General features: G+C 52.7%; 31 protein-coding genes and 1 long non-coding RNA gene across 58 annotated transcripts; 15 read left to right on the plus strand and 17 right to left on the minus strand.

The window, feature by feature from the left end:
- Positions 1-281: 281 nt before the first annotated feature.
- Positions 282-2,657, plus strand: ALDH3B2 (aldehyde dehydrogenase 3 family member B2). The gene is made up of 4 exons (XM_060304376.1): positions 282-761; positions 1,465-1,647; positions 2,094-2,192; positions 2,429-2,657. The coding sequence occupies exons 1-4, from the start codon at positions 365-367 to the stop codon at positions 2,611-2,613; spliced, it is 864 nt and encodes a 287-aa protein (XP_060160359.1). The 5' UTR covers positions 282-364; the 3' UTR covers positions 2,614-2,657.
- A 4,485-nt stretch (positions 2,658-7,142) lies between these two features.
- ACY3 (aminoacylase 3) lies at positions 7,143-10,127 on the plus strand. The gene is given in 5 exon segments (XM_030834022.1): positions 7,143-7,241; positions 8,037-8,248; positions 9,212-9,262; positions 9,264-9,285; positions 9,861-10,127. Coding segments are annotated over 5 exon segments (651 nt in total).
- Positions 10,128-13,938: 3,811 nt separating this feature from the next.
- On the plus strand, positions 13,939-19,328 carry TBX10 (T-box transcription factor 10). The gene is made up of 8 exons (XM_060303950.1): positions 13,939-14,007; positions 15,839-16,134; positions 16,228-16,329; positions 16,684-16,855; positions 17,883-18,038; positions 18,354-18,421; positions 18,636-18,730; positions 19,138-19,328. The coding sequence occupies exons 1-8, from the start codon at positions 13,939-13,941 to the stop codon at positions 19,326-19,328; spliced, it is 1,149 nt and encodes a 382-aa protein (XP_060159933.1).
- Positions 19,329-19,523: 195 nt separating this feature from the next.
- Positions 19,524-21,561, plus strand: NUDT8 (nudix hydrolase 8). Its single transcript, XM_030833340.3, has 4 exons — positions 19,524-19,809; positions 20,449-20,581; positions 21,155-21,232; positions 21,333-21,561. Exons 1-4 carry the CDS (start codon positions 19,616-19,618, stop codon positions 21,558-21,560), a joined length of 633 nt encoding a protein of 210 aa, XP_030689200.1. The 5' UTR covers positions 19,524-19,615; the 3' UTR covers position 21,561.
- Positions 21,562-21,631: 70 nt separating this feature from the next.
- On the plus strand, positions 21,632-27,976 carry LOC115840446 (double C2-like domain-containing protein gamma). Its single transcript, XM_060302855.1, has 11 exons — positions 21,632-21,770; positions 23,477-23,565; positions 23,663-23,861; positions 24,250-24,495; positions 24,570-24,641; positions 24,852-24,961; positions 25,049-25,184; positions 26,688-26,839; positions 26,947-27,028; positions 27,212-27,308; positions 27,386-27,976. The coding sequence occupies exons 2-11, from the start codon at positions 23,546-23,548 to the stop codon at positions 27,625-27,627; spliced, it is 1,356 nt and encodes a 451-aa protein (XP_060158838.1). The 5' UTR covers positions 21,632-21,770; positions 23,477-23,545; the 3' UTR covers positions 27,628-27,976.
- A 57-nt stretch (positions 27,977-28,033) lies between these two features.
- Positions 28,034-33,530, minus strand: NDUFV1 (NADH:ubiquinone oxidoreductase core subunit V1). Its single transcript, XM_030833339.3, has 10 exons — positions 33,356-33,530; positions 32,171-32,253; positions 31,927-32,097; positions 31,037-31,220; positions 30,002-30,191; positions 29,359-29,571; positions 29,049-29,215; positions 28,657-28,738; positions 28,303-28,448; positions 28,034-28,198 (listed from the first exon to the last, which is right to left on the minus strand). The coding sequence occupies exons 1-10, from the start codon at positions 33,425-33,427 to the stop codon at positions 28,112-28,114; spliced, it is 1,395 nt and encodes a 464-aa protein (XP_030689199.1). The 5' UTR covers positions 33,428-33,530; the 3' UTR covers positions 28,034-28,111.
- A 12,552-nt stretch (positions 33,531-46,082) lies between these two features.
- Positions 46,083-48,892, minus strand: LOC115840448 (glutathione S-transferase P). Its single transcript, XM_030833344.2, has 7 exons — positions 48,786-48,892; positions 48,556-48,591; positions 48,154-48,254; positions 47,958-48,045; positions 47,476-47,579; positions 46,530-46,637; positions 46,083-46,351 (listed from the first exon to the last, which is right to left on the minus strand). Coding segments are annotated over exons 1-7 (627 nt in total). The 5' UTR covers positions 48,787-48,892; the 3' UTR covers positions 46,083-46,162.
- Positions 48,893-80,859: 31,967 nt separating this feature from the next.
- LOC115840447 (glutathione S-transferase P-like) lies at positions 80,860-83,417 on the minus strand. Its single transcript, XM_030833342.2, has 6 exons — positions 83,404-83,417; positions 83,246-83,281; positions 82,707-82,813; positions 82,517-82,604; positions 81,212-81,501; positions 80,860-81,048 (listed from the first exon to the last, which is right to left on the minus strand). Coding segments are annotated over exons 1-6 (711 nt in total). The 5' UTR covers positions 83,405-83,417.
- Positions 83,418-90,333: 6,916 nt separating this feature from the next.
- Positions 90,334-94,414, plus strand: CABP2 (calcium binding protein 2). Its single transcript, XM_030833082.2, has 7 exons — positions 90,334-90,390; positions 90,950-91,123; positions 91,700-91,730; positions 92,579-92,713; positions 93,417-93,526; positions 93,638-93,785; positions 94,389-94,414. Exons 1-7 carry the CDS (start codon positions 90,334-90,336, stop codon positions 94,412-94,414), a joined length of 681 nt encoding a protein of 226 aa, XP_030688942.1.
- Positions 94,415-99,599: 5,185 nt separating this feature from the next.
- CDK2AP2 (cyclin dependent kinase 2 associated protein 2) lies at positions 99,600-101,958 on the plus strand. 3 transcript variants are annotated; one of them, XM_030833352.3, is made up of 4 exons: positions 99,600-100,272; positions 100,578-100,678; positions 100,766-100,898; positions 101,429-101,958. In XM_030833352.3, the coding sequence occupies exons 1-4, from the start codon at positions 100,191-100,193 to the stop codon at positions 101,494-101,496; spliced, it is 384 nt and encodes a 127-aa protein (XP_030689212.1). In that variant the 5' UTR covers positions 99,600-100,190; the 3' UTR covers positions 101,497-101,958. The 3 variants fall into 3 exon arrangements, with proteins under 3 accessions (XP_030689212.1, XP_069902330.1, XP_030689211.1); XM_070046229.1 differs by lacking the exon at positions 99,600-100,272 and adding an exon at positions 100,280-100,414; XM_030833351.3 differs by lacking the exon at positions 99,600-100,272 and having other exon boundaries at positions 100,421-100,678.
- A 1,153-nt stretch (positions 101,959-103,111) lies between these two features.
- Positions 103,112-116,443, plus strand: PITPNM1 (phosphatidylinositol transfer protein membrane associated 1). The gene is made up of 24 exons (XM_030833345.2): positions 103,112-103,310; positions 104,256-104,374; positions 105,864-106,078; positions 106,164-106,285; positions 106,489-106,713; positions 108,180-108,506; positions 108,584-108,679; positions 108,764-108,871; positions 109,591-109,652; positions 109,746-109,996; positions 110,314-110,503; positions 110,603-110,710; positions 110,947-111,104; positions 111,192-111,397; positions 111,851-112,021; positions 112,691-112,855; positions 113,084-113,232; positions 113,358-113,468; positions 113,906-114,022; positions 114,236-114,384; positions 114,471-114,620; positions 114,701-114,884; positions 115,178-115,306; positions 115,940-116,443. The coding sequence occupies exons 2-24, from the start codon at positions 104,297-104,299 to the stop codon at positions 116,201-116,203; spliced, it is 3,735 nt and encodes a 1,244-aa protein (XP_030689205.1). The 5' UTR covers positions 103,112-103,310; positions 104,256-104,296; the 3' UTR covers positions 116,204-116,443.
- A 563-nt stretch (positions 116,444-117,006) lies between these two features.
- On the minus strand, positions 117,007-123,335 carry AIP (aryl hydrocarbon receptor interacting protein). Of its 2 annotated transcripts, none has more exons than XM_030833349.3 (6): positions 123,167-123,332; positions 119,984-120,163; positions 118,463-118,651; positions 117,897-118,073; positions 117,654-117,795; positions 117,007-117,321 (listed from the first exon to the last, which is right to left on the minus strand). In XM_030833349.3, exons 1-6 carry the CDS (start codon positions 123,263-123,265, stop codon positions 117,116-117,118), a joined length of 993 nt encoding a protein of 330 aa, XP_030689209.1. In that variant the 5' UTR covers positions 123,266-123,332; the 3' UTR covers positions 117,007-117,115. The 2 variants fall into 2 exon arrangements, with proteins under 2 accessions (XP_030689209.1, XP_030689210.1); XM_030833350.3 differs by having other exon boundaries at positions 117,111-117,321; positions 117,662-117,795; positions 123,167-123,335.
- A 2,820-nt stretch (positions 123,336-126,155) lies between these two features.
- On the plus strand, positions 126,156-131,076 carry TMEM134 (transmembrane protein 134). 5 transcript variants are annotated; one of them, XM_030833355.2, is made up of 7 exons: positions 126,156-126,387; positions 127,331-127,395; positions 127,866-127,955; positions 128,111-128,187; positions 130,295-130,339; positions 130,555-130,608; positions 130,688-131,076. In XM_030833355.2, exons 1-7 carry the CDS (start codon positions 126,214-126,216, stop codon positions 130,768-130,770), a joined length of 588 nt encoding a protein of 195 aa, XP_030689215.1. In that variant the 5' UTR covers positions 126,156-126,213; the 3' UTR covers positions 130,771-131,076. The 5 variants fall into 5 exon arrangements, with proteins under 5 accessions (XP_030689215.1, XP_030689217.1, XP_030689216.1 ...); XM_030833357.2 differs by lacking the exon at positions 128,111-128,187 and having other exon boundaries at positions 127,331-127,406; XM_030833356.2 differs by lacking the exon at positions 128,111-128,187.
- Positions 131,077-137,178: 6,102 nt separating this feature from the next.
- CABP4 (calcium binding protein 4) lies at positions 137,179-139,981 on the minus strand. Its single transcript, XM_030833083.2, has 6 exons — positions 139,625-139,981; positions 139,202-139,232; positions 138,978-139,121; positions 137,818-137,927; positions 137,320-137,467; positions 137,179-137,207 (listed from the first exon to the last, which is right to left on the minus strand). The coding sequence occupies exons 1-6, from the start codon at positions 139,979-139,981 to the stop codon at positions 137,179-137,181; spliced, it is 819 nt and encodes a 272-aa protein (XP_030688943.1).
- A 2,068-nt stretch (positions 139,982-142,049) lies between these two features.
- On the plus strand, positions 142,050-143,435 carry GPR152 (G protein-coupled receptor 152). Its single transcript, XM_030833084.2, has one exon. It carries the CDS (start codon positions 142,050-142,052, stop codon positions 143,433-143,435), a length of 1,386 nt encoding a protein of 461 aa, XP_030688944.1.
- A 4,569-nt stretch (positions 143,436-148,004) lies between these two features.
- CORO1B (coronin 1B) lies at positions 148,005-153,438 on the plus strand. Its single transcript, XM_030833373.2, has 11 exons — positions 148,005-148,103; positions 148,912-149,111; positions 149,511-149,633; positions 149,738-149,867; positions 150,034-150,215; positions 150,304-150,423; positions 151,117-151,221; positions 151,303-151,448; positions 151,630-151,687; positions 152,512-152,790; positions 152,964-153,438. Exons 2-11 carry the CDS (start codon positions 148,914-148,916, stop codon positions 153,087-153,089), a joined length of 1,467 nt encoding a protein of 488 aa, XP_030689233.1. The 5' UTR covers positions 148,005-148,103; positions 148,912-148,913; the 3' UTR covers positions 153,090-153,438.
- Positions 153,439-153,681: 243 nt separating this feature from the next.
- Positions 153,682-156,141, plus strand: PTPRCAP (protein tyrosine phosphatase receptor type C associated protein). The gene is made up of 2 exons (XM_030833378.3): positions 153,682-153,834; positions 155,310-156,141. Exons 1-2 carry the CDS (start codon positions 153,832-153,834, stop codon positions 155,922-155,924), a joined length of 618 nt encoding a protein of 205 aa, XP_030689238.1. The 5' UTR covers positions 153,682-153,831; the 3' UTR covers positions 155,925-156,141.
- A 130-nt stretch (positions 156,142-156,271) lies between these two features.
- Positions 156,272-162,809, minus strand: RPS6KB2 (ribosomal protein S6 kinase B2). Of its 4 annotated transcripts, none has more exons than XM_030833366.2 (15): positions 161,759-162,809; positions 161,356-161,396; positions 161,139-161,259; positions 160,721-160,789; positions 160,034-160,181; positions 158,911-158,968; positions 158,696-158,796; positions 158,527-158,617; positions 158,352-158,442; positions 158,127-158,234; positions 157,520-157,582; positions 157,298-157,375; positions 157,107-157,214; positions 156,895-157,007; positions 156,272-156,695 (listed from the first exon to the last, which is right to left on the minus strand). In XM_030833366.2, exons 1-15 carry the CDS (start codon positions 161,834-161,836, stop codon positions 156,500-156,502), a joined length of 1,464 nt encoding a protein of 487 aa, XP_030689226.1. In that variant the 5' UTR covers positions 161,837-162,809; the 3' UTR covers positions 156,272-156,499. The 4 variants fall into 4 exon arrangements, with proteins under 4 accessions (XP_030689226.1, XP_060158842.1, XP_030689224.1 ...); XM_060302859.1 differs by having other exon boundaries at positions 157,107-157,211; positions 161,356-161,570; XM_030833364.2 differs by having other exon boundaries at positions 161,356-161,570.
- Positions 162,810-162,951: 142 nt separating this feature from the next.
- Positions 162,952-171,557, minus strand: CARNS1 (carnosine synthase 1). The gene is made up of 10 exons (XM_060302858.1): positions 171,456-171,557; positions 170,982-171,021; positions 169,378-169,651; positions 168,487-168,576; positions 167,750-168,237; positions 167,344-167,518; positions 167,173-167,258; positions 166,241-166,472; positions 165,867-166,147; positions 162,952-165,204 (listed from the first exon to the last, which is right to left on the minus strand). The coding sequence occupies exons 2-10, from the start codon at positions 170,982-170,984 to the stop codon at positions 163,978-163,980; spliced, it is 2,856 nt and encodes a 951-aa protein (XP_060158841.1). The 5' UTR covers positions 170,985-171,021; positions 171,456-171,557; the 3' UTR covers positions 162,952-163,977.
- A 5,598-nt stretch (positions 171,558-177,155) lies between these two features.
- Positions 177,156-182,992, minus strand: TBC1D10C (TBC1 domain family member 10C). Its single transcript, XM_030833370.3, has 10 exons — positions 182,955-182,992; positions 182,544-182,722; positions 181,696-181,795; positions 181,363-181,470; positions 181,170-181,276; positions 180,826-180,940; positions 180,069-180,134; positions 179,755-179,944; positions 178,105-178,259; positions 177,156-177,805 (listed from the first exon to the last, which is right to left on the minus strand). Exons 2-10 carry the CDS (start codon positions 182,717-182,719, stop codon positions 177,458-177,460), a joined length of 1,365 nt encoding a protein of 454 aa, XP_030689230.3. The 5' UTR covers positions 182,720-182,722; positions 182,955-182,992; the 3' UTR covers positions 177,156-177,457.
- Positions 182,993-183,943: 951 nt separating this feature from the next.
- PPP1CA (protein phosphatase 1 catalytic subunit alpha) lies at positions 183,944-187,265 on the plus strand. Its single transcript, XM_030833376.2, has 7 exons — positions 183,944-184,095; positions 184,621-184,752; positions 184,906-185,136; positions 185,748-185,852; positions 186,297-186,520; positions 186,603-186,737; positions 186,819-187,265. The coding sequence occupies exons 1-7, from the start codon at positions 184,041-184,043 to the stop codon at positions 186,927-186,929; spliced, it is 993 nt and encodes a 330-aa protein (XP_030689236.1). The 5' UTR covers positions 183,944-184,040; the 3' UTR covers positions 186,930-187,265.
- Positions 187,043-252,784, minus strand: RAD9A (RAD9 checkpoint clamp component A). Of its 10 annotated transcripts, XM_030833375.2 has the most exons (16): positions 252,420-252,784; positions 249,587-249,755; positions 216,671-216,868; positions 201,369-201,562; positions 196,101-196,240; positions 193,680-194,248; positions 193,522-193,592; positions 192,942-193,070; positions 192,375-192,489; positions 192,188-192,287; positions 189,604-189,710; positions 189,404-189,513; positions 189,250-189,314; positions 189,022-189,159; positions 188,078-188,285; positions 187,043-187,989 (listed from the first exon to the last, which is right to left on the minus strand). In XM_030833375.2, the coding sequence occupies exons 6-16, from the start codon at positions 193,711-193,713 to the stop codon at positions 187,894-187,896; spliced, it is 1,173 nt and encodes a 390-aa protein (XP_030689235.1). In that variant the 5' UTR covers positions 193,714-194,248; positions 196,101-196,240; positions 201,369-201,562; positions 216,671-216,868; positions 249,587-249,755; positions 252,420-252,784; the 3' UTR covers positions 187,043-187,893. The 10 variants fall into 10 exon arrangements, with proteins under 10 accessions (XP_030689235.1, XP_060158846.1, XP_060158847.1 ...); XM_060302863.1 differs by having other exon boundaries at positions 189,404-189,710; XM_060302864.1 differs by lacking the exon at positions 216,671-216,868 and having other exon boundaries at positions 189,404-189,710.
- Positions 205,879-215,912, plus strand: CLCF1 (cardiotrophin like cytokine factor 1). Its single transcript, XM_030833383.3, has 3 exons — positions 205,879-206,077; positions 212,463-212,629; positions 214,474-215,912. The coding sequence occupies exons 1-3, from the start codon at positions 206,062-206,064 to the stop codon at positions 214,966-214,968; spliced, it is 678 nt and encodes a 225-aa protein (XP_030689243.2). The 5' UTR covers positions 205,879-206,061; the 3' UTR covers positions 214,969-215,912.
- Positions 223,945-225,732, plus strand: POLD4 (DNA polymerase delta 4, accessory subunit). Its single transcript, XM_030833384.3, has 4 exons — positions 223,945-224,242; positions 224,468-224,557; positions 224,772-224,883; positions 225,235-225,732. Exons 1-4 carry the CDS (start codon positions 224,146-224,148, stop codon positions 225,257-225,259), a joined length of 324 nt encoding a protein of 107 aa, XP_030689244.1. The 5' UTR covers positions 223,945-224,145; the 3' UTR covers positions 225,260-225,732.
- Positions 252,785-255,750: 2,966 nt separating the features above from the next.
- On the minus strand, positions 255,751-263,964 carry SSH3 (slingshot protein phosphatase 3). 2 transcript variants are annotated; one of them, XM_030833392.3, is made up of 14 exons: positions 263,603-263,964; positions 263,020-263,057; positions 262,211-262,442; positions 261,140-261,258; positions 260,989-261,060; positions 260,572-260,637; positions 260,297-260,485; positions 260,120-260,213; positions 259,731-259,859; positions 259,602-259,648; positions 258,762-258,908; positions 258,324-258,524; positions 257,952-258,225; positions 255,751-256,830 (listed from the first exon to the last, which is right to left on the minus strand). In XM_030833392.3, exons 1-14 carry the CDS (start codon positions 263,666-263,668, stop codon positions 256,558-256,560), a joined length of 1,947 nt encoding a protein of 648 aa, XP_030689252.1. In that variant the 5' UTR covers positions 263,669-263,964; the 3' UTR covers positions 255,751-256,557. The 2 variants fall into 2 exon arrangements, with proteins under 2 accessions (XP_030689252.1, XP_030689251.1); XM_030833391.3 differs by having other exon boundaries at positions 263,020-263,060; positions 263,603-263,854.
- Positions 263,965-264,807: 843 nt separating this feature from the next.
- ANKRD13D (ankyrin repeat domain 13D) lies at positions 264,808-276,768 on the minus strand. 4 transcript variants are annotated; one of them, XM_030833390.3, is made up of 15 exons: positions 276,519-276,768; positions 275,809-275,944; positions 275,558-275,682; positions 274,643-274,688; positions 274,417-274,560; positions 273,977-274,166; positions 268,238-268,304; positions 267,759-267,840; positions 267,476-267,537; positions 267,238-267,368; positions 266,134-266,291; positions 265,928-266,044; positions 265,679-265,842; positions 265,511-265,545; positions 264,808-265,164 (listed from the first exon to the last, which is right to left on the minus strand). In XM_030833390.3, the coding sequence occupies exons 1-15, from the start codon at positions 276,606-276,608 to the stop codon at positions 264,966-264,968; spliced, it is 1,746 nt and encodes a 581-aa protein (XP_030689250.1). In that variant the 5' UTR covers positions 276,609-276,768; the 3' UTR covers positions 264,808-264,965. The 4 variants fall into 4 exon arrangements, with proteins under 4 accessions (XP_030689250.1, XP_030689248.1, XP_030689249.1 ...); XM_030833388.3 differs by having other exon boundaries at positions 264,808-265,242; XM_030833389.3 differs by having other exon boundaries at positions 265,511-265,599.
- A 2,812-nt stretch (positions 276,769-279,580) lies between these two features.
- Positions 279,581-298,640, minus strand: GRK2 (G protein-coupled receptor kinase 2). The gene is made up of 21 exons (XM_030833385.3): positions 298,435-298,640; positions 288,385-288,461; positions 286,419-286,492; positions 286,186-286,287; positions 286,024-286,098; positions 285,837-285,898; positions 284,987-285,038; positions 284,651-284,742; positions 284,262-284,361; positions 284,098-284,176; positions 283,879-284,009; positions 283,575-283,669; positions 283,395-283,502; positions 283,131-283,197; positions 282,715-282,815; positions 282,049-282,115; positions 281,866-281,961; positions 281,465-281,627; positions 281,167-281,303; positions 280,964-281,077; positions 279,581-280,879 (listed from the first exon to the last, which is right to left on the minus strand). The coding sequence occupies exons 1-21, from the start codon at positions 298,545-298,547 to the stop codon at positions 280,715-280,717; spliced, it is 2,070 nt and encodes a 689-aa protein (XP_030689245.1). The 5' UTR covers positions 298,548-298,640; the 3' UTR covers positions 279,581-280,714.
- A 10,430-nt stretch (positions 298,641-309,070) lies between these two features.
- On the minus strand, positions 309,071-311,464 carry LOC138842770 (uncharacterized). The gene is made up of 2 exons (XR_011377607.1): positions 309,879-311,464; positions 309,071-309,610 (listed from the first exon to the last, which is right to left on the minus strand). It is a non-coding gene; the product is annotated as an uncharacterized lncRNA (long non-coding RNA).
- A 135-nt stretch (positions 311,465-311,599) lies between these two features.
- KDM2A (lysine demethylase 2A) lies at positions 311,600-414,543 on the minus strand. Its single transcript, XM_030833400.3, has 21 exons — positions 414,122-414,543; positions 412,782-412,905; positions 352,736-352,874; positions 351,892-351,970; positions 351,443-351,489; positions 346,928-347,106; positions 341,186-341,292; positions 340,727-340,820; positions 339,387-339,540; positions 338,413-338,528; positions 334,742-334,868; positions 331,915-332,309; positions 322,958-323,041; positions 321,245-321,514; positions 320,569-320,700; positions 318,910-318,999; positions 316,264-316,976; positions 314,200-314,363; positions 313,447-313,605; positions 312,653-312,868; positions 311,600-312,220 (listed from the first exon to the last, which is right to left on the minus strand). Exons 2-21 carry the CDS (start codon positions 412,821-412,823, stop codon positions 312,039-312,041), a joined length of 3,489 nt encoding a protein of 1,162 aa, XP_030689260.1. The 5' UTR covers positions 412,824-412,905; positions 414,122-414,543; the 3' UTR covers positions 311,600-312,038.
- A 27,387-nt stretch (positions 414,544-441,930) lies between these two features.
- RHOD (ras homolog family member D) lies at positions 441,931-450,659 on the minus strand. Of its 2 annotated transcripts, none has more exons than XM_030833405.3 (7): positions 450,543-450,659; positions 450,262-450,447; positions 449,447-449,866; positions 446,286-446,373; positions 445,428-445,537; positions 443,431-443,540; positions 441,931-442,879 (listed from the first exon to the last, which is right to left on the minus strand). In XM_030833405.3, the coding sequence occupies exons 3-7, from the start codon at positions 449,576-449,578 to the stop codon at positions 442,717-442,719; spliced, it is 603 nt and encodes a 200-aa protein (XP_030689265.1). In that variant the 5' UTR covers positions 449,579-449,866; positions 450,262-450,447; positions 450,543-450,659; the 3' UTR covers positions 441,931-442,716. The 2 variants fall into 2 exon arrangements, with proteins under 2 accessions (XP_030689265.1, XP_030689264.1); XM_030833404.3 differs by having other exon boundaries at positions 442,025-442,879; positions 443,406-443,540.
- A 3,373-nt stretch (positions 450,660-454,032) lies between these two features.
- Positions 454,033-476,567, minus strand: SYT12 (synaptotagmin 12). Of its 3 annotated transcripts, XR_009564756.1 has the most exons (9): positions 476,350-476,567; positions 470,723-470,779; positions 465,863-466,056; positions 463,372-463,764; positions 460,521-460,736; positions 459,710-459,830; positions 458,710-458,843; positions 454,875-457,333; positions 454,036-454,643 (listed from the first exon to the last, which is right to left on the minus strand). XR_009564756.1 is itself a non-coding variant. In XM_030833403.2 (8 exons), the coding sequence occupies exons 2-8, from the start codon at positions 470,754-470,756 to the stop codon at positions 457,160-457,162; spliced, it is 1,266 nt and encodes a 421-aa protein (XP_030689263.1). In that variant the 5' UTR covers positions 470,757-470,779; positions 476,350-476,567; the 3' UTR covers positions 454,034-457,159. The 3 variants fall into 3 exon arrangements, 2 of the variants coding, with proteins under 2 accessions (XP_060158855.1, XP_030689263.1); XM_030833403.2 differs by having other exon boundaries at positions 454,034-457,333; XM_060302872.1 differs by lacking the exons at positions 470,723-470,779; positions 476,350-476,567 and adding an exon at positions 470,160-470,359 and having other exon boundaries at positions 454,033-457,333.
- A 32,157-nt stretch (positions 476,568-508,724) lies between these two features.
- On the minus strand, positions 508,725-509,656 carry C8H11orf86 (chromosome 8 C11orf86 homolog). Its single transcript, XM_030833111.1, has 2 exons — positions 509,387-509,656; positions 508,725-508,823 (listed from the first exon to the last, which is right to left on the minus strand). The coding sequence occupies exons 1-2, from the start codon at positions 509,654-509,656 to the stop codon at positions 508,725-508,727; spliced, it is 369 nt and encodes a 122-aa protein (XP_030688971.1).
- Positions 509,657-516,682: the final 7,026 nt, after the last annotated feature.

Genomic DNA, 516,682 nt, shown 5'->3' on the forward strand with positions numbered 1-516,682 from the left:
CCCCTGAAGGTGGAGTAAGGCCGGCACCTGCCCTGCAGGTGTGAGGACTGAATGGAGACGGGGAGTGGCTACAACTGGCCACCCCCTCTCCCCACCCCGCCCCACCCCACCCCCTCGCCCCGCCCCGCCCTGCCCCACCACCCCTCTCCCCGCCCCGCCCCGCCCCTCAGGGAACTGCGCGCTGCTGGTGGCCAGTGGGGTGAAGCGTCCCAGGTGGCAATCAACCCAGGCAGGAGGGCCTGGCACGGTGGGATCCGGGGGCAGCAGGGCAGGGGGCATAACCCAGTGGGTGAGCCAGGACGGGCTGGGAAGGTGGTGCCTGAACCATCTGGCCAAGGGCAGTTGAGGCTTGGGGTCAACTCTCATGTCCCCAGGGGGCCCCCGAGTAGGCAAGGTCATCATGGCTGCTGCCACCAAGCACCTGACACCCGTCACGCTGGAGCTGGGGGGCAAGAACCCCTGCTACGTGGACGACAACTGCGACCCCCAGACCGTGGCCAACCGCGTGGCCTTCTTCCGCTATTTCAACTCCGGCCAGACCTGCGTGGCCCCCGACTATATCCTGTGCAGCCCCGAAACGCAGGCTCGACTGCTGCCCGCCCTGCAGAGTGCCATCACCCGTTTCTATGGCGAAGACCCCCAGAGCTCCCCAGACCTGGGCCGCATCATCAGTGAGAAGAATTTCCAGCGGCTCCGGGGCCTGCTGAGCTGTGGCCACGTGGCCATCGGGGGCCAGACTGATGAAAGCGATCGCTACATCGGTGAGTCCCGCCCTCCCTGCCACTGTGCCCCACTCCCAGCCCACCCCAGCTAAGGCCCCCCCACGCTGGGGGCCACAGCTGGGCCCCGAGTCTGGGCCCAGCCTGTAACCTCGGGCCCTGAGGCTCCCCGACCCCACTGCTAGAGCCCAGCCTGGTCCACGGCTCTGGTGCCACGATTCTGTGACACCAGTGTTCCGCGTTGCCGTGTCCGAGCCTGTGACCCCACGACTCAGCCCTCTGGCCCAGGCTCTGGATTCTCCAAGCTCAGACCCCGGAGTTCTAGGGCTCAGGTTCCAAACTTCAGCCCCAAGATCTGCTGCTCCGCGGGGCCATGACCCCAGGTCCTATGAGCCCACGATTCCTGGTTCTGAATTTCAACAGCCCGTCCTGAGCACCCGCTACGCTGTGAACAAAGCAGCCCCAGTCTCCCGGGCCGAACGGCTCAGAGGGTGACGCTGCTCCCCTGCAGGCTGGGACCCGGGACATCAGGTCCGGTCACCCTCTGACTGTAAGACCAAGGCTGAGGGGCTCTCTGGGCCCCACGGGCCCCGGTCAGGCTGGGGAGCCCCTCAAGGTCACTTCCCGGGGGCTGTGGGGAGATCACCTTCCCCAGAACGTCCCTGAGCCTGGAGCCCTGGGTCCCTGGGCCCTGCCTGCCCGAGGCCCCACCCCTGGGGCTGAGCCGTGCCCTGTGCCCGGGCAGCTCCCACGGTGCTGGTGGGCGTGCAGGAGACGGAGCCGGTGATGCGGGAGGAGATCTTCGGGCCCATCCTGCCCATCATGAACGTGAGGAGCCTGGACGAGGCCATCGAGTTCATCCGCCGTCGGGAGAAGCCCCTGGCCCTGTACGCCTTCTCCAACAGCAGCCAGGTGGGGCTGGACAGAGGTGGGAGCAACAGAGGGGCCCAAAAGGGTGAGACCGGTCACCTCCCCTTTCCCGGCCCACTTGTGAGGGTTAGGGCAGCAGGTGCCTCCTGTGTGACTATAATCCAGGCCACTGGACAACGGCTCCCTGCACACAGGTGCCTGGCAGAGACGGGGGGCAGCGTCAAGAAGCTGGCAACACGTGGCTGGCCAACTGTCTGCCCTGGCCGGGGCAGCTCCCGCCCGGACGACGAGGTGCCCTCTCTATCTGTCCTGCCCCGGGGCGGCCCTCTTGTCCTCAGTCGTGCAAAAGTTCTGTGTGGGCGAGCAGAGCCCCTGAAGGGGGAGGAGGCAGAGCCAAGGTGGGACGCGGCAGGCAGAGCCAGGCTGGCCGCCATGGAGCCTGTGCACTGCTGCTGCTGTGACTCTGGGTGCCGCTTCTCAGGGCCACGGACTCCCCTCTGTGAGCTCAGAGGGGCGACACTCACCGGATCAGCAGCGGCCCCTTTGGAGGCAAGGAGGGCTTCATCTACCCGACTCTGCCGTCCCTGCCACTAGGGGGAGTCGTTGAGCCCTGCCCTCCTTCACCCTCCAGCCCCAACTCCCAGGGAAGCTCAGGTTGGCACCCCAGACCCAGGAAGGCCCAGTTTTGCCTTCCCTCACTGTTGATCCAGGCCCCAGGCCTCTCAAGGCCTCAGTTTCCTTACCTGCAAAATGGCTCTTAGAATGGCCTGGCTTTCCCTGAGCTCCCTGCTGGGCGGTGGGCTGCTGCTGAACGGGCCCTCACTTCCGTGCCCATGCACACAACCGCGGAATGGGCAGCTACCACAGCAAGTTCTCCTTCGACGCCTTCTCCCACCACCGCGCCTGCCTGCTCTCCCCCTCGGGCCTGGAGAAGCTCAAGGACATCCGCTACTCGCCCTTTTCTGCCTGCACACAGCAGCTGCTCAGCTGGGCCTTGGGCAACCAGCGCTGCCTCCTTCTGTGAGCACCCTGTCCATCTCCAGTGCCCCATCCCCACGACCCCCCTGTCCTGCTGTTGCCCAGGTGCTCAGTGGCCCCCCAAAGGCTGGTGTCCTGTCCAGGAACACAAAGATCCTGCTCCTGGGGCTTTGTCTGAACAGACCCCTGGCTGGGCAGGACCTCTGGGACATTAGTCCAGCCCCTTTCAGGGCCAAAGTCCTCTCTGCAGCCTCCTGACAGATTTGTTGACCCTCTGCTTGAACATATCTGATGACAGAGAACTTACCCCCAAGGTTGGGCAGCTCTGGTGGTTAGAAAAGACTCCCTCACGTCAGATCTAAAAATAAGCTCCCAAAATACAGAGTGATTTCTAACAGCTCCAGTCACACCTGGTTTGGGGAGCTGGGTTTGTCTCACCTGAAGTGATCTGATCTTGAACTCAGGTCTGGCCAGTCGCTGGTGTTGGCCTGAAGTGCGTTATTTACAAGGACTCTGATGGTGTGTGTGGAATCTATAGGAAGGAGTGCGATGGTTGATTAGTGATGTCTGCTATGGGCACAGGAGGGGGTTGTGCTCATGCTGGCCACATCCTCATTCCTGCTCTAATCTCCCAGAGAGAGGTCAGGGCGGGCAGAATCTAAATCTGGTCTCTTCATCTGACACATGGGAAAACAGATTTAGAGCCAGGATAGGGCTGAACTGAGTTTATAGGGTAAAGCAGGGCAGAGCTGAGTGACAGTGGGATTTATGGTCTCGTGGCCCTCATCTGGCTCACACAGAACCCTACCCGTCCCTGCAGTAGCTCCGTCACCTAGAAAGCTTGGGTTTGCGTCAGTCCATGGCCATATGGTTACTGGGTGCCTTTGGGCATGTCCCTTAACTTCTCTGAGCCTTATCTTGTAGAATGGGGTTCCCACCTGCCTCTTACAGTTGGTGTGAGTGTTAAATGTGATCATATGTGTCTGGGGCCCAGGGGCCCCCACCCCAGACATAGTAGAGTCCAGACTCTCATGTAAGTTAAGCCAGCATTGGGCAGAGGCCCTGGCTGCAGAGGTGCCCCTGGCCACACACCTCCCAGAGCTTCCCAGGGCTCTGTCACAGTCACAGCAGCCTCTGCTTGTCCAGCAGTCATGGCATGCTGCTGTCCCCAGGCTTGGGGGTGGTCCCAGGGTCCCTTAGATGCTGGTTCCACCCTGGGAACAGGCCACAGTCCAGAGTGGGTCATTAAGAAAAACAACAATATGGGGTGATTCCTCCTCCCACCCCCACCCCAGGACACTAGGCCAGCAAGAAGGAGTGGGCAGGGTGGTCCTGGGGTCATAAAGGAACACCTGATATGAGGGCGCCGTGAAAGGCTGACAGGAGGGGGTGAGCAGAGGCCAAAGGGGGACTCAGAACCCGGTCAGGATGGTAGAGGGACAGGCAGGGCCTCCAAAGCCCCTGGACAGGGACTTCCCTGGCAGTCCAGTGGTCAAGACTCCATGCTTCCACTGCAAGGGGCGCGGGTTTGATCCCTGGTTGGGGAACTAAGATTCCGCATGTCGCGGTGTGGCCAAAACCAACAGTAGCGGCAACAACAAAAAACAAAGTGGCCCTTGGGTGTGGCTCCCAGGTCACGTGGCTCTCCTGAGCCAAGACTTACAATTTTGTGGGATGGTTCAGGTTCTGACCCTGCTCTGGGCCTCAGTTTCCTCAACTGCAGTGAAGAAGTTGGACCTTTGGATACTCACGATGCCTCTGCCCTCCATCAGGCCAGGGTCTGCTGCGCATGTGTCCGTTCTCCAAGCTTGCACCTGCCCCTTTGCTCCCTTACTCCTCACAGCTGCCCGGACCCAGGAGGGAGCCTCATTCCCATTTCACAGGCAGGAGCCAAGGCCCAGAGAGGGCACTGACTCCCCAAGTCACACAGCTTGTCAGGGAGGGGTGTCAGAGCCAGTGGGGGCTGGGGGCCCCCTCTACTTCCTGGGGCTCAGAAGTGTGACTCAGCAGGCCCACCTCCAGACTGTTCTCACTGCTGTGGCTCGCACACACGTTGGTACACGCAGCACAGACATGAATACACAGATCCTCAGACACCAGCGCACACACACACGAGCTTGCACACTCGGTTGGGATTGGGGGCTGCTGTTCCTGGGAGATTACTTAAAGAAACTAAAAATAGAGCTACCATGTGATGTAGCAATCCCACTCCTGGGCATATAGCTGGAGAAAACTTTAATTCAAACAAACATATGCACCCCAATGTTTGTAGTGGTATTATTTACAATAGCCAAGACGTGGAAGCAACCTAAATGTCCAACGACAGATGAATGGATAAGGAATGTACAATGTAATGTACAAATGTACAATGGAATATTACTCAGCCATAAAAAGAATGAAATAATGCCATTTGCAGCGACATGGATGGACCTAGAGATTATCCCATGAGGTGAAGTAAGTCAGAGAAAGACAAATATTATATGATATCACGTATATGTGGAATCTAAAAATTAGTACAAATGAACTTATTTACAAAACAGAAGCAGATTCACAGACATAGAAAACAAATTTATGGGGACTTCCCTGGTGGTCCAATGTTTAAGACTCTGTACTCCCAACGCAGAGGGCCCGAGTTCGATCCCTGGTTGGGGAACTAAATCCTGCATGTATGCCGCAACTAAGAGTTCGCATGCCGCAACTAAGACCCGGCACAGCATAAATAAATAAATAAATTTAAAACAAAAACTAAAAAAACACACAAATTTATGGTCACCAAAGAGGAAGTGGGGGAGGGATAAATTAGGAGTATGGGATTAACATATACATACTACCATATATAAAATAAAAACAAGGTCCTATTGTATAGCACAGGGAACTATATTCAATACCTTGTAATAACCTATAATGAAGAATTAATTTAAAAAATTAAAATAATTTTAAAATATATATATATAAAACAACATTGTAAATCAACTATACTTCAATTTAAAAAATAAATTAATTAAAAAATATATATGTATACCTTCTAAGAGGGCGACGCTAGACCCCAGCCAGGGGAAGTGAAACTTTCCAGGACCCCCTAAGGCTGTCCTCCCCAGAGCTGGGGCCCCACCACCTCCTGGCAGGAAGCATTCTGGTCTCCAGCAACCCCCCAGATAGCCAGGGCTGGTGCTCAGACCCTTCCTTCCTTCCCAAGAGGCCCAGCACCCAGAGAACAGCAGAATCCCGGCAGCCTGGGGGGGCCTCTCAAAGACTGCGGCTTCTGCCTTAGGAAGCAGGGCCTCGAGGCCCCTACCCTGAGCGAAGCGGGGAGCAGGGACCAGGAGGGAGGCAGACACCCCACTGACTCGCTCCACCACCCCTGGCCAGGGGGTCGGCCGAGTCGCTCAACCTCCCAGAGCCCAGGTCCAGCCCCACGAACAGAGCAAATGGTAGCTGCCCTCCGTTTGCGGCGCCAGGGCCGTTGCCCATGAAGATTCAGTGACCCCACTCCCCCCAGCTACCCTACTGAGGTACCAGCAGGCCTGACAGGTCCCACAGCTCCACCTATGGGGGTGAGCAGGAGAGCAGGAAAGTGCAGGTGAGCCCAGCCCTCACGAGGAGTTGCCTGTGATCTGAGCAGCTGCAAAGAGGGCTGGCCTGGAGGGAGCCCCAGCTGCTGGGCCCAGTTCTGGAGCTGGGCTGACACCTCCTGGGAGGACTCAGCCTGGTCGTGAAGAAGGCCTGGGACCAGATGCCTGGAGGAGGCCCAGCTTCAGGGCCCCAGTGCTGGCACGCAGGAGGCACTGGTGACCTGACGGTCACTGCCCAGCAGTGCCTCTCTACTCAGGGAGAGGCACTCTCTACTCAGGGAGGAGCCACCCTCGGCTCCTGGGGAAAGGACAGGACTTGGGGCCACGTGCGGGGGACTTAGCCTTCATCCTTACCCCCTTGTCCCTTGAGAGCAGCAAGAGGAGAGTGGGCTCAGATTGGACACCTCCCAGGTTCCAATTCCAGTTCTGCCTCTAGTGCCCTGGGTACCCTTGGGCATCCTGTCTGAGCCTCAGTTTCCACATCTATAAAATGGATCTGAGGGTCATTTCCAAAACAAAGCAAGTTGAATCATTTGAGTCATACCTGTCCCTGAAAACGATCAAAAACAATGAAATATTTAGAAATTGTTTAAACCACCAAAGAGCTGTAAAGCTGGGACCCCACAGCTCATAGCCCTTTAGGGTAAAGCGTGACCCAGGAGTGACCCTGGTCCTCTGAGGGCCGCAGGGACAGAAGCGTGTTGCTGAAGGGATGGAGGGAGGGGGATATTCCTCATCTGGGTGGCCACCAAGGCACCATCTCAACAGGCAACTTGTGGTGGCCTGGTCTGGTGGTGGCCCATGGCTCAGCCAGTGGTGGATTCCAGGCCTGCCCTTCCTTGGCTGGACACCTGGGCAATGAACGGTCTGCACTTGGCAGCCCTCCAGGGCTCTCTCTGGGGGAGTAGTCTTCACCTCAGGCTTTAAAGAGTCCCTACAAGCAATTTCCCAAAGCCTTGTGCAGCCCCCCAGCGGGAGTCCCAGCTGGCCCCAGGAGGCGGGAATGCTGAGATTCCCAGAGGAGGGACCAAGGGCAAGAGCAGGGGCGTGGCCACAGGACCTGGATTCAGTGGACCACGGCAGCAGCAAGCAACAGTGTGAGGTAGAGGCAGGCAGGGAGACCCCAGCACTACTGACCTCAGGGTGGACCTCAGCCCATCACCCACTCCTGCCCCCTGCTCTCTACCAACTCAGCACAGACACTTCCTGCCCAGGGATCTCCTGGCCCATAAATACCCATCGTTCCAGGAGGTGCACACCCCAGCCCTGGTGGCCCAGGCAGCTGAGACCTGCACTGACAGGTAACCACCCCTTCTTCCCTAAGGCCCCTGCACCCGCTCAGAGGAGCATGGGGGAGGGGCAGGAAGGAACAGGAGTCGCCTGGAACCCGACACTCCACAGCCAGCTCCTGTGACACCGTCCACTTCCCCTGCTGTGCCCGGTTTCCCCATCTATAAAATGGGAGCACAGCCCTCTTGCTATAGGGAGTGTGCCTTGGTGAATCCATCTTCCCAAGTCTGGGCCCCTTTTCTCAACTTGGGAGAAAGAAACCCTTCTCTCCAAAGGGAGCAGAGAAATGATCTCCTCAGAGAAAGGCAGGGGAGGGCAATGCTTACCCTCAAGGGAAGGGTGCCAATGGAGGGACTGCAGGCACCAGGAGGGACCAACCTGGGCCACTGGAGGTGCAGGTGGGACACCGCTGAGCTAACATCCAACCACGGCTTTGGACAAGCAACCGCCCCGCCTGGCTTGTGCTCCTCAGGCCTCAGGGAGCTCACCACCACCAGCCCAGCTCTAAGCACTGGGCATTGTGCTGGTGCCAGGGTTGCCTAAGCAGGTCCACCCACCAGGTGCGCCACCCCACACGGCGACGTGCTGGCTGCTGGTGCCCTGAGAGGCCCTGCACCACGTGGCAGTGACCAGGGCCACTCACGGCAATGAGACAGCTAGCGCCTACCTGGCCCGGCACTGGCTGCGGGTCCCAGGGGAGGTGCAGAGACTCAGCTTCTCCACCATGCCTGTGCTGCTGGCCAACCCGGTGGCCTCAGCCGCCTGCTGCCGCTACGTGGGCCATGACCTCAGTCATGCCTTCACCGGGTCCTTCCTCAGGTGAGCACCCTGCCCTGCTGCTACAGCTCCCGCTGGGGAGCTGCACAAGGCTTTGGGAAATTGCTTGTAGGGACTCTTTAAAGCCTGAGATGAAGACTACTCCCCCAGAGACAGCCCTGGAGGGTTGCCAAGTGCAGGGCTGCCAAGGGCCCCCACCTGCTAAGCTGGTCCAGTCCCTCCACCCGGCAGCAGGCACCCTTCTGCCTGTGATGCCCATTCCTCCCTTTTCAGTTTAGAGAAATTCAGATTGATGTCACCTTCTGCAGGAAGCCCCTCCGGATCCCAGGCTGAGACAGGGCCTCTTCTGGGTTCCCCAGACCCGGGGCTTGCCTCAGATCAGCCCCCCACAGGCTGCGTTTACGCAACCACTGTTTATACCTTCCTTCAGTGGATACTGGCCGAGCCCCACCTCTGAGCCCCATCTCAGGCCAGCTCGGGTGAGACAATGGGGTGTAGGACTGAGGCGCTGTCCTCAGCTTACTAAGGACAGAGAAAGGACTCAGCGACCACAAACCAGGAGGCTAAAGGCAGGGCTGGGGGCTACACGAAGCATCTAACTTGGTCAAGGGCAGTCAGGGAAGGCTTCCGGAAGGAGGCAGGATCTCAGCCAAGCCCCAAAGGGTGAGTATAAGTTAACCAGGTGGAGAGGAGAGGAGTTCCAGGGAAGGGCTCAGCAGGTAGGAGGCCTGAAGGTGAGACCAGCACAGTGCTTGGAGGTGTGGCCGGCGTGAGAGCTGATGAGGTGGGTGGGCAGGGCCAGGCCGAGGGTTTGGGGCCGTGCGAGGGGGCAGGCATCCACATGAGCCCCTGAGCTGCTCTGTCCCTCCTGCAGGGTCTCAGGGGCTTCACTCCTGTCGGTGGCGCAAGGCTGCCCTCCCCCGCACCACTCACACACTCTGACCCTCTGATCACTGACGGAGACTGTCAGGGGCTGACACTACATCTTCGCCCCTGAAATGCCAGGGCCAGAGACCTGAACCAGCTGCTGGGGCCCAAGGCCTCGGGCCGGGCTTCTACTTATCCCAGACCTTCACAACACCACGGTCTCCCCTGGAAGGCACCTACGTTTATGCCACGCACCTGCGCCACCACCCATCTTCCTTGTGGATGCTGAATAAGAGACATTTTGAGTGATTTCTCCCACAATTTAAAAATTTATTTAATAAACTTTTATATTATATTCACTATGTGTCAGGCACTGTTTTAAGCACTATTAGCTGTTTAATTTAGACTTCAGGATAATAGGAGGAGATAGAATAATCCCTATTTTACAGATGGGGAAGCTGAGGAACAGAGAGGTTAAGTGACTTGCTCAAGGTCACACAGCTAGCAAGGCTTTGGACGCAGGCTTCACTATCTGTGCCCGTAACCACTAGGGTACACTTCCACAATGACAAGTGCCTTTCTAAGGTGACTGGTGTCTCCATTTCTAGACACAGAGCCAGTTGGCATCTCAGCAGACACCCTGTTGCATTGATCGAGGAAGTGAAGGAGCAAGTGGGCAGGGCCATAAGTGAGCAGCATCTCTTAGGCAGTCCCTGCTGGGGTGGCCCGCACTGAGGCCAGGGCAGAGGTCAGCCCCAGCAACCTTGGTCCTTGGCTCTTCTCCCAGGACTGAGATTTTGAGCCACTGCGGCCTGGCGCACCCATCTTCCAGATGTTCAGCGGTGAGGACGTGCTCTATGAGGGGGAGACCACCATGGACCCTGTGTTCATCAACGAGCTTGCCTACTACGAGGAGGGCATTGCCTTCCTCCAGACTGAGAAGCTCACGTTCTCCGTGCCTGCCCTGCCCGCAGTGGCCTCCACCCCGCCAGGGTCCCTGATCCAGGCCACATCTGCCCGGCATCAGCCCTCCCTTCTGAACAGGGGGTCGTGAGGCACAATCTTGAGCCCAGGGACCTCCCTTTGCCACCCACTGTGTACCATGTTTCTTGCCATATCCCCACACCTCCCTGCCTCAGTTTCCCATTCTATAAAATGGAAGATGTCCAGGGGTCCATGGTTCATGTCCTCTCACCTGCACGGCCCCTCTCTGTGACCTCAGGGTCTGGGGCAGGTCTGGCTCAGGGTGGTCTTGGACATTCTGTGTGTACTGGGGCCGGGGGTGGCTGTCTCTGTGCCCACGCTTTTTCATCAGTGCCCAGGGGGAAGATCCCATAGTGTGTGTGTATGTTGGGGGGGACTTGGAGAAGTACTGTCCTGGGGCCAGCAGAGGGGCTTCCAGAGGCCATGACCCAGAGGAGGGCTCCAACCCCTCTGCATTCCCAGGGCCAGAAAGTCGATCTCTGTGTGCCTGTGTGTGTGGGTGTCCAGGCGTGTGCCTGCCCCAGGTGCTCCGTGGTTGTGTGTGTGGGGGGGGGGGCGTCTGCACACACATGTGTTTCTGAGAGCCTCAGTACCTTGGCCATTCTTCCGGGGGATCCATATGTGGCTGGTGGCACAGCCCAGATGTGCATTTCCAGGTGTGTAATGAGCTCAGGGCTCATGGGGGCTCAGGGGGCGTCAAGGCTGGGGAAGAGGTGCAGCTCGACAAGGCTCTCCCCACCCAGGACAGCCGTCCAGGCACAGGGATGCAGGGAAGAGGTGCAGGTAGGGCAGGTAGGGCAGGCAGAAGTCTCCTGCACCACCCAGGACAGAAGTCAGCGTCGGGGAGGGAGCGGGCACAGGGTCTGCGGCTGGGGTCCCCTCAGTCCTGCCCCAGGCACTCTCTGCAGGGTGTCCACAGCAGGGCTGAACTAGATGGGGTGGGATGATGCCTGGACACAGCCTCACACTTTCCATGCTCCACCCCCGGGGCCCACACCCCACCCCGCCCCGTGTTGAGAGCATCGCTCCTGCCTGACAGTGGGGCTGGTGGAGACCAGAGCTCCGTCCTCTCCAGGCATCACTCTCTGGGCCCTCTACACCCCCGCCGCCTGGCTCAGCCATCTCCCCGCGGGCACAGCTGCCACGCTGACTTCTGCTATTGAGCAGCGAGATGAGAAGGTGGGAAGGATATGGGGGGCACCAGGGACAGGCTGGCAGGCAAGAGGGATGAGGGGGCAGGGGGCCAGCAGGCGCCCCTGGCAGGAAGGGCAGACTGGCCGGGGAGGAGGCTGTAAAGGGAAGCGTGCCTGTGTGCATGGTGTGTATGTGTTTGTGTGTGTGTGTGTAAGAGGAGCGTGTGCACATGTGCACAGGAGTGGTGGCAGGTCATCAGGTCTTGAGTTCGTTTATGCATTTGGGCTGACATGTGAGTGTGCCCATGTACGCATGAGCATGTGTGTGTATGGGGCGGGGGTGTCCCAGCACACGGACCAAAGGCATGTGCAAGCACACACACACACGGAGCCAGCAGAACCCCGGACCCCTGGGAGTCCGGGTTGAGGGGGAGCCACTAGGACTGGTGCAGATCCCCCAAACCCCTCCATCACCTGCCTATTTCTCACCTGCCCCACTGTGCATCTTGGGACAGGGTGGCACCTGGGGGCTGCTGGGACCCTCCAACACAGGCGCAGAGAACTCTCCCCCATCTTGCCCAGCAGCAGACTCCAGTGCAGGTGCAGCCTTCTTCCCAAAGCTGGCCGTGGGTCTATGCCAGGGGTCGGCCCATGCTCTCCCCGAGGGAATCCTCCCAGCCTGGCAGGCAGGGACCGGGGGCACAGGGGGTGGAAGCAGCAGGCCTCCCTGAGCTGAAGGGAGGAGAGATCTGCCCCTGACATGTGACATGTGGCTCTGGGAGGGGCCAGGGTGTCACACTCGAGAGGAGCAGCCCCTCTCTGCCCCCTGTTAGGTATGGCCTCTGCCAACCCCTTGTTCCCAGTGCCAGACTCTGGAGGAGGTGTGGGGGTCCAGCCGCCTTTGGGGACCCCAGTCGAGCATGCCCAGCTCGGTGGGCTCTCACCTAGTGCTCCGGCCTGGGGGCTAGCCTGCGATGCTCCCTCCTGTAGTGGGCTAACCGGGGTCTAGCCTGATGACCCTCCTTGCACCACATGGCAGACACCAGCTTCGGGGAACCCCCCTCCTCTGCCTTCCTGACTGGAGATCTGTGTGTTCCCTGAATGCCCAGCCCCAGACAGGCAGGGGCCGCCTGGGGAAGGTGTCTGGTCAGGACACGCCCCAGAGGCCTCTGACCTGGGCCAGCGTCCCCCCCTGTGGGGACTGTGTAGGCACCGTCAACCAGGATGGGGACAGCTTACTGCCCCCCAGGCTGGGCCAGCCCATCCCAGGCAGAGGTGATTATGCACTTAGTTCAGTTGAGGAAACTGAGGCACGGAGATGTCATGGTCCTGGCAGCGTTGCATAACTCATAGCTCGGGCCGAGCGGTCAGGAGGACCTGGCTTCCTGCCATCCAGTCCTGGGGCTCTGCCTCTGCTGGTAATTGAGGCTGCTGCCCCTTGCCTTTTCTGCTCAAGCTGCCTGGTGATTCCACACCAGCAGCCCCAGGTCAGGTGTCTGGGTCCTGGGGAGAGAGCTTCGCCTCTGCCATTCACCCCTCCATGCTCCTGCCACCACCGCAGCCCCCTGACCTCCCCGAGGCCCTGTCAGCCCCGGCCGCTCCAGTCAACCAGGCGTGGGCCCCTGCAGATCACCCAGCCTGTCCTCGAGATGGGCCCTTACCCTGTGTCTGGGCCCATTGATCAGGAATGGCTGGGGGGCTCCTAGCTGGGGAAGGGAGGAAGCCGGGAGGGGGGACCGGGAGAGGGAGAGGAGGCTTTGCCACGTCAGAGACTTCCCACCTGCGCTCCTCCCCCACGGCATCGCGCCTGGAGCTGCACCAGCCCAGCCGGGGGCCTTGCACAGTCCAGTGCGAGGGTGGCTTGGAGAAGGGGCTCTGCACACCCCAGAGCCAGGGTCCTGCCTACAGAGACCAGGTGCCTGGCTTGGGTGGAGAACCAAGACCTGGGCGATCGAGGAGGGAAGGCCAGTCCTGCCAGGAGACTGGGGACTGAGTGAGGGCCCGAGAGCTCAGCCGTGCTGCCGAACGAACCAGGAGACCGGGAGGCACTGACCAGAGGCGGGACACGCAGGGACCCCAGCTGAGCCGCCCTTCTCCAGGAGCCGGAAGTCCGGGCTGTCCCCATGGCAGGTAAGGGGTAGGCGGCCAAGGGAGCCCCATGGGTGGGCTCAGGCTCGGGGGTGAGTGGGGTGGGGGGCAGGGACTGGGCGTGGGGACCAAGGAAACGCCACTGGACCCAGGGCCTGGGCAAGAGCATGGGGCAGGGGCACCCCAGGCTGAGGCCTCAGATCCCCCAGGGCGGGGTCGATGGGCTCACAGCCACCCAAGTGCAAATATAGGGGTGCTGACAGGCAGGGAGACACAGCCATTTCTGGGAAGTGAAAGCCTTATCAGACGTTGGTGAGCGTGGGCCTGGCTCCGCCCCTCTCTGGGCCTCACCCCGTGAGTATCAAGGTTTGGTGGGGGCTGGACAAGGAACCTCTAACTTCCCCTCCAAACCTGACTTCATGCTGGTGGGAAACTGTCAACTCCTGACCCCAAGAGGTGCTGGCTTTTAGAGGAGCTGGGCAGAGGGTTATTGAGGGTGCTCAGGGGTGGCACATTGACTGGGATGAGCAGGGTGTAGGCTTGTAGAAGACTTGGAAGCCAGTAACCAGCCTGTGAAGGCCCCAGGACCAGCAAAGCCATGAGCCTCCCCGACTTGGGACGCATCACCATGGACCCTGGGGGCTGGCATCGGTTACCGGGATGATGTACGTGCTCCAGCAGGACAGCTGGGTGATGGGCAGTTGCCCTTGTAATGGCCTGGTCCAGATGGTGGGGGGCATTAGCCCATCTACCCTTCATGCCCCTCATGCCCCAGTGAGACCCACCCACCTCCAGACTACAGAACTCCCAGGGGCTTTAGTGAGGTACCACTTCTCACACGTGGCCCTCAGGGCTGCTAAGGATGGGGCCGCGGGCCCAGAGCCCCACACTCTCACCAGGCACCTACTGTGCACTGACTCTGGCCAGCACATCACACGCTATACCATCCCAGGAACCTCCGTCTACCCATCTATCTATCCGTCTCTGCATCCATCCATCCAACACCAAAATTCTACCTCTGCCCAGAGGATCTCATGGTTTTACCAGGTCCTCAGCCCCTTACGGGGCTGCTAGAAACTGTTTCTCAGGATATTTTTCCTAGCTTTAAAATTGTAATTGTGTTAAAATATACAAAACATAAAAATTATCATTTTAACCATCTTTAAGTGTTCAGTGGCATTAAGTTCATTCATACTGTTGTGCAACCGTCACCACCATCCATCCCCAGAACTTTCTGCATCTTGCAAAACTGAAACTCTGTCCCCATTAAACATTAACTCCCCTTCCCCTCCCCCTGTCCCTAGCAACCACCTTCCTACTTTCTGTCTATGAATTTGACTCCTTTAGGCACCTCTCATGAGTGGAATCACACAGTATTTTTGAGACTGACTTGTTTCACTTAGCATAACATCCTCAAGGCTCATCCACGTTGTAGCCTGTGGCACGATTTCCTTCCTTTTAAAGGCTGAATAATATTCCAGTGTCTGTATAGACACGTTCTGCTTATCCACTCTTCCATCGATGGACACCAGGGTTTCTTCCACATTTTAGCTATTGTGAACGATGCTGCTATGAACACCGATGTACACATATCTGTTCGGGTTCTTGCTCTGGATTCTTCTGGGTTTATACCTAGGAGTGAAACTGCCGGATCATATGGTAATTCTATCTTTAATATTTTGAAGGGCTGTCAGCAGTTTTCCACAGGGTTTACACCATTTGAGATTCCACCAGCAATGCACAAGAGTTCCAATTTCTCCACATCCCCGCCAACACTTGTAATGTTTCATTTCTTGTTTTTGTGATTGTTTTGGATTTTGGTAATCGCCATCCCTGTGGGTGTAAAGCAGTATCTCGTTGTATCGATAGTTAGGTTTTTTTTTTTTAGTCAGAAGGGTGGAGCTGTGGCAAAGTTTTTGGCCAAGACTTGTGCCAGGGCTGCAGATCAAAAGGTGGGCTCCTTAGAAAAACGTGAGGAGGCCAGAGCAGAAGATGTTAGAACCAGCTTCTGGAGGCAGGATTTGGGCCAGTTTGGGGGGTCAGAGATGGGTAAGAGTTGTTCGTGGTAATTCGGGGATCTCCTTCAGCTCAGTATTCCTTAAGCAGCACGAGGCAGCCAGGTCTCCCCAGAGCTGAGAAAGACCCCCCACCCCCATGACCCCACGTGTCACGTCATCCATAACAGATGTCCTTTATGAAGGGCCTACTGGGTGCCAGGCTCGTGTGTGTCCTCACAAATCCTCACATCAGCCCTATAAGGCAGATATTAAGAACCGTTTGTGACAGATGTGGAAACTGAGGCTCTGGGAGGTGAAACAATTTGCTCAAGGCCACTAGGCCTCTTGATGGCTCAAAGATTCCCTGGGGAGCCTGAAAGGTCCTGTCTCTGGTCTCCAGGAGCTTTAAGTGAGCATTAACCTCATGAAGTGATGCCGAGTTGGGGATCCTGTGGGAAAACAGGCCTGGCAGTCAGGGGGAGCTTCCTGGAAGAAGAGGCATCTAGGTGCAGCCTGAAAGATGAAGGCTGGCTGGGTGGAGTGGGGGTGGGTGAGGTGAACAGGGGCCCACACTCTGTCCTCCCTCTCCAACCTTCCTCTCTGCCGGCCTCGGGGTATTTGCCCCCTCGGAGACCTACCCTTTGCCCATGACGAGCTCCAGCTGGAAGTCCCAGCTGGACTCCCTGTTACCATCAGGCCCTTCCACCAGCTCCACAGGGGCCCAAGCCATGGCTGAGCCCACAGAGCAGGGCCCCAAGAACCCACGTGTATCTGATGTGACGGTTCAGCTGGAGATGAAGGGTCCGTGGGACGAATTCAACCAGCTGGGCACAGAGATGATTGTCACCAAGGTGGGCAGGTATGAGCAGTGGCAGGGGGGGCGGTGGGGCGGTGGCGGGAGTGGGGGGCAGGCCGGAACCACAGTCGAGCTGCTGAGCAGCCCCTCCAGCAGGAGGATGTTCCCCACCTTCCAGGTGAAGATCCTGGGCATGGACACGCTGGCTGACTTTGCCCTGCTCATGGACTTCATGCCTTTGGATGACAAGAGATACAGGTCCGGGCCTGGCTGGGGGTCACAGCTCAGACCTCAGGCACTTGGTCGAGGAAGTAGACCCCCACCAGCACCCTGAGGGAGGCAGGGGCCAGTCGGAGCAGTGTTGGGGGGGGCCCATCCTGGGCAGCAGTGGGCGCACCTGGGAAGGTAGGGTGGGCTAGCCCAGGGCAGCAGGTGCAGCAGGTGAACCCAGGCCAGATGGCACTCTGGAGCCTCCGGTTCTTCATGTGCCGACGGGGCCAGTGCATGGGCAGTAGGAGAGATGCCCCGTCAGTCTCGGCTCCGGGTGGGGGCAGCAGATGAGGTGCCGTGGACTGCAGTCGGGGCGCCCTCGCCACCTCGCTCTGTCCCCAGGTATGCCTTCCATAGCTCGGCCTGGCTGGTGGCGGGCAAGGCGGACCCAACCACGCCTGGCCGCGTGCACTTCCACCCCGACTCGCCGGCCAAGGGCGCACAGTGCATGCGCCAGATTGTGTCCTTCGACAAGCTCATGCTGACCAACAACCTGCTGGACGACAACGGCCATGTGAGGCCTGGGCCACAGTGGGGAGGGGTTGGGCCAGGGCAGGGGACGCTGAGGCCTGATTGTGATGAAGCCCGAGCCAGGGCTGGCTGGGCATTTGGTGCCCGAGTTCACCTGGCCGGGGGTCGGACAGCAGAGACTGCCAGGCGGGTGGGCCAGGCCCACGTAGGTGCAGGAACCCGGCACCACTGACACTGTGTCAAACAGACAAAGATCCCGGCCCTCACGGGGGCTCACCTCCTGGGGTGCCAGGCAGATGGTAAGCAAAGAATCCAGACGGCAGAAGGGTGATAAATGCCAGGAGAGAAAGGAATCCAGACGGCAGAAGGGTGATAAATGCCGGGAGAGAAAGGAAACAGGGAGCGGGGCTGAGACGGAGGGGGCCGTTGAGTTCAGGGGGCTCAGGAAGCAGCTGAGGCGCTATTTGAAGAGGGGTCTGATGGAAGTGGAGGAGGGAGCCTGTGCGTACAGAAGGAGGAGCCGTTGCAGGCAGACGGAACAGCAAGTGCAAAGGCCCTGAGGCTGGAGAATGCTGGGGAGTTGAGGAAGCTGTGAGGAGACTCCCGTTTGGCTGGGGTGGAGCTCAGAGGGGCAGTGGGAGGGGAAGGGATCCTAGGGGCATCCAGCACTGCTCTGCAGGGCCAGTTGGCTGTGGAGAGGATTCTGGTCTTTACTCTGTGTAGCTCACGAGGGCTCTGAGCTGACTCACTGGGGCTGCTGTGTGCAGGGAGTGCAGCCAGGAAGCAGCTGCGGAAATCCAGGAGAAAGATGACCGTGGCCTGGCGGGGTGGAGCCAGTGGGGTGGGAAAGGTGGTCAGATGCCGGATAGTTCCGAGACAGCTGGGGCGTGGGAGTGAGAGACACCAAGCAGCCTGGAACCTCCAACAAAGGGGCCTTTGATACAGAACTGCAGACTCTCAAGTTCAGACCTGGCACCGCCGCTATCAGATGGGGGCAGCGGGCCCTGGAAGAAGGGCTTCGGCCCCAGAGAGGGTTTGCGGCTGTCCCACCCCTTCCGCACCCCCCGCAGATCATTCTCAGCCCTGTGCACCGCTACCAGCTGCGCTTCCACGTGGTCTTCGTGGACCCACGCAAAGACAGCCAGCGCTACACGCAGGAGAACTTCAAGTCCTTCATCTTCACGGAGACCCAGTTCACGGCCGCGACGGCATATCAGAACCACCGGGCGGGTCAGGCCAGAGCTCGTGAGGCAGCTGCCAGCCCACCTCACAGGGGGGAAACTGAGGCGCCAGGCTCTTAGGCCCCACAGGCACACAGACCCCTGCCCTTCTCTCCTTCCCGGACTCAGTGGGCATCTACCCACAGTCCTTCCCCTGCCTTCATGCCCACTGGCTCTGTGGCTCCTGGGCTGAAGGGCCCAGGTCCCGGGGCCTCCAGATTGGGGACGGGGTGGTCCAGCGAGGAGAGGGTGGCTGAGCCCGGGGCCCACAGCCTTTCCCCAGCTCAGGGCTGGCCCATAACTACCCTTTCTCCTCTGCAGAGCACCCAGCTGAAACTCACCAGCAACCCTTTTGCCAAGGGCTTTAGGGAGAGTGACCCGGACTCCTGGTACCGTCTGGCCCCTGACAGCTCCGCCCAGCTGCCCTAACCCACCCCCTCACCCCATCCCTATCCCCAGGCATCTCCTAAGACCTCTGACCCTTCCTTCAGGGTCACGCCCACTGGCTTGTCCCGGGGTCCCACTGTCTGACTCTGACCATGACCCTTGGCCTGGGTTCTCCATCTTGACCCCCTGCCTCATTCCTGCTTGCCCCACCTTCAGGCCTATATCTCCACGGCCCCTGCTCAGAGTCCGGACCCGGAGTCCCAGCAGCCTCCGCCCCTGCCTGCCGAAGGGCTCCACAGAGCAGGCGAAAGGTCAGGCCCCAGGCCCACAGACACAGTGGGACCAGAGCCTGCGTAGTGGACGGGGCCACGGGGCCCCCAGGAAGGGGCTTCCGCATGTTCAGCAAGCTCCCTGGGCATCTGTGTGGACAGAGAGGGGGAAGCAGAGAGAACGGTGCCGGGACGAGGTGCTGAGAGCAGGGGCAGGGACGTCGGGGGGACTTCCTGGAGGAGGTGGTTCCGGAGCTGGGCCTTGGAGGACTGGGAAGGGTTTGGACAGAGGGAGAAGGTGGGGGAGAAATTCCAGGCAGAGGGAAGAGCAAGCACAAAGGCTAAGTGGCGGGCAACTTGGGGTGGGAAGGGCAGGGAAGGGGACGGGAAGGCTGAAGGTGTGAGGGGAGGTCTGGGGCCCACTCACACCATTTCCTCCCGCCCCGTAGACCCCCTAAACGCCGACCCCGAACATCCTGGAGCACTTCCTCTGAGGTCCCGGAACCCCGCGGGCACGGAGAAACGCGGGTCCCGGCGGGGCCTTAACAGCCAGACACCCCGGCTCGCGAACCCCGCGGTCAGCACGGCCGTGCCCGGTCGCCGGGCCAGGCGCGACGCCGGCTGCTCTAGGCGTTCGTAAGAAGACACTCTCCAGACCATCCGCTCCGCCCCAGGCCCGCCCCTCTACCGGAAGTCCAGGCTATCTGGTGACGCCCCTTGGCCACGCCCCACAACTCGCGGAGAGGCCCCTTCCCGGCCTGGGCCCGCCCCTTAATCGGGCCCCGCCCCGTGGGCAAGGCCGCTGCCGCTACGGAGCCCCACCCTGCGGGCAGACTCCTCCCACGGCCCGCCCCCCAGATTCCCGAGACACCCTGGAGTGTGCGCTCTGCCCGGTGACCTCGGTTTCCCGGCCGCGCTGGGCCGGACATGCTGCCCGACTGCCTGTCGGCGGAGGGCGAGCGGCGCTGCCGGCGGTTGCTGGCGGGGGCCACGGCCCGGCTCCGCGCGCGACCTGCGGCGGCCGCGGTTCTCGTGCCGCTGTGCTCGGTGCGTGGGGTCCCGGCGCTGCTCTACACGCTGCGGTCCAGCCGCCTGCCCGGGAGGCACAAGGGTGACGTCAGGTACACCGGCCGGGAACTCCTCTCCCTTCTAGGAAGAGGCCGCTGAACCCGGAGACCACAGGGTCGTGGGCAAGGCACTTAGCCTTTCCGAGCCTCGGTTTCCGCCTCTGTAGAATGGGTCTGGGTCTGAGAGCCCGTCAGGCAGAGGGCTATGGCGGGAGTCAGCAACCCACGTCCCTCCGCCCCGAATCTGGCGCCGCAGGTGGTCCTGCCCGGGCGCCGCGCGGATCGCTCGACACCTCGTTCAGATCTGTGTCCCCCTCCAGAAAGGCAAGACTCCGTCCCCTTCCAGCGACTACTGGGAGATTCGTGTCCCCGAGCCGAGGAAGCGCGCGGGGCGGGGTTACCTGGCTTCCCGCCCTGGCCCCGCCCCCGGCGGGAACTGGGGACACCCTAGAGTCAATGTCAGCGCCTCTGGGGCCACCATAAGCAGAGTTTGCATGTCTGAGCCCCAGGGCCTCTCTCCCTTACTCCCGTTGTTCAGGGAAGTAAACGGCCTGGAGAGGTCGTGTGGCTTGCCTAGCCCTCTCTGCAAACTAGGGGCGGAGACGTTATTTAGGTGGGTCACTGCCACAGCCTCCACCCCCACCCCTCCACGGCCCCAGCAGCCCGAGAACCAGGCTCCCTGTGCCTGTTCAGTTTCCCAGGAGGCAAGTGTGACCCCACTGACCGCGACGTGGTGCACACGGCCCTGAGGGAGACCCGCGAGGAGGTGGGCCTGGTTGTGCCTGAGGAGCACGTGTGGGGAGTCCTGAGGCCCGTGCACGACCAGGTAAGCCCGCCAGGCCCTGAAACCACCACCGGCCCTTGCCCCATTCAGCCCCTCTGCTTGCCCTGGGCTAGGAGCAGGGACCCCAGGGACAAGGAGGGTGGTCATGGACTGTGGCAGTCACGGAGTACGGTGGGGACACCTGCCTGGCAGTTGTGTTCCACCCTCACACAGCCCGTCAGGAAGGGGCCAGGGGTATTTTATCCCCTTTCACGAGGGATACTGAGGCTCAGGTCCTGGGGTGGAGGTGGCTCCAGGGTGAATCAGCTCTGCTCTGCTCCGTGGACAAAGGTTGGGGAGGGCTTTGCAGGGTAGGCAGGGACTGAATGACCACTGGGAGATTTTAGGGTAGTAAAAATAAGGAAAAGCGAAGGCCCAGAGGCCTGAATGGGTCCAGTGTGTTTGGGGGGCCTGAGTCAGTCAGCGTGGCTGGAGCGAGTCCAAGGGCAGGGGCCGGGTGGACCTGGCCTGCACTGCTAAAGGCCCCTGGAGTCTTCCTCTCAGGCTCCCTGCCCCAGCCCCAAAGCCCTGTCAAGGGCGTGCCTCCCCTGACTGCCTGTCCTCCTCCTGCCTCAGCGAAAGACCACTGTGGTGCCGGTGCTGGCCGGCGTGGGCCCACTGGATCCCCAGAGCCTCAGGCCCAACCCCGATGAGGTGAGTGGGGAGATGCTGGGGTGGAGTCTGGGTCGTCCAGATGGGCGGAGGCTACAGTGGCCAGTGCTCTGTCTACCCTCTCGCTGCCTCCTGCCCACAGGTGGATGAAGTGTTTGCACTGCCCCTGGCCCATCTGCTACAGGAACAGAACCAGGGCTATACCCACTTCTGCCATGGTGGCCACTTCCGCTACACACTGCCTGTCTTCCTACACGGGCCACACCGGATCTGGGGGCTCACGGCCGTCATCACTGAGTTCACCCTGCAGCTGCTGGCACCTGGCGTCTACCAGCCCTGCCTGGCCAGCCCTGAGCTGCCCAGGGGCTGATGACCTGGCCCTGAGCAGCCCCTGCCTTTGCCCTGCCACGCCAGCTCCACTCCAGGACTGAATAAAGAGCCTTTGCCAATTCCGTGGCGACTGCACCTTCTGCACTGGAGCCCTGACCTTGGGCAGACCCCATGGGACAGCTGGCCTCCTGGCTAGGGTGCCTCTGGATAATCACCCTGTTACTTGCTGTGCCCACTCACTGTGTGCCAGGTGCCTGGAGTCTTTTTTCTCATTTCACTCTCACCACAACCCTGTGAGATGGGGCCAACGCTGTCCCTGGCTGGTGAGACTGAGGCTCAGGGAGGGTAGACACCTTGCCCAAGGTCACCCCGGTTTGGGATTTGAACCAGGCCCTCTCTGACTCCAGAGACCAAACTCCTAGCCACTACCCTGTACGAGCTCCTGTTCCATCTTCCGTGCCTGGCTGACCATGTGCTGGGCAGTAGGCATCCAGAAAGGAGCCCTGCCTGCTACTGCAAACCTCTAACATGCCAAGCTCCCACCATGTGCCAGGTGCTATGCTGGGGTCCCATCTGTGCACCGGCCAGATGCTACTCTGCCCTCTGGGGGTGCTCAGTCTGTGGGAGATCTGAGACCAGGTCACACAGATAATCATGTGATTGTACATTAATTACTCACAGATATGTAATGGAATTATGTATCAATCATGTAAATCTCTGTGAGAGAGTTGAAGGGGTGGGCAGTCTAACCTTGACACGGTAGACTGGGCAGTATTAGGCAGGACAAGTGATAGAAAACCCCACCCACTAGCTGACTTTGCCAAAGGAAGAATGGTGATTACAAACTCCAGAGATAGACCAGCTTCAGGTATAGCTGGATCCAGGAGCTCAGGGACTCTTCTTTCCACTGTATTGGCCTCACTCTTAGGAGCATTCTCTACTCCACAGGGGTGAGAGGTGAGGAGAGGGCAACAGCTCTAGGATGGCACGGTACCAGCCTCCCATCAACAGAAAACAGCTTCTCTTTCTGGGCCAGTCTATCCCAGAATTGTACTTTATTGGCCTGCTTCGGGTCACATGCCCTTCCCTGAAGCTGTCACGTGGCTGCTGGATTTGGAATTCATTGATTGGCAGGGTCTGGGGCACAGGCCTGGGGAGCAGGGTGAACCTCCTAGAGTGAGAGTAGCGAAGGTGTGGCCCCCAAAGGACCCCTGGGGAAAGACGGAAGGTTGAGCAGGTAAAGGCAGCCACGTTCCCCTGCAGAGAGTGACCTTGAGACCATAGGTAAGCGGGAGCAGGCCAGGCCAAAGGGCAAGGAGGAAAGTCGGGGCACAAGGAGCAGCATGTGCACACAGCTTGGGGTGTTCTAGGAAACCAAGAGGGGGCGTGGGGACATGGGGGGAGGGGCCCAGCACTCGGGGCCCCAGTGAGCGGCCAAGGGGACCAGCCTCAGTGATGGGTTAGGATTTTATTCCAGGCTGGCAGAGGGGGAGAGAGGTGCCGAAGTGATCGGATTCAGGTGTTAAGAAGCTTGAGCTCCAAGGGGACCGGGTTGTGGTGGCACCCCCACCCCGTCTCTGCAGAGCCCTCCCCGCCCGCCCATCTCCCCTCCCCCCAGCCTGCCCTCCACACCCCTCCCCCTTCCCACACGCCTCCCCACACGCTCTCCCCCAACCCCTCTGTCTCACCTACCCCTTCCTCCCCACACTCCCCTCCCATTGCCCCTCATACCCCTTGTATCACCTCTGGCCCTCCAGCCTCACCTGGGAGCAGGGCCACGTGATGGCGGTAAAAATAACTTTCCGGCTGTGTGTGAATTGGGGAGGGGTTGGGGGAGAAGGAGGGAGGCTGGGCCCCAGCACTAGGGAAGGGGCCCTTGGGGTGGAGGGCAGGGAGCTGCTGGTCTCCTGGGCCCCAGAGAAGCGTTCTGAGTCCCACCCCTTCCCCCGTCCCCAGGGCCACACTCTGGCTCTCTGGGTCACCTCCGTCAGGCGCACACCCAGCACCGGCAGCGACCCAAACCAGATGGAGGAGCTCTCAGAGCAGTAAGTAGCCCAGCCGGCCTACCTGCCAGCCCACGGGATCCCCCTCCCGGCTGGAGGACCCCACCCTGCCGACCTTGAACTTACACTCTGTCCTCAGGTCCCAGCTGCTGCCCAGGACCCCCCCGCCCCCCGCCAACACCCTCAGTGATGCCTCCTCGCCCTGTCTGGTTGGCCTGATGCGGTGCCCTCATCTCCGGTGCTCAGGGGCTCCTCTGAGTGCCGCCTCCATGTCCAGGCCCCCATGGCGGGCACAGCGACCGGGGGCGGTGAGCGTGCAGGAACACGTGGCTATTGACGTGAGCCTGGGCCCCATCCGGCCCATCCACCTCATTTCCGACTACTTCCCGCACTTCTACCCCTTACTGAGCCCACCCTGCACACCTGAGACCTACACCCTCCAGTGACCCCCACCATCCACTCTGCACCCCAGTCCCAGCCGGACCCAGAGCCAGAGGGAGACTCAGACAACAGCAGTGAGTGGGCGCGGGGGACAAGGGGGACCCTCTGGGCCCAGCCCAGCCAGGATGGGGTCTGGGGCATCCCCAGGCTTCCGACCTGGGGAAGGGCAGGGCAGGAGGCATGGCACCGGGGCGGAGGTTGATGTAGAAGCTGACCTGCCGGCCACCTGCCCTTAGCCACCCTCGGCACCCTCAAGTTCACGCTTCTTTTTTTTTTTTTTTGCAGTACGCAGGCCTCTCACTGCCGTGGCCTCTCCTGTTGCGGAGCACAGGCTCCGGACGCGCAGGCTCAGCGGCCATGGCTCATGGGCCCAGCCGCTCCGTGGCATGTGGGATCTTCCCGGACCGGGGCACGAACCCATGTCCCCTGCATCGGCAGGTGGACTCTCAACCACTGCACCACCAGGGAAGCCCCACGCTTCTTTTTGACACAGACAGTAGCACACTGCACTGCACAGCTCACCGTGCCAAGGTGAGGATGGGGCGGCATCCCTGGGTTCCAGGTGTGGGCCCCCGGCCTGTCCCACATCCACTGTCTCTTCCCAGGGCCTTAAGCCACTGGCCTCGGACTCCGTGGACACCTATGTCAAAGCCAACCTGCTGCCTGGGGCCAGCAAGGTGAGGGTGAGACACAGGCCCCTACTGCTGTCCCTTGGCCTCACACCCAGCCTGGAACACCCACCTGGCCTGCCATGCCCCTCTTCCCCAAGGCCTCGACCTCAGACAGGGAGCCCCCCGTTGCTGGGATGTGCAACTAGAGGCTATATGAGGGAGGGGGACCAGGCTGGGGCCCTGGGGCCCAACAAGGCTCTGACCCTCCCTGCTCAGCCCCCAGGCCAGCCAGCTACGGACACGCATGGTTCGGGGCACAAGGGGGCCTGTCTGGGAGGAGGCACTCATGGCTTCACCCTCCAGGACACCCGGCGCAACACCCTGTGGTGAGGATAGGGCCTGGGCCACAAGGGGGCAGGGCCGAGGTGGGGGTGAGGGCTTGCCTGGCCAGGTCTGACCTGCGTGGCCACCAGGCTGTGCGTCTGGGAGGACCCACAGCTGCAGCAACGGCGGCGGGCGCCTCCCCTGCGGGAGCGGCGGGTGCCCCTGGGGAAGCTGGTGCCCAACCAAGCCAGGAGCTTCGATGTGTGTCTGGAGAGGCGGAGGCTGGTGAGTGGGCTGGTGCACAGGGTGGGGCGTGCAGGGAGGGAGACCTGGGCAGTGTGCAGTCAAGGGGACCAGGCTCTCTGCTCTTTCAGACCAAGAGGCCCAAGAGCCTGGACACAGCACGTGGCATGTCTCTGTATGAAGAGGTGGGTGGGACGGCGGATTCCAGCGAGGACTGGGGGGGCAGGTCTGGGCTGGCCCAGGCTGAAGTGTGTCAGGCAGGGATTGATGTGGGCCGGACAGGGGTCCAGGCCCAGGCAGGCTTGGAGAAACTGAGGCCATCTCGCTCACCGGCCCTGTGAGCGCTCATAGTCTCAGGGAACAGCCAGGCCCCAGGGGCTGGGCAGAGGGTGACTTCCCCTGCCAGGGCAGCCCAGGGGAGCTGTGGGGCACTGGCACAAGCCCTCAGGGGGCAGAGACACAGGCCAGCTTGAGGCAGAGGCTGGAGCCAGTGGGATTTGTCCCTGGCCTGAGCTGGGAAGGCAGGTCAAGGTCCGGGAGAGAATGGATATGGTGGGGCTGCACGGCTGCTAGGTCTGCCCGAGGCAGTGTGGGTACCACACTTCTGGGGCTGGTAGTCATAGACACAGGCCCTTGGCAGGAGGCAGCGATGGTGACCGCAGGGGATTTGCAATAGGAAACCAAAGACCTGGGCAGAACCCCTGCAGCCCAGCAGGCCCCCGGCACCTCCAAGGCTGAGGCAGGGCCCTCCGCAGCTCCTCCGGGCCAGAGGGCCAGGTGCTGCTGCCCCGCCCCCTAGTGGAGCCGCATGTTGCTGCGACTGTCAGTCAGTCAAGGCGAAGCTGCGGAGCCCTACTGGGTGGGGCAGGGACCCGCCACAAGCACTTCCTGGCCCAGACCCCGCACAGCAGCCCCTTGGCTCACGGAGCACTCCGTTACTGAGAGCTGAACGCCAGCAAGGTGGCTGGGCTTTCGGCAAATCAAATCCCTCGTTAAGTGTGGGAGAAGCACATTCTCTCCAAGGCATCCTCGCAAGTCCTTTGGAAGCACCAGGGGCCAAGTGTGGCAAAGGATGTTCAGAATCTGGCCGCTTGGGCTGCGGGGTGTGAGGAGGGTGGGCTTTGTAGCCGAACAGACCTGTATGTCCTTGGGTAGAGAACAGCCTCTTGGAGCTGCTTCTGTGGCACCAGGCTTACCCAGCGGGAGAGTGGTGATGGGTACCTAATGACAGGCCACCTAGGAAGCTCCTAGCATGTTTGTGGCCCTTAGGGACATCAGTTCCCTTCCCCTCCATGACAAAGATGCCCCGAACTGGCCAGTCACGTGGCCTGGCGTCCCCTTCTCAGGCCCTGGATAGAGCTGAGCTGGAAGTTTCCTTCCAGGGCACTAAGCCAGTGATTGTTTTTGTAAATTGAATCATGAAATCAAACCACTGGCCCCTGACTTCTCTGCAGCCAGTTTGCATTCTCGCGTCCAGGCCAGCACTGGTGGGTGGTGGGCTACGGGCCACACGGGAGCTGACCCCAAGCCTACCCCCTGCCCGAGGTGGAGGCTGAGGTAGCTGGGGAGGAGCGTGGGCTCGTCCTGCTGTCACTGTGCTACAGCTCTCAGCGGGGCAGCCTGCTGGTGGGTGTGCTGCGCTGTGCCCCCCTCGCCCCCATGGATGCCAACGGCTACTCGGACCCCTTCGTCCGCCTGTGAGTGTGAAAAGGGGTGGACAGGTGGACAGTGAGGGTTCCTCTGAGCCGCTCGGGGCTCAGCTCTCCAGGGCCACACCTAAGCTGACCCCGTTCTTCCCGATCAGTTACCTGCATCCGAATGGAGGGAAGAAATCGAAATATAAGACCAGTGTTCAGAAGAAGACCCTGAACCCTGAGTTCAACAAGGTAGGCCAGGGCTGGGGGGAGGCAGTCCTGGCTGCTGGGGGCGGGAGGGGGGGGGGTCAACATCCCGCTTCCGAGAGCACAGGCCCCAGCTACCCTGAGCCATTCACCTGTCTGAGTCTGTTTCTGAGGCTGTGAAGGACCCAAGGCTGCCTCCCTCCTGCCTTTCTGCCCCCTTCCCTGCAGGAATTCTTCTGCACAGGCCCACGGGAGGAGCTGGTGCAGAAGACACTGCTGGTGTCTGTGTGGGATTATGACCTGGGCACAGCTGACGACTTCACTGGTGAGTGGGAATGTCGGGGAGCTGGGGGGTGGGCCCAATGGACTCCCACACGGCTCCTGACCTGTCCCCCAACCCAGGCGGGGTGCAGCTGAGTAGCCAGGCCAGCGGGGAGCACCAGCAGCACTGGCGCGAAGGGCTGGGCCGCACTGACCACCAGCTGGAGCCGTGGCACCCGCTGGACGGTGCGCGCTCCAGCTCAGCGAGTAGCGGGGCCGCCCGGCCTGGCCCTGCTCACCGCCCGTCCCCGAAACTGACCCGCGGCCGCCTCCATGGAGCTGCGAGGACCTGGGGCTGCCTCACCCACCATGTCCACCCCTAGTCAATTGCTTCCTTCCTTCCCCCCTTTCAAATTCACCCCACTGCCAAATCATGAAGCAAGAATAAACCTCTCCTCCAAACCAGACCGGACAGCCGGTTCTTTCCCTGCCCATCGCCTCACAGGGCAGACTGGGCCCTGTCCTCCTTGCTCCCATCCTCCAGAGGCCTTCACTGGGCCAGGCCCAGGTCTGCACCCCAGGCCACAGTTTCCCCCTCCCCACCCGTTTCTTGCACTGAGGGGTCAATGCTCAGGATGGTCTATGACAGACTGACGCACAGGAGGCCAAGTGTAAATTCACAACGAAACCTTGTGCTGACCTATCCCTCCCAAACCTCCACCTCCGTCTGGGAAACAAGCCTCCAGGAATAATGGGCCGCAGAGGCAGAGTGAAGAGCAAGGCCACAGAGAAGACGCACCGAGTGGGCAGCACTTGCTTTATTGTCCAGCCGTCCAGGCAGATGGATGCCGGCCCAGCGCGGCGGGCTCAGGAAGCGGCTTGCCTGGCCTGGTGCTGCTGGGCGAACCGCTGCATCCGCTCCTCGAGCTCCGGCCGGAAGTGTCGGATCAGGCCCTGGGGGTGAGGGTCAGGGTGCTGGGTGCAGCAGGGCCTGAAAATCCCCCAACACCCGGGCTCTCAGCACCGCCCCCAGCACCACGCAGCAGGGCAGCGAGTACCTGCACGGGCCAGGCAGCTCCGTCGCCCAGGGCACAAATGGTGTGGCCCTCTATCTGCTTGCTGATCTCCCACAGGGAGTCGATCTCAGCCGGCCGGGCGTCCCCCTTCACAAAGCGGGCCATCACCTTGTTCATCCAGTCCACACCTGGGCCGTGGCAGCAAGAGAGGGCCTGGTGATCTCCCTAAGCCAGGATGCGGGGGGATGGAACTCGAGGGGTGCGGGCCACAGGGAGGGTGGGGCTCAGAGCAGCCACAGCAGGCTGGGAAGCAGCAGCTGTTTATTCAGGGTCCAGTGCCCGGCCCAGGCCTGGCGCGAGCCACAGAGAAAGCCCCAGCCTGCCCAGCGCGCTTACCCTCGCGGCATGGGGTGCACTGGCCACAGCTCTCGTGCTTGTAGAACTCGATGAGGCGGGCGATGGCTTTCACGATATCCGTCTGGGGAGACAAGGGACAGTGAGGAGGCACCCAAGGCCTGAGCCTCAGCGCCCCCCGGCGGCACACCCTCCTGATTCCAGCGGCACTCTGGCTGTCTCCTCCCCCTGCCGTGGGCATCCCGCCCCGCCCAGGCTCCACGGGCGTGTCCCCCAGAGAAGCCTTGCTCCCCACCTCTCCCACCTCACTGTATCTCAGGTGACACGAACCAGGACCCAAGAGCTGGCAGGAGTTCTCCGAGAGGCCCCGGAAGGGTTACTAACCGGGCTGGCATAAGGCAGGGACTGGGTGGGGAGCATGGGCCAACCCTTACCGAGCGGTCCATGACGATCACAGCAGCCGTGCCCAGGCCTGTCTGCGCCTGCACCAGCGCGTCGAAGTCCATCAGCACCGTCTCACACACGGACTTGGGGATCAGTGGGGTGGACGAGCCGCCAGGAATCACAGCAAGGAGGTTGTCCCAGCCACCCGTGACACCCCCTGGGGCCCCAGTTAGTCCCCAAAAGGATGGATGGTCAGGGCTGGGGCCGGCACACCTGCCTAGCCCTGAGCCCAGGACCTCTGCTAGCCCCAGCCCCAGCTCCTGAGGCTCTCCCACCCTGCTGGCTGGCCCCAGGCCTCACCGGCGTGCTTTTCAATCAGTTCCTTCAGCGGTACAGACATCTCCTCCTCCACGGTGCAAGGGTGGTTGACGTGGCCAGAGATGTTGAACAGCTTGGTGCCTGAGTTGCGTTCGCGGCCAAAGCTGGCAAACCACGCACCCCCTCGGCGGCAGATGGTAGGGGACACGGCCACTGTCTCCACGTTGGCCACGGTTGTAGGGCAGCCGAACACTCCTGTGGGGGCAATGGGATGAGAAATCGGTGGCTTCCAGTGGGTGGGGACAGGCTGCGGCGGGTTTCCTGGCAATGGGGTATGTCCAGGGTCCTGCTCCGGTGGCAGAGAGCCCTGCTTTCACCCCTTGTTATTCTCGTCCCCCACCGGACCCCAGATTCCAGCAGGAGCTGCGCTGCCTTTTCACCATCCTGCCCCGAGTTCCCAGAAGGTTCGAGAGGACTTGGGTATCTGACATGGGAGCTGAGGCAGGATGAGGGACTGCAGGTGGCACTGGTGGAGCCTCTATGTTGTTCCCACCCTGCTCTCTGTGTCAGGCGCCCAGTGCAGAAGGGACTCAGAAATTCCCTAAGAATGACCAGTGGGGACCTGAAAACAGATCCTGGACTCCACAGGACAAGGCCCAGGATCGGGCCAGGTGCCAGGTCTTACCCACGTCTGCAGGGAAGGGAGGCTTTAGGCGGGGCTTGCCCTGCTTGCCCTCGATGGACTCGATGAGCGCTGTCTCCTCCCCGCAAATGTAGGCCCCAGCCCCACGCACCACAAACACGTCGAAATCATAGCCGGAGCCGCAGGCATTCTTGCCAATCAGACCAGCCTCGTAGGCCTCTCGGATGGCTACCTGTGGGACAGGGGTGTGAGGACACGGTCCCCAAGGGCCCAGGAACACTGTGTGTGGGAGGGAGGGGCACTGGCCCAGTGAGCCCATCACCGAAGTCCAGAGCAAAAGCTCCCTCTGGACACAAGCAGAGGACGCTCTGGGAGGGGGTGGGGGTTTTTACGATGCATGTGCTACTTCTGTAATAACATTTAACAAATTCTCCAACTATATGTATTTTTAAAGACTTTAGGACAATAATGAAAATTTCAGCAAGTAGTTTCTCCAGGTGGTGGATCTGTGGGAGAGTTTCCTTTTGTGTGTGTGTGGTTTCCTATCTTCATAATGAACGAGTACTGCTTCTGAGTAGAAGAAAAGACCCTGGAGGCTTATTTTTAAATATGTAATAATAATAACAATAACACTTACACATAATGCTACCATGTGCCAGGTTATTACTCCCACATCCTTCATCACTGTTGTGTAGCAGCCTAATAGAAAGGTGAGGCTTTGGCCCTGGACCGATTACTACAGGCATCACTGAGCTGAGAATTACTGAAATGACCCCTTGACCCTCCAGGAAAAATGCCCATATGGGAGTTCTCCAGCCTACCCCTGCCCCAGGAGCCATGGAGCCCTGGAAAGAGTCATGGAGCCCAAGCAGAAGCTCTGGAACATACAGAAAGAGACAGAGGCATCGGGGGCCACGTCCCATTCAGGACACAAGGCATGCAGGAGTGATCACCACTCTCCTAGTGCGACCCCAGACAGATCAGGAGCTAAAATCTAAGAACAACTCTGCCTAGGATTGGGGCATGTAAGTGCACACTGAGCACCTTCTCCTCTGTTGACGCCCCACCTCTGCCCACCTGTAGATTGGACGCCTCATTGTAGAATTCCCCGCGGATGTAGATGTAGGCGGCACGGGCACCCATGGCCCGGCCCCCCACTAGGCAGCCTTCCACCAGTTTGTGGGGATCGTGGCGCATGATCTCCCGGTCCTTGCAGGTGCCCGGCTCCCCCTCATCCGCGTTCACCACCAGATACTTGGGCCTGTGGGGGCCAGCAGGTCAGTCAGGCTACAGGGCCACCAGGGTTGGGCCTTCAACCACATGCCACCCCACTCCACCCAGGGAAGCCTCCTCTGACAGCCAATCCCTCTTTGTCCTCCTGACATGTTCCCAGGGGCTCTGCTTGCTCACCACCGATGACAGGGAGCTCACTGCCTATTCCGTATTTGGGTGGGTATGACCACAGGAAAAATCTTTGCTTTCCCAAGAGCCCCAATCTGCTTTTGGTCACAAAGCGCATTCCGTGAACCTCCACCGTATCTCTGGAGCCAAAAGGAGGCAAAATAGCTGACATTCAGCCTTTGCTTTCTAGGGTCCAACCACAGTGCAGGCCAAAAGCTGTACGAACATTATCTCTTTCATCCCTGCACGATATAATATCCACTTATAGAACAGAAACCTGAGGTTCGGAAAGGCCAGGAGACTGCCCAAAGATATATGACTAAAAGGCAGAGCTAAGCATTGACCAGTTAAGTCTGACTGAGTCAAAGTTTTGTGTCGATTCTGCTTCCCCCCCAGTCTCCCCTGAGGAAGACCAGAGAGAACTGGATCCCACCTACCTGAGCTCTGGTTATGTTTTCCCATTTCATTCACTCTTAGTTTCCAAGGAAACAGCCCAAAGGCCCAGGTAAGCCACAGCCACCCCCAAGGTCTCTCCTGAAACCCCATTTCTGCCTGCCTACACACACCTGCCATCTGAGGGCTTATTCATGAAGCTCCACTTAAGGCCAGTTGGGAAGCCAGCACCTCCACGGCCCCGCAAGCCCGACGTCTTGACCTCACCCAGGATCCAGTCAGGCCCCTTCAGCAGAATCTCCTTTGTCTTGTACCAGTCACCTCGACTCTGGGCACCTTTCAGCCTGGACAGAGTGGGGAAGGCAGTAAGGGGGAGGCCCTGCCTCGGGAACCACCAGCCTAAGGGCACCATCTCACCTCCAGTCATGGCGGCCATACAGGTTGGTGAAGATCCGGTCTTCATCCTTCAGCGAGCCAAATGAGGTTTTCTTGGGTGCTGTCTGGGGACACAGAGGGTCAGCAGGCCCAGCAGGGCTCTGAGGTCATGAGGGGCCAGGCCAGAAGGTACAGAGTTTTGAGTCCCCCTGATTGGAGAGGGCTGGGCTGGGAGGAGGGCAGGGGCCTAAGCCTCAGAACCCTTCATAGCATCATAGCTGCCATCACCACTTAGTAAGCACTTCCTGTTAGCAGGCACGAAACTAAGTTTTCTATATCCAAGACCCCATTTCATCCTCATAACCTTGAGACAGGAACGATTTCCTCCATTTTACAGAAGAGGAAACTGAGGCTCAGAGCAAACTGAGCTTATGAAAGGCACACAGCCCGAAGGAGCAGATGGAATCTAAGCTCAGGTGTGTCCGTGGCCAAAGCCCACACCTGAACTGTGCACAGCACATACTACACCCCTGAGCCCAGTGTGATGCTATGTCCATTTACTTGTCTGGCTGTGCTGCTGGACCCAAACTTGGTTAGGCCAAAGCCTTGTGTTACTAAACTCTGCTGGCGACAAAATGCACTTTCGGAAGGAAAAGAAATGCCTCACTGCGGCTGGGACACAAGATGACGGAGGGAGACCCGCTCAGGATAAAACTGTTGAGGAGAGATGGGTCTGGAATTCCACGTGACCCAGTGAGGAGCACCTCAGCTGAGGGCTAAGGGGACCTGGCTTCCAGACACCCAACCCCTTAAAAGCCAATATGGGGATCGGAGCGCTGAACGAAGAATGAGGAGGCGCACGGCCCTCTCCAAAGCTATTGTCTGCATCTGTAAAATGGGTCAGTGGCCCCTTCACGCCCTACAAAGCTGTGGCGGGAAAGGAATGAGATAAGGACGCTTTGCCACCTGCAAAATTTTCCGTTAAGTCGTGCGGCTGTTAAATAAGAGAAGCCAAGGGGCCGGAGGGCTGGGGGCGGGGTGAGTCAGCCTCCCGTTTGGACCCGTTCCCCTTCTACACCCAAGCCGGATCGGCAACCTTCCTGCTGGACTGGGGAGATGAGAATGTTCTCCAGAAGGCACTACAGACCCAAGGGATGGAGCGCGCACAGGCGCGGTAGCGAGAGCCGGCCCGCGAGCACCCCTGGCCCGAGCCAGGTCAGGCCTCACCGTATCGCCGCTGAATCGCACAGACACCCGTGCGGGGAGAGACCCGCCGAGCAGCCGCCGTGCCGCCAGCATCGCGGAGGCCAAGCCGGTCAGCTCCAGCTGTCACCTTCACGGCTCTGAAGCTGAGGAACCGGCGCGACCTAGACGCTAGACGGCGCACAGGAAGAACGTCACGCGCCCTGGCACCGGCGACGCGCCCAAACTTCCCTGCACCGCTCCCGCCCCGCCCTTGGCCCCGCCTCCTCGTAGGAGGGCGGAGAGGCCAGAAATGCCCTGTCTGGCGCTGAGGCTGCTGGGAGATGCAGTCCCACGGGCTTTCGGACCTCCTTTCTACCTTCGCGGGATTGGTATTTACTCTCTTGCTCGCCTGCGCTGCTCCATCACATTAGCTCGTGGACCCTCAGCCTTTCAATCCCCAAGTAAACAAACCTCGCATGTCACCTTCTGCTGGTTCTGGTGTTTTCTGCAAGTTCCGCATTTCGCGTGCTCTTGTTGTATGCACAAGCGTATAGGGGAAGGAGGAGAAATCAGATCGGTGACAGCCCGACCCTCATGACCGCCTTGTAATTATTCTGTCCCCGTCCAAGCCCTCCCAGACTATGATTTTCCCCTCACCCACTACGGGCACCCCTGGGCTCAGAAAAGGATTGCTCATTAGCCGCAGGGAACCGGGGCAGACTGGGGGTTGTTGGCGGAGGTCTCCCCAGAGGAGGTGTGTCTAGAATCCTAGGTTGGGGTGAGGCCAAGAGGGTGGAGATAGTCAGTGGGTGGCACATCCTCTTGCTGTAGTGCTGCTACACTCTCCCAGCCATTCCTTCCTCAGCCCCTGTCAGGAGAGGTTGGCACCTGATGCTCCCGCACAAAATCCTGGAGCGGCTCCTACTGCCTCGGCAACCTGGCATTTAAGGACTCAGCCGCTATCGTGCAGGTCGTCAGGCCCAGGCCACATCATGCCCACTCTCCACAGGACCTCTTCCTCTTGGGGTTTTAGGGCATTTCTGCTCACTCCCTCCCCACCCCGCAATGCTCCCGTGACCTGAGGAGGATCTCTGTTCTTTGCCTTCTCTTGAAGTCTTGGAAGCCTGATTAACTCTTGTTAATCAGTTTGTCAGTTCTCTGGAACCCTTTGGCTCTGAGTCCCATGATAAGCATGTCCGTTTTGGTCTGCCCTCCCCAGCTCCTCTATTCTCTTGTCCTGTAATCATCCTTCCCTGTCTCTCGAGAGATGTGCCATTTACAAAGAAATATGCCCTTATTTTCTCATATATTCCCCACAGTAGCCCTGGATAGTGTTAACTCCATTTTCTACATGAAAAAAATTGAGGCCCATGGAGGTTTCATCTCTTGTCCATGGCTATGAAGCTGCTGAGTGGTAGAGCTAGAATCAAACCCAGGCCTTTCTTCTTTCCCAAAGTGCCCCAGACACAGCACACATATGACAGTCATTGCAGGATGTCAGTGGTGTTTCCAAAAGAGGCGGCAAGAGCCTGGGCACCTTGTCTGAGGGCTCACAGATGGGTAGGGCAGTACCAGGTCCAGGGCCCAGCAGTCCTGACTCCCAGCCCCAGGCCCCCTCTCCTGGGCAGGGAAAGAGATTGCCCAGACAGAGCTGGGGATTACACAGCTAATCCGGAGTTCAGACCCGAGTCCATGGATCCCTCCCTTTGGGGTGGCAGAAGGGGGGCAAGATGGAGCCAGAGGGTGGATTCTCTCCTCATCCCTATCTAACGGGGTCAAAAGGGAACACAAGGCCATGGGGAGAAGGCAGCCGGGTGATGCTGTGGATGGGAGATGCTGGGCATGGGCCCGTGGGAAACTAAGAGTGAGGGGCAGGAGCTCCAGTTCGTCCAGTGCCAGGCTCTGTGCCAAGCACTTGCCATGTGTTATCTTCTTAATCCTCCCACAACCCAGGGCATGGGAATGATGAGCCCCCATTTTCAGAAGAGGACAGAGTATATTAGCCACGCTGAGTTGCCTGCCCAAGACGGCACAGCTGCCAGAACTCGGCCTGAGGTCTCCTGACCCTCAGTCCCCCACTCAGTCCCCACCCATCTAGAGCACCCACTTGCCAGGCTCCACTCAGTATCACCTCCTCCAGGAAGCCCTCTTCCAAGGCATCCCAGACCCTGGCTCTCACCTGTCTCATCCTATGCCACTGTCCATGTCTGTCTCCCCTACCAGCCTCCAGGCCAGAAGCTGGGAGGCATCCAGGATGCCTCCCTGTCCCCATATCCACTGCAACCTGCCAACTCTGCCTTCTGAGCACACCCTGTTCCTGTGCCTTTAGGCCCCACCCCATGGCAGTGACCCATCAGCTTTCACCTGGAATTTTGCAAAGCCTCCTTGAGGTCCCCCAGCCTCAAGTCTCGGCCCCCGCAATCACTTCTTTGCACCATGGAACGAGCAGGATTGTTGTAAACTTCGGATCCATTTTGCCCCTCTCCTGCCTGAGACCCTTCGTGGTTCCCTCGTGTCCTCAGGGCAAAGCCCAAGTCCCCGGGCCTGGCACTCAAGGCCCGTGCTGACCTCTCCAGCTCCAGCTCAGATTTTCTCCAGGGCATCTCTTCCAGTTTTGTTAAAATGAGCTGTGCCCCTTCCCATCTTTTCCTATACATTGCAGGAGTTTTCTGAGGGTAAAAGTTATCATCTCCTGAAGTGTCACTAGAACCCACCGTAAGGCCGTCTGAAACTGAGGGCTCTGCTTAGGAGTGATCTCATCACCATTTCCATTTCTTTTAGGGCTGTTTGTTTATTTCCGTGAGCCAATTTTGGACACCTATACTTTATTTTCGTTTATTAAATATTATTTATTTATTTGGCTGCTCGGGTCTTAGTTGTGGCACGCGGGATCTTTGTTGTGGAATGCGGGATCTTTCATTGCAGCACGTGGGCTTCTCTCTAGCTGTGGTGCGCGGGCTCAGTAGTTGCAGAGTGCGGGCTTAGTTGCCCCAAGGCATGTGGGATCTTAGTTCCCCAACCAGGGAGCCTGCGCATCCAGAGCCTGTTCTCCACAGCGGGAGAAGCCACAACAGTGAGAGGCCCGCGTAACGCAAAATAAATAAATAAAAAGAGAGTCTGTCCTGTTTACATTTATTGGTATTGCCATTGGAACATATATCTGCCATATTATATTGTGTTTTCTATTTAGCATTCTTTCTCTTTATTTCTTTTTCCTCTATTTTCCGGACTTCTACTGAATTAACTGAGTTTTCTTTGTGCTATTCCCTTCTTCCCCAGTATTGGTTTGAAAGTTATACATTTTATTTCTATTTTTAGTGGTTTCCCTTACATTTTTTTCCTTCCTTTTTTCAAAAAAATTATTTATTTTTGGCTGCGTTGGGTCTTCCTTGCTGCGTGCGGGCTTTCTCTAGTTGCGGCGAGCAGGGGCTACTCTTCATTGCGGTGCACGGGCTTCTCATTGCGGTGGCTTCTCTTGTTGTGGAGCACAGGCTCTGGGCGTGCGGGCTTCAGTAGTTGTGGTGTACAGGCTTGGTTGCTCCGCGGCATGTGAGATCTTCCCGGACCAGGGCTTGAACCTGTGTCTCCTGCAGTGGCAGGCGGATTCTTAACCACTGCGCCACCAGGGAAGTCCCCTCCCTTACATTTTTAACAGTCATGCCAAAATTTCTTTTTCCAGCAAAAGCTAGTTCATATGTCTATCCTCCTGCTGGATATGAAACAAAACCAGGTATACTGCTTCCCTCTGTACTTACTTACCTACTTCCCTCTGTACTTACTTCCATCCCCAATTCTGCACTCCTGATTTCTGGGTTGGTCCTGTTTGTGACCCGGCAGGGAGGGCATTTCTGGCCCCCTGCCTCACGCTCCTGGTGGAGACCTGGCCTCAGTCACGGAAGGCTCTCAACCTTGCTCTCCAGCCCTGGCCCCAAGCCTGTGCATTTGGTTTGGCTGTGTTCCTGCTTCCTGGCTAAGTCACAAGGCTTCAGCTCCCGCCCCAGGCTGTGGGTTTCTTCCTATTTCTTTCCTTCAAAGAGAGCCTTATTTCAAGTCTACACAGAATTCCCCTTTTCATTTCTATGTGGTTGGAATGTCATTATTAACGCTTTTTATCCTTCTCTGATTTTGATGTGTTTGAGAAGGACAGGGTGCATTTCAGGTTCTACTCTAATATCTTGAACTGGAAATCTCTCTCTTTTTTTTTTTCCATTAATTTAAATTCGAGAAAGTAAAGTCGATCAGTCATGGCTGGTGAGGTACACACAGGACAATGTGACTGCCTTTGGATCAAGCAACACACTTAACGATGCATGTGACCCAGCCTCCTTCCCTGCTCTCCAGGGCAGGGCGCCCTCACATGCTCTGCAGACTCTCGTCCTGGTGTGAGAACCACTCCCTGTCAGGCTGCCAGTGTCTCGGGGTCCTTCTGTGGCTCATACTGGTCCTGAAGCACTGGGCAGCATCTGCAGTCTCCAACACGGAGGACCTGTGAAGTCTCCGTTGGGCACAGGTCCCAGGGACCGGTGCAGTCCGCTCAGCCCACCCACCCTGGCACCTCCCTGGTAGCAGATCCAGGTCTGCTGGATCTAGTAGATCAGGTCTAGGTATATGGACTGTCTCCATGTTGGTCCTTTGCCCATCCCCAAGTTGTCCCTTGGCGTTCTGCCTACACCCCCTTTGTCCCTTAACACAAAAGCTCTAGTCTCTTCTTTGCCCCGTGTAGCCCTTGACGGCTACTTGGGAGGACAGATACCAGGAAGAGCTTACACACCGCTTGACTAATCCCAAGCTGTTAGAAATGTGAGACTCAAGGTTCAGTTTTTAGAAACGCCAGGCCCTCCCTTATAAATCAGCAAAAAGAAAAACCAGTTGAGTGTTTATTAGAGACAGGTTGAGCTATTCATCTTCTGGTACATGTTCTTCTTACCGTGACCACTTTGCACCTTCCAAAGACAATTTCCTCCCAATACACAAAACTCAGAGCCACAAAGGACACGTGGAGGGGCGCCGCTTCGGCAATGGGTCATGACGTCATAGCCAGTATTTACGGCTGCCTCCGTCCTTCCAGAATCCCACATTCCCTTTGCCTCTAGCCAGTACTGCAGCTGCTGAGGGGACTTTACCAGGTGGGTGACTTAATGCCATAAAGATGTCACATCTTTCCAAGTTAATTTACAAACTACAATCAAAATCCCATCAAGGCCTTTCATGGAACTGGGAAAACTGATTCTAACATGGATATAGAAGAACAAAGGGCCAAGAAGGGCCAAACCAATTTTGAAGACGAACGAGAGGCTTGGGGGGAATCTGCCCTGCCAGAGAGCAAGATTAATTATAAAGCTAGAGTAATCGAGACCAGAGGACCAACGCTTCCGATTTATGGTGCTTCTTTATCATAATTTGCTAGAAGTTCTGCAATTCTGGTTTTGATTTCTTTTTTGACATGCCATTTTTTTTCTTTTTTTTTTTTTTTGGGCTCACACACTGCGGCATGTGAGATCTTAATTCCCCAACCAGGGATCGAACCCATGTCCCCGGAAGTGGCAGCGTGGCGTCCTAACCATTGGACTGCCAGGGAAGTCCCATGCCATTTTAAGAGAGATGTATAAATACACTTATAAATATAAATATTATAACTGTAAACATTACAGTCTCTTTGTTTCCTGGGTTTTGCTATTTTTCATTTTATTGCCTTATAATGAGAGACTGTTGTCTGTACTGTTCCTCTCTCTCCCTCTGGAATGTTCTAAAACTTTCTCTGAACCATGACATATGGTTACTATAGTAAATGTCCCATGAGCAATTGAAAGGACAGTGCCTTCTCTGTTTTCTTATTTCAGAGTTGGACATTTGTTGTTTCCAGTTGCCTAAGTCCCTGTCTTCCCATCAGCTTTTGCTTTGTGAACGTCAGGGTATGTTATTTGGTGCATAGAAGCTCATAACTGTAATCACTCCAGGTGTCTCCTACATACATGAGAGATGGAGTGTGTGTTTGGTTTTTTATGGTCTTTGTGGCTTTGGTTTTTTGTTTTTTGGGGGTTTTTTTGGCTGTGTTGGGTCTTCGTTGCTGCACGGGCTTTCTCTAGTTGCGGCGAGTGGGGGCTACTCTATGTTGCAGTGCGCAAGCTTCTCATCGCGGTGGCTTCTCTCGTTGCGGAGCACGGGCTCTAGGCGCGCAGGCTTTGGTAGTTGCCGCACGCAGGCTCAGTAGTTGAGGCGCACAGGCTTAGTTGCTCCGCGGCATGTGGGATGTTCCCGGACCAGGGATTGAACCCCTGTCCCCTGCACTGTCAGGCGGATTCTTAACCACTGTGCCACCAGGAAGGCCCCCTTTGGGGGGATCCTGAAAGATTAGTGGGAACACCATCTCCAACATTATAAACCACTGGTCCTCCCTCCCCCGTCAGATGTTGCAAATATATTTCCTTTGAGTTTATCATCTATCTGATAATCTGATAAATAGTAACCATCATTGTACAAGAGAAATCCTCAGTCTTGATGTAGTCAAGTTCATTCATTTGGGGGCCTTGTTTAAGGAATTTATCCCCAGTCCAAGGTCATAAAGAAATCTCTTACTTTTTTCCTGTTATTATTTTATTTTTCTCGTTCACATATAGGTGAACCCTATGGCAGGGTTTCTAAATCTTGACACTATGGACATTTGGGCCTCTTCAGTTCTTTGCTGTGAGTGGCTGTCCTGTGCATTGTGGCATCCCTAAGTGCCAGCAGCGCCCCATAAGTTGTGACAACAGAAATATCTCCAGATGTGGCCAAGCATAATCTGGGGGACAAAATCACCCCCAGCTGAGAACAACTGATCTATCTGGAGTTTATTGTTGTAAATGGCGTGAGATGAGAATCCAGTCGTTTTTCTCAATACGGTGAATCAGTTTTACTAACACTAAATAACTCTTCAAACTTATTCAGTATTTGTGACGTCACTGCTATCACACATCAAGTTCCTGTGTATGTATAGATCTGATGTTGTATGTGGTAGGGACTGACTAGATATGACAAACTTATTTCCTCCTCCTGGGCAGAGAGCCCCCTTGTATCTGGATGGGGCAGAAGTGAAGAGTGTCATTTCCAGGGCTGGGCAGCTGGGAGCAGGTGTGTCTTCATCACTGCTCCTTCCCTCCCTCCCTCCCTCCCTTTTTCTCCCCATCTCTGGTCTCTCCACATGGGCTCTCTCTGTGGCAGCCTCAGGGTGGCTGGACCTTTTGCACAATGACTGAAGCAAGTGTCTCGAGAGAAACTGCAAAGCTGTGTGACCTTCTCAAACTTAGCCTGGGAAGCCCCATCGTGTGGCTTCCACTGTTTTCTCTTCACTGAGGCAGCAGCAAAGTCCTGCCCAGCTTCCACGGGAGGCCATAGAGATGCCGGAGCGTCAAAGTATTTGTGGACATGTTTCATCACCACCACAAGATATCTGACGCGATTTCAAATTCTTTATCCCTCGTGTGTGGTGTTTTTCTCTCTCCGGAAGGTTGCAGGGTCTTCATTTTCCTCCTGGGGGCTCTGGAATTTCACGATCTGCTTTTGTATCAGTCTTTGGTCCTTCTTCATTCAATGTGCTGGGCACTCATTGTGTCTTTCAACGTGAAAGCTCATCTTCTTCAGTCCTGAGAAAATGTATTATTCATTTGATAATCTGCTCCCTACGATTTTTTTTTTTTTTTTTTTTTTTTGCTGTATGCGGGCCTCTCACCGCTGTGGCCTCTCCCGTTGCGGAGCACAGGCTCCAGACGCACGGGCTCAGCGGCCATAGCTCACGGGCCCAGCCACTCCACGGCATGTGGGATTCTCCCGGACCGGGGCACGAATCGTGTCCCCTGCATCGGCAGGCGGATTCTCAACCACTGTGCCACCAGGGAAGCCCTCCCTACGATTTTTTTCTACCCTCTTCTCTCCCTCTCTCTAGACTTCCTCGAATAATACTCTGTTTTTCTCACTTTCCATGCTTTTATCTTTTTGTTCCATTTTCATATGTATTTTTCAACTTTACCTTCTGAGATTTTTCTTTTCCTTTTCTGATAAATTTATTTATTTTATTTCTTTATTTGTGGCTGCGTTGGATCTTCGTTGCTGCGCGCGGGCTTTCTCTAGTTGAGGCGAGCAGGGGCTACTCTTTGTTGCGGAGCCCGGGCTCTAGGCGGGCGGGCTTCAGTAGTGGTGGCTCGCGGGCTCTAGCGTGCAGGCTCAGTAGTTGTGGCACACGGGCTTAGTTGCTCATCGTCAAGTGGGATCTTCCCGGACCAGGGCTCGAACCCGTGTCCTCTGCAATGGCAGGCGGATTTTTAACCACTGCACCACCAGGGAAGCCCCGGAGATTTTTCATTTCTGCTCTCATATTTTTAATCTTTCTGGGAAACGCTCTTTTTAATAGCCTCCTTTTATCCTCCAGATGTAATAACTTTTCTTATCTCCCTGAAGATGCTGATTAAAGTTTATTTGAAGTTTTCTCATGCACAGCCGGCACAGTGTCTATCTTCTCTGAGTTCCTTTGCCCCCTCCTGTTTATTATTGTTTCTCTCTTTTACGTTAGAGATTTCCCTCAAATATCTGGCAATCGTTTGTTGTCCGTTGATATTTGTCGTGTTAGGAGCGAGCAGGAAGTTTGACGGAAGCTCTGGGTGACTGAGGGGACTGTAAACTTCGTGGCAGGTTTGCTGGCTACAGACCCTGTCATTGGATCAGTTTCCACTGCTCGCGGAGGCCTCCGATGCTCTCCCAGCCGGGTACGGACCTCTCTGCGCATGCTCCGGAAGCTGGGCGGGAGGGCACGCCGCTAGCCCCGCCCACTGCATGTGGCCAAGGGCGGGAGGCCAGGCCAGGCCTGTGCAGCGTCAGGCCTACGCCCGGCGGCCTGGATTCCTGATAGAGAGTGATGCCACCAAGTTTGTTCTGCAGCAATAGGTGCCTGGAAACCCACCGAGTAGGCACAGGGTCGGCTGGGGTAGGAGGAAGCAGCGAGCCTTCTAGAGGTCAGCACCCCCGGTTGTTTGGAGCTTTCCTTGTTCTGCAGCAGGGTCATCCCACTGGCCACCCTAAGGCCCTCCCTTAATCCTTTATGCCAACAACCTCAATGCCAGCTCCTACCTCCCCCGCTCCCCCCCACCCCGCATCTTGCCCCTTTCAAGTTCCTGAGCACCAGCCTCTGCCCAGGACTTTGGAGGCTGACCTTGGCCTTCTCTCTTTCCTGGCAAAGTAGGCAGTGAGAGGTGCCACTCAAAGTTCTTCCCTGGGGAGAACTTCCTTCTCCAGGGCCTTTCAGGGCTGCCCACCTCGGCCGGAGGCAGCAGCCCTGCTGCACAGAGCCCTGGGGAAGCCCAGCTCCTGGTTAGCCCCCAGGGCCCTCCAGGCCAGGTGCGGCAGGTGCAGGCACATTGGCAACGGGAACCACGAACTCCTGCAGTTTCCCGAGTCCCTCACGTGTCCTGGAAGCAGTGCTGTTTGGCACACCATCTCTGACTCGCTGTTCTCATGGGCAACTCAGACTGATCCTCTGGTGCCCCCCGAGTGTTCAGTCTCCTCCAGGGCCCAGAAATGAGCCAGGGACCGTTCCTCAAAGGAGAATGTGTGGGCTCCTGCTTTCCCCCTACAGGATTTCTCCACTCAAGGTAAATGCCTGAGGAAAAGGCTTCCAGTTGCTGTAGCTGGGGTCGCCTCTCTGCAAGAGGAGACTGAACACATAACGGACAATGGCCAGACCGTGTATGGATAAAGATCTGACCCACGACCTGCAGCAACCTGCCTGGAAACCAATCTCTTACCTACAGTAACCGGACAGGAAGCCAGCCCATTATAGGTCAGACTTGTAGGAAGTCAGACTGCTATCTCTAGGAACAATCCAGGAAGCCAACGATAACCCTTGCAAATAACCACCCCAAATGTCCAGGACTTGATTAATAAGTGGCAGCTTCCTTCATTTTTATCCCCTTTTCCAACTTAGGACCAACCAGAGGAAGCCAAACCTGCTCCCCTAAGCAGTGACACACAATGCCCCCACTTCCAGTCAGCCCGCCTACAGCTCCCCGGGCCGACAGCCTCCATTCAGGGCACAGCTGAAGTCTCCCTTTTCCCCCGTAAAGCTTCCTCACTCCTCTGCCTGCCTTTGAGCCAGCCTTTGGCAGTGGCCGGTTCCCTTGCTGGAGCCGGCTCTGAGTATACAGCTTGCTGTCATCTGCTGGTCTCTATTTTCACAGAGGGCAGCTAGAACCAGCTACGAGGGAAGTGGAGTTTCCAAAAGAGAGGTGAGGGCGGTGCTGAGGTCAGGAGATGGTGGAGTGCAGAAGGTCTCTATCAGTCCGTGGGGGCGGGCCTTCGGGATGCAGTGGACTAGATGTGCAAGTGCAGTGTGCTCCCAGGCAGAAGGAGCAGGCCCGGCCCGGCTCTGAAACCATCCTTTGCTCTCCCCAGTGGCCAAAGTCACCTAGCCATCGTCTCCAGGTCCAGGTGCTGTCTCCAGGAGAATCTGTCCCACTTTGGCCCTGCAGCCAAATGTCCAGGCCAAGGAGGGGGCTGGGCCCTTTAGTCTCTCTCTGATCACCTCCCCCAGCTTGGGTGTCTTCCTCCACTCCCAGATGAAGACATTTTCTCAGTTCCCCATCACTGACAGCTCTCAGGGGCTGGTCTGGGAGAGCCAGAGGGGCCTACTGTTGGCGTGGGGAGAATACCCCAGAGTCATAGCCCCCTCCCCTCGCCTGATCACCTTCAGAGGCAGGACAAAATTGGGAGGTGACTGGATTCCCTTAGCCTGAGCTGAGAATAAAGGACAGATCAGACAGGATGGGTCAGGTTATGCTGCAATGACAACTGTAAAATGCCGGCAGTGCAAAACCACAAGGCCGCCGCTCAACCACACCACGTGTCCCGCTCCATGTTGTCCTTGGAAGTGATTCACCTGCTCTGCCCACAGTCCAGCACGACCAGAACATGCTATATGGCCCCTCCCAACTGCAGAGGGGTCAGGAAAGTGTCATTTTCCCAAATATCATCGGTGAGCAATAGAAAAAAGTCTCTTGCAGAGGGCTGCACTCTGTTGGCTCAGCCCCGTGCTCCCAAAGGGCCGGATCCAGGCCTCCTTGCTCTTTTTCACAGTGCAAAATCCACTGTGTGTGTGTGCCCCTAGTGTACGGAGGCAGTCTCCTGTTGATGGACACCTGTTCTGTTTTCAACCTGCTGTGATCACAAGCAATATGATAACCTTGCTGCTGCCTCTATTCACTCTTCGGCAAGTTAAACGTTCTGTGACTCCTCATTCATAAACAGGGATGAGAGCACCTACTCAAGGGTGGTGAGGACTAAGGAAGGTAATATACTAAAGCATTTAGTATAATGCCTGGCATCGAAGGTACTCCATTAGCTTTAGCAATTATTATCCTTATTTGCAAGGGCAGCTATAGATGGTTCGGGGATACATACTTCTTAGTTTTTGTTTTTTGGGTTTTTTTTTGCGGTACGCGGGCCTCTCACTGTTGTGGCCTCTCCTGTTGTGGAGCACAGGCTCCGGACGCGCAGACTCAGCGGCCATGGCTCACGGGCCCAGCCGCTCCGCGGCATGTGGGATCTTCCCGGACCGGGGCACGAATCCGCGTCCCCTGCATTGGCAGGCGGACTCCCAACCACTGCGCCACCAGGGAAGCCCCGTCTCTTAGTTTTGATCCACACTTCCTGAAGCCAGCATCCCCCATAGGCAATGTCTGTTCCAGCCTCTAACCCATTTCCCCAGCCACCTGCCCAATAGCACTGCTCTCAGCTGTTCTGTCCTCCTGGGATCCTCCGAGGGTGTTCAGGCATGAACTGAATCATGGCTGCCCTGATGCTGGAGCCATGATTGCTCTGACACCATGAATGGCCCCTAAACTGGGGCTCTCTATGTGGGATGGGTGCAGGTACCCCTCTGCCAACCCACCAGCCCTGCAGCATGCAGGCAGGACACCTTAGTCACTGCAGAGCTGTTTCCCTCTGGGCCCTCAAATAACATTTCCTGGAAGTCTCACCTACTTTGAGTTCTCTCAGCAATGAGAGAGGTTGACTTACTGAGAGGTTCCCCACTTTGGGCAGGAGGCTCTGATGCTGGGCAAGGCTCCCCAGAGAAGGGTCTGCTCCTCCAGGCTGCACCAAGGGGCCCTCCCACAGGCCCTCCCCTCCAGCCATCCGTGGGAGCCCCGAGAGCCACAACCTGTTTGCACCCCAATGCCTCCCCACTGTGGACACGCCACAGCCAGCTCACCTAGGCTGGGTCATTCTCTTTGCCCAGCTAACAAAGATGGTGAGAGAAGGCAGGAGGCGAGCCACCCGGACCGCCCAGTGTTGTTCCCGTGCCCACAACGCACAAGGAAGAAAGGAGAGCCCCATCTGAGCAGAAGTGACTGACCCTCCCACCGACCCAGCCGGGGCTGTTCTGAGCGGCTCAGCTCCTCCCCACGCCCCTGCTCGGCCAAGGGCCCCTCAGCTCCTGCAGTCCTGGATGGAGGCCCTCTGGCAGGTGGCCTGCTGAGAGCAGAAAGCATGTTTATTTAAGTGAGCCTGTTCTCTGTAGACTGTGGGGATCTCCAGGGCAGGGACCATGGTTGATTACTCTTCCTGTTTCTTTGGTTTTTTTTCTTTGTTTCTGGAGTTCAGTAAACACAGAGCTGGTTGAGGGCTCCAGGAAGACACTCTGTGTTTTAGGATTCAAGTATCCTGTCTAGCTGCCTGTCCCTCCCCCAGGCGTGAGAGGATCAGGGAGTCCCCTCCCCAGAGAACTCAATGTTCACAGCACTGCTTCTCTCTTGGAAACTTTATTGGTCCTAGGGAAAGGGAAGCAGGCAGCTCCCTGCCTCTTGCTGCAAGTGCCACAAGCCCTCACTGTTTCCTGTTGCCATTGATGGGGCGGTTCACGTGCTCCGGGGAGGCCAGGAAGGCCTGCAGCTTGGGCCGGGCGCTGAGGCGGGCCACGTAGGCCGAGAGCAGGGGGAAGGAGTCCAGGCAGCCGGGGGCCAGGACCTGGTGAATCCGAAGCAGGTCCAGCAGGTTGTAGTCGGCGAAGGAGATCTGCAGGGCAGAGCGGGGCAAGGGCTCGGTGGGTGTGGAAGGTGCGAGACAGGGAGCCCGAGCCGGTCCCCTGGTCTGCCCAGCTTTGCTGAACCAATGGCTCACGTGCTCGCTCTGCACCGGTTTGCCATCTGTAAGAAGAGGGTGGTGCGGAAGGGGCGGGACAGGGCCAGCTCACCTGGTTGCCCACGATGAAGGCCTGGCCGCCCTGGCTCTGGGACAGCAGGGTCTCAAAAGGCTTCAGGTGCTGGGGCAGTGCCTTCACATAGTCCTCCTTGCCCGCCTCCTGCCAGAGAGATGCCACCGCACATCATCCTCCTGACCCTCACACTGCTGCTCGCCCTGCCTCTGCCCCTGCCCTGAGACGTCGCCTACTGTCTGCCCCGTCTCAGCGAATCGCCACTCACCCGGCCCCCGCCCCTCCTCTCCTCACTCCCCACCCCAGGCTATTGCCACATCCTGTCCATTTCAGCTGCTGATCCTTCGCTAGGCCACTCTTGCCACAATCGCTCTCCGGACTGTTGCAAAAGCCTTGTAGGATCTTTCTGGATCTCACAGACACCGCCCTGCTTAGACTCCCCAAAGAGAGCATCCAAGCCAGCTGGTTCAAGGCCTCCAGGACCTGGGCCCGCTGCCCCTCCAGCTCTATCTCCTGCCGCTCTTCTCCCTCCCTCCCTCCCTCTCACACACGTAGGCACACACACCTTGCCTCTGCTAAACTGGTCCCTAGTCCCTGAATGTGCTCCGTGCCTGATACCTTGTGCACCTGACAGTGCCAGCACCCCTTCTAGAAGCTGACTATAGACCCTCCTCCTCTGCACCTGGTTCCAGGAAGTGCTCCGGACCTCCCCCAGCTGCGGATCAGGGACCACCTCTGGCTGGATGTCTCCTGTCCTCACGCTGTTCTGCCATTGCCTGCTACTTGACTGGGTCCCTCCCCCAGGCAGGGAGGCTGAGTCTTGTGTCCAGTCCATAATGGCTCTTGACATCCCCCCCCGCCCCGCAGAGCCAGAAGCAGCCCAAGGGAAGGGTCAGTCAGAGCTGCGTGAGGGGTGTCGTGTAGGGTGAGAAGGAAGCCAGCCCCTTTCTTTGTCTTCAGTGGCCATCCCTGTGTCCCTGCTTACGTAGTTTGTGTAGATGAGGGTGACGTATTTGCAGCGAAGGTCCTCCACACCGTCATTCACCACGTCCACCAGGGCCGCCTCCCGCTGGTCCTTCCCATACAGCCCTGGGGTGGCGGGAGAGCAGACAGCATGACGGGGAGCCTGACTAGCCACTACAACCTGACCCACCAGACAGGCCACGTGGCTGCCTGTGAGCCTCGGCCAGGGAGGAGGGAGGAGGATGTGGAAAAGGACCGTCTGAGTCCACGCTCAGAATTCAGTGGGAGGTGGCCTGCTACAGGGCAAGGATTGCTAGACAGACCCGGGCCTGACCTTAGGGAAGATAGGTAACCTCCACTTGCCTCCACTCCACAGGGTTGCAGGACAATTTGATTTAAGTGGAAGAGGCTCAAGGGGCCAACACTGAGCAGATGCTCAGGAACGCTGACTGATGCCCGCACACCCCTGCCCTGGACTGGGCCACCTGCAGGCTCAGGACTCACCGAGGGAGCGGCCCAGGTGACGCAAGATGGCATTGGACTGGTACAGGGTCAGGTCTCCATCCTGGAACTTGGGGAGCTGCCCGTACAGCTGGGGGAATGCACAGCTCTGTCAGAGGTGCTGAGCTTGGCTGCCCCCCACCCTAGTTTTGCCCCCCAGTGCCCAGCCCCTGACCCGGGATACGACAGAAGTACTGACACAGGAGGCCTTGAGTGAAGGCCAGGTCTCCATGGTCACCACCTCTTCCTTCCAGCTCTGGTCCTGGTCGGCCAGCAGCATGCGCATGGCCTCGCAGCGCCCTGGGGAAGGGGAGGACGGGGTGTGGGGATGGGCAGAGACCCCAGCCTCGCAGCGCGCTGGGAAAGAGCCAAGGAGGTGAGGACTCCTCCGATGATCTCCCAGCACACTGCGGGGGGCGGGCCAGGCCCGGGAAGTTGCGTACTCTAGCAACGGGCAGCTCCGGGGCACAGGGAAGGCGGAGCTAGTAGCCACGTGATGGAGGGAAAAGGGAGGCTGGGGACTCCCTCAGGTGGGTGAGGGGCGTGGGCTGCTGCAGCCCCCAACCTCTGCCTCCCCTCCCTCCCGGTCACAGGTCCCTACCTCGAACAGGGAAGTAGACGATGGTGTAGGGCGGCACTGCAGGATGCAGAGAAAAGTCTGTTAGCGTCTGGGAGAGGCGTGTTACGGGGGAGAAGGCGCCCGCTCGTCCTCCCTGGGGTTGCATCCCCTGTTCTGGGCGCTGTAGGCCCCCCCGAGAGCCCCAACTGCTCCCCAAAACCCTGGGAGCCCCCTCGGAATCCCCCAGGGAGTTGCAGGCGGCGGGGACTCACTGATGGCGACGCAGACCTCTGCAGCGGCAGCAGCTACAGAACTCCGGCGCCCGCGGTGTCGGCCCCGAGCCTTATACGGGTGGGCGCGCCCCGCCCCGCCCCGCCCCGCCCCGGCCCACCCCACCGTGCTGAGTCACCGCGCTGGCCGTAAGCCGCTCCTCCGCCCCCCGCCCCGCCCCTCAACCACGCCGCGCAGCCAGTCCCAGACGGTTGCATCCGATTGCCGAACGTCCAGCCTGGGCAGATGCGCTCACAGCTAGGGCTGGTTTCCAGAACCTTCCAGAGGCCTGAGAGGGAGCGCAGTCCAGCCCCTTCCCCTGCTGGGGTCACAGACCCCAGAGACACAAACCCTTGCATGTAGACACTTGTTCCCAGGTGCTGTACAAAGACGGACACACCCCCTGGGCCCAGATGCTGTACAAAGACGGACACACCCCCTGTGCACGTACGTGCAAACACTCAACTCACACCCCAAGTTGGGTTTTCAGACCCATCCGCCGTTTGGAGGCCACCTTCGGGTTCTTGTATGAGTCACGTACCCCGCTGCTCCCTTCTTACCTTTTCTCTCTAAATTACCTCATTTCTTCAACTCAGGTGCGCTTACCTTCACGGAAACCTGTTTCACCCCCTACGTGGAAGCGGGCGCCACCTGCGACAAGTAGGATGGTAAAAATCACGACAGGAGGACGATGTGGTTTCTGAAATCTATCTAGACAATGGGACACTGGACCCTCCATTTTCAAAAGTATCACTGGCACGATAACACTAAGTTGATCACTTGTCCTTCAGTTCCATCAGGATTGAGGGCAATTTTAAAGGATTCCAGGACGAGCACCAACGCTGTTGAACCCCATCTGTCCACCGGGCAACCCCTTTCTGGGGGTTCAGGCCCTACTCTGGGTCCCCCCATGGCAGTGATGGAGAAGGCTTCAGTGAGCGTTGTCCAGGCGGTATTTCATAAAGACTCCTCCTCCTCCCCCAATGCTGACTGAGCCGGCTGAGACTGCGGGGGAGCCAGGCCCCAGGTGGGGCCTGGGCTGGGCCCTGGGCAAGTTCTCCAAACACATCCAGGTGGAAGCTTCTGGACTTGGTGACTGCGTGGGGAAGGAAGCCTCCAGGGAGACCGAGATGGGGACCCGGGAGGAGAGGCAGTCACTGGGAGGACATCGTATGTCCCGTGTTGGACCTAGTGAGTCCAGGCGTCTGTGGGATTGGCAGGGAGGAGGGGGCATCCAGAGGCAGAAAGAAAACCCAGGCAGGAGTTCGGCGGAGTCAGGAGATCCACACTCCAGCTCAAGGACTAGTGCCCTTCTCCTTTCTTCACTTTTGACATCTCTTACACCGCCCAGCCCTTCCCACCCCAGCAGTGATTCTTCAGGGGCGATGCAAAGCTTGAAAAACACCGTCAATTGATAACTTTCTAAGTGGATAATGAAACGATCATTTCCTGACTGCACCCTCTGGGACTGGTGCAGGCAAAGGCGGTACAGGCAAGGACAGGCACTGTTCTGAGGCCGACAGTTCTGGACGCAGGGAGGGCTGGGCCAAGCCGGCAGCAAGTGCCTGGGCCTTAGAACAGGCTCCAGGTTCCCGCCCAGGGCCCAGGACTTAGAGTCTCTGCCCCTCCCCCATTCACAAACCTCTTCCCTCAGGTCCCGCCAACACCCTTTTTATCCCTTAACACACAAACCCCTTTTCCTCTTTTTCTTCCAGAAGAGCTTCCTTTGCTCCTTTGACCTGAGCTAAAAGCAACCTGAAATTTGCCTTCCCCAGTTCTGAACGTCTGGTATTCAATGAGCTACCTAGAGCCAAGAACAAAATAAAGCAAAGAAACAGTTGCAATTTTATATCAAAAATATAACCTGAACAGTTCCCTTCCTGCTACATTCTCTCTTTGCAGCAAATTCCACAGCCTTGACAAAGACAATACGCCCCCGTCTCCAAAGACACACTCACACAACCCTTTCACACCCCGTCACACACATTCAAACACACCTGCACACACACACGCAAAATGCTAGGAACTGAAGTCTCACCAGGCAGCACTGAGGCCTTCTCCTCTGAGCTCTCCAGGGCCTAACAGGGACAGCCAGACCTCAGCGTCTTCCTGTGTAGGCAGGGTGCTAGGTCTGGGCAATTGAAGGGGAGGGGAGGGGGAGGGGAGGGGAGGGGAGGGGGGGAAGTGGAGGAGGGGGCGGTGGCCCTGACGGGTGCTCCCCTCCCCCACCCGTCCTGCTGTGGCCGCAGCTCCAGGTCTCTGTCCCTTTCCCATCGCTCTGAGTAGACATTAGCCCAACTCAACCTCCCTGATGGCCCTGGGTGTGCAGGAGCATTTGCCTACTCACACCCTCCATCCCTGTGCCCTGTGGACCATCAGAGACCTCCAGGGTTCATCTTAGCTTGTCTTGTCCCTCTGTCCTCCCACAGCAAGTTTGCAGGGCAGTCCTGGACTGTTCCTGCATGCTGGACCACGGCACAGGGTGTGTGTGTGTGTGTGTGTGTGTGTGTGTGTGTGTGTGTGTAGCATGCATGCTCCTCAGATTCTAGTCCGTTGTCATTGCTAGTCCGTGCTGGTCCTGCCCTCACCATTTGTTTAGTTAGTTAGTTAGTTCTATGTTCCCTTTATCCCCACATTCCATTCTCACTTCCTGTGGGAATAGTGGGACTGCTGCATCCCAGGTATGTGAACACTTGGGTTGCATAAGTAGCGCCAGGTGGCCTTCCCCAACGGCTGCACCAGCCTACTCCACAGCCCAGTTACCCTTCCAACTCACTCCAGCCCCACATGCCCCCAAGACGTGGCATTAGCAGCTTTGGAATGTTCGCCAGTCGAATTGGTATAAAGTTGTTCTAAATGGCGTCTCTCATTACTAAGATTTTGCATCAGCTCTTCATGTGCTCCTTGGATTTTGTTTTCCTCTTCTGGGAATTGCCTCTTCATATCTTGACCATTTTCTAGTTGATTTGCTGCCTACTTCCTGTTGATTTGCAGGAGTTCTTTGCTTATTCGAGATTTTAATGTTTTGGCTTCAAACATTACAAATACCTTCTCCGATTCTGTCCACCCTCTCTCTTTACTTTGTCCTAGGTGTCTTTCATCAAACAGTGTCGTCAAATTCATCAGGAGGCTTTTGGTGGGGAGGGGGCGGTGGAGTGGTTGTGTTTTGTGCTTTCGAAACTTTGTTTAAAAGTCTTTTATTACTGGGAACTTCCCTGGTGGCTCAGTGGTTAAGAATCCACCTGCCAATGCAGGGGACACAGGTTCTAGCCCTGGTCTGAGAAGATCCCACATGCTGCGGGCAACCAAGCCCGTGCGCCACAACTACTGAGCCTGAGCCCTAGAGCCCGTGAGCCACAACTACTGAGCCCACGTGCCACAGCTACTGAAGCCCACGCACCTAGAGCCCGTGCTCCACAACAAGAGAAGCCACCACAATGAGAAGCCCACGCACCGCAACGAAGGGTAGTCTCCGCTCACCACAACTAGAGAAAAGCCTGTGCACAGCAATGAAGACCCAACGCAGCCAAAAATAAATTTAAAAAAAAGTCTTTTATTACTACTGCATGTTTTAATGATAGGAGAGAATATATGGAACATTTATATCTATGTAACTTATAAGAGGCAATATTTTCTAGTTAGGTAGCATAGCTTGGGGATTAATAATAAAAACAAAAAGTCTTTAATTACTGCCCTGAATCACAACAAATGGCTCCTATGTTGTCTTTTATTAACTTTTTCAAGTTACTTTCACATTCACACCATTAATCCACCTAGAGGCCACCTTGCACGTGCTGTCAGGTAGGAATCCACTTCCCCAACATCATCTACTGAACATTTTGACCTACATGTTAAGCTCCTGAAGGTATTGGGTCTGCCCGTCAGTTCTCTATTCTCTTCCATGTCTGTCTGTTCCTATGCCAGTACCATAATTGTTTTTTATCACTACGGTCTTATAAATGTGGTCGGGAAAAATCACACCCTCCTTCCTCCTCCCCCCCCCTTCCCCTCTCCCTCCTCCTCCTCCTCTTCCTCTTCCTCCTTCTTTGAAGTTTTTCTTAGCTGTTTATGGGTCTTTATTCATCGCTAAAAATGCTACTGTGAATTTATCAAATTTCTCCAAAAACTCCAACTGGAATTTTGATTAGGACTGCATCACATTTACAGATGAATTTGGAGAGAACTCACACCTTTATAACTTTGTCATCTCACCCTACATTATGATCTATTTGTCTACTTATTCAGATTCTCTTCTATATCCTTTATTAAAATTTTCTACCAAGAGGTTTTACATATTCTTATATGTTACAGATACTTTGTATCTAGCAACGTATCTAAGATCCATTTTTTAATTGGGTATTAGAGATGCAGAGAAATTCTAGAAATACTATTGATTTTGTAGGTTTCTATCTAGCAATGTTGCTGAAATCTTATTGATTCTAATAGTCTGTTGCTTCCAAAGGGCCTTCTAAATGAATGCTCACATCATATGCAAATAATGAGAATTCTGCTTCTGATCTTTCTTTTTTTTTTTGCGGTACGCGGGCCTCTCACTGTTGTGGCCTCTCCCGTTGCAGAGCACAGGCTCCGGACACGCAGGCTCAGCGGCCATGGCTCACGGGCCCAGCCGCTCCGCGGCATGTGGGATCTTCCCGGACCGGGACACGAACCCGTGCCCCCCGCAATGGCAGGGGGACTCTCAACCACTGTGCCACCAGGGAAGCCCTCAATATGATGCATTTTGATAAATACATGTACTCATGTAACCACCAGCCAATCAGGTTACAGAACATGCCCACCACCTCGGGAGTCCCCTGGGCCCCTTCCACTTCACCCTCACACTCTGTAGACAATGGTGCTTTGTTTTCTGTCACCATAGATTAGTTTTGGCTCTTCTCGAACTTCACCTAAAGGCAGTCAATCAGTAAGTATCTAGTTTCTTTCACACAACATAACATTTATAATTTTTTTATATGAAGAGATGCTTTACACTTAGTTAAGTTTATCCTTTTGAGTACACAGTTTTATGAACTGGACAAAAGCCATCATTACAATGAAAATATACAACATTTTTCGTGTACTCTTTTGCCGTCCATACGTCTTTGTTGAAGTGTCTGTTCAAATCTTTTGCTCATTTTTACTTTGTTTGTTTTCTTATTACTGACCTTTGAGAATTCTCATATACTCTGGATATGAGTCCTTATCAGGTATAGGTTTGCAGATGTTTTCTCCCCATTTATAGTTTGCCTTTTCATTTTCTTAACAGAGGCTTTTTTTTAATTTTGAAGTTTTTTATTTTGATGAAGTAAAATTTAGCAATTTTTTCTTTTATGGATCATGTTTTTTGGTGTTGTATCTTAGGAATCTTTGCCTAACACAGAAAGATTTATGTTACGCTTTCTTCAAGAAATTTTATAGTTTGAGGTTTTATACTTATGTCTGTGATCCATTCTGAATTTTATAAATGATGTAAAGTAGAGGTTGAAGTTCATTTTTTTGCATATGTACAATTGTTGATGTCCAGTTGTTCCAGCACCATTTGTTGAAAAGACTATCCTTTCTTCATTGACTTGCCTTTGTAACTTTACCAAAAATCACTTGACCATATATGTGTGGGTCCAGTTCTGGACCCTCTATTCTGTTCTGTTCATCTATATATCAGTCCTTTCACCAATACCACACTATATTTATTTCTGTAGTTTTATAACTGCTTGAAATCAGGAAATGTGAGTCCTCTAACTTTGTTCTTTTTCAAACTTGTTCAGGCTATTCTAGTTCCTTTGCTTTTCCATATAAATTTTAGAATCAGTTTGGGATTATTGTTGAGATTATATTTAATCTCTAATTCAATTTAGGGAAAGCTGACATTTTAACAATATTGGTACATCACTTCATTTATTTAGATCTTGTTTAATTTCTCTCAGCAATGTTTTGTAGTTTCATAGCACATGTCCTGCATAAAATTTGTTAAATTTATCTCTATTTAATGTTTTTGGATGCTACTGTGAATGATATATTTCAAATTTTATTTTCCAATTTTTTTGCTAGTATATACAAACACAATAAATTTTTTTATATTGACTTTGTATTATGTTACCTTGTAAAATTCACTTTTTAAATTAGTAGCTTTTTTAAAAAATAAATTTATTTATTTTTACTTTTGGCTGCGTTGGGTCTTTGTTGCTGCGCGCAGGCTTTCTCTAGTTGTGGCAAGTGGGGGCTACTCTTCACCGTGGTGCACAGGCTTCTCATTGTTGCGGAGCACGGGCTCTAGGTGCGCGGGCTTCGGTAGTTGTAGCACACGGGCTCAGTAGTTGTGGCTCGCGGGCTCTAGAGCACAGGCTCAGTAGTTGTGGCACATGGGCTTAGTTGCTCTGTGGCATGTGGGATCTTCCCGGACCAGGGCTCGAACCAATGTCCCCTGAATTGGCAGGTGGATTCTTAACCACTCCACCACCAGGGAAGCCCTAAAATTAGTAGCTTTCTTAAGCTTTTTTAAAATTTGGAATTTTTTAAATTTCCTTTTATAATCTTAGTTACTAGCATATAGACTTACAATTGTTTTTTGTATATAGACCCTATAATCTGTGATCTTGCTATACTCATTTATTAGTTCAGGTTTTTTTTTTTTTTTTTTTTTTTTTTTTTTTTTTGCGGTATGCGGGCCTCTCACTGCTGTGGCCTCCCCCGCTGCAGAGCACAGGCTCCGGACGCGCAGGCCCAGCGGCCATGGCTCACGGGCCCAGCCGCTCCGCGGCACGTGGGATCCTCCCGGACCGGGGCACGAACCCGCGTCCCCTGCATCGGCAGGCGGACCCCCAACCACTGCGCCACCAGGGAAGCCCCAGGTTTTTTTATAGATGTTGTAGGGTTTTCCATATTGTGTCATCTGTGAATGAAGACAGCTTTACTTTTTATTTTAAATGTGTATAGAATAAACTACATATATATACACGAATCTCCTTTCTTTTTCCTAGGTATTCTGAAAAACTACATTTCCCAGACTCCACTGCAGTTAGGTTGAGGCCATGTGACTGGGTTCTGGATAATAGAATGTGGGCAAAAGTGATGTATGCCACTTTAGGCATGGCTATAAATTGTCCCACACAATCATTCTTTTTTTTTTTTCTTTTTTTTTCCCACACAATCATTCTTGTTACTTGTCACTTTCTTTATTCTTTGGTTTGGTGATTGATAGGACCCCAAAAAAGCCCCCCCAAAACAGTAGAACCACAGATGGAAAAAGCTTGGATCCCTGAGTCACTGCCTGGAGTAGAACACCCCAGAATTGCAGCTCAGTCTACATTAGACTGTGATGTGAGGGAGAAAGAAACGTTTATTTTGTTAAGCCAAAGAGATTTCAGTGTTTGTTTGTTACCATCGATTAGCTTACCTTGACAAATACTGAGAGTATCTTTAGACAACTATTATTAAATATTTAAAAGAAAATCTAACTTGATGTTATGTTTCAATTGGTGAATATAACCTACTTACATTTATTGTAATTCCTGTTGAGTTAGGATTTAGTTTTGCCATCTTATTTTCTTTTCCTTGATATTTTTAAACACATTTTCCTTTTGTTCTTATGATAGTTGCTCTTAACCTAAGAGACTTGGTAGGAGGAAGATATAAATATTGATAAGTTTAGGAAATCAGTAAGGGTATATAAAAGTATCAACATCTATACCTTCCCTACACCAAGACTCTTAGTCCTCCTTTCCCCCATAATGTTGATATTACCTAGAACTTTAATTCTGGGTTATAATGGATATATGACCTCTTTTTCTTTTCTTTGTCCCTAGCTTTTTAAAAAGATGACAAAAAAACTTTATAAAGTTATTCAGTCATCCTTGGTTCCACATGCCCTGCAACATCTCTTGTATGTTTCTTTTCTTACTTAAGCACTTCCTCCCAAAGCATTTTCACTATGAAACTTCATGTAGCAAACCCTCTGAGGCCTTGCATGCCTGAGCATGTTGCCATTACACCCTCATATTTACATACTAATTTGGCTGGACATAAAACTCCAAGTTCAATTTTTTTCCTTTAACATTTAAAAAATATTGTTATTTAGTCTACCTGCATCCATTGTTTCTACTGAGAAGTTTATGTCAAATGGAATCACGTTCTTTTGCAAATGATCTCTTTCTTCTCTCTGGAAGCTTTTATAATTTTCTTTTTTCGCCTCAGATATCCTTTAATTTCACTCTAATTGTCTAGGTTTGGCGCTCTTGGTTTCCAAACTAGCTCTCTGGTTTGGCGTACTCAGCTCTTTTAGCTTGATGTTGATCAACTTTCTTTTCTTTAATTCTGAGAAATGTATCTTCATTATTTCTTCCAAGATTTCCTCCCCTCCATCTGTTTTTTCTTGGCTGCACTGTGTGGCATGAAGGATCTTAGTTCCCCAACCAGGGATCGAACCCTCAAACCCATGCCCCCTGTAGTGGGAGCGTGAAGTCTTAACCACTGGACCACCAGGGAAGACCCTCCTCATCATCATCTTTATTTTTCTCTCCTTCTGGGACTTGTACTTTCTGGATAATTGTCCTTCTATTCTATCATCTGTATTCCTTCACTGTCATTTATATTTTTTCCTTTTTAGCTTTTCAGAGAGAATGCTCTACCTGATCTCTCCCTCATCATTTCATCCTTCATCATATGATTTACCCCATCTTTTATGGCTTTTCTCAATGATTGTTTTTATATATAATAATATTTCTCTTTGTTTCTTTTTGCCATTTCCTCTTTCATAATGCCAGTAACTTTTCTTATATCCTTGTATATTTTTATTATGTGTATTCTCTGTCTGTGTGGTCCACTAATTCTGCTTCAAATGATCTATTTGTCTTCTGGGATGTCTCCTCCAGGGCTTGTGAGATCATGTCCCCTGGTGGAATTTGTCATTTTGTCTGGTAATATGCCAGCCTATGGTTTCAAGGAGAGCAAAGGAGATGAGCCCCAGGCACCACCAGACCACAGCCAACTTCCTTTCCTTTGCTATCATCTGAGGTCAGAGCTTCCCTTCAGATCCTTGGGGAAGCACATTGATAGGGGTGGCTTCCAGGTTCTAATGAGCGCCCCCCGGGGGGCTTGTGGGGAAGCATGGAAGGGAGAAAGCCCAAGGCCAGAAGGGTCCACTCTTCTCCCCAAAGCCTCACCCAGCAAGAGTTTTGCAGCCCTGATATAACCCTGGTGAAGCCTGCACTAAAGCTGGGGTAAGGCACTGACAACCCTGATAACTCCAGGAGTGGTGAGAACAAAGTGCACACTGCTCCCCTTGATATCTTTTTTTTTTTTTTTTCGGTACGCGGGCCTCTCACTGTTGTGGCCTCTCCCGTTGCGGAGCACAGGCTCCAGACACGTAGGCTCAGCGGCCATGGCTCACGGGTCCAGCCGCTCCGCGGCATGTGGGAATCTTCCCAGACCCGTGTCCCCCGCATCGGCAGGCGGACTCTCAACCACTGCGCCACCAGGGAAGCCCTGGATATCTTTTTATTGCCCCTCCAGCCACACTTAGCCCCTGCTCCCACCCTACACAGGCACACACACTTACACACATGCATACACATGAATACACACCCACACACATGCATCTATATGAATACACACACATGCACAGGCACACATGCACACACACGCCCTGTACACAGACACACACAAGTTCAAAACAGCTATCATTCTCCTGAAGGGGGTACGGCTCACTTGTTTTGTTTAATTTTGTTTTTTCCTGAAATTCTCACTCCTCTTTGAAGTTTCTTCAGGATTCGTATCAGAGAGGGAGCGCACAGCATGTGCTCCTTCACCATCTAAACCAAAGTTTGGCCCACTATGGACCTCAGGTCATCACCTGCTTTTATGAATGCATGTTTTATTGGAAGCCAGTCACTCGTTCATTTATATAGTATCTACTTCTGCTTTTGTGCTACAAGGACAGAAACAATAACTGCAGCAGAGACTATGTGGTCCTCAAAGCTTAAGATACTTGCTATTTGCCCTTTGCAGAAAAGTCTTGCCAACCCCTGACGTAGACCAAGGTCCTAAGTCCCAGCTTCCTGGAGAAGCTAGACTTCTAGTGTCATCAATTTTACCTTCACCAAGAGAGTTGCCATGGAGTCCACCATAGCAACGCCCTATCATCCCCTTTCAACGCCCAGCACCTCCCTGCCATCCAGGCACTATCGGTGATTCCAGTCCAGGGTGGGAGCCACTGAGAGCTCCTGGAACATCTCCCAAGGCTAAGCTGGGCACCCCTCGCAGTCCTCTCACCACCTCAGAGTATATGCCCGGTTTCTGAGCTAGCTGCACACCTCTGGGTGCCAGCAGGCAGAGCTTTCTTTCTTCCCACCCTTACTGAACGCGTTCCATTGAAGGAGTCCTTCTCTCTCCCTGGAAGAAATCAAGGGCACACCCACAGCTTAACTCTGAAGTCATAAAAGCTCTTCCAGGCACCTTGGGGTCATTGAATGGTCTGGTCCACTGTCATCTTCAAAGTCCTGAACTCATCCAACTTGGAGCTTCACTGAACCCCAGCTTGGGTCAGACCCTGGCTTGGAAGCTGGAGGTGGGAGGGAGTAGCCTCCTCTACCATATTCTAGCTTCTCTTTGCTCACCACCTCCAAGAGTAAGGTTTAGGGGCCAGGGATATACTCCAAAGAATTTCTCACTCTCTGTCTCTTTCCCCTCAACAATTTTATGGGCTTGAGATGAGTGGTGAGCTAACGGTGGCCAAATAGGTTAGTTGGTCTCTTAGCATGTCCTGTGTGGGTGGTCCAGCACGTCACGCATATGTGGGGATACTTGGCAAGCATCATATCGTTCCCAACATTTGGACCAGCCACAGCTGAGACAAGAAACTGGTTCTACTGTCTTGTAATTCAGAGTTCCAAGAACAGCCAGGGCTCCTCCTAAAATTCAAGGATTCCTTGCCATGTTCCAAATGCCTGGGTGGGTCCCGCTGAAGGTTCCGCTCAGGAGCTGGGGGTCGGGTCTGCCCTTCATCAGTGAATCTGGGTCTGAAAACTGGTTCAGGTCTGCAAACTGGACAAGGGGTGTGACCTATTTGGGGCCAACCGTCCACAGCCCCCATCACCTACTCTTGATTTCTTCGGGTGGTCCAGACTGGGCAATAATCATATTGGCTGACCATTTGTTTTGCCCCTAGAAGCACTGAGTACTAATAATCATCAAAATATTTCTCTATATAGAAAACAAACTTATGGTTACCAAAGAAGAGGGCGGGTAGGAGGGATACTGAAAAATAATCTGGAAAAGGACATATATTTTGGGTTGGCCAAAAAGATCGTTCAGTTTCAAGTAAAAATAAAAGACACATTTTTCATTTTCACCAAGAACTTTATTTTATTTTATTTTTATTTTGGCTGCTTTGGGTCTTCGTGGCTGCGTGTGGGCTTTCTCTAGTGGTGGCGAGCAGGGGCTACTCTTCGTTGCAGTGCGTGGGCTTCTCATTGCAGTGGCTTCATTTGTTGCGGAGTAAGGGCTCTAGACGTGGCTCGCAGGCTCAGTCGTTGTGGCTCACAGGCTCTAGATTGCAGGTTCAGTAGTTGTGGCGCACAGCCTTAACTGCTCCGTGGCATGTGTGATCTTCCCGGACCAGGGATCAAACCCGTGTGCCCTGCATTGGCAGGCGAATTCTTAACCACTGCGCCACCAGGGAAGTCCCTTACCAAGAACTTTATTGAATGATGTATTTACTAACTGAACAAACTTTTTGGCCAACCATATATATATATATATATATATATATATATATATATATATAATCTTTGCTGTACACCTGAAGCTAACACAATATTGTAAATCTACTATAGTTCAATTAAAAAAAACAGAAATAATAAGAGTTCAGATGTTACCAAAAAATAAAATAAAATCAGACCACTTTGGTTTTTGTTTCTTGGTCATTTTTTTCTTCCACAGAAGGAAAGCCATGAGATTTAACATTTCCATGGAAGGAAGTTAGTGATCATGTTGGTAGATTCCTGGATTCCTGTAAGAACTATGTGTTTCCTGCAGTTTAGATCCAATAGTTTGATTGTAAGATTTGTTCGGAGCATAACCTATTGTGTACGTGAGGCAGGGAGGGAAAATTCCACTTCTTTCCAGACTTTTGAGACCCTGGGCCTTAGATTCATCATATGTAAAATGAGAGGGTTGGTCTAAAATAGAGCTCCTCAAATGTGACTCTGGACATTGTGGACTGGATAATCCTTTGTTGTGAAGGACTGCCCTGTATATTGCAGTTTGCTTATCAGCATCCCTGTCTTCTACCCAGTAGCCTCCCTGGGATAATCTAGAGTGTCTCCAGACAGCGCCGAATGTCCCCTGGGGGTGCACAATCTCCAACAACTGAAAACCACAGGTCCAGAAGGACTTTTTCATTCTCTCCTTGCACTTAAATTTGAAATGCATCAGAAGCTCCAGCAGTAGTCAGAGCCACGGTTGCATTTTGATATTTTATGTTTATTTAGGGAGACATTGTCTACTGAGAAATGCTAAGATATTTTCTATCTTCTCCCTCTTTATCACCATGACACCAAATTACTGCTCTGAAGTGAAAAAACAAACAAACATATCTCTCTATGGTTAGGACCTGTGCTGCCATCTGATTCTGCTCTCTTTTACAATAATTGCTCCCACTTCCTTCTGGTGCAGTAAGCGCCCACCTGGCTACATTGTTTCAGGCTACATTGTTTCATCCCCATTGCCACAGGGAGTCCAGTTCTGTACAGCTTCTCCTACCGTCAGCCCTGGCCTGCAGAGAGGCATTGCTTCTCAGGGATGGTGAGGCCCTCTTGACAGCACACGCCTTACAGCTTTGGTAAATGTGGGGTTTCCAGCCTTACATAGAATATCCAGGCTTGCGTGCCTACTTCTTTTTTTTTTTTTCTTTTGACCGCACCATGCAGCATGAGGGATCTTAGTTCTCCCCAACCAGGGATGGAACCCACACCCCTTGCAGTGGAAGCAGGGAGTCTTAGCCACTGGACTACCAGGGAAATTCTGCGTACCTACTTCTTTGAGCCTTATACCTGTACCTCCCACCGTCTACCATGGCAATCCTGGCATTTCTACCTCACTTACTGTGGACATTGCTACTAAGAGCCACACTAACAGCTTAATTGCCCCATTTCATGGTGTCCTTGCTAGAAATTAAGTCCTATAACCCTGGGAACCATTCAATAAACTCTCCTTGGTCCAACGGTGTGTTCTGCCCTCCTTTGATCACCGTCCACTCCCTGGCACGTTCTCCTGGTACATGCTGGCTGGGTTTCCAGATCCTTTCAGTGCGGTCTCTTTCCTCCCTTCTCAGCCCAGCCTGTCCCCACAAGGTCGTATGGTGACTTAGCCTAGTTATTTGCACAGTGGTCAGGAGAGGCTGGGGGGCCGCACGTTGTCTTGTTTGCATCTTCTTCAAGCAAGTGGGGTAGGCGTGGGGGTGAGCATTAGCCCTTAACAGGGAGGGATGGGCCACTTCTGGCTTGAGGGTTCAGGGGAAGCTGGGGATTCAAGAGTCTGCGGGGCAGGGGGTGTCAGCCCAGATGTTGCCATGCCGTATGGCAGAGTCTCCTGACCTGGGCACGGCAGACCTGCCTCATTGGAAACTGTACCCTCTTTAGAGCCGAGCTGCTCTCAGGATTAAGTCCCAGGCCTGGCACCCTGCCCTCCAGCTCTGCAGGGAGGTGGAAGCCTAGCTATCTTCCTTCACACCCCTTAGCTTCTCATGCTGATTCATCATTCTCAGCCTTTCACTGTCTTTCTCCCAAAGCTTCCATCAGGCTTAGCGATGGACACCTAATTCCACCATCCTTGTAGGTACAGTTGCCTTCCTAGTTCTCACATGCCTCATCTACCTCACCAGCCTGTGCATTCCTTTCCTTTCCACTGCTTCCCTCTTCCCCCAGTTAAAGTACAGCAGTCATTCTGCTACCTGGGCCAGGCTCTCTCTGCCACCAGTGTGACGCATCTTCATTGCCAGCTGGGTGTTGGGTGACCCTGCTCCAAACTCCCCTGAGTGTCTCTTTCTCGGGCCACTTTTGGTACCAGCTGTTACAGGTTGGGATCCCCAGGAAGCAGAGCTTGGCATGGGGGAGGTTTATTAGGGAGAGTTCTTGGGGTCAACACCCACGGGAGAGAGAGGAAGGAAACAGGATTGGGTGGAGGGATAAATCGGGCAGCAGTGGGGTTATCAGTGAAGGTCTGAGCCAATCCCATGGGTGGTTCTGGAAGATTGTCCTGAGTTGGGACAAAGGTTGGGTGTTTATACTTGTTTGTCAACCAGTCACTGGATATGGACAGGGAAGGAGGTGTGAACTCAGGCAGGGGAATGTGTTCCTAAGCAATTCCAAAGAGGGCTGACGCCCAGGGCTATTCGCCACCACCCTGCACAGGGCTGGGGAGTAAGTCCTTCGGTTCAGAAGGGAACATTTCTCGGCAGGGCAGCACGGCATCTCCCCAGAGAGGAAAACTGAGAACCAGAGCTAGAAAGAATTCTTGGAAGTTCAAAATGATTGCCAAAACCAAAGTCTAACTGAAGGGTTGCAATATAAAGAGACATTTTATGACATTTTAAAAAGAAGTAAAAGTAAGAAAAAGATGAGACCTGGAAAATGAAACCAAGCGCTTAGACATCCAACCCACAGAGAGAACAGAGAAAATGACAGTATCGCACAAGTGAGATGAGAGAATTTTGTGAGCTAATGGACATGCCTCTCTAGATCGAAAGACCTCAAGGATCCAGGAAAATGAAGAGAAAAAAGACCCACGCCTACAACCATGGCTGAGGAGTTTTACAACACCCAGAGTGAAAAGAAGATCTAAAAGCTTCCCTGGAGACAGAAAAAAAAACGGGCTGCCCACAAAGGAGTGAAATCAGACTGGCCTTGGGCTTCCCCCACCCCTTGAGGGTGGAGGTCAGAAGACCACACAGCCATGGCCTCCCAGGTAGGGGTGGGGAAGACTCCCAGCTGTGAATGTATGCTTGGCCAACCACCAGTGATGGGTTAAGAGGGAAGGTAGACTTTTTAGATAGGAAGGTCTCAGAAAAGCTACCTTCCACACCTTTCTTAGGAATCCATGTGAAGTTTCGCTCCAGCCAAACCAGGGAATAAAGCAAGAAAGTCGAAGGTCTGGGACCCAGGAGCACCTCTCTACTCCCACAACCCTGACAGCACCTAGCACCCTGGGCTGACACCTCCGTGGGCCAGGCCCCAGGAGGAAGCTCGGGATGGGAGTGGCAGGCCCAGATGGCCCTGGACCCCTCGCTCAGTGGGTTCAGCCGCCCCCGCATGGGGAAAGGAGCCCAGTGGCCTGGCTGAGCACTGGCCTGTCACTGTGACTGCCCAGCATCTGGTAGGCCTCGGGTGCGAGCTTCGCTGAAAGTGGCCAACAAGGCCCGTTTCAGGGCTGGGAGCTCCACTTTGCATGGGGGTGCCGGGGCCCAGGAGCAGGCTGATGCTGGGGAAAGCCCTTGGCCTCTTTCCCCTTCTTGGGCTGATCCAGTGCCACTCTGTGCCTACCAACCGCCATGTGAGGCATGACCAAGGGCTCAGGCCAGCAAAGACCAAGCCAGGGAGTTGACCCCCCACTCACCAGGGCATGAAGGGAAGGTGGCTCTACCCCAATGCTCCCCAGAGGGTTGAGAGGGGCTGGGACTGGATTCCTGGTGCTCCAGGGCCCTGCTCACATCATTTGTAGCGTCCCAGCACAACCTGATAACCTGGGTGAGCTCCTTCAGCGGTTTCGCGTTCAGAATACTCCCCTCCAGGAGCAGCTGGAAACCCCAGAAGGGCTTTCATCTCTAGCCTTGCGGGAGCAGGGCCAGTTGGTGGCAGCGAGGCTCTTCCAGGGTCTGTGTCCCCTCAGCGCCAGGATGCTGGCATCCACCGTGCTCCGGGGCAGGTGCAGGCCGAAGGCACATTGCTTTAGAAAGCAGCAGAAATAGCCCTGGGACTTGCCTGGTGGTCCAGTGGTTAGGACTATGCACTTCCACTGCAGGGGGCATGGGTTTGATCCCTGGTCGGGGAACTAAGATCCCACATGCTGAGTGGCATGGCCAAAAAATAAATAAATATTAAAATATAATAATAGCCCTGGGGCTTCCCTGGTGGCGCAGTGGTTAAGAATCTGCCTGCCCATCCAGGGGACACGGGCTCGAGCCCTGGTCCGGGAAGATCTCACATGCTGTGGAGCAACTAAGCCCACGGGCCACAACTACTGAGCCCACGCACCACAACTACTGAAGCCTACGAGCCTAGAGCCCGTGCTCTGCAACAAGAGAAGCCACTGCAGTGAGAAGCCTGTGCATTGCAACGAAGAGTAGCCCCCACTCATCACAACTAGAGAAAACCCGCGCGCAGCAATGAAGACCCAACGCAGCCAAAAATAAATAAATAAAATGAATAAATTTATTTTAAAAATTAATAATAATAGCCCTGCCACCAGATAGACACGCCCCTCCAACCCAGGCAGCGCCGCAGCCTCTTCTCCCCGCATCTGACCAGCTTAGCAGAGGAAAGGTGGTCAGAGCCCACTGGGCCAGCTCAGGATCCAGACCTCTGTCCCTCCCCCCTATCCTGGGATATTCCCAGATGGCTTTTCTGCTCCCAGGATCTCTGTTCCCCGAGGCTGACGCCAGGGAGTGCACACCACCCAGGAGCCATCCCTACGCCTGCCAGGGACCGATGAGCTCCATCCCAGTGTGGGAGAAGCTGGGGTCAGGACTCAGGCCCAGGCAAGGTTTTTCCCTGCCCCTTCCTGACACACACCCTCAGACCCCCAGCCAGGGACCATCAGGTGCGGGTCCTGGGCAGTGGGGAGCACCCTTCTTCTCTAGACGCCAAGGTTCTGGCACCCTCCTGAGGCACAACCAGGGAGTGCAGTGGCCTGGAGGAAGGCTCGCCCCAGGAAGAAACTTAGCTCAGAGAGACAGGACCAGAGGACGCCGCCAAGAGCCACAGGACCGCCCTCCCCCTACTCCTTCAATAGCTACTTCTTGAGCATCTACTAAGTGCCAGGCACTGTTTAAGGCACTGGAAACTCAGCAGGGGATGAGACAGAGTCCCTAAGCCCATGGAACCTGCCTTATATCTTCCTCCCTGTGCATTGAAAGATTGTGTCAATAAATGTCCACAGAAGTTACCCCCAACACTGGAAAAACTCACAGAAACTATTACTGTAACTAGCCCTTGCTGTCTTAGGCTGCGTCTCCCCAGAAGGCAGAGCCCGAGACCAGGACATGTATGTGGCAGCTGATTTGGGGGAGTGGTCCAGGGAGCAGGTGTGGGGAGCCAGGGAGAGTGGGACGGAACTGGAGATGAGCCAGCATGCCTATAGTCAGAAGCATCCATCACCTCCCAGCGGGCGAGTCAAGACATTCGCTCTTGTTTGAGTGGGGTTTCTGTGGCTTGCAGTCAAAATCGTCCTAACACAAATGGGAGGAGACAGTATTAGGAGTGAGCCCTCCACCCTTGTGGTGGGTGGCACATCTGCGGGCTTCACGAGATGCTTGGTAGAGTGTAGGAGAACCTCTGCTGTCAAACCAGGGACTTGTCACCACAATCAGAGCAGGGCCTAGGCAGAGGCCACCAGGAGTTTCCCCGGAGGCCATTATATAAAACAGAACTGGAATCAACCAGTTACAGAGCAGCCAGTATACTCCCCACCTTGATTCCTTAAATAACTGGTTAAGTATGAATTGGCCCACCCCCCGAAGCGCTGAAAAAGGAGAAAAAAAGAACTTCTTGATAACATTGCCTGTCTTTGCTGAGTATTTTTGCAAGGCATTTTCACTAGAAGTCATTGTCAGTTGAAAGTCAGAAATTGCAAACCAAAAGCTGCATGGGGTTGTGCTGGGTGTTGGCCGCAAGTAACTTATTTTATCATCTACATTGTAAACCCTAGAATGTGCCTCCCCAGTAGGTGTGGATCAGAGAACTCCCTTTTCCTAGCTGGAACTCAGAGGAGACAGGACAGCAGCCTTAGCGTGACAGAGTCAGCTGGAAGGAGCCTGGGTCCCTAACGCCGCGGACAGCGGATACTAGGCCTGTCCAGATGACTCTGGACTTCTAGTGAGAAAAAACTTCTAGCCTGTTTCAGCCGCTCTTTTTGAAGGCTTTGTAATTTCAGTTGAAATTATATCCAATTAGTACACAACCTGAAGCAAGAATGAGAACTACAGAGAAGTAGGAAATGGTTACAAGGGTTTTTTTTCAGCCCCTGAAAGTGAATCTGTTTCTATAAACAATGTTGTTTTTGTTTTTTTTAAAGCAGCTTCTATATGGCCCAACTAAATACATGATGACTAAATATTTAAAGACTGGTTTGAAGGGGGAGCAAATTACTAGCCACCTGTGTCCATATTTCACAGTCCAACCCTCAAAGTTAAAAAAAAAAAGTTTTTGCTGTATATATAGGATGAATAAACAACAAGGTCCTACTGTGTAGCACAGGGAACTATAATCAATATTCTGTGATAAACCATAAGGAAAAAGAATATATGTATGTACAACTGAATCACTTTGCTGTACAGAAGAAATTAACACAACATTGTAAATCAACTATTCTTCAATAAAATTAAGGAAAAAAAGTGTTTTCTGTCTTGATTACGCCATGTGGTAATATTACACAACCCTCAAGCATAAGAAAACATGTGTGACATCATTAGTCATCAGGGAAATGAAAACTAAAACCACAATATCTTTTTTTTTTCGTTTTCTTAAAAATTTTTTTTATTTATTTTTGGCTGCGTTGGGTCTTCGTTGCTGCGCCTGGGCTTTCTCTAGCTGCGGAGAGCAGGGGGCTACTCTTGTTGCAGAGCACGGGCTCTAGGTGCGCGGGCTTCAGTAGTTGTGGCACGGGGGCTTCAGTAGTTGTGGCTTGCGGGCTCTAGAGCGCAGGCTCAGTAGTTGTGGCGCACGGGCTTAGTTGCTCTGTGGCATGTGGGATCTTCCTGGACCAGGGCTCAAACCCGCGTCCCCTGCGTTGGCAGGCGGATTCTTAACCACTGCGCCTCCAGGGAAGTCCCCACAATAACTTTAGATTACCACTACACACTCATTAGAAAACTCTGAAGCACTGACAAGTCCAAGTGTTAGCAAGGATACGGAGCAACTGGAATTTTCGTCCTTTCCTGGTGGGAGTGTTAAAATGACTCAACCACTCTGAAACATTGTTTGTCTTAACTATTGAAGCTCCACTCCTAGGTATATATTTGTGATGGCTAATTTTATGTGTCAACTTGAGTAAGCCACAGTACCCAGATATTTGGTCAAATATTATTCTAGAGGTTTCTCTGAAGGTATTTTTTTTAGATGAGATTAACACTTAAATCAGTAGATGAGGGACTTCCCTGGTGGCACAGTGGTTAAGAATCCGCCTGCCAATGTAGGGGATGCGGGTTCAAACCCTGGTCCAGGAAGATCCCACATGCCACAGAGCAACTAAGCCCGTGCGCCACAACTGCTGAGCCTGTGCCCTAGAGCCCGAGTGCTGCAACTACTGAGCCAGCGTGCTGCAGCTATTGAAGCCCGCACGCCTAGAGCCCTTGCTCCACAGCAAGAGAAGCCACTGCTCGCTGCAAGTAGAGAAAGCCCACGTGCAGCAGCGAGGACCCAAAGCAGCCAAAACCAGATAAATAAATAAATAAATTTTAAAACAAACAAACAAATAAATAAATCGGTAGACAATGAATAAATCAGATTACTCTCAGCTTCCGAAATAGTCCCATAACAACAGAGATCCTACTTCTTCTTTTGGAATTGTTTTTTAGCTCACTTGTGCGCAGGCAATGGACTCTATAATGTCAATACATTGAATGTGTTGACATTTCTATACAATTGATTTTGTATATGTTGCATGTGTGCTTGAAAAGAAAGTGTATTCTGTGGTTGTTTGGCTTTTCCATATTATTCTGATTGTTTTCTCTGCCTGGTCTATCAATTACTAAGAGAAGTGTGTTAAAATATCCTACTACAGGGGCTTCCCTGGTGGCGCAGTGGTTGAGAGTCCGCCTGCCGATGCAGGGGACGCGGGTACGTGCCCCGGTCCAGGTGGATCCCACGTGCCGCGGAGTGGCTGGGCCCGTGAGCCGTGGCGGCTGGGCTTGCGCGTCCAGAGCCTGTGCTCCACGTTGGGAGAGGCCGTGGCAGTGAGAGGCCCGCATACCCCCCCCAAAAAAAATTCCTACTATAGACTGGGAGAAAATATAAATGAAACAAGATTGGCAAACACACACATTCATGCGCACACACACACACACACACATAATGATTGCAGTTTTGTCTATTTCTCATTATAATTCCATCATGTTTTGCTTTATATAGTTTGAGGCCATGATACTAGACGCATATACAAATTTAGAATTTTTATAACTTCCAGATAAATATTGAGCCTTTTCATATTAACAAAATTCCCTTTATTTTTTTTTTAAGTTTTACTTTATTTTACTTTTGGCTTTAAAGTGCTTCTGGCCTGATGGTAATGTAACTGCACTAACTTTCTTTTAGTTAGTGCCTGCACAGCATGTCTTTTCCATCCTTTTACTTTCAACCTCTCTATATCCTTATGCATGAAGTGTGTTTCTTATAAATAGAATATAATTTAATGTTCTTTCATTTGTCATTTTGACATCCTGTGTCTTTTAAACAGAGCCTTTTTTTTTTTTTTTTTTTTTGCTGTACGCGGGACTCTCACTGTTGTGGCCTCTCCCGTTGCGGAGCACAGGTTCTGGACGCGCAGGCCCAGCAGCCATGGCTCATGGGCCCAGCCGCTCCACGGCATGTGGGATCTTCCCGGACCGGGGCACAAACCCGCGTCCCCTGCATCAGCAGGCGGACTCTCAACCACTGCGCCAACAGGGAAGCCCTATCCTTATGCATGAAGTCTGTTTCTTATAAATAGAATATAATTTAATGTTCTTTCATTTGTTGTTTTGACATCCTGTGTCTTTTAAATAGAGCCTTTAAGTCTATTTACTTTTCTTGACCTAAACTTTTCCTTTGGAGATAAGATAACATCTTGCAAAACTGTAGTGTGACATCACACCCAGGATATTAACAATGATAAAATCTACCCATCTTGTTCAGATTGCCCTGGTTTTAGTTCGACTCATGTGTGAGTGTGTGTGTGTGTGTGTGTGTCTAATTCTATGCAGTTTTATCACCTGTGTAGGTTCACGTAGCCACGACCACAGTCAGGACCCTGAACAGTTCCTCACCACTTGCTCTGTTACCTCATCTTTTATGACCACACCACTCCCCTTCCCCACCTCCCTCTCCTGTCCTTAATCTCTGGCAACCACAATCTGTCCTCCATTTCTTTTTCTCTTTTTTTAATAAATATATTTATTTATTTTTATTTTTGGCTGCACTGGGTCTTCATTGCTGTGCATGGGCTTTCTCCAGTTGCAGCGAGCAGGGGCTACTCTCCGTTGCGGTGCGCGGACTTCTCATTGTGGTGGCTTCTCTTGTTGCGGAGCACGGGCTCTAGGGCTCTAGGCATGCGGGCTTCAGTAGCTGCAGGACGTGGGCTCAGTAGTTGCAGTTCACAGGCTCTAGAGCACAGGCTCAGTAGTTGTGGTGCACGGGTTTACTTGCTCCACGGCATGTGGGATCTTCCCAGACCAGGGCTTGAACCCGTGTCCCCTGCATTGGCAGGCAGATTCTTAACCACTGCGCCACCAGAGAAGTCCTGTCCTCCATTTCTATAATTTGGTCACAACAAGAATGTTATATAAATGGAATCAAATAGTATGCAAGCTTTTGGGATTAGCTTTTCTTTTCATTCAGCACAATTCTCTAGATTCCAGTTGTCCTGTGTATCAGTGGTTCATTCCTTTTTATTGCTGAGTCGTATTCCTTGGTATGTTTAACCACTCACCCATTGAAGGATATCTGGGTTAGTTCCACTTTGGGGCTGTTATCAATAAGGCTGCTATAAACATTCATATACAGGTGTTCCGTGTGTGACAGCAAATTTCCATTTCTTTGGGATAAATGCCCCAAAGCGCAATGGCTAGGCTGTACGATAATTTGCATGTTTAGATTTACCTGAACCTGCCAAACTGTTTCCAGTTTGTAAACGCACCAATTTACATTCCCACCAGCAATACATGAGTAATCCAGCTTCATCAATTCCTTGCCAGGATTCAGTGTTGTCACTATTTTTTTAGCCACTCTGATAAACGTGTAGTGATTTTTTTTTATATATTTATTTATTGGCTGCGTCGGGTCTTAGTTGCAGCATGCACAGACACAGGCTCTATGCTCATTGCGGTGCTCGGGCTTCTCTCTAGTCGTGGCGCTGGGGCTTAGTCCCACGCGGCATGTGGGATCTTAGTTCCCCAACCAGAGATGGAACCGGCGTCCCCTGCATTGCAAGATGGATTCTTAACCACTGGACCACCAGGGAAGTGTCTGTAGTGATATCTCATTGTGGCTTTAATTTGCATTTGCTTAGTGGCTGATGAAGTTGAGTATATTTTCATGTGCTTATCTTCCATCTGTATCATCCTCAGTGAACTGTCTCTTCATGTCTTTTACCCATTTTCAAGTAGAATTGCTGGGGTTTTTACCTGTTGAGTTTTAAGAGTTTTTTGCATATTCTAGATACTAGTTTTGAGTTGCATATATGCTTTGCAAATATTTTCTCCCACTTATAATTAGTCTTTTCATCCTCTTAATAGGGCATTGTGCAGAGCACACTTTTTCATTTTTATGAGGTCCAATTTATCGATTTTTCCTTTTGTGGGTTACGTTTTTAGTGTCAAGTCTAAGAACTCTTTGCCTGGCCCTAGATCCTGAACATTTTCTCCCATTTGGGGGCCTATGGCAGTCTAATTGCTTCAGCACCACCGGTTGAAAAGCGATCTTGCCTCCGTTGAATTGTTTTTGCCTCTTTGTAAAGAATCAGTTGGGCATATTTGTGAGGATAGTCTCTTTACATTCAGTTTAATTGCTAATATATATCCGTGTTTCAACCTGTCTTATTTTGTGCTATTTGCCCTGCCTGTTCTGTCCTCTTTCATTTCTTTCTTGCCTTCTTTTGGATTGGTTGAGTATTTTTTTCCACGTTTCTTGACTCTTAGTTTATATGACATACGCTCTGTTTCCAGTCGTTTACAGTTACCCTGGACACGACTCACATGGTCACCTCTTGACTTGCTTGCTTTCTCGTATCTCTGTTCTTCTTGTGATCATTCACCTTCTGCCTGAAAGCATTGGTGGCTGATGGCAAACTGACCCCAAGTTCTTCCCATTGTCCTGCACAAGCCCCTCTGCAAGGTGAATTTGCCCCTTGTCCCATCAAGAGCTAAAGAATGTCTCTACCTCCTGTGATCTGGGCTTGGCAGCGTGGTTTACTGTGGCCAATGGAATATTAACAAAAGTGACACCAGCAGGGGTCTGAGAAGCACTTCCGCGTTGAGGCTTGCTCTCTCCTACTGCTGGAAAACTTCCACATTATCCAGTTCCGGGCAGGCCTCTGAGAGAATAAGGGGTCATGTTGATGGAGGTCCCAGGCATCTCACTGAGGCCCAGGTGGTGACAATGAGGGAAACCTGGACCATCCAGCCCCAGGTGACTTGGCCCAGACCAGAAGAGATATCTGACCAAGCCACAGAACTGGCAGGAATAAGACATGAGAGTTGTTTCAAACCACTACGTGCTGGGGTGGTTTGTTACGTAGCAAACAACGAATATGGTTACATCCATTACTCTATATAAAATAGATAAACAACAGGACCCACTGTATAGCACAGGGAACTATATTCAATATCTTGTAATAACCTAAATGGAAAAGAATCTGAAAAAGAATGTATATGTACGTATAACTGAATCCCTTTGCTGTACACCTGAAATTAACACATTGTAAATCTACTAAACTTCAACAAATAAATAAATAAATAAATATTTTTTAAAAGAATAACAACAACGGGCTTCCCTGGTGGCGCAATGGTTGAGAGTTCCCCTGCCGATGCAGGGGACGCGGGTTCGTGCCCCAGTCTGGGAGGATCCCACATGCCGCGGAGCAGCTGGGCCCGTGAGCCATGGCCGCTGAGCCTGCGCGTCTGGAGCCTGTGCTCCGCAACGGGAGAGGCCACAACAGTGAGAGGCCCGCGTACCGCAAAAAATAAAAAAATAAAATAAAATAAAAAATAAATGTGGGAAAAGAAGAAGACGATAATAATAATGCAGCCCCTTCTCTCCAAAGGCTCCACATCATAGAACAGGGAAGCAGATGTGTAAACGAGCATCCTAACACAAAATAAAATGTGCCCTTGAAAACCGGAGGCCCAGGCAGTGCTTCGGATGCATAGAGTGGAGCAGCAAGGGCCACCTTGAGAGCTGGTACAAACTGCTGGTTTACAAAGTGACACTGTCAATCCATGCATCTCACACCTTGACCAGAGCGAATGCTGAGCGGCTGCATTGGTCACTTGAACACAGCTCAGGCCAGTGCCAGGCTGCTGGGATCAACCCTTGTAGGAAGACCAAGTGGTGTTCTAGGTCAGAGGGCATCGGGGCAGTCATGGAAGAACTTCGCTATGTGAGAAAAGATGTTCAGGTGTAGGAATGCCATGTGTGGGGAAGGACAGATGTTCCAGCAGATGGTTCTCCCCAAAGTGGGTGGGCTTCATCTGATCCACTGAGGGCCTCCCTAGTACAAAAAGTCAGGGGAAGGTTGAATTCACTTCCTGCCTGATCGCTTCAGGTGGACGTCGATCTCCTGCCCTCAGCATTCCTGGTTCTCACGCCTTCTGAGCTGGACTGGAATCTATAATATTGGAGTTGGGCAAAAAATCAATATATGGGCTTCCCTCGTGGCGCAGTGGTTGAGAATCTGCCTGCTAATGCAGGGGACACGGGTTCGAGCCCTGGTCTGGGAGGATCCCACATGCCGCGGAGCAACCAGGCCCGTGAGCCACAACTACTGAGCCTGCGCGTCTGGAGCCTGTGCTCCGCAGCAAGAGAGGCCGCGATAGTGAGAGGCCCGCGCACCGCGATGAAGAGTGGCCCCCACTTGCCACAACTAGAGAAAGCCCTCACACAGAAACGAAGACCCAACACAGCCAAAATAAATAAATTAATTAATAAACTCCTACCCCCAACATCTTCTAAAAAAAAAAAAAATCAACCTATTACGGAAAACCCCAAATGAATTTTTGGCCAACGCAATGCATCAGCCCTCAGCTCTCAAACCTTCAAACCACACCACTGGCTTTCCTGGGCCTCAGCCTGTAGACGACAGACTGTGGGACTTCTCAGCCTCCATAATCATGTAATAAATCTTGTCTATGTATATCTCTCCTACTGGTTCTGTTTCTCCGGAGAACACTGACTAATACACTATTTAAACAGAAGAATCACCTATCGAGGGCTATCTATGAGAAGATAGCTTTTCAACCTGTTGTGATTAGAACAATCCATTTGGTTTTCATTCTTAAATAACGTGTTGATCTTAAAAACTGAATAATAAAAAACTCGATTTAAAAATCTTTACTTGGAGAGAAAATCGCAACGGAGTAATATTTCTTTGTTTCGTTCTACACACAAGTGCAGAACGATGACTGGCTGAAAATGTCAAACTTCAGGTTTTGCTAGAGGTCAACTGACCATCAGTTTTTTTTTTTCCTCTTGTTCAGTTGCTTATTTGTACAAAATATATGGTGAAAGAAGACATGCCACTTTCTCAAGATGTTGAGATAGCCCTGAAGCTAAGGGTGGCAATAATATCTGCAGAGCTGGGTTCTTACAAAAATTGTGTTCACCCATTTATTGAGCACTTATTATGGGCCAGGCACTGAGCTAAATGTCTTAGATGTATTTTCTTGTTGGGGTATCAAGATCTGGATGACACAGCAAGTAAGGGGCAGGTCGAGCTCATCAGCTGCTCTTCAACATGAATGAGCTGCGTGGAAAAACTAATCATTGGAATGTACATGGGGGTGTTTGGCCACGCTGGGTTTGCAATGAGGAATTGGGATCATCAAAGGAAAGATTCCTGTTTGAAGGATGTGCCTTTGTCCCGAGCACTAATCAACACTTCTTCTGAGTGGCCTCAGAGAAGACACCAAACCTCAACCAAAGGAACCAGAAAACCTCTGGAAAGTAGCTCATTAAACCTCAGAGCACCTGCCTTGCTTTGTGAAGCTTAAAATCTGCTCCACGTTCATCCCACGCTGGGGCTGGAAGGTGCTGGCCTGGTACCAACTCTGTAGTAGTTATCTATTGCTGCCTAACAAATGACCTCAAAATTCAGCTACTTAAAACAGTAAGCATTTATTATCTCCATTTCTGAGTCCGAAATTTGGGAGTGGTTTGGCCGGGCAGCTGCTGCCCAGGGTCTCTGTTTTAAATATAGGTTTTATGATTAGGTATAACGAGGCCGACAGATCAAGAGGCAACTACCATCGAAAAGAGAGTTTGTTTCTCACAGATCCCAGGAGAGCGAGGCATTGCCACGCTGGGGTTGGGGGTTGGCGGCCTGAAGCCGCACCAGGGTCGATCAAGAGGCAGAGAAAGATGGGGAACTGTGGGCAGAAGCCTTTATTGTGGTTCCCATGGAAAGAAACGGGCAAGGCAGGGTAAGGAGTCCCTTCTAGACAGTTTGCTCACATGGATGGTGATTTAGTGCTGGCTTTGGCACGAAGCCTCAGTTCCTTATCACCAGGGCTGCTTGAGTGTCTTCACGATGGGTGTCTGGTGACCCAAGAGCGGGAGTCAGGAGCAAGCCACAGAACCTTCCACGACCTCGTCCTGCACATCCCGCAACCATCTCTTCCACATATGTGATTAGAAACAGGTCACTAAGTCCAGTCACACTCAAGGGGCAGGAGATTGGTTCCAAATTCTGAGGGGAAAATTGTCAAGGGGTTTGTGTACATATTTGGAAACTATCACAGTCTCTTTCAGCTGAAGTCACAGAAACTCAACTCAACTTATGTCTGGGGTCACATAAACAAACCAGGGGAAGGAGAGAGTGGATCTGGCCTCTCGGGGACTGGAACTGTGGCCTAAAAAAACTCACTCTCTCTCTCACTCTCTCTCTCACACACACACACACACACACACACTCACACACACACACACACACACACACACACGCACACACGCTCCACTCTCTCAGCTGTAACCAACCCCACAGTCTGCTCCAAAGTCACATCCTCACAGACTCTTGTACAGAAAAGCAAGCTCTGGTCGCAGAGGGAGCTCCTGGCGCCTGGCCAGCGCTGTCCAGGCTGGGTCGGGAGGGACTCTGATGGGCCCAGCTCCCTGCGAGGGCTCACACCTTGGACCACGCACTGTGCCTGGGGCTGGGGCTTGGTGACTAGCTGGGCTCGGGTCACATGTGTCTGGAGGACAGGGCCTGGTACCGGCAGGGGATGATGGGGGCTGGCAGGGCTGGAGGAGGAGATGCACACGGACATTGCCAGGTCAGAGCTGAGCGGCCATCCCAGTTGTGTGTCTAACTCTGCCTTGGCCGAATTTATGAGCCAAAGTCCCAGTTGCCCTACTTTTGGAATAACAGGAAACAGCCACTGCTTCAAACTCTCAAAATGGTAACTTTCCATAGGTGTGGCCGAACCCGTAGGTCTATCTGAAGACTTAAACGTACTGAGCCTGAACCTTTGAGAAGCCACCACTTTCTCACTGTTGACACCCTTTTGAGCCAGAACCCAGTCATGGACGCAGCCGATGGGTGAGCCAAAAGCCTTCGTTTTATTTTCTCCCCTGGGTGCTTCTCTTAAGAACACGGCTTATGCAAATAGATTGAAGGGACAGCAAGCAAAGCTCGCGGGATCCTGGGCTACCTTCCTGACCTTGTGGAAAATCCCATCTGGAGATGCAAAGGCACCCCCGGTCCAAACAAAGTCTTCCAATGGGAAGATGTGGAGTTCGAGTTTTGTTGCCGAAAGCACTTCCTGGACAAACCCTCAGCAGTTCTTGGGGGTAAACGTCTCCATAGGGTTGGTGAGTGGAGCCTCCCAGGTGTTCACGCTCCCCCTGGTTTCATCTCCGCATGTTTGCAGAGCTGGTTTCCAGCCTCTCAGCCATGAAAGCAAACAGCAAAGCAGGCCAGTGGCTGGACGTGACCTGTACTCTTGCTTCTAAAATTCCCGTGGCTTTGACTTGACTGCAATCAGGATAGTTAACATTGTGCTGACATTAACATTTTAAATAACCACTTCGTTGATGACTAGATTCGTCCAGAGCACGTTTGAGAGCATTTTCTGGGGCTCTTAGGGAAAAATGTAGGCTTGGCAGGCAGTCTGCCTGGGTGCAAATTCCAGCTCTGACCTCAGTTTTCTCACCTGTACAATGGAAGTTTTAAGAGCCGCTAAGTGTCTGGCACATAGAAGGCGCTTGGTAAACAGTGTGGCACTCTGTGACTGCCCAGAATGTCAGAAGAGGAAACGGGCCCAGAGAGGTTGTACATCTGGGGAAGGGCAGCCAGGGGTTCCGACCTCCAGGGTAGGGAAGACAGCCCGCCGGCAGCTCACCAGGTGGGCTGGAGAGGGGGAATGGAGCCCAAACCAGAGCCAGTTGGGACCTTGACAGAGCCAGGAGAACGTGGTGGAGGCCAGAGGCAAGGCTAAGAAGGACTGAGCTAACATTCCCGCAGCCTCTGGCATGGCTGGGGAGCGAGGCCCACGGGCCAAGATCCGGACTCGAGGCCTCAAAGCAGCCCCGGTTCTACCCCTGAGGTCTGGGGTGACTCCCTGCACCCCTCATCCCCACCCTCCCCAGGCTGGTACCCCAGGGGAGACTCTTGAGTCCCAGAGCTGCCACTAAAGGGCAAACCCTTGCAGGAACTGATGCCAGCACCCTAGATTCCACCTCTTCTGACCCAGCAGCAGCCGGTTAAGGACGAGGAGCTCCCAGGAGGACCGGCGTTTTGAGTCTGTAACCGCCATGTCCCTCCTCCCAAGCTGGGGAGCAAATTCAGTCACCAGTCTTTAAATGTTCCAGCCTTTATACTGGAACCTGTCCCACTTCCACCCTGAGAGGGTGGAAGCCTAACCTTTCTCTTAGGGTTCCTGTCCCCCTATAATTAGGGTGGGGTCACCAGAGTTACCAGCTGCCTGCTGGTAACTGCAGCCACTCTGGTTCAAGCTGGGAGAGTTGTTACAAGCACAGGCTCTGAGGCCAGAGAGCCTGGGTTCGAAACCTGGCTTGGCCTCCTTAGCAGCTGCATGTCCTTGAGGAGGTTACTTCACCTCTCCCTGCCTCGATTTCCTCATCTGTAAAATGGGGATATTAATAGCATCCACTAGGTGGATTCTTTAGTGAGGATTAAATGAGTAAATATACGTAAAATGCTTGGGGCATTGCTTGGAGGAAGCTCAGTCCCGGGGTCACTTGTCACCTCTCCAGCTGGAGGGGCTCCCAGTCTCTCCCCCACCTGGTGATCTCATCACCCCCATCCTTGCTGCCCCAGCTTACACCAGAGGCCCAAACTGGGGCCCTGCCAGTCCCCGGAGTCCCTCCTCTCAGCGGCAGGGGCCTCTTCTAGCCACCTTCTTGGGGTCACGGAGCCGCACAATCAAAAACACTCAGCCCAGTCACCCCAAAGAATGTGGAAGCAGTTGGTTGCAGGAAGGTTTTTTTCTTTCTTTTTTTTTTAAATTTATTTTTGGGCCACACTGCACGGCATGTGGGACTTTAGTTCCCTGACCAAAGAGCGAACCCACGCCCCCTGCAGTAGAAGCGTGGAGTCCTAACCACTGGACCACCAAGGAAGCCCCAGGAAGTTTTCAAAAGAGTAACTTTCCTCCCACTGTCCCAAGACCTGCAGGACGCCTACGTGTCCCCCAAGCCTGCTCTGTGGACTCGCTTGGCCACTGTCCCCTCTACCTGTGCCGTGAACCCCCGTGGCCCAATCTCTGCCTCCAGGGCAATGGGGGCTCAGGTTCTATGCTGTCCTCTTGGAGACCAGTGGGCCTTCCTGGGGGTTTCCCACCCAAAGAAACCAAAACTGCCCACCAGCCCCCAAAATCTAATGCACAAAAGACCCTCTTCCCCAGGCTTCTGCTGGAGTGTCTCAGGCAGAGGCTCCTTTAAGGGGCAGCCAGGCACCCAGACCAGGAGCATCAGGCCCAGGACATCCCCACGGCCCACCCACTCACTTGCCCATGAACCCGGGAAGTCATTCCGCTCTCCAGGCCTCTGCTTCCCTGTCTGTAAGGTGAGTGTGTAGACTTAGGTGATGCCTGAGGCTCCCTGAGCGCTGACAGGCTCAGATTTCTAAGAGTCCTCCTTTCTGCTCAAAAGCCTGCGGTGACCCCTGTGCCCCGGGGTCAACTCCAAGTCCTTGGCCTGGCAGGCAAGGCCTCCACAGTGGCCACCAGTGCCGCTGCCCACCCGCCGGAGCCTCTGGCACCTGCCTGGGCCCAAGTCACTCTTGCTCCTGAAAATGGCCGCCTGCCCACTCCTTCGGCCCCAGGCCCCTCCCTTCCTCCCTTTCCGAGGACCACCTAGGAGTTCCTCAGCCCTGGGTTTGAATTCCAGCTCTCCCGTTGATAAGCTGTGTGGCCTTGGACAAGCTGCCTTCCCTCTCTGAGTCTGGGTTTCCTCCCTTGAGGGGGTTAAGTGTGAGAAGTCCCCAGTATGGGGCCAGAATGGAGCAGGGCCACCAGGTCTGTGAACTGGGACAGGCCTGTGATAGGAGACCCTTATGAAACAGGCTCAGTTGATGGGGGTGAGGGGGGCACTACTGAGGCCCTGCGGCCTCCCCCATGGAGGTAGAGTGTCCCAGACACAAAGAGGCAGCTCTTGCTGGTGTTTGCACACCCATTTCCTGACGGGTAAAGGTGAGTCAGCACCTCACCTGGGGGCGGGGGAGACAGAAATTAACCTGATCGGCTCTCTGACCTCAAAGGAGGAGGGTTGGAGCCAAGACCACTGGGCAGGCCAGACTCCACAGAGTGGAGCTACAGGAGAAGGGGAAGTGCCCAGGGCACCTGGCCACAGCGGAGGGGCAGCGAGCTGAGGGCTGAAGGGGCGTGGCCATGGGGGTGGCGGGAGAGTGGGGGGCCGGAGGAGACCACAGGGACAAAGGCTGGCAGGGGTGGGAGGGCTGGGCTGTCCGGAGAGCTGAGAGCAGCTCTAAGGGTGAACCGGGCAAGGGGGTGGGGAATGTTCTGGAGACCGAAGAGTTCATTTCTAGGAGGGCCTGGCGGGCTCCTCAGGCTGCGGACTTTGCAGCAAGAAGCCATGAGAGCTCTGCACTGGGAGCGCCAGGCATTCTGGAATTATCTGACTCCACGTTGTCCAAAGAGCCAGCGGGAGGGGCCGGACAGGCTGACGGTGCCACAGGAGGCAGGAGGCAGTCACAGTCTTTCGGGAGGGGAGAGATGGGCTGGGATCGGGCAGGTGGCAGGGTGCTCCCGCCAAGGGCTGACAGAGGCTCTGGGAGCTGGAGAAGACCCTTGACCGCGCCCCCCCCCCCCCCCACTCCCGGCTTCCCAAGCAGCATGATGAGCCCAGAGCTCCCAGGTCTGCCTTCAGCCCTACACCTGGGCCCTGCCTGCAGGTGACTGTGGGGGACACAGAGAATGGACAACATCAACACTCACTCGGGTGAAACACCTGAGCGTGCGTGTCACTCCCAAGCGGCACGTGTGCACAGCACCTGAGTGTGCAGAGACCAAGTGCCCTGCCTGTGGCAGACGACAGAACTCATCACACAGACGTCAGGGACTGTCTGTTCCCTGCACGGCGGCCCTTCTCCCAGATGGAGATGGTTCCCAGGTTGCCATAACCATGAGTACCCCTGGGGGGGGGGTCAACCCCCTCCTGCAAGAAGTTGTCCAGGGTAGATCTTTGAGGTTTGGGATCTCATCTTCCTCTCTGGACTTGGAACTCCTCTTTGTCTCCCGGCAGCTCTGGGGACCTGCGGCTTTTCCAGGGCCCAGCCCAGCCCTCACCTTCCGAGACGCAGCCTGGGAAGGGGCAGAGGGCCCCCTGTGGCCACCCGGTCCCTCAGTGAGCACAGCACAGCTTTCCTCTCACCGTGTTTATTGGTCCCAAGGGCAGCCCGTCTGCCAGGGGAGGCCAAGCGGGTTCATATCTTGCGGCTTCCAAAGACGGGGCGGTTCACGTGCTCCGGGGAGGCCAGGAAGGCCTGCAGCTTGGGCCGGGCGCTGAGGCGGGCCACGTAGGCCGAGAGCAGGGGGAAGGAGTCCAGGCAGCCGGGGACCAGGACCTGGTGACTCAGCAGCAGGTCCAGCAGGTTGTAGTCTGCGAAGGAGATCTGCAGGACAGGGGGCGGGAGGGGGTTTGAATGGGGTCAAGAGAGAGGGGGGCTACTGGGGGTCAGAACTCTGACTACTCCAGTGAACCAGTCAGGTCCCTGCTCTGGTCTCAGTTTGCCCTTCTGAGAAATGGACCTACAACGGGCTGGACCCAGCACTCACCTGGTCGCCCACGATGAAGGCCTGGCCCCCTCGGTTCTGGGACAGCAGGCTCTCAAAAGGCTTCAGGTGCCCCGGCAGCTCCAGAACATACTGGGCCTTGTCCTCCTCCTGTGAAAGGGAGCGCTGCCCGTGCCGGCCCGGGCAGCCCCCCAGCGCCGGCCCTGAGTGCAAGCCCGGCCTGCTCACGTGGCCGCGATGAATGATGCGGCTGCAGTGCCTGCGGAGGTCCTCCACACCGTCATTCACCATGTCCACCAGCGCCGCCTCTCGCTGGTCTTTGCCGTAGAGCCCTGGGTCAGCGGCCAGGCAGAGGGTCAGGTTCTGTCCAGGCTGGGGCCCCGCTGCTCCCCTCTCCCCCAGAAGCCTGCAGGCCTCAGGGCTGGGAAACCAGGTCCCCTGCGTTGGAGGGTCGTCTTTGCCCAACTCTGCTGCTCCCATCTCCACGAGCCCAAGGAACACACCCAGCAGAAGCCCATGCTTGTCTTTGAGACCACACCCTGGGTCCCTGGGAGTCAGAAATTCCCTGCCCACATCGCCCCAAGCCCTTCCTCCAGGTTGTCCCCCTGCAAGTGTGGGCCAAGCCTCTGATCATGCTTCCCTAGGCCAGAGGAGTGGCCGCTTGCGGGGCCTGGACAGCACTTGGCTCTGCAGACTGGTGTGTCCCTCGGAGTGCAGGAGAGCGTGGGGCGAGAGACGGGGAAGCAGGCCGCGGCTGGAGGCCTCTGTCCTCTCACCCTGGGGCTGCAGAAGTTAGGGTGGGCCTGGGCCTGGCTCATCCCACTGGTCTTCTGTCCTCCTGGGACACCCCCCTCCCCACCAAGATAGCCAATGAAGACGCAGCCACCTCCCTAAGCCACATTCCCACCACCCTTGAAACAGGCCACAGGCCTGCTCACTGTGTGCATGGGTTTTCCAGATTCAGGTGAGGCCAGAGCAGGAAGAAACGGGCAGGAGGTCTACTCTGAAGCTCCTGGGCACACCCACAGTGGCTCTAGCCTATAGCAGCACACACGGGGCGGCTGGTGGCTGCCTCTGAGCTGTCATCCAGGAAACAGGCACAGTGAACCCATGTGGTGCTGACTGGCTAGAGGGTAGCCAGACCTGTATGGTCCCTGCCCGGGGGGACCGGCAGCCCCAGCCCAATAACCCAGAGCCCTCCTAACCCAGGCCCTGCCCCTTCCTCTTGGGCCACGTGGCCTGCCCTCCAGCCACAGGACCGGTGGCAGCAACTCAGGCCCCAGGACATCTTGGCGGGACCCTTCAGGTGCTTTTCTGGACTGGGCTGCCTTCAACCTCAGGACTCACCAAAGGAGCGGCCCAGGTGTCGCAGGATGGCATTGGACTGGTACAGAATGAGGTCTCCATCCTGGAACTTGGGGAGCTGCCCGTACAGCTGGGAGGGGGAAGGGCTCGGTGAGGGACGCTGAGCTCAGCTGCCCCGCACCCTCGTGCTGCCCCGTAAAGGCCCAAATGCTGCCTCAGCACAGTCACTCACACAGGAGGCCTTGAGTGGGCCCTGCAACCAGGACTCCTTGGTCACCACCTCCTCCTTCCAGCTCTGGCCCTGGTCGGCCAGCAGCATGCGCAGGGCCTCGCAGCGCCCTGGGGGAGGGGAGGACGGGGTGTGGGGATGGGCAGAGACCCCAGCCTCGCAGCGCCCTGGGGAAGTCAGGAGTATGGGAACTGGACTCAGGGACAGGACAAACTCTAGCCTCCGAGCCTGCTGCGGAGCAGATGGACCGTGGAGAAAGGGTGGAGCCCCCGGCGTGTCTTGCGGGGGGGCGGGGGGGAGGACAGGGAGGCTGACCCAGCCCACAGCGCCCCAGGAAGGGACCAGAGACGATGGATAGAGCGCCCCACCCTTGGCCCCAGAGAGGATGAGGCCCGAGCCCGAGATCCCGGCCCCGCCCCCCGGGGGGGTCCCGCCTCCGTCTCAGCGTCCGCCTCCGCCTCCGCCGCGGGCTGTCCAGACTGGAGGTCCTGCTGGGACCCCTGTCTGTGCCCTTCGCCCTCCTAGAGGAGCAGCGGCCGCACCTCGGGTCGGGAAGTAGACGATGGTGTAGGGCGGCACTAGGAGAGACAGACAGACAGGACGATGAAGGAGGACCCCCGCAGGCAGTCTGGGGGTCGGACTGCTAGGAGAGGGGGTGTCTCAGCCGCCCCTCCCCCCACCCGGTCCAGACCGTACTCACTGACGGCGGCGGAGTGCAAGTGCGGCAGGAAGTGGGGAGGACCCGCAGGCCTCGTATTTAAGGTCCTGCTCCACCCCGAGCCCCACCCCAGGAATCCGCCAAGTCACCACCGAGCGGATCTCGATCTTGGTCGGGGCGAGGTGTGGGTGTGGTGGAGCAGGGCTGGAGGGGCGCACCAGCCCTCTGCAGGGGTGCACCCTGCCTGACGCGTAGTGGCTTTACGAGAGGCACCCACACTTAGCAGCACACAGTCGCTACACCTGCTCACCGCCCCCGAACACACAGCATCCTCAGGGCCCCCAGAGGGCCAGGACTGAGCACCCCAGCACCAGCGCACAGTAGGTGCTCCGTAAATGGTTTTGGCTTGAATGGTGTTTATTTCAATAAACACCCATTTCCGCATCCTCTCTCCTTGATAATAATAGCAAACCCTTAGGGACTGAGGGCTGCCTCGAGAACTTTACACATATTACAACCCTAAGACTTGGTCCTGTTCAGATCCCATCTTACAGAGGAGGGAACTGAAGCACAGATCGACTTTCCCAAGGTCACACAGCTAGGAAACAGGTCTGGTTGGCTTCAGGGGCCTCACTTTTAACCCTCATTCTTTCTTCTGCAAGGCCTTGTAGTCTCCAAACCGTTTTTTGACTGAGTCGAAGTGCTCTGTACTCTTCAAATACAGCCTGAGCCTGGGGATACGGCAGCTGGAAAGAGACAGACGAATGAGCAGGACCTCCTGGACCTGGGACGGCTGCGTCCTTCCAGGCAGAGCCCGTTCCTGTCTCCCTGCGGTCCCCTCTGCACCCACAGCCCTCTTCTGGCTGCCCCTTCCTGGTACCAGAGGGGCGGGGGGGGGGGCAGGGGGCGGTCCTCCTTGGGAACTGGGACCTGACTGAGCCTGGCCCGTCTCAGCCTGGTTTTCCTGTCAGAGCCACGAGGAAAGAGGAAGGTGTCCAGGCTTAGAAGTATCCACCGCAATCATGGGAAAACACCAAACGCAGTTTATCAGGAACGCTTCTTAGCCTCATTGGAGCCCACAGCTGCCTGGGGCTGGGAGGGGATGCGGGAGGTGGCCCAGGAGCCAGGATCTATCCCTGACTCACAGCTGGAGTAACATCTACCCAGCACTTAGCAGCTTACAAAGAGCTTTTGTATAAATGGTTTCACGTCATCTCCATCACACCCTGGGAGGGAGGGAGGGAGGGAGGGAGGGATTCCTGTTCCCATTATGCAGAAGAGGACACCAAGGTTCAGAAAGTTTCCACCACCTGCTCTGGCCTGGAGCACGCATGCGCTCCTTTTGTGCACCAGCATCCCAGACCTGGGAGCGTGGGAGGCACCCTGCCATCCAGCGGGCCGGCCTCCTGCCAGCTCACACACCCTCCAGCTATGATACTCCTCAGGTCCCCTGGAGAAGCTGTCCGCCAGGCTGGCTTGACGCTGTGCTGTGGTGTTTCAGCGACTGCTTTTACCCACAGCCCTCTGGCTCCACCAGCCCAGCCTGTGGTCTAGCTCTGTGGCCACCCTATGGCCTCCTGCTCTGGGGCCCAGAAGCACAGCTTGAGAAGCCAAATGGAGCAGACTCCTCGCTGTGTCCATCCCCCACCTCCAGTCCTCGTATATATCGGCACCTGTCTTTGGTGGGTTTTAAAATATCTATAAGTGCTTTATTGCTACATAAAATTCACCCTTATAAAGGGTACATTCTGTGGGTTTTAGTATATTCAGTGTTGTGCAGTCATCACCACTAATTTCAGAACGTTTTCATCACCCCGAAAAGAAACCCGGTGCCCATTAGCCATCCCTCCTCAACCCCACTCCCCCATCCCTTGACAACCACTAACCTGTTTCGTCCCTGTGGATTTGCCCTTTCTGGATTTTTCATGTAAATGGAATCATACACTATGTGGCCTTTCGCGTCTGGCTGCTTTCACTTAGCAGAGTGTCTGCAAGCTTCATCTGTGTTGTAGCACGTGTCAGTACCTCATTCGTTTTTATGGCCAAATAATATCCCATTGGTTGGATAGACACATTTTTCTTACCCATTTATACACTGATGAACATTTGGATTGTTTCATTTTTTTGACTATGAGTAACACTGCTGTATACATTTGCGTACACATTTTTGTGTGCACTGACGTTTTCAATTCCCTTGGGTATGGACTGAGGACTGAAGTTGCTGAGTCATACGGTAACTCATTCTGAGGAGCTGCCAGACTCTTTCCCAAAGTGGCGGCACCATTTCATAAACCCAACAGCAGCATGTGAAGGTTCCAGCTTCCACATCCTCACCTGTTGTGATTGTCTGTCTGTTTTCACTCTAGCTGTCCTGGTGAGTGTGAAGTGGTGTCTCAATGTGGATCTGTGTATGGTGTTTACCAGGTGCCAAGCCTGGGTTTGGCTTGTAGGGAACGGAGTAGAGAAGGAGACGTCGTTTGCCATCAGAGCAATCACAGCTCAGCTCAGAGTGGGAGGAGATAAATAGACACATCTTTTTTTTTAGAAATTCTTATTGGGTTTTGTTTTTATTTTTATTTATTTATTTTTTTGGCTGTGCTGTGCAGCGTGTGGGATCTTAGTTTCCCGACCAGGGATCGAACCCGAGCCCCCTGCATTGGAAGCGCAGAGTCTTAACCACTGGACCGCCAGGGAAGCCCCCACTTCCTGGGTGGATAGGTGAATAAAGAAAAAGTCTTTTTTCACACATTAATTAGTGTGTCTCAGCAATGAGTGGGCTGGACATCATGGGAGACACTGAAATAGATAAGATATGGTCTCCAGCCTAATGGACTCTTTGAATGAAGACTGTAAAGACCTACACCAGCAGTCCATCCACCCAGCCATCTACCCACCTCCACCTATCTATCTGTCCATCCATACACCCATCTACCCAATCGTTCAGCCATCCAACAACCAAACATTAGACCAGCAGTCCATCAAAACATCCACCTCTCGGGACTTCCCTGGTGGCGCAATGGTTAAGAATCCGCCTGCCGGTGCAGGGTACACAGGTTTGAGCCCTGGTCTGGGAAGATCCCACATGCCGCAGAGCAACTAAGCCTGTGCGCCACAACTACTGAGCCTGCGCTCTAGAGCCCGCAAGCCACAACTATTGAAGCCCGCGTGCCACAACTACTGAAGCCCACGTGCCTAGAGCCCATGCTCTGCAGCAAGAGAAGTCACCGCAAGGAGAAGCCAGCGCACTGCAACGAAGACTAGCCCCCGCTCACCGCAACCAGAGAAAGCCCGTGCGCAGCAATGAAGACCCAACACAGCCAAAAATAAATAAAAATTAAAAAAAAAAAACGAACAAAAGACATCCACCTCTCCATTTACTCACCTACTACTCATTTACCTACCCAATCATCCTCGACTTGTCTATCCATCCATCTTTTCATTCACCCACCCATCCAGCCAGCCAACTGTCCATCTGTCTATGCAACCGTTTAACCACTAGCCTGTCACATCACCTACCTATCCTTCCATCCAGTCAGCAACCCACCTGTCCATCCATTCATCCATCCATCCGTCCGTCCGTCTGTCCATCTATCCATCCGGCTACTCAATCATCCATCCTTCCAAGCACCAACCATTCAAACACCAATCCATCAAGTCAGCCTCCCACCCATCCATCCACCCACCTATCCACCCAACCATCCGTCCATTCATTTGTCCACCACTGATCCACCTGGCCATCCTGGACACTGGAGCTGGACACGAAGGCTTTGCTCCTTCATTGAAAATACTTCTGCCCACTATTCCCTGGCCAGTTACAGCTCCCACCCCTGTGGCTTGTACTTTGGGACACACGTTTCTCAACACTCCCCACCTTCTTAGATGGTTATTTAGACGTGGAATCTTTCATCACATGTGACATCCACCATGTTTTGAACGCTTCTTATGCGCTGGGAACCTGCTAGGCCTTTTATCATTTAATTTTCACAAAGGCACCATGAGACAGATACTAGGTCCACCTCCACTTTCCAGATAAGGGAACTAAGGCTCAGAGAGGTGAAATATCTTGCCTAGGGTCACACAGCAAATGCATGGGGGAAGCCAGGCCTGCAGGCCCTTTGTATGACCTTGCAGAAAACAGGAGCATCCCTGTCTCTGAGGGATGTTTGCTGTGCTTCCGGGGGTGCAGTGCACTCCTGGCCTCCGGGAGGAGACGTGACCCGGGGTGCAGAGGGGCTGAAGGATGCTGAAGCTGAGTCTCCAGAGGATCGACGTGAATGGTCACAACGAGCCCTTCCCACCCTAGACCGCCGGCCGGCGTCCACTCGCCTCTCAGCCCTGGCCTTTCCTTAGACCCTCAGCCCTGCCCAGGGCTTTGTGGAAGATGTCCCCTCTGCCTGCATGGCCACCCGTCTTCACGCGGTCACTCCCTTCATCCCTCTGACCTTGGCTCACAGGTCACTGCCTCAGCCCCCGTCACCGCAGTGTCCCCCTGACTGCCTGTCGGGCCCTCCCCTGCCCTTGCTCCTCCACAGCCGGCCTGAGGCAGGGACTGGTTCCCAGCACCCGGGAACACACACAGCAGGGGCTTCACCGACATTTGCTGAAGACTCAGTCTCTGAAGTTTCCTCCAGCCTCTTGCCACCATCACCCTTTCCAGGGACTTCCACCCCTGCCTCCCTCCTGAGGGCTTCCACCCACAGACCCTGCTGGATGCCGGTGCCCGTTCACAGCTGATCCCTGCCGGGGATGCTGACGCTTGCCCAGGGCCAAGTTAAACGTTGGTGGGCAGCGCCTAGAATGCCGCCCATCCCCCCTTCTCCCCCAGGAAGCCTTGCTGATGCCTGAGTCTGTGCCCCCAAGCACTTGGAGGCTGTCTCTTGGCCCTTTTCTGAATTAGATGTGCCTGAGAGCAGGGCCTTCAGGGCAGACGGGGTCTGTCATGTGGCCCCAGCAGCCGGCCCGGGGCTGGATCCCGGCAGACCTCGGATGTTTGCAAAAGAAATACGTGAATGGATGGCCGTGAGTGGCCGAAAGAGGCCAGAGCCACCAGCTCAGATGGCAGGTGCCTGGTGGGATCTGGTTCCCTTGGACAAAGGTTGATGCGGGGGGCAGGTGAATAAATCATGAGGGGCCTGGAGCAGGGCCGGGGCAGGACGACTGACCTCATTCGGAGAGGTGAGGGGCAGGCAGCTGCGCGGTAAGTAGGCCGGGGCATAACAAGGGGGCACAAGAGGCCACGGCGGGCTGCCTGGCCTACGAGGTTAGCAGAAGCTAAGTGGGAGGTGCAGAGGTACCCCGGGGCTCTGGGTGGGGAGAAGGGGGGAGGTCTGGGGCAGGACTTGGGGGGGATGGTCTTTCCAGAATCCAGGAGCCTTCCTGGGAAGGGAGATGGTGGGGAGAATAGGAAGGGCAAGGATGGACAGACAGAAAGACGGACCAATGTGAGAAATAGTCTCACACAACAGAGGGAGGGAAGTGACAAAGAAATGGGGCATGAGTGGGCAGAGAGACCCACAGAGACACAGCTGGACAGATTGTCAACAGAGGGCAGGGGGTGGAGAGGGGAGGGCAGGTGAGACGGACAAAGAGAGACACCCATGGAGCAGATGGGACAGAGGGGGACAGAGAACAACACAGAATCAGAGGTGGAAGAGGATGTGGGGAGATGCAGAGCCCAGGAACCAGAGAGGCCGATGTGATGCGGAGGGGCCCCGGGGCGCAGCCTGTGGCCAGCATGAGGGCGGCAGCTCAGGGGAAGGCTAGGATTTCAGGGAGGGGCTGTGTGAGGGGCCTGGGGAGCTAGGAAAGACAGGAGCCTTGGAGGACCTGGGGGCCATCAGCCCGCGGAGCGAGGAACAGGGAGAAGAGTAGCAGGGACCCTGTGGGGACCACAACCACAGCTGCCCACTAAGCTGTCCTTCCGCAGGACCCTGGACAGCGGAGTGGGGCAGTGCCCCGCAGCCAGCAGGAGGTGCCAAGCCCTTGTCTCCATGGCCCTTCCCCAGGGCCCGGCAGATGGCAGCCTCCCCACGGGGGACCCCAGCCCCTCCGAGGGCACTCCAGGGCCTAGCCAGGCCCCTGCCAACCCAGCAGCCACCAGACGGCGGGCGCTCCTCCAGGAGCTGGAGACCCAGGTGCAGGCCGCCTACGGGCAGGTAAAGGGGGCCGGGGTGTGGAGCCATCCTCAGCTGGGGGGTCGTGAGGGAACAGTGGGGATGCCAGACCCCAACCGCGGCCCGCTGGGCCAACCCAGGGCTGAGCCCAGGGAGGGGACCTCGGACGTGCACAGCGACAGAGGGGGCAGCAGCCACTCGGCTGCCCAGGCTGGCATCCCTCCCCACCTCTGCCCTCACTGAGGCCTGCTTCCAGCCCACAGAGCCCAAAGTCAGCTGCCCTCGGCTCCTTGCCCAAGTACAAGGGGCAGGGGGCAGGTCCAGGCAGGTGTGCCGAGCAGGCTGGCTGGGTGGATGCTCTGGGGTGAGAGCAAGGGTCCGACAGGGAGGGCCAGGGCCTTCCTGGGTCTGCTGTTCTGGGGAGAGATGACCCAGCCTGCTCTAGCACAGAAGCCACCTGGTTTCCTCCTCCCAGGTCCGGGCCCTGCTTCTGAAGACATTAAATCTCTCCTGATTAGAAGAGATTAGGGGTAGTGGGGGGTGGATAGGGTCCTGGAGAGGGAGTGTCTGGAAGACCCTCAGGAGTGAGCATGGGGAGGTTGTGCCTTCCAGGGGGGCCTTATGCCCCGAGTGGCCCCCCTCACCAGCAGAGATGCTCAGAGATAATCCCAGATTAGGACCCAAGCCCCTGTGCCCAAGGCTCCCCGCCTGCCCACCCACGCCCAATCTCCCCACAAAACCCTAGGAAAATCCCCTGCAGTGCTCCCAGACTCTCACTGGGAGTGGCTGGGGGCTGGGGGGAGCCCACAGCATCCTCTGAGGCCCAGCCCTGGGCCACCCCCGGGACTCCAGGCCTGGCATGGTTCAAGGGCCCATGGGAAACTCTGCCAAGCGGCCCCAACACCGGGGGCCTAAGGTAGGAGTGTCAAGGGGGAAAGCCAAGGCCAGGAGGCTGGCTGGACCCTGAAAGGTTCTGGTGTGGGGGGGGGTGCAGAGCCCTGTGAGAGGCTGAGCTGGGGTTACAGCGCAGCTGGGGGATGGAGGGGTGGGTTCCCACCACCCTAGACCGAGATTTTCCCTGGCAGCCCCCAGACTCTGGCCCATCCTGGTCTTGGCTCCTGTAGGCCACTGGGCTTCCCCTGCCAAAGCTCGTCAGGGCCCCCAGCTGCCCACTCGACTGCCCCATCCCTGCTGCCACCCTTGCCCTCTGCTAGTCAGTCCTGGCCTGGGAGACTCAGCACATGAGCTCAGGGTCTCACTCTGCCATTGGCTTTCTGAGTGACCGTGGCCAAGTCTCTTGCCTTTTCTGGGCCTCGGTTTGCCCAACTGAACAGTGAGGGGGTGGACCCTTCCAGCATAGAGTGTTGCTGATGGTGAGGGTCCACTGTTCTGTGCTGGGTTCTAACGACGGGAGAGGCTGGTGAGGGAGGGGGGAGAGGGGTCACTGTCCCAGCTCATGGCCGGCTCTGCTGCAGGACTGCTGGCAGTGGCCTGGCTCCCCGCCAAGGGGGTCCCGCCATGGCCTGGGCCCCAGCCCCAAGGAGCAGAGGAGCCCTGGGCCGGGTGTTCAGGGCTGCTACTCCGTACTCAGTAGCCTGGTGGGGCCTGCCTGCGTCTTCCTGCAGCCCAGCATCGCCGCCACCCAGCTCGTATGTACGGTCACCACCTGCCTGCCGCCCGTGCCTACCTTCTCCTTGAGTGGAGGGAGAGGATTGAGTGGGGATCTCAGAGCAAAGCACACAGACCCAGGGGTGTAAGGGGCAGAGAGGAGTGGAGAAACAGACATGGGATCAAACACGGGGGAGACCCAGGGAAACATGCCAGGAAAGAAAGAAGAGGGGGCCGAGAGCAATCCAGAGAAATGGCAGAGACAGCCACCAAGAGGATGGTCAGGGAGGGGACAGGGCTTCCAGGAGAGGGACAGAGAGAACAAGAGGGACATATGCTGACACTGAGGCCCCCATGGCCAAGCCCAAGGTTCTGCCCAACCCCAGATCCATCTCTGGCTAATGGAGCTCCGGCCCTAGAGGAGGGTGGGCACGGAGAACAGGGAAGAGGGGCCAGGTGCCCAGGTCCATCAACGGGAATGGTGGGAGGAATGGGTCGGAGCAGTGTCGCTGCTGGTCCTGTGCCTGCATGTTGTAGGGGGCCCCAAAGGACAAGAAGGAAGAGATGCAGGTGCCTGGGGGGTCCAGGGAATTCTTAACCCCTCTGTGTCCCCTCAGGATCGGGAGCTGCGGCCAGAGGAGATTGAAGGTAAAGGGTTGGGGAAAGAACTAGAATTTCCGGAGTGCAGGGCATTGGGTGGGGGCCTGAGCAGGCTCCAGGAGGAGCAGGAAGGCCACAGGGGATCCGTGCGAGAATATGGGGACAAGACTGAGCAGGGAGGGGTTGAGAGAACCCCCAGCTGTCAGTTCCCTGGTCCCACTTGCCAGGTGGGTCACGGTCCCCTTTTTTTATTTGTTCATTCAGCGAACACTTCCTGGGTGCCCACTGTGTGCCTGGCCCAGTGCTGAGCACTGGGAAATGTGACAAACTGGACAGATATGGCCTGTGTCCTCTGGAGTCAGACGTCAATAAGTCAACTACAAGTACAAATGGTGCTAAGTGCTCTCAAGGAAGTGAACAAATGGGCCAGAGGGGACTGAACTGAGAGGGAAGACCTCCTTGATTAGGTGACTTAAGGACCAAAGAGGAGGGGAGAGTGTCCAGAATGTGAGCTCCATGAGGTCAAGGATTTGTTTCTCCCTCTCCCTTCCTTCCTTCCTCTTTCCTTCCTTCCTTCCTTCCTTCCTCTCTTTTTCATTCATTCTTTTCTTCCTTTCTTTCTTTCTTTCTTTCTTTCTTTCTTTCTTTCTTTCTTTCCTTTTTTTTCTTTCTTCATTGCCATATTCCCAGTACCTAGAGCAGAGCTTGGCACATAGCAGATGTTCCTTAAATATTTGCAGAATGAATTAAAGGAATAGCATGTACAAAGGCCCTGAGGCAGCAAAGAGAAATGCGTGTTTAGAAAGAGGAAATGATTGGACCAAGGGGAGAAGGTCCAATCCAGGATGGGGCCCAGGGTGACGTGGGGGAAGGACTGACTCTGCCCTGCCTGGCAGAGCTGCAGGCTGCCTTCCAGGAGTTTGACCGAGACCGGGACGGCTATATCGGCTACGGAGAGCTGGGAGCCTGCATGCGGACAATGGGCTACATGCCCACGGAGATGGAGCTCATCGAGATTTCACAGCAAATCAGTATGTGCCTGAGACCTGCCCCACCCCCAGTTCTCCAGAGGCCACGCCCATGGCCAGGGCAGCTGGGCAGCCCAGGGAACAGAGGTGTCTACACAGGTTGGCCCCCAGAGCTCGGGACCTTGGTCATTCTCAAGGCAAGCTCTCTGCCTCCAGAGAATCTCACCATCCCCTAGGATGTGGGTGAGTCAAGGACCATCATGCCCACTTTTTAGATGAGGGCAGAACTCTTATTATCCCCATAAGGAGAAGAAAGTCGGTTCTTAGGGAAGCGTGGGTGCTCAGCAAAGGAAGTGGTTGGAGCCAAGATCTGAATGCGGGCAGCCTACCCAGAACCCAGCTCTTTCTCTATGCTTCATTCCCAACAGAGGGAAAACAGGATTAAATAAGAATAGGAAGCCAAGGAAAATCAGTGTGTAGAAATTCTCCACACTGAGTCTCTGAAAGGTTAAGTGACTTGCTTAAGGTCACAAAGTCAGATCATTGGAGCCAGGACTTGAACCCAACTGAACTCTTCAGAAAAATTAAGAAAAACCCTCAGGAGACACAGATAACCCAGCCTGTGAGACCCAGAGGGAGGGAAAGGCCCATTTAGTGGGGCAGGGGAGAGGGACACAGGCCAGAAGGGAAGGACAAAAGGCAGAGGGCGCCAGGGCTGGGCAGGGGTCTCTGATGGTCCCAGGTCTCTGATGGGCGTGGCCCCCAGGTGGCGGGAAGGTGGACTTTGACGACTTTCTGGAGCTGATGGGCCCCAAGCTGCTGGCGGAGACTGCGGACATGATTGGCGTCAGGGAGCTGCGGGACGCCTTCCGGGAGGTGGGGTCACCGGGGCTGGAGGGGGCGGGGCTGCTTGTCTGTTGTGAGTGAGGGGCTGCACGAATGAACGGTTCGGTCTGTGACCTGATGCCGCAACCAACGCCGCCACAGTTCGACACCAACAGGGACGGCTGCATCAGCTTGGGTGAACTCCGGGCGGCTCTGAAGGCCCTGCTGGGAGAGCGGCTCAGCCAGCGGGAGGTGGACGAGATATTCCATGACATTGACCTCAACGGGGACGGCCTGGTCGACTTTGAAGGTACCGTCCACCGCTCACCAAGCTCAGGACCGCTCGCCCTGGGAGGGTTTTAACGGAGGAAGAGCCTTAATCCGTGTGTGCCAGGCGCTGTGCTAAGCACGCCTGTGTCCTCTCCTAGGTAATCATCACGAAAACCCGGGAGGAAGGAACTCTTATCCCCATAAGCAGGAGAAGAAAGTCGGTTCTTAGGGAAGCGTGAGTGCTTAGCAAAAGAAGTGGATGGAGTCAAGATCTGAATGCGGGCAGCCTACCCAGAACCCAGCTCTTTCTCTATGCTTCATTCCCAAAAGAGGGAAAAAAGGATTAAATAAGAATAGGAAGCCAAGGAAAATCAGTGTGTAGAAATTCTCCAAGGTAGGCCCCAGAGTGTTCCTGGCTTCCTAGCAGCCAAAGCAAAGAGGAAAATAGGTTCAGTTACAAGATTTGGTTTTTTTTCCCTGTAAGATGAAGCCCCTCTTCCTGGCCTATTCCCTACCAGATTCAGGGGACTCCCTTGCACGCCCTGTCTTGACCACACTCCCTCCCACCTAAAGGCCAGTATATTAGCCTCACTCCTGGGGAGTCCAGAGAGCAGACCAGAAAACGTTGGCTTTGTCCTGGCAGAGTTTGTGCGAATGATGTCTCGCTGAGCCTATACAGAAGCTGGAGGCAGCAGACAGGACTTGGCACCAGAGCCACTGCCTGCCAGTGTGTTCCCGGAGCCCCTCGCCTCCAGCTGGGACCCTCATCCTCTCCTCCCTGCCCCGGCCTGTGTGCAATGCCCTTGCCTGCCCTCACCTCCACCCCCACTCGTCCACCAAGCCCCCTCGCCCGTCTCTATTTCTCTGACAATAAAGCATCTTTGAGCAGCTTTCACCACTCACTTGTTCACCCTGCAGGTATTTGGCCCCCAAAAGTGAAGTCCCCTCGACTGTGAACTTTGGGTGGGTAGGGGCCCTCCCCGGATCCTGCACCCAGCCCAGAGCAAGTGTTGGGAAACGTCCCCGGATGAGTAAACCCAACCTGCTTCTCCCAGAGCTGGGTGCGCGGTGGCCCCTCATCCTGTGAAGGGCTCCTACCGGACCCAGGATGACATGAGAGGAGCACGTGCCTGAGGGCTTTTCCCAAGCTCCATCCCATTTCCTCTTAGAAGGGTGCTGCGCGGTGCTCCCTCCAAAAAAAGAACTTGCTGGTCGGCTGTGAGGAGTGAGTGAGCTGACAGGCCTCTTCAGGACATACCTCAGCTTTGGGGCTGATACCTCACTCTTCCCGGGAGCCCCCAGCCACTGACCGAGCACATAGGTGGTCTCCGCTCCGAGCTCCCCTCCAGGTTAGCCGAGGTGTGGTCAGGTCAGCCTCGAATCGGAAGCTGTCTGCCCAATCGTGCTTCACCGTGCGTCCTCGTTTTTGCGTCCCTAACTTCAGCTTAGTGTCTGCCTCCCGGGGAGACCACATGACACATCTCCTCACTCCAGCCCTGCCACGGTCTTTGTAACCCCATGTGCCATATTGAGGAACCCCAGAGGCCGGGTGTCAGTGACTTGCTAGAGGTCACGCAGCTGCACTGCCATCTCTCCCCTCCAGGCCATGCAGCGCGTGCTGCCAGATTTTTCTTCCTGAAATGCCATTTGCGTGTTGTCACACTCTAGAAACTGGCCATGATCCCTCATTGCCCCCAGGCTGAGCTGGCCCCTTTGCCTGGCACCAGAAGGCTCCGGGGAGGAACTGGCATACAGTCACACAGGTTAGGATGAAGCAGAGGTGGGACTTCACCCAGGCCTGGGGACTCTAAAATCACAGTGCCAACAAGAAAGGACGCCTCCAGGTCAGAGCAGACCCAGGACAGGCCTCAGCCTCCTCAAGCACTGCCTGACCCGACGCCGTTCCCACCTGCCGGGAGGCGTGATGGGCTTGATGTCCAGGTCAGGAAGGGGGAGGAGCTTGCAGTGCCCGTGGCTGGTCCTCAGCATGGCTACTGCCAACAAGGTGGCCTTAAGACAGAGCAGGCGGGCAGCCACCGGCACTCTGCTCAGCCTGGAGCCTGGACCCCGAGGTGCCAGGGCTGGCTGCCGCAGCCTCAGCACCACTTGCCTGGCAGATCACAATTAATGCTTAATCCTCAGTTGGGTGATCTCTCCTGCCAGTCTGGCAGGCTTGGGGCTGAGGAGGAGTTGCCCCAGCCCTGCAGCTTGTCCGGGAGCCATGGCCCACACTCCCTCCCACCACCCTCCACTGGCCGGCACAGATGGCATTGCTGCCTGAAAGGTCTGTCCCCTCTGCAGGGGCTGGGGAGAGTGACGGACAGGTGCCAGGGGAAGACCAGAGCAGGCTCAAGGTCACCTTCCCACGGGCCCCAGCTTGTCAGGCCCTGTGCCTGGAGCAAGGGAGGGGGGATGGTTGGGGGGATGACCTTAATTGGCTGCCGTGTGTCTGCTGGCATCAGAAGTGCCCACAGTTCCCCCAAATCTCACACGTGCCCTCCCACCCCAGAAAGGCTGTTAGCTCAGAAGTTCCAAACAGACACAGCTGGAGCAGGCAGCAGGCCTGGGAGGAACAGGAAGCAGGCAGCGACTGTGCAAGCCAAGAGCCCCTTCCCCGCCTAAAGGGGGCACCTGCCACCCAACTCCACTGACTGTTGCCAGCTGGAGCAGGCTGGAGCTACGGCATCTTCTGGTTTTCCAAGAGAAGCTGTCAGCTGAGATTTTTACCTTAAGTCCACTTTAAATAGTTGGAGTATAATATACATTCAGTAATGTATACGAATGTAAAGCTCAGTGGATTTTTCCATGTGTATGCACCGGGTAACCATCACCCAGATAAAGATATTACATCCACTTATTGTACTCTAGAGTAGTTCTAGGTTTACAGAATTATTTTGAATATTGGACAGGGAGCTTCTCCTATGTGTTAGTCAAGGTTCTCCAGAGAAACAGAACCAATAGGAGGGGTGTGTGTGTGTGTGTGTGTGTGTGTGTGTGTGTGTGTGTGTGTGTGTGTGTGTGTGAAGATATTTATTGTAAGGAATTGGCTTGGGTAATTATGGGCACAGAGCAGTCCCCAGATCTTCATTCAGCAAGCTGGTGACACAGGAGACCTAGTGATACAGTTCCAGCCCAAGCCCGAAGGCCCAAGAACCAGAAAAGTCAATGTTGTAAGTTCCAGTCTGAGAGCAGAAGACTGATGACCCTGCTCAAAGGTCAGGCAGGCAAAGTTCCCTCTCGCTCAGCCTTTTTTTTTTTCCATTCAGATCTTCAACCCACATTGGGAAGAGCCATCTGCTTTACTTAGTCCACAGATTCAATGGGTGTTAATCTCATCCAGATACACCCTCACAGACACACCCAGAATCATGTTTGACCGAAGGTCTGGGCACCCCATGACTCAGTCAGGTTGACACACAAAATTAACCACGACACTCTATTAACATCTTACGTCAGAATGGTACCTTTGTCACTGCTGATGAACTAATACTGGCACATTAACTGAAGTCCACATTTTATGCAGATTTTATCACTTTTTCCCTTGTTCTGTTCCAGAGTGCCATCCAGGACACCATGTTACATTAGGCATCACGTCTCCTTAGGCTTCTCTTGGTCATGATGGTTTTACAGAATTTCCTTGTTTTTTGAAATTATCTTGACAGTTTTTTAAAAATTTTTATTTATTTGTTTGTCTATTTATTTATGGCTGCGTTAGGTCTTCGTTACTGCGCACGGGCTTTTTCTAGTTGCGGCGAGCGGGGCTACTCTTCGATGCGGTGCGCGGGCTTCTCATTGCCGTGGCTTCTCTTGTTGCAGAGCATGGGCTCTAGGTGCGCGGGCTTCAGTAGTTGTGGCACGCGGGCTCGGTAGTTGTGGCTCACAGGCTCTAGAGAGTAGGCTCAGTAGTTGTGGCGCACTGGCTTAGTTGCTCTGCGGCATGTGGGATCTTCCCGGACCAGGGCTCAAACTTGTGTCCCCTGCCCTGGCAGGCGGATTCTTAACCACTGCGCCACCGGGGATGTCCCTCTTGACAGTTTTGAGGAGGACCAGTCAGGTATTTTATAGAATGTCCCTAAACTGGGATTTTTCTGATGTTTTTCTCACGATTAGAATGGGGTTCTCATCCCAACATATGAAGGGTGCATACTATCAACATGATATCACTGATGCTGTTGACCTTGATCACCTGGCTTAAGGTAGTGTTTGTCAGGTTTCTGTACTGTAAAATTACTCTTTTTCTTTCTCCTGTTACATACTATACTCTGGAAGGAAGTCACTATACACAGCCCGCGCTTAAGCGGGGTGGAGCATTATAATTCACCTCATTAAGGGCTGAGTTTCTACATAAATTACTTGAAATTCTTCTGTCCGGGAAGTTTGTCTCTTCTCCATTTATTTATTTGCGCAATCATTTTTACATCAATATGGACTCATAGATATTTATTTTATACAAGTTATAATCTAGTACTATTATTTTATTTTCTTGCTCAAATTGCTCTACCTTGGGCCATTGGGAGCTCTTTCAGTTGGCTCCTGTGTCCCTCTGACATACCGCCATTATTGTGGGTGTTTGGGTTTGGGGGTTTTTATTTCATTTTAGCATTTTCTTACTTTCTGGCACAACTAGATGCTTCGGAATCATCTTGTCTATTCCTGCCCCAGTCCTAGAATCTGCCATTTCTCCAAGGAACCCTGCTTCATTTTATTGGAGAATGGTATTCGAAACCAAGATCTGGGTGCAAGCTTGCTTCTAGGCCCTCTCAGCTGATAGAGTGATGAGATATATATGTATACTCACCTGTGAACATAGAAATTTTAAAATATTTCTGTATGTAACCAACTGTATTTATATCAAGCTAAACATGAGTTCCTATTGATACCTCCAACTCTAATCCGTTACCACATGGATCATTCTAGCCGCCTCCTCCTCGCTTACCTGTAACTTCTCATTCCAACAGTGAGAAATCATCCACTCTACACTGACATAATTTTTGATTCCAGTGTACATGTGTAGTGGTTTCCGAATTGTTAACCCGTACCCCCATGGGAAACCACGTCATCAACTAGGGTCCAGTGCTTATGTGCAGTGCTTTTAGTCTTTTTCTTACAGACACCCCTCATTTTCAGACTAGCACCTTATTCCCCCACTCCCTTCACTGAAGCTGTTTCATACATTTGTGATACAGTTTGATTCTTTTGTCATATTCTGCATTCCATCCTGGGATCCCCTGACCTCCTAAATGATTTTTTAAATCATTAAAAAAATGTTCCTGATTGAAGCTCACTCTTTGACAAATGCTTAAGAGGAGAATGAAACAGTAAGCACTTTATGAATATTCACTTAATCCACACAACAACCCTAAGAGATAGTTATTATTAGCGTCCCCATTTTACAGACGGGGAAGCTGAGGCCTATTGAGGTAACTTGCCCAAGGGCAAATCGCTAGCTGAGGTGGTGTGACATTCGAACAGTCAGTCTGACTCCAGATGGTGCTGTAGTCCATGATCCAGGACGGCGCATGGTACAGGGCCCGGCCTGCAGTTTAGTATTCAAGGTTAGCTGTTCCTGCTATTGTCATTATGAGGCACCGGCGTGGGGCCTTAGGGGGGTGGGGGGTGGGGTGCAGGTTGAGGAGCCTTTGAGGTCGCCCTTGGACCTTACACCAGCCTAGACCCGAGGTCCAGGCAATTAGGAGGAAGAGGCGCATCAACAGCGTTGGTGACGGACCCGTTGCCATGGGAACAGACGGAGGCCTCAGGAGGGCGCATGCGCCGATCGAGGACAGGTTGCTGAACCGGTGAAAGGTGACGTAAAAGCGCACGGGGTGGGGCGCAGGGTTGGGAACGTCAAAGCCCTGCGTCCTCCGGCACTCAGAGCTGAGGAAAGGCGCGCGCGCGCGCGCGCGGCGGCGGCGACGGCGGCGGCGCTGGCGACAGCAGCCCAGCTGGACCGGGACCGGGCAGCGGGAAGCTGACGTACGAAGCAACGTGAGTGAGGCGCGAGGGCGGCACCCAAGCCCGGGAAGCCCGGCTCGGCGCGAACCGCGGTGGACCAGACCCAGGTCCAAGCTTCCGAGGCCCCGCCTCTCGGGTTTTGGGACTAATCGGATTGAGAGCGCGCCGGCCCGGGCCGCGAACTCGCCAATTGCGGAGGGCGTCGGCCACCGCCCAATCCGAAGCAGACAGGTGCGAGGTCCGGAAGGCGGAGACCAATCAGCAGCGGTTGCGGCCTGTTGGGGCCAGTCTCGGCCAATGAGAAGGCCCGAGTGACATCTTCGCGCGCCAATCGGGAGTGAAGGAGCGTTCGTGCCCGCCCGCCCTTCCGGCCTGAGCTCTATTTACCAGGGGCGTGCTGCCGGCTTGCCAATCAGAGCGCGGCTGAGCGGCCAGGCAGCCAACCCGGGAGGAGCGGCCGGCCGGCGTCTGCCGCACCCAGGAGTTGGGGATGTCCTACAAACCCATCGCCCCCGCCCCCAGCAGCACCCCCGGCTCCAGCACCCCTGGGCCCGGCACCCCGGTCCCTACAGGTGAGGATCCAGCTCCACCCCTGCTTGCCTGCCCGGGCGGTCGAGGTCTCGAAGAGAAGACGGCCTGAGTTCTGCAATACTGGGCCTGCCGCCTACCCTCGCTGAGCCTCAGTTCGCTGGCCTGTGAAGTGGGCGTGGTCACGTAAGGGCTTGTTGGTGAAGCGCAGGGGGAGGGGTTTGTCCTGAAGTTTAGCAGCCTGGAATGAAGCCCTTTGGAGGGAATCGGGCGAATCTGGTCCGGGGCTTGGAACGTCGGGGCGAGGCGTCCCTGCCCCACGCTGACCTCTTACTGGCGCATGTTGCAGCCGGAAGTGTCCCATCGCCGTCGGGCTCGGTGCCAGGAGCCGCTGCCCCTTTCAGACCACTGTTTAACGACTTTGGACCGCCCTCCATGGGCTATGTGCAGGTGAGTGGAGCCGAGGGATTGCCTATGGACGGGGACTGGGGGCCCCTTCTTGGCCTGAGCTCACTGCCCTGTTCTCTTTTGACATAGGCAATGAAACCACCTGGCGCCCAGGGCTCCCAGAGCACTTACACCGACCTGCTGTCGGTCATAGAGGAGATGGGCAAAGAGATCCGGCCCACCTATGCTGGTAGCAAGAGCGCCATGGAGCGCCTGAAGAGAGGTAAGTGAAGCCAGGCCCACCGCCCCTGCCCGGGAGACAAACACTGGACAGTGCTTCACTAGGTAGGGAAGGAAAGACATCTGGAGGCCACCTGAGCCAAGCCTGGACTCGGGCCAGGATCACTATCCAGAGTGGCGGGGTTTTTTGGGTTTTTTTTTTGTGTTTTTTTGGCCACGCCATAAAGCATGCGAGATCTTAGTTCCCCGACCAGAGATCGAACCCATGCCCCCTGCATTGGGAGCGTGGAGTCTTAACCACAGGACCACCAGGGAAGTCCCCCAGAGAGGCGTTTTAAATTGAATTGACATTGAGTTAATTTCCAGGGAAGGACCTGGCAGTTTGTATTTCAACAGGGCATATTTGAGGATTAACCTCTAAACCTCTAATCTCATCCAGCCCCTCATTAGATTATAGTCCCTTTTACTGAAAGGGAAGGGGATGGAGAGGGAGGGTGTTTTTCACTGGCGGGTGAACTTGGGACTTGGAGGGTCGCTGAGATCCGGTATGTTACTTCCGCATCCACACCCCAGGCATCATCCATGCCCGGGCGCTAGTCAGAGAGTGCCTGGCAGAGACAGAGCGGAATGCCCGCACGTAACAGGACTCGACTCCGCCTCAGCATCTGGACCTTTCCTGGCCACTGCAGAGCACCTGCTTCTCCCTGGCCTTCACCCCGAGTTGCACTTCCCATCCTGGGCTTCCTGTTCTGTGTCCTTTGGTGGGTGCCCTCCAGGAACCAGTGGGCGGCTCTCGCTCCAGTCGGCAGCACTAACTGGAAACCCCCAAAAGAGTTAGCAGCGAGGTCACTGTGAATCCCACCCATGACCTGCCAACAGTGTTGATCCAACTGGAGCTTCCTCCTTTCTGTGGCCCCCACCACTCAGCACTTACCCAGGACTTCTCACCACTTTTCCCAGACCCCTTCTCCCCAGCAGGGCCTCAGAAGGCCTGTCGCCTCCCTGCCCTGTCTCCTGGGCCGTGGCGACTCTTTTCTCAGTGTGTCTTTTGCTAAATATGCCCTTTTTGTATGAATAAAAGATAATTTGGAGTTGTTCTCTCAGCTCGTAGTTTTTGAGTCTGGTGCTTTTGCTAAGCCTGGATGGGCGGAAGGTGGGGTGCAGTGGGTGGGAGAGAGGCCCACGGAGCCTGGCTTTGCCTTGCCTCCACTGTCCATTGACCTTGAGTGGAACCCTGCCCTTCTCTGGCCCTCAGCCTTCCAGCTGTAAGTAGTGGAAAGGGTTGAGCTCCAGTAGCCGAGCGCCCTGCCCTCCTTCACGTGATGCCACCAGGGGGCAGCGCAGGGCCTTGGCCGCCTCCACGGCTGGAGGGCACTGTCTCCAGCCTGAGCCTAGAGGGTTCTTTCCCTGGACTAGCAGTGCCTAGCTGGTGGAAATGCCAGTTCACTTAAGCCACACCCTCACATGCCTTAATGCCCTAACATCCTAAGCTCGGAATCAGCCCTGGAGGCTCTGAATACACCCCATCTCTGAGTCCTCAGAGAGGAAAGAAAGGGAGCATTGCTGCTTCCCTCCCCACAGGACCTGAGAAACAGTCAAGGAGAGAGAACTGGTTTCCAACATGGGTGAGACCCAGCTCGGTGCTGCCATACACTGTCCCAGTGCCTTGTAGCTGACTGGGTGTGGTCCCACGAGCCCAACCCTAGGCTGTCTCAGCCTTTGCGCAGGATCTGGTGGCCATTGACCGGACTGTGGACCCAGAAGATATAGGTGGGGAAAGCCACGGGTCCCCATTCAGGGACTAGCGCAAAGATTTGGAGTGACTGCAGGCCTCTGCCTGTGTGTGTGGCAGAATGACCCTAGAGGTCTGGGGCACTGGAACCGCACCAGCTAGGTAGAGGCAAGTCAGAGACCAGCTTCTGGCTGCACTTTGGACGGGGAGGCATTTCCCCCGCCCTGGGCCTCAGGATCCAAGGGCCTGGGAAGTTGGGAATGGGACTCTGTCATATTTCCATAGCACACAGGAGGGCTGGGCCAGGGTGGAGGTGGGAACCCAGAGTGCTTTGGGGATCCCAAAGAATACAGCGGGACTGAGAAGCGCCAGCCTGTGGAGAAGGGCCTCTTCTTCCCCCGCCGCCTAGGGGAAGGAAGAATGGGGCCGCCCTCCTCCGCCGCGGGCGGGGCTGCCCGGACCCGGCCCGGGTGGGGGGGAGGGCCGCCGGGCCCAGGAAGGAGGCGGGGCGGCCGCAGTGACGCGGCGGGCGACGGGGAGGGACAGCAGGGGCACCGGCGGGCAGACCTGGAGGAAGGTCGGGGCCATGGGCCCGCGCTTCGCCTCCAGGGGGTCCGGCCACCGCTGGAATCCGAGGCCGGGGCTCGGGGCGCTGGGGGCTCTGACCCGCCGCCCGTCCGCCCCAGCCCGTAACGGGTGAGGGGCGCCCGCCCTAAACTAGAGGTGAGCCGGGACGTTGGCGGGCGGGCCAAGAGCACGGCGGGGGACGGGGACGCCGGGGAGTGGAAGGAAGTGGAGACAACGGGGGCCTCTCGCCTGCTCAGTGGGTGCGAGGTGTAGGTAGGGGCTGCGGCGAAACCGGGGCGCAGGTGGACGGAGGGGGTCTCTCAGGGCGGGGGCCCGTGGGATACTTCTGCCTCAGCCCGAAGAGGGGTCAGCCCTCGGGAAGGATGTTGGGGCGGCTGCGTAGACAAGTGCCGGGGGTCCAGAAAGGATGCTGGGAAGGGGAGAGTTGGGGACTGGGCTGCCGGCCAGGGTGGGGAAGGCAGGTCTAGCGGCCGGAGGTGTTAGTTATCTGGTCTTTGAAGGTAGGTTTGGGGGCGGGGGGTGGGGAACACTGACAGAGATGCTGAGGAGGGGTGCACGGGGCTGCTCCGCATAGAGACACCCCAGGGGACAAGGTTCTAAGTGGACGTCCAAGAGTGGGGGACACGGGACCGACTCGGGGAAAGGGATGCAATGGGCGGGCCCCGAGGGGCCGGTTGTGGAAGGCGGGCCCGGAAGGAGGGGCCCGGGGGTTCCTGGGGGCGGGTCCCTGAGGGATGCCGTTCCGAGGGGCTAGGACGCGGACGCGGCCGAAGAGGCAAGGCTGGCCAGCCAGCCCGCCGGCCTGAGCCCGCGGCTCCGGGGGGCCAGCGTCAGCGCGCGGTTGCCGTGGCGATGGGCGGGCGGGGGGCGGGGGCTGCGCGGAAAAGAGGTCAGCGCTCAGCCTCGCCGAGGCTCCCGGCCCCCCGCGGCGCTGGCTGCAGAGCTGGGCTCGCCTCTGCCTCCCCTGCGGCGAGCCCGGGCATGGGGTCGCCGGGCCCGAGCCCCTCGGCCCTCGCGCAGGGCTCGGGGCCGCGCGCCGCCGCCGCCCCGCACTGACGGCCGCGCGGTGTCCTGCGCCAGCGGGAGCGGAGGCCGCGCACTGCCGGCCGAGCGCCTTCAGGATGCTCATCAAGGAGTACCACATTCTGCTGCCCATGAGCCTGGACGAGTACCAGGTGGCCCAGCTCTACATGATCCAGGTGAGGGCGGTGGGAAGTAGGCGACCAAGGCGCGGGGTGGGGGGAGGTATGCTTCATGTTGGGTGTCCGCAGGAGCGCGCAGGCCGCACCTGGGACCAGGGGCTGGGCCCAGCTCAGTTCCCCTCCAGTCCCGCTCTGGGGCTTGGAAGGGCTCAGGCCAGAGGAGGAGAGAGAGCTTCCCCGGTCGGATGTGGGGGAGGGGTGGTGGTGGTTAAAGTCTGTGGGAAGAGCGGCAGAAGGGCCTAGTGGTGCCTCCCCACCCCAAGTGCCCAGCCCCTCCTGGGCGCTCAGCCCCCATCTGACCTCCTTTAATCCTCCTTAGAATGTGTAATCCTTTGGGAGTAAGCAAAGGAGCGCAGGAGGATGCAAAGGAGCGGGAGGCAGAAAGTGAGGAGCAGGTCCCAGGTGGTAGGGAAAGACTGGGAGGGGTTCCCAGAGGGCCTTGGCAGGACCTCGGCAGCCCCAGGCGGTCAGGGAGATGGGCTGAGGATCAGGCCCCAAATCTGTCATAGAGAGGAGCAGGCAGGGACCCCAGATGCTGAGGTCTGGGCTAAGAGGAAGGGGGTAGAGGCCCTGGACGTCGGGAAGAATGAGCCAGAGCAGGCTCTCAGGGAGGGGAGAGGGTTGGTGCCCGTTCCAGACGTGCTCCCCAGAAATGTGGGACCAGAGTCTGAGCAGGCAAGGGAGCCGGGATCTGGCCTCAGAGGGTTAAGTGGGCCAGGTTCAAACTCCAGAGCTATGTAAGGACGGGATCTGAGTGCTCTCCGACTAGGAGGGGTGTGGCAGGAGCTGGTGTTGGGGTCCTAGAAAGGTGGGGGCCCCTTTTACTCTCCTGGACTCTTCCAGCCCACCCACCCTGGCCCCGTGCCAGCAGCACACGCAGCATGCGCCCACCTCAGGAGCTTACACTGGCTTCCCCTCTGCCTCAAATAGTGCCCCCACCTCACACCTGCTCAGCACCCTCCCTTCCCCCAGGTCATCTTCAGATCAAGGTCATGTTATCTTCTCAATGAGGCCTTCCCTGACCATCCCATCAAAATTGCAACCCCCAGCCCTATCCGCCTTACCCTATTCTGTGCTTTCTTTTTACCACAGCACTTAGCACCTTCTAATTTGCTTTTTTTTGTTTTCTGTGTGTTATCTATCTCCCTCCACTGGAACATACGTTGCACAGGGGCAGGCAGGGGTCTGTGTTCTGTACATCAACAGATCCCAATTAACATAATCCCAAACAATGTCTGGAATAGAGCAGACAACAAATACTTGAATGACTGAATGAGTCCTGGCTTGCAGAACCCCATAGGGGACTGGACAGCGGCTGTAATCCTGACCCCAGGAGCTACAGGGGACCAGGGTCAGGTTTCAGAGAGTTAGAACAGCTGGGACTAGGGCCTCAGAGCTACACAGGGGACCAGGCCTAGCTCGGGATCCCATCCCAGGAGCTGATCTGGGGCTGAGCTGCCCGTTCTACTCTTGCCCTGGGCTGCAGAAAAAGAGCCGAGAAGAGTCAAGTGGTGAGGGCAGTGGCGTGGAGATCCTGGCCAACCGGCCCTACACGGATGGGCCCGGTGGCAGTGGGCAGTACACACACAAGGTGTACCACGTGGGCTCCCACATCCCAGGCTGGTTCCGGGCACTGCTGCCCAAGGCCGCCCTGCAGGTGGAGGAGGAATCCTGGAATGCCTATCCCTACACCCGCACCCGGTGAGTGGGTGGGGCAGGTCTGGGGCCAGGAGAGGAACAGCACTGGTGGGCACAGCCGTGACCCTCACCCCCACCCTCTGCCCAGGTACACCTGCCCCTTTGTGGAGAAATTCTCCATTGAAATAGAGACCTATTACCTGCCTGATGGGGGGCAGCAGCCGAATGTCTTCAACCTGAGTGGGGCTGAGCGGAGACAGCGCATCCTGGGTGAGGCCTGGAGCCAGCGGGGGGACCGTGGAGCCCCTCTCAGGACACCTGCCACCTCAACAGGCGGCCTCTGACAAGTCCCAGCTCTCTCCCGGTCTAGGCTTCCTGTGCATGGAAAGTTGCCCCCCCAATCCCGAGGTGTGGGAGGAGTGGCAGGGGCCGGAGGGGGCTGCTGTTGCTCAGCGCTGCCGGAACCCCCCCAGATACCATCGACATTGTGCGGGATGCAGTGGCCCCAGGCGAGTACAAAGCGGAAGAAGACCCCCGGCTGTACCGCTCGGCCAAGACAGGCCGAGGACCACTGGCTGATGACTGGGCACGCACAGCAGCCCAGACGGGGCCCCTCATGTGCGCCTATAAGCTGTGCAAGGTTGAGTTCCGCTACTGGGGCATGCAGGCCAAGATTGAGCAGTTCATCCACGATGTCGGTGAGTGCCCAGCCTTGCGAGGTTCTATTTACTCGGCATGCACCAGGCCGCGCGTTTGAGCCAGGGATGCTCTCAGTCTACTGGGGACACAGAAACATAAAGCCGTCATTTCCGTTTGATGTGGTGGGCACTGAGGCAGAGGGGAGCCGCACAGCCTAGCTAGGGGTTGGGGGAGCCTAGCCTTGAGGTACAGGTGAGGGTCAGGCGGGCAAGGAGCTGACAACGTGATCTCTGAGGTCCATGCCGGTTCTGACATTCAGAGATGCTGCTTCTCATCCATTAAAATTCTAAGACTCTCCAGTGTTCTGTGGGTCAAGCGAGACTTAGAGGCTCTCAGGCGGGTCACCAGCTCTAACCTGCAACACGCTAAGGAGTGCAGGCCAAAGCTGTGACTCTGTCGCTCTCTCCGAGTCCCATCCTTTGGCCCTGTTATCCAGGAGGCCCTGTTTCATGCCCCCCCTAAAACTAACCCCACAGTTCCTGTGGCTCAGCCCTGCCCCACCTCCCAGGTCTGAGGGTAGACTACCTGCAGGTAGAAGGATGGGGGTGTCCAGGGACCTGGGTTCCATTCCACCACGGACCCTCATGGAAACTCTCCTCCAGGGAGCTACTTCCCATCTCTGCGCCTTAATTTTCCCTTCTGTAAATGAGGAAGAGGTTGGGCCAGATAGTAAAAAGCTAATATTGATCACCACATGCCCAATTCTTTGCTAATCACTTCCCATGCAAGATCTCCTTTAACACCCCCAACACCCCTCAAGGTAAGGACAATTATTATTCCCATTTTACAGATGAGGAAATTTAACTCAGAGAGTAATACAGGCACCGTATCTTAAATTTGGAAAAATGCCAAAGAGCACAAATTAGAAAAATGAAACTCACCCACATATAACCACTATTAAGATTCTGGTGTATTTCCTTCCAGAAGTTTATAACAATAATTCAATCATTATGACTTTATTTCCTAGATATTGAAGTCTCTAAGTTTAGTCCTCTGCTTAGGATGAAAATATCCCAGAATGGGTATCATGTTTTGCTTCATTAAGTGCCAACACTTCCATTAACTCTTAACACCTTCATTAACCATCAACAATTTCATTAACTATCAATGCCTTAATTGTTAACTCTTGTGAAGAAATCAGCAGGAAGCCAGCTGAAAGAACAAACATTGCTCCCAGCTTCCCAGGGTGTCGGGGTGGGCTCAGCGCTCAGAGTTGGGGTGTCCAGAGGGATAAAAGAGGCAGTGGGCAGGGAGGGAGGTGGGGCAGGAAGACAAATGCCAGTTTCCACTCCCGTCTCCCGGACAGTGCTCACCCTGCCATACTTTGTGGCCCTGGGTGGGTGGTGTGCCCAGGGGAGCCATTACCTGAACTCACGGGCTGGGCATGTGGCTGCAGTGGCAGGGAAACTCGGGGCTGGGGCGTGTGGGTGGGGAGGGCATGGCTTTGATGCCTGGGCGCCTACAGGTCTGCGTCGGGTGATGCTGCGGGCCCACCGCCAGGCCTGGTGCTGGCAGGACGAGTGGACAGAGCTGAGCATGGCTGACATCCGGGCACTGGAGGAAGAGACCGCCCGCATGCTGGCACAGCGCATGGCCAAGTGCAACACAGGCAGTGAGGGGCCCGAGGCCCAGCCCCCCGGGAAGCCAAGCACTGAGGCCCGGGCTGGGACCAGCCGTGCTGGCACCCCCGATGGGCCCGAGGTGCCCCCAGGCCCCGATGCCTCGCCCGATGCCAGCTTCGGCAAGCAGTGGTCCTCGTCCTCCCGTTCCTCCTACTCGTCCCAGCATGGAGGTGAGGCTGAGGCAGAGGGGCGGGAGGGAGCGGCCCTCAGGCTGGACTCCCAGGCTGAGGCCAATGTGGCCCTGCAGGGGGCGTGTCTCCCCAGACTCTGTCCGAGTGGCGCATGCAGAACATCGCCCGAGACTCTGAGAACAGCTCTGAGGAGGAGTTCTTTGATGCCCACGGTCAGCACCCCAGACCTGTTAGGGGAAGGGGGGGGTCCCTGAGCAGCTCCCGCCAAACCATGACGCAGCCCTTCGTCCCTTCAGAAGGTTTCTCGGACAGTGACGAGGTTTTCCCCAAGGAGATGACCAAGTGGAACTCCAATGACTTCATCGACACCTTTGCCTGCCCCATGGAGGCAGAAGGGGCGCCAGGTAAAGATCCCACATCCAGTTGCCAGCCACCAGCACTCCGTATGCGGTGGGGACTTGGAGAACAACTCATTCCTAAGTTTAATGGGGTCCTGAGATGAATGTCAGTGCAGAAAGGGTGCTCATTAAATACACAGACGAGTAATGAGCAGATAATGGGTGGATGGATGGATGTGGGGCGTGTATTCAGGGTTCAGACACAGCACAGAGAATGGAGGAATTCATTCGGAGTCCAGGAAGGCTTCACGTGGGAGGTGATGTCTAAGCTGGATTTTGAAGGATTGGACGAGCTCTGTCCAAAAGAACTTTCTGAGATGATGGAAATGTTCTAGCCACTAGCCACATGTGGCTAGCAAGTACTTGAAATGTGGCGAGTGGGACTGAGGAACTGAAATTGGTATTGTTATTTTAATTCATTTCAGTTTAAGTAGGCACATGTGACTAGTGGCTACCATATTGGACAGGGCAGGATTAGAAGGAATTTTCCAGGCAAACAGGGCTTGTGCGGAGACGCATGCCTGTCAGCAGCAGGACTGGCCATGTGCAAAGACGCAGAAACGTGAAATGACCTGGGAGAGTCGGGTGAGAGGAGAAGGTCAGAGGAAGATGGGGGGCGAGGGCGGGTGCTCAGGCAGACAGCAGAGCAGGGGTACCTGAAGTACCAGATGAGGGGATCCCCACAGACCCCTCAGTCCCCTTCACTGGCTTTCCCCATCCTGCAGACCCTGGAACCGAGTCCACCAAAGATATCGGGGACGGGGCCCGAGCACCCAGGGACCCAGAAGTGAGTATGGTCGGCCACCCCGCGTCTCATTCTGCCCACCCACCGGCCAGGCCACTGCTCTGACATCCCTGGCACCCCCCCTGTGCCCCGCAGGGCCCGGATGGAGCGGGGGAACTGGGGGCGGAGACATGCGCAGTCCACGCCCTCTTCCTCATCCTGCACAGCGGCAACATCCTAGACTCAGGCCCTGGAGACACCAGCTCCAAGCAGGCGGATGTGCAGACGCTAAGCCTGGCCTTCGAGGCCATCACCCGCGTCCATTTCCCCGAGGCCCTGGGCCACGTGGCGCTGCGCCTGGTGCCCTGCCCACCCATCTGCGCTGCTGCCTATGCCCTTGTCTCCAAGTACTGGTCAGGGATGGGAGGGTGGGGGACACACAGGGTCCCCAAGGTGTGGACAGCCACTTGGGGGCTCCTGAGACCAGAGAGGCCCCATGGGGGGAGGGGGAGGAGGCCAGGAAGCCAAACACCTGGGCTAGTCACCTACCCAGCTGGATTTCAGTTTCTAGTCAATGGCTCCATCACAAAGGCCTCTGGGATACTGACGGTCCCCACAAAGGCCCTCCAGTGCTAGGACTTGCCAACAGGTCAAGGGGACTTAGAGGGGGCAGTGGAGGGCCTGGAGGCCCCCCACCCATCCATTATACCCCCTCCTCCTACAGCCTGAGCCCCTACAGCCATGACGGTGACAGCCTGTCCCGCTCCCAGGACCACATTCCACTGGCTGCCCTGCCGTTGCTGGCCACCTCATCCTCCCGATACCAGGGCGCTGTGGCCACGGTCATTGCCCGCACTAACCAGGCCTACGCCGCCTTCCTGCGCTCGTCTGAGGGTGTCGGCTTCTGCGGGCAGGTCAGGAGTTAGGGATGTTCCCAGGGAACTTGCTGCGGGAGCCCCCCATCCTCCTGCCTCTGCTGCAGCCCCTCCTGATGGCGCTGCCCTTCCACCCAGGTGGTGCTGATTGGGGATGGCGTCGGTGGAATCCTGGGCTTTGACGCACTCTGCCACAGCGCCAGCGCGGGCACTGGGAGCCGCAGCAGCAGCCGCCGCGGAAGCACGGTCAGTGTGGCTGGACCTGCCTCCCCAGGAGGCCGGTGTCTCCCCGGCTCTAGTTCTCTGCCCCTGGAATATGACCTCTCTCCGGCCTGTCCCCTGCTGCCTCATTCCACCTCCTCTGGGGCTCTACTCTTTGTTTAAGTCCCTGCCCAACCCCCAAGCCTCTTTCCTCACTTCCAAATAAGTAGAAATCGACTGTCTCCAGTCCTAAGGCTGTTTCTGTCCCCTATTCCGTCTAGAACAATGAGCTGCTCTCCCCGGAGGTTGGCCCAGTGCGGGATCCCCTGGCAGATGGGGTGGAGGGACTGGGCCGGGCCAGCCCAGAGCCCTCAGTGCTGCCTGCCCAGCACACCCACAGCGACATGGCCAGTCCTGAGCCCGAGGGCTCTCAAAACAGGTGACATTCCTGCCCCATCAACCCCAAACTGGGCTTGTGCTGGGCTGCGGAAGCAGCAGCACTGAGCACCCTCCCGCCCTCCCCCAGCCTGCAGACGGTCCCCTCAGCCACCTCCTCTGGGGAGCCCAGACGGGCAAGCACAGCCTCCTGTCCACCCGCTGCCGCCTCTGAGGTTCCTGATGGTCTCACCAGTGCCACCCGCCTTGACTTCAAGGTCTCCGGCTTCTTCCTCTTTGGCTCCCCTCTGGGCCTGGTGCTGGCTCTGCGGAAAACCGTGATGCCCACGTTGGAGGGTGAGCCCTCAGGGTGGGGGTGGGCTTCACCTGCCCCTCCCCCATCTCCGCTTTGTTTCATCTGAAATGGGGGTGTTTATACCATTCCCCACTGTACAAATAAATGGCTTGGCTAGAGAGGGAAAACCTGAGGCCCAGAAAGAAGGGACTTGCCAAGGCCAAGTGTCCCAAAGGGCACCAGGAGGAACGCATACCCACAGATGCTTTCATGAGAGGGGGTCCAACAGGCATGGGGAACGCTTCATCTTGAACATCAGCAAATCGAAGGCTCTGATCTCTTTTTAGCCGAGAGACCTGTCTCACTTTTAAGCACTCCCAGGGACCTCCCAGGGAGTAGAGTCTGGGAAGTGCTGGTTCAGGGTCACACAGCATGTCAGGGTGCCGCTTCCCACAACCCCTGCCTCCCAGTATGCCCAGATGAATCCCCTCCCCCCTTTATCTTCTGGGTACCAGTGGCCCAGATGCGGCCAGCCTGTGAGCAGATCTACAACCTCTTCCATGCGGCCGACCCCTGCGCCTCCCGCCTTGAGCCCCTGCTGGCCCCCAAGTTCCAGGCCATCGCCCCACTGGCTGTGCCGCGCTACCAGAAGTTCCCCCTGGGAGACGGCTCATCCCTGCTGCTGGGTATGCCGCCAACCAAGATAAAGGGGAGAAAGAGGACGGCACCAACAGTGAGGGATGGGTGTGGGCCCCCCTCTCCCAAGAAGACATGAGGTAGTTCCCACATCATTGGTACTCTCTCATGTCACCACTCCCAGGACCAGGGAGCCCTCCCCTGGCCCCTTGGGCAGTCTGGATCCCCAAGACCCTCTAACATTCTCTGCCCAGAAGTTGGGGGCAGTGGTGACAACTGGGCTGAAGGGAGGAGGTGGTGACACTGAGAGCAGCCGCCCACCGCCGGCGGGGAGAGGGGCTGCTGTGTCTGTGTGTAGGGATGCGTTGTGTATCCGCATGCACTTGTGTTCGTGTTTTGGTTTGGGGTGTGTACTCATGTGCATGCGAGTGAGTAGCCCTTTGGCCCCATGAGACAAGTGGGCCTGGGTCCAGGTGATGGCGGCAGTCATGCTGGCAGGAATGCGGCTGGCTGTTGGGGTGAGCTAACAGGAGAGGCTGCCCCCACCCTTCACCTCCACCCAGATGTGGGGCACTTCAGCCTTAGCCAAGACCCAACCAGGGAGGGCTGGCAGGGGGGATGGGGGAGGGATGGGGGCCAGGCTGTCCTGGAACCTTGGGTGGGAAAACAGGAGGGTGGCCTGGCCCAGCCCGCCACTGAGGTCGCCCGTCCACCCACAGCTGACACTCTGCAGACCCACTCAGGCCTCTTTCTGGAGGAGCTGGAGATGTTGGTGCCCTCAACGCCCACCTCTACCAGCGGAGCCTTCTGGAAGGGCAGTGAGCTAGGCAGTGATCTGCCAGCCCAGCCAGCTGCCCCCAGCACCACCAGTGAGGTGGTTAAGAGTAAGTCAGCCAGCCACCCAGCCTGGGCAGGGAATCCTTATTCCACCTTCAAAGCCCAGCTGAAACACCCTTGCCCCAAGCGTTTGCTCTGGGATGAGTGTGCCCTAGCACCCAACTCCAGACTCAGCAGGGTTGGCAGAAAAGAGGGAGGGAAGAGCATTAGGGGCCAGACGGGTGGGCATGGGGTGGGAGGCCACCCCTGACTCACTGCCCGCCGTGGCCGTACAGTCCTGGAGCGCTGGTGGGGGACCAAGCGGATTGACTACTCGCTGTACTGCCCTGAGGCGCTCACCGCCTTCCCCACCGTCTCGCTGCCCCACCTCTTCCACGCCAGCTACTGGGAGTCGGCGGATGTGGTGGCCTTCATCCTGCGCCAGGTGGGCCCAGGGATGCGGGGTGGGAGGGGGAACCGGACAATGATAGGGAGCCGTGGGCTGGGGGAGGGGCAGCCCCAGGCACCCTTCCCCCCTTCACGTGGCCTTGCTGGTCCGATTCTTCGCAGGTGATGGAGAAGGAGCAGCCGCAGCTGGCCGAGTGCGAGGAGCCGTCCATCTACAGCCCGGCCTTCCCCAGGGAGAAGTGGCAGCGCAAACGCACCCAGGTCAAGATCCGGGTACGTGCCCTGCCCCTCGAGCCCTCAAGAGCGAGGCCCTGCCTACTCTCCCCAGGATCCCCGCCCCTCAAGACCTGCCGGGGTCCAATCCCGCCCGCTGACCCTGGGTCCTGGGTCCTGGCCCCACCTCCTCATGCCTCGGCCCCGCCCCTGGGTACCAACTGGTCTCCTCCCTTAACCATCCCGCCACCTCCTCATCCTCTGCACCCCAACCTGTCATGCCTCCGGCCCCTCGGAACCGCCCTCCACACAGAGGCCCTCATGACCTCAGATCGGGGTCAGCAAAAGCGCCCACCCCTCGGGCCTCGCCCCTCTCTCGCAGCGACCCCGCCTCCTCCAGGCCGAGCACCCCAGTCTGAGCGCGGGTCCCCCTCACCAGCACCTCCCGCATCCCTGTCACCTCTTTGCTGCGGGCTCACGCCGTCTCCTCCCACCAGAACGTCACTTCCAACCACCGGGCGAGCGACACGGTGGTGTGCGAGGGCCGCCCCCAGGTGCTGAACGGGCGCTTCATGTACGGGCCCTTGGACGTGGTCACGCTCACCGGAGAGAAGGTCAGGACACAGAGGCCTCCGTCCCGGGTAGACCGGCCGCCCTCGGGCCGAACTCGCCCCAAGCGGGAGGTCCGGGTGCTGCCTCCTGTCCCACGGATAGCTCCCAGTCACACTAGGTTGAGCCCCCAACCCCGTCCTCCCCCAACAACAGGCCCGCCTCGGCCCTCCTCCGCTCAGCGTCGGGGGGACCCTCTCACCCCCTCTGCCTGCTAGGTGGACATCTACATCATGACGCAGCCGCTGTCAGGCAAGTGGATTCACTTTGGCACCGAGGTCACCAACAGCTCGGGCCGCCTCACCTTCCCGGTGCCCGGGGAGCGTGCGCTGGGTATCGGTGTTTACCCGGTGCGCATGGTGGTCAGGTGAGCGCGGGGTGGGCCGGGCCTCTGCGGGGTGGGGCTCCTCTGGGCCCCGCCCCTATGTCGCTCAAGCAGCCCTTGGGCCGTAGGGGCGACCACACGTACGCTGAGTGCTGCCTGACGGTCGTGGCCCGCAGCACGGAGGCCGTGGTGTTCAGCATCGACGGCTCCTTCACCGCCAGCGTCTCCATCATGGGCAGCGACCCCAAGGTGCGCGCCGGCGCCGTGGACGTGGTCAGGTAGGAGCGGCCGCCCGGCTCGCCGTGGTGACTGGTCTCCACCCCTGGTGCATGGAGCTGACCGCCGCCCCACCCTGCAGGCACTGGCAGGACGCGGGCTACCTGATCGTGTACGTAACGGGCCGGCCCGACATGCAGAAGCACCGCGTGGTGGCCTGGCTGTCACAGCACAACTTCCCCCACGGCGTAGTCTCCTTCTGCGATGGCCTCACCCACGACCCGCTGCGCCAGAAGGCGGTGTTTCTGCAGAGCCTGGTGCAGGAGGTGCGGCGGCTGGGGAGGGTCCCGTCCCCGCCGTCGCCCTGGGAGGAGGCCCATCTGGTCTCACCCCCATCGGCCCCCGAACCTAACAGACCGCCAAGGCCCTCGTGGTCCCAGGGGCCCCTTGTCCTTGGGGCCAACTAGAGAGATACGGCCGGTCCCGACCCCACCCGGACCTGGTGAGGTAGACCATATGGCCTCGACCCGAAACATTCTGAACCGGATGCCCACCAGACCCCACCCCCTGCCTCACGACTCCGCCCCCCGGGGCTGCTGATTGGCCTCTCTGGCCACAGGTGGAACTGAACATCGTGGCCGGCTACGGGTCCCCCAAAGATGTGGCCGTATATGCGGCGCTGGGCCTACCCCCGGGCCAGACCTACATCGTGGGCCGCGCTGTGCGGAAGCTCCAGGCGCAGTGCCAGGTGAGGACCAAGTGAAGGTGGGGACTGCGAGCCAGCTGGGGAGTGGGAGCCTGGGTCTGGGCCGGAAGGACCACCCATGTGTTAAGAAGCACCTAAGGCAGGCGGCTGTGAGAAGGATGGCTGGCATCAGGGAACCTGGGCTCCTCCTAGGATGGGGGTCACAAGCAGCTTGGAGGTGCTGGGCAGGCCAGGATTGATACTATGCTCAAGACCTTGAGTACTGGTTCCACTTTGGCACGGTCCTGGGCATAGGCCTTGACCTTTCTGAGCCTCAATTTCTCATCTGCAAAATGGAAATGATAAGATGGACCAGACCTCAACAGCTATCATGAAGAGCACGTGATTTACTGCAGATCAGCGTGCACGGGGCTGGGCGCAAAGCAAGTGCTTGCTAAACGTTAGTTGCTGTTGTTTTCCTCCAAAATCCCATTCTACAGATGAGGAAACTCAAGATGAGACCCAGAGAGAGGCAGAGCCAGGAATAAAGGTGCCCTGGCTCAGCCTGGGGTTGGTCAGGCTGTGCCAGGCCTATAATGCAGCCAGCACTGCCCAGGACCCTGGGGAGGACAGGTGAGAGCAGTGTGTGGGCCTGAGACCAGCCATCCCCTCATCCCTGCCCACCTCTGCCCGCAGTTCCTGTCAGATGGCTATGTGGCCCACTTGGGCCAACTGGAGGCCAGCTCCCACCCTCATGCCCCCGTGGGACCCTCGAGGGCCGCCCTGGCCAAGAGCAGCTATGGCGGGGCTGCCCCTGTGGACTTCCTCCGAAAACAGAGCCAGCTGCTTCGCTCGAGGGGCCCCAGCCAGGCAGAGCGGGAGGGCCCAGGGACGCCGCCCACCACCCTGGCGCGAGGCAAGGCCCGAAGCATCAGCCTCAAGCTAGACGGCGAAGAGTGAGGCCCAAACTGTGGCTGGACTTGGGTTATTTACTCACACACTTGAGAGGCCCACGTGGCCGCATGTGGAAGGCTGGGCCCCCAGCCCCACATCCTGCATCTCTGTTTGCCCCTCGGTGTTAGTTCCCTTTCATGTTGGGGGACCCAGCCGTGGGGGTGGGAGGAGGGAGCAGCAAGGGCCCAGAGGCTTTTCCAGTGTGTGTAAATCCATGAAAATAAACACCACCTGCATCCCACCTGATCGCCCGCCTGCTTGGCATCACAGGGCAGCCCAGCCCCCAGTTTCCAGTTCAAGAGAGATGCTGAAGGGCAAAGAGGAGTCAGGATGTGCCCAGGGTCACGCAGCAGGTCAGAGGACAGGGCCAGGATTGGGGCCTGGAGAGCCAGCCTACCCCCGCCCTCCGCTCACCACCTGGGCTGGCCTTTCAGTTCCCAGGGGCCACACTTGGCTTCTCACTGGAACCTCTGCCTGCATTAGCTGAGGCCATGGGATCGGAGGGGAGCCTGCCTCACCCGGACACTAGGCCCCCTGGCTTGCACTTGCTTCGTCTCCCCGTTAAGACTGAAAGCTTCCAGGCAGCTTAGCCCTGGCCAGCGAGAAACACTTCCTTTGTGACAGAGACCACCCTCACTTCTCTGTCAGGGACACTGAGGCCCAAAAAGATGTGAGTTGGTGAATGGGGAGCTGGGATTAGAACCCCAATTCTTTGCCTCCCCAAACCACCCAAGGACCAGGAAATGAGGGGTGATGACCCCAGCTCTGCCAATGGATCGGCTCAGCAGGCCCAGAGAGAGAGAGAGAGAGAGAGATAAATAAGGCCTTTATATACAGAGAAGCATGATACGGTGGGGGCGGGGGGGCTGCTAGCAGCAGCAGTGAGCTGGGCAGGGTGGCTGGGCCAGCAGGGCCCTGTCAGTGGGAGAAGATGCCCCGGAAGCGGGCCCTGTCTTCCTCGTCCTTCTGCCGGATTCTTGCCTCGAGGGCCCGCAGCTCACGGCTCACGATGGGCGCCAGGGCGGGGTCCAGCTCCAACACCTTGGCAAAGTCAGCCTGGGCCTCCTGGGCATTCCACACTGCCGCGTGCGCCTTGCCCCGCTTGAAGTAGGCCTTGACGTTGTCTGCAGGGGGTGCCAGTGGGCAGCAGGCACACAAGGGCACGAAGGGGGGACCAGCCAGCTACTTAGCTTGACTTCTGGCACCAGGGGCCCATCATGGGACGGAGCCCATGCGGAGGCCAACCCCACCCCAAACCCCCTTTCATATCTCACTGGCGCAACAGGGCCCATGGTCCTGCCTGGATGGGCGATATTTGGTCGGGTTCCCACGGGACTTCAGAGTGGGGGTGATATTAAAGGCTCAGTTTCGTGCCCCGGTGCCCAGGGGTTACGGAGGAGGCTGCTCTACGGACCACCCGCTGGCCCACCCTGGCGGCCCAGCGCGCAGTGCTCACCATCATACTTGTTGAGGATGGAGGAGCAGTGGTCCAGCACCTCGTAATACTCCTGGGCCGCCAGCTTGCACTGACAGTAGTTGAGCAGCAGTGGTGTGATCTGCAGATCCAGCTGGATCCAGTCAGGGGACCCAGGCTGTTCCTGGGGGCGTGGGGGGAGGGAGAGGGCAAAAGTGCTGAAACCTGGGCCCCCTGGCCCCACCTCAGCCCCTCCACTCACCCACTGCAGCCTCCAAGCGGCACCTTCATCTGAAGGTTCTTGAGGCAGGCGATGGCGTCGTAGTACTTGGCGGCAGCCTCCTTCACACGGCCCTCGCGGTACAACCGGTTGCCCTCCTGGTGTATGACCGGCACTGCCTTTGCCTTCTCCTCATCCGTCATCGCCCATGGGTCCTGCTGGTACGTGCCAGGGTTCTCCACCTGCCGGGGTGTAGGCCAAGTCAGGGCCGAGGGCCAGCCTCTGGGCTGGCCGGGCCTGGGACATTGGACACCGGAAACAGAATCACTTGTTCATTCTCTGACCATTCAACAACTGTTTATGTAGCACCTCCTACAGGCCCAGCACTGTGCCGGGTTCTAGAAATAGAGCAGCGAACAAGATGGTGAAAATCCCTGCCCTTGCAGTGACCTGAAGGAGGGGGAGGACACTGCCAGGGGGTCCACAAAGGTGTCCTTGTGCCTGCCCCACCCCAAGCCCAACCAACAGTCAGTGGGCCCACCAACTCTGGGCAGGCAGGTGGGACCAGCACCCGCTCTGAAGCTGGGCAGTGGGAGTTTGGCGAGGTGCCTGGGGCTTGGTGGCCCCTCACCTTAAGCATCTCGATGTCGAAGATGAGAGGCTGGGGGTTCTGCTGCAGGGCGTCCAGATCGGCATGGCCCAGGGAATTGTGCTCGTGCATCTGGGCGATGCCGCAGCAGTGCCGCTGGCCCTCCAGGGGGTCTTTGCCAGCTGCAATGTTGCGTAGACTCTTGGCCACCAGCGGATACAGGACCACATGCTGCCGGAGGGTGAGTGGGCACCAATGGGCTGGCTGGCCACCAGCCCAAGAGGCCCAGCCCCCTGCCCCCATCACCATCTGAGAAAGGACACTAAGGCCCAGAGAGGGGCAGGAACTGGTTCAGCAGAAACACAGGAGGGCGTTTCCCTCGGGACTCCTCCAGCCTCCCAGCCCTCCAGCCCGGTGCGGGCCTCAGCTCCTGCCACACTTTCTGGCCACCAACCCAAGCCAAGCGCCTACCCCACCAGCCTCCACACAAACACACACTCCCGCTGTCAACCGGTCTCCCCTGTCCTTACGAGCCCAGTGGAATTCTTACCTCCGCCCCTCCTCCTTCTCCCAGGCTTGCAGCCCACAAGCTGGGCTCCCCCCCATCACTGGGGTCCCTCCACATTCTGTTCCCAGCGTCTCTTCTGTGCTGCCCCATCCCCACCCCTTTCAGGGCCTATCTCCGAGGTGGGTTTAGGGCAGCAACCTCAAAACCCTCAGGGGAGACCCTCAGGGGAGACCCTCAGGCATAGGGGACCTGGCTTTTTTTTTTTTTTTGGCCACAAGGCTTGTGGGATTTTAGTTCCCCGACCAGGGATTGAACCCGGGGCCACGGCAGTGAAAGCGCTGAGTCCTAACCTCTGGAGCGCCAGGGAATTCCTGGGGACCTAGCTTTTGACCTTTCACTAGGAACATCTGCTGGGATGGTGGGAGCCAGACCACCCTCACCCCAGTCTAACCAGCTCCTCTCACTGACCCTGCACAGGGCAGACTGCTCGGCTAACATTCATCCAGCCAGCAGATGTGTTCTGAGTCTTGGCTCTGGGCTGGCCCACACTGCGCACTTGGAAGGTAAACAGGCCCAATCCCTGCCCTGAAGTAGCTTAGATGCAGACAGAGGACCAGATCCTGGCCATGCAGAGCATGAGGGGCTGGAGAACCCAGAGATGGGGTTCAAGTCAACCACCAGTAGTCAGGGAAGGCTTCCTGGGGGTGGTGACCCAGGAATTCAGTTTGAAGTGGGAGGGAGGATCTTGGCCAAGAAAGGGATGGAAACACAGGGAGGTGAGTGGGAGGGAGACCCTGCAGGGCCATGTGAGCATCTATGGCTTACACTTTAGCTCGACAGTGACCAGAAGCCAGAGGGGTTTGAAGTAAGGAGTTGTGTGGGTCATTGCATTTGAGAGCCAGTCCCTGGCTGCAGTCCGGCTAAGGGAGAGGAAAAGGTGGAATAGGGGCCAGGACGCCAGTGTCCTGGTGGTGTGGTGCCCTGGAGGGAGTCGGTGGTGGCCTAGCCATTGGGTGCGGGCAGACAGATGCAGGCAGGCACAGGGCATCGGGTACCTTGACGTCGCAGCAGAACTGAGAGATCTCGCCCTCCCGCATGGTGCGCACAATGGTCTCCCACACGGGCAGCTTGAACTTCTTGCCGATGATGAGCTCCATGGGCTTGCCGCACACGCGGCTGTCGTCCAGCACGGTGCCCTCCTCGTCACTGAGCAGAGTCCGGTAGTGGAACGTGGCCTGCGGGCCGCAAATGGGATCAGACAAGGGCACAGCCTTCCCCCATCCCCCAAGGACAAGCCCAGCTCGCAGCCTGCAGATGGCACAAGGGACAGGGCTCTCCCAGGGGTCACCGCCCAACCTTACACCTGGCTTTACCGCACCACCCAGGTGAGGATACTGTCACCGAGAGGGAAGGGGTCCAAATCACATGGCTAGTGGGTGGACGGGCTGGGACAGGAGCCCAAGCAGTCTGGCACTAATCATTCTTTCAATAAATATTTACTGAGCACCTACTACATGCCTGAGCTCTGTGCTAGGCCCAGCAGTGAACAAAACAGACAAAAGTCCCTGCCCCCGTGGAGCTCACATGGAACTTCTAGAGGAAAGAGATGGGCCTCAACATGTGCTGTGTGAGGTTGAGCTAAGTGCTATGGGTCAGAAAACAAAATGCAGCAGCGTAAGGCAGGGTGAGTTCAGGGGGCAGGAGTCTCTGCGAGGACAACATTTAAGCAGAGATCTGAGGATCTGAGGGACTTCCCTGGCGGTCCAGTAGTTAGGACTCAGTGCTTTCACTGTTGGGACCTGGGTTCGATCCCTGGTCGGGAAACTAAGATCCCACAAGCTGTGCTGTGTGGCCAAAAAAACCCCCAGAGATCTGAAGGGAGAAGCAAGCCAGGCAGATGCTGGGGTAGGAAGGGGTGGGGACTTTCTAGGTCAAGAGAATAGCAGGTGCAAAAGCCTTGCAGAGGGACAGTGTGTGGGGTGCTCACAAAACGGGAAGCCAGTGTAGCAGAAGCAGAGTGAACAAGGGCGAGGAGTTGTGCATCACGGGGTCACCAGGTCAGCAAGGATGGACCCCACAGAGCCTGCAGGCAGTGGTGAGGAGTTTGTTTTTTCACTCTGAGTTGAGAGCCAGCGGGTGGCTCCAAGCAGAGGAGGGACATGATCTGACGTGGGTTCTGCTGCTGCTGGGATGAGAACAGGCTGGAGCGGAGGGAGGACAGAAGCAGGAAGGTGGTTACTGCAATAACCCAGGAGAGAGATGATGGCGGCCTGGACCAGGGTGGTAGTGGCAGAAGTGGTGAGAAGTGGTCAGACCACCGGTGTATTCTGAGGATCTTCTGTGGGAAGTGAGAGAACAGGAGGAGCCATGGAGACTGGGAGGTTTTGGGCCTGAACAACCAAAAGGCTGGAGGTGCCCTTAACTTAGATGGGAAGGCTTGGGGGGAGCAGGTGAAGTTTGAGGTGCCAACCAGACATCCAGGTGGAGATGGTGAGTAGGGAGCCGGATATCAACTTTAAAGGAGAGGGAAGGCTAGAGATAGACATCTGGGAGTGGCCCAGGCATGGAGAGTTTTTTAAAAGAGATGAGCCTGGATGAGATCATCTCAGGGAGAGTGAAGAGAGAAGAGGTCTAAACACTGAACCCTCCACAGGATATGGTTAGAGGAACCCACACTCTTTGCCACCACCCCTAGCCACTCCTCTGAGCTCTGTTTCCACATCAGTAAAAGGGGGTCAACAATAGTACCTATTCCTCTTGTGAGAAGGAAAGAAAATAAACTTGTGAAGCATTTAGCACGGTGCTCATCTGAGCCCTCAATCAATGCTGGTGATTGGTTTTTTAATTTACCTGTACCTGTTCCTTCAGGGTCATTGTTCACAGATCTTCACTATTTTTACAGTGTTCTCTCCAGCTGGTGTCTGTTCCATCCAGGATCTCCCTTGCCAGGTCCTTCTTCAAGGCCACCAACCCCCCAGCCCATGGGGGAATCCACCCACATCCACCTCCCTTCTCGCATCTGGGAAAGGATCTCTCTTGGTATCACTGATCACTAGGGCTGTGCAGCTCTGCCTCAAATCACTCACACTGAGAGAGGCTAGGATCTTTACCTGCTGGATCTCGGCGCAGTAGCTCTTACTTTTGGTGGCCCCAGTATGTTTTGTTTTGTTTTGTTTTTGCGGTATGTGGGCCTCTCACTGTTGTGGCCTTTCCCGTTGCGGAGCACAGGCTCCGGACGCGCGGGCTCAACGTCCATGGCTTACGGGCCCAGCCACTCCGCAGCATGTGGGATCTTCCCGGACCGGGGCACGAACCCGCGTCCCCTGCTTCGGCAGGTGGACTCTCAACCACTGCGCCACCAGGAAAGCCCGGCCCCAGTATGTTTTAAATGTTAAACTGTTGTAGTCATCAACAAGGTATGTCACTTCAGTTATTTTGGGGGCCAGGATCTTTACTCATTCGCTCAAGATGCGTGTCCTATGTGACTGCTCTGCTGGGCACAGGGGCTGCCCCCAGGAAGCTCCTTACTCTACAGGCAAGTGGCAACAGGGAAAGGCCCTCCAGGAGGAGGGAACTGCATAAGCAGAAGCAGGTAAGCCTGGAGATGTACATTGTTTGGGGGAAGGGGCCGGAGAGGCTGGAGGTGGGGGCCTGGATGTGCAAAGGAGGAAGATGGGAGGCTCTTTATTTCCCAGCCCTTATCTGTCCCGAGCAATGCCACGAAGAGCACTCGGAAGGCTGCCAAAAGGATTCTGGTCTGGCAGACACAACCTCTGGGCCTGTTTGTTCTCTCGGTTGGTGCGTCGTCCCAGGGCCTCGATTTTCCCATCTAAGAAATGGAGCTGGTCTGTGTTTTCAGAAGACCCTTCCGTCTATAGATTTTGAGCCTTGCAAACCAGGGGCCCCTCCCAGAGCCCTAGTATCCGGTTTAGGGTCTTCTCCAGCGCTGGGTCTGTGCAAGCAATAGGGCCAACCCTCGCACCTCCCGCAACCTGTTTATAATGACTGACGGCCTCCCCAACCAATGTGGCCACACGGCCAAGCCAGGGGGCGGGCGCAGACGCATCCGAATTCACCCTCTACTTAAATCCAGACCAATCAGCGTCGAGCTCGGCATGTGAGAGGTAGGGTCACCGACCACTGCTATCTGGGCATGCGCAATCTCTCGCCTACAGCCTCCTCCCGCCTCGCATGCGCACCGCGCCACGGACGGTTAAGGGAAGGGGATAAACACGAACCTTAGTTCCATCCTGAAAGTCAGGGAGCTCTCCTCGGCCCTCCTCTATCACACGCTTTTGGATCCCGTCCTCCCGGAGTCTTGCGATGATATCCGCCATCCTCCTTCCCCGCTGCTCTCTTTCGGCAACTTCCGGACTCGCTCGGCAGCTTCCGGACCTGCTTCGTCAACTTCGGCAACTTCCGAGCTGGCGCCATTTTGGCTAAGGGCAGACGCCGTAAAGGGCCTGAACGTGGAAACGGACAGTGATTGGTTCTCTGCGCTGCGGCTGAGCGCGCGGGTCTGACCAGGGGCGGGGCCTGAGACTGTCTAGGGGAGGTGAGAGAGGCGGGGCCAGAGTCGGCCGGGCGGGGCGGGGGCGTCCCTAGCAATTGTGTCATTGAACTGATATAGACTGGGCCCTCCCAAGTGGCCGTGTGCCACTCTATTTTAAGTTGTAGGAACAGTATAACAGCGTTACAGAACTAGGATGGAGCGGGGGCTGGGGGCCCGTCGGTAACGCCACCCCCTAAAACTACTATTTTTGTGTATTCCTTTCTGGGTTTTTTCTTTTAGCATACCTAGCACAATAGTCGTGACTTTTGCATCCTGGATTTTTCTCTTTAAATATAAATAAATAAATAAGTAAAACTAGGAGTAAGAAAGAGAGGAAGGAGGGTTTCTGTGTTCCTGTGGGAACCGTAAACTCCCCAAGAGACTGACAGTCCCTTGTGGGGTCCTGGCTGGATGTGTCGTCACCATGGAATCCTCCGCGGTGTCTGGCACATAGTATTAGGAAATATAGGAATGATAGAAGTGAGGCACTTCGGGGGTAGTACAACATTTCTCTCCGCCTCTGGAAACTAGCTGTGAAGAATAGCTGTAAGAGTTTTCTGCTCCCACTTTCGAGGTTTAGGTAACCGAATAAAGGAATGTCTTGGGACCTGTGCACTGTCTTCATTCCATCCTCATAACTGCGAAGAATTATTGTCCGTCCCCTTTGCCCCACGTGCTAAGGGCTTCAGATATTTATGCTGGTTCATTTCCCCCCCCCCAAAGGTCCCCTGAGAGAGGTGGAACCTCTGGGGTGAAAGGGAAACATGCTTTGTTTTTAGCTTTTTTTTTTTTTTACCCACACAGGAAGTTTTTCAGGCGACTTCTGCCAAATTCTGAAGCAACAAGTAGTCTGTATCCTATACAGATTGCTCCAGAAAATGGAAAAAGAGGGAAAGCCAACCAACATATTTTATGAGGCTATTTTAATCTTGATTCTGAACCAGATAACTATACCATAAGGCAAGAAAATTATACACCCATTTTACTAATAAATATAAATATGAAAAATCCTAAATGAATGTTCAGCTAATTAAATCCACTAGTATATATAAAAATACCTCAGGGCTTCCCTGGTGGCGCAGTGGTTGAGAGTCCGCTTGCCGATGCAGGGGACATGGGTTCGTGCCCCGGTCCGGGAAGATCCCACATGCTGCGGAGCGGCTGGGCCCGTGAGCCATGGCCGCTGAGCCTGCGCGTCCGGAGCCTGTGCTCCGCAACGGGAGAGGCCACAACAGTGAGAGGCCCGCGTACAGCAAAAAAAAAAAAAAAAAAAATGTAAATAGAATGAGTTTTATACATGACTCCATGTTTTTAAATTGCAAACACATCCACATACGAGCCAATGCCATGTGGAGTAGGGGGCCAGACGGAATTCAAGGCAGCTGACTGAGCACACTGATGTGGGATCTGATGAAAGGGAGGAGGAAAACGGTGGAGAGAAGGAGGGAAAATAAATAAACGTAACTCAAGAGGGACCTTGCTCATAGTGATGATGTGTCATAAACTGAGAAGCAGGATTGACTCAGCTCTGTACACGAGGTCATAAAATGAAGTGGGTCGGGTGAGTGCAGGAGGATGAGCACCCCTAGAGCTAGGTGGACCTGAGTTCAAATCCCAGTTCGCACTTGAAAGCATTTGGGATTTGGGCGGAAGCGCTCATTCATGTGGTCCACAAATATTTATTGAGGACCTACTTAGTGCCAAACACTGTTCTGGGCACAGTGGACACAGTGGTGAATAAGACAGTGTAAAATAAGGTAATTTCGGGTAAGCACTGTGTGATGTGAAACTGACTTTAGATTGCATAGTCAGGGACGGCTTCTCTGAGAGGTGACACTGGAGCAGGGACACCGATGATGAAAAGATCCCCCTGTGAAAGAGCAAGGTTAAGTGCTTTCCAGGCATAGAAAAAAGCACGCACGTGCAAAGACCCTGAGATGGGAACGAGCTTGGCCTGTGTGGCTGAGTGAGATGAAAGAGGGGCAGAGAAGGACTTGATGCGATTGGGAGAGGTAGGCAGGGACCAGAGCTTTGTGGGCCTTAGTCAAGAGTTCACATATTATTCTAACCACAGTGGAAAACCAAGGGATGGTTTTATGCAGAGGAGTGACTTGGCAGCATACTTTAATTTAAAAAAAAAAGTTTTATTTAAGACTAACAGAAGAAAAGGATCAGATGTTTTAAAAGACCACTTTGCCGTCTGCGTGGAGACAGAATTGGAGGAGAATGCAAGCCACATAAGCTCTCTGAGCCTTTTTCCACATTTGCACGGTGGCGACAATCCCCCTCCCGTGCAGGGCCGTGGTGAGTAAGGGTGGGGAAACGGTCCCCAGGAGTCTCCTCAGCACTCGAGGAGCGGGCTGGGATGCAGACGGCTTCAACTCGGGCCTGAAAGGTTGGCGAGTGGCAGCCCCTGCAAGGCCCTTGTACAGACCCAGGGATTGCTTCCGAGAGAGGCACCCGCTGTCGCTCGCCGAGGCGGCCGCTGGGCGGCGCGGCGAGCCCAGCTCGGTCCGGACGAGAGAAGGCGCGGTCACTAGTCTGCTCGGCGCTCGGCAGCTCTGGCCTGCTGAAGGCGGGCGGGGGCGGGGCCGTTACGTAAGGGCGGGGCCTCGACCAGGGCGCCGGACTGTCGAGCAACCTAGACGACGGCACGGGGCGGGGTCTGCGCGCGGGGGTGGGGCCGGCGGGAGCGGATGGCGACGGTGCTGGGCGTCTGAGCGGGCCGGGGCCATGAGTGCCGCCCGGCCCCAGTTCAGCATCGATGACGCCTTCGAGCTGTCCCTGGAGGACGCGGGCCCTGGGCCTGAGTCCAGCGGGGTCGCCCGCTTCGGGCCGCTGCACTTCGAGCGCCGGGCCCGGTTCGAGGTGGCCGACGAGGACAAGCAGTCCCGGCTGCGCTACCAGGTGAACCGCCCGGCCCACCTCACCCCCCGCCTGGGTCTGGGCAGACCCCAGGCCGGACCCTGGAGAACCCCAACTCGGGAGAATCTGACTAGAGGCCTCAGCCGGAGCGGGAGACCGCCCCCCGGAGCCAAATCACTGCCCAGACCCTCTCAGCTCTGATTTCGGTCCCCAGCCACTACTGGAGAGCCTAGAGCCCAGACCTGGCAGCTCGTCCCTCACCCCCAGCTGGAGATCCCAACCTGGAGTCCCCACCGATCCTGGGTACTGACCCTCCCTCCCCTTAGCACGCAGGGATGGGGAACTCTTCTGTACCTGAACCAGACTTTGTCCATATTCAGAAGGACTCCCCTGAGCCCCAGGCCAGATAATCCAACGGGAACCAGCACCCCCTCTTCTGTTCTAAGTCCCCACCCCATCCTTCCCTCCAGAGCTGGAGGTCCCCACTCACATGATGAGTCCTTGCCCATGCCTTGGCTCCCACTAAACTGGAAATCCCCCTTTCCCAGAAGACCTCCACCAACTCTAGAATCCTTTTCTTGGCAACCTGAACTAGATTCCTATGCCCCAAACCTGGAAACCATTGGCCTGCCCTTCCCTGGCACCGCAAATCCAAGGCCTCCACACTGGGCCCCTGAAATACCATCCTGACAACTCCACCCTGATTCCCAAGCTTGGGAGATCTCCTGGCCCTGGGAACCCTCAACCAGCCCCTGCTGGCTCCTCCCTGCCAAAGCCCCCAGCACCCACCTCCTACCTGGGTTTCAGTTTCTGTGAATCATCAAACCCGTTCTTCGGGGAAGGCAGAGGGAGCAGCTGTCAAGCGACCAAACAGCTGTGTGTCCAGGCAAACAGCTGTGTGCGCTCGCTTTCTTCCTCTCCACCAGAGGGGAGGGAGGAAGGGCCTGAGCCCAGTAACCCTTCTGAGCCCTGTGTTCTGGAATAGAACCTGGAGAACGATGAGGATGGAACCCAGACCTCTCCGGAGCCGGATGGGGGAGCCGGCACCAGGTCAGGGCCAGGTGGGGACCCACCCCGTACTCTTAGCCCCATGCTTCTGTCTCCTGTTCCCAGGCCCCTGCTCAGTCCTCCAGCTCACCTCACTCAGCCCTCTCACATCCTGTCCTACGAGAGACTCCTACACGGGGTCCCCTGTCCTGCACCCTACCCTAGTGCCAGCCTCACCCACGCACCCCACCAGGCTCTTTATCTTGCAGAAACCCCCAGCCTGGTCTGGCCCCTGTCTTGTCACAGGTCACTTGTCCTACAGGAATCCCCAGCTTTCCTCAACCCCCAGTCCTGCAGAAACCCCCAGCCCTTGAATTCCTCTTCACCCCGTCCCTTCTCAGTGCCCCCTATTCTGCAGGAACACTTAGTTCCAGTCTCTGCACCATCCCCCAGGATGCCATCACGACTCCTATCCCAAAGGGTCCCCTTGCTCACCTCCCCTTGCCCCCTCGCCGGGCCCATTTGTCCTGCAGGGATTCTGGCCGAACATCCATCCGCAGCTCCCAGTGGTCCTTTAGCACCATCAGCAGTAGCACTCAGCGCTCCTACAATGCCTGCTGCAGGTGAGACCCTGCCCTGCTCCTGCCACCTGGGGCCCCTGCCCCAGTACAGGCAGCCCTGACTACTTCCCCTTGGCTCTCTGGGTGGGGGATGGTGATGGGAGGGGGTGGGCCTCCTGTCGCCTCTTTCACACCCCTCCTGCTCTGCTGCCATCCAGCTGGACTCAACACCCTTTGATCCAGAAGAACCACAGGGTAGTGCTGGCCTCCTTCCTGCTCCTCCTGCTGGGGCTGGGTGAGTGCCCCCGAGGGCCCCCTGCATACCCTGCCTACCCCTTGGTAGGGTCCACCCTCCTTTCATTCGGGCTCTGCATCGCATCCCCCTTGGCACACTGAGCCTCCCAGCATCCTGAGGACGCAGCTGGCTGCCGTGACCCCACCCCCATTTTACAGGTTAGGAAGCTGAGGCCTTGGGAGGGGCAGGTCCAGCCTCCTGGTCACAGAGTCAAGAAATCACACATAGTTGAAAATGGAACGTGGTTCCATGCTCCAAACTTTTCCTTTTTTTTTTTTTTTTTTATCCTGTTTAATCCATCAGGGAACAGAGAGTAACAGCTACTATTTATTCTCTGTCTACTTCGAGCCAGGTGCAGGGCAGGCTTATTTTCCTTCCGTACAGAGGTCACACAGCAAGCGAGAGGTAGGGCCACAACCCAGAACCTGTATGTAGGGGCAGTGCTCAGGGATATGCCCAGCCCAGTGGCCAGAACTGCAGAGTGCCCTGCCAGCCCAATCCACAGGGCACCTGTCACTTCCCCTCCTCTGGAGTCTGAGAGCTGATAAGGACCTCTCTCCCACCCCCAAGATACTCAAGATAGGGAAACTGAGGCCCAGAGCAGGCAGAAACCACAGCCAGCTGTTTTCTAACTCCCACGCTCCTCATTCTGTGGGGCTGAGGAGTCAGAGTCCCCAAAAGGGATCTAGGGTTGGGATCAAGGGGAGCCCTTAGGGAGGGCCCAACTGTGGCACCTGCTCTCTCTCCTCCAGGAAGGTGAGAGTCCCCTAGCTGGAAAGCTGAGCAGCATCCTTGCCTCAGCTCTGGGTGTCTGTGTGCAGGGGAGGGAGCTGCGGCTTCCCCAACACCTGCGAGTTGCACTGGCCACCTGCCTTATCTCATTTCATCCTCAACACCTGACAGGGCAAGCATTATTACTATCCCAGTTCAAAAGTAAGGACACAGACGCTGCAGAAGAGCCACAGCTGGGAAGTAGATGAGCTGGGATTTAAACCCACATCCGTGATGTTGCCAGGCCTGTGGGCCACCATAGCCCATAAAGGCCTTTTGCAGGAATTAGAAAAAGATGCCTCCTCTGAGTGGGCAGAGCCCACAGCCCTAAGCCAGGGTACAGGGAGTGAGTTTCAGCCCCCGTTGTACCCTTTTTGAGGTGCTCTGTGCAGGGCACAAACCACACAACAGTCCATGGTGGCCCTTCAAGCCTCTGTGCTGTACGGTCCCCCATCTCCCCCCCCGCCATCCCATCCTCTAACTGGGGACCCAGGACTCTCTCTGCATCTGAAAAAGTGATCCAGCTATGACCACCCCAGCTTCCCCAGTGCCCACTGTCCTTAGCCAAAGTCCACATCCCTCCCCAGGGCCTACAGATCCTGCCAAACTCCTCAAGCCTGGACTCTTGCCTCTCCTGTCTCGCCAAAAACTGGAAGTTCCTAGAAAGCCCTGAGTTCCTCCAGTCGCTGGGCCTTTGCCAGGCTGTTCCCTCCATCTGGAATACTCCTCTCCCTTTCTGCCTGTGCCATGCCCATAGCAAAGCCTCTGGAGTCAGATCACCTCCACCTTCTAAATGCAGTCCTGGGCAAGTTACTTCCCCTCTCTGTGTCTCAGTTTCCTCTGCTGTGAAATGGGGATGGTAATACCTGTCTCAGTCAAGGTGGCAATTAAATAAGGCCCTGCATGTAACACGCTTAGCCCAGTGCCTGGCAGCAGCTGGTAGGTGGTCACTAAAAGGTAACTGCTACTGCTGCTGCTGTCCCTGCTCAGCTTAGATGCTACTGCCTCCAAGAAGCTCTTCCTGATACCCCAGGCTCCCGAGCTGTCTGATCACCAGGGGTGTAGCGTGGAGGTTCTTGTTGCTTGCTCCACTAGGGAAGGGCCATGGGGGCAGGGACAGACATTTCCCAGGGCCTGCCAGGTGCCCTGCTCTGAAAACACAGAGCTTGGTGAACTTCCCCTGGCGGTTCTCTGCCCAGGGGACCTTCAGCTTAGGTGGGGGACACCATTCCTCAGGCCTAAGCCATGTTGGGGGTTGCGGGTGGAGGTCCCCACCCTGCCACCAGCTGCTGCCCCCTGCTCCTGCCCTCACCCTCGTGTTTCCATCTGTGTGCAGTGTTGATCCTGACCGGCGTGGGACTGGAGGTGGCCCCCTCGCCAGGTGAGCGACCCCCTCCTACCTCCGCGGGCAGCGGTCACGCCCCTCGTGTGCCCAGAGGCCCTCGGCAAGCCCTTCCACCTCCCGCAGCGCTCAGCGCCCTCCCGGCAGAAAACGGCCCCTTTTACCTCGGAGAGTGAGACTTGCCCAGGCAGTGACCCCGCAGTCCCGCCCGGAAGCCTCCCTGCCCTGACCCGGCCCCTCCTCCCCTCTCGTAGGTGTCTCCAGCGCCATCTTCTTCGTGCCCGGCTTCCTGTTGCTGGTCCCGGGAGGTGCGAGTGGGCGCGGGCGGGGGCGGGGCGGGGGCGGGCCCTGGGCGGGCCCCCGGCGCTGACAGACCCCGCCCTGCAGTCTACCACGTGACCTTCATCTACTGCGCGGTCAAGGGCCACCGGGGCTTCCAGTTCTTCTACCTGCCCTACTTCGAGAAGTGAGCAGGCGTCGGCAGACGGCGGGATCCATCGTCGGCGCCGAGAGGCCCCGCGCGGCCTCCTCGCGTCCCTAGGGGGCGCCCCTGGGGCCCGCGCCCGCGCCCGCTTCGGTACCCTCATCTCAAGGGAAAAGACCCTGCGGGACCCTCGAGGCTCCAGTCCCCTCAGGAGTTTGCTCCGGAAGTTTGGGGCAGTGGGCCTCAGGCCACGACCTGGGCCTGGGAAAGTCGCCCCTTCCGTGCTCCGTGCCTTAACTTATTCTTGGGGGGCTGCTGGGTTGGTGGTGTTTTGTGCTAATAAAAGGGTAATGCTTAATTCCAGCCCACAATTGCTTTTTACTTCCCACTTGCCCTGACCAGCCCATCAGCCTGGCCACAGCCCCCTTTCAGAAAGGCTGAGAAAAGGACTGACCCTGGGGCTGAAGGGCTCTAGGACTGTCCATCTCCCCATGGTACACATGACAGTCCTGATGCTCCATGACTTGCCCAAGGTCACACAGCACGTCAGGGGCAGAGCTGGGCCTGGGGCTCTTCTACCCTGCAAGCCTGGAGAAGACTCTCCCTCCCAGTCCTTAGCAGAGTCAGTCCTGCCCCTGTCTCCACTCAGAGAGTCAGCATTGGTGCCTCCCCTGGCGGCCCTGGCCAAGGGCACTCAGATGACACAGGCCTGGGGCCTGGAGGCTGGTATCCTGGTTCCAGCCTGGCTCTGGGGCCCTGGGCTGCCACAGCCGGCTCTGAATGTGGGCCACCAGGACGCAGCAGCCCAGCCTCCTCCACCCACTGCCCTACTTCCCAGGCCCAGAGGTTGGGAGAAGTAGGGGTCAAAAGACATAGGAAGTAGGCCTGTATAACAGAAAACCTCAGTGATCAAAGACTCTTAGAACCACAGAACATTGGAAACAGACCACTGCAGAATTTTGGAAGGTCCAAGCATCTCAGGATGTCAACAACCAGGAAACAGAATCTTTGAGAACCCTGAAAGCTGAGGTCATAATAGCTACCATTTATCAGATTCTTAGAAGGCGCTTGACACAGGTTCTTTCTGGTCACCCTCCATAGAAACTGAGGCCCAGAGAGACTGGCTTGGCTGAGGGCAGAGTGAGGAACACAACCCAGGGCTTCTGTGACTCAGAGGGGGGTGGGGGTCAGCAAGCTGGTCTGGTCCCCAGCTGACCAACTGAGGGGCTGGCCGAATGAGTGTGGGCCTTGGAGACCCTGTTCATATACTTCATGTTTACAGTCTGCCATCCCCAGTGAAATGCGAGTGCCATTAAGGTGTTCGGCCTCCACTGTATCTGCAGCGGCCAGGACAGTGCCTTTAGGTTTCTGTGATTTTGTTGAAAGAATGAGCACCCAGACCCCCGCTCTCGCTCCTGATGTCCTGGCCCAGCCAGACTTCCCACCCTCAGCCACCAATCAAGGCACTTTTGGGGGGTACCAGTTAGATGCAGGAACTCCTAAATGAGTGATTCTCAAATTAGCTGGGGACCAGTTTTCATTTCTAATGCAACATGGACCAATAATTTTGTAAGGTAAAATGAAAACTAAAAAAGTGAAATAAAAAAACAGAGATACAGAATATAAGCCCACAGTTTGTATTATCAGATTAATCATACATAAAATTACATTTCAATAGATAAAATCAGAACAAACATGGAAAGAAGAAAAATTATGAACACCATTCATTGAAAGTGGGCAAATTAGCAATTAACATAGAGTTGCTACTACGCTCGTAACTTTCTGTCACTTCACAATCTTAGCTAAACAGCAAGTGATCCCAAAAGTGGTGATTCTCCATATTATAAGACTATCTCAGGGGTCAGCAAGCTGTACCCCACAGGCCCAATATAGCCACCAAACTAAGAATGGTTTTCACATTTTAGTAATGGTTGGGATAAAAGTCAAAGGATAATAAGCTTTTGTGACACAAAGTTTATAAAATTCAAATTTTGATGTCAATAAGTCAAGTTTAATTAAATTATTATTTATCGAATTTCCAACACAGCCACACTCTGTATTGACTTTGGCTGCTCAGCCATACAAACTACTACAGCAGAGCAACAGAAACCATATGGTCCCCAAAGCCTAAAATCTTTACTGTCTGGCCCTTCACAGAAAAAGTTTGCCAACCCTTGGTCCATATGAACATGTTGACAGAACACTGAATCGCAACGTTTAAAGTTTTAATGTGACCAATGTGCTTGATTTTTGCTGGTTAATTTATGTAATCCAAGTTGGATTGACAGCAACACCATCCTCAGGAAATGATGAATACCCAAATTCTAAATATGATTTATTTTTAGTTGGAAAAGGCATTAATAGTTGCACACAGATTAAGAACATTAGATTTCCTTAGTGAATTGTGACTCAATTTATCCCTGATGCTCTTTGCCCCATAGCCCATTTTGTCTGATATGTCTGTAGTTATACTAGCTTTCTTTTGGTTAATTCTCCCCTAGTAAGTCTTTTTCCAAGCCATCACTTTCAGCCCTTCAGCTGTCATTATGCTTTGAATGTGTCCTTTTTTTTTTTTTAATTTATATTTTATTTTTAGCTGCGTTTTGCTGCACGCCGGCTTTCTCTAGTTGCGGTGAGCGGTGGCTACTCTTTGTTGCGGTGCGCAGGCTTCTCACTGCGGTGGCTTCTCTTGTTGCAGAGCACGGGCTCTAGGCGCGCAGGCTCAGTAGTTGTGGCCCACAGGCTCTAGAGCGCAGGCTCAGTAGTTGTGGCACACAGGCTTAGCTGCTCCGTGGCATGCGGGATCTTCCCGGACCAGGGCTCGAACCCGTGTCCCCTGCATTGGCAGGCGGATTCTTAACCACTGCGCCACCAGGGAAATCCTGAATGTGTCTCTTATATGTGCACTTAGCTGTGGGAAGAGCCTGGTATCTGCCTTTATATATATATATATATATATATATATATATATATATATATATATATATATAGTTTTTTTTTTTGTTTTTTTTTTGTGTGTGTGTGGTACGCGGGCCTCTCACTGTTGTGGCCTCTCCCGCTGCGGAGCACAGGCTCTGGAAGCGCAGGCTCAGCGGCCATGGCTCACGGGCCCAGCCACTCCGCGGCATGTGGGATCCTCCCGGACCGGGGCATGAACCCGTGTCCCCTGCATCGGCAGGTGGACTCTCAACCACTGCGCCACCAGGGAAGCCCCTATTTATTTATTTATTTATTTGTTTGTTTGTTTATTTATTGGCTGCGTTGGGTCTTCGTTGCTGTGCGCAGGCTTCTCTAGTTGCGGCGAGCGGGGGCTACTCTTCATTGCAGTGCGCAGGCTTCTCATTGCAGTGGCTTCCCTTGTTGCGGAGCACAGGCTCTACACGCGCAGGCTTCAGTAGTTGTGGCACGTGGGCTCAGTAGTTGTGGCTTACGGGCTCTAGAGTGCAGGCTCAGTAGTTGTGGCGCGCGGGCTTAGTTGCTCCGCGGCATGTGGGATCTTCCCGGACCAGGGCTCAAACCCATGTCCCCCGCGTTGGCAGGCGGATTCTTAACCACTGAGCCACCAGGGAAGCCCTCTTTTGTTTTGTTTTAAGGATTATTTCTACCTTGTGTTTTAATGTTTTCTGTAGACTTTGTTTTTCTTTGCTTTTTTCCTCTTTCCCAGCCTTCTGCTAGCTTAATGAGGAATTCTTCACTTTCTCCCTTTTCCTCCTCTGTTGATTTGACTATAGAGAATGGAACATTCTATCTCTATTTCTGTTATATTAATGGTTACCCTTACATGATTAACAAAATCTAAAGTTAATCAATGAATCTGTCCTCCTCTAGGAAAAACAAGCATGTCTAGAGTATCCCTTCCCATCTTCCATTTTATTTTTGTCTATTATTTTTTTTAGTCCCTCCTGGTTTTAAAATCCCCCAAATTATTTTTTATAGTTCATGCTTCTTTAGATCTACCAATATGTTTACTGATTTCTCTCCTATTATTTAGTACATACTCTGCTTTCAATTTCCTTCCCACTGAAGCCATCCCTTCAACAAGAGTTTGTGGGTGGGAAAACTTTCAGCCTTTGTTTGCTGAAAAAAGTTTATATTTCATCTTCATTCTTGAGTAAGATGAGCTAAGTACAGGCTTCTCAGTTGGCATTTTTTTTCCCTCTGCACGTTGAACAATTTATTCCATTTTCCTCTTGCATGTGTTGTTGTCAATGAAAAAAGTCTTTGGAGAGTCTAATTGCTAATCCTTGGTAAGTAATCTGACTTCTTTCTCGAGCTGTTTACAAGATTTTCCTTTTGTATTCTGCAGTTTCACTGGCATGCATCTAGATATACATTTACTTTTTTAAAAAACTTATTTATTTATTTTTGGCTGCGTTGGTCTTTGTTGCTGTGCATGGCTTTCTCTAGCTGCGGTGAGCGGGGTCTACTCTGCTTCGTTGCGGTGTGCGGGCTTCTCATTGCAGTGACTTCTTTTGTTGCGAAGCACGGGCTCTAGCCACGCGGGCTTCAGTAGTTGTGGCGCACGGGCTTAGTTGCTCCGTGGCATGTGGGATCTTCCCGGACCAGGGATCGAACCCATGTCCCCTGCATTGGCAGGCGGATTCTTAACCACTGTGCCACCAGGGAAGTCCCTATACATTTACTTTTATATATCCTTCTCTGGCTCCAACGTGCTCCTTCAATCTGGACTCTTGCCTTTGTGGAATTCTTTTTTTTAATTTATTTATTTAGGGCTGTGTTGGGTCTTTGTTGCTGCACGCAGGCTTCCTCTAGTTGCGGAGAGCAGGAGCTACTCTTTGTTGTGGTTCGCGGGCTTCTCATCGTGGTGGCTTCTCTTGTTGCGGGCACAGGCTCTAGGCGCGGGGGCTTCAGTAGTTGCGGCACGCAGGCTCAGTAGTTGCGGCATGCAGGCTCTAGAGCGCAGGCTCAGTAGTTGTGGCGCACGGGCTTAGTTGCTCCACAGCATGTGAGATCTTCCTGGACCAGGGATCGAACCCGTGTCCCCTGCATTGGCAGGCAGATTCTTAACCACTGTGCCACTAGGGAAGTCCCTGTTTGTGGAAGTCTTTATGGAAGTTTTTCAATCATCATCTCTTTAAATATTGCCTCCTGCCTGTTCTCTACATTTTCTTCTTCTGAGATTCCTAATGACTTTTAACTACTCTTTAATATTTTCTGTCTTTCATTCCTCAATGCTACCTTATGGGTGATTTCTCATATATAGCTTCCAGTTCATTAATCTTTTCTTAAATTGTGTCCAATATGCTGTTTACTTTACCCCTTGATGTTTTTTCATTCCAATGGCTATATCCTCTATTTTTAGAAGTTCCTTTGGGTTATTTTTTTAAATCTTTCTGTTCTGTTTTCGTACCATCCTGTTACTGATAACGGTCTCCTTTCTTTTACCTCAGTTTTTTCTGTTTGTTTTTGCGTTTCCTTAATGGCCTCTTTTACATTGTTTTATGATTTACACTTTGGGTGCTGACTCTTCTGTTTACCGCATCTGCCTAGTCTCCCTCATGGTGATTTGTTTCCTTATGTGATTTGTAACTTTTTGTCATGAGTTCATCTTCAGAAGTGACAGGGTTGTTTGGGTTTTTTTAAGTCCTATGTGCCCTGGGTTGAAAGAGTGCCTTTCTCAGCAGTTTTTTGCTATTTCTTCTGCTTTGCACACCACAGAGATAGACCGCACTCCTGCTTGACATGCACACCTGAGTTGCAGGTTCACTGGGGTAACTTTTTCCACTCAAGGTCCTGAACATCTGTACCTCATCACTTTCTCAGGCTGGTGGGTGGAGGTATATTTGGGTCGCCTTTTCAAGAACAGGGTAGCCCGCTAAGACGCTGGAGTGTACTGACGTCATGCCCTGCTCCCCAGCCTCTTACAGGTCTTTTGTCCCGCCTGGGTGTCAGAGCCCAGGCTCCCAAACCTCTCCACCTCTGAAGCCCCCATGGCATCTGCTCCTTCCCACCACCCAGCTTTGGGTTCTCTCTTTGTCTTTGGTACCTGGGGTCATCCCTCTCTTTCACGTTCAGCTTTAAATAAAAACAAAACCCAAAACATTTCCACATATAAAGAGTGGGAGGTGTCCAGCCACCTTCTCAATTCACCGTGTTACCAGAACCAAGCCCTACACTGACCCGTCTTTGAATGCTGCCAGTGCCAGGGAGCTCCCTACCTCCCAAGTGTCTGGAGAGATTCAAACCTTGCTCACACCGGGGAATGATGGGTGGTTGAGGGCACATTTCCTCCAGGCAGCTCGGGTGGAAGGGAGGTGAGGATGAGGGTGGGCAGGTGACATCACAAGCCAGCTCTCCAGCCAGAGGGTATCAGGAGCAAAAGAAGCCTGGGGCTACTGGGTTTCTTTCATCCTGGGGCCTTGTAGGGAGGGTGTGCAGCACGAACCCTGCTGGCGTCTGAGGCCAGAGGGGCAACAGTCTCCCTCCTGGAGCCTCAGCGGGTAGAAAGCATCATCACAAACTCTGCGGGGGAGAAGGGGCAGGGCTTGGGCCAGTCCAGGTCAGCCGTGCCAGGAGACACTGAGCTCAGCCTGGGAGCCGGAGGGATGCGCGTTTGTCTAGGTAGGAGACTCACCATCAAAATCTACGGTGCCGTCCCCATTGAGGTCCACTTCTCGAAGCATCTCGTCCAGCTCAGGACCCACCAGTGGCTCCCCAAGCAGAGCCGGTGCTGCCTGTCGCAGCTCTGCCACCGTGATTCGCCCATCCCTATCCCTGTCAAACTGGGATTCCAGCAGGGCTCAGTCCTTCCTACCCAAAGCTGCCTCTGCCTGCACCCGCCTCCACCTTGCCACATCCTGTGCCTGGACGCCCACACCTTCGTCCGTCCACACACTCCCTCTTCTACCAGGCTGAGGCCGTGGGCTCCCTGCCCCAGGAGGGCTCCCTGGGTGGACCCCCAGCTGGGAGTGAGCCAAACCCTCTCCGACCCCTCCCCAGCCCTAGTCCCACCAGCTGCAGGGCCCGGGGCCTCCAGAGGCTGAGGCTCCCAGTCTCCCCTGGCCTCCTGGGGGGGAAGCCAGTAAGGATGCCACCCAGCCACCCACCCACCGCCCATCTGGACGCTCCACACCTCGCGGAAGGCGATGCGCAGCTCCCGCACCCCCAGCATGTGCGCCGTCTCCTCCCTCAGCTTCGGGCCCATCATCTCCACAAACTCCTCGAAGTCCACGCGGCCACCCACTGCGGACCCAGGCAGAGGGTCACAGTGGTGAGGGCTGGGGCCCGAGGAGGGGCATCACAAGGGCCAGCCCCTCCCCGGCTCTGCATCCAGGAAGGACACCGGTGTCCACGTCCCTGGGCAGGGGCGGGGCGGGGGGGTAGGAGGCTACAGCCCGGGGCTCCGATGGGGGCAAAGTGCTCAGGTGTTCTCAGTGAAGCCCCGGGTGTGGGGGAAAGAGACCAGGCTGTGGAACCAGACAGGCCCCAAGTTCAAAGCCCCCTGGCTCTGCCACTGATGGTGTGGCCTTGGGTGACTTACAGAGCCTCCCTCCTCATCTGGGGACAGGCTGCTGATGGGGCTGGGGTTCATGGCTGTAAAGTGCCGGAGCCCCACGGGTGGCAGCAAAGACCCCAGGAAGCATCCCCAGGTTGTCCCTGGATTCTAAGGTGCCGTCAATCATAAAAAGCACCAATGGTCAACTAGCAGCTTTGGGGAGAAGAAAGAAGCATGACACGAAAATATTCACGTCAATTGTGCATCACATCCCATTTTGGAAACTGTAAAGAAAAAGCAAATGCGGGAGTCCTGGGATGAAAGGAATCTGATATTTGACAAATTGGCTAATGATAATCACACAAGGGCAGCCCATCAGACATTTAATCGCAAGGCATGGCCAGGGTCTGTCACGCTCGGCCTCACAGAACCTCAGGAGGCTCTCTCAGGAGCCTCAGGAGGGTCAGAGAGAGAGACAGAGACAGCCCTGGTGGCTGGTACCAGCATGGACCACTTTACCTCAGTCAGAGACAGGGGTCCTCGACCTGAGCCCCAAGGGGCTCTCTTGGGTCACCCGGTGCCTTCCTTGTCACCCTCGACCCCTGTGCCCCCGGGGGCCAATGTCAAACTGTCCTGGAAACTGTCACCCCCTCACGCCACCGTCACCGGGGCCTCACCCCACAGCCGCCTCCCACCACCTCTCGTTCCCCTGAACCACGAGGCCGAGAGAGGACCCGCCCAGGTGGCTCGCCGTCCTGCCCCGCCCCGCCCCCAGGCAGGTGTGGTCAAGCACTGACTTCGCATCTTGACATGCTGGGAGACCTCGATGAGCTCCATCTCCGTGGGCATGTAGCCCAGTGTCCGCATGCACTCGCCCAGGTCCCGGTAGCCGATGTAACCATCGCGGTCCGTGTCAAACTCCTCGAAGGCAGCCTGAAGCTCTGCAGGGGAGGGAGGTCAGGCGCAGGCAGCCAGGCTCTGGGGCGCCTCCCACCCACCTTCGCCAGCATGGGCCACTCACCATCCAGCTCCTCGGGGCCCAGCTCGCGGTCCTGCAGGGGCACAGTCCAGCATGTCCCTGGGGCCGGCCAGGGCTCTGGCCGCCCTTCCTCCTCCAGCCCCAGCCCACGCTGGCCTGGCAGGGCCCATCCCACAAGGGCAGGAGAAGGCAACTGAAGTCCCGCAGGCCCCAGGAGAAGAGATGACCCCCTTCCTGCTTCTGGGGCCCCACGCCGCCTCAGATCCCTGGGTTTGGGGTCTAGCTCTGCCCACTGCCCAGGCCACCCCCAAACTGCAGAAACTCTACCCCCTCAGCCCAGGCTCCTGAGTCTGGAGCAGAAACTGGAGGAGGCCTGAGTATAAGGGGCAGGGTGGGCTGAGCCTGAGCCCATGAGTCCCCAACCTCACCCCCAGGCCCCCCAGCCCTGCCCCAGCCCCACCTGACCTTCCCAAAGATGCGGTTGAGCAGGGGCCCGTATGTCCTCTGAGCAGGATCGTGCCGGGGGGCAGGACGATGCCGGTGGGACTGGCGACGAGAGGCTGGCCCCTCCTGCCCATCTCCAGTCCTGGAGGGGTCCTCGCTGCCCCCCAGGGCCTTGGGGCCCTGCGTGAGGGTCTGCTCCCCAGAGCTGCCAGTGCCCTTCCGGGACCCTCGGAGCCCCTTCGTCCTCTTGCTGCTTTTCCTCCTGGTCGAGGGGAGCCCCTCAGCACCACTACTGGAAGCCATGACCCCCACAGGGGGCTGCTGGGGTCCGGGGGGTGGGTCTGGGCCATGCTGCGCCCTCACCTGCTCTGTGGCCATGCGGAGCACCCCTGCCTCTCCGGACCCATAAAGCTGCTTATGTACCCGCAGCCTGAGAGCTGATGGCCAGGGATCGGGCCCTGAGGGGGATTAGGGTAAGTGAGGCAGGCAGCCCAGGCGCTAATCCCAGCCCTCTGCCTGGGGGTGGCCAAGGCAGAGCCAGATGGGTCAGGGGGACCATCCTCAGCAGCACAGCGTGCCAGGACATGTTGGCTGCAGTGAGCTCTGGATGCCAGCTCTGCGGCTTATGAGCTGGGAGACCCAGCAAACTCACTTCTCTAAGCCTCAGTTGCCTCATCTATAAAACGGAGGCAATATCGCTGAAGCGTCAAAGACGGCCCAGTTGTATGAGACAGGCAGGATTTAGCTAAGAGGACACGGAGAAGCATCTCAAGCAGGAGGAAGAGTGTGGGCAAAGGCTGGGAGGTGGGAAAGGAGAGGATGAGGTGCCCACCGCAGCCCCCACGTGGGCGACATCCTGGCCGGAGCAGAGGCTTTGTGAAATTCAGGAAGAGAGGCCAGACCAGAGAGGCCTTGAATCACAGATGATTGAGGGTGACCTCGGAGGAGGTGGACCCTGTGGGAACCCAGAGCCTGCCCTGAGCTGGAGGGGCCCAGGGCGAGGGGTTTTAGCCATCTGGCCCTGTCAGGAATAGGGGGGCCTGGCTGGTCACTTGGCCTTACTGGGCCGGGGTTAGGGTTTCCCGGCGAGCAGCCCCATGAATGATTGATGTCCTCCCAGCTTGGGTTTCACACCGGCCGCCTTAGTGCCGCCGGGAGCCATGCATCAGGCCCCGGCGTGGGGCCGTGCGGACGGCCGGACCTCTGGGCAGGCAGGCACGCCCTGCTCCTTCCAGCCAGCAGCCTGCACCTTACAGGTAAGCCAGGCCTCACCAACCGGGCCCAAGGGGAGCCCAGGGCTCTGATCCAGTAGGGGCTGGAGCTTGCAGAGTGGGGTCTGCCTGAGTAAGGGCCCTGGAGGTGGGGAGACAAGCAGGCTAAAAGGTCAAGTGGCTGGAGCCATGGGCCACGTGGCAGGATCCAGTCTTTCCTGGACATCTAGTTTCTCCACCCTCAGAGGGAACCACCCTCCCCCATCTAGGGAAGGTGGGGTGAGGGCGGCGAGCCTCTTGGGACCCAGCCACCCTCATCCTCATCACACGGCTGAGTCCCCTGCCCCCTTTTCTATTTAGTCGCCCCAGGGGACAAATGGGGGCCACTCTCTGCCCCAGACTCCCTGTCCACCCTTGGATTCCTATGGGCCCAGGGGACCTGAGCCCTTCCTTCTTGGAATCTTTTTTCTTTTTTCTGGCCACACCACAAGGCACACGGGATCTTAGTTCCCTGACCAGGGATGGAACCCGTGCCCCCTGCAGTGGATTCTTAACCACTGGGCCCCCAGGGGAGTCCAAATCTTTGAACCCAGGATACCGACTAAAAGGAGCCTGTGATGCTCTGACCAAGTGGGTTTTTTTGTTTTGTTTTGTTTTGTTTTTTGGGCCATGCCACGCGGCTGGAGGGATCTTAATTCCCCAACCAGGGATGAAAACGGGGCCCATGGCAGTGAAAGTGCGGAGTCCTAACCACTGGACTGCCAGAGAATTCCCAAGTGGTTTTTAGACTGTGTTCCCTGGAGCCCTAAGAGTGCTCTCCCTCCGTTATCCTGAGCACACAGTTTGAGTTCACATAGGAGTTCTGCTATAATATTTTAATTGAAATATATTTGAAAGCCTCTGGTTTGGTCTGCTTGGACGCCATGAGAATTCCGTGTAGCAGAATGGTTAGAGTCCTGGTGCCCACATTCCTACCTCTGCCCTTGGGCAAGCCACTGATCCTCTGAACCTTCCTCTCCTCACATGTAGAATGGATTGTATGAGGACTAGGTGAGGTCATCTGTTTAAAGTCCCTGGCAAAGGTCAACTACCCCAAAGGTGATGATGATGGCCCAGAGAGGGACAGCGACTTGCAGGGAGATGCACAGCATCCTCTCTCTTCTTTTCAGTCATTCGTGCCTTCATTGATTCACCAGGCACCCACTCCACGTCTAGTGGGACACTGGGGACCTCAGATGGACACTGCTATGGAAATCAACCTGGGTGCCGCTGGCCACGGGCCCCGCACAGAGCTCGACGATGAGGACTACCCCCAGGGTGGCTGGGACACGGTCTTCCTGGTGGCCCTGCTGCTCCTGGGGCTGCCAGCCAATGGGCTCATGGCATGGCTGGCCGGCTCGCAGGCCCGGCAGGGAGCGGGCACGCGGCTCGCCCTGCTTCTGCTCAGCCTGGCCCTCTCTGACTTTTTGTTCCTGGCGGCAGCAGCCTTCCAGATCCTGGAGATCCAGCATGGAGGGCACTGGCCACTGGGGACGGCCGCCTGCCGCTTCTACTACTTCCTGTGGGGTGTGTCCTACTCCTCCGGCCTCTTCCTGCTGACAGCCCTCAGCCTGGACCGCTGCCTGCTTGTGCTGTGCCCTCGCTGGTACCCTGGGCACCGCCCAGCCCGCCTGCCCCTCTGGGTCTGTGCCGGGGTCTGGGTGCTGGCCACCCTTTTCAGTGTGCCCTGGCTGGTCTTCCCCGAGGCCGCCGTCTGGTGGTACGACCTGGTCATCTGCCTGGATTTCTGGGACAGCGAGGAGCTGCCGCTGCGGATGCTCGAGATCCTGGGGGGCTTCCTGCCTTTCCTCCTGCTGCTCGTCTGCCACGTGCTCACCCAGGCTGCCACCTGCAGAACCTGCCGCCGCCAGCCCGGCTCCACGGCCTGCCGAGGCTTTGCCCGCGTGGCCAAGACCATTTTGTCAGCCTATGTGGTCCTGAGGCTGCCCTACCAGCTGGCGCAGCTGCTGTACCTGGCCTTCCTGTGGGACATCTACCCCGGCTACCTGCTCTGGGAGGCCCTGGTCTACTCTGACTATCTGATCCTGCTCGACAGCTGCCTCAGTCCCTTCCTCTGCCTCCTGGCCAGTGCCGACCTCCGGGCCCTGCTGCACACCGTGCTCTCCTCCTTTGCCGCAGCTCTCTGTGAGGAGCGGCCGGGCAGCTTCACTCCGGCTGAGCCACAGACCCAAGCGGCCTCTGGGGATCAGACTCTACCAGGGCCAGTGGCTGAGGCCCAGCCACAGGTGAACCCCACAGCCCAGCCACTGTTGGAGTCCGCGGCCCAGCCACAGTCAGACTCTCTGGTCCAGCCTCAGCTGAACCCCAGGGCCCAGCCCCAGGAGAACCACGAGGCCCAGCCCCAGCCGGATGCTGGGGCCCAGCCACAGGCAAGCCCTGAGGCCCAGGCCCCTGGAGCCCTGGCCAGCTCAGCCCCCAGCCCCTGTGACGAAGCCTCCTCTGCCCCCTCCACGGATTCCACCCCAGAGGCCCCTGTGAACCCGGCCGAACCTGCTGCCTCTGAGGGAGAAAGCCCCAGCAGCGCCCCCCAGGAGGAGGCCCCGGGTGCAGGCCCCACGTGAGAGTCTGGGAAAGCCAGGGCCGCCAGGGCAGCAGAAGAGCTGGGGAGACAGAGGAACCAGCTGGTCAGAGGACGACGGCTGCCGTGGAGGAAGTCCTCATGGAAAACCCCAGCGAGCCCCTTGGCCTGGCAGACGGACTTGGGCAACGTGAACACGAAGCAGCCAAAAGTCCCGGACAGTCTGTTGTGAGCGTCATGTCCCTGCCGGATCCCAGCAAGCTCCTCTGTGCTTGGCCCACACACGGTGGTCCAACGGTCCCCTGAGCTACCACAGCTGATGGTGCCCTGCCGGGCTCTGCCCTCCGATGCCCCCCAGACCCCACAGACAGTCTCCCCTTAGCCTCAGTCCTGCAGGAGAAAGACTGGCAGGGTGACTTCTCCGGGCTTGATCTGACCTCCCCTGATCCTTCCCTCCCTGCCCCACTTCCTGTCCCAACCTCTAACCTGGATGCGAGGAGCCGAAGAGGAAGTCCCTGCAGAGAAGGGAGCCATTCATCAGGAGCCCAGGGTCTTAGGAGCCCACAAGCTGGCCTGGCACGGCCAAACCCTCTCTGCCAGCCCCCTGCACCCAACAGGCAGTGGGGCTGGGGCAGGACTTCCCTCAGCAAGGTGGTGGGCGCAGAGGCGAGAGCTAGCAAGCCTGGATTCAAATCCGGTGCTGGGTGACTCTGGACAAGCTGATTCACCCTCCGAGCTCCTGTTTCATCTGGCATTGTGAGGATTAAATGAGAAAGTGTGTGAGGTGCCTGGCAGGAACTGGCACACAGTAGGGGCTCGGTGAACAGGGGCTCTTCCTTCACGGACATCCAGGGATGTCCCTGCAGGGGCTGGGCATGGATTGGAGGAGGTGCCACCTGGCCTGAGCATCTGGGATCCTGTGAACTTCGGGGCAGACCATGGTGCCCATGACCAGCTCTGGGCTGCAGACACCCAGGTGGCCTGAGAGAACATGTGCCCGCCTCCGTGCCTCGGGCAGCTCCAGGGGACTTCAAGGTCTGCTACGTTTAAGGGTTCGAGTGCTCACCTGCCCATCCCCCACCAAGGAGGAGGTACAGAGTGCCCTTGTCCTGCCTCAGCCTGAGCCCCTTCTATACACTCAGCCCAGATGCAGAGATGGGAAGATGTCCCAGCAGAGAACTCTGGGGACCAGGGGCTCCAGAGATAGCACAGGCTCCTTGGAGGTCACACGGTGTCTCTAGGGCAGAGCCAACCTCCTCCCTCTTAAGCTGCAGACACTGCTAGAAAAACTAGGAAGTGCTGAAGGTCTATTTTCAGACCCCCCACACCACTTCCTTTTCATACACATCACTCTCTACTGGCACTCACCCTACCCAATCCCCAGGGTTCCAAAATCATGAACCCTTTCCCCTTCCACCCCCCTGCCCCCCCCCACCCTTTCCCATTAGCTCAGCGTTGTGACCTTTAGAAGCTGAGAGATGTCCTTACCAGTAGGTGTAAATGACAATGACATTTTACGTGCTACCCTTCCCAGGGGTGCTTGCTGTATAGGCAGACTGAAGTGGTGCAGTCAGATTTGGATTCTGGTTCCCAGGTCGCTCTTTGCCTCAGTTTTCTCCTCTGTAAAATGGGGTGATAACATTCCCTTTGCAAGTGTGGCTGTTGTGATCATTAACCAAACACGGGGATGGAAGCATGCTGGGTGGTGGTGTTGCTGATACCAGCAGCATAATCATAGCATTTCCTGCAATTGTGGGCACCGAGGCTGGTGGGAGAGATTTCTGGACAGGCACAAATTTGTTGAATTCATTCATCCAGCAAATATTTATTGAGCACTTGTTAGGTGCTTTTTCAGCCAGGCTTCCATTTTGGGTGGGGTTAGCACATGGCCTCTAGTGCCCCTCAGAGGTTGCTTGAATCCTGGTTCTCCACAGCTCACCAGCTGTGTGATCTTCAGCAAGGCTCTTGGCCTCTTTGAGACTCAGTTTCCTCATCTGTAAAATGGGGATCGTAATCATGGTTCCATTTTCTAAGTGTTAATCCCTGTGAAGTGCTCAGATCCTTGCCTGGCACACAGTGCTTAATAATTGTTAGCCACTCATTCAATTATGCCAGTGGACACCCCCAGGTCTCACTCAGGCCTGGGACAGCACTGACCCCCCAGAGCCCACATGGCAGCATCCTGCCCACCAGGCATTCCCCCCCCCCCGCCCCACCACACAGCCTCCTCCTCCACTTTCCAAATGCTTTCACACTCCCCACCCCATTGGACTGCACACTTCCTTAGGGCAGGGTCTGGACTGATGTCCCCCTTGCAGAGTGCCCCTCTTCCTTCTCCCAGGTAGGGACCCCGAAGCTTTTTCACATGGCAGGCAGATCAGGGACTAAATCCTCAGTGCCAGCCACCTGCCTTCAACTCTGGTCCATACTCCTAACCCCACCTCTTGGGGGACCTCCCTGGCGGTCCAGTGGTTAAGACTCTGTGCTTCCACTGCAGGGGGTGTGGGTTCCATCCCTGGTTGGGGGACTAAGATCCCACATGCCACGCAGTGTGCGGCCAAAAGAAAAAAAAGATGCTACTAACCCTACCTCTTGGAGAGTGGGCCAGCCCCACCTCCAAGGTCCCAGATGGGAACCCCACTCATAATGGGTACTTGCCATCCAGGAGAAAGAGCTGTGCCATGAAGGGTTTTGTGAGATAAAGAGGAGTTCTCCTCCCGGCCCACAGAGGAGGGTTTTGTATCGGAGGAAACATGCACACCCAAGGCCAGAGAGGATGAAGGGAGGGCTTACCCCCAACATTCCACAGCCCCTCCCCTCACCCCTAACACACTCCATGGGGCTGGGTTCCTGTTACCCTCTGGAAGATTCATCCCTTCCACAGGTGAGAGACACACTTCCCTCTCCTTCATAGGCACCAGACATTGAGAGCTATGAATATGAACATTTTTCAATTCCACATTCAGGGCTGCTGTTCATTTATTCATTCAGTATACATTAATTGAACACATACTGTATGCTAGGTCTTGTTCTAGGAACTGGGGATACGGTGGGAAACAAGGCAAAGTGCAATCCTCAATTTGCGGACATCCTAGCGGGACAAGGCAGACAAAAAGCAAATACACAAATAATTAGGGAATTCCCTGGTGGTCCAGTGGTTAGGACTCTGAGCTGTCACTCCTGAGGGCACAGGTTCGACCCGTGGTTGGGGAACTAAGATCCCACAAGCTGTGCAGTGCGGCCAAAAATAAAAAATAAAGCAAATACACAAAATAATTATACAATATAACATCAGGTAGTGATTAAGAACGTACAGGGGGAACAAGTAAGGGCCAGAGAGTGATGGGTAAGGGGGATGGTCAGGGAGGGCCCCCAGAGGAGGTGACATTTGAGCAGAGACGTGGAGGAAGTGAGGGATGGAGCCTTTTCAAGATGTGGGGGAAGCGCTTCCAGATGGAGGGAACAGGATGTGCCAAAGCCCTGGGGTGGGAAGGGAGGTGGTGTATTTCAGGGATAAGGAGGGTCAGTGTCACTGGGCCACATGAAGAGAGGAGGATGGAGGAAGGTAACAGGTGGGGGAGGGGGCAATGACGGTGGGTCATTGATGTGATGAAGGGCAAAGGGAGAGGGTTCAGGGTAGGGGATCTGGTGTGGGCTTTAGACAGACTCCTGGCTGTTGCCTGGGGGACACAACAGAGAGGGAAGCTTTGTGGCTGCGTTTCCTTTTCCAAACCACCCACATTCTGGTCCTGGGCTGGAAGGATTGGCCTGTCCTAGGGGTTATGGAGCAGTGGGAAAAGCAAGGACTTTGGAGTCAAACAGAATGCCAGATTGGAGGGGGCAGATTCTGCCTGTGGGACCTACAGGGACACCTAAGCCTGCCAGGGTGGGATGGGGATGGGGTAGATCCAGTGGGCCAGCCTGTCTCAGGAGCTGGCCAGGAGGAGGGAGACATCTGTGGACAGACCTCCAGGCCTCGGTGGGAGATGGTTGAGGAAAGCAAGGAAGGTTTGAGGGGTCTGGAGGTCATGGCCCTATTTCTCTTTTTAATAAGGAGGCCAGGCAGGACCCAAAGGTGTCCATCGGGGAGAATGAGAGGGCTGGGCCTTCCACTCGCCCCCTAAAACACCACTGTTTTATTTACATTGTACCAAGAGCACGTACCTTTGTAACTTGAGGCACGTGAATATATCGCCTGTCCGAATAGATACTATATTTCGAGTTGAGGTGGACTCGACCGGGAAGTATGCATTGAGGTGGGGGATCGGGAGGGCGGGCTCCACCCAACCCTGGAGACTCCTGAGGACACGGACAGGAGGAGCAAGATGGGGAAGGGGTCCGGGTATGCCGCCAGGCTGCCGCACCACTGCCCCATTCCCATCCCGGCCCCTGCCGCTGCCCCTGACCCTTTGCCCCAGAGGGACCTGGAGGGCTGCGGGGCGGAGCTCTCTCAGGCCCCGCCCAGGCCCCGCCCCTGAGCCCCGTGAGGCTCCGACCCCGCACTCCTGGCTCCGGCCTGCCAGGCCACAGCTCACAGCCTCCCGCCCCGCCCCTCCGCGCGTGACCTAGGCCCCGCCCCCTTGAGCCCCCGCCCCGCCCCCCGCCCCCCGCCCCTCTCTTCTCTGTCACTTCCTGATTCCCGCTTCCTGCTTCCCAGAGACTGGGATACGGAGCCACCCGAGGACAGTGCAGCAGCCTCCAGGCGTCCCTGGTGAGCGCGACGGGCCGGGGCTGGGGGCGCAGGCGGGGGGTTGGGCGGGACTTCGGGGGCAGAGCCGCAGGGGGCTGGGGTGGGGGTCGCGAGTCCGAAGAGCCCTTCCCCTCCGTGGCGCCCCACCCTCAGTCCCAACTCCCCCTGGCCGCTCAGCGTCTCCCCTGCCAGACCGGGATCCTTGAAGTTGGGCTCCTGCTTCACCTTGGACCCCCGCTCTGAGGGCGCTCTGGGATGCTCTGTGGCTGGGAGCGGCGTCCCGACCCCCGCCCAGTCCTGCCAGGGCCCCTGGACCGGCTTGGGGCTCCCTGCACATTCCTGCAGGCACTGCACATTCCGTGGGACCCAGAACTGTGGCCTAGCGCGGACCCACAACGGAGATCATTCTGGCCTCCTCTGTCTGTCCTCCCCATCACCCTGCTTCCAAATCCTGGGCAGGAAGGAGCCTGCTGGGAACTGACTAGGACCCACCAAGGAGCTAAGCTTGCACTGGCTCGGGCACCTCCCCCCTCCTCCACACGCATACCAGAGGCCGGGGAGACGCCCTGGGTAGCGTCCAGCAGAGCCCCTCAGGACTCAGCAGTGGTTCTGCAGGAGGTCAATGCATTTCTGCCTTCAGATCCCCCCTTGGGGAGAGGCGGCCAGGTCAGCCCTGTGACCCTATCCTGTAACTTGGGAAACTGAGAGCCAGGCAGGTTATCAGGACCAGGCGCCCTGTTGCATCCTCCCCACTCCCTTCGTGCAGCCCTGGGAGGCTTGGGGGTTGTTGGGATGGGCAGCGGCTGACCTACGCTTCTCCACTCTGCAGTCATGTTCCGCAAAGTGGTTCGGCAGAGCAAATTCCGACATGTGTTCGGGCAGCCTGTCAAGAATGACCAGTGCTATGAGGACATTCGAGTGTCCCGTGTCACCTGGGACAGCACCTTCTGCGCCGTCAACCCCAAGTTCCTGGCAGTGATTGTGGAGGCCAGCGGTGGAGGCGCCTTCCTGGTGCTCCCCCTAAGCAAGGTGGGCCCCATCGGGGCTGGGAGGGGACTGGAGCCAGCTTGGTCGCATCTGCCAGGTCTCTCTGCTCCCTTCACAACCCATAATTTGCCCATCCCCACACTGCCCGGCAGCTGTCGTAATCCACATTTACCGCCTGGGAGGTGTTAGCACAGATAGGGAAAGCCTGTTTTTTATTGCCACAGAGTCAGGGTCAGAGGCAACAAACATATCCTGCTCATCTGGTGACACCTGTGAGGAAGAGGTGGGTCAGGAGGAGGCAGGGTGAGAGTCACATCTGGGCCACCTGTGGGCCAGGCCAACCACATCATTCCTTGTCCACCGAGGGGAGGGCTGAAGTTCTGGGAGGGATGGAGCCTGGGCATCTTGGGTCCCCCTTGACTGCCCCCCTCATGCCTGCAGACCGGCCGCATTGACAAGGCCTACCCGACAGTGTGCGGACACACAGGACCTGTCCTGGACATTGACTGGTGTCCCCACAATGACGAAGTCATCGCCAGCGGCTCGGAGGACTGCACGGTCATGGTGAGGCATGGGGCTGTGATGGGGCGGGGGTCGCAGATGTGGCTCAAGGCTCCTGGCAGCGGGGCCAAGCAGGGGCCTCATCTGCCCTCCCCACCCCTCCCCAGGTGTGGCAGATCCCGGAGAACGGGCTGGTCTCCCCTCTGACGGAGCCGGTGGTGGTGCTAGAGGGGCACAGCAAGCGAGTGGGCATCATCACCTGGCACCCGACGGCCCGCAACGTGCTGCTGAGCGCAGGTCTGCACCGCTGCCCCTGCCCTGCCCCTCGATGCGCACAGCTCCGCAACATCCCACACCCTCTCCCAGGCCCGTCTGACACCCAGGAAGGTTGAGGCCCACAGAGGTCGAGTGCCGGGTCGGGTCCCAGGAGGGTGGTCATTGCTGATGGCCCCCCGCTCGGCAGGCTGCGACAACGTGGTGCTCATCTGGAACGTGGGCACGGCGGAGGAGCTGTACCGCCTGGACAGCCTGCACCCCGACCTCATCTACAACGTCAGCTGGAACCGCAACGGCAGTCTCTTCTGCACCGCGTGCAAGGACAAGAGTGTGCGCATCGTTGACCCCCGCCGCGGGACTCTGGTGGCGGTACGTGGCCCTGGAGGGTGAGGATGGCTGCAGACTGGCCGAGGGGCTCTCTTGGGGCTCCACACTGACTGCTCCGTCTCCCCGGCAGGAGCGGGAGAAGGCTCACGAAGGGGCCCGGCCCATGCGGGCCATCTTCCTGGCAGACGGCAAGGTGTTCACCACGGGCTTCAGCCGCATGAGCGAGCGGCAGCTGGCGCTCTGGGACCCGGTGAGTGGCCCGGCCGGCCCAAGCGGGTGGCCTCAAGACGGGCTCCACCCTGGGCGAGGAGGGCGGGGTCACCTGGAGAGGCCTGTCGTTCCCAGGTTCTCAGCCTGGCACCTGAGGCACCCAGGACCTGCAGCCCTGCCAGCCTCTCCTCTCCCTGCCCCCTGCTCTCTGGCCTCCCCCACTGCCTCCACCTGCCTCCGTGTCTGCCCACAGTGTTCTTGCCCCTGAAAGGCCCTTCCCTCCTTTGCTTGTCTGTTAACACTCGGCTGTCCTTCGAGGCCCAGTGCAGAGGTCCCCTTCTCCAGGAAGGCTTCCAGCCTTTCCTGTGATGTGCTCTGTCCCACAGGCTTAACCTTCTGTCTGGCGACCTCCGGGGGCCCCTCTGAGACAGCAGCTAGCGCTGCCCGGCACCCCTGGCTCCCGCGTGGTGGGGGCTTTCTCAGTACTTGCTTGGTGGCCTGGCGGTAGTCTGAAGGCCTGGAGTAGGCGGGGAAAATGGGACCGTGGGAGTGGAGGGAGGGGAGCCAGGAGGGCCTGGCGGGGCTACACCGTGTGGGCAAAGGGTGGCAGTGGTAGGGGCAGTGCCAGCCAGCTTGTGAGGCTAGCTGGGGCCAGTCCCAGTGAGGGGTTAGGACAGTGAGGGGAGAGGGCAGGTTCTGGCCTGGCCTGACTGCCCTTCAACCCATGTGCCAGGAAAACTTCGGGGAGCCCATGGCCCTGCAGGAGTTGGACTCTAGCAACGGGGCTCTGTTGCCCTTCTACGACCCTGACACCAACGTGGTCTACGTCTGCGGCAAGGTAGAGCTGGGCAGGGCTGCTGGGGACAAGGAAGAGATAGGCAGGCCCAGGTGCTGACCCCTGGCCCCTCCCGCCCTGCAGGGTGACTCCAGCATCCGGTACTTTGAGATCACAGACGAGTCCCCCTACATCCACTTCCTGAACACGTTCACCAGCAAAGAGCCCCAGAGGGGCATGGGCAGCATGCCCAAGAGGGGCTTGGAGGTCAGCAAGTGCGAGATTGCCCGGTAAGAAGGTGGATGGAGGGAGCTGCTCGGGGGCAGGAACCGGCCCAGAGGGGCCCCGGGGTCAGGGGTCAGCCTGTGGGAGGGGCCAGGGTAAGGACTGGAAGGGGAGGGCAGAGGGAGCTGGGAGAGCTGGTAGGGGGCAGGTTCCACCCATGGGTCCTCCCTCCCCGCCCTTTCCCAGGTTCTACAAACTGCACGAGCGCAAGTGTGAGCCCATTGTCATGACAGTGCCACGAAAGGTGAGGCCACCTGGTTCCCTGCCCACCCACTCCCTTTCTAGCAGACAGACCACACAGGGGTGCCCAAGGTGAGGCTCGTGAATGGGACATGGCCGAGTGGGTGTAGCCAGCAGGCTGGACAGATGCCAGCGTGCCCAGCGAGGGCCAGGCAGGGATGAGACACAGGGTGAACGGAGGCCTCGCTCTGCGTGAGCCACAGGAGGCAGATACTGGGCAGCCTTGGAGTCTCCCTGTAGGAGGCAAGGCAGGAGCAACAGCATGGCTGGGGCCGGGCCTCCAATGAGGGGTGTGTAGTAAGCCAGGCGAAAGCACAGAGGTGGGAATGGAAAGGAGCGGGGAGTCTGGCTGCAGTGGAGGCTCCTGTGAGGTGGGGATTCGGCCACATGTGGCTCGGCCTCAGAGCCCCAGCTGAGAGCCTTGAACGTGCTTCGTTTCTCTCCAGCCAGCGTTTACTGAGGGCACAGGGTAGCGTGCCAGGCACGTCCAGGGAGCAGAGCTGAGGGCGAGTTCAGCGGGGCCAGCCCCAGGAACTCACTGTCCACAGGGCACAGACGTGGCTCCCAGAGTCCCACAGAGCCACGTAGGTGGCCCCTGCTTGGGAAGGTGGGGGGAATCTTCAGAGGGAGCTGTCGGTGGTGTCCAGAAGAAAGTGAAAGAACAGATTTGAGCTTTAGAAGTGTCACTAGGGGTCAGGCCATGGGAAGATGGGTTGACAGGGTGCAAGCCTGGAGGCCAGGAGAGTGTTGAGGAGGTGGCCACTTAGGGTCCAGACGAGAGGACCCTGCAGGTGGGCCCCAGCTGACCCAGACCTCCCCCCGGCCCAGTCGGACCTCTTCCAGGATGATCTGTACCCCGACACAGCTGGGCCTGAGGCGGCCCTGGAGGCAGAGGAGTGGGTGAGCGGGCGGGATGCCAACCCCATCCTCATCTCCCTGCGGGAAGCCTACGTGCCCAGCAAACAGCGGGACCTGAAGGTCAACCGGCGCAACGTGTTATCAGACAGCCGGCCCGCCGCGGCCCCTGGCTCCCCCCGCCCGGGGGCCTCCACGCCTGCTGCCTTCACCAGTATTGCCGTCCCTGGCGGCAGCCTTGCCGGAGCCGGGGTAGGTGCCCCTCAGCTCAGGGTGGTGTTGGGAAACCCGGGTGTTGCCCAGGTCTGCTGTGCCTGCCTGAACCACTCACTGCCCCTCTCTGGGCCTCAGGCCCCCTCTGCCTGATAGTAGATTTGGGGAGGGCTGCAGCTCCGAAACCCCTGCCCCTGCTCATGTCCCTGCAGGAGGCTGGGAAGCTGGAGGAGGTGATGCAGGAGCTGCGAGCACTGAGAGCGCTGGTCAAGGAGCAGGGGGATCGCATCTGCCGCCTGGAGGAGCAGCTCGGCCGCGTGGAAAATGGAGACGCCTAGAACTGGGCCCAGTGGATGACACTCCCCATTCACCTCCTCCGCCCACCCCTTTCTCACTCAGCCTCTGCTGGCGGGTCACACTGACTCCGGCTGGCTGCCCCTGCCCCCGCTGAAGGTTTCTGGGGCAGGTTCAGGGACCAGTCCACACCCTGAGCCATCCTGTGGGCCTAGGCTGGAGCCACCGCCTGGCTTTGGGCATTGTTACTGGGGAGGGTTTTTGTACCCAGGAGAGCTTCTACTCTGAGGCACCGTCTCCCCCACCCCCACCCAGCCCCCCTGCTCCCTCCCCTGAGGAAGCAGGAGGGATGGGCTCTATATTTTCATTCCAAATAAAATTCTCTTTCTAAAAGCCAGGTTTGCCCTTCTGCTGCAAGGGTGGGACTGGGAAAGGAAGTCTGGACCCCTGGGGGGGGGACATAGGGCGCCCCCATGGATCATAAATGTGAGAAAGGTCTGGGGGACCGTGAACATCCCCCGCACTGCCCCCCATAGCCCCATCCTGGCCCGGGGAGAGGCCGGTGAGGATCTGGTGTGGATCAGGGTGGTTCTGAGAGGCCCCGGGGTCGGGGGTGGGGTGGGGGGGCGACGAGGGTCCTGTTGCAGGGAGGGCTGAGCAGGATGTTGTCGGCAGGAAGCGGAAGCGCCGAGTTAACCCCAGGTGCGTCGAGAGCGCAAGCTCATTTCTCGCTCCGCACGGCCAGGGCTGGAGGTGGGCGCCCGGCGCTGAGAGGCCAGCAGACCGATGGTGAGCCTGGAGCCTGCTGGGTCCTTGGGGTGGGGGCCACAGGAGGTCAGGGTTGGAATGTCTAGGCCCCAGAAGCTAAGGAAGGACCCCCCGCGGGCCCGGGGGCAGGAGCAGCCAGGCAGGGGACAGAGGCGAGACACCCGGGATGAGCCCAGGGCATAAGCTGGGCCTTCCTCTCACCTCACATCAGACCTGGGCCTCCCTCAGATTCAGGGGGTGGCTACCCAGTGCCCCACTCCATGCCCGACCCCCCTTCAAGACCCCCAGGTGGACTCTCACCTGCTCTGCTCGGGAGCTGGGACTCTGCACGGCCTCTACTCGCATCCCTGGAGCCTGGGCAGACAGTGGGGTGGGAGAAGGCTTGCTCACATCTCGGCACCCCTCCCCCCACACACCCCCCACCTGCCTTGTTCCAACCGCAGGCTTCCTCTGGCAGCTGCACCCGCCTGCCCCAGCCCCTGGCCCTGCGAGGCCCGAGGCCCCAGGGACGGAGAGTTGAACGGAAATGCTGCAGCTAGGGCAGTCCCCATGGGGCAGTCCCCGTGGCTGGGAGGGAGGAAGAGGGGTCTCAGTGACCCCCATCCTGGGACCTGGCCAAATGGAGGTTACACAGTTGCCTCGGGCTCGGTCCCCCCATCCTGGGCCTCAGGAAGAGCCAGCTCCAACACCAGCCTTGCAGGTGCCTTCCTTCCCTTCCGTCCCCTCCTCCTGGGGGCAGAGTCTTTACAGATATATATATTTTTTAATTAATTTATTTATTTTTGGCTGCTACTCTTCGTTGCGGTGTGCGGGCTTCTCATTGCGGTGGCTTCTGTTGTTGCGGAGCACGGGCTCTAGGCGCGTAGTTGTGGCACGCAGGCTCAGTAGTTGTGGCGCACGGGCTTAGTTGCTCCGCGGCATGTGGGATCTTCCTGGACCAGGGCTCAAACCCATGTCCCCGGCATTGGCAGGCGGATTCTTAACCACTGCGCCACCAGGGAAGTCCCTACAGATATTTCTTGAGTGCCTACTCTGCGCTAGGAATTGTTTAGGTGCTTAAGCCAAAAAGAACCCCATCTTCCTGGGGGGAAGAGAAAAGAATAAGCATACTAAACGGGCAGTTATCTCCTGTGTCGGGGAGGGGGTAGGAGGGTAAAGCAGGGCTGGGCTGTGGGGATGAATGTCAGGGTACTAATCCAGGCCAGCTTAGGCTGCACTGAGGTGCCTTGAGCCAGGGTGAGCAGGGAGCCATGTGGCTCTCGGGGGGGATGGAGCATTCCAGACAGAGGGGACAGCCGGTGCACAGGCCCCAGGCAGGAGCCGGCTTACGTGGTGCAGTGGGAGAGAGGGAGGCGAGAGGCAGGAGGACGCATCGCTGGCGGACATCACAGAGCCAGGAGAGGCCTTACTGACAAGGGCTTTTCTGCTTGACTGTCCCCATCTTACCCAAGAGGCCACCAACCGCAGGCAATGAGCCCCTTCCTGTCTCCCCCCAGGACCTGCGCTGCGTCCTAGGGCTCTGGACACTGCTGGCCCTGCCAGGGGCCCTGGGCTCGGGCCGCAGCGCCGAGGACAGCCCGGGCTCCAGCTCCTCGGTCACCGTGGTCCTGCTGCTGCTGCTGCTTCTGCTGCTGGCCACTGGCCTGGCGCTGGCCTGGTGCCGCCTGAGCCGGGACTCGGGGGGCTACTACCACCCGGCCCGCCTGGGCGCCGCGCTGTGGGGCCGCACTCGCCGCCTGCTCTGGGCCAGCCCGCCAGGCCGCTGGCTCCGGGCTGAGCTGGGGTCGCCAGAAGAGGACCCGGAGCGGCAGGAGGATGAGCGGGACGTGGAAGATGACTGCGACCTGGGTGGTGGCCAAGAGGAGCGTGAATCCCAGGAAGAGGGGCAGCGTGGAGAGGGGCCCAGCCCACAGCAGGCCCCGGAGCCGGCCGAGGAAGCCTATGACGATGACACCGAAGGGGGCCTGGGCCTCGGCTCCCAGGGGCCGGTGGGCTCCGGGGGCAGCGCCGAGGCCCTGCTGAGTGAGCTGCACGCCTTTGCTGGCAGCGCGGCCTGGGACGACAGCACTAGGGCAGCTGGGAGCCGGGGCCTCCATGTCACCGCACTGTAGGAGCCAGCCCTGGCGCCACATCCTGGTCACTGTGCCTCTGCTTCCCGAGCTGCCACGGCTGGACACAGCCTGCCCTGGGTGCATGTGACCCACACCCCCGCTTGGAGAGCCTCAGACAGTCACTCCCCGCAACGAGTTCTAGTCCCCAAGTCTGTGTATCCCTGGCCCCTCCAGGAAGGCCATCCGTCCCCAGGGGGCACTGGGCAGCCATCTGAAATAAAACCCCTCCGGCCCACCGCCGTTCTGTGGTCCTGTCACGGCCCCTCCCATCCCTTAGCAGGGACTCCTCCCGGCACGACCCCATCCGCCCCTGCCCCAGAAGTCCAAAGGAGAAACCAGGTCAGTGCCATGATTGAACACTTTAATAATCCAAGGGCACAGCTCAACTGCGGGAGGCCGGGGGGCAGCCCCCCTCGACTGGCAGCCGTTGTCTGCAGTCCTTCGTGTTCATGATTCAGGGGCACGGCCACCCCCAGCAGAGACACTCACGCACACTCGCTCCTGTACCCCTCGGCACAGCCCCAGGTCTCTGGAACTGGCCCGGGGTCCCACTGCCCTCATCTCTACCCACTCTCTTAGCGCCCGGGGCGCCCACGGCCTTTCTTGGACTTCTTGGTCCCTGAAGGGGGTCGGATGGGGAGGGGGGCAGTGCTCGAGGGCGGCGGTAGTGGCGGCGGCGGCGGCAGCAAGAGAGGGGGTAGAGTGGGCTCCAGGGGCTCCGGTGGGCCGGGGCTGGGCCGGAATCCCTCAAAGGGCGAGAACTTCAGGGGGCTGCAGGGGAAACCGAGGCAGAGTCAGCATTTCCTGGCACGGGGCCAGGATGCAGTCAAGTGCCCACCCAGGCGGCCCCTGCCATAGAAGTTCCCATGGTAGACGGAGAAACAGAGGCTGAGGCTGGTTCAGAGACGGCCAAGGCAGCCCTGGGGTTGACGGCAGAGCCAAAGCTAGAACGGCCCCCGCCCCGCGGTACCTGATGGGGGTCCAGGGGCTGCCGTTGAGGCGCCTGGGGGAGCGCAGCTTGGGCTGGAGGGAGAAGCCCTCCTTGATGCTGTCCAGGACGGAGGGCGCCACGTACGTGAAGCCCTAGGGGGCAGAGGCGGGGCCAGGCGAAGCTCAGAGTCCACCGCTCCTTGGCCACACCCCTGCCCGTGTCCCTGTAACCCTCAGGCCCCCAGACCTCACCAGGAAGGCCTGGTTGGCGCTCTCACTGAGGGCCGTGTCGTCTGGACTGTCCACCGGCGTCTGCCTCGTGAAGTGGGAGTCAAACTGGCTCACGTCCTCCTCCGACTGCTGTGGGCACCCCGGGGGGAGAGTCAGGGGTGTCCAGGACAGGGGCCTCCATCCGCCCCCAGGCCAGTGGGACCTCCACTCACCAGGGACGGCCGGAAAGGGGGGTCCACTCGGCGGGCCAGGAGGTCATCCCAATTAACGTGCCGGAAGAAGGGGTGCCTCTGTGGGCAGAGTGCCCCCAAACGTGCCAACATTTCACCCTCCATGGCTCCCTCAGAAACCCCCTCTGCTCTAGGGCCCTGTCCCCTGCACCCAGACACCCTTGGGGGCTCAGCCCTGCCCCCTCGTAATGGTCCCAGACCCACCTGCACATCAGCGGCGTCCCCAGGGCCACCCCCGATACGTTGGCTGGGATTCCGCTTCAGAAACTGCAGGATAAGGGCAGGGGGTGAGGGTCTCGGGCGGAGGTACCGGTTGTTTCCGAGTGGCCCCAGGGGGTGGGGAAAGGTGAGAAAGGGGTCGTGGCTTGCGGTGGGGGCCCTGGAGTGTGGTCTCCACCTACTGACACCCTCAGGATTTCCAAGGTTTGGTCCCATGGCCCCTCCTCCACAAAGCCTTTGCTGGCATCACCCCAGGGCACATTCGTGGGGATCCAACTCACAATCTGGATGGGGTGCCTAGCCTCCCACTTTGATCCCCAGTGACCGACTTTTTGAGGAGAGCGGCTAGTGCATGGTGCAGGCCTCGCTGATTAGGACTCAGACTAGGGACCTGGCCAAGGTCGGCAGCTGGTCCGCGCCAGAGCTGACGTCTCACACCTCACAGCCAATGCTCCTCGTCCCAAAGGGACATCGTACAGGTGGGGGAAGGGGAGTGGGGAGCTCCAGCAACCCTGGCCCAGGGAGACTCAGGAGCCTATGCAGGGCCTGGGAGAAGAGACGGGGGCCGTACCAAGGGCAGGAGGGAGCCCACCTTTTTGACGAGGTCCCGGGCATCTGGGGTGAGGTAGGCGGGCAGCTCCAGCTTCCCTCTGATGATCTTATCCATGGTTTTCTTCCGGTTCTCTGCAGTGAAGGGTGGCTGGAGAAGGCAGAGGGTGAGAGGAGCCTTGCGGGCCTCCCACCGGGCCCGCCCCTGCCCCGGGAGGGGGCCCTCCTCCCGCCCCCATGCCCACCCTCCCGAGGAGGCTGGACTTGCCGATCCAGTGAGCATGTCGTACATCAGGGCCCCCAAGCTCCACCAGTCCACCGCCCGGTTGTGGCCACTGCGCACCAGAATCTCAGGGGCCCTGGGGGCCAGGTGGAACCATCAGTCAGGCCGAGCCCTGCCTGGCTGTCCTCCCGACCCCTGGGCCCAGCCGGCTGCCGCTTACATGTACTCGATGGTGCCGCAGAAGGTGTGGGTGACGGCACCCTCGTGAATCGACTCCTTGCAGAGGCCGAAGTCCGTCAGTTTGATGTGACCTGAGGAAGAATGTTAGGGCGGGTCGGTCAGGACCCCAGGCCACCCCGCGGGGCTCAGCCCTCCCCACACATGCGCACCCTGGCTGTTGAGCATGATGTTCTCAGGTTTGAGATCCCGGTAGATGATGCCTTGGGAGTGGAGATGGCCCAGGGCCAGTGTGATCTCTGACAAGTAGAAACTGCAGAGACAGGACAGGGTGAAGGCAACGTGGGGGTGGGGGGGGGTGGAGCCAGGCCCTGGCGAGGAGTGGTCCCTGGACCCCCTCAGGAGAGAGGCTGGAGGTAACACCCACCAGGCCGTGTCTTCCAGGAAGATGCCCTCTCGCTCCAGATGTGTGAAGAGCTCGCCGCCTGCGACACAAACATGTCAGCAGCTGTGTGCTGGGACCAAGCTCCTCTGCTCGCCGAGCCTTGGTTTCTTCTCGGGGAGAGTGGGGCTCGTAATTCCCGCCCTACCTGCCTCCCAGAGCTGCCGTGGGGACTCAATTCAATTCAGCAAACGTCTACCGACGCCTACTCGGTGCCTGGCCCTGTGCTGGGTGAAGCTGGGGACAGAGATGAGGAGCCCCAGCCACTGCCCGCAGGACGCTCAGTCTACTGGGGAGACAGACACGCACACAGCTGCTCCAATGTGCCAGACTGAGGCAACGGCCCTGAGAGCCTACCAAAACCTTCACAGAGGAGACAGGAGGACACAGTTAACCCCAGCGTGAGGGGACAGAGAAAGTCCCTGGCAGCGGTGAGACTTAAAGGGGATGCAGAGATGGAGCGCAGGAAATGAAGCTCCCAGGGCTCATCGGGACAGATGGGGTCAGTAGGAAAAGCAGGCCCGGATCGCTTCATGGCGAGCAGGGGACACCAGGCCAAGGAGGCCAGGCTTGATCCGGGCAGTTGCAGGGAGCCATGGAATTCTGAGTAGGAGTGTTGGGGGCAATCCCGTGCTCTGAGACGATGACCCTGGAAGTTGGTGGAGGAGACACTAGGAAGAGGATGAGCTGGAGGCTTTGAGGCCAGTTAAGAAACAACTGTGACGCCTCCCCTCCGCCCAAGAGAGTAGAGAGGATAGAGGACACTACAGAGAATGAACCATCTGGATTGGGATCTGACTGGATGCAGGGCACACAGAAGGGGGGACCAGCACATGAAGGGCTACTGGAAATGGACAAAACAACCCTCTGGACATCTATACAAACTCCCACCATTCCCATCCACCCCCAACACCGGTGAGGGATACAAGAGGCACTGGACAGACGTTTGCTGAATGAATGAATGAATGAATGAACGAACGGACAGAGGGATGGATGAGGTGGGGCCCCCCTGGCCATTCTACATACCACGTCTCTCCCAGCTCCCCCCAGAGCTCCCTGTGCTGGTTCCCTGGCCTTGCCCACACCCCAGATGGGCCCGCACTCATACCACTGAGGCACTCCAGGATGAGGTAGAGTTTGCCACCAGTCTGGAAGGCATAGGCCAGTTCCACAATGAAGGGGTGCTTCACTGACTCTAGAATGTTCCGCTCAGCCCGCGTGTGTGCCGTGTCCTTGGCGTTGCGCACAATTTTGGCCTGCAGAGGCAGGGATCAGTTAGAAGGTGGGCCCCCAGGACTCCCTCAGTCCCTCCAGCCATTACCCTTCAGCCATTCTCTATCACCGCATTGTATTTCTCCATAATTCTGCAGCTATCAGCAACCGTCCTTTCCAGGGACTGGTTTATTCCAGCAGCACCGTGTTTCTCAACTTCCGCACTCGTGACATTTGGGGCAGATAATTCTTTGCTGTGGGGGGCTGTCTTTTGCATTGTAAGACCTTTAGCAGAATCCCTGGGCTCGACCCACTGGATGCCTGTGGCAGTCCCTCTCTAGTCGTGACTCAGAAATGTACACCGACATCGCCAGCATTGCCAGACGTTGCCTGGGAGGCAGTACTGCCCATGGTTGAGAATGTACTGCAGAACAATATAATTGCTACTGACAATACACAAGCAAGTGCTCAAGATAGCGACCATCCCCTCCACTACGTTCACTGCTGTCTCCCAAAGGCCGGTGTAGTACATTGGGAATGGCAGCCACTGGGTGAGGATCTGCCGGCTGAACGAATGACTCACCTTCCTCAGGACTTTCATGGCATATATTCTGCCCACATTGGTGCCCTGCACCTTTCGCACCTGGAACACCTGCAGGGCAGGGGAGACAGGATCAACCTCCCTCTCCATATTCTATCTTCAAAAAGCCCTACCCTGAAGCTCTGGTACTGGGACCAAGAGGCCCACCCAGGAGTGGGGCGGTAAAGATTTCAAATCCTCCGATTCTAAGAGAATTTACAAGTCGAACTATTTTTCTTTTAACTTTTTGGCTGCAGGGCATGTGAGATCTTAGTTCCCCGACCAGGGATCGAATCCCCGCCCCCTGCATTGGAAGCACTGGACTGCCACAGAAGTCTCTATAAGTCTAATTTGTTTTGAGACCCTTTGGTGCAGCAAGACTAAGGCTGTGAGGCCAGTGAGGAAGGAGGAGGGCCGGTACCTTGCCATAGTTCCCCTTGCCCAGCACGCGCAGCAGCTCGAAGCAGTGGGGCCCGATGCGCTCAGGGCCCGGGTTCACACTGCTCTCAGTCAGCTCCACCTCTTCATAGTGCCCCACAGGCCTGTGGACACAAGAAGTTAACGGGCGCAAGCTCCAATGCTCCTCAGGTCCCCTTCCCCAGCCCATTCCTTCCTCCCCCAACACAACCCTCACTCACTCCAGGCCAGCCGCCCTCAACTCGGCAAGGGGACACACGTCCTGTGAGAAACCGAGGGGTAAGAGCCAAGGGAGGTGCCAGGCTCCCTCCCCCCAAGCTGGACTGCTTGGCCCAGGCGTGGAAAGGGTGACGAATGGGAGCTGGCAGGCGATGGGCCAGGACTGCGGAGGAGAGGCGAGGGCAGGAAAGGGAGACGCAGGGGAAGGGCTGGGGGCCTGCAAGACAGGTGGGGGTGAAGGTAGGATCAGAGCCTAATAGTGGCCGGGATCTTAGACAGACCGGGGTCTGCAGGAGAGGAGCCCACTCTGGGGGCGGGGGGCGGGGCGGGGGGCGCACGAGCGATCCCACCGCCTGGATGATGGGATCGAGCCGGGATCGAGCTGCGCCCGGACGGACCACTCACCGCGGGGCTGAACTCTGGCTCGCCCTCGCCCTCGCTGCCTTCCTCCGTCTCCAGGTCCAGGTCAAACACCGCCGCCATGCCCGCACCGGCCCCGCGGGCTCCCAGGTGCTTACCTAGCAGCGCTCTGACTGACTGACCGGCCCGGGCCTTACGTCATCATTCCGCGACTGCGGTCTCGCGCGCCGATGACGCAAGAGAGTGCCCCTCCCGCGAGCTGGCGGCGAGAAAAGTTGGCGTCCGTCACAAGGCATCTCGGGCATGGTAGTTCCTGAGTGCCGGGGTGCTAAAGCCCGCCGAACCTTCTTCCGCGGGCCCCTCAGTCTTCCCAGCACAGCTTCCTCCGGGGTGGCACAGGACAAGGGCCTCCTGGAAGCCGACCATTTTGGTTCTGGGGCGACTTTGACTTTGGACGGGGCAGAGTCGAAGTGCATGCAGGTGTGAGTGTAAATGCAATTCCCAGCCCTGTTGGAGCCCTACGCTGCCAGGTTGTCTGGGTGGTGGCGAGAGGCGGGTCGAGTATATCTCTCTGTTCGCCTCTGAAAGGGAGCCGGCTGCTGCATCACGGTCTCTAACGTGCCTCCCGCTCGAGGACCCTCAAGTCAGCGTTTACTGCTCCGTGCTCAGCTCACTGCTGGGCTTTGTTGCCAGATTCCTGCCGGAAAGGGTTTGGGTCTCACTGATCCACCCGTAATTATGGGCTTGTGCTGTGCGTCAGACACACGAACTCGTGTTTGGTGACACGACAATAATGAACACACCAAACCTAGTCCGTGAGTTTAGATTTGGGGATGGATTCTTGTTGGATGGGACTCTGAGAGTGTGAACTGGGCCAGACCAGGCCTTGGATGAGTTCTAATTCTTGGAAGCTGTCTGGGTGTGCATTCCAGTTGGACAGGGGAGGCTAGATATGAGTTCACATGGACAGAATTCAGGTTCTCCAGGCTGGAGGAGGGTTATCTGGTTGGGTGTGGCCCTCGTTGTAATTCCACCCTCGGGTTTGTGTCCTGGTGTAGGTGCCCCTGGCAGGTCCCTCGCCAAAGGTCAACCCAGAGGCCTGGTCAGTGTGGCAGTTTATCCTTAGCTCTAGACGCTACATGTATCCCCTAACTACCTCTCCCTCCCCCTTCCCCATCCCCTGTCTACCTGAGCTTGAGAAGTGTTGGCCAAGTCGCAAGAACCTATCCCAGACTCTGGACGTTTCACTAGTCCATAAGCCTTTATTTGGAGAGGGACGCTTATGGAGCTGTCCACAGCTCCCGTGCAGCACAGAGGCAGAGTTCTTAAAGCAGCCTCCCCTGAATGAGGAAGGGAGTGTAGAGTCTCCTCTGCCAATGCTAGTTAGGTGTGCCTGAGGCCAAAGCACCAAAGCTTGGTGGATAAGGTGCATAGTGCACGGGAGGGGTGTTCACATGTCTCAGGGCCACATATAGGAGGTGAGTGGGGCCTGGAAGCTGAGTGGGCAGGTACAACTTAGTAAAAGCAGAAACCTGGACCTTGCATCTTGTCCCTCGACTCTTCATCCGCTGTGGTATGACATTGAGGCAGTGGCTTTTCCTCTCTGAGCCTGTTTCCTTTTCTGTAGAATGGGGCAATAGTGTCTGCCTGGAGGGGAGATGGTTACTACTGACCCCAAGTCATCTGCTTCTACTGCTCAGGCCAAATGAGGCACGTGGGGCACTGCCAAACATTGTCAGCAGGCTCCAGAACTATCTAGAATTTGTTAAATGAGGGAGTGAGAGTAGGAGGACGAGGGGTTTAGTCTCAGATTTTCTTGGGATTTGTCCAAAGCCAGAGGCCAGGTTCTCTCCTGTAGGCAGCAGGAAGAGACAGACCTGGAGGGGTGGGAGGGATGGGCTGGGTTTGGGCCCACTCGAACTAACCTGGGGGCAGGGTGTGTGTGTGTGTGTGTGTGTGTGCGTGCGTGTGTGCAGTTGTTGTTGCTTCTCCATGACTAGAGTCCTGGGAAGCTACGGGCTGGACTGGGGCCTTCGGGAGGACAAGCAACCCACCAGCTACTTCTTTTATGGCTCCTCAAGTCCAGGAGGCCGTGGTGTCAGAATAGCCCTGCCGCTCTGGAACAGACCTGGGGCCTTGGAGGGGACCAGACCTCTCCAACGGTTGGGGCAGGGCCATGGGAAGAGAAGCAGGGAGAGCACCGGGGAGCAGAGGGCACCACCGCATCCCCTCCAGCACTTTGCCCCTGCCCTGTGGCCCCAGCACTATTTGAAGTGGGACAAGAAGTAGGCAACGGGATAGTGGGGCCCGTCGATGCCCAGGCCCTGGCAGAGGCCCAACAGGCGGAGACGGGCCTCGGCCGGGCTGGGCCCAGCACAGGCCACACTGCAGTAGGGCTCCTCGTATTCTCCAGGCACAAGGGTCTCCTCCAGCAGGTTGAGACGCAGCAGGCCCTGGTCATGAAGAGCCTGTAGGGTCTCGCGGCTGGCGGTGGAACTCAGCGCCTGCAGGTGCTGGGACACCAGGCACATGACACCCACCAGGTGGCCACGGGCGCGTGGGTGGGCAGGCAAGGCAGGCCGCAGGCCGCAGGCCACCATAGCAGCAGCGAGCAGCAGGTCCACACCATAAAGCTCCAGGATCCAGTCTCGCAGGTAGAAGCCACCCATGCGGGGGTTGATCTCGATGAGCCGCGGCCCAGCCCTAGTCAGCTTGAGCTCCACGTTGAAGACCCCATCCAGCAGCCCGCAGCCCAGGCAACAGCGGAAGGCTGCCTGCACCAGCTGCGCCTCCTGCTCCGGTGCCAGCCCAGTGGGCATGCAGGCCGCTGTCTCAGTGAAGCCAGGCAGCCGTGTGGGGCCATTGTCGGAGACGAAGGCAGCCAGCAGTCTCCCCCCAAACAACACCAGATCCACGTCGTGCTCAGTGCCCTCGATGAACTCCATCAGCAGCATGGCATTGCCCCAGCCCAGCCCGATGCCGGGGTAGTCGGCCTCGACCTGCAGGTCTCGGGCGATCCGGGAAAAGTGCTCGTGGCACTGTGACGCGTCCTCCACCAGCCGTACACCCACTGCACCCGCCCCAAACTCCAGCTTCATGACACCTGGCAGGGGCACCTGGCGGACAGCCCTGTCCACGTCGGCCTCGCTCTCCAATGGGCAGCAGGGCACAGCATAGAGGGAGGGTGCAGGCCAGGGTGGGCCATGGTGGCACAACAAGTGCAGCTGGGTGCGGCTCTTCTGCTTAGCCACGTGCATGGCGGCTGGCGGGTTGCAGGGCAGACCCAGCTCCTGGCAGAGCAAGGCTGTGAGCACCAGGCAGTCATCCCAGTAGGAAAAGCAGCCGTCTAGCTGCAGGCCGCGTGCCCGCACCAGCTCCGCCAGAACCCGTGCGTTCTCCTCATCCCTCTGGTGCTCTGTTATATTGAAGTGGATGAAGGTCTGCACTAGCTGGGACGCAAAGTGGTTGGGGTCTGAGTCCACCAGGTGCAGCTGCAGAAACCACAGGGCGGCAACACACCGAGATCAGCTTGTGCTGGGCGCTGGGCAATAGGATGGGGCCTAGAACATGGTCCTGGCCCTCAGGGGAGACAGCTTCACCAGTGCTACGCGCTCAAAACATATTTGTTGATGATTGAATAGAAGGTACAGAGGTGGGACACCTAATCCAGCCAAGAGAGTAGGGAAGGCAACCTCGAGGAGGCAGTGCTTAACCTGGGAGCTCAGTAAGGTTTAGCCAGAGGAAAGATGGCTGCAGGAGGGGGGGGGCGGGTGTCATCTAGATGGGAGGGGTGGCAGAGAGGGCTGGTGGAATCTTTCCCACTGGCAGGCTCAGTCTGGCCAGGGTTTGTAGGGAAACCACCAGGGTTCGTAGGGAAACCACCAGGGTTAGGGCTTGGGACTGCTGGTCTGGTGTCCCGAGTGGCCTTTTACTCCTAGCAGGGACAAAATTCAGCTAGGGGCGGGAAAAAGTTGAGACCCCTAACCTGGACGCGGCGACAGGCCCCGCCCCTACGCTTGGGCTCCAGGCCCCCGGCTAGATTGCCCCGCGCAGGCCCCGCCCCAAGGCCAACACCGCCCCTGGCCCCGCCCCGGGCCCTGCCTCCACCACTCAGGCCGGAACTTTGAGCCCCGCCCCGCCCCACCCCGCCCACCTTGAGCCCGTAGTCGCGCGCCGCCTCCCACACGAACTTTTTGCTGACACCGCCCGCGCCGAGCAGCAGCAGCTGTTTTCCCTCCATGAGGCAGCGCGCCGAGCGCCGCAGCATCGTCTCCACCAGCGGCGCGGCCGCCGCCTCCTCGGCTGCCAGCCCCGGGCGCGGCGCGGCCCACAGCCCTTCGAGCGCGCCACACGCCTCCAGACACAGGCCTCCGTTCAGCTCCAGGGCCACGGGGGTCAGCGCGCGGCCGGCCACCGTCAGGGCGAAGTCCACCCCTGGGCCGGGCAGGGGGCGCGGGCTCAGTGCGGGCCGCCTTCGGGCCTCGGGCCCCCCTCCTCCCGTCCCCGTCCCGGGCGGCCTGCACTCACCGAGGAAGTCAGTGCGGACCTGGCGCCCGCCGCGCTGCTCAGCGCTCAGGCTGGCCTCCAGGGTCAGCACGGCGGCTAGCGCGGCCTCGGCCGCCGCCTTGATGCGCTGCCGCACGACTGCCACCTGCGAAGCCTCACCCAGGCCGCACTGGGCCAGCGCCGCCTCCAGCGTCCGTGGCAAGGAGCTCTGGTGCCGCAGAGGCCGGTCCCCACGGCCCACGCTGCACACCACCTGGGCAAGGTGCGGCTCAGGGGGCTGGTCCAGGAGGAGTCCTCCCGGGACTATCCCTGGCCCCAGCACACCTTCCCCTATGCCACGATCCAGGCCACAGCCCTCACTGGACATTCAAGTCCTGTCCTCCAATGTGACTTACACTGCCCGTCTGGTCCCCCTGGGAGGACTCTACCCAGGCTTCCAGGCCCAGCTGGGGCCTCTGCTCCCTAAGGGCTCTAAGCATGCTTGTTCCTAGTGCCTACAGCCCTGGGGGCCTGTCCCACCCTGGTGGGCTTAGCCCTAGAGCTCCCTGAGGGCAATGTTGAGTCTCTCCCTCTCAGCTTGGCCCAGAGCTGTGTACCTAGGAGGGTCCCTAAGCCTCTCTCCTAAAGGGCTCCAGGCCCTGGAGGTTTGTCAGGGACCCTGGGTCAGCCTCTTCTGTGGGGAAGAGCTCTCTGGGAAGAGGTTTCAGCCCTGGGCCCTGGTACCCAGCATGGGATACCAGGTAGGGCTCCGGATGTGGGAGGAGCACAGGAAGGGTTGGAGAGAAGGGAGAGTGTCAGACGAAGTCCTCCCAGAGACAACCAAAATCCTCCGCCCCCCCCCCCCCACCGCCCCAAGATTTTGTCCTCTCTCTGCCCAGGGGCCCTCATCAGCTCAGTGGAACTGGGCTGGGGTGTGGCAGCAGGGGCATGACCTGGACCTGAGCCATGCTCACCTTGCTCAGCAGGGGCTTGTCACCCTGTGTCCGACAGACCACAGCACAGATACGCAGAGCCAGCTCAGGGCCAGGCAGGGGGCTGCCTGGGGGAAGACGGTGAGGCCTGAGCACAGAGCAGCCAGGAGGCCGAGCCATGCTCTCCCTCTGGCTGGCACAGGTGGCTCTCACCTGGGAAGGGCAGCCGGGCAGGTGGGCATACAGCCTCCACCAGGACACTCTCCTCCTCCTCTAGTTTCTCCAGCAATGCCAGCACTGTGTCCACCACTGGGCCCAGCTCAGCTCGGGGATACAGACGCATTGCCTGCCGCCCCCTCCAGCGCCAGCCACTGAGCTTCATGGCTACCTGCAACAGGCAGGGGAAGGGGGCCTCCTCACCACCCCACGTACATGCAGGGTGGGACGCTCATACCACAGGAGCTAATGAGTAAACTGAGGTAAGAAGGCAGGGGATTACCACAGAGATGGGGCAGTAGTAGGGCTCAAAGTTGGGAACCGCTTCCCAGCAGGACCCGGTAACCCTCCACGGGTCCCCTCCTGCTGGCCTCTGCACAACCTCGGGGGCAGAGCCTGTTACCTGCAGGGCATCACCCAGGGCCTCAGAGTGCAGAAAAGCCCCTACTTCCTCCTTCACCAGTGTCTCTTGGCCCTCTTTGCCATTCAGCTCCACCAGCCGTAGTCCCGGGCTGGCATCCCCTCCCCTCAGCAGTGCCGGCGGCTTGTAGGTGAAAGCCAGGGTAGCTGGTACAGCCACGTCACCCTGCCGAGCTAGCAATCGCCTCGTCAGCAGCCGGTCCTCCAGCAGCCGGGCCAGCTCGGCTGAGGCTCCTGTGGGGCAGGTCAGGTCGCGAGCGAGCTCAGCTGCCTCTCGACCCCGGCTAGGCCCCAGCCCCAGGCCTGCCAGGAAGTAGGTGGCGCGGCGAGGGGGGACAAAATCGTCCAGGAATGTCAGGCCCCCCGGGTGGAAGCTCACAGCCTTGGAGACCAGCAGGGCTGCCTCGCCTGGCTGCCCTGGTGCTGGCACCTTTGTCAGCCAGGCAGGGGACAGGCAAAGGAGCATGTTTCCTGTGGGCAGAGGGAGGAGGGTTGCTGGCCAGGGAAGGCTTAATGCCCCCATGCCCTCCACCTCCAGCCTGGGCCCCTGGGTAGTCAGGGGCAGCTGCTCCCAGAACCCACCCCCACTCGGAGTAGGGCAGCTGGCCCGGTGGAATGCAGGCAGTTGCCAGGGTTGGCGGGTATTTTGGGATGTGGCCGGGCCAGGGCAGGGCTGCCCTTTCTGTAGGAGGGGGTGGGGGAACTTGGGCACACACTCACCCGGGCTCTGGACCCCACCCTCCAGCAGCAGAGACAGAAAGGTGCTGGGCGATCCCAGAATGCACAAGGTCACCTCCGCCCCAGGACAGCCTTGAGGAAGAGGACGTTGCCAAGCTCACCAGGGGCTCCCCTTGCTCTCTTTCCGCCCACCTTTCCCCACCCCCATAGCCCTGCCCTCACCCTTGGACCCCCAGGTCCTCCCCGGGTATCGGACGAGAAAAGTAAAGGGGACAGAGGAAGCTGGAGAGCAAAGGGGAAGCTGCCTGTCTACCTTGCCCTCTGAGGCTAGCTCCCTCCCCTCTGCAGCTGGCCCAGAAGGCACTGGAGGCTGGGTGACTGGAGACATGGGTTCTAGCCTGAGCTCTGCCACTGACTTTCTGTGTGACCCTTGGTCCCTGTGCGGTGGGGGGAGGAGTCTCTGCACCTCAGTTTCCCAGTCTGTACAATGGGGCCCAGTCTGTGATGTTCACACACTCTAGCTGTAAGCCCTCTGTCCACACAAAATCTTTTGTGGCTGCCTGATACATAAAACAGATAAAGCAGAGGAGGAGTCCTGGGTCCCAGCTGCTAGCTGCCTCCACAGCGGCTGCCAGGACACTTCTGTAGAAGCTCTGGCTCCACAGAACATGGACTGCAAATCCCAGGGCTGGATTTTCCGGGGGTGGGAGGGAAGCCGTGGTCTCTGACTTTACTGGTGCCAGATGCCCTTTGAAAAGCCTGCCTTCCAGAGGTTGACTGGCCTTGTCTCCCTGGCTTCAGACCAAGCCAGCTCCTAGGGGAAGGGGCCGACCTTGACAGAGATGGGAAGCAGGCTGGGCTGCAGGTGTCTCCCTCCTCCTAGGGGTGCTCCCTCCCCCCAGGGGTGCCCCCCTCCATGGAACCCTCGGGCACCTGTGCGGGGCACCTGGCTGCGGTCTTGGGTCTCCGGAAGGCCAGCTTGCTGCAGACAGCTCTGCAGGAGACTGTAGTAGTAGACAGTCCAGGCCCGGGCCTCCGCCCCCTCGGGGGAGCCCTTGCAGTCCAGGGCCACGTCATGGCGCCAGGAACCATGGAAGCAGCCTGGGGGTGGCAGGCCAGAGCCCCCACCCCATGGGCCCTCCTCTTCTTCTAGGTCCTTGGAGTCCAGGGGGGAGTCACACTCGGGACCCAGCGGATCCAGGGACAGCTGAGGGAGGCAGAAATGGTGGGTCTTGGGCAGGGTGGGCAAGGGGCATATTAAGTCACCCAAGGGTATAAGTCCCCCACTCTCCTAACCTTGGGCAGACACTGTCCTAGGAACAAAAGAGGATGGGTTGGGTTGGGTTGGGGGATGAAGGCCTGTCACCAGGAACATGTAAGTGGGAGTGCTTTGTAAACTGTATGTTCAGTGCCCCAGCGGGTGGGAGCAGAAAGCAATGCACTGCTGGCTGGATCACTGCCCCCTCATCCCACGCCCAGGTCTGCCCCAGCTTGGTTCAGAGGGGCAGAGGTTTTTTGCCGGTTTTGCTTATCGAGGCAGCCCTGGGACCTAAAACAGCCCTGGCACGCTGTAGCTGCTCAGTGTTTGATGACTGAAGAATAAGTGAACGAATGAACCAAGCAATCACTCTTGGGCTGCTCTCTTTTCTCTGGCCTCAGTGACCCATGTACCACCGTGGAGTTCTGCTGAGACCTAAATATGTGGGTGAAGCTGGTCCACGGTCATCTCCAAGTAGCTGGAGAATCTACCATACGCCCAGTCCTGGGCCAGGCATTAGTAAGGAAGAAGCTGGTGCCCTTCTTTTCAGATGTTCTGAGTCATGGAAATGCTCACTTTAGATGAAATCTTACACCCTGCCCCTCTCTGAGGCTGGCTGACTCCCAAATGAGGCTGCTCAGAAGCTCACTGTGAACACACGTGCAGACACAGGTGGGCCTGTCCTCCGGGGGACAGGCTGGGCCTCCTTGGACAAGTCGTGAGGTTTCTTTGGGACTTGTGGGTGCCTGGTGCCTGCCCTGTCCCCCCCCCCGGGGTGCTGATGAGGCTTGGACCTAGAGAATCACCGTGGTCATTGCGAGACAGCATACTGCAGGCAGCCGGGAGGGCAGAGGTCTGGGCCTCAGACCTGGCCTGGAATCCCGGTTCGCCGGTGCCAAATTCTGAGGCTTGGTGCCCTTTCTTAGGAGCTGAGTCCCCTAAGAGCCCAGAATGGGTTCACTGCTATGTTCCCAAACTTAGAATGGGGCAGGGCGCATGGTAATAATAAGTTGCAGGTTGAATGAATGCCAAAGGGGAGCAAGAGTGCCCGCCTCCCAGAGCTGATGGGGGAGAGAGGCAGTGCCTGGCACACAGCAGCTGCTTGTCCCATGGCACACAGAGTGGGCGGTCAAGGGGTGTGTGCGCAGCTGGTCACGGGTCTGTCCGCACAGACAGCCCCAGGGTTAGGCTTCTACGCGCCCCGCCCGATGCCGCCCTCCGGGCCCTCCCTCTGATTAGGGTCTTGGGCTTTGGTGGGGAGGGACCAGAGGAGACTCACCATCTCACAGGTGGAGAGGCTGACAGACTGATGGAAGAGACTGACAGAGAGAGACAGAGGAGGGAGTCAGGGCGGCCGGATCTCTACTGCAGAGCCCAGCCCCTAAGACTCTGGGTCAGAGAGGTGCCCGCGACCGCGTGCGGCTCTCCTGTCCCAGCCAGGAGGTGTCCAAGGCTGCCCCACCCCCACCCCAAGGAAGCAGAGGGATTGCTGACGCCCGGACCCCATGGGGCCCGCACCCCAAGCTCACACATCCCAAGCTGCGCGGGGCAGGGCCGGGGGTCCTGGCGCTCAGCCCTTCCAGCGGGGGGCGCGCCGGGTCCCCGCGCGTGTGTGCGCGCGTCTGGGAGGGGTATGCAGGCGGTGTCACGGGTCCCGCTGGGGGGCGCGGGCGCTCAAGGTCCCGTCCCCGCGGCCCCTGCCCCGCAGCCCCCTCCCTGGCTCTCCCCGGGGCGCGGGCAGCAGCCGGGGTACCTGGCGGACGGCAGCGGCTCGGCGGGGCTCTGCCGGGCTCGGCGGGCGGCGCGGACCCGGCGGGACTCGGCGGCGGCGGCGGCACAGAGCCCGGCCGAGGCGGCGCCGCTTTATATAGAAGCGCCCGGGGCATGCCCAGTGCCAGGCGCGGGGCGGCGCGGGGCGAAGTGGCCCGGCCCCACCGTCCTCCAGCCGGGGGACCCGGCAAAACCTCCGCCACCCATCCTGAACCTGGGGTCCTGGGGGTGGGCGGGCCCGACCCTGCCAGAGGCAAGGCGCGGGGGGGGGGGGGGCGGGCAGGGAGAGACAAACAGAGGGACAGGCAGAGGGACAGACAGGAGACCTTCGGAGACACAGTAAGTCGAACAGTGGGCCAGGTTCTAGCGGATAGCGATCGTCAGAGAGGGTCACAGACTAAGGGGCCGCGGTAAAGAAAAGACAGAGGACAGAGGGGGATAAATAGAGAGAGACCCATAATGGAAGAGAGATGGAAAGAGAATAGAGGGGGAGGGGAAAGCTGGAGCCGGCAGAGACTGGTACCAGGGCTTGCCCTCAGGGCTGGGGTAGCCAGGAGAGCGGCTGGAGCACACAGTCCGGAGCCCTAACCTTGGATGGAGTCCTGAGCTCCCCAGCACCCGGGGCCGCAGCTGTCTGCCAAGGAGCACTGTGCCGTACGGCAGCAAGCACTCCCAGAAAGACCTTCTTGAACAGGGGTCCCTGTACATCTGAGGGGTCCCCTCCTCATCTCTCCCAGCCCCTCCAGAGTAGTGGCCACTAGGTAAGACGCCCCCCACAAGGGCAGTCCCAGTTCCCTGGGGTACCCTCTGCCCTGCTGGGGGCCAAGAGGGAAGAGCGTGGCCAGGCTGGGAGTTCCAGTGGGTCTGAGCACAGCAAAGGAAGGGGCTTGTCTACACGATCTGCCCTGCCCATCAACACCCAGGTCAGCTGGACATCCACAGTTATACCCACAATCTCCCCAAAACGCACATCCTTACCCCCAGGTGCACCCATCCAAACACCCACAAAAGCACACCTCAAGAGACCTGGATCACAGCCACATATTCACCCCAAGAAACACACCCAGAGATTCATACCCTCGCAAGTGTTGTCGCACTAGGTGGAATCGGATCCTAGATCCAGCTGTGGGGCCTGGGCACCTCCCCTTCCTGTCTGACTGAACCTCCCTCTCCTCCTGACTTAAATGGGTCTAGTTACCATCTCATAGGACTGCGGTGAAGATTATCACAGCAGCCTGAGTCCAGCACACGTAGGTGGTTGTTGCAATTCTCCCACCTCAGCCCCGCAAACTCAGACCCTCTCTCCAGGGACACCCCCCGATTGTTCCCTAGAGCCTCCTGGGCTGGGGGAGGGTACCGACGGCCCCGCAGCACCTGTGGAGGCAAAGGTGGCTGCTTTGGCCCCTTTCTACAACCGTACACAGAGCAGCCTGTGAGGAACCACCCTGTCTACCAGTGGAGGGACTCAGAGAGGAGAAGTGACTTACCTGGGGCCCCCCAGCCCAGCCCACATTCCCCACACAGCTTTCCAGGGCTGCTCTGGGCTCCCCAGCACCAGATCCACACTCCACTCCTCCCTGTGGCCAGCCCAGCCTCCTGGAATGAGGTGCGGCCACCCAAGAAGATCCATCCTCTTGCTGAGGGGGTAACCTGAGCTCCAGGGAGATCCACGGGAGGGAGCAGGGTTGGGGCATGGATGTCACCAAAGAGCATGAGATCTGACACTTAACAAATATTAAGAACCAAAATCCAACAGAGTAAATTTTAAAGATCTTATTGGCTTTATCCAGCGGTTCATGAATCGGGCAGCATCCCGTCCAGCAGACAGAAAGGAGCTACAAAGAAGTTGTGTAAAATGCAAGACTTTTATAGGCAGAAGGGAGCAGACACAAAGAAGTTATACTTAGGCAAAAAAGTGGGTTGGTTATTGCAAGATCACTTTCTTTTAGGCAATAGCAGGGGTCTATCAGGCAGATGAACCTGCTAGTGCTGGTCAGGCAATTCCTGATTGACTGGTTTAAGATACAATTTCCAGGAGAGCTGAAACTGTAATCAAGTTATCTCGGTTTGGTGACATGGGGCTTAGCATAAGTGACTCCACCTTGGGCCTCCTGTCTTGTTTTTTGCTTTTTTTTTTTTTAACTCTTTTTAAATTTTTTAATTTATTTATGTTGGCTGCACTGCCTTAGTTGTGGCATGTGGGATGTTCACTTGTGGCATGTGGGATCTTTAGTTGCGGCATGTGGACTCTTAGTTGTGGCATGCATTCGGAATCTATTTCCCGAACCTGGGATTGAACCCAGTCCCTGCACTGGGAGTGTAGAGTCTTACCCACTGGACCTCCAGGGAAGTCCCTGCTGTCTTGTTTTTAACCCAAGCAGTGTAGCATCTGTGGACTCAGTTTTCTCATCCTCAAATGGGGATTATAGTGCATACTTTAGCCCAGGCTTGGCTGGACAGGGGGCACCTGGCAGAAGGTAGCAGTGCCAGCAAACGGTTTTGTTTTTCTGGGTTTTTTTGTTTTGTTTTGTTTTGTTTGCGGTACGTGGGCCTCTCACTGCTGTGGCCTCTCCCGTTGTGGAGCACAGGCTCCAGACGCGCACGCGCAGCGGCCATGGCTCACGGGCCCAGCCACTCCGCGGCACGTGGGATCTTCCCGGACCGGGGCACGAACCCGTGTCCCCTGCGTCGGCAGGCGGATTCTCAACCACTGCGCCACCAGGGAAGCCCCAGCGAACGTTTTTTGACTTGTCCCAGGCACTGTACAGAGGACTTTATGTGCCATATTTCACTTAACCCTGTTGGGTAGCAGTTATGAGTCTCTGCCTTTTGCAGATGAGGCAATGGAGGCTCAGAGAGGTGATGTGATTTGCCCAAGGTCACACGGCTGGTGAGAGGCAGGGCCGGGGTCTTCCCTCTGCCAGAGTGTGTGTATACATGCACACAGGGCAGTGTGGTTCTGTGCCCGCTCCCAGACTGCCCTGGCTGGGCACCGGCTGTGATGGCGTTTGCCTTGTGGACGCAGGGAGGAAAATCAGGGTTGGGCAACTGCAGCTCAGCCCAGGGCCCTGGGAGTTGGGGCAAGCAGGCTGGCAGGGCAGTCTTGCTCTGTTTGTGCCAGGAGAGCCTGGAGGTCACCTGAGGCTGAGCTGGGCCAGGTAGGCGTGGGGTGAAGAGACGCAATCCCTGGGTGACTGCCCAGCTTGACTAAACAATAACCATCATAGAAATGAGACAGGTAGAGTGCTCTTGGGACTAGGGCGGGAGCTGTTATTATCCTATTATCTGTAGGAGGAGACTGAGGTTCAGAGAGAGCGAGAAGGCCATTCCCATGCAGGGACTTTGCAGGGAGTCCAAGCCTGGCCTCCGGACAGTGTGGGATGGGGGACTTATGGGGTGGGTGGCAGTCGAGATGGAGACCATGGCCCCCCACACGGGGGTCCATTTGCCCTTCCACTTCTTTGCTTGACCCCCACTCCTGTCCCCTGGGCTGACCCCGGCCGATGGACATCGCTGGGTGCCACCCCAGCTTTGGTCCCCACAGGCTGAGTACTCTCAGATGCGTGCCTTGCCTTCTCCGAGCCCCTTTCCAGGCAGGTCTGTAGGGAGCTGGGGCTGCTAGGTTCACTGGGTGTGGTTGTGCAGGTTGCTCACTGCACAAAGGTACCCTGCTGAGTGGTCACTTCCCTTCTGTCCTGCAAGGGATGCATGTACCTGGGGGAGGGGCATCTTTTCCCAACTAGTGCACAGGAGCCATAGGGGGCTAGCGCAGCCCTGTGGGAACAGCGTGTGTAAAAAAGCGTTCCGACAAGGAGGGAGATGGTCGTCTTTTGGTCTGACCCCTTGGCTCAGGCTTCCCAGATGGATGGTTGATAACGGGACCTGCAGAAGGACTGCCCAGAAAATGCTTCCCTCAGTAGACAAGGCAGTGACTCAGCCCCAGCTAGAGAGGCCCCTGCTGGAGACCACCTGCCCCAGGGTCTATATCCACGGGGAACGACTACCATATGGCCTCTCCTTCAGACTCAGCAGCCCTGGTGCCAAGGCTGCTGCTTTCCTGCTCCTCTACCTTCCCAGCAGAAGAGCTGAGCGCACGGAGGGCAGGGAGTGCAGGGCAAATCCCATAGACTCCCTGCAGGGTCCCCCACCTACCTGCTCCCAGCAGAGAGTCCATGAGACACCCGCCCTAAGTCTAAGGCGTGGTCTAGCTGGCTCTGCCCCCCACTGTGATCCTGGGCTGGGCACTCAACCTGGCCATCTCCCCCTTCTCTAAAGAGGCTCTCAGTGCCACCTGCAGAGAGAGGGTGGGGGGGTCTGAGAAAGGGTCCGTGAACTGCAGGGGACTGTACTATTATTAAGCTCCAAGTACGCTAGTGGGGTGGGGAGTGGGGAGGGAGGGCTCAGGAAGCTCTCTTTAACTCACAGGAGCCCAGCCCCTGGCCCACACTCAGAACCCAGGCTGGGGCGAGACTGGGGCAGTGGGAGAGACAGCAGCCCCAGGATGGCAGAGGGAGGTGGGTGTCAGGTTCGTGGCTGTTGATGCGGGGGTAGCGGTGAACCTTGGGTCTGCCCAGGGCAGCAAAGCTTTGGCCCAGTTGCCTCCCCTCCTGAGCCTTAGTTTCCCCCCAGGTAAACTTCAGCTCTGGGTCTGGACCTCCGTGAGTCCCTCCTTCAGGGAGTGGGATGGTCTGCCCAGGACCCAGGGCCTGGCCAGTCACACAGTCAGTGCACAAGAGTATATGTGGAGGGGGCGTGTTCCTGCAGCCGTGGCCCTGTCACCAGATCTGAGGGTGCCAACACTCCAGCTCAGCCACTGAGAAGGATGGATCAAACGCTCCACCATTGCGACTTCCCTGGCGGTCCAGTGGTTCAGACTCCGGCACTTCCACTGCAGGAGGTTCAGGTTGGATCCCTGGTCAGGGAACTAAGAACCCACTCCACAATTTAAGTGGGACTGCAGACACTTTCTCCGGATACTCCCTCTCCCCCTCCCCCCTTCAGGGGAGGGCACCCAAGGAAGCAGGAAGGCAGGGCACTGGGAACGGGCCCTGCAGGAACATAAGCCTACATCAGAACCAGCCCCGTTGTCCTGGCGATGGCTCCTGTCCCAGGCACCTCAGGTGCCCACGGGGGCAATTAGCGAGTGTGGGAGGAGTTTCCACAGTGGCAGTCCCCAGGGGGTGCGGCTGGGGCTTAGGCAGGGGGCAAGGGCTGGCAGGCCCTTCCTCCTTTGTCCGGGCACACTAGGCCTTTGTTCTCAGCGGGCTCTCTCTGAGGACGGGACCAGGACCATGGGTGGGGGGCGAACTTGCCTTAGAGTGCCCACAGCCCTGGGGGGAATCCTGAACCAGCAGGGAGAGGGAGCAGAAGAGGGGACAGAGTCCCACTTCTGGGCCCAGCATCCACTTGGGGAGACCTCCTCCCCCAGGTGCAGAAGCCTTCCCTGACCCCAAGAGGCTGGGCACTGCAGCTTACCATTGGCTCCTGGTGCTAGTGAAGACCTTCCAGCAGCCAATGGGCAGCCTCAGTGAGCCCTGAGGCGCCAGGGCTGGGCTCGGAGGGGCGGGGCTGTGAGGGGAGTGAGGGTTGGAGGGGAAGGAGCCACTGGTCCGGGGTTGATGCTGGAAGGCGTTCCATCTGATTGCATACGGGCTTCTGCTCAGACTTTATTCCAGGCCTCCCCAGGAGCCTTCGGGTCCCCTAAGCCCAGCCTGTGCCCCTAACCTCACCCTCCTTCAGCGCCAGCTTGATGCTTGCAAGGGCCCAGGCACCAGGACAGCTCCGTGGGCGGATGATGGGCCTGGGTCCTCAAAACCTCACTCTCTCACCTTCCTTCATCCTCGATCCTGACATAGTCCACGGGAAAGAAGCTGAGGCATCCATCCCGGCTGTAAAGTGCGGTGCCTACTTGGAGGCTGGCATCCACCGTTCAGGCAATTGGGGTTGGGGGACCCTGAGTCTCTGGTACCCTCAGAAGTGGGACCTTCAGAATCGGGTGTCCAGGGAGGAGGTGGAGCCTCGATGGGACCTGGCGGGGCTCTCGATACGGGGGGCCCTGGACCGAGTCAGCAGCCCGTGGAAAGTCTTGCCTCGGGTCTGGGGCTTGCGCCGCGGCGGCCTGGGCTCCTCCGGGGGCTGAACCACGATGCGGGGCACCTCGGGCCTCGTGGCTCCCCGGGTTCCTGCCAGCTGCTGGGCCTCAAAGATGGCTTGGGCCCCAGGCAGGCGGGCCTGCGGCCTCGGGGGTGGCCCAGATGCCGACGCGGGCAGCTGGGCCAGCTGGGCCTTGATCTCCCGCTGCAAGTCCTGTTCGGACAGGGCCACGCTGTGCACCTGTGGGGAGCAGTTGATACTGAATCTGCCTGGCCTGGGGGAGGGCAGGAAGCGATGAGATCCCTGTGGGGCGGGCAGGACACAGCCGCAGGAAGTGGCTGAGGGCTGAGGGGCTGACAGACAAAGAGACTAAAGGAGCCACCGAAAGCCACTTGAGGCCTGGGGTTTCCACATTCTCTGCTGCTCAGAGGACAAGAACTGAGCCCCGGTTCTTACTCTGACTTCCCCCTCTGGGACTCAGTTTCCGCAACTGTGCAGGGGGGCTGGGCCATTGCAGAGGGCGGGCAAGGGGCACCCACCTGGGGCATGAAGACCTCCTCCTGCAGCTGGGTGGGCGGGATGGCTCGAAGGGCGCCGAGCGTCTCCAGGAGCCCCGGGCAGGCCAGGCGCTGTTCAGTGGTGCCCAGTGCCAGGCGTACCAGTGTCAGACCCACGCGGAACAGCACCTTCACACCTGCAGGCCGGGGGCTCACTCAGTTGGGGGGCCAGCCCTGGGCTTCCTCAGTCTGCACCTGAACCTGCCCTCAGCCAGACTCCTTCCACCCTCCTGCAGCTCTGCTGCCGTGACCCAATGACTGAGAGCACGGTGGCAATCTGAGAGCTCTGGCCAGCATGTCTCAGCGGCCACAGACACTTGTGGGCAGAGCAGCCTGCCAGGAGCCAGGGGCTACTGAACGCCTCACGCCAAGCCTTCTCATTCTGGGCCTCAGCTCCTCGTCCCTCCAAGGAGGGGCTGGGTGGTGACGTGAAGGCCTTTCCAGCTCAGACCTGTGGGCTTCTGATTCTAGAAAGATTCTAGCCAGAACTCCTCACCTCTAAGCCAAGAACATAGGACACACATGCACACAAACACGCACACACGCACACACACACATGGGTGTGACCTTGGGCCTGTTCCTGGAGCCTCAGAATTCCTTCCTGGTAGCCTCGGGTCTGCTGAGAACAGCAGTCAGGGGACCAGCGAGGTCTGGTGACAACTGTGACTTGTAAAGGGACAGCAGCGACTACTAACGGTGTCACCGTTATGAAAGGGAGCCTGAGGCAGAGGGCAAGGGTAGCTCAGCCACCCTGACGGGGGGCCCTGCCCTGCCCCGCCCTCGAGGTCTGAGTCTGCAGGGGAGGCCATGTAGATGGCAACTTGGACACCCGTGGCCAGAGCTCTAAGCCAGCCTGAAGCCAACTGGGCATACAGCAGGTGCTCAATAGATGTACTGATTGATTTCTACCATTTTTTGGTCCAACCACCCTGCTCTTGGCCTGGCACTTCTCCCATGTCTGCACCCCCACGTCAGTCGTCTGTAGCCTGGCCTCTCCGCCTCCACACTGGCCCTGCAAGTTTGCCTCTTCCATAGAGCAGCCGCGAGCACCTTTAAACTCTCCTCCTGCTGCCCCCCTACACTCTGGCACATCCTTTGTTTTATTTCCTTCACAGAACTTCTGACAATCTATAAATATCTTGTTAATTTAGTACCGTCGCCTCCCATCCCCACTTCCACCAGAATGTAGGTCTCACTCACTCAAGTGGCCCTGGCTTCCGGAGCAGCGCTGGCCTCCGAGAGCGCTCACCAGGGCCCGTGGGGCTCCATCGGCCATGCCCCCACTGTGCCCGCTCCCTGAGCTGGCTCACTGCTGTGATCTCTGCAGCGCCCCCCGACTCCAGCCCTCCCCCAAGCAGATGGTGCCCTCCCTGTGGTGGTCTCACTGCTGGGGGTGGGGGCTATCATTCATAACATTGGTGATCCGTGGCCAAGGGCTGGGCCGTTTCCCCAGAGCCACAGGGCGCTGTCACCCTCAGCACACCCCAGCACCCAGACCCCAGACCAGGACTGGCAGTGGCGGTGGGGCAGAGCAGAGCTGGCACCCTCATCCCCTCTGCACACCAGGCACCCGAGGCTTCCGGCCCCAGTTCCCACGCCTGCCCCCGCCCACCTGGCCAGCCACACACTCACCCTCACTAAGGAAAGCGTCCCAGACACGCAGCACCGTGGGGAAGGGCAAGGAGCGGGCGAAGAGGCACAGGAACCACTCGGGCAGGTAGAGCAGGGGCCCAACGCCCACCTGCTGCAGGTGCTTGTGCACACGCGGGAGCAGCCGCCGCAGCAGGGCCGTGAACACCTCGGCGTCCAACCGTACACCCTCCTGTGGCCACTTCCGTCAGCATCTCCACTCCCGGTCCCCAGGTCCCCACCCAGTCCCCAGGCCCCTCCCCACCCCCCGCCCAGGCCCTCCCCCTGTGCCCTCTGGCCCCATCCCAGCCTCTCACCATATGGGGCCCGTAGTAGCCAGGGAGGTAAACCTCGCAGATCTGTACCAGGCACCAGAAGGCCTCCTGGGGGCGGGCACAAGCCTTGAGTGCCCACCGCAGAGGGGGCCACGGAGGGGACCACAGGGCGGGGGAAAGGGGTGCAGGGGAGGGTCTGGACACCATCTGGGGTGACTCTGGAGCCAGGAGCCTGGACTCAGTGCTGGGGCTGGTAAGGAGGGGCAGGTCTTACCAAAAAGCTTCCTGTTGCCCAGATAGAGGCCAACAAGGGGTGTAGGGAGTTGGAAGTCACAGGGCTCAGGGGGTTGAATTTGAGGGTCACAGGGTAGGGGCTCACTGGTCAAGGCTAGGGAGGGTCCCAAAGTTCAAGTCTTGGGTTCTTGGGGTCACTGGGGTCAGGGATCATGGTCACAGGGTTCAGAATCAGAAGTCATGAGGTCAAGGTAATAACAACCAGACTCCTAGATCATTGGGGCAAATGTCAGGGCTCAGGGTTCCATGTTCCTGCAGTCAAGGTCGTTGGGTTTGAAGGTCGCTGAGGTTGGTGGTCATGAGGCCCTGGGTCACTCACTAGGACAGGTTTGGGTAGGAGTCAAGGATCCCAGGTCCCTGAGGCCAGAGTTCCTGGGGATGGAGGGGTCATGGGTCCAGGGCACAGGATTACTAGGTCCCTAGGTCACCAGCGTTGGGGGTCATGGATCACTGGGGTTAGGGGGTCAGGGTCTTGGGTCCCCGTAGCAGGGTTGAGGGTACTCACCTCTGGGGGCAGATACATGAGCAGCACGGCAGCCACAGGGCCCTGGGCCTGGCAGTAGCCCTGTTCCGGCCGATATAGGGTGTAGGCCTTGAGTACCTGGAGGAGCCCCTGCTGCCTGTGCCAGAAGACCCCGTTAGGGGCCAGTCCTCCGGGCATCCCTTCCCCACCCTCTGGCGGCCCTTTCCCAGGCCTCAGCCCCCTGAGGGCCTTGCTGGGTCCTCTGAGATGCAAAGATATAAAGCTGGAGCGGGGGTGGGGGGTGGGGGGGTGGGGTGGGGTGGTACTAGGCCAAAGCACCTGGGGGTTGTGGGGCTGGGGGTCCCTGGGCATCACTGGCCTCGTACCCGTGACCCTGGGGTGACACAAACATCTCATGCAGAGGGAACTGGCGGTGCAGGTCCCTGCCGATGGTCTCCATCCACTGTGGGTCCCCAGGGGCCTCAGCCAGTTCCTGTGGGTGGACAAAAAGGTGAATGTGAAGGCCCAGAGTGGTGAAGGGCCAGGGAAGGGAGGTGGGACCCCTGCCAGTTCCCTCACCTGATAAGTGTCACGGCTGTTCTGCTGACACACATGGGCCCCGCACAACAGGGGCCAGCACCGGGCCCGCAGGGCCGAGGGGATGCCTTTCCGGCACTGCATCTTTACCTGTGGGTGAGGCCAAGGGACCCCGTTAGGCCAGCCACACCAGCTTCCCCTGCTCCTGTCGGCAGGCGCCAAGCACAACCTGTCATCAGGCAAGAGCCACTTTGGGTAGCATGGAGAAAAGGCAGGAGGTACTGGGACATGGGAGGGGTGAATTTTGCCTGGGTATGGGCCGAGGCAAAGGGGGCTGAGCCACGGAGGCCTGGGTGGGACCACTCTCCCCCTTACCTTCTTGTACCGCCGAGACATGGTTTTCTCCCAGTGTGAGGTCATCTCTACCCACTTCATCTCCCGCTGGCGGATAAGGTCTGCAGGAGGGTGACCTGGCCTGGGGACATATGGCACAGGTGTCCAGGCGCTGGGCAGCTGTTACCCAGAGCCCACATTTGCCACCCTTCATGCTACCTGGGTGAGCCTAACTCCTGGCCCTGGAGATCTCTGGGAATCTCTGGGGCGGGGTGGGGACCTGTCACCCAGGAGTTGCCAGTGGTTGTCATGGGGACAGGAAAGGATGTGGCTCCGATGTGGGTGGAAGCAGGAGAGACTGAAGGGGGTGTGTAGGTGTGTGTTGAGGGAGGGGCTTGTTGATTGTCCCCCAGGATAGGGACACAGAAAAGTCATCAGGGAAGTTGGGTAGACAGAGTCCTAGACTAGAAGCCAGGAGTTGTGAGTTTGGGTCTGATTCTGTCTCTGATCTGCTGTGTGATCTTCCTAACTGTTTCTGGACTTGTCTTCCTGTCTGTACATGAGGAATGCAGAGGATTGGTGGGGGAAGAAGTGTGGGTTCTGTGATCTGGATCTGGGATTCCCAGGCCAGATTAAAAGGAGAAGAATGTTTGGCCCCAGAGGTGGGTGGAAACCCTCAGAAACTGAGAGTAAAAGAGACATACAGGAGCCACCCCCCACAGCCCTGCTAACCTTAGGATTCCATCTGGAACCCGAGAAGGGATGATAGTGGCTGAGTCCCCAGACCCGCCCAGGACCCTCGAGGTTGGACCTCACTCTAGAATTCAGCCCTCAGCTCCCACCCTTATTCCCAGCACCCCACCGCCCTACTCCATCCCTTCCCTACTTACCCTGGCTCTGCTGAGCTGCCCCCAATGAAGCCATAGCGGTCAGCCTGGCGATATGGGCCGGGCCCACTCAGCTCTGAGTCAGACCCCAAAGAGCTGGAGTCATCCTGCAGCTCACCAGGCTGCACCAGGTCCTCCCCCAGGGCCTGGGCCATGGTGCTGCAGACGCCTGATGCCATAGGCTGCAACATGTGGGGAAAGCCAACATGAGAGGCGGCTCCTAGCCAGCCTGGGGCCTGGGCTCCTATCCAGCCAGGCCCCAGCCCCAGGACCTGACTGCGTGGTCAGAGGGAGCAGATTTCAGGGTATCTCTCCAAGCCCCTTCTGTCCCCTCTTCTCTTGTGGGGTGGGGGTGGAGCATGGGCCCAGAAGTGGCAGAAAGGCCAGGCCCCTGTCCCCTGCAGCCCAGCTTACCTCCTTGCTGCACCTCACCTCCTCCTCTCACTTCCTCCTCAGCCACAGCTTCGTCAACCAGCCGGGGGGCCCCTCCTAAGTGCGTGTGGGGGGGTAGTTACCCCTTCCTGTCCCGGGCTCTTCCGGCCTGCCCCACTGGCCCTGGGCCATGGGCTCCTCCCACCATCCCGGTGGGCTGGGTGGGTGCAGGCTTGGGTTCCTGTGCTGGGTGTGATGCGGCCAGGGCCTGCCAGAGGTAGAGAGGGCAGGCTGCCTCCAGATTTGAGGTCACTGGCATGTAAAACACTCGATTCAGGGTCCAACGAGTATCATGGTGTATTTAGTGTTTGCTCTTTACAAAGTAATACTTTCAACATGCACACAATGTAGCATTACTATGCTACTCAAAAGGCAAGGATGAGACATTACAAAAAGTAATAATTTAGCATGCACCACAGGCAGTGTGGACCAAAATGAGCTCGGAGTTCAGCAACAGGTGTCTGGATCTACCTAGCCAGTCGCCCGAGGGCCCCAGACTCAGGAGGTAGAGGTCCTCCGTGAATTCGAGGCTAACTCTTACTATCTCTGAGCCTCAGTTTCCTTTCCTGCACTTCAAGGGCTTAATCTGCACTGTTTGGGGAGACCCAATGAGTTACCAATGAGGTCACACAACCTTCCCGACCAGGACAGAAGTGGGAAGGACTGCTTAGCCCTTGAAAGAGAAAAACAACTTCCACAGTACTTCCGACCGCACCTCCTCCGAACAGCCGAGGGTAACTCAAGGGCGGAGCTAGGCTTGACCTCGCCCCATGAAGCCCCGCCCACAGGGCAGGCTCCGCCCCAGACACACGAGTCAGTCCAAGTCCGGTCCCCTGACCGAGGCCCCGCCTCCCGGGCCGCCGCGACCCCTGCGCCCTGCGTCCGGCGGAGGCGCTAGAGCGCAGGGGCAGCGGGCGGGGCGGGGCGGGGCGGGGCGGGGCAGGAGGCCTAGGAGGCGGGGCGGCGAGCCGGGGCGGGCGGAAGGAGCGCCAGGCCGGAAGGAGGCAGCGGGAGGGCGGGAGGCAGGAGCGGGCCCGGAGCTGCTGGGGCCAGAGCGGCGGCGCCGCCATGTCCGACAGCGAGAAGCTCAACCTGGACTCTATCATCGGGCGCCTGCTGGAAGGTTGGCCGGGGCAGGGGAGGTGGGCGCCGGCCGCGCCCTGGTCCCCTGCCCGGCCCGGAAGTGGCGCGCGGGTGGACTTGCCCCTCCCAGGACCAGCTTAGACTGGGCGGGGACGGGCCGCGAGGTCCCGTGGCCGCAGGTGCCCCCCTTCCCAATTGCGGCGCCCCTGGGAGGTCTGGGGTTGCTCCCCTTGCCAGAGCAGGGCGGGGGCGCACGGGTTAGCCAGGGCTCTTGGGGTTAGAAAGAAATCCGAGAAGCCTAGACCCCCCAAGCAAGGGGTCCTGTGTTCTGAGGTTTTGGCAGCCCTCCGCGCACAGCAGTCCCCTTTCGAGTGTCTTGAGGGTAGTTGGGGGTCTCGTCCCTTGAGGCTTGAGGCGGGGGTCCCAGGAGGCTGAGCAGCAACAGCTGCCCCTGGGCGAGGCGGGGCCCGGGAGGCCCAGGCGCCCCCGAGAAGTGCCTACGGGGCCACCCATGTCACCCACCCTCTTCTCGCCTGAGGGTCCTGACGCCTCATTCCACTCCCAGTGCAGGGCTCGCGGCCTGGAAAGAATGTACAGCTGACAGAGAACGAGATCCGTGGTCTGTGCCTCAAATCCCGGGAGATTTTCCTGAGCCAGCCCATTCTTCTGGAGCTGGAGGCACCCCTCAAGATCTGTGGTGAGCCCCCTGCCCAGGCCCCTTTGCTTCCTGAAAGTGGGTACCCACCACCACCAGCCAAAGTCCCTGGATCTCTCCACCCTTGAGTCCAACCCTGGCCCTGGGTTCAAGTTCAGACTGCATCTAGTGCTGACCTGGTTCTCTGGGTCACAGGCGACATTCATGGCCAGTACTACGACCTTCTGCGGCTGTTCGAGTACGGCGGCTTCCCTCCAGAGAGCAACTACCTGTTTCTGGGGGACTACGTGGACAGGGGCAAGCAGTCTTTGGAGACCATCTGCTTGCTGCTGGCCTATAAGATCAAGTACCCCGAGAACTTCTTTCTGCTCCGTGGGAACCACGAGTGCGCCAGCATCAACCGCATCTACGGCTTCTACGATGAGTGTGAGTGGGCGGAGCCTCTGGGGCTGAAGGTCGCCATTCAGTGCGACCCTCGTGTTGACCTGGTGGCTGGGGTAGCAGTGTTTGACAAACACCTGCTAGACTGAGTTCTGTGAAGGCAGGGCCAGTTCACGTCTCTCCGCCCTGCCCTCCTGGCATGGGTCCTGGCGCTCAGGAGGGACGTGGTGAATGGTTGCCGACTGAAGGGCTGCCAGCATTCTAATGCAGGGCCTTGCCTGCCGACACCCCCCTCCAGTGCATCCGTTACTTAAGCACTTAGGATGCCTGTCTGGACTGGACTCTCTTGGCCAGAAGCTGAGAGAGACCAGACCCGGTCTTGGCCTGGCTCTGCTCATGTGCAGGGGGGTGAGTGCCAACCCTGAGGTTGTTCCAGAACTGGAACTTGGGGGTTCCTGTGGACTCAGCTGCCTTAGAATTCGTCCTGGGAGGCAGTGGGGTGGGGATTGGCCCGGGGGGGGGTTCCCTTCTTGCCTTCCATTCTCTTCTCCCAGCTGTGTCTGAACAACACACAATGTGCCCTGGAAGGCCCAGAGACCCACACTGAGGGTGGGGCAGACAGGCCTTCTCGTGAGCCCTCTCCTTCCTCTGGGCAGGCAAGAGACGCTACAACATCAAACTATGGAAAACCTTCACCGATTGCTTCAACTGCCTGCCTATTGCTGCCATTGTGGATGAAAAGATCTTCTGCTGTCACGGGGGTGAGGGCGGCTCTGGGCCGCATGGCAAGGGAATGCTTGGGCAGGACGAGCCTGGCCACATCCCTGGGGGATTTGGGACAGAAGTGTTAGCTGAAGGACACATTCTCAGCCACCTGGAACAGCTCTCCCTGGAGCCCTGGTTTGGATATCACTTCTTCCACAAAGTCCCCCCGCACCCCAGCATTAGGCTGCACTCACTGTCATGTCGTGGCCTCGGTTTCTTGCGTGGAGTTTGCTTGTCTTTTTCCAGGGAGCACTGTGCTCCTGGAAGGGACAGGGACTTGAAGAGGCAGAAGGCGATGAGCTCTGCCTGTCTAGGCTCCCAGGAATCCAGGAGAGGGCGGCGGGTTGAGGGAACAGAGGCTGATTGGCAAAGGCTTCCTGGAGAAGGGAGGGCCCTTGTTTTGAGGCTTGAGGAAGTGACCTGCCCCCGGTGCCCCCCAGGCCTGTCCCCGGACCTACAGTCCATGGAGCAGATCCGGCGTATCATGCGGCCTACAGACGTGCCAGACCAGGGCCTGCTGTGTGACCTGCTGTGGTCTGACCCTGACAAGGACGTGCAGGGCTGGGGCGAGAATGACCGTGGCGTCTCCTTTACCTTTGGAGCTGAGGTCGTGGCCAAGTTCCTGCACAAGCACGACCTGGATCTCATCTGCCGGGCACACCAGGTGGGCTGGCAGCTCTGGTCTGGGTGGCAGCGGGGGCCGGGCAGCAGCACCTGCTGAACTAACTGTCCCCACCCTCGTCCAGGTGGTAGAAGATGGCTATGAGTTCTTTGCCAAGCGGCAGCTGGTGACACTCTTCTCAGCTCCTAACTACTGTGGCGAGTTTGACAACGCAGGCGCCATGATGAGCGTGGACGAGACGCTCATGTGCTCCTTCCAGGTGGGGGTGGAGATGGGGATGGAAGGGGCGGGAGGGGCCCATGGCTCAGCCCCATGAGCCTGACCAGCTTGCCTCTTTTAGATCCTCAAGCCCGCCGACAAGAACAAGGGGAAATATGGGCAGTTCAGCGGCCTGAACCCTGGAGGCCGGCCCATCACCCCGCCCCGCAACTCCGCCAAAGCCAAGAAATAGCCCCCGTGTGCCCGCCCTCTGCCCCAGACGGTGGATTGTACAGAAATCACGTAGCTGTGAGGGTTCGTGCTGGCCCCCTAGGGCCGCCCATCACAGGGAACACGGAGCCTTGGTGTATTTTTCTTTTTTTTATGAATCAATAGCAGCGTCCAACCCCCAGGGCTCCTTCCACCTGCACCTGCAGTGGCTGCAGGCAGGATCCTGGGGCTGAGGCTGCAGCTCAGGGCAGAGCAGGGCCAGATTGTGGGTCCCCAGCCTTGCTTGGCCTCAGGGCTGGCAGCCGGATCCTGGGGCGACCCATCTGGTCTCTCGAATAAAGGTCAAAGCTGGATTCTCGCCATGGCGTCTGTCTCCCTTGTCCGAAATGCCGCGCCTGGCGACCTCTTCTGCCTAGGGCCACTTGGGAGGCTTGCTGGGCATGGGGCCCGAGCGAGGGAAACACCAGCCACACGCTCAGGTCACAGGGGCCTTTGGAATTTCCAAGTCAGGGCCAGAGAGTTTTGGAAAAGCAAGCAAAACAGTGTGTGCCGGGCACAGGGGATCCTCGAGGTGTACCCAGGATCTGAGGGAGGGACAGGTCCTGGTTGGCAGAGAAGGTGGATCAGCAGGGGCCAGCAGCCCCACCGAGGTTTTCTTCTTAGGGAGGTGGGCTTAGAGAACGCAGGCCCCCAACCCTGCCGCATGGTTGGATAAAGAGGTGAGGGGCCTCCCAGCAGGTGGCAGCTCGGCACCAAGACTGGGAACAGACATGATCGACTGGGGGCCGAAGGGAGACGACAGGACCCAGGCCAGTCACAGATAGCCGAGCAGGGCCTGGGGGAGGCGGCAGGACCAGCCAGCTGAGCTCCAGCACAGCCCACCTCTACCACCCACCCTGGAGGAGAGCTGGCCCCGCCCCTGGTTGGCGCTGGGAGATGGGGAGGCTGGGGCTTCCTCTGGTCCAGTCCTCCAAGGACCTCTCAGCTCAGCCTTCCCCCTCACTGTCTTCAGCCAGCACGGGGCTGGGCCCCTGGGGAGAGTGTGCAGGGGCCAGGATGGAGCCAAAGAACAGCGAGCGGAACTGGCGAGAAAACAGAGGAAGCCAAGTGAGCTCTGGAGGCTGCTCCCTCCGCCTCCCATCCCTGCCTCCGTCTCCAGCCAGCCCCTACCTTCTTGGGTGGGGGAGTCCCAGGCACTGTGCTGGGCTCGGTGTCATCTTCCTCCTCTGAGTGGGAGCCAGGGCTACAGTGGGGCTGGAAGCCAGGTGAAAGGGAGGTGGAGGGCAGTGTCCGTGAGCTCTCACTGCCCACAGTGGTTTCCATGGCGATCATGTACGAGTCAATGTCATCAAGGGCAAAGTCGTCCAGGTGGGGCGTGCTGTAAGCAGAGACGGCTTAGCAAGGGCAGGGAGAGAAGAGGGGGAACAGAGGCAGGGCCCCACCTTGGAGGGCTCAGCGGGTGGCTGCAAAAGCCCTGTGACCGTTGGTGACCTCTTGGTTTTATTACTTCCTGATTTGGTGGGAGGGGAGAGGATGCCTGGGGTTAAGTGGCTGCTTCCTGGAGGGGGTGGACCTGGAATCCTTTCATCAGAGTTGAGGTAGAGGCCTGAGGGAGACATCTTGGGGGCCGGTTTAGCTCAGCTGGGGGAGGGGAGCAGCAAGTTCTGTAAGCTGGGCCACCTGGGGCCCAAGCCCGTACCTTCCCAGGGGACAGGAACCGGAGCGCACTGGGGCCCAGGGACATGCTGGGCAGAGGGCCAGGCCAAACTTCCTCTGCTTAAACTACACTGGGCCCATCCTCCCCAACCCACCTGCCCTTTCAGCCACCGGCTTCCCCAGTCCCAGGCAGCCCCCCGCTTCCCGGCAGCCCTTTCCCTCCTTGGCCTGGGAGGAGGCTCGGAGGGGAGGCCTCAGCCAGAGAAGGAAGCCAGCCCGACCCTGGGGACACTTCCCTGGGTGGGGGGAGTCTCTGAGTACAGCTGCCCAGTAAGGTTGAGCTTGCAGGGCTGGGGCCCAACAGGAAGTGGGGGGAGGGGAGGCGCTGACGCTGGAAGCAGCAGGCTCCCCAGGGTGCACAGAGGTGGGGAGGAGGAGTGGGTGGGGAGCGCTCTCACCTGTGAGCCTGAAGCTGAGGCGCTGGCTGCTGGAGCTCCGGGGCACGCAGGTCCTGGGGGTGCGGGTCCGGCTCTGAGAGCGTGGCCAGGACAAAGTGGCCGTCTAGCAGAGAGTCCTTGATGGCAAAGATGGCTGGCCTGGCAGGTGACGGGTCCAGGCAAGGTCAAGGCCCTTTGGCTCCTGGCATCCCAGATCCCTCCCCCGCCTGTCCTGAGGCTCGGAGTTACCTGCCAGGGCCATCGAAGTAAATGCTGAGAGACAAGTTCGCTGACTCGGCAAAGCTCAGGAGCCCCTGGGAAGGGAGAGGCAGAGCAGTGAGGCCCCGCACCGGGCAGGGAGGCGCGGTGGACCGGGCAGTGAGCGCGTGGCGGGCAACCTCACCCGGAATTCCTTGAGGCAGAAAGTGATGGCCACCCCTTCCTGGGCCTGCAGCTGCTGGAAATCCTCCCCCCCGATGCTCATCTCGGTCACCATGGCTTTGACGGTGCTGTCTGTGGAGACAGCAACAGGAGGAAACCTGGGCCCTGCCCCATCCCAGCCCATCTCTGCCCCCTGCCCCAGGCCATGTCTGGCTCCCTCACCTGCCTCCTCCTGGTAGCTACGCAGGATGATCCTGTGGCCACGGCCAATCCCCAGCGTCACTTCGGCCAGCGCAGGGGGGAAGGGCAGAACAGCCTCCCCCAGGACCCTGTGAGGAGGGCACAGCATCACCCCAAGACTCAGCCCCACCCAGTGGCTTCGCTCTCAGGATCTGAGGCGGGATGGTGACACACACCAATGTCCAAAGGGAACCAGGCCAGGCCTAGCATGCCCCCAGGGAGGACAGGAGCGGGACATGGTCCCTGCCCCGTCCAAGGCTCCCAGGCTGTCGTGGGAGAAGTCCACTTGCAAGAGACGGAGCGGACAAGAGCAGAGCCCACAGAAGACAGCAGGAAGCACGGGCTGTTTGCGCTGAACCAAACCGGGCAGGCGGCACCTGGCCACCCAGGGGCGGGAGACCATCCCCACACAGTCTGCATAAATGCGGCCCTCAGGGAGAGCCCTCAGATCCTTGTCTAGAAGACACATGCCGATAAACAGTTACAGGTGAAATAACATCTGGAATTTGCCTCAAAACACTTGGGACAGGAACTGGCGTCTACTTTTATATGAATTTAAAATTGCCCATAAGAAAAAGAGAAACAGGGGCTTCCCTAGTGGCGCAGTGGTTAAGAATCCGCCTGCCAACGCAGGGGACATGGGTTCGAGCCCTGGTCTGGGAAGATCCCACATGCCGCAGAGCAACTAAACCCGTGCACCACAACTACTGAGCCTGAGTTCTAGAGCCCGCGACCCAAAACTACTGAAGCCCGTGCGCCTACAGCCCGTGCTCTGCAACAAGAGAAGCCACCACAATGAGAAGCCCGCGCACTGCAACGAAGAGTAGCCCCCGCTCACTGCAACTAGAGAAAGCCCGCGCACAGCAGCGAAGACCCAACGCAGCCAAAAATAAATTAATTAAATTTAAAAACAAGAAACAACTGCTTTTTTTAAAGTTTTTTTTTGTATTACGTCTAACAGAGACAAAATTATTTAAGTCAATAAATTTTTAAGGAATTTCACATGTTCTGATTCTTTCCACTGTCCATCACCTTAGTTCCTCCAAACTCATAATCTTCAAGATAAAATAGCCTTTTCAGAAATAAGCTGTCATGTGAGTCAGCCCCCAATTCTCTTAGCTGGGCTTCTTTGATCTCCAATGGAATATGGACACACTTCAGAATTCCCCACCTGTAATCTCTGGGATCCAATTTCCTCAAGCAATTTACTTTAGGACCATGTTTAGGGTCAGGAGGTGGATCTGCCTGGTTCTGAATTTGACACCCTCTAAAAATGTATTAGGTTCAAATCACATTCACTCCTAAGCCATCACACCCTAGAACAGTACAGATTGTTGGGATAGGCCAATACCTAAGATAAAAAAAGTCTGACTGTTTTTCCAACGATGTAGGTTTACGGAAAATGCCCCATCAGGATAGATCTCAACACAACTGCTCTTTTTAAAAAAGAAAGAGGGGCTTCCCTGGTGGCACAGTGGTTGGGGGTCTGCCTGCCGATGCGGGGGACGCAGGTTCGTGCCACGGTCCGGGAGGATCCCACATGCCGCAGAGCAGCTGGGCCCATGAGCCGTGGCCGCTCAGCCTGCACATCTGGAGCCTGTGCTCCGTGACGGGAGAGGCCGCAGCAGTGAGAGGCCCGTGTACCGAAAATAAATAAATAATAAATAAATAAAAAAGAAAGAGAAAGAAAAATCCTCAAAATACAGACCACAGATTGATTCCCTCTTTCTCTACCCAAAGGGATCCTGGGCAGTGCTGTTTCAACAGAACTCAGAAAAACAGAAAGTCAGGACCCAAATGGACCTTGAGGTTACCATGGCCTTCGGCTACCAAAAGAAAAGAAACACAAGACCTTGGGTTACTTGGATGCAAGTGGCACCCAGCGTGTGGGTGAGTGGGAGGAGAGCCAATCCCCTCTGCTCTTGTCTTCACCAGGGACCTTTGCATCTGCTGGAGTCTCCTGGGCCCTGCACAGCCCCTCTGATTCCCCAGAACAGCTCCATCTCTACAGCTGCTTATTCAGGCAGCCCTCCTGGACCAGGACTTCCCCTCCTAGCCTCCTTCCTTGGCCTCCTGCTGGGACCCCTCGAGGCTAGAGCCCAGCCAGGTAGGAAGAGAGGCTGCCCTTGAATGGGGATCATCCCAGAAGGATGACAAGGCCAGAGAAGGGTCATGAGTCCCTGAGCCACAAAAATTAAGGGACCTTCAAAGGTGTTCAGGCCAGAGGAGACTTGAGGGCAGGCCAGAGACCCGTTCTCTGACAGAGGAGTCAGGATGGGTCTGAGTGGTCAGAAAACCAAGTCAGACCTTTGAGGTGGAGAATACAGACTCCAGAAGACAATGAGGAACATGGAACAAGGGAGCACCCAGCCCCTCCTCACTCCAGCCTCTGCCCTTAGAGGAGCCAGGCAAGGACCTGAAAGCAAACCGGGTTGGATAAACTCCTTGAGGTCTACAGAAACCCTGTAGGGAAAATGGAGGAGGTGCCTTCTTAAACTGACGGTTGAGGCCCAAAGAAGGAAGAGAGAAACCTAGGCTTCAGCTTGAAACCAGGGAGCGTGCTCACCTTGCTGGGGCACAGAGCACATGGGGGCACACGGCTGGGTCGAAGACAGCCTGCAGGGACTCGCAGTCCTGGAAGGACAGGTTGTGAGTCTTCCTCACCCCTGGATGGGCAGACAGGGTCTCAGTGGGCCTCGCCAACCTCCACCCCACGCCGCAAGGACGACCTGGCCAGCCAGCTGCTCACTCACCGTATTTGCAGTACAGCTGAACTACCAGGCGGCTGCTCCTGCCATTCAGGGAGATGCAGCATTTCTCCACGGTCTTCTCCAGCATCGCCAGCGAGCGGAAGACTGACAGGAACGACTAGGCGATGGAAACACATCAGCCCAGTGCCGCGCCTCCACCAGCCAGCTCTCACATCCCCTTAGGCTCTGGCCCATCACGGGCTCAGCACTGTCACACCAGGAGAGGACCTCCCTACACACAGAAATTTACACCCTTCCAGGCCTTCGTTCATACCGTTCCCCTTGTCTGGAATGCCTTGAAAGACCTGCTTACCTTTCAAGGACCAGCTTGAATGTCACCACTCTCTGCAGGTCCCTGGCAGAATCAATTAGCCTCTCCGTATCTCCCATTACCGTACCCTGTGGATGTCCGTACTACGCCCCTGCGCTGCATTTTGCATTGGATTGCTCCTGCATATGTTTCTCTCTCCAGCTGGCACCTACTGTGTGCCTCAGAGCAAACGCACTAGTAGAGGTTCCTGGGGGGGTTCCTGGGGGAGTGCACTGCCACCGCTGAGGGAGGGGCCTCACCTTCATCAGGATCTTACAGCGCAGCGGGTCCTGACCAGGGGTGGCCGCCTGGTACTGCTGGAAGAAGAGCGGGGCAAAGAGGAAGCAGGCATAGGCCGAGCGGGAGGAGTTCACGGTCCGGAGGGAGAGCTGGGCCAGGAAAAGCAGGGAGAGGGATGCAATCACCTGCAATGTCAGGCCCAGCCCTCTGGCCGGCTTTTGCTCACACACTTGCCCTAATGTCCTCCACTTCCACCATCGTCTGCTGAATCCCTCCCTCTCCTTCCAATCAGCGGGTATCTTCTCCATGAAGCCTTCCCGGAGTGCCCCTCAGCACCGCTCCCGCAGCAAGGGCCCTACACAGCTTTCAGCGCCGACCCCACCCGCCCCCGGGCACTTCAGGGAGGGCAAATGCTCTCAATTCACACACTGGTCTGGAAAGATGACAGGGCTCAAGGTGACGTCCCAGCAACAGGGGAGGAAACTGTAACTCAGCAGACAAATCTGCCCACCGGCATCCTATCTGATGGGGGCGAGACTCGAGCCCAGGTTAGGGCTCCCTGTGGGAATCTCACCCCCCCCCAATACCGTGGCTCCTCACCCCGTCTTCCAGGGGCTCCAAGTAGAGTTCGTCCCCGATACGGGACAGGGAGTGGACGGCCTTGCCGAGCACTGCGGGGAGGAGAGGAGAAAAACACTGCTTTGCTGGCGCTTTGGGCCCTCCCATGTGCCCCCAGCCCCGGGCTGGCCCCAACTCACCCTTCACGTTGCTGCCCGTAACCAGACACTTCATGCTGCTCCCTGCGGCCGGGTTGTGAAAGGCGGCGGGCCCCGGACTGGACCCCAGCTCGCTGCTCCCCTCCGGGTCTCCCCTGCCGCCGCGGGTGCCCCGGGTTCTCTTCCCGCGCACCGCCCCCGGAAGCCCCGCCCCCGCCTCCTCATTGGGCCACACGCCTGCACCTCCGTCACGTGAGAAAAACGCTCGCCGGCTGCGCCGTCACGTGACAGAGTCCCGCTGGTGGCGGTCACGTGATCCGGGAGCGCCGGGCGCCTTCCTGGCTTGTCTCTTCGCGGGGTCCAGGGCCTCCCTCGGCCCTTCAGCGCCCCGGGTGAGCCGGGCCTGTCAGCGGGGCCTAGCGCGGCTGCGCGCCCGAACGCAAGGCGCTCAAAGAGCGTGGGGAAGCGAATCCGGAGATGTGCGGGCGAGCCCGCCTGGGTCACTAATTTAGAACGGATTTTCTGGGCGTCTGTCGTGGGTACGGGGTCGAAGGCAGACCGTCGCACCCAATCCGAGCCGGGGACACGCACAGAAGCAGCAACCACTGGCACTAAAAAGAAATTAAAGCACGTTGCGGCAGGATCCCGGGGTGGGAAGTGGCTGTTCGCTCTGGCTTCGAGGATCCTGCGTTGATCCCGAAGAAGAGAAGATTCTCCGGACAGAAAGGGGTAGAAGGGTGTGGCTGGCAGGGGAAGGTGAGAGTAAAGGCTCAGCGGTGCATGGGGCTTTGCCCCCGTTGGGAGGGAAGTGGGTCTGTGAGAGGAGGGGTGAGCGCTGCCAAATGAGGAGGGTCACTAACGGGAAGGGCTGGAAACGTTTTCTGAGGTTAGACGCATGCGTATGTGGCCCTTTGAAAAACGACCAAGGGACTGTGCCGAAGGAGGGGCTTCATCGGCGGGCAGGTCTTCCCCTAGCCCTGGGCCTCGGTCCTCCGCTGCGTGAACTGGAAGGGAAGTCCTGGAGGGGCTCCCTGACCTCTAGTTCCCTGCAGCACCCAGTGTGCTTTGAAGGGCCCTGGGCACCACTGCGTTCCTTTAGGGCCCATCTGGACTTGCCCCTCTGGTACTGTCCCCAGTGAGGAGGCCATGTTTGTCTGTGGGCCCCTTGCCCTCCTGCTCCTGGCCTGCAGTCCTGGACCCCACTTTGTTTCTTCCTCTCCTTGCCCCCACCTCCACTCCCTCACCAAGTTTCCCTGGAGCACTGGGAGAGGTTATTCTTGCCTTTTAGCAGGGTCTGTGTAAATGGTACTCCCTCTACCCAGGCTTTAGGTCAGTAAACCTGGAGTCATCCTTGACCCCATGCTCTCCCGCACCCTACATACTGCAAGCCTCCAGCGAGCCCTGACTGCTCTGCCTCTCAAACAGATGGCAACTTCGTCCTTTTCTCCCATGTCCACTGCCATCGTCCTGGCTCAGGCCACCATCATCTCTCACCCGAATGACTGTGGGAGCTCCCTGGGTGGTTCCCTGTCTCCTCCAGTCCACTCTCCAAGCAGCATCAATGTGACCTTCCTAAAATGTAAACTGTGTCACGCCCCTCCCTGGTGTAGACCCTGCAGTGGTTCCCAACTACTATACTTGCCGTCAAATCTAAACCCCTTGGGGATTCCGTGGCAGTCAGTGGTTAGGACACCGCACTTTCACTGCTGAGGGCATGGGTTCAATCCCTGGTGGGGGAACTAAGATCCAGCAAGCCGTGAGTCCTGGCCGCGCCCCCCCAAAAAATTCTAAACCCCTTACCCCAAACCTGCAGGAAGGAGCGGGCCCCACCCATCTCTCCACCTGTCTGTGGCCTTCCTGTGCATCAGAACTGGCCCCATCAGTTCCCTGAACGAACCACATCCTTTTCCACCTTGGGATCTCTGTAAAGCTGTCCCCACTACTTGGAACGCTCTTTCCTCTTCTCATAGGCTGGCGCCTTCTCTTCCTAGGGCTCAGCTTCAGTTGCCCATCCTCAGATAGGCCTTCTCCTCTTCCCCCTCCACCCGCCACCCCCCACCCTGCATTGTCTAGCTAAGCCCTTGCTCTGGGTTATCCACAGCACTTCTCCCAACTCAACATTATTTCATAGTGTCTACTTCTTTAATGCCCCTAGTTATGTCAGCTCCATGAGGGCAGGGACCTAGTCTGTTTTGTTTGTTACTGTATCCCTCTACCTCCCACAGGGCCTGGCCCTCAGCAGGTGATCAGTAAGTATGCGTTCAGTGAATAGGTGTGTGACCCAAGTGTAGCCGAGTTGCCTCTGGTTCCCTCGTAGCACGTAGCATGGTGCTGTGATGAAAGGAAGAAAACTTCCAGCCTCTGCCCACAGTCCAACCCTTCCATGAACAATAGCTGTCCCCCCACATTCTGTGCAAACCCCTGCCCCCCAAGGAACCTAGCATTCGTTATTCTCTTCCTTACTTTCCTCCTTCTCTCTGGATCTCGTCCTCTCTCTTTTCATTCCAGTGAAAATCAGCAGAGCCTTCATGGCTTCTCCATCTCTTCCCCACAGCCATTGCCGGAGCAGCCCAGCTGGAACAGAAGATAGATGCCAAAGCTCCCTGGAAGGCAGGGAGGGGAAGGTGTGACTAATCGCACACCCGTGTCTCTGCCCCTGACACCTATGGGACCAGTAGGGTCCTGTGGCATCGAGGTCGTTGGAGCAAGGCCCCGGGGGAAGGGAGAGGGAGATGTAAACGCTTTAGGACTTTCTCTTTTTTTTTTAATATTTATTTATTTGGTTGCACCAGGTCTTAGTTGCTGCGGGCGGGCTCCTTAGTTGAGGCATGTGAACTCTTAGTTGCGGCGTGCATGTGGGATCTAGTTCCCTGACCAGGGATCGAACCCAGGCCCCCTGCGTTGGGAGCACGGAGTCTAATCCACTGCACCACCAGGGAATTCCCAACGCTTCAGGACTTTTGATGAGTCTTTCTTCCACTGCACGCACACACCTGCCAAAAGTTGGGAAGCACCTGACCCTTCTGAAGGGTTCAGACACAAGAAAAGAGCCCAGAGCCAGGACTCGGGAGTCCTGGGTCTCTGGTCTGTGCTTCAACGATGACTTGCTGTGTGACTTTGGGCGAGTCCCTCCTGTCTCTGCGGCTGTACAGTGTGGTTGGTGGCACGAGATACTCACTGAGGTCCCTTCCCACCTTGACGTGCTGTGATCCCGAGGGGGCCCTTCGGCTTCCCTGAGCCCCTCACCTAGCCGCAGCTCTGGAGAGGAGCTGGAATTGGCAGGCCTGCTTCCCCCAGGCTGTGGGGCTGGAAGGGAGCTTTCCCATCGGAGGCCAAGCAGCCTCTCCAGGCTTGCAGTTGGCGTAGCCGAAAAGGCCCTTCAGGTCCAGAAGGGAGAACACACAACGGCGGACGAGGACCTTGCGACTCTAGCCCTGCTACAGACAGCCTCAAGCAAGTCGAGGCCCTTCTCTGAGCCTGTTTCCTCCTTGATAAAATGAGGGGGTTGGATGAGATGCTCTCTCAAGATCCTTTCAAACCCCACATTCTTACAGTCTTCGCCATACCCCACAGTAGAGGTGGTCTCCTTCAAGTACACAAGTATGTGATTGTGTGTGTGTGTGTGTGTGAATATCAGGGGTGGATATGGAACGGATGAAGGTGGTTACCATTTCAAACTTTTAAACTAATTTTCTGTCTGGAAATATCTTCCGTTCAACCACCGCTTCTCACTCAACTAGTTACGTTTGAAATCGCAGAATCCTCAGAGCTCAGTAATTCGTTCATTTAACACGTGTTAGACACGCTTTCCTGAGTGTAGGAAAGAAAGCACACGACGAAACTCCCTGCCCTCGTGGGCTTCCACTCGACTGGAGAGAGACAAACCAGAGGGCCTGACTGTGCCAAAGCCTCTGGCAGAGCCTGCTGGGCTGCGCACACGGGAGACGGGATTTGCCTGGTGACTCTGGGGTTGCCGAGTGGGTAAGGGAGCTCTGAGCTGCTGGGGGCACTGAGCTGCTGGGGGCACTGAGCTGGCGGGGGCACTGAGCTGGTGGGGCTCTACTTGCCCATCTATCATGCCTTTGTGGCACACCAGGTGCCTCGAGCCCCCAGAGGCAAGCCCTGCCCGGGCCTTTCTTGTTCACTGGCATTTCTCCCAGCAACCAGAACAAGCCTGGCACATAGCAGTGGTTTAATAAACAGGTCAGATGCCCCAAGAGTATAGGGTTCAGAGAGGTTACAAGACTTGAAGCCAGGGACTTCCCTGATGGTGAAGTGGTTAAGAATCCACCTGCCAGTGCAGGGGACACGGGTTCGAGCCCTGGTCTGGGAAGATCCCATGTGCCGCGGAGCAACTAGGCCCGTGCGCCACAGCTACTGAGGCTGCACTCTAGAGCCCGCACGCCTAGAGCCCGTGCTCCGCAACCAGAGAAGCCACCCCAAGGAGAAGCCCGCACATCGCAACCAGGAGTAGCCCCTGCTCGCCGCAACTAGAGAAAGCCTACGTGCAGCAACGAAGACCCAACACAGCCAAAAAAAAAAAAAAATTATTAAAAAAAATAAAGCCCTTAGTTCACACGGTCAGTGTTGCTGTTACTGGGATTGCTGTGTCCTAGCACCCCCATCTCTGGAGTGACCCCCTCATGGTATTCTGGGGTCAGGACCAGGGACAAAATACATCACCAGCACGGACGAAGCCAGGGTGAATCCATTCTAGGAAGTGAGAGGGAAATCCCCCCACAGAAACATTACAGAGGAAAGTTCTGGAGGCCAGGAACTGGAAAATACTCAGAGAATTAGGGTTGGGGTAAAAGTCAGCCCCAAGAAGAGGCGTGGGTGTAGGCAGGGCTGCATGCCGCCCCTTGATTCTGGGCCCCCGGTGTGCCCTCTGCCGCACCAGCTAACTGGAGGCTGCCATGAGGTAATGGCTGTGCCCGCACTGCTAGGCTCCAGGCACAGGTCAGAGACCAGGTCCCTTCAGACTGCAGGGCTGAAGGTGGAGGGAGATGGGATGGAATTTTTAAACCTGCAGATGGGAAGGGGAAGCTCAGGCTTGTTCACCAAAACCTGGCATGCTGGAGTTACAGGGCCCCCTTGGAGCACAAGTGAGGTAAGTTTAGGACAAACGAAAGGCAGCGTGCTTCACCCAGCAGGGGAGGACTCCGATGGAACTCATTACCCCGAGATGCGGTCTTGGCTGGAAGTATAAATAGCTTCACAAAAGGTTTAGATAAATCTGTGGTTGACAGCTCCATTCATGGGTTAGAAGGGAAGGAAGCTGTTTGTGGCCTGCGGGCCCGCAGGGAAAGCATCAGGGAGGCGACCTGGCCTCCCTGAGACCACCCCTCGGGGCCTCTGTTGGAGGCCGGCTTTGAACCGAGGGAACCTGGGCGGCAGTGTTGGTGTTCCTACAGCCTGGAGCCCAGCCTGAGTCCCCAGACCCTTTCCTCAGTGCCCCCATCCCTCGCCATCCGCTGTTTCGGGAGCCATGGGACCACCCGCTCTGGGGAAAGCGCTCTGTCCTGGCTGTCCCCTAAGGGACCAGCAGAGGGAGACAGACACCGTGTCCAGTCCCAGCTTCCAGCACAGAGACCAGGCTGGTCTGCCCTGGGGAGGGCAAGCAGGCACCCGAGGGTCCCAGCTCTGTGTCCAACACAGGGCTAGGCGCCCAGAAGGCATCCTCTCTGGCCAAGGTGGGCTTCCTACAGTGCCGGGGTGGGGGGTGGGGGGAAAGGAGAGACTTCAGAGAACTGGGGGCAGGGCGGGGATGAGGCCCCTAACTAAGAGCAGGGTGGCTCTGGAACCATCTTCCCTCTGTCCCCGCAGACCCCCAGCCCCTGGCGGGCAGGGTGTGGTCTCCGTAGGACCATGCTGTTCCGCGGGCACATACAGGAGATGCTTCAGAAAGCCTTGAGGGGGGGTGACTGAGTCCTACAGGCCCGAGTGCCAGTTCCTCCCGGCCCAGGAACCGGTTCGAGGCCAGGTGTGGTTCCCCAACTCTGGCTGCTCGGTTTCTCCCCAGCCACCCTCAAAGTCTCCCTTGACATCCCCCTGACCTCTGACCTCTCCCTTCTCGGCACTACAGCCGTTCTCACACCTGTCCGAGCTCTTGAGTCCCTGTTTCATTTAACAATGAAATTTTCATTTTGCAGCCGTCAGCGGCTGAAACCGACTCGTGCTCAGGGCGCTCTGCCGAGGATCACGAGGTGGACCTCGGAAAGGAGGCTTTGGGGCCCGGCGAGCTCCTCACAGACAGATGGGGGCCGGCGCCCGGCACAGCCAGGGTGAGCTGTCTCCCCAGGTCGCTTCAGAGCTCACTGTGCCCTGTGTCCATCCTCCCCGCTCCGGCCGGCCCTCCTCCAAGACACTGACCCCCTATGAGGAAGCTGTCTGGGATGCCGAGGCAGACGCTCAGGATCGTTTATCGTTGGAGGAAAGCTGAGCGGCGGCCCAACTCCAGAACTCTCTAGAGTTCTGTGTCTGTGCCCAGTGCGGGGAGTCAGCATGGGGGTGCTGGGGACAGGCCTCAGGAAGAAGGCAGAGTGGAAAGAACAGAGTAGGTACAGACAGACAGACTTGTAGACATGGAGGCTTGCAGGGGTCGGGGCACATCCTTAGCAGAGAAGGGAGGATAGGGCCTGGAGGGCAGATAATGATAATATTTAACCTTGTCGCGTGTTAAGTGCCAGAGATTTGACTTGTGTTAACTGAGGAAGGCATCATTATCATCTCCCCTGTCTTATGCAAGAGAAAACTGAGGTGTAGAGGGGTCAAGTGGCTCTCCCAAGGTCACACAGCTGGTGAAGGCGGAGCGGCACCCTCATGTGCTGCCAAGCTCCCAGCGGTGCTGGGACAGCCCCCCAGAGGGGCCAAGTGCAGTCTGTCCTCTGACACCCACCCCCCGCCCCCGGGGCCCCTGTGGAACCCAGACAGTCTGGAGAAAGCCTGAGAAGGCTGAAGGAGGAACGCTGGCGGGAAGGAGGGGGCAGAGCGGAGGAGCGGCAGTGACTCAGCAGGGCAGGATAAGGATCCTCCTGCAGGGTAAGAGAGAGGTAACCCCGCTCCTCTGCCGGGGTGCCGGAGTCCCAGAGCCCGAGGCATGGGGTGTCCAGGGCAATGGAACATCCCGGAGAATGGCGGGGGAGCTGCTGGCGGACTGGGGTGGTGGTGGAGCCCCTGAGGGTACCCCTCCTGCCCCTGTCTTCCTCACACAGCCATCACCCTGACATCCTTGCAGACGGGGAGCCAGCCCAGGTAGGGCAGGGGAGAGGCAGGCGGCAGGACCTGGTTCCTCTCCTCGGCTGGGAGGCACGGGCTGTGGGCGCCGTTTTTCTCGGGAGGCCTGAGCTGGGCCAGGTGTAGGTGGGGGATGCAGGACTATTGCTAAGGTAGGAGGAGGCCTTTGGCCCTGGGGTTTCCGCTGACATCACAGCCAGCTCAGGGTGAGGCAAGGCCCTCTGGGCTCCTGACCCTGGAAGAAAGGGGAAAGTGCACTCCCTGCCGCCTTTCCTCCCCCTGCTGCCCTCGGTGGCCCCTGTGCCTGCACAGTCACGCTGGAGCACGCGTGCGTAGTGGCAGAGGGGCGCCCCTCCCGGGGTGCACGTCCGCGGCGGCTCGCTTTGCAGGCCACACGGTCGGTCGGGCCCTCAGGAGGTACAGCCTTGTCCTGACTCTGTGTGCAGGCAGCCGTCTGCCTTCCAGCTCAGTGCTCATTCCATGATTCAGACTCACTGCTCTGCTCGCGGAATCCACAATTCCAGCTGAGGGGACTGAAGGCTCCCAGGCTGGCACCTCTCACCGACCCAGGAGGGCCACGTGGCATGGTTGGCCCAGTTAGTCGCGTGTGGCGGGTCGCGGGCAGGAGAGCCCAGGTCTCCTGCTCCAGGCACATGGGGACTCTCTGTCCCAGAGAACGTGCTCGTGTCCTGAGGAGAGAGACCAGGAGTGCCCCAGGTTAGATGCCTCATAGCCAGGGGGTGCTCTGCACGCGCTGCCGTCTCCGCATCCAGCCTCTTCTCCTTTCAAGAGTCCCTGCACCTGCGCCGTGGGGGCAGTTAAGGGGGCAAGGTGCTCAAGGCAAACGGTCCTCAGTTCCAGCCCTGGTTCTACCTCCTGGTGTGACCTTAGACAAGCGACTTCACGTTACCAAGCCTCAGTGCCCTCGTGTGTAACATGGGGAAACTGCAGGTCTTATTTTCTAGGGTTATTGTAAGAATGGAATGAAATCATTCACAGAAAGCCTTAGCCCAGAACCTGACTCGTGGTGAGAGCTCAGTACGTTTCAACGCCTGTCATGAGTTAAGCCTGAGGCGCAAAGGAGCAGTGTGTCGCCAAGGAAAGCCAGGCGTTGCAGCAGGCTGGCGGAGTCTCTGGGGCCGGCCGCTGCCTCTCCTGCCTGCGGCACAGGCCAGCCTCTGCCTCTTGACCCCAGGGCCTCTTAGGCCTCCTCTCTGTGTCCCTGGCACCTGGCACAGAGTAGGAACTCAAGGAATGTTTGGTGAACAAATGAATGAATGAGTGAATGTCCTTACTCATCTCTGTGGGCTTCTCCAATACCACACTGCTGCTCACCCACCAGGAGGGGACTGGATCAGAGGCTTCCCCGGACACCCCAGGGGTCAGGGCCCCTTCAATGCCAGTTCTGCATCTGCATGGGACATGGGGCCTTTTGGGCATATAGAGAGCCTTCCCTGGGGATGCCAGTTATGGGGGGAGGAGGGGAGGCAGGAGGGAGGGGTGGAATCCTAGCCTGTCCCTGAGCCAACACTGACTCACCCCCAGCCCCTTGGAGGGCAGCTCAGTCGTCTCTGGGTGCCAGCCCTGCCCCCTACCCAGACACACCCTTTGAGGCCTGACCTGCCACCCCCTGCGGATGGTAAGGATTGAAGTCTGGAAGGCCAGAGAGGGCATCAAAACAGCATCCTTATCAGCTCACTGATACTCCCACCATCCCATGGGAGGGGAGGCAGAGGTGGTCACAGCGCATTCCGCCAAGAGGTGGTGGGCTTGTCCCAAGGCCCGCCGCCCAATTGGAAGCCTGGCATCCTGACTCCCAGCCCTGCCCTCTGCCCTCTGCCCACGGCAGGCAGCCCCGTGACCTACGCCCTTCGGCCTGTGGTTGGCTGCCGCTGCCCCTCCTGCCATCCAGCCACATTTCCATCCAGAAGCTCCACCTCCGCCCAGAGCTCTCCTTCCCTCATCATCCTCTGATCTCAGTTTAGTAGTGTCCCTTGTCACAAGACTGTGAAATTCTTGAAGGCAGGGGTGGGTTTTCCTTGTCTCTCTGTCCTTTACGGGACCTGGCACCCAGCAGGGGCTCAGGAAATACCTGTGCAACGCTTCGTGGGACAGATGGATCTGGAGCTCAGGGGGCCAGTGTCTCCTCTAACCTCTGCCCTGCCCCCAGCAGCAATCCCAGATCGTGAGAGCTGGCAGGGCCCCAAACAAACATCCCTTTCTGAGAGCCACAGGGGTGCAGGAACTTCCCCAAGTTCCCCAGCTGGAAATCAGAGGGCAGCCACCTGTGCCCACCACCCCACAGAAAGCCTGGAGGGGCTCTCGCTGCTCTGCTTCTCCCTTCTCCCCGCAACTCCCTCAGCCCAGCCCACTTTGGGATTTGGCAGAATAAAGGCACAGTCTTTTTTCTAGCCCCTACCCCAAACCAACTGGCAGCTCCTAGCCTGCTGCCTTTGCCCAGACAGAGGGGCAGAGGGGCACTGGCAGCTTGGAGACGGAGTTGATTTTCCCTTTGGCAGTGGGGAAGATGGGGGAGGGGAGAGGCTTGCCCCCCACCCCCCACCCCGTCCCCGCCAGGTGAGGGGAGAGGGCAGGGATGCAAGTCCAGACAAGAGGCAGAGGGAGAACACGACTTCCCCAGCTTGTAGGGTCACGGCATCAAGCCCGGGGCGGTGTGGAAAGCCAGTTGTCCCTGCACCCAGCTGGCCTGGGTCCCCACTTCAGAGCTGCAGCCCTCGGTTCCTGCAGACCGAGGCTCTCTCTCTCGATTCCCGACGTGAACATTTGCTGGCGGGGGTGAGGGCATGGGAAGCTTTCCTCCCCTTCCACTGCAGTCTGCTCCTCTTTGTGTCTCCTGCCCCGTCCCTTCTTTTCTCCCTCCTCTTCCCTCAGCCCCCCCTTCCTTCGGCTCCCCTCTCCCTCTTTCCCCTTTCTCCCCTGGCCCCTCCTCCTCTCCCGTGTTGGGGCCGCTTTCTCCCTGACTCAGCAAGGTGCTTTATAAGGTGCTGAGGGGCTCAGCCAAATCCAAACCACATTGTCTGTGCAGACACTCTCCACAAGGAGCAGGCTGCACACCAGGGGAGAAGGACTTGAGAGGCTCCCTTCTCCCCCTCCCGCTCCCCTTCCTTCTGTGGCTCCCTCCCTCTGGAAGGGTGGCTGCTAGGGGACCTCCTGGCCAGCCTCAGTGCCAGTCACCCCCTGGGCATCTGCCTCCTTGACCTTGGCCTGGGCATCAGAAGATCTTCGGGCTCACTGGCCAAGAATGTCATTGAAACTCCACAGCATTCTGGCTGGGGGAGGGGTGGGCAGGAGGCCCCCCCCCCAGCACTTTTGCAAAGGGCCCTTCCAAGGCAGGTTTCATCAGAGCTGCTCCTGACGCCCCAGAAAATCCCCTGCCCCCAACCCCCCGCCAGCTCCCCTTTCTCAGCTCATTTTCTCCTCGTTTAGGAAATGAAAGAAAGCGGAAAAAAAAACCCCAAAACAAACCCAACAACAAAGTCTGTCCCACTCCAGTGAGGTAATTGAAAACAAACTTCTTCCCCACCCCCCCACCCCCCCATCCCAGTTCTCGAAGTGCAGAAAAGGGAAGAGCTGCCCTGGGAACCCAGCGCTGGTCATGCCCACGCTGCCTGCTCTGACCCACAGGCTGCAGGGGCTATGGCAGGGCGGGCAGGGTGTCCTTCCTTCTCCGGTCGGGGGGGGAGGGGGGACCCAGGGCAGGAGTGGTGAGCACAGGCTCCGATGCTATTCCAGAGAGGAATCACCTCTCAGGTCTGGCCCACCACCTCTCCCTCCTTGAAACAGCAAATAAACAACAACAAAAGCAACGTATTACCAAGTGATTTAATTGGCGGTCCGGTTCTAGAGCACTCAAGCCTTGGAGACCAAGTGACCGTCCCCCAAGAAAAGTCACAGAGTGGGGATGTCTGCAGGCCTCCAGATGAGAGCTGTTTCCTTTGCACGCTCTTTGGCAGCCCTCTGTACAGGGAGGAAGGGAGACCCTCCAGGGAGGGTCTGGGCTACGGGTCCCCTAGGAATCCCGCCCCGGCAAGTCCCAACCCAGGCCTGAGGGAAGGACGCAGGGAGAGCACTCCACACTCAAGACCACCCCCACCCCAGCACCGGAAAAAACCTACAACCCAAACCCCAAAGGCAGGAGATGGCCAAATGGCTTCTTGGGGAAGCATTTCACAAGTGGGGACTCTTGGTCTGTCCATCGCCTTGAATTCGAGCGGTCCCGCTGAGTCACCCCTGAAGCCTCTGGTGTTGAAACTGGTCCGGTGCCTCGTGCTGATTAATGAATTACAAATCCCCCACCCATGAGCACTCTCCTGGCGGCTGGGAAGAAGAATGAAGAACCCTGTGAACTTGAGGGAAAAACCCTCAGCCAAGTGCCCTCTTCTCTCCTCCACGCTGGGCAGTGGGCCTGTGTTGCCCTCTTCTTGCCCCCCACGGGGCATTGTGAGCCGGTTAGTCACCTGCCCCAGCCCCGGAGCCTCGCTTAGCCTCAGCTTTTGGAAATGGGACAGGCGGCGGGACAATAGGCAAGGGGGGCGGTCAGCCCAGACAAAGGGCAGCAGGAAAAACACCATCACTTGCTTCGAAGCCAGCTCGCTGGCATTTGGGAGGATGTGTCATTGCATTTACTCAGGGGGAGGGGGAGGGGGAGGGGAGGGAAGGTTAGAGACTTGGAGGCAGAGGTAGGGTGAGAGCTGGGACCCCGCCGGGCAGGGGGCAGGCGCCCCGGGCCGACACCGAGGGAGAAGAAAAGGAGAGGCCGGCTCACTCCCCTGGCTCTTGGGAGTTTGCAGAAGCACTGATGCCCTCCCGCCCCCTCCCCCAGGGAGGCCCAGGGTGGTACCGCCGCAGCCTCGCCTCACCTCACCCCCCCTCGGTGTTGTGGGAGGGAGAGGAGCCCCAGAAGCCCTCCCTTCCCTCCTCCCCCCTCCTCCCCCCACCCCGGGGAGGGCCGCTACAATTTGTGGTTACAGCTTTACACGTCAGAAAAAAAAAGTTTGCAGAATGTCCCACACCGAAAAAAAAAAAAAATCCGAAACCGAGCGAAAAAAACCTGCGAGTGGGCCTGGCGGATGGGATTATTAAAGCTTCGCCGGAGCCGCGGCTCGCCCTCCCACTCCGCCAGCCTCCGGGAGAGGAGCCGCGCCCGGCCCGCCCGGCCCCCAGCCCCATGGACCTCCGAGCAGGTAGGAGCCAGGCGTCCGAGGCCCCGGCCCCCGCCCCCGCCCGGGAGCCGCGAGATCCGGTTCCAGTCCTTCCCCCTGGGAGTCCCGAGCCGGGGCCCGGCCGGGGAGCCGGGCGCTGCCCCCGTCCGCGGGGCTCGGGCCAGGGGAGGCACGGCCGGGCGCCTTCGAGAGGGGCCGGGCGGGGACGCGGCATTCCTTGAGTCCGCTCGGCGGGGAGCCCCGGCGGCCCGCAGACCTGGGAGGCGGCCACCTGGAGCCCGGCGAGGCGGGGTCGCGGGATCCCGGAGGAGAGAGCCCCGCGCAAAAGTCGGGGAGAGCGCGTCCGAGGCGGGAGCGGGGCTGCGGGAGGGAGACGCGGCGCGCGGGGAGAAGGGGGCCGGGAGAGGAAGAGGGAGGGAGGGAGGGAGGCACGGGGAGCCCGAGGCCGGGCCGGCGGGAGGCGAGGAGAGGAGAGGCCGACACCTCGGGCCGCGCCGCTCTCCCTCCCCGGCCCGCCGGGAGGGGAGGGCGGGAAGGAGGGCGGGCGAGAGTAGAGAGGAGGGCGGAGGGCAGAGCGGAGCCTGGCTGGTCCGGGCCGGGCCGCGGGAGTCGCGGCTTCCTCGCTGCGCGCCGCGCGGCCGGAGCCCACCATGCTGCCCGCAGCGGGGGAGCCGGCGGCAGGTAGGGGCCGGGCGGCGGGGCGGGAGGCGGCAGCGAGCCCCCCGGGCCGGCCCGCCGTGGCCTGGGAGTGATTAGTGCGGGGGGCGGGCGCAGCCCGGCCGGACCGGGCAGGAAAGTCTGTCACCGGCCGGGGAGCTGAGGCAGCGGCCGCTCGGCCCCGGCAGCCCGCGGGAGGGCGGGCGGGCGGGCAGGGCAGGGAATTGACGCGCGGGAAAGGGCAGCGGCCCGGCCGAGCCCGGAGCCCGGCGCCCCGGACCCCGCCCCCGCCCCCGCCGCCGGGAAGGGAGAGACCGGGCGGGAGCGGGCCGGGGGCGGGGCCGGGGGCGCGGGGGCCACACAGGGGGAAGGCGCCGCCGCTTCGGGGAGGGGGCCGGGAGCGAGAGGTCACCGCCGAGGGTGAGGGCCGGCCGAGTTCTCGGGCCGAGCCCCTCGAGGGAAACCCCAAGTCCCCGGGCCTCGCCAGAGTGCCCTCATCCCTGCTCTCCCTATCTTCCTTCCCAGCAACTCCACACTGCGCTCCAGAAGCCCTCCCCAGACTCCCAATCCCAGAGGACGCGTCCCTGTTTCCTCCTGCGCCCGGCCTGGCCCTCCCCGCTGGGGTAGGAGGGGGCTGCCAGGAGGGGAGGGGGCTGGAGGCTTGGCTCGGCAGGAGCGGTCCGAGCCTCGGAGAGAGGCTGTGGGTGCAGGCACTGGACCCACTCCTCTGTCAGGCGCTCTCTGACCCTGACCCATACAGGCTGACACCTCTGAGCTTTCACTGTCCCCACGGACCCCCTCCCGGCTCCAGGAGCACACAACTGTTCCCCCCGCCCCCGCCGTAGGACACAGGGATACATCCCCCTGACAGATCAGACCCATTCCCCCCACTGGCTCAGACACCCTCGCTGCCCTGGAGCCAGGCACTCAACCAGGGGAGGAAACGGGCATCAGGCAGAGGTGGCAGCAACTGTCACCCAGCCGCCCCAGAAGTCTCTCCTCCCAACTGATGTAATGGCTCCCTCTCCCCCTGCCAGAGCCCTGCGCTGGGCCCGTTCACACTTCTGCACACCACCCCTCTGCACCAGCTACTCCATTAGTGACACTTCACATTCCTCCCCACAATCCCACCTGCCTATTCACACCCTGGCTCCTGCACGCTCCCTCTGAGCCCCTCCCATACCCGCTGGATAACAACACCTTTTCAAGCACACCTACACAATTGCCGGACTCTTTCCTTCATGTTGCCCCTGTGCCTGCCTTCTGCTGGCTGCCCAGCTCCCCGGCTCCACCCAGGGTCCTCTTGCAGCACCATCCGGACCCTCTGGCTCCAACAAAAGCCCAACTCCTGGGTGGGAATGGACTCCACAAGGCTGGAAGGCTGGCCCGCCCATCTGTTTCTTTCCCTGGGCCTCAGTTTCTTCTGTCATTTAGGCTGGACGAGAAGGGCAGGGAGGGGGCTGCTGATGAGCACAGCAGAGGTGGAGCATCACGTGGTCTGGAATTTCACATGCACAGTGTAACCCCTTCACACAAGCCCAGTCACCGGATGAGCTGGTGACAAAGTGAGGTCTCCTCACTTCTGGGCCCGTGTGTACCCACTCACTAAGCCGATTCTCAGTTGCCTGGGGGATAGGGAACCAAGGAGAGGATGGAAGGGAGAGAAGGAACAGAGGGGAGGGCAGCCAGCCTAGAGGACAAGGAAAGATGGGCTGTTTCTTTGGGCCCTTCCCTGAGAAGGGGGGCTGGGAGGTGACCCCCAGGGCCATTTCCTGGATCTCACACCACAGTGGACCCACCACCCCCTAAACCACTCGTCCCCTCAGTGCACCTCAACAGACCCCTCCAAGGTCACCAGGATGCCAGTCCTGGTCTGGCCTTTCCTCTGGCTCCCACATTCAGCCCAGCACCTCTGGAGCTCTGCGATGCCTCCCCGGCTCCTACCTGTTAGGCTGATGGCTCTTAGCCACCAATCCCAGGTGCACGGTCTCCTGGCTGACCTGTCCTACCCACCCTGACTACCCTGGCGTATTTGCACTGCTGAGCACCCTACCTTCACTGCGTGAGGTCAGACTGGGGGAGACAGGCTGAGGGGGCAGCTGCCTAAACATGCGTATAGGGGTATGCCTGCCTGTGTAGCCGTGTCAGGGTGGCCATGCGCTTGCATGGGCTGAGAGAGAGAGAGAGAGAGAGAGAGAGAGAGAGAGGGAGAGAGAGAGAGAGAGAGAGAGAGAGAGAGAGAGAGAGAGTGTGTGTGTGTGTGTGTGTGTGTGTGTGTGTGTGTGTGTGTGTGTGTGTGTGTGTGTGTGTGTGTGTGTGTGTGTGTGTGTGTGTGTGTGTGTGTGTTCATGAGGGGGGGCCTCGGTTCCCAGGGCCCAGGGATCTGGATGGAATTAGGGGCTGGCCCGGGCGGGGGCCAGGATGGGGGGTGGGGGGGCCGCAGCAGGAAACGTGAGCTGCTCTCATTAGCTCCTCACGTGCTCAGCTGGATTTATAAACACAGGGGAAGACGGGATGTAAACAATCAGTGGGCAGCAGCCAGAGGCAGAGCTGGGGCGGGGGCTGGGCGGGGGGCCAGGACTCCGGGAGGGGGCCCAGGAATCAGCCCCCGGTGGCCGGTCCACCTGCACACCACGAGCCTGGAGAGGGCTTCAGGATGCCCACTGGGCTTGCCCTCCTAGGAACACAGGCAAGTGGCGAGCTGTGCTGAGTTCCAGTGCTCACGGCTAAACCACAGGTGTTCCCTGCCCCGGAAGGCTTTCAGTTCTGCTGCCTAAGATATGGGACATCTTGCCCAGAGTGGAGGCTGTCCTAATGGAGTGTAGAGCCCTGTCACCTTACTCCTCTCCTGGCCTCTTCTCCCTCTGGATTTCTGAGGCTCCTTCCCTCTTTCTGGTTCTCTCCATGGGTCAATCCCGAAGCTCCTTCAGCTTCCCCCCCCCGCCCCCCCCCCAGCCTTCAGTGACACAGTTACCTCAGAACTGAAATATTCCTGGAAACACCGGCCTTGTCTGGTTAATTTCACGAGCCGTTTTTCTGCCCAGATGACTTCGTTCTTGTTTTTGCAAAGGCTTCTCCCCCTGCTGTCCCTGTATAGGGAGCCAATCCTCCCCAGGGATGTCCCGCAGGGCCCAAAAGGGGAGGGGGCAAACAAGGCCCAGAGCTGGGTTCCTGACCCCCCCTACCCCCCCGCACCACCGTGGGCCAGGCAGAGCCCAGTCCCAGAACTCTGGCTAGCAAGGCTGCCCGGAGCAGGGTGTGGGGTAAAGAGGCGAGCCTAGTGCTCAACTGCTGCTTCAGCTGGGACCCTCGGCCTTGCCACTAACTGCGAGAAGAGACCAGGCTCAATCCTGAAAGCTACCTCAAGGCTGCAAGGACTGCTGCCCACCTCAGCAGGTCTCCAGCCTCTGAAACTAACCCCACATTGTACCCAAAGGATCCTGGAGGTGACTCAGCCAGATAGCCAGGCTGAAGGCAGCAGAGGAGAAGGGCCTGGAATTGTGTTGGGATGTGAAGAACGGAGAATAGGAAGGAACTCAGAGAGTCAGCAAGAGCTAGGGGTGGAAAGGAAGAATGAGGAAGGGACCGTTTGGGAGGGAAGCCACAGGCTGCAGATGGGGAAGAGGAGAAGGGGAGCCTGTCTCCCCAGGGAGCAGTTATGAGCCTGATCCTGCTTTCTGTCCTAAAACACACATGGATGGGGCGCACACTCACTCACACACACACACACACACACACACACACAGCCTAGAACCAAGAGCCCTCCACCCGAGAGGGCAGGGTTCCTGAGACTAGTGGCAGCCCTGCTACTGCATTCTGTCAGTGAAGCCAGCCAGGAAAGCATCTGAGAGTCAGGACTGAGCAGCTGCGCCATTGCCAAAGTTCCCACCTGAGCCCTGCACTCTCAGAGACATTCCATAGAGTGTGACTCCTAAACCCCTCCTCGTTTGTAACCCTCTCTAAAGCCCCGACCCAGTGTTATGACTAAGTCTGAACCTACCTAGTCTTAATACTTTCTTAACTCCACACTTATCTTAAGTACAATCAAATTGTTAAACCCCCATCCAACTTATTTCTATCAAAGCAACGTATGTCATTGTAGAAAATTTGACAGTATATAATGTAAACTATACGGGGTTTTTTTGTTGTTTGGTTTTTGTTTTGCGGTACGCGGGCCTCTCACTGTTGTGGCCTCTCCCGTTGCGGAGCAACAGGCTCCAGACGCGCAGGCTCAGCGGCCATGGCTCACGGGCCCAGCCGCTCCACGGCATGTGGGATCTTCCCGGACCGGGGCACGAACCCGTGTCCCCTGCATCGGCAGACGGACTCTCAACCACTGCGCCACCAGGGAAGCCCTATAATGTAAACTAGAAGAAAGAAACCACTCGTGATCTCACACCTACCCAAGCTCAAAGCCCAAACTAGCCCTACTCTTGCTGACAGGCCATGCATCACCCCATCTGACAGCTAAATCAACAAATTCACAAACCTTAGCCCCAGCCAACCCTCTGCCTGCCCAGACCTAACCACATCCCCCAGCTGGACTCAAACCTCAACCACACTCAGTCAGCCAAATCCCAATAAACTAACCTGAAGCTTTGAAAGGAACCCAGTCCGTAAACCTAACCTAGCTCAATGCCAATTATAGCCTTACTCTACCCTAACCCTCATTGCCACTGCCAGTCCCAATGCCCACTGACTCCTGGCCTAGTGCTCTTGACCTTGGACCTCACCTAAAAGCTGGGAAAGTCATGTTTCCCAACTGCCTAGTCTGTCCTCACAGCATTGACCCCCTGGCCTCTGGTATCCTGCGGGGCCCAAACCCTCCAGCACCATCATCAGACAAGCCCTACTCGGCAGATACATCATATTCTCTCTCTCTCTCTCTCTCTCTCCCCTCCCCCTGCCCCCTCTCTTCGCTGCAGGCAGATCACCGCAGATCACCGGGTCTCATTCAGGTCACACTTTTCCCCATCCAATACCCTAGAGGAGAATGGGGCAGATCTCCACGCTGCAGCCAGCCTCTCAGAGTGACACTAAATCTCCTTCAGTCTAAGTCGATCCTACACTTTCCACACCCGGGAATCAAATCCCAGAATGTACCCACCACCGCCTGCCGGAGCCAGCCCCGTGTCCTTCAGCCCGCCCCTGGTGGTCCACAGCTCCACCTTGCCTCTGACCCTGGTGGTTTGACCCTATGTCCTGCCTCTGGCTCAACTCCCACTCCTGGCCGCCTCTGGGGCGCCCCTCTCAGGGCTGACTTCTCTCAGTTTGAAGCTCTGACACGTGCTGTTTCCCAACCCCTTGGCTCCCCCTAAGCTGCAGCGGGACCCGGAGGGTGGGAGAGGAGGCCGAGGTACACCTGGAACCTGGGAATACTGATCCTGATCCGCAGTCCCTTGGCCTGGTCCCCCATGTACACACACACACACACACACACACGCACGCACGTGCACACACACACGTACGCATGTCGGCACACATAGCGACTTAGCTGACGCACAAATACTCTCCAGTACCTTCTGGTAGACACACAGGCCAAGTCCTCTTCCTCAGACACATACATGCCTCCGTGCACACACTTTCTCAGGCCAGGAACACTCCCCTCTTCCACTCCCCGCACCTCCCATCTGGTGGTCCACCCTCACCCCCTCCCAGCCTATGGTGGGGACAGACACCTGAGGGGCTGCTAGCTAGCTTCCTTGACCGGGCCGGGCCACCCTCACGCGTCTCGCCGTCTTGTCCACAGGGGACTCGTGGGGGATGCTCGCGTGCCTGTGCACCGTGCTCTGGCACCTCCCTGCAGTGCCAGCCCTCAACCGCACAGGGGACCCGGGGCCTGGCCCGTCCATCCAGAAAACCTATGACCTCACCCGCTACCTGGAGCACCAGCTCCGCAGCTTGGCTGGGACCTATGTGAGTATCCAGGGCAGCTCAGGGGCTGGGAGTTGGGTGAAGAATGGGAGTGGGGGAAGAGAGGCCCACCGGTGGGGGTCCTGGTGAATGATGGGGTGATGGGGAGGGCCTGTCCCCGCCCTTCCCTCTTAGGGAGGGCGCCCCTCCTCCCCATCCCTGGCCCCAGGACTAGGCATGTGGGCAGGCCTCGCACCCGCCTTGGCCCCTCGCCCTGCTGGCTGCCGGCCCAGCCGCCCGCCTCCCCCTGGGGGCCGGGGAAGTCTCCTCTGTTTACACCGTGTTGTGGTGTCTCTCGCGCACGGGTGGGGCTGGGTGGGGATGGAGGGGCCCCACCTCCCGTGCCTGTGTTCCAGCTCGTCTCTGCCCCAGACCTGGGGCCCTGCAGCTCTGGACCCATGGGCCTCCCTTCTGTCTGCCTCTCCCATCCTAGCTGGGCCTCCTAGGGGGGACTTGGGGGAAGGGGGCTGCAGGGAACCCAGGCCAGGAGTGGCAGGGGGTTCAGGGTGCAGTTGGACCCTGTGCCATAAGGATCTGGGGGCGGTCCAGAGGTGCTCAGAGAGCCCAGGAGGGAAGGCAGGAGGGTCAGGGTTCCGAGGACCGTGGGGAACTGGCCCCTCTTCCCGTGTTCCTCTTCCACATCCCAGACCCTACTTTGGAGCCAGGGAAAGAAAGGGGAGGAGGGTGGCGGGGGAGCTGGCTCCGGCCCCAGGATACACCGAGGAAATGAGTTTGTCTCTGTGCTTGTCAGCGTGGGAACCTCCCCCGGGCCCTTGCCTATCCCAGGCCTCGCCCCTCGCTTCTCCCTTTCTCTCCCAGCTGAACCATCTCCCTCGCCCTTTCCCGGGGCCCCAGGCCTCTCCCCGGAGGCTTGGCAAGGCTCTCTCCTCTTCCCCAGACTGTCCTCGATACCCTTCCTCCTGCCCAACTTTTGAGATGGCCTCACTTTCTTCCTTCTGCCGCCTCGCGCCTATGAGCGCTTCTTTGGGGGCTTAGTGAGTACCTTGTCCCCTGCCCTTCAGCTGGTGGACCATGCGTGCCAAGGGGCAAAGGCAGCTCGGATGGTCATGAGCCCCTCTGCCTTTCCACCCAGGGCAGCTTGGATGCTCACGGGCCCCTCTGCCTTTCCACCCGCTCTTCCCTCTCTGGTTTCCCGTCCAGAAAACCTTTGCTTGACTGCTACCCCCCTAGCTCCCGACCCTTTTTCTCCCCGGGCTGCCAAATCTCTTGAAGGAGTGGTCTGCAGCCTCTGCCTCCACTTCCTCTCCACCCACTCACTCCTTAACCCCCTGCAATCTGGCTTCGAGGCCACTGGAACGGTTCTCTCCAAGGTCGTCAGGCACCTCCTTCTTGCCAAACCCAATGGCATTTCTAAGGTTCATTCTCCTCGCTCTGTTTTGCAGCCCCACTGCTGAGCGTTGCTGCCTTCTTGAACTCCTCTCCTTGGCTCTGACTCTCCTGGTCCACCTTCACCTCTGCAGCCTGGCCTCCTGGGTCCTCATGGCTCCTCTTCCTCTCTCTCCCAACCCCCACAGTGGGCGCTCTCCCAAGGCTGGTACTCTCAGCCAATCAGCGCGTCCTTCCTGAGTTTCTCCTGCGTGTTATTCTCTTTCTGCACTTCTCCATAGGAGAGCTCATCACCCCCATTGCTTCAACTGTCACCTCCATGCAAATGACTTCCCCAGAGAAACTTAGGGGAGGCCCGAGAACAGAGAGGCCTAGCGTGGAGGTGGGGCCCGTGTCAGGGGACACAGGAAATAGCAGCTTTGGGGGCAGGTATCTCCCGGCAGGCAGGCGAGCTGGCTTCTCCGCCCCTCTCCCTCCCCATCGCCCTCTCCTTTTCACAGCTGAACTACCTGGGCCCCCCTTTCAACGAGCCTGACTTCAACCCACCTCGGCTCGGGGCGGAGACTCTGCCCAGGGCCACTGTCAACCTGGAGGTGTGGCGAAGCCTCAACGACAGACTGCGGCTGACCCAGAACTACGAGGCCTACAGCCACCTCCTGTGCTACCTGCGTGGCCTCAACCGCCAGGCCGCCACGGCTGAGCTGCGCCGCAGCCTGGCCCACTTCTGCACCAGCCTCCAGGGCCTGCTGGGCAGCATCGCGGGTGTCATGGCAGCTCTGGGCTACCCGCTGCCCCAGCCTCTGCCCGGGACTGAGCCCACCTGGACGCCTGGCCCTGCCCACAGTGACTTCCTCCAGAAGATGGATGACTTCTGGCTGCTGAAGGAACTGCAGACCTGGCTGTGGCGCTCGGCCAAGGACTTCAACCGGCTCAAGAAGAAGACGCAGCCTCCGGCAGCCGCGGTCACCCTGCCCCTGGAGGCCCATGGCTTCTGATCCCTGACCTTTACCACTGTCTCTTTCCCCTCCGCCTGCAAGCCCTGCTCCCGCTCTGGGAGGGAGAGAGGCGCACACCAACACTTGTTGAGCCAGGAGACAGAAGCCATGAGCCTCTAGCCCTCCCTGGACTGGGAGGAGGGTGGGATGCAATAAGGCCCATCCCCTCCCCGCTTCCCTAAGGCCTACGGGTCTGGGGAAGAGGTGCAATAGGCCCCATCCCATTTCCACAGGACGTGATGCTCAAGGGAACCCACAATGGTTCAAGTTGGTGCAAGGCTCTCACAGCTTCCTGCTCCCTGCCAACCACTTGCCAGTGCCCACCCAGCCCCTCAAGTGGCACTGCCAGGAAGCGTGCCTGTAGGGCAAGGAGGGGGCCACCATTGCATGTGCCTTTCTGGGGTAAAGCCCTTTGGCTGCCCTGCTCTCCTTAGATGGGTGTTGCTCCCCTACCCCCAAATAACTCAATACATCCCATTCAGGAAACAAACACAGTGGCAAGTCCAAACAGGAAGAGATGGGATCAAAAATGGAAGAGGTGGGATCTGCATTGGAGGTAATACTGAAAGCAGAGGGGCAGGGACAGACTGGACCCAGGAGTCCCCAAGGCAGTCGGTGGCACAGGGTGGCAACCAAAAGGACATTGCCTTGAATTTTCTTGCCAGCCCCAGGGTGCCTCCAATCCGCCCCCTTTCCCAGGGTATCTGTGGGTTGCCCAGGCTGGGGAGGGCAGCCATAGCCACAGCCACAGAACTTCCTGTAAGTTTACATTGCAGTAGCATTTCGGGGTGCGGGGGGCAGCTCCCCCAGGCCCTGCCCCCCAGCCCCACCCACTCATGACTCTAAGTTTGTTGTATTAATATTTATTTATTTGGAGATGTTATTTATTAGATGATATTTATTGCAGAATTTCTATTCTTGTATTAACAAATAAAATGCTTGCCCCAGAACTTCATCTCTTTGCTTGGCCTTGCCCCGCCCCCTGGCTCTCCTCATTGTTCTCCGGGCCTTCCCGCCTCCTCCCCACCACCCCCGCCCCCCCCACCCCCCCGCCCCGGCCCTACACCTGCTGGTGGAGGGCCAGAAGCCCAAGGGTTAGCTCAGGAGATGCCAAGAGCTGGGGAAGAGGCTCTCTCCCCTGTGTCCACTGGGAAGACATGAACACAGCAGACTCCACTGCTGCCCCTCCACCTACCCCTCCTCTAGTCCTCCCAAATATCTGTCTGTCGCTTACCTTCCTTCTCCCAGCCTTTGCTCGTCTACCTCACTCTGGCTTACTTTAGTGGTCTTATGGGTCTGTCCCCCTGCACAGCTGTCCTTCTGCCCTCCGGTGCTCTCTCCGAGCCCCGCGCACCTAGCCCTCAGCTTCCCCAGGACGCCCACCTGTGGCCGGCTGCCGGAGTCCCTCAGCAGTGACCCTCACGTTCTCAATACCTTCATCTCCCAGGGAGGGTGACAGACTGGGGCCAAGTATCAAGTCTCCGCTGTGACTCTACACTTTTCTCTCCAACATAAAACAGCCGATTAGGGGGAGAGAGAGAAACTCATATTGGACCACGAGCAAACGGGACAGATGCTGTTTGAGGGATGACCTGAGATCAAATCCCAGGTCCGTAACCTACCAGCTGAGTGACCTTGAACAAATGATTTAAAGCTCTCTATTCTCCAGTTTCCCCATCTGTAAAATGGGAATAATCAATACCTTTATAAGAACGTTGGAAAGGAAAAGAGAAACAACGAAGGGAAGATGCTTGGCTGAGGCAGCGGCGGTCAGTAATCACAGATGACTGATGTCTGGCGTGTCGGGACGCTCTAGTGAAGAGCCACTGGGTAGATCGATGGGCTAACTGCTCCCAGGTAATACGGGGATACTTTACCAGGGCCTCCTGGAGACAGTGCCCTAAGCAAAGGAAGCAACAAATGATGGTGATGTCAATCAGTTGACAAATATTTTAAAGACCTAATTACTTGCCCATCACCGTGCTAACTGGTGTTGGAGAGCCTAAAGAAGTCCAAGGCTTGACTTGGCTCCTGCCCTTACAGAGCCTGCAGTCTCTCTGGGAAGAGAGCGAGCTTACCTGAGCCGATAAGAAACAAAAGCACGCTCACATGATGTGCACTGGGAGATAGTGACAAGTGCAGAGCCACCAGAAGAGGGGGAGCTGGGAGTGTAGGTGCAGGAGCGACAGTACCTGCTTGTGGGCGGGGTGAGCCAGGCTCTGCCGAAAGTCCCTGAGTCACCTGACCCAAGTTGGGGGGAACACATCCACCCAAAGGAGTCCAGGCAGAGATGGCTGCCCAGGTGTGGCCAGGGGCAGCTGCAGGCCCCACCACCAGCCTAACTAGATAGAAAGGAGAGGGCCTCTGGGCTGTCTCCATCCAGAGGCTGTGCTGTGAGGCACCTAGCAAGGGGCTAAATGGGATACAGGGAGAAGGAAGGTACGTCCCACGCTACGTACTGTGAGCTTCCTGGGGGCAGATTCTGAGTCTTCCCCTTCTCTCTGTCCAGCACCCAGCTCAGGCTCAAGCTCAAGTCCAAAGAAGGTGTTCAATTAGTGTGTTGAACAAAATCTGGGAAGAGGGACCAGCCCCCCCATCCCCCCATCTTCACCCCCTGCCAAATACTAGAATCCAAAGCAGAATTTGATTAAGTGCAGAAAGACGCAGGCAAAATACTATTTAAGTCAAGAAGGAGGGAGTGATCGCATCCAGTTAGGCGAGGGCCCTGCTGGTCTGCTGGGCCGTGGGCCCCACAGGGCAGGAAGTGGAGTCTGAAGTCCATGCTGTACTCCCAGTGCCTAGGACACAGTAAGTGCTTCCGCGTGGGACCTGATGCCGTTCTTGGAGGATGGGCAGGACAAGGGCTGTTGTGTCTGCCTCCCTTTTAAGCAGGTAGCATCTAGCATCGTGAGGGCATCCCTGCAGCATTTTAGCACAATGCTGGGCACAGGATAATGTACTCGATACTTTGATTTAAACAGATTTAAAGAGTGTCAAGACAATAGTGCGTGAAAAGCCAAGAGAAGAGAGTCTCAAGGAGGCAGCTGATCCGCAGTGTCAGATGTCCCAGGAGAGCGGAGGGGAGACGGGTGGGGGTGGGGGTGGGTCTCCTCCCTGATTACCACCTCTCTGGTAATCAGGGAGTCACAGGCCACCTTGGCAAGAGCAGTTGAGAGACACCGAATTGTGAGATTAAAGATGGAGATGGTGAGAAGAAAGTCGGAAGGGTAAATCTATTCCCTCCGGAGTTTGGTGGCAAAGTCAACATCTAGAGGGAGCAGCAGGATCACGGAAGGTTGTTTGTTTGGTTGGGTTTTGCTGTTGCTGTTTTTTATAAATTTATTTATTTATTTATGGCTGCGTTGGGACTTTGTTGCTGCACGCGGGCTTTTTCTAGTTGTAGCGAGCGGGGGCTATTCTTCGTTGCAGTGCACGGGATTCTCATTGTGGTGGCTTCTCTTGTTGCGGAGTATGGGCACTAGGCATGCGGGCTTCAGCAGTTGTGGCACGCGGGCTCAGTAGTTGTGGTGCATGGGCTTAGTTGCTCCACGGCATGTGGAATCTTCCCAGACCAGGGCTCGAACCCGTGTCCCCCGCGTTGGCAGGCGGATTCTTAACCACTGCGCCACCAGGGAAGTCCCCTGTTATTTTTTTTAATTTTTGTTTGTTTGTTTATTTGTTTTTTTGTGGTACGCGGGCCTCTCACTGTTGCGGCCTCCCCCGTTGCAGAGCACAGGCTCCGGACGCGCAGGCTCTGCGGCCACGGCTCACGGGCCCAGCCGCTCCACGGCATGTGTGATCTTCCCAGACCGGGGCACGAACCCGTGTCCCCCGCATCGGCAGACGGACTCTCAACCACTGTGCCACCAGGGAAGCCCCCTGTTGTTGTTTTTAAATGGAAGAGATCAGAACATGGTGCTGCTGTGTGAGGGGTGGTGGCTGGAGAAGGATTGGGAGGTTTGGGGAATGGAATCAGGGACAAACAGAAGAGAATCAAAAGGGTTGCTGGGTAGCCATGTGGCACCAGTGATATCAGCAAACACATCTCCGTCATGGACTCATCGGCATGACTGTGACATTCCCTGACATTTCCTATCAAGCCAGAGGTGGGGACAGAGTGAAGAGAGGCTATTGCCCAAGGCTGAGGACAGGCAAGCAGGGATGGCAGTGAATCAAAGGGCGAGAGACTCTACAGGGCTAGAGATTGCACTCTGAGTGGCTGCCAGCCCAGCGCTGCATATGCCTACAGGGTGGGGAGTAGAGGGAACCAGTGGCAGGGGTGGGGGGCAGGGGGTGGACGCAGAGGGGAGCCTGGCCAGAAAGGGCATTTCAGAGTCTGAGTTCTTGAACTCTCCCCCCACAGCTCCCTACTGATGAGGTCAGGGGTGTGAGTCCTTCCTTTGGGTTTGGGTGCTGTGGACCACCAGGCGGGTAGCTCCGCATGCATGACAGCTCATCAGGTTTTCTGTGAATGGGTTTGTCATTTGTTCTCCATCCACAGCTGCTTCAGGAGAGGTGATGGGTTTTCATTGGTTATCTTAGGTTCCACCTCTCAAGTACGGTCTCATAGTCAGGCGCCCACGTACACAGAGGTCAATTTAAGAACCTGGGACACCTAGGGCCCTGCAGAGTCACAGGGGGAAGGGCATTATCTCTAGAACGAACGCCTTCTGCTCCCAGGAAGGTTAGGGAGAGTGGGAGAGAAGGAGAGAAGGCCCTCCTCCCTGTCACCTCCAGATAGCGTGCTGTGGAGGAGAAATCTCATCCTCATCTTGGGTGCCTGGGAACATCCTCATCTTGGGTGCCTGTGTTTGAGAGGATGCTTACAAGATGGAGAACTGTCACTTGGGCGAGGCAACTTCTGGGGTGGGGGAGTGGATAGAGTAGAGGCTCTGCTGGGGGGCGGCAAGGGGGTAGTCATGCCTTGCCAGCTTCCTGCTTTTGCAAAGACTGACCCATATCCAGGACTTAGGTCCCCCTTGGTATGTGGGGAGACTCATTGAAGCACGCACCACACACACACACACACACACACACACACACACACACACACATTCCCCACTTGCCATAGCCATCCCAAGTGGGGAAGGGCCAAGGGTGGCCCTCGTTCCCCTTAACCTACAGGGCAAGGGCTAGTGATCCAGGCCTGGCTGAGCGCTCTGATGGGTGGCTCCCCCTTAGCTCCCCCTTATTCTCTGGAGCCACAACTGTCCCTGCCTTTGTTCCTTCAATTCTTGAGCTCCCTGACTCAGCCTGGTTCCCCAATTTCCCAGCAGTGGACAAAGCCGTTGTCAGTAGGCTGGGGGTAGGGGCATTGAGGGAGTAACTGTGAGCTTTAGAACCAGAGCTCTGGCCCTTTCCCCAAGCTTCAGCATCCCTCAGCCTTCCTAGTTCAGAGGTCACCTCTAGGCCCCTCTCCAGTTTGTCCTGATCGCCAAGGCTAGGCTGATGGGGTGGAAACTTAAGTAGGAACTTCCTCCCAGCTGGACAAAGTCTGACACCTGGTGGCCAAGGTGAGGAATGGCCGGAAGGGCCCCTTTTCAAACCTCCCTAGGATTGCCCTAGAGCCAGGAAGGCCAAGGTGAAAGGGGAGGTGATGGGAGGAGGTTTGGGTGGGGTGTTTGGGACAGAGCAGAAGAGACGTCCAGCAGCAAAACACCCAGACCTAGGGGAACTTTTGCCTTCCGCCCCTTAAGCCCACGGGGCCAGAGAGCCTGGAGCAGGAGGAAGGAGGGTGTCTGGGAGGGTCAGGAGGGACCAGGAGGAGCTGCCTGAAAGAATTTGCCCCACAGGGTGGAGAACGGGGCCAAGGGTGGGAGTCTGGCGCCCAGAATCTCCAGCTCAGGGTGGGTGGCAGGGCCTGAGGGCCTGAGGAAGGGGGATGCAGGGAGAGGGAAGGAGAGCGGGCTACGCCCCGCACCCCGCTGGGCCCCAGGCAGCTGATTCCCTCCCTCCACCTGCCCCCACCTTCCTAGCTCTAGCTGGCTCTCCCCACAGGCCCCATAGTGACTGGGGGAAGGGAAGGGACTCTTAGGGCACGTGCGCAGTGCTGAGGCCCCCCCATCCTGCCACATTGTCTGAGCTAAGCCAGGTCTAATCCCCCTTCCCCTTGGAGCAGTCAGTGGTGGGCCTCAGCCCTAAAGAAGGTGCTGGGATCCTGTTCCAGTTCTTTTCTCTCCTTTTCTCTTGCGTTCCCCCAAGACTCTGGCCTTGGCTGTGAGGCAAGGGCCTTGAGTGTTCCCAGGCCAAGGTGCAAAGGTCACTCCTGCCAGTCTCATCACCAGCCTCTGGGGATCGGGGCTGACAAGGAACCTACGCCTGGGTCTCGGAAAATTTCCTGAAAGAAAGAGAACTTAACCCCCAGGTCAGACCTCTGGCCTGGGCTTCCAGCCTGAAGCCTGAACTGTGTGTGACAGGACCCAGGACAGCAGTTTTGGGGATAGGCCAGGAGATTGCCTGAATAGGGATAGGGGTTCCAGGAAGGAAGGTTAAAAGTGGCAGACAGGGTTGGGGGAGTAAAGAGGGAAAAGACCTGAGGGTGGGCAGGCCAAGGTCTGGCCTCGTTGTGCCAGCACAACTTAGGACTTCAGATGCCTCGTCGGGGAAGGATACCAACTGGACAGCGATGGCTCCCAAACCCCTGGGTGCCTACTCCTTCGAGCCTTGGGGCTTGATCCCACTGCTGCCCGACTAGGTGAGGGGGGCAACGCTGCCTGTGGGGAGTTCCCTCAACTCCAGGCCGGAAAGCCAGTCCTAGGGTGCCTGCACTTGAGCGGATGACCTGGACTGGGACAAGCTGAAGGCCAAGGGACACATCTTCCAGGCTGAGTGGGAGAGGCTAGCGGGGCCTGGGCCAGGCAGGGCTGTGGGCAGCTGGCAGGGATGGCCCAGACAGTGCCCAGAGAGCAAGCCAGGGTGCCAGAGAGGAGAGGGACTAGCTCAGGCGGCAGTGGGAGCCGCTGTGGCCGCCCAGCAGCATACCCCATTTCACGCTCCCTGGGCGGTGGCAGGGCCCCACGGCTATCAGCTTTCAGAGGTGGGAGGGACCAGGAATGAGGAGGGGTCTGCCCCACCCATGGCTCCCTACTCCCTCAGGGCTTTGTGGGCGCAGGAGGTGGGTGCCACACACCTCCAGACACGCCCTCTGAGGAGGGGTGGTCAGTCCCACAGAGCCTGGGCACCATCCCTCCCTGGAGCGCTCTGTGCCCGACTGGACCCCACACGGAAGCCCTTCCCAGGCCTGGTGGAGAGGGCCTCCCTGCTTCCCTCCCCAAGGCAGCAGGGCCCCTGTCTGCCTCAGCGTGGGCCCCACATAGTCCAGGAGGCAGAAGGGGGATTAGACCAGGCCCAGCCCAAACAGTAAAGCAGGGAAGGGCCCTCCAGCCCCGTGCAGTGCACCCATGAGCTCTCCCTCCTCCACTCCGCCCTCCTTCAGGAAGGGATGGGGAGAGCCAGGCGGGAGGAGGCCCCTGAAGACATGGCCGGCTCGTTCCAGCTCCTCCTCTTTGGTGGTCTACTCTCCAGAGCCTTCTCCTCCCATGTGCCCACAATCCTCCTAAGGCAGAGTGACAGGGGGAAGGCAGAAGCCTCTGAGCAGGCCCTTGCACCCCGGGAAGGAAGAACTGGATGGGATCTCTGGAGGGCGATGGGGCTGGGCTGGGCCTTACACTGATTCCCAGACTCCCGATGGCCGGCGCTTTCGCCTGCCGCCAGGAAGCTGGTGAGGAGGAGGCGGGTATAGGGGTGAGTCAGCGATGACAGGAGCCCAATGGACAAAGGTCATGGGTGGAGAATTGAGAGACGCTGTTTACAGCAGCCCACCTCTTCCAGGAGGTCTTCCAGTGCTAAGCCAGCCTCAAGGTCCAACCCACTCTGACCCTCTCTTCCCCCTTTTCCTGTTTGTTAGGAATTTTATCCTGGCACTGACAATGTGTGTGTCCGTGTGCTTGCCCTTTAGCCTGTGAGCTCCTGGGGAGCACGGAGGGACAATGGTTTTCTGGGGCCCCACCATTGCCTGTGACTATCAGTACTTCCTACTTCCTCATTTTATCTTGTACCGCATGGCTTGCGGGATCTTAATTCCCGGAACCAGGGATCAAACCCTCGCCCCCTTCAGTGGAAGCTCCGAGTCCTAACCACTGGACTGCCAGGGAAGTCCCCAGTACTTCCTACTTTCAAGAACCATTTCTATCTCAGTAGAGTAAGTATGTGGGAAAGTGCTTAGCACAGTACTCGGCTGTGCGTGCCATATATGTGTCAGGTTTACTGTTGGTATTTTCTGCTCATACTCTCACATTGGGGTGGATTTTACTGACGAAGGACTGGGGATCCAAACGCACTCTGGCCTCCTGCGCGGTGTGGAATCTTCCTGACTAGAGGACGGGTGGGGGCAGGCTGTAGGACCCCAGGAGAGCCGAGGAGGCGAGCACTCGTCTGGACTCAGAGTGGGCAGTGTCTCTGGGCGTAGCTTTCAGAACCCATGGGCTTCTCCGGGGAGGTCTCCTAGGGCCGGTGGGGGTGCCGTGGGAGCCGGGAAGGGGTCGGGATGAGCCCAAACTCTCTCCGGACCTCCAGACCTGCCCACACAACACTCGGTGGGCCAAGGGGCGGGACTGGAAGTCTCCGGCTGGGCTCTGGGGAGTTACACACCGGCCACGGGGATTAGTGAGGCTGAAAAGAACATTTGCCTAGGAAGGGAAAACGGGAAGTGAGAGGCTGAGGATAACACTCTGCAAGTCCCCAGAGACCCGCTGTAGACCAGTGGGGGGGGGGGCAGGAGGAGGTGGTGCAGTCTGGCGATATCATGACAGGTCCCCCACCCCAGCCTCACCCCTTCTCCCCCAGAACGCAGCTGCATCAGATGCCCCGCCCCCTCTGCCTGCACCACCTGTCATTGGCTGGGGATAAGCCCTGCCCCACAGAGGCGGCCTCCCATTGGCTTAGGTCTTTGCTGTTTGCATGCCTGTGGGGGTGGGGGAGAGGCGTCATTCCTTGGAACCCTCGGACTTCCTTTCTGTTTGTCTGGGTCATCCGTCTGCCCATCGCTGGCCCCAGGCTTGCTCTCTGGCCCCATCCCTCTCTCACTCTCTCTCTCTCTGCAGCTGTCTCTCTCGTGCCCGCTGGCCTGTCTCTCCTTCCCGGCAGTCGCCTCCTTCTCCGCCTGCCTGGGTGGCCGCCATGGGCCGGAAACGGCTCATCACTGACTCCTACCCTGTAGTGAAGAGGAGGGAGGGCTCCGCTGGGCACAGCAAGGGGGAGCTGGCACCAGAGCTAGGTCTCTGAGGTGTGGGAGGGCGGGAGGAGTGGATGTGAGGGACACGAGAGAACGTGGGCAATGGAAGGGGAAGTGAAGTATGTCCTCTGCTTCCTACACCAGACCTGGCAGTGGACAGCAGAGGCAAAGGGGCGGTGAGGGCTGGGGAACAGTGGGTCAGCTGTGAGGCAAGGGGCAGGGGACCAGCCCGGCAGGGCAGGCCTGAGGAGCAGCATGTCATTGCAGGGGAAGAGCCCCAGCCCCTGAGCGTGGATGAAGCGGAGATGGAGCTGCTGAGGCAGTTTGACCTGGCCTGGCAGTATGGGCCCTGCACAGGTGAGAGCCCCCTCAGGCCCCGAGAGCACATCCCGGAGCCAGTCCTGCCACCCACTCGGCACCCAAGCAGCCCCAGCCCCTGCCTGACCCTCTCAGCACTGTGTCTGGAAACCAGGGGTGTGGAGGTCCTGACACACCCCTCCACCCACACTCTCTAGCCTGGACGCTTCCCTGCCCCCCACGAGGCCCCACTGTCTTCTTTCCACCCCCGCAGGGATCACACGGCTGCAACGCTGGCATCGCGCAGAGCAGATGGGCTTAGAGCCTCCCCAAGAAGTGTGGCAGGTGCTGCAGACCCACCCCGGTGATCCGCGCTTCCAGTGCAGGTCAGAGGCCGGTGGGGGGCTCTCAGGGGAGCCAGGGACTTCTCCAGGCACCGCCTGGCCCTGGATGGGGGCCGTCCTGACCGGAGGAAGAAATAGGTGCAGCCTTGGGGGTCCTCGCTGAGCAGGCAGGAAGGTGCTACAAGGTGCTGCGCTCAGGGGGCAGAAGCTTGCCTTAATACTTATCTCTGAGCTAATGGTGGAGGAAGGGTACACTAGGGCCCAAGGGACTATTTAATACTGAGAGGTTGGCCAAGGACCAGAGGCCGTGGCCAAGAGCTGGGGCTGGTGAGAGCCGATCAAGAGACTTAACTGATGCGGGTTTTTCCCTCCACGCCACACCCCCTCGCACAGCCTCTGGCATCTCTATCCCCTCTGAAGCACCACCTTAGACCTCCCGCCCACTACTTGAGGGCCTCCAGACACAAGCTAGAACCAGTTGCTGCCCCTCGGCTCACCTCTGCTGTGGAGAACATTTGGCAGGAAAGAGGTTCACAGTGAAGGGAAGAGGCTGAATGTGGAGGTCCGACCAGCAGGCTCCCAGTGCCCCCTCTGAGATCCGACACAGCCGAAGCCAAGCACCTCCTACGTGGAGAGTGGTTTCTGAGGACGAGGACCTGGCCATGACCCTTCTGAAGCTGCCACGTGCCTGACCTGAACACTGTGGTCCTTGGGATGATGTGGCAAATTAGGCACAGCTTTGGGAAGAACCAGACTCCGGCAGAAGGCAGAAGACCGAAGAGGCAAAGATGTACTCCGCACCTCAGGCTGGGAATCTGAGGGCAGAACTGGCTGGGCTTACGGGGCGAGGGGTTCACTAGTGCTTATCAATAAAGAACTCTGAGCCTGGGAGCCTGACCTCCAGTCTCGTAATGTGGCCCTGCTTGGACGGGCAGCACCCAGAAGGTTGATAGGTAGGAGAGAACTAGCACCATGCTTTCCTGCAAGGTGCATGTGCCTCTTCCACTGCCTAACCCTAGACCTGAGAGGAAGGAAAGAGAGACACCTTAAAAAAAAAAAAACCAACCGTCAGTCTTCACAAGCGCTGAGCAACCTCTGGCGCCTCCTGGTGGCGCACACTATTCTAGCCACCTTCCCTTACCAGCCAGGAAAACCCCACTGGAGCCACCACCTAGCCTGCCCAGGGCTGCCCACCTCACAAAAATGGGTTCTTTGTCAGAGCAGGATCCATGGGGCCCATGACTCATAAGGTCCAGACAGACATACACATACCCAGCAAGCACCTGTACTTTCCCACATGGGGGCCACCTGGATCCAAAGCAGGGTTGGGGGAGCGTTTCAACCTGCAGGACCTGCTCAAAGATGGCCATCATCTGAGGAGCTTTGTTAGGGAACTGGAAGGTCCTGGGGATGGAGGAGAACTGGCCGTATTCAGAAACAGCGCTTAGGGGACCCTGGGACATACGACGTGGAGAACGGAATCAGTACTCCTTTTAATGGTGTTACTTCATCTGATGCATCAGCCCTCCATCCTGGGGCAGGCAGAGACAGAACTATTAACTCCTTGGGAACAGGCCTAGAGGGCAATCAAGTGGCCTTTTTAGTCCCCATTTTACTGAGTACTGACCATGCCTCAAGTACTTTAAATGTATTATCCCTAAATTTCCTAAAAGTCCTTCATGGTAGGTTTTACAGAGAGGGAAACTGAAGCCTAGACGGTTGTCCAAAGTTGCCCAGAAGCGCCAGCAGCAGGTATGTGGTGGCGCAGAGACTGGGGCCGTGTGCACTGGGCTCTTCCCGTCTCCGCCGTGGCCCCTGCCCGGCTGCTGAGCACCTGCTGTGTGCTGGGCTCTAGAGCTCCTCTGGGCTGTTAGTGGTGAGGAGATGGACAACAACACACACGTAAATATGATGTCAGGCGGTGGTCAGTGCTGAGCAGAATTAGGGTGAGAGGTCAGAGAATGCCAAGGGTGCTGAAGAGGTTGGTCGGGGGAGGCTCTCCAACAGGGTGGCATCGGGCAGGCCGAAGGGACAACAAGCACACCCTCCCCAAGGCAGGCGTGTTTCCAGACTGGTCCAGGGGCAGCACGGAGGCCAGGGACCGGGCAGAGGGAGCGAGGAAGTGGGGGGCAAATGAGGCCAGAGAGGTAGCAGGTTGGTCCCACAGGGCCTTGTGGACCGGGACGAGGAACCTGGATTTTATCCTGAGTGAGAGAGGAAGACACTGGTGGGGTGGGTCTTAAGCCAACAAATGACAATCAATCTTACGTCTTGAAAGCATTACTCTGGCTGTTGGTAGAAACCAGACTGTGGGTTTGGGGGAAGAAGAGGCAATGAAACCACTCAGGAGGCTGCTGGAGTTGGCCTCGTGAGAGGTGATGGTGATTTAGCCCCGCGTGGGAGATGGAGGTGGTAAGAAGCGGCCAGCTTGTTTTCTTTCTGTATTTTGAAGGGGAACTAACTGACAGGACTTGCTGATCAGTTGGCTGTGGGGTTTAAGAGAGAGAGGAGCCAAGGATAACTCCAAAGGTTTTGGCTTGAGCAACTGGAAGAACAGAGTTCCCATTACTAAGATGGGAAAGATTGCGGGAAGGGGAGGGTGGGGCAGGGAATTAAGAGTTCAGATTTGAGGTCTGTGACACATCCAAGCTGGGGAGTAGGCAGTGGACATGCAAGTCTGGAATTCTAGGGAGAGCTCTGGGTTTGAGGTATAAATTGGGGCATCTTTTAGGTGGCATTTAAAGCCGTGTGTGGGGATGAGATTACCTGAGTGAGTATAGTTAGAGGTGAGAAGTGGTCCAAGGACAGCGCTGAGGCTTCTATGCTTAGAGGCAAGGGAGGCCTGAGCAAGGAGACCGAGGAGGGGCCAGACTGGAGAGAAGTCAGGAGAGGGTAGGGCCTGGGAAGCCTGGGCAGAGGGTCAAAGTCTCAGATGCTTCTGAGAGGCTGGTAAAATGAAGCCTGAGAAGAAGAGCACACTGGACTCGGCAACGTGGCGGTCGCAGGAGACAAGCAGCTCCCACGGGGTGATGGGGATGGGACCGGGCCTGGAGTGGGCTCAGGGGGAAGGGCAGGGGAAGTGGAAACGGGGAGCATGCTGATCCTTTCAGAGACCTTTTACTGTAAAGGGAGCAGAGAAACGAGTGGCCACTGGAGAGGGTGTGGGATCAAGGAACCGTTTTGATTTGTTGTTCTGTCTCGTCTTTTGCTTTAGCTAGAGTGACAGTACAGCATAATGACCCGGTGAGGAGAGTGACCCGACAGGGAGTCTTTGTGAAGTTGAGAAGGGCCAGGACTAGGACACAGGGAAGAGTGTGGACTTAGATCGGAGCATCCACTGTGACAGGAAGGGAGGCAGAGGATATGCGAGTAGATGCAGGTAGGAGGACACGGTTTGGGGTGGGAACATTCAAGAATCAGATGCTTGCTGACAGCCTGGTGCGCTGGGAGGGATCTGATGTTTAGTGAGCGCCAACCCACGCCATCTGCTGCACTTCACGCTGTCTAGTTGACTGCTCAGAACAATCTCATTAGGTGAGTATTATCCACTCTCACAGATAAGGAAACCGAGGCTGAGAGGGAAAGTGCCCTGCTTCATCCATGAGCACCGGGGCTCAATTCCCACCTGGGTCTGTCTTCCCACTGTGTTACCCCACACCTGCATTCCCACCCGCACCTGCACTCCAGGTGCTTAGGGTGGCATCGAAGAGATAAGACCCACCCATGTGGAAAGCTGAAAAACAATGTACTACAGGGGCTTCCCTGGTGGCACAGTGGTTGAGAGTCCGCCTGCCGATGCAGGGGACACAGGTTCATGCCCCGGTCCAGGAAGATCCCACATGCCGTGGAGTGGCTGGGCCCGTGAGCCATGGCCACTGAGCCTGCCTGTCCGGAGCCTGTGCTCCGCAACGGGAGAGGCTGCAGCGGTGAGAGGCCCGCGTACCACAAAAAAAAAAAAAAATGTACTACAAGTGCTACCTTGGGGCAAGTAGGAAGGTATAGACATGGAGTTCTCAGGAAGGAGAGAGTGTTAAAGGGACCCTCACTGCAAGGGCCCTGAGCACAGGACTGCCACGTCGGCATGGCCCCGCCTTACCTCATCACGCCTGGCCTCTCAACCCACCAGGCCCCTGCTTCTCAGAACTTTCCACTGCAGAATGAATGCACACTCGCCACCAGGGCCACTCTGAACATTCTTAGTAGTTGTGTGTTTTCTCTTTGGCCAATTTTGCATTCTGCTCCATGATGTGTGTGGGGTAGTTGCTGTAACGTAAAAATGGCTGAACTTACTTACCAAGTAAAATGAACCCCAGGAAGATGTGGTCCTGTGTGGCCTATGGCTGGTTTCATATACCGCGACACGCCCACTACCACCCAGCCGAGGCTGAGCTGCACTGCAGAAAGCACCAAACAAGCGTGTGTTGGGAGGAAATAGGTCAGCGGCCCTTGAAGGGTGAGTAAGAGTCAGCAGACAGAGAAAAACATTCTAGACTGAGGGACTGGGTTGAGCAAAGGCGGTGAGGAGAGGTGGGTGTGTGTGCCCAGGGGAGATGTGTGCAGACTGCAGCACTTGCTCTACAAAAACCAGCGCAGCCCAAAGCTGGCGTTTCGGTGCTTGCTGTGTATCCAGCACTGTCCTAAGTGCCTTTTATCCTCACAGCAATCCTAGAAATTATTATAAACATTTTATAAAGCAATTTAGAGAGGAAATTCAGGCACAGAAAGGTTAAGTACTTGCCCAGGATCACACAGCATGTGACTGAGGAGAATAAACAGGATTTGATCCCAGAGTCCCGCTCCAGAGCCTGCACTCATGTCATGTGGCATAACACTAGTGAGGTGGCGGAACAAACACAGGTTCTTGAGCCTGAGACAAAGGAGTCTGGACTCATCGGTGGTGATGAGAGTGCCTGAAGGTTTTTGAGCAGGAGAGGGACAGGATAAAAATAATCATTCTGGAGAATCTGTCTGACCAGACTAGATGGGGAAGAAACTGCAGGCAGGAGGGCCAAGTAGGAAGCTATAAAATATTCAAAACATGGGTGCTGAGACCTAGATTAGCAGACAATGCAAAGGACAAAGAGCTAGCTATACGAGAGGCTGCAAAGGAAGCTGGCAAGACCTGCGTTTGGGAAGGAAGGATATGGGGAGGAGCCGGCCACTATGACTCAGGTTTTGAGCTCGGGTGGGTGAGAGAATGCTGGTGCCATGGGCAGAACAAAATGGAAACTGGGAGGGGAAGACAGGCTTGATCTCATGCATGTTTAGTTTGAGATGACGACAGGACATCCAAATGGAAACATCTAGTAGGCAATGGAAACCCAGAGGTCAAGTCCAGCAGCAAGGTCAGAGAAGGGTGTGGAATCCAGGGGACAGAGGGGAATCACCTGCCAGGAGCTGACATTTGAGCCCATGACCATGGACGAGTTCTCTGAGAGAGGAGAGGGAGACAGGGAGAGGGTGCAAAGATAGGACCAAAGATGGCACTTGGGAAAATTCTCTCTAGAAGAAGGTGGAAGAAGGCCAGCAAAGAAGAGGGGAGAGTGTCAGAGTGGCAGGAGAGTTGACGTAGTGTTCGGGAGCCTCCCGAGAGCTTCACAAGTGGTAGTGGCTGGTGTGATGGTGCCGAGACGTCAAGGAAGATCTCATTAGGAGGAGGTGGAAAGGTACAGGATGGCTCACCCTAATTCGGTCCCCACATTTCCTGCTTCCCTCTGTCCTCGTTTTGTAATTCTTGCTGGCATCTCAGCTGTCGTAGTATCTACCATGCCACACCCATCAAAGAGGGGCACACTGATTCATTCTTTATTGACTCAGGTGTGGCAGCACTTATCCACCCTCAAACTCTGACAAACTCACTAATAGCGTGAGGGCTTAGGGAGCTAATTTACCAAGAAACTCGAGTATGCAGGGAAAGGAAGACATTTCTGAATTAGACAATTCTAGAAGTAGATGGAAGCCACAGCAATGCCAGCTTGAGCAAATTTGGGTTAACACCACCTCCAGGACTTAGGGGATCCTCAACATGATTGCTAGTTTTCTCGGCAGGTAGGTCTCCAGTCTATCCACCTGAGTCCTAATCTAGAAAACAACTTTGTGCCAGTCAGCACAGGCACATCAGAGCCCTGGTCCCTAAGCTTCAGGAGCTTACTGCAGTGCACGAGAGAGGCAGAAAAGACGTATAGGAGAATTTTAAACACTGCCACAAGACGGGTGTAAAACGGACTCAGGGAACTCAGACTTCCTGAAAACGGCCCTTTAGCTCAGCATTTAAGGATGAGTAGCGGCTTCCACAAGGTGGACAAGGTCCTTGGTAATTCTTGAGTCCTACTTCAGTCCTTTGTCTCTTGAAGGAAGAGGCATTTCCTAGAGAACTCCTATGGGGTGGAAGCCTCCCTCACTTCACCAAGAGGTTCCAATGGCTCCTGTCCTGCGAGTCCCACCTGGATTGCATGCTGTTCTCTCCTTGCAGCTCTCCTCCTCTGCATCCTGTGATAACCTGGTTATATTTTATTATAGCATGTCACATTGCTGCAACAATACATTTCATTGTCTCCACTGCTGGAGGGTATTTTATCCTTGTCACCAGTGTAACTAGCACAGGGATTGCTACATAGTAAGCACTCAAAGCTGAAAGAACCTTCCCACTTCACTCACACCTACTGTTTGATTGGTTGGTCCTGTCCAGCCTGTGAGAACCATTTATGTACCAGTTATGAAGGTCAGGCCTAAACTCCAGTGAAATCTGATCTCCATCTAAGTCACTTCTGGGGGTTGTGTGGCCTTGATAGCAGGAGCCATCTTTTCCTAGAGCCTTCTCGTCAAGGAAGGCACCAAGGCTGTCTGTCAACTTCAGAAGCAGGATCCTGTTCCATTCCTATTTTGAAGCCTGTGCCGCCACTGGGCCAGCCTGCTGAGCGTTTATCTGAGGTCCTCTCACATGAGAGTGGAGACAGTCATCCTATCCAGAGTGTGGAGGAGAATCCAGCCAACTTTTCTACATGCTCTCAAGAGCATGGCCGCCCAGGATCCTACATTACCTCCCACAATACTGGCGTGTAAACTGGTACAATCCCAAAGACACCAATTTGGCATTATTTACCAAAATTACAAATGCACATATCCCTTTCAGTTCCTATGTAGAAGTGTATCCTACAGATACTCTTGTATGTATAAAATAACATTATAGCACTGTTTGTAATAGCAAAGACTATAAATAGCCTAAATGTCTCTCAGTAAGGCAACCAGAACGTAAGTTGTAGTAAATGATGGATGCTGTGCTGTGAAAAAGTTTGAGGAAGCTCTTTATGTATTGGTGCAGAATGGGATGACCTGTGAAATATACAGTTAAGTGTAAAAAAGGATTCCCAGAACACTGTGCACACTCTGCTATAACTTAGGTTAAAAGGTGTGTATTCACTTGTTTCATGCATACAATATCTCTGAAAAGACACCCAAGAACTTGATACCACCAGTTGCCTTTGAGAGGAAGGTAACTTGGTGGCTTGGAAATAGGAATGAGGGGAAATTTTTCATTGAATAAGACTTTTGAACTTTGAACTATGTAACTATATTACCTATTTAATCAATCAATAAGAAAAAAACTCTCATCCATGTTGATGCACTTATTTAACAAGTATTAAAAATAACAGAAACAATACCACTAGGGTATTGGATTATTGTATCATGCATCGCGATGGCTTTGTGCATATCCCTGCACTCATGATGCTGCACTCTTTTTACTATATTCCTCTGGGAGAAAAGGGTCTTCTACCTGTCTGTATGGTGGAATCCTGGCAGTGGGAAAGTCCAGGACTCATTCCCTCTAGAAGGCCCATCTCCTCTTTTACTAGACCTCTGCCAGGCCCCTGGCACTGCCCTACACTGGGACAAGAGTCAACTTGTCACAGGGACAGGTTTCACAAGAGTGCAAACATGATGAGTCCAGTATAAAAGTCCAACCAGTTCATTCATTTATTCATCTAACAAATGCAGATGGGGCATCTGTTACTGTGAGTAGTATGTGGAATATATGGCTTGGGTCGCAAACCTTAAAGTTTTACCAGTCTACCCTTAAATACATGAAAAGTTGCACAACTTCACTCCAAATAAGACTGGCAAATGCTAAAACATTTGGACAGTACACTCTGTTGGCAAGGCTTGGGGGAAACATGCAGGAGTACAGAATGGCACAGCCTCTATGGAGAGGAATTGGTGACACTGATAAGATGACAGCATTTACTTTTGACCCAGCAATCCCACTGCTAGGTATTTACCCTGAAAATTTACTTCCACAAACATAAAACAACATATGCATAAGTGTATTCACTGTGGCATTATTTGTAAAAGCAGAATATTGGAAACACCCTAAATTCTTGTCCACGGATTAAATAAACCCGCCCAAGGGAATACTGTGTAGCCATTTTTAAAAATGAGGAAGATTTCCATTAGCTGATATGGAGTGATTACCAGGACAAATTGTTAAGTATGTAGTATACTACCTTTGTGTAAGAAAGAAGGGGAAATGAGATATATATTCCAAAAAGGGAACACTGGGAAGAATAAACTAGAAACGAATAAAACGGTTACTGTTGGGGGTAGGTAAGAACGGAGTGGATGAGACAGGATAGGAAGGATATTTCTCTAAGTATATTTTCTCATATAGTTTCGGCTCTTGAACCACATAAACATTTTACATATTCAAAAGTATATCGAAAGAGATTTTCAAAAATCCTAAAATTGAATATAAACGGTAACAAATCAACCCAACTGTATGTCAAATTAATAATATAACCTCACAGAAAAAGAATATAAGGATTCAAGTAACTTTTGAACACAGTTCATGGACTTCGTAAGAACAAAAGAACCACACACACGAAAAAACTTGAACTTTACTTAGTAGGTTTGTTGTTGATAATGGTATTGGTGTACTAATTCTAAAACTGTTTTGCTGTTTTTGTATTAAAAATAGAAAATAATGAATAAACATATAAATGTTGGGAACCAGAGATTGCACTGTGAAAAAAGGGAGATAAAATATGGAATGGGGGGGAATTCCCTGGCGGTCCAGTGGTTAGGACCCCACGCTTCCACTGCAGGGGACACGGGTTCGATCCCTGGTCAGGGAACTAAGATCCCACAAGCCGCGAGGAGGGGCCAAAAAAAAAAGGAATGGGGGAAGGTGAGGAAGAGTCCTGAAGTGCTGGATTTGAATTAGAGGTATCAGTATGCTGATTTCTTTTTAAATTAACTTTTTGAAGTATCATTTATCTACAATAAAACTACAGATCTTATTTTATTTATTTATTCTGGCCATGCCACCAAAATAATAGTTATACACCAGTGTAACTACCAACCCAATTAAGATCTAGAACATTTCCATCAGCCCAGAAAGTTCCCTCACTCTCCTTTGCATCCAATCTCTCCCTCCTCTCCCATCCTAGGCAATTTGATTCCTATAATCAAAGATTTGTTTTGCCTGTTCTAGAACTCATACAAATGCCACCATTCAGCACATCTGACTTATTTCACTCAGTACAGTGTCTGTGAGATCCATTCATGTTGTATATCAGCACTTCACTCATCTTTGTTGCTGAGTAATATTCCATTGTATGAATATACTAAAATGTAGTTATCCATTTATCAATGGATGAACATCTGGGTTATTTCTAGTTTTGGACTCTAATGAATCAAGCTGTTATGAATATTTAGGTACAAGTCTTTGTGTAGGCATTTAGTTTCATTTCTCTTGTGTAGATGCCAGGGAGTCGAATTGCTGGAAGGTGTAACATAATATACATTCAATTTTACAAGAAACTGCTAATCTGTTTTCCAAAGTGGTTCTACTTTTTCTTTTTTTTGATTATTTAAAGATCATTTTATTGAGGATTGACAACTATGCTATCATCAAAGTGGTTCTACCCTTTTACATTCCCATCAGCAATGCATGAAAGTTTTTGTTGCCCCATATCCTACCAGCACTTGTTATTGTTAGTCTTTTGAATTCTAACCGTTTAATGAGTGTAAAGTGGTACGTCATTGTGGGGTTTTTTTCCCACATCTTTATTGGAGTATAAATGCTTTACAATATTGTGTTAGTTTCTGCTGTACAACAAAGTGAATCAGCTATATGTATACATATATCCCTATATCCCCTCTCTCTTGAGCCTCCCTCCCACCCTCCCAATCTCATCCCTCTAGGTCATCACAAAGCACCGAGCTGATCTCCCTGGTGCTATGCAGCAGCTTCCCACTAGCCATCCATTGTGGTTTTAATTTGCATTTTCCTAATGTTGAGCATCTTTCATGGATTTATTTGCCATTTGTATATTTCCTTTGGTGAAGTGTCTTTTCAAATATTTTGTCCATTTTAACATCAGGTTATTTGGCTTCTTATTATTGAGTGGTAAAAGTTGTTTATATATTCTGGATACATGACTTTTGTTAAATATATGTATTGTGAATATTTTCTCCCAGTTTGTAGCTTGCTTTTTCATTTTCTTAATAGCGTTGTTTGAAGAACCAAAGTTTTTTTTTTTTTTGAACCAAAGTTTTTAATTTGATGAAATTTGATTTATCCATTTTTTCTTTTATGATTAGTGCTTTTTATATCCTAAGAAATATTTACTTACCCCAAAGTAATAAATATCTTCTCCTATGCTTTTTTCTAGATGTTTTATTGTTTTAGTTTTTACTTTAGGTCTAAGATCTATTTTGAATTAATTCACCCTTTTGCCCCTGATAATTGGTAATTTGTATCTTCCTTCTTCTTTTCCTTAATCAGTCTTACTAGGGGTTTATCAATTTATTAATATTTTCAAAGAACCAACTTTTGGCTTTGCTAACTTTCTCTGTTCTTTGTATATTTTCTATACAAAAGCATTAGTGAAGAGCATTAATTTCTGCTCTTCACTACCTCTTCCTTCCTTTGGGTTTAACTTGGTCTTTTACTAATTTATTGTTGAGATAGTATTCACATAACATAAAATCCACCACTTAAAAGTGTACAATTCAATGGTTTTTAGTATATTCACTATGTTGTGCAATCACTGCCACCATCTAATTCCAGAACTTTCCCATTACCCTATTATCAGTCAGTCCCAGTTCTCCCCGCCAACCACTAGTCTACTTTCTGTCTCCATGGATTTGCCTATTCTGAATATTTCATGTAAATGGAATCACACAATATGTGGACTTTTGTGTCTGGCTTCTTTCATTTAGCATAAGGTTTTCAAGAATCATACATGCTGTAATTACTTCATTCCTTTTTATGGCTGAATAGTATTCCATTGTGTGGATATATCATATCTTGTTCATCCATTCATTAGTTGGTGGACATTTGAGTTGTTTCTACTTTTTGGCTATATGACTAACGTTGCTATGAACATCCATGTACAACTTTTTATATGAACATATGTGGGGTATATATTTAGAAGTAGGATTGATGGATCATATGGTAATTCTGTTTAACTTTTTGAGACACCACCAAACTTTTTCTGGCGCTTTTTAAAAAAAATATATCTATTTTGGCTGCGTTGGGTCTTCGTTGCTGCATGCGAACTTTCTCTAGTTGTGGCAAGCAGGGGCTACTCTTCATTGCAGTGTGCGGGCTTCTCATTGCAGTGGCTGCTCTTGTTGTGGAGCACGGGCTCTAGGCGCGCAGACTTCAGTAGTTGTGGCTCGCAGGCTCAGTAGTTGTGGCTCGCAGGCTGTAGAGCGCAGGCTCAGTAGTTGTGGCGCACGGGCTTAGTTGCTCCGCAGCATGTGGGAACTTCCTGGACCAGGGCTCGAACCCATGTCCCCTGCTTTAGTAGGTGGATTCTTAACCACTGTACCACCAGGGAAGTCCCTTTTTCTGGCTTCTTAAGGTAGAAATGTAGAATATTGATTTTAAACCTTTGTCTTTTTTTTCTGATATAGGCATTTAAAGTTATATTTTCCTCTAAGTACTTTTTAAATTTTTTATTTATTTATTTTTGGCTGTGTTGGGTCTTTGTTGCTGTGCGCGGGCTTTCTCTAGCTGCGGAGAGCAGGGGCTACTCTTCGTTGCGGTGTGCGGGCTTCTCATTGCGTTGTCTTCTCTTGTTGCAGAGCATGGGCTCTAGGCACGCGGGCTTCAGTAGTTGTGGCACAGGGGCTCTAGAGCACAGGCTAAGTAGTTGTGGCGCACGGGCTTAGCTGCTCCATGGCATGTGGGATCTTCCCAGACCAGGGCTCGAACCCGTGTCCCCTGCATTGGCAGGTGGATTCTTTTTTTTTTTTTTTTTTTGCGGTATGCGGGCCTCTCACTGTTGTGGCCTCTTCCGTTGCAGAGCACAGGCTCCGGACGCACAGGCTCAGCGACCATGGCTCACGGGCCCAGCCGCTCCGCGGCATGTGTGATCTTCCCAGACCGGGGCACGAACCCGTGTCCCCTGCATCGGCAGGCAGACACTCAACCACTGCGCCACCAGGGAAGCCCGGCAGGCAGATTCTTAACCTCTGTGCCACCAGGGAAGTCCCTCTCTAAGTACTTCTTTAGCTGCACTACACAAATTTTGATATTCTGTGCTTTCATTGTTGTTCAGCTTAAAATATATTTTCTAATTTCATTTGTTTTCTTTTTTGACTCATTAGTTATATAGAAATACATTCTTTAATTTCTAACCATCTGTGGATTTTCCAGATATATATTTTTTCTAATTTAATTCCATGGTGATTAGAGAGCATACTCTATGAGATTTTAATCTTTTGAAATTTATTGAGATTTATCTTATGGCCCAGGATATAATCTAGCTTAGTGAATATTACATGTGTACTTGAAAAAAAAAAGTTCTGCAATTATGGGGTGGAGTTTTTTAATGTCAATTATATCAAGTTGGTTGATTGTATTCTTCTGATTTTCTAAATCTTATCGCTTTTTTGCCTAGATATTCTACCAATTATCAGTAGAGGAGTTTTCAAATCTCTGACTGTAAGTGTGCATTTGTCTGTTTTTTCCCTTTAGTTCTGTCAGCTTTTTATTGTATTTTATTTATTTTTTATACAGCAGGTTCTTATTAGTCATCCATTTTATACACATCAGTGTATACATGTCAATCCCAATCTCCAAATTCATCCCACCATCCCCCACCCCCTGCCGCTTTCCCCCCTTGGTGTCCATACGTTTGTTCTCTACATCTGTGTCTCTATTTCTGCCCTGCAAACCGGTTCATCTGTACCATTTTCTAGGTTCCACATATATGCGTTAATATACGATATTTGTTTTTCTCTTTCTGACTTACCTCACTCTGTATGACAGTCTCTAGATCTACCCATGTCTCTACAAATGACCCAATTTCGTTCCTTTTTATGGCTGAGTAATACTCCATTGTATGTATGTACCACATCTTCTTTATCCATTCATCTGTCGATGGGCATTTAGGTTGCTTCCATGACCTGGCTATTGTAAACAGTGCTGAAATGAACATTGGGGTGCATGTGTCTTTTTGAATTATGGTTTTATCTGGGTATATGCCCAGTAGTGGGATTGCTGGGTCATATGGTAATTCTATTTTTAGTTTTTTAAGGAACCTCCATACTGTTCTCCATAGTGGCTGTATCAATTTACATTCCCACCAACAATGCAAGAGGGTTCCCTTTTCTCCACACCCTCTCCAGCATTTGTTGTTTGTAGATTTTCTGATGATGTCCATTCTAATCTGTGTGAGGTGATACCTCATTGTAGTTTTGATTTGCATTTCTCTAATAATTAATGATGTTGAGCAGCTTTTCATGTGCTTCTTGGCCATCTGTATGTCTTCTTTGGAGAAATGTCTATTTAGGTCTTCTGCCCATTTTTTTTTTTTTTTTAGTAAATTTATTTATTTATTTATTATTTTTGGCTGCGTTGGGTCTTCGTTGCTGTGTGAGGGCTTTCTCTAGTTGTGGTGAGCGGGGGCTACTCTTTGTTGCGGTGCACAGGCTTCTCATTGCGGTGGCTTCTCTTGTTGTGGAGCACGGGCTCTAGGCACGCAGGCTTCAGTAGTTGTGGCATGCAGGCTTGGTAGTTGTGGCGCACGGGCTTAGTTACTCCACGGCATGAGGGATCTTCCTGGACCAGGGCTTGAACCCGTGTCCCCTGCATTGGCAGGTGGATTCCTAACCACTGCACCACCCGGAAAGCCCTTCTGCCCATTTTTTGATTGGATTGTTTATTTTTTTAATATTGAGCTGCATGAGCTGTTTATATATTTTGGAGATTAATTCTTTGTCCGTTGATCCGTTTGCAAATATTTTCTCCCATTCTGACTGTTGTCTTTTCGTCTTGTTTGTGGTTTCCTTTGCTTTGCAAATGCTTTGAAGTTTCATTAGGTCCCATTTGTTTATTTTTGTTTTTATTTCCTTTTCTCTAGGAGGTGGATCTAAAAAGATCTTGCTGTGATTTATGTCAAGGAGTGTTCTTCCTATGTTTTCCTCTAAGTGTTTTATAGTGTCTGGTTTTACATTTAGGTCTCTAATCCATTTTGAGTTTATTTTTGTGTATGATGTTAGGGAGTGTTCTAATTTCATTCTTTTACATGTAGCTGCCCAGTTTTCCCAGCACCACTTATTGAAGAGACTGTCTTTTCTCCATTGTATACCCTTGCCTCCTTTGTCATAGATTAGTTGACCATAGGTGCATGGGTTTATCTCTGGGCTTTCTATCCTGTTCCATTGATCTATATTTCTGTTTTTGTGCCAGTACCATATTGTCTTGATTACTGTACTTCGTAGTATAGTCTGAAGTCAGGGAGTCTGATTCCTTCAGCTCCTTTTTTTTCCCTCAAGACTGCTTTGGCTATTCGGGGTCTTTTGTGTCTCCATACAAATTTTAAGATTTTTTGTTCTAGTTCTGTAAAAAATGCCACTGGTAATTTGATAGGGGTTGCACTGAATCTGTAGATTGCTTTGGGTAGTATAGTCATTTTCACAATATTGATTCTTCCAATCCAAGAACATGGTATATCTCTCCATCTGTTTGTGTCATCTTTGATTTCTTTCATCAGTGTCTTATAGTTTTCTGAGTACAGGTCTTTTGCCTCCTTAGGTAGGTTTATTCCTAGGTATTTTATTCTTTTTGTTGCAAGGGTGAATGGGATTGTTTCCTTAATTTCTCTTTCCGATCTTTCGTTGTTAGTATATAGGAATGATAGAGATTTCTATGCATTAATTTTGTATCCTGCAACTTTACCAGATTAATTGATTAGTTCTAGTAGTTTTTCTGGTGGCATCTTTAGGATTCTCTAGGTATAGTATCATGTCATCTGCAAACGGTGACAGTTTTACTTCTTCTTTTGCAATTTGTACTCCTTTTCTTTCTTTTTCTTTTCTGATTGCCGTGGCTAGGACTTCCAAAACCAAGTTGAATAATAGTGGCGAGAGTGGACATCCTTGCCCTATTCCTGATCTTAGAGGAAATGCTTTCAGTTTTTCACCATTGAGAATGATGTTTGCTGTGGGTTTGTCACATATGGCCTTTATTATGTTGAGGTAAGTTCCCTCTATGCTCACTCTCTGGAGAGATTTTTATCATAAATGGGTGTTGAATTTTGTCAAAAGCTTTCTCTGCATCTATGGAGATGATGGTATCGTTTTTATTCTTCAATTTGTTAATATGGTATATCACACTGATTGATTTGCATATATTGAAGAATCCTTGCATCCCTGGGATAAATCCCACTTGATTGTGGTGTATGATCCTTTTAATGTGTTTTTGGATTCTGTTTGCTAGTATTTTGTTGAGGATTTGTGCATCTATATTCATCAGTGATATTGGTCTGTAATTTTCTTTTTTTGTACTACCTTTGTCTTGTTTTGGTATCAGGGTGATGGTGGCTTCATAGAATGAGTTTGGAGTGTTCCTTCCTCTGCAATTTTTTGGAAGAGTTTGAGAAGGATGGGTGTTAGCTCTTCTCTAAATGTTTGATAGAATTCACCTGTGAAGCCATCTGGTCCTGGACTTTTGTTTGTTGGAAGATTTTTAATCACAGTTTCAATTTCATTACTTGTGATTGGTCTGTTCATATTTTCTATTTCTTCCTGGTTCAGTCTTGGAAGGTTATACCTTTCTAAGAATTTGTCCATTTCTTCCAGGTTGTCCATTTTATTGGCATAGAGTTGCTTGTAGTAGTCTCTTAGGATGCTTTGTATTTCTGTGGTGTCCATTGTAACTTCTCCTTTTCCATTTCTAATTTTATTGATTTGAGCCCTCTCCCTCTTCTTCTTGATGAGTCTGGCTAAAGGTTTATCAATTTTGTTTATCTTCTCAAAGAACCATCTTTTAGTTTCGTTGATCTTTGCTATTGTTTTCTTTGTTTCTATTTCATTTATTTCTGCTCTGATCTTTATGATTTCTTTCCTTCTACTAACTTTGGGGTTTTTTTTGTTCTTCTTTCTCTAGTTCCTTTAGGTGTAATGTTAGATTGTTTATTTGAGATTTTTCTTGTTTCTTGAGGTAGGCTTGTATTGCTATAAACTTCCCTCTTAGAACAGCTTTTGCTGCATCCCATAGGTTTTGGATCATCATGTTTTTGTTGTCATTTGTCTCTAGGTATTTTTTGATTTCCTCTTTGATTTCTTCAGTGATCTCTTGGTTATTTAGTAACGTATTGTTTAGCCTCCATGTGTTTATGTTTTTTACGTTTTTTTTCCCTGTAATTGATTTCTAATCTCATGGTGTTGTGGTTGGAAAAGATGCTTGATATGATTTCAATTTTCTTAAATTTACTGAGGCTTGATTTGTGACCCAGGATGTGATCTATCCTGGAGAATGTTCTGTGTGCACTTGAGAAGAAAGTGTAATCTTCTGTTTTTGGATGGAATGTCTTATAAATAGCAATTAAATCTATCTGGTCTATTGTGTCATTTAAAGCTTGTGTTTCCTTATTAATTTTCTGCCTGGATGATCTGTCCATTGGTGTAAGGAGGTGTTGAAGTCCCCCAGTATTATTGTGTTACTGTCGATTTTCTCTTTTATAGCTGTTAGCAGTTGCCTTATGTATTGAGGTGTTCCTATGTTGGGTGCATATATATTTATAATGTTATATCTTCTTCTTGGATTGATCCCTTGTTTATTATGTAGTGTCCTTCCTTGTCTCTTGTAACATTCTTTATTTTAAAGTCTATTTTATCTGATGAGTATTGTTACTCCAGTTTTCTTTTGATTACCTTTTGCACAGAATATCTTTTTCCATCCCCTCACTTTCAGTCTGTATGTGTCCCTAGGTCTGAAGTGGGTCTCTGGTAGACAGCATATACATGGGTCTTGTTTTTGTATCCATTCAGCGAGACTGTGTCTTTTGGTTGGAGTATTTAATCCATTCACGTTTAAGGAAATTATCGATATATATGTTCCTATTACCTTTATCTTAATTGTTATGGGTTTGTTTTTGTAGGTCTTTTTCTTCTTCTTTTTTTTTTTTTTTTTTTTTTTTTTGCGGTACGCGGGCCTCTCACTGTTGTGGCCTCTCTCCCATTGTGGAGCACAGGCTCCGGACACGCAGGCTCAGCGGCCATGGTTCGTGGGCCCAGACACTCTGCAGCATGTGGGATACTCCCGGACGAGGGCACGAACCCATGTCCCCTGCATCGGCAGGTGGACTCTCAACCACTGCACCACCAGGGAAGCCCTGATTGTCTGTAAAGCTTTTGATTTCTCCATCGAATCTGAATGAGATCCTTGCCGGGTAGAGTAATCTTGGTTGTAGTTTCTTCCCTTTCATCACTTTAATTATATCATGCCACTCCCTTCTGGCTTGTAGAGTTTCTGCTGAGAAATCAGCTGTTAACCTTATGGGAGTTCCCTTGTATGTTATTTGTCATTTTTCCCTTGTTGCTTTCAATAATTTTTCTTTGTCTTTAGTTTTTGTCAGTTTGATTACTATGTGTCTTGGCATGTTTCTCCTTGGGTTTATCCTGCCTGGGACTCTCTGCTCTTCCTGGACTTGGGTGGCTATTTCCTTTCCCACGTTCGGGAAATTTTCGACTATAATCTCTTCAAATATTTTCTCGGGTGCTTTCTGTCTCTCTTCTCCTTCTGGGACCCCTATAATGTGAATGTTGTTGCATTTAATGTTGTCCCAGAGGTCTCTTAGGTTGTCTTCATTCTTTTCATTCTTTTTTCTTTATTCTGTTCCACAGCAGTGAATTCCACCATTCTGTCTTCCAGGTCACTTATCCATTCTTCTGCCTCAGTTATTCTGCTATTGATTCCTTCTAGTGTATTTTTCATTTCATCTCAGTTATTGTATTGTTCATCTCTGTTTGTTTGTTCTTTGATTCTTCAGGTGTTTGTTCTTTAATTCTTCTAGGTCTTTGTTAAACATTTCTTGCATCTTCTCGATCTTTGCCTCCATTCTTTTTCCGAGGTCCTGGATCATCTTCACTATCATTATTCTGAATTCTTTTTCTGGAAGGTTGCCTATCTCTACTTCATTTAGTTGTTTTTCTGGGGTTTTATCTTGTTCCTTCATCTGGTACAAAGTCCTCTGCCTTTTCATTTTGTCTGTCTTTCTGTGAATGTGGTTTTCCTTCCACAGGCTGCAGAATTGTAGTTCTTCTTGCTTCTGCTGTCTGCCCTCTGGTGGATGAGGCTATCTAAGAGGTTTGTCAGTTCTGTCAGCTTTTATTTCATTTTCTGTAGCTCTGTTATTGGGTGCATATACATTTAGGATTATATCTTCCTTCCTCAATCGACCCTTTTTTGATTATGAAATGTCTCTCTTTTTCTCTGCTAATTCTCTTTGTCGTGACATTTCTTTGTCCAATATTAATATAGCCATACCAGCTTTCTATGTGCATAGAATATCTTTTTTCATCCTTTTACATTGTGTCTATATGTTAAAATTATACCTCTTTTAGATATATACAGGTTGAACAACACAGGTTTGAACTGCAGGTCCATTTATACACGGATTTTTTTTCAATAAATATGTACTACAGTACTAAACGATCATCAGTTGGTTGAATCCGTTGATGCAGAACTGTGGATAGGGAGGGCCAGCGGTAAAGTTATACTCACATTTTCCACTGCAGGGAAGGTTGGTGCCCCTTACCCCTGCATTGTCCAAGGGTCAACTACAGTTGGGTTTTGACTTTTTATTCTGACCAGCTCTGTTTTTTAATTGGAGCATTTCTATTTAATGGAATTATTAATACAGTTGGGTTTAAGTCTGTGTTAGTTTACAAGGGCTGCCATAACAAAGTACCATGGACTGGGTGGCTTAAACAACAGAAATTTATTTACTCATAGTTCTGGAAGGAAGAAGTCTGAGATTATGGTGTTGGCAGGGTTGGTTCCTTCTGAGGGCTATGAGGAAAGGATCTATTCCAGGCCTCAATCTTTGGCTTGCAGACAACCATCTTCTCCCTGTGCCTTCACATCATTTTCTCTCTGTACACGTCTGTGTCCCAATTTCCTCTTCTTATAAGGACACCAGTTATATTGGATTAGGGTCTACCCTAATGACCTCATTTTAACATAATACTTCTGTAAAGACTCTATCTCCTTGGAAAAGTAGGATATAATAACCAAGGACAGCGTTTATTAAAATAAAGATGTAATTAGTATTAAAAAAATTGTTATAACAGCAGAGATTGGCACAACATTGTAAATCAACTATACTTCAATAAAAAGAAAATAAAATCAGAAAAAAGATTATATATCTATCTATATGTATATGTATCTGTATATCTGTATGAAATAAAGGAGCTTATCTTTAATGAAGCTAAAAAAAAAAAACAACAACAAAGATTCTATCTCCAAAAAAATAAAATAAAATAAAATTTTAAAGACAAAAAAAACAAGACCTGTCTCCAAATAAGTCACATTCAGAGGTGCAGGATTTCAATATATGCTTTGGTGGGGGACACAATTCAACCCATAACAAAGTCTATCATCTTGCTATTTGTTTTCTATTTGCCCCATATGTTCTTTATTATTATATTTTTTAAATTAATTTATTTATTTACTTTTGGCTGCATTGGTTCTTTGTTGCTGCACGCGGGCTTTCTCTAGTTGCCGCGAGTGGGGGCTACTCTTTGTTGCGGTGCGCGGGCTTCTCATTGCAGTGGCTTCTCTCGTTGCGGAGCACAGGCTCTAGGCGCGTGGGCTTCAGTAGTTGTGGCACGCGGGCTCAGTAGTTGTGGCTCGTGGGCTGTAGAGCATAGGCTCAGTAGTTGTGGAGCACGGGCTTAGTTGCTCCACGGCATGTGGGATCTTCCCAGACCAGGGATCGAATCCATGTGCCCTGAATTGGCAGGCGGATTCTTAACCACTGTGCCACCAGGGAAGGTCTGCCCTATATGTTCTTTTGTTCCTCAGTTCTTTTCCTGACTTCTTTTGAGGAACTGAATATATTTATATTAATAGTATAAATGTAATAGTATTAATTATTAATATAGATATAATTGTCACACATTATAATTCAATACTTAATATAATTAATATTATACTTTGTTTCATCTCTTTGCATTTTAGCTATATCTTTTTATTATTTTTAATGCTCTAGAAATTATAAATATGTATCACTAATTTCTCACAGTGTAATTGAACTCCACATTTCACAAAAGAAAAAACTATAATATAATCTACTCTCCCATATTTTGTACTATTATCATATATTTTATTCCTACGTATGTCATAAACTGCATCTTACAATTATATTACTTTCGCTGTAAACAGTCATTTGTCTTTTATGGAAATTAAGAGAAGAAAAAAGCCATGCTTTTAAAATTACCCAGAATTATCAATTCTGTGGCTCTTCCTTCCTATAGATCCAAGTTTCCAAATTTCCTTTCAGCCTAAATAATTTCATTTAGCATTTCTCACAGTGCAAGTCTGCTGGCAATAAATTCTCTTATCTTTCATTTTTCTGAAAAAGTCTTTATTTCTCTTTCATTTTGAAGGATATTTTCATTGGCTATAGAATTCTGGACTGAAACTCTCCCTTTGTCAGCAATTTAAAGGTGTGATTCCATTATCTTCTATCCCCCTTTTCTTCCTATCATTGTACCCCTATATGTAAGGTGTCTTAGTGGTTCAGCATCAACACTAATGAGATAAAGCAATATTAAATGATTGAAACAACGCAAGAGAGAGCGTGTCCCTTATGTAGTATTCTTGCAAAAAGGTTTAACCTGAATCTAATTGTGAGGAAACATTCAAAGAAATTCCAACTGAGATATTTTACCAGAAAACTAGCTTGGATTCTTCAAAAGTATCAATGTCATGAAAAACAAAAAGGCAAGAGGACTAGTCTAGATTTTAGGGATATGTAGAGAAATGTAATTATGGTCTAATTAGTCTAGATAATAATACTGCACTGTGAAATTTCTTGGTCGCCATGGAAAATAGTTTGCCAGTTCCTCATAAAGTTAAACATAGACTTAGCATATGACCAAGCAATTCCACTTCTAGGTATATACCTGAAAGAATTGAAAGCAGGGACTCAAACAGATACTTGCACACCCGTGCTCCTAGAAGCATTGTTCACAACAGCCAAAAGGTGGAAACAACCCAAGTGTCCATCAACAGATGAGTAGCTAAACAAAATGTGATATATACATACAACAGAATATTATTCAACCTTTAAAAGGAATGAAATTCTGACAATGCTACAACATGGGTGAACCTTGAAGACATTATGCTAAATGAAATAAGCCAGACACAAAAGGACAAATATTGCATGATTCCACTTACATGAACTACCTAGAACAGGCAACTTCATAGAGACAGAAAGTAGAACAGAGGTTACCAGGGGAGGATGGGATATTTACTGGGTACAGTTTCTTTTCAGGATGATGAAAAAGTTCTGGAAGTGGATAGTGGTGATGGTTGCATAACACTGTGAATGTACTTAATGCCACAGTTGTATACATGTTTTTTTTTTTAACATCTTTATCGGAGTATAATTGCTTTACAATGTTGTGTTAAGTTTCTGCTGTATAACAAAGTGAATCAGCTATATGCAACGCAACTGTATACTTAAAATGGTTAAAATAGTAAATTTCACGTTATGTATATTTTACCACAAATTTTTAAAAAGGATATTGTGGTTACGTGAGAAAATGTCCTCATTTTTAGGAGATATGGGCCAAAATATTTAGGGGTGAAGTGTCTTAATGCCTGCAACTTATTTTTAGTGGATCTAGGGAAAAAGAGAAAGAAATGTGGCAAAAGGTTAACAACTGGTGAATCTAGATACATGTTCATTGTACTACTCTTTCAACTTTTCTGTAAGTCTGAAGATGTTCAAAATACAAAGAAGGTGCTCAATAAATATTTTAAAATGAGTAAATGAATGTGAGAGAGGACCCTTCCAGATAGAGAGAAAAGCAGGAGCAAAGGTTAAGAGGAAGAAAAAGTGCTTTCAAGAAACACTGAGTAATCTAGTTTGATTTGAGTCAAAGGTGCATGCTAGGACGTTCTGGAAGATAAAGCCAGAAAGGTAGGTAGGCTGTGTGCCAAACTGGGAAAGGTCCTGAGCTAAAGAACAGAGAGGCTGTACTGTTCCTGGCTAGCAACAGAGAGCACCACGGAAGGCAATAAACATGGTGGTAACAATTCTTCTGCAGGATTAATCTAGTCATGATGCCCTGGACAGACCAAAGGGCATCACAGCTAGGAGGCTATTACAGTAGTCTAGGCATGGGAGCAGGGACTTGGGCTAGGTGGAGGAAGTGGGAATAAAAGGCAACTGTTTTATGAAGGACCTTCAGAATCTGATAACTGAGTAAACGTGGAAAGTGCGGGTTATCACCCTGAGGTTTACACCCGGGTGTCGGAGAACACAAGAAATTGGAAAGTCAGCAGGAGAGGCTAGTTTGCAGCTCAAGGCTCAAAGACATGAACTATAAGAAACAGGAGTAGGTTTGGTTTTATCCCTGCCTTCCTGTCAAATGGATCCTTCACAGGCCCTCAGGCTGTCAGACAGGGTCCAATCAGAACCAGAATTCTCCACTGGACCCACCTCACCTGGCCCCACAACCCATGCCCGGGACCAGCAGGCCCTTAGGGCTGACTGGTACCCTGAGTCCTTCTCTGGCAGTGTCTCTTCAGCATCTCCCCTGAAGATCCCCAGCATCTTAGCCCTCACGTAGTTCGGTCTTCTTGCCCTAACTTCCCCTCTTTTCAGAGTCCTTTTTCCTCAGTAAGAGGAGAGGAATCAAGTATCTGCACCAGTCCTGCAGCATGCAGGCCAAGACCGGCACTTCTAAGCAGTTCAGGTGTGGGTGGGCCAGGGGTGGAGGGAGAGATGGAAGAGATGACAGAGCGGGGCTGAGGGAGAGGCCAGCACAGGGTGGTGCTGGGGGCAGCAGGGACCGCCTGCGGCATATCTGGCTGCAGGGAGACCCAGTAGGCCTTGCTCCATCCAGCCCCACCTGCCATACAGGACACCCAGCAGTACTGGGGTTGGCGCAGGGGGGTCTCTGCTTACCAGCTCAGTCATCCCACCAATCCTCAGATAATTCCATTTGTTGCCCCTAAACCACTTACTCTATCCCCATGGCACTCAGCCCTCCTCTCCCAGTTTCCCATTTCTGTGTAGAAAATAGAAGCTCGAGGTCGGCAGGAGTGTGGACATTCTGATGAGGCAGAGCTCAGCCTAGCACGGGAACATTTAGGACATGGAGACAATCAGACTGGGGACAGGGCTGGAGGAGGCATCTAGCTGAGCCACCAGTGAGGGTGGAAGCTGCCAGAAAGTCAGAGGCCTTGGAGTCAGTCCACCAAACCAAGAGGTGAGCTGCACAGCAGAGCGCGGCCCACAGAGGCAGGTGGCTGCTGTCCTGGGCACAGCTGCCCAGCTCCACGCCTTCCCAGGCCGCATGAAGATCAATTACATGGGGTGCATATAATCAGCTCCTTCTCCTTGCCCCAGCCTCCAGGGAGGGGCAGCTTCCTTCACCCAACCTGTCGTCTGCCACCACGGTTATGTCCGGCCTGAGTCAGGCTGGCACGTGGGGTCTTGCGCTAGCCTGGGCTTGCTCTGGGTGACCCTCCCTGCCACACCTGCCTCCGCAGCTCTACCTCCCAGGCTCACTGATCTGCCATCAGGGGTGCCGGGGGCTGGGGGGTGGTGTCACGACCCAGGCCAGGGAATCCCACTGGGCAGCCTTTGCCAACTTGCCTCCCTACCCACTGGGAAAACAGCTTTTGTATTCTTGGTCCTCAAGCCCAGATACAGAATCCCCTAAAGTGTGCCAGCTCTCCAGGGCGTCTGCCTGGGAATGAGCAAACCTGGCAGAGGAAGGGGAGAAGTATCAGCTCTGGTGTGACCTGCTGCCATGGAAACAAGTCAGTGACTAGCAAGGGCGTGAGAGTGAGAGGCTCTGGTCAAATATGTCCAGCGACAGAAAAACTGGGCTGGAAAACTGAGGGAAATGGGCAGGGAAATCTGGCTGAAATGGGAAGGAAGGAAAGTCCTGGTTTAACTGCAGGTTAGCCTTACCGGGAGGCAGATGGCGCACCTTTAGTGACAGCCAAGGCAGTGGAAAGATTACTGGTCTAAGTGCCACCACTGGCTCTTTGACCTAAACCTAAAAATTCATATCTCTCAGAAGGGAAAGTTCAAGTCGCAACATAAGACTTTCCAGCTGTTGTAAATTGCAATGGATCACCACGCCCCTGAAGTAGGCTGATGTAGGCCTCCCCCACAGGCCCTGAGCTGCACCAGGTCTGGAGTAATTAAGGCTTCCCGGGGCACTTCGCTACACAGGAGTCCTGACACACCCAGCAGGCACTTACCTGCAGCCAGTGGAGTAGAAGCAAACTGGAGAGGCAGGACAGAGAAGAAGCGCAGGATTCCGGGGTGGGAGCACAGGCTGCCAGGAAGAGGGTGTAACAGCTCACCTTGGGTCACATCTCCAGGAAAAGGAGCAATTGTGGCCCCCAGAAGTCCTGCACCATCCCACATCTAGGGACAAAATAGACAGTCAGTTGTGTCCCATTCCTTCCTTCGTTGTACTCACTTAACCTCTCCCCAGCTTCCTTGTTCTGAGGATGACTGCACCCTCTGTGAGCAACAGAGGGTCCCAGAGGACGTCTAAACAGGACTTGGGAGGCTTTGCCCTGTCCTCAAGCCACTCTCCCTTCAATCTTCTCTGCTCTGCCTTCCTCAAGTAACAGCTCCGTCCCAGCTCCTAACACTCCCCAGGTCATGGGACAACTGCTCTGAGTGGTCTGCTTCAGCGCTAGCTCCTGGCACAAGTTCAGCCCTAGGCAGGCCTGTGGAAGGGCAGGGCCTCGAAGTCAGCCTGAGGATGGTGCTGCGAGCCAGCTTCATTCCCTTGCAGCAGCTGCAGGCCTCGGCAGTCTGTTGCTGTGGTGCACACAGTTTCCCACTCCCAGGTGAGTCACAGCTGGGAGAGAAATGTCTCGGGGGAAGAGTGGGCCATTGAAAAAGAAGAGCCAAGAACAGACACAAATGCCACAACAGCCAGAGGAGTGTCCATCATCGGTCCTCAAGATTGCTTCATGCTCCTGTGCTGTACTTTCCTCCCCCTGCAGCTGTTCGGCTCAGTTCCAGACAAGGAGACTCACAAAACCCTTCTACCCATTCACGAGACCCTGTTCACTCTGCTCCCAGTTGGCTGGTCCTGCACCAAACATGCCAACGATATGGCCCTTGCCCCATAACCATCTGCCTCTTCACATTCTTCCCCTGGAAAAGTGGCTGTAAGAAGCATGTGAGCCTAATAAAAGGGCCTCAGGGTAATAGAGAGACCACATCTCGCTTCCCCTCTGCAGGAAACTCACAGCTCCCGTTCATTCACTATTACTTACTGTGTGCCATCCATGTGCCAAGCTGGGAATAAAAGCACTGACCAAAACCCAGTCCCTGTCTTCTAAGAGCTCAGTATCTACAGACATTTCTCCCTCATGTCTCAGGGCTGTGGGGAGGGTGCCCAGAATATCTTTTCCCTACTTCTTAGCATATCCACATTCTCCACATCCTTCACAGCCCAGCACAAATGCTGTCTGCTCCTTGGCTCTCATCATATAGCCACTTCGCAGTGGTGTCTCCTGCCTCTGAATGTTCACAGCACAGTTACCTGCACCTCTCTCAAGACATGTCACTTTCTACTTATATGTGTTTTGTATGCATAGTTGATCTTCTCTACTAGACTCCATGTTTCTTGAGGGCAAATATCATCTTACACATCTTTGTATCCTTGGGAGTCTCCCCCCCCCAAAATACCACATGCATAACAGGTGCTCAAATAATACTCATGGAATACGGCTTCCACATAAAGATGCCGGTTGGATGAGTGAAGTCTTGTTTGTGAAGCTATTGGGAGTTCTCAGATTTAAAAATAATACATTTTCATCACTAATTAAAAACTCCTTATTAGAATTTTCCCAATTAATACAAAGCTTGAACTCAATGTAGGTAACATAGGATTCTTATGTATCCCTTATAACTGTATACACATCCAGTCTTATGTAAATGGTATATTATGTAAATATTATAATTCAATAGTCAGCTGTTTCTGCACTATAACATGTAAGAGCTCACATCCTGTGTGTATCTTATGCAAGGGAAAGTATCTTCTGCACTACGTGGTGTCCAGCTTTTCACTCTTCCTAATGCTGTGTGGTAGTGATATAACCCAGACTACAGCTGAACGGAAGAGATACCCTGGCCATGAGCACCCAGCCTTGGGTAAGCAGGCTCAGGTTTCCCCATCAGAATCAGCCTATAAAACCATCCTTCCTAGGAGGACAGATTTGCCCATCAACAGAGGAAGTGGGGACTTCCCTGGTGGTCCAGTGGGTAAGACTCCGCGCTCCCAATGCAGGGGGCCCCGGTTCTACCCCTGGTCGGGGAACTAGATCCTGCCTGCATGTCACAATTAAGAAGTCTGCATGCCACAACTAAAGATGCTGCATGCCACAACTAAGACATGGTGCAGCCTAAATAAATAAATTAAATAGAGGACGAGACTCCAAAAGTTAAGAAAAGTTCTCACAGTGGCTAAGGGATGTTTTTGAAAATATCAGAACTGATGGCTGGGACTGGGATAGCGCTTATTACGGGCAGGCTAAAAACTTACTCCATTTAACCATCAAAAACCTGAGGTGGTTCTATCATTACCCCCAGCTTTGCAAATGAGGAAACTGAGGCTCAAGAGATGTAATCACTTTGCCCAAAGTCACATACCCAAGTGTCTCTGACTCTAGATCTTGAGCTGAGATTCTTGCTCAAACCATCCAGTTCCCTTTTTTTCTTTTTGCACTTGGTGTGCAATGAGGGATAACGACCCCATATCCCCTAGAAGAGACCTTAGGGATCATCTGCTTCAACCTCCTTACTTTACAGACAGGAAACGTGGGCTCAGAGAGTTAAAGGGACATGTCCCTTAGGTCACACAGAGCCAGGGGCTTTTCTGCAACGGAATCGCAAGGTGCACAAGAGTACCAGTCCAAACTCCATTTTACAGAGGAGGAAGTGAAGCCCAGAGCGCTAAGCGCAGGTCCCGGGTCCACCACGGGCAGAGCCGTATCCAACCCTGGGAGCGCTCGTTATCCTGCCCGGCGCTACCAGCACCTTCACCTGGGGCGCCAACCATCAACTCACCGGCCAGCGCCTCGGGAGTACTTGTCGGCGGCGCGCAGGCCCTCGGCCGGGAGTGACAAAGCGCTGACGTGGAACGAGCGGGGCCGCGCAGGCCAGAGCCGGACATGGCCTCGCTAACCCGGGCCTCCCCTGGCCCCTTCGCCTCAGAAGGCCGAGGCCCCAGGAGGGCGCGAACGCCCGGACGCCGAGCAGAATTCGGAAGCGCTAGCCTCGGAGGGAGGCAGGGTCGCCTGGCCTCCTCTCCTCAGGCTCCTACTTTGCCCCCTCAACAGTCTGTAGACCCGGTCCTGGCGCCGGGACACCTGACGGGGAGCAACGGCTCGACCCTCCGCAGGGTCTAGCCACCTGGACCGAGGAGGGCTAGGTTGCCCTGGAAACGGAAAAAAAAAAAGCTCTTTGCGCCTGCGCGGACGCGCTAGGCGCAATGGGAAATGTGGTTTCCGGGTTGTCATCTGGTGGCCAGAGGAACTGACGCAAGATGGCGCTCCAGCGTCGCGGTCCGTTCAGAGACGCAGGGTTACCCGGCCGCCCTGGGCCCTTTTTGGGCGCTGCCGGCGTAGGAGAGGCCGCCGGGGCCTGAAAGGTAGTTTCTCTTGAGGGGACGCCCTGGCTCGTGACTCGTCCCAGGCCGGGTCGAGCCGGCCCCGACGGAGGGAGAACGTTGTGGAGGTGGGAGCTGGCCCAGGAGGGACCGGCTGCCCGAGGGACCCGAGCTCCTCGTCGCACAAGTGTTCTAGTCGGGCCGGCCCCTAAGAGGGTCCTATATCGGGTGGGAGTTAAACTGGGACCCCGTGAGCAGGGCCTGTCCTGACCATCCCTCCGGCTTCCCCTGCCCAGTGCGTTGACTGACCTGGAACCACCTTCTCCATTCCCGAGTTAGGCCTCTGGACTGAGATCTAGAAACCTAATTCAGGCTCTGTCGGAGACCCAGTTACTTCTCTGAGCCTCAGTTTCCTTATTTCTAAAACGGTAGTAATTGTAATGGCTCCCCTTTCTCCTCTGAGAGTGTTGCAAGGTTCATATGAGGTGACTGATGTGCAGGTTGGACAGTCCTATAAGAACATAAACAGGCATTCCCATTCGTTGTAAATTAGTGCAACTTCTTACAAGGAAATTAGGCAGTGCCCTTCAGAATTAAAAACGAAGAATGAATTTGCTTCGGCAATTCTAGAAATATGTCCTACGGAATTAGTGGCCATGTGTGCACAAGAAAGTATATACAAGGGTACTTAAGCATTACTTGAAATGGAAAAAAAAACCCAACCCCAGAACAATATAAATGTCCATCAGTAGATGACCACTTAAATCATGATGGGTTCCATAAAAGAGAATATGTGCTTATTTTAAAAATTAGACAGAGCTTTCTGTACTGATGTACAGCTCTTCTGTGATATGAAAAAAAATTTCAAAATGCAGAATAGTACGTTACTATGCTTTAATTTATACTTAAAAAAGAATACACAAATGTATTTGATGACTTAAGCATGGAATGTCTTTGGAGGGCCTTAGAAGAAGCTGGTAACAACGGTTGCCTGTGAAGGATTGGAGGACAAGATCGGAGGGAGACGCTCTTTTCATTTTATATCTTTTTTTTTTAAAACTGTGTTTTTTGCCCCTTTAGCAATTTGTATGAGCTTTGTCTATACATACAGTTCTTTTTCATTTCTTTTCTTTTTTGGCCATGCCACGCCTTGAGGGACCTCAGTTCCCCAACCAGGGATTGAACCCTTGGCCACAGCAGTGAAAGCCCGGAATCCTAACCACTAGGCCACCAGGGAACTCCCAGTGTTCATATAGTTCTTAATCATTTGTATTTTTTTTTTTTTTTTTTTTTTTTTTTTTTTTTGCGGTACGCAGGCCTCTCACTGCTGTGGCCTCTCCCATTGCTGAGCACAGGCTCCGGACGCACAGGCTCAGCGGCCATGGCTCACGGGCCCAGCCGCTCCACGGCATGTGGGATCTTCCCGGACCGGGCACGAACCCGTGTCCCCTGCATCGGCAGGCGGACTCTCAACCACTGCGCCACCAGGGAAGCCCCTTGTCTGTATTTTTGATGCAGATAATTTCCCCTCCAATTTTTGTTTTTCCTCGTGCTGAATTCTTCTCAGAATACTCCGTAGATTCTAGTGGGCCCCACAGCTCTGAGTTCATGATTGGATCCTGCCTTCCCAGCTGCACGGACTGCAGGAGGGCAGGGCCCGACCTTGGCTTCCCTCCTGACAGTCACCGCCACTGTCCCCAAGCCCCGGCCCAGAACTGCTGAAAGGGCAGTCTGGGTGGGACTCATGGGTGGCTGTAGATGGCAGGCAGCCCTCTCGCTGCTCAGCAGGGTGGACCAGCCAAATGGATCAAGAATCACATCTGGCTTCTCTGTACCCCACCTTGTGACCCTGGGCCTGCTATCCACAGACAGGTACAAATGATTCCTCTTCTAGAGAGCATGTTGAGGCTGAATTCTGTCAGTGTACAGAGGACACATACTGTTAAAATATCAAAGCAGGAGGTGGGGTCTAGGGATTTCCTGGTTTAACCCTTTTGTCTTACAGAAAGAAACAGAGACTTAAGATGAAGTAACTTGTAAGTGATACAGCTGGGGCTAGAACCCAAGTGTCCTGCTCCTCCGTCCACTAGGGTTAGAGCAGTGCTGGGGGTCCCACCAGGGTCTGGGTGAGAGATTCATTCCTAAAACTGAGCGTGAGGTCTCAATCAACAAGAACATTTGCTGCCAGCTCCTATCTGAGGCCTGCTTTGAGGGAAGGAGCTGCACTCACCCACTCCCAACCCCCAACCAAACTAGAGTGTTACAGGGCAGAGCATATGATCTTGGGAAGAGGGGAGAGAAGTGACAAAGATGGACCCACTTACTCTTCTTGAACATTGTAACTGAGCAGAAGGAACCCCTAGGCAGAGGGGAGGGCCCACCGAGGGTCCTTCCCTGGCAGTGATAGGCTGGCTTGGAAAGTCAGGCTGTCTTGCGTTGCAGCAAGAAGATTCTTGGGACCCAAAGTGTGCTCAAGAACTAGCATCAAGTGCCCAAAAGGAGAATTAGCTTCTGGGACGGGCTTGGTCCTGTCCACATAGGCATCGACAGCTTCCATTTCCTCATGGGTAACTCCCTTCCGATGCCCCGACAGAGCCCAGCACCTGCTGTCCAGTGTAGACTTGTTCCCCTGCCGACCTGCCTGAGGGGGGCGGGGCAGCTAGCATTTACCCAGGCCCTGCCCCTGGAGATGAGGGAGACAGCGCCCACCTCCCCTCTTCTCTTCCCAATTCTTCCTCCCACCCCACCCCAAACACACCACTCCCCAATCGGGCCTGTCGCAAGATAACCTGGGAACTATGAAGAGACTGGAAGGGGTAAGGAGAGGCCACACTCCTTGTGCAACCAGAGAAAGAGTGGACCGACAAGCTTTATCATAAAATTGAAAACAATATGAAAATGTTTTTTCTTTCTAAGTACAAAGCCAGACACTATTAAGACTATGAAAAACTGGCCAGAGGCCATGAAGCTGAGAAAGAAGACTCTTTGGCGTAGTGCCCTGTGCTCCAGTGCAGTGCAGGTGGAGGGTGCTGGGGGCAGCAGCAGAAGACCCAGGCTGCTTATGGGGGGTGTGAGGGAGGCTGACCGGCCAGCCCCATCAGAGGGCTCTGGCTCCCCACTCCTCAGAAACTCCCACGTTTGGGGACTGAGGTTACTCTCGGCCTTTGGGGGCCACTGGTTCTCTGCAGAGCCCCAGGAGTGAAATGGGGTCGGGGGGATGAGGCACACAGGAGTAGGGGAGGGAGGGAGCATTAGCCTTTCTGCACTGAGAAACTCTGTTTTTTATTCCATGGCTGCAAGTGTGTGTTTCAGGCAGCAGGTGAGAATGAAGCTAGGGTACTGTTGCCCGCAAAGGCACCTTCAGTCTCTCTACGACATCCCCAAATGTGGAGGAAATCTTGAGCCCTTGGACAGGTGGACATGGGTCTGAGACTTAAGGCTGTAGGTGCTGAGGCTGTAGTGACGGGAGTCTGGGGCCTCCTGGGGAGGAGCTAAGAGGAACGTGGACAGGCCGACAGGAGTGAGGGGTGCTCATCCCAGGAGCTGTGTCCTGGCACCTCTGTTTGTGTCTAGGGGGGCATGGGAATGTGTGTGGGCTCACACCTCGCCCTCCTCGCCACTGTCATCCACGCTGGGCTGCCTCACCACCTTCTGGTGCCTGGGTGTGGACAGACAGACAGCCTTCCGCTGCTCCTGGAAGGCCCGGGTCCGGCTGGCCACCAGGGCGGCGCTGTTGAGGGCAACCACAGACTGGCGGGACTTCAGGGCAGGCCAAGGCCCCTTGCGGGCCTGGTGGCCTCCCTTGGCGCTTGAGAGCTGAGGGAAGGGCTGTGGAGGGTCTTCATCTGAAAACTCCTCTGGAGAGAAAACCTGGAAGGATGAGAGTATAAAGAAGATCACGGCGAAGTCGTTCCAAGGCAGGGGCACAGAGCACAGAGCCTAGAAAAGGGTAGATGCAGAGCATCTGCTGAGTGAATACAGAAAAAGCTACTACAGGTACTCACAGGTCAGAGAAGGGAAGGCAGCGCCCCAGCCCTACTGCCACTGCTCCTCAGCCCTCACCTGTCTGGCCCCCAGAAGCCCTCCTTAGCTCCCCTGCGCCCGCCACGTCCTTGGGGTCCTCTCCTCCTCCTCTTGCCCCCCACTGCTTTGTACAGTCAGTCCCATGAGCCACAAGGGAAACATCTTCCGGGTGCCGGGCCCTGGGCTGGGTGCTGAGTGAGGACACCCTGCCTTTAGGAACACACACACCCACCCATCAACCATCTGTTCCTCCCTCCAGCCTTCCACACCCAGTGCCACCTCCTCCAGGAAGCCTTTCCCAAATGTTCCCGTCCTCTGTGAGGTGAGCTCTCCCTCCAGGTCAGCTACCTTGGACTCAAGTCACATGGGGGGCCTGATTTCCTAAGGCAAGGGCCAGGTCTTACACTTGTGCCCTGCAGCGCTTAGCACAGAGAGGCTGCTTAGCTACTCAGCCAGCACTTCAGTTGTGTGAGTGCGATGACCCCTCTGCACGCCATCCTTCGATGGGTTGCCCTTCCGATTGGGGAGGGGGTGCTGAGATCATCTTATCTACACCCATCTGGGGTCAACAGTTGGTTGTGCAGCTCCTGGCCTGGGGAGGATGCTCCTTCCAAGGCTGGGCAGCCCTGCCGCTTAGGTAGCAAGTCCTTGCGTCAGGCTGAGAGCTGCCTGCAGCCGTCAGCCTAGGGCTGGTTTGGCCATGGAGCCCACCAGATGGCCCTGTCCCGTGACTGCTCTCTAGCTCCCGTGGAAGGCAGCGCTCGCCTGTCCTCATCGGTTCTCCTCAGCTACTCTGAGGGGATGAAAAGGAGCTGCCCAGGGTGTGGTCCCCCTGCTCAGGTGCCCCCCGCTCAGGGCCAAGCCGAGCCCCAGTCCTGGACTTTCTCCATCCTCCAGCCACCTGCCCCCTCCTCATTTTGGCCCCCCCTCTGCCTCAACCTGGGCTGCTTCCTTAGCCCCAGCCTCACCTCTGGCAGGTCACCGTCCCCTGAGGTGCTTTCCAGCTCTGAGGATGGCTCCAGGAGGCTGATGGACCTCATAACCCCGCGGAGGTTGATACGGGGCCGTGACCCAGGCTCTTCTTTTGGGGCTGCCTGGCTCTCCTCCAACCCCACCACATTCAGCTCCCCACTGCCCCCGGGTTCTGGCTGAAGAGGTGGGAACGGTGTAGAGACCTCGGGGGCCAGGGGCTCCTCTGGGGAGGCCCCACCCACTTTCTGCTCCCAGACATGGCTCTGCCGGCTGCGAGGGGGTGGCCCTGAGTCAGCTTCCAGTGACCCAGCCACAACCTCCAGCACCCACCCCCACCCACCCCCTTCCCCTTGTCCCCCACTCTGTACCTAGCAGTCAGGATGCCCTGGTAGGTCTGCAGCTGGCGCAGAAAGCCGGGGTTGGGGCGGGCGATGGGCCGTAGCTCCTGCACGTGGCGCAGAGCCTGCTCCAGGCTCCAGCCGTACTGCTTCATGGCGTAGGCGATCACTGTGGCGGCCGAGCGGCTGACGCCCATCTTGCAGTGGACCAGCACCCGGGTGCCCTGCGCTCTGTGGAGGCCCAACCGGGTCAGCTTCCCCTCCCTCTCCCCCGCCCCCTTGCCATGCTGTCAGTGTCGGGGAAAGGCAGGTAGGTAGGTGGTGGGCTCACCTCCCAGAGCAGAGGGGAAAGGAGGTTAAGGACCCTGAGGGCCAGAAAAGCTGAGGGCAGAGCAGGCAGGAGGAGGGCATGGGCCCCGGATGGCAGGAAGCTGGGATGGGGCGGGCGGAGGGGTGGGACGGCCCGACCTTGCAGCCTCCACAAAGCGGTGCGTCTCCTTCCAGTGGGGCAGCAGCTGGGCCGACTCCTCATCCCAGAGGCGCACGTTGTGGTAGGTGAAGCGCTCGGGGTAGAAGTTGTCAATCTCGCGGGCCATGTTCAAGATGTGGCTCACCCTGCAGCACGGGGCACAAGGCCAGGCTGACGTGGCCACGGGCACCAGGCCCGTTGGCCAGCGGAGCCGGCGGACCTGGGTGTTAGTTTTCTGGTTCTGAGGGTCCGGTGGGGGCGGCACAGTTGTGGTGGGAGGAGGAGATGACGGTGACCTTGAGCAAATCGGTTCACCCCACTGGGCTTGAGTACTGTCCCCCCTGGCCCGTCCCCACCCCACTTCCAGGTAGCTGCTGGGCGGCCTGCAACGTGTGCCCTTCTGTCATCGTCAGAAGTCAGTTAGAGCAGGGCTTCGGAGTTCAGCTGAGATGGGGTGGATCTGCAGCAGCTGGGTGACAAGGGTCACAGCAGGTTTCCCGAAAGCCCATGGTGGACAAGTGACAGGAGCCGTTGGGAGCGGGCAGCCAGGTCTCCTACGGGAGAGGGGCTCTCCCTTCTCCCAGAGACGTGGTCAGGCGAAGAGGGGCTTTTCCGCTTTACAGCTGGGGGAGGTTAAGAGGGGGCCAGGGAGCTGCCAGCAGACCAGCAGGGTAGCTTATTCCCCTGTCCCCACCTGAGCCCATATGAGGGGAACGGCCCCAGGGGCGGAGCTGGAAGCAGAGCTAGCTGCTGCTGAGAGGGTTCTGGGGGTTTCTGGCCAGGTTTCCCCACGGGGGAGGACAGAGGGCGGGCAGTCCTGGGAGGGCTCGAAACCCTACCTGTTTCTCTGCAGCTCCTCCAGGTTCGCTGCGTTCCACTCTGAGCCCTGTGAGCACGGAGAGGGCGTCAATGGCCCTCTCCCCCAGCTGCAGCAGGCCCCACCTCCCAGCCCTCAGCCTGCAGCTCACCAGGTAGAGGTGGGGGAAGATGCGGGACGCCCGGTCTTGCTGGGCCATGAGGAGCAGCATCTGGTTGTCGATGAAGTCGCGGTATTGTTGGAGAGGGCATCCCAGGCGCAGCTCCAGGGCCTGGCGGATCTGCAGGCAGGAGGGTGAGGAGAGGCTGGGGGTGCATTGTGAGGCTCCCGATGCCCCAGCCTTCCCTGGGGGAGGGAAGGGCCTTTGAGGACAATACTCTGTCCCATCAAGGCAGAGAAGCTGAGGCCAGGCACGTGGGAACAGCTTAGACAGCAGGAAAGCTAAAGTGGGAGGCTCCAAGGAGAGGCCACTCTGGGGCCCAGCCGGAGGCCCCACAACCAGGACCCCGCTCCCGCCCTGGTCCCCGGCACCCTGCCCACCTCTTTGGAAGTGATGCTCTCCAGGTCACTGGAGTCCAACACCTCCCACAGCTCAGCCCGGATCGCCTGCTCCATCTGCTCCTGTCCTGAGGGCCTGGGAACCGAGCCCATCAGTCCAGGGGCCCCTTTCCCGCTCTGCCGTGGCACAGCCCCCTCTCCTCCCCTCCCTGTACTGACCGGCCGGGCTCGATGCTGGGAGGCCGCAGAGACTCCAGGTCAGCCATGACCATCCACTCGTTGAGGCAGCTCTGGTCAGAGCTCAGTCTGTCCTGGTAGTGGCTGGCCCAGGCGAGGGCACTGCCCCCTGGCACAAGACCACTGCCTAGAGCCGCCTCACATGCCTGGTGCAACACCTGGAGTGTGGCCCTGGGACAGAGGAGAGGCTGGGTCACGCTGTCCTCCCTGCTGCCCCTACCCAGACCCTGAGCCATCTTCAAGACCCAGCCCCTTACCACATGGTCTGGATGCAGACTGGCTTGAAGATTCGACTCTGCCCACCAGATGTCACACTGAAGCCCCTGTGGGAGATCAGGTGGGGGTGGAACCCAGCTCCTGGCTCTGGGACAGGGCCGCCTGAGAGGCCTACCCACTAGCCACCTAAGGCTGGTCCTCAAAATATATACACATCATCTAAACTTCAAAATAAGCCCTGTTGCCAGATATGGGGCAGCTGAGGCCCAGAGCAGTTAGGTGACTTGCCCAGGATCACACGGTGAATCTCAAGTGGAGCTGAGAGTAGGCCCAGCCTAGAGTTCTGCAGTTGCTCCCCAGTACCCACCACACCCCTGCACACCCCCCCATACATCACACTTAGTTATTCCACCCTCTGGCCCCTCTCCTTTCCCTTCCCTCCAGTTGCCACCTCTTACCCGTCTCCATCTAGGTACACCTGGGTGTCACTCCAGAGAGGCAAGACCAGGCCTAGGGTGCAGCTGGGGGAGCTGGCAGGGACAGAGGGAAAGCTGTTGTCACCCAGCACCTCCCTTCCTTGCCCTCCTCCCTTCCTCTCCCTGCTCCCACCTGCTATCAGGGAAATCCACGCCCAGAAGGACTGTCTCATCCTGGCTCAGACGTTCTCTTGTGGAAACTACCAGCAGGTAGCGGAGCCTGGCGGGCCGGGCCGCCTCCAGCTGGGCTGCCTGGGGAAGATGGGAAGGGAAAAGCCCGGGGTCACAGTGACCCAGAGGACCCTGCTCCCCCCACCCCTACCTGACACACAGCCGGGTCTAGAACAGACCTGCCACCTGCTCCCTCCGCACCCATCCCTGTCTTCCCAGATACCAGATCAGTGGTTACAATCTAGTGGTTCCCAACTTTGGGATCTCATGGTCCAATAAAATGTTTAGAAAGATTCTTCTCAGAGAGGGTGTGTGTGAACAAAAGGGGAGAATGGGCATGACAGATTGCCCTTTTTTTTTTCTGCCTAGGAAGGAGGTTTAAGAAACACCTTTCCACTTGCCATTACCATAATTTGATTCAAGGAATGTTTTTCACCAAAGAACTATTAAGAACACAGTTTCACAAGAAAGGATGGTGCTTCTGTGGAATTAATTCTGCCTTACAAAAAACTGACTGCATCTTGTTTTTCCCATTGCTGCAGTGAGATTGTTCCACAGGCATCTGGGAACTGGTCCTCACTTTCCCGCCTGTGTCCCATTCCCGCACAGGCCCCTCCAGCACATGAGCCCACGGTGGGTGCTCAGCAGGCCCCCCTGAGCACCAGTTTATTTGTGGGCAACTCACATAGTAAGGAAGGTCTTGTGCTGGTTGAACAGAAACCCGCCTCTGGGTAATTCCCAGCTCTTGGACCTAATCTGACCCTACAGGCTCACATCGGACAAACCTCCCCATCCTTTCCCAGCTCTCCAGAGACCCGAAGACATGGCCGGATCGCCCTGTTAAGACAACTCTAGCCGAAACAGCAGAGTCATCGGGGTTTGGGTAACCGCTATGCTCCCCAGGGGGCCCCCTGCTCTCACACCACTGCTCCCCAAACACACACACACTGGCCCCATTCCACCCTCTCCTCCCACCTGGGGAGTGGCTCTCTCCCCTTTCAGAGGGCCAGAGGGCTCTGGACGGGGCCCTCACCAGGCGGATGTCGTCTTGTGGCCTTAGCAGCCCCACCATGAGGCGCAGGTGCTGACTCTGTTCCTGCTTCCTGAGACTCTGGGGCCCATGCCCGTCGTCTGTCTGGTCCCCGTGGGGCTGCTCCTCCCCGGGGGGGTCCTCCACTGGCTCAGAGCTGGCCTTGGCTGCATCTCCATCATCGCCTCCATCCTGCAGTCCCAGGACAGCCCCGCCGAGTACTGCAAAGCTCTGCCTGGCAGGGGAGCAGGGAAACCATGATGGCCCATCGTAGCTCTTAGGACAGGGGTGTGTCAGAATCACCTGGAGGGCTTGTTAAAACGTGCTGGACCCCATCCCCAGAGACTCAGTGGACCTGGAGTGGAGGCCTGAGAATGTGCATTTCTAACCAGTTCCCAGGTAATGCTGCCCCAGCACTTTGGGAAGCACTGCCTTGGGGGCTCTCAAGCCTCCAGCCCACCTGTTCTTGTCTGAGGAGGGGTGGAGGCTGCTTCCTTTTCCTTCCCACCTGCCTAACTCAGTAGATACTGTGAACCCGGTGGGGACTCAGGAGTCCTCAGGCCCTGCCGTCACATGCTGCCCACTGGCTCGTGACCACTGGCCACAGCCAGGTCCAGGACAGTGGGTGAAGGAGCTCCAACTGACCAGGGGGAAGATGAAAGCAAAGGCAGCCAGCTGTGCCCACCAGCTGTGCCTACTGGCAACACTGCCCCACAGAGTACGTAGTGGGCTTTGGCTGCAAGTCCTCCAGGATGGCTGTGGCCAAGGCTGGCGGCTGGACAGAGGTGCGTGTGTTGGGAAGAGGTGCTCACCTTCGCTGGAGCCGGCTTCTGCGCTGGGACACCTGGTCCTGCTGAGAAAGCAGCCCCCAGAGTAGAGTGAAGAGGCAGGGAAGGATTCTCCTCTCCCCTGTCTCAGGGCTGCTGTGGTGGATGGTGGAGGGATCGCGCCCCCTCCGCGCACACCGCCCCTCCCCGCAGTGGGGAATGGAACCAGAAAGGGGGTCAGGTCCCCTTGGCGCTGCAGTCCACTCTCCACGTGGAGGCACTGGGGGAGCCCGGGCCCAGGTTCCGGTCCACCGGCCGGAGGTAAGGGGGCGGGGGGGGGGAGGGGTGCGGGCGGTCGCGGCTGGAGCGCCTGAGGCTTTGGCCCCTGTCTGGGCCCAGAGCGGGGTAGGGCCTCCGCAGGCGGTCACGGCTCCGGATCTCGCCTTGGTCCGAGTTCCTGATTGCCTCAAGATTCCCCCCCAACCCCTCCCCCCCACAGCCTGAGACTTGAAGTCCCCCTCCGCACACCCCCAGGCTTCAGGGGAGGCTGCCCGTGGACAGCAAACACTCCCCCAGGCCCAACTGGCAGCCAGCTGCGTGGGCAGGACCACAGCAGAGCCAGACTCACCGTGGGCCCCACAGGCGTGGAGTGGCCGCCGGCCGGGGGCGAGCGGCTTACTGTGACCAGGGCCATGGGACCAGACCGGGGGCACCTGGGCCGGCAGGGGCACAGCACCCTCCCGCAGCCCCACGGACAGTCCCTGCCCCGCAGGACCAGGAAGGAGAGTCCGGAGCCACCAGGGCCTGGCACCTCCTCGAGGGCGGACCTTAAAGGGCCAGACACCCGTCCAGCCTGACCTGAGGAGCCCGCAAACAGTGGCCACCGCCCCTCCCTTCGTGTCTCCACAGGTTCGGTCCGCCTCGTCCCCGCCCCCCGAAACACGTTGGGGGCGGGGCGCAGGTGCGGAGCCCGGCAACGGCGGCGGGAAGGGGCAGCCTACGTTGGGTTCAGGGTTCGGTCCCTCCTCACAGGAGGCGCCCCTGCCCCTGTCCTCCCTGCTCCGCCCAGTTAGGTCACCTGAGCTGTGCTCTGGGCCTCAACCGTTCTGCTAGCAGCAGAGATGGGACCTAGGGAGGAAGGACTGAGGACCCGGGTCTTGGAGAGGACCAGAACCCGTGGGTCTTAAGTGGGGACCACCCCAAACTTCTTTCTCCTCGCCGGTTGGCCCTGGCGCTTCCACTCAGCATGAATCACTGAGAGACACTCGAAGCTTCAGGGAATATCAGGGTGGGTTTAGAACTAACCCCTGAGGCTCACAGCAGGTCCTCAGGGCCACCTCGGAGGTGAGCAGGGCAGGGCTGAGCAGGTTCACAGCGGCGGCAGAGCGAAGTGACTTGTCTAATGTCACTGCAGTAGAACCTGCCGGAGTCAGGTCAGGAACGCAGGCCTGGGGCGCAGGGCCTCCTCTGACCCGGCAGAGTCCGGAGAACCAGCCTCTCCCCGTCCCTGACACAAGCAGGGGTGGGTTCCCGGAAAGCCTGGCTGTGTGGCCGGAAGAACCGGGGTCTCCAGTAGGTGGGATAGGGCTCGGGGGAACTGACGTTCAGGGAGCACCTACTAGGGCACCTGACACCTGTTGGCTCATTTTACCCTCCCAGAAGCCCTGGGGGTGGGAGGCGGTCTCATTTACAGCTGAGGACACTGAGGCTCAGAGGGGCTAAGGGGACCACGGTCAGGATTCAAACCCAAGTCTAAGGCCATTGCCCACAGTGTCTCCCCTCGGTGCCCCCCAGCACTCCCCCCCCAGCCCCCCCCAATGAGCGGAGCAAGCCTGCTGCTGAGGGTCTCTTTATTTCCATCTCAGTCTCCAATGCACGCCCAGCCGCAGGGCTCCAGGCCCCAAGCCCAGCAGCAGCAGAGTGTCTATAAATAAATAAGTTACAAAAGTAGGAGGCGGTGCAGCCCCGGGCAGCCCTCCTGAGGGCTGGGCTCAGAGCTCCGTGAGCGAGCGCTGTAGGGTCCGCTGTAGGTCCTCCTCCTCCCGCCGCCCCCGCCGCTCCCACTCCGCCTGCTCCCGCGCAGACAGCTCCAGGGCCAGGCGAAGCTGCTCCTCAAAGCTCGGGGGCGCCCTGAGAGGGGCCCCCGGACCCTCAGGCTCTGTGGACATCTGCAGGCTTTCCTGGAGGGCCCTTCCAGGCGAGGCATGAGAGGGGAGAGCAGACCCGTGAGCGCTAAGGCTGGGGAGGAGGCCGAGGGCTGGGACATGGCTGCAGAGACCGAAGATAAGGACAGGGAGGCTGGGACCCCAGGACCGGAGACAAGAGACAAGGCCGGGCCCTGTCTCCCCATCCCTCGTGCCGCCCTCGCTGGTGGGCAGCACGGAAGATGGAGGGTGGCCTCAAAGAGGGTGTGGGGTCCTGGGGCCAGCACCTCCCTGCTACTTGACCCCACCAGCCAAGAACCCCCCCAGCCGGCAGGGTCCTCGAGGCAGGGCGGGGCTGAGACATGGACCTGGCAGGTCCCGGAGGGCCTCACCGCTCCAGCTGAAGCTGCTCCTCGTAAGCCGTGACCTGGGGAAGGTGGGCACCAGGCCGGGTGTTGGTCAGGGCTTCCCAGACAGTCACCTGCAGCAGCCAGAGCCCGGAGCTGTCACCTCTGCCACCCCTGCCCACGCCCGGGGCCCAGCTCCTGCCCGCACCCCACCTGCTCCGCCTCCGTGCCCGCCTCCAGCAGGCTCTGCTGGATGGCAAACTGCAGCAGGTCGTCGTCCTCGTCGCGAAGGGGCTCGCTGCGCTCTGCGCCCAGCACGCTGTACCCGTCGGGCACCTCAAACACGGCGGGGTCCACCTCACAGGGGAAGGGGCTCGCTGGGTGCAGCAGAGGGGTCGTGCTCAGCCCCTGGTGCACAGAGACCAGCGAACCTCACGGCCCCGCGCCCGCCCACGGCGGTACCTGAAGCTGCGATGGCAGAGCCGGGCGCCGGCACCCACACCGAGCTCAGGGGCTCGTCACAGCCACACAGGTTGCTGAAGGTGATGCGGGCGTTGAGCACGTGGAAAAGGGGGATCTCTGTGAGGAGATGTCGAGCCTGAGCCAGCCCTGCAGCCCGTGCCCACCCCACTCCGGGGGCCCTCCTGCTGCCCGGCCCACCCTCTCACCAATCTTGACCGGGAAGCCGGGCGGGAGGCGCAGGGTGATGAAGTCCCGCAGCTTGGCAAAGTGAGCGTTGCTGATGGCCATCAGGTCGATGATGGGCATCACCTGGTCACCCAGGGAGAGCGGGTGCTCCTCGCTCAGCCACAGTGTTGCCTTGAACCTGCCCGGCCAACCGCAGGACGTGGGTCAAGGAACCTCTGGTGGCCCCTCTGCTAAGGCGCACCTACTGTGGACATCTGCCTCTACTGCTCTCCACCTGGCCTGAGGGACCCTCTTCTCTGCTCAGCTGCTCCTGCCTGCCTCCCCCAGGAGCTCATGTCCTTCTGGCCCTACAGCCTGAGCTGCCCCCCGGCCCTGGGCTCAGGCTGGGCCCCGGGCGCTCTGTGCCAGCTCAGCTCTCCTGGACGAGGAGGGCAGGGCTGAGCTCCTGGCTTCAGTCCCGCCTCGTCCACAGCCCTGCCCTCCTCCTCGGCCCACAGCCAGCCAGCACGTCGCACTTCACCGTACTCTGGGGTCCCGCACAGCCCGACAGTTCGGGACCGCACTGCTGGGGTCGCATCCCAGCCCCGCTGCTGCGTGGCTGAGGGAGTCCACGTGAGGTTCCTGGCACAGTGCTGGGCCCACCAGACGCACTAGAAGTCACGGCTCATCAGAGCCTCACAGCACCTTTGTGAGCAGGTGGCCAAAGGCAACTGTTCTCGTTTTACTGAGGGGGAGGACAGACTCTCAGAGGGGAAGGTGATTCCTTGGGCCACGAAGCCAGGAGGTGTTAGAGCCGCGTGCCCTTCCTGTCTGCCACAAGCTGGCCCCCAGCAGGTGCTCGTTCAGTTGAACAGAAAACCATACATGGGTGGTGCTGCCCATTCATTCGTTCACCAAGAAGAGCGACCAGTCCTCTGAGCCAAGCCCCGAGCTGGGTGCCAAGGACCATGGCTAAAGCAGACCTGGCCCGGCCCCCAGGGAGTGAGTCGAGAAGGCAGCCAGCTGGGTGAGTGAGTCCCCCACTCCAGGGGGCCCTGTGTGTGACAGGGTCTGCAAGGTCTCGGGGGCACCAGGCAGGGTCCCCTGTCCCAGAGGGAAGCCCCCCGCCAGCCCCCAGACCTCACCTCTGTACTTTGCTGGACATCTCAATGGGGCGGCCGATGTTCCTTGACTCCAGGCTGAAGTTGGGGTCAAAGTACTCGTCGGGGGAAATGGCGGTGGGGTTTGTGGGGCTGGCTGCCTGCTGCACAGGAGCCTGGGTGGCCCCGGGACCAGGCTTAGCGCTGGGGAGGCGCCGGCCCGGCCCCGCCCAGTGGGCCCTGCCAGTCGGCCCCCAGCCCCCGGCCCCCAGTCCCGGCTCACCCCATTGTGGGAGGAGTGCTGCTGGGCCATCCCAAGGAAGGACTGGAATGGAGTCTTCCCCCCTAAGGAGAAGGGGTGGAGCCCATGAGGGGACCTGGGGCCACTGCCCCCAGACTGCCCACACCTAGCCTCCACCCTGGGAGCCTCCCCTGTGGTGGAAGGCGGAGCAGACGGGAACGGGGAAGCCTTCCAGCTGGTCCCAGATACTCTGGCCCTGACCCCAGATCAGGGTGACCACCCCGTACGGTGTGACTGGGCAGCAGGCAGGCGCACCTGGGTTTACCTTTGCTCCTCGACTTGTCCTGATCGGAGAGGTGCTCTGTGCGTGTGCGTGTCACCAGCTCCACATTGGTGGCGCTGTATACCTGGGGAGTAGGGGGGACACAGGGGGAGCTGGGGGCTCAGAGCCTGCTGCCCACACTCAGCCTCACCAGCACAGGACCCAAGTCCTCCTGTCCCCAGGGACAGATAGGATCTCACTCCCCACAGTGGAGGGGGTGGGGTCTGAACCCCGGGAAGTCACTAATGAGGGTAAAATGCTCCTGGCTTCATCTCGGTGATCCGGGTAGGGGCCCGTGCTGTGGGTAATCCCTGCGTGCTCAGCAGGGGCTGGGCACTCGGGCCCCACTGTTCCCATGGCCACACAGGGCATCCGGAGCCCACGGGCTGCTGGGTCTCCCTCCACACAGGGTGGATGTGGAGAAGGGGCAGATTTCCTGGGCCTCGTCTCCTACCCCAGCTCCCACCACTAGCCTCTCCTGCCTTGGCCTCGTAGCCGCTAACGGTTTCCATCTTCTCAGACCGCCAGCCCCAGATACCACATTTGTTCCTGAAACAGACCAAACAGGAGCTCATGAGGACCCACACCCCCCAACTCTGGCCAAAGTCGTCCCTTCCAAAGACCCCCTCCAATTTGCCTTCCTGCTGTGAAACACACAGGGGCCTTGAGGAGGCTGCCTGGACAGCTGGGGACAAATGAACAGAGGACTGAGGACTAGAAAGTACTGGGGAATTATTAATTTTTGCTAGGTGTGATAATGGCGTTGGGGCTTGGTTTAAAAACATCCTTATCTGTTAGAGTCACACGCAGAAGCATTTACTGTTGAAATGATACGACATCTGGGACGTGCTTTAAAATAGTTGGGGGAAAAAGAAAACAGGAAAAAAGTGGGGAAGGGTAGATTCAACAAGATGGGCAAAATGTTGGGAACTCCCTGGCGGTCGAGTGGTTAGGACTCAGCGGTTTCACTGCTGAGGGCCTGGGTTCGATCCCTGGTTGGGGAACTAAGATCCCACAAGCCGTTCGGCGTGGCCAAAAAAAAATTTAAAAAAAAGATTGGCAAAATGTTGATAAATGCTGAAGTTGGGTGATGAGAACATCACACTAGTCTCTCTTCTTTCATATGTGCTTGAAATTTTCCATAATAAAAATTTAAAAATAAAGCTATGTCTGATTCAACAATAATAGTTGGAGATTTCAGTACCCCACTTTCAATAATGGATAGAACAAGCAGACAGAAGATCAACAAGGAAACAGAAGACTTGAACACGCTACGAACTAGACTTGATAGACATCCTTAGATCACTCCACCCAACAACAGAATACATATTCTGCTCAAAGGCATGTGAAACATTCTTCAGGATAGACCCTGGGCTCGGCCATAAAAGAGACCTCAATACAACTGAAAGGACAGAAATCATACACAGAATGTTCTCCAATCACAACTGAATGAGGGCTTCCCTGGTGGCACAGTGGTTGGGAATCCGCCTGCCACTGCGGGGGACACGGGTTCAAGCCCTGGTCCGGGAGGATCCCATGTGCCGCAGAGCCATCTGGACCCGCGAGCCACAACTACTGAGCCCACGTGCCACAACTACTGAGGCCTGCGCGCCTGAAGCCTGTGCTCAGCAACAAGAGAAGCCACCACAATGAGAAGCCCGCTCACTGCAGTGAAGAGCGGCCCCTGCTCACCGCAACTAGAGAGGGCCCGAGCGCAGCAGCAAAGAGGCAACGTGGCTAAAAATAAATAAATAAAATAAATAAATAACAACAACAACAAGAAAGCAACCTTAATTAAAAAAAAAAAAAAACTGGGCTTCCCTGGTGGCGCAGTGGTTGAGAGTCCACCTGCCGATGCAGGGGACACGGGTTTGTGCCCCAGTCCGGGAGGATCCCACATGCCACAGAGAGGCTGGGCCCGTGAGCCATGGCCGCTGAGCCTGCGCGTCCGGAGCCTGTGCTCCGCAACGGGAGACGCCACAACAGTCAGAGGCCCGCGTACCGCAAAAAAATTTAAAAAAGACAACAACAAAAAAACTGAATGAAATCAGAATCAGTAACAGAAAAAAGATGACTTGGGAAATTCATGAATATGGGAAGAGTAAACAACATACTCCTAAATAACCAATGGATCAAAGAATAAATCAAAAGCAAAATCAGAAAATACTTTGAGATGAATGGAAACGAAGATACAACATACCAAAACTTATGGGACACAACTAAAGCAATGCTGAGAAAGAAACTTATAGCTGTAAATAACTATATTAAGAAAGAAGAAAGATCTTATATCAATAAGCTAACCTTCCATATTAAGACACTGGGAAAAGAGCAAAGTAAACCCACAGCAAGCAGAAGGAAGGCAATAATAAATATTAGAGTGAAAATTAATGAAATGGAGAATAGAAAAACAATAGAGAAAATCAATTCAACCAAAAGCTGGTTCTTTCAAAAGATCGATGGAATTGACAAAGAAGGAAGACTCAAACTACCAGAATCAGAAATGAAAGAGGGGGCATTACTACTGACATTACAGAAATAAAAAGGATTATAAATAAAAGAATATGATGAACAATTGTACCCCAACAAATCAGATAATTTAGATGAAGTAAACAAACCCTAGAGAGACATAAACTACCAATACTAACTCAAGAAGAAGTAGATAATCTAACAGACTTGTAACAAGTAATGGGACTGAAGCAGTAAAAACAAAACAAACCAAAAAGTACCCACAAAGAAAAGCCCAGGCCCAGATGGCTTCACCAAAGGATCCCACCAAACTTTTAAAGAAGAATTAATACCAGTTATTCACAAACTCTTGCAAAAAATAGACAAGGAGGTGACACTGCCTAACTCATTCAATGAGGCATTGTCCAGATACTAAAACCAGGCAAAGACATGACAAGAAAACGATAAACCATTACCTCTTAGGAATATGGACACCAAATAGTAGCCGACCAAATCTAGCAACACATGAAAAGAACGATACACCACGACAAAGTGAAATTTATCCCAGGGATACGGGGTTGGTTCAACATCTGAAAATTAACTGATAGCAACACATATCAATAGAATAAAAATAAAAGTCACGTGATCATATCGATAGACACAGAAAAGGCATTTGACAAAACCCAAACCCTTTCACAATAAAAACACTCAACAAACTAGGAACAGAAGGCAACTTCCTTGGCCTGATAAAGCATACCCACAACTAATGTCACACTTAATGATGAAAGACTGAATGCTTTCCCCCTTGTTTCTTTATCAGAAACAAGATAAAGATGTCTGTTCCTGCCACTCCTATTCAACATTCTACTGGAGGTTCCAGACAAAGCATTTAGACAAAAAAAAAAAGGAAATAAAAGGCATTCGGATTAGAAAGGAAGAAGTAAAACTATTAACAGATGACACGGTCTTACATATAAGAAATATGAGGAATCCACTAAAAACCCATTAGACCTAAAAAATGAGTTGGACAAGATTGCAGGATGTAAGATCAATATATAAAAATCAATTGTATTTTTATAGATTTGCAATGAACAGTTCAAAAATGTAATCAAGAAAACAATGCAATTTATAACAAAAAGAATAAAATACTTAGAATAAATGTATTTACTGTAAGTGTAAAACTTATACTCTGAAAACTACAAAACATCATTGAAAAAAAATTAAAGATCTAAAACGGAAAAATATCCAACGTTCATGGCAGAAGACTTAACATTATTAAAATGGCAACACTCCCCAAACTGTTTTACAGATTCAACACAAACACTATCAGAATCCCACCTGAATTCTTTGTAGAAATTGACAAGCTGAATCTGGAATTCATATGCAATTTCAAGGGACCCACCCAGAATATGTAAAATAATCCTGAGAAAGAAGAACAAAGTCGGAAGACTTATACTTTCCAATTTCAAAAACTTACGACAAAGCAACATGTGATTAAGACAGTGCACAAAGAGAGTCATACAGACCAGTGGAATAGAACTGAGAGTCTAGAAATAAACCCATACATCTCTGGTCAACTGATTTTTCCACAAGGGTGCCAAGACAATTCAATGGGAATTAACAGTCTTTTTAACAAACGGTGCTGGAACAAGTGGATAGTCACATGCAAAAGAATGAAGCTGAATCCTTACCTCCCACCATATACAAATATTAACTCAAAATAAATCAAAGAGCTAACTGTAAGAACTAAAACTACAAAACTTTCAGAACAAAACATAGGGGAAAATCTTCATGACTTTGGATTTGGCAAAGTATCGTTAGATATGACACTAAAAGCACGAGCAACAAAAGGAAAAATAGATAAAGTGGACTTCATGAAAACTAAAAACTTTTGTGCTTCAAAGGACACCATCAAGAAAGTGAAAAGACAACCCACAGAATGGGAGGAAATATTTGCAAATCATGTAGCTGATAAGGGATTTCTACCTAGAACATACAAAGAACTCTTGTAACTCAATAATAAAAGATAACCCAATTTTTAAAATGGGCAAAGGGGGACTTCCCTGGTGGCGCAGTGGTTGGGAATCCACCTGCCAATGTGGGGGACACGGGTTCAACCCCTGGTCCGGGAGGATCCCACATGCCGCGGAGCAGCTTATCCCGTGCGCCACAACTACTGAGCCCGCGCTCTGGAGCTGGCGAGCTGCGACTACTGGGCCTGCAGGCCACGACTACTGGGCCTGCGGGCCACGGCCCTCAGCGTGCACCTAGAGCCCGTGCTCCGCAACAAGAGAAGCCGCCGCAATGAGAAGCCCATGCACCGCGGTGAAGAGTGGCCCCCGCCCGCCGCGGCTGGAGGGGGCCCGCGCGCGGCAACAAAGACCCAATGCAGCCAAATTAATTAATTAATTTTTGAAAAAGATAAAATGGGCAAAGGATCTGAATAGACACTTCTCCAAAGAAGATATACAAACGGCCAATAAGCACATGAAAAGATGCTCAACATCATTAGTCATTAAGGAAATGTAAATCAAAACCACAGTGAATACCACTTCACACCTGCTAGGATGGTTATAACACCAAAATAAATAAATAAATAATGAGCAGTAAGTGTTGGTGAAGATGTGGAGAAATTAGAACCCTTATATACCACTGACGGGAATGTAAAATGCTGCAGCCCCTTTGGTAAATAGTCTGGCAGCTCTTCAAACAATTAAACGTCTGTGTTTAATTACCACATGTCACCACAGGACCTAGCAATTCCACTCGCAAGTAAATACCCAAGAGAAAGAAAATGTATGTCCACACTAAAACTTGTACACTAACGCTCAGAGCAGCATTCTTCATAGTCAAATAGTCAACAGTCAAAAGGTGGAAATAATCCTTATGTCCATCAATGGACGAATGAATAAACAAAATGTGGTATAGTCGTGCAGCGGACCTGGCCATAAAAAGGAATGTAGCAGTTACACGCTACAACTTGGCTGAACCTTGAACACATGACGCTAAGCAAAAGAGGCCAGTCACAAAAGACCACACATATTGTATTATTCTATTCATATAAAAATCCAGAACAGGAAAACCTATAGAGACAGAAAGTAGATTAGCTGGGGGGGAGGGGATTGTTGATTGTTAAAGGCAGTTGATTGGGAGTTGATTGTTAAAGGGTACAGGGTTTCTTTCTGAGGTGACGGAAATGTTCTAAAATTGGACGGTGGTACCGGTTACGTATCTGTGAAGATACTGAAAACCACTGAACTGCATACTTTAAATAGGTGAACGGTACAGTATACAAAATTATATCTCAAGAAAGCTGTTTTTTGAAAAAAAGTGTTTCTGAAGTCTGTTATTGGAACTGGGGCACATGTTGTCAGAGAAATAACACCCTGCCGGAAGGGTGGGCTCCTAGGCTACCCACAAAGGACTCTGGCCCAGACACAGCTGCACCGCTGAGAAGCCGACCTTGCTGCAAACAGCTGCCCTGCACGGCAGCCTCAATCCTCGTTTTTATGGGAAACACGTGAGGTCAGAAGTCAGGAAACTGGGGACTCCCTGACCCAGCCTCCTCCCAGGGAGACAGCTGCCAGTATAGACAGGCGTGCAGGAGGTGGAAGGTGCCACAGGACCCAGGACCAGCAGGTGGTCCAGAAGAGACACCAGGTCTGCAGGGACCCCCCTCCCCCTCCCGAGCAGCCTCTGCGAGGGGCTCAGCCTCCCAGAAGCCTGAATTAGAGGCTCGAGGGCACTACCCACGGTGTGGCCAGGGCCCAACTAACCTCTCGAAGGCCACATTGCGAGTGTCCAGGTGGGTGGAGACGATGGGAGAGGTGAGGCGACTGGCCACATGCTCCTCACTGGGCCGCATGGTGGCCAGCAGCGCTTCAGGCTCGTGCAGCGTGAGCCCCAGTGTCTCCGTGTGCACCAACTGCCGGTCGTGGTCAACTTCCATCACCAAGGCTCCCGCCTCTGCCAGCCGGCGCGGGGGTGTGAGGGGGACGAATAAGTGCCAGGACCAGACAGTGGCCAGAGGGCTATCGTGGTGCCCTCAGCCACCTCCTGCCACGGGGTGTGGCCTCAGCCTCTGGACGCCCTCCACCCCGACCTCCATTTACACATCTGGAGACAGAGACAGAGGACAGCACTGTCCTCACAAGCCACGGGAGAACCTGGGGGCCCTGGTCTGCTGCGTGCCTGCAGGGAGCCCCCCAGAGCTCACCCTGGCCCTTGAAGATGAAGCTCCTCCGGCCGCGTTGCCAGGTCATGTGCTCAAAGCCCAGGAGGCTGGTGTCCACCCGCAGGTTCTCACCCCGCTTCCACACGCGATACACGTCACTCGGGCACATCTTGGACACGAGGGGCACTGCAGGAGGCACAGAGGTCACCAAGGTTCTTTCCCAACGGCCCCAGCCCAGGCCCCTGAGAGCCAAGAGGTCCCCACTCACCCCAGCTGGTGAACTCCCACTTCATCTCCACGTAGAAATCGGGGGCCTGAGATAGACCAGAGCACCGATCAGGGCCCTGCCTGCAGCAGGGCCCAGCGGGCCTGGGAAGCCCCTCGTCCACAGGCCCCCTTCTGGAAGCCCAGCCCTTCCCCAACCAGGGATCAAACCCAGCCCCCCACAGTGAAAGCACGGAGTGCCAACCAGGGAATTCCCTCAGTGAGGTGTGATGTGCCGCCGTGGTCCAGCTTTGCCCCCAACCCAGCCAAACCCCACTCAGTAAAGGGTGGGCCAAGTGGGGCCTGAAAGGTCTGCAAGTCATCAGGCTATAAGCATCTGCAAGCCTGGGGCCAGGCTCAACCTGGCCACTAGCCCACTGGGGGTCCCTGGGGGAGCTTCTGCCCCCTCTGGATCCCAGAGTCCTCATCTGCAAAGGGGGCATAGTGACCCCCTGGGGCCCTGCCCCCAGGGTGGAGGGCACAAGGTAGTGTGCTCTCCCAGTGGGGGCCCCCTACCCACCCACTGTGTGCTTTGAGAAGGGTGGACAGGAGTCCAGGCCGCATCTGCTAAGTTGGATGAAATCCGCCTTTCAGTAAATCTGCATTAACCAGGAGACCCATGATCTAAAGCTCTGTTGAGATTTCTAGCACTAGAGGACCCTCTATGCTGGCAAAAGGCTTTCTCTCCAAAGGGAGAAAAGCCTCATCCACGTGGGCCTGGTTGCCTCTCTTTCCTACATCACCCTGGGTTGGGGTCAAGAGAGAGGGACCTCACTGACAGTGTCAGGAAAGCATGCTGCACAAGCTGGGTGCCCTTCCAAGGCCAGGCCCGGCAGGGTTACCCCACATAGTCTGTCACGGTCCCCTCCATGGCGCCCCACACCCCCCTTACTGGCCACACCTCTACGTCCTGCTGTACCTGGCGGAGTTTGTTGAGCAATTCCGGAATGCCAGCCAGCCTCTGCGTGGCCCTCTGGTAGTCCCGATACTGAAGTACCAGCTGCACCATCTCAGGGTCCCCAGTGCTGACTGCCTCCTGCAGGACTGGGGGCACTGGGCTGCTGAGGGGAGCTCTCTAGATGGCTCCAGGCCTGGCCATTCACTCCCACACACCACCACCACCACCCCCCGCTGCCAGCCTCAGGGGAGCCCCTTTGCCCTCTGCAGTACCTGCCCAGCCCTGGCAGCTCTCTTTGCCCACGTTGGCATTGTGTCGAAGGAGGACTCTCACGGACTCCAGGTTCCCCAGGGACACGGCCAGCTCCAGGGGGGTGCGCCCCCGGGGGTCTTCCTGTTCGATGTCGTGCTGGGGGAGATGAGACACTCAGCACAGGGCAAGTAAGGAGAGGCCAAGGCAAGAAGGCCACTGGGATGAACAGGGTTGGGAGTCACTGCAGGAAATAAGGACAGCACACAGGTGGTGGAAATGGCAAAGGGTGGCCTGAGTGTCCTGGCAAAGGAGGAGAGAGGGTAGGTGGGAAGGGCCTGCCCACCTCTCCTGCCCTCTGCGAGGGACAGAGCTGGGGGCCCGGTGGTGGTGGGCAGGGGTGGGGGTGGGGTGGGGGGAGGGCCTGGTCTGGTAGAGGTGCAGCTGCCGATGTCAAGAGTTTGGACTGACTTGGGGACCAGGACCGGGCTGCTTTTCTCAGACTCGCTTAGGGGCGGTGCGGCGCGAGTTCGGAGGCTGGATGCAGTGTGAAGTGGGGAGACCGACAGGGCAAGGCCCAGCGCTGGGAGCCGAGGTCAGAAGCCCAAGCTCGAGGGGCAGGTGACCTCTCTTCTGGGCCGGGAAGAGGGAGCCGGGCAGGCGGCCTCCCGATGCAGACCACAGATTTGGGTGGGGGACCAGGAGGACGGCCCGGGCGCCCGATGGGCCTCACCTGGCGGCTGTGCAGCGCGGCCTCCAGTTCGCGGTGCCGGTTCGCCCAGACTAGCCGATGCAGCGGGAAGGTGGGGCCCGGGCCTGCCATGCTGGGCCTCAGCGCCTCATCCCGGGCGGGCCGGCGGGCGCGGCGGGGGCGGCCCGGCTCCGCCTCGGCTTCGGGCCTGGCGCGGGCCCTTCGCCTCCCGTCCGCGCCGAGCCGGAGCAGTGCCCACCGCAGCCCCCGCGCCCCCGCGGCAGTGGCGGCAGCGGCGGCGGCGCAGGCAGAGGGGAGGGCGGGTTCGGCGGGCTCGGCGGGCGGGGCTGCGCCGAGGCGGGGCGGGGCGTCGGGCCTGGCGCGCCCTTGCTTCGCAGCCGCAGAAACCTCAGCCCGGCCGGCACTCGCCGGGGGCGGGCGAGGGGTGCTGCCCAGCAGCCCTGGTGACCACGTGCGCCAGAGCAGAAGCCAGGACCTGCGTCTCAGCCCGGGTCTCAGCCGGGAAGGGTCTGCGGAGGGCGTTCCGGAGGGCGGGGCCTGGATGCAGCTCCGCCAGCGCCCGGCAGGGGGCGTCTCAGACACGGCGCAGACCCATCCTGGCGGGTCCGGAAGGGGAAGGAGGGAGTCCGGAGACTGGGCGGTTCGGCGAGGGGCGGGGCCGGGGTCCCCGGGACGTGAGCGCGAGTGTGCGCGTGCGTGCTCAGCGGGCCGCGGGCCGGTGGCTCTTGGGCTACGCGCGTTTCCCCGGCAGTTCCTTGCCTGTGACCCCGTGTTCTTACCCAGACCCCGCGGTTACAGACCAGGCCTGTGTGTGCGGGTGGGATGCGAGGTGCGGGCTTGCCTCCCCATCGGAGATGCCCCTAAGTGCTCGGAGATGCCCCTAAGTGCTGACCAGCTTAGCCTGAAGCACCTTTCTCAGGGACCTGGGCCAGTGTATGCTGCCGGCACACCACAGGCTGGACCTTGCCCTGGGGTGGGGGGTGCACTGGAGTCAGGAATGGGGGTACGGGGGGGTGGGGGAGCAGGCCTGGCTAGCTCTAGGTCTTCTGGAGGGCTGTTCACCGTGAGTGGCTGCTTTCATCCATCGCGTACATCCCTTTTGCAGAGGCTGCACTTTGCTGCCAGTGTCAGGAGAGGAAGGAGAGTTTCGAAATCAGGGCCAGCCCCTCCACCCACACCGGAACCAGGGTGCAGGCCTCCTCCGTTGGTTGAGCTCCGGTGTCCTTACCCTGGCCTTAGCCTGGGTTTTGGTGAGGCAGTGGCCAGGCTTGGCCAAGGCTGACCTTCTGGTTTCAGTCTCCCTATTTAAAAAATGACCAGATAGTTTGATGTAGATGTTTGAGCTGCGTCTCTGGGCTGGGAGGCCCTAGTTGCCATTTTCACCCTGCCCTCTCACTTGGCCAGGTGGCTCCTGTGCTCTCTGGGATCACTTTGCTACCCTACGCTGTGGTGTCATCAGGTCATTGTAATGTCCTTGGGTCTAGGACAGCTTAAAGGCCTCTGAATGTCCAGAACTCTAAAATCAGTCCCCGCCGGCTGGCTCTGCTGCAGCCTTCTCTAGCCTCCATCTTCCTTAAAAGAGGCTACCCTGTCTCCAAGCCCTCTTCACCCCAAATCTAACGGGACTGTCTCAGGCCCAGCCTCTCCTGATTTCTGCGGCCTTGGACATAACCACCCCCCCCCAGCCCTTGACTCCTAATTCCACTGTCTTCTCAACCCTTTCCCGGGGCCCCTGTTGTCCCTCCCCGACTCCCAGTCTGGCTTCTCCCAGCTGAAAGCCTGTCTGTTCCCACTGTCACCCTGATGCCACCTCCAGGACCACATTTCAGCTCCCTCTGGGACACCTTTGTGCCTGATGTCCCATGCAATCCATCAGCAGTTTCCAAACCAGATGCAGCCACATTCACCCTCTTCCCTTCCGGCCAGCTCTGCTCCCTGGCTGTCGTGACTCTGAGTGATAGCACAGGCCTCCTGCTGTGCCATTTTGGACTCCCACTTCTGTCTCGTCCCCAGGTCCCGCCCATTCCCACTGGGCCACGTTCTTCCCATCTGACCCCTTTGCATCTCTTCCTTTACCACCACCACCATCATTATGACATCTCTTCCCTGGACAGAATCAGTGGCGCTTCACCCGTCTCCCTGCCTCCTGTCCTTCACCTCCTTCCACACGTCCTGCCTGTGGTAACAAGCAACTTGTTCTACAGCCAGCTCTCATCATGCAGCCCCGGTCCAGAGCCTGCAAGGACTCCCCAGAGCCTATCCAGGTTCGGGCTGCATCTCCATTGCCATCTTCGTCGTGCAGTCACTAAGTGCCCCTGGGCTCTGGGGTGGGTTCAGCCTGCATTCAGGGCCTCCCAGGCCTGGCTCCTTCCCACAGTGCTCCTGCCAACCTGAGCCACTCCTGACTGCCGGGCCCTTCCCTGCATCGGAAATGCATCCCCACCTCCTCCACCCCAGTGCTGGAGGCCCAGCTGAAAAGCCATTTCCTCAGAGGCTCCGTGGAGCTGAGTCCTTGCCAGCAGAGTCCTGCACGGAGCGGGCAGCAGCGACATCACCCGTGTGGGCCTGGACGGCAGGGACTTGGGGAAAAGAAAGTTGAACAGAGCCTCTGGGTACATGAGGCCTGGTGCTGGGGTATCCCTCAGGCTCAGGCTTCAGGGACCTCTACTGGAGGCTGCACAGCAAGGCCGGAGGTAAGACCAAAGCCAGAGAAGGCGAAGGCCAGAGACTGCGGTGTGGCCCCAAGGGCAGAGGTGCTCATCTGTCCACAGGGGTGTCCTCAGCATGGGTCCTGGAGGGCCAGGTGGGCTCGGTCGGTCCAAACATGACACCAGGCACCAAAGGGCAGGCACCTTCTCCTGCTTCCCTGGCAGTGGGCGGAAGACCCCTTCTGCTCCCACAGGGTAGGAGGGGCGGAGTGGGAGCCCCTCCCCGCCCCGGGGTGCTTGGGCCTGGGCTGGCCGTGGATGCCGGCTGTGGAGGTGGAGGGGATCTGGCACCACCAAGACCCTCTCCTCAGGCCCCAGCCCCGTGGAGACTGAAAATGACCATCGGGCACAAAAGAGTCTGACACAGCCAAGGAGTCAGGCACCATTTTTTATAAAAACGCGTATATCATTTTTCACTCTTTAAAATCACATTCAAAAATCGGCAAAGAGACGCCCCGGGGGGGTGGGGTGAGTAGATGGGAGTGGAGGGCCCGCTGACGCAGCCCTGGGGGAGAGGGCGCGACACCACACACGGCAGCGACTGGCATGAGGGGGCATGCTGCGGGCGAGGTGGCGCCCTGTGGGCAGTGGCACTGACGGGACACGGGGCTCTGGAGCTGGACGGCCGGGGGCACGCACGGAGCGGCCTGGCGTGGGGAGGGCTGCCCCACCCGGCCCCCTCTCACTGTGCTGCCCGGCCAGCCCAGGCCGGCCCCCTGTGGTCCTGGGCAGAAGAGGCCCTGCCCAGCCCAGGGAAGGGGGGCTCGGGGCCAGGCGAGGCCAGCGTGGCACAATCCACAGGTGCCTTTTCTGTGGTCCCTGAGCCTGGGCGCTTGGGGTGGGAAGAAGAGGGGGCTTCGGTGAGGGCAGCAGCAGCCGCTGCCAACACCACCCTCCTGGCCAAGCCCCACGGTGTCCAGGGAAGGTGGGAATGGGGGACCCTTCCCAAGAAAGGGTGCAGGAGCCTAAGTCACGCGGGAGGCCCTGGGGTCAGGGAGACAACGGGCCCCCTTGTCTACCGACTAGCTGGAGGGCAGGTCAGTGCAGGGCTGTGTCCCTGTTACAGGAGGGGCCGCGGTGGGAAAATTCAAGTAGCATCCCTGCCCTGCGGCCTCCCCTGGGCTGGGGAATGCCGGGCCACCCAGCTGGGCTGTGGGCACAGAGCTGGAGGTGGCCCAACTCCACGTGGCACCATCCCTGGGGAAGGGGCAGGAGGGCCGCTGGGGGCGGCTGCTCTCCCTGCACGGGAAGACACCGGGGGTGGGTGGCCCCTGGGGGCGGGGCCGAGGGTGGCTGGACAGTGGCTGGGTGGGCGGCAGCGGGAGCCAAGGCAAGCGGGCCCCTCCCTGGGGGCTGGGCCAGGCTGGGGCCACAGGAAATCACAATAATTACAAAATAAAACCTTTTCCGCTTGGCGGGAAACCAAATAATAAAAATTCAACAAAATAAATTAGAGGTTTATAAAAGGCGGGCGGGCAGGAGGGCGGCCGGGCGGGTGGCGGCAGCAGGTCAGAGGCCGTTGGCGCTGCCGCGCTGCACCAGCGGCACCTTGCTCAGCTCCACGACAGGCGAGCGCGGCTTGTTCTTCATCTTGGGCACCCGCTGCACCAGCTGCTGGGCCTCGCGGTAGGCGTCACGCAGCTCCTTCTTCCATTGCACCAGCTCGGGGTCGCTCTGCACACACCCCGAGGTCTGTCAGGGGGGGCCCGAAGGCCACTCTGGCCCCGCCCCCGCCCACCGCCCCGGGCCCCCACTCACGTCGCACTGCAGGACGAACTGCTTGCCGCCGCGGATCTTGAGGAGGAGGCACTTTCGCTCCTTGATCTGTGTCTCCTCCACCGACTGGATCTCCTCCATGGTCAGCAGGCTCTGCTGCAGGGCGGGGAGTGGGCGGTGAGGGCGCGGGACAGGCCCCGCCAGCCGCCAACCCCAGGGGCTCCCGGCCCCGGCCCGCTCCTTACCGGGGCCTCGCCCTCGCCCCGCCACTCGAGCCGGTTGGGGAACAGGTAGAAGTACCGCCGCTGCCACTGGGTCAGGAAGGGGTTGCCCATCTTGGACATGTAGCCGTGCATGATGCAGTCCTTGCCCAGGGCATAGTCTGATGCAAGAGAGTAAGAGAGGGGGACTCAGCCGGGCCCGCTCCGCCCGGGTTTGAATCCTGGGTCGGCTGCTCTCTGGCTGTGACCTTGGCTGAAACCTGAGCCTGTTTCCGATCTTTAAGGTGGGCACTGGGCGCCCACAGCAGCCGCCAACCCTCACCTTCCTCGTGGCCCAGCTGCTTGTTTTTGGTTTTCTTGCGGGCCTCCAGCCGGTCCGTCTCAGCGTTGATGGTGTCGAAGACAGTCTCTGCCACCTCCTGCTGCCACCGCTCCGAGATGGTGAGGGGGAAGTTGCGGTAGAGCTCCTGGTCGCTGTCCAGTAACTTCACCGCAGGGCCAGGGAAGAGACATCCATCGGCCACAGGCCTGCCTGGCCGCAGGGCCCCAGGGCAGGGTGGTCTGGTCCAACTGCCGCCCCCAGGGATGTTTGGGGAGGAGAAGCCTGAGGCCCAACAGGCAGACGGGGCTGGCATGGGGGTCTCACAGGGCAGAGGAGGGAGGAGGATGCCAGCCGGGCTGGGCTTAGAACTCAGGGCTGAGAGGCCAGGCAAGGCCCAGTACCTTGATTCCTTTTGTGTCCTCCTCATCAAAGGAGCCAATGTCGAAGGCGTCTGCCGCATTCACCTCCCCTCGTGGGGGCATTAGCGGGGGAGGGTACTGCAGCAGAACAGGGGCTGAGCATCAGCTCGGGGCAGGGGCTACAGAGGGCCCCACCGGCCCCGGCCCCAGCCCCCAGGCTGTTACCTTCTGCAGGAAGACCATCTGCCAGTCCAGGGAACGGAAGAAGGGGCTCTCCTTCACTTCCTGGGCCCTGCAGGGAGAGCGGGTCATCGGGGCTTGGCACCACCCAGGCCAGGGGGCAAAGCCTGGGCTGTGGGGCAGGTGGCCCAGGTTAACTCCTGGTTCAGCCACTCTCTGGCTCTGCGACCTTGGGCAAGTCCTTTAAACCTCATCCGGTTTCCCCATCTCTAAAACGGGGAGAACAGCAGTTCCCACATCGTAGGGCTGCCGTGAGTTTTAATATTGTGAATCTTGCAACATCATGCCCAGCGCTTAGTGTATGTTTAATAAACATAAAAGGCTGCTGCCCTCATCATCTGTGTTACAAGGCCCCTCGGGAAGCTGGTCCACACCCACCTCCAGCAGCTGCACCGCAGGCAGCCCTCCCCCTGAGAACACTGGGCAGGGCTGGCCACGCCCCAGCTTGTGAACTCTTCAAAGGAGGCTGGGACCATGGACGAGGCTCCAGTGACAGGACACAGGCCTTGTCTTCTTAGGGGCACAGGCAGAGGCTTGGGCAGACTGGCCCAGCAGCCCACTGCAGAGGCCTAGACACAGCAGCGTGGACACCACCCAGGGCCCAGCAGGGAGGGAAGGCCTGGGACAATGGCCCTGGTCTCAGGCACTCACCCTCGGCCCAGGCAGCCTAGCCTCCTGTTGACGTCTCTCTGTAGCAGCCCCTCCAGCAAGGAGCGGAGCTCAGGGGAAAAGGAGTCGGGCAGCTCCACAGCCTGCAGGGAGGAGTAGGGGGACGTTGGCAGAGGCCCGGGCCCCATCCCAGCTCTGGGGCTCCTGAGGCTGCTTGGGGCAGGGGCAGGAGGGTCCAGGCCCCCAGCAGAGGGAGAGCTTCCTAACTGGCCCCTAGCAGGCATCTCTGCTCTGACGACAGAGAGACAAGAGCCTACAGGGAAGGAGGCCAGAGTGGGGTTAAGCGGCTGGAGATGGCTGCTGGCGGGTGAGACCCTGATGCCCGCAGGAGACTCCAGCCTCACTGTGGCCCCCCGTGGACTCCGCCCAGCCTCCCCGGGCTGGGACCCTCCACGCACCATGGTCAATGTCATTCTGTCGATCTCATGCTTGTCTTTGGTCTTGTGCTGCCGGAAAGGGCTATGCCTGGGCAAGAAAGGCCGAAGTCCAAGGTCAGAGGACGGGAATGGGGAAACTGAGGCAGGCAGCATGGACGATCCTTGCCGGCCCGGGGAAGAGCCTGTCTCTGTCCCGCCACCCCCCACCCCCGCCCCGCTCTGGATGGCCTGGGGAAGAGCCTGTCTCTGTCCCGCCCCCCCCACCGCCCCGGGACGGCCGCTCACCCTCGCAGCAGCTTGAAGAGCATGCAGCCCAGGGAGAACCAGTCGGCGCTGCTATCGTAGGCCACGCCCTTCTGCAGAACCTCGGGGGCCATGTACCCGTGGGTGCCCCTGTGGGAGCGAGGAGGCCATGAGTGGGTCTGGTGGAGGGTGCGGGAAGGGAGAGGGGGCTGGGGCACTCACACGCTGGCGTGGGGCTTCTTCTTGGAAAAGTCGCAGGCCAGGCCCAGGTCTGAGATGCGCACGTGGCCATGCTCGTCCAGCAGGATGTTGGCCGGCTGTGGAGGAAGCCCAGTGAGCCGTCCCCCGAGCAGCTCAGGACAGGGCCCGGCCGGGCAAGACGCCAGCTGGGGCGCTGTCTTTGCTCTAGAGGGTATGGGTGTCCAGGGACAGGGCCCTGGGTCGGGGGCGCGCAGGCGAGGAGCCGGGCCGGGCCTGTCTTGGGAACGGGGGCAGCCCGTGCTGGGAGGAGGGCGGGGCGCCTCACCTTCAGGTCCCGGTAGACGACAAAGCGGTTGTGCATGTGCTCCAGGCCCAGGATGATCTCGGCCGCGTAGAAGCGCATGTCGGCCTCAGAGAAGACCCCGTGCTGGGACAGGTGGTAGTGCAGGTCCCCGCCTGAGGGAAGCAGCCGAGCAGGGGGGTGCTCAGCTCCCACCCCGGCCCCCAGCCCCGAGGTCCACCTGGGGCCAGGCCAGGCACTCACCGTTCATGAGATCCAGGATGAAGCTGAGCTTGTCTGGCGTGTGGAACGCGTACGACATGCAGACGATGAACGGGCAGTCCTAGGAAGGGGTGGGAGAGGAGGTCAGCAGAAGCTGTGCCAGGTTCGGAGCCAAAGGCTGAGCTGGTGGCCAGCTGCCCGCTCACCCCGGTGCTGACGAGGGAGAGCATGATGCGCTCGTTCAGGGCCAGTGTCTCCCCTTGCTTCATCTTGATGCGCTTCTTGTCCAGACACTTCATGGCATACCTGCAGGGGAGGGGCTGGTTGGTCAGGCGGTCTGCTGGCACCTGCAATGCAGGGCCCCAGGGGTGAGGTGGGGTGGGCAGTCCTCAGGGCCCTTGTGGGGAAGACTAGACACCACGACAAGCGTATGACACACAGAGACAGAGAGAGAGCAGAAGTGCTGGTGGGCCGGGGCTCCAGGGGCCACGGCAGGTAACAGCAAGAACCGTGTGTGGCCCTCTGCGGACACCTGCCCATTCAGGGCACCCCTCCGTGGCCCTCCTCTCCCTCAGGCATGCCACCAAGTGCTCACATCTTGCCCGTGTCGGCCTTCCGGCACCCGTAGACCTCGCCGAAGCCCCCTCGCCCGATGATACGGTGCACGCTGAAGTCGTTCATGGTCAGCTGCGGGGACGGCAGCAACGGGGTCACTGCAGGATGCCTGGGCCCCGCCCTGGGGCCACCGTCGCCATGTGCTTCCCTGCCTTGAGGTGTCCCCGCTGGGCTCCTGCACCAACCCCACAGCCAGCCCCTGGGCGTTGAAGGGTCGACTCCCCTGGCCTCCCCGGCCCTGGCCCAGCCCTGGGGCCCGGGTCCCTGGGGAGGGACAGCAGGGAGGGGGCTCTCCACGCCCACCCAGCCCACTCACATGGATGTTGAGCTCCACATTCTTCCACTGGCAAAATCGTGTGAATTTATCGCTGCGAGAGAAGAAACCAGGCTCAGTTGAGCCTTAGAAAGTGAGTGAAATGATGCTGGGGTGAGCCGGCCTCACCCACTACCATCCCCTGGACTCCCGAGCCGCAGTGCCCTCTTCTGGGGTTGCCCAGGAAGACTGCCAGCCCGAGCTGCCCCCAGCCCCCACAATGCTGGCGCTGCTGTCTGTCTGTGGGTTCCTGCTGGGATGAGATAAGCTTAGAGGTGAGGTCTTCCAGTCTGACCCCGACTTCCTGCTACCACATCCACAACAATGCTCACCCCATCCCTGCTTGCATACTTCCAGGGACACACCACTCATTCCCTGTGAAGCCCCCACTCCACGACTAAGCAGCTGGGACATTAAGAAAGCTGTTCCCTGCGTGGAGCTGAAATCTCCCTACAACTCCCATGCACCGTGAAGGCCACACTGGGCAGCGGGGTGGCAGTGTGTCCTCTCGGGCCCATCCCTACCACCAGCCTGATGCTTCTCAACCCCGACGGGCCCAGCAAGGGGCTAGACAGTCCATGGGAGGGAAGATGCGTGGGTGGTCCCTCGCTCCCTTTCGACCCTCCCTGGACAGGCTTGGAGGTGCCTGGTGCTGGGAAGGGTGGGGCGGGAGTGTCGGGGAGTGTCGGGGAGGTGACGACCTCTTAGGAGCCCCCGCGCTGGCGTGTAGACAGCCCCAGGGGCCTGCGCGTTGGGGACTAAAGCAGGCTGGCTTCTCTCCTCCGCGCCATCCACGCCCCTTCTCAGAGCGGCCCTTCCCCACCTTCTGCTGCCGCTCACAGCCCGCTCTCACCTCTCAATGAATTTCTGGAACACATCTCCTCGGAGGTTCTGACAGATCTCTTCGATGTATGGCTACAGGAGGAAGCGGGAGGTTGGTGGCTGAGCCAGAGTGGGAGCTGACCAGGCTCTGGGACCTGTGCTGCCCAAGGGGGACCCCGGCCGGGCTGGGCAGCAGCGGGGAAAAGGCCAGCACACACCTGGAAGAGATCCGGAGGCACCTGCTTCTTCGCCAGATGGCCCTGGACGTGCTCGATGGCGCTTTTCGAGAAGGGCTGGGGGAGACAGAGGTGTGTTCGTTCTCCACGGGGCCACCCCTCCCGTCCCCACGCCCCTGCCAGCACGCGGGCCCGGGCACTCACGTGTGAGCAGGCCAGCAGCTCCTTCATGATGTACGTGTCAAAGATCTCCCGGCTGCAGGCCAGGCGCTCCTCCTCTGTCTCCAGCTTCTCGTATTTCTTGATCTAGAGGACAAGATCCCCACAGGTGAGCTTTGGCCCAGCGGGGCGCGGGGGTGTCTTACAGATTCAGCGAAAGCAGCCCCAGCCCTGCCCCTTTCTCCATGCGCAGCAGGGCCAGGCTAGCCCAGCCTCACCCCCTCGTAGAACTCCACCAAGGGCTTGGCCTCCTCCAGGTGCTTCAGGCAGAAGTCTCGGAAGAGCAGGTACCCTGAAAGCAAGCATCGTGCATCACGCCGAGCCACACACCCCGCAGAGCCCTGCCCATCATGGAGGGTGGGGTGGGCTTGGGGCTTCCTGGGCAGAACTGGCCGAGGAGGTGGCAGAGGTGATCTCTGCCCCAGGCAGAGGCTGGGCAAGGTGGCCTCGGAGGCTGTCGCCAACCAAAGATTCTTGGATTCGGGGTCAAGGCGCCTGCATCTCTACCCCTCTCAGAATCTGCTTCCTCAGATGATGGCTAGAAAGTGACAGGTGCCCTGGTGAGGCAGAGGTGGGGAGTAGACTCTGGCGCCCGGGTCCCCCACCCTCTCACTGCAGTCTGGGGCCTGTAGCTCCTCAAGGAGGGCGACACACCCACCGCTCAGGCTGTGCAGGGTCAGTGAGGTCCACCCAGCCCAGGCCAGGGCTGCTGCGTGGGGGCAGGAAGGCAGCCTCCGGGTGGGGGCGGGGGGGTGTCCCTCTCCCTGGGCCTTACACCCCCCTCTGTCATCTGGCTGATTTTCACAGCAGCCATGAGAAACAGGCAGACAGGGAGGGCAGGTCCAGCTGGGGAAACCGAGGCTCAGGGAGACCTGTCAGGCAGGCGGTGTGCGGCAGCATGGGTAGAACTCAGGGCCCTTCTGTCCAGTGGCAGGTCCTGGGAAGGACAGGCCAGAGAGTGTGGCCTTGGTGCGGGGGGCCTCACAGGGCATGGGCCTCTGGGGAAGGGAAGAGGTGAGACGGGCTGCAGGAAGGGCTCACGGGAGACCTTGCGTGGGCTAGGCCTCATCCTCCCCAGGGACGGGGGCCGGAAGCCTGGCCCCAGAGCAGCCCTGGAGGGCAAAGCAGAAGGAAGGGTGGTCTCTACTCCCTCCAGCCCAACACGCGTGACCAGGCTCGAGCTGGGTGACTTTCCACACCTCTTGGGGGCACCGTCCCCACTGCCTGGGCACCTCCACCTCTGCCAGAGCTCGCGGCCAGCACTTCTGGTAAGGGCAGACTGGCCTTTCGAGAGTATGCCTTTAGTAACTTGTGACCAGGGCTTCCCATGGGCCAGGGGCTTTCACTGCCACCGCCTCACCTGGCCCTCCAACAGTCTTCGGCAGCGGGGCTCCTGAGTCCTAGCTCCCAGGTGAGACTCAGAGAGGTGAAGCAACGTGCCAGGTCACACAGCACAGGCAGGGGACCCACACGGCGTGCTTCCCGACACACTGACTCGCTAAGCCTGACCTCCAACGCCCCGATCCTGCCAGGCCGGGCCACTCCCATTTCAGAGCCGGAGCTGTGTGTGGCCGGAGCCTGCTTCCCTGTGCCCCGCCTCACCCTTCCCTGTGTGCCAGGTCCGTGGGGTGGACCCACGAAGCCTCTAAGACACGGGCACTGAGGACGAGGAACGGAGGGGCCGGCCAAAGCAGGCTGCTCACAAAGAAGGCCCGTGGGGGTGGCGGGGGGGGGGGGGGGCGACCACAGCCTGGCGGGCGCCACAGGAAGGGCCCCGCCCCTTCCTGTCAGTTCTACCAACGGCCCCGAGCAGCTGTGCCTGCACCAAGGGGAAGCTGCAACTCTCAAAAACAAACCCCAAAGGAGGAACTTCCCTGGCGGCCCTGGGAGACTGCTGGCCCCGCCCCTTCAGGGGGCTCTGGGGCTGACGGCCAGGGGCTGGGAGGGCACTACGTCACCGCCCTGCCTGCTGTCACCGAGGGAGGCGGGGGGCTCGCTGGCTGCCCTGCCCCCTGCCCCGGTGGTTGGGAGGCCAAACCTCCTGGGAGAGGGGAGCACAGCCCAGTCGGCTGGGATGGGGGCAGGAAGGCGGCCCCGGCGTCATCCTGCCCACACCCCCCCAGGCCTGGGCAGCAGGACAAGTGGCAGAAGCCCCAGGGCCGGCAGAGCCCCCACCGTACTCACCCAGCTTCTGGGAGAAGACCTTCTCAAAGGTCACCTCGCCCCGGTCCTCCAGGTACTTCTGCATGACGCTGCGGATGCTGAAAGACACAGGGGCCGGGGTGACCTGGAGCCCCCAAGGCTCCTGTCAGGCCTGCTGGCCCTGCTTCCCTGGAAGGTCGCTGCTTCCTCTCCCAGAATCCAGAGTGGAGGGCACTGCTGGTGGGTGTCATCGCTCCCTCCAAGAAGGCAGCCACCCCTGTTGGACCTGACCGTGGCCACACCAGAGGGACCTGAGCAATGCTGTGCCTGCCTACCAAGGCTCTGTCCCCCACAGCTAGGGTGACCAGCAGGTGGCTGCTCAGAAGCCTGGTCCCAGCGCTGCCTTGTCTGGCTTTAGGAACTTGGCCAAACCTCAAAAGCCAGGACTCACCCATCAGCAAATGATGGGTCACGAAAATACGGCCCATCCCGACAATGGGATACTACTTGGCCAGGAAATGGAGTGAAGTGCTGGTGTGCGTGTGCGCACGGTATGGATAAACCTAAGAGGATTCTGCTACGTGAACGGACAGTCACAAAAGGCCACATGTTATATGATTCCATTTATACCACCTGTCCAGAACAGGCAAGTCTACAGACAGAAAGCAGGCTAGTGAGTGTCAGGCTGGAGAAGAAAAGGGGAATAACTTCTAATGGGCACAGGGTTTCTTTATAAGGTGATGGAAATGTTCTGGAATCAGGCAGTGGTGAAGGTTGCACAACACAGTAAATGTGTTGAATTGTACACTTTAACATGATGAATTTTATGTTATGTGAATTATATCTCAATATTGAAAAAGAAAAGCCAAGCCTCAGCTCCCGTGTCCCTGATACCCGAAGTAAAACCCCCTGCCCCTGGGTCGCCTGGGAGGGCAGCAGAGCAGAGGCCATTGTTGTGACCACGGAAGCCCAAGCCCACACTCCCCGCCCCCGGCTATCTCCCCCCACTGCCGAGTGCTGTCTGGGAAAGCCACACCTGGCCACGCTTCACGCCTCAGTCACTTCTTGCTGTCCCTTCCTCTCCTTTCCTGGGCCACCTGCAGTCCCACCCTGCCAACCAGCTGTGGTCCCATTTGGACCTCACTAGCCTGGGTTCCAGCTGCCCATACGGAGGGCCGTGCTGGGCAGTCACACCTGAGCCTGTACGATGCTCACAGGCCTCAGGATACGTGGGGCTGCCAGCAGGCCACGGATGAAGAGGACTCTGTGTGCCCACCTCTCTGTATCCCCGTACCCCTGTTGGAGCCCAGCACAGGGTCCTGCTGCCCATCACCTCGTGGAAGGTGCCATGCAACCCTGCCCCCCCCAGGCAGGCCCTCCCAGTCCTGCACTGGTGGTTCTGTGACATTAGACAGCATGAGACAAAGCCTGAGTGGGGCCCTGTCATCTGGAGGAGACTCAGACAGGAAAGAATGTTCTGGGTCATTGGGAGAGGCCGTGTGGAGAAGGCAGAACCTCACTGGGTTCCTCAAATGCAAACAGGATGTCACAGGTGACAAAGTCCAGGGCAGGTGGGTGGGCATGGGGGCAGGCAGGGAAGACCCAGCCAGGGATGAGCCACGGGGCAGGGCGGAGGCTCAGCAGACAACACTTGGGAAGCTCGGTCCAGGGCGGCGGGTGAGCGGGCAGACTCTGCTGGGGGTAGGTACCACAGGAGGAAGCCCAGGTAGCTGATGACACTGGGCCAGGAAGGAGGGGAAGAAACAAGGTGGGGTAGGAGCAGGCTCGTCTGTTGGATGGATGGATGGAAGGACAGAAGAAGAGCTGACGAGGCCCTCTGGGGGTCTTGAGGCCCCGGGCCCCATCAGAGAGGGGGCCTGAGGAGAGAAGGCTCCAGGCAGGGCCAGTGCAGCCAGCAGACGCCGCCCAACCCCTGGCCTGGGCTCGCAGGTGGGGCGACTCCTGCCCTGTCCTGCTCAGCACTTTCCTTCTCAGGTGGTCTGGGTGGAGGCCCAGGTCCTCCCGGGCCCTCGTCCGCATTCGGGCCACGCAAGACAACATGGGAGCGTGCAGAGCCGGCGTGAGCAGTCCTGGAGCTGTGACCCCTCCCCCCAGACGCTCAGAGATGCCGTGACCTCCTCCGAAAACTGTCTCCAACAGGAAGAAGGGTGCCGATGACCTGGACAGCCCTCCTGTGTCGCCATCCTGTGACTCCAGCCGACAAGGGAAGAGCCCCAGCTGAGGGCCAACGGCCCAGTGGCCCTGAACTACCACGTCAGAGCCGGTTCCCTCCCAGAAAGTGAGGACGCCCTCCACAACCACAGGGACTCCAAGGCCGGGACGTGGCCCTCAGCCACGCTGGCACACTCTCCCCTCCTGGGGCCACACACCTGCTCACGTCCACCAGCCACCGTCAAGGACACATCTCCCTGGCCCCGTGGGACTCCCAGGGACTCAGGAGGTGAGACCAGCCCCCAAGTCCCTCATGCACTTCACACACATCAGAAGCTAAAAAATCTGTGACACTGAGCAAGACACAGCCCCCAGCCTGGGGCCTGCGGACTGGAGACAGGGAGCCCAGGGAGTCTGTGGGGCACATTCTGCGCCGATCTCTCAGGGCTCCCAGCTCTGCGAGGGACAGCTTGGGGCCTCCCGTTCGGACAGGGAAACAGGCCGGGGGGTGTGCTGGGTGAAGCACAGCGGGGTGGGCCCAGTCCAAGGTAGCGAAGGCTTGGCAGGGTCACGAGACCAGGCAGCCGGGAGGTAGGGGTGTGGAGCCCGGGGACCCTGCGAGGGCCAGATTTCTCCTGGGAGGTGGACAAAGCAATAAAGAGGGAAGAAGTATCACAAGATGTCGATCTTCCATGGGGCTGGATAGTCAGAGGGAACATCCAGACAGGCAGATGCAGGTGACAGGCAGGGTGACTCCGGCCTGTCAGATGACCCTACGGGGCAGCTGGGCATAGCCCCTGCAGTAGTCACTGGGAAGCCCCTGCCCCTGAACCAGCAAGACTGGCGCCAGCTCAGCCAAGGCGGCGCGATGGGAATGCCCAGCCCAGAGCAGTGCCGCCACTTCCCGCCGCAGGCTCGTGGGCTGGACGTGCAAAGGCCGGGAAACACGCTCGCAGAGGGCCTGCCCGCGAGAGAGCGGAGCCGCCAGCTCCTCTCCAGGCATGGCACCCGGCGCGGGACTTCTGCCCTCCTGGGGGCTCTGCCACCGGCTCGGCCCAGGGCGCAGAGGAAAGGCCCGGGCTCCGCGCTGCTCAGTGGCCAGACCCTGCCTCCCTCGGAAGGCTGCACAGGGTGGATGGCCACAGCATTCTTCCCAGCCCGCAGCACTTCCACTTTCTTCCTTAAAAAGAAAAAATGTTTTCTAAATAAAATAAACACACCCCCCCAACCAAACACGAGGTCAGACTCGGCGGAGTCCTTGAAGGAGAGGCCCCCAAGGCTGCAACGTTAGGGTTTCCTGTCCATTCCCACAGGGCTGGAGCCCAGGGAGCTGGCAGGTTAGACAAGTGTGTTATGGGGGATGCTCCCGCCAGGGTGGCAAGTACAGGCTGGCACAGGAGGCGGTGGCGGCCTCCTGGGCTGGGTCACCTTCATCTCCTACCCCCTCTCCCTGATACTGGCGGAGTCTGAGTGGCGAAGGCCCCAGAGCAGCATTCCTGTCCCCGCCCAGGTCAACAACTCTGATATCCAGGAGCACGTGGTCCCCAGATGGACTCCAGGTTGTCCAGAGAGCCCAGTATCTGCACCCTCCCCGCCCCAGCCCCACCCCCAGCCCCCGAAGGACCCAGTCCCTCCAGGGAACGGCCTCAGTGGCCTTAGTTGCTGCAGTCGGACCGGTACCCAGGCCTGGGCTCCAAATGGCCCTCCCCACCTCCCTCCCTGAGGCCAGGCCAAGTCACAGACTTTAAATGTCCAGTTTCCCCACTTGTAAAATGAGGATGTCAACAAATGCTGAATTGCCAACACTGAGCTGGCCACTGAAAAAGGCGGAGAGGACACAGCAAGAGAACGCAGCCCTGCTGCGAGGGCCGTCAGCTCCCTCCCTCTCCTGAAGGGAGCCCTCCTGCTGGAACCCCCAGCAAGCGCCTCCTTCTGGAATGTGACCAGAAGCCACCCGGTCTTGCTGGGGTCTCAGCCCCACACCTGCTGTGTCCTCAGAGGGTGGGGCTCTGACTGGAAAGCCTGCCCCGCGGCTGGGCCCATGAGCACCCCACCCCCGAACCTGAGCCTGAGCGGCTGCCACTCCACTCTGCTCACAGACCAGCCTCAGGCACTCGTGCCGCACAGTCTGGGGGCCCCAGTGGGCAGAGCCCAATACCTGCCCTGCCAAAGGAGCAAGGGCCCCCTGGCAGGAGCTGCCCGGCCCCGCTGCCCGACAGCCAGGGCTGCTCACTCTGCTCCAGCTGCTCTGAGGAGCAGGCCCAGCCTGACACCAGGGGAGAGAGCACTTCCGCCCTCCCAGCCCAGAGCGCGGGCTGGGGTGATGGGACGGCAGGGAGGGGGTTAGGGCTGAAGGGGAGGACTTCCGGCACCTTCCGGCACCACATGGTTCAAAGGGAAAGCTAAGTCCTTCGCTCTGTGGTACACGGGCCTCACAGATGACACCCACTCAGGGTCACAAACCGTAGCTTGTATGGACCGGGAGGGACCGCAGGGTCAGAAGCAAACACACTCATCTTGATGGTGAGGAAATCAAGGCCAGAAGAAGCTGAGTAGCTCACCCTGAGTCCCAACCAAGTTAGCGGCAAGAAAATGTCCAGCCCTCCCTGAGAAAGGGCCTCCCACCAGGCAAGGGCCTAGCCCAGCCTCTGCCGGAGAGCTGGGTGCAGAGTCCCAGGGGACCCCGGACTCTTGCCCTGCCCGCCTTGCCCTCCACCCACTGCCAGTGGCTGCGGGAGCCCATCAGGCTGGGGGCAGCCTTGGCCGGCACCTGGCCGGCCAAGGGCCATGGCTCCTGTGCTCCCATGTGACAGGAATGCCAGAACCACGAAACCGAGGACGGTGCAAGCTGGCCCAGGGACTCCGGGCCTGGCGGGCATGGTGCAGCCACGCCGGGAACCGTCACGCTCTGGGAGGCGACGGCGGTTAAGCCAGCAGATCAGAGGCTGCAGCCGTGGCTGGGACGCTCCTCCGTGGCATTTCCAGGAAACCTGGCACCGAGGTGGCAGCAGCATGAGGAAGTCCCCTGGGGCTTCTTATTAATATTTCTCAATGACTCTCCTTGGGGCTGACAAGATCCTCTGAGCTCGAGGACAGGGCCACACATCAAATGCGGAAGACCAACCCAAACGGCCAACTCTGGAGCAAGTCCTGGGCCAGAGAAGAGAAAATGACAGCACGGGGCACCACACACGAGCCCACCACGAGTGTCCGCAGCGACCCAGGTTCCCCAGGGCACGGTGGCCACAAAGTGACAGCTTGCAGGATGTGCGGGAAAAGGCACTCCGGCGGCCTTGTCACACATCACGACCTCTACACCCCGCAATTCACTGCTGCCATCACCTCAGAACAGCTTCCAGGGCTCCCTGCCCTGCAGCTCCCAGAAAGGGGGCCATCCCCGACCCCAAACCCAGAATGGCCTCCAGAGTCAGAGAACCCCCTGCTCAGAGAACAGAGCTGCTAACACATTCACACCTGAAAACCCACTTCTGAAACCCCGCTCTTTGGCCCGCGGAGACACTACCCTCCCTTGTCAGCAGCGATGCAGAGAGGGCAGGTTATTGTTTTAGAAAAGGCTGCAGCCAAACGCCTCATTTTTCCTGTTTGAAACAGGTTAGTGAGAACTCGAGTGTGACTCTGTCTTATGTGTCCAGCAGAGGACACTGGCCCCTCGGGGCCACAGGAACAAAGGGCAGGTGTGCTGGAGGCTGTGCGCTCCTCAAAGACTCTCACGTGCTCGTGGCTTCTGCTGTCTGTTCTGAGGCGGGAGCGTGGTATCCTGGAAGCACCAGCCGTGTGCACGCAGACCCACCCCACCGGCCCCCAGGTGCTCGGCCCCCCTGCAGAGCCTCCCTGGGTGCCCGGGGCAGGCAGGAAACACCGCTGCAGAGCCTGCCTACACCTGATGTCACCGGGAGTTTACTACTAGGAATTAATCGTGCATTAATAGGACACGTTTTTCCCGGGTTGACAGAGCCCAGATTCCCCGACACGGATTCCAACCTGTCATGCTCACGCGCCCTTCAAATCCTTTTACTGAGGGAACAGCAGGCGGGCGAGCAACTTAATGGCAAAAATGTGAAACCCCATGATCTGGAAAGGAGAACAGATGGGAAAAGATGTCCCGGAGACCCATTCCTGGGGAACGCGGGGGCTTCAAAGGCCCAGAGGGAATGACTGCCCAAAAGAGGATCTTGTTTTGTGGGGGGAGGCGGGGGCGGAGAACGCTGCTACTGGAGTGGAAAGTTCTGGGTAAGGGATAAAGGCTGAAAACAGCAGGGTTTCTCCTGGTGATGCAGAACTGGAAGGAGAAGGAAGGGAGAAAACCACTCCCTGCACCTCTTCCCGCTCCACAAATCAAGGGCAGGAAGTCCTGGGAGCAAAGAGTTAACAGGAATGAAGAAGCAGCGGAGGAAGAGCTGCGGGTCTGGGAGACGGGGAAGCCAGAAAAGGGCAGGAAGGAGGAAATCCACGGTGGGGGAGGGACCAGGAAAGGAAGAGCCGAGAGAATGGGAGGCTGCAAGAGGCACCGGGCTCTGACATCTGCCGCTGGGGCTGCCACTGTCACCAGGGAAGGCAGGGACATCTCCTGGGACCGCCCAGGCCGGTCTCCTCCGCCAGGAGCCCAGAGATTAATTACACGAGGCCTCCGTGGTCACATGAAGCAAATGACGCTAATTGCAGGACTGCTGCCGCTGCCGGGAAAGCGAGACAGCGGCTCCTTCAGGGAGAGGCCCAGACCACAGACCCCGAGGGCCGAAGGAGCGGAGAGGTCACCGGTGAAGGGCAGCCCCTCGTTTCACCGAGGTGGAAACGGAGGCAGGCTGGGCCAGCATAAGGGACGTGCTGGTGCCCATGTGAGCTGGGACTGCGGTGGGATTAGAAGCCGGTCTCCTGATTCCAGCTGCACTGCTGCCTCCCTCCATGAGAAGTGCGAGAAATGGGTCTGTTTCCTCGGGTTCTATAGGGTGACAGAAGGGAAAGCCCGCGTGCCAACTGAGTGGCACTGTGCCCAACAGCTCCTGTTCCGCAGCGCTCAGAAGTCAGAGCTGTGATGGCAGCTCCAGCTCCCGGCCAGGCCACAACCTGGGCACCAGCCGCAGGGAGGCTGCCAAGAGGGACCACCCCACGATGGGAACGGCTCCAAATGGCACCTTGTCATAGACAAACCGCGGCCTTCGTCCCTGGCCCTGACCCCAGGCGTGGAGCCATCTCCTCCGTGCACTAGCTTTGCCACAGCAGCTCAGCTCTATCCCAGCCGGCGGCGAGGGGCTGGGCCTTGATGGTGCCGGGGGCTGCCCTTGTGCTTCCGGGCCAGGGGTGCCAGCTGCCACATTCCACAAAACAAGGACCGGGCTGAGAGCAGAGGTACAGAGGGGTGTGTGGAAGAAATGATGCATAGCAGGAGTCCAGAGACCCCAAGTTCAAGTGCCACCTCGCCTCTGGGACCAAGTCTCTTCCCCTCTCCCTGCCTCAGTTGCTTCAACTATTAAGTGGGAAAATACCACCTGCCATGCCTGTTTCCCACAGTCGTGAAAAGGATAAAATGGAGTAAAAAGCACTTTGCAAACTAGGAAGTGCCAGGCAGACGTAAGATACAGTCATAATGATCTTCAGGGCAGGAGACATCTGACACAGGGGGTGGGCGAAGCATAAAGCAAAGAGTGGCATATCCTCTGAGGCGGGAGGCCTGGATTCCTAGGCCCTTCCCCAGCCTCAGCTCACTAACAGTCACTGCTCCTCTAGTCCATCTCACAGGTGTGGGCAATCTGCCCAATGCGGTGCCGCCAGACGGTGACCCTACCTGAGAGCCCATGACACCTGGCTCTCGGTCTCCTCCTGTGTTCCCCTAAAACTCACAGCTCACCTGGTTTCAGACACTATACACAGTCCTGATGTTTCTTGAGCAACTACTACATGCAAGGCATGGCCTTGCCAACCTCACAGGTTAGTTTTTGGATCGACTGAGATGACAAAGGTCAAAAATAAATAATTATAATTTCCACCATTACTCCTATCACCACCATCAATATCACGGATGTAAAGGGAACAGGAAAAGAGGAACATCTTGTTGCTCACGGTTCTAACACCTGCAGAGCCAACCCAAGGCGGGGCCCCATCAGGAGCAATGCATTCTGGGGCGAGATTACCCAAACAGAGAGAGTTCCAGAAAAGGCCCCACCTCATACTTTGCAGAAGTCCAACCTGCCAGAGGGTCTCGAGGCCAAGGCCACCAAGGAGAGCCGCTGTGAGACCCAGAGGGTGACTCCCCCATTTCCTCCCTCGTGGCTTTGTCATTTCTGAACTCATTTCTGTTCTAACTGTCGCCGCTCCCTGGACAGCCCGCAGCTGACAGTCAGTCTGGTTCCCGTTTTGAGAAATCTGATTGCAAATGTCTTAGAAAAAAAGGGCCCTAACGGCCTTTTCAAAACGCAGGCCAATTTTCCTCTCCCAGGCCTGGTGTTCAGTCAATCTGAAACCCAGAGAACGGGTCACAGAGGAGGGCACCAGAGACATGGGCACCGTACCCCCTCCCCACCGCCGCAGCCTTGGGCCCTGCTTCAAACTCAGGATGCCACAGAGTCACAGTCCTTATTTCACACCATCCACATTTCACAGATGAGAAAACCGAGGCCCAGAAATGGGAAGGGACTTGCCCAAAGTCACATGATAAGACCAGGAGAGCTAGGACGGGCCCAGGCTCCTGGGCTGGCAGGGCACCAGCATGGCAACTCTTAGGCAGGGATGGAGGAGCTTCTGGGGCTGGCCTCACCACGCAGCATGAGAGATCGTGGTGGGCACATGGCTCCTGTAGATGCAGAATGGCCAGGCCCCCCTGGCTCAGGCCACAGTGGTGGACACAGTGTGGAACCAGAAGCCGGAAGCCCCGATCTGGTGGCCAGCCACCACCCTGGATGCCGGTGACACTGGGCAGGCCACTCACCTCTGGGCCTTCAGCTTCCCCACCTGTTCCATGGGGACAAAACCACACCTGACCTACCCGCCCATGGGCTGCTGTGAGGCTCAGGCAATGGGAAAATACTCTAGAAGCCGTAAAATGCTGGACAGCCTCAGCTATTGTCCGTATCCTGTCCACTCCTGTGCCCAAATCCTGAACAGATGAAACTTGGATATCAGGTGCAATGGTATCAGTTACCTCACAGAAAGGTGGCAGCTGTGGTCCAGCTGCTGCAGGGGTGCTGGGACGTCCCCTGGCAAACAGTACCCACGGGGCACCACAGGCGGGCCTCACCAGAGGAGGGATTCGAGGGGAGAGGGACTGAGGGATGTGGCGCACACCATACCCTGATCCCCACGCTACCCCGGCCCCCAAAGCACTCTCAATCCCCACCCCAGGCCGGTGACCCGCCAGAAGAATGGGGAAGATCCGGGAAGACTTGTCTGCCCCAAACCTCACAGAAGTGTCCACCCGAGGGGGACCAGGGGCGGGGGGGGGGTGTGGAACCCCAAGGCGGGGATGCCGAGAGTAGGGGCGGCGAAAGGATGGGCGATATAGTCAGGCTAGGTAGATGGGCAGGCAGAGGAGGGGACTCCACGGGACCCGGGGCCACCCGGAGGAGGAAAAAGGGGAGCACGGAGGCTCTGGGGGAGAAGGCAAGGGCGAGGGGCTGACGGAGAAGGGGGCCAGGCGGAGTGTGTGAAGGGAAAGGCAGCAGGGTAGGGCAGGGGCACTGAGCGGGTCGGGGAGCCAGTGCAACTGGAAAGCCCCGGCGTTGGGGTGCTCCGGGTTCAGGTGCACAGGGCCTGGGGCGCAGGGGTCCGGTCAGGGCTGCGGGACGCGGAGAGCTGGCGGGGCAGAGGGGGTCTCGGGGCCAGTGCCCGGGTGGTCTGGGGCTGCGGGGTCGGGGCTCGGGGAGCGGGGCCGAGGGGCCGGCGGGCCGGGGCCGGCGCCCGCCTCACCTGGGCTCGGGCAGCAGAATCTTCTTGCTGGCGCGCGCGGCCGGCGTGGCCTTGCTCTTCTCCATGGCCATCAGGTAGCTCACATCGGCCAGCACCGCCTCCAGGTCCGCCATCTTGGCGGCGGCGGCGGCCTCTCCCGCCGCTCGGCTCCGCTCCGCTCGGCGCGCTCGGCCCGGCCCGGCCGCTCCGTCGGCCTCGGGCGCCGCCGCCTGCCTGGCCCCGCTGGGCGCCCGCGGCTCCGCTCGCCGCGGCTCACAGGCGGCGCCGCCCCATGGCGCCGGCTCAGGCCCGGCCCGGCTCGCTCGGCTCCCGCCGGGACTGCAGTCGGGCCGCCGCCGCCGCCGCCGCCGCCGTCGCCGCCGCCGCCACCGCCGCCGCCGCCGCCACCGCCGCCGCCCGCGCCCCGGAGCCGCCGCCGCCTCCGACCCCGCCTGCCGCGCACAGCGCCAGCGAGCCCGCGAGGGGCCGGGCGGGCGGGCGGGCGGGCGGCGGCGCCCCCTGGAGGCCGCGCGGGCTGGACCGAGCCTGACCCCCGCGGCACCAAGACCCCGCCTCAGCCCCCAACCAGGTCCTCCGCTCTCTGACCCCGACCCCCAGCCATGACTCTGACCTCAGACTTGGAACACGACAGGGACCCTGGCCAGAAGAAGACGCTAGACCCAGACCTTGACCACAGCTCAGATCACAACTCGGATCCCAGGCTCCAAGACAGACCATGGCTGTGACCCCAGACTGCCATTGCAGAACGTGATCCCAGGGACTTGGATCTCCGACTGTAGCTATAATCCCTGACCCCTGACCTTGGACAGAGTCGGAAACCTGACGCCAGACCCGGATAACATTCCTGACCCCAGACTCCAAACAGGACCCCAGACCTAGACCTTGGACCACCACCTCAGACTCTGACCATGACCTCAGATCACCACCCTGGGCCCAACCCCCTTCAAACCCAGATCCTGACACTGACCCCCGACCTGCAACAGGACCCCAGATCCAGATTTTGGACCATGACCTCACTGATCCCAACCACAGACCACCACCTTGATCCCATCTTGGTTACTGACCCCAACCTTGATTCCACCCCCAGACTCAGACCACTATCATGACTCCAAACCCTGGACTTAGGGGCAGGGCCCAGACCTGGGCTTGGACCATCAATCCCAGACCAGGGTTCTAGACCCAACACCAAAAACTCTGGACACGGACCCAGGACCAGGACATCCAACCGGGACCCAGACTGGACCTAGAACCCTTAACAGGCCGCCATGGACCTGGGACCTGACAACTGCAGTCAGACTCCAGACTTACCCCAGGCCCAATCCCCATTCCTCCTGCCCCAGACCCAATCCAGGCCCCCAGGGCTCCCACTCAGGACCAAGGATCCTGCACCAACACCACTCCCCGCCCCAGACAAGAATCATCATGATTCCACAAAGTGGGATCAAACCTCTCTCAGCCTGGGAGGGCACCCGGGTCACTGTACTGCCTGGCAAGGGCAACTTACTCTGCTGACAGCCCACGGTGGGGGGGTTCCATGTGTCTCAAAGCGGCACCCCTTACTCAACACGCCCTCGAGAGCCTCTCTCTGCTTTCCAAGGTGACAAGATCCCCTCCCAGTCCTGGGCACATGGAGCCAAAGCCTCATGCCAGTTGGTGGGCCAGTAATCAGAACACTTTTGCAAAGCATAGGATCCCCACGCCCCGCCCCCGCTCTTTGCACTTCTCAGCCTACCTTCTGAGATCAGCCTCGGCAGAGCCTGGAACCAGAGCACATCAAGACAATGAGGTCCCCTCGTCAGTGGGCGACACCACCATCCACTCAGATACTCAAGCCAGAACTCCAGGCATCATCCTTGGCTCTCCATCTCCCCCTTCCCTAATCTGTCACCACACCCTCTTATGTGGCCTCCAGATAAGAATCTTCTTAAACCTGTCTGCTTCTGAGGATCCCCACAGCTGCTGCCCTGATGCAGGCCCTGACCAGAGATGCCTCTCCCCAGTCTAGATCTGATAGGGTTACTGCCTGCTTAGCACTGAGAAGCAGTGCTCCCGGACCTCTGGGGCTGCTGAGAGTGGGAAATCAGAGGAGGGCCCACTCTGCCCAAAGTAGATCAGGTGAGCAAGTTCCTTAACCTGCAAGTCAAGGTCTTGGATGAGTGGGTCCTGCTCCCCTCTCAGGCCTGTGTTGCCACCATCCCCTATGCCTGGGGTCCCCCCACCAGCCTACCCATCAGTTTTTACCTCTGTGCCTTTGTTCTTCTGCCCTGTGTCTGGAAGCACTCTGTGTGCCCTCTTCCCTGGCTAATTCTTGCTCATCCATTAAGCCCCACCTCCTCCAGGTAGCCTTCCCCAATCCCCTGTCTCCAATTCTGTCCATCTCCAGTTCTGCACTAACTGCCTACTTCCTTGATTTGAGAGCATCGTCAGTTGCAAGATGCATCATTTCAAGTTTTTGACAGAGGGATGGGATGTGTGTGTGTGTGAAGCTTTATTAAATGTTTGCATCCATTGGAAAATGCATCCTGATGTTAGAAATGCTAACGTATAAAAAAAAGTGTTCAGGGCTTCCTTGGTGGTGCAGTGGTTGAGAGTCCGCCTTCCGATGCAGGGGACACGGGTTCGTGCCCTGGTCCGGGAAGATCCCACATGCCGCGGAGTGGCTGGGCCCGTGAGCCATGACCGATGAGCCTGCGGGTCCGGAGCCTGTGCTCCGCAACGGGAGAGGCCACAACAGTGAGAGGCCCGCGTACTGCAAAAAAAAACAAAAAAAAGGGGTTCATACCTCCTCCCACTGCCCACCGTGGGACCTGGCACAGAAAAGTAGAGTCAATGTTTGATGAATGAATGAGTGACTGAGTGAATGAGCTCCACAGCCCAAGGTGGCACATGGAGTTTGGGGTAGAAGACGGCCAGAGGCACAGGAGGATGCACCAGAAGGCCTCTAACTTCCTCTCCTCCCGCCTCTCCCCAACTCTTCTGGACTCTAACTACAGCCACCTGGGGTTTCTGGAACCACTCCTATTTAAAAATCCTGTCTAAAGAACTCATCAGACCAGAGTCCCCGTGAATTCTGAAAAGCCAGCCATCCTGCTCCCGGAGGTGGCCCTACCTCCCCGACACCACCTGAAAGCCCAGAAGGCCCTTCCCAGCCACTGCCCAACCCACAACCCAGGCAGGCCTGAAGCTGGGGTTGAAGGAGGGGGGCGGGATGGAGGGACGGAGGGACGGAGGGAGGGAGGGAGAGAGAGAGAGTCTCCAGGGCACCCCTCACTGATTCCTGGGACCCTGGAAAGCAGCTCTTGGAAGCCCTGGGCTGGGGCTTTTTTTGGGTAGTGCTGCCCTCTGGTGGTTGAGGGAAGGTCGATTGTCAACCTGCCTTTTCAGGCTGGCTTCAGTCGTTTTCAACCAACTTTGGTGCCTAGACCGTGTCAGCCTCTGGCTGGAATGCTAGGAGTGAATGAGGAGTGGAACCCCGTCTCTGCCTAGCTGGCAGGACTGCAGATACATCATTACCTGGCATCTTGCCCAGATGACTAGTAGGTGTTGCAAATTTAACGCGTCCCACACTGAGTTCTGGCTCCGCACCCGGCCCGGTCCCACCTGCTCCTCTCCCGCCTCCCCATCTCAGTAGTGGCTCCTTCCTCCTCCGAAAAAACCTCCATTCCTCTCTTCCCTCACTTGCCTCTGCCGGCCCCCCCCCGCCCCCACATACACATGCTCTCATCCAGCCTGTCCTGTCGACTACCTGGTGTATCACCCCAAATCCTTCCACTGTGCCCTGCTAAACCCGATCTGAGTCCCATCACCTGGGGCTGCCTGGCACTGATGCCTGCACCAGCCTCCTCCCTGCCTCTCCTCTAGCCAGAGTTTTTTTGTTATTTATTTATTTATTATTAAATAAATAAATTTACTTATTTATTTATTTTTGGCTGCACTGGGTCTTCGTTGCTGCGCGCACGCCTTCTCTAGTTGTGGTGAGTGGGGGCTCCTCTTCGTTGTGGTGCGCCGGCTTCTCATTGCGGTGGCTTCTCTTGTTGCAGAGCACAGGCTCTAGAAGTGCGGGCTCAGGAGTTGTGGCTTGCAGGCTCTAGAGCACAGGCTCAGTAGTTGCGCTGTGGCATGTGGGATTTTCCCGGACCAGGGCTCAAACCCATGTCTCCTGCATTGGCAGGCGGATTCTTAACCACTGCGCCACCAGGGAAGTCCCTATTTATTTATTTATTTTGGCTGCGATGGGCCTTAGCTGTGGCGGGTCTTAGCTGCGGCACGCGGGGACCTTTAGTTGCAACATGCGGGAACTAGTTCCCTGACCAGGGATCAAACCCAGGCCCCCTGAAGTGGGAGTGTGGAGTCTTAACCACTGGACCACCAGGGAGTCCCTAGCCAGAATTTTTACAGGCCTAAATCTAACCCCGTCTCCAATGACCACCCCTGCACTTAGGGGAAAACCCACCCCTCTCTGTGGCCTGTGAGACCTGCAGTCTGGCCCCTGCCCATCTGTCTAACTCAGCCCACTCGCCCAACCCTGTGCCCTTTATTCTCCAGTCTCTCTGGTCTTCCTTCTGTCACTACAACAAGCCAAGTTCATTTCCACCTCTGGGTGTTGACTTTATAATTCCCCTTGCCTGGAATGACCTTCCTTTCCCTCCTTTCCGGCAAGAAAGACTCCTGCTCACCCTGCATCCCGAGGGCTGCAAACTTCCTGTTCATTTTTAGTGAAAAAAAAAAAAAGTTCTTGTTCAGGGGGCTCTCCCCGGGTGCCCCCATTTGTTGTGGTCACTGGTGCACTCTTCAACCCTTACCATGGCACTGGGCACAAAGTTAGGGCCACAAGGAGAAAGAGGATTCAGTGGTGGCCCAGTCTGGTGAGGAAGAAGACCCCTAAATGAATGCCTCTAATTAACCTGGCAAGAGCTATAATGTGAGGAGATGGGGAGCTCAGGAGAAGAGAGTCAGGGGAAGAGTTGGGGAAGGTCTTGAACTTGACATTGTATGCACGTGAGCATGAGTGAGTTTGGGGGTGAGGACTGGCATGTGCCAAGGCCCAGGGGTGCAAGTTTCCTCCTGCTGGGGCTTCACCTCTTGGTCTGCATCCTGGGGTTTGAAGATCCAGGAGGATGAGCTTGAGGGCTTCCCAATCTGTACACCTCACCAGGGGTGTGCAGATTAACCAGGAGAAACTCCTGCCTATAGTGGACAGCCACCTCTTTGATGTCCCGGGGCCCAGACAGTGCCAGGCTCTAGCTAGGCTGCTGGGACTTCACCTCATTTACTCATCCACTTATCCAACAATATTTGTTGAGCTCCTACTACATGCCAGGCACTGGTGCTTGGCCTTGGGGATCCAACATAGAGAGAGACAGTGAATCTATGGGCAAACCATACATAATAATAAACACTGACACTTACTGGGTTCTCCTCACGTGCAGGGCACTGTTCCTAGAACCCAGATGATCTCACTTAATGCTCAAAACATCCTTATGAGGCAAGTGACATGTTATTGTAAGAGCCAGCAGCCTCCTCAGGTGAAGTCGGGGAAACCTCTGCGGATTGGCACTTTTGCCAGAGCTAGGCTAGGAGAGAAGCAGCTTTGCTAGGGGCAGGGAAAAGAGCTTTCCAAGCATGTGGAACAGCAAGTGCACAGGCCCTGAGGGAGGAAAGAGCCTGGTTATCCAGCAGGTTCCTACATCTCCAGGAGACAGGCTCTTTGCTCCCTCCCGCACAGTCCAAGGACCTTTGATGGCCCACAACTCTGGGCCAGGCTTCCAGACCGCTGGCTCCGCCTGACCCACTTCCCTGGAGCAGCGGCTCTCCTCGGAACCCTCCGTAAGGTCACGAGACCCACGGCTGCCCCTGGCCCCAGTCTCCTTTTCCGCCTTGGAGCTTCCGCGCGGCGTGGCCCCGCCCCTGAGTCCGGCCCCGCCCCTGAATCAGGCCCCGCCCCAGCCCCGCCCCAGCACCCGGCCCCCTTCCGGGGCCGTTCCCAGCGCGCATGCGCCTCGACGTCCGAGGCTCAGCCTGGCGCTAGGTCGTTCTGCCTTCCCACCGTAGGTGTCTGTGCCTTGACCCTCTCAGCCCGCCAGTGAGTGACCCAGTCGGGGTCTCTAGCCCCCACCGGCCCCACTGTGGCGACTGGTACTTGCCGTGTCAGGGGGAGGGAGGATGTGTTCGGAAAAGACCTGGGGTCAAATGCTAGTGCCACTTCCTGCTGCCTCTCTGGGTGCCTTAGGCAAGTTACTGAACCTATCTGAGCACTGCCTTTCTCATCTGTACCCGGGGCGCCTCCCTCCTGGCCTCACTGGATTGTTTTGAGGATAAACGGAGATGTGTGTGCAGTGTTGAGCCGAGGGAGATGGCTTGTCGAGTGGCCACTGTCCCGAGTACCTTGGGCCTCACTTGTGCCTCTCTCTCAGCGTCCTCCATGGTCTCTTTTCTCCCATTTCTCTTCTCCCCTCCTCCTTTCTCTACCTCTTTCTCTGCCTTTCCTTTTCTGGGTCTTTCAGGGTGTTTCTCTCTGGGTCTGTGTCTCTTTCTGCTTCTCTCCCTCTGTCTTGCCATCCTAGCACTGTCATGGCACAGTCTGGGGGCATAGCAGCTGGACTTCCTGCCCCCCTTGTAGCTCTCTGGAGTGGGGCGGGTGGGGAGGCAGAAGTGCCAGGCTGAGGGCAAAAACAGGTCCTCCCTGACGTTGGGTGTCTGCTCTCACTGTTTCCTGCCCGTACATGGGTGTCAGCGCTGAGGTTTCCTTTCCGGCCTGGCACCTGGAAAGGTGGTGGTAGGGCGAGTCTCCCCAGCCCGCAAGTGCCAGGCCTGCTCTGCTGCTGGCCACCCAAATGGCACTTAGCACAGAGGTGGCCTGCGAGGGTGGGGGGAGCTGGTGTTGGCCCTCTTCCCAGGTCTAGCTACATCATTTGTGGGGTCCACTGCAAATAAAATGCACGTCCTCTTGCTCAAAAATTTCAAGATGATGACAACAGTGCATTAAACTAAGTGTGGGGCCCATCTGAGGGCAGGGCCCCGTGTGACTGCGTGGGTCACCCACCCATGAAATTGGTCCTGCTTCCCTCTCCTATAAATCCACTTTTCATTATGCTCAGTAAATTTCCTTATCCCTCGACTCCCAGGGCAGATGAAGGGGGTAAGCAGAGCTAGCTAAGTCTAGCCCCACCCTTAAGAAGTTCAAAGTGCCATGGGAGGGCTTCCCTGGTAGCGCAGTGGTTAAGAATCCGCCTGCCAATGCAGGGGACACGGGTTCAAGCCCTGGTCCAGGAAGACCCCACATGCCACGGAGCAACTAAGCCCGTGCGCCACAACTACTGAGCCTGTGCTCTATAGAGCCTGTGAGCCACAACTACTGAACCCACGTGCCACAGTTACTGAAGCCTGTGCGCCTATAGCCCGTGCTCCGCAACAAGAGAAGCCATCGCAATGAGAAGCACGTGCACCTCAACAAAGAGTAGCCCCTACTCACCGCAGCTGGAGAGGGCCCGTGCGCAGCAACGAAGACCCAACACAGACAAAAATAAATAAATTATTAAAAAAAAAAAAAAAAGTGCCATGGGAGGGGATGTGGACAAACACCCAGCCTGGTTGCTCAGCAGGCACGAGGGAGCTGGGGTAAAGGCTCAAGCTCCAGAGTCCCAGGCCCAGAATTCACGTATGTCCCAGCCCTGCCACTGACCCTTCACTTTACCTCTCTGAGCCTTGGCTTTATAGAATGAAGGCACCTGCCTACCACCCCCTCCCCTGGCTGGGGTATGGGCATGAAATGCCATTGCTTGTACACAGAGGCTAGGGAGCAGGGCAGATAGGACCAACTCTGCAGTCAGTCTCCAGGTTTTACTAGCAAAGACACTTTAGGCAAATGTCTATAACTCAGTTTCTCATCTGTAAAATGAAGATAATAATAGACTTGCTATGTATTTACAGTAGCCAAGACATGGAAGCAACCTAAATGTCCATCGACAGATGAATGGGTAAAGAAGATGTGGTACATACATACGCAATGGAATACTACTCAGCTATAAGAAAGAAGGAAATAATGCCACTTGCAGCAACATGGATGGACCTAGAGATTATCATACTAAGTGAATTAAGTCAGAAAGAGAAAGACAAATACTATATGATATCACTTATATGTGGAATCTAAAATATAACACAAGGGACTTCCCTGGTGGTCCAGTGGTTGACTCGGTGCTTTCATTGCCATGGCCCTGGGCTCAATCCCTGGTCAGTGAACTAAGACCCCACAAGCCACACAGCACAGCCTTAATTAATTAATTAATCAAATATGACATGAACTTATTTATGAAACAGAAACAGACTCACATAGAAAACAAACTAATGGTTACCAAAGGGGAAAGGAGGTGGGGGAGGGATAAATTAAGAGCTTGGTTAGCAGATAGAAACTACTATATATAAAACAAACACGTCCTACTGTATAGTATGGGGAACTATATTCAATATCTTGTAATAAACCATAATGGAAAACAATATGAAAAAGAATATGTATATATACATGTATAACTGAATCACTTTGCTGTACACCAGAAACTAACACAACATTGTAAATCAACCATCCTTAAAAAAAAAAAGTAGAGTTGCTGCGAGGATTCGGAGTTACTTCATGTAGGTGCTTAGAACAGTGGTCAACACATAGTAAGGCTCAGAAGATGCCAGCTGTTTTTACTATGTTGTTGCCTGTGAAAGGTACAGTATGTCCAGGTTAATCCCTTCTGGTTGGTGGGGAAACAGGAAGGGCTTCTGGAGGAAGAGGTGTTTGAAGGAAGGATAGATTTTCATAGTTGTGAGGGTGACACACCCTGAACACAGCAAGCCTGGTGACTACAGAGGTGTCCAGTTTGAGGCCTCTTATAAGCACCTACCACCAACCTGGTGCTTCTCATTTTACGGATGCCAGTGGCAGGATGAGTTTACACATGACTCTGGAGTGTTACACATGAAGACTGAAGATTTTTGTGTGTGCTTTAGGAAGATTCATAGCTGAATACAGGTTAGATTGGAAACAGGCCAAAAAAAAAAAAAAAAGCTGGCAGCATTAACACAAGAAAGGAGGGGAAAGATGTATGAGGTAGTGAATTTGGAGAACATGACAACAAACTGGCTGTACTGGGGAGGCACAGGCCTCTGGGTATCCAAGCTACTGGGAACACTCAACCCTGTTGCTTGGGCATCTATTATGTGCCAAGCTCTGCGCCAGCTGCTGGGGATGACATGGTGAGCAACACAGTCTGATCCCTGTCCTGGTGGAGCTTCCCAGCTAGCTGGGGAGACTGATTTTAAAGGAGTCCTAAAAACCAGTAGGGTGCTACGGCAGCATATGATCCAGTCTTGAGCAGGGTGGGAGATGGCTTCCCAGAGGAAGTAACATGTAAACTACGGAAGGTGTACCAACAAAGGGAACAGCAAAGGCCCAGAGATGGTGGCACTGAAGTTAGCTGTGAGGGTGGAGGGGAGTAGGAGGGGCAGGTGGTGAGTGAGGAAGCTTGGACTTCATCCTGAGACAGACACACTAATGGGTTTTAAATAGAGAAGTAGTCAAATCTAAGAGAAATGTTCTGGCTGCCAACATGGAGGACAGGGGGCTGGCCTAGAGGCTGGGAAGCCTCAGGGCTCCTGCTGGGGTCAAGGTTCTGGACAATGCTGGCTTCACCTAGGGTGGTAGGCGTGAGGTCATCGAGAGGTGGACGATGGGCTCTTGTGATATTTAGGTGGCAAAATTGACACTCTGCCTTCCCCTGCAACATGGAACATGGCCACATCCACATCCAACCTCAGGAAGTGGACTGGGAACCAGCTCACCGTCCAGGACCCTGTGCTTTTCCAGAATGTGCAGCAGAATTGGAGATGGTCCTTAACAGCTTGGTGAGTAGGATGGGCAGGGATCCCCAGATGCCCTGAGGGTAGTGATGAGAGCCTCCTCAAGACCTCCCGGATGGGATTTCAGCTCTCCTGAGATGGTGCAGTCAGGGCTGAGGGCAGCACGTCAGACATTCGTCTAAAGGCTGGAAGCCTGTACTCAATAAGCAGCCGGACAGTGGGACAAATGCCGAATGGAGCCTGCCTGACACACACCTTGTGCAGTGACCTCGAACAGCATTGTCCTTGAGGCCTGTTCTACAGCTGTAGTGGTTGGAGGTTGGCCTCGGCTAATGGCTGTCGAGGATGGCAAGATTAGAAATCCCCAGGCCTGCTCTCAGGAGAGCATCACAGGGGTCCTTTCCAGCTCTCCTTGAGGACTCTGCAGGGCCACTCCAAGCACTGCTTTGTGAGGAAGGGGTGGGGGTCCAGTAACCTCATACTTAAATTTTCACATCTATTAAAAAGTTCCCCTTCATGAAGTAAAATGTTTTGGTGTTTCCATAAGCAAGTGCTGCTTTTTGACATTCAAAAAAGGAAGGCAAGACAAGTAGTAGAGGCACATAGCAGTTCTGCTGCTAACTCAGGGATGAAGCAGGAACTGCGGGCCTGGGGTGGGGGGCGGGCGGGGGGAGTGGGAGGCGAGAGCCTGCAGGACCTTCTGACTCTTCCTCTTTCACATGGACGCACACACACACACCAAGGCAGAAAAGGTTTTGTTGTTGTTGTTGTTGTTGTTTTTAAAACCTTTTTATTAAAAAAAAAAAACCAAATCAAAATATTTCCCATTGGAGGCTATTTCTTTTTTTGTCTTTTAAAAATTTTATTACACAAATATCTCCCATTCCCACATGTCAGAGGAAAGATGTCCTTGCTCTTTCTAAAACCAATAGTGGAGAACGTTTAGAAAACAAAAGTCCAACTAGCTTCCCTCCTTCCCTGGCCCAAAATAACCCCAATGTGTCAACTGAGATAGCATGACTTGTCCCCTTAATGCTTACATTTAATTTAATTTTTTAGCACAACATTGGAGATTGACTCTAAATCAGCAACAAAAAATATATATTTACAATATTTCTCCGAAAACAAAAACACAACCAAACCCTTTAAACATAGTGACTTTAGGAGTTTTATTTATGGAGCAGTTATTTTTTAATCACCAAGTGATTTTATATTATATATATATATAAATTTTCTTCCTTTCCTTGTGGTCTTTCGCCCCGGTGCTCGGAAAGATGGAGGCAGGGTGTCTGGTCCCGCGGTCTGAGGAAGGCAAGCTCTCCTGGCAAGGCCGTGTCTAAGAGCAGATTGCAGGAAATTTGGCGGAACTCCCAGGTTCCTCTGTCCCCAAAGACAGACTTTCTTTCCTCCACATGGACCAACCCTCACCTCTAAAAACCATTTTCCCCCTCACAGTCCCAGAGAAAAGGAAAACCCAGCAAGGGCACAGGTCCGTTTGCTGCCACTCCTGAGCTCCCTTTTCTGCTGACCAATTTACGTGCGCGGTAAAAATGCTTGTTTTTCCAAACCAAAAACAAAAATAGAAACCAAAACCCAAAACAAACCATCAGCTTGGAAATTTCTGTAGATGAAACGTCCCAAAGTCAGAGGCACTCTCCCGGCACAATCCCTGCTCTGAAGGGGTCTCTCCACCTCCCCTTTTATAAAAAGACAAGAAAACAAAACAAAGTAATCTTTTCAGTATTTTCCACAGGAGCAACCAAAAAAAGGCAGGAAGCTTCCAATTATAGGTCATTAACAATAATATTAATAAGGTTTTTGCTCAATACCCAGGGTTCTTTACAGAGAAGTTCCCCTAACTGAGGCACTCTGGAATAAGTCACTGGCATTTCCTCAAAGTTTCAGCCCCAGTTGGCTGGGGCCTGGAGACCAATGGAAGGGGCAGAGGGTCACGGGAGCAGACTGCTGCTTCTAAGGTGCAGCCAAGAGAATCAGCAGATTGGAAGAAACAGACACAATGCCACCCCCTCCCAAGACCCAGTTTTCTCTTAGGAGGCCAGTCAATGCCAGGGTCAAAGCTGGGCTAGGTGGCAAAGAGGGAGCCCCTCTGCCTCTATTGCTTTGGAAGTGGCAAGGGTGCATGTGGCGTCTCTCCTTGGGGTGGCTCACACTTCAGACCCCTGGTGCCTGGGCTCCTTCCCCTCCCCCAAAGGGCTTCAGGAGGAGGAGAGCCTGAGACTGGGCTGCAGGAAAGGGGCCAGGAAGGGATGGGCTGGAGGACGAGAAGGTGGGGCAAGGTTGTGCTATCTCGCTATCCTTACAGATGGGGAGCAGAGTGCAAATCCGCGTCTATCATTTATAAGCTCTTGCCACAGGCTGCTGCTACTGAGCATCTCCTCACACACTTAAATATTGACCCAAAAGAAATTCCGACCTTTCTTTCCATTTTTTTTTTTTTTTTTTTAAAGTGCAAAAAGCTCTCTGCTGCCCTAGAGAGAGGATCTTTGGACAGGCCGTTCAATGCAAAGTAAGAGGGGGCAGCTGATGGGGCTCGACACAGGGCGGTGGAGTGGGAGATACCACGCTCCCCTCCTTCCCTCCACACACACGCTTACTACACTCAGCCACACACACAGAGGCACATGCACACCCCCTTCCATGGCTGCAGGCAGAGGGCAGGTGACTGGCTTCTAAGCAGGACCTCCCACCCCTCCAAAGGTGCCAGATCAGTGAGCCACTGGGGCTAGACACAGGCCTGGGCTCTGGTGGCTACGGGACACCTGAGGCCCGGAGCCTGCTGGGAGGCAGGTGGGGACTTGGCCTAGTTCTCTGATCCCCCCCAGCTGGGGGAGATAGGCTGCTCCCTCTGAGGACACGCATCCTGGGAAAGCCCTATTCAGGTGGGAATAAGGTAAGTGTGGAAAAGGGCAGGGCAGGCTGAAGAAGGAGGGAATGGGGAGATGGTGCCTGTCCCAGAATCTGCCTGGAAAGCAATAAAATGGGGGTGTCCCTGGGGTAGACAGTTCCAGCTCCTCTGAAGAGCCTCAACCCCAATAAGTGCAACAAGGACTTCACAGAAACTAGCAGGCAAGTCTGGGCTGGGGGAACCTCATTATGTGAACTACCACGAGCATCGGACGGGATCAAGCTAAAGGAGAGGAGAGGAGGGAGAGCACAGACACAACAAGAGGTTTCAGACACCTCAACAGCACCAGTGTGATCTGCATGGGGCTGGCATTCCTGGGGCTGCTGGCCCCTCCTGCATAAGCCGGGAGAGTGTGATGGAGGAGAGACACGCACTGGACACCATAAGGAGAACCTGGCCACGGAGATAGGGCCACTTTCTTCCCCGGGAGTTTGCTCAGAACCAGGCACTGCTGGGGACCATGGATGGGGAGGAGGACCCCAGGGCCCAGTGCAGATGACGGTTGCACAGACACCCCAAACTGAGAGCCCAGCCTCCTGGCAGGCGAGTGAGCGAGTGGGTGAGCAAGCGAGCAGGCACTGTGACAGCACACAGCCTGTGCTTTCCCCTCAGATCAATTTGCTACCCCCTTCTCCTTAGGAGGGAGAGAAGCAGGCAGGTAAGCCTGGTGTCCACCACCCTCTCTGCCCCGGCTGTAAGGGAAGGGCTCAAGGGACAGGAGAGCAGAGAGGGAGTGTGACGCTGGCCTCAGAGCCCGTGCAGGGTCGGGGAGAGAGGCTCTCCTGGCTGGGGAGTCAGGGGAAGATCCGTTTCCTGTTCAGTCTGGGCTGGGTGTGTCTTAGCTGATCTTCTGTATCAGCTTCTCGTCAGACAGGCAGTAGAGACTGTTGATGGACAAGTCTGAGATGAAGTGCTCGCAGGCTTTTCGGGTGATCTGCTTGCATCCTCGAAGGTCGATCAAGGTGACGTTGGCGATGCGCCGTAGGTAGATCAGGGTCTGGTCTGTCAATTTATTGCAACCTGTGGGGAAAGTGACCACAAGGACAATGCTATGTACACACAGCCACAGGAGCCTCAATTTCCCAGCTTGCCTTCAAAATGCTAAACAAAAGCCCCCTTTTTCCCATAACTACCTGGCTCAGAGACCAGAAGCGCCATCAGCACAGCGGCCTCTGAAGGCCCCCTGCCACCGCACTCCCTGCACTGCAAGGCTCACCAAACTGCAGCTGGGTGGTGGCTGTGCTCTTAGGCACCTGACAACTGCTCGAGGCCTTAGTTCCCATCAGTTACAAAAGGGACAGAGTTCCATGTCCTTGTCCAGATGTCAGGAAACAAATTAACATGGTTTAGTCAACAGACCATGTTCTTTCTGTTCCACCGGTCAAGCTCCAAGGAGGGCTGGGCTTCTGGGAGGCAGGGGGCAGTTTGTCACAAAACATCACAGCGCCATACCTGCCATGTTGAGCTCTGTGAGGGAGTAACGAGTGGAAGACCCAACAGCGGTGAGTAGATTGGAGGACTGATCTGTCAGGTGGCTGCAGTGACTGAGGTCGAGTCGAGACAGGAGGGGCATGTGGCGGATGATGAGGCGAAGCGTGGCATCTGTGATGTCAAGGCCCGCCAGCCGGAAGTCAGTCATGTTCCGGAGCTTGCTGCGATTGTCCTGACCTGCACAGGCAAGAGAAGGGCCTAGATCAAAATTCCCAACTCTAGTCCAGCTCCAAAGCTGCAGGCAGCTTCAGCTACTTGCTGGCCAGGCCCCCCTGCAGGGGTTAATAAGCAGAACTGCCCACACGCTTCCCTTCAGGGAGTGAGCAGTGCGTGGGGGCCGTTTCTAGGAAACCAGACACGTTTTCTTTCTTCCCAGCTGCTGGACTGTGCCTCACTTACACAGCAAAGGGGTATGTGTGGAATGCTCCTCTCCTTGCCACACTCCCGCACTTTTCTAGACAATCATGGAAACAGCTTTCAATGTTCCACCTCAACCATGAAGCCTTCCTGAGCTTCCTCGGGCTTATTCTCTAAGCCCCAAGCTCCACTAACCCACAAAATGGACTTACTCCTTTCTTTGTTGGTAGTTATCTATAAACAGGTAACCTGTACTTGTACGCAGTCCATCACTCTGTTTTCAATTTGCATTTTTCTACTCTTCAACAGCATCAGAACCTTAGCTTCTGGGAATGAAGTTCAGCTGAAAGACAAAGCTACCCCAAGAGGAGCACAGAGAAATCAGGCCCAGAGCACACCTGGTTTATCAGCCGGTGGAGTCAGCAAGTCCCGAATTTGAGGGTCCTTGATTCCTACTGCCCACCGAAGATCAAGGGTCCTGAGAAGGGGGCAGCTGGAGGTGCTGAGGGCAGAGACTGCAGACCAGGAGCAGCCTGCCAGGAGGAGGTCTTTCAGTCCTGCAATGGAAGGAAACAGACACGCAATAATACACTCTACCAGCCCATCCAAAGCCTCAACTACCAGCTGATCAGATCAAGGTAAACAGATGCCCAGTCTAATGGAGAGAGGGACCATGTCCTAATCTTACTCTAGTAATCCAGCTCAAAGACTCCTATGCTTTCCTAAATTACATCTAACTCTGGTGGTAAAATGGACTGCTTAGTTCCTACCAGAGTCATGTAAGTGTGAGTGACTTCCTCTTTATCCAAGACCTCAAAATGCTTAAGGGAACAAGGCCTTACAAGGGGCTGATCAAGGCAACATCTTACTCAAATTTCCTCTTCAGTGGCTATGCTGAGCAGACCTGCAGGGCTGGCAGCAGCACCTGATCCTGTTCTCTTCATTGTCTACTGCAGTGATTGGCCTGCCAGTCCAGAGTGGCACCGTGGGGACTGGCAGTTAAGATGGCCCAGGCTAAGTGTCTTGCTAAGCAGAGAGGCAACAATGGCACAGACTGCTGCCCTAAATTGCCCTAAAGCAATTCTAAGAAGCGCTGCCAACAACGCAGCTTTCCCTGCCTGCCCTTGGAAGGACAGCGCAGGGCTGCTCACCTGGCAGCCTATTGACGAGCCACGTCAGTTGTTTTTTGGAGATGTTGGTCCAACTGAGGTCGAGGCTAACTGGCTGCCTCTTGATGATGCCACTGAGAGCCTGGGGTACAATAGCCTTACACCTACTCAAGTCAATTTTTGTCCAAAGTCTCTTGTCGCAGCACCTGTGACAGAAGGAAAGAGAACTAGCTGTCAATACCTGATGTCCCTTGTCAGAGGAACTTCATCACAGGCTGCTGGAGGCTTCTGGGAAAAGCAGAGCACCTGGAGGATTCACCTTCTCTAGATTCTTCTACATGCATACAAGGATCATGCCCTGTCATTTTTTTGCCTCAGAGAATAGGGATTACTTGACCAGTTCACCCTGATTTACTCTGGATGGGCTGAGAACACAGCACAATTGTTAGGGACACACAGTGAAACAATATACTATAACCCCTCATTTGCATTAAAATGGTACGGCTCCCATCAAAGTATATATAAGGGAACATCAAAAAGTTTTTTGACTTCTTAACTGCTGGAAGCTACTAGGCTTCCCTCTACTCTCTCCCTCATCACAGTGTCTCCCAGCTGCCTGAGACGCAGGGCGCTACGTGGCACATCCACAGTTCATTTTGCCTTGAGCTCCACAAAGAGCCATTACTGTATCAGGTCGAAAGAGGCTCTTTATTAAAATCAGGCCTGGAGAGTCCTCTACCACTCTTGGGTTTCAGTGCTATCTTTACATTTTCTAGTCAGTCCAGACCAGAACTGAAAAGGAGAGGCTTGCCCTTCCACTGCAATCTACAAGTCCATAGGCCACAAATAGCACTGCAACATGCAGGCTTCTGTTTAATATTTTATAGTTCCTGCTCCCCAGCCTGGCTCAGAGTCTGGCTGGCAGGGGAAGAGGAGACGGCACATAATGCGAGTCTTATGTGGCTTGGCCTGGAAACTGAGGGATAGAGCCAGGCAGGCCCACTAGCCCTACAAAGAGAAATATTAGGAGAATTTGGGTAGATCACATATTAATTCAGATTTGGGAAATAAACTCAAGTTTGCAAAGAATGGAGTCTTTATTTAAAGACTGAAAAAACTTCACCAATGGCACATGAAACTTCTATGGCAGAAACAGGCTGCTTACAATAGAGCAGGGGATCTCAAACTTTAATGTGTATCAGAATCCCCTGGTGGAGAATTTATTAAAAACAGATTGCCTGGCCCCGCCCCCGAGGTTCTGATTCAGTAGGTCTGAGATGGGCCCTGAAAACCTGAACTTCTAACAAGGTCCCAGGTGATGTCACTGGTCCAGGCATCACACTTTGAAAACTACTGTAATGGGATTTGACCCAGATATAAAGGATATGTCCTAGGGTCCAGGAGCTTAAAGGAAAACAATGCCCAGTGGAAATCTTTATCACCTCTAGGTATCCCCCCCCTCCCTTGTCTTAACGTTTAACTTGAGAAGAAATGGCAGGTCTCACTAAGAAGGACAACTAAGTCTCAGGAAGCTTCAACACTGAACTGCTTGCTGGAGAAAGGAATTCCGATCCAGGTTTAGAGGATGAGAATTAAACTATGGCAAATTGTGAGCCTGTGAGCACCTTCAAAGTGTTTTAAAAGCATGTATACCTCTCTCATTAGATGGAGACATAACTGAGGCAGGGGCTTAACAGCAGTCATCTGTGTCACCAGCACCAGGAGAGTGACTGGCATATCACAGGCTCTCAACAAATGTATAACAAGTTCAGTTGACTGGGGGGTAGGGGGATTATGACTCTGAAGTTTTAGCACAAACTACAAATCCATCCCCCAGGCCCAAATGTACAAATCCATCCTTAAGTCCAGTAAAGAGAGATGGGAAAGTAGCAGGGAGAGGATGCAAAGGGCCAAATTTCCCCAATGACACCTGCAGGCACAACTGGCCACATATTTAACAGGACCCACCGTCTGGGGAACAGACTGGGTTGATTTAATCCTTTAGGGCCCGACAAGCCTCCAGATGCCAAGACACATGCTGTTCTCATATGGAAACCTGCCACCTACTCCCGTACCCCTATTCCTGATCCCTGTATCCCTGCTCACCATTTATACCACGTCTTGCACACTCGCATACATTCACAAAGTTCTCTGCGGCTGAGGTAGCGGAAGACAGACATCCAGACCTCCCGCTGCATCCAGCTTTCGTCTCCATCCTGAGCCCAACTGCCCCGGCCATTCAGCCTGGCTGCACCCCCCTCCTCTGCACTGTCATCTTCCTCCTCCTCCTCCTCCTCTTCCTCCTCCTCTCCCCCCAGCCCCTCCTCATCCCCACGCTGGGGGGTTCGGGCTGGGCAGTGCTGCACTAGCACACGGGGGGAATGGCGAAGGTTGGCAGAGGAGGCCGTGATGGCCTGCAGCTTGGGCACAATGGATGTCCCGTGGAGCTCTTTGGTGGGCCTCTGTAGCGTGACAGTGAGGTACGATCCCCGGATCTTGGCTTTCTCAACTTCAGACAGCTCCTTTTTGCCGCTGGGGTTGTTCTCCTTTTCCCGTACCATGGTGCGCTCTGTGGCCTGCAGCCGCAGCAACTGCCGCCGTTTGAAGCGCTCATCGCGGCTGGCACTGTGGTGGTCGCTGGGGCCGGCCCCAGGGGATGAACGAGTCACCACGCCCCGGGGGGAGGCCGGGTCGTGGATGAGCTGCAGCATGGAGGTGGGCGAGTGAGGTGGGGGCGTGAGGGGCTCGTCGCAGCTCCGCAGGGGCCGCAGGACTTTGGCTTGCACGGCTTCTTCGTCACTCTCTTCCATTTTCCGCTTCTGCAAAACAGGCCCCCAAACGCCACATCAGTGCCTCATTTCTTCGAAACCCTCTACACTTACAGGGTCAACCTCACTGTTGCTCTCAGAGGACTAGCGAGAAGGCAGGCCACTGCTTTTCTACGGGGAAAGGGATCTCTACCTGCTGCAGGGTGGTCATCTCCTCCGTCTGCAATCTAGACTCTGCCAGGATCAGCAACTGAGCTCACGTCTGTGCTGGAGAAAGCTGATTACAGAGCAAAACCCTCGAAATAGGTCACTTGGGAAATCTACCTGTGACAGAAAGGTCTGTGTCCAAGTACAGAGGAGTGGGATCCAAATTTGGGCTGCATGATTCCATAGCCTGCCCTATTCAGCTCTTGTCCCAATTTTTTGGTTATAATTCCCTGGGTAAAGAAATCCTTTAAAGAGGCCACAACTCTACCCCTATGCCATCTGACCATTTTAAACACCCAAGAGATGCTTCTGTTGGAAGAAAAGCAGCCTACATATATATTTGAACTAGGATGTTGATTGTGATAGCAGTAAACACTACTGACTTTTAGCTCTACCAGGGTCTAAGCTTGACCCTACCAGGCTGCTTCTTCCACTCAGTGCCTCACGCTGTCCCGGGAGACCAACCACAGGTGAGAGATTATGCTGAGAACGAGAAACTGCACTGCTCCCAGAGGAATCTCCTCAGGATGAAAATGAGGAATTCAAGTTTGGTGAAGCCAACATCTCACAAAAAAAGCACAACCTCACCCTCTGCCACTTGTGCTTACCGGTCACTTGTCCCTTCCTGAAGCCCACCTTGGCTATGCTGCAATGAAGCCTAACCAATGTGCTCCACTAGGTATCACAGCAGTAGTTCAGATTTCCTTTAAGGAGACATTTTGTGTCCCTATGCAACAATTCTGCTCCCTTTTCTCCTTATATTCTTAGATCACTATGGTTGGAAGAGAATGACCAACTTTTGGGTGCTGGCTTTTACAATGCATTAGAAGGTAATATTAAAGTATCTGCCAATCCATCTGCTATAGCAAGCGCCCACCACCACCACGCCCACCACCACCACCACCACCACCAGTGAAGACACATGTAAAAGCTATTACTAAAAGAACTTGCTGCTAGTATAAGAACTTGGAATAAGGAGAACTTTAGCACTAGTCAACTCCAGAAATCTTTGCCCTCAAAGATATTTAGACTGAAAATTCAATGACCTCAGTGCCTAAGTGGGAAGAAAGAGAAAGAAAACAAGGAAACGTGTCCCTACTCCTGCGCAGGGTACCTGGAATCATCCACCAGGGCATGGATGACTGACACGAAGCCAACGGCCTCCTCTGTATGTGCCCTTAACAGGTCTTGCCTTCCTGGCTGGAGTAACCAGCGTCTTTTTGGTCCTTTGACATTACTGGTGACCACTGGACCAGCAACAGTAGTAGCCTGGGGCCAAGGTCATGGCACTGATCCACTCCAGAGGAGGGACGGCCTCTGTAGGACACAATTGGGCACGAGGGCAGGGTTTTCTGCCACAAAGGTGAAGATGACAAAAATGTAAACCTGCCTAACTGGAAACTCCAGTATACCACCGTATTTACCAGCTGACTCGGGTCACTGCCTCCCCTCAAGTTTCATTCCTCATGAGCAGCCCAAGCTCACCTCATTTCCCTCCTCAAACAGCCCAGCTGTGGCTCCCCTTTTTCAAGGGCCCCAAAGTGTAAAAGAACCTCAGGAATTTGCAGACCCCCAAGACCCCCAACAATATTCAATAGTAAAAAAACCCACAAAATTTAAAACTCAAAAGAAATATAATTAACCAAAGGAAAAAAAAAGATAGCAAACAAAACAGAATAAAAAATAATCTTGCAAATAAAGATGCAAAGGCAAACGTTATCCTGAGCTTGATGCTTCCTTCCTTCTCACAGTGCAAGATTGGAGAAAGTTCCCTTACCTGGGTTTTCTCTGAGCTGTCCTCCTGGTAGCACTTTGGACACTCCCAGCAATTTGGCAATTCCTCGTTAAGCAAACCCTCTCCATCCATCTGTAGGCAGATAACGATGTTAAAAATCTGTCTCATTTAAAAAACAGACAAAACCCAACCTGTCTCTTAAGTTTCCTTTATCAAACAATAACACAGCCACATGGTTGGGAAGAGTTACCCACTCTTAAACACACTGGTCCACAGGGAAGAAAGATAGAGAACCATCTGGCCTCACTCCCAGACAGTGGGAAACTGGCCATCCTCACTCTTGGTTACCTGATCAAGTTTAGACTCCAAGAGAAGATTCCCAAGAGTCTGGGTCAATCTGGGGTCTCTTCCCCTGACACATACATTCTCCTGAGGGTCTCATGCCACTTTGTAAAACGAACTGGACACACAGAAACAGTGCCAGTGTGATCTTGACAGTGGGGCATAATGGTTAAGACTTAGTTATGGTTTGGGGTCTCTGTGACTCAACTGTTAAGTGAGGATAAATAACAATACCCATTTTACAGGGTAGTGGTAAGGATTAAATGAATTATGTACTATGTAAAATGTTTAGAAAAATGCCTGGCATGTAGTAAACACTTTGTATTAACCATTGTCATCATCATGAAGATAATACCTTATTTTATCAACTCTAAGATGCATATTTTCACGTTTGAATCTTCTGAAACTGGGCTGCTTCTCACAATTAACAGTGTCTTATAATCACTGTCAGCCAGGTGGCAGTCATGACATAGTTGACACCTTCAGGAAGACCAAGAAAGTACCAGCACCAATGCATTTTAGATTTAAAGAAAACTTAAAGAAGAAACAGGTCAGACCCAACTTCACAGGGCTGTCTTAAAGATTAGACAAGGGAGTATATGTAAAAGAGAGCTTCTTCACTCCGGCTGCACATTAGAATCACTCGGGGAGCTTTTGAACACGCCTGGGCCCAGAGTCCATGACAGAAGAGTTGACTCAACCTCTGAGGTTGAGGTCTGAACTTCCTTTTTTTTGAACCTTCTAACTACTTTTTTTTGGCTGTGCTGTGCGGCTTGCGGGATCTTAGTTAGTTCCCTGACCAGGGATTGAACCCAGACCCTCGGCAATGAAAGTACGGAGTCTTGACCACTGGACCACCAGGGAATTCCTGTTACTATTTTTTTTTTTTTAAAGCTCTCCGGGTGTGCACCGAGCCTGATACAGACTGAACACACATTAAATATTAGCTGACAGTATTACTCTCACCATCTTTCAGGAACTAATATCCAGAGATAAAATGAAGTATGTAACAGAGGCACTTAAAGGCATGAGGCATTCCAAAACAGACTAGGCTATGCCACGATGGCCTGGGGACTCCAAACATACCCACCAGAGGCCAGACTGTAAGCTCCATGAGGGTAGGAACCAGGACTATTTTGTGTACTGGTTTATCCTCAGGGTCTAGCACAGTGCCTGACATTGAATACAGACACTGAATCAAGAGCAGATGTTAGACCACTACATGACCCACAGCTGATGGCCCACAGTAGGGATGCTGCCAGCCTCTCATGACAGATGTTCCACTTTCCTCTGCTCCACTCAGTATCTTTAGACATTCTATAAGCGGAGACCTCATGGGCCCCTTAGGCCTCTCCTCACCTGGAGGCAGCCAGGATGAACAATCTCGTTGCAGACACAGCATTCCATGAGTTTCTTCTCAAAGTCCTGTGTCTCCTCATTTTGATCCACCTCTCCACAGAGGGAACACGTGACTGAGTGAGGCAGTCTGGGCTACAAGAGGACAAAGACAGAAACCAAGAAAAGAGCAGGCTTAGATCCTTATCATTTCGGCTTCCCTTTAACCAAAGATGGACGATTTGGTTCCTGTAATTCTCTAGTAAACACTTAGAGAGCACAGAGACTGGGTGGTGAGAAGAGAGGTTTTGGCAGGAAAAATGGCTAAGGAAGAAAATGGGGAGAGTCAACTAGCTGAGGACAAGAGACCAAAAGAGATCAGTTTATTTTCAGTTGGCCTGTCCTTGGCCTCTCAGGTCCTTCCTTTCTAATCCACTTAAAGAGGGGACAGACAGCAGTGATTTGCCCTTCAAGTGCTGGTCCCTCAGTTGAAAACTGGCTAAGGCTGAAAGATTAAATTCGATTATTTTAAATATTAGATACCTTCTTTCTAAACCTAGAGAAAAAAGGGACAAAATGAAGAAAGCCATAAAGAGAGCAAAACCTTGTCTTCCCAACTCTGAAGTCTACACTGTGTGTATTTCGGTCCCCTGGTACCACCCCCCCCTCCCCCATATTCTTTACCCAGCAGATCACTCACTGCCAAGCACTGCCGGAGAACACAGGACTGCTTCATGCGACCAGGGCCCCCAAACTTCTTCATGTCCCTGCAGTAGTGGCAGACACCACACTCTCCTTGCACACAGGCTTTGCATTTTCGACATCGCACTCGTCTCCGCCTGGCTCCTGACACTATGGGGGAGGCAGCAGCTGGCCTCACAGGTGTTAACCGTGGAGCTGGTTTCATAGTGTGAGGCTTTGTGATGGGGATGGTAGGAACCCGCACCTTTGGCCGGGTCGGGAATTTAAGCTAGAAAGAGAAAGCAGTGAGGTCAAACATATCAGGTAGTTTTAAGGACTGGAGGGGGTAGATCACTACACGGCTTGGCAAACTATGGCCAGAGGGCAAACCGCCCACTGCCTGTTTTTGTAAATAAAATTTTATTGGAACAAAACCATGTTCCGTTGTTTATGTTTTGTCCATGGGTGCTTTCAAGCACAGTGGCAGAACTGAGAAGCTGCAACAGACTGTATGGCCTGCAAAACCTAAAAAAATTATCTTTATTTATTATATTTATTACCTACACATTATCTTTATGGAAAAAGTTTGCTAATCCCTTCAGACTACTTCAGCCCCATCCCTCTCACTCTGCTGAGCTACCCTTCCCTGAAGCTTTCTATGTACCAAAGTCATTCCAGGGGCACTCTAATATTTCCTTATCCTGAATATTACTACTCAGAATACATTCCTGAAGAAGACAGTAAACTACTTGAGGGTGAGACAAGTCTTGTTCTTTATTATTCCAAATCCAAGCCTACAACCTGGTACACAGGAGACACTCCAATAATAGGTAAGGGCGGAATAAATCTCTAAGGTATATGTTTATAATTTTAGCACTTGTATTTTACCCTGCTGGTTATCTTTTCAAGAACAAGGACTATGTCTTCCACTTCTTTAATTTCCCACTGTGCCTTAAGTACTTTTCTGACACAGAACACTCAACAGCCAGGGCCAGATATGCTGTTCTGAGGCAGTCCCATGTGGCCATGCATGAGCCAAGTGGGATGACACTACTTAGGAAGGAGGAAGTCTTCTTCAAAGACATCTTTTAGATACACACCTTTATATTCTGCCTAAACGTTCCTGGAATGTGATGGCTCTGCAAGTTTTAGCTAGGGAACCAAAGAAGGGCCTAATTTATTTGCCAGACTCACGACCAGGATCAGAATGCTATCACTGACCTTGACAAAGGACAATATGGGAAAAAACTATACAGGACCTGACTGAAGAGGCATGAAAATTCATAACTGACAATTTACTAACTAATGGGTAACTGCTTTCCTCTCTTTTCAATTCAATACTGAAAAGTCCAAATTAAGGGGAAACTTGAGAGTGTGGTCTCACTCCAATATAGACATCTAGTCTTTTAAATGTATATGCAATTATTTTAACTAGTTTTACATCAGATGTATGAAAATAATTGAGTCACTGGGCCAGAAGGATAGGAACTGATCCATTCTTGGCATCTGAACCTGGAGGCAGGTCTCCTAGTTTGACAGTTCCGTTAAGAGAGTCACCTCCAAAGATAGCCAATTATCCTGACTTAAGAGGCAAAACAGAACTGAGTAATGATTTTCTGTCAGTTCACACTAATGCAACCAAAGCTGTCTGCCTCTAGTTGTTCTTTTTCTTCCAGGAACAGTAATGGTTAGCCAGCAAAATGTTTCAGCAGCCTGAAGAATAATTTCTTACCTTATCCCTTTTCGGCCACTGTACAATAGGGACTCCAGTGAGGGCTAACTTGGGATCACTGTTGGCAAGCTCCTCCAGCAAAATCTAAGGGTAAGACAGGAGAGAAGAGGGGAAAAAAGGACATAGTGAACAGAGAGCCAACCACTCCTAACAGCATCCAGACTTAGCCTCAGTCCCCCTAAGCACCAAGGTGAAGGGCAGGCTGGCAACTGTCTATATTTTCCCTTCATATAGAGAGAGACTCACTGCAAAAGAAATCGAAGATGGAAAAGAACTCAAACGAGTGCAGTACTATCAAGACTTCAAATTTACCTTTGCTTCCAACCCCATACTTGTGTACTTACTGTAACCACTTATGCTACCACTGTGACAAGTGTTGTCACACAGTTCTATATATGACAGTAAAACTTTACCTCATCCCATTACTCTTCTACACCAGTTAACGAGTATTATCATGTATTTAAATATTGCCTTCATTTCGCAGATGTTATCGGCGAAGTGGCAAAAAAAAAAGGATTGGCTAATACTGAATTAGTAATATGAACAGCAGGGTCTTAATGTCTTGATTCAACCCCGGGCTGTGTTCTTCTAAGGCTGATTACAGAAATCTCAATCTCAAATCTCTCTCTCTCTCTCTTACACACACACACAGACACACACACACGCACACACACACACGCACACACACACACACACACACACAGAGTTATTTGCCTTTATTCCCATAAAGGGGAGCAGGAACTACCTTAGGGGCAATAGTTCCCATGACTTTAGCCAATCTAGTTTGAATGACTTCAGGTACAATTCTACAGTAAGAAACTGCCACTCAAGTGAGTCACACTAGTTGAGTGTTATTTTGAAACAAATCTTTTACGTTTTAGACAGAAATTTCTGAGTCCCAAACCTTCTAGCAGAACGAAATCCCTCCTCATCTGACCTCATGAGCCCTAAAGCAATGGCAACTGCAAAAAAACACAAATCCAGAAGACAAGTTACACAATTTCTTTCTGGTTGCTTTAGGTGTATACAGGATATTAACTGTTTCAGGGAAAAGTAAACTTTGATCCTGGACAGGCCAGCATGCCTGGGCCATTTTTAATAATAATTCTCCTAACCCTGTGGGGTCTGTGCCTAGAGACCAGGACTTTTTGAAGCATGAGGCATTTCTCTACCAAGTTTTTTCATCCTTAACCTAAGGATCATGCTCCAAATCCAGAGTTGGGACTCAGAAAGACCCTTTAACTCATACCCATGAAGCTCCTCCACGATGATCCCCTTTGCCAAAGCTCCAGATGCCTCTCACACTCCCCCAAACTGATTTCATTTGCAGACGTTTTATTTACTTCGAGTTGCTATGGCACCCTATTCTGGAGCCTCCTCTTAGCACCACACTGCGTGGGGGTGAAGAGGCGGGGTGCAGTGCCACGTGGGACTAGGCTCTGGTACGGGCTCCTAATCTCCCCAGGGTGAAAAATTCAGGTCCATTCAAAATGTGTGCTAGGGAGTGCATGGCTCCCCTCCCCCACTTCGCACTGCCGAGGAGTAGGACTCTGCCCATTTCCTCTGCCTGCGAGCACTGAGCTGTCCACAAACAGGGACTTTCCACTTTCAGCAAAACAGACTACACAGAAAGATCCGCAATTGTTTAAGAGTAGAAAAGGAACCTAATTATTCACCAAAAGCAGTCCACCTGCAGGACTTCTGTGGGGGACAGGCAAGGGTAGGTGGAGAAACTGTGTCTGTGTTGGGGTGCGGGGCGGGTGGAGGGGGGCAGCTGTTCACACATACACGACTCAGTTACTAGGGTCTGTGTGGGTGTGGAGGGAAATGCAGATTTCCTTCCAAGCCTTATTTCACCGGGGCCATACGACCAAGCACGACCAAGCACGTCCTGCCTTCATCAAAAAAGGCAGACTCCAGCTGAGGCCCTTCAAGAAACCATATAAAGAAGCCACCACCCTTCACCAGAGGGGGTTTGGGACAGGGAGCGGGGGTGGAGTGCGGAAAGGCTGACGCCTATCTAGGCTCCTGGCATTCGAGAGAATGTTCAAGCACAAGCCCACACCCGACACAGCCCAGGAAGGGGAAGAGAACCGCGGGCGCCTGAGTAGAGAAGGGGAAAAGATTCCCAAAAGCCAAACGACCCAATTTGAAAGCACATCCCACCAGAAGGGGAACAAGTGCAGTGACGGCACAACCAACACCTAAGCATTGTCCCGGACTCGCTCGGCAGGCAGTTCTTCTGCCTCTTCACCAAGACAAAGTCCCTACAGTTACATACACCCCGAACCAGAAAGGGTTTGCCGCCCGCCTGCCTGACCTTGCGTTTCTCGTCGCTCTGGAGCTGCCGAGGCTCTTGGTTGAAGTTTCCCCAGCGTCTTTGTTTTGCTTTCTGTATTGGAAGTTGTGCTGAAGGACTTAGGTTTTCTGCCTCTAGGAAAAATCCCAATTTACTTGAAAATTCTGAAATCTCCCAGAGCAGCTAAGGCAGGACAGTCGGGCTAACCCCTTCAGGTTACCCAGAGGGAGCGGCGTGCAGTGCTCTAAGCTCCTTCTCGAACCCTTCAGCTCAGCCGCGGCTTCCTGTGACTGCGAACAATGCTGCTGCGTCACCCACATGCAGCTCCCAGAAATGCTTTGCAACGGAAGATGGCAGGAGGGGAGCCGAGCTCTAGTGAGCAAGCCAGCAGAGGGCCCAGCGTCCTGCGGCAGAGTCAGGAGGGGGTGTGCTGGGCAGGCGCTCTCTGCCCGGCGATTGGAGGAGAGCCCGCCGGGGAGGTGAGCCGGCCACGCCCCGCCTTCTCCCTCCCACCGTCACCGCAAGAGGAGAACCCAGGGCCGGCCCCCAGGGCTCTCGCTGGCTGACTTCGGAAGGCGCCAGCAAAGGCAAGGCTTTAACCCATTCCAAGTCTGGTCCCGCGTTTGTCCTTGCCTCGGTCCACACCCTTCCCCCCAGGGTCACCTCTTATGGTCACAGCCGGTGCTCTCACTGGCTGCACACACCGATCTCTCCCCACTCTCAGGCAGACAGCGAGTCGCCCAAAGTTCAGCCTCTGCAGCTGAGCCAGGCCCCAGAGCTGAGCTCCTCTGGAGTTACCTTCACTCCCTGAACAACCGGCCTGCTTCACCTGCCCCTCCCCCAGCCCAGAATCCATAACCAGCACACGTTCCCAGAAAAACTTCAGAATGACACATTTCAACCAATACTGAGGTATTCAATACAATACGTCTGTTTAATATCAGCTACTTCCACAACAGATCCCGGCCTCTGCTCACCACCCGGGGAGCCTCCCACAGTGAGAGAACCGCCTGGGCAGCTCTGCTGGCAGTTCCCTCGTGACCAAGTCAGACCAGCTGAGGCGCAATCTCAGGTCAAGGAGCTTTACTCTCCTACCTCTCCTACCTCGGAACCAGGCACAGGGAACCAGGGGGAAGTGCAGCTGCCAACTCCACACCTGCCAGTCTCCTGGGACCCTGCCCCTTGGACTACCCCGCCCTCAGGGCACCAGCACTCCTGCACATCTCCTCTGCCTATGCCAGTTGTCTGTTCTGCCTGCCTCTTTCTTGATATTCCCTGGATGAAGCAGCCAGCCTCACATCCTGTCAGACACCTTCATGCCACTTCTGACGGCCACTCGAGTGACACGTGTCACCCACTCTCCACGCACCGATCCACGGTCAGGGTTAAGCTCAGACAGAATGAGCACTCTCAGGCTACAGTGTCCCATATATTGGGGCCAGATTTATGTAATTTTTAGACTCTAATAAATGTAACTTGGCTTTTTTGGAAATGACAGAAGCTGCTTTGAAATAAACATCTCAGGCCACTGAGAACCTAGCTCTTAACCACTGGAAACATGCTTATTTATTCTCGCTTATTCCAGGACAGTTGTTTCAGTGAGTTTCTGGTGCAGGCAATGGCCTAATAGGCTCTCTGGGGCCTGGGCCTTTGGATGCCGGGCTCTGCATATTTTAATTTTTACAGTAGTTTACCAAGGAAAAGGAGGGACTTTCGTGCTCTTCTGTGGAGCTCTTCCTGGAAATGTTTGAATGGTCACTCTAATCCTAAACCTCATTTGCACTTTATCTTAAGACTCAGAGACCCTGTGTAATTTAGTCTTAATCACTGGACTGCCTGGGAAGTCCCTAGCCTATTATGTTAGAAAAACCTTCCTTAACAGGTGTGAGAGGTCTTCTTGGAAAATGCTTGTTTTGGTCTTAGTGTTATCTAACCTAGAGGGATGATGAAGTATGCACAAATACTTGACAAACAAGTTACTCCAAAACAAAACAAAACACAAGTTCAAGTTGTAGCAAGCAGAAATTCTAAAGGCCACCGGAAAAGGACAAAAACTAGACAGGAAACTCACTCCAGGTAAGTTTTCAAATCACACATTAAACAAGACCTAATTTTTTTCTCTTATTAATTCAGAATAAAAGAGCAACAAAGATGAGAATAAGAATATAACATTATATAATACAGGAATATAATGAAAATATTTTTAAATAATTGTATCTATTTTAACCTAACCTATATGCCTTGGAGCTGAGTTATTTAAAACTTTTTAGTCAGTAAGAGTATGTGAATTATTACAAATATCTTGTCAGTAAAAATTGCAAATGAAGTTTTATTTATACAAGTTCTTTTTTTCCCTCCTCATCTGGCTTAATGGACTAAGTTCTAATTACACTGGGTCCTCTATCAGCTCTTCTCTTTATTAGTGTCAGAATCACTCCCAAAGTGTCAGATGAGGGAAATTTCTGATTAGTGTTTCTGTATTTATTCACAACCATAACTCTCTGCTTCAGTCCCATCATACTCCTGGGATGGAGCTTAGTGTAAATTTTTACATCACAGTTACAAAATAAAATGTTAGAATCTTAGATCAGAGCAGCAGTAGCCAATTGTACCACAAAGAAAAAATTTCAAATTTATAAATTGAGAGCTTTCATCATTTAGATAATGTTGTAGTAATCAATCTGTATCATCTAACAGGAAAGTTTATTAACTGGTAAATTAAAAAGACTGGCACCTCCTTCCCTTAGAACAGAATCGACCACCCGCCCCTCAGTGTCATGCCCAGCACCTGTAAACCTAGAAGGCACTTACTTTCTTAGCCCACTTAAAATGCCTGCTCCACCACTGGACTGTAAGCCCCCTGAGGGTTTGGTCCACAGTATGGTCGCGTATTTATACCAACTCTAAGCCTGGTTCCTGGCAGAGAGTAGGCAGGCATTATTCACATTAGTGGAATAAGTGAATTTCATAGATCTGTAACAGTTAATTTTTTTCTGTAATAATGATACTGTTTATTAAGTACTTTACTAACATTATCATTAATTTTCACAACATCCCCACTGAGGTAGATGTTATTTTACAGAGGAGAAAACATGCTTTTATAGATCTAGTATCCTGCCCAAAAGTCACATGTTTGCCAAGCTTATCAAAAGGTTTTAGAGAAAATAGGAAAGTAGAAAAATATTCAGTAACACTGAAATTGTTTCATTAAGTGAGCTGGGCAGCCAAATGTATTGATATATTAAAAGCTTCTTTATATAATACACACACACACACACACACACACACACACATACATTAAGAGCTCCTTTATTACCAAAATAAACACAAACAGAACAGTAAAGTCTTATTAAAACTTCAGTCTTCCAGCTGACTCCCACCATCTTGCTATGACGCACTGTCAGCAGTTGATATGCCCCCCTCCAACCCCGCTGTAATGCACATACAAACAAACACACTTTTTCTTACATTAATGGGATTGCACTATACATACTGCTCCAGGTCCTGCCTCTTTAGTCAACATTTCTCAAGGACATGGCCTCTCAATTTTAGATTAGGAGCCAAGGTTACTCACACCCCTCCCAAATAGGACTTTACACATGCTCATTACTTTCCCCTGAACTCTGCCAATAAATCAAAACTTTTTAATGCCTCATTTTTCATCTAATTCCCTTCAAACTCTATACTCCATGATCTTTCTTCAACACTGCAGAACATTTTAGAATCTTCAAAGCCCTTTTACCACATCAGTAAAATTGACTTTTCTCTCAGGGAATAGGTAATTATGGATGTCTTGAGATATCCACCAATTTTCCTCTCATCTCTTCTCCTAGTTATTTGTGAGAGTCATATAGGCTACAACAAGAAACAATCCCTCTCTCTGCAGGAAGGGTAAACTCTGGGCTTGCTTTTGTCCTTTGCTGCAGTGTAGCCTTCTGTGCTACCACAGCACCAAGTTCTCTAGCACTGCAGTCTCCAGCTGTGGCAGTGATTCGGCACCCACCCAATCCAATGCTTTTTCCTTTTTGGTGATGCTTAGATTCTCGAAGTACTTAAGCCATAAACTCAGTGTTATCTAAAGCTCAGATTAAATATAACTGGTCAAATGTAGGAATAATCCGTTTGATCTTAAGTGAAATTACCTGCAGAACTGGGTTCTAAATCTTTTGTCTTCTGTTATCAGCTACATGTTGACTATGGTATTGGGTAAACAAGAGAAGGGAGAATTCAAACACTGTCGGTCTATGCAGTCATCCTACTGGGCCACTCATTCCTCATGCTCTGGTCTCTATGCCACTCTGTCTTAGTGAGCAATGGCAGCCAGATTCTCCACGATTCCTGATAAACAGGAAGCTCTCTCTAGACACTTTTCACAGTGTTAAGAGTTCTCTTTAGATGGTTCTTCTTAACTCATTCCCTTTCTTGCTGCCTCCTTTTACTCTGCTTAATATTTGACACAAATCTTTCTACATTTTCCCCTACCACTCTGCCTCTGCAAATATCCTTATTTAACTACATTAGTTAAGGGAGTTTGTGTATTTCTATCATGACATTTGACCTGTACAACTGGTTAGTGAATTATAATATGACTTCCTACAACTGGATTCAATGAAATCAAATCCATCTATAGACATCCTTTAGGATTAAAAAGATATTTTTCTTTTTCATGAATTAGAAATACAGATTCCCCAGGCCACAAGAACATTAGTGAGAGATAAACTTACAAATCTTTCTTCTTAGGGTTCCTAAAGGCAATTATACACGTTAATAAGTCGCCAAAGTCACGGTTTAATGTTTCCTATATGCATCCATGATGGAATAGCTACATGAAAAAAGAAACTTCTGGGGAGTTCCCTGGTGGCCTAGTGGTTAGGATTCTAGGCTTCCACTGCCGTGACTTGGGGTCAATCATTGGTCAGGGAACTGAGATCGTGAAAGCCGCGCGGTGCAGCCAAAAAAAGGAGAACCTTCTGTAGAAAAAAAGATGATGTTACACTCAAACTCTCAGGAAAACATAATTATACACGTCCCATCACAATGGAAAAGAAAAAATGTAAGTGCCCTTTGTTCACTCAGGGGTGGGAAGTGAGTTTGGGAACTGGTTTGTGAGTCTGGAAAAGTAGGCTAAGTTTGTTTTGCTGCACATTAATCATGACAGATATAGGACCACACCCACCTGGAACTTTGTTATTTCCTCCCATAAATACAAGCCACAATGATAACCACCTGCCTTGTCTAGAACAGCTGTATAAAACCAAACTATAAAACCAACTGTCTAGCTTCTATCACTATGGAGAGGACCAACCTCACTAGGGTACCACCCCTTTTAGTCTCTTAAAGTTTTTACCACTTCACAGATGCATAAACAGTAAGATATAATTAAAATGTCAATCGAAGAAAGAAAACATTAAAAAAATTAAAAGTCTAGGTCCTGTCCCAGTCTTTGGAATTCTTTCCTGAGGTATCTGGCAGAAGGTAGGGAGCACCTCAGCTGGTTGGTTAGTGGTGGCCAAGGGAAAACTTGAATCAGGAATCAGGAATGGAAAAGATGTACTATGAGATATTTTGCCCATCTTCCTTGAGGTCACTAAAATTATTCCTTATAAATTTTTCTGTGGCTTAAAACAATCTATATGACAGGTCTGAAAAATAACACTTACTACAAATGGTGAACTAACTTTCTAATACACATACCCATGCCCTGCATCCAAGACATAATTCCAAACAGTGACTTAAAGACTTTTTGGTGTTCATATTAATGGTTACTTTTGTGTGTGTGTGTGTGTGTGTGTGTGGCCGTGCCGGGTGGCATGTGGGATCTTAGTTCTCTGACCAGGGATCTAACCCATGTCCCCCTGCAGTGGCAGCGCAGAGTCTTAACCACTAGACCACCAGGGAAGTTCCCAATGTTTATGTATAAGGAAAGATTTAATAGAACTCTCTCCAGTTCAGACAGCTCAAATCTGGATTCCTTAAAAATAAGCTCATTTCTTTGAGACCAATATATGAGGGCTGGGCTGGGCTTTGAAGATTACTAATGCTTGGAGACTTATTGAGAAAGAAGAAAAATATACAACAAGAAGAAACTTGAAATAGCAATAGGATGAATTATGTTTAAAATGACACTCTTCTCAAAAGTTGCCCCAATGTATTTAAGTCTTAATACTAGATAAATTTGAAGCTAAATATGTTAAACATGCTCAACATAACCCAACATTTCAATTTCTTTCCTCTAAATCTGCTTGGGGTAAGACTGCTAGAGATTGTTATTGGCCACTTTTGCTCTGAAATAGGCCTCTTTATCTTAGTGTAACTTAAGTTCAAAGTAACATTTCTTAATACAAACATTTTCTCGGGCTCTTCCTTTTTTTAGGGTCAGCCTGAAATCAGCATTTTTAGGACTAGATTTAAGTCCTAACTGAACGTACAAATGTTAGTATTTTCATAACAGGGACCTAACCTCATTCTAGGAATTGAAACACTGTACAGTCCAAACACACACACACACACACACACACACACACACACACACACACACACTTAACTTCTTTCTCGCTGAACCAAGATTACCCAAAACTCCCAAATTTTCTCTCAGAATCCAGAAACTGAATGCCCTAGCCAGATCAATAGCTGTCATGCAAAATAACCAACCCCTTACCTTTACATCAGCAATGAGAGCATCCTCGTCTTCTATCCCTGTAGGGACACATTTCTTGTGCAGTGGCAGAGACTCCAATTTATCTACAAGGCAACGAAGGCCTTCAAGCTCAAAATGGGTCAGATGCACCTGTCGGTCCTTTCTGGGGCTACACTGGGGATCCCATACTTGGCCATTGTGGGAGCCCCGGCTAGAGTCAGAGGATGAGTCCCCAGACAAAGTTTTCTTCAGACTTGGAAGACTTCGGCAGGTTTTGCCCAGTCCATCATAATCCAGGTTAACCCCATTGGCTACAGGGCTAGTGAGGACAGAACGCCTGCTGCTCAAGCGCCGGGGTTCTCGATCTACTGCTTCCTCATCCCCATTTCCAGACTCCAACCCATTTAACTCCAAATCTGCCAGTATGAAGAGAAAATGCAGTAAGAACATGACACATGGCCATGTGATCAACAGAGAAATAGGTAGTATGGGAGGGGCCTTGAGGTTATAAATGACAAAGCTGTCACATTTTAAAAATGGTCTTCCCTATTCCAACCCATTTGTCCACTGTTGAAAACCATTTACAGGTAAAAACAGGATCCTGAGCTAGCAGGACAACTGAGGTAACAGTCAACTGGATTTTTAAAAGATTGGGAAGGGTGCAGTCTTTAAACTGTGTGCTAGAAGTAAGTTACCTATGAAAATAGTTGTAAATTAGTTTCAAGTTCAAACTTAATTTGGGTATTATGGGATTTCATTATCTTTTAAAAAATTAGTATGAAGCACATATATTTAAAAAGTAGTTTTGTTCAAAGTTTTCACCATAAAATTAAGCTTTGGAATTGAAATCTTAGCAACATGGCTAATAAAACAAAGTGAATATTTTTTAAAATAAAGATTTTGATAATCAAAACAAAGTGAAAATAAAAGTTTTAATGAAAGAAGAATTTTAAAATGTTAACTGATCTTTTATTATGAAAGTAACACATGTTGACTATTAATAATTTAGAAAATACAGGAAGGTGCAAAGAAGTAAATAAGTCTTCCCATATCTCTCCACCCTTGGATAACAACTCAGTGTGATGTATCTTCTTTCCATCTTTTCCTATACATATGTGTATGACTATGACTCGATGTATTTTTTTTGTAAACCTTATAATTTAATTAATTAATTAATTAATTAATTTTTGGCTGCGTTGGATCTTCATCGCTGCGCACGGGCTTTTCTCTAGTTGTGGCGAGCGGGGGCTGCTCTTCGTTGCGGTGCGTGGGCATCTCATTACAGTGGCTTCTCTTGTTGCAGAGCACGGCTCTAGGGGCGCAGGCTTCAGTAGTTGTGGCACATGGGCTCAGTAGTTGTGGCTCGTGGGCTCTAGAGCGCAGTCTCAGTAGTTGTGGCACACGGGCTTAGTTGCTCTGTGGCATGTGGGATCTTCCCGGACCAGGGCTCGAACCTGTGTCCCCTGCATTGGCAGGCGGATTCTTAACCACTGTGCCACTAGGGAAGCCCGACTTGATGTATTTTTAAACAAAATTAGGATCATGCTGTATGTACAATTCTGTATCTTGCTTTCATGTATTGGTGAGCATGTTTCAGAAATGCTAAGGCAAAAAGTATGTTGCTTGGATTGAAGACTCTCCATTAAATATATGACCACAGGATACTACAGTGTTGGCTCCTCTTTATTTTTAAGGCATGGAATAGCCTAAAAATGTATAACTGAAACTATCTTGACATCCAATAAAATATTTCTCTTGATAGAAGTTGGGGAAACATTAAAGCACAAAGGTTAAGAAAATACATTTTAGAATCTTACCAACATGGTTTAAGCTGTAGCTTTCCCACTTATTAACTCTTAGATCACAAACAAGTTTTTTAATCTCCTTGAACCTTAATGCCCCCATTTGTAAAATATGCATAATAATACCTACACCTCACAGCTAATAATAATAACTTAATGTATATAAGCTGCTTAGTTTGGTGCCTGGAATATAGTAAGAGTAATTATGATGATATGATCCTAGTTTTTATTGTGCCAAAGACCATTCTTTACAGAATAAAACATTTTAGACAACTGATTACTCTTCTCTTTTTTTTGGCTGCGCTGTGTGGCTTGCGGGATCTTAGTTCTCCCACCAGGGACTGAACCTGGGCCATGGCAGTGAACGTGCGGAGTCCTAACCACTGGACCACCAGGGAATTTCCAACTGATTACTTTCGTGAGGAGCTAAGTACTAACAACTCAGACAAAGATGAGATCCAGAATATTTCATTTAGCCCTAGTAATTCATATCTGGATAGGAGGATCAGCTGTAACCAGTGTTCAACTTCAGTGAATGGATTTGGTACTTCTAAGTAGATAAGTAAAAAAGACAAACTATAAAAACAGAACTACTAGACTTCCCTGGTGGCGCAGTAGTTAAGAATCTGCCTGCCAATGCAGGGGACACGGGTTCGAGCCCTGGTCTGGGAAGATCCCACATGCTGCGGGGCAACTAAGGCTGTGTGCCACAACTACTGAGACTGCGCTCTAGAGCCTGGAAGCCACAACTACTGAGCCCATGTGCCACAACTACTGAAGCCTGAGTGCCTAGAACCCATGCTCCGCAACAAGAGAAGCCACCGCAATGAGAAGCCCATGCACCGCAACGAAGAGTAGCCCCTGCTCGCCTCAACCAGATAAAGCCCGCAATGCAGCAATGAAGACCCCACGCAGCCATAAATAAGTTAATTAATTAATTAATTAAAAACAAAACAAAACTACTGAGCAACAGCCTACGGAATAGTCCCAGTCTCACCCTCAGTCCTGCAGAGTATCTTGAAAGTTCATGTAGGTGGAACACTTACCCATGCTAAGGGACTCTTTCTGAAATTCCTTAGTTAGGTGGGAACGGTTGGTTATGCAGTACACATAGCGCTCCAACACGTACCAACACATTTCATAGTAGAATGGATAGCGGAACTTATTTGGAACCTACACAGGAAAAAAATGATGAAAAAATCAAGCTGATAACAATTTTCAAGGAAAGAGAGAAACAAACAATCACTGCAATAATTAGCCCAGGAAAAACACTCTGTAAGTAACCTGCAAACCTAAGTTGTCATGTGGAGCAAGAACTTAAGTGGATCTGTCAACTTAGAAAATGTTGGTCTTGGGAAATAATCACTAAAGATAAAAGGTACTTGGAAAGACCATTTAGAACTATCAAGAAGCTGTCTTGTTGAGTGGGAAAGCATCAAAAACAAGTTTCAAGACAGAGAGTAAAATGTTAGTAAGACACAATATACTTAATTGAGAAAATTGTTTTAGGGTTCTTAGGATACAAAGGCATACCAACCACTCTTGCCTTTACTGTGGTTTTACCCTGAACCAGAAGGCCATGAAACACAGAATATAATAGGAAATCAGGACATGAGATAAAGTTATATGTTTTTATTATGTCCTTACATATATGAAAGTATGATTAGAGATGCATTCTCAAGGTATATCTAGTCTAGGACATGAGACTGAGTACTTGCCCCACTATTAACTCTCAGCTTGCCCGTCTCATACATTGTAGTCTACCAAAATGGTATGTCCACAAATCAGGTTACTACTCCATGTGGCCTAATCAGTTGCTATCTTTAGTCTTCTGTCCAATTCTCCCCAAAAGTAGCATGAAATTATTCCAGCTGAATTATAATAAAAATAAGTGCCCTTTAGATCTACCATAGTCAAGGAAATGGCAAATCAGCATGGATCAACGAGTGAGAAAGATCAACCATGGGGACTATCCTAAATACAGGCATAACTCATTTTATTGTGCTTTTGCTTAACTGAGTTTTACAAATTGAAGGTTTGTAGCAACCCTGCACTGTCAAATGACGGTTAGCATTTTTTTAGCAATAAAGTATACTTTAATTAAGGTATCTACTTTTTTTTTTAAGACATAACGCTACTGTACACTAACAGACTACATGTAATGTAAACATAACTTTTATATGCACTGGAAAACCAAAAAAATTCATGTGACTCAGTTTACTGCAATATTCGCTTTATCGCGTGGTCTGGAACCAAATCTGCCATATCTCTGAGGTATGCCTGTATATTCTGCCCGTCTTCTTTCAGAGGGGCCATCTCTCAAAAGGATAAGGCAAACAATACTTTTAGGATTGTTTTGAATATGTAATTCCTGAAAATGTTCCCACCTCCTTTCAAAGCTCCATGTCAGGTAGTCTTCCCCAGTCAAGGAGACCCAGATGGGAGTCCCTTTTCAAAACCCTTCACTATGTCACAGGGCATCACTGTGGAATGAGGAGATCACTTTCCTCATTGCAAGGCAATGCAGGTACTTTTCATTAGCTTTAAAACGCAGAGGCTTCAGGCTCCGAATCTCGGTCTCTTATTGCCACTACATCTTTAACAACTAGAAGAGGTTTATCCACCCTTATTTGAAAATCAAATTAATTTACTTCTGGTACAGTAGGAGGGAACACAAGAATTAATAGATACTTGATCCCCCCCAAATTAAACATAATATACTGGACTTCTCTGCTCGTCTTTTAAGTTTTATTAACACTTTTCTGAAAGGTCTTTATTAAAAGTTCAGGACAACCCAAAATTCTAAAACCTCTGGGACTCTGTTGAGAGCGGAGTAATACTGACAGAAAATAAATAAATAAATAAAATATAAAATGGGCATTAAACTTTTGATTTTTCACTTGGAACTCAAGAGACTGTACTAATAATAGCCAAGACATCACACACCCAAACTGTGCCATTACATTTTACCTATGCTGCTAGACACCACAGAGCACAGCAGTTTCTAAGACTGGGTTAGAATGTTTTTGGAAGAAAAAATTTTAATACTCATTATAAAATTACTGAACCTTTAAGAGCTATCAATAGAATAATTACTAACAATCAAGTTCAAATAGTCTATTTCTACACTGGCATGGCAAAAGTAGCCAAAACATTGTCTTAAATTTACAACACTGTATATTTCTTCCCTAAAGCATTCTCTACACATTCTCTTTTAAGTTAAATTCTATAAGTTTATAGCAGTTTGTAACATAATAAACATATGTCAGGTTGATATTGGCAATGTGAAAGCTTGGTGGAGAAAGTAAAAAAAAAAAAAAAAAAAGGCTCTGTGTGTACATATGTAGAGGACCCAATGAAATGTTATAGAAACACGGAAGGGTTCCTATTTGGAATGAAAGAATTAAGCCGTTCTTAGGAAAAATGGAATAATATAGCAGTTAGATACTGAAATTTGACATTTTCTGATAAACAAAGTCCAGGAAAATTAGATAAATCAACATCAGTTATTAACAGTTTAACCGTCTGAAGGAAATTTTTCATGCAGAGATAAAGGTGATCTTTTTACCTATGCCATTGAATATACATTCTCCCTTTCTTCCCTCAAACTGAGCAAACAATTAAGCTATGGGTATAATAGCTATTTTTAGCCAAAAAAGGGAATGCTTTTTAAAAACATTTTCAGATTGAATCTTACAGCAGTGTAGGTGGTATTACCTCTTAGAATGATTTTGAGTTAAATAAGAGTATTTTACTATGAAATTATGTAATTTTTCTCTTTTGAAACATTTTAACTACTTTTACTGTTACTATAACTTAAAACTTACTAAACTATTTACTGTTTTCTGTAGTTTCATTACTTTTAACAAACAAGCAGAAGTTCAATTCTATAAAATTTATTTAAAAAGCACTGCATCCTCTCAATTCTAACAGGGCAATCCCTATAACTCCAACAATACCAATCTTATATCTTACGTATAATAGCTCCAACCAGAATAAATGTTTCAAAATAGGCACCAAAATGGTTAACTGATCATGTTCACAGTAAATTGGTCAGTGACTACTCCTTCTAAAAGTTGTGAATTCTTCATTAATTGTTATTTTTTGATTTTTGATTTTGAAAACTTTCAAATCCACCAAAAAGTTTAAAGAGCAGTACCACTAAGACTTCCACAGCGTCTCCAAGATTCACCAGTTGTTAACATATCACATTCTCAATGGCTGGGGTTGGGGTGGGAAGAAAACCTAACTAAGAGAGGGTTTTGTGACATGAGAAACTTATATGAAAGCAAATTTCAGTGTCCATAAATAAAATGTTATTTTATTTGAGCCATCCTCACTTATTTAAGTATTTCATTCTACAAGGCAGAGTTAAGTGCTTGTGACAGATACTGTATGGCCCACAAAGCCTAAAATATTTACTATCTGATCCTTTACAAAAAAAGTTTGCCAATTCTTGCCTTAAGGTATCCAATGCATGTAACTTTTCCCCTATATATCCAGAATGGTTTATCAGCTATGTAACATCCTATGGAAAACTGACAAAACAAGACACACAAATCATTTTCTATAGGGCTTCATTCTCTCACACAACCCCAGTTGAGAAAGGCAGTATACACATTTGTAAAGTATAACAGTTTGAGTGTTACATAGTAAGCAGAGTAAAGAAAGATATAAGAAACCTCTTCAAATCCAATTATTACATAGAGTTACTTACCCGTGTCCGATCTTCAATGTTGTATATTTTTAACTGCATAGGGATATTGAAGCTATGCAAAAAATTGCCTCCAAACACTAATGTGTCTGTAGGAGTATACACAGCATGAATCCAGCCTAGAAGAAAGGGAATGGAGGGCAGTGGCTGTAAGCACACGTTGTAACATGGCTCTCTCAGAGCATTAGTACAAGACTTCTGGATCACACTTTTTACTCTAATTCTGCCTCTTCACGGCTGGTCAAGTTACTTAATCTCTTGCAGCCCCAATATCCTCTATAAAATCAGGATAAATTATACTTTATATGTGTGGTTGGTAAGCACTGAATGAGAAAGTACATGTAAAGTGTTTACAACAAACTTTCAATAAATGGTGCTTGCATTTTTTGGAGCACCTAATATTAACCAGGCTTAGTACAAGAGAATTTACATGTATTGTCATTTACTCCTCACAACAAAATGAGACAGGGATTTAAATATTTGACCAAAGTAGTATTAGCAGGTAAATTCATAGTCAGTCATACAGGTTTGTGACTCCAAAATCTATGCTCCCTCTAAGTACTTATTTGGGAACTTAGTTACCTGATAAAAACTATTACTGATTTAGTACTCTAGCCTTCACAGCTATCCCTTAGCAGAGTAGGTAGCTCTTAATAGGGGGCTGTTTATCACCTGCAAAACAGGTCTTATCCCTAGGATTCTGAAGAGCTAGGGCTAATGTGGGGCTCAAACATGTAGATCTGAAAAGCCGCCACTGGCAATTCTGATACATACTCTTAGTGGAAAATCACAGACTTTAAAAAAGAAGATAAATTCTTGTCATCTACTCAGTAATGACAAGAAAGAACACGCCATTGTTTTCTGCCCACTCCAGCATCATAACCATTCTTGGTGTTGGTGGTAATCTATCAATTTATTTTTCTTTAAGAAAAGAAAGTGGCTAGAGTAGACAACCCACTTTTTTGCATCTTGCTTACCTGAGGGAATGACGAAGGTATAGCCCTGCTTGAGCTCAATGCGCTGGCAATCTGACACCCGGTCACCCAGAAAGATGTCTCCCTGTTTCCCTGACAGCAGCCAATTCTCGTACAGCTCCAGGTTGTGGGCTGTAGGGGGGATGAGCCAGAAGACCTGTGAGTTAAAAAACTTCAGTCTGTTAACAGCCATTGACATGACCCAGTCGTCTCCCTCAACTGATAAACAGGTACAAACTTAAGACCAACAGGTAGAAGAGAAACAAGCAATCCTCCCAGCCTACAGAACTTGACCATTTGGGAAATTCTAGAGGCCTCAAGGAAGTGAACCTTTTTTGTCCTCCACTTGATCAAACAGCATTAGGGCTTCCCTGGGGTTTGATTGTAGAACCCGGAACCTATACAGGACTCAGAGAGAAGGAGGGCATTTAGCTTGTCACCTAGGCAGTCCCTTATTTGCCCCTGGCTGGCTGGTCTAAATGGTCCTAAGAAGCACAGTTAGTTAGGTACAGTACCTTCAAAACACAGGCCTGAGTTGCTTTATTCCAAGATAGTAACCAAGACTGAAAGGACAGAACTTAAGATACCACTTAAATGGATCCAAAATAAACAAAATGACTCTGGATTTGGAGGTACAGCTGTTCTAGATTTGGCCCTCACATTTTAAAAGCATCATCTGTTTTCATTCCAGTTCTACTTTTCTCTCACAAATGCTTTCACTTCTTACAAGAAAAAAGGGTAACGGTAAGAGTGCAATACTATAAACCTCTGATATTAATTCTACATTTCCATTCTTACACAGCATTCAGAAGCACTCTGAGAAGCTGGAACAAAGGTCTTTATGAATGAGGATAATCTTTCAAAATCTATTTATATCCTCTGACAGGACTTAAAGGCTTCCTATGGCTACATTTCAGACCAATGCCTCTATATAGGGAAAAGAGGTTTGGATCCCAATTTGCTGATTTCATTGTGAATCTACCCATAATTTGTGTTTCCTTCTACTACTTTATTATACTTTCATGTAGAGAAATTATCTTGTCCTCCTAAAACCAGTTCCTAGCCTTCCTTTGGAGAATTCTGTTTTGGGAATCTAGAAACAGGACCATTGAGGTTTACTAAGTAGTGATGCCAATACTGGTAAAATGAGAATGAACTAGATGAATAGTAATTCCTACTGGACTCTAGCCAAGGAGGTCAACTTAATCTACAATTCTCTCCAGATACGAGTGGGGACAATCCCCTAGTAGACTCGTTTCCAGGGTATATGAAGCATGCATGAACTGAAGGAAACTCATATAACCAGCTTCAGATTCCAACCCCCATCACAACTATGACCGTACCTTTCCCCCTTGATGGATGTGATACCAAACAGAGGTACCACCAAAGTCCACATGGAAGTCAGTATAGCAGCCTCGAACACTCATCAGACAGTACCTGAGCCAAAAAAAGCAGTAGCATTAGTGCACTGACAAGAAAAAGAGGACTTTTCCCACCACAATGCCACACTCTCCCCTTGTGTACTCCACTCCCTCTATTTTCCACCTAATAAACTCCCAGTCGGTGAGAGGAATGCAATCTCAAGCTATCATATTATCAGAAGATACTTTTGTTTTTATGTCATCATGGGCTATGGTTCTCTTACATACACTCTTCCCTTTGGAACTAAAGTCTACTCTTTAAATAATTCACCTTTTTGATCACTTGGGACCCAGAGCAAGGTTCCGAAGGGAGGAACCATTTCTTGCTATCACTTTGGTGTCCCACAGCACACCGAGGAAAATGCAGGGTAAGCCACTTACTTCTGCACTTTAGGGTACTGCATCTCCAAGATGGCATTTGTTGACTCAGTCTGACTTTCTTTTAAATGCCTTGGCCACATATTGTCTACCCAGTCAATGAAATCCACCTTTAAAAAGGAGGAGGAACATTTAGGCTTCAAAGGAAGGGTTGGGATTAAAGAGAATTCTAAAGTCAAGAAAAATAGAAATTCTCAAAACACACACTGAAAGACTACAATTTAATTTTAAGCAAACAAATAATATGTTGGTGAATCTTAGGATCAATAGGCAAACATTCTAGAAATAATTATTAAGTGAAAATAAAGACTAATGGTTCCATCAGCATGATCATAAAAGTAGCCCTAATGAAAACAAAGTCATTAAATGATGCCATAGTATCCAACCAAGCCCTCTCTTCTGTGTCAGTACTGGTATAATCAGCTATAATTTTTTTTTTTTGGTCCAATAAAAGGCACTGTCTGGAAGGTACCTATAAACTTACCAAAAGATATAAGTACTGTTAGAGCAGCTAAGATACCATTTAAGAAAGAAAGAAAAGAGAAAAGAAAAGAAAAAAGAAGAGGAGAGAAGTATAGTCAGCTGTACTTTTTGAATCCACCTTACAATGCAGGGGACGCGGGTTTGACCTCTGGTCAGGGAACTAAGATCCCACATGCCGTGGGGCAACTAAGCCCGTGTGCCACAACTACTGAGCTCCTGCGCCTCAACGAGAGGGCCCGCGTGCCGCAAACAACAGAGCCCACGTGCTCTGGAGGCCACGTGCCACAACTAGAAAGAGAACCCCCCCACACACTACAATTAGAGAGAAGCCCGCGCACCACAACAAAGAGCCCACATGCTGCAACGAATGATCCTGCGTTCCTCAACGAAGACCTGATGCAGCCAAAAATAAATAAATCTAAAAAAAAAAATCATTTAAGAAAAGGTTAAGATAATAAATTTAAAAGAAAAAGGAAGGGGAGGGGAGGGGAGGTGGAGGGGAGAGGGAGGGGAGGGGAGGGGAGAGGTGGAGGGGAGGGGAGGGGAGGGGAGAGGTGGAGGGGAGGGGAGGGGAGAGGTGGAGGGGAGGGGAGGGGAGAGGTGGAGGGGAGGGGAGGGGAGAGGTGGAGGGGAGGGGAGGGGAGAGGTGGAGGGGAGGGGAGGGGAGAGGTGGAGGGGAGGGGAGGGGAGAGGTGGAGGGGAGGGGAGGGGAGAGGTGGAGGGGAGGGGAGGGGAGAGGTGGAGGGGAGGGGAGGGGAGAGGTGGAGGGGAAGGGAAAAGAATTCCAGTAGGGGTTTGTAGCTTGCATGAGCAATGTGCTATAGAATCTACTGGGTTAGGAATCAGAAGTTACAGGTCTAGTTTTCTGAAGATCATAGGTGAGCCTCTGGAACTTATCTGTAAAATAAGGATAATTACCGCAAAGGAATATTGTGAGGATTACATGTAAATACATGTTAAAAAATTTTTGAAATAATGTCATCAGAGTTTAGGAATCCGTTTGTTTGGCCACACCATGCGGCATGGGGAACTTCCCTGACCAGGGATCGAACCCGTGCCCTCTGCAGTAGAAGCACGGAGTCTTAACCACTGGACCACCAAGGGAAGTCCAGGAATCTGTTTTAAATATTGGGTTGGCCAAAAAGTCCGTTTAGGTTTTCCGTAACATCGTACAGAAAAACCCGAACGAACTTTTTGGCCAATCCAATATGTGCTGAAAGAAATGAGAAATGAAAACAGTATGAACTTATTAAAATACTTCACACTGAATTGTAACGTGCCCTGTACCTTCAAATGACTGCACCCAACCACTGAACTCCAAGAAACAGTCTTAGGTAGATAAAGTGTGATAACCATGTGATAACCAAATAACCATAGATTCAGCATAGCACTGGTGTTCCAAGTATCTAACTTATGGCTATAAAAAGCATGTACCTGGTAAGCTTTATAACTTATGTATGTATATATTTGATCATTTATTTCCTTACAACATAGATCTAGATAAATGCATACAATCTGTGCGTAATGATATGAGGCAAATGTCCAGTGGACACTCAGATGTAAACTGTGGGAGAGTGTTTGGAAGGGGTCACCGATGATATACAAGGTTTTTTTTTTTTTTAAATATTTATTTGGCTGCGCTGGGTCTTAGTCACAGCATGCAGGATCTTTAGTTGCAGCACGTGGGATCTAGTTTCCTGACCAGGGATCAAACCCAGGGCCCCTGCACAGCGAGCACAGTGTCTTGACCGCTGGACCACCAGGGAAGTCCCGATATGCAAGTTTAAATAAGCAAGATGAGGAACAACTATGAAGGTTAACTTGCTGCCCCATTTCAAAGAATTTCCACTCAGGGATCCAACAGTTTTAACTAAGCATCCACTGGGCCTAAGAACACTGAATGAGCCCCAGATTCTTCTTTCTATCAAACAAAATCTACTTTCTGCTCTATTGATGTAGTGGCCAGTTTTCTCCCATCTCCTGGTATTGTCCTTTGGAAAGCCTTTAACAGAATACAGAAAAACTGTGAGTTGCTCAGTATACTCACTATAAGTTCTTATATCTAGATAGGGAGAGGAAAAGTTAGGAACACATGAGTATTTTTTGTCAAGTGTTCACTCAGAGATAGATGAACTTCTCTGGCTAGAATTTCTCACCTGCAGCAATAAGTCACTCTCTGGCCTCCCTTTATTTGATATTATTGGGTATTATCTGACTATCAAGAGAATATCATGGTAAGGCGTTCATACATTTTTCTTAGGTTAATCTTTAGGCTCTGGATAGGCCTTTTGCTAAATGGCCTCATCCATATGACAGCAAGTCTCCAGCGGAGATAATCACAGTTTCTTCCTGTCCCGTACCAATACAAACTGGCAAGAAGTGCAATAACTAAGACATAATCTATTCATACACTGTGCAAAAACAGCTCATGGCCTTCCACGAACTAATTTCCCCATCACCAAACAAATCTGCACATTACATCTGCTGCTATTTTTCATCTACTTCTCAGTTACTGCTGGGATGACAGCAGAAATCACCTCTCTCTCTTCACTAGAGAGTCCCACTTTATGCTACCACCTACAATGGGCACTTAAAAGTTGTCCACCTTGGGCTCCCCTGGTGGCGCAGTGGTTGAGAATCTGCCTGCCAATGCAGGGGACATGGGTTCGAGCCCTGGTCCGGGAAGATCCCACATGCCGTGGAGCAACTAAGCCCATGTGCCACAACTACTGATCCTGTGCTCTAGAGCCCACAAGCCACAACTACTGAGACCGCATGCTGCAACTACTGAAGCCCGTGTGCCTAGAGCCCATGCTCCACAACAAGAGAAGCCACCACAATGAGAAGCCCGCACGCCACAAGGAAGAGCAGCCCCAACTCGCCGCAATTAGAGAAAGCCTGTGCACAGCAACAAAGACCCAACACAGCCAAAAATAAATAAATAAAATAAATAAATTTATTAAAAAAAAAAGCTGCCCACCTTACTTTCCCTGCACCTACTTTTGCACATATTCTTCTTCCTGCCTGGGATTCTGGTCTTCCTTCTCTTTGCCTCATTTTTTCTTTCATGTCAAGCCTAGGTACCGCTTCCTCCAAAAAACTTCGCCCAATTCTCCTCCGGTTTAGGTTAGGTGGGTCCTTCCTACTGGCTCACACAACATTCCGTACTTATTCAGTTTTGAAGCACTTACCACACTGTAGTTTCTATAAATGCCAATTCTCTGGTCTTTCTTCCCCATGAGACTCTAAGCATTTTGAGGACAAGAATGATCTTGTTTTCCACTGTACCTCTAGCACCTAAGCACAGCACTTAGCATGTAGCAGGCACTTAAACCAATAAGCTCACTCTGAAGGTGTGAAGATCATAGAGAACAAGAAATTATGTAGTTTATGTAAAAGATTACTACATGAATGAATACATTTTTCAAAACTCACTGAAATGTACCCTTAAAATGGATACACTTCATTGTATATCAATTGTACCTCAATAAAGTTGGTTTTTTATTAAGCATTATTGAGATATATTAGAAAAGACCTAGATAAATGGAGGGATATACCTTGGGGGAAAATACCCCGGTAAATAAATAACACCCTAGTAGAATAAGAATGTTGCTGCTTATATAGCAAGGTCATAAAAAGCTTGCTTCCTTTTAGGAGGTGACTTTGGTAATAATAGCTCACTCAATCTTTCTGGCCTTGTTTTAGGTCTCTAGAAGATACTGGTGCACTGTTCTCTGCCCTCTAGAAAATTTTCTATTTCTGAGCTCTTCCATGGGTTCTATTCCTCCATTTAATGGTGGAGTACTTTTCTAATTTTTATAAAATGATGTAGCATTTTTATCATTAAAACTAGGGGCAAAATGAATTAAGGATGTTACAAAGAAGGCTTCATGTGTGAATAACACATTTCTAAATTTTAAGAATGGAAAAGTATGATCCAGGCCAAGTTTTACTTTTACAGCTACAATCTTACTACTCTTAAACTGAAATTCTAAAAATATTAAGGAACACATTTATAAACAATGTTATTGTGATTCTTACTATCTCTCTTATTGAATTCTTTATTTATTAAGTGCACCTTGTTAGGTTAATAACAAGGCTAAATTCTAACCACCTGTCTTCCTGTATTTCCACATGACCAAACAAATGACAATTAATATATAAAAAGGATTTTTGTCATTTTAGGGGGGAAAAGTTTTCTTGAGAAATTCTGTATTTGTTGTAGCATCTCCAATAACAAGAAACAATGACAAAAATTATAGTCTCTTCACATAACACTGACAACATTTTCCCTTTGGTCTGTACACACCAATGTGTTAGTGATAAAAAACAATGCAACTAACTAGTAAGTTGAAGGTATGTATGTATATAAATGTATATATAAAACAGTATTATAACCAATTAATACCACATTTCAACTTTGAAAGTCAAAAGGTACAGTTTGAAAGTCAAAGTATATGTATATATATATTTTATATATAAATGTATATATAAAACAGTATTATAACCAATTAATACCACATTTCAACTTTGAAAGTCACAGGGTACAATTAGGATAATTTAAATGGCGATAGGATAAAACACTGAGAACTTGACTCCGAAAAAATGTACATTTTTTCCATTAGTACATTCCAAATTCCACCATTCCAGGTGGAATACTTGACTCAAGTGAGTTCTGTGACAGGAATAAAAGTGGTCGAAAAATGACTAGGTGTATTTTAAAAGTGAAACCAATCCCTCTTAGGGAAATGAGTGCTCTCAGCATCCTGTAGACAGCCACTTTCATAAGAGATGGGTTAAATCAGTATCTACCTCAGGAAAGTTAAGCATCAAAAACTAACTTCCCCTCAGGATGGGTTGTCAAATTATTGCTATTAGTCATCCAACAGAATCTACTCGAGAAACCATCTCATACAATCACCTGGCTCTAAATCAGTTTTCTCCCAAGCATCTCTGCAAGTATAAACCTATAGGATAGAAATTTATTAGGCAAACTTCCTATTCACAGTTCTTATCAGAATGAATTTAAGACTTTTCTCCATTACATGCAAAGGCCAATGTTCTTAAATTATCAGAATGGCCTCTCCCTATCAAAAACTAAGTGATGTTGGAAAATGATGAACCTTCTAAAAACACAAGTTATTCTTATCAAATTGTCTTGTTCATCCTTATCCTGGTATGTTTAAGAAGTTATAAATTCTCCCAGTGTATAATCAACCCTCTTGGTGACAAAGACAATGTGGAGAAAATGATTAGACTAACCGTGGAGGGCCGCTGCACCATATTCTCCAGCCTGGTGTGGCTAAACTCCAGGCTGATGACATTATAGAGTTTTTCTCGCTCCTCCTCTGGGGTCTCATAGTAGCGTGTCCACTGAGCCATGGTCATTTCAATGCCTTTCTGTGTGTTCACATCCATGACATCCACCATCCGACGACTCCCTGCCATGAAAGATGCATTGATCATCTCTACTGAGCCACTAATATCCTTAAATATATTAAAAATATAAGACACAAGTGAAAGTAAACAAACTATCCTTTCTTCTTTACAGTATTCACTAATAGACAGGCTATAGCTGTCACTTTCAAGGTAATCGACAGAAAATCAAATCATAAAGAATGACAAAGACAATGGTTAATATTAAAAACAACAATCACTCCCTATGGCATGTTTACTATATGGTCAGGCATTGAATCTTATATTCAACATCTCACTCAATCCTAACAATTTTAAATACTAAGTACCATTCATAGATGAGAAATTTCATTCATTCCATAAATATTTACTGAATGATAAAGACATCTTAATGATCTTAATGAATACAAAGATGTACATCAGATTCTCAACCAACTATAACAACCACAACAAAAAGCAGAATGTCACAGAGCCAGCATAAAATAGCAGAGGGGAGAAAACAATAGCCTCAGAGCCAGAGACCCAAGTTTAAACCTCAGCTCTAATATTACTTAGGCAAGTTATTTAACTTCTCTGAACCTTAATATCTTCTTCTGTAACTTGGGAATAATATCACCTTGTGGGCCATTGTGAGGATTTAGTCAATGAGGTAAAATGTCTGACACAAAATAGGTGCTCAGTTAAACAGCAGTAAAAATAAAAGAAAATTAAAAAAAAAATTTTAAACTAGACTGACCAGAGAAGGATTTTAGAAAAGGGGGCGTGCGGGGTAGGGGGGGCTTCCCTGGTGGTCCAGTGGTTAAGAATCCACCTTCCAATGCAGGGGCCACAGGTTCGATCCCTGGTCGGAGAAGTAAGATCCCACATGCCGCAGGGCAACTAAGCCCGCGCCGCAACTACTGAGCCTGCGCACTCTAGAGCCCATGCGCCACAACTAGAGAGAAGCCCGCGCTCCGCAACGAAGAACCTGCGCGCTGCAACGACGATCCCGCGTGCCGCAAATAAGACCTGATGCAGCCAAATAAATAAATTTAAAAAAAAAGAAAAAAAGGAAGGGGAAGAAGAAACATTTGAGTTGAGCCTGGAGGAATAAATAGAATTTCAACAAGATTCAACAGAGAGAATTCCAAGCAGAGGCAACAGCACAAGAGAAGATATGGAGAGGCAGCACACCTAAAAAGTTAAGAAAATGGAGGTCAAGGAGGGGAGAGAGAGAATAAAAAGTTGCCACTGAAATATTAAGAATACTGTTCAATTTGTAAGAAACTAACAAACACCTATATATCCACCTGGCTTGGTGGATATACCAAGCAGTGTTAGGACTTGGTCCCCTGCCTCAAGGAGTTTATAGTCTAGTTAGAGATAAGACATAATAGGCAAAAGGACAAGAATATGGCCATAATGAAGCAGATATAGCAGAATACACATAAAAAGATAACTGCTAATGTAAGACAACGGACTGAACCTACTCTTCATTATTTGGAAGAAAAAGCAAACACTAAATCAAAACTGCCTTGAAATACCACTTTACACCTACTAGGATGGCCACAATTTAAATTTTTTAAAAAAGGGAAAATAACAAGGGCTGGCAAGGGTACAGAGAAATCAGACTGTGCCAGCAGGAATGTACAATGGTGCAGGTGCTATGGGAACACTTTGGTAGCTCCTCCATAAATTACGCAGAGAATGACCACATGATCCAGCAATTCTACTCCTAGGTATATATCCAAAAGAATCAAATGCAAGTGTTCAAACAAAAACTTACACATGAATGTTCTTAGCTGCTCTAAATCACAACAGCAAAAAGGTGGAAATAACCCAAATGTCCATCAACAGATGAATCGATTAACAAAGTGTGGTGGGACTGCCCTGGCGGCGCAGTGGTTGACTCTGTGCTCCCAATGCAGGGGGCCCAGGTTTGATCCCTGGTCAGGGAACTAGATCCCACATGCATGCCGCAACTAAGAGTCTGCATGCTGCAACTAAGACCTGGCGCAACCAAATAAATAAATGAAAAACTAAGGAATTAAAAACAAAACCAAAAACAAAGTGTGGTATACTCATACAATGAATGGATTATTCAACCATAAAAAGGAATGAAGTACTGTTATATGCTACAACATAGATAAACCTCAAAAACATTATGCTAAGTGAAAGAAGCTATACACAAAAGGCTGCATATTTTATCATTCCATTTACATGAAATATCCAAAATAGGCAAATCTACAGAGACAGAAAGTAGATTAGTGGTTGCCAAGGCCTGAGGGAAGGAGAGGACAGGGAATGACTACTTAATGGGTATGTAGTTTCTGTTAGGGGTGATGAAAAAGTTCTGGAAGTAGGTATTAGTGATGGTTGCACACTGTGAATATACTTAATGCCACTGAGTTGGATACTTTAAAATTATTACAATGATAAATTTTAGGTTATCTGTATTTTACCATAATTTAAAAAAAAATTAAAAAGTGAATGCTTTCCTTTAGGAATGTAGATAAGGCAAACACAGTTCCACTCTGCCAATGCTACCAGAGCACTCAGATAAAATAATGACAGTCATAGAAATAGCTAACTTTTACTGAGCACATACTACGTGCCAGACACTGTTCTTCACATTTAAGTAACTTGCCCAAGGTTACACAGGTAGTAATTAGTGGAGCTGGGATTTGAAACCAGCTAGTTTTGTTTGAGTCCACACTTTAAAATCAATATATCCCATTATATAAAGTTTACACAATAGAACATGTGTACTATCTTTTGGGGACATGAACTGACACTGGAGATGTAACATTCTACTTTAGGTAGAAAAGAAGAATGGATCAGCCAAAGTACATTTAGTAATAATGGGTTATTGTAATCACCAATATGTTGTTCCTGCATTTTAACAATCATCATTTGAAACTTCTGATAAGTCTGTCAGTTTAAATATAATCACTGCTTTATTTTAAATCACAACAAAGATATCTGTGACCATCCACAGGTCTATGTGGAAAATATAAGGTTAGGAAGGGCTCTAAAGACCATTATTAGCAGAAAACATATTGAGGACATGAGAAAGTGATAAGTGAGAAGGAATGCAAAAGAAGGCTAGTGAGTGAATCAGTCCTTATATCTGTATAGCTCAGAAATTTGGATACTGTAAGTCTATGACAGGATCTAGAAGTCTATATTTTTAACAAGTATCACAGATGATTCTGATGCAGGTCATCTGTGGACCACAAACCCCTAAGAATGCCTGACCAATAGAGAAAAGCTTTGGTGGTCCATTAACTTGTGGATCCAAGGAATTACTTCCTGGAGGTCCATTAGGAAAAAAAAGTCAAGCGATGGACCGATAAGTACTCAAGTACTATGTTTTCCGAGGCCCCCTGAGAACCCTGCCTTGTGAAGAGTAGGAAAGCATTTTAATTAGTAAACAGATTTACTGAGTATCTACTATACTCCAGAGACTGTGCTAAGTAATAGGAAATACATAGTGACAGGCAGATAGCTGGAATCTAACATAGAAACAGGTAGGGGAGTGAAAAATACAGGGAATTAGAGAAACTTCCTCTACCTAGGACATTTATCTCTTGGATAAACGGAAGTTATCCAGCTGTCTAAAAAGAGCCCTCAAGTGGCCAAGAGACAGTACTGCAATACTTAATTTCAAAGGGAGAGACTGCACTGGAGCTTCAGCATAAAGGACAAAACATAATAAAAGTTGTAGTGTTAGGCGGGAAGCATCTGAAAACTTTTGTTTTAGAAGCCCGCACACCGCAACGAAGACCCAGTGCAGCCAAAAAAAAAAGAAGAAAGAAAATACAATTCTTATTAAGACTCAAGTTAACCAATCAAGAATGGTTAACCAATCAACCAATGAAGAGAAATTTTAATGAACCCACTTCTCAGCTTACAAAGTTTCAAACCTTAGCCAAGTTACCAAATGTAGCATTGGTGAAAATTTCCTGGAAATTTCTCCATGGCTTTTAGGGAAAGGAAGAGAATCATAAATGAAGTGTTATTCTTGGCTCAGAGATATAAAATTTCACTTTTGAAATTTTGCCCTGGAAGGTAGGCTCTTCATGGAGAGAAGGAAGGATGCACAGTGATAAAAACAGTAGGTAGGAAAGAGGCAGATGTTCAGATGTTGTATGTCTAATGGGTAGTAATAAATGAAGCAACTTCTATAACTACCTTTGAGAAAATCCTCAGTTGCTAAACAGTAGTTTCTAATCAAGAAACTATTTCAAGTAGTATATACTTCAATCAAATATATAGTTCAATGTTCCTAAGCCTTAAATCTCAGTAAGGGATTTAAGACTCAGTTGTAAATCTTAGATCTTTGCCTCAAAGACACTCAAAGGCCTCAAGTTTAATACTTACCCACACACATTTTGACATCATTCACAGTGAAGTCTGGATCTGGCATCCTATGAAACAAACACTAGTAAGTATAATGGGAAGCACAACTACTCTAGTCAGGTGAGTTTTTTCTTAAAGAACTAAGAACTCCCCAGTCAAGACATATCAATCTTCATATTGAGGATTAAAACATATTTGAAATATAAATGTATATATATGTACATATATATACATAGGAAAAAAGAATATATGAGAAAAGGTTAATAGGGATTATCTCAGGGTGGTAGATTTTAGGAGATTTAAATTTATTTTCTTTATAGCTCATCTGTATTTTCTCACTTACCTATAACAACACACTTTTAGATATTTTCAATGATCTATGCTTTGGATTATCCATACTGCATTGTCTATAGCCCTGGGTGTAACGTGGCCATTTTGCAACCACATCCAATCAAACAGCAAACACTTACTTTATTCCAAGTCCATCGGAGTTCTTGAAAATCAGAGGATCTCTTAAGCCACCTCGCTGGATATACTCTACATTAAAATCTGTCACCATAGGAAAACAATTGTTAGAAAGGGAAAAGGTTTAGCTGGAAAAAGACAAAAGGACCATAAAATGGATCCTAAATAATAAGGTAGAGATGGTATTTGCTATTTCTGTGTATACAGTTTTGCTGTTAGATAATACATGCTTGTTATTAAGAAGCATCTCTTAAGGTATAGGGAGAGCACACTGAGAAGCAGGGCTCAAGGGGTTTGCTAAATCTATACTTCCACAATAATTCAGAATTTAACCAACAGGGGATAGTACTATTGAGTCATCTCATAAATCCTAAGCAGAAATCATCGCCCTGTCACTTAATAGCCTAAATATGTAACTCTGTCCACTACAATACATACCATGACATCCTTGGAAGTTTGCCAAGGAACAAAGCTGCATGATACACATAGAGCTCAGTTTTGGTGGGGCAGGTACATGCATAAAAGGATTTTTATTATACTATTCTTAATTAAACCCAAACCAAGGGATGGGAGAAGAAGAAGGAAGAGGCCTTTAGGGAAAAATTCTAACATTCTTGCCCTAATAAACGCTTGCTTTTTCCAATATAGCAGAGAATGACTCACAGGGTGGGAGGACTGGGGCGGGGGTGTGTGCATGAGTGGCATTGAGTAGTAAGAGAAAATACAGATAAATAGCATCACAGCATCAACAGGCAGTACTTTGGCTGCAGAGATGCTGAGCCCACAGCTCCCAGAGTCTACAACTTCCTACATCAAGGGGCTGCAGGTCTGAACCCAAATGATACTGACCTCTTCCTTCCATAAAAGTAACAAAATTTGCATTATATTTGTTGGTGTGGAGTTTCTCTTCCAAGTCAAAAGTTCTTTTTCCTTCAATTTCATCATCTGAAATGCCATCATCTTCATAGCGTCGTCGCATGGTACCACGCTGGGGAGAGAGGGACATAAGGATGAAATCATGTACTTTTTCATGCCTTTCAGTTGCTATGTTAAGCATCAATTTTCCTTGCCTTATAGATCTTTTTCTCAACCAAAGGTCAGCTAATAGTCTCAGAATGTACAAAATTTTAAATGAGTCACTAGGTTTCCTACTTTGTACATTTTACCACTGCTAACTCTTTGAGCCTAGAGATACAAATTTACAACGAAAATATGACCAAATCGGGTCTACTTAACATTTTATTTGTCTATCATTGCTTAAACTGTCTTCATAGACATTACAGGCCAGGATACAAAACATAATTTTTTCATGGGGAAGGCCCTTTCTAGATTAGCTTTCTAAAACAACCTTCAAGAATAGACTAGAACACTTGAATTAATGAAACAGAAACTCTTTTACAGCAGATAAAGAAAGTTAATCTAAACAACAGTATTCCAAACAGCAGACCATCAATACTCAGCATTAAGGATAGTGTCTTGCCAAAGAAAGATACACAAATGGCCAAAAAGCACATGAAAAATGCTCGGGATCAAATGGCCAAAAAGCACATGAAAAATGCTCGGGATCATTAGTCATTAGGGGAAATACAAATTAACACCACAACGATACACCACTTCACACCCAATAGGATGGCTATTATCAAAAAGGTAGACGATAACAAGTGTTGGAGGGCATGTGGAGAAACTGGAACCCTTATACAGTACTGATGGGAATGTAAAATGTTGCAGCCATTTTGGAAAACAGTTTGGCAGTTCCTCAAAAAGTTAAACACACAGTAAGTTATCCTATGACCCAGCAATTTTAATCTTAGGTATATATCCAAAAGAATTAAAAACGCACGTCCATACAAAAACGTGTACACAGATGTTCATAGCAGAACATTATTTATAATAGCCAAAAGGCACCAACAACCCAAATGTCGATCAATTGATGAGTGGATAAACAAAACGTGGTATATTTACACAATGGAATAGTAACTGGCCATAAAAAAGAATGAAGTACTGATATGTGCTGCAATATGGAAGAATCTTAAAAACATGCTAAGTGAAAGATGCCAAACACAGAAGACCATAATCACATTTTTATTTTTTTACTGTACGAATGGACTTTATTGTTTGCAACAGGAAGTGGAAGAGAGGATACGACAGATCCGGCTCCTGGGGCAGCTCCAGACTCGGTCACCGCCCTCAAAAAGTCATAATTTTATTTACATGAAATGTCCAGAAGAAGCAAATCCACAGAGATAGAAAGTAGATTAATGGTTGCAATGGGCTGGGGAGAGGGAGAGATAGAAAGTAACTTTTAACAGTATGGGTTTCTTTTGGGAGAAATTAAAAATGTTCTAGAATTAGATAGTGGTGATGTTTGCACAACTCTGTGAATATACTAAAAACCACTGAGTTGTACACTTTAAACGGGTGAATTTTATGGTATGTGAATAATCTTGTAAGCTTTTTTTTTTTTAAGATAACACGTTGCTTTTGCTGCAAATTTACCTTTTGGTATATTTTACTTTAGCCAGTGTTAAAATCTGTCGAAGTTTCTTGAATACATACACATAGGACAATTCACGTGGGAGGCAATGAATGGTAAAGTAGCCCTACTCCAGTATGTGCTAAGGACAACCAAACCTGGAATTTAAAGTTAGATATTGATGATCTAGAATTGATTACATGGCACCTGAATTTATATAAACACATAAGAAAATGAGACACTGTAGAAAGGTCTCTTAGGGAATGGGATCAGGGAAAGGGCAGAAATAAGTCATAAAAAATAAAAACTACACACAGAGGAGAGCACACCAGAGGAGAGCAAGATTCAATTTAGCAGTTTTAGGTAGAAACACTGATAGATACCTGATATCTTTTCCATATTTGGTAAAAAAACTTTATAACACTCTTGGGCTTCCCTGGTGGCACAGTGCTTAAGAATCCTCCTGCCAATGCAGGGGACACGGTTCAAGCCCTGGTCCGGGAAGATCCCACATGCCGCAGAGTAACTAAGCCCATGTGCCACAACTACCGAGCCTGTGCTTTAGAGCCCGCGTGCCACAACTACTGAAGCCTGCACACGTAGAGCCCGTGCTCCGCAACAAGAGAAGCCACTGGCCCGCGCACTGCAACGAAGAGTAGCCCCCACTCGGGGCAACTAGAGAAAGCCCACGTGCAGCAATGAAGACCCAACACAGCCAAAAAGAATAAATAAATAAAATAAATATTAAAAAAAAAACACAAAAAACTTTATAACACTCTTACCTAGCACTTTGTTGCCATAAATCACAGCTCAAAGGCCAAAAGACCTAATTTAGTAGACCTCTCACTCTAAAAATGCCATCACTGCTCAAAATATTTTTAGTTACCTTTATATTTGAAAGGGGGGGTGGTATTTTCACTGACAATTTCTTAAATAGGTTCGTTTTTTAGAAGACACCACTCCGTTCTCTTCCTCACCTTATTTCATATATGTGTCTTTGAAGAGAACTCCAAAAGATGAGTTCCAAGTATGTCAAAAAGCAGGAACAATACCATCGGAATAAATGTAGTTTCCCACAATAATCACTTTTAGAAAGCATTCATTTGTGCCCAGAAATAAACCCACGCATACATGGTCAATTAATTTATGACAAAGGAGGCAAGAATATACAACGGGGAAAGGATAGTCTCTTCAACAAATGGTGTTGGGAAAACTGGACAGCTACATGCAAAAGAATGAAACTGGAGCACTATCTTATACCATATATAAAAATTAACTCAAAATGGGTTAAAGACTTAAATGTAAGACCTGAAACCATAAAACTCCTAGAAGAAAACATAGACAGTAAGCTCCTTGACATTGGTCTTAGCAATTTTTTTGGATCTGACTCCAAAGGTAAGGGAAAACAAAAACAAAAATAAACAAATGAGGCTACATCAAACTAAAAAGCTTCTGCACAGCAAAGGAAACTACCACCAAAATAAAAAGGAAACCTACTGAATGGGAGAAGTCATTTGTAAATAATTTATCTGATAAGGGGTTAACATCCAACATATATAAAGAACTCATACAACTCAATAACAAGCGAACAAACAAACAAACTGATTAAAAAATGGGCAGAGGATGTGAATAAACATTTTTCCAAAAAAGACACACGTGGCAAGAGGCACATGAAAAGATGTTCAATGACACTAATCATCAGGGAAATGCAAACCAAAACCACAGTAAGGTATCATCCTACACCTGTCAGAATGACTATTATCAAAAAGGTAACAGGGACTTCTCTGGCTGTCCAGTGGTTAAGACTCCATACTTCCACTGCAGGAGGTGTGGGTTTGATCCCTGGTTGCGGAACTAAGATCCCTCATGCCACATAGAATGGCAAAAAAAAAAAAAAAAAAAAAAAAAAAGTGACTTCCCTGGTGGTGCAGTGGTTAAGAATCCGCCTGCCAATGCAGGGGACACAGGTTTGAGCCCTGGTCCGGGAAGATCCCACATGCCGTGGAGCAACTAAGCCCATGCGCCACAACTACTGAGCCCGCGTACCACAACTACTGAAGCCTGCGTGCCTAGAGCCCATGCTCCACAATAAGAGAAGCCAGTGCAATGAGAAGCCCGCGCACCGCAACGAAGAGTAGCCCCCAAAAGCCCACGCGCAGCAATGAAGACTCAATCAATCAATCTATCATATCATCTAGCAATTCTACTACTGGGTATCTAACCGAAGAAAACGAAAATATGAATTTGAAAAGATATATGCGGGACTTCCCTGGTGGTCCAGTGGGTAAGACTCCGTGTACGCAATGTAGGGGGCCCAGGTTCGATCCCTGGTCAGGGAACTAGATCCCGCATGCGTGCTGCAACTAAGAAGCCCACATATGCAACTAAGAGTCTGCATGACAAAACTAAGAAGTCCACATGCTGCAACTAAATTTCCCACATGCTGCAAGGAAGACCTGGTGCAGCCAAAAATAAATAAATATTTTTTAAAAAGAAAAGACATATGCATTCTTATGCTCCCTGCAGCATTATTTATAATAGCCAAGATATGGAATCAATCTAAGTGTCTAATTGATTGATGGGTGAATAAAGATGTGGTATATGTGTACACACACACACACACACACACACACACGATGGAATACTACTCAGCCATAAAAAGGAATGGAATTTTGCCATCTGCAGCAACGTGAGGGTTGAGAGTATGACGCTAAGTGAAATAAATCAGGCGGAGAAAGACATACACTGCATATATATGGAATCTAAAAACCAAAACTAACAAAACAAAATCCAGAGTCATAAACAGAATAGACTGGTGGTTGCCAGAGGGGTGGGCGTGGTGTGAAACAGGTGAATAGGATTATGAAGTACAAACTTCCAGCTATAAAATAAACAAGTCATGGGGATGTAATGTACAGCATGGGGCAATATAGTCAATAATACCATATTAGCTTTGTAAGGTGACAGATGGTAAGGAACCATTGTGGTAACCATTTTGCAATGTATACAAATGTTGAATGTTGTACACCTGAAACTAATATAATATTGTATGTCAATTATACCTCAATTTCAAAGAGAAAAGAAAGCATTCTTTTGCATAAATTCTAATATGCACATCAAAAAAATCCCAGTCATATTTTCAAACTTTAACATTTCCTAGGTCAACTATTACCGACTCTTTTTCAGTCAAGATATCATCATCTTGATTATCCCAACATTTCTAACATGGTAGCCTGAAGTTCTCTGTCTCTTCTTTCTTTTTATATGCTTTTATTTTTCCTATATTCAAGAAGAATTATTCTTCCATTTGTACTTTCAATATGGAAAGTGTAAGGATATAAGGAAAACTCCTGCCCCAGCCAAGCTATGCCCATTTCTGAAGGACTACAGAAAAATTAAATTCTTGTTTTCTTTTGATTGTTGCAATTGGGAGGTCAACAGTAATGTGAAATTATTTGTGCTGGTTTTAACACTGTCAAGGATAAGGGTCCCCCCCACCATTCTCCTATCTATATGTAAACCCTGGTGAAAGTAAACATCTACGGCAAATCTCTAAGTGCTTAAAAAACATATTCAATCCTCAAAATAACCCTGGAAATAAGTAGTCAATGACACAATCTGCTACAGGTGAAACTCAAAAGGCAATGCCACTTTAACACTAAGGAAAGCAGCCACCAATCTCCTCCAGCCTACCAACATTACCAAATAATTCTAAATGGTTTAACTAGCATGCTGTGCTTTTTTTAATTCTAGGTGCTTTTTGGCAACCTAAAGGATGTTTCTGGCTTCCCACAGACACCAGCCCTTGCTGAACCCAGTGTCACAGTAAATAGTAGGCACAAACTGAACCATGAAATCTATTCCAACCACATTTTCACGCAAAAGCAATTTGTACTTTCCAGGGTTAACAGTGAGTTTTACTCCTGAATAACCAATTATCATTTATTCTATTTAGATTACCAAACTATATAGCAAACTCATGTTTTCCAACTCACCATGAGCAAACTCATGGTGGCGCAGTGGTTAAGAATCTGCCTGCCAATGCAGGCGACACGGGTTCGAGCCCTGGTCCGGGAGGGTCCCACATGCCACAGAGCAACTAAGCCCGTGTGCCACAACTACTGAGCCTGCACTCTAGAGCCCGTGAGCCACAACTACCAAGCCCGCGTGCTGCAACACTGAAGCCTGCGCACCTAGAGCCTGTGATCCACAACAAGAGAAGCCACCGCAATGAGAGGCCCGCACACTGCAACGAAGAGTAGCCCCTGCTCGCCGCAACTAGAGAAACCCCACGCGCAGCAACAAAAACCCAACACAGCCGAAAAAAAAAAATTTAGAAACTGCCTTAAAAAAATATTTACCACTCCTGGTCAGGTGGTAATTAACTATATTAAATGGTAAAAACAGCCACATAAATGGAATATTTAGTTAACTCAAGTACTGACACATAAGATGAAGGGCTACAGATACTATACTATACTATACTATACTCTACTCTCCTCTCCTCTCCTAGATGGTTAGCTGTAGAAAAGACAATGGTGGGAATTCCTTGGCGGTCCAGTGGTTAGGACTCCACACTTTCACTTCTGAGGGTTCGGGTTCAATCCCTGTTCGAGGAACTAAGATTCCACAAGCTGCAGCGTGGCCAAAAAAAAAAAAAAAGACAATGGTGCAAGAATAGATGCAAACAGGTATCCACTATTACACAGAAACATCTGGCATTCTCTTTTCTAAACATGTGTAAATGGAAAGCAACCTTTAAAACTATAAAAATTTTAAAAATTAAAAAAAAAATTTAAATGGTGCTGGGACAACTGGATATCCACATGTAAAAGAATGAAGCTGGACCTCTACCTCACACCTTATACAAAAAAACTAACTTAAAATGGATCAGACTTAAATGTAAAGGCTAAGACTATGCAATTCTTAGAAGAAATTGTGGTGTAAATATTCATGACTGTGGATTAGGCAACAGTTTCTTAGATAAGACACCAAAAGTACAAGTAACAACAACAAAATAGATTAACTAGATTTCTTCAAAATTAAAACTTTTTTTTTTTTTTTTTTTGCGGTACATGGGCCTCTCACTTTGTGGCCTCTCCCACTGCGGAGCACAGGCTCCGGACGCGCACGCTCAGCAGCCATGGCTCACGGGCCCAGCCGCTCCGCAGCATGTGGGATCTTCTCAGCCCGGGGCACGAACCCGCGTCCCTTGCATCAGCAGGCGGACTCTCAACCACTGCGCCACCAGGGAAGCCCCCAAATTAAAACTTTTTGTGCTTCAAAAACACTATCGAGAAAGGTAAACGGCAATTTATAAAATGAGAGAAAATATTTGCAAATTATATATCTCATAAGGGTCTAATATCTAGGATATATAAAGAACTCTTACAACTTAAAAATGAAAAGACAAAATATAAAATTAAAGTGGGCAAAGGTTTGAAAGAGTATTTTTCAAAGATATATAACTGGCCAATAAGCACATGAAACATCTTTAGTCTTTAGCTCATCAGTCATTAAGGAAATGCAAATCAAAACCACGAGATACTACTTCACAACTACTAGGTAATAAGTGCTGGTGAGGATGTGAAAAAAGCAAAACCCTCATACACAGTTAGTGGCAATGTAGAACAGAGCAAATCTTTTGGAAAACAGTCCGGCAGTTCCTCAAATTGGTTAGAGTTACCATATGACCCAGAACTTCCATTCCTAGGTATTTACCCAAGAGAATGAAAACACGCCACACAAAAACATGTACGCCAACATTCATAGCAACATTATTCATTATAACCAGAGTAGATGGACACCCCAAGGGTCTATCAACTGACAAATGGCTAATAAAATATAGTATATATCCATACAATGGAATACAGTTGAGCAGAAAAAGGGAGTGAAGTACTGATAAATGCTACAAACACAGATGAACTTTAAAAAACACACTAAGTGAAAAAAGCCAATCACAAAGGACTACATATTTTATGATTACCTTTATCTGAAATGGACAGAATAGGCAAATCTATAAAGCCAGAAAACACATTAGTGGTTGCCAGGGGCTGGAAGGAAGAGAGATGGGGAAAAACTGCTAATGTGTACTGGGTTTCTCTGGGGTAATGAAAATGTTCTAGAATTAGATACTGGTAATGTTTTCACAACTTTGTGGATTTACTAAAAACTATTGAATTGCACACTTTAAAACGGTGAATTGCCTAGCATATGAATTCTATCTCAATACAAAATAATGATGGGCAATCTGTAAAAGAATAAAGGTAATACAACATACATGTTTAAGTAAAGCAATGTATTTTTATAAGAATAAAGTTTGATGTAGACCAATAGAAGACACATTGCCTGATATCATTTTTTTGAGAAAGCAAAGTCTTTTTCTAAACAATTTCCATAGACATTTCAGTTGATTTTATATGAAAGGACACACAGACAAGTGACTAAAAAAAGTTGTTCAGTATTTAATGAACTACCATGATGTGCCAAAAATGCAGAAGCAGTTTGTTAGTTCTGAGAATTTCCACTCCATCTACTGATATAATTCACCACATTAACAGATTAAAGGAGAAAAATTACATGATCAGCTAGATCTGAGCTGTCCAAAATGTTAGCTACATGTGACTATGAGGCTTAAATTAATTAAGATTAAATACATTTTCAACAAATGATGCAGGGAAAACTGGGTATCTGCACGCAGGAGAATGAAGTTGGACCCTTACTGACACCATACAGTACAAAAATTAACTCAAAATAGATCAAAGACATAAACATAACTGCTAAAACTATAATAAAATTCTTAGACAAAAACATGGGAAAATCTTCACAGCATTGGCTTTAACGAGGATTTCTTAAACGATATCAAAAGCAAAAGCAAAAAAACCAGACAAAATGGACTTCATCAAAATTTTTAAAATTTGGGGACTTCCCTGGTGATCCAGCGATTAAGACTCCGCGCTCCCAATGCAGGGGGCCCGCGTTTGATCCCTGGTTAGGGAACTAGATCCCGCATGCCGCAACTAAAGATCCTGCACGCGGCAAAGAAGATCCCACATGCACAACTAAGACCCGGCACAGCCAAATAAATTAAATAATTTTTTTTTTTAATTTGTGCAAAGGACACTAATGACAGAGTGAAAAGAAACCATAGGGAGAAAATATTTGCAAATCATATATCTGATATGGGATCAGTATCTAGAATATATAAAGAACTCTTACAACTCAACAACAAAATAAACCCACTTCAAAAATGGGCAAAGGACTTAAACAGAAATTTCTGCGAAGAAGATACACAAATGGCCAATATGCACTTGAAAAGATGTCTAACATCACTAAAAATCAAACCCACAATGAGATACCACTTCACATCCATTAAGATTCCTATCATCAAAAAAACACAAAATAACAAGTGTTAGTCAGGAAGTAGGGAAATTGGAACCCTTATGCATTGCTGTTTGCAGCCTGTGTAAAAAAACAGTCTAGCAATTCCTCAAAAAAGTAAACACAGAATTGCCATATGATCCAATAATTCCACTTCTAGGTATATACCCAAAAGAACTGAAAGCAGGGACTCAGACACCTTGACACCAACGTTCATAATAGCATTATCCACAATGGTCAAAAAAAAAAAAAGTGGAAATAGTCCCAAATTTCCATTGACAGATAAATAAAATGTGGTGTTTATATATACAATGAAATATTATTCAGCTATAAAATGAAATGGAGGTCTGATACATGCAGCAACATGGATAAACCTGCAAGACATTATGCTAAGTGAAATAGGTCAGACATAAAAAGATAAAATATTGTATGATTCCACTTATGAAGTACCTAGAGTAGACAAATTCATAGAGAAAGTAGATTAGAGGTTACCAGGGGCTGGGTGGAGGAGGAATGGGAAGTTACTGCTTTATGATTACAAAATTTCTATTTGGGGTAATGAAAACAAGTTTTGGAAACAGTAATGATGGCAGTACACTGAATTAATACACTTAAAAATGGTTAGAATGGCAAATTTTGTTATAAATATTTTACAATTTCTAAAAATTAGTAACGTAATATATCAAAAATCTCCCTTTGAGAATCACTGTACAGGAACTTCCCTGGTGGTGCACTGGTTGAGAATTTGCCTGCCAATGCAGGCGACACGGGTTCTATCCCTGGTCCGGGAAGATCCCACATGCTGCGGAGCAACTAAGCCCGTGCGCCACAACTACTGAGCCTGCGCTCTAGAGCCTGCGTGCCACAACTACTGAAGCCTGCGTGCCTAGAGCCCATGCTCCACAACAAGAGAAGCCCCCGCTTGCCGCAACCAGAGAAAGCCCATGCACAGAAACGAAGCCAATAAAAAAAAGAAAAAAAAGAATCACTGTACAATTCTATCATTTTATATCAAATAGTTTTTCTTGCTAAGATAATCAACCTGTGAGAATCAGGAAATATGGCGGTATTATTTTACAAAGAAAAAGAAAGGTAAAACTGACCTAAGTTAACCCTCTCAGAAAACAACAGAAAAACAAGAAAGTAAAAGTGTCTAAAGGGAGAAATTATCTAGTGTCAATTCTACTATTGCTACTTTCTGTGTGATCTTAGGCACTTAAGTAAATCATTTAACCTCTCTAGATCCTAGTTTTCCCCTGGAGGTAAATAATTCAAGGTCCCTTTGTGTTCTAAAATAAAGTCCTCAACAATCTGATTCCATCTAAGATATCAGCCTTGCTCCCTTTTACATTATACCATGTTGAAATTTTGCTACATACGGGTCCCCCAGGTCTGCCTGCCCTTATTCATAGACTATCTAAATTCCAGACCTAGCCCTCTCTGTCCTGACCAGAGACACTGAGAGAGACCAGTGGTGGGTTGGCAGGGTAGCCCTCCTAGGGACTTCCACATCGTCCTGCTGTCTGCCTACCCCCCATATTAAACAAACCTCCATGTATCTCAATCAACCAGATGTTAGAGGCAGTTCTTTCTGGAGAGCTTAGGCAATTCCCATTCCCCTAGGGATACAAAGGAGTCAGAGAATTAAGAAATTGTATAAAGTATGAAAAGGCAGTTAGTTTTTTATTAATGACACCCACAAGGGCTACTGCTCTGAAGGTGAACTATGATGCCAGGGCAAAATTACAGTAGTAATAGCAGTTAACATTTGAGTGCTTACCACGTACCGAGTACTGTAATAAGCACTATGCATGTATTAACACATAGAAGAATAGTATCCTCTCTACTTTATAAAAATAAAAAAGGCAAATGTAGGATAGAAGTAACTTGCCCAAGTTACAAAGTTAGTAATTGGTGCAGCTGAGATTGGAACCCCAGCACTTTGGTTTCAGAACCAATGGTCTAACCACCCTATACTACTGAAATCATTTTGGAATGAAACTTCAGCCAGACCAGTAGCTTGAGACAGCTGGAAGTAACTGTCAAAGGAAGAAGACACCCAGACAACTGAAATGACTCTGTCAGCGAGAGGAAGTAAAGTGGTGGGACCTACTGGCAACAAAGGAGACTATCTATAAATCAGAAAACCATGCTTGGTAGAAAGAAGATTAGCAAAAGACCTTCCCTAAGGTTGGAGGTTTCTGATATTTGCTAAGGGATACTACATTTCTAGCTATGCCACTATTTATTTAACATTCTACCATTCCTGACTTCTAATTCTAGCTTTTACTTGACAAATTATCTTACGGGACATTCAGCTATTCTGGCTGAAATAAAAATATTGTTATTCCTAACCAGAGATCATTTTATTTTATATCAGAGTGCTTTGAACTTAGTACATTTATTGTGTATGGTATTAAAATTTGTTCTCATTCTCTGTATTTGTAGTCAGTGACATTTATTACACACCTTCTGTAAAAATGAAATTGCCAACTTTTTTCTTTAAGCAAGATTTCTATGTCTCCTATTTTCTCTAAGATTCTGATCTGAGATAGATCTACCCCACTACCTGATAGAAAAGTTTTTAATTACACAGCCTCTTTGCTGGTGATGGTATAAGAAGCCAAGTAATAACTGGATTTTCATGTCCACATCATGATACTGCTTTAAAAAAAGTTTGGGGCATCTTTTTACAAATTTATAAAGCTATGTGGATTAAATCTGAATCTTTCCAACATATACCAAATCCCCTATTTGATAAGTGCTTAATAAGCTCTTACACATCTTTAAAGAAAGCAGCTGAGGTTCTCAACTAGCCTCTATCACAAAAGTATGGACATATACATACCCTAAAAATCAATTGAACTTTAAAGTGTTGTTCTCATTTTCTTTCTTTCCATATTTTTGAAAACCCATCATTACTGTAAGATCACACACTGGGACAGGTACATATGTAGATGGATCGTTGCCTACCACCTTCCTATGTGTGTATGTGTGGTTGGTGCTATAAAAATTATTTGAGGGGACTTCCCTGGCGGTCCAGTGGTTAAGACTTCGCCTCCCAATGCAGGGGGTGGAGGTTCGATCCTTGATCAGGGAGCTAAGATCCTACAAGCCTCGTGGCCAGAAAACCAAAACATAAAAAAAAACAGAACAAATCAATAAAGACTTTAAAAATGGTTCCCATCAAAAAAAAATCTTAAAAAAAAAAGAATGAGAAAAATAAGTTCTTAAAAAAAAATTATTTGAACACTTACTCATTCATAAAACAGGACACTGAACATGGAGTAACAGCCAGATGCTCTGCATACAAAGATAAAAGGCACAGTCCTAGCCCTGAAGGAGACTGCTGGCCAGTAGGGGGAGACAGATATGTAAATAAATTACAGTATTACAATTCAATGTGATAATGTACTGTATTAAGATAGGTAGATACAAATGTTATTAGAGTCCAAGAAGAAGTAACAGAATGGTTGGTGAAGGCTCCACATAAGAGAAGAAATGTCTGTTCATTCATAATAACTTTACTGAACACCTACTAAGTGCCAAGGACTATAGATACAGACTCTATATTGCTCCTCTATAGCAGTGACCTCTTCAAACTTTTTTGGGTTTCCCCCTCACCCTACTGGATTACTCAGGACCTCCGTATTAAATGAGAGGGTGTGGATAACATTTTTCAAAAATAAAAGCTTATAATCTTTGTTTAGAAAATGTGATAATTTCATTACACCTCATGAGGGATTTTAATGGAAACACCCTAAGGTAGTACAAGAACAGTAGGAACCACTGCCTTACAGTGACTGAACCTTGGGCCCAAGTTTTTACCTTTTGATTTAACACTTACTGGCCCTTAAAATAAGAGGCCTGACCACAAAGATAAAGGAAGGCACATGCTTAGTTTTAACACGACTGCTTTAATGTATTACAAAGAATGTGTACTGATCAACTGACAGGGCTGAAAAGCTTGCATTTCTTTTGTTGACAGTTCAGCCTTCAAATATTTTCTGGGCTAACTGAAGATCACGTTCTGCAGAGATCAACAGTACACAGAACACTTTCTATATATGAAAGACGTTAGCAGATCACAGTAATTCCAACAAGGCAGAGTAATCCATAAATAGAATTTGGCAAGAAGCTTTATTCACACCTAAGTCTCTGATTAAAAAAAAAAAGATAGCTGAGAAGGCACAATGCTCTGAAGAAGAGGGATATATAACACAAAGTGAACTTTTCCCCTAAAAGTTCCCTCAGAACTAATATCAAATACCTACTATATACAGAATGATCCTAAAATTCTGAGTCAGGATACAGTTACTCAACCACAAACATGTCCTCCAAAAAACCAACTGGCTGAGAAATGAGTTAAAGTGCTGGATCTCTTCCACCAACATGCCCTGCTTTTCTGCATACTATGTGGTATAATCAACTGTTCAGTGTGCTTGCTGCACAAGTAACCATGATATCGCCACAATTCTGTAAAGAAAAAAACTGTGGCTACAAGTAGCCAAATCATTCTCTGAAATTCAGGATGAAGACAGGCATCTCAACACCATCTTTAAGAGGAATAATCTTAGTTCAGACATTATAGAAAAAGCACATTTTTATTCCCCTAAAGGTTTTTACTAGAATATACATACATTCTTCTTCTTGGATACTGGCAAAAGTAGTACTCAGCAATATTACACTATCAACATGCAAATGTTCAATCCGTTTATCCTCCCAAAGTAGCCTAGTCAAGCCATCAGAGAAACTGGAAATAAGTAACAATATTTGTCAATGTCCAAGTCATGTTGGGGGTTTTACTTCTTTTTTAGATTTATTTATTTATTTATGGCTGCGTTGGGTCTTCGTCGCTGCCCGTGGGCTTTCTGTAGTTGCAGTGAGCAGTGGCTACTCTTTGTTGTGGCGCGCGGGCTTCTACTTGCGGTGGCTTCTTGTTTTGGAGCACAGGCTCTAGGCGCACAGGCTTCAGTAGTTGCAGCAAGTGGGCTCAGCAGTTGTGGCGCACGGGCTTAGTTGCTCCGCAGCATGTGCAATCTTCCTGGACCAGGGATCGAACCCGTGTCCACTGCACTGGCAAGCAGATTCTTAACCACTGCGCCACCAGGGAAGTCCCAAGGGGGATTTATTTCTTAAATAACTGGGAAATAAAGATGTGTAATTCCCCACCCTACCTTCTATCCCGCTTTCAAATCTTCACCTCCTTTTAGTAACCATAGAATGATTTTTAAACTCAGCACTCTTACTATATGACACTCAAAAATTAATCTACTCATTGCCAACCCCCCCCAAATTAATCTGAATTAAGTGAAATCATTACCCAAAAGGAACATAAAATGTTTGCTTTTTCTAATTGTTCACCTCCTAGAGCAGAAAAGGGAATTTTGGAAGGCCTAATCACTAGGAAATAATCTTCAAATGACCTGCACACAACCAAAATGGATAATACCACCCACCAAAAATGGAAACAATAATGAACTCAGTAATATTCAGTTTATCCCTCAACTCAACAAATTTCTTAACTTTATTTTCATTAGCCAATGAACATCCATTGAGATTCAAATACTCCCTAAACACTCATGTTTACTGCCTGGTTTGTTTCTATAGCAACAGACACCCAGAATCCAGAAACAAAGATAATGCCTAGTTTTTTCACCATCTTCGGTAACTGATGCAACTGTAAGCCATTAGTATGATGTGTGGCACAAGCCATGCCATTTCAGTTCCTAGAAGGTAGAGACTAGTGTATTTGTTAGGCAAAACAATTTGTAGAAAAAGAAAAAGCCCCTAGAAGTTTACCTTAAATCTAATGGGGAAGTAAGAGTGTGACCTTTCTGCCAGTCACTGAGAAAGGTACTGCAAACCTAAAAGGACAGCTTGCTCTGGAAAACACTAACTCTAGACATTTACTCAGTAAATGATATGAACCAGTAAATGTGTCCCACATGCTGCTTCTCCTAAATTTTAGGTGAGTTTGGGGAGACAGCAAGCAGTCACTTGAAGCCAGATGATATTAGATAAATGTACCTATCTCCAGTCTTGCTATATTCCTCTGATCAGGATGCTTTTCTCTATGGCCCTCCTCTCTGGAGCTATGATTAATGTTTTGATTCACAGACAAAGATCAATCTCTTCACCAACACATGACCTCTTTCAAACTGTCAAACTTGAGATTTAGAGGAGTCATGAAATTTCATGTTTAGGAACAGAAGCTCTGGAAGGAACTGGCAAAAGATGAAGAGCTGGTATTTTAAACTGTCCCCCACAAACACATATACTCCTCCCCTTTCCCACTACCATGATTATATTATAATCCTGCCAAGACCTTTTTCCTTCTCATCTTTCAGTCACTCATTTGTGCCACCCAAGGAAGGTTAAAGCACAGAAAACTATGTCTTCACTTCTGAATTTACCTAGAAATGTTAGTGTAAGAGTGGTAAACTGACCCATAGCATTGAGAAGCCCAAGAGCAAAAGGAATACTTAGATAAAGCAGTTATACTCAAGCTATGAGAGAAACCAATAATGCAAATTAATGACCACATATTTGCTAACTTCTCCAGACATCTAAAACATTACCAATCACCTTCAACCAAGTGAACAATCTTAGAAAATTCACCGTCAGATATGACCCTATTTATTACTTATTATTTTTAGCAAAACTACATAATGAGAACAAAGGAACTGGAGTCAGAGTGGGTGTGGGCCTGGTCTAAGTACCGGTACTTTGAGCTTCAAATTCCTGAAGCTTCCATTTTCTTGTGTGAAAATGTCAAGATTTTCACTTAATGCACAGGATTGTGGTGAGGTTTAAATGAGAACATATGCACAAGTACTCTGCAAACTGTAAAGTGTCCCATACATAAAAAAAGGCTGAATGTAGTAGTGGCAGAGTCTAGGGTTCAAATAATGGTTCTGCCTCTCACTGTACATGAGCTACTTTAATAATTAAAATAGAAGCCATCACACAGGACTGTATGAGGATTAAGTGAGATAAAAGACGTGAAGTAGCCAGCACATGTCCAAAAAATATTAGCAACTATGGTTTTGAACAGGAATCAACACTGGACTGGGAAACAAACTATCTTTCCCAAAAAGAGCGGTTTATGCGGCTAGAGACAAGTCATACCTCACATGCCTTTTCTCAAACAGCATTAAACATCAGATAAGATTTTTTCCTCCCTTATCATCCCAAGTGGCAAAGCTTCTAATAAGTTTCCTAAGTCTATCCCTTTCACGAGCTCTTTTATGTTTTCACCATCTCTATCTCCTTACATCAAATATCTAATCCTAGGGATGAAATTTCAGGAAATGCAGCACCTGTACCCTCTCCATCCCCACACTGTCAGCAATTTAATATGAAGTGGCCATTGCTGGAAGGTGTTATTTGGGAGAAGCCTAAAAGTCTAAGTGGTAGAGCTGGCTCTACTGTTGTTGATTTCTGGGTAGCAGGAACTTAAAGGAATGGTCATATGTGAACAGGGGAAGTGCGGAGCCAGAAGATAGAGGAGCTATGTGCTTATATAAGAACAAGTTTTTGGACATTAAGACAGACTAAAGGAGAAAAGAGAACTGACCAACAAAACTAGAAGGTTTAGAACACAGTTCAATTCTTGACATAAAATAAATTTCACACCTCCCTGCCTGTGTTGCTCTAAAATCTCAGAAAGTGCTATAGAAGTAATCATGTACATTTACAGAAAACAAGAATTAAATCATCTATTGCTATGATTCTCTTGTATTGTTCGGATGTAATGAAAGAAAACCCTGGTGAAAAGTATACAATTATGTTAGAATTTTATACTGCCAAGAGAAAGGGCAATAACCAAATAAACTGAAATGATTTAATAAATTGTAATTCATTCTTCACTATACTTGTTAGGAAGCTTGTTTAGTAGTGGAAGGAAGTTCCTGAGAGAGACAGAGTAAAGAATCAAAACAGGGACCTAAAAAGCTCTTTTCCCACCATCATCCTCATAGAGATTCTAAGCCTGTGTGTCGCACAGCCTTTGTACTAGGACTTACAGGACTTACATGTCCTGAGTACTTACTATAGGCTGAGTTCTGTCCAAGACAGAACAGAAATAAATAGAAGAGAGCGGCTATTTTCAAGAAGCTCATAATTTCTTTGGAAAACAGAACCCACTTAATTAAGAAAAGACTAGAGGCACAAGCAAGAGCAGAATGAGAACGAGAACTTAAGAGTAGGTTTAGACAATCCAATTTCACACAGGTGCGTGTTGCTATGAAATGCTACAGCTAAATATCAATGTGACTAGATGTTACTACATTTTCTATCATAATAATAGGTAACATATGAATGCTTCCTTGTGCTAAGCATTTTTGAGCCCATTTTTCTAGCTCATTTATAATCCTCACAACAACCCTATGAAGACAGTAAAATGCCAATTTTAGTTATGAAGAAAGAATCAAAAAGGTTGGGTAAGAAGCCAGGATTACTCAACATGTAGCTGAGCTGGGACTCAAATACAGCCAACTATCATTGAAAAAAGCCTATATTCTAAGTCAAACTCACAGAAGCAGAAAGTAAAATGGTGGTTGCTAGGGATTGGGGGAAGGAAGAAACAGGGAGTTGCTGTTCAGTGTGTATAAAGTTTCAGTTATGCAAGATGATCTGTTGCACAACACTGTGCTTATAATTAACAATATTGCACATTTAAAAACTTGTTGAGAGGGCTTCCCTGGTGGCGCAGTGGTTAAGAATCTGCCTGCCAATGCAGGGGACACGGGTTCAAGCCCTGGTCCGGGAAGATCGCACATGCCATGGAGCAACTAAGCCCATGCGCCACAACTACTGAGCCCACGTGCCGCAACCACTGAAGCCCGTTTGCTTAGAGCCCATGCTCTGCAACAAGAGAAGCCACCGCAATGAGAAGCCCGCGCACCGCAAGGAAGAGTACTCCCTGCTTGCCGCAACTAGAGAAAGCCCGCGCGGCAGCAACGAAGACCCAACTCAGCCATAAATTAAATAAATAAATAACAATAAAAAAAATAAAAACTTGTTGAGTACAGATCTCAGGTTATATATATATATATATTTCTTAACCACACAAAAAAAGTGCGACTCCCCTTCTGCAAAAAAACACAGACAAAAAATAAAACGAAACAAGCCTACATTCTTACCCCTATGCCAGAAGTTCTCGAACTTTTTGGTTTCAGGAATCCCTTACACTCTTAAAAATTACTGAGGACCCCAAATAGCTTTTGTATATGTGGGTTACATAGGTCAATATTTAGTGATTACAAATTAAAATGGAAGAATTTTCTAAGTATATAATTGCAAAACAAGACAATGTCTTGTATTTCCACAAAGGCTCAAGGAAAACTTCAGGATTTCACTGGACCACAATGAAGTTACAGAGATTACAGCAGTTATAATCAAACACTAGCTAGTAAGAGCACAATATGAGTACTGAAAACTGAGTTAATCTCTGAAAAAACACATTTAAATCCTACTACTTTACAAAATTTTAGAAAACACAAGAATACACAAATACACACTCTATTAACCCTGAGAGTGATGTCATCACACATCATGTAAGTTCTGGAAAACTCCACTGTATTTCTGGAAAATCTCCACTGATTAGTGAATGAGACAGAAAAAGGCAAATAACATCTCAGTATTACTATGAAAATAGTTTTGACTTCACAGATCCCTATACATAAAAGAATCCTGAGTATATATCATACTGTGGGAACCACTGTTCCACACCAATCTTCTTTAAATCATGGGTCATAAAAATCAATGTAGGTCAGATATGCATTTTAAAATGAAATAATAGAATAGAATGAAATGGAGAGTATAAGAAAACACAGTAGGCTAAGTACCATTTCCTGAAACTGCTGTTAAAATTATGTACACCCATGTGTATGAGTGTACTAGGTCCTAACAGAAAATGTATTTCCTGGACTTCCCTGGTGGCGCAGTGGTTAAGAATCCACCTACTAAAGCAGGGGACATGGGTTTGAGCCCTGGTCCAGGAAGTTCCCACATGCCGCGGAGCAAGGAAGTCCGTGCGCCACAACTACTGAGCCTGCACTCTAGAGCCCATGAGCCACAACTACTGAGCCTGTGTGTCACAACTACTGAAGCCCGTGTGCCTAGAGCCTGTGCTCAACAAGAGAAGCCACCGCAATGAGAAGCCCATGCACCACAACGAAGAGGGGCCCCTGCTTGCCGCAACTAGAGAAAGCGTGCAGCAACAAAGACCCAATGCAGCCAAAAATAAAATAAATTAAAATTAAAAAAAAGAAAATGTATTTCCTACTGCAGCTCAGTCAAACACTGAAAAACACTGTACAACATACTAATTTCCCTATACTACTGCCAAAGCAGAGGCTATACACACAAAACCTACAATCTGTATACTAAAAACTGATAATTTGTTATAAGCTAGATATTCTCCAACATGAAGGCAAATAAAGGTTTCAGGTGGATACAATTTCTATAAATTGAATAAAGTCACAGGTCACCTCACCACGCTATCACGCTGTTGCCACAGCCACCACTAAAGCTTTCCTACCACCTTTGCTTCCACAGTCAGTTCAGGTAAATAGGAAGGCAAGAGTTATCCAAGCTCCATCAGCCACAAATAAAGGTGCTCTTCCCTTCCCTCTAAACAGAGCTCTTGCTCTCAATCACAGGTTGACTTCCTAAATGAAGGGCCTGCCTTCAGAGCAAACTGGTCAACAATCACTTTGCTGCTGGCGTTATGGTTACTGCTCTCATCCTGAATCTATACGATTTCCTGGGTCAAAACAGCAGCATTCAGACAATGGTTCAAGTTGTAGATCTCTCTCTGTATCCTGGCAAAGGCAGGTCTGCATCTGGCGAACTGCAACAAATGGAAACAGCAGACAGTGAAAGGCAGAGCCTGTCTGCACCAACAGCTGAAGCTCCACCCACAGCCTGGGCACAATCCAGGACACCCAGAGATCTCAACAATGATCTCCCTGAGAGGCTACAAAGACAAACTCTACTGGAGGCAGTGAATGAAACATAACATCACTGCCTCTTCCTCTCTACCAGAACTGAACTGCAGAATTTTCTCTCAGAAACAGTTTCTCTCTCAATTAGTCCAAACAGACTAACAAAAGCCTGATGAAAATTATCAGCAAAAAGGCAGTGAGGAAGGACTGAGTTCAGTGATGCATCATAATGGCATATACTTTTAAAAAATTGTAGTAACATACACATAATGCAAGATTTATCATTTTAACCATTTTTAAATATACAGTTCAGTGGCATTAAGTACATTCACGTTATTATGCAACCAACACCACTATCCTTCTCCAGCCAGGAGTTTTACATCATCCCATACTGCAACTCTATACTTACTGGCATATACGTTTTCAATGACCCTATTTTTCTGATATCAGCCTACCCTAAGTTCCAAGTGCACCCCGTCCAAGAATAGACCCAATCCCACTACTGTCTTCAAACTTGGAGGGGAAAAGGCAAATTCTGTGAGAGCAGAAATCTTTCTTTTTACTGCTGCCTCCCAAGAATCTAGCACATGCCTGACAAATATAGATTCAAATATTCATCTGTTACATGGCCAAAGTTATCCCTAGAGTACTTACTAATTGCAAAGGGAAAAATATACCTTTACAATGGAAAGATCTGCTGGTTACCACCTTAACCAGTCTTAACCATCACTACCAGTGGGACAACCTAGCACTGTGTACCTTCTGACTTGATACAATTTGAAGTGCTCAATCATCCAGGAAGCATCCTTGCCAAAATGTTTAACATGAATCTAATCCTCTAGACTCAAGTTCTAGTTGATGAGGAATAGTTTAGGAAAACAAATTAAAGTACACAATGAGGAAAGAGACAAATCCAGAATGTAGGGCTTTTTAAAAGACAATGTCACTCACATGAGTACAGTCAACTGATCTTTGACAAAGGACCAAGGGCAATTCAACGTTTTCCTGTGGAACAGACAGTCTTTTCAATAATTGGGGCTAAAACAACTAGACAGTCAACGTACAAAAAAAAAAATACAATCACTGACCTTATACCTTTCACAAAAATAAACTCAAAATGGATCATAGACCTAAATGTAAAACACAAAACTATAAAACTTCTAAAAGATAATATGAAAACACCGAGGTGACCCTGGGTTTGGCAATGAGTTTTTAGATACGTACCAAAAGCAAAATCCATGAAATAAAAATGTTATGTTGGGCTGCATTAAAATCAAAAACTTCTGCTCTGTGAAAGACACTCTTTTAAGAGAATAAAAAGAGAAATCACAGACTGGGAAATAACATCCACAAAAAGAGTTGAAGACTTAGTCCACACAGAAAAACCTGCACACAAACATTTACAGCAGTTTTACTCAGAACTGTCAAAACCTGGAAGCAACTAAGATGTCCTTCAACAGGTGACTGGATAAACTAATTATGGTATAGCCATACAATGGAGTATTACTTAGCAATAAAAAGAACTATCAAGACACAGAGACATGGAGGAAACTTAAATGCTTATTACTAAGTGAGAGAAGCCAGTCTGAAAAGGTTGCAATACTGTATTTGGATTCCAACTACATGACATTCTAGAAAAGGCAAAACTATGGAGATAATAAAAACATCAGTAGCTGCTGGTGTGAGAGGGAGGAGGAGAGATGACTAAGTGGAGCACAGCAGATTTTCAGGGCAGTGAAAACCATTCTGTATGATACTGTAATGGTGGACACATGACATTATGCATTTGCCAAAACCCACAGAACTATAAACACAAAGGGTGAACCCTAATATAAACTATGGACTTCGGGTGATAATGTTGTGTCAGTGTAGATTCATCAACTGTAACAAATGTAACACACCGATGGGGACTTCCCTGGTGGCGCAGTGGTTAAGAATCTGCCTGCCAATGCAGGGGACACAGGTTCGAGCCCTGGTCCGGGAAGATCCCACACGCCGCGGAGCAACTAAGCCTGAGCACTGCAACTACTGAGCCCGTGTTCCCTAGAGCCCGCGCGCCACAACTACTGAGCCCACACGTCTACAGCCCATGCTCTGCAACAAGAGAAGCCACTGCACTGAGAAGCCCACTCACCGCAACTGAGCTCACACGCCACAACTACTGAAGCCCGCGTGCTCTAGGGCCCACGTGCCACAGCTACAGCACTCGCATGTTGCAACTACTGAAGCCTGAGAGCCTAGAGCCCATACTCCGCAACAAGAGAAGCCACCGCAATGAGAAGCCTACGCACTGCAACAAAGAGTAGCCCCTGCTCGCCGCAACTAGAGAAAGTCCCAGCAACGAACCCCCAACGCAGCCCCCCCAAGAAAACAGAAACACGGGGTTTCCCTGGTGGCGCAGTGGTTGAGAGTCCGCCTGTCGATGCAGGGGACACGGGTTCGTGCCCCGGTCCGGGAAGATCCCACATGCCACGGAGCGGCTGGGTCCGTGAGCCATGGCCGCTGAGCCTGCGCGTCCGGAGGCTGTGCTCCGCAACAGGAGAGGCCGCAACAGTGAGAGGCCCACGTACCGCAAAACAAACAAACAAACAAACAAACAAAAACATGTTGAGTAGAAGCCTGACACTAAAGGTCACATGTTATATTATTCTGTTCATATGAAACATCCAGAATAGGTTAATCTACAGGAAAAGAGAGTGAACTAGTACTTACCAGGAGCTGAAAGGAGGGGTATACTGCTTAACAGTACGGGGTTTCCTTCTTGGATGTTTAAAATGTCTTGGAACTAGATAGAATGTACTGAATGTACTAAACGTCAATGCAGTGCATACTTTAAAATGGTTAATGGTTAATTTTATGTTATGAGAATTTACCTCAATTAAAAAAAAATGATATGGGAAAAAAATGTAAAAACTATTCTTACCTAGCAGGCTGTACAAAAACAGGTGGCTAGCCAGGCTTGACACAAGGGTTGTAGTATGTCAACCTCTATCCTAGATTAAAAGAGACTAAAGAGTCATAATTAAACGTAAATCATAAACTTGGACTGAATCTAGAATTTTTAAAAGTCAGGAAAAAGCTATTTAGGAAAATGTGAATATTAGATATCAGGGAACTATTGTTATTTTCTTAGGTTATGACAATAGATTTGTGATAAGGTCATACCCTTATTGTTAGGAAAGACATGCTGAAATATTTAGGGGTGATAAATATGTGTCATGATGTGCAAATTACTTTCAAATAATTCAGCCTCAAAAAACTATATATAGAAACAACGTGGCAATTTTCAAAAAGCATTTGGGGACTCTAGGGGAAGAATATACAGATGTTCATTATATTGCTCTTTCAACTTTTCTGTATTAGAGCTTTTTCAAACTAAAAAAGTTTGGGAGCAACTTTATTTTGTGAAGGTAGAAAACTGGCTCTAGACAGCTGAATACAAAGGTTGACAACATATTAAGCCTAATGTCCCAAATTCCTTGGGAGTAAGGGCTTATGAGAACTGCACTGAGGAATATACCTGGTTCCAGGATCCTTTTCTGGGACAGAAAAGCATCGCTTTTCCAAGGACAGGCTTAATCAGGTAGGAAGATTGGTAGGACCCATTCCTTGTGGACATGGGTATAAGATGCACCATAAGCACTTGCAAGAGGAATTCCTGAAAAATAACACATGCACAAGTGCATGCATGTAACACACACATAAAAAAAATCTGGCACTGCAATCCTATATTCTCATTGACTTACAAAATTAAATTTCAAATGCTGTTTCCCCAGCCAAGGGAAAAAAATCTGACTATAAAAGTTAAATGATGGCTTAAATGTTCTTACTGAACTAAAATCACTCAATGTCTATGGAATGACCCACATGAAATTCTACAGCAAGTACGCATCCCTTGTGCAGGTTGTTCTAGACCAGCGGGCTCCAACAGAAAGTAATGTGAGCCACATATGTAATTTTTTTCTAGTAGCCATATTTTTAAGGTGAAATTAATTTTAATAATATATTTTATTTATTCCAAGAAATCATTTCACATGTAATCAATAATATCATTTCACTGTTATCATTATAAAAATTATTGAGATCTTTATTTTTTCATATTAAGTCTTCAGGGTTCATTGTGTATTTTACACTCACATCTCAAATTACACTAGCCACATTTCATGTGCTCAATAGCCAAATGTGGCCAGCGGCTTACTATGCTGAACAAAGCAATCTAGCTCTTAGAAGAAGCGACAGAAGCAAAGCTTAGAAAGTGAGCTACCAAGAAAGGGATTTAATGTATGTATATGAATCTCCAAAATGAACAAATGCTGGAATTGTTCTATATTTACATATGATAATCAGCCAAACAACCATTTACCAAGGTTTAATTTACAAACTAAACTCAATCCCTGCTCTGGTACCCTCCACGATATCCTCTAAGCAAAGGGGGTTATCACATCTCCATGTGGGCAGGGGAGACTTTACTCCACATCCTCTACACACATACCGGGTGGGCCTGGGAGTTCTGTCCCTTGGCTTTCATCACTAGGTTCAGTCTGAAGACTAGGATGAAAAAAGAAAAAGGTGCTAATGGTTAGAATTAGCACCATTTTCCCTTGGCATTTGTCTTTGTCTACTAACCCCTTCTCCCATTGTTTTGTCCAACTGACCTCCAATTCCCCAGAGAAGAGAGATCATGTCAAATCCATATTCTCCAACTCTTAGATTCCTGCTGCCAAAGTAACTGTGGCCTCTTCCTCTTGACATTCCCTTACTTTAAAAAGAAAATTCTGCCAGAAAGTGGCTTTAGGAGAGCAACTAACATCACTTCAAGATCAATCTCTTTCCATAAGTGGCCTAGAATCCACTTCCCAATGTCTATTTCAAAAATACCATAGGTAACAAAAAAATAATTTAAATATACTTAGGATCAATGATATACAAATAGTAGTTCAATTACTCTTCCCTACTATCCTCCCTCAAATGTCTCCCTTGCCCCACGAAGATGAGAGCAAATTTTTCACATTTTTGAAAAAAGGAAACATCATTTCTTACTTGTCAGACTAACAAACAGTATCTTTGACCCCCAACTGTAGAACTTCAGGTAAACGGAGGGACAGTGAATTTCATAAGTTCTAATCTTTTATTGGTCTTTTAGCAAATGTGTATTTTTGAGCTAAATGACTGAAACTATATTTCTTATTTCTTCCAGCTTCTTCCCTTGAATAAACCTTTCCAGGGTTATAAGAATTCTAGGACTTCCCTGGTGGCACAGTGGTTAAGAATCCGCCTGCCAATGCAGGGGACACGGGTTTGAGCCCTGGTCTAGGAAGATCCCACATGCCGCGGAGCAACTAAGCCTATGCGCCACAACTACTGAAGCCCGCGAGCCTAGAGCCTGTGCTCTGCAACAAGAGAAGCCACCAAAATGAGAAGCCCGCGCACCGCAACGAAGAGTAGCCCCCACTTGCCGCAACTAGAGAAAGCCCGTGTGCAGCAACGAAGACCCAATGCAGACAAAAAATAAATTAATAATAATAATAATAAAAAAGAATTCTGTAATTTGGCCTAAGATCTGACACTACATTAAAAATTGTTGAATTCTGGGCTTCCCTGGTGGCGCAGTGGTTGAGAATCTGCCTGCTAATGCAGGGGACACGGGTTCGAGCCCTGGTCTGGGAGGATCCCACATGCCGCAGAGCAACTAGGCCCGTGAGCCACAACTACTGAGCCTGTGCATCTGGAGCCTGTGCTACACAACGAGAGGCCGCGATAGTGAGGCCCGCGCACCGCGATGAAGAGTGGCCCCCACTTGCCACAACTAGAGAATGCCCTCGCACAGAAACGAAGACCCAACACAGCAAAAATAATTAATAAACTCCTACCAACATCTAAAAAAAAAAAAGTCTTAAAAAAAAATTGTTGAATTCTGCTATCCTTTGTTTACTGAGCTTATAAAATACAGATTCTAATAACCAGTACTTGTAATATATACGAAATTACTAACTCACTATCTTTTTATATATCTATGAAGTAGAAAATATATATACCTGTGTATTATTTGTGTACATGTGTGCGCGTGTGCATGTGTATGTGTGTTTAAAGGCAAAGAAGATGACATGGAAGGATACATGACTTGATAAAATAGTTACTTCTGGGGAAGGGATTGGGACTAGAGCCGTTTAAGGGGCTCTTTAGCCTTATCTATAATACTTTATATAATAATGTGTTCCTATTCTATTTGTATAATTAAAAACCGGTCAGGGGGCTTCCCTGGTGGCGCAGTGGTTAAGAATCTGCCTGCCAATGCAAGGGACATGGGTTTGAGCCCCAGTCCGGGAAGATCCCACATGCCTCGGAGCAACTAAGCCCGTGCGCCACAACTACCAAGCCCACGTACCACAACTACTGAAGCCCGTGTGCCTAGAGCCCATGCTCTGCAACAAGAGAAGCCATCAAAATGAGAAGCCCGCGCACTGCAACGAAGAGTAGCTCCCACTCACCACAACTAGAGAAAGCCCATGTGCAGCAACAAAGACCCAATGCGGCCAAAAATAAAATAAAATAAATAAATTTTAAAAAGAAAAAAAAAGTCAGATTTGAAATATGTAGAACTAGCTGGTTATATAACTTAAGTTCTGAAAATTATAACAGATACCATTCATTCAAAGTTCATTGTTTGCAGTCTATATTCATTACCCCATTAAATCCTCAAACAACTCTAAAAAGGCAAGTATCATTATTACCCCCAATTTAGAAATGAGTAAATTGAGACTCAGAGAGGTTAAGAAGTGCCCTGTTTAAGGTCACACAAATGTCAGGGCCTGGAAGGGACCCCAAAACCACACTAAAGCAAATCCACAGGGAATTTGACAGATTAGTTATAGCCTTGCTAAGGGAATATTCAGTTAATTCAGGAGTAAAGAGAAAACACTTTTTAACTTTTGCTATTGTTAAAGAAAAAAATTTGCTTATTTATCTGCCAGATTCAGTAAACGAAGCTATAAGACCACTTTGTGGTATTTCTTGACTGGCTTACTAACTCCGCTGATCGTGGCTGCAGCGTCCTGAACCTATTGAAAGTTTGAGAGATTTAAGTAGAGCTGTAGTGACAAGCCATGTACCACCAGCTCCCACCTCAGCTCTTTTGGTTAATTCTAAGCAAAGTACAGCAAATAAATTCAGCTGGATTGCACTTTAGGGTGTGGATTATTTGTTTCTGACAAAGGAAAAACCCTATGATTTGAGTTTTAACTACCAAAACCCCCATAATTTTCTTAAAGGACAACAACAATGACAAGTATTTGTACCAACTATAACTGATCTGGTAAAAATTAAGTTAATCAACTGATACGTGTGTATTCAGTCAATTTACATTACCACTAGAAGATCAGCTAGAAGTCTTGCTACAAGAATCTCTAATGTAAGGGAAATATATACAGTGTCTCCGAAGCTCATGATCCTCGAAATCCTCTTTCCTTCTTACCTTAATCAAGTTAAGCTAGGTTCACTGACTCCTGAAATCCAGTGAAGGGCATCTCTTTTAACCTGACCTTTCCCAGGATGGAACAAGAGCTGTGGTTAAGCCTGGATGAAATATAAATAAGATTTATCTCCACTCTCAAATGCCAAGTCTTCCATACAGCATTGTTTTTAAGTTGATTACATACTCTGGACTTATACGTCAGACACTTTCACAAATCTTAGTTCTATTTCAAGTTCCGTATCTGGTTCAGGAAATTTTTACTGCCAGTGCTACAAATTAACTTTAGTCCTGGGTGAGATTCTGAGGGAGTTTCAAACATATTAACCTAATTCCAAATGAAATAAAAAAGCTATGTACCTTTAAAAGCTTTTATAAAACATTTTTATACTCAAGTTAAGAAATCAATAGATAAAACCCACTAAAATGACAGAGGAAAGCATGGCATTATAGTTTATAACCAATATTTTTTTATAACGAATATTAAACTGAAGAGTTTTCTACAGCAAAAAAAAAAAAAGAGAATAAATGGTTATTTTCCATCCACCATTTCAATATTGCTCATTCTGTATTCAGTGGCTTCGGTTTATATTACACATGCTGTTTCAAGTTCCTTTCCTAAACTCTGTTCCCAGTTCTACCACATTTCCTTACAAATGATGACCTCATGACTTACTCTATAAAGAACATCAAAACTTTAAAACGTAGCAATTATAGTTTTTCTTCCCCACGATGTTGGGCCAACGCTTGCCTCTTTCATCCTACCCCCATTATCAAGGTACCTTCTCACCCTCTCACTGGGTCTCAGTAAATTCACTCAAATTTCAAGACGACTAAGTTCTAAAATGTGCCTTTTTTTTTTTTTTTTTTTTTTTTTGCAGTACGCGGGTCTCTCACTGTTGTGGCCTCTCCTGTTGAGGAGCACAGGCTCCGGACGCGCAGGCTCAGTGGCCACGGCTCACGGGTCCAGCCGCTCCGCGGCATGTGGGATCTTCCCGGACCGGGGCACGAACCCGTGGTCCCCTGCATCGGCAGGCGGACTCTCAACCACTGCGCCACCAGGGAAGCCCCTAAGATGTGCCTTTTGTGCTTTACTTTCTAAAATTATTTCTCTGGCTCTCTGTCCTCACCAGTTTAAGATCCACCATTTCCAGAGAAGCCATTATTTAATTCTGATTCTTGAATATCTATCATCACAATCACCCAGCTCTATCTATTTATAACCATAAAATAACTCTTCTCTTTTCTTTGCCACTATATCAGTAGATCTTAAATTCTGTCCTCTCCTGAAAGTTTCTGCAATTGACTGCTATATTCTGATTACTGATTATTTATTATTTAAAAAGAAAACTCAGAAAGGTTTAACAGGCCAAATGTGTGCGTGTGTGTTGTGCTGTGTTCTACTAGAGAACAATTAGAATACAGAACAGTGCCTTTGACATACTTCAGAGTACACAGTTCAAAAGTAATTTAGCGGGCTTCCCTGGTGGCGCAGTGGTTGAGAGTCTGCCTGCCGATGCAAGGGACACGGGTTCGTGCCCCCGTCCGGGAAGATCCCACATGCCGCAGAGCAGCTGGGCCCATGAGCCTGCGCATCCGGAGCCTGTGCTCCGCAGCAGGAGAGGCCACAACAGTGAGAGGCCCGCGTACCGCAAAAAAAAAAAAAAATTTAGGAATTGCAAAGTTATCATAAAAGAATAAAAGCTCAACAGTGCCTTTGAACTTTTTCTCTTCTTTGGAGATCACCTATTATCTCTTACAGTGAAAAATACGTTATTTGTTTAATTTTCTAAATTTTTGGTAATAAACTTTTAAAGATGTCAATAAAAGTATACCACAGCAAGGACAATAAACGGATGATTAGCAAAAAGTTGTTGGGAATCTCAAAGTACCATCCCACAAATTATTTTCTAATTACAAAGGAGAAAACACATTTTTAAAGGAAAGATATGACAGTCGCACCTGTAACAAAGTGATCAAACATAGCAATGCCAAAAATGAGACAACCTGAAACTGTCTCCTGGTATGATGCAATAAATAAACACAGGCAGTGACCTTTGTAGTATTTTTGCCAATGTGTTTAACCTGAAGCTAATCACCTAAAGCTCCATAAACTTATTTCTAAAGTGCTCCTTTCTGATGTTTTAGTCTCAGTTTAGTCACGATCAAAGGGACTCTGGTGGAGCGCCAACAACCACCATGAAAAACGGGGTAGCAGAATGAGTAGGTCTGGGGCCAGGCAGACCTAAGTTTGAATCCTGGAACTGTTACTTACTAAGCCTACATAAGCCCTGAGCCTCAGTTTCCTCCTCTATAAAATGAGGTTATATAAAATACTACCGATTTCAGAGATTGTTACAAGGATTAAACGGCATATCTAATAATGTAAAATATCTAAAATACTGCCTGGCATATTAGAGCGATTCAGCAAATGTTGGTTACCCTATCATACCATATATTGTTCTCTATGTCATGATTAACAAAAAATTTTTATATACATACAGTGTCTCATCATCTGATGCTCCCTGTAAATAACAGCTACAAGTCACTAAAAGTGAATACAATGACATAAATCTTCCTGCAAGGAGTTATTAATCTTTTAACATTATAAAAATGGAAGGATTTGCATTCATTCACACATGACCCCTTTTTTTTTTTTTTTTGCGGTACGCGGGCCTCTCACTGTTGTGGCCTCTCCCGTTGCGGAGCACAGGCTCCAGACACACAGGCTGAGCGGCCACGGCTCACAGGCCTAGCCACTCCGCGGCATGTGGGATCTTCCCGGACCGGGGCACGAACACGTGACCCTGCATCGGCAGGCGGACTCTCAACCACTGCGCCACCAGGGAAGCCCCCACACATGCTCTTTTTACTGGTAGTACTTGTTTTCCACAATCCCATATGCCCAAATTTCAGTAGTCACACTTTAGTTAAATAACATCAGTCTCCCAACAACATCGTTCAAACTTCAGTTACCATGGTATATGAACCACAAGTAGCTGCATAAAGTACAAATTTTTTTAAACATCTTTATTGGAGTATAATTGCTTTACAATGGTGTGTTAGTTTCTGCTTTATAACAAAGTGAATCAGCTATACATATACATATAACCCCATATCTCCTCCCTCTTGCATCTTCCGCCCACCCTCCCTATCCCACCCCTCTAGTTGGTCACAAAGCACAGAGCTGATCTCCCTTCGCTATGTGGCTGCTTCCCACTACCTATTTATTTTACATTTGGTAGTATATGTAAGTCCATGCCACTCTCTCACTTTGTCCCAGCTTACCCTTCCCCCTCCCTGTGTCCTCAAGTCCATTCTCTACATCTGCGTCTTTATTCCTGTCCTGCCCCTAGGTTCAAGTACAAATTTTACTGCTAGTTCTTCACTCCAGAATGGCTGTGTAAGTGAAGATGTGCATTGTGATCAGTGACCAATCACATCACTTCTTTCAAAGTCTGTTAGTGATGAGTCACTGGGCATGCTATTCAGTTCACACACAAACAGCACAGCGTGTAGCTGTGTTGACTCCTAGTCTCCAGTAATAAACCCATGTGACATTTTATAAAAATGGATAATCAAAAAAGGGAACTGGCCTACAGAGATAAAAATGAAGCAAAGATGTAAAAAGTGGTAATGCTGAAAGTAAAATCTGAATAGAAAATAAACAGAGTTAACATGCATCAGAGGAGCTTAGTACTGGCAAACTTATCAACATACACATAAGGAAAGTGATGATGATGATGATGATGAAAAGGATAAGGATGTCCCAGAGGAACTGACACCAGCAAAAAAAAAAGGAACTCTCAATGATATTTCATGACATTGAAAGTACAAAGGATAGGGAGCACAAATATATGGACACCAAGGGGGAAAGTGGCGGGGGCGGGGGAGGGTGTGGTGGTGGTGTGATGAACTGGGAGATTGGGATTGACATATGTACACTTATATGTATAAAACAGATAATTAATAAGAACCTGCTGTATAAAAAAAATAAATTTAATTTAATTTTAAAAAAAAACAACAACAAAGGATATGGGCTTCCCTGGTGGTGCAGTGGTTGAGACTCCGCCTGCCAATGCAGGGGACGCGGGTTCAATCCCTGGTCCAGGAAATCCCACATGCCACGGAGCAACTAAGCCCGTGCACCACAACTACTGAGCCTGTGCTCTAGAGCCCGTGCGCCACAACTACTGAGCCTCCGCTCTAGAGCCCATGCGCCACAACTACTGAGCCTGCGCTCTAGAGCCCGTGAGCCACAACTACTGAGCCTGTGCTCTAGAGCCTGTGAGCCACAACTACTGAAGCCTGCGTGCCTAGAGCCCATGCTCTGCAACAAGAGAAGCCACCACAATGAGAAGCCTGCGCACCACAACGAAGAGTAGCCCCCGCTCGCCACAACTAGAGAAAGCCCACACGCTGCAATGAAGACCCAACACAGCCAAAAATAAATAAAGAAAAAAAAAGAATAATAAAAAAAGAAAAAAAAGAATAAATAAAATAAAAAATAATAATAAATAAATAAGAATAAATTAAAAAAAAAAGAAAGTACAAAGGATAAAATGCTGGAAGCCAAGGCATCCAAAAGATGTTTGCTCCATATCTTAAGTTATAGGACAAGAAGCAGGCAAACACTGCTCAAACTACTCTTGATAAATTTTAACAAAGATATAGAACACTTCAATATTCAATGTTTCTAATGCTTTAGATTACAGTGTATCAAATAAATACTAGTTTTACTTTTTCGTTTCCTCATACCAACAATGAAATTGTTTTTAATATTTTGACAAAAATTTTAAAGGGCACATCATAACTTTTCCCATTGGTCATCTTGCATGGCCTTAGTCTTCATGGTCGTTTTTATAGTCCTACACTACCATGCAAAGTGGGGACTGCTTGTGGATATATACAAGAGTGTGTGTGTGTGTGTGTATACAGGTGTGGAATTTTTGTTTATTTCTTTATTGAAGTCTGGTTGATTTACAATGTTGTGTTAGTTTCTGGTATATAGCAAAGTGATTCACTTATATATACATATTCTTTCTCATATTCTTTTCCATTATGGTGTTATTACAGGATATTGAATATAGTTCCCAATGCTATACAGTAGGACCTTGTTATTTATCTCTTTTATATATAACAGTTTGTATCTGCCTAATTTATCCCTCCCCCACCTTCTTTCCCTTTTGGTAACCATAAGTTTGTTTTCTGTGTCCATGAGTCTGTTTCTGTTTCATAGATAGGTTCATTTGTGTCATTCTTTAGATTCCACATATAAGTGATATCATATGGTATTTCTTTCTCTTTCTAACTTACTTCACTTAGTATGATAATCTCTAGGTCCATCCACGTTGCTGCAAATGGCATTATTTCATTCTTTTTTGGGGGGGCACGCCACGCAGCTTGCAGGACCTCAGCTCCCCGACCAAGGATTGAACCCAGGCCATGGCAGTGAAAGGGTTAAATCCTCACCACTAGGCCATCAGAGAACACCCCATTAGTTCATTCTTTTTTGTGGCTGAGTAATATTCCACTGTGCCTATACACCACATCTTTAGCCATTCATCTGTCGATGGACATTTAGGTTGCTTCCACGTCTTGGGTATTGTAAATAGTGCTGCTGTGAACACTGGGGTGCATTTATCTTTTCTAATTATAGTTTTCTCCAAATATATGCCCAGTAGTGAGATTGCTGGATCATATGGCAACTCTATTTTTAGTTTTTTAAGGAACCGCCATACTGTTTTCCACAGTGGCTGCACCAATTTACATTCCACAGCTGTGTATTTTTTTCCCCACTTACTCCCAAACCATCTGAGAGTAAGTTGTATATACGATGGCCCTTTACTCCTAAATACTTAAGTGTGCATTTCCTAAGAATAAGGATTTTTTTTTTTTAACCACACCACAGACCAGGTGTCAGTAAATTCTGTAAGTTACTTTTTAAGAACCTATCTACTCTTTAGGAATAAAAGATGGAGTCTATGCCTGCTGTTCAATGTCAAAGATAGCAGCTGTGAAATGTATAAATTAGTTTTTCAGATGTACTATCTTTCAGGTAATTATATAGTTTAAATTTGCAGTTTAAGACATTGTCAATAGTAAAAGTAAATGAATAAAAATAAAGTAAATGGATAAAGAAAACTTCCTAAAGCTAGTCAAATATTCAATTCAATAAGTTTTAATACTCCTTAGGTATATAGGGAATAAAAAATAAATTTTTATAATCTTCACTTTAAAATATGATACAATCCTTTCAGGAATTCAGCAATCACAAGTGAAACATCATGACACTACACAAAAATGCTAAATTAAATACACAATAGGGTTTAAGTATACGGTACAAAAAAAAAATCTGTCACTAGTAGATAAAGAGAGAATTATATTCAATCGAATTCATTATATTTTAATCATCTCCCATATGCCAGACATTGTCAATTTTCTGGTAAATAAGACGGTAATGGTTCCTGCCCTCAGAATCTAGAGAGAGTAAGTAGAAAGACAATCAGGGTATTATTTGTTATGACAGCAGAAAAATCTAATGTTAAAGAAACAGGGAGAAGAGGTACCTTATCTAGCAGGAAAAGAAACAGATGTCAAAATTTTCCCAAAGGATGTAACATCTAAGCTGAAATCTGAAGGATAAATCAAATTCGAGAGAGGAAGGAAAGTGTTCAACTCAGAACTGCATACGCAAAGGCCCCAAGGTAAAATAGGCCAGAGAACTTCAAGAAAAAGAAAGTAGCTGAGTACAGTATCATTTTCAGGTAATGGGAAAAGAGAAAGGGAGAATAAGGTGTAATGGAAAGAAATTCAACCCAAAGTAAAAAGACCTGGTTTCCAAGCTTTGCTCTACCACTTATTAGTTGTATAACTTTAGGACAAGTCTTTTTACCTCTCTGGGCCTCTATTTCCTAATGAGCAAAATGAGGACACTACCATATTTCCCCTCAAAGGGTTATCTCAAAGATCAAGTTTTAAAAAGCATGTAACAAACCATAAAACAAACAAAAAAATTATTTAAAAAATTCTGTTCACCAAAATACACCATTAAAAAAATAAAATAAGTCACAGATTGGATAAAAATATTTGCAGCATGTAAGTCTAACAAAGGACTTGTATCCAAACATATAAAGAACTACAAATCAACAATTAAAAGATGAACAAATCAATGAAAAAGGGGGCAAAAGACTTGAACAGATACTTCATCAAAGATATACAAATGCTCAGTAAGCACATGAAAAGGTGCTCAACATTATTAGTTACCAGAGAAATACAAATTATAATCATGAGATACTATTTCACACTCACTAGAATCGCTAATGTCAAAAATGTTGGTAAGGGGACTTCCCTGGCGGTCCAGTGGTTAAGACTCCATGCTCCCAATGCAGGGGGCATGGGTTCCATCCCTGGTCAGGGAACTAAGATCCTGCTTGCCACATGGCGCAGCCAAAAAAAAAACACAAAAAAACGTTGACAAGCATATGGAGCAAGTGGAGGTCTCATACACTGCTGGGGAAGTATAAAATGGAACAGCACTTTAAATAGTTTGGCAATTTCTTATTTATACATATATTTACCATATGACCCAGCAACCACTCTTTTGTATTTTCTCAAGAAAAAAATGAAAAACATGTCCACATCAAGACTTACACAAGAATATTTATCACAGCCTATTCATAATAGCTGAAAACTGAAAACCACCAAAGTGTCCATCAAAAGGAGAATAAACAAATTATGGTATATATACACAATGGAATATATTCAGCAATAAAAAGGAAAAAACTCTGGAAACACATGGACACAACTCAAAAACGTAATGTTAAGTGAAAGAAGCCCCTCACAGAAGAGCACATGCTGTGATTCTATATTTATGAAAACTGGCAAGTTTAGTCTATGGTGATAGAAGTCAGATATAGGGATGGAAGAGGACACTAAATACAAAGGGACACAAGGGAAATTTCCATGAAGATGGAAATGTTCTCTATCTATATCTTATTTTGAATAGTGACTACTCTGTCAAAACTCACCAAACTGGGGCTTCCCTGGTGGTGCACGCAGTGGTTGAGAGTCCGCCTGCCGACGCAGGGGACACGGGTTTGTGCCCCAGTCCGGGAAGATCTCACATGCCGCAGAGCAGCTGGGCCCGTGAGCCATGGCCGCTGAGCCTGCGCGTCCGGAGCCTGTGCTCCGCAACGGGAGAGGCCACAGCAGTGAAAGGCCCGCGTACCGCAAAAAAACAAAACAAAACAAAAAACCTCACCAAACTGAACACAAGACCTCTATATTTCATTATATGTTACATATATCTCAATTAAAAAAAACAACAACATGGATATACAATCAGCAAAATCCAGAAAGTGGGAAATTCTACAGGACAAGTGACCAGATCTTTCCACAAGACAAGAAAAAGAAAAGGGGGGAATAGTGACTTATAGGTTAAGAGAGTTTTCAGACACACATCAACCATACACAACATGTGGGTGGACCTTGTCTGACTCATGATTCAAACAAACCAATCATTAAAAAAAAAAAAAAAAAAAGGTAATTCCCTGATGGTCAAGTGGTTAAGACTCTGCACTCTCACTGCTGAAGGCCTGGGTTCTATCCCTGGTCTGGGAACTAAGATCCCACAAGCCGCGTGGCCAAAAACAAGAGGAAAAAAAAAAAGAAAAACCATTAGGGAAATTTGAACAATGAAGGTATTAAGAAGTTGTTCATTTACTTTGATACTAGTAATGTTGTTTCTCATCCATGTTTTTTTTTGGCTGCGCTGGGTCTTCGTTGCTGCGCATGGGCTTTCTCCAGTTGCCGCGAGCGGGGGCTACTCTTCAGCGCCGTGCGCGGGCTTCTCATTGTGGTGGCTTCTCTTGTTGCAGAGCATGGGCTCTAGGCACGCGGGCTTCAGTAGTTCTGGTGCGTGGGCTCAGTGGTTGTGGCTCACCGGCTCAGTTGCTCCGTGGCATGTGGGATCTTCCCGGACCAGGGAAGAAAACTGGCAAATTTAGTCAAACCTGTGTCCTCTGTGTTGGCAGGTGGATTCTTAACCACTATGCCACCAGGGAAGCCCAGTAATGCTGCTATGCTTTTAAAAAGTCTATATATATTACAGAGCAACATGGATAAGTCTCAAAATGTTGGGTAAAACAAGCCAGACACAAAATACGCACTGTATTATTCCAATTTTAAAAGTTCAAACTCAACTAAAACTAAATTATAACGCTAGAAGTCTCCATTGGCAAAGAAAAACAAACGAGTGACTTGGAGAGGCATGAGGAAGCTCCTGAGGTAGTGGCAATTCTAAATCTTGATGAGTGGTAGTTACAAGGGTATTTTCTGTGATCATGCACTGAACTAGAAATTTATGTTTTACATTCTTTTCTGTATGTGCTTTATATTTCACAAACAGTAAGTTTTACTAAAAACTCAGATATACATAACTGAAGGATGTTACAGATGAAATAAATTACTTAAATAAAAGTATCTGTGATTTAAGTTAAAATAATTGAGAGGGAGCGGAGGATACAGATGAAAGAGTTCCATATGTTGATAATCATTGCAGCTGGTGATGGAGCTCATTACACTATTGTTTATTTTGTGTATGTTTAAATTTTTCCATAGTAAGTTTTTTTTTGTTTTTTTTTTTTTGCGGTACATGGGCCTCTCACTGTTGTGGCCTCTCCCGTTGCGGAGCACAGGCTCCAGAGGCGCAGGCTCAGTGGCCATAGCTCACGGGGCCCAGCCGCTCCGCAGCATGTGGGATCTTCCCGGACCGGGGCACAAACCCGTGTCCCCTGCATTGGCAGGCGGACTCTCAACCACTGCGCCACCAGGTAAGCCCCACAGTAAGTTTTTTTAATGTTCATAACCTTAATTACTGTACTTGTAGGAATGATAAGGATATACTCAGAAACATAAAAAAATACATAAGTTCACTGTATTTTTATTTTTTTATTTTTTTTAATTTATTTTTTTTTTGCAGTACACGGGCCTCTCACTGTTGTGGCCTCTCCCATTGCGGAGCACAGGCTCTGGAAGTGCAGGCTCAGCGGCCATGGCTCACGGGCCCAGCCACTCCGCGGCATGTGGGATCTTCCCGGACCAGGGCACGAACCCGTGTCCCCTGCATCGGCAGGCGGACTCCCAACCACTGCGCCACCAGGGAAGACCCTGTATTTTTATTTTTAATGCTCCCCAAAGGTAGATACAACCTAATGTTCGATAACAGAAATGGGCAAATAAACTACAGGAAATCACAGCATACCTTTAGTCACTAAAAACTCTTGTAAGATTTTTTAATGACTGGAAAATGATTATGATAAATTTAGAAAGCAAGATATAAAATGATATCAAGCATTATCCCAGCTACATAAAAATACTTTTATGCATGGGGAAAAAAAACTGGAAGGAGATATGCTAATGATGGTTAAGTTTAAGATTATGAGTGATTGTCTTGTATTTTTCACAACTAGCATGTGTAACTTTTATCACTAGACAGGGTAAAATCCTTTAAACTTCTTCCTCATTCACTCACCCAAAATATCAATTCTATCAAAGTTCAGGGAAGAAAGCAAAAACACTAATAAATTGTGGAAGAGTCATCAGTATTACATTCCAAAAGACTGATCAGTATGGGAAAAGGTAAACAAAATTTTACCCATGGGAAAATCCTATTTGAATTTTTCTCCATTCCTTTGTATTATTCCTGTATTTAATTACAATTTCAATAGGAGTCATATTAATCCCATAGTACAACTAACCAATAGACTATTTTTAGGATTTAATAGCATATAAAGCAGCATTATACCCAAAGGAACTTCTCCTTTTCAGAAACCGAATAGAGCCTATTTCACACGTAAGCCAGTGTGCCTAGTTTAAAGTCCTGTGGTAATGAACCTATCAGACACCTGTGAAATGAACAGACAGGTTTTGATTCAAATGGACATGTGTCAGCTTGCCATTCTATTCCCATGAGAGCTTTAGCAGTAGCCAGTGAATTTGATTAATATGGGTGGGCATACATAAGTCATTCAAATGATTATTACCATAGAACAAGATTGAGAAATTTTAGCCAATAGTTTTCGGTTTTCAAATGAGTCTTAAAAACCCACCAATAAAGTCATCAAATTAAGGAGCTGTATCCAGGTGATTAGAAAACTCTCAATCCATAAAAAATGAGAGAGAAGCCTGTTCTCACACAGGAAAGGCGAGAGGCCTAGAGATGTGATGTATTCCCAGATCTAAAACTACCACCACCACCCACTTGACACTTGACCATGGCACTATAAACTCCCATTCTACTTTTACCCAGTGAAAGTAGAGTTCATTGGCTCATGGCTGGTAACTGAGAGTTCCTCACAGTTCCAACCTGACTTAGGATGGCAAAGTATCAACAGGGGCTTTCCCAAATGTGCTGTTAGAATGGCCACATGGATTCCATGAAGGGAGAAACTCAAGAGAAATATAATTTATTTAGAATTATAAAAATTCTTAACAAACAAAGTTTATAGAATTTTAAAAACAGAATCTGGAAGAATTTTATATCATATATGAAGAACTGGTAAAAAAACTTAAAAAGAAGTAACAGGGGCTTCCCTGGTGGCACAGTGGTTGAGAGTCCGCCTGCCGATGCAGGGGACACGGGTTCGTGCCCCAGTCCAGGAAGATCCCACATGCCGTGGAGCGGCTGGGCCCGTGAGCCATGGCCGCTGAGCCTGCGCGTCCGGAGCCTGTGCTCCGCAACGGGAGAGGCCACAACAGTGAGAGGCCTGCGTACCGCAAAAAAAAAAAAAAAAAAAAAGTAACAAGTAAACGGATGTTTCCAGATGTTTGTGTTTTCCACAAGATAATGTTTGGGACAGTTCCTAATATTTTCATAAATGATATAGCAGACAACATGGAATAATATTCCAAACAGAGGGAAATGAACTGAGAAAGGGCTTAAAAAGCCACATGAATCAGTATTATACTATTAGCCTTTGATTTGGGCAAGTTTAAAGTAAAAGGCCTAGAGAAAAAATAATTAATCCATGTAGTAATCAATAGTTTCTGGGACTTCCCTGGTGGTCCAATGGGTAAGACTCTGTGCTCCCAGTGCAGGGGGCCCGGGTTTGATCCCTGGTCAGGGAACTAGATCCTGCAGGCATGCCGCAACTAATAGTCTGCATGCCACAACTAAAGATCCTGAGCGTTGCAGCTAAGACCCAGCACAGCCAAAATAAATAAGTAAATAAAAAATTAATTATTTAAAAATACAATGGTTTCTGAACTAGTTTTACCTAATAAAAAGTCATCCAAATCTATGTTGATACCTCATGACATCAGCCCAGAATCTCTAGTAAGGTTCTCATAGAGCAGACCCAATAAATAATTGGTGATTTAAATACGCTAATGTAGGGCTTCCCTGGTGGTGCAGTGGTTAAGAAGCCGCCTGCCAATGCAGGGGACATGGGTTTGAGCTCTGGTCTGGGACAATCCCACATGTCGCGGAGCAGCTAAGCCCGTGAGCCACAACTACTGAGCCTGCGCTCTAGAGCCCGCAAGCCACAACTACTGAGCCCACGTGCCACAACTACTGAAGCCCACATGCCTAGAGCCCATGCTCTGCAACAAAGAAAGCAGCCACCGCAAGGAAAAGCCTGCACACTGCAACAAAGATTAGCCCCCGCGTAGCCCCTCCTGCTCGCCGCAACTAGAGAAAGCCCACGTGCAGCAACGAAGACCCAACGCAGAAAAAAAATTTTTAAATAAATAAATTAAATAAATATGCTAATGTAGACATAAAGATCAATATAAATATATCAAAATTACATTCTTGCCTTTGCATAGAACCATGGTATTCTCTCTCAGTGAGTGACACCACCCATCAACTGGGAACACAAGCCAAGAACTCAGGAGTCATCTTCCTCTCCAAGGGCATCTAACAGGATCACCAAGTCCCATCAACTCTGTCCTCAAGTACCTCGACTCAGTCTCTTCTCCATCTCCATTCTTGGTACCAAGGTTTGGTTATCATTTCTTTCTAAAATATTATCGTAAATTCTTATCTGATTTCCTTACCGCTGCAATTCTTCCCTCACTAGTCTATCCACCACAACACCTTTCCAGGGCGATCTTTCTAAAACAGATACCATCAAGTATCCCCATGTTTCTAGTTCCGATAATGTCTCCTCACTACCTATTGCATAAGGTACAAACAACTTAACAGGACTCAGACTCTTCAGATCTCAGATCCTCTCCCATTTGTATGCGCTAGTAACACTGAACTACTGGCAATGCTGTTTTGAGCTGGTAGTGCTGTTTCATATTTCTTTGCCTCTGGACATGCTTGGAATTTCCCCCCTCACCCTCTGGCCTCTTGGACAACCCTTAATGTTACAATATCGAGCTTAGTAAATAGTTTACCTCCTCTTTGAAGACTTTCTTTCCTCAGTCATACCCTCCTTCCTCTTGCCTCTTGTACTTTATACTTCCTAAATTTCATTTATCATAGTACAGCGTAATTATTTGTTTATATGGCTCTTATCAGACTATGAAGACGGGGTAGAGATATTCATTTCTGTATACCCAGCACACGCAATAAACATCAACAGTACACCCAACAATGTTTGCTGAATAAATAAATAAATGAGCAAAAAACCAAAAACAACAAAACTTCTGAACCTATGACAATTCTTATAGTTTTGGTAACCACACTAGGAAATAGTTAATAGGTAGAAAAGACTTGGAGAAAGGCCATTACAGTAATTAAAGAAAAAAAGAAAAAAGAAGAAGCAACTTCCATGTAAGGAAAGATGAAAGAAAACAGGCTTCTTCAATTTAGAAAGTATGAGATGGGTAATAACTAAAGGTACAAGCTACTATGTATAAAATAAATAAGCAACAAGGATATATTGTAAAGCACAGGGAAATATAGCTACTGTTCTGTAATAACTTTATATGGAGTATAATCTATAAAAATAATGAATCACACACACACACAAAAGGTACAACAGGTAAATGAAGCAAACATGAAACTGTTTACTAAATCCTGAAACTGTTCAAGTAGGTATCTTAAAAGGAGTTCTTGGGCTTCCCTGGTGGCACAGTGGTTAAGAATCCGCCTGCCAACGCACTGGACATGGGTTTGAGCCCTGGTCCGGGAAGATCCCACAGGCCGCAGAGCAACTAAGCCCGTGCACCACAACTGCTGAGCCCGTGTGCCACAACTACTGAAGCCCGCGCGCCTAGATTCCGTGCTCCGCAAGAAGAGACGCCACCACAATGAGAAGCCCATGCACTGCAATGAAGAGTAGCCCCCGCTCACCGCAACTAAAGAAAGCCCGCGCGCAGCAACGAAAACCCAACACAGCCAAAAATAAATAAATAAAAATAAATAAATCTATTTAAAAAAATGGAGTTCTTTTTAGGAACTCTATTTCCAAAAGGTTCCCTTTTATTTAACAGAGAGTAAATTTAAACTCAAGGTATTAAGCCAAAACAACAGTGGTGAAAGTGGGCCACATATAAAAGCACTTAGCATAGTGCCAAACACAAAATATGCATCTGAGATATGCCATTATTATGGTTTCCAATAGTAAAGTGTGCAACTCCCTCTATAGGAAGTAAGTGAACATCAACAATAATCAGTACCTTTCAGTCCACAACAACAACCCGCTGCAGGTAGCACAGAGGTAAAATCTGTTGCTAAGAGAGCTCCTTGGTATAGGAGGTAAATATAGTTGTCCCTCAGCATCCACATGGGATTTGTTCCAGGAACTCCCCTTAACCCCCACCCCCCACCACAGGATACCAAAATCCACAAATGCTCAAGCCCCTTACATAAAATGGTATGGCATTTGCATATAACCTATGCACATCCTCCCATATGCTTTAAACCATCTCTAGATTACTTATAATACCTAATACAATACTATATAAATGATTGTAAATACAATGTAAGTGCTACGTAAGTAGTTGCCACCGCAGCAAATTCAAGTTTTGCTCTTTGAAACTTTCTGGAATTTTTCCCCTGAATAGTTTCAATCCATGGTTGGTAGAATCCATAGATGCAGGATACAGGAACACAGAGGGTCAACTATATGTGTATCTGCTACTGTAAAAAAGCAACTTCTCCTTTTTAATACTTCTTATTCTGCCATACCACTCATTCAAGTCTGCCTAATAGAGGCCTGTACTGTATCCTTCCCTTCCTTTAACCACTCATCATGGAGAATTTTCCAGTGATAGAGAGAAAAACATGTATGTATGCTACATGCATATATACAGATATAAATATAAGCACATACACACACTCATACTTTGTGCAAGCAGCAGTCTTCAAATAGTTCTGAATCTACTACCTCTGATTCAAAGATACCTTGATATTTAGCTACAACTAGTTTAGAAAAATGTCCTCAAATTCAACTGGTACGAAACACATATAAAGAAAAGTTTTAAAAATAACTTTAAGCTATGAAGTTTAAATTAAGGTCGTTAACTCTATTTTTTTTTTTTTAATGCACAGAAAAACTAACTGCTAAAATAATTTCAGTGGTTCTCTTTACCATCTATCAGAATCACCTGGTGGACTTATTGAAACAAGTCCAGGTCCCGCTCCCAGAGTTTCTGATTCAGTAAGTTTGGGGTAGGACCTGGGAATCTGCATTTCTAACAAGTTCCCAGATGACGTGGTCTGGGTCACACTTTGAAAACACCTGGTTTAAACTATTAGAACTGAGAAGGACCTTGTAGGTAAATAAAATAAAGCTGAGATAACTAATACAGGCTTCCTGATTACCAAGCTAAGGTTTTTTTAATTGTTAGGGTTATTATGTTATATATGATGGTCTATGTACTTTCAAGAAAGTACACAACACATTTCTGTTCATTTCAATAGACATACAAGCATACCTCGGAGATACATGAAAGTTATGTTTATACTACACTATAATCTATTAAGTGTGCAAAAGTATTGTCTAAAAACATATATATATACCTTAATTAAAAAATACTTTATTGCTAAAAAATGCTAACCATCATCTGACAATGCAGGGTTGCCACAAACCTTCAATTTGTAAAACCTACAATATTTGCTAAGCGCAATAAAGCTAAGCACAATAAAATGCACTTGAGCACTTGAAAACAACATGGTTCTTGCCTTAAAGAAGTCTACTCTAGTGCTTACCAGAGATGAGGTGTGGGGGGAGTGGAAACTGGAGGATGGTGGTCAAAAGGTACAAACTTACAGTTAGAAGATAAATAAGTGCTAGGGATGTTACCAAAAAAAAAGTACTAGGGATGTAATGTGCAACATGATGTCTACAGCTAACAATGCTGTATGATATGTAGAAAAGTTGCTGGAAGAGAAATTCCTAAGAGTTCTCATCACAAGGAGAAAAAATTTTTTTTCCTTTCTTCTCTTTTTTTTTTTGCCACACCACACAGCATGTGGGATCTTAGTTCCCTAACCAGGGACTGAACCCGTGCCCCCTGCATTGGAAGCACAGAGGCTGAACCACTGGACCGCCAGGGAAGTCCCCTTCTCTTCTTTTTATTGTATCTGTATGAGAAGATGGATATTAGCTGAACCTATTGCGGTAATCATTTCACAATATATGTAAATCACACCATCATGCTGTACGCCTTAAACTTATACAGTGATGTATGTCAATTATTTCTCAATAAAACTGGAAAAGAGTCTACTCTAGCTGGGTGAAAATAGACTCGTGGTCAAAGAATTACAACACAAAGTGACTAGTCCCAGAGCAAAAACGCATTAAGAAGTGTCTTGGGAATGTAACTGAGGAGAACTCAAGAGAAGAGCAACATCTGGGGGGTCTTAGAGGACAACTAAGAGCTTACTAAGAGCTTACCCAAGAAGACAGAATGGGGTGGGAGGGAAAGCATTTTAGATATGCACATTCACAGAAAAAAAATCCATCAAGAACCTACTGTGGACCAGGACCTGTACCAAGCACGGGGATAAAATGGTGAGAAAAGGCACTGTAGCAGCCTTTAATGATGCTTATATTCTAAAAGGGAAACAGACAATCAAATAATAACCCAAGCAAAGTGGCAATTTTGAGAAGTGCTACGCATAAGAGGTATTCTATACTATGAGAATAACTGGAAGATCTGACCTAGTCAAAGAAATTCTCCCCAGAGAAAAGGGTCTGAGCTAAGGTATGATGGTACCTTAGCATTCTACACACCGTTCAAACCTTTGTACATAAGAAGAGTGTAGACACTACTACTGTTAAGTGGACATTCTTGTCTCCTTTAAGGTTCAGAGGAGAGACTTTTTTTTTTTTTTTTTTTGTAGTACGCAGGCCTCTCACTGTTGTGGCCTCTCCCGTTGCGGAGCACAGGCTCCGGACGTGCAGGCTCAGCGGCCATGGCTCACGGGCCCAGCCGCTCCACGGCATGTGGTATCCTGCTGGACTGGGGCACGAACCCGTGTCCCCTGCATCGGCAGGCGGACTCTCAACCACTGCGCCACCAGGGAAGCCCCAGAGGAGAGATCTTGGTAGGCTAGTACTCAACTCTGCAAGATAAAAGGATTGTCAGTTAACTTCTTCACAATGCCTAGCACTGTGAATACTCATGCCCATTATCCAGGGAACCCATTTCCCAAGGAACAGGGGAACCAAACTAATTATGAAAGTAGCCTGGTGAGCACGGTATAAGAAATAAGGTAACTGGATGGTCTCAAGAACATGAGCAGTCTGTTCCACCTTTCTCTACTGACCATAACAAGTGGGGCAACCAGACGTGGCAAATTCTTGTTCCTTGGCTCCCTTCTCTTTTGTCTGACCACCACCCTCCTGATAATTATAGCAGTACTGTCAGCACTTAACAAGAGAATGCAGTAAATTAATTTGATTACATTCTACCATGTGCTCATGACGAAGTTAACCAACTCGTAATGTTACAGTCTCAGTGATGTAAATAGTTCTGTGCTATCTGTGTGCCATGCTCTGTCCTCAAGGAGCATATAATCTAGACATAATCAAGCTTTCTATCTTGTATCCAGTTAGATATCACAAGAGATAGCGAGAAAAAACTATGAGTGTTCAGAAAAGAGGTTTCCTTCAACATATAGGATTAAGAAAACAATACTGCAAATGGGTTTTAGAGGATAAACCCTAGGGTAGGGACAGGATATCACAAGTGTGCAGGAAAGCCTGAATACCAGGCTAAGGAGTTCGCGTCTATAGTGGCAAACCTTTAAAGTTAACCAAGCACTAATAAGCTATTTCCAAAATGTAAGTTTTATTTTTACTATTCCACACATGAAAAATGAAAGTTCATCAAGGTTAAATAACTTGCTCAAGTTTACACAGTTTATAAGCTGAAATTCAAAGCCAAGTTTCATGAACCAAGGCCCAGTGTCTGTCCCATGCCACCAGTGACTTTACAGAATGGAAATGTCACAGAGGATAGGAATAACATTATCAGAACCTTAGAAGCACAATATAAGAAATAATGGAGGGACTTCCCTGGTGGCGCAGTGGTTAAGAATCTGCCTGCCAATGCAGGGGACACGGGTTCGAGCCCTGGTCTGGGAAGATCCCACATGCTGTGGGGTAACTAAGTCCATGCGCCACAACTACTGAGCCTGAGCTCTAGAGCCTGCGAGCTGCAAATACTGAGCCTGCGTGCCACAACTACTGAAGCCCGTGTGCCTAGAGCTCATGCTCCGCAACAAGAGAAGCCACCGCAGTGAGGAGCCCACGCACCGCAATGAGAAGCCCGCACACCACAACGAAGAGTAGCCCCCGCTCGCCACAACTAGAGAAAACCCACACGCAGCAATGAAGACCCAACACAGCCAAAATAAATTAATAAATAAACTTTAAAAAAAAAAAAAGAATTGACACTAAAAAAAAATAATAATAAATAAAAATTAAAAAATCTAAGAAAAGGCTACTACAATAGTCCAGGCTAAGAGTAAGAACTAGAAGTGGCAGTAGGAACTACAAAGAGATGAATATCAGAAATCCAGCAGGGCTTAGCAACTAATTAAATATGGAGAGTAACAGAAGAAGGAGTAATAGTTGATAACGCCATTAACAAAAAAATGCAGTGGTCTCTTCTATCTTAAAACAAAACACAGCAAACAAATAAACATTGAAGAGAACATTCTCTGGATCTTACACTTGTAGCTAACGACTTGCTCCACTTCTCTGTTCACAGCCAAACTTCTCTAAACTTCTCTTCATTCACTGTCTCTGTTTAATCTCACATTTATTTTGAAGAATGTCTTTTGCCCCCAAATGCCACCAAAACTCCTGTTTAAAGTCACCAATAACCTCTATGTTGCCAAATCCAATGGAAATCTCAAGTCTTCAGTATACTCAGCCTGTAAGCAGCATCCACCTCAGCTGACCACTCTCTCCTCTTTGAAACACTATTAGTGTAAAGTGGTGTTTAAGAATATAAACTGGAGGGCCTCCTTCCCTGGTGGCGCAGTGGTTGAGAGTCCGCCTGCCGATGCAGGGGATACGGGTTCGTGCCCTGGTCCAGGAAGATCCCACATGCCATGGAGCGGCTAGGCCCGTGAGCCATGGACGTTGAGCCTGTGCGTCCGGAGCCTGTTGCTCCGCAACGGGAGAGGCCACAACAGTGAGAGGCCCGCGTACCGCGGGAAAAAAAAAAAAGAATATAAACTGGGGACTTCCCTGGTGGCGCAGCGGTTAAGAATCCGCCTGCCAATGCAGGGGACATGGGTTCAAGCCCTGGTCCGGGAAGATCCCACATGCCATAGGGCAACTAAGCCCGTGAGCCACAACTATGAGCCTGCGCTGTAGAGTCCGTGAGTCACAACTACGGAGCCCACGTGCCACAACTACTGAAGCCCGCGTGCCTAGAGCCCGTACTCCACAAGAGAAGCCACCACAATGAGAAGTCCGCACACTGCAACAAAGAATATCCCCCGCTCGCTGCAACTAGAGAAAGCCCACACACAGCAATGAAGATCCAACGCAGCCAAAAAAACCCCCAAACTAAATAAACAAATTTATAAAAAAAAAAAGAATGCAAACTGGAGCCATACAAACCTGGGTTCGAAAACCAACTTCTCCAGTTACTACCCAGTGGTCTTGAGCAAGTTATACAGTCCCTTCTTGTATCATTTTCCTGATCTATAAAATAGAGATAATAAAAGCACCTACTTCATAGAGTTACAAGCATTAAATGAGTAAAAATACACTGATGGTTAGAACAGTGCCTGATAAACACTGTTTATCCTTTTTTTTTTTTTGAAATCTTTTGGCCCCACCACATGGCATGTGGGATCTTAGTTCCCCAACCAGGAATTGAACCCATGCCCCTGCTTGGAAGCGTGAAGTCTTAACCACTGGACCGCCAGGGAAGTCCCCAAGGCACAACTACTCTTTTTTTTTTTTTTAAAGAATTTATTTATTTATTTATTTTGGCCACACCGGGCCTTAGTTGTGGCATGCAGGATCTTCGTTGCGGCATGCGAACTCTTAGTTGCGGCCTGCATGCGGGATCTAGTGCCCCGAACAGGGATTAAACCCGGGCCCTCTGCATTGGGAGTGAGGAGTCTTACCCACTGGACCACCAGGGAAGTCCCAGCACCACTTCTCCTGATTTTCCTCATATCCCTCTGGTTCCTCCTTCTCACCCCCTTTGTAAGTCACTCCCTGTCTACCCAACTTCAACTACCACACGTATGCCAGTAAGATCCAACTATATGCCAATAAGCCCTTCCTGAAGCCCAGAACCACAGCCAGTTACCTACTCAACAGTTCTACCAGGATGTCTCACAGGCACTTCACACTCAGCCTGTCCAAACTTAACTCAAAACTGAACGTAAGCTCTTCCCCTCAATCTCCAAACCTGCTCTTCCTTCAGTGCGCCCTGTATCTCAATAAAAGGACTGCACCACAAACCACTCACATGAGAAAAACGTGGGAGTTATGCTTATATGTAACCCTTAACCTCACCCTCCACACAACCAATGAACCAAAGTCCTTTGATTCCATTTCCTAAATATTCCTGAAGACCTCTATAATTCTACTGCCAGCACTCTCAACCATACTACCATCTTATCTTACCTGAACTGCAGTAGCCTCCTAGTTGTTCTCACCAAATCCATTCTTACCTCTCCCTGATCCCTTCTCTACACTGCAGCTACTGATATTACTCCAAGCATGTTATACTCCTCTGCTGAACTTTGCATTCCCACTGCCTTCAGAATAAAGCTCTACCCTTTGAGCCCTGGACCAGGAAGATCCCACATGCCATGGAGCAACTAAGCCTGTGCGCCACAACTACTGAGCCTGTGCTCTAGAGCCCGTGAGCCACAACCACTGAGCCCACGTGCTGCAACTACTGAAGCCCGTGCACCTAGAGCCCGTGCTCCGCAACAAGAGAAGCCATCGCAGTGAGAAGCCCGCGCATCGCAACAAAGAGTAGCCCCCGTTAGCTGCAACTAGAGAAAGCCCGCGTCCTGCAACAAGGATCCAACGCAATCAAAAATAAATAAATAAATAAATTTAAAAAGAAAAGAATAAAGCCCTACTTGACCTGACCCCTGATTACCTTGTCAGGATTTTAACTGTCTCCACCACTTACTTCCTCTCTCCAGTTACACCGTCCTTTTTGGTTTGGTTTGGTTGGTAGGCTCCTCAAACATGTCAGATTCCTTCCAACCTCGGAGGTTCTGCATATGATAATCACTTCTCCTTTTTGCCTGGTTACCTCTTACTCACCCTTCAGGTCTCAGCTTTAAAGGTTTTCTCAGGAAAAGTGTTCCCTGATGCCTCTTCCCACTCCTGAAGTTTAGATTAGGTCACTCTATTATACACTTTCATTGCCTCCTACATTATCTTTGTAGCCCTTTGCATAACTATAATTAACATTATAAGTATTTATTGTCTGATTTCCCTAACAGACCGTAATCTTGATGACAGAGGGACCATGCCTATCTTGCTCATCACTGTATCTGTATCCCAAGTGCCCTGCATGGTGTCTGACATGTGGTTAAGTGCTTGTAATATTTTCTCATTCCTACCATAGGGCTTTGCATTAGGTGGTCCCTCAACCTAGAGCTCTGCTGACCCAGATCTGGTCCCCCAAGGCCTTGACCTTCACAAGACTGGCTCCTCATCGCTCAGGTCTCAGTTACAAACACCATCTTCTCAGGGAGCCTTTACCAATGACCCAACTCAAGGAGTGATCCCCACCCTACAAGTATTTTATCCCCCTCTTAATTTCTTCAAAGTATTCAGCACTACCTGAAACCACAGTTATTTGGAAGTTCTAAAAAAGCAAGGCCCATGTTAAGTGCCTGACGCAGTGTAAGCACTCAGCAAACATTTAAGTGAATGAATCTCTTGAGTGAGAAAAGATGACTTGGGGAACACCCTAAATTCAACAGCAGAACATTTACAAACTGCGTTCCAACAAAGTTGAAAAAGAAGCAGTATATCTTAGACTGTCTACTATAAATCCTGGCTCTTTCCCTACTTAGCTGAATAACCTGGGACAAGTTATTTAACTGTGCTATGCCTCAGTTTCCAAACTAGAAAATGGAAATCACAGAACCTACCTCAAAGGGCTGCTGAAAATTAAATTAGTTAATATATGTAAAAGGTCAGTACCAAGCACATAATATACACTCAATTAATGTGTGCTATTATTCATCAGACTGGACTCTTTTCTCCCTTTGTTTCAAATATACAAGGTGGCTTTTCCTTTATCTTTTTTTGAAAGAAATTTGTTTTATTTATATTTATTTTTGGCTGCATTGGGTCTTCATTGCTGCACGGGCTTTTCTCTAGTTGCGGAGAGCAGGGGCTACTCTTCATTGCGGTATGCGGGCTTCTCATTGCCGTGGTTTCTCTTGTTGCGGAGCATGGGCTCTAGGCACACGGGTTCAGTAGTTGTGGCTTGCAGGCTCTAGAGCACAGGCTCAGTAGTTGTGGTGCACAGGCTTAGTTGTTCTGCAGCACGTGGGATCTTCCTGGACCAGGGTTCAAACCTGTGTCCCCTGCATTGGCAGGCAGATTCTTAACCACTGCGCCTTGAGGGAAGCCCTTCCTTTATCTTACCCACCCAGAAAGGGTCCCTTTTTTTTGTTTGTTTGCACACTGCCCATCTCCAAGAGCATCTTTCACATAGAATAAGAAACGTGAATGGGTCCCTCAGGAATTGTGCAACATGGTAGCACCATCCCCATGTCCTAGCAACCCCTGCAATTGTGATGATCAAAAGAATAAGATGATCAAAAGACAATAAACACAGAGGTACATTGGAAATGATTAAAGTCCTACAATACAATCACCGTATTTATGAATATACATTCTCTTGAAGTTACTGTCAGAAACAAGAAAGGGTTGGCTAGATTACTGCCCTGACACAAAAGACTTCGTAACTTCTGTGATCCAGGGATATAAAGAGATAAATTAAGGTTGGGGCTACCTTAAATTCACACTGAGGGCCACAACCAGCTCATGAGGTTGTTTCTCAGGAATGGCCATGGGTTTATTCAGCCACATGGTAATCAAAAGTATTTCAATATTTGTTCACATCAACACCCACAGCTTTTAGCTCATTTTTTGCTATCCTTCAAAGAGAATACCAAAAGATGATTTATTGTTATAACTTAACTATTCATCTCAAGACAGTGAGTACTTACTTTGGTTGCCCAAATCAAGTGATCTTAGAATAAATTTAAAGGAATAATAAAGAAATCTGCAACTAGGTTGAGGATTTGCCATGACCATGAAGTTACTTTTGCAAAAATTCAACAACAAAAAAACCACTTCATGCTTATTTGGGCAAAGCCCTGAGAAAAACAATCTGAGATGCTTTCAAGATGTTTTGTGTTGGACTTAAAACTCTAAGATTAACAGCAGATAATCAGGATGGAAACCTAGAACCCATCTACTGGATAGCTCTCTTTAAATCAGTTTTCAATCTCACCCAATTAACACTGGATAATTCTTTGTTATGGGCAATTTGTTTTGGTTTTTGTTTTGGGGGTATAGTTGCTTTACAATGTGGTGTTAGTTCCTGCTGTACAACGAAGTGAATCAGCTATATGTATACATATATCCCCTCCCTCTTGGACCTCCCTCCCACCACCACCCCATCCCACCCATCTAGGTCACCACAGAGCACCGAGCTGAGCTCCCCGCACTATACGGCAGGTTCTGTTGTAGGGAATGTTTAATGGGATGTTTTAACAGCATCCCTAGCCTCTACTCACTAACATACCAGTAGTACTCTCCTAGTCTGACAATCAAAAATGTCTCCAGATATTGCCAAATGTCTCCGGGGCGGGGGGCAAAAATCACACCCAGCTGAGAACCTCTGCTTTAAACAAATCTGTTCCAAATGTCTAAAACATCTGCCCACACTCACTCCTCCCTCTTTCAAAAATTCCTCCCTCTGATCTTCCTGATAATCGAGACTTAATCCCAGAGTCCACCTTAATTCATTTGTCTTTGCTTCCAAAATCCGCAGAAATCACTTAGTATAACTCCCTCAATAAGAGGTCAGTTCTCTTGCTCAAAACTATAGCTGGTAATAGAATTGGTACTAGGACTCTGGGCTCATGATCCCCAGTCAAGCACTCTTTTCCATCCTAACATGCTGGTATCTATCATTCACCAAGTTTTGTCAGTCCTTCACTGCCAAAGTGTCTTGCTTCTATCTCTTCCTTTCCATTTCTACTATCTATACCCCAGAGCAGTAGTTCTCAAACTTCTGCACACAACAGAATCACCTGGCTTGTTAAAACACAGATCACTGGGTCTCAAACCCCAGAGTTTCTGATCCACCAAAAGTATGAGGCAGGGCCCAAAAATATGCATTTCTAACTAGTTCCCAGACATCCAGATAATGTTTACCTTGCTGGTAAGTGGACCACACTTCAAGAACCACTGCCCTAGAGTTCAGGTAACCTACCACCTCAAGAGGTAATCTATTTCAGTATTCTTCTAGACACCTCCCTGACTTAAAACTACAAAAATATTACTCGTAAAAAAACATTTTGATCAAATTAGTGTTCAATTAAAAACAAACCACAGCTTCTAACGGCTCTCTATTTTCCATACCTGGCTTTCGTAATTGTTTAAATGTGTTCCCTACATTATCAACACTACCTCCCAAACAAATCTTCTACTTTAGTCCTACTAATCTCTAGTAAAGCTTACGCTCTCTTTAGCTCCTACAAGACCACCCTCTTCCCTCCTCCTCTCTACCTACCTGAAGGAGGCTTCACCACTGTATTTGCCAAAACCACTCATTTGGTCACTATCTGCTGCCTTTTATCTTTATGCTTTAAGTTTTTACCAAGTACTCACAGATAGAGAAAACCCCCAAGAACCTAAAATTTAAAACAGAAAACAATGATATGAGTGACATGCATAAATAAAAGGCTTGACATATACACAAACTGCATGAATATTGCTATTTTAATAGATCAAGTGCAGTAAGTTCAAAGTTCACAAAAAAGAAAGAACGTGCCAATTTTTAAAAAACATAATCAAATGTTAGCTGTCAAATATTTGAAGCTATCTCATTTAGGCTATTAAGCAGATATTTGTTAGGAAAGAAACTGTAACAGTAGCCTCAAAAAAAGATGAAGCACTCAGTTTACAACTTCCTACAACAGGAGTACCTATCATTTGTTTTCTGTATGAAATACACGGCAAGAGAGATGATAAGGTGTGAAAGAAGAAACACAGGGTTCAAAGTCTCGTTCCACCCCTTACCAACTTTGTGACCCTGGTCAAGTCAAGGCAGCTCCCTACGCCTCCATTACCATGATAAAAAAAATTAAGGTTGGGGCTTCCCTGGTGGTGCAGTGGTTGAGAATCTGCCTGCCAGTGCTGGGGACACAGGTTTGAGCCCTGGTCTGGGAAGATCCCACATGCCGTGGAGCAACTAGGCCCGTGAGCCACAACTACTGAGCCTGCGCGTCTGGAGCCTGTGCTCCGCAACAAGAGAGGCCGCGACAGTGAGAGACCCGCGCACCACGATAAAGAGTGACCCCCGCTGGCCGCAACTAGAGAAAGCCCGCACACAGAAATGAAAACCCAACACAGCCAAAAATAAATAAATAAATTTATTTAAAAAAAAAAAATTAAGGTTGGAAACTATACCATCTACCTTACAGGGCTGTTTTGAAGATTAAATAAGGTAACGCATTTGAAAGAACCTAGCCTAGTACTTGACACATGATAAATGTTTATTGAATTTTAACCTCTGTTGATGTGAAAGCACAATGCAAAAACACTGTATTATCCCAAAAATGAGATAAAGAGAGCACATTAATAAAACCTGACTAAGGATGTTCATTCCCCAAGAAGAAAAATAAAAAGGAACAGAAAATAAGAATGTTATGTCCCTCTGCATGGTATACAGCAAATGTATCCATTCCCTGACTTAATGGTCAAAACCAAGACTTTTTTTTTAACATCTTTATTGGAGTATAATTGCTTTATAATGGTGTGTTAGTTTCTGCTTTATAACAAAGTGAACCAGCTATACATATATCCCCATATCTACTCCCTATCCCACCCCTCTAGGTGGTAACAAAGCACAGAGCTGATCTCCCTGTGCTATGCGGCTGCTTCCCACTAGCTATCTATTTTACATTTGGTAGTGTATATATGTCCATGCCACTCTCTCACTTCGTCCCAGCTTACCCTTCCCCCTCCCCATGTCCTCAAGTCCATTCTCTACGTCTGCGTCTTTATTCCTGTCCTGCCCCTAGGTTCTTCAGAACCTTTTTTTTTTTTTTTAAGATTCCATACGTATGTGTTAGCATATGGTATTTGTTTTTCTCTTTGACTTACTTCACTCTGTATGACAGACTCTAGGTCCATCCACCTCACTACAAATAACTCAATTTCGGTTCTTTTTACGGCTGAGTAATATTCCATTGTATATATGTGCCACATCTTCTTTATCCATTCATCTGTCGATGAACACTTAGGTTCCTTCCATGTCCTGGCTACTGTAAATAGAGCTGCAATGAACATTGTGGTACATGACTCTTTTTGAATTATGGTTTTCTCAGGGTATATGCCCAGTAGTGGGACTGCTGGGTCGTATGGTAGTTCTATTTTTAGTTTTTAAGGAACCTCCATACAGTTCTCCATAGTGGCTGTATCAGTTTACAAAAACCAAGACTTGAGAGTAACACAAACACTGTCGCTTGCAACTTCACAACTTTAAGGTTGTCTTAAAGTCAGCAAAAACCGTAACATGGAGGGTTTAGGACAGGATTTGAGATAGGAAACTTAAAATTCAGACTGAGCTTTTACAGTTAACTAAATATTTTCTTATCTGTTCTAATGGCTTAAATACTATAAATGTGTTCATGTGGCACGTGTGCTAAGCATAAGTTTTCATTTGTTAGAGCTTAGGCCTTCTGGTTCTTATGTATACTACAGAACCCAATACCCCAATATTTTGCTCATCCCTGTATACCAAACTCTCCTCCATTCTAGTGATCTATTCCTAGCAGTCAAGAAAACTCATAGCAAAGAAAAGTAAACACTTATGAGGGCTTTCAACAATATCAACAAATACTTATTGAGCACTTTCTACATTGCAGACTGAGAGTACTTTCTTCTCTCTTTTTGAGGCTAATTATTGAGCACTTTCTATGTGTCAGGCACTATTCAAAGCATCCAGTAGACACCATAAACAAAAACAAAGTCCCAACTCTCAAGGAGCCTGTACTCTAATGGAGAGATATGCACAAACAAACTTAAGTATGGTAGTGATTAGTGCTCAGCAAAATAAATAAGAGAAAGTAATGGGGCTTAAATACAGCCCTGTATTCTGGGTCCCCAAAATACGGGTAAACTGTGGAAGACTGATGCATAAGTATAAAGAATTAGCTCCCTCATCATCTGCATTTTGAATGCCAAAAATGGGCAACAAGTTTTTCCTACATCACCAGGAAGGAGACTGCAATACTCCGAACAATGTACTCCTCCACCAATAGAGACTGACAGTTAAGTCTAATGGAATGACGATAAATAAGCAAATTCAACAATTTAGACCATCTATAATTTTTTTAATTATTAATAAACTATGGAAAAAATTGCTTAAAATTAGGTTTTTATTTTGCCTGGTCTATTCCTGGGCAGAAAGACCTTAGAGCGGGGACATTCAAAGTGCGACTGTTTGTAAAAGGGATAATCTGTTCATTGCTCCTGAATCTGGGGAGACAATTTTAAGGATGACCCAAAGAAAGGTGAGAATATCATAAGGACTCAGTGCCCTCAGTTTCTTGCAACAGATAAATGATTTAGCTATTTGAGAGAGAATCATATGTAAGGCACATTAACAGGATTGAGCATCCAGTAGTATAATAACATCCTTTAGAAAATCTCTTCATCTTAGCATCAAGATTGACAAGCAAGCTGAATTCTCAAGTAAATCAGCATCTCTCCCTTCAGATAACAGCACTAGGCTTAGGTGAAGTCAAGGGAAAAAAATATTCATGTCATATAACTTCTTTTACCCTGAAGTATATTGTCTTCACCTTCTTTTACATTGATTTAGGCGTTCATTTGTTTCTACAATTGCCTTTGGCAGGGGTCAGTGAATTTTTTTCCATACTAAATGTAACTATACCTTAAGCATTTACTTCAGATGCACATTATTTTGTCCTTGATTTTATTTTTATTGTGTAATAATAAGGATTACTCAGAATTGGTGTGATTTCAAAAACTTAAAAGATCATTGACTACAATTGCTGAGGATTTAACTAATATTTTAGATTAAGAAACTATAAGATATTATGTTGAACATTCCCTATAAACAAACATTTAAATATACATGGCTGTGACAAACATTCAAAAATACTTCAACACTTTGGCTCCTGAAACCAAATGAAGAAAAAAAGTTCTAAAATTAGTACCTGTCCATGTTTCTCAGTAACGTCCTACATCTTAATTTACTAGAAATACAGAAATAAATCATCATTACCTCAGGATAACCAAATATCCACCCATCACCAACCTGAAGCTTCTATCCCTCTCACTTGAATACCTCCTCAACTATGTCAACTTCCCATGGAGATCTATCTGGCTTTCTTCTAGAAATCCATACACAAAACTACTAATCTTTTCATTAAAAACAAAACAGTGGCTTGTTTAAAAAAAATCAAAACAGCATTTACCCTCCCTTGTATTCCCTACACTGCAAAATAAGTAAATGTTCTAGTTCCAGAAAGAAGAGCTTATGCCCCAAATCTACACGTACATACCATACTCAAAGGTGTAATTCTCTTCTACATGTAATAGATAAATACTAGTTTGACAAAAGACAAGCCAATTTTTAAAAACTAGCTATGCCTGATTTTTTAAAAAATGGCTTGTCACAAAGATGATACAAACATATCAAAATTTATCTCACCAAATCCAGTCTGTGAACTTGAAATAGCTATGTCAGTTAAAAGCATTAAAAAGGATCTATTCAATCATGAATAATACATATTCTTATAAGTAAGGATACAACTTTTTTTTTTTAAAGATAGGTAAAAGATCCTCAATATTAAAGTCACTCTTGTTCTGAAACGAGTTTGGCCTCAGACTGTTAATACTGGTATACTACATTTTCTCTCCCAAGAGGCTATTTTGAAAGTATGTCACAGAGGGATAACCATTTAGGTTTTGTCCTCTAAAACAATATGGATGTGATAGCCAATAACACTATAATCAATGCACTAGGTAATTCAATTCGACAAACATATAGTATGAGACCACACAAAGTTTAATCACCAAGCCAAATTAGCACACCTGTCATTTTGTCTCTCTTTCAAACTTTATGTTCCATGGCCAGTAACTGCAAAACAAAACTAAATTCTATACTTTGACTTAAAGAGATACGGTATTATAGCTACCGTAAAAATTAGCCTTTATGCCTTCATGTCAGTCTTAAAATTCCTCAAATATCTAACTTTATCAATAGAGAATTCTGTAATATAAGCACTTGCCACAGAGACATTAAAAGTTTGGTAGGCAGGGCTTCCCTGGTGGCGCAGTGGTTAGGAATCTGCCTGCCAATGCGGGGGACACGGGTTTGAGCCCTGGTCCAGGAAGATCCCACATGCTGCAGAGCAACTAAGGCCGTACACCACAACTACTGAGCCTGCGCCCTACAGCCCGCGAGCCACAACTACTGAAGCCCGCGTGCCTAGAGCCCATGCTCCGCAACAAGAGAAGCCACCGCAATGAGAAGCCCGTGTACCACAACGAACAGTGGCCCCTGCTCGCCGCAACTAGAGAAAGCCGGCGCACAGCAACAAAGACGAGACACAGCCAAAAATAAATAAAATAAAATAAATAAATTTAGGGCTTCCCTGGTGGCGCAGTGGTTAAGAATCCTCCTGCCAACGCAGGGCACATGGGTTCGAGCCCTGGTCCGGGAAGATCCCACATGCCGCGGAAGAACTAAGCCCGTGTGCCACAGCTACTGAAGCCTGCACGCCACAACTACTGAAGCCCGAGCGTCTCAAGTCTGTGCTCCGCAATAAAGAGTAGCCCCCTTTCGCCACCACTAGAGAAAGCCCACACGCAGCAATGAAGACCCAACGCAGACAAAAATAAAATAAATAAATTTTAAAAATAAATAAATAAATTTAAAAGTTTGGTAGGCAGACTGCCATTCAAATTAGCCACCAATATGCTCTCATATCAAAAGTTATGTTATGGGGCTTCCCTGGTGGCGCAGTGGTTGAGAGTCCGCCTGCCGATGCAGGGGACACGGGTTTGTGCCCCGGTCCAGGAAGATCCCACATGCCGCGGAGCAGCTGGGCCCGTGAGCCATGGCCGCTGAGCCTGCGTGTCCGGAGCCTGTGCTCCGCAACGGGAGAGGCCACAACAGTGAGAGGCCCGCGTACCGCAAAAAAAAAAAAAAAAAAAAAAAAAAAAAGTTATGTTATGGAAGGGATTTACACTTTGGATATAATTTTGTCATGTAATTTAAAAAAGGAAAACAGACATCAGTCACCCTAAACTCAAGATTATTACCCAAAATTCTAAGTGAGCAAGATTCTCCCAAAATATTTGCTGTACCCTCTTACACAACACTGCTACAAAAACACATAAACCAAAAGAAAAAATATGCTAGATAAGGAAAAGGTTAATGTGTGCAACAGGTAGCAATCATTTTACAATTAAAAAAAAAAAACTTACCAGGACAAAAATCACAGATTCTTTGGATCTCCTTACCACTACCTCCCTATCTTGTTAAAAAATAAAAACTTGCTTTGAAAGACTGGATCCCAAGATCTCTCAGATATTTATGAAACAGCTCAGCAATTCTACCAGCCTGACGTGATAAAAACGAAAATCCATATAGCAGTAACTAACCAAGAAAAGAATTTTGCAGCATCTTCTTTCTTTTCCCCCCAAAAAACTGAATTCAAGAAATGTCAAAACAAAAATAAATCCTAAACGTACAAAATTCCACTGATGATATACTTTATTTCTAAAAGTTAAAGATAAAGAATTATAATCTCAACACACAGATTAGGAGACAAGAAGCAAATCTCTGAAATAAAGCTTTGCTAGAACATACTGCCTACTGGATACACTTGCCAATACACACCACACCTTTTCAACAGTCACACTGGGGCATGGGGGGGGTGGGCGGGGGAGAACAGCCTTTTCTCAAAGAGTCTGGACATTATCAGAAAATGAATTAAAGAATCACTCTTTTTTCCTCCAAATTCAGTCTAAAATGCAGAGCCAAATAAAACCAGCATAAATTCCTTTAGTAATTTTCTAGGTCTTTCAGTTCACCAAAGTTTACATAATGCATATAGTTCTGTGGCTTTCCTCATTCCCCACTCTACAAATAAAGTCAAATTTCTGAAACGAATATATGGTGAGAATATTAATAAAGCTCTCTTTGACTAGGGAAAACAAAAATCAAATTCTTAAACTCCAGTAGGGAAACCCTGAGAGGAAAGCGGGAGCCTAATGGACAAAGTATTCATATGCACATACAAGCTAATTCCTTCCAAATCATTACTAAGTAAAAATTTACTTTTATAAGATATATCACATACATCCCTCCCCAAATACAAAATATAGAACTTTATCAGCATCCAGTATTCTCCCTTCTCTCAATCAATCCCCTTCAACCCTATCAGTGTTAATTTGTGTTTAAAAAAAAAAAAAATCCGCATTTCCACTCCCCAGCTCAAAGCCAAAAATCTTGGTACACAATAATCTAAAAAAATTATACGGAACTATCCTTCCTCAAACAGTTTTGCCCCTCAAATTTACATTCAAATCTAACGTAATCAATTAGATTTATTACAATGTCAGTATTGCAAAATTAGGAATCCTTGTCACACTGTAATCCACAAAATCCTTTGATTTACAACGGTTTCAGCAGAAGTTAAAAGCTACCTATAAATCCATTTCCAAATAGGATGACTACTAAGACTCTAACTACTTGGCCTAAAATTCAAATGAGATACTAATACACCTTCCCTCCTCTGGTGCAGAGAAAAGCCACCTGAAAAGTTTTAATCACAGTATGTTCACAAATGTAAACAAAATAGTTTTTCTGCTTCAAAATTGGAAAAAAAGAAAAGAAAAGAAAAGAAAAGAAAGACAAGAAAATACTAACCAATCTCTGGCTGTAACGAATCCTTTCTTCTTCGGGTTCCATCTCTCACTCTTCTGTTGAAATTACAGAAAGAAACCACTCCAGGGCTGCCTTCCTCTTCCTCCTTAGGAACCAGATTGCAACACTAAAGAATAATGATATGAGCAGAGATGAGAACTCATCCTCGAACTCAACCTTTCTTTCCTCGGAATGAAGTGTTTAGGACATGTGTAAGTTAAAGGCTTCCTGAGAAATCTGGTTCCTCTTCATCAGTTTGGGACCTCTCAGCTCTGGGGCAAGTGGTTCCATGTCAAGATCAACGTTAATCACATTACAACTGTCTGAGGCCTATAGGCAAGAAGATGTTGGTTTCAGTTCCTTACTGTCGGGCTATACCACTTGTTTCTCCCCACAGGATTACAATACGCAAGGCTCCCCTTCAATGGCAGCATTAGCAAAAAAAAAAAAAAAGAAAAGAAAAAAGGGGGGGGGACACAGGACTTTTTCTCTCTTAGAGAGCTGGCCAGGTGAAGCAGCCACTGAACTAATCCAGATCCTAACCAAATTAGTTCTCTCTCACCCGTAATTAGAAACTAAAGAAAAGGACAGACTAACTATATAAGAAGAGAACAAGAAATTAGGATTTAAATAGACTCCAAAACAATTTCCCATACACCTCTAGTAAATCCGTATGCAATCGTCGCCTTCCTTCCTAGACTCCCCGGATCTTTTCATTCCCAAACCAACCCTCCACCCCAACACAAGATGTGTACAACTCTGAAACAAATTCAAGGGAGTTGCAAATCAGACACAAAAATGTATCACATCTTTCTGTGTAAAGTAATAAAGATTTTACCTAGAGACGTAAGTAAAATTCATCTTTTCCAAACATTAAAGACCGGTTTGCGCGACGGCCGATCCCTAATACCAAGAAAGGTTTTTCTTTTTCCTAAATATTCTCAAGGATAATGGCTTCCATAGAGAATGCAGATTTTTTTTTCTTTTTTGTAACTACATTAAGGCCACGTTAACAGCATCCTTTCAAAACTGCTACGAGACCACTGGACCTGATGACACAGTTTGCAAGAGCAGTTCGTGGCAGAGCCCTCCTGGAGGAAGCCCTCGCCCCAAGTCGGGAGGGAAACCGTGTTTGCACCCCCTGGGCAAAGACCGCCCGGGCTTGAGAGCAGCCAGGGCCGGAGAGGAAAAATGGAAAATCTCGCCGGGTTCCCCCAGGAAAAGGCGTTTCAATGGTTCGTTCAACCATCGGAAAAAGAAATAGAAACTTTACATTAAGTCTTTAGATAACACAGCGAACCAAAACTTCCAAGGGGGGGGGGCGACAGGAGGGGGAATCTCACCGGGGATTTTGCTCGTGAGTTCTTGTCCAAGTGAGAAGTAAAAGATTCCAAAAACTGAGAGGAAAAATTAAATCCCAAACGTCGTCTTCGGGTTTTTTCCGTGGATCAACCCAGTATCCAGAGGGTCACAGCGACCCGGAAAAGAGAGGAAACAGTTGCTGAATCAAACCTCCTCTTCTGGCTTTGGAGACCGGGAGTCTGAGGCGTCAGGAGAGGGGAGCGCGACCCCTCGGCGCCGAGCACGGGGCGCCCCCGCCTCCCCCGGGCCAGCGGTCAGCAGCCCGAGCCCGAGCCCCGGGCCAGCCCCGGCCGCGGGGCCGCCGTGCCCTAGACAAGTAGCCGCTCGGCCACCGCCGGAGCCCGGGAGCGGCGGCCGATCAGCTGAGACCGGCCGACCCGAGGCTGCCCGCGCCGCCCCGGCCCCCCGGAACGCGGGCCCCGGCCCCGGGGGGCGGAGAGGGCGGGAGCGGCGCGGCGCGCCGGGCTGGGGGCCCCGGCTCCCCTCGCGTCTCCCCCTCAGCCCGGGCTCCGCGCTGCGGGACGAGCCCCCGGCTACTCCCCAGTCGCAGAGGAGGGATTCCGGGGGATGGGCCCCCTGGCGTTGCCCCTCCTCCCGAAGCGCCCCCTGCCCAGGATACACAGAGCGGCGACAGGCCCAGCCGCCGGGAAGGTGCTCTGCGAGCCGCAGCCGCCGCCGCCGCCGCCGCTGCCGGGGAGGGGTGTTGTTTCCCTCACACAGGAGGAGCCGCTGAAGCAGCCGCCGCCATTTTGAACCCGTCAGACTCTCACATACACACAGCTCCTCCGCGGCGCACTGCGCAGGCGCCGCCTCCCCACCCCTCCTTCGGCTAGCCTCTCCACCCCCCACCCCCCTTCAAGCCTCTCCTCGCTGCTTACCGCTCTCCGGGGTGCACGTGAACGCGCACGCGTCACTCCCCTCTAACGCGGACACTTTGCCGGCGCGCGCACGCGCGGATGCGTCGGCCTCGAATCGCCCGCGCCCCCGCGACGCCGACGCGGCTCCCCGCCCCCCCTAGCGTCAGCCTGCCCGCCCTCCCGCCGGCCCACCGCCCCCGCTCCCCGTCGGCCTTCTTCCAGGGCTCGGGCCCGGCCCGCTGCTCGCGCCTGCGCGCAGGCCACAGATCCTCCTCCGCGCGCGCCCTGCCCCCCACACGCCCTCGCTCGAACACACACTTCGCCTCTGTGACCCCGCCCCTCGCCGGCCAGCTGCGCCGGCGGCCCTCCCCCACCTCTTCTGGGAGGGTGGTGACCCCCCCGACCCCCCACAAAGCACAACACCCCCCTCCCCAAGCAGAGGGGAGAAGCGCCCCATTCCCCTTCAACCGCCCTCTGCGCGAGTCAGCCCGTCACAGTCGCACAACCTGAGGGCCGGGCGGCCTGGGCGAGGGCAGCCGTTGCCCGCCTCAAAGCGGGGTCTCCCGGGGTCAGGCTGCTGGGCCCGGCCGGCCAGACTGCCCAGGGCGAGGGGGCGCAGGGAAGGAGCGCCTTCCCGCCGGCTTCCCTCCCCTCACGCGCCCGCCGATGGGCCGAGGCCGGCCTGCCCGCCATCACCGGGCAGGCCCTGGCGCCCTCGCCGCGGGGCCAGTCCGCCCTCGGCTCGGGGGGCTCCTCGGTGCAGCAGCCCGGTCCCGCCTCACCCACTCCTCGCCGCTCCGAAGGGGCAGGAAACGGGAGTAGCATGTCTGTCCTGGGCTCGGCTCCCCCGGGGGAGCTCCAGGCTCTTGACAAGGGAGTCCACAGGTACCAGGCGCGGGAGTGGTCGCCGCGACGGCCCGGGGGCGGTGGCGGCCGGCGCGCCCACCGCGGGCCCGAGGCGCCCGGGGAGGTGGCCCTGCAAGCCCCCGCTCCTCGGCCACGCTCAGGTTTCCGCAGCGCCCGTGCCCCCGGCGGCCCGGGTGGGACGTGACCCCGCCCCCGGCGAGTCGGGGCGCCCCCCACGGAGGGGTGCGCGAGCTGTCCCGAGCCCGCGGGCCGACCCCGCCGCCCCGGGCCGCGGCGGGCGCTGGAGGCCCGGCCGGGAAGATGTCTTCTCTCGGTGCGCGCAGCTTCGCGCGAGGGTCAGCGACGGGGCAGCGGCCGCCGAGCCGCGCCAGCCCTGCCCACGAACGGGCTCCCGCGGCTCGACAGCTGCCCGACGGGCTAGCAGGCTGGGGACGTCGACGGAGCCCGGCCAGAGGTATCTGAGCAACGCCATGCGAGCAGCCCAACCGCGATCAGGGCATTTCCCCAGCCAATCTCGTGCTTTGGGGCCCGTTTAAATTATAAATCCCGTAAAGGACCGTGGCTTGGGCGTTAACGCACCCGGGTCAGCTCTGTTGGCTTCACTACACTCTTGCTGAGAGGTGTCACATAGATCTTTTTTCTCCCTGCCTTGGTTTCCTACCTTTTAAACTCTTGATTCCTGGGATCCGGGGATGGAGGAGAGAGGAAGGGCATGGAGTGAATCATATAACTTCCATGAACAACATGGAACTCTTTTAGGAAGACGTTAGAGAAAGACAATAATTGAAATAATGATATCTTCTATTTCTGTCAAGGTTTGGACCCTAGGGCCAAGGCAGTATGTAAACCCAAAGCATCATTATTTATTAGCACATGAGGTTTTTCTACATGCAAACTTGGGGAGCTTTACAGACATTCTCTGCTTTGTCTCACAACATCCTTAGGGGACAAGCTAAAGTGTAGGTACCATTACACTCATTTCAAAGATAGACACTTGAAGTACAGAAAGGTTAAACAGCTTGCATGACTACTCTAACAGAGAAGAGTTTAGTGCTTTGCCACACCAGACTTCAACTTCTCACAAACAACACAAAAGGTTTGTTAACATGGTATCACCCTCTTGCATTCCAGTCACTGGGAAATATTCTTTATTCTAATACTAGTTTTGTTCAGACTTCTTAGATTTTCAGGGCAAATGAAGAGCTTCACCCAAAATTATCAGGCCTAAAGCCTAAGCCTTTCAGACTATAGTAAAATATATTTAAAAGGCAGCAGTCTTTAACATTGGCACTACCACATGCCATCCCATAGGCATCTGGCTCTCTGCAGGTATAGAAAAAGGCAGCAGCTTGTTTGTATTGTCTTTAAGAAGGAGAGAAAGACTTTTGCCATTGTCAGGCCTCATTGCTATTTGCAAAATAAACGGCTTTATTTCCTTCCCACTCATCCCTATAAACCCATGAGATACTTGGGGGCAAAGAGAGAGAGAAGGAGGTCTCTAGCAGAAACTCAACTTGGTCTTAAGATCCAGGACCCCTTAAAGTAATTAACCGTCAGTGAACTGAGTTGCTCACCTTCAGATAACAGATGCCTCCTACAGGTTTAACTCAGGTGGGTATGCTGGGACGAAACCTAAGAAGGCTTCAAGAACAATAATAGTAATACTTACTTTGAACAGGACTGCGAGTAAAGGTTTGTCAGATTGCAGCCAGCTCTTTTCCAGTTGAAAACTATTTGTTAACTAGTCTGCACTGGGCAACATGATGTTTAAACATATACACAGTGGTTTCTCCACAGGCAGGCTTTGTTAATATTCCAAAGCAGATGTGCAGGGTGAGATAAGAGATAGGCAGATGGCCAGTGATTCCCACCCCCCCAAAATCACAACGGCTCTGGTTGGCAAGGGCATATCATGAGGCTCACTACTTTGCCCTAAAAGAGCCATTTTCAAGGAGAACAGAGATTGGGGATTCCCCGAGAAGGCCACTAGAACTGTGAACAGCTATATGACTTCACCTGCAGCTGCAGGGAGAGGGCGAGAGTAGTAGAGGGAAAGAAGGAAAGAAAAATTCCTTCTAGAAGCATTGAGAAGAGAATCCCTGACTGGAATAAGCTGGTACCTTAATAAGATATTAACAAACCTCTGCTTTCTTGAGCAAAGCTAAGACCCCTCAAATGCTGAGAGTCAAAATTCAGATCACCCACTTCCTTGGAGAGACTTTAGTGAGAGAAAAGAGAACCCTGTAGTCTGGTCAATTAAGTTAAGCTATTTCTGATTTCTCTGCACTCCCTAAATGTTCAGGAGGAAGTAGGGATATCCCAAACAGTGTAGGTCTAAACCGAAATAGAAGAGTTGGTCTTGAAGAGCCCCTGGGAGGTAGCATAGCCAGTAATTAAAAAGTATTGGCATCAAAGACAGAAGGTCTACTCAGCTGGCTACCAGCTAGTCAGTCCTAATGAACTCCTCAAAGCCTGGGTTTTTCATCTATACAGTGGGAAAAATACCTAACTCTCAGGATGAGGTAAATAATGTCTTAAAGCCCAGTGTCTGACACATAGTAGCCATGGATTATGAGCATTTACTGTGTTTCTGACCTCCAGTTTCGAGGAAAGTTTTAAGTACAGATGCTTCACTGTTTAAGCAAATTTAGAGTGTAAGGAGTGACTTACATAGCTTTTCCTCTTTCCTTTCCTGGATCCTAGTCTCTCCTCTCCAACCCCTGGTGTCTCTGATCTCCAGTTTTCTCTTGTCCCTGACTCTGTCTGCCTCTCCCTGATCATCACCTGATCATCCTGAGGTCTCTTTCTTTAAATCATTCTCTCCATCACTCTGCTGCTCCCCACCTGCTGTGCTCATTCCTCTCTCCAGCCATGCCCATGTCATCAGCGGAGTAGACCTTGCTTGCCTACTTCCCTTTACCCATGTTTGGTGCACCCTCATCACGTGCTGTCTAGTTTTGTAACTTAATCATTTCCTGAACATCTTTCTCCACCCCCCTTCACTGGACTGGAAGTTCCTTGAAGGCAGGGGCCAGGCCACATCTGAGTCCCTCAAAAGACCTTCCAAAATCAATATCAGATACTTACCGTGTCAACCCTAGGAGGGATAAAAATTAGGTGTTGGGTGATTGTGAGTTTTAAGGGATAGAAAGTTTTCTTTTGAGTCTGAAAGTAAAATCTGAATTGATCAAGAAAAGAAAGGAAGCCAGAAATGCCCTGCAGATTCTCGTATCATTGAACATCAGTGGCACGTGAGATTCTCTTAAATTTCATGGAACACGGTTGACCCTTTCCTTGGGACTATAGGACAAAAGCCCTCCCTGGCCCAGTCTCTCCTTGCTGCCATTTTCACCAGGCCTTTGGCCTGCTTTTGTGCAGACCCACCTCTCCTGAGTCATGGGGTTGACTGGCTGTGGGGCAGCTGCAGCAGCATCTGGGATCCACCCGCTCTTTTAGCAGCCTTAGCTTTGCCTTGGGGCCAGGCCACGCTCACTTCCACTTCTAAAAGGGAGAATCTTCCTGCCCTTTCCGAGAGTGGGCCTGAAAGATGCTGAGCCCTGTGCCTCACGACACCTGTATTTGGTAGGGGGACGTTTCTGTCACCCTAGAGTTCCAGGGTGTGTTTGCAACCCTGTGCTTGTTTGCTGGCATCTGGTGACAGCTGTTAGCTGTGGGGTGCCCCAGCCACATCCGCAAAGGGCTAGTTGCCTAAACACTTAGGCCTGTTCCTAGATCCTCCCAGAGGGTCTGATCTTTGCCCATCTTCTTCGAAGGCATTCACTGCCTTTTGTCAGCTACGGTTAAGTCTGGTACTGTTTCAGCTGCTTTGTGAGGGGCCTTACCAGATGTGTGCTATTAGTCCAGTCCTGTAACCTATAAGGAACTTCTTTCTTTAATAAAACAGAGATCATGACTCCTGCCCTGTTTCCTCCTAGGATTATTGTGGAGTCAAATGGACTAATGAGCAGCTTCCTATGGAAGCTGGAAGATAATATATTTAGAAAGGATTGGGACTTCCCTGGTGGCGCAGTGGTTAAGAATCCGCCTGCCAGTGCAGGGGACGTGAGTTCGAGCCCTGGTCCGGGAAGATCCCACATGCCGCGGAGCAACTAAGCCCATGTGCCACAACTACTGAGCCTGCACTCTAGAGCCCGCGAGCCACAACTATTGAGCCCGCGTGCCACAACTACTGAAGCCCGCACGCCTAGAGCTCGTGCTCCACAGCAAGAGAAGTCACCGCAGCGAGAAGCCCGGGTACTGCAATGAAGAGTAGCCCCCACTCGCCGCAACTAGAGAAAGCCCACACGCAGCAACGAAGACACAACGCAGCCAAACAATAAATAAATAAATTTATATATACATAAGAAAGAAAGGTTGCTGGTTCTACTATTTCTTTTTATTTATTTTCCTACAAGAAGGATTTGTTTTGTTACTGAGTACCTTGTGCTTAACACTAAATTAAGGGCTTGGATGGAAAAAGGAGATTTGAAAATTTAGAAAGCTTGGCTTTTACCCTTGCAGGCTTTGTATCATGGAGGAGATGTCATGAAGATATGACATACTAAGAGAACGTTTGTCATTACAGTGAATCACTGGAAGATAATGTAGACAATAAGAACTCGGTATAGAATTCCGCTTGGCTGTAGGCCCCATGGGGCAGGAAGTTTTGTTCATTTTGTTCATGTTCACCGATGCATGCCCAGTGCCTAGAACAGTGCCAGGCAGAGTCGGCACTTACTCACTCTTTGGTGTTTATTGAATCAATGAAGAAAGCAGTGATGCTTCTGAGGGACAGAAGAGTGTGAAGGCTGCAGGGCTTTGAACGCTTGCAGAAAAGTTTGATTTTGACAGAGTAAGAGAGGCACATGTGTTCTGGAGCAGAGTGTTGGTGTAATACCAATTGTTCCAGGTAAACTGTTCCTGCAGCTGTCACTTCAACTGGAATAGAGGTGATAGAAACTAAAACCCCTACTACTGCAAACCGAGCCAGAATGTATGTTTGCAAATCTTAGGCCAAGTACTTCACCCTCTTTATTCCAGCTTCTCTTGTAATCTAGTCTTTCTGTTCTGCTTATCTCTGCCGTCTCCAGTTTCTGGGTGTCCTCTATAGAGTCCATATCAGACCACAGCTTTTGATGTAATATTATAAACTTAATATCTTCAGCCAACTTTTTTTCAAAACGTCTCTTAATTATACTACTGTTCATTATCTTTGAATGTAATTTTAAAATGACAATCTCCTTTTTTCCCAAAATGCTCGCTAAATATTTAAACTGTGAAATGTATTCAGTCTTCATTTTCTTTCTGGCTAAATCTATTTTTACCCTCTCTGGGGGACTGCAAGAAATTATTGACTGCGTTTAAGGTGAGATTTCCATGTTATATTTTTTGCAGCTATACTTGATTTGCCACAGCTTAGAGTTCATGTTTTGATTTGGTCATAATTACTAGATCTGCTACTACTGTTGATCTAATTCTCTTCTTATTGGTAAGCTGCATATCCTTAGTTAACTTTCTATTCCTGTATAGTTTTATTGGTATAAGGAATGTGGGAGATACTAGATCTATACCTTAGTCCTTTATTATTGAAACTGCTTACAAGATTTACACATCAATGTTTTTAATGCATATGTTTATACCGGTGAAGGTTTATGTTTTATATAAAAGTTAATATTTTTATAATATATTTTAGCATTTTCTATGTCATTTCACTATTAAGTACATATTTACTGTTTCCTATATTTTATGCATTTTTATAGTCAACAAATTCAGAAAAGTGGGCAAATTGAGTTCTCAATTCTGGCTCGCTGGAAGATAAATATAGAAATGGCAGAGGTTTCCTTGTTCTGAATCCACGTTATTCCTCTTGAAGGGACCATATTTCTTTCTATATGCATTTAAGTTGCTCCCTAATACACAGGCATGCAATTTGAATGCTATTGATAGTAGAACAATGCCGCTAATTTCCAGGGCTTTCTCTTCATTCTCTGGTTTGTTACTCATTAAATCTGCCACCCAGTGTCTCACACTTGACTGGATCTCTATATGACCATTATCATCAGTAACCACAAAATACATGCCAGTTTCTAACTACCTGCTGGGTCTTCAAGATTTAAAATATAAGACTTGGACCCTGCCCTCAAGGAGCTTACAGTTTAGAGAAGAAAAAAAATGACCACTTCGAAAATGCCAACGTGCATTGACAAGCAACAGCATGGCAGAGCTCAGAACGGGAGAAGTGAAGAGAGTTCCTGCACAGCCCCAGGAGCTGCAGCAGTACTTCTCTCTCCTCCAGGACTTCATGGTGTGTTTACTCAGGTGCCGCATTAACTTTTTCCCTATGGCGCCTACTAGGTCCTCCTCCATTTAAAGGGGATATTAGCACTAAATTACAGAATCTTAGAGTTGGCATGGAGCTCACAGGTCATTTAATCCAACCTGCTCATTTTAAACAACTGGCAGTCTGAGGCCCAAAGATGTTAAATAGCTTGGCCAAGGTCATGCAGCTAGTTTAGTAATGACATTGGAACCATAAACCATGTCTTCTGATACTTACTTTTCCTGCTACTCCTCAAATTGATGGCATTTTTCACCATCAGATCAAATGTTTGTTCATTCGTTCCTTCCTAAGAAAGAGCACCTGTCTGTTTGAGACAGTGTGTTTGGCCCTGGGGTTGCAAGGTGAGTGTGAATGAGACCATGTTGGGGCAGGTCAGGTGACCATATAAATTAACCACCAAGCTGAGACCCTTTGAAACAGTGAAAGGGTCTAATAATAACTATATGCACATCAGGTGTAATCCAAGACAAGTGCCCTGATGGCCGCCAGGTCTATGCAGGATATATACACGGTCTGTACTGGATACTGTGAGGGCACAAAGGTGGGAGGGGCCAAGTCTGCTGTCGGGGAGGGGTGTCCAGGCAGGGAAGGCTTCATGGAGGAGGTGATGCTTGAAGTTACTGAGGTTTCTTTTTGTTTGTTTGTTTGTTTTAATTAATTTATTTTTGGCTGTGTTGGGTCTTCGTTTCTGTGCGAGGGCTTTCTCCAGTTGCGGCGAGTGGGGGCCACTCTTCATTGTGGTGCGCGGGCCTCTCACAGTCACGGCCTCTCCCACTGTGGAGCACAGGCTCCACACGCGCAGGCTCAGTAGTTATGGCTCACGGGCTTAGTTGCTCCGCGGCGTGTGGGATCTTCCCAGACCAGGGCTCGAACCCGTGTCCCCTGCATTGGCAGGCAGATTCTTAACCACTGCGCCACCAGGGAAGCCCGAAGTTACTGAGGTTTTGAGGTTCACCAAGAAGATGGTGGAGGAAGGGTGCTTCCCATCCGTGGTGTGCTCTAGACACAGCAGCACAGCTGACAAGGACCGAGCCTACAGAGGGAATCCTAGCCTAGAGGACTTCTCCCACCATATTCAGCAAGTGGATGGGGCTTTGTCCTTTGTAGGGGATGGTTATTTGGTTATCCAGGCAGCAAATATTTATTGAGTATCTACTAGGTAGCAGGCACTGCTGTAGGCACTGGGAATACCGTGGGCAAGACAGATACCTGCTCTGAGAGGGAACACAGTGTAGTGGTCCAGCAGGGACCCTTGCAGTGAACATGTCACCTTGCTCAAGCTGCACAGCTTCAGGGGTTCAGTTTCCTCATTTATAAAAAGGGTTAAGAATCCCTCCTCATAGGTCACTGTGGCAGGATCTGAATGAGTTTAACATTCACAATGTTAGAACAGCGCCTGGAACATAGTAGATGCTCATAAACAAGTTTGTGAAATAAACTGAGCTTATAGTTAGTTGGGAGAACCACAGCAAATTTATTACGTAAAGTCTATAAAGAAAATAGGAAAGCGGGACTTCCCTGGTGGTCCAGTGGTTAAGACTTCCACTGCAGGGGACATGGGTTCGATCCCTGGTTGGGGAACTAAGATCCCACATGCTGCGTGGTGCGGCTGGGGGAAAAAAAAAAAAAAAAAAAAGACTATAAAAGAAAAAGAGAAAGAAAATAGGAAAGCTTCTCTTACAGTTGAAGCTGTCATACAGTTGCGACTGTATGACAAAAAGGAACATTCCAGGGAGAGGCAACAACTTAACCAAAGCCCTCTGTGGGACGGGCATTGGTGTGATCAAAAAGCAGCAGACCAGAGAGGCCAAGGTGGCGAGGCTGGGCATACAAAGCTTGCCGTGAGCTGAGAATGTACTCCCAAGGTGGGGGTAACCCATGGTGGTCGCGGAAGCAGGGGAATGACAAGGTCAAATTTATATTTCAGAAAGAACTCTGAAGTGGAAAATCCAGGAGAAGCAGGGGAGGCATGGCCAAAAGATGGGTTCACATTCGCACTTGAGGCTGAGAGGCTCTGTAAGGACTTCAGTGGAGAGCAGTCTGCACCCAATTTGGAGCTTCAAGAATCAGCAGTGACAGCTTAAAACCATGGGGGTGGGGGGAACAAGATGTCTCATGGAAAGTGTAGAAGGAGTCCAGAATCCCAGGGACAGGGCTCCATCGGGGAGGACCATGCCTGGCCCATTTTTGGCGCTCCATTACTGCTTGAAGAATGAATGGTTGTAGGAAGTGGCCCACAGAGGAAGAGGAGCCTGTGAAAATAGCTGAGAAGGAAAGACCAGAGGGGTAGGACACAGAGAATGAAAGCAGCGTAGAGGAGAGTGGAGGAGAGTGTCAAGCAGGAGGGAGGGGTTGAGGGGTGAGATGAAACTGGAAGACCACCCCTGGATGGGGAGCCACTATGACATCACTGGCAACTTTTGCCAGCAGTGTCGGTGGAGTTGGGGGTGGTGGAGTTGGAATGCAATGATTGGGAAGTAAGAAAAGATGGGGTGCCTACACCCTTCTTTCAAGGTACACAGCTGTGAAGCGAAGAGCAGAAGGAAAGAAACAAGCTTGTGTGTGGCCTACAAGAAGGTGTCAGGAGAGATAAAGGGCTTGAAAATGGAACCTGGAAATAAGGGATAAGGGATAGAGTAGGAGGTGCTCAGTGTGCGACAGTCAGGGTGGCAGACTGGTCCCGAGATTAGCTCCAGCTGAGAGAAGACATGCCTTCCTCTGACCCTGCAGAGAGGTCGTGAGGGAGAGAATTTGGTGCAAGAGGTCGAGGGAGTTTACACTTGAAAACCCTTGGAATAGTAGTCTCGGGCGGAGAAGACAGTGTAGTTGATGTAGGCTTTGAATTCCAACCACTTTCTCTCTGACAGAAGCCATGTCATACTGATCTTAACTTCCTTGATGGGAGAAGCTGTGCCAGTGATAGCAGGAAGCCCACTTCCTGTGACCACTAGTCATGCCAGAGGTCGGTGAGGACCCAGGCAGGTGTGCTACACAGAAAGGAGAGCTGAGAGTCCAAAGGACATGATGGCCCCAGCTGACAGATAAACAGGAGTTTCTGTCCTGACCTTCCCGCACCACCTGGCCAGCAACTTCACTGTTAGAGCTCCCCCCGGACTCTCCTGTGAGGGACGCTGTTTCCCACCCGATCCTCCCCTCCAAACAGGGTTTGGCTATGCTCCCTCCTCCCTGTGCCTTCCTCTGCCCCCAAGCCCGTGCACCAGGCCTTCCCTGCTGCCTGCTGTGAATTCCCGCAGTGCCCACCCACCTAGTTTGGCATTTTTTTAAATAAATTTATTTATTTTATTTATTTATTTTTGGCTGCGTTGGGTCTTCGTTGCTGCACCGCGGGCTTTCTCTAGTTGTGGCGAGCAGGGGCTTCTCTTGTTGCGGAGCACGGGCTCTAGGCACACGGGCTTCAGTATTTGTGGCTTGCAGGCTCTAGAGCGCAGCCTCAGTAGTTGTGGCGCATGGGCTTAGCTGCTTCGCGGCATGTGGGATCTTCCCGGACCAGGGCTTGAACCCGTGTCCCCTGCATTGGCAGGTGGATTCTTAACCACTGCGCCACCAGGGAAGCCCCGTAGTTTGGCATTCACTGCATGCCCTCTTGCAGTTAAAAACCTCTAGTATGTCTTATTCTCCCTCCAGTGGAGGAAGCCCCTGAAGGCTTAACGTGTGCTTGTTTCCTCCACTGTGTCTGGAATCAGGCCTTGAAAATAGCCATTTTCTCACTCAGTAAATGCTTGGGAAGATAGTGGGAGAGCAGGCCACCATGTAGTGGCTGAGGACACAGGTCGACGAGAGGGATTGCCAGGAAAGAGGTGGAATTTATAAAAGTAACTATCAACTATCAGAAGTAATTCAAATGGGATGAAATGGTGGGAGGCAGGGGATGTGGAGTCGCTTTGCCAGGAAGACCCAGCCAGTGGGTGTAGTTGAAAGAGGAAGAGGAAGCAAGAGGGCCTGGGGAGAAGGAGCTGGTGGCGAGTTAAGACTGGGTGGGAATGGGTTGGTCACTGACAGCCACAGAAGGCTCTAGAGAGATGTGTGTCATATGCTCCAGGCAAGAGCTGGAAAAAGCAGCACTAGGTGACCGGCAGGCCATCCATTGCTGGAGGCCGAGAGTGAGAAGGTAACCGACAGATGGAAGAGGACTCTGGTCAGAGACAAGAGTGAGAAGGTAACCGACAGATGGAAGAGGACTCAAAACGTGGCAGAGAAAGACCAGTGCTCGGCAGAGGGCATGGAGTGAGGAGGGTGGCGGAACTCACATAGCCCAAGCTTCGCCCCGTGAGTGGGAGAGAAGGAATAAAGAAAAGCTAATGAACACTGCATTTTCTGGTGATCTCCATCCAACCCTATTCAAAGGTGTTGTTCCTGCAGGTACCCCAGTCTCTCTCTCAGAGATCCCCCCTCGGTGGTCTTGAGGGAGAATGCTGGCATCTTCCTTCTGTGGAAGTTGAAGGGGCCAGCCCCTCCTCCCCTCACCTGGTGTAGCTGGGGCTGGTTTGTGACATAGGTTTGACCCAGCAGACCCTCCCTGGCAGGATGTTGACAGCCGAGCAGGAGACCTTAGGATGTGGTGGAAAGTGGAGATCATTCCTACCTGGCAGCCTGTTCCTACTAAGTCACTAGCAGTGGGACCACAGAGCTCCCTGGCCTCCCACCAACCCAAAGCTGGTCCCCCAGCCCCCAGTCAATTCTGGGCGCCGTCTCTACCACCGCCTCCACCTCCACACACGCACATACACGCTCTCCTTCAATTCCTCTCTGGTTAGCTGGCGTCAGTTTCTGTTGTTTGCAACCAAGAACTCTGACGATGCGAGAGTTCAATCCTGTTAATTAAAGGTTGAGAACGCCATCCGATTCCTACGCAGATGTGGAAAAATTTGGAAGGACTGCAGTCTGGTTCATCTCTTTAGTCTCCTAAGTGCCAGATGCTGTGTGCTGAGTACTGAGGATAGAAAGACAAACACAGCAGGCCCTGCTCTTCATGTAAGCAAGTGAGTGTGTCTTAGTTTGAGTTCACCCGGAAGCAAACCCCAAGACAAAGATTCAAGTGTAAGTAGTTTATTTGGGAAGTGGTCTGGGAAGCACAGATAGGGGAGCAGGGAAATAAGACAAGGAAGGGAAGGAGGCCAACAGAGGGCACATCATCAAAACTACTGCAGAGGGCCACTGAGCTCAGCCTGGCTGGGGCCTGTGGGAGACCATATAGCACAGGCCTCAAAGCGTCATTTATCTATCAGCTGCCATCTGCCATTGGTTGAGGGCTGCCTCCAGAGGCCCTGGGCCCCCTGACACTTTCACTGCCTGGCCCATGTGCAGTTAGCAGCCTGAGAAGCCCTCGGGCAGAGGCACAGAATGGGGACTGCTGAGGGGCCATGTGTGGGCCACCACATCCAGGGCTGCAGAATGCAGTGGAGAGAAAGTTCTATGGTTCTTTGAGAGAACTAGGACAGGGACAGTGAGAGAGCTGTCTATGAGAGACAGTGAGAGAGCCAGAAGAGAGCTGTCAACTCCTGAAAGAAAGTGTCCTCAGACTTGAGCGAAGTCCTTCACTAAGGCTTTCTAGGTATGATGGATTTTGAATTCGAATCTGCAGATGTGGTAAAGGAAGGTCATATGGGGAGAAAACTTTCTGTGCCAAGGTCCCACGCCAAGAGGAGCCAGCCTAGCTGGAGGCAGACTGCTGGGCAAGAGGAAGGAGATGGGTGAGGGGAGGCCTGAGCCTGGCAGCATCTCCCCAGACCCCTTGCTCCCAGGGGCCACCCACTGCCACCAGCTGCCAGAGATACCCTCTAAACCATTCACTTTTTCTTTTTTTAATTTATTTATTTTTGGCCACGTTGGGTCTTCGTTGCTGTGCGTGGGCTTTCTCTAGTTGCGGCAAGCGGGGGCTGCTTTTTTTTGCGGTGAGTGGGCTTCTTATTGCGGTGACTTCTCTTGTTGCGGAACACGGGCTCTAGGCGCGCAGGCTTCGGCAGTTGTGGCACGCGGGCTCAATAGTTGTGGCTCGCGGGCTCTAGAGTGCAGGCTCAGTAGTTGTGGCACATGGGCTTAGTTGCTCCACGGCATGTGAGATCTTCCCAGACCAGGGATTGAACCCGCGTCCCCTGCATTGGCAGGCGGATTCTTAACCACTGCACCACCAGAGAAGTCCCTAAACCATCCACTTTTATTGAGGGCCCAACCCTGTCCCAGCTCTTCACACTGATCTTTAACTCCCCATGAGGAGGTGCAATGATTACCCCACTTCAGAGACTGAGGGAAAAGCACGGGGAGGATAAGGGTCTTACCCAAGGTCATGTGGCTAGGGTTTGAACCCAGGTAGCCTGGTTCCCAGGCCTGTGTTCCCAGCAGGATTATTTAAGCATACAACTGAGCGTGTTCCTGCTCTGTTAACACACAGATGGCTGTGTGTGTTGAATGACAAGTGACATAAAATGCAGTTCTCAGAGGGCAGGTGGCTGCTTGGATGGCTGCAGAAGGATGGCCAGGCATGGGCGGAGTGTAGAGGTATGGTGAGGAGTTTCCCCTGGGTGCCGGGCATGGCTGCAGGCTGGGGGATGAGACATGTCACACGACATGGCTGAGAAACCCAACCTGGGGTCACTGTCGGGCACCAGCAGCCACTAGGTTTGCAAAGGCCGTGGAAGACCCTGCCTGCCCTTTCTCTCAAACAGAACCACAGTCCAGTGGAGGAGATCAAAAAGGCCACAACAAATGGCAGAGGGAGGTGACAGCTACCATGCAGGGTGTGACAGCAGCCTGGAAGTGGAGGAGGACTTAGGAAGTAGGAGGGCAGTGTGATCCGAATCCTGCTTTGTGGGAGCAGGCCCTGCTCCCACATCCTCCCCCTCCACACACCCCTCCCTCCTGCCTGCCGGCTCCCGTCCACCCAGCGCCCAGGCTAAAGGCTCCTGCCTGCTGCAGGCCCAGCAGTCACAGCTGCACACCCCTCTGCCCACTCCTCTCTCTGCACAAGGTTCAGCAGGTTGCAGTTAACACATGTGTGCTGCAGTTTTCTGTTGGAAAATGCCCCATGCCCCACCACCCAGAGGTCTACTGTCCTCTTTGATCAATGTTGGGCATGAGGACGTTGAGTTTCGGGCAACGGGCCGGCAGCAATGTGCTCTCTGGGGCCCAGCCGGGGCCTGGGAGCTCATGGGCTTGTGACAAGTCTGAGGACATCAATCCCTGGGACAGAGCCCTGGGCCTTCGCTGCTTAGCTGTGCCTGGGGTGATGCTGTGGCTCTCTGGGTGCTGGGGTGATGCACCGGATAAAAAGAGCTGAGCCTCACAGGATGCTCTTCTAGAGATACTCTGGACCGCCCAGCTCAAGCTTGCTTTCATCTCAAGGTTCTCCAGGGTAGGCATGAGGCAAGGTTGTTAAATTGAAGTTCTGCTTCCTTCTGAGAGAGAGAGCGAGAGAGTGAGAGCCCAGCCAGGGGCCTAGGTGCCTTTAACTTCTTCAGCGATTGTGCCACGGATGGGCCCTTGGTTTGCAGGGGCTGCAGCTGAGGGGCAGGTAGCAGAGGGTGGCCCAGCTGTGAGAAGGCTGCTCCACGCCCACGGACACACTGCCTCCAGTCCGCCTTGGATTCCAGCAGCCTCCCCCTGCAGTTGGGGGACTGGGGCGGAAGCTGTCCTCTCAGGGAGGAGACGAAGGATGTGGGGCAAGGAAGGCAGGCTTGTCTGCAAGGCTCCGGCAGCTTCTGTGACTGGAGCAGAAGCCTCTTCTAAAAACTGGGGTACGTGGCTGTGTGGGCAGGGTCCCTCCAAAGGGGAGATTTGGCCTGGGTCTTGTCCACAGCTCTGGGTGACCTTGATGTCCTAGGTGTCAGGTGTGCACTTGGCGGGAACTGGACAGAGCAGCTTTGGGGGAAGGGAGCTGGGGTGGGGGAACAAGCTGGGCCTTTGCCCTTAGGTGAAGGGTCTCTGTCCTGGCCTGACTAGCTGTCAACCTGAACGCATGCTTGAGCATTCTGTCTAGGTGGGTCTGCAGACCCATCCCACCTGTGGTTCTCACTTTGCCCTGCACCACCCTCAGCTCAGCTGCAGAAATTCTCCAGGGTTCCCCCCACCCCGCCTGGCTTAGCCTGACATTCTTCTCTCACCTCCACCATGACCCCCATTCCAGGGCCCAGCCTCATGCACAGGTGGCCGCAGACCCCTGCCCTGTGAGGCTGGACTGGATAGAATTTTGGCCAGAGGCATAGGGAGGCTCTCGCCAGGTGGGTTCAGGGGACCAGGGCCTCTTCTGGCCAGTGGACAGCTGTGCGTTGTGCCCCAGCAGGTGCCCTGGCCTCCCTGACAGGAGCCCTGCAACTTCTGCCCTGCCCTGGCAGGCTTTTAATACCTGCCTAATCCTTTCTGCTGATGAGGCTGGCTGTGGGGTGGGAAGAGGGGTCAGTGAGCTGAGAGAGGCCCTGGGAGCAGCTCTGAGACCCTGGGAGTGGTGGGCCGGTGTTCTGGGCCCTCAAGACCAGGGTCACTCAGGCAGGTTATCAGCCCAGGGGCGGGGCCGTGCCCTGGGGCTCCAAACTCTTGAGGACAAAGTACTTAGATGTGATTTGAAACTGTTTGGATAATTGACTGTTGGTAAGTGACTTCCCCGACTCCTGGGCTAAGGGAACTTGGCCTTGGCAGGGCAGACAGGACAGACACAGTGAGAGTGAAAACGTGTGAGCAAACCCATCAGGGGCTGTTAACATCTCTACCGTCAGCCGCCAGCTTCTGTTTGTTTAAGCTTCAGGAGGTCTTGCCGCTTCATTTGGGTGTCTGCTCCAGGTGAGAACTTGAATTTCACAAGTAGGTGTGAATTGCACCCATCTTATCTGTCTTGCCTGGAAGTAGAGCACTTCAGGCCTTAGGCAGTCCACATTCATTTAATGAACACTGTCTGCACTGAGGGAGCCCCCGAGGGGGTGTCACTAAGTCTCTGGGACCTGCCCTCAGCCATTTTGCCATCGAGGTTGGTGAGGCTGTTGCTCAGACCCTGATAATTAGGGTCTTCAGAGGCTCTCAGCGGAAAGAACCTGGGGGCCCACCCTGGCAGAGTTAACAGGACAGCCGTCCAACTCCCAAGATTTCTCCGGGTGACTATTTTGACTAATTTTTAAATAACCTTTTTAGTTTAGAAGTTTTAGATTTACGTGGAATTCCCTGGTGGTCCAGCTGTAAGGACTTGGTGCTTTCAGTGCTGGGGCCCGGGTTCAATCCCGGCTCGGGGAACTAAGATCCCGCAAGCCGCTCGGAGCGGCCAAAACAAAAAAACCTCCCTAGGAGTTTTAGATACACAGAAAAAGTGAGGAGATAGTACAGAGGAATTCATATACCCCTGCACCCAGTTTTCCCCCATTAGCACCTTATGTTTGCCTGGACAATAAGGTACATTTTTTACAAGTAAGGAAGCAACATTGATACATTAGTATCAGCAGATTTCCTTAGTTTTTACCTAATGTCCTTTTCTGTCCCAGGGTCCCATCCAGGACACCACTCATTTGGTTTTCTTCCCTTCCTTCCTCCCTCCCTCCCTCCCTTCCTTCCTTCCTTCCTTCCTTTCTTTCCATACCATGTGGTTTGTGGGATCTTAGTTCCCTGACCAGGGATTGAACCTGGGCCCTCAGCAGTGAAAGTGCCGACTCCTAACCACTGGACTGCCAGGGAACTGCCAGTTTTCATATCTTCTTAGGCTCCTCTGTGCTACCGTTTCTCAAACTTTCCTCGTTTTTGATGACCTTGACAGTTTTGAGGAGGACCTGTCAGGTAGCTTATGGAATATCTGTCAATGGCGGGTTTTCTCATGATTAAGTAGGGGTAACGGGTTTTGGGTAGGAAGCTCACAGAGGTAAAGTGCTTTGATTAATTTTTGGTATAAAAATACAGTTATTTCCAAAATTGTAACTTTTCGCTCCCTCCATCCCTTCCTTCCCTGTTTCCTTCCTTCCGTCTGTCTTTTTCTTCTGTGGTGCACCTGCTTTGCCGGCCCCGAGAGCTTCCTCTGTCTCTCTGCTGGGTAGTGAGCACTAGGCCTGGCATCAGAGCTAAGAAGTCGAGGGGTGGGGCGCTCAGTGGGATCGGAGAGCCTCAGGGAGGCTGCTGGGGGCGGGAAGGTGGTCTGCGTGGTGCAGATCTGCTGCTTGAGATCATGGACTTCCTGGGGGTTTGAATCCCAGGAAGCCTTGCACTTCCTGCTTCTCTGTTAAGAGCACCCTTAGGTACTTGCTAGGGTTGTTGGGAGCACTAGGGAGATGGTAGATTATGGCCCCATCAAAGGGGGTGCTTGAGGTGAGCCCTAAACAGTCCTGCATGATTGGAGTGATGGGAGATGAGGGGCAGCACCCCCTTGCCCTCAAAGACCCTTCAGTAGCTGCTATAAGCTGTACAGCAAAACTGTCCTCCGGGCTGACCCTTGGGCTGCAGGCCATCACTAATGACAGAATGGCCTCCCTAGAACACCCACTGGGCTCTCATCTGCTGGGCGCTCACTAGGCCGGGAGTTATGTTAAGTCGTCCCATACACAGGTTGGACCTCTTCCAACCTGTGAGCATGGTACATCACAGATAAGTGGTATTATCATTACCCCCTTATAGAAGAGGAAGCCCAGGCACCACTCACTGAGTTAGCCACTGTATACTGATCTTGATCTGACAATAAATCAATGTATCTGAAACCAAGAGTGTCATAGAAGAATCCAGAACGAGTTTTTCCTTCTCAAAAACCTTTCTCCTCTAGTTTACTGATTCCTGGGTGCCCTTGAACAGTTCTGAATAAAAGCCTCACTAGCACTTTGATGGAACAGAGTTTCAATTTGAGGACAGTCACTCCAGTCCTGCAGGAAGACCTGTGTCCTGCCAGCACCCTGTGACCTTGGGTGGGGCTGCTAACCCCTGCTTCCTTATTAGTGCACTGTGATGTGTGCATGGGTGTGTGGGGAGTAATCCAGTGCCCTTGATTGATTAAGAGATACTGCTGATTCGCAGAGCTACTATTGAAATAGCATTTGTTGTCAAGTAAGCTTTCTTAGTTGCAGAAAAACTAGAAACAATGCAAATAAATTTACAACAGGCATAATAAATAAAGTTTTAAAACTTTAGAATATTCACTAGATGAAATAATATGTGGCCACTAAGAATGACAGTCACTTAAATGCACCGTGGTATCCTGGATTGGATCTTGGAACAGAAAGAGGACATTAGTTAAAAAACTGGTACAGCCTGAATAAAGTGTGGAGCTTAATTAATAGTGTTAAAGTTAATTTCTTAGTTTTGATAAATGAATGTTAACATTAGGGGAAGCCAGGTGAAAGGTATATGGGGACTCTATGTACTATTTTTGTAATTCTTGTTTAAATCTAAAATTATTCAAAAAAATTGAATGACATTCACAAGTTGTTTGGAATATAGGAATAGTTTAGGCTAAAACATTCAATGAAAAAGACAGAATTCAAAATTGTGTGACAGTGTGATTACAGCTATGCAAAATTATTTTTCATAGAAAAAAAGAGGAAAAGAAAATACGCAATTATTGGGACTTCCCTCGTGGTGCAGTGGTTAAGAATCCACCTGTCAATGCAGTGGACACGGTTTCGAGCCCTGGTCCGGGAAGATCCCACATGCCATGGAGCAACTAAGCCCGTGCGCCACAACTACTGAGACTGCGCTCTAGCGCCTGCAAGCACAACTACTGAGCCCACGTCCCACAACCACTGAAGCCAGCACACCTAGAGCCCGTGCTCCACGACAAGAGAAGCCACTGCAATGTGAAGCCTGCGCACCACAACGAAGAATAGCGCCCCATCGCCGCAACTAGAGAAAACCTGAGTGCAGCAATGAAGACCCAACGCAACCATAAATAAATAAATAAATAAATAAATAAATAGTTGGGTGACTATGAAATTGAGAGTTATTCAAATCCTAGGTTTTTTTTTTTGTTTTCCAATTTTTCCTTAATATGGGATCTCAACCACTTAGAGCTTTTCAGAAGCTGGGAACATCAGAAGGGAGTGGTTAATTTCAGCAGGAAAGAGCCTTATGGAAAGGCTGTCTGATCACTCTCTGAGTCAGTAAGAGGGCCAGGGAGCAGGTCCCCACCACTCGGATTACAGCCACTGGCTGTTGTCTCTGGGCCCACCACCCCTACCCATGGCCTGCACAATGCAGGCCTCCAGCCTGGGTTCAAATTAAACTTGTCATTTGCTAGCTTGAGACCTTGGACAAATTTCTTAATCTCTCTGCCCCTCAGTTTCCTGATCTGTAAAATGAGGCTTCTGCTAGCTGTGCCTACGTCGTAGGGCGGCTATAAGGATTGAATGGGTCTGGCATGTAGTGAGCTCCATATACTTGTTAAAGGAAAAGAAACATCACCAGTGTCAGTGGAACAAATTTAAACATCCCTTTTTGTCTCTTGCCCAGATTCAAAGTCCTAAGTGAGGGGGCTAGCAGGTGACTTGACACTGGTGATGTCCTACCTGCCAGAGTCAGGAGAGAGTGAGCGTCCAGTGGGCGGTTCGGCTTCCATAGAAGAAGGGGTGCTGCTTCCCCACAAGGCTCCACAGAAGACCAAGAAACCAGAGAGGGTCCAGGTACTAAGCTGCGAAGCAGGGATTTTATAGTAAATGCTCAATAAATAATTATTGAATGTATGAACGGGCAACCAAATAAATGCAACAGCTGCAACAAACAGTAGAGCTCATTTGGGAAGAGATGCCAGGAAGCAGGAAAGAGTTGGAGAGCCCAGGGTGTCTCAAGTGGCAGGGCTGGGCCAGAGAGAAGCCCCGAAGGCTGCCACCTCCTGGTGCAGTGGCAGCAGCCCTTTGTCACGTGACTCAGTGCTCAGCTGGTGGCAGCACAGGGAGAAGAGGGTCCGCAACTCCGCTAACTTTTCCCAGCACCTTCCCGCCCCCATCACAGGGTCTGGATCTCCTTGTGGGCTGGTTCTCCAGCAAGAAGGACCCCAGGGTTCTCCAGATGCCCCCCCTTCTTCCCTTCCCTCCTCCTCCTGCCAGTCCCCCAGGTTCTGGCCACAGCGGCAGGGTGTGTCCCCAGGTGCTGGCTCATAGCACCTTACTTTCTGGCAGCACTCCCTTGGGGTTCCTTGTTTTTAAAACAAAATGTTTTTAATGTATTTATTTGGCTGCACGGGATCTTCGTTGCAGCATGCGGGATCTTTTTCAGTTGCGGCATGTGGAATCTAGTTCTCTGACTGGGGATCGAATCTGGGCCCCCTGCATTGGGAGCGTGGAGTCTTAATCCCTGCACCACCAGGGAAGTCCCCCCACCTTGGGGTTCCTTGACATTCTGAAGTTTTTTGATCATCTCCTGAACTATGTTACAAATTCTGGGGTGGGATCAGGGGAGAGGAGGGCAGGGACCGAGACCCCTCAGTCCCAAGCTGCCTCCCCAGGTGTAGCACAGAGGAAGTTAGATGAGGCTTGGTTACATGGCCCCGTGGAAAACTCTTTGCCGAGCTGTCTCCTTTGGTCTCACTCTGGACCACGCACTGGACTATGATCCTGTGAGGTGGTGCGCGCAGGATCGGGATTCAAACCCTAGATTCTGACCCTAGAACCATGACAGATGCGGGACAGCATAATTTTCATTCTAGGTCTGCTCAGACTGGCCGAATAGTCAACTCACTTTGGCCACTCTGAGCTTATCTTTTCTTCAGTAAAATGTTGGGATGGGTGGGGCTCAGTGGGTGGTGGCTGGTGGGAGCGGCGTGTCCCCAGGCAGGAGCGATGAGGTCGCTCTCCACAGCTGGCCAGCCTCCCCGTGCTGGGGAAAGTCTCCTCTCCTTGGGCCCTGCTGCCCTCTGCTGGTCGAGGTCCAGCCGCCTGGCCCGTGCCCAGGGGCGGTCAGGAGCTGGGGCTGGGAGTCCCGTCCTGTCCTGTCCCGTGTCCAAGTCCCTAGCTCTGCCACTCACTGCTTTTGGTCCCACTCTTTGGCTTTCTGAAACTGCTTCCTCAGCTGTGAAGTGTGGGGATGGTGAGGGCTGAATGGGGTAGGATGTGCAGAATGTCACGTACAGCGCGTGGCCAGACAGGGCTTTGTGATGCTGCTCTGGTGGGCAGACAGGAGCGGGAGTCCTAGAACAACTCTGTCTCAGATGCCTGGGTGTGAGGGGTGAGCTCGATGTGTCTTTCGTTCATTGACTCCCCCAGCCCCCTGGAATCCCCAGGTTCCTTCCCGTTTATCTCAATGGCAGGAGCAAGCCGCTCAGTGAACACCAGACACTCCTCTCCCCCACTGGTTGTGTCCACATTGGAACTCCCACACAGGATGGGGGCTGGGAAGGCAAGGACCATATCCTGCTCACTCCTCCACCCCTGTGCTCCGCCCTGGACCGGGCTTGGTGTCCCCTCAGCAATCATGAGCCCTGGAGGAAATTCCAACCTATCCTCCCAGCTCCCCTCAGAGGGTTCAGCCAGCCTTGCAGAAAGCCATCTGCCTCATACTCCATGTCCACTCCCCTCTGAGGCTGCCCATCCTTGTCATCAGGAGGGTCTATGTTCCCTCTCAGGCCTGGGATCCAGATTGGGAAGAGGGGACCAACACCCGAGAAACACTTCCATGCTTGCCCCTGCTTTGCAGCCCCTGCAAGAATGTTGCATAGCAAATAACCCTCACTTCATAGTTAATAACTCTAGTTGACACTGACTACGGACTGAATAAGCCCTAGTTGCATTACCTCATTGAATCCAACTCTGGGAGGTAGGTCCTACTCTTACCCTCATTTTACAGATAAGGAAACTGACACAGAGAGGAACCTAGTGACTCCTCCGAAGTCACAGAGCTGGTAAATTGCAGAACCAGGATTTGAAACTAGGAAAATCCCCTGCTTTCCATAAGCTGGCCTACGTGTCAGAAGCCTTTAGCTTGGAGATCAAGCTCTGGGTAGGGTGGGTGGTCAGGTATTCCACGCTGTTTTGGATCTCTCTGCCCCTCTGGTCTCAGGCTCTGCTGGATCCCTAGCTAGTGGCTTCGGGATGACTTCCTGGAAGCTGTGAGTTCTCATCCTCCAAAGGAAGGGTCCCCAAGAGCAAAAGGCAGGAGAGAGCAAACAGGGTGGCCTGAAGTGGGTGATCTGCCAGCCACCCATCCCTTCCCACACCCAGACGCGGGGCCCAGGGTGCTGTCTGGGCAGAGGGGAGAGGAAAGCTTCGTGACTCACAGATAGTGTGCCCCACCCTCCCTGCACAAGGATGCCAGGGAGTGGCCTGTCCTGGGGAAGATGACTTGGGGTCCCCTCCCCTACCCCTTGCCTTCCTGGCAGACACCCCCAAGGCTGGGCGGAGGCGGTGTGAAGAAATGAAGACACTGGTTTGTGGCTCTTGGCCCCAGCTGGCCTCCAGGCTGCACCTTCCCCAGGCTCCCACTCGTCTGGCCACGCCGCCCTGCCAGGCTGGTTGTGAGGAACTGAAAGCGGCTCCTCAGCTGGGCATCTCCAAGTGCTGCCACTCACCCTGCCCTCCCGTGACACCTGGGACAGCTGTGTGGTGGCCGGGATGGCTGGGGGCCTGAAGCTGGAAACCAGCCACCAAGTGGTTCCCACCTCTCCCAGAGCAGGTGTCTCAGGAAGGGGCTCGCCTTCTCACGCACGCAGGGGTGAGGCCTGCATTCTTCCCTCACTCTCAGCGTCCCCACCCTTCCCACACGCAGTCCACCCTCTCTGCAGCCACCGCTTCCCAGCCCAGAAGTCACCCGGCCTTGACTTGTGGTGGCCTGTTTCTCATGTCTGGGTGTCTGCAGCTGCCCAACTGGTCTCCTGCTCCCACCTCTGCCCTCCTGGCCACCCTGCCTGGTCTCGTCACCAGATGTGTCATCTTGAGGAATCCAAGCTGGCCTTTCCCACAGCACGGGAACAGAGGTCCAGTTCCTTAGCCAAGGGGCCACGCAAAGACAGTAAACGCTCTGGTGTGCAGGCGGGTCCGTGTGTGTGCGGTGATGCAGGAGTGAGGAAGCCAGCAGAGCCACAGGCTTCCTGGACAAGGTGGTGTCTGAGCTGGGCACCGAAGGATCTGGGGGTGGAGGGGGGTTTGAACAAGCGGTGACTGGGAGGAAGGGCAGGCCGAGGTGGGGAAACAGCCAGAGCAGAGACTTGGAGGCTGGTCCAGCTACCCTGGGTGTGGCTGGAGTGTCAGGTGTCCTAGGCGTAAGGTGGGGAAGGTGGGCTTCAGCCAGATGTGAGAGACCTCCCAGGTCTCCACCTGGCGAAGTTAGACCTTCTCTGGACAGGGGGGCTGCAGAAGGCTCAAGGTGACGTGACTGGATCTGTGCTTTGGAAGACTGCTGATGGGGAGGATGAAGGAGGCCAAGAGCCTGGAGGCTGGGAGACCTTTGAGGTGGTCCAGGCAGGCGCGGCTGACAGCCTGAAGTGGGGCATTGCCTCGCGGCACTCGTCCATTTGTTCATCACGTATTTCTTTAGTGCTTCTTCCATGCGAGGCACTGTTTGAGGCACAGGGGATTCCAACAAACGCAGTCCGTGCTCTCAAGGAGTTGGCAATTCAATGGGAGACAGGATCACGTCAAAAGTTGATGAGCTCTCCAAGAACGTAAAAGAAAGCAGCCAAGGGTGGGGGGCGGGGGGAGGTGTGGCTGGAGAGAAAGTAAAGGTGAGTGTTCCTGCCTCAACTGCTCCCCTGCAGGCACTCTCCTCTCCAGCGGCCCCCATCAGAGCAGGCCCCTGCCCACTTCCCCCTCTGTGCAGTGGCCCCAGAAGCCCCCCTTCTCCACCTCTCACACCTGTGGATCCTTCCACCTCCTTGACCCCCATCCTGCTTCCCCGCTGCTCACAGACAGCAGTTGTTCCCAGACCTTGACCTCCCAAACCGTGTCCTGGGTGAAGTACAGCAATGGCCAGAGTTGAATTTCAGTCCTACTTCTGGCCACGTGACCCTCTTCTTCCAGAAACCTCAGTGCAGTGTTTGAAGGCATTCACCTCATTGGATGAGGCCCACACACATCATACAAAGTAATCTGCTTTACTCAAAGGCTACAAATTTAAAAGTAATCGGGGGCTTCCCTGGTGGCGCAGTGGTTAGGAGTCCGCCTGCCAATGCAGGGGACACAGGTTTGATCCCTGGTCCAGAAGGATCCCACATGCTGCGGAGCAACTCGGCCTGTGCGCCACAACTGCTGAGCCTGCACCCTGGATCCCGTGTGCCACAACTGCTGAGGCCTGCGCACCTGGAGCCCCTGCTCCACAGAGGGAGAGCCACCGCAAGGAGAAGCCCACGTACAGCAAAGAAGAGTAGCTCCCGCTCCCAGCAACTAGAGAAAGCCCACGCACAGCAACAAAGACCCAACGCAGCCATATTTATTTTATTTTAACTAAATAAAAATAAAAGTAATCGGGACTTCCCGGGTGGCACAGTGGATAAGACTCTGCGCTCCCAATGCAGGGGGCCCAGGTTCAATCCATGGTCAGGGAACTAGATCCCACGTGCATACTGCAACTAAGAGTTCACATGCCACAACTAAGGAGCCCACATGCCGCAACTAAGGAGCTGGCAAGCTGCAACTAAGACCCGGTGCAGCCAAATAAATAAATATCTTTTTAAAAAGGTAATCATATCAAAAAAATACCTTCACAACATCTCAACTGGCATTTGACCAAACAACTGGGCACTGTAGCCTCATCAAGTTGACATATAAATTTTTTTTTTTTTTTTTTTTGGCTGCGCTGCATGGCTTGTGGGATCTTAGTTCCCTGACCAGCAAACCTGGGGCCAAGGCAGTGAAAGCACCGAGTCCTAACCACTGGACCACCAGGGAATTCCTGGGAAGTCCCAACATTTAAATCTGGCCATCACACCTATTTATTTATCTATCTAATCATCTCATTCTTGATGTTCTTAACCCTGCTGAGAGATAAGAGGCAACAAGGCAGAATTTATTCCTCCTGTTTATCAGGTGAGTAGACTGACACTCTCCAGAACCAAGCCCACCACTCCATCACCTTCTAGTTAATACTCTCAGCCCTCCTTGGCCTGAGCCTCTTGTCTCGTCTGCCTGGCAAAACCTCACACAACATTCGACAAGACTCTCAGTGGCACTCATTACCCCCCAGGCTCACCGGGCTGTCTCTCTTTTCAGGGAAGTGCCTTTTCTCTCCTGGTAGCTTCCCAACCACCCCTGCATGCTGGGGTTAGGACCCCTCCTCTGTGGCATTGCAAACAGATCTGGCTTTGAGGGCACAAACTGTGGGTTCCCTGTATAATACCCCTAGTTCTTGTCATGGTGTTTCAGGCACATCAGGGAGCTCCTTGGACACCAGGCTGTTGAAGGCACGGATGATGGAGTCCCTGGTTGTCTCAGGGAAGGAGTCTGAGCCAGCGCTCAGGTCTCCTGACATCTGGTTCAGTACCTTGCCCTCCCGTATAGGATACACTGTCCAGTACAGTTCTACTCCATGCAATCCAGCCCGTGTTTCCTGCACACCTCCTTTATTCCTGGCACTGTGCTAGGCACCTGACAAGCAGTTTGTCACTTTACCCTCACAGCAACACTCTAGGACGGGCATGATTACCTACATTTGCCAGATGGCATGTTGAGGCTCAAAGAGTGTGACTCTCATAAAGTCACATGGCTCTGGAAAGTGGCAGGACTAGGATTCACACCCAGATCTGCTACTGACTCGAGAGACGGAACACTCTGCCTCTCTGCAATGCCAAGAGGCCAAGCCACATCCCCAACTAGGGTCTGGGAACAAAGAGGTGAGGGAGACGAAGAGCCTGACTTCAAGGGAAGCCCAGGTCTGGTGCAAGAAGTCAGTGTGAAAAGCTTCCTATAGCCAGATAACTATCAAGGGTTCCAGGGACTCACATTTGGGGAAATTAGAGGAGATGTGTGAACTGGGCTTAGCTCACTGGGCTGGGGAGGGCAGGCAGGGGGAGAAGAGGGAAGAACATTCTGGGCATGGGGTGTGCTTGGGGAAGGAGCAATCAGGCTAGAAATCTAGGCCAGGAAAAGTTGTTTCCCACCCCTGAGCAGCTTATATTAAAACACTGGAGTGGAGCCTGTAATCCAGGTGGGGTTTTCTGAGCAGGTCCCTAACATCACTTCCTCTGCCTCAGCTCAGCTCTGTAACCTGAGCCATGAGCCCTCACCTGGAGGAAGTGGTCCCACCCCTGGAGCTGTTTCCTAATGAAACTGAGGGGGTGGGTGTTAGTGGCTGGTTCTGTGTGGGTGCACCTCATCCAATCAGTTGAAGACCTTAAAAGAAAAGACTGAGTTTTCCCAAGGAAGAAGGAATTCTGCCTCAAGTCAGTAATACGGAATCCCTGTCTGAATTTCCAGCCTGCTGCCCTGCAGAATTCAGACTCAAGACTGCAACATTGGGACTTCCCTGGTGGTCCAGTGGGTAAGACTCTGCGCTCCCAATGCAGGGGGCCCGGGTTCGATCCCTGGTCGGGAAACTGGATCCCGCACGCATGCCGCTACTAAGAAGTCCACATCCTGCAACGAAGACCCCACATGCCGCAACTAAGACCCGGCACAGCCTAAATAAATAAATAAATAAATATTTTTTTAAAAGAAAGACTGCAACATCGACCTCCAGCCTGCCCGACAGGTTTCAGACTTGCCAGCCTCCACAATCGCAGGGACCAATTCCTTAAAATCTCTCTCTGTACATATAGAGCCTATTGGCTCTATTTTCCTGCAGAACCCTGACTATCCATTTTATCAGTCATATTACATACATCTATAGAATATTGTCTATTGTATTTATCATAAATAAAAGTGACACCTGTGAACCTTTTGTGAGCACTTACTGTGTGCCAGGCACCTGCTACGTTCTTCGCAGGTGTCTCATGATGCTCTTACTCATCCCAAAGTTCCATGAGGTCATCTGTGATTGGTCCCATTTCACAGACGAGAGGCCCAGAGAATTCCAGTAACTTGCCCAGGGTTCTAAAGTGATAAAGCCGGATTTGGATCCAAGGTAGTTACACTGGGTCCAGTGCCTACGTGGGGTGTGCTCTTATCCACCATGGAACGTGTGTGTAAAGGCATTTCGAAACAAGAGGCGTGACGCAACTGAAAAGTGATGTCATTTTAGTGTTACAGTTACCACTGGGATGGGCAGGGCGAAGGGGGACGGGGCAGGGTGTGAATTCTGGCTGGAGGGTCCTAGCACCACCGGGTCCTGAAGGTGCAGGCCCGAGAACACCCACGAGGTGGCGCCAGGCTGCACAGGCCGCTCCAGGATGTGTAGTCCAGGGCTGGGTGCTGGGAGTGATTCCAGGGGTCTCCAGGCCTAGCCCTCCACAGGGCTGGTGAGCCCGGGAACCCCCTTCCTCAGGCTTCAGAGGGGTTTCTCTCCAGTCCAGGGATACCAGCGCCAGAGTCAGGGGCCCGGCCTCGGTGGTGTCCATCTGTTTGGGGTACAGTTCGGTGGTCACAGCCTGGGGACTGGGTCCAGCCCAGCCAACTGGCCAGGTCAGCGCCCAGCTCCTTCCTGTGCCGCTGGTGTGGTCAGGGAAGGAGCGCCCCAGCCCATCAAGTCACCACACAACAGCTCTGGGTAATCCGCCTCCAGAAGTTGCGACGGCGGCTGCTGAGGGCCACCTTGGCCGCCTCCTGGAAGATGGTGTGGACGTTCTCCTGGAGCAGAGCCGAGCACTCGAGGTAGGCCACGGCGCCCACGGCCCGTGCCATCTCCTGGCCCTAACAGGGAGAGCGGACGGGGCCGCCGTCAGGTGGGTGCCGCTGGGGCCTCACGTCCAGCCAACCCCCAGCCCCCTTGGCCATCCTAGGTGCGTCTTCCTAGGACACCCACAGCTCCTGTCCCCTGGCCTGACCAAGCCCATCTATGGCTTCATCGGGTTTCCTGCCTCAGTTCCCGGCTGGGTCTCTGCCTCTCGAGGCATCAACGAATTAACTTCCCGGCCTGACCCAGGCATGCTGCAGAGAGGGGCCTGTGGACTGGAGACCTGGGGGTCCCCCCCCGGCTGTGAAGCGCGTAGGCAGGATCTGACGTGCACCGCATTCACTCACTCTCCATCCCACAGCTGGAAACTTCCAAGCCCGGCAGTTCTTGACCATGACTGCCTCCAAATCAACCCCTACCCTGACCCACACCCTGCGGGTGCCAGATGTCTGGTGCTGCTGAGAGGCTGGGCCGGAACAGCATTACCCCAGGGGTTTCCTCTCCTGGCACCCCTACCCCCGTGCCCTGGGCTGGGTTTCCTACCCTGTGGTAGGTCACAGGTTCCAACCTATTTTTCTGCAGCTTCTTCACCAGCAACTTGTCCTTGCGCAGGTCAGTCTTGCAGGCCACGACGATGATGGGCACCTCCTTGCAGAAGTGATTCACCTCCGGGTACCACTGTGGGGAGGGAGGTGGGGAGGGGGTATGTGTGAGCCATCAAGGGAGTGGGCCGCTCTCCTGCCCTCCAGGTAACTCCCACAACAATAATCAGCAAAGCCAGTTTAGGGAGAACTACTCTGTGCCAGGCTAAGACTTTACATGTAATGAACACATTAACCCCCCAAGTCCCTATGAAGCAAGTTCTATTATCAATCCCATTGTACCGATGCACTAACTGAGGCTCAGGGACGTTATATAACTTGCCCTTGGTCACACAACTGGAAGTGGCAGAATTTGAACCCAGGGGATGGCACCCAGAGCCCGGTTCCCACCTGCTCTAGAATCCTACCTCTGCAAGGTAAGGGGTCCCATGACCGTCTCCCCAACAGGGTAAAATATGTAAAGAAATCAGTGAGGCTTTAAAATTAAAGCATCTCACAACATGGTTGCAGCAGCTGTTGCCTGTTGGAGGGGGCACTCCTGTCCCGTGTCAGCTGCTCTTCGGAATGCGAGCCTCCAGGGCCTGGTTATTTCAGTCTGGACTATAACCTGGGAGCCTGGAATCCAGGCTTTAGATCTCCAGCAGCGCACGCCTGCTCAGTTTCAGGAAAAATTGACATCAAACCGTCTGGCTTCTGGAGCCAGATGGGGCCGGTGTGCGGTCCCAGCAAGTCCTCCCCTCCACAGAACTGCCCTTGAAAAGGGTCTCCTCCCCGACTCCACTTTGCTAAACGCAACAGGGAATCCTCAGACCTCACCCTACCTGAGCCCTGACATCAGCGATCACTCCCTCCTCTGAAACCTGGTCTGCGCTTCATCCCAGGGCCGCGCTCTCCTGGTTGACCCCAGGTCTCCAGGTGACAGCCCCCCTCTCCCCCACGCCCAGTCCACAGCTCTTCCCCACCAGCAACTCCTAAATGGATCTGCCCAGCCCTGCCCCCTCCCAGGAACTGCAGCCTCAGACTTCTGCCTGCCTGCCTGACCCTCCACTGGGACGCCCAACGGGCCTCCATCGCCCACCTCCCTGCCCCCAGCTTGCTCCTTCTCATCTTGGGAAATGGCAAGTCCACCTTCCAGGTGCTCTGGTCAAATGTCTCTCTCCCACCCATGTCCAATCCATCTGCAAATGCTGACGGTTCGGTTCTGCCTTCTGAACAGATCTGCTGGCCTCTCACCACCGCCTCTGCTGGCACCCCGGTCCCAGCCACCACTTGCCTGGTCCTTGGTGCCTACAACAGTACCTGGCACACAGTAAGTTCTCGATAAATGCTGCCATCATCGTTGTGGTTACGGTTACTAATGCTGTCACTGGCTGTGTTCTGAGGAACCCTGGAGCACGCCGTTCACACGCGCATGGAGGCCCTGGCAGCAGTGGGGGCGGGGCTGTGGCTGCTGGGTAGGAGCAGAGGAACTCAAGGGACCGTTTCCCTGACACCTGTGTGCAGCCTCGGGAACCTCTGAGATAACTGGGGGACATCCTGGGAGGCCGCTGGGAGCCAGCAGTCACACTGATGGAGGCTGAGGGCTGCTGGAAACTGATGGCTCGTGTGACCTTGGGCAGGCCCAGGCTGGGGAGATGCGGGGGCCTCTGGGTCGCCCAGAATCTTCAGGCAGGGTCACGGTAGAAAGAGCCACAGCGTTCTGAGTCTGCAGTATGGGGCAGACAAGGAGCACTGGACCGGGAGTCAGAGGGCCGGCCAGTCCAGACCCTGCCACCAAATCCCTGGGGGACCCTGACTAAGTCTCTCTAGGCCTCAGTTTCCCCATATTTATGCCAAAGGCACTGGACCCGATGCCATCCAGGGCCTGCCGAGCTCTGACAGTCTGCTGGGTCAAGGGTAGGGGTGGAGCAGAGTGGCCCGGCTATGGGGCTGTGCCTGTCTGCCCCCCACCCGCTGTACCCACCCGGTTAGAGATGTTGTCAAAGCTGTGTGGGCTGGTGACGTCAAAGCAGAGGAGCAGGACGCTGGCATCAGGGTAGAACAGGGGCCGCAGGCGGTCGTAGTCGACTTGCCCTGGGTAGAATAGGGGTGGTCACTCCCTCCAGATCTCCTGCCCATTGTCAGCACCTCCCCAGCATCAGGGAGGTCACCCCAACCAAGACTAGGGGCGGGTGTCGATGGGGATGGTCTGGATCAGGGCCTAGACCTGTGCCTCAGGATCCAACACGTGAACGTCCCCCTCGGGGCTGTGTTCCCCTGGCTGGCCTGTGGGACGTGCCACTGCTGAGAGAGCCCTGTTCTGGAAGGAGTGGGGGATGTCTGAGGCCATCACTCAGAAGCCTGCTTTGCCCTGGACTTGGGGCGGGGATGGGGGATGAGAAGAAAGAGGCAGGCGGGACCTGGGCAAAGATATCACAGCCCAACCAAGGTAAGGGGGCTGCTGGGATTCCCAGAGTTTAGCTTTGAGTTCTGATGTAGATTTGACTCTGAACCCTCTTATGGGCTAGGTCAGGAGGCTAGAGGGCAGAGGTCACGTTCAAACAGACCTTACAGAAGCTAAAGCCAGGGTGGACCGCTCAGGAGGCCAGGAACGGTCCATCCCTTGAGAGCTAAGAGCTCCGATTCACCTCCAGGACATGGTGGGCTGCTCTGGGCTGGAGAAGCAGCAGACACAGATGCCGAAGCGAGGAGGGGTCAGGCTCCCGGGGGCCCTAATCCTGGCCAACACCTGTTCCCTGGAGACTGGTTGGCCTCCCTGGTTCGGAAGGAAGGTAGTGGGTCCCTTCCTCCCACTCTGTCCCTCCCCCAGCCTGGCACCCACCTGCTGTGTCCCAGATTTGGAGGTGCACGGGTTTGCCCTTCACGTGCAGATTCACGGTGAGCTGCTCGAATACCGTGGGGGTGTAGCTCTGAGGAAGAAGGGGTCAAGGGGGCAGCTGAGAAGGCGGCATCTGAAGCTGGTGGTCACAGTGCCCAGGCCAGAGCCCAGGAGTGCCCGCGGCACTGCCGCTCTTTGGAGTAGCTTGGAGCAGAGTGGAGTAGTTTCTGGGGGGGAGTCGGCTGGTGGGTGGAGGCCTAGAGCTGCCACTCTGTAGCTGTGCACCCTCCCAAGGCACTGAGCCTCCCTGGCCTCCTCTGCGCCTAAAAAGTGGGTCTATTAAGGCCCCCAGCGCAGCACGTTGCTGAAAGGATTCAAGGAGGAGCTCCATGCGGAGCCCTGAGCACAGGGCCTGGTAGAAAATAAGCACTGTACACATGCCGGGACTGTTATTTTTATCTCTGTCCTCGTCCAGACTGTCCCATTTCTGAGCCTGCCTTCCTGCCGTCCCCTCCTCCTGGAATGACATTAACCTATGTTTGTTCATTCACTCACTTACTCATTCATTCATTCATGAGCACCCTCTCTGGATCCGATTCTGGACACCCGGGAGCAACTAATAAAGACTCATTGCCTGCCCTGGGGAGCTCCTAGCTTTTGGGGGCCCCTCCTTTGCCTCTCAACCTTCCACAATCCAACCAGGATGCCCCTGTTTCTGTCTCTCTTACCTGCCCTGCCTGGCCCCAGGGGGAGGTCACCCAGGCCAGAGGCCCCTCCGCCCCAGGCCTGCTGAGCCTGAGCTCACCCCGTCTCCACAAAGGCTGGATGAATGGAAGCAGGATGGGTTTTTACACAAGCACAGGAATAAAGAGGGGGAGCTTTTAAGGACGGGGTCTGAGCAACAGGGGAGAAGGTTTTCAAAACCCTGCCACGACACAAGCCCTTTGCACCAAGGGGCGTGCTGGACCGCCTGCATCTTGGGTGCCCAGGCCTTGCTCCCTTGCTCAGGGCTGGGTGGGGGGACCACAGACAGGAGGACACTGTGGGGCCCTGTGCCCTGAGGCAAGACTCTTCTCTCTGGCCTCAGTTTTCCCATCTGTAAAATGAAGGCCTTGCCAGCTCTCAAACCTTGTGTTTCTTTTAAATGAAGAGGTCTCTTGGGAATTCCCTGGCGGTTCAGTGGTTAGGACCCTGTGCTTTCTGTGCCGGGGCCTGGGTTCGAAACCTGGTCGGGGAACTAAGATCCCGCAAGCCGGGCGGTGCCCAGATAAATAAATAAATAAATAGATAAATAAATAAATAAATAAATGGAGAGGTGTCTCTTGTGCCTGGAGGCAGACGGGTCCCAGGAAATCAGGGTCCCCAAACAGGAGAGGAACCTAGACAAGGCAGGTCCAGCCCTTTGGTGACAGGCATGTTCTTCTCCCTTTCCCTTCAGAGTGTCCTTCACCATGCACTGTCTGGACTTCCCTGGTGGTGGAGTCGTTAAGAATCCGCCTGCCAATGCAGGGGACACAGGTTCGAGCCCTGGTCCAGGAAAATCCCACATGCCGTGGAGCAACTAAGCCCGTGCGCCACAACTGCCGAGCCTGCGCTCTAGAGCCCATGAGCCACAACTATTGAAGCCCGTGCGCCTAGAGCCCGTGCTCCACAACAAGAGAAGCCACCGCCAGGAGAAGCCCGCGCTCCACAACAAAGAGTAGCCCCCACTCGCTGCAACTAGAGAAAGCCTGCGTGCAGCAACAAAGACCCAACGCAGCCAAAAAAATAATTAATTAATTAATTTTTTTTAAATTGTGAAAAACACACTGTCCATCAACTGTGAGATGCCCATTTCCGCACTGTAACCTCTCTGCAATTGGGATGGGTCTCACTCTCAAGGCCATCTCAGAGCCCAGGACAGTGGTGGTGAGCGACCACCCCTCCCAGCACTGCTTCTGGGCCCCGGCTGGCCTAGCCTCTCTGTGGCACTCTGTGGTGCTCCCCACACTGCCATAATTGTTGGGTTCTAACAGGCAGCCTCTGGGGGCCTGGAAACACATCCCTCCCCCCAGCTAAAAAAAATGTGACTGGCCAAAGGATGTGACATCAGCTCCAAAAACCACAAAGCAAGAGTCGGCTCGATGCTGCCATAGTGGAAAGAAAGGCTGACTCTGGGTTAGCAGGCCCGGCTGCTCCTGCCTCCCGCATCCAACCCCCCAGTGCTGTACCACCCCAGGGCTTTGGCGGGGGCTGGGATCAGCAGGCAGGGGGACGTGATGCTGGAAGCAGACCCACGCATGGACTCCCAGGGGAACTGGGCTGAGTGGGGCACGGTGGGTGGGTGTGTCCAGCCCGTCCTGGTACCAGTGAGTCCGCTTGGACAGGCAGTAGGCATGTCAGTGAAGGAGTGACAGTCCACATGCTCAGGCGTCAAGGACATGCCAGGTACTCGGGGCCGTCTCTCAGCCTTACCTTCCACCTCACCACCACCCTCGGGTCTCTCCACCCGGCGAGGTCGAGCGAGGGGTCAGAGGCTCACAGAGGCTGAGCAAAGTACTGAGGGCCCCAGAGTTTGTTGGAGGAGACTGAGGTGCTAACCCAGCTGTCTGAGCGGCTGGTGTGCTCTTACTCTCCAAGGCTGAGCCCACGGGACATCCACTGTAGGGGCAAGAGCTGGGGGAAGACACGATGTCTCCCAAGAAAAACGCTGGCCACTTTTCAGTGAGTCCTTCCTGTTGCAGCTCAGAGCTGAGCCCCTGACCTGTATGAACTCTCTCATCACTGCGACCCTGGGAGGTGGGCACCACGGTTATTCCTATTAAGCAGTTAAGGAAACAGGCACAGAGAGGGTAAGCGGCTTGCCCCAGGGCGCACAGCTGTAAGTCGCAAAGCCGTTATTCGAAGCCAAGGCTGTCCGTCCCACTTACCCAGGCTGTGCCGCCAAGTGCTCTCTTAGGACCCTCTATGTTCCCCAGGCTGCCTAATTCAGTCCCCGGGACACCTCCCCCGGGTAGGTGGCATTCTTGGCACTTGACAGGCGATGTCACTCCCGCGGGCAAAGTGAGAACTGCCTTCGACCCCACGCTCTGCGGGGAGGCAGAACGGGCGCACTTCCCTCCCGGGGTGGAGAAGGATGCACCCAGGCCGCGGCGCCCCGTTGAGCCCGAGGGGCCGGCACTCACCTCGGGGAAGGCGCCCTCGGCGAAGACCATCAACAGCGACGTCTTCCCGCAGCCGCCGTCGCCCACCAGGACCACCTTGACGGACCGCGCGCCGGGCGGCGCCTCCTCGCCTGAGGCCTGGGCCGCCTTCATCGCGGGGCAGCGGAGGGAGGGCCAGGCGCCGCGGAGCGGCGGCCTCGGGGCCGGCGGGGCAGGAATGTGGAAGGGGCGGGGTGGGGCGGGGCGGGGCGAGGAAGTGCGGGCGGCGGCTGGCGGCTCAGGTGAGGGGCCGGGCGGATTCCGAGGCCTGGCGCCGGCTGGGCCCTGCCCCTCGCGTCCCAGGTCCCAGGCGGCCCGAGGAAGACACACCTCTGTGTGGGGCGCTAGGTCACAGGAGTGGGCACCGAGACTCGGCCTCCGTCCTCAGGAGCGCACCCTGGTCTGATGGGGAGCAGACACGTAGCTGGGCAGTGATGGTGTGGACGGGGAAAGAGGAGCGTCCTGGCCCCCTTCCCCGGGAGAAGGGAGGTGGGGGTCAGCCCTGCTGGCCCACTAGCTTGCTGGGGACAGGGACTGGGTACCTGGTGCCCAGCCTAGGCGGGGCACCCAGCAGGAGCTGGTGACTTTTGATGGATGAATGAATGAGTGAATGAATGAATGTGCATTTCCCCAGGGCTCTGGAGAAGCCCTCCACACCACGGCCTCCCTACAGGTGTTTCAGGGCGGGTGGGAAGGGGGTGATCTGGCAGGCCTTTATGCGTTACTCACTGGCACTGCCAGCTGGGCCTACCCTCCCCCAGCCAGCACCAGGAAGTCTCACTACAGGCGGGTCTCACCTCTGCCTCGGTCATGGTCTGGAGAAAGCGATGGAACCTTCCATCTGTCAAGCGCTTAGAGTAGGGTCTGGTACGTGGTTGGTGATGCCATGTGTGAGTGATTCTTATAATTTAACCAACACTGATGGCCCCCTGTGCCCACGGACCTGGGGACCCTGAACCGTTGAAGTCAAAGTCTCCCACGGCCTAGAATGGGAGACAGGCAGGACATCACTGTGATAAGAGCTACAACGGTGGGGGGGACAGGCAGCGGACGGGAGTCGGGAAGAGGGGCTCCTCACCGGGGTTGGGGGTGGTCAGGAAACCCATCTGAGAAAAGGGGCCAGAGTCTGCAGGAAAAAGTGAGACACAGTTAGATAGTGGAAGGATAAAGTGTTCCAAACGGAGGCAACAGCACGTGCAAGGTATGGAAGCAAGGGGGAGGGGGGATCCTTTGCTGGGGGTTGGGGGGCGTGGTGTGGTTCTTCCCTGTGATGATGGTGAGGCTGGTTTGGGGAGTTGGTGCAGGGGGTGAGGCTGAGGGTTAATTAGGGCCTGGAGAGTGAAGCACTTTGGACGCCAGGAATAAAGACAGAATTGAACTGGAAACTCACTGTCACCTGACCTCCCACCCCTGTTAGTAGACAGAGTCAAAACATGTATTTAAAAAATGGGCACAAGGACCCCCAGATCTTGGACTGTTTTCACTGAAGCTCAGACAAACAGAGGGCAGAAGTTTTGGGGTTTCACACCCTTCCCCACACAGGTCATGACATCATTCCTCATGGAGTTCCAAGCCAGGCAGGTGAAAAACCACCCTCAGCCCCCTTTAAACCTCACTGTGGCCCAAAGAGGTAGCCAGGGCAAGAGTCACGGCCCCTCCTGCACAGAGGCAGAGCCCAGACCCCTGACTCCCATTCCAGGCTCACCCAGGGCCACAGTCAGCAGGCTGAATGAAGCCTCACCTGGATGGAGGGAGTGCCCCAGGACATCCCCAACCTTTAGGCCCCTTCCTCCCCAAAACCACCAAAGGGCTGGACAGTGACCTGGCACCAGGCTGGGTGTGTAACCACTGATCAGGACTCCCTGCCCCAAGGAGTGGTGGGGAGGGACCCCATCCCCCAGCCATCAGCTGTCAGCCTCGTCATCCCCTAGTCTCTCCACTACTGCTGTCATCAGGCTTTGGGTGGCAAGGCTGGGAGGCAGGTGGGGTCAGACCAGGGGTGGAGGGAGCTGAGAGTCAGACAGAGGCTTTTGGCCTTGGTTGCTATGGGGATAATCACTCTAATGACACTCCTGATATGCGTCATGCTTTGGAGTTTCACTGAACATTTCCTAATAGTAACAGCGCCCATTAATGGATTGCCAACCGAGTGGAGGCACTGTCCCCTAGCAGGTGGGAAGTGTTAGCCCTGGTTTACAGATGGGACACTTGAGGCCCAGGGAGGTTTAAGCTCTTGTCTAAGATCCAAGAGGCTAGCAGGAGGCAGAGCTCTGAGTTTGAACCCAGGTCTGGTGACAAAGCTGGGCTGTCTCCCAACATCACACCTCATGTGCATTATTTCATTTAGTGCTCAGACCGTGAGCTGGGCAGGGTGGGTCATCGGGAGCTGAGGCTCAGAGAAAGGCATTGGCTTGTGGCAGGCTAGCACGACCCAGAGCCAGGATTTCAACCCAGGTCTCCTGATGTTAAACCCAGCCTCACTCCCACTCTGCGTTCCTGATTCTGTGAGAGGGAGATTAGTCACTGGGCTGGGGAGATCTGCCTTGGTTGGCAGGGAATTTCTCCAAATCTCAGACATTGCCAGGCCCTGGACGGCACCGTTTTCCTGGAGTTTATTTTGGAGTGGGGAGGCGGCCCAAGTCACAGTCTGCCTGGTCAGGGTACTGTTAACTGTCTTACTGTTTTCTGTGGCTGCTGGTCACTACCGGCTTGCGGGTGACTCATCCCCTTGAGGCCCCACCAGTCCCAGGTCCAGAGTCCTTCAGCACCCTGCTCAGCGGGTCACTGCCCTGCAGACCCCAGGCCCTCGGCCTGAGGTGGAATCCCCTCCTTCAGATGCAGGTGGCCAGGCAGGATCTTCCAGTCCCCAGCCAAGTCTTGAGCACCTCCAGGGCAGGGGCCGAGTCCCACCCATCTCTGTATCCCAGACAGGAGTGCCTGCCCCAGGCTGGCATCCAGCTGTGGCTCAGGATGTTATGTCCAGTTCACTGGCTGGACAAGGAAAAGGAAGGAAAAGGAAGGAGCAAGGGAAAGAGAAAGGAAGGAAGATGGGCTCCCTCAAAGCATTTACAAACTGAAGAAACAAAGGAACAACAGTTGCATGGATGAGTGAATTCAGCGAATGACCTGAGTGTCGGGTCAGTAGACAGGTGACCACCCTCCGGCCTCCATCTGCTCCAAGGCCCCCCTGGCCTTGGCCCCTCTGCCCCTTTTTCTGACCTCCCACCCCCATTCTCCCTGAGGCCGGAATCCCCTGCTGTCGGGGCCGGGTCTCTGCTGCCCCCGTGTGGCCGCTCTGCTCCCTGCACCGTCATCACCCGGGGCTGCCAGCTCTGCTTCGGGTTCCCGGCTTGGGGTGTGGAGTGTTTATGGATGGTTGAAGGAGTGGAGGGACATGGAGGCACCCTGGAGTTGGTGCCAGAGGGGGTGGAACTTCATAGGCCCAGTCCTGCCCCTTGGGATGCCTTGGAAGGGGACACAGACTCTTTGCTCCCGATGCCTCCTGGGATGTCCCCTCCCGATGTCCCCTCCCCTCCCTTTCATCCCAAACACCAGATCCCAGAGCTCCAGAACTCCTCCACCCAAAGCCTTGACCTCACGTTTACTGAGCACCCACTGTGTGCCAGTCAGTTGGCATGTGGCATTTAATTCCATCCTGTGAAGTATGTATAATTCTTATCCTCCTCTGACAAATGAGGAAACTGAGGCACAAAGGGGCTAGATAATTTGCCCAAGATCCCACGGCTGATAAGTGGGGGTGTGGGTGCTTTTAGAGGCCTTCTTGACTAATACGCTCATTCTCCAGATGGGGAAACAGGCTCTTGAAGGGAAGGAATTGTCACACAGCAAGTAAGCAGCAGACCCAGCCTATGGCAGGTGGAACACAGAAGGGCTTCTTCTCCCAAGTTCCCTTCCGTCTGGCCTCTCCAGACCAACCCAACTCTGGCTGCCGTTTAACTGGAGCTCAGGGCTGGGGCCGCAGGCCACCTGTCCCTGCCTCGCCATTATTGACCCTTCTGGGTGGGATGGGAAGGTTGATAACAGGGTGGGAGGGGGTGGAGAGTGAGGGAGCCCCGTGGCCCAGTCTGAGTGTTCCTTTAGTTGTTTGGTCTGTCCCTTCAGGTGTCTGCAGGCATAGACAAGGCAGGAGGGAGGAAGTGAAGCTTCGAGCTGCTGTGGCTCACCCTGCTCCTCCCACACGCAGGCGTGGACCGCCACTGCCGCTGTCAGGACAGGGACCTCCATACCTGTCCTCTTGGGTGGGACTTGGCTATTCCTGAGGGCTCCCAGACAGAGGGGGCTTGGGACCCTTGAAGCAGGCCCACGGGCCTGGGGCTGGAGGAGCGGGGAGAAGAGTGGAGTGGCAGGGGAGGAAGAGGCAGGAAGAGATGGGAGTACGGTGGTTTGGGCCCTGCTAAAGGCAGCTGGGATGCTCCTCACTGACCAAGAGCAGCACTCGCTGATGTCCCTCGTCATCACTTCAACGCGGCTTAGAGCAGCCCCCCCTCCCTGCCTCCCTCCCTCCCTCTGACCTCTCCTGCCCAGGGCCTCATTGCCAGCAGGACCAGGACCTTCGGCCTCACCCTGGACATGAAGCTTCCGCAGCTCAGCCCCACCTGGCCTTTCCAGCCCCAGCTGGCTGCGTGGCTCCCCAGACACCTGTGGCACCTTTGCATAGGCAGTTTCCCTGCCTTGAGGCTGCTCTCCCTTCTCCACCTGCACAGCCCTTGCCACCCAGTGAGGCTGGTGCCTCCATCTCCTCCAGGAAGCCTTCCCTGGTTTCCACCCTTCCTGGGCTCCTGTAAGGCCTGTCTCATTGGTTACCTCTGTCTGCCAGGCTCTGCAGGGGGTGGGGGTGGTGTTCCACAGAAGCTCTTCCTTCAGGCCCTGTGGTGGGCAGGCCTCCTGAGAATTTCTACCCAGATTCTCCTCCTTCCATGCTTGCTGTGATCTTCCAGGGGAGGGGAGGGGAAAACAAGAGCAGCCTGGGATCCAGAAGGGCTTCTCTGCTGCCCCTCGGCCCCACTGTCGAGAAGCTGGGGAAGGCGGCATTGTGGTCTAGTAGTTAAGTCATGAGCTCAGGAGCCAGACAGCTTGAGCTCAGATCCCAGCTCTGAGATGCTCTGGCTGTGTGGTCTTGGGCTAGTTACCTAGCCTCTCTGAGTTTCAGTTTCTACATCTGCAAAAAAGGAGCCAACAACAGACCTACCTCTAAGTCTGCAGGGTTGCAGGCCAGGCAGCAGTACTCACTGAACTCACATGGCCCGTCTCCCCTCCAAGCCTTTCCCCGGGCTCCCTTCTCCCCATCCTCCCCAACTTTAGCAAAGTTGATGCGTTGGCCAACTTCTTGTCCACTCCTGCCCTTTTCTACATGCTGTTCCCACAACCAGGAAGGCTGTTTTGGTCTTACCCCCCTTTTCTGGCCTTATCCCTCTCGCCCTGAAGACAGCTCAGCAACACCACTGGGCGGCCTTCCTTGATATTCCCTTCTGCATTCTCCCTGCCAGGCTGGCTCGGGGCCGCTTCTCGGAGCTTCCCCAGCAGCCTCGTGGCACTGGTCCTTGTGACGGTCTCCGCAGCCAGACAGAACCTTCCTGCTCTTCCGGGCGCCCAGCAGCAGGGGAACGCGTGCTCACAGCAACCCGCACCGAGGCCCGAGGCCCTGATTTCTGGAGACAAAGGTGATTTGGGGCGAGCAGGGCTCCCCGGAAGCCCCCTCCCTCCTGCCCCAGCTTTATTTTGGTTCTAGAATTACTCCAGTCAGCATACTCGGTCCCCACCACGCCCATCCGGGTGCACAGTCAGCATTTCATGCAGTTAGAGGGAGGGATGGAAGGGGAAGAGAAGGCAGGCGAGTAAATGGTCTGCACAGCAGAGCCACTGGGGTGGAAGGGCGGGGGCCTCTCCCCGGCGGCAGGGACCCGCCAGCTGCGTGTCCCCGGGCCCTGGGCTGGCCTGGGCCGCGCAGACCTCCTGGCGCCGGCCACACGGTGGGCAGCCGGCCTCGGGACCGGGCCGCAGCTGCGTCAGGTGGGGAGAGCCACCACGCTGCCTCAGGTCCCGTGACCACCCTGGGCTCCCCGACATCACTGGGGGTAACTGGCTGGGCCTGGGTCTCCGCAGCCCACCAGGTCCAGAGGCAGCCAGCCTGAGGACCTACCTCTCACCTCCCTTCCCCCCATCGCTGTAACCCGGTGGGCCCCCCACCCCTCAGCTGCGAGGGGCACACAGCGCCTGCTTCTCTGGGGCTGCCTCCGGCGGCTTGGAGCCGCCTCAGTGACACCTAGAAGGCCACGCACGCCTTCCCTCCAAGACTCCTGTGGGTGTGTAACGGTCCAGCCCTTGGCTCCTGGGCAGGACTCCTCTGGGGTGCCATTCGCACAAGCCCTCACCGTTGGGACTCCCCGGAAGCCATAACCTGCCGGCTCCTTCGCTTGCCCCAAAGCCCCCTCTCTGCCTTACAGGGTTCTCCTGAGGGCTCTCCCCCAATAAACCCCTTGCCTGCGAACCTCGGGGTCTGCTTCTGGAATCAGCCTTGGGCAGCTGGTGTCCTGGGGGTCTGAACCAGGCTCCAGAGCCATCTCCCCCGCTGGCATTCAAGCCTGCCCCCCCAACTCCATCCTGACCCCCTCAACTTCCCCTCACGGTCGCCACTCAGGTCGCCCCTTCCTGCAAGGCCCAGCCCAAGGCCTCGGGCTCCACTGTGTCCTCCCAGGTGCCTGCTGCCCACAGAGGCCTCTCCCATGCCCCTCGGCAGTCTGTATTCTGCCTCCCCATTGCCCACCAGCACCCCCCAGAGGCTGAGGCATCTCTCTTCCCCGCAGGGCCTGGCCTGAAGGGACACCAACCAACGCCGTGGAGCCAATGCCTGAACACAAGGACCTGGCTCTGGGACTCTTTGGACCCCTGGGCCTTATAAGGGTTACAGTTCTATTTCATAGAGGATGACCCAGCGTCCCACATGGCCTGAGGGCCACTGATTGGCCTGGTCCCTCGGTCTCTCCTCCTTCCCAGAGAGAGGCCCTTGTGTCCACGGCAGTAGGGTGAGAACTGCGTTTGTGACAGGGATGTTCTTACCCTGCCATGCTGCGGACGGGCCACTGGCCTGGGACACTCAATTCTTTCCCTGACCCTCACAGCACAGCTCCCATCTTGTCCCCGCGCTCCCCGGCCCCAGAGCCCTCCCCAGGTCTACGTGGAGGGGCCGCCATCCGCAAAGAGCAGATCACCAGGGCAAGGGGATCTTGTCTTCCCGACGTCCTAGGGGCTGTGCCTTGTTCGTGTCACCCCAGCCTGTGCCTTGCACAGCACCTGGCCTCCAAGACTCATGGTCCTTGTGCGTGGCCTCCCAGCAGGGATGGGATGTGGGGAGCTCTGAGAGGCCAAGGCCCCGCCAAGGCCAAGGGACAGGCCTGTTGGGGAGCTCAAAATGGGAGCACAGCGGGCCAATGCCTGGCTGCCCTCCCCGGGCCCTGGCCCAGCCACGGCTGGTCCTCAGTGGGAGACAACCCTGGGTCCCTAGACATCCAGCCAGGCCTGTTCCTCCACCGCAGCCTGGATAGAGGGACCAAGATGGCTCTTGGGGACTCCACCGGGGGACCCCAGCGTTCAATGGTTCCAGCCAGACTACAGAGAAGGGTGTTGGAGCTGAGTTCACGCCGGGCTCCGGTGCCCACCCGGGCCCTGCCCCGGCTGCTAGTTTCGACGGACAGGGTGCCACATGGACACGGGCCTGCGCAGCGTGGCCAGCATCTGGTTCCAGTGCGTGGTGCCCATGCCACTGGCCGACGGCCCAATGATGACATGGCCTACGTTGTCCCCACGGCCATCACTGCTGCTCTCAGCTACCGTCACACGGAGAGACAGGTCCTGGGGAGGAAGTGACATGGGTGCTAGGGACCAGGGGCAGTGCCAGAGGTCCCCCATGGCCCCCAGGCCCCAGCGGGGTGCCAGGCACGGCCCCGTGAATCCTCACCTCTGACCTGTCTAACCTCACAGCCCAGATGTAAATGCTGGCCTCACCACTTCCTTGCTGCGTGACCTTGGGCAGTGACTTGGGCTCTTCCTACCTCAGTTTCCCCATCTGTAAAATGGTGATAATCATAGTTCCCACCTGTTCTGGGAACGAAATGAGTTAAAAGGTGTAAAGCACTTAGAACAGTGCCTGCACACCATCAGCGCATTATAGATGTCTGTTGTTAATCCTGAGATAATCATATGTTGGACTCATAACAGGAAGGGAAAGAACTTGCTTGAGATCAAAGTGGTGAAGCTGAGACTGGAACCCAGCCTGACTTCTCTCCTTCCCCTCCCCCCTCCCCTCCCCTCCCCCCACCGCCGGTCCCAAGAAGTGTCTCGCCCTAGGAGGCTGCAGAGTAGGAGTAGTGGCACTAGAACACCCAGGGAAGCAGGGGGCAGACGGGTGGCCTGTCCCATGAGGGTGGCAAGGCAGGACCAACCAGGGATGCTGAGATGTTTTTCTGGATTCCGAACACCCAGAGTGCGGCAGAGTTCTGGGCTTTCAAATTCAGGCCGGCTATCCCAAGAGGGGAGATTAGGGGGTTTCTGTACAGCCCCAGGGCCAAGGGGCAAGTTTTGGCTCAAGGCACAAAAGGACTTTCTCACGTGGTCAGGAATGCCCAAGGATGGAAGGAGGGAGTGAGGGAAGGTGGTGAGCTCCCCATCCTCTGAGGCATGCAAGCCGGGCCACTTCTGTGGCCAGGGCACATCCTCTGCAGTCCTCCCACCCTTGGCCTGTGATATCTGTGCTGGGAGGGGGTCTCCCTGGGGCACATCGCCTGCTGAAGGCCAGGGGGGTTCTGGGGAGCTCCACAGGGCCTCTGTAGGCAGAACCTCGGGAGATTTAGGGCCAGAGCTCTGGGCGTTGGGTCAGTCCTGGCTCATCCCTAGTCCTCTGCAGCTCCCTCCACCGGGAACTGTCTTCCCACAGATCTCAACTTAGCTACCCCCACCTGCAGAGGCCTCCCCTGACTGCCAAGGTCTGGCATGCTCTTAGTGGATGTGATTGTCTGCAGACTTTCCTGCCTGTCCCTTGTGAGCGCCAAGGAAGCAATTCCCATGTCCCCAGCACCCACCAGAGGGCTGGTACCTAGTAGGTGCTCAATACACGCTTCTCGACTAGAAAGGTGATGCCTTAAGGCAAACCATCACCCCCTGCAGGAGCTCGGAGGAGATAGACTGGAGGGGATAGAGGGGCCCCCACCCCCTGCGCCATCCCCCCTCACCTGGAGCACGATGGCTGGCACTGAGAAGATCATGGCTTCATTGAACACTGGGTTAGGGTCGTCCCTCTTCACAGCCGTCTTCTTTTTGTTCATCTTCCTCCCATCCTGCAGCAGGTACACCTTGACGAAGGGGTCTGTGGGCGGGGAGGGGGGTGGGGGTGAGAGCCAGTGCGACACTCACTTGGCATAGACCTGCCCGGTCACAGCGGCTCACCGGCCACTCTCTCCTGCGGTCCTGCCATCAGTTCTTTATTGCGTTCCCATTTTACAGATGAGAAAACTGAGGCTCACGCGCGAGTCAGGAGAAGAGCTGGGCTTTGGACTCCGGCAGCCGGCCCACCAGCCCGCACGAGTGCTCCCCTCACGTGAGGCTCTGGGGAGCTCAGCAGACCCACCAGTTTTCATTCTATAAATGGCCCAAACGCAGATGTCAGCCCCGAGTCACCCGGCGCCTGCTCAGTGGAGCCTGACTCAAGGACATGCAGCTCTGGAATAACGAGTCGCTGCCTGCTCGTCACTTACCACCCACTGGGTGTCCTTGCTGCACCTGCCTGGACCCGGGTCCCCCAGGCTCCCAGTCAGCCTCCTGCGGCCCTCAGTTTTCAGTTACTCGGGGCTGAGGCTCCTGCAGACCTGACGCATCAGGTCCTGCCTGGCACCCCCACCATCTCGGTGGCCCTGGTTCCCGTTTGGGATCTGGGATGCAGTCCAGCCTCTGGGAAACGCCTACCTTGTTTTCATACCAGTGCCCCAGCCTCCTGCTCTCAGACTCCCATCCCTCCCCCACAGGGGCTCCCTGCCAGCCTCTGTGGTTCCCATGTTTCCCCAGCTAGATTAATCTTCCCACTGTGCATGGCTCCTGAGCCCAGCCAAAGCCAGGGGTGGGGGGCCTGGCACTGTGCCCTACACCTACTGATGCCTCCAGGTGCCCAGGGCTTAGCAGCTGGGCCATGGCTCCCACCTGCCCCACGGAGGAGCCAGGCAGCCAGGAGGGCCTTACCCGCTGTGGTCTTGTCGTTGGTCCAGATAAGATTCTTGGCTTTCACCACGACCACTGTAAGACGCTCGGCCGTTGGGAGGTAGCTGAGGGACAGCAGGATCTCGCCCACAGCGTCGGCGGCCTGGAGGACAGGCGGGTGACTCAGAGGGCTTCTGCCCCTGGACTTGAGGGGCCCAGGGAAAGGCAGAAGCTTCCTTCTCCACTGAGAAGCTGCTGCTCTTGGGGGCCCTTACACCAGGGCACCAGGCTGGTGGGATTGAGAAAGGGACCCCTCTCCCGCTCCACAGCGCCATCCCTGCCTTGTACCGGGTATGGGTCCTGCCTTGGAAGGAAGGCCATAGGTTGCCTGTCAAATGCAGCAACAAAATGCAGTTATGTTCCCTCATTCCAGACCAGAGAAAACATTCTCCGGTAGTAGCACTTACAGGTCCAGGTGGACTGGAATTAGTAGATCATTTGCTTAAATAACAGTGATGCTCCCTAAGCGCTGCGACATTTATGACGGTAAACTGCAGCTTGGCCTCTGTCTGAAATGACTCACTTGAGGGCCAGAGGAGTACTTCCCTAACAGAAGCTCTACAGGAGTAGAGCTTCTAAAGGTTTGGTGGTAGGAGCAGTAGAAGGGCTGTAAAGAGTGGTCAGGGTGCCTTTCATTTGCATGCAGTAAACTGAGTTTCCTTGAGTGTGGCTCAGCTCTTTCTCTAATCTCCTAAAGATGTTGGTGTTCAGGCTGTTGCGAGGACAGTGGATTTCCTCCCCTGAAGTGTACATATGGCGCTGTCCTCAGGCACAGGCAGGTGGGCGGGCTTACCTTGTTCTGGTCCTGTAGGTAGAGCCAGCCGCCGAAGGGCTGCAGCGGGAGGTCAAGCACAGAAAGCTTCAGCTCCACCACCCCTGTGCTCACATTCCGCTCATCTTCATCGATGCCAAACACGGAAAACCGCAGGCTCTTCTCCTCCAGGGCTGCAGGGTCCAGGGGGATGGAGAACTTCTCGTCGAAGAAGATGGAGTAGGCGTTCCTCTGGATCTGCAGAGAGAAAGAGCAGTGGAAGGAGGTCCAAAGCTGGGGAGGAGGTGGCAGCTGGATGCCTGCGAGGCCATGGCAGGGAGTGAGCGCTGGATGGGGTGTCTGGAGACCTGGGCTAGCGTCTTGGCTCTGCTGTCCCCACACTGCAATGCCAATCCTTCCTTTGGTGGCTCAGCCCTGATGATATAAAAGCCCCCTGTCCTCTTCTCAGTGGTGGCCAATCTAGTGGCCTGGCATTCGAAGCTTCCACAAGCTGACCCCAACTAATTCCCATCCTCAGTGCCCATGGGTCCACAGAACCCTTGCAATGTGCCGGCTGAGCTGGCCATCTTTCTTGCACGTGTTCAAGTCCAGCCCTGGGCCAGGCATGCAGTGAGTAGGGATAACTGTCTGTGAAGTTGAGAGTCACTGATGTCCCATCCCGCATGGGGCCTGGCCTAGGACTCTCTGAACGTTATGGGGTGGATGGACCGATGGAGTGACGAGGCAAGGCTGGGCAGACTCTGTTTCTAAGCCTAGTCCTGCCTGGTGGGCGCCACTGGCCTCTTCCCAGGAAGCCGTGGGTGGGCCCTCTGGGAAGGTGCACTTGTGGGCACTGATCCCCCTTCCGTGGGGGGCTGCTTTGGTCACTGCCTGGCGATATTTTAAGAGAGGAGATCTCATCCCTGGCACCTCGCCTGATGCCGGGGGGCTGCCCAACCTGGGGGCAGCCACCCACTCACTGGGATTGGCTGGGCTGTGATGCTAAGAAGCCTGCATTCTTGGGAATAAATCTGTCGGTACCTCCAGATGCCCTGAGCTGCACTCTTCGGTCACTGTCTGGGCTGGAAAAGCCTCTTCTTACCTTGCGCCCTGAAGGCTACATCCCCTACCCAATCACCTGCTTGAGAACCAAGGGCGACCCTTCCTTCCTGGGATAAAGCCCACTTCCTGATCCTGACCCTGACATTCAGGCTTTTCACGATCTTTGGCCCTAAATTCCTTCCTCTGGCCAAATTAGCCCCTTGACTGTCCCCTGCCCATAGGAGTACAGGCTCCCTGACGATCCATTCTCTGTACGTTGCACTTTATGAGCACGTGGAGACCCCTGGGGTGGAGTCCTGGATCTCCTGCTCACTTGCTGGGGTTGTCGTGGGCAAAGCACTTTCCTGAGCCTCAGTTTCCTCATCTGTAAGATGCCCTCAATCCATCCCCCATCACTGGGGCTAATGAGAGGGTCACAGATGCGTTGGGCTCTGTGAACCAGGTTCTCAGCATACATCAGGCCGTGGTGGCTGCTGTCAACGTGCTGCCTCGAGGGGTGTGTCCAGAACCGCCCAGGTCCTCCAGGCAGCTGAGGCCGCGGGCAGCGTGGATCTGGGCTCAACAGGAACACCTCATGGTCCTGACAGACGACAATCCACTGAGCGCTTACCAAGGACTGGGCTAAGGATTTTGCGTTTCCTGAAGCACTATGATGCTCACTTGACAGATGGGAAAACTGAGTCGCAGAGTGCTTAAGTGACTCACCCAAAGTCACACTTCTAGGAAGTAGGGAACCAGGATTTGAACCCAGGCAATCAGGTTCCAGGGTCCTGCGCCTAACCACCCACTGGGCTGCCTCTCTGAAGCTGGCCTCGCCTTCTCGGCCCTACGTACGCCCTGGTGGTTGGTTCTAGACCCTCCTAGAGTGAGGGGGGCAGGGTGGGGCAGGAGAGGAATGACAGTCTCCACCTCTGAGGGGCAGCCAATTTCAGCACAGGAAACAGGACTGGACACGGGTGGGTCTCTGAGGAGCCAGAGCCACTTGGCCGCAGGATCCTCCTGCCCTGGTCACAGCCCGTGCTGGGCTGGCCTCGACCGCTGGTGCTGGGCAGCAGGGTGTCTCACGTAGACCTCTCTCTCTCTCAGCAAGGGGGGCGGATCATGGAGGGGTATCCTGGGGGGTGTGCTGGGTCCCTCTCCTTGCCCCTCCTGGCTTATTCTGCACCCTCCCCCCTGCTTTCGGCCCCAGGGGCTGACCTCCATGGGCTGCATCAACAGGCTCCCTAGGCCTCTGGCTTCCGGTGGGGTCAGCCAGTAGGGGTCACTGGAGGGAAACCAGAGGTCGGAGGGAGGTCGGGGTGCTTATTCCTCCAGGTCCTTCTCGGCAGGATCGCTGCGAGCAGACGGCGCCTCTTGACCAAAGGGCACGGCGCCTATCAAAGTGGCCCTCTGCATACACTGGTCTTTAGGTAACCTCGCGTTCCCCTCATCCCCTCAGGCCAGGGTACCACGCCATCCCTGAGGTCGCCCCACACACAGCATTATAACAGTCCTGTTATTAAGCTGTCCCCAAATTAGCCAACATGAGCTTGTCATCCCTTCCCTGCCAGGTCCCCAAGTTGACACAATTGACAAATGGACAATTACCACACACTGGATTCATGTGGCAGGACTGCTGAGAACTGCACACAATGGGAGCCTGCAGGTGGAGGCCCCAGACTCCCAGTTCTGTCCTCCCTATAGCCAGCACCTTCCGCTCTGGGATCAGCATCCAAATCTGCTCTCTAGCACCCTCCTGAGATTCTGCCTGGCCCTGCACCCCTGCCTGCCTGGGCAGGACTCCTGAGAGCCCGGGGCACACGGCTGCCCCGCCCTCCCAGCCCCCACTTACCCGAGAAATGCCCACGATCTGCTCATCCGGCAGCAGGCTGACGCGCATGAAGCAGGACTCGAAGCTGGCTTCCTCCCGCTCCAGGAGGTCCTTGCCCTGCAGCACAGCCACGTGGAGGGTGTGGGAGGCGGCATCGTAGTCCATGCTCACCTCCACCTGGCCCAGCGTGAAGTCCTGCCCGAAGGTGTTGCTCACGGAGGAGATGGAGTTCAGGGAGTCGGCCGACTGGGATTTTCGGAGGGTCCCGTAGGGGGCCAGGTCCAGCTCACGGCCCATCAGCTCCAGGGGTCCCAGCTCGCTGATGCTCTCAAAGGTGTCCTCAATGCTGAGGCTGCCTTTGCGACTGGGTGGCCCCCTAGTGCTGGTCCGCTGGGCATTCCAGGCAGGCACTCTCTGGGGGTGAGAAAAAGGGACATGGGAGCATCGAAAGGGCAATAGGCATGGTCTTGAAGAGACAGCAAAGAGATACGGTAAGCCCTGTTCATGCAAGGCACCTCCAAGTTCCCCTTTCGCAAAAACAGGGCATGCCTTAGTTAGGAAGGTCCTTCTTTTTTGTTATTTCATGTCAGTTTTCTCTCCCTAACCAGAAGGTAAGAGAGCTTTTTCTCAAAATGTTTATTTATATGGACTGAGTTTCATACATAAAGATGTTCACTGCAGTGATGTTTATAAAAAGGAAAAATAGTTAGCAATCTAAGTGTCCAGCAGAAGGGGAACGGGTAAGAAAACTAGAGTACAGATACTCAATACATGACAGAGCAGCCTCAAAGGAAGTTTACAAAAATGTCTACCACATGAGGAAGTTTTCAAGTTGGATAACACTAACTCTAATATTCAAATTTTTCTTTTCTCTCAATTGACCTTGGGATTTGAGAAAACAAAAACCTTTGTACTGTAAGCATCTCCCATGTTGGTACATAATCTTCATTACCATAATTTTTAATGGTCCCCTTAATTTGCCATTGAGTGGATCGCCATAGTTTATTTTACTATTCCCCTACAGTTGGACATTTATATTGTTTTTAATTTTTCACAAATATAAACAATGCAGCATTGAATAGATTTCCTTTTTTTTTTTGGCCGCGCTGCGCGGCATGCAGGATCCTAGCTCCCTAACTAGGGAACGAACCCGTGCCCCCTGCAGTGGAAGTGCAGAGTCTTAACCACTGGACCTCCTGGTAAGCCCCTTGAATAGCTTTCTTAAAATCTTGACTTAGAGGACATAGTTCCCTTTTTTTTCCTTAAATCTATTTTATTTATTTTTGGCTGTGTTGGGTCTTCGTTGCTGTGCACAGGCTTTCTCTAGTTGCTGCGAGTGGGGGTTACTCTTTGTTGCAGTGTGTGGGCTTCTCATCGCGGTGGCTTCTCTTGTGGAGCACGGGCTTTAGGCATGTGGCTTCAGTCGTTGTGGCACATGGGCTCAGTAGTTGTGGCTCTCGGGCTCTAGAGCACAGGCAGTAGTTGTGGCGCACGGGCTTAGTTGTTCCACGGCACGTGGGATCTTCCCAGACTGGGGATCGAACCCGTGTCCCCTGCATTGGCAGGTGGATTCTTAACCACTGTGCCACCAGGGAAGTCCTGAGGACATAGTCCTTTTGAAAGCTTTTGATACATGTTTCCAAAATGCTCTTTGGAAAAGTTGTTCCAATTTACAGTCCCTCCAACTGAGCGTGAGATAATTCCTTCCAAAACCCCAAATAAGCGAGCATGTGGGACCTTTATCTGGTAACAGATTCTGGCTGTGCTCTCTGGAACTCTACATGATGTTAGAAAAATTCTCTGCCAATGTTAAGTGATGAAGCATTTAGCAATATATAGAGAGCCCTAAAAATGTTTATACTCCCTGATACAGTAGTTTCACATCTGGGCATTCATTCAAAGTACGTAATCCCAAATGAAGACAAAGTTTTACACATAAACCATTTACTGCATTATTTATAGTGGCATTTAGTAAACCATGGCACATACACGAAAAGGAATCTTAGGCAGCCATTAAAATAATGTTTACAATCAACAATATGAGGAAGTGCTTCCGTTTTACGTGAGATGAAAAGGGTAGGGTATAAAATTCTCTGTAGAGATGACACCCATTGTGTAAAAACTATGCATGGAAAAAAGACCGGGGGGGAGGGGCCTAGATTTAAAATATTGGAAAGAAATAAATCAAAATGTTAATAGTTTGAAGACAATTCACAGTTGCTTGCCTCTGGGTGGTGACATTTGGGGAGGTTTTTCTTCTTATTTTTATTTTCCTGTAATTGTCACAGGATGGTGTTTTAAATTGAAAGCATTCATTCATTCGCCAAGTATTCATGGATTACCTAGCACTGGGCTATGTTGGAATGTGGAGGAGGACAAGGGTCCCTGTTCGCAGGAGGAAATTAACCAGGAGGGAGTGAGGGGGGGAGGGAGTGGGGGCCAGTCCTGAGAGTGGACGGTTGGGGCATGGGGTGTGCAGTCCAGTGTGCACCCATGAAAACAGAAGCCTCACCTTCTGCTGGGCCTCTGCGTAGTTCTCACCATACTTCTGCTGAAGGTACCTGTAGTCGTAGTTTGGGAACGGAGAGGGGCTGGGGAAGCTCCCCGACGTCCAGAGCTTCCACAGGCTCACAGCTGCAATTCCCAGCAGTGCCAGGGCCCCGGCAGCATAGACACCCACTTCCCAGTCAGGGGGGCTCTTGATGACTGCAAGGCAAGAGCAGAGCAGTCTCTCGTTAATGGGCACTAGGACCCCTCAGTTGTTACACACTCCCACCCAGTGAGCCTGTAGTTCAGCACTGATTTGCTTATTCATTGAAAAAATATTTACTGAGTGTCTACTATGTCAGGTTCTGTGCTGGGTGCTGGGGATCCAGTGTTGAACAAGCTATACACCCTCCGATATCTGCTTTTAGCTCCTTTCCACAAAAACATACATTACTATCAGGAGCGACCCTTGGGTAGAGCAGATGAAGAGCTGTGAACAATGGTTAAATATTCCTTAGGCTTTAAACAGGTAGGGTTTTTTTTTTAATTAATTAATTTTATTTTTGGCTGCACTGGGTCTTTGTTGCTGCACAGGGGCTTTTCTCTAGTTGAGGTGAGCAGGGGCCACTCTTCGTTGCAGTGCACAGGCTTCTCATTGTGGTGGCTTCTCTTGTTGCAGAGCACGGGCTCTAGGCACGCGGGCTCAGTAGTTGTGGCATGTGGGATCTTCCCGGACTAGGGTTCGAACCCATGTCCCTTGCTTTGGCAGGTGGATTCTTAACCACTGTGCCACCAGGGAAGCCCCAGATGGGGTTTTTCTTGCCTCTTTGAGTTCTCTCTACCTTCAGAGGACTTCTGCTTCCAGATAATCAATGCAGCCTGTTGGGATCTGAGGAAAGTGGAAGGGAACTTGGGGGAGAAAAAGAAATGACCCCCTTTTTGCCTCAGACCTCATCTAAAACAATCCAATGTCCATCAGTTGATGAACGGGAAAATAAAATGTAGTACAGCCATACAATGGAATATTATTCAGCAATAAAAAGGAATGAAATGATACACGTTATAACGCGGATGAACCTTGAAAACATCAAGCTAAGTGAAAGAAGCCAGTGCCCCAAGACCATATGTTGTATGATTCTATTGCTATGAAATGTCCAAAAGAGGCAAATCTGTACAGACAGAAAGTAGATTAGTGATTGTCAGGGGCTGCCAGGGGTTGGGGGGAGTAGGGGGAAATGTGGAGTGTGGGGTTTATTTTTGGGGTGATGAATATATTCTAAAAGTTGATTGGCTAATGGTTGCACAATATACTGAAGCCCACTGAATTGTACGCTTTAAGCGAGTGAACTTATGGCATGTGAGTTTTATCTTGATAAAGCTGTTACCAAAAACCAAACAAACAAAAAACTCAGCCAGAAGTGAGAGGTGGCTGTAGGCTGGGCAGGGCTTGGGGACAAATCCAGATGCTCAAATGCGTTCTGCCCACGGATGTTTTAATAACCTCACTCATCTGAGCCTCACTGTCCCCAAACAGTAATTAACTACCCCCTCAACTGTGTTGGGTAAGTCCTCACCTAGCACAGAGCTTGGCCCACGGCAGAACCATAAATGTTAAGTCACTCTTCTGGGAAACCTGGCTCTGCATTCCCAAAAGAAGCCAACGAGACAGTAGGATTCGTTTTGCAGAAGATCGCACTGTTGGCAAATATAATTCTCTAAACCATTCTCAGTGTTGCCTCTATACTCGATTCAAATGGGGAAACTGAGACACACAAGAACTTGCCCAAGGTCACAGAGCCAAGAAGGGGTGGCCCTGGGATCCCAACACTGGCGGCCAGATTCCAGAGCAAGCAGGGGTAAAAACCACGGCCCCACCAGGCCTCCACCAGCACGGTTCCCCAGCAGCAGGGCGGAGAGATGCGCGGAGGGTGTTTCAGGGCGGAGATTTCTCATCACACAGCCACCGACCACCTACTGTGTGTGAGCACCCTGCGGAGCGGGTCAGCCCCAGGCCCAGTCCCCGTCCTTGATAAGTGGCTCATAGTCTAGTGGGTGGGGTGGGCAGATAAATAGACAAAAGAGGGATGGGGGTCGTGATGAGAACAGCCCAGGAGGGCTTCCCAAAGAGAGATGCCTAAGCTGGGATGTGCAGGAGCAGGAAGAAGTGTGCCGGCCAAGGCGCCAGGCACCAGGCGTTTACGGAAGGAGGGGGAGGGTGTGCAAAGCTCAGAGCGTTCAGAGCACCCAGTGAGAGAGAGGGAAGGGGGCATTTGGCGATGGAGGGGCCACTGCCACTGCTCCCCAAAGCCTGCGTAGGGAGGAATCATCCAGCAATGGGAGGCCCCAGCCGGGCCCTGCTCTGCTGAGCCCAGCCAGCTCCAGCCAGAAGCTACCATACTTGCTCACCCCAGAGAAGGGCAGGGCCCAGCCTTCAGCCCTGGCATTTACGCAGCACTTAGCACCCTACGAGCTCCCTACCTCCACTTTCCAGAGGAGAACTGAGGCGGATAGCAGTTAAAGAACACATCTGTTGGGTTGGCCAAAAAGTTCGTTCCGGTTTTCGGGCCCAGCTTCTAGACACACCCGAACGAACTTTTTGGCCACCCCAATATTTATGGGCTCAAGGCCACAGGGGTGAGAAATGGAGAGCGTGGTGCAGGTGCTTTGGCTCCCTGAGGCCACCTCACCTCCCTGGCTCCAGTGTCCTCATCCAGAAAGAGGAGATGACACCAAAAACATCCCCATCCAGTGGTTCTACCCCAAAGGAATTGATTCTAAGGGAAAAATCCCAACAAGTTTTATGTCTGGAGTGAGTCATCGAGTCTGTATTTATAACAGCAGAAATCTGGAAGCAGCCTGAGGGTCTGAGCAAGGGTGCCTGTGGTGCTGCCTCAGGAGGGGTTGTCACTGGGCTTTGAGAATGGCAGTTGAGGTCATCAGGATGTCTCCGTGGCAATGCAGAGAATCATTTCAGGCATTGTTAAGAGGAAAAAAAAAACAAAAAACAATCCCCAACATGGTATAAGCACGTGATTTTGATGTAAAACTCACGCAGCAGCGTATGGGCAAGGGCTGGGCGGACCAGGGAGGCATGGGAGGAGCCAGAGATGCGGATGGAGGGACGGTGAGCAAACCTGTTTACTCCTGACTTCTGTTGCGAGAATGTAATTTGTGGGATAAATAAAACCACAACAAAGAGCTACCGGGGGCCCAGGGCCAAGACCTGGCCAGGCTCTCAGGAAGTCCTGGGAGTCCTGCGAATAAGGGATGGGATGGGAACGTACCTGGTGCCTGGAGAGTGAAGTGCATGTGCGGGGGGGCTCCCACCTAGACACACACACAGCCCCAGCCAGCTCACAGGGGCTTGGGTGCTGCCAGGAGGCGGGCCAGGGCCCGGGCACAGCGTCCACATAGGCGATGGGCACAGCAAAGTGGCAAAGCAGCCCCAGGCTCCCCTGAGAGTGAGGATCCGGGGGCTGAGGGCCTGAAGCCAGCACCCTGGCTGGCATGAAAGGGGGGCCAGGGCCAGGGACACGAAAGGAAAAACCCCAGCAAGCTGACATGAAATGATGACAGTTAATGCTCATTTATTTACTCATTTTATTGCGTACCAGCCTCTGGAAGGTATGAGAAGAATTCCCCAGGGAAGTGAGGTCTGAGCTGAGACCAGAAATGAGGAAGGAGGAATCTTAGTAATAATGGTTCCCTTACTATTTTCCATTCGCCAGGCTCTGTTCCAAACACTTCATGTATACTAACCCACTGAGTCCTCAGAACCACCCTGTGAGGAAGGTTCTATTATTATCCCCATTTTACAGACGATGAAGCTGAGAGATAGAGGAGCTATTCGCTGCCAGACAATCTGGCTCCAGATCTGTGCTCAAAATCTCCACACCAGTCTCAAGGCCTTAGCCAGGCAGAGGCAGTTCCCAAGGGAAGGGAACAGTATGTGCAAAGGCCCGGAGGTCGGAGAGAGCTGTGTTCAAACTGTTGGGCACTTCACACATGTTAGCTCGTTGAATCTTCCCAGCAGTCCCTGAGGCAGGCCGCATTGCCCCCATTTTACGGATGAGTAAGTGGAGGTTCAGAGAGGTTTCATCACTTACTGATGGCCACGCCAGGGCCTGGACAAAGACCTGTGAGCCTGCAGGTGAAAAGTGAAAATTCCTGGCTGGGAGTTGGAAAAGGTGGTTCCCCCTTGTACGTCCTTCAGCTCAGCCCTGGGCTGGCTGGGGTCTGAGCTAGGGGAGGAGCTGGAGTGATGGGGAGCACCGGCCTGGGAGTCAGGAGACCTGGGCCCACGTCCTGACCCTGTTACTTACTTAGTCACTGTCCCTTTCCTTTGCTGAGCCTGCCTTCTCCCATCTGTAAATGGGGAGGGGAACGTAAGGAGAAAAGATGGCGAGGGTACTTCAGTTCTGACACCATCCATCGTCAGCTGGAGTGTGTCTGGTGTCTTGAGGCCGGTCCCAAGCTCAGTGCCTGCAGGGGCACACATGAGGAGAAGGTGGGAGCTGCCATCCCTGGACTGGGCGACCTCTGAGTTTAATGTCCTGTGGATCTAACATCGACCTTCCTGGGTTTCCTCGCCTTTGGCTCCAGGAATGGCCCCAGGGGAGTGGATTCCGCATGACAGGCTCGACCTTAGGGAGTAGCAGCACATGGGCCTCCCGGGCGATCCCCTCAAGTCCTTCCACCGGAGCAGAAAGACGAAGAGACCTCAGACTGGCCCCAACCCGGCGTCCCCAAGGCTGTGTGATCTTGGGCAACTCACTGACAGTCCTTACCAGTAAAACAGGGCCGTGACTGGTGTCCCACTGACATCCCCCACCCCAGGCCCGGTGGGAGGGTCCTGTGAGATGGCACGTTTGCCGCGGGGACTCACCGCTCAGATGGTATTCTGCCACGTCCACGGCCATGACGCCCACCGCAGGGGCTGAGACTGGAAGGGAGAGGAGAGTCAGTGGAGGGGGTTTCAGAGGGTCATCAACCCCACCCCCCGCTATGGCCCAGGTGCCCATCATCCAGCTCACACTCAGGTGGAGGCGGCCTGGGCAAAAGTAGTGTTTTTTTCATTCTTTCATTTTTATTTTTTGGCTGTGCTGCGTGGCATGCAGGATCTTAGTTACCCGACCAAGGATCGAACCTGGGCCCTCCGCAGTGGAAGTGCGGAGTCCTAACCACTGGACCGTCAGGAAAGTCCCTAAAATAGCATTTTAAAAAAATGGTGTTTAAAGCTCTTTTCAAGCACTCTGAGACCTCATTTCAGGGTTGCCAAACACGAAAACACAAGACACCCAGTGAAACGTGAATTTTGGATTCGTTTTTAGTAGAAGTATGTCCAAATATCGCATGGGACATGCTTATACTGAAATATTATCCACTGTTTATCTGAAGCTCAAAAGTTGCTGGCATCCCGTATTTGTACTTGCTAAATCTGGCAACCCTGCTTCACTTCCGTCCTACCAACAACAGGCTGACCAGCAGCAACTCTGTTACTCCTTAGAGCGGCCCCTCAGGGTGTTCCCTAAGGCTGACTTCAAATGCTTTTGTTTAAATTGGACCCGAAATTTTGCATTTCTACAATATTCTATTATCAGTTCTTTCTCTGCTTGGGATGGTTTCCTCCCCACCCTCCGCTCCCAAGTTATATGAACCACTGAAGGTTTGAGAGGTTTGAAGGTTTAAGTTGTTCTAGAAAGGTCTAGAAACTCATACAAGCCATCACCTGCCCAGGCAACTGCTTACAGTTTTATTATTTTTGTTGCTAAGAAGTAAACTGGCTCCCAGACATGTTCTAAATGGGGCGGGGGGTTGAAAAAGGGAGGCTAGGAAGAGCTGTATGGATCTCAGCTCAAGGGACACGGAGGACAGGATGGCCCCCACGCTAACCTCTGCATTCCCTCGTGGTTCAGAGAGGTGGTTATAAACAGGTAAGATGGGGTACACGGGGCGGTGGCGGGGGAGACCTGCAGAGTGTCCGTCCACCCAAGGGCAACTGCTTTTCTGTTCCCGCGGGAATGCCAACCCAGCCTGGCTGGATCTTCTGAAAAGCCAGATACCGGTATTTTTTAACATGCAGTTTCTTGATTTTTAAATGTTGCAACCAACTCACAAAAAATGTAAACACTACTGGGTGGAGAGGAAAAGGGTCCTGGCTGGTGGCGGCTAGCCTGTTTGCAACTCCTCGAAGGATTGTGTGGGCTCCCTTTGGGACTGGGGTCAAATCAGGGGGTGAACATTTTCTAGAATCCTGGGGTTCTCCCCAGTTTGTAGCTCTGGAGTCAAGAAGCTGGGGTGCCTTGATCCAGACAGGGTTATCCGGCACATGTGGGAGTGCCGTAGGTCCCAGGACAGGAGGCCTCGAGAAGCAGGGCGGAACAGGGCCCTGGGGCAAAGCCCTGCCAGGTGCACAGACAGCTCCTTGCTCCCAGCTCCCCTGATGATGCCCCCACTCCCACAGTGAGATGTGGGTTGTCATGGTGATGGGAGGGAGGCGCTAACCTGGACCGGCTTCACCCATGCCAATTCAAGTGGAAGCTCATTGCTGGGACCTGCTGAGATCATGATAAGTACCTTGCTAAGCACCCCTTACACCCAAGCCCTAAGCACTTTGCATGTATATTACCGCATATATTACCTACCTCTAACAGCCCCTTGAGGTAGGTGCTATTACTATCTCTGGTTTGTGGAAGAGAGTCATGAGGCAAGGAGGTAAGGTCATTTGCCCCAGGCTACACAGCTTAAGAAACTGTTCAACCCGGGCCACTGGTTCCACGCTCCCTAACCCCTGTGCCTTACTGTGGGGGGGGGGGCGGCATATGGATTCAAAAGTTGCCTGAGAACCCGCAGGCCAAATTAGGCACTGTGTACAAGCCCAAGGTGGCCCTACTTCGTGGCAGAAGGGAGGCTGGATACACCAAAACACACATGTTAACATGAACACACATGTCCCAGTCTGCCTCTGCCTTGCTGGGAATCTGATCATGCCATCAGCTTTCTTTCCTGTTTCTCTAGCACAGGCTGACTTCCTGCACGGGGACAGCCCATGCCAGCAGCACACTAGAGTGGGTGGGCTGGGTACACCCCTGCGGCAAGTTCCTGTGGCTGGGGACAGAACCCCATACCTGCTGTATCAGACCTCTGGCTGTCGAGGGGCCCCCATGTATCAGACCTCTGGCTGTCGAGGGGCCCCCATCTCTCCAAGGCTGGTCCAGCTCAGACCCCAGACTCCCACACTGCCCACCTTTCCCCCTCCCCTCATCACAACACCCTGGGAGCTGTGCTTTCAGTGGAGTTGTGAATGACTCTAGGCTCACCCAGGCCAGAAGGTCCCGCAGATGTGCCCTGGGAACGGGAGAAGCCAAAGCACATCTGCCTGAGAGGAGGGAAGAGAGAACTTGGGGGAGATGTCGAGGTTCCTGGGATGGGGCGGCAGCCTGAGCACAGCTCTGAACCCCAGATCTGCCCCCTCTGTAAAATGGGGCTTAAGATGGCCTTATCAGGGTGTCAGGAGGGAGGAATGAGAAGCGCAGTGGGGCTTTTTGGCAAATCTTAGCTGCTGTGCTTCCTCGCCTGGCAATGGTCCGAAAGGCCCCTGAGCCCCTACTTTGAGCAGTGGAATTGTGTGGGCAGCACTGCCAGCCTGCAGATGTGTTGTATTTGTCTTAAAGTGAGTTACCAACATTTAAAAATTGGGAAATTTCCCATTAAAAAATGAATTTCTTAAAAAAAAAAAAAAAGGATAGATTTCCAGCTTCCCGTTAAAAGTAAGATTTGGGAACAGTGGGTCTGTATACCCTGCCACCCCCACCCCCCACCCCCAACAGCCAGAGCTGGAGCTGAGTAGGCTCTGTCCCTCAGACGGGGCATCTGCTCTTCCGGCCTGGCACCTCCTACCCTTCCATTCACTTCCAGAACCTGCTGGCCCCTGGAAGCATCTCTATTCATGAGCCTGGTAAGCAGGCTTTTGGATGAGCTAGGGGAGGTTCAGAAAGGTTAAGTGACTTGCCCAAAGCCACACAGCCAGCAGTGGTAGAGCTGGGCCTGCCACCCCATCCAGCACCTCTTCTATTAGTAGCCACAGCCCCTGTGCAAAGGACTTCATGTACGTCTTCCCCATGGCCTCGCCCAAGACCCCTAGGGGGCAAATCCTGTTATTATCCCCACTCCACAGAGGAGGAAAGTGAGGCTCAGGGAAGGGCAGTGAATTTGCCCAGGGTCACCCAGCCAGTAAGCAGAGAGCTGAGACCGAGCCAGATCTGGCTCTGCAGCAAGCGCCCTTCTGAACGGCTTTACTTACTATCCCTGAGACCCCCTGACTCCAATCTCAGCCAGTACTGACAACCTCCGCAGACTCCCACTGGCAGCCTGGAGGTTTGCCAGGTAGAGGGGCCGCAGCTTCAGCTTGGAACAGGACGCTGACAAGGCACATCCGAGGCCAGGGCAGCCTCTGACCAGAGCTTCCCTGCATTTCTGACACACAGGAAATGGGGCACAGCAGGGGTGGGTCAGAGCTGCCCCAAACCTTCATCTGAGCCCCTTCCTGGCACCCTTCCTCACTCCATCTATTCATTCTGGCCCCAAACCCCCAAACCCTAAATTGCATGGCGCTTGTTCATTGAAAACAGCTCTGGGTTCCAATGCTGGCTTAACCATACCTACCCGGCAATACGTACCTATTGCTGTAAGAATTAGACATAATTCATGCTAAATGCCTAGCGTAGTGCCTGGCTCGTAGTGTGAACACGATATAGACCTGATGACTGAATGGATAAACGGATCCCCCTTTTACAGATTAGGAAGGCGGGGATGGAGTCACTCGTCATATGAGTAGCAATACTGGGACTGACTCCCGGGTACAATGCATCTGGGCCTGGACTCTTGGCCACCATGCCACCTCCTGACCAGGCCTTTCGGGGGTGGAGATGGGTGGGAGGAACTGCCACGGGCCTTACTGGAATCTGACCACAGTCGAGGCCTCCTCCTGGGCTTATCAAGAAATGGCTTTCCAGGAATTTGGTGACTCTGCGGCGGAGAGGCTCCCCCTCACCCCATTTCCTTGCTTAGTGTCCCCATGTCACATCTCTGGCTAGCAAGCTTTTGGCTCCCCCTACCCTCACCCTGAGGCCAGCAGGCAATGGGAAGGATCAGGGGGTGGTACAGGGGAGCCCTCGACCTTCCAGGCTGGGAACCTCTTTAGGAGCGTTAGCTTTGAGATCCTTTTCAAGTGCTCCCACTTCCTGGAATAACCACATCCCGCTACCATCCCCCCAAAAGCCCACAAAAACCACAGTACAGACTGGCGAGGATGGTGGTAGCTGGCATTAACTGGGCACCTACTATGTGCTGAGCACTGTACCAAGGACTCGCCAGGTGTTATTTCGGCAAGTCCTCCCTGCTGCCCTCTGAGGGGGCTGATACTCTTCCCATTGTACTGGTAAGAAAACTGAGGTGCAGGAAAACACTTGCCCATAGTCACCAGAGCAGACAAGAGGCAGAGTCCAAGGTTGAACCCCGGGCTGGGAGCCCCCTCTCTCCCAAGCTGTTTGGAAAGGCTTCAGATTTCAGGGTGGGGAGGCCAGGGGCTTGGGTCTTGACCCTTCTCCAGACTGGCTGTGTTAATTTGGGTGAGTCTCCTGCCCTCTCTGAGCCTCAGTTTCCCCATTTCTAGTAGGATGCATAGCTCCTGCCGCTCTCCAAACCTGTCACCCACCCCCTGGCTCAGGGAAGAGGCTAACATTCCAGGGTGCAGGTTTCCCAGGCTCTTTGTGGGGGAGGGTGGCCTCACTGGCTGAGGAGGGGGCACCCAGTCCCTCTGCAGCCCATGAAAGAGGGATCACTAGGAGGGCGTGCTCAGGGCTCCTCCACCCACAGGCCTGGCTCCAGGTCCCCATGTTTGGACCCAGTTCCCCCTTCTTCAGCCCAAATCTACAGCCCCAAGGCCCTGGGATGGGCAAGCTTCCTCTCCCAAAGAGCAGTGGCATCAAAGGTTGGCAGGAAGACCCTGGAAAGCTCCCCACCCGTGCTGGTGACACCAGACAGAGGCTGAGGATCCTCTTGGCCTCCCAGGGCTTCCTGGCAATAGGGTGCGACATGGGGCATTTCCTGAAAACCCAGCACCCATGCCGCGGTAACCCCCAGGATACATGGGGACCGGAGTGTGGGGGGCTGACCCGGGAGTCGGGAAGAGGGTGTGAGGCGGGGCCGGGAAAGTGGGGACAATCAGGGCGCTGTGTGTGTGAGGGGCGTGCGTGCAGCGCGGGCGCCGGGGAGGCGTGTAAATGGCCGGGTGAGCCGCGTGTGTGCACACGCGGGGCGGGCGTGTGGGGCACGATGCGATGCGCAGTGCATGGAGTGGCAGGGCCGGGGAAGGGTGCCCGGCGTGCGCTGTGCCGGGCTTGCGTGTGCAAGCGCGGCGCGGGTGTGCAGACGAGAGGGGAGCTTGGAGCCCGGGGGTCCCCGGCGCTGGGAGGGGCACTGCGTGCATCTGCGCGAAGGGCGCGTACTCACCCCGGCTCCGCGGAGGGGCCGCCGCTCCAGCTCCGGCTCCGGTTTGGGCTCCGGCTCCGGCTTGGGCTCCGGCTCCCGGCCGGCCTCCCGCAGCGCGCACGCACCGGCGCCAAGCCCGGCCGTAGCCGGCGGAGCCAAGCCTGCAGTGTCTCCCCGCGCCCGCCTGGGAGGAGCGCGGCGCGGTCCGGGGGCTCGGCCGGGCCGGGGCGGCAGTCGCGAGCTGCGCCGCAGTCCGGGCACGCTCCCAGGAGCCCGCCGCGCGCTCCCTCGCGCTCGTCCGCCCGCTCCCTCTTTAAAGTGACAAACCCGCGCGTGGTCTCCGCTCCCGGGAGTTGCGCGGCGCTTCCGGGGTCTAAGCCGAAGATCCCCAAGCGCTCCCCGGATCCCAGGGGGTCGTCCGAGGCAGAAGCCAAACCCTCACTCCCTGGCCCAGGATGAGTGGGGATGGGGAATGGGAACGTGCTCACCGCGAGCTTCGAGAGGCTGGCGGAGCACTGGGCACGGAGTCAGCAGGCTTGGGTTCTAGCTCCAGCTGCCGCACCCCGGCTTATCCTGTTCCCCTGTTAGGCCTCAGTTTATTTTTCTGTAAAACGGGCTGGATACTGTGCACCTCCTAGGAACCGATCAGGAAACAGGAGGCGGGAGGTTTCCGCTTCTCTGAATGGTAGGCCAACATCATCTCAGTTAATCCTCACAATGGCTTAATGGTGTCAGTGGTCACTCCGTTTTCTTTTTACAGGAGGAAACAGGTTCAGAGAGGTGAAATGACCTTCCAAGGTCACAGAGCCAAGGGTCAGAGCCAAGACTTGAACCTAGGTCTATTTGACTTTAAAGCCCATACTCTTAACCACTTAGGGGTCCTGCTTTCTCTCAAAAGGAATGAATGAATCATTCAGGAGATATGACGCCCCCGCTGGATGCTAGGCACAGTGCCAGGTGTGGGCGATCTTCCATCTTCCGGGAACAGGGGGACAAGTCCCTCCCTGCCCGCGCAGTCTGGCAGGGAGGCACGCACGCATTAAGAGGGGCTGGGGTGTGCGGGGGGAAGGTGCCACGTGCTGTGGGCTCAGTTACCAGGACAGCAGGCTTGGTGGGTACCTGGGAGGGCTTCTGAGGGGATCTGTAGAATCTGGGGTGGCATGGGAAGAGGGGAGAGGATCTCAGGTGGGGAGCAAGTGTGCTAAGGCAGCAGTAGTTTCTGGATCATCTACCCTCTGGGATTTCGGGGCTGAAAGCAACCTGCGGGCACTGCCCTCTCAGTAGGAGCTGGGTCTGTGCTGGCCTTGTTGGTGGGAGGGGGCATCCTTGGTCTAGAAAGCAGGACCCTGGGGAGCCAAGGATTCAGTTTCACTCTCGTCCACAGGGGACACCCTGTTTTCAGTTCATTTTATGGATTCCGAAGAAAAAGGAGAGAAAGGTCATTAATTATGCCCCTTTGAAGGGGGGGGCTGGGCACTGGGCCATGGGCTCTCATTGCCATTTCTCATCTAAGTTAATCTTCATAGCCAGCCAGGTGCAGTTTGGAATGACCGAGCCCATCTTCCACATGAGGACACTGAGGCATGAAGGGTTCCGGTTCAGGAGAGAGCATTGAAATTAGACACACCATCAGCACATAAAATGGCACACTGATACTGGCTTCTGTTGGAGCAGTAAAAAGGTGAGGTTGATCAACAGCAAAAAGCCAAATAATTCAATTGAAAAATGGGTGGAAGACTTTAATAGACATTTCTCCGAAGAAGGCATACAGATGGCCAGTAGACACATGAAGAGATGCTCAACATCACTAATTATTAAAGAAATGCACATCAGAACAATGAGGGACCAGCTCACATGGGTCAGAATGGCCATCATTAAAAAGTCTACAAATAACAAATGCTGGAGAGGGTGTGGAGAAAAGGGAACCTTCCTACACTGTTGGAGGGAATGTAAGTTGGTGCAGCCACTATAGAGAACAGTATGGAAGTTCCTCGGAAAACTAAAAATAGAACTACCATATGATCCAGCAATCCCACTCCTGAGCATATACCCCGACAAAACTGTAATTCAAAAATATACATGTACCCCTATGTTCATAGCAGCACTATTTACAATAGCCAAGCCATGGAAACAACCTAAATGCCCATCAACATATGAATGGATAAAGAAGATGTGGTACATATATACAATGGAATACTACTCAGCTATAAAAAAACTGAAATAATGCTATTTGCAGCAACATGGATGCAACTAGAGATTATCATTTTAAGGGAAATAAGTCAGAAAGAGAAAGACAAATACCATATGATATCACTTATATGTATAATCTGAAATATGGCACAAATGAACCTATCTAAAAAACAGAAACAGACTCACAGACATAGAGAACGGGCTTGTGTTTCCCAAGGGGGAGGGAGGGAGGGAGCAGGAGGGACTGGGAGTTTGGGGTTGGTAAATGCAAACTACTACATTTAGAATGGATAAACAACAAGGTCCTACTGTAAGCACAGGGAACCATATCCAATCTCTTGGGATAAACCATAATAGAAAAGAATATAAAAAAATGTATATATGTGTATAACTGAGTCACTTTGCTGTGCAGCAGAAATTAGCACAACATTGTAAATCAGCTATACTTCAATTAGAAAAAAAAAAAAAAAAGGTGAAGTTGAGGCTGTTCTGCTTCTGGTGTCAGCCCAGTGGGCTGATGTGGGAACTGGAGTCTGGAGTGAGCTTGAAAGGAGGTCTTGCCAATTTCATGTAATAACCCTTCAGTGACCAGAAAAGCATATGTATGTGTGCCAAAGACAGGAATTACAAGTGCCTGTCCACAGGAGAGTATGTAAGTGCATAGCGGTACAGTCACAATGGCACACGGTGCAACAAAGAGGAGAAAAGAGCTACCACCACCTGCAACAGGTGGATGAATCTTGCTTGTAAAGTTGAATGAAAGAAACCGGCCACAAAAGACCACATGGTGTATGATTCCATTTACAGAGAGTTCAAAAAGCAGGCAGAACTACCCTCTGCTGTTAAAAGTTATCATGGCGGTTACCATGCGGTGGTGACTGTGAGGGGCCTGAGGGGGATTCTGGGATGCTGTTCATGTTCTGGTTTTGATCCCAGTGCAGGGTCCCCCCCACCCCTCCCCCCAGCTCTGTTTTGTGTGTGCGTGTGTTTGAAAATTTGCAGCACTGCACACTTATGATTTGTATACTTTTCTACATGTGCGATACACTTCAATACCACTTACAGAAACACACGAAAACCTTGTGTGGCTGCCCACTGCACTGGAAAAAAGCCAAACTCCTTTCTGTGGTTTACAAGGGCCTGCTGGCCTCTCTGACATGCCATGCCGTCCTCACCCACCAATCTCCTGCCTGTCAGCCTTCTGGTGTTCCCAACACCTGCCAAGCTGTTTTCCTCCTCAGGGATTCTCACTCGCTGGTCTCTGCCTGGAAGGTGCTTTCCCTGTTCTTGCCAAGACCGCTCCCTTCATCCTCTGCACATCACCCTAAAGAAGTCACCTCTTCCGAGAGACCCTCCTGACGACCCCACCTAGAGTCCTCCACCCACAGCATGCTGTTTGTTTCCTACAGAACACTAGCCATAATCTGCAATTATTTTATTTGTTTACAGTTCATTTTCTGCCTCTGCCAGGAGACTGATAATCACAAACACACGGCACACTTACCGTGTGCCAAGCGATAGTCAAGCATCGTATTAAGGCATTGAATCTTCACCCCAACTCCATGGGGGGATACTCTCCTTAGCCCTATTTTACTGTTGAGGCAATTGGGGCTCAGAGAGGTTATATAAGTTGCTCACGGTCACACAGCTGGAAAGTAGCAGAGCCAAGGTTTGAACCCAGGCAGCCTGGTTCCAGAGTCCTTTCTTTAAACTCTATACTTTGACAGATCTGTTTTTTTTTTTTTATTCCCCTGTAGTATATCTGGGACAGTATGTGGCACACCGTTGGTACTCAATAAATGTTGGGGGAATAAATGAGTGTGCTAAAGAGAGGTGAGGGGGAAGCTTGGATCCCAGAGTGGGTGTTGAGGGGAGGGATTGTGCAATGGAATCTGGAGTCCCAGGAGCAAGGTAACCAGGGAACCGACAGCAGATGGAGGTTCCCAGACAGCTGGAATTAACTGCAAGCTGTAGTCAGGGCCAAGGCCTTGCCTGGACCTGGGCCTGGGCACATCTTCCCAAGTGGAGCCTACCTTCAGCCTCCCCTACAGACCCTACAAGACACATAGCCATTCACAGAGGGGGCTCTGCCTTAAGGGCATACAACCTGTCTAGGGTCCCTTGAAGGATGGAAGCCCCCCAGGAGGTGATGCTACCTATCAAGTGCCCAGGGCTGTGGTGGCCCTGGAGAGAGTGACATGAATCTTGTGAATCACCTGCCTCTGGCCAGAAACTTTCTGGACCTTGGAACCTCCCCCAGGGATAGGAAGGTCCTATGTGACTTACTTGGAGTCTAAGATGTGGCTACAGTGCTGGTCAGTGAAGGCCACAGCCTGTGTCATCATCTCCCTTGAACTTGTCATGAAGTTCCCACACCCCGGTAGCTGGAGCCAGCGCGTCACTGGTTCCCCACCATCTTCTGCACCAGCCTGTCCTGGTGGGGCTGTCACGGCTGTGAGCCTGCTCAATCCATCTCCCAGCGGGACCCCTCCTCATTCTTCATCAGCCTCTGGGACAACTGCGACCAGTTCCTGAAGAGCAAGGGCGCCTTGGGTGAGGCGTCGCCCTGAGGTCTGGCCCAAAGGATGCTCTACCCCTGCGGCTGCTGGGTGTGAAGTCAGCCCAGCTACAGTTCACGAAACTAAGGCCCAGAGAAAGGAAGGGCCAGCCAAGGCTGCGCAGTGGGGGAGTTCTGGAGTCAGGACAGGGGCGTGGGCCCCAAGGCCAGTGCTCCAGCAGCAGTTCCACATTGCCAGGGCCCTGGCCGGGAGCTTGTCCGCTCTGCATCTTGAGACCTGGGCCTCCTGCGGGCCCGACTCTTTCATGTTCGGAGAAGCTCAGACTAATTCCCGTGGGCATGAGCTCTGAGGTCAGGCAGACGTGAACTTGCACTTCCATCCCTGACAAGTGGTTTCACTTCTCTGAGCTCAATGTCCTCATCAGTAAAATGGGGCTGAAGTTCCTCTCACCTCACAAGCTTGGGGGAGCATTAAAGGAGTTGGTGCCCGGTGTAGAGCAAGGCCTCAGTGAATGGGAGCTGCCGCTATCACCCGCTCTTTCCTGAGCTCTCCGTTCAGGTTTTCCCAACCCTGCCCTCAGCCTGCCTCTTTGTGATGATGTTTTGCTCCAGCCATGAGCTCTCTGGCCTCCCTCTGGCCTCTTCAATGCCTTTCCTCCCACTCCCACCTCATAGAAATCCAGAGCCTTCCTTGCCAGCAAGGGGGGCAGGAACCGCTGGACACTTCTGTATTCACAGTTTTTTACTGGTCACATACAGGAAGGAAATTCATAAAGATCAGAACACTAGACACAAAGGGATGCTAGCAGTGAAGCCACAACTGCTGGGATCTGTCAGACATGTTTCAAACCCTCTTTCTATTCATTATTTCATTTGATCCTGCCAGGCTGATGCTACTCTTTTGCTGATGAGGAACCCAAGTCCAGGAAAGCTGAAATCACTGGCCATGTGGAGCCCACGAGCCCTGGCCCCAAATCCTGAGCCCCCTCTCTCCGAGAAGCCCTTTATGTTCCCTTTGCTCCCAGTTGGGGCTCCCATCAACCCATCACCTGAAGGCACCCACCTTGCCTGATCCCACACGCCTCCCTTATCTATGCCAGGGTAAGGAAGTGGCCCCTTGAGCAACTGCCACCGACACAGCTCCTTGGAGAGTTGCCCGCTGGGACGCAGAGAGCATGAGGCAAGGGGCCAGGACCCAGGATGGGTGAGTGTTGATGAGGGCAGCCCAAGGGAGGCCTGGAGATGCAAATGCTGTTGTGGTAGCAGGGGCAGTTCCCAGAGCTGGCTTCAGCCTCCCTGCTTCCCTGTTGCAGGGACCATCAGTCTCTGTACGCACAGGACACCTGGGCTGCCTGTGTCATCTGCAACTAAGAGCCCCTCGGGTGGGGACAAAGCTGCCACTGGCATTAGGGCAGAGGAAACCCAAGAGGGAGCTGCAGCTCTGGAGGTAGGGGCCCCTGTTCCAGCCACCCAGCATGTGCCCAGGGCAACCTGTCTGCCAGCCCCTTCTCTCCTGCTGGGTATCAATCTGTCCACCTGCCTCTGCGGCTCAAAGGCCCAGGGTTGCTGTGACTCTCCCCACCTCACTCCCAGGCCCGTCGGCTCTCTGGGCCCACATTCGCTGGCTGAGATGGTCCTTCCATTGCCCCCACCCCACCACTGTCTTTGGCAGTCCTAGCCTCCAGGGAATGTCGATGTTGGAGTCGGGAGGCCACGAGGGTCCTAGCTGCCTGTGGAAGGCCGGAGAGAAGAGCTACGTCCATCTGTGTCCTCAGACTCCCATGCCAAGCCTCCATCCCACCACCCGCCCCTCCCCCTCCCCCTCCCCATGCTGCAACCCCTCAGCCCTTTATTCTCCAACCTGGGTTTTGCCCACAAGGCCCCAGGTTTCCACCAGGTCCCAGTTGCTGGGGACCACGTTGTGCTCACAGCCCGGCCTCAGTGCCCAGACAGAGGGCAACCAGGCCCTTTCCCCAGTCCTCTCCAGAGAAGCTGGTATTTGGGAGGCAGGGTTGCTAGCCCGTGGTATCTGTGGTTGCCATTCCATCTACTCCACCTGCCAAGCTCCCCCACCGACCCTGGCATCTGTTCTGGACATGTTACTTGGATTCCCAGTCCTTGAGTCCTGTCAACAACACCTCTTTTCTTCCAACGAGCATTTTTTGTGGGGATGTGCGGGTGAGGTTGACACTGTCCCTGACCCTTGATGGGATGCTGGAGTGAGATAAATTGTGCCCCCCTCCAAAAAAAAAAAAAAAAAAGATATGTTCAAGTCCTAACCCCTGGTATCTGTGAATGGAAAAATAAAGAAATGTATTTGCTGAGGTAATTAAGGATCTCAGGATGAGATCAGCTTGGACATAGGGTGGGTCCTCAACCCAATGACTGGTGTCCTCCTAAGGAAGATCACAGACGCAGAGAGGAGAAGGCCAGGTGAAGACAAGGCAGAGACTGGAGTTAGGAAGTCCCAAGCCAAGGAGCGCCAAGGGTTACCAGTTGCCACCAGAAGCTGACAGGGAGGCATGCGGGAGATTCTCCCTCAAGTCTCCAGATAGAACCAGCGCTGCTGACACTTTGACTTCAGACTTCTGGCCTCCAGAACTGTGAGAGAATAAAGTTCTGTTGCTTTAAGTTGCCAACTTTGTGGTCATTTGTTACAGCAGCCCCAAGAACCTCATACAGAGGGTTTGAACCCCGACCTGCACCAAAGGCACTGAGCAGAGGGCCACGGGGTCTGGGGGCAGAGCAGCCCCGACCTGGGGGTCAGATGAGGCTTCTCAGTCATGGCCACACTTGACATGGGCCTGTAACCTCGCCAGGAGGAGACAGGGACATGGGAGAACCTCACAGACAAGGTCCAAGGCAGGACCATTCAGTGTTTTCAGTGCCCAGTTAACTGGCCGGTGGGGCCTCAGCCCAGGGAGGGGGGCTGTAGACCAGGGGCCTGGAGTAGTGATTGGGGTGGGCACAAGGGCTGAGGCCTTGAATGGTGGGGTTGGGGCAAAGAGGAGAGAAGTAGGAATCTTGCCTAAAAACCAGAAAGATCTGGATGGCCTGCTCAGCACCTGGAAGGGCTGCAGGGAGGAAAGGGGGAAGGGGGGGGGGATCCAGGTGGGCCTTGAGCACCAGGCCACCTGAGGAATCTTCAGGGAGGCGGATGTCAGCTCAGCCCCCCAGACTGAGAGCATCTCGGAGGGACAGCAAGCTCCCCATTAAGGGAGGTGTGTAAACAAGAGTGCCTGGGGGACTTCCCTGGTTGTCCAGTGGTAAAGAGTCCGCCTTCCAATGCAGGGGACGATCCCTGGTCGGGGAACTAAGATCCCACATGCCGCAGGGCAATTAAGACCGCACGCCACAACTACTGAGCTTGGGTGCCTCAACGAGAGCGCCCGCGTGCCGCAAAACTACAGAGCCCACGTGCCCTGGAGCCCGTGTACCACAACTAGAGAGAGAAAACCACATGCCACAACTAGAGAGAAGCCCAAGCGCCACAACGAAGAGTCCGCGTGCCGCAACTAAGACCCAACACAGCCAAAAAATAAATAAATAAATCAATATTAAAGAGAAAAAGAATGTAAAAACTTATTTTAAAAAAAAGTGCCTGGGAGAGACCTCACCGGTACAAGGCTTGTTACCGGTGGCCCCGAAGGACCCCTTTCTGTCCTGAGACCCTATACGCTGCCTGACTGGGCCCTCACCCCAGCAGCCGGTCTCGGACCTCCCCTCCCCACTCCGGGAGTCCATTTCCCTGAATTACTCTGGCCCAAGCCAGCCATACCCCCTTTCCTGCCAGACTCTGGAGCCTGCCACCTGTGAAGACACAGGTGCCATTCTTTGAGACCCAGAATTTGGGAACGACAGGCAGATTCTCATCACCCCCAACCTCCCAGAAGAAAGGCTGGCCCTCCTGGGCCTCAGAGCCCCAGCTTATCTCCCGGGACTCCCCTCCCCCTGGGGGAGCAACCACTGCCGCCCCCTTTTAGTGTATTTCCTTCACACTAAACATCTGACGTCTGTTAACCTTCTCCACAACCCTCAGAGGCAGTACACAAGATTAAGAGCACCAAAGTTGCTGCGGGACCTTGGATAATTTTATAACCTCTCTAGGCCTCAGTTTCTGCAAATAGCAAAATAAATGTAACTGCCTCCTAGATGGGTTACAATCTGGAGTGCGGCTCCATAAGTGATGGCTCTTATTATCATTTTGAGCCAATGGGGAAACCAGCCCCAGTGCTGACTGCAAGGCTCTTTTGCCCCATTTACCTGCTGACATTTATAAGCCCCTACATTTTCAAGTGGATGCTGGTCTGAGGGCCAATGAGTGAGATAGACCCTACCCTCAGGGGGCTCACAGTCTGATAGTGAAGGCCAACTTATGACCAAGTTACAAGGCGATGTGATAAGGGAGTACAGAGCACCGTGCGAGGGCAAAGGAAGGGTGGCCCGTCCAATCTGAGGGGGGAGGGCTTCCTGGAGGAGGTGACATTTAAGACCTAAAAGATGACCAGGTATAGGCCAGGCAAAGGGGGTTGAGGAAGGCATTCCAAGCAGAGGAAACTGCAGATACCAAGGAGCTGCAGTTCGCTGGGCTGTAAACTCCGTGAGAGTAGGGAGGGGGTTTCACCTGATCAACCCTGCACGTGCAGCACCTGGGAGGTGCCCATAAGTATTTGTTGAGGGAATGAAATTCACTTGGGGAGGGGAAAGGAGCAAGACGGGGCTGTGGAGGTGAGAAAGGACTGAGCAGGGTCTTGTGGGTCCCAGGAGTTTGGACTTTATCTTGAGGGCTTAAATGCAAGTCAGAAGGAGTCCTTTTGCTGGAACAAGAGGGTTGCAGTGGAGATGGAGGTGGGAGAATATCTGGAGGCTTTGCCACCCACATGGGTACCTGGGCTCCAGTGCCAAGTCCCTAGCCTGCCGATCTGTCCAGCCCTGGGGCCTCCCTCCCTGGGCCCAGGCTTTCCCTCACCCCCTCTTGTCCCTGAACCCCGGCCTGTGCCCATCCAGGTGCTGCGCCCCACCCCTGAGCATAGCCCCAGACCCTGAGCCTTTGTCCCTACTGTCAGTCCTGCTGTGGAGGTAACAAGCAGCGGGGGCTCCCCCTGTCTTTTGCAATAGGTTTCTTGCCACTAGGGTTCCGACCTAAGAACCTCGGTTTTCCCGTTTGTACAATGAGCATTGCTCGTCCTTCCTCTCACAGGCTCGCTGTGATGAGCGGTGAGATGGTGCATCTGAAACGTAAAGCACGCTAAATACACGTAGTGTTCATTTTTTCCTTTCACCATTACGGTAGTCAGATGTGTGTCCGAGAGAAAGATTGTAAAATACTAGTAAATAGAAAAAGGAAAACAAGTGTAATTCCCTGCCCAATTCCCACTGCCCAAGGGGAACATCTTGGTTTCTGCCTCAAGTGTGTGTTGTGACCATTCCAAAGGGAAACCCAGCCCCGGAGGAAGCGTGGGACAGGTCAGGCCGGCCCTCCAGGCTCAGGCCTTCTTTGAGGAGGAAAGGTTATATGGAAGCCCGTCAAGGCACATTTATTAAGCACCCACTGTGTGCCCGCGCTGGACCGGGAGACAAGCCCTTCATGTTTAGTGAGAATGTTGATTTCCCAGAAGGTTTGTCACTAAGGGTGGGATTGTGCCGGGGGACACTGCGGGGTTCAGAGCGGAGGCTCCTGAGGGCTGAGGGGTTGGGAGCCTCTGTCAGAAGTTCTTCAGAAACAGTCTGGTACCTCCAATCCAGTTTGGCCTACAACGTCTGACACCTGGGAAAATTATTGCCTTCAAAATAAGGAAAGAAAATCAAAGTTAATATTTTATCTCACACAAATATTTTGACAACTAGTAAACTGCACGTCAGTATAGTGTGATACAGAATTCTGTTTCTGTGAAGTGTGGATCCATTTTGTGTGATGTGTTGTGTTGTGGGATGAGGCCTTCAGGAGAAAGAGGCCCTGGGGCCTAGGAAAGTCTTACATGTCTCTGGCCTCCAAGTTCTTTCCCCAGACCCGGAATTGCCTTGGCTCAGCCTCCTCTGGGGGGTGAGACCAGAAAAGTGCAGGCACCATCACCAAGAAGTCACTGTTAACATAAGACAAAAGGGTTTCCCTGGTGGCGCAGTGGTTAAGAATCCGCCTGCCAGTGTAGGGGACACGGGTTCAAGCCCTGGTCCAGGAAGATCCCACATGCCACGGAGCAACTAAACCCGTGAACCACAACTACTGAGCCCGCGTGCCACAACTACTGAAGCCCACGCAACAAGAGAAGCCACTGCAATGAGAAACCCGCACACCGCAACGAAGAGTAGCCCCTGCTTGCCGCAACTAGAGAAAGCCCGCGTGCAGCAATGAAGACCCAATGCAGCCAAAAATAAATAAATAAAATAAAAAAATAATAATAAAAAATAGGACAAAAGAACCACAGGAATGCATCTCCCAACACCCCCCCACCCCTGCCCGAAGACCCTGAGATGCGATTGAGTCTACCTTCCCCCAGTATGCCCAGGGAGAGGCGTCAGGGCCTTATGGGAGTAAACAGGATGTGGGGCAGCCGCAGAAAACATTTGGAGGTGGTGGCAGGTGTCACCAGCAGGCCTCTGGCTGACACAGAGCCGGAACAGTCCTGGCAAGACGAAGGGGCATGAGCTCAGGCTTGGGCACGGAGCCCAGGAAGGGGTCAGGTGGGGCTGGGCGCTGCCCACCTCCAGCTCCACCATGAAGCCTACTGTCAGGACACTGACCTCCTCCCCCTGCCACCAGCTCTAACTTGTCCTGCCCACCCCTCAGAGCCCAGCGCGTCAGAACTCCAGAAACCATCCATACCCACCCCCTCAAGGGAGCCTGGGATAGAGTTGGCATGGATGCTTCTGTGGGGGAGGAACAAATGACTGAAGATTCTTCTTCAGGGTAATTCTTAAGACTCTGCTCTTTCTTTTTTTAGCCTGGGAGGTGGCAGAGTATTTTCTCTAAATGTCTCGGTAAGCCAGAAATCAGGTCAGATATTTTTGTTGTATTTTCTCACCCATCGCTTTGGCCTTTTGTCTAGCCCTTGCCATCCCTCAGGCCACACACTTTAAGCTTCAGCCACGATGCCCTACTAACTATTCCCCAAACACAACAAACTCTTTCTTGCCTCCAAGCTTTTGCTCAGTGCAATTCCTTTTGCCTGGAATGCCCTCTATTTGCTTCTCTCCATGTAAACTCCTCTTCATCCTTCAAAACCCTCTCCTGTAAAGCCTTCCACGATTGCTCCAGCAGGTCAGTCAGGCTCCTCTCCCACAGTACCTGGACGCTCCCTCTAGCACATCACATAGAGTGTCTTTCCTGGAAGTATTTCCTTCCGTGCCTGTCCCTACTGGATGCTGGCCAATTGAAGAGTAGAAGCTGGTTTTTAGTCATCTCTCAATCCTTCATGCCCAGCATACAACAGGTGCCTTGTCAATATTTAAAAATCAAAGAACCCACATTTACGGCTTCCCTGGTGGAGCAGCGGTTAAGGATCTGCCTGCCTATGCAGGGGACATGAGTTCAAGCCCTGCCAGGAAGATCTCACATGCTGCAGAGCAACTTAACCCAAGCACCACAACTACTGAGCCTGCGCTCTAGAGCCTGCATGCCACAACTACTGAAGCCCGCGCGCCTAGAGTCCATGTTCCACAACAAGAGAAGCCACCACAATGAGAAGTCCGCACACTGCAATGAAGAGTAGCCTTTGCTCTCCGCACCTAGAGAAAGCCTGCGTGCAGCAACAAAGACCCAACACAGCCAAAAATAAAAAATAAATAATTTTTTTTAAAAAGAACCCACATTTATGAAGGCCTTCCATGCCAGGCAGAGTTTTCAGTGCATTACATGTATCTAAGTCTCCCAACACCCCTACAATGACGATTGCTTTATCAGCCCCAATTCTACATATTCAGAAATGGAGGTATAGAGAGGTTAAGAAATGTGGCCAGCAAGACATGGAAACAACCTAAGTGTTTGCCAATGGATAAATGAATAAAGAAGATGTGGTAGATATTCACAATGGAATATTATTCAGCCATGAGAAGGAAGGAAATCTTGCCACTTGTGACAACATGGATGAAACATGAGGGCATTATGCTAAATGAAATAACTCAGACAGAGAAAGACAAATACTGTATGATATCACTATGTGTGGAATTAAATTAGCCAAACTCATAGAAACAGAAAGTAGAGTGGTGATTACCAGGGCCTGGGGGAAGGTGGGGGTGGGTGGGAGACGCTGGTCAAAGGGTACAAATTTCCAGTTATAGATGACTAAGTTCTGGGGATTCTAATGTACAGCATGGTGATTATAGTTAACAATACTGTATTATATACTTGAAAGCTGCCATGAGAATAAATCTTCAATGTTCTCATCACAAAAAAGAAATGGTATTTATGTGATGTGATGCAAGTGTGAGTTAACATTGTGGATCATTTTGCAATATACAAGTATATTAAATCAACCCCTTAAACGTACACAATGTTATATGTCAATTATACCTCAATAAAACTGGGGGAAAAGTTATTTTTAAAGAAACAGAGTGGTTTCTGACAAATCATAAATGAGACCTGATGAAGGAGTTCATGTATTTGATGCTCGTACAATTTGATTGTCTTAAGTGTGGCTTCTACTTTTATCTGGTGGGGGATAAGTCAATTAATTGTTCTACTAAAAAGAGAAAGAAAAAAAGGAAGGTACAACAGACACCGCAGAAATACAAAGCATCCTAAGAGACTACTACAAGCAACTCTATGCTAATAAAATGGACAACCTGGAAGAAATGGACAAATTCTAGAAAGGTATAACCTTCCAAGACTGAACCAGGAAGAAATAGAAAATATGAACAGACCAATCACAAGTAATGAAATTGAAACTGTGATTAAAAATCTTCCAACAGGGCTTCCCTGTTGGCGCAGTGGTTGAGAGTCCACCTGCCGATGCAGGGGACACGGGTTCGTGCCCCGGTCCGGGAAGATCCCACATGCCACGGAGTGCCTGGTCCCGTGAGCCATGGCCGCTGAGCCTGCGCGTCCGGAGCCTGCGTGTCCGGAGCCTGTGCTCCGCAACGGGAGAGGTCACAACAATGAGAGGCCGGCATACCGCAAAAAAAAAAAAAAAAAATCTTCCAGCAAACAAAAGTCCAGGACCAGATGGCTTCACACGTGAATTCTATCAAACATTTAGAGAAGAGCTAACACACATCCTTCTCAAACTCTTCCAAAAAATTGCAGAGGAAGGAACACTCCCAAACTCATTCTATGAGGCCACCATCACCCTGATACCAAAACCAGACAAAGATACTACAAAAAAAGAAAATTACAGACCAACATCACTGATGAATAGGGATGTAAAAATCCTCAACAAAATACTAGCAAACAGAATCCAACAACACATTAAAAGGATCATACAACATGATCAGGTGGGATTTATCCCAGGGATGCAAAGATTCTTCAATATACACAAATCAATCAATGTGATACACCATATTAACAAATTGAAGAATAAAAACCATATGATCATTGCAATAGATGCAGAAAAAGCTTTTGACAAAATTCAACACCCATTTATGATAAAAACTCTCCAGAAAGTGGGCATAGAGGGATCCTACCTCAACATAATAAAGGCCGTGTACGACAAACCCACAGCAAACATCATTCTCAATGGTGAAAAACTGAAAGCATTTCCTCTAAGATCAGGAACAAGACAAGGATGTCCACTCTCACCACTATTATTCAACAAACTTATGGAAGTCCTAGCCACGGCAATCAGAGAAGAAAAAGAAATACAAATTGGAAAAGAAGAAGTAAAACTGTCACTCTTTGCAGATGACATGATACTATAAATAGAGAATCCTAAAAATGCCAGCAGAAAATTACTAGAGCTAATCAATGAATTTGGTAAAGTTGCAGGATACAAAATTAATGCACAGAAATCTCTTGCATTCCTATACACTAATGATGAAAAATCTGAAAGAGAAATTAAGGAAACACTCCCATTTACCATTGCAACAAAAAGAATAAAATACCTAGGAGGGCTTCCCTGGTGGCGCAGTGGTTGGGAGTCCGCCTGCTGATGCAGGGGACACGGGTTCGTGCCCCGGTCCGGGAGGATCCCGCATGCCGCGGAGCGGCTGGGCCCGTGAGCCATGGCCGCTGGGCCTGCGCATCCGGAGCCTGTGCTCCACAACAGGAGAGGCCACAACAGTGAGAGGCCCGTGTACCGCAAAAAAATTTTAAAAAAATAAATAAATAAAATAAAATACCTAGGAATAAACCTACCTAGGAAGACAAAAGACCTGTATGCAGAAAACTGTAAGACACTGATGAAAGAAATTAAAGATGATACCAACAGATGGAGAGATATACCATGTTCTTGGATTGGAAGAATCAATATTGTGAAAATGACTATACTACCCAAAGCAATCTACAGATTCAATGCAATCCCTATCAAATTACCAATGGCATTTTTTATGGAACTAGAACAAAAAAAATCTTAAAATTTGTATGGAGACACAAAAGACCCTGAATAGCCAAAGCAGTCTTGAGGGAAAAAAATGGAGCTGGAGGAATCAGACTCCCTGACTTCAGACTATACTACAAAGCTAAGACACAAAGCTAAGATTACTACAAAGTAATCAAGACAATATGGTACTGGCACAAAAACAGAAACATAGATCAATGGAACAAGATAGAAAGCCCAGAGGCAAACCCATACACCTATGGTCAACTAATCTATGACAAAGGAGACAAGGATATACAATGGAGAAAAGACAGCCTCTTCAATAAGTGGTGCTGGGAAAACTGGACATCCACATGTAAAAGAATGAAATTAGAGCACTCCTTAACACCATACACAAAAATAAACACAAAATGGATTAGAGACCTAAATGTAAGACCGGACACTATAAAACTCTTAGAGGAAAACATAGGAAGAACACTCTTTGACATAAATCACAGCAAGATCTTTTTTGATCCACCTCCTAGAGTAATGGAAATAAAAACAAAAATAAACAAATGGGACCTAATGAAACTTGAAAGCTTTTGCACAGCAAAGACAACCACAAACAAGACGAAAAGACAACCCTCAGAATCGGAGAAAATATTTGCAAACGAATCAACGGACAAAGGATTAATCTCAAAAATATATAAACAGCTCATGCGGCTCAATATTAAAGAAACAAACAACCCAATCCAAAAAAGGGCAGAAGACCTAAATAGACATTTCTCCAAAGAAGACATACAGGTGGCCAAGAAGCACATGAAAAGCTGCTCAACATCACTAATTATTAGAGAAATGCAAATCAAAACTACAATGAGGTATCACCTCACACCAGTTAGAATGGACATCATCAGAAAATCTACAAACAACAAATGCTGGAGAGGGTATGGAGAAAAGGGAACCCTCTTGCACTGTTGGTGGGAATGTAAATTGATACAGCCACTATGGAGAACAGTATGGAGGTTCCTTAAAAAACTAAAAATAGAATTACCATATGATCCAGCAACCCCACTACTGTGCATATACCCAAAGAAAATGATAATTCAAAAAGACACATGTGCCCCAGTGTTCATTGCAGCACTATTTACAATAGCCAGGTTATGGAAGCAACCTAAATGCCCATCGACAGACAAATGAATAAAGAAGATGTGGCACATATATACAATGGAATATTACTCAGCCATAAAAAGGAATGAAATTGGGTCATTTGTTGAGACATGGATGGATCTAGAGACTGTCATACATAGTGAAGTAAGTCAGAAAGAGAAAAACAAATATCATATATTAACGCATGTTTGTGGAACCTAGGAAAACAGTACAGATGAACTGGTTTGCAGGGCAGAAGTTGAGACACAGATGTAGAGAACAAACCTATGGACACCAAGGGGGAAGCCACGGGGGGTTGGAAATGGTGGTGTGGTGAATTGGGTGATTGGGATTGACATGTATACAATGATGTGTATAAAATTGATGACTAATAAGAACCTGCTGTATACAAAAATAAACTAAAATTCAAAAATTAAAATAAAAAGAAAAAAGAAAGGAAGGAAGGAAGGAAGGAAGGGAGAAAGAAAGAGAGAAAGAAGAGAGAAAGAAAGAAAGGACTTCCCTGGTGGCGCAGTGGTTAAGAATCCACCTGCCAATGCAGGGGACACAGGTTTGGGCCCCAGTCCGACATGCTGCAGAGCAACTGCAGAGCAGTTGATCCCACATGCTGCAGAGCAACTAAGCCCATGTGCCACAACTACTGAAGCCCACACACCTAGAGCCCGTGCTCCACAAAAAGAGAAGCCACCAAAATGAGAAGCCCACACACTGCAACAAAGAGTAGCTCCCACTCTCTACAACTAGAGAAAGTCCGCATGCAGCAATGAAGACCCAACGCAACCAGAAATAAATAAAATAGAATAAATAAATTAAAAGATCTCCTTGTTAAAAAAAACTTTATGAAAGAAAGAAAGAAAAGAAAAGAAAGAAGAAACGTGGCCAAGAACAAACACCAGCAGGTGGCAGAGGTGGGATTCAAACAAATGAGTAACAAGGGGTAATAATAATAAGTAATGAGTTGATGAATGAATAGATGAATAAAAGGACTGAAAGGAGGAGAAAAATCAAATAAAGAGGGATGTCCTCAGGATTGGGGAGGAAGTGTTCCCCCTCACATGTGAAGAGAAACCTTTGATCCAAATCTTTTAATAAAGAAATATATTCTTCCTTCTCCCGCTCCCTCTTATTACTGCCTCCCACTCAGGAACTGAGAACTGGCATGTAAAAATAGCAAACCTGAAGGAGTGTGAAGGAAGTGCTCAGCAGAGCACCCCACCAGGAACTCCACTCTCCTACCGTGTCATCCACTCCCGATTTCTTGCTCATCCTTCAGGGCCCAGTTTATTTCCCTCTCCTCTGTGAAGCCTTTGCCAACCCCCAGCAAGTAACAGAAACCCAAGGAAACTAGCTGAAGCAAAAGAGGGGGATTTATCAAAAAGATCCAGTGTTTCAAGCCATTCCAGGACATCAATGCAGCCAGATGTCCATGAAGAACAAGGATCAGGGACGGAGAGACTATCAGGAGCCCTAATGGCTCCCCGCCTGTGGCTCAGCTTCCTTCTTCCTTTTGTGCGGTCCCCCGTTGCGGGGGAGAACGGCCACCCACACCCACGCAGTTAACATCATCTTTAGAATTTCAATCTGTGCCACATTCTTAGGGAAGAGCTCTGATTGGCTGGTGTGGATCAGGTGATCAGCCTTGCTCCAATCCCCTTGGTCAGGAGTGCTGTCACGTGGTACAAATATGACGGCTGGAGGCCTGCCCTCAGAGAGTGAGGGGAGAAGCAAGGCACCCAGAAGGTGTCTCTGCTACCTGCTCATTCATCACCCTCACTCTTCCTGCGGAATTAATCTCCTCTGTGCTTACTGTTCTTCCTTCACAATTCCATTCAAGCTCTGATCGCGTTCTTCGGCTTGCTGTCTGAATTGAATTGGTGCGTGTGTGCCTATCCTTGTGCACAAGCCCACAGGAGAGCTCCAGCTTGCAGAATAGACTGACCCTCGACCCCTGTGTTACTTTAAGGCCTCCATCCTGAACCTCTCCTGAAGGCCAGCTTCATGGGTGTACAGCCTGCGCGTGGTTTAATGCTCTGCTTTTGCCCTCTTGAAATTCTCAGTAATTTTTGAATAAAGAGTCCAGCATTTTCATTTTGCACAGGGCCCTGAAAATTATGTAGCTGGTCCTGCCTCTCTCCTAGCCCCACCTCGAGCTCTTCCTCCCAACCTAAGTCTCCTTGGGCTGTCATAATAAAATACCACAGGCCGGGTGGCTTAAACAACAGAAATTGATTTTGTCATATGTCTGGAGGTTAGAAGTTCAAATCAAAGTACTGGCAGAGTTGGTTTCTGGTGAGATTCCTCTTTCTGGCTTGTAGAGGGCTGCCTTCTTGCTGTGTCCTTAATGGCCTTTTCCCTCTGTGTGCTTGTGGAGAGAGAGTGCATTCTGGTGTCTTCCTCTTCTTATAATGTTGCCAGGAGATCTGATTAGGGCCCATCCTAGTGACCTCATTTAACCTTAATTACCTCCCCAAAGGCCCTATCTCTAAATACAGTCACACTGGGGGGGGGGGAGGGGTGGCTTAGGGCTTTGACATACGACTTGTGGCGGTGGTGGGGGACACAATCCAGTCCATAACACTGACCTTCTTGGATCCTAGCCCCTTTGCTTGCACCCCAAGCACAGCCTCATGCCTGCTCCTTGGATTTGCCTGATGATGCTCTCCCTTGGAGTTGACCTCTAGTTTTCCTCCTTAGTGGTGGCCTACCTTGTCTTGGATTCCTCACCCTGGGCAGCACCCTGCCGTACCCAGTCTACTCCTGACCTTGTCTGTTACAGTCCTTTAGGGCCAGGGGACCCCCCCACCCCAGGCCTGGAGGAGGGCGGGGCCAGTCTCCTCCATGGCATGGGAAGCACTCACACCCTTCAGGGACTTTGTCAGCGTCCTGGATGGTGCTTTCTTGCTTGCCTAACTCATACTCAACCTTCAGAATTTGCCAAGAGCCCTCTCCTTCTTGCATGCCATTTCTGCCCACCTTCCACTACTCCCATGGCTGGGGTCTTATCTTACCCCATTAGCGTTCCCACGATACCACATCACAATGGCCAATTTCATACCTATTGGTTCTGCTGGTGCCTTTGTCATCATCTTCACCCTGGTGCCTCACACAGGGTTGGCACAGAGCAGGCACAATAAAGGATGAGCCCCTATTGAAGGTGAGGCTTAGATTGTCACCTTTGATCCTTTTCCCCAGACCCTTTCTTTTTTTTTTTTTAATATTTATTTACTTATTTGGCTGTGCTGGGTCTTAGCTGCAGCTTGCAGGATCTTCGTTAAGACATGTGGGATCTAGTTCCCTGACCAGGGATCAAACCCAGGCCCCCTGCATTGGGAGCACAGAGTCTTAGCCACTGGACCACCAGGGAAGTCCCTCCCCAGACCCTTTCTGACTGTACCCAGAAGGTGTGCAGGGAGTATTGTCTGCAGGGACAGAGAGGGAGTTGGCCACTTCTAGGCCAGATGAGAAAATAATCTGTTGGTTTCTTAATCATATGGCTTTTAAAAACTAGAGCCATCAAAGGCCCCAGATAACGTCACATACTTTGGTCCTTTTTACTTTCTATTTGCAGTCGTGATAGCCCTTAGGAAATATATTCACTAAGTTTTTTAAAATTATGGAAGCCATACAGTTATATCCTCACTGTAGAAAAATCAAACAAACGGCTGTAGTCTAAGATTTGAAACACAAAAATTGGTTCAAAAAACTGCAACTCTTTCTAAATCTGTAATAAACATGATGACCCAAAAACCTATGAGATGCGGCAAAAGCAGTTCTAAGAGGGAAATTTATAGCAATACAACCAAGAAACAAGAAAACAAGAAAAATACAGGAAACAAAAACTGTAAAGAAATACAAACACATGGAATCTAAATCTGTCGTAACTGAGCTCAGCTCCCTAGCCCACAGTTCTGCTCAATAGCAGCAAAATCCCCATATTTCCAATTTACCACTGGGCACTTTCCATTCACACTTACACTTATAAATCTTTGAGAAAGTTTTTCTTATATTTTTGACCTTGGCTAACAGTAGGAAATCCACTGCACTTTGAAACCCAGTGCAACATTTAATCAATCATCAGGGAGCAAAAGTTTCATAAAATAAAACTTAATTTGATACTCTCTGATATTTTCTATCCTGTCTCTATTTTCTAATCCATTCTGCGATGCTTGATTTGATTTTATTCTGTGTTGTCCACTCAGTGAATTTCAAGAACCACTGATGGGTCATAAGCCAGTTTGTCTCCCTAACCCTTTCCCTCTGCTTCTAGTGTTACCTGAAAACTGGGTTTTCCTCTTGGTGGGTGTTGAGCCAAAAGACACAACCAAGCCAAAGATCAGGAGAAGGAAGGATTTACCACTTGCAGCAAGTAATGAGAACACGGGGGATCTTTCCCAAAGTAGTGTTGCCCTGAAGAGCAAAATTGGGGAAGTTTTAAGCTAAGGTATATGCATATTCATGAAGGGGCTTGAGTGTCATATGCATATTCATGAAAGGGCTTGAATAGAGAATTCAACACAGAATTGGGGCAAAGGTTGACAGAGTCCAAGCTTCAGTGGATTGTTGAAAGGTCCACATCTTCATTCCTTAGGTTCCAACCAGTTTGGTGTCTGGGGTCTTAGCATGTAGTTCTTGTAGAACAACTCAGAGATGTCCATTGTCCTTGAAACACTGGATCTTTTTGATAAGTCCCCCTTTTTTTTTTTTTTTTTTGTGGCGATATGCGGGCCTCTCACTGTTGTGGCCTCTCCCATTGCGGAGCATAGGCTCCAGACGGGCAGGCTCAGCGGCCATGGCTCACGGGCCCAGCTGCTCCGCGGCACGTGGGATCCTCCCAGACCGGGGCACGAACCGTGTCCCCTGCATTGGCAGGCGGACTCTCAACCACTGCGCCACCAGGGAAGCCCAAATCCCCCTCTCTTGCTTCAGCTAGTTTCCTTGGGTTTCTGTTACTTGCTGGGAGTTGGCAAAGGCTTCACAGAGGAGGGGGAAATAAACTGGGCCCTGAAGGATGAGCAAGAAATCGGGAGTGGATGACACGGTAGGAGAGTGGAGTTCTGGTGGGGTGCTCTGCTGAGCACTTCCTTCACACTCCTTCAGGTTTGCTATTTTTACATGAGAGGATACACGTGTATCTGGTTGTTCTTTTTTTTAAAAATTAAATTCTAGTTAATTTATAATGTTCTGTTAATTTCTGCTGTACAGCAAAGTGATTCAGTTATACATACATATACACGGAAACCCCCTGCCTCTTTCCACTGAGGAAAACTTTTTGTTCTGATTGCTCCAAGGCCTGCAGCACTTTATTTCTCAACAAACCTCTTCTTCCTCAGAAAGCCCCACAATAGAAAGCTCCTATGGGGAGAAACTTGTTTTGTTTCTGTTCTGAATTTTGAAAAGTCTAATTTGAAACGCAAAGCTGAGCAATGACTTCTTTGTTCCCCTGCATTTGCCCTCCCAGAAACCGGTGGTGGTGGTGGTGTGGCTGGAGGGAAGGGTAAAATGAAAGAAAAAACAATAACAACTGCAGAATCAAAATAATACTCTTCTACACAGATGGAGTGAAAACCCCCCGCTCCCCTTCCCCACGCTGCCCTCTGAAAGTAAGCACCTCTATCAGGTGTTTGTTTATACATTCCTGTATACATATATGCACACAACTTTGTGTGTGTACATATATATTCTGCTGTTATTTTTGTCATTTAGAACCAGCCTGCTTGGATTCAAATCCTTGCTCTGCTATTTACTACATGTGCGACCTTGGGAAAATTACTTAACCTCTCTGTGATTCAATTTTCTCAACTGTAAAATGGGAACAACAATAGTGATTAAGCCAGAGTAGCGAAGATTACATTTATTTTATTATTATTATTTTTAAATTTATTAATTTATTTATTTTTGGCTGCATTGGGTCTTCATTGCTGTGCACGGGCTTTCTCTAGTTGTGGCAAGCGGGGGCTCAGTAGTGGTGGTGCATGGGTTTAGTTGCTCCACGGCCTGTGGGATCTTCCCGGGCCAGGGCTCAAACCCGTGTCCCCTGCATTGGCAGGTGGATTCTTAACCACTGTGCCACCAGGGAATCCCGAAGATTACATTCAGAGAGAGGCTAGCACGTGATGAGCTATACAGTGTTAGCACTGTGATTTATTGCAGAATATTCCATTGTGTGGGCACATCATCGTCTCCTATTGAAAGACCAAGGTTGTTTTCAGGTTTCATTATTGCAAATAACGTTGCAATGAACACACTGGGCATGTGTATTTTTCTTTTAAAAGTTACAGCCCAATTGTCTCCTCCAATGATTGTATCAATTTATACTCCTGCCGACACTACCTATTTTTCCTACACTGTCATCAGTACTGGACACCATCAGTTTGTTAGGTGAGAGGATGATGTGGTATTTAGCAGGCTTCTCCACTGTCAGCTTACTTTTTATTCCCCCATCCCTTGGCTGTGAACTGTGTTTATGGTGCCTATGGTTATACAGTGAGCACTCCTGGAACACTTAGCCTGTGCTAAGAGCTTCTGCGGGTTGTCTCCCCAATTTCTGAGGACAGCCTGTAATGTTGGCTCCGCTTATTGTCTCCATTTCATAGATCAGAAAGCAGAATCCTCCCGCGATGAGCCACACCAGAGCTAGCAAGTGGCAGAGTAAGGACTCCTTCCTGGTCTGTCTGACCCTGCATGTAACTGCTTAGATGTAGAAACTGAGGTCCAGAAAAGGGACGTTTCTCTGAGTGCACCCAGCATGTCCGTGGCTCTGCCCAGGCCCTTGCACGGCCAAGCCACCTCTGACCCCACAAAGTCGGCAGCTGTTTCTCACCCACCGTGGCCTTCCCTGGCCCCAGCCCCGCCCCAAGCTGCCCACTCCAGACCCTCCTCCAGTTTGTGTTCTTTGGCCACTGTGGCTTCTAGCATGCCCGGGGAAGGGACCCAGACTTCCCAGCAAATAAACACCGCCCACAGATTTCCAAATATACAGATAAGTGTTCCCTCCCACCTCGGCCAGGACTGGCTGGAACTCCACACATTCGGCCCTTCTTCTGCTCCTCCTGGTGCCGGGTTCTGTGTCTGAGTCCTCAGTGGAACAGCATGTGTCCTCCACTGTATGGGGGAGGGGAAACCTGCACCGTGGGGCATCACTGTCCTCAACAGTAGCAGAGTAACTAACAGCCATATCCTGGTTTGGATACGCTTTTCCAGTGTTCACATTTTACGAAACAATTGTGAACAGAGTCTCCCCAAACAACTTGGACAGCAGTGTCTTTGTCACCAGAAAGAGCCCTTTTGGGAGTCATCTAACAGGGCTGTCACTAGCACCGCACACCCCAGCCTCACATCCAGGGGGGTGAATCAGGGTCCAGAGCTGTTCAGGTATGTTAGCCATCTCCACGTGGTCACCACTTACAGAGAGGGCTGCTTTTCAAAAATTTGATTAGGAAGAATTTTGAACATATATAAAATTAGGCAGAAAGCCCACCCTCACCCTGTCCCCATCACCCAGCTTTTGCAGTTATCAGCTCAGGACTGATTTTGCTTCATCTTCATTCCTGCCTGTTTCTCTCACCTTTAAAACAAATACTGTATCATTTCATCCACAAAAGGTAAGAGTAGGGCTTCCCTGGTGGCGCAGTTGTTGAGAGTCTGCCTGCCGATGCAGGGGACACGGGTTCGTGCCCCGGTCCGGGAAGATCCCACATGCCGCGGAGCGGCTGGGCCTGTGAGCCATGGCCGCTGAGCCTGCACGTCCGGAGCCTGTGCTCCACAACGGGAGAGGCCACAACAGTGAGAGGCCCGCGTACCGCAAAAAAAAAGGTAAGAGTAATCTAAAAGACGAAGAGTCTTTTATTAATATAACTATAATAACATTTTCACCCCTAAGAAAGGAATAGATCTCTCATATCATCCAAAATCTGGTCAATATTCAAAGTTCCAGATACTTCATAAATCTTTTCTTTTTTTTATAGTTTGCATTAGTATCTAAATAGGGTTAATACACTGTGATTGGTTAATATGTCAGGTTTCTTTTACTCTGGAATTTCCCCCTCCATCCCTCTCTTTTTCTTTTTCTTTGCAATTTATTTTGTTGAAAAAACCTTGGCTGTTTTATCTGTAGGGATCACTGCAGTCTAGAATTTGCTGATTGCAGCCCCATGGTGTAGTTCAGCATGATTCTCCATCCCCAGGGGTTCTTATAAATTGGGAGTTGCATCTAGAACTGCATCTGATAAATGCAGGCTTGACTTTTTTGGGCAAGAATATTTCATAAGTGGTACTGTTTCTCCTGTCTGGAGGCATATACTGTCTGGTTGCTTCTCCTTTTATGATGCTATCATGTCGCTTTAGTTTTTTAAAGCTCTTATTTCGAAAAAAACTTCGAACCTATGGAAAGTCGCAAGGATAGTGCAATGAACTCTCATTGATTTACCAGTTTTTGCCACATTTGCTTTATCATTCATGCTCTTTTCATATATAGATATATTTTTCTAAGTCATTTGAGAATGGGTTTCAAGCATCAAGCCCCTTCACTCTTAAATATTTCAGGGTGAACCTGCTAAGAACTCTTTTCCATAAGCATCTAAAAGAAAAACGATTCTTCTATTTTCACAGTACTTCTGACACAATGTGTGGGGTTTTCCCTCACACTAAACAATTCTCCAGCTCTTCAGACATCAAGTTGGCGTCCTACAATTCAGTTCTGACATTAACTTCCCAGAGTTAGCATAAACCCCACAGGTTAAGGGCTCAGTCCCACAAGACTGCTCCCACTTTGGACACCAGTCATAAGTTGCCGGTTGTCACCTGTGCTTTTGGTCAACCAGCTATAAATTAGGGGTTCCCAGACCCTCGCCTCAAGTTTGATAATTTGCTAGAAAGAACTCAGGGAAATATTTATGTTTACCAGTTTATTATAAAGGATGCAGATGAATAGACAAATGGAAGAGATGCATAGGGCAAAGTATACAGAAAGGCCGGAAGCTTTCACGCCCTCTCTGGGAGTGTCACCGTCCTAGCACCTCGATGTGTTCACCAGCCCAGAAATTCTCTGAACCCCATTGTTTAGGGTTTTTGTGAAGGTTCCATTAAGTAGGCATGCCTGATTAAATCACTGGCCTTTGGTGATGGAACTCAATCTCCAGCCCCTCTCGACTCCCCAGATATCAGGAAGTGGGGCTGAAAGTTCCAACCCTCTAATCACCTGATTGGTTCCTCTGGCAACCAGTCCCCATCCTCCCAGCATCCCCTTATTAGCATAAACTCAGGTGTGGTTGAAAGGGGCTTATTGCAAATAATGAAAGATGCTCCTATCACCTCTATCACTCAGGAAATTCCAAGAGTTTTAGGAGCTCTGTGCCAGGAACTAGGGACAGAGTCCAAATATATATTTCTTATGCCACACTATCAAATTCAGAAAATGTTACAGTGATGACATTCTATTATCCAATATCTAGATCATACTCAAAATTTGCCAATTATCTTGTGTTGCTTTGTGTGTGTATGTGTGTGTGTGTGTTGCTTTTTAAAATGACTTTAAAGGACTTATTTCCAGGAATTCCCTGGCAATCCAGTAGTTAGGACTCTGCACTTTCACTGCCGAGGGCCCGGGTTCAATCCCTGATCAAAGAGACTTATTTCCAAATGTCTAATTCTTGCAGCCATGGAATCGTATCCTCAGAAATAATTTATAAATCTATATTAAATTTATTTTTATTTCATTTTTATTATCAAAGCAATAAATGTACTTCATTTAAAACATAAAACAGTCTAGGGGCTTCCCTGGTGGTGCAGTGGTTAAGAATCCGCCTGCCAATGCAGGGGACACGGGTTCAATCCCTGGTCCGGGAAGATCTCACATGCCCCGTAGCAACTAAGCCCTCGCGCCACAACTACTGAGCCCACGTGCCACAACTACTGAAGCTCGCGTGCCTAGAGCCCATGCTCCGCAACAAGAGAGGCCACCGCAATGAGAAGCCCACGCACCACAATGAAGAGTAGCCCCCGCTCGCCGCAACTAGAGAAAGCCCATGCAGCAACGAAGACCGAACACAGCCAAAAATAAATAAAATTTTAAAAATAAATAAATAAAATGGTCTAAACTTATGAAGAAAACTAACATTCCTTTGCTTTCTCCCACTCCATCCCCATGGCAGCCCCCCCCCCCCACGTGGCTTCAGCCCAGAGGTGTTTCCTCTGGGATTTACCTCCGTGTTCCTAGATAATACGCTTTCATTGCATTTCTTGGTTTTTCAAACGTAAACGTTATCTGTTGGCTTCTACTATGAAAGATCACGATGTAGCCCTCCTTGATCACCCCTCACCTACCCTCCCAATATAGTTATTAATACCTCATGAGCTCTGGTTAGATATTCATTGGTTACATTGTTTTGACTGTGTAAATACTGTTCACAGCTGAGCCACTCCCTCCCCACACCCCCGACCCTGAGACTCTCACTTGTAACGTGGGAACACAGTGGGTCTGCTCCATTCACAGTGGGCACCCCCATCCTCCGTGCTGGAGTGGTCACAGGGAATCTCTCTAAGCTACCTCTCTCCCTCCTCTACTGAGAAGCCTGTCACGGCTCCCTGGCGATCCTTGGGTGATGTGCCGTCCCGGGTCCTTTGAGCCCTGACCCTTGTCTATCTGTCTATCCTCACCTCCCCCACTCCCATTTTTTCCCCAGCAAAACTGAGTTATGCCTTGATCTCCAAACGCTCCAGCTGGTCCACGTCTCCATGTCCCATACGTGCCACTCCCTCCGCCTGGCACGCCCTCCCCAGCCCTTCCACGGGGTGAACCACACTCAGCTCTGCTGTCCGCTCCTCAGGAAGCCTTCTGTGATGCCCACCTTCCAAGAGCTAAGCTTGCCCTTCTCTGGGCACTTCCGCTCCCTAGCCAGCTCTGGAGTACTGGATCATCAACAGGGCTGTCACCCCAAGGGGCCTGGAGGGCTACGCATGTCGTCCTTTCTGAAGTTCTCAACGGAGCAGGGCTCTGACTGTGACTTGCTGGGCGTTGGTTGAATTGACTGCTTGTGCCTGGAGCTCAGAGAAGGGAGAGAGGGCCTGGCAGCCGGTAGGGGCAGGGAGGGTTCAGTGACAGCCACGGTAGGGGGTGGGGTAGGGTGAGGAGAGAGGCCTTCCTCCCACGCCCATTCCAGCATTGGCACTAAAAGAGACCACCCCCTTGGAGGCCCCAGGGCAGCCGTCTGGTCTGCGGCTGGGCCCACTTTCCTGGATCCTGACGCCTGCGACCCTGCCAAGGTCCAGCTCGGCCAAGGTGAGCTGAGGACATGGCAGGCTCTGAGGGCCAGGTTTCCCGAGGCTGTCATTGATAGGGCGCTTCCGTGGGCCGGCCCTGGACTCAGCGCATGCGTGCTTTGGCCCATCTCATCCCTAAGACACCTAGAGCCAGGTGCTATTATTAACACCCCCATTTCCCAGAGAAAGACCGCTGAGGCTCAGAGAAGGGTCATGCAGGGAGAATGTCCTGGAACTGACTACTAAGATCCCAGGGCTAAATGTTCTTAGTGCTTTCCATGCATTAACTTGGGTGAGGAGGGACCGTTATTATTTCGATTGAACAGGTGAGGAAACCAAAGCACAGAGAGGTTAAGCAACTTGTCCAAGGTCACCCAGCAAGTAAGTGGCAGAACCCGGGCATTCGGCCACAGAGTTTTACTCCCTTTGCTCTCAGCCTGATCTTGAGGGTGATGGGGGTGGGGGGCGATGTGGCGCTCCCGGTCAGGACACAGCCCACCTCAGTTTGCAAAGATATTGCACACCTGCCACCTCACCTGCCTTTCAGTCCAGAGAATTCACAGAGATCACGGCCCCCATTTTGCAGAGGAGAAAATGAAAACCGGAGGAGGGTAACGACTGGCACAAGGTCACACAGTAAGTTAGCTGCTGGATAGGGGCTTGGGTCCCAGGTTTGATACCCAGGCCTGGGCCGGCCCTGGCCCCCTGACTGGCTGGACTCACTGAGTTTGGTGACCCTGAGGAAGGGGGTTATCAGGGGGTTACAGGGCAGGTGAGCAGAGAGTTCTGAGCAGGGAGGCAGGAGCTCTGGAGGGGAGCCCAAGCCTTGCCTCCTGCTTGCCGTGGGAACCTCAATTTCCTCATCTGTAACATAAATGGCCTGCATCTGTTGGACCCTGAGGGCCCTTCCAGCCTGAATTCACAAGGTGCCTGGGGACACAGTGTTCCCTGCTCGCCCCGTTGCTTTCCCCATTGGTGCAGCCGAGCAGCCCCATTTCCCCTGCAGGATATTTTTTTCCACCTGTTCGCAGCCTCTTCCCATCTGGCATGGCTGCAGGCCTCAGGAAGCTGGGGAAGATGTCCAGCCAAGCCCAGAGCGTCACACTGGTTTGGGAATCAGCACCTACTGTTCAATCTGCCTCACCACGCTGCCCAGTGAGCACTTACTCGTTCTGTTTTGTAGCAGAGCAGCCTGTCATCTGTCTGTCTGTCTGTCTGTGACCCTCTCCAGCAGGACTGTGAGCTCGATGAGGGCAGAGGTCACATCGAGAGATCAGAGCTTGATAAGCAGTGAGCCTCCCATTTCTGGAAGCATGCACAGAGAGGCTGCGTGTGGCCGGGATGTGGAGCGGGACAGAGAATGGAGCCGGGGGTGGGGGTGAAGGGAATCAGGCCCTCCAGCTCCGGGCTTTGAGACCCCCAGGAGCAGTCCTTGAGACCCCACGGCCCGGGAGAGGACTGGGGGGCTCTGTCCTCTGTGGGCAGCGGAAAGAGAACACAGAGGCATGAAACTGACTTATCAAGGATGTCTTTATAGGAACTGTGGCAGACACTGGCCTGAGGGTGGATAGACTCAGAGCCTCCAGGGCTTTTGCTCCGTAGGAGTCCCCTCTGTGCCTGGGCCACCCTGACCGCCAATGTCGGGAGGCCTCGGTGGGGAGCCACATCCCCCCACAAGTGTCCATGCTATCAGCCAAGTCCTCTGGGGTCTGATGGGCTGCCACACCATGAGAGTGAAGTCTTCCGTGCTGACGAAACCAGGATGGGCAAAGCTTGGAGAGTGCACTTCAGGGGAGGGAGACCGTTTGCTGAGCCAGGGGCATCTGCTGCACTCTCGCCCATTCGAATGGTCTGCACCTCCAGACGCACTGCGTTCCCTCTGGCCTCAAGGCCTCTGCCCAGGCCCCTCCCTCACCTGAAACACTCATCCCCTCCCCTGGCCAGGCTAACTCCTACTCATCCTTGAGGTCTCTGTTTCAGTAATTCAACAACTGCTTCCTGGGCACCTACGATGAGGCAGACACTGTCCCAGGTGAGCTGTTGGCAGTGAGTGAATAGTCCTGCCCGAGTTTCCACACGATGCTGATGTGGGATGAGTTGCCATAGGCTTGTGGCTATAACGAGTAGCCCCCAAGTCAATGGCTTAACCCAATGAAGGTCTATTTTGCACCCATATCACAGTCCAAATGGGTGGCAGGGGGGCTCTGCTTCAGTGCCACTGCCATCCCCTAGCCTTGGATAGGGTCCCCTTGGACCCTCTGCATCGGGCCAGCTGGTGAGGGAAGAGGGGGAGCATGGAGGGCTGGGCAGGGAGGCTTCATGCCTTGGCCTGGGGCAGCAGGCATGCCACTTCCACCCACTTTCTCCTGGTGCGAGCTTGGCCGCAAACACACTGTCTGAATGTCCTGGGGCTGCTGTAACAATTCCCGAAACTTGGTAGCTTGAAACAACAGAAATGTATTCTCTCATGGTTCCGGAGGCCAGAAGCCTGAAATCAAGGTGCTGGCAGGGCCGTGCTCCCTCTGCAGCTTCCAGGGGAGGGTCCTTCCTTCCTCTCCTGGCTTCTAGGTGCTGTCAGCAATCCTTAGCATCCTGGGCTTACGGCCGCATCACTCCAATCTCTGGCTCTGACTTCACATCGCCTTCTCCTCTGTGTCTTTCCCTTTTTGTGTCCCTCTTATCAGGATACTTGTTATTGGGTTTAGCCCCCTGGTAATCCAAGGTGATTTTCTCATCTCAAGATCCTTAATAATTATATCTTGCAAAGACTTTTTTCCAAATGAGGTAAAATTCATAGGTTCTGGGGATTAGAACATGGACCTATCTCTTTGGGTGCCACCTTCCAACACTAGCAGAATCACCTGGACTCCTTTACACAGCAGCCAGCTTCCAGGCGGGCAGAAACAGAAGCTATTGGTACCAAGTCTCTTAAGGCCTAGGCCCAGAAGTCCCAGAACATTATTTCTACTGCATTCTATTGGTCAAAGCAGGTTTCAGGGCTTACCCAGATTCAAGGGCAAGTAGAATACATAGAATACCCCTCCTGTCGGGAGATGTGGCAACAATGCCAAAGGGCACGCGTCATGGGAGGGATGGCGGCTGCTGTCTTTGGAAACAAGCTAACAGAGTGTGTGTGTGTGTGTGTGTGTGTGTTTTGGCGAAGGCCTCTGCTAGAGGCCCCGGAAATGTGCTCCCTGATGATGGTGTTGCTGACAAGGCTGAGGTAGGAAAGGCTCCACCCGAGTGGAGCTCAGCCATCAACTAGCTGACCCTGGGCCAGTCCCTCATTCACTCAACAACTACCTACTATGTGCCAGGCCCCGAGCGAGGCACTGGGGTCCCAGTGGTGAGCAAGCCAGGTCCCTGTGGAACTGGCCATCCTGTGGATGACAAAAGCTTATAACTGGACACACTTGTCACAGAGTGTGACAAGTAGAAGGAGACCAGCAAGGAGATGAGCTGGAGAATCCCTGGGGACAAAAGAGGCCAGGATGAGCCTGGAGGGCAGAGACCCAGAGGATGACCCCTCCTGGGCCTCAGTTTCCTGCTCTGGACATCAAGAGGGTTTGTCAGAGCCATGGACTCAAACTAGGTTCCCTGGAGTCCTAGCATCTCCCAGAGGCACCGCAGGGGCTACTGCAGGGGCTACTGCAGAGGGGGCTGAGCAGGGGGCATCTAAAGTTTGTGACTAATTGGGTTGGAAGCTTCCAGGGATCTCCCACAGTCTAGGTGCCAAGCCAGATGTCCTGGTCTTGTCCTGGTCTCAGCCCGGTGACTGTCTGGGACAAAATTTTCCCAGGACCCCTCCTGTTCCTGAATGGCTCTGCCAGGGTCCTGGGCTCTGGGGAAATAGGGAACCTCCCCTTTGTCTATTGGGCCCTCAGGTCCCCCTACCACCCCAGAACAGACCCTCCACCAGGATGCTTGCAGCTGCTCCCTTACCTTTGACCTTGGGTCTGCTTGAGCTGGGAGAGCCCCAGGGACCCCATATGAGGTGCCAGTGTCTCTCAAAGAGCTCAGGCTCTTTGGGGTCCCACCCTCCCCTCTGTGTGGCCCTGGGTGGGCCCCTTGCCCTCTCTGATCCTCTGGGTAAGTCCTGCCTCATGGGGGTGAGCACAAAGGCAAGGAGCTGGTGAGATCCAGGTCCTCTGACGCTGGCTTGAGATCAGCACAGGGAGAACCAGAGAAGTGCCAGGAGATGCCCAGCCTCCTGGGGACCTACCCCTGGTGCTTCTGCCCCATGATCTGGGAAGCTCTGGACCCCACCTGCCCCCAGGGGGTTGGGAGAGGACTGGGGGCGAGTTAGTCAGTAGGAAAACCATTTACTTCAGTTCAGCAACTTTTATTCCTGTGTTCAACGCAGTGTTGGGCATTGGGTAGGGGCGTAGCCGGAGATGCCAAAGAGAATAATCCCCTCCCGCCTCTGGGCCTCAGTTTTTCTCGCACAGGGAGGGAAGGTTTCCTCTGTTTCCTTCATGGGGAGGCTGTGAGGACAGTGACAATACACGACAAGACATAGTCCTTACCCTGGAGATGGGCTCACCCTCTGGGAGGGAGGCCCATGCCCTGCCCACCACTAGCAGCTGGCAAGAAGGGCGGCCGGGGCCCTGTGACCAGGTGATGCGCCAGAGGCTCTCAGCCACGGGTCTGGCTTCACTGAGCTCTGTCCTGGTGACAGAGGCCTCAACGGGCCACGTAAGGAAGGGGAACAGTCCACGCAGAGGAGGTCACTCCATTCACAGTCCAGAGGGCCACGAAGAGGTAGGTCATACCATCTCCTCCAGGTGCAGCGAGGACCCACACCGCTGCTAGCATCCTTAGCTGGTGGTGCCCAGCGAGGGCTGTGGGGAGGCCGACTGGCTCAGGGTCACGCTGGGGAAGCTGGTGACAAAGCTCTCCCACCTTCTCCTTATCTTCTGCAAGACAGGAGGGACCGAGATCAGGGCCCAGGTCTCTGGACTGGGTGGTGGGCTTCAGGTGCTGTTCCACCTACAGCCACGAGGTGGTGGTAGACCCCAGAGACAGAAGCATGGCTCACTAGCCACCCTTCCTCCTAGAGGAAGCCGGCAGCTCCCACCCAGGGGGGCCGGATCACCCCCTTTCCCGGGGGAGAGGGGAGCACAAGATGTAACCCTGGGGAAGTTGTACTGGCTGATCTCTTGCCTCCAGCAAAATCCACCCATCCAGCACGCTGACAGATTGATCATCTCGGAACAGCTCTGACCGTACCACCCACCTGCTCTAAAACCTTCCCTGACTCCCCAGTGCCTATGGGATAAATCCCAAAGGCCTTCAGGCCCCCGTGAAATACAGTTCTTGGATATCTCTCTCTCCAGCCCCTTCCCCAGACAGCTCTGTTATCTTTTTGATCTACAGCCCCATACATTTCTGCCTCTGAGCCTTTGCTGCCCTGGGTCCTGCTCCTGGGGACCTCCCCCTCCCCTCTAGCCCTCCTCCATCCACCAACCCTCAACCAAACCTGTTGATATTGCCTCAGCCACCACTGGCTGCCTTCTTGCTGGGCTTGGATCAGCTGCTCTGTGTCCCCCAGGCTCCCTGGCAGTTGCTCCTGCCCGGGGGCGTCCAGCCTTTCTGGGCCTCCGTCTGAGGACCTGGACTTCTCACGACCCTGTCTGAGGCTCAGCGCCCGGCGCAGTTGGCCTGCCAGGGGCCTCCCGCAGGGCTCCTGGAGCTTGCTATAGGAGGGCCGTGGTCCTCGCAAGGACTGGCTGCGTAGCCCTGTACCCATGGTTCTGGAGGCTGCTGGCACAGGACTGCTCCAGCCCCTTGGCGAGCCCCTGGCCTTCTGAGATGGCCTGGTGCCTCCACCCACCTGACAGGAGCTCACTTGGGGACAAAGGTTGGTGCTGCTGAGGTGGCCGTTGTAAACCAAAGGGCGGGTGGAGAGGCGGTGTTGTGGGTGACTCAGGGATGCTTGACCTCGGTGGCCTGCCCTCCTCTTCCTCCTCCAGGCAGCCTTCCCTGACCACCCCACCACAAAGATCTTGCCCTCCCCTGAACTCCTGTAGTCCTGGCTGTCCAGACTCATTTCGTTGACAGAACAGATGGCTCAACAGCAAAACAGAGACAGGCTTTTAAGAAATAGGACAGCTCCAACCTAGAACTGTCAAATTCACAGAGACAGAAGGGAGCATGGTGGTTGCCAGGGCCTGGGGGGAATGGCAAGTTGCTTAATGGCTATAGAGTTTCAGTTTTGCAAGGTGAGAAACTTCTGGAGGTTGGTTGTACAACAATGTGAACGTATATAACGCTACTGAATTGTACATGTAAAAATGGCTAAGATGGTACATTTTATGTTTCTGTATTTTTTTTGCTACAATTGGAAATTTAAAAAAAGAAAGAAAGAAAAAAGAAACAGGATAGTTCTAGGCTGGAAGTTAGGAGACTTGGGTTTTTTCCAGGCCTAGCTCTGCCCCTAATTTTCCAGCACAGAATAGGGTTAAGCGCTCAGGCTCTGAGGACCAGCTGCTCCTGGGTAAACCTCGGTTCCATCCCCCGCAGCTACGTGACGCTGGGTGCCTTCTCCCTTGGTTTCCTTGTCTAAAACAGAGACAGATAACTCACGTGTTGTCGTGAGGACTAAATGTGACGATGCTATGCCCAGCAAAGGGCTTGGCATGCAGCAAGCGCTCAGTAAAAGTGAGCTGGTGGCATTCAGTATTTGAGGCAAATCCTTTTTCCTCTTGGTCAGTCTTCTCATCTGTAAAATGGGTTGTTGTGAACATCAAATGAAATCATGAATGTGGACGCCTCTAAAGACAAGACTACCAGCAGCAGCTCTTTCTCCCAAGTCAGAGGAAAGAGAAAGATACTTGGGCTGGGCCAGCCGATCCTCAGATTCCTAGAATTTGAGAGTTTAAAGGGAGCTCCCACATCTGAGAAACAAAAACACACTCCCTTTTGTTTTAATCACTATTTTTTGAGCTTTTATTTTTTACTGGTTCTGGAGCTAATTCCTTCCTTTATTTCGTTTAAACCTCATGACAGTCCTATGAGGTGTACATCATTATCTTCATGTTATAGATCCCCATTCTGTAGATGGGGCAAACGGAAGCTCAGAGAGATTAAGCATGCCCAGTAAGTGGCAGAGCTGGGACTCCCGCCCTGGTCAGACTGGCTTTAGAGCCCGTGTTTCAACCACTCCGCTCTCCTGTGCTGGTGTTGGTGGCAGAGGTGGGACTGGAAGCTGGGCGTCCTGCTTCCTCTGTGTCTGGGGTGCCGCATGAGGTGCCCTGTCTGGGGTCAGGGAAGTGCTGGCTGCAACTCTTGGCTCACCCCAGACTCCTCTGCGTCTGGTCTTGCTTTTTTTCCTCTCTCAGAATTTCTTAGGCCTTCCTTGGGTTCAGGATCTCTTAATATCTGTCAGGCTCACCTCCCAGTCAGAGGAGCCAAGGCAGGGCCAGTGTGAAGAGGAGAATGGAGAAAAGGGACCCTGACCCTCTGTCCCAGCCTGTCCCAGAGGTGGATTATGACCATTATTCCAACCCTGACCACACGTTTAATGCCTGACCCATGTGCCAACCCTGACCTTGGTTAAAAAGCAACAAAACCATTACACAGTCTTCAACGCCTTCACTCCAGCACAGTTAGCTCAAACCCTCACTCTCATCCAAGTCTGAGCTGGGAAGGGCTTGCTGATGACTCACGGGCCTCTGAGATGTGTCAGGGTGAATCACTCGTTCTTGTGTCACGCCTGTCGCTGCCGTATACCCTCTTGCCAAGCGTGTAATCTTACAACAATTCCCCAGATCCGTAAATCTGTGGAGGACCAGGAGAAAATATATGTTCTTTTCCTTCCCTCCCCACTGCCTCCCTGCCTTTGTCACCGGGGTGGTGGTGAGGGTTCTTACCTTTCCAGACCCTGCTGGGTGACAGCTCCCCTGGAAGCCTGCCCAACCCCTCAGCCTGGGTTAGGGAGGCAGTCCCCTGTCCAGCCCACCCAATACACACAGTAGCAGCAGTCACCCCAGGATGCCTTTCCCTGCCACACTGGTGTCCCTTGATGGCTAGGACAACATCTCTTCCATCGCTGTCCCCAGGACATGACATAGTAAATGCTTGGGCTTAAATATTGGAGACTATTACGTGTCTATTGCTGTGTAACAGAATACCCCAAAACTTAGTGGCTTAAGGCAGCACTCATGTATAACCTCACAGTTTCTGTGGGTCTGGGATCCAGGCACAGCTTAACGGGGGCCTCTGGCTCAGGGTCCCTGGCAGGCTTCAATCAGAAGGCTGTTAGTCACCTCCAGGTCTGACTGGGGGTGGATCTGCTTCCAAGGTTGTTGGCAGGACCTGCTTCCTCGCAGGTTGTTGCCATGAGGGTCTCAGTTTCTTGTTGATTGTTGGCTGTTCCCAAGGGCAACTCACATCATGGGGGCTGGCTTCAGTTGGAGCCGGCAAGAGAGTGTGAGAGATGGCAGGCAGTCAGAAGCCAGAGTCTTTGGGGAACTTAACCTCAGAAGTGACCTCCCATCACTTTTGCCATCACTGTTCCTCCAAGGCGAGTCACCAGGTCCAGTCAGCACCCAAGGGAAGGGACCCACAAGGGCGTGAACACCAGGAGGCAGGATCTTTGCGGGTCATCGCGGAGGCAGCTTACCCGTGAGACCTGGGTCCCAAGTCCATCAGACTGCCCGAGCCGAAAGCCTTGCACATTTATGGGACACCTACGTGCTTTGAGTGAGCAGCTTAACCTCACGTGCCTACAGTTACTCAGCTATAAAATGGGGATAATATTTTATTTCATCAAATCTAAGATGACGTCGATAGAAAGATAGCATTATTTTATACACCAGTAAGAAAGAAAATCCACTGCCCATTCATTGGAAGATGCAGCCCCATTTCAGAGCTTGAAGTGTGGGGGGGAAATGTACGTCTTAAAATTAATGAAACACACAGTGTTTATTTCCTAAGGTGATCTGAGACTTAAATGACTGGTACTATTTAAGGTTGTTGTGAGGCTTAGATGTACGGAAGGCTGCAAACTGGGGCAGGCTGCCCAGATGTTCCATTTATTTATTTATTCATTCATTCATTTATTTATATATGGCTGCACTGGGTCTCCGTTGCTGCGTGCAGGCTTTCTCTAGTTGTGGCGAGCGGGGGCTACTCTTTGTTGCAGTGCACGGGTTTCTCACTGCGGTGGCTGCTTAGTAGCTGTGGCGCACGGGCTTAGCTGCTCCGCGGCATGTGGGATCTTCCCGGACCAGGGCTTGAACCTCTGTGCCCTACACTGGCAGGCGGGTTCTTAACCACTGCTCCACCAGGGAAGTCCCAGATGTTACTTTTTATTAGTGAGCCAATGAAATTAATCCACACCTACACACTGTGGGCAAGATCTTGTTTTGATGATGTCTAGGCTAGAAGTGAGGCCAAGGGGAGCAGGATAGAATCTCCACCCCCAGAAAAGGAGGGATTCTCATGTACATCAAGCAAGGCACCTTAAAACAGACACCAAGTGCTGAGGGTGCACGGAAGAGAACAGGAGACCCCCATCTGTCTTGGAGGTGGTTAGCCTCTGGGCAGGCTCCCTGGAGGAGGTGGTGTTGGAGCCCAGCATTGAGGGCAGGGAGGACTGTTGCAGTAGAAATAGAGGTAGGATCCTGTGGGTGACCAAAGCCTGGGAACACAAAGGGTTGCCCTTGGGTGGGAGAAAAATCTGGAAAGGTAGACTGAAGCCTGCTCTTCCTTCCAGAGCCTGGAAGAGGAATCTGAGCTTGGGAGACAAGGGGGATGGGGTGTGCCCTCCACTCCAGGAGCCTTACCTCTGTGATTGCATTTCACCCTCACACTCTCTGGAGCTTAGCCCCATTTTTCAGATGAAATAACAGAAGCTCAGAGGGATGAAGCAACTTGCCCAAGGAGACACAGTCAGTAGTGGGCCTTGAATGCAGCCCCACAGGGTCAGGCCAGCAAACAGAGTCCTCAGCAAATGAGTGTTCCACCCCCAGACCCCACTCCTCACCCCGGTCTTCATGCACCCTACACGATGATCAGACAGAACCATTAGCTTAAGGTTAATGCCACTAGAGTTTTCCTTGAAAATATGATATGCCCACCATCAATGAGGCAAGGGGCTCATGTGTGTGTGTTTCAACTAATAATTTATCTCTTTGCCTGAGCAGCTCTTATAATACAGTACATTTTGGGGGAACTAGTTCTTTTTTTTTTTTTTTTTTTTTTTGCTGTACACGGGCCTCTCACCGTTGTGGCCTCTCCCGTTGCGGAGCACAGGCTCCGGACGCGCAGGCTCTGGACGCGCAGGCTCAGCGGCCATGGCTCACGGGCCCAGCCGCTCCGAGGCATGTGGGATCTTCCCAGACTGGGGCACGAACCCATGTCCCCTGCATCAGCAGGCGGACTCTCAACCACTGCGCCACCAGGGAAGCCCAGAACTAGTTCTTTTACTTCAGAACAATGATCCATTGTTTTGGTTTTCATTTCCCAAAGGAAACTAGAATGCCAGGCTGTCAGGTTCAGGAAGAGATTTTGGTCAACTTATCACTTGGAGAAATCAAACAAAGGGAACAATAAATAGTGATAATGCTATTGATTGTAAGAGCTCCCACGTTCTGAGCACTCAGGCTGTGCCAGGCGTTGTGCTTAGGGCTTCCTGTATTCAGTCCTGATAGCACTCTGAGGAATCGGGGGAGAATTGTTCTCAGTTTAGACAAAGCGTGTATCAGTAATTGCAGGGTCCCAGAACTGGCAACGCAGATGCTCTTGCATTTTTTTCAAATATGCAGGACCTGATGACTATCAGTGGTGGGTCTGCCCCTTCTCCTGTCTGAGCCTATTACCTCATCGGTAAAATGGGCCTGAGCGGGTCTAGCCAGGGTGCCCCAAGGTTTCCTTTGTTAAAAAAACACCAGTCACTGGGCCCCATCAAAACCCCTTGCATATACAGGTCTGGGCAGGGCCCTGAAAAGCTGTCTGCACAATCACATCCCAGGAGATCTGTCTCTTGTTGGAAATCTTGGAAACAATTGCTCAAGGCCCTTCCACCTCTGAGGACTGTGATCTTAGGACTCAAATTTCAAACCAAAGCTCTTCCTTTGAAATCTGAATTCTAAACATTCTTGTCTTCTCTTTCACAACAAGGTGGCCAGTGGAGCAGAAAGAGCACAGCCTGGGGGGGTCAGTGGACTGGAGGTCCAGTTCCAGCTCTGCCCCTGACTAGCTATGTGATCCAGAGAGGAAGTCATTTCCTTTCTCTGAGCCTCAGTGTCCACACCTGCAAAATGGGTACAGCATACCTGCCCAGGGATGTTGGGAGGTCCAGAGGAGCTATAGCTCAGAGTTGGGAGGAGGATCTTACCCTCCTCTGCCTCAACCTGTGGGCAGAGGCCTTGATATGGACCTGGGGAAGTGCTGAGACTGTGATCTGCTAGACCAATTCCCACCTTGGCAGGTGGAAGGTCTGACCGACTTGTAGAGATGCCATGATGGGATGGGCTTGTGTATGGAGGAGTCACCCCAAAAGCCTGGGTGGAGTGGCCTGGACCCCTCGAGGATGTGGGGGGAGGGAAACATATCAAAAAGAGCAGAAGAGCTACTCCTGAACCATCCCTACCCCATCACACACTGTGAGGGTCCCCTGCTGCTTAGAATGGAGACACAACCCCAGCCTGCGGAGAAGGGCTGTCGTGGCCATTCTTCAGTCAGTGAGTGGGTGCGTTCATCACAGCCTAGTGCCCTGCCCTGTGTTTCCATCAATAAGGGTTTATCCTGAGGTCTCACCATTAGTTAGGCTATCTGCGGCTCAGCTCGAACTGCCAGAATTTTGTTAATTAAAAAAAAAAGTGATTTTTCTTGTGTCATCTCAGGACAGGGGTTCTGGGAAATCTAGGTTGTCCTTGTGAGATCCTCAGGGCAAACCTGGCCTTCCAAATTGTAAACACAAGAGTGGTGGGCTGTTTCTGGGTTTATAGTGACTGCTACAGTATGAGGGTTCATGGCTTTGTCTGTGAGTCCCCATCCACTCAGATGCTTCTGCTTACCCAAGCCTTCTCAGCGCCAACTGCTCTTGGCCTTCCCCACAGCTCCCTCTCAGGCTGCACTTCCTGAACTTACTAGCAATCTGTCCTCACTGACCCTCTCCATGCCTTGACCCCATGATGCCCTCCCCCAGCTTTGCTTGGGCCATGTATGGGATCCATTTTTACCAATGTATTTACCTGATTAACTCCTGATTTATGCATGTATGTTTGTATGTATATATGTATGTATGTATCTATCTATCGACTTTCCCTCCTCCAGGAAGCCCTCCAAGTCCCCTCTCATGGGGAAAGGGACCCCTCCTTGGACTCCCATAGCACTCTGGCCATTATCTCTAGCACAGCACCACACTGCTTTGAAGTGGAGTGCTTTGAGGTCTGTGTACCCTCACTGGTCTGGGAGCAGCTTGGGGATGGGGAAAATACCTCATTTTCACCGTATCTCTATTGGGTGCTGCTGAGGGGGCTGCAGAGTGAAGGGATCACATTTGTCCCCACCACCCCATTTTCCTTCCTGGCCCAGTTGACACCTCCCTCCTCCGAATTTACTCCTTCCTATCGCATCGATCGTGCCTGCTTCTCCTTAACTTTCCCCTTCCCCTTAAATGTGGTACCCTGCAGACTCCTCTCCCTATCGGACTCGGCTCAGCTTCTGGGGCAGTCCCATCCACTCCATAGCTTCGACCACTAAGTGTGGGCTGATGACTCCCATTTCTTCATTTGCCAACTATATATTAAGCATCTACCATGTACCA

This window comes from Globicephala melas, chromosome 8 (genome assembly GCF_963455315.2).
Source record: "Globicephala melas chromosome 8, mGloMel1.2, whole genome shotgun sequence".
In the NCBI taxonomy this organism is placed as follows: Eukaryota; Metazoa; Chordata; class Mammalia; order Artiodactyla; family Delphinidae; genus Globicephala; species Globicephala melas.

Bases quoted from the DNA above. Each gene is read 5' to 3' on its own strand.
- ALDH3B2 (XM_060304376.1), top strand. From the start codon at position 365: ATGTCCCCAGGGGGCCCCCGAGTAGGCAAGGTCATCATGGCTGCTGCC. The intron at 1,648-2,093 runs GTGGGAGCAACA...CCCCTCTGTGAG, and splicing joins CCAGGTGGGGCTGGACAGAG to CTCAGAGGGGCGACACTCAC. The intron at 2,193-2,428 runs TTGAGCCCTGCC...GTGCCCATGCAC, and splicing joins CCTGCCACTAGGGGGAGTCG to ACAACCGCGGAATGGGCAGC.
- TBX10 (XM_060303950.1), top strand. From the start codon at position 13,939: ATGATGTACGTGCTCCAGCAGGACAGCTGGGTGATGGGCAGTTGCCCT. The intron at 14,008-15,838 runs GTGGGGGGCATT...TGAGGTGAACAG, and splicing joins GTAATGGCCTGGTCCAGATG to GGGCCCACACTCTGTCCTCC. The intron at 16,330-16,683 runs GTCCGGGCCTGG...CTCTGTCCCCAG, and splicing joins TTGGATGACAAGAGATACAG to GTATGCCTTCCATAGCTCGG.
- NUDT8 (XM_030833340.3), top strand. From the start codon at position 19,616: ATGCTGCCCGACTGCCTGTCGGCGGAGGGCGAGCGGCGCTGCCGGCGG. The intron at 19,810-20,448 runs GTACACCGGCCG...GTGCCTGTTCAG, and splicing joins AGGCACAAGGGTGACGTCAG to TTTCCCAGGAGGCAAGTGTG. The intron at 21,233-21,332 runs GTGAGTGGGGAG...TCCTGCCCACAG, and splicing joins TCAGGCCCAACCCCGATGAG to GTGGATGAAGTGTTTGCACT.
- LOC115840446 (XM_060302855.1), top strand. From the start codon at position 23,546: ATGGAGGAGCTCTCAGAGCA. The intron at 24,496-24,569 runs GTGAGGATGGGG...GTCTCTTCCCAG, and splicing joins GCACAGCTCACCGTGCCAAG to GGCCTTAAGCCACTGGCCTC. The intron at 24,642-24,851 runs GTGAGGGTGAGA...CTCCCTGCTCAG, and splicing joins TGCTGCCTGGGGCCAGCAAG to CCCCCAGGCCAGCCAGCTAC.
- NDUFV1 (XM_030833339.3), bottom strand. From the start codon at position 33,427: ATGCTGGCGGCACGGCGGCTGCTCGGCGGGTCTCTCCCCGCACGGGTG. The intron at 32,254-33,355 runs GTGAGGCCTGAC...CTGTGTCCCCAG, and splicing joins TGCGATTCAGCGGCGATACG to ACAGCACCCAAGAAAACCTC. The intron at 29,572-30,001 runs GTAAGACCTGGC...TTGCCCCCACAG, and splicing joins TCCCTTCCCTGCAGACGTGG to GAGTGTTCGGCTGCCCTACA.
- LOC115840448 (XM_030833344.2), bottom strand. The intron at 48,046-48,153 runs GTCAGTACTTCT...GCATTCCCCCAG, and splicing joins CTTCACTCAAGGCCTCCTGT to CTGTACGGGCAGCTCCCCAA. The intron at 47,580-47,957 runs GTGAGTCCTGAG...CCGCCACCCCAG, and splicing joins TCACCTGGGCCGCTCCCTCG to GGCTGTATGGGAAGGACCAG.
- LOC115840447 (XM_030833342.2), bottom strand. The intron at 82,605-82,706 runs GTGAGTGACTGT...TCCCCCTCCCAG, and splicing joins GCCCACTCAAGGCCTCCTGT to CTGTACGGGCAGCTCCCCAA. The intron at 81,502-82,516 runs GTGAGTCCTGAG...CCGCTGACCCAG, and splicing joins ACACCTGGGCCGCTCCTTTG to GGCTCTACGGCAAAGACCAG.
- CABP2 (XM_030833082.2), top strand. From the start codon at position 90,334: ATGGTTCAAGGGCCCATGGGAAACTCTGCCAAGCGGCCCCAACACCGG. The intron at 90,391-90,949 runs GTAGGAGTGTCA...GCTCTGCTGCAG, and splicing joins CCCAACACCGGGGGCCTAAG to GACTGCTGGCAGTGGCCTGG. The intron at 93,786-94,388 runs GTACCGTCCACC...TTGTCCTGGCAG, and splicing joins CGGCCTGGTCGACTTTGAAG to AGTTTGTGCGAATGATGTCT.
- CDK2AP2 (XM_030833351.3), top strand. From the start codon at position 100,475: ATGAAGCCCTTTGGAGGGAATCGGGCGAATCTGGTCCGGGGCTTGGAA. The intron at 100,679-100,765 runs GTGAGTGGAGCC...CTTTTGACATAG, and splicing joins CCTCCATGGGCTATGTGCAG to GCAATGAAACCACCTGGCGC. The intron at 100,899-101,428 runs GTAAGTGAAGCC...TCCACACCCCAG, and splicing joins CATGGAGCGCCTGAAGAGAG to GCATCATCCATGCCCGGGCG.
- PITPNM1 (XM_030833345.2), top strand. From the start codon at position 104,297: ATGCTCATCAAGGAGTACCACATTCTGCTGCCCATGAGCCTGGACGAG. The intron at 109,653-109,745 runs GTGAGTATGGTC...TGTGCCCCGCAG, and splicing joins GAGCACCCAGGGACCCAGAA to GGCCCGGATGGAGCGGGGGA. The intron at 113,469-113,905 runs GTACGTGCCCTG...TCCTCCCACCAG, and splicing joins GCACCCAGGTCAAGATCCGG to AACGTCACTTCCAACCACCG.
- AIP (XM_030833349.3), bottom strand. From the start codon at position 123,265: ATGGCGGATATCATCGCAAGACTCCGGGAGGACGGGATCCAAAAGCGT. The intron at 118,074-118,462 runs GTGAGGGGCCAC...ACACCCCGGCAG, and splicing joins TCGACATCGAGATGCTTAAG to GTGGAGAACCCTGGCACGTA. The intron at 117,322-117,653 runs GTGAGCACTGCG...CACCCCCTGCAG, and splicing joins CATCCTCAACAAGTATGATG to ACAACGTCAAGGCCTACTTC.
- TMEM134 (XM_030833355.2), top strand. From the start codon at position 126,214: ATGAGTGCCGCCCGGCCCCAGTTCAGCATCGATGACGCCTTCGAGCTG. The intron at 128,188-130,294 runs GTGAGTGCCCCC...ATCTGTGTGCAG, and splicing joins GCTCCTCCTGCTGGGGCTGG to TGTTGATCCTGACCGGCGTG. The intron at 130,609-130,687 runs GTGCGAGTGGGC...CCCGCCCTGCAG, and splicing joins CCTGTTGCTGGTCCCGGGAG to TCTACCACGTGACCTTCATC.
- CABP4 (XM_030833083.2), bottom strand. From the start codon at position 139,981: ATGGCCACAGAGCAGGTGAGGGCGCAGCATGGCCCAGACCCACCCCCC. The intron at 137,928-138,977 runs GTCAGTGCTTGA...CTGGGTCCGCAG, and splicing joins CCAGCATGTCAAGATGCGAA to TGGGTGGCCGCGTGGACTTC. The intron at 137,468-137,817 runs GTGTGGAGCGTC...CTGGAATCCCAG, and splicing joins TGCGCATCGCCTTCCGCGAG to TTTGACAGGGATAGGGATGG.
- GPR152 (XM_030833084.2), top strand. From the start codon at position 142,050: ATGGACACTGCTATGGAAATCAACCTGGGTGCCGCTGGCCACGGGCCC.
- CORO1B (XM_030833373.2), top strand. From the start codon at position 148,914: ATGTTCCGCAAAGTGGTTCGGCAGAGCAAATTCCGACATGTGTTCGGG. The intron at 149,868-150,033 runs GTCTGCACCGCT...CCCGCTCGGCAG, and splicing joins CAACGTGCTGCTGAGCGCAG to GCTGCGACAACGTGGTGCTC. The intron at 152,791-152,963 runs GTAGGTGCCCCT...ATGTCCCTGCAG, and splicing joins GCAGCCTTGCCGGAGCCGGG to GAGGCTGGGAAGCTGGAGGA.
- RPS6KB2 (XM_030833364.2), bottom strand. From the start codon at position 161,836: ATGGCGGCGGTGTTTGACCTGGACCTGGAGACGGAGGAAGGCAGCGAG. The intron at 157,583-158,126 runs GTGGGCTCCCTC...CTTATCCTGCAG, and splicing joins CCCGGGACCTCGTCAAAAAG to TTTCTGAAGCGGAATCCCAG. The intron at 157,376-157,519 runs GTGGGTCTGGGA...CTCTGCCCACAG, and splicing joins GGGACGCCGCTGATGTGCAG to AGGCACCCCTTCTTCCGGCA.
- CARNS1 (XM_060302858.1), bottom strand. The intron at 168,577-169,377 runs GTGCCCGAGGGT...CTCTTCCTCAAG, and splicing joins CAGCCAGGTGCCCCGCACAG to GCTGTCCTGGGGCGGAGGTG. The intron at 167,519-167,749 runs GTAACAGGCTCT...TGCCTGTTGCAG, and splicing joins CCCTGGGTGATGCCCTGCAG to GTAGCCATGAAGCTCAGTGG.
- TBC1D10C (XM_030833370.3), bottom strand. From the start codon at position 182,719: ATGGCATCAGGCGTCTGCAGCACCATGGCCCAGGCCCTGGGGGAGGAC. The intron at 180,941-181,169 runs GTACGAGGCCAG...CTTCTGGCACAG, and splicing joins GTGTCACCCCAGGGTCACGG to GCAGCAGGGGCTCCTCCAGG. The intron at 178,260-179,754 runs GTGAGTGTGTGG...CCCGGCCTGCAG, and splicing joins GGACGCTTTCCTTAGTGAGG to GTGTGAAGGTGCTGTTCCGC.
- PPP1CA (XM_030833376.2), top strand. From the start codon at position 184,041: ATGTCCGACAGCGAGAAGCTCAACCTGGACTCTATCATCGGGCGCCTG. The intron at 185,853-186,296 runs GTGAGGGCGGCT...GGTGCCCCCCAG, and splicing joins GATCTTCTGCTGTCACGGGG to GCCTGTCCCCGGACCTACAG. The intron at 186,521-186,602 runs GTGGGCTGGCAG...ACCCTCGTCCAG, and splicing joins TCATCTGCCGGGCACACCAG to GTGGTAGAAGATGGCTATGA.
- RAD9A (XM_060302862.1), bottom strand. From the start codon at position 193,229: ATGGAGAAGATACCCGCTGATTGGAAGGAGAGGGAGGGATTCAGCAGA. The intron at 192,490-192,941 runs GTGAGGCCCCTC...TCCATCGCCTAG, and splicing joins GCTGTAAGATCCTGATGAAG to TCGTTCCTGTCAGTCTTCCG. The intron at 187,990-188,077 runs GTAGGGGCTGGC...TTTTCTCGCCAG, and splicing joins GGACTCCCCCACCCAAGAAG to TTCCGCTCGCTGTTCTTTGG.
- CLCF1 (XM_030833383.3), top strand. The intron at 212,630-214,473 runs GTGAGTATCCAG...TCCTTTTCACAG, and splicing joins GCAGCTTGGCTGGGACCTAT to CTGAACTACCTGGGCCCCCC.
- POLD4 (XM_030833384.3), top strand. From the start codon at position 224,146: ATGGGCCGGAAACGGCTCATCACTGACTCCTACCCTGTAGTGAAGAGG. The intron at 224,243-224,467 runs GTCTCTGAGGTG...ATGTCATTGCAG, and splicing joins GGAGCTGGCACCAGAGCTAG to GGGAAGAGCCCCAGCCCCTG. The intron at 224,884-225,234 runs GTCAGAGGCCGG...CCCCTCGCACAG, and splicing joins GATCCGCGCTTCCAGTGCAG to CCTCTGGCATCTCTATCCCC.
- SSH3 (XM_030833391.3), bottom strand. From the start codon at position 263,668: ATGGCCCTGGTCACAGTAAGCCGCTCGCCCCCGGCCGGCGGCCACTCC. The intron at 261,061-261,139 runs GTGGGAGCAGGG...TGTCCCTGCCAG, and splicing joins GTGGATTTCCCTGATAGCAG to CTCCCCCAGCTGCACCCTAG. The intron at 260,638-260,988 runs GTAAGAGGTGGC...GATCTCCCACAG, and splicing joins GTGTACCTAGATGGAGACGG to GGGCTTCAGTGTGACATCTG.
- ANKRD13D (XM_030833386.3), bottom strand. From the start codon at position 276,608: ATGGCAGGCCCGGGCCCCACCTTCCCGCTGCATCGGCTAGTCTGGGCG. The intron at 266,045-266,133 runs GTGAGAGGGTGG...ATCTCCTCACAG, and splicing joins CGGCTTCCCGGTCAAGATTG to AGATCCCCCTTTTCCACGTG. The intron at 265,243-265,510 runs GTGAGGCCCTCC...CGGTCTCTGCAG, and splicing joins GAGCAGCTTCAGCTGGAGCG to CCATGTCCCAGCCCTCGGCC.
- GRK2 (XM_030833385.3), bottom strand. From the start codon at position 298,547: ATGGCGGACCTGGAGGCGGTGCTGGCCGATGTGAGCTACCTGATGGCC. The intron at 284,743-284,986 runs GTGAGTGGGCTG...CCGTCCCCGCAG, and splicing joins ATGTGGAGCTCAACATCCAT to CTGACCATGAACGACTTCAG. The intron at 281,962-282,048 runs GTAACAGCCTGG...GTTCTGCTGCAG, and splicing joins AGATGGTCTTCCTGCAGAAG to TACCCTCCCCCGCTAATGCC.
- KDM2A (XM_030833400.3), bottom strand. From the start codon at position 412,823: ATGGAACCCGAAGAAGAAAGGATTCGTTACAGCCAGAGATTG. The intron at 339,541-340,726 runs GTACGGTCATAG...TTTAACTCACAG, and splicing joins ACATCCATCAAGGGGGAAAG to GTCTTCTGGCTCATCCCCCC. The intron at 338,529-339,386 runs GTAAGCAAGATG...CCTTTCTTCTAG, and splicing joins TACCTTCGTCATTCCCTCAG to GCTGGATTCATGCTGTGTAT.
- RHOD (XM_030833404.3), bottom strand. From the start codon at position 449,578: ATGAAGGCGGCCCAGGCCTCAGGCGAGGAGGCGCCGCCCGGCGCGCGG. The intron at 446,374-449,446 runs GTGAGTGCCGGC...CTTCTTCCTCAG, and splicing joins CCGAGGGCGCCTTCCCCGAG to AGCTACACCCCCACGGTATT. The intron at 445,538-446,285 runs GTGGGTGCCAGG...TATTCTACCCAG, and splicing joins CCAAATCTGGGACACAGCAG to GGCAAGTCGACTACGACCGC.
- SYT12 (XM_030833403.2), bottom strand. From the start codon at position 470,756: ATGGCCGTGGACGTGGCAGAATACCATCTGAGCG. The intron at 460,737-463,371 runs GTAAGTGGGGGC...TTCTCTCTGCAG, and splicing joins AGATCGTGGGCATTTCTCGG to ATCCAGAGGAACGCCTACTC. The intron at 457,334-458,709 runs GTGAGGGGGGAT...CTTCCTCCCCAG, and splicing joins TGCCAGCCATCGTGCTCCAG to GACCTGTCTCTCCGTGTGAC.
- C8H11orf86 (XM_030833111.1), bottom strand. From the start codon at position 509,656: ATGGGTACAGGGCTACGCAGCCAGTCCTTGCGAGGACCACGGCCCTCC. The intron at 508,824-509,386 runs GTTTGGTTGAGG...CCTGTCTTGCAG, and splicing joins GGCTGAGGCAATATCAACAG to AAGATAAGGAGAAGGTGGGA.